The 576716-nt window shown below is 39.7% G+C and overlaps 1 protein-coding gene and 2 long non-coding RNA genes across 20 annotated transcripts; 2 read left to right on the top strand and 1 right to left on the bottom strand.

The window, feature by feature from the left end:
• Positions 1–51901: 51901 nt before the first annotated feature.
• LOC138739151 (uncharacterized) lies at positions 51902–101279 on the top strand. 9 transcript variants are annotated; one of them, XR_011342046.1, is made up of 7 exons: positions 51902–52004; positions 60091–60179; positions 75722–75852; positions 76751–76822; positions 82790–82876; positions 92434–92572; positions 99012–99092. It is a non-coding gene; the product is annotated as an uncharacterized lncRNA (long non-coding RNA). The 9 variants fall into 9 exon arrangements; XR_011342048.1 differs by lacking the exon at positions 92434–92572 and adding an exon at positions 94081–94131 and having other exon boundaries at positions 99012–99042; XR_011342052.1 differs by lacking the exons at positions 92434–92572; positions 99012–99092 and adding an exon at positions 100916–101279.
• Positions 101280–175740: 74461 nt separating this feature from the next.
• mef2cb (myocyte enhancer factor 2cb) lies at positions 175741–446149 on the top strand. Of its 10 annotated transcripts, XM_069890597.1 has the most exons (12): positions 178993–179186; positions 179534–179623; positions 285525–285708; positions 338834–339037; positions 384474–384617; positions 384674–384811; positions 392187–392373; positions 394349–394399; positions 425821–425990; positions 429634–429763; positions 433364–433499; positions 442305–446149. In XM_069890597.1, the coding sequence occupies exons 3-12, from the start codon at positions 285655–285657 to the stop codon at positions 442624–442626; spliced, it is 1536 nt and encodes a 511-aa protein (XP_069746698.1). In that variant the 5' UTR covers positions 178993–179186; positions 179534–179623; positions 285525–285654; the 3' UTR covers positions 442627–446149. The 10 variants fall into 10 exon arrangements, with proteins under 10 accessions (XP_069746650.1, XP_069746658.1, XP_069746698.1 ...); XM_069890549.1 differs by lacking the exons at positions 178993–179186; positions 384674–384811 and adding an exon at positions 175741–175907; XM_069890557.1 differs by lacking the exons at positions 178993–179186; positions 384674–384811 and adding an exon at positions 178588–178689.
• On the bottom strand, positions 325805–336046 carry LOC138739163 (uncharacterized). The gene is made up of 3 exons (XR_011342058.1): positions 335407–336046; positions 333518–333666; positions 325805–326137 (listed from the first exon to the last, which is right to left on the bottom strand). It is a non-coding gene; the product is annotated as an uncharacterized lncRNA (long non-coding RNA).
• Positions 446150–576716: the final 130567 nt, after the last annotated feature.

The following is a 576716-nucleotide window of genomic DNA, read 5'->3' as shown; positions in this document are numbered from 1 at the left end:
CCTATTGCTTTCATTTCCTATTCTGTAGCCCCTTCAGTAAAGTGTAAGTTGATGTATCGATGTAAGATCCTCATGTTCTGATATTATGCCCTCTAAAATGCATGGGGTTGTAGGATAATTGGGTGGCACAGGTTTCAATGGCTGTAATCAGCTTCTACCATCTTGTAATTGTTTTAACCTTACTTATCCTTGAGTGATTTTATTCTTATCTAAATACCCAGCTTGTTATTCACATATCAATGGAATTGTTTATATTTCCTTTTTACATTTTTTGATGCTTCAGTTTTATATTTCCTCGTTAACTTTTGCTTATTCCCCTTTTGTCTTCTGTGGTAATCGTGGATCCTTCACACACCTTTGGAATGGTTATCTTTCCAATTGTGCCATTTTTCTGCAATAATCATGTGCACTTTCAATGGATTTGACAGGGTTGGGAGGACTGTAAACCCATCCAGATTACCAATAGATGGATTCCTATCCAAGGATATATGGCTGTCCATTTTTACCCCCAATTACTTGCTGTAAACTTACATTCTGACCTCCAAACCATTCAAGTCAGGCTGACTTTTTTATTTCTCAAATTGGGTTTTACAAAAGAATCAAAAACTTCCCTTCCTGTTTTACTTGGAATCATTGGATTTATTGGAATTTTTTTTAAATTTTGCCACAGTAGTAACATAATTTGCTAATATTTGAATCATAACTTCCATGATACTTTATCTGCATCTCTTTCTAATACCTGCCTAAGAATGTAACCTTCCCCAGACACTAAAATAGGACAAAAATAATAGCAAAATTGAGTTCCTCTGGATGTTTTTTTTGGTTTAGTATACATATATTTATTTGTGGTGCAAATAGCTTTGAATGCCACATTCATGACGATGTACACAGCTAACAGAAGCAGAGAAGGCAGAACATTGCTAATTAACATGCAGAAGTTATTTGATGCCAATGGTATCATTATGAAGGTCAATACTCCAGCTAATTAAATGTCATTAGATTGAATAAATGAAGACATGTTCAGCAGCAGGAAGGACATCGACCAATGCTATTTAAAGGGCTCATTAAATAGACTCAAATTAGTGGCTGATTGAGTTCTACTGCCTGTTGCTATATTTGCATGAGAATTTGGTGCTCTCTTCAGTTCTTTAAAATCACTAGAGTTTCGATATGCCAGGTGTTGGTGGATATTGGCTTGAGTTCAAAGCTTCTTCTCAAATCAGTTGCTTTGAGTTTTGGACATTTTAGTTGGCATCCCCTTTGGGATATTGCCTGAATAGTTAAATTTTCAGATGGTATACAGAGGACAAGAGAACATAGAGTCAAAAGAATGAAGAAAAGAAGGGATAAAGGAGTCTAAGCAGCAAGTTGTTTCCAACCAGGAGATTCAAGGAGCAAATCAGTTACCTGCCTAAAGGAAATCCTCACTGGAGTGTTTCACCAGCTGAAGCCACAGCTTCAAGCTTAATCAGAGCATGGATTGTATTACACATGGCAGCCATGAACTTTACTGTATTGGACTCATTCTAAGCTGTGCAGGTAACATTTATGTTTGGCTCTGTTGTATAAAGGAAGTTCACATTGCTGGACATATTATTTTCTCCACGGCCAGAGAACAGTAAGCAAAGTAATCAAGCAGCTTGGTCGTGGATACAGGTTTTCCCTTGGCAAAAGACATCAACAGTGGGATGATAGTGAAGTCAGTCCCTCAATGTGCCCACAGGTGGTACATCACACAGATTAAATACAAGTATCTCAGCAGCCATCACCACACCTTATTCAGTGGCTGTCCACTGCTCACTGTACTTGACAGTAATGATAATATTGTACAATATACATATGCAACAAATTCTTACTTTCTGCAGCTAAACCAGCATTTCTTCGTCACTCAAATTCTGAAACCTGCCTGTGCTGCAATCAGTCAGTATACTTGCCACTGTGCACATTTAGAAGTTTGATAGACAATTTGAAGATGTGCATTGAGACAATGGTATGCTTTCTTCACCTTGGCATTGATGTGCTGGATCTAGGAGAGGTCTCCCAGCATCTAACCCTCTCCACCACTGACACATTTATCTGGACAGACATGATTTCTCAACTTCCCCTTCCTAAAATCAACAATAAGCTCCTTGCTCTTGGTGCCATGAGAGCAAAATTGTTGTTCTGGAACCAACCAATCAATTTCTCAATCTTGATCCTATATTCTGACTTGTCATATGAGTCATTCGGCTGACTAAGGTGGTCTCGTCAGCAAATTTAAATTGTTTTGGAACCGAGGTTGGCTAAGTACCCATGAATGTACAGGGATTAGGAACACTATAAAATGTGGCAACTGGGCCATTAGTGTTGTCTATAATGACAAGGCAAGGCAAACTGGTGCACAAATCATGCTTCATGCAGGCATAATCCTGTATAAAACAAAGGAGAATGACCTACTTAAATAACTTTTCCACTGCCTGAATGCACTGAAGAAGTCTCACATTACCTGGCAGTGTGGAGGTCAGGATCTGTAGTGTCCTGCTTTGTGCTGCATCTCCTTCATGAGGCTGCAGTAAACAGCCAAGGAACAGGAGACAGCCAAGACAGTCCAGCTGTGCCATCCCTAATTCTCCATCTTTTAAACCTCAATTTTATTTCAAGGCACACCAGAATTAACTGAAGTAATAGTTAACACCCAGGGTGCCCAAGCTAGAGTTCTCATGCAGTCCCTGCCAGCATCTGCAGCATGACTGATGAGGTGCTGCTGGCAAAGGATATGGATAGGCTAAGAGAATGGGCAAGGGTCTAGGAAACTGAAACAGAAAGTTAAAACAGCTTATTATCTAATTGGTGGGAGATTTCACGGCTCTGAGGCCCCAATGATTTCTGATCCTTGATTTGCAGAAAACAAGTATAGATGCACAGGAGAATGACAGAATATTGTCACAAATTGCAAATGGAATTGAATGCAAGACTTGAATGATTTACAGAGAGCTGAGGTGATTTCCCTCCCCTCACAGAGTCTTTGGAATTCTCTGCTGATAAAAAGAAAGAGTGGAAGCAAACACATTTTAAGGGCAAAGAGAGATAATAGAATATAATTAGCAGGGAGTTTACCATGGGGTAGGTGAGAAAGTGAAGTTGGGATTATAAGGGTGGGTTCCCAGGACTTGAGTTACAGAAATCTATAAATATGAAGAGAAGTAAAAGACCAGTAATCAATCTTCACTTGCAACTTCCAATTCTCCACAACCTTTCATCCCCTCAGTTCCCTCTCTATTTAAACCATAAACAATAAGACTCTGACAAAGGAACAGAAATAGGCCATTCAGCCCATTGAGTCTGCCCTGCCTTTCAATCATGAGCTGATCCATTTTCTGACTCAGCCCCACTGCCCGGCCATCTCCCCATAACCTTTGATGCCCTGGCTAATTAGGAACTTATCAATCTCTGCCTTAAATACACCCAATGACCTGGCAACTGCCTGTGGCAACAAATTCCACAGATTTACCACCATCTGGCTAAATAAATTCTTCCCCATCTCTGCTAAGCAGGCATACTTCAATTCTAAAGTTGTGCCCTCTTGTCCTATTTTCTCCCTCCATGAAAAACAACCTTTCTACATCTATTCTGTCCATGCCTTTCAATGTTCAATATGTTTCAATAATTTCCCCCCCCTTCACTCTTCTAAATTCCAATGAATATCGGCCTCAAGCTGTCAAACTCTCCTCATATGATAACCATTTCATTCCCAGAATCAACTTTGTAAACCTCCTTTGAATGTTCTCCAATGTCAGCACATCCTTTCTTAAATGAGGAGCCCAAAACTGCTCACAATACTCCAAGTGAGGTCTCACCAGTGCCTTCAGAAGCCTCCACATCACATCATTGTTCTGAAATTTCATGATTTATCTCCTGTTCTCTATTTAACACAATTGCAATGTGATTGTTTATGATCCAGGACTCCTGTGAATAAGCTAGATGAACTTGGATCCTTGATAGGCACTTAAAATTCTGGTTGTAATCATTATGGAGACATGGCTGCAAGAGAGACAGGAGGAACAGCTCACTGCTCCAGGGCTTTGTTGATTTTGACCAAAAGAGGTGGAGGCGTAACATTGTTAATCGTGGACAGTGTCATAGCTGCACTCGGAGTGGTCATAATGGTGGACTCGACTACTGAGGCAATGTGGAAGAGATCAGAAGAAAGGAATGTGCAACCACATAGAGTTGTATTATTGGGCTCCCAATCATTACTGAGAGGTGGAGGAGCAGATATGTAAACATATCTGTCGTTGTGGGAGATTTTAATTTCCCCAGTACTTACAGGGATGTGCTCACCATCAGAGGCTTAGATAGAGCAGAATTTGTGACATGGGTCCAGATGGTTTTCTTGAAGCAGCAAGGAGATAGCCAACCAGGAAGGGGCCTATACTAGGCATTGAATAGGCAAATGAGCCTGGAAGGCTTTGTTGCTGTTTTAGTGGGGTAACATTTTAGGAAGAGCTGATCACATTTTCTTAACTTTCAAAATAATTATGGACAAGAAGATTGAGCCATATACAGAAGTATTAAACTGAGGTAGGACTAATTCTGGCATGATTAGATAGGAACTCAATAGAGAGCAGCTGTAATTGAGCAAGCACACAGCTGACATGTGACACTTGTTTAAGGACCAACTGATTAGAGTCCAGGACCATCATGTTCCAATGCAAAGAATGGGTAAGGATGGGAAGGTAGGATAACCTTGGATGACTAGAGACATGAATTTATTCAAGGAGGTATATGTAAGGTTCAGGAAGCTACATCAAACAGGGACCTGGAGGAATATAAAGATTGCAGGAAAGAGTTCAAGCAGGGCATTAGGAAGGCCAAAATGAACCTTGAGGTGTTCTTAGTGAACAGGAACAAAAAAAAATCAGTCATTTTAAACTTGCATTAAAAATTAGAGGATGACCAGTGAGAGGATATGATCATTCAAGGACAAAGGAGGGATTGGGCAAAATGCTAATGTTTAGAAAGGAGAAGGTTCAAGAAAGAGGAGCTGTTGGCTCTTATAAGATGGACAAGACCACTGGGTCAATGGGATATAACCCTAGTTATTGAAAGAGATGAGTGAAGTGATTGCAGGGACCTTGAGAAAAGATTGTTGCATCCTCATAGCAATAGACATGTTGGCCTTCATTGTGGTGAAATGCATTTGCATAGATGTATGGACTGGCCAGTCCAAACCTCCCTGACCTTCTCTAACTCCTCCCTTGGCTCCTCCCCAGAATTCCCAATAAAGGCTGGCATGCCTGGACTTTCCCCCTCTGGCCAAGTCATGTATCAGGAATGGTCAGGTTTTTGGTAATTAAAGCTGGTTAACATGACTCCATCATGTTGATGTGATTATTGTGTGCTCCACATTCATGAATCAAAGTCTTGAGCACAGAAGTTTGGAAATTACGGTGAAGTTGTAAATTATATTGGTGAGGTCAAATTTGGAGTATTCAGTGCAACGTTTGGTCACCTAACTACAGGAAAGAGATCAGTAAGATTGAAAGAGGTCAGAGAATATTTACTAGGATATTTCCACAACTGAAGCAGTTCAGTTACATGGAAACATTAAAAAGATAAACAATTTGTTCCCTGGAGCACTGAAGAATGAGGGGAGATTTGATAGAGGGATTCAAAATTACCAGAGGTTTAGGTTGAGCAAGCAAACTTTTTCCACTGAGGTTGGACTTAAGGACATAGATGAAAGGTGAAATGTTCAAGGGGAACGCCTTCACACAGGAAGTGGTGAAAGTGTGGAACCAGTTGCCATCTAAAGTGTTGAATGCGGGCTTTATTTTAGACATGCAAAAGAATTTGGATAGGTGCATGAATGGGGGGCGGGGGGAGGTTATGGAGGGCTATGGTCCAAATGCAGGTCAATGGGAGTAGGTAGAATATTTTGACATGAACTAGATGGACATGAGGACCTGCTTCTGTACAATAGTGGGCTATGGTTCTACAACATATGATATAGGCTCAAAAATGGGAAAGTGCCTTAACACATTCTCATCCACCTCTTTTATTGTGTGTAAGCCCACACCAATAAATACAGCTGCATTTTGGTTGAGTTCCCGGCAATCCTCAGGCCCCAATTCACATCCACCATGCTGAAGCATGACATTCAACACCACATCACCACCTGACCCCCTCCACCCATGAATGTGCCTGACACCTACCTCCAGACGAACTGCAACTGGCAAAGGAAGAGTTCAAACACATAGAGGAACTGGGCATCATCCACAGGTCCAACAGCCCTTGGACCTCGCCATTACGTATGGACTCGAAAGCCACCAATGGTTGCCGACCGTGTGGAGACAATAGGTGCCTCAAAGACACCACCATTCCAGAGTAGTATCCTGTCCCCCACATTAACAGCCAACCTGCACGGTGCACAAATTTTCTTGAAGGTCGACCTGGTGCATGGCTACCATTAGATCCCCATGCATCCCAATGACGTCAAGAGGACAGCCATAATCATGCTTTTTGGCCTCTTCAAATTCCTGTGCAGGTCTTTCAGACTCAAGAATGTAGCTCAGAAATTCCAGTGCCATATAGACACAATTGGCAGAGATTTGGATTTCCCGTTCATCTACCTGGAAGACATCCTTATCGCCAGCAGGGATCACCAGGAACACGCCTCCCACCTGTGCCAGCTGTACTCCTGTCTCAACGGTTTCGGCCTCATCATCAACCTGGCCAAGTGCCAGTTTGGATTACAGGTCATCGATTTCCTGGGTCAAAGGATCACCAGAGACAGCATAATACCCCAGCCAACCAAAGTGAATGCCATTTCCCAGGCCAATCACGGTGAAAAGCCTAAAAGAAATTGTGGGCTCGGTCAATTTAACAACCACTTCATTCCAGCCGCCGGCAAGATCACATAACCACTCTTCGCCATTATGGCCGCAACAAAGAAAGACCTAGTACAGGATGACAAGGCCTCAGCAGCTTTCCAACAAACTAAAGATGCCCTGGCCAATGCCACGTTACTGGTACACCCAAGGGCAGATGTTCCTACCGCCTTCACCATCAACTCATCTGCCACCACCATCGGGGTGGGGGTGAACTCGAGCAGCTTGTGGATGGTGACTGGAAACCCCTTGCTTTCTTCAGCTGCCACTTGAGGCCACCAGAACTCAAATACAGTGCTTTCAATAGGGAGGCGCTGGCACTTTACCTCGCAGGGCGCCATTTCTGATACTTCCTGGAAGAGAGGTCATTCACTATACTCACCAACCACAAGCCTTTTCAAAGGTTTCGGAGTGCTGGTCAGCCCGGCAGCAGCACCACATGGCCTACATCTCCGAATTTACCACAGACATCCAACACCTCTCTGGTAGAGACAACATCATGATGGATGCTCTCTCCAGGCCCGTGATTCAAACATTAGCACCAGGCCTAGACTACACAGAGCTCATGCAGGCACAGGAGGCAGATGCTGAGACTTACGCTCTCTGCACCACCTATCACTGGTTTGTATCTCCAGGACGTTCATCTGGCGCAGAGCGAGAGGACACTACTCTGCAATGTGTCCATGGGGAGCACCCATCCAGTAATCCCCGCTCTGTGGAGGCATAGGGGCTTTGACTTAATCCATGGCCTTTCCCACCCCTCCATCAAGATAACGATCCACATGGTGGCCTCTCATTTTGTATGGCACAGCTTGGGCAAGCAGGTCAGCGAATGGGCAAGAACATGTGCACACTGCCAGATTGCCAAGATCCACAAGCACACTAAGGCCCCCATCCAGCAGTTCGAGACACCCAGCCGCAGGTTTGAACATATACATGTCGACATCGTGGGGCCCCTTACCAGTCTCCAGAGGCTACCGCTACCTCCTCACAATTGTCAACTAGTTTACAAAATGGCTGGAGGCAGACACCTGTGCCAGAGCTCTGCTGTCTGCATGGATATCCCATTTTGGAATCCCTGCACATTTGACCACGGACCGAGGTGCACTGTTCACTTCCACTCTATGGACAGAATTGAAGCGCCTACTCATCACACAACAGCCTGGTCGAACGTTTTCACAGGCACCTCGTATCGGGCCTCAAGGCCCAGTTCGCTGGACCCAACTGTGTGGCGAGCTTCCCTGGGTCCTCCTTGGGATCTGTACAGCCCCAGAGGAGGACCTTCAGGTTTGATCAGCCAAGATGGTGTATGGCTCCCCCTTTACACTTCCAGGCAAATTCCTGCCCACAACGAGTGACCAGGAGCCCGAAGGGGCCGTGATGCGCAAATGACTCCGCAACAAGTTAGGCAAGCTCGCGCCACACCCACTGTCCCACTACAATCAGAGCCCCTCCTCCATACCCAAAGATGTAAAACCCTCTGAGTTTGTGTTCGTCCACAGGGGTACCCACCTCCCACCCCTACAATGACCTTATGAGGGCCCTTACAAGGTAATCCGCAACAACACCTCGACGTTAACTTTGGACATTGGAGGTAGGGAAGAACTTTTCACCTTTGCCCATTTGAAACCGGCTCACCTGGACTTAAGCCAGCCAATTTTACCCTAGCTCTGGCCAAGCGCAAGGGTAGACCCCTCCCCCCCCCCCCCCCGGCCAAATTAAAAGCTATGCAAAATATAGACACTGGTGTCAGTTTTGGGTGGGGGGGGGAGGTTGTGTGGCGGTGCACATAATTGATGGTCAGGCGAAACAGCTCCATGTGCCATGCGTGCGTCAGCAGAACAGGATGCATCAAATGTGGCTCCACTCTCTCGTCTCCTCTGGCAGAGGCTCCAGGCCGGCATGGACGGCACAGTGGCATCACACGGGCGTGGTTTCTGGCATAAGGTGGGACCTTCCAGTAGCCTCAAGATGCAGCGCGAGGAAGAAAAATAAATTTTCTGAGTGCAGTCGAGCCGACCGACTGCTGGTCTCATTTGTTCGCTTCGCTAGCACTCCGCTACATTGTTTCTCTTCTTAAATTCTCCCTGCAGCTTTAAAAGATATCACCAAGAGGAAATCTCTTCAAACTTCACTGAAATATCTTAGATTTTGTGAAATTTGTACCACATGATGTTTATGTGAAAGTCGGGATAAAAACTGGATGTTTTTAATAGTCTATTTATGCCTACCGAATTTATCTTGAAGCACTTTGTATGAACAACCAGTGCATTGTTTAAATTGGAGCTGCACAAATTTATTTCATGAGGACGAGACGTGAGGATCACTTTGTAAAATGTTATAAAACTGGACTATGAATAGATTATTAATTATCAAGTATAATATGGAGGGCTAAAGCTTTGGTAAAAGCTGTATGAAGTTGATTTAATTGAGAGACAAATTTGTAGCTCAAAATGGAATAGACATATTTAATACCTCTTCTGAATTATATAATTGTGGTCAGAGCACTTTGCAGAAAACGAATGAAAAACCACACGGAACCAACCAAATGACTCTACTGGAACTCTCTGAGAGTTTATCAGCACCACTCCCATGATTTTTTGCCCCTGCCCCCGACCCCCCAACACAGATAAGGAGTGCCCTAATTGCCTCATACCTGTCGACAGCTGGCTGCTGATTCGATGGTTCATCCGACAGTCTCCCGGTCGAGCGAACTGACCATGTAGTAATATCTTGTGGAGGCTGCAGATATCTGCCTGACCTGAAACTGGGCCTCAGCCTTTTCGAACCAGACTAATGGCTGTGAGATCCAAAAGGTTGGCGGATTCAGCGAGACTGCGTTCTGTGCGCTCGTGTCATTCATCGTGGGGTCCAAAATACAACTGTGGCTGGTGTGTGGTGCAGAAAATGAAAGAAAAACCACATGGAAGCTGTGAGTGAGCTGAACCAAGCAACTAACTTTACTGGAACTCTCCACGAGACACCCCACCCCATGATCCTTTTTGACCCCCGCCCCAGGGACCATTATGATGTCGGCCCAGTACAAGCCTGCACCTCCTTGGCCTGTTCTCTTGCGGTTCCCTTGTGGATCAGTGCAGCCGATACATAATGCATTATTTAAAAAATATGGTGAAGACAATATTGTGTCTACACTTATGAATTTCATTTTTCTCTTTAATCCAAGGGTCATGCTAATTTTAAATGGAATGTTTTAAAATACCCTTCTAAATTTAAACAACTGTGCTTTTAAATTCATGAATAAAGCACAATGAAGTGGAAATCAATGGCCAAAGAAATCATGCGGTGAATCATACTGGCAGAGCTCAGAATCGGAAGAATCGGCAGTCTCTGTCGGAACCTTTAAATAGTCATCATTCAAGCAAATTCAGCACCGCGAGAGTTTGAAAGAGGCAGCAATCAGGCCATTTAAATTTAGCAAACAGCAGACGCTCAGTACATTTAAACATCACGGGAGATCTAAAGGGACATCGCATGGACCATTTAAACACCGTGGGAGCTACCAGCAGTGAACTAATGGGTCATGTAAAGAAGACCCGACTAAGTGGACACAGAAAGGGCTACGAGTTAAGATGAGATGCCGGGCCCTGGGGCTTCTGCTCCCTACCATCCTCCTGGCCAACGTACAATCCTTGCAGAACAAACTTGATGAACTCCAAGCCAGACTTCAACATCAGAGAGATCTCAGGAAGTGCTGCGTGATGTGCCTTACAGAAACATGGCTAAACACAGAGATTCCAGATACGGCGCTGCAGCCCAAGGGCTACACCCTCCATCATGCCAATTGAACATCGGCATCAGGAAAAACCAGGGGAGGAGGTGTTGGTGTCATCATCAATTCATCATGGGGCACAGACATTATGGCCATGTCCCAGTCCTGCTCCCCGACCTAGAACATCTGGCGATCAAATGCTACCCATTCCACCTGCCTAGGGAGTTCACCGCCATCATCCCGGTCGCAGTGTACATTCCGCTCCAAGCTAATGTCAGGCTGGCACTGGAAGGACTGAACACAGTGATAAACAGCCATAGGACAGCACATCCTGATGCCTTCCTGATCATTGTGGGGGGCTTCAATCAGGCCAACTTGAAGAAGTCTCTGATAAACTAACACCAACATGTCACAAGCGAGACCAGGGGAACCAACACAATTGACCACTGCTTCAACACCATGAAGAACACATTCTGAGCCTTACCATGACCACACTTTGGCAAGTCTGATCACCTGGCTGTACTTCTACTCCTGGCATACAACACCAGGGAGGTGGAGGAGCATCTGCAGGATTGCTTTGAATCGGTGGACTGGAACATATTCAAGAACTCGTCCATGGATAATGAATATGTAACAGGTGTTACCAACTTCATCAAGACCTGAGTGGATGAGTGTGTTCCCACATGCCCCAACCAGAAGCCCTGGATGAATCAAAGGATTTGCAACATGCTGAGGGTGAGAGCATGGGCATTTAAGGCCAGGGATCTAGATCTCTACAAAAAGACCAGGTGAGACCTGAAGAAGGCCATCTCTGAAGCAAAGTGACAATTCCGGAGAAAGCTAGAGACAGTGACAGATACACGCCAGCCTACAAAGCGATAGTGAACACCATACATAGCTCTGATGCTTCATTACCGGATGACATGAAACTTTCTATGCCCGCTTTGAGAAGAACAAAACAGTGCCATCTAGAATCCCTGCAAAGACTGACGCCCTTGTGATATCTGTCTTTGATGGTGACATCAGAACATCATTCAAGAGGTTGAACCCTTGCAAGGACTCAGGCCCTGACGGCATACCTGGCATGGTATTGAAAATCTGCACCAACTAACCAGCCAGATTGTCCATGAAAATTTTAAACCTCACATTGTGGCAGTCAGAGGTACCCACCCACTCAAGAAGAGTAGAATGAGCTGCCTCAACGACTACCGCCCAGTAGCACTAACTTCTACTGAGATGAAATGCTTTGAGAGGCTAGTAATGGCCAGAATTAATATGTAGTTAAGCAAAGATCTGGATCCACTACAATTCACCTATCGTCACAATCGCGCCATGGCAGATGCAATATCGCTGGTTCTCCACTCAGCTGTGAACCACCTTGAAAACAGCAACTCATACATATGGCTGCTCTTCATAGACTACAGCTTGGCCTTCAATACCATTATCCCTCATTGCTGGTCAAGAAGTTACAAACTCTCGGCCTCAGTATCCACCTCTGCAACTGGATCCTTGACTTCCTCATTGGAAGACTACAGTCAGAACAAATTGGAAGCAACATCTCCTCCTCACTGATCAACACTTGTGCACCCCAAGGATGCGTGCTTAGGCCACAGCTCTACTCACTCTTCACCCATAACTGTGTGGCCAGGCACAATTCCAATACTATCTACAACTTTTCCAATGACACAACAGTTGGAGGCAGAATCACAAACGGCAATGAGGAAGCATACAGGAGGGAGATGGATCAGCTCGTTGAGTGGTGTCGCGCCGACAACTTTGCACTCAATGTTAGCGAAACCAAGGAGATGATTGTGGACTTCAGGAGGGCATTAGGGAACACAGCCCAGTGCTCATCAAGAACTCAGTAGTGGAGAGGGTCAAGAACTTGAAATTCCTGGGTGTCAACATTTCCGAGGATCTGTCCTGGATCCTTCATGTTGAGGTAATCACAAAGAAGGCTCACCAGTGGCTATACTTGGTGAGGTGTTTGAGAAGATTCAGTATGTCTCCAAAGACTCTCATAAACTTCTACAGGGGTACCGTGGAGACCATTCTGGCTGGTTGCATCACCGTCTGTTATGGAGGCACCAAATCTCATGATAAGAAAAAACTCCAAAGGGTTGTTAACTCGGCCTGTGACATCACAGGCACTAGGCTTCACTCCATCGAGGACATCTACACGAAGCAGTGTCTTAAGAAAGCAGCCCATATCCTCAAAGACCCCCACCACCCAGGCCATGCCCTCTTCACTCTGCTACCATCAGGAAAAAGGTACAGAAGCCTATAGATGAGCCCTCAATGGCACAAGGACAGCTTCTTCCCAACTGGCATCAGATTCCTGCATAATCAATGAACTAAAGACCCTGCCTTACTCTTCGTGCACTATTATTTTTTTTTAAATATATTATTATTGTAAGATGGTTCTCGTATATATGTTTGCACTGTGATTTTACCACAAAACACCAAATTTTGTGACTTGTTCATGACAATAAATTCTGATTCTCACAAGATCACAAGATAAAGGCCCATTGAGTCTGCTCCAATAATTCACCCTGAGCTAAACAGTTTTCACATCTAGTTCCAAATTCTGGCCTTTTTCCCATATCCCTTGATACTCTGACTAATTAGATAACAACCAATCTCCTCCTTAAACTCCCTCAATGATCGGGTCTCCACAGCTGTATATGGCAAAAAATTCCACAAACCAGTAACCCACTAGCTAAAGAAATTTCTCCTCATCTCTGTTTTAAATGGGTACTTTTAAACTCTAAGACTGTGCCCTCTTGTCCTGGATTCACCCCCCATGTGAAACATATTATTCACATCTACTCTGTTCAATCCTTTCTGCATTCTTCTATTCTCCAATGAATTCAGTCCAAGAGCTGCTAAACGTTCCTCATATGTTAGCCCTGTATTCCAGGGATCATCCTAGTAAATCTTCTCTGTTCTCTCTCCAGCATCATTACATCCCTTCGAAAATAAGGGCCGCAAAATTGCACACAGTTCTCCAAATGAGGTGTCACCAGTGCCCCATAGAGGCTCATCAACACTTCATTAAGCTGAAACTCTATTCCTCTTGAAATGAATCCTGCACGAGGACCCCAAATCCTTTGCACTTCCCAATTTTGAATTTTCTCCCCATCCAAATAATAATCTTCCTGTTTATTTCCTCTTCCAAAATGTACAACAGTACATTTCTCAACATTGTATCTCATCTGCCATTTCTTTGCCCACCCTCCTAAACTGTCCAAGTCTATCTGCACCACTTCCTACTCCACCATCTATCTTGGTGTCACCTGAAAACTTGGCCACAAAACCAATCAATCCATAATCTAAATTATTGATATACATTGTAAAAAGAAGCGGCCCCCAATGCCAACCCCTGCAGAACACCACTAGCAACCGAAGCCCACCAGAACAGAATCCCTTTATTCCCACCTCTTTGCTTTCAGCCCATCAGCCTATACTCTCCCCAATCTAATATCTTCCTGTAATTCCATGGGCTCTCATCTTATTAACTGCCTCTTATGTGGCACCTTACCAAAGACCTTTTGAAAATCCAAATACACAACATCCAGAGCCTCTCCCTTGTCCATTCTACTTGAGATTACCTCAAAAAATTATATTAGGTTGGTCAGGCAGGATCTTCCCTTCATGAAACCATGCTGGCTTGGAACTATCATGTCATGCACCTCGAGGTATTTCATAACCTCATCCTTGAGGATTGACTCCAATATCTTTCCAACTACCGATGTCAGACCAATAGGCCTATAATTTCCTTTTATCTCCCTCTCTCCTTTCTTAAATAGCAGAACTACTTTTGCAACCAGCTAATCCTCCAGAATCATGCCCGGGTCTATTGATTTCTGAAAAATCAGTTCGAATGCCTCCACAATCTCCAAAGTCTCCTCCTTCAGAACCTGTGGGTGCACCTCACCAGGTCTGTGAGACGTATCTACCCTATGTCCATTCAGCTTACTAAGCACCATCGCTCAAGTAATCTTGACTGTACTTAATTCTATTCCTCGAGACCTCTGATTATCAGGTATATTGCTACTGGCTTCCTCAGTGAAGACTGATGCAAAATACTCATTTAGTTCCTCTGCCATCTCTTTGTTACCCATTACAATTTCTCCAGCATCAGGATTCTGATTCAAGTCGTCACCTTTATTTGTCATTCATACCATGCTTGCACAGTAAAGAAGAGATAACCTTTCTCCAGGATCACAGAGCATATTTTCATAAATGCTAGTTAGATTCTTATTTATTAATTGATATTAGTGCTAGTCTTCTTACAGCGACTGCAATGAGTCAATAAAAGTTTTCTTGCAAACACTAGAAATTATTAAAATAATTATCCAATTCCTGTTGTTCACAACAATACCTTCAAAAATTTGGTTGCTGTGCACTTAAATACAACATAGTTAAGATTTCTATAATGTTCTGAATGTGTGTGGAAATGCAATGTGTATGTGAAATGGGGAAATTTTACTTGTTTAGACAAACATATCTTATGAACTGCACGAATATGTCAGTTTTCAACCTTGAGAATAATCTAGGGACAAGGGGAAGTGATTGAACTGAAGAGCATGCTGAGGGTTATCAAGATCTTGTCTGGAATAGGGCATTGGTCAGCAAGAGAGTCTGGAATTGTTTCCCTTGGATTAGAGGTCAGGAATGGTTTGGAAGGGGAAAAGATCTGAATGAGATGTAACAAATTATAAAGGTCAGAGATAATGTAGATAGAAGTGTCTATTAGCAGAGAACATAAGTTTAAGGAATAGGGCAGAGGAACTTTGAAGAGGAATAAGGAAGAATATTTGAAGTCAAAGCTTGAACAGAATATGGAACACTTTTCCTGAGGAGGTGATGAAGACATGTCATTTAATAAATATTTAAATGAATGCTTGGCATGTCGGAGCACACAGGGCTAAAGGTTGTGTTAGTAAATAAAATTAGTGTAGAAAGGCACCTGCTAGCCAGGAAAAGACTTGTTTCTGTGATGAGTTACTCTATGACTCTATTAATCCATGACACTATGATCCACTGACACCACTGATTTTTCACTGTTTAATAATTTCCACTTTTTTTCAGAACGATGATTATTTTATATCTCAAGTATTTTAATTTTAAATTTCAATCTAGACATACAGCATGGTAACAGATCATTCTGGCTCATGAACCCATGCCACCCAATTACACCTATTTAACCTACAACCCCGGTTTTGAGGGGTGGGAGGAAACTAGAGCCCCTGGGGAAAAGCCATGCAGACATAGGGAAAATGTACAAACTCTTTACTGATAGTGCGCGATTCGAAGTCCACTCCTGATTACTGGTGCTATAACAGTGTTGTGCTAACTGCTGCACTACCCCTGCTGCGCATAAGAATGATATCACTTGGAGATTCAACACCCCTCTCTGTAACTTGATCCTGGAATTGCGAACAGAAAGATCACAGCCTGTCCTGGTCGGTAACAGAATATCAAGCACTGTCACACTGAGCACTGAACACACCTCAGGGCTATGTGCTCAGCCTTTTCCTGTCCATCCTACTGACCTATGACTGCATTGCCAGATCCAGTTCCCACAGTGTTATCAAGTTTGCAGATGGCACTACTGTACTCAGCCTCATCACCAACAACGAGAAGAGGTGAAAAATCTCATGAAATGGTGCAAGAGTAACAGCCTGAATCTCAACGTGGACAGGACAAAAAAGATGATCATGGACTTTAGGAGGACCAGGAATGACTAGCCTTCACTACACATCAACAACTCTGTAGTAAAGAGAGCAGACAGCATCAAGTTCCTTGGAGATGACTTAACTAGTGACCTATTGTGGACACTCAACACCTCCTCACTTGTCAGGAAGGCACAATAGCGACTGCACTTCCTGAGAAGACTGAAGCGGGCAGGGCTACCGGCCATTATTATGTCAATCTTCTGTAGAAGCTCTATCGAGTATCCTGGCCACTTGCATCACAATGTGGTACAGTTGCTGCAGAGAAATAGATCGAAGTTCAATCCACAGGACCATAAGAGTGGCAGAGAGGATCATCAGAGATTCCCTACCCCCATCACCACCCCCACCCCCACCCAACGTGATCTACTGGGATCATTGTCTGAAGAGGGTATGCAAAACCATTGAGCACCCCTTCCACCCAGCACATAGCATCTTTCAGCTGCTCACGTCGGGGAAGAGATACAGGAGTATCAGAGCTAGCTCCATCAGACTGAGGAACAGTTTCTTCCCACGGGCAGTGAGAATGCTGAATCAAAGGAAATGCTCACACTAACGCGCCAAGACTGTCATTTGTACAAAGCAACATTTATATATTTGATTTTTATAGATATAATACTTGTCCTGCATATGTGTTATTTGCCTGTATGTGTTTTATGTCTGCATGTTCTTGCACCGAGGATCGGAGAACACTGTTTCGTCAGGCTTTACTTGTTCAATCAGATGACAATAAACTTGAGATTTAGAAATCAATGGAAGTAAAAGAATTTTGAGGACAAAAATATACTTGTGAAGACCAGAGAACAAAATTAATATGAAAGAATTTCCATATTGGTTGGTGGAAAAGAATTTTGAATATATTTATGACCAGCACCATGTAAATATTATTGGACCAGAGGCCCAGATCACAATGTTTTCACATCCTAGTGTATCAGACAATTGCAATTTTCAAACAAAATTGCACTTTACCTGGTTGCCTGACCGTAGTATTCAGTTCACTCCATGTTCGTTTAATGCTCAGTGTGCTGGAGAACTACAGCTGCTAATGTTTAAGAATATCATCAACACAGATCCTTGTTGATGAATTTCATAAATTTAAGATTAATCAATTTTCACAGATGCTATCCTTCCAATAAATTAATAATGAGAAATTGTCGCTGAGAAAATGGGTCCATTAGCACCCATTTTTCATGCCCAAAATTTAACTTGGTTAAGTCTGGCTACCATTAATTTACTAAAATCACACTTTTGATAAACCACCCAAGACATGTCTGATGGTATTCATGTTCATGTATTTTTCCAATATCATGTATGCATCTCCTGATGTCTCTTGTTGTGCACAGACATCTCCTCTGTTCCCAAGATAATGCGGAGATTTTGGATGGAATCTAAAGTCTCCACTGAATGGCCAAACAAATAAAAGGATTGTAATGCACAGCATCCAGCAATGGGATTTTCATTTCAAATGTCTTCATTTTGACATTGATGGTTTGCACATAACATCACTTTTCAATGGTCTGGCTATTTGCAATCTCACCTCTGGTTATTTTATTACAGTTTGTAGGCATTTTATAAGATCCACAAGCCAGAAATGTAAGTGGTCAGCACATTTTTAGAGGTGGCCATCCACACATCTTAAGGAAATATGATCACTGATAAGAGGAAGGGAGCCTGTTCTGGCAGTTAAAACATATTCTCCCTGTGTTAAAGTTTCTTTAAGATCTGATGTCTTTGTTAGCGAGCAGCATAGCAAGAACAAGCCAGTTGGGATCTTATTGCTCAGCAGTCAATCAAATCTTCTGCTATCACATGATTTTGAATGTAAACCAACATTGCACTCTATTTTGCATATTTTTGGCCGGCTTCATGACTCCTCTATGGAAAATCTGATTGGAGATTATAGCTCAATGTACAATGTGATTTTTTTTCAATCTGTATTCACTCAGGAAACGGGCACAGAGTTGTGGGGAGTAAGGCAAACAAGCAGAGAGATCATGAAATCTATAGATTACAGGAGTGGGGGAGTACTTGCTGTCTTAAAGTGAATAAAGGTGGATAAATCCCCAGAGTCTGACAAGATATTCCCACAGACATTGAGGGAAGCTAGTGTAGAAATTGCAGGGGCTCTGATAGAAATATTTAAAATGTCATTAGCCAATAGTGTGAAGCCAGAGGATTGAAGGGTAGCTCATGTTGTTCCATTGTTTAAAAAATGCTCCAAAAGTAACCCTGGAAATTATAGGGTGGTGAGCCTGACATCAGTAGTAGGTAAATTATTGGATTGTGTTCTAAAAGATTGGATATACAATTATTTGGATAGCCAGGGACTGATTAGGGATGGTCAACATGGCTTTGTGCGTGGTATGTCATGTTTAACCAATCTTATTGAGTTTTTTAAGGAGGTTACCAGGGAAGTTAATGAAGGAAGGGCTGTGGATATTGTTTACATGGACTTTAGTAAAGCTTTTGACAAGGACCCACAGGGGAGGTTAGTCAGGAAGGATCAGACACTTGGTATTCATGGTGAAGAAGTGAGCTGGATTTGACAATGAGTGGACGGGAGAAGCCAGAGAGTAGTACTGGAGGCCTGTAACTAGTGGTGTGCCTCACTGATTGGTGCTGGGTCCATTGTTGTTTGTCATCTATATAATTGATCTGGATGATAATATGGTAAAATGGATCAGCAAGTTTGCAGATGACACTAAGATTGGAGGCGTTGTGGACAGTGAAGAATGTTTTCAAAGTTTCCAGAGGGATCTGGACCAGTGGTGTCACAGGTGGTTAGGGTTGTAAAGAGAGCTTTTGGTATATTGGCCTTTATAAATTAACGTATTGGGTACAGGAGTTGGAATGTTATGGTAAAGTTGTATAAGACATTGGTGAGACCAAATCTGGTGTATTGTGTGCAGTTTTGGTCACCCAACTACAGGAAAGATATCAATAAGATAAAAATAATGCAGAGAAGATTTACAAGGATGTTGCTCGGATTCAAGAACTGAGTTATAGGAAAGGTTGGTGTCACGGTTGGCGTACCAGTTAGCACAACACCTTTATAGCACCAACGATTGGGACCACTGTAGGTAAGGAGTTTGTACTTACTCCCGTGTTTGTGTGGGTTTTCCCCAGAGGCTCCAGTTTGCTTCCACCGTTCAAAACATACTGGGGGGTTCAGGTTAATTAGGAGTAAATTGGGCAGCAGGGACTCATGGGTCAAAGTGGCCTTTTTTTGTGCTGTATGTCTAAATTTAAAATAACCTTTAAATCTAAATTTATAAACAGGTTTGAACTTTATTTCCTGGTGCATAGAAGAATGAGGGGACATTTGATGGAGTTATTTAAAATTATGAGGGGGATAGACAGAGTAAATGTTGATAGGCTCTTTGCACTGAGGGTAGGTGACATACAAACCAGAGGATGTTAAGAGAGAAAGGGGGAACTTCTTTACACAGAGAGTGTGGAATGAGCTAACAACTGAAGTGGTGAATTAGGCTCAATTTTAACATTTAAGAGTAATTTGGACAGGTACATGGATGGGAGAGGTATGGAGGGCTATGGGCTGGGTGCAGGGCAGTGGGACTAGGCAAAAAAAAAATGGTTTGACACAGACTGAAGAGGCTTTTAATGTTCTATGCTTCTATGGTTCAAACAACAAATCCAATTTTTAGACATCTTTCGTAATAGTTAATACTCTATTAAATGCAACAGACTATCTGCATATATATGAATTATTGACAATCTTTATTGACAATTAAGATTTAACAATTAATTTGTTTTCCCTCCTTTCTACCTGGTTATGTTCCCATCGATGATACAATATCAGATTTTGAGATTATGACTGCATCGGGACTGATTTATGTGCTGAATTACTTTTGTTGGCTGCAATACTCAATTGTAAATGATAAAGTATAAAAATGATATGTAGTTAGCCTTGATTAAGCATGCTAATTTTCACTATGTGGCTGTGTTGTTGTCCTGTTGAAACCAACACTTGCCCAGGTCTCACAACTGCACTCCCCTATCGTCCTCCCAAGTTACATGTTTATTCTCACTCAACACACCATAAAGAAAATCAATATTGCCAACAATGACCTTTTCATAATGTTCCCAAAATAAGTATAATATCATGCCTCTTGAACTATTCTTTTTTTATAGAGACCGTTCAACTTGGAACATATTAACAAATTTCTTCACTCGTGTTCCATAGTTTAAAATTAAAAAATTTAGACATACTGCATAGTAACATGACTGCATTTCGTCCAATTTACACCCAATTAACCTACACCCCCAGTATGTTTTAAATGGTGGGAGGAAATCGGAGCCGCTGTGGAAAAACCAGTGGGTACAAACTCCTTACAGACAGCACAGGATTCGAATCACTGGCACTGTAAAGGCATTGTGCTAACCACTACACCAACCGGATATACAAAAGATTTTGAGAGAAAAAAGAGTATTCCCTTTTATATTTTGTCCCACCAGTTGTTTTTCCATCCCGTTCAAGTTGGCATTATGTGAACCTCAACAGAGTTGTGGGCCAATGGCCAACAGGGCCATATAGCTGAAAGTGAATGATTTATGCTTGTGCCAAGTTCCAGTAGTGGTCACTAAGTAGTGGAAATTCTAGCTGAGCTTGGGGATTTTGAGACCACACCTAAGTACACTCTGAAGTAAAAAAACAAGCTTGACTCTGAAGATGTAAAAAGTAGGGAAAGATAAAGGTTCCATTATTGTCACATAATATGACATTTAGAATTTAACGTATATGAAATTCTTTAATTTTGTGCACTATAAGGAAGACTTTGTTCTGCGCCCCTCACAGAAATGAAGCCCCAGCAGGAATGAACTCGTGACCCCTGGTTTACAACATCAGTCCTCTTACAACTGAGCTAGGTAGGAAGTATAACAGTAACGGACTAATCTACCAGCCAAGACATAACAAAACATTTTCTTCATCCCAAGGATAAACAACAATGACAAAGCCATATCCTTCATAATCCATTAAAAGCACAAGGACTTCAGAGTTAAGCTTTCACATACAGAAATCATTTTTGTGGAAACTAGCCTTTCAAAGGCATGGAGTGAAATCACACAATAATGTGACTTTCTTGAGCAGATGCCAGGAGAATTTATGATCACAGGATATTTACAATATTTATGCTTACATATATTGGAAGGTGGGGCAAGGAAGATAGCTGGATAAATAATAAATATTTAAATGAACTAAATGCAAATGCATATAGCAGATGGATGACATCAAAACAACAGACTTTGTTTTAGCAAATGCTCTTCTAAAAGAGAGTAAAGATGAGGCAAGACAGTAAAACTCCTGATATCCAAATTCAAGCAGCCGACAGCCTCAAGCAACCAGTAAAAAAAAAAATCGAGGAAAATGGGAGCAAATATTCAGCCCTAGTCGTGCTTTGCAAAAATAAAAGTGTTTTGTAAAGTTGTGGGAAACAGCAATGGCTTTGCCCAGGATGATGAGGTGCTTGCTGCCACTTGCAGATGGGATGAATCTCTTAAAGTGTCTCCTTATAAGTGCTGTCCCAGTCAGGGGCTTTGTCTGTAAATTTGCGGTAGGGGAAGAAACCTGCTGATGCAGTGATGGTTAAATGTTTTCAAAGAAAGTGACTGAAAATAAAATAAAATGCTTTAAGGTTGATATATTCATGCAAGTGAAGTTTGTTCAGCGTAAATACAGAAAGAGTATGTTTGTACTTTGTCTTTTAAACTATTTATTCTTAATGCAGGTGTATTAGGCATTGTAACAATAAGTCTCAAGCAAATGGAAAATACTTTGATCTAGCATCTATGAATCCTCATAGGTGCCAGAAAAGAGGAGTTCTACTGTATAATATTTATGTGTATGTTATATTCTCCAAATTAGCTTGGAATAGTTCGCATTCATCCTGCCTCAAATCTGTACTGCTCTTCTCATGGCCCTTGCTCTATATGACTATTCTCAATTGATTTCACTCTTGGCTTTAAACTTCACTAAGGTTCAAAGTCCAAGCTCTTACTTTAATGCAGCATTGATGGTCTGCTGCATTGTCCTGCAGATGTATTTCTGGTACAACTGAGCTCTTAAACAGCGATTAGCGCAACGTTGTTATGGCGTCAGCAATCGGGTCCGGATTTAGAATCCCGCGCTGTCTGTAAGGAGTTTGTACATTCTTCCCATGTCTGTGTGGGTTTCCCCCAGGTGCTCCGGTTTCTCCCCACCATTCAAAACGTACTGGGGGTGTAGAGTAATTGGGTGTAAATTGGCCTCATGGGCCGAAACGGCCTGTTACCGTACTGCATCTGCTTGTTTCATTCTATTCCTGTTTATTAACAGGGATTCTATAAAAATAAAATGAAATAAACTGCTTTTATGAAGCTTCCTCTTTTAGTCTTCACCAGTATTAACTAATCATTTCAGAGGGAAAAAAATATACAATATATATATTCAATTTTTGATCCATTTTTGCAGCAAATCCTCAGTTGGGATTCTCAATTCACCCGTCAAGATCCTTTTTTTTCCTTAATACAACAGGAAAGGGAGGCCATTCAGCCTTCGTTAATCCATTCATCGAGCAATATGATGAGATGTTCCAATTATAGATCTGACTAGTTCATAAATGATACTGGAGTTTTCGTCTCTTCTATTTATGGAAGATTATTTCATCTGTTGATTATTCTTTGCATTCTAAATTTACTTTAATTAGATTGTACTTTTGTCCTGATTAAATTTAAAGTAATATTCTGAATTTACTACCTCATTTCATTAACTAATTTAAATACGATGACAAAATTACCACTTAGATGTATCATTTATCAAGTAAAACCAAAATGTTTCTGGTCTTTTCTTGCAACTCAAGTGTTGGACCCAGGAAGCAAATGATGGCACTTGATCTCCTGTGCTTTAAGTGTCTATTTCAGGCATGGTAAACATTAATTATATATAATATTTAAGATGCAATCTCAGTGAAGTAATGTAAAACCTGGCCATCACATGTTGCTTATAGAACTTGGGTTTGTTTGGTGGTCTTAATTAATTGGACATATTAGTGTTGAGAACCAAACTATTTCTAAACTGAGACCTGTACACCTCACAAAACCCACATAGAATTTCACTCACAAATATACAAATATCTTGTGTACAATGCAATCGAATTGAAGTGTAAAGCCGATTGATGAATATGAACAGGACCTTACAGTGCGTATAGTTGATAATATGAAATTCAATCATGTGACTCCATTCCCAATATGTGCAAATTCCCAGATCATACAGTGAACCAGGATAATACGATTCATTGTTCAATACCTCAATGATATCTACATTAAGGAGTTGATTCTGTATATACAATAAAGATCTCTACTATTACTTGCCTTTGTTGCTCTAATACAATGGTTTTCAACCTTTTTCTTTCCACTCACATGTCACCTTAAGTAATCCCTATGCCATAGGTGCTCTGTGGATTAAGGGATTGCTTAAGGTGACATGTGAGTGGAAAAAAAAGGTTGAAAACCACTGTTTTAATTGTACCTCATTGGCTCGTTATGTGCGCATTTTCATAACTCCAAAGGAAATGGGCCAAATACCATTTTCCTCAAGCAAAATATTTCAGTAACAATTGGGTCCAGAGCAGTAGTTCTCAACCTTCCCTTCCCACTCACAGTCACTTGCGCTTGACTTAGATTAAAATGAGGGAGAGTGGCGCAGGTCATCAGCCTCACTCTCTTGCCCCAGCCTGTCTGGACCCAGTGACAAGACATAGCCGAGACGGCTGGAGTCAGGTCAGGATGCAGTGGAAGGCCAGCAGTGTTCTGTGTGTGTCTCACTGTGCCCTCTTAGCACTCCACGACGCATTGCTGAGAGATGCCTTTCTGCCCGTTGAACTAGTGATGGTTTCTTCTGGACAATCCGCCAAATCCAGGCTTCAGGTAGACAAGCCCTGAGTGTTGTGGGTCCATGGCAGTACTTACGGCGTGCTCGCAAGCCTCCCTACCCATTGTTGGGCATCCTCATCCGCCTTTTCTGCCGTTGGGAGATGTCTCCTCTTCTGCATGCTCCACCGTTGGGATGATCACCTAGTGGTGTAGTAATGACATCACCCCCTCACTTGTTTTTGCCCGCTAGCTGAAGCAGTTTCCAGAGTGTGGCACGAGAAGCCAACAAGTGAGAGATTTAGGAGATGAGTGAGGTCCAGTGTTGCTTACCATCCCCACCTTAGTGAGGCACAGCTCTCAGCACCAAATGCACCCCCTCTCCTCAGAGCTCCCTACACTCACATCCCACCTTAAGCAATCCTTTACCAATCACAGAGCACTTATAGCATAGGGATTACTTAAGGTGGGATGTGAGTGGAAAGAAAAGTTTGAAAACCACTGTTCTAATAGTTATTTGGAGCAATTCCCCAGATTCTGGGGAAGCTTCTGCAGTCCCTGAAATTGCTGCATCTTTCTGCAGACACCCAGCTCTTCCACCAGGATCTTGCCATCACTATCAGGGAGATGGGGAGCCCACTCCAAGATCTATGCCGTCATCAATGGTGTCAGCGCTCTTCAAGTTGCATGATGATACTCATCGATGCAACAAACCATGTGCTGAAGGAGCTCAGTAGATCAACCAGCAGCAGTGGGAGAGAAAGAATTGCCGCTGTTTGGGGCCGGAACTCTTCGTCAAGATGCAAGTCTTGATGAAAGGTCCTGGTCCGAAAGTTTGACTATCCTTGTTCTCCGACTGGTACAGCTCGACATGCTGACTTCCTCCAGCAACTTGTTCATTGCTCCACATTCCACCATCTGCAGTCTCATGTTTAACAACCATCAATGACTGGATTCAGCAAGTGCGGGTGTGATGTGAACTGGAGCATGTTATTTTCACAAAGAGTACAGGGTTCCTAAAATCACTCCTCCTTACCACTGGTATTGGCACTTGGAACCTTGCACAAGGTGTGTGCCCACACACCACCTGAACAAACTGGCATGGATTTCTCATTAGCACCAGTTTGGAAAATGCTTCATTTATTGATCAATTTCTTAGAGCCAGGTCTATTTCTGTTTTAAATTTACAGTTTTCAATGCAATTTATTGTCTTTTGATATCATTTATTTTCCCATCCCATCTGCAGCACTTTACCCGGTGATAAATAATTCTTTGATAAGTGTTTGGTGGCCCACGAAGTATGTGGTCGAATCGGCGAAAATGGCGGCCGCATGTGGTCGAGGAGATCCACTTGCAAAATGGCGCGGGGATTTCTTCTTCCTCTTCATCGCAGAACAAAACCCGCATACATGAAGAATCTTTTGTATTGGTGGGTGACGTCACTTCTGGCGAGAGCGCCAGGAACCGGAAGTGCAAAAAAGCTGGTTGAGTGAACACTGGTTAAACCAGTTTGAACTACAGCTCCGACCGAGCGCGTCTGTTTGTTCTAGCTCCATGTGTAGCACATTGCCTCAATTGGGAATACCTCGTCAGCTGAGCTGGTCTACTGAGCACCCCTGGCTGTCCCTGGCAAGTTCATACCAGCCCCATGGGGGAAGGAAGAAGAACCTGCAGCAATCCTGCACAGGTGATGCAAGTGGCTCGGTAACTTGGCCCCTGTACCGACTTCGGAGCACTAATGAATCCGGACCCAGTGTACTCAAGGACCTGCAGAACTGTGAGATTATGGGGGGGGGGGGGGGTGGTGGGATGCATCGGACATCATTGCTGCAGCCATACAAAAGGCTGTTCAAGGTGATCAAGAATAATGGGTCCATGACATTAGGGGGAAAGAGGAAGGGTTTATTATAGACTCATGTGGACTTGACTCAACCAGTGGAGTCCAGTCACCTCAGCACAGGGGCAGACCATTCAGAGATTCATTTTGACCTTGGGCACTAGGGACTGTAGCTCCGGATCTGGGGGGGGGGGGGTCATGTAGCAACCCACTAAGTATGTGGTTGAACTGGCAAAAATGGCAGCCGCATGCGTTCAATGAGATCCGCTCTCAAAATGGTACTGGGCTCTCCCCCTCTTCATTGAGGAGCAAAACCCGCATGTACGAAGAATCTTTTGTATTAGCGGGTGACATCACTTCCGGTGGGAGCGTCGGAAACCAAAAGTGCGGAAAAGCTGGTCGAGTGAACGCTGTTTAAACCAGTTTGAACTACAGCTCCAACCGAGCATGTCCGTTTGTTCTAGCTCTGTGTGTAGCACATCGCTACAAAGTGTATCATTTATTTTATTTCTGACAATTGTCTTACGCTTGCCAATTGTTTGCATCACATGCAGCCACTTACTGAATTGTCTAATTTAACCTGTAATATCTGAAGTTCTTCCCTAAATCCCGCCATCTCTTTTAGTTTGATATTACCAAAATAATTGGCAATTTTGTTCTAAATTAAGATCATTTGTATAGACCAGTGGTTCTCAACCTTTTTCTTTCCACTCACATCCCACTTTAAGTAATCCCTATGCCATCTGGGCTCTGTGATTAGTAAGGGATTGCTTAAGGTGGGATGTGGGTGGGAAGGGAAGGTTGAGAATCACTGCTCTAGACTCAGTTGTTTCGGAAATATTTTGCTTGAGAAAAATGGTCATTGGCCCATTTCTTTTGGCATTATGAAACCGTGCACATAATGAGTCAATTAGGGATGATTGAAACAGTGGTTTTCAAACTTTTTCTTTCCACCCACATACCGCCTAAGTAATCCCTTACTAATCACAGAGTACCTATAGCATAGGGAATACTTGAAGTGGTATATGAGTGGAAAGAAAAAGATGGATATAAATGAAAAATAGTATTCATGTCAACACTGAACCTTGAAACAGTTCATGTTCCATTCATGTAGTGATCACTAAGTTTAACTTAAACTCTCTCATTTATTTAATGAAACAAGCGTACCACTATGTCCAAGGTAATATTGGCTTCTTCACACCAAAGGTCATCCTTGGAGTATCAGTTTCTTAAAGGTGTCATGGAAGATTACTCAGGCCAACATTTCCCTTTTTGAATCTCTCATAACACTGCTACCCCTCCACCATCAGACTCCTCAACATCAAACTCAATCAGGGACTCATTTAAGGACTTAATTGTGGACTTTATTGCTTTTTTTAAAAATTCTCTCTATATTGCACAGTATGTTTGTTTACATTTGTTATCTGTTTACGGTTGTTTCTTTGTTTACATGTACATGCTGTGTACAGTTTTTCTATGCATTACCAATAAATGATAATTCTACCTCCCCCATGGAAAAAAGAATCTCCGGATTGTATGTGATGTCATGACAGGATGGTTAGGAGTTGGCTAAGAAGGGATAAGTGTAGACAGAGGCTCAATGAGACTTCAGCATTGAAGGGCACCCATTGTAAATAGAGATGTGGAGGAGTTTCTTTAGCCAGAGAGAGATGAACCTCTGGAATTTGCTACCAGTGGTGGCTATGGAGGCTAGATCACTGAGTGTATTTAAGGCAGAGATTGATAGTTATCGGAATAGTCAGAGTATCAAAGGTTATGGGGAGAAGGCAGAGGAGTTGGGCTGAGTGGGAGAATGGATCTGACAATAAATCTGAAATCTGAAATTCATTTATCAAAGAATCATTCATCATCTTCCTTTTCAATCAACCAGTTTAATGTCCCATTTCCTGTCCATCACACAAAGAGAAATTACTTAAAGCGATTTTCTTAAAATCATCCCATCCCATGCTGAAGCACTGCAGTGTACTGTATTGGAACGAATGGAGTGAATTGAACTGAATTGTTTATAGTCATGTGTGCTGAGATACTCAAGGGGAGTCTGGACCTTTTGTAACATGCAATGAGAAATCCAATTAGTGAGAATGTAATAAGTGAGGATAATCAACATGGATTATGCATGCAGCAAATTTAATTTTGTAAACTTTAGTATAGCAAGCTTCTTCCCACGGGGAATGAGAAAGCTGAAAGGAACTGCTCACACTAACCAGCCAAGACTTATTTACGAAACAATTTTTATTTATCTGTGTATATGAATACTGCATATGCATCGTTTGTCTGTATGTGTGTTTATGTCTGGTTGTGTGTCTGCATGTTTTGCACCGAGGACCAGGGAACGCTGTTTCATCAGGTTGTACTTGCAGAGATGACAATAAACTTGACTTGACAACTTGACTGAATGCAGTGTTTTGAAAAAGTGCCAAATTGTATAGATAAATGGAACAATATAGGGCCCTGGTGAGACTGCACCTGGGATACTGAGTACAGATCTCGATGTTTTGCCTCAGAAAGGATATTATTGAGAAAGAGGGAGAGTAACAGAATGTCAGCAGATTAATGCCTGAGATAAGAGAATTGTCCTCTAAATTGACATTAAGCATGCACAATATAGTTTAGCAGAACAAGAGGTTATGTCAATTAAAAATACAAAAAGAAAATCTTACAAAACTTAACTGAATAGATGCAGGGGCAATGTTTACCCTGGATGTGGCATTTAAACCATATGCCACAATCTCAAAATAAGGAGTCCATTCAAGAAAGGATTGAGAAGAAATTTCTTCACCCAGAGGTGAACCTTTGAGAGTTTTTACCAAGAGGTCTGAGCAGGTGGTGAATATTTTGAGAGCAGAGATTGATAGAGTTTTGGCACCAAGGTAAAAAAAAAATATCAGCCATGACTTATGAATGGTTGGACAGTTGCAAAAAGGCAAATGCTTTTTTTTTATTTTCTAAGTTCCGATTGAATGTGCAAGATATTTGTTGAAAGTAGAGAATCTTGATTTATTTTGCCCTTTTTACAGCCTCAGGATATTTTAAGCGACCTTTGGGCCATTTAGATACTTTTTAAAGAAAATGCAGCAGCCGTCTTCCACACAATTAAATCAAATAAATGTCAATCTAATACATAATGAAAATGTTGCAACGATGGTTAAGGAATGAATGTCACCCAAGTTACTGGACGGATCTCCCTTACTGTTCTTTCAAGGCTGCCTTGAGATATTTTGCACCCTAGTGAATAAAATAGAGTCATGTTATTGCACAGCATCCGAAATACATATACTTGTAATGCTGTACTTCTTGAAATGTAACATGCTTTTTATTGGTCACCAGTAGATTTTGTTCATTAAATCTTCTACAAAGTCTATATTATTTTAGATAAACACAATAATAACATGATTTCTCAATTTCTCTGCCATTTCAAGGGAGCAGCTAATGTCAGACATGAAGACCATCGCACCACAAGATATAGCAGAAGAAGTAGGCTACTTGGCTCATCGAGTCCATGCCACCATTTCATGATAAGCTGATCCATTCTCCCACTCAGCCCAATTCCTCTGCCTTCTCCCCATAACCTTTGATACTCTGACTATTCCGATAACTATCAATCTCTGCCTTAAATACACTCAATGATCTGGCCTCCATGGCCACCACTGGTAGCAAATTCCAGAGGTTCATCACTCTCTGGCTAAAGGAACTCCTCCACATCTCTGTTTAAAATGGGTGCCCTTCAATGCTGAAATTTCATTGAGCCTTTGTCTACACTTATCCCCTCTTAGCCAACTCCTAAACATCCTGTTTGACTCAGTTCTTCCATCTTACCCCCATTTTATTTCTCTCTTGCCCACTCCCCCCCCCCATGCTCTCCCATTCTTTAGTACCTGCCAATATACTGTCTCTGACTCCCCATCTGCCTGTCATCACCTCTCACTGGTTAATTGCCTACAGTCCCCTGTCCACATCCCCTCACCTAGTCTGTCTAATTGTATTGACTATCTCCCCTCTGCACTCTCAGGCTTTATGAAGGGTTGAGAATGGAGATGTTGAATAATCTTTTTCTCGTACTGATGCTGCTACATTCACTGAGTTCTTCCAGCAGATGTCAGAGACCCTGACCTATATAACTGAGATCCCCCATCATGAAGAACTTTAAGTGGCTCAAAGTTTAACTCCAGCTTACCAGCCAACCTTGTCCAATTTCCATGTGGCTACAATAGAACCGTTGCAAAGGCCACCTTACTTACGCTACACTCAGCCTTGAAACATAGACATCAAGGGCACCTACATTCATTGACTATAGCTCCACCTGCAAAACAATAACACCATTAAAACACATCCCCAAACACCATGACCTTGGGCTCAGTACCCCCTCTGCAAATAGATCCATGACTTCCTATCCCACAGACCACAATCAGTGAGGATTAGTTTGTATCTATGTAAAGATCAGAATCAGAATTAATTCATACCTATTAAAGATCTGGACCCACTGCAATTCACCTACCATCATCATCGCTTCACAGCAGATGCAACATCACTGGGTCTCCACTCAGCTCTGGATCACCTAGATAACATTAACATGCACATAAGGCATTCTTTATCAACTACAGCTCAGCTTTCCACACTATTATGCTCTCAGTGCTGGTTAACAAATTCCAAAACCTAAGCCTCTGCAGCCTCCCCCCTTCTCTACAACTGGATCCTTGACCTCTTTATTGGAAGACGACAGTCAGTAGGAATCGGAAATGTCTCCTCTTCCCTGATATTCAACACACGTGTACCTCAAGGATGCATGGTTAATTTACTGCTCTACACTCTCTACACCAATGACAGTGTAGCCAGGCACAATTCCAAAGCCATCTACAAATTTGCCATTGACACCACAGTTGTTGGCAGAATCACAGACGACAATGAGGAAGTGCACAGGAGAGAGATAGATCAGCTCGTTGAGTGGTATCACAACAGCCTTGTGCTCAACATTAGCAAAACTACAGAGCTGGTTGTGACTTCAGGAGAAGGAAATCAGGAGAACACGGACCAGCCCTCATTGAGGGGACAGCAGTGGAGGCAGTTAAGAACTTCAATTTTCTGGGTGTCACAATCTCTAAAGACCTATCCTGGGGACTCCATGTTGATGCAATCATGAAAATATCTCACCAGCTGCTATACTTCATGAGGAGTTTGAGGAGATTTGATACGCCGCCAAAGACTATTACAAATTTCCACAGGTGTACCGCGGAGAGCATTCAGACTGGCTGCATCCCTCTCTAGTATGGAGGTGCCAATGCACAGGAAAAACCAGTGACTTGACCACAATTATGTTATGGGAAAGAAAGCACATCAGCATCTCTATGTCCTCAGAAGCTTGAGGAAATTTGACATTTAACCTGCACATCTTCTACAGAATTGAAATTATCCTATCAGAGTGCATCACTATATGGAAAAGGAATCTCTCTACCCAAGACAGCAAGAAACTGAAGAGAGTTGTGGATGTGATTCACGACATCGTGCATAACCCCTACCCTCCATCAACTCCTTCTATAGCTCTATCCATCTTGGAAAAAGCGCCAGTAAAATAAAGCACCAATCCTGTCTTGTCCTCAATCCCTTCCCACCTCTCCCATCAGGAAGAAGATACATGGGAGTGAGATCATGCACCAACAGGTTTGTTCCCTGCCATTATTAGACTCCTGAATGAAATTCACAATAGTTAAACTATGCTGCCTTTGCTCCTTACCAACTGATCTTTCTCTGAAACTGCACGTCTTCCTTGCTGTACTGTATACACTATATTATATGAGATGTCTAGCTGGGTTGCTTGTGAATGCAATTCTATCATTAATACCTTGCTACATGTGATAATAAGCTTAAACTTGAACTTTGAACTTTTTTGGCTCCCGATTCCAGCATCTGCAGTCTCTCGCTCGTCTTCTGATGACGTTGGTGGCTATTTTCGTCTCTAATTTAAAAAAAAAATGCCCTCAACCTAGGAGAACCAGATGTAGTAAATCAATCCTGCAGATACATGTGAAGTGTGACTTCCCTTGAAAGGCCTGTTTGGGGCCCAGGATTGTGGTGAGAGAGGAGGTGTAGGCATAAGTGTGGCACCTCCAGGGCAAGGTGCTGGAAATATAAAAACAAGTATACTTTTTGGATTATGTTGGGAGGATGACGAACTATTAGAGACAAGCCATGGTGGTCACATCTCGGCCACAGAGACTGGCCCCTTGGCTCAGAAAGGGATAGGGGAGAAGAGGAGAGCTATGGTAATTGGGAACTCTTTGGTTAGGAGAGCAGATAGGTTTTGTGAATGTGATTTAGGCTCCTAGATGGTATTTTACCTCCCAGGTGCCAGGGTCAGGAACATCTCTGATCAAGTTCACAGCATTCTGGAGGGGGAGGTGAGCAGTCAGATGTTTTGGTCCATGTGGGGACCAATGACACAGACGGGAGTAGGGATGAGGTTCTGAAGAGGGAATATAGAGAGTTTGGAAAGAAGTTGAAAAGCAGGACCTTAAAAGATTGCTGCCTGTGCCAAGTGCCAGAGAGGGTAGAAACAGGAAGTTGTGGCAGATGAATGTGTAGCTGAAGAGTTGGTGCAGGATAATTGGGATCTCTTCCGGAGAAGGTTTGACCTGTACAAAAATGATGGGCCCCTCCTTAACTGGAAAGGGACCAATATCCTGGCAGGCAGGTTTGCTAGAGCTATTGGGAAGGGGGGGGGGGTGGGAGCCAGAATGTGAGAGCAGAGATTAGGGTAGAAGGTTGAAAGCATGACACCAGGTGTTCTGAGTTCTGAAGGACAGGCAAGGGTCAAATCATAAAAGTAGCCAGTTAGAAGGTGTGAAATGTGGCTATTTCAATGCTAGGAGTATTAGGAATAAATGGGATTAATTTAGAGTACGTAGCTGGAGGTAGGGCAGGATTGGTTGATCCAAGTACCGGGGTTTAGGCATTTTAAAAGGAATAGGATGGGAGGTAGCAGAAGGGGAGGGGGAGGGAAAAGCATTATTGGTCAAGGATAGTATCACAGCTATAGAAAGGGAGGACTCTGCGGGGGCTGGGGGGTGGTGTTCACAGAGTCAGTGTAGGTGGGTCAGAAATAGGAAGGGAGCTATCACTGCGCTGGGAGTTGTCTATAGGCCCCCAAATAGCAGATAAATAGGCAGATTTTGGAAGGGTGCAGGAAATACATGGTTGTAGTTGTGGGTGATTTCAACTTCCCCAAAATTGAGTGGCACCTCCTGGCAGCAGGAGGGATGGATGGGGCTGAATTTGTCAGGTGTGTTCAAGAGGGATTCCAAACACAGTATGTGGACCAGCCGACGAGGGGAGAGGCCATACTGGATCTAGCTCTGGGGAATGAACCTGGTCAGGTAGTGGATCTCTCAGTGGGGGAGCATTTTGGTGAGAGTGACCACAACTCCCTGAGCTTCAGCATAGCTATGGAAAAGGATTAAAACAGTCAAAATGGGAAAGTGCTTAACTGGGAAAGGGATAATTATGAATGGAGGAAGCAGGAACTAATGTGAATAAATTGGAAATAGATGTTCATGGGTGAAAACACATAAGTAATGTGGAGGAACCTTAGGGACCATGTGCTGACTCCATTGGGACAAGGAAAATATGGTAGGAAAAGGAACAGTGGCCGACGAAACAGGAGAGGCAACTAATCAAAAGGAAGCAGGAAGCATATATTAGATTTAGAAAGCAGGAAACTGGAAGGGCTCCTGAGAAGTATATGGTAGCCAGGAAGGAGCTTAAGAAAGAACAGGAGAACTCAAAGAGGGCCTGAGAACCCTTTGATTAAGGAGAACCCCAAGGTGTTCTATGTGTATGTGGAAAAAAAAGCAGAGTGATGATAAATGAAGGTGGGGCTGCTAAAGGGTAAATAGGGAAACATGTGCCTGGAGGTGGAAGGGTTAGGGAGGTCATAAATGAATACATTGCTTCAGTATACACAAGAGAAAATGACCTTGATCAGGGTGAGGTCGGAATAGAACAGGCTTTTGTGCTGGACAATGTGGAGCTTAAGGAACAGGAAGTATAGAATCTTTTTAAAAATATCAAGATTATAAGACCCTGGGCCAGATGCAATATAACCCAGGTTGCTCTGGGAAGTGGGGGAGATTGGAAAATGGCAAATGTTTAAAAAAGGTAATAGGGAGAATCCTGGGAATTATTGACCGGTGAGTCTTACATCAGTGGTGTGTAAACTAATGGAGAGGATTCTTAAGAATAGGATCTATGAGCATTTGGAGAAGTACAATCTACTCAAGGATAGTCAGCGTGGGTTTGTGAAGGAAAGGCTGTGCCTCACGAGCCTAATTGAGATTTTGAGGAGGTAAGAAAAGAAATTGATGCGGGTAGGGCGGCAGATGTAGTCATATTGATTTTAGTGAGGCATTTGACAAGATCCCCCATGAGAGACTCATCCAGAGAGTCATAAGGCACGGGATCCATGGAACTTACCTTGACTGTGTGGACAAAATTGGCTTGCAAGAAGAAAACAGAGAATAGTAGTAGAAGTAAAGTACTCTTCCTGGAGGTCAGTGACTAGTGGAGTGCTGCTCAGATCTGCTCTGGGACCCCTGATGTTTGTGCTTTTTTTATATATAAATGACCTCGATGAAGAGGCATAAGTTTGCAGATGATACGAAGCTTGGAGAAGTTGTGGATGGAGCTGAAGTTTGTCAAAGGTTACAAGAGGATGTACACATGATGCAGAGATGGGCAGCAACATGTCAGATGGAGTTTAATTTTAATGGTGATGCATTTTGGAAGGACTAACCAGAAGGCAGGGTTAATGGTCAGTAACTTAAGAGAGTGGATGAACAGAGGAACCTTAGGCTTCAAATCCATATATCCTTCAAGATTCATGCTGCATGGGTTGATAGGATAGCTAGGAAAGCCTATGGGATGTTGAGCTTCATTAATTAGGGGACTGAGTTCAGGAGAAGAGAGGTCATGTTGCAACTCTATATATCTCTGGTAAGACCACACTTGGAGTATTGTGTTCAGTTCTGGTCACCTCATTATAGGAAAGATGTGGAAGCTATGGAGAGGGTGCAGAGGAGATTTACCAGGATGCTGTCTGGATTGGAAAACAAGTCTTATAAGGCAAGGTTAGCAGAGCTGGAAGTTTTCTTGTAGAATGATGAGAGGAGACTTAGAGGTCTACAAGATTATGAGAGGCATAGATAGGGTGGACAGCCAGCACCTGTTTCCCAGGGCAAGAATAGAAAACACCAGAGGATATATGTACAAAGAAAAGGGAACAAAGTTTAGGAGAGACATCAGGGGTAATTTTATTTTATGAAGAGCATTGTGGGCATCTGGAATGCTTTGCCAAGGATGGTGGTGGAGGCTGAAACATTAGGAGCATTTAAGAGGCTCTTGGACAGGCACATGGATGGCAGAAAAGTGGAGGGTTACGGGTAGGAAGGGTTTGGTACATTTTTTAGGAATATATGGGTTGGCACAATATTGAGATCCAAAGGGCCTGTACTGTGCTGTAGTGTTCTATGTTCTATGATATCACTAGGAACTGATAATGTGAATAGGACCCTGCAGTTGAAGAAGGATAGTTGCATCCATCATGGTAGTTACAAATCTTATCAAAGGAAACTATGGAAAATTCAAAAGTTCAGGAGATGAGAAGGCTTGAAATAGACCACACAAGAAAAGGCAGGTAAGACTCGAGTGACGAAGATAAGATGTAAGACTTATTCAACATCTACTTATTATTTCACACATCAACAATTATACAAATTTTGAGCAAAAGTAACCGTGTGCAAAACAACATTATTCAGGACAAATTAAGGCCATTCTAATGGTGGAGATGGGTGTTGTGCACCTACTCAACATTAATCAATTTGCTGGCAGTTCCCAGGACAATGTGGTCTATTTCACCCAACACCATCAGAAATCAGAAAGAATGAGGAAATAATCTAGGATTACATTGTAAATTAAAAGTTTGGTGCAACAGACTAATTAAGGGATGCTCCAGATTTTGGGAAACATGTTTGTGTGGGGCTTGCAGATAAATAGAATCAAGCAAAATAATTGAGCTTCAAGATCTCACAATTGACAGGCATTGTTGACTTGTGATGTCCATCTCAAATGATGTTGAAAAATTTAAGAGAGCTTTGGTCAGCACAGGATGTAAAATGTAAAATTGTTTACATTGTTTAATGCCACAATAATGAGTTGACCTTCTTTATCGGACTCGGGTCATGTGGATGTAAATAGAGGTTTCCAGAGGAAATGTAGCCACTACTATCAGGATAACAATAGAGCCAAAATGTGTCTGTTTAGGGCAGCTTGTTGCTTTAACTGCCAGATGATAAATACAGTGTTAACCTGCAAAGCAAGCCAGAGCATGAATTGCCCTTCACTCAAACACTAACATGATGGCCTGAACTCACGTAATAGCTTCCCATTTGTCAAACACCCCTTTACCGACAAACTCATGATGACTGAAACCAGCATGAAGATGGATAAATCTCCAGGGCCTGACCATGTGCATCCTGGAATGTTATGGGAAGCAGTAGAGATTCAAAATTAAAAAGCCCTTTATTGTCATGTACTAATACAGAAAATTTAACATTTGCCTGCTATAAATGTACTTAAAGAGGCACCGCTCAAATTGCCCAGTGATGCCAACATTAAAGAGAAGTGGAAGAAAAAGAGGGTCCCTTTAGACACACCAAGTGTCCATGGATTTGCCTCCAGCATCTGCAGCCCATTCGGGAGCCCCTCTTGCCCTCGGCACCTTGTCAAATCCTAGTCATAATACCTGGTTCCTATGAGCCAGTCTTCAACAGCCTGCAGCTTGGTGTTGGGTCTTCAGCCATCAGTCTCCGGTATCCAGCAGCTTCCAGCCTGGCTGAAGTCCTTCAGCTGCCAGTCGCCAGGAGTCCACAACCTGTGGCAGGAGAGATAAAGCAAGGAACTCCAGGCTAGTGAGACTTACATCAGTGGTGGGACAATTATTCAGAGGGATTCTGAGATACTGTATTTATTTCCATTTGGAAATGAACGGATAGAGTCAGTTTAGCTGTTTACATGAATAATCATGTTTCACAAATAAATTGAGGTTTGATTTACAAAAAAATTATTGAGGTTTTTGAAGAGGTTACCAAGGTGATTGACAAGGTCAGAGCAATGCACATGTCTACATGGACTTTAGCAAGGTGATAATGCACAAGATCCAAGATAAAAAGCAATTGAATACAAAATGGACTTGAGCATAAGAAGACATGGGGGTGGGGGGTGGGGAAGAGTATTGTTGGTTATCAGACAAGAGGCCTGCAATCAGTGAAGTGCCACAGGGATTAGTTTTAGTCATTATATATTAATTGTTTTGTTGAGATTGTATGTGGCACAATTAGTAAACTTGCAGATTGCACCAAAATTGGAGACTGAAAAAGATTACAAAAGGATGCCAGTCATCTGCAAAGGAAGACAAGGAAATGGTAAAGGGAAATTAACTTCACTTTGAGAAGTTAAATCAATGCAGGGCCCTGCAGAATGTTGATGAACAGAGACACTTTTGAGTGATCTAGAGTGTTCAAATTGTTGATTCACAATATCTTACTGTTTTGGAAGCTCCCAGTGATGAGGTCAGGATCAAGACTTGTTTTGCTCATGGTACTGGGTGGTGCAAGTATCATTTGTTATGACCCTGAATATTTTATTATCTTAGGTAATGGCTGTGTCCAAAGACAATAAAAGTTGCAGTTGCACAAACTTGGGTATTGGACTTGCAATATATGGCAGCACAGGGATTAGGCTCATCTTGTGTGTGCAATGATTGGTCTCACATTCCAATTTAATACAAATGTCAGGTATGTGACCCACTGGTAGGTGGCTACAAGTATCTGGTTCATAATTAAGGGATAGTGGAAGAATGAGACTTGCATCTCAGGATGGTGAAAGCTTTAGGATTCCACTTTATGGTGGCACAAGTGTCATGCACATGATAAGACTGTTAGGCTTCCAGAGTAACTTTCATGGTTGGAATGGGATGAAGGGTCAACTTTATGATAAGAACACAAGAAAGTAGGTTATCTGGCCCATTGAGCCTGCTCTGCATTCAATAAGACCATTGTTGATCTGGACATGGATTCTGGTCCATATTCCTGCCTTTTCCTCATAAGCCCTACTTTGCAAAAGATCTATCCAACTGAGTCTGAACTATATTTAACGTGGCAGTCTCTCTAGTTCCTTGGGCCGAGAATTCCACAGATTCACAACTTGCTGAGTAAAACAGTTCCTCCTCTGGTCCAAACTAAATGTAGTCTCCCGGATCTTGAGGCAATGACCCCTGACCCCAAGTTTTGGATGGGAGGGGGTTGTGTGTGTGTGTGTGTGTGTGTGTGTGTGTGTGTGTGTGTGTGTGTGTGTGTGTGTGCCCGACACAATAGCATGTCCAGATGAACATACTACCAATCCAATGTGGTGTTTTTAAATTTTAATTAGCTCATGAATCCATGCCGTCCAATTTTTATACCCAATTAACCTACAATCCCGATATGTTTCGATCAGTTGGAGGAAACCGGAGCGCCCGGGGAAAACTCATGCAGATGCAGGGAGAACATACAAAGTCCTTAGAGACAGTGAGGGATTCGAACCTTGAGCCCCATCACTGGTGCTATAAAGGCATTGCGCTAGCCACTATGCCAACTGTGCCACTGCCCATGCGGTGAACAAGAACTCACAGATAGTGTGGCCAGGCAGCTAGATATTTGGCACGCTTCTCTTCATCAGTACAAGAGAACGGAGATGTCATATTATAACTGTGCAAGAGATTTTGAAGATGATACTTGGAGTTTTGTATGTGCTGGTTTGATTACCCAACTATAGGAATGATAGTTAAGCTGGAAAGATGTAAAAAAAATATTGGCAAATCTTTGAAAGTAGGGGCATTGGTGTATTTTCTTCATGGTTGCCTTGATGTGCTGGCCCCAGGAGAGGTCTTCTGAAAAAAGAATTCGCCAGAGCTTGATGGTTCAAACCTTTTCCACCTCCGTTCCATCAATGTGGACAGGTATGTGGTGCCTTGGCCTTTCCTTCCTAAAATTAGCAATACGTCCTTGGTCTTGCTGATGCTGAGAGCCAGATTGTTGTTCTGGCATCACTATATATCATACACCAAAATCCATGTACTCCAAATCCACCACTCTACCTTCATCCATGTGATTGTCATCTTCTCAAAAAAACTAATTTCAGCTCATGATGCATGAGCCATATAGACTATACCTAGTAAGACTATATTTCTCCAAATACTTACAAATCCTGTCCCGAAGAACCCACTCCAAAACCTCAAAGGAGTTTCCTTATTACCATTCTTGAACAAGGAAACACTATTTGCCATCCACTATTCCTATTGTACTACCTCTGTGACCAGGGAAGACGCAAGGAGCATTGTCAACACACCTGCAATCTCTTCCTTCACTTCCTGATGTATCCCATCCAGCCCACCCTAGTTATTTTCAGAAGCTCTTTCTTAAACTCAACGTTAATCTGTTCCATGCTGGCTTCACATTCATCAAAGTTCCTTTCCCTGGTGAATACTGAAGCAAAGCATTCATTCAGGACGTCCCCTACCTTCTCCCCTTCCAAGCACACATTTCCCCCTTTATTAATAAGTCATCCTACCCTTATCCTATTCTATGTGTACCTGTGCAACAGCTTGGGATTTTCTTTAATCCTCCTTGCCAAGGTCATCTCATTTCCTGTTCTAGCTCTCCTAAGCCCCTTACATTTTTTCCTGGCTACCTCATAATTCTTAAGAGCCCTGCGTAATTTTATTTCTGAAACCTTATGTTGGCTTTCTTCTTCCTCTTGACTAATTGATTCACCTCTCCTATTAACTCTAGTTCCTTTACCCTTCCATTTTTCCCTATCTCAGTGGGAGAAACATATCCAGAACCTCATGCAAGTGGTCCCAAGGCAAACTCCATGTTTCTGCAATGCATTTTCTTGAGAACATCTGTTCCAAATTTGCTCTCTCATGTTCCTGCCTAATACCACTGTCATTAGCCCTCCTCCAATTAAATATTTTCCCATATGTTTTGGTCTTGTCCTTATTCATGGCTATGTTAAATGTCATGGAGTTCTGGACATTGTCTCTGAAATGTTCACCCACTGAGTGGTATGTCACCTGACCAGACTTACTGCCCAGTACAAGATCTTGTGTTGTCTTTCCTCTAGTCAGTCTGTCCATACCATATCCTTCTTATAAATACATTTTTTTAAAAATCCAGCCCATCCAATCCTTTTGCACTAAGGAGGTGCCGCTGAATATTACAGAAGTTGAAGGCTCACATGACAACAACCCTGTTATTTTTGCACTTTTCTAAAATCTGCCTACATACCTGCTCCTGGGGGCCTATTGCGTACCTCTAATAGAGTGATTGCTCCCTTCCTTTTGCCAACTTCCAGCCAAACTAACTTGGTTAATAAAATCTCTCCTTCCTTCCTGCAGCTGTGATAGTTTCCCTGATTAACAATACCACTCCTCCCTCCCCCTTTACCTCCCTTCCCATTCCTTTAAAAAAAATCTAAATTCCGAAATATCAAGCAGCCAAGTCTCTGAATCTGCCACATTATCATTCCATTCTCTAAGTCCTTATTCTTGATACTTCTCACATTCAAGTAAAAATTTCAAACCATCCACCTGAATACACATATACTATGCACTTCCTATCATTCATCACATTCTCACTGCACATTTCCACCAACTGGTTCATCACCTGACCTAGCACATTGGTTCCTGTTCCCCTGTCAATCTTGTTTAATCCCTGCCCAACAGCTCTTACAGACCTGCCCACAACAATATTGGTCCCCCAAAATTTCAGGGAACATTTTGTACAGCTCATATCTCATAGAACACTACAGCACAGTTCAGGCCCTTTGGTCATCAATGTTGTGCTGACCCATATATTTCTTAAAAAAGAACTAAACCCTCCCTACCCTGTAACCCTCTATATTTATTTCATCCATGTGCCTGTCTAAGAGTCTCTTAAATGCCCCTAATGTTTCAGCCTCCACCACCATCCCTGGCAAGGCATTCCAGTCACCTGCACTTTCTGCATAAAAAAATCTTACTCCTGCTGTCTCCCCTAAACTTCCCTCCTTCACTTTGTACATATGTCCTCTGGTGCTTCCTATTCCTGAAAACAATGCTGACTGTCCACCTTATCTATGCCTCTCAGTCTTGTAGACCTCTATTAAGTCTTCTTTCATCTTTCTGCACTCCAAAAAGAAAAGTCCCAGCTCTGCTAACTGTGTCCCATTCAGGCAACATCCTGGTAAATCTCCTCTGCACCCTCTCCATAGCTTCCTACAATGAGGTGACCAGAACTGTACACAATCCTGTAAGTGTGGTCTTAACCAGAGATTTATAGAGTTGCAACGTGATCTCTCTACTCATGAACTCAATCCCCTATTCATGAAGTTCAACATCTTTTTATCTATCCTATCAACCTGTGCAGCGACCTTGAAAGATGCATGGATTTTGACCCCAAGATCCCTCTGTTCATCCACACTCCTAAGTGACCCTGTCCTCAGTCTTCTGGTTTGTCCTTCCAAAATCCATCACCTCACACATTAAGATGAATTAAGCTCCATCTCCCTTTTATATAGCTCACACCTTCCTCAGAAGAGATCCCAATGATCCACAAGCCTGAACCCCTGTTCTCTATCATATCTTCATATTCTTACCTTCTTTGATGCATGGCACAGGCAGCAATCTAGAGATTACTACCCTTGAGACCCTTCTTTTTAGCTTTCTTCCAAACTCCCTTTATTCCCTCTTCAGGTCAAGTTCCCTTTCCCTCCCAATATCAGTGCTACCAATGTGTAACATACCAAATTAAAATTAACTTGGTGGGGGAGGAGGGGCTCCTTCATGCAGAGAGTGATAAATGGGATATGCTATTAGAGGAAGCAGTAGAAGTGGGGAAAAATGCAACATTCAAAAGACATTTCGATAAATACATGGATAGGAGAGGTTTTGACAAATATGGGTCAGAAGATGGCTCTTTCAGGTGGGTACCCTGAGAGCCGCATAGGGGTAGAAGTGAGGGGAAATGTAAGTAAAGATTATGGAATTAGAAAAGATAAAATAAAATACAGATATGAAGCAAATATGAACAAAACATCAAAGAACATAACAAGGAATATTTTTAAAAGAGAGAGTTAGTTAAAAGATGTTTTTTTGGTTGCAGCTGTTCCCTGAACCTCCCACTGGAATTTTTCAGCAGCTTATCCATTGGAAGCCAGTCCAATATCTCCTGTATTAGATTGATGTCATATGTCCTTGGTCGGAGACCTGGATGGGTGCCAAAGACTAATACATAAACAAAGTACCACACAAACATTCAAGGCCAATCCAACAAGCTGTGACAGCTGGGATAAGAACAATACAATGGAAATTCACTGTGGAGGACAATATTAGGTCAAAATTCCTTGTGACTTACACTAACCTATTGAAACCTGTTATAACTTGAATGGTCCATGGGCTTGGATTGTTTTGATAAGAGCATCTGTACAGGAAGTATTTTTTCCCCTTTTTGATTGGGACTTTTTGGTGATTCTATCCTTTCAAATCTTTCACAGTTGTGGGCTAAATCATATTACTAAAATCAGTTTGTTTGAAAGCACTATTTTCAAACTAGTCATTTTAATAGATTTACAAATCGGCATTTGATTATAACTACCTTGAAAAAAAGAAAGGCCGTTTTTAAAAGTCATCACCTCCTTGAATCACTTATTCCTCTGTGGTGATTGTAAAATCGATCCAACCAAAAAAAAATGGACATCACTTACTACTGTTATTTTATCATTCTTTGTAGTTCATACCATCATAATGATAAATTCCATATCATTTTTAAAATCTTGTGCATAGAATGCATTTGTTGTTTCAGAAAATAGGAGGTAAAAATTATTCCATTCAAGATGATTTTATCCTTTACAAATAAAGAGATGGAATGTTCTGTCCTGACAAACAGTGATTCAAATCCATCCCATAAGTAGAGCGAATGATTTATTTTTGATTCTTAGCTATTCTGCCTCGGTAGGCTCCCCATGTTACTGCTCTCTCGTCCACGTAGATTCTAGGCCAAGGCTTTCTCTACATCCAGTATAATCAATGCTGTTCCATGCAAGTTCGACAATGAGATAGACAACAGACTTGCCAAGGCAAATAGCGCCTTTGGAAGACGACGCAAAAGAGTCTGGAAAAACAACCACCTGAAGAAACACACAAAGATCAGCGTGTACAGAGCCGTTGTCATACCCACGCTCCTGTTCGGCTCTGAATCATGGGTCCTCTACCGGCATCACCTACGGCTCCTAGAACGCTTCCACCAGCGTTGTCTCCACTCCATCCTCAACATTCATTCGAGTGACTTCATCACCAACATCGAAGTACTCGAGCTGGCAGAGTCCACAAGCATTGAATCCTGCTGAAGACCCCAACTGCGCTGGGTGGGTCACGTCTCCAGAATGGAGGACCATCGCCTTTCCAAGATCGTGTTCTATGGTGAGCTCTCCACTGGCCAACAAGACAGAGGTGCACCAAAGAAGAGGTATAAGAACTACTTAAAGAAATCTCTTGGTGCCTGCCCCATTGACCACCGCCAGTGGGCTGATATCGCTTCCAACCGTGCATCTTGACGCCTCACAGTTTGGCGAGCAGCAACCTCCTTTGAAGAAGACCGCAGAGCCCACCTCGCTGACAAAAGACAAAGGAGGAAAAACCCAACACCCAACCCCAACCCACCAATTTTCCATTGCAACCGTTGCAACAGTGCCTGCCTGTCCCGCATCGGACTTGTCAGTCACCAACGAGCCTGCAGCAGACGTGGACATACCCCTCCATAAATCTTCGTCCGCGAAGCCAAGCAAAAGAAAGAAAGTAGGAAGTGCTGCTAGTGCTATCTTTCTGCCTTCTACAACACAAAAGGTAATTCATTAATTTGGCCAGCAGCCATATGTAGATAAATAAGGGGAACCTTCAAAAGAAGTGATGCATATAGAATGTAAAGTTGTATCGAAAAAAGGTAAAGAAGTTAAAATGAAGACAAGACTGAAATACCAGTCCTGCTATAACCAATAAAATACAAGGAAATCAAGATGAAAATATTGTAAAACAGAATTTAAAAGATTAGGAAGAAAATAAAGAATAATTGATACACAACAAAGGAAAGAATTATAGGTTCAAATGACATTAAAATGACTATCTTACTGGAATGTGTTACATTTACTAAGCAATATGAAGGAATGAAGAGGATGCACAATTATTTTGTGTCATTTAAAAATAAAAAGGAGCTTTAAAGAGAAAATTAAATATTTTGAAGGTAAATCATTCAGAGGAGTACACGAAAATACACCTGCCTGCTTTTTGCTCATACCTTGATGAAGGGTTCAAGCTTAAAACATGTGGTGAAATCCCTTTGCCTGTTACAGCCACTGTGTGACCTGCTGAGTTTCTCCAGCTCTTTCGTCTATTACACCTTCATGACAGCATCTGCAAACTTTCCTATTTAATTGGTGAGAAATAGCTGCTTTGTGACATCTAAGAGTCTGAGTGTTGGTCCATTCACACAGTCGGGGATTTAACTGAGGTGTTGTTTAAAAACGTCCTGCTGCTATATCACAGCAAATTTGCATTCAAGACAGTAGTGCTGGTCAAGAAGCTACAAACACTGGACCTCTGAATCCCCCTCTGCAACTGGATCCTTGACTTTCTTATCGGAAGTCCACTGTCAGTACGAATTGAAAACAATGTCTCCTCCTCACTGATTATCAACACAGGTGCACCCCAAGGATGCGTGCTTAGCTCACTGGTCTACTCATTTTACACCCATCTGCATGGCCAGGCACAATTCCAATGCTATTTACAAATTTGCTGGTGACATCACAGTTGCCGGCAGAATCACAAACAGCAATGAGGAAGCGTCCAGGAGGGAGATAGATCAGCTCGTTGAATCATGTCACACCAACAACTTTGTCCTCAACATGAGCAAAACCAAGGAGATGTGTGGTGATATGGTTGTGTGTAGTGGCTGGCCCGCCCTCCTGGCGACATCCTGTCCTTAACTCCTCCCTGGTCTCCCCCATGTGACCCAGGCCATAAATGTCGAGTCCACTCTTTCTCTCCTCATTTTCCTTAGCCTTGACCCGGTCCAGCAGTCTCTTGTATAATAAAGCCTATCGTTCCCTCAGTCTTTGTCTCCATAATTATTGGGGCAACTGGTAGCACCCAGCAATTTATTATACAAGAATTTGAAGCTCTCCGGTAATGGAGAAGTTGTTGGGCCTCGAACGGCTAGAGGTAGACCCCCCCAAGTTCCAGATGCATCGGTACTCTTCGAACAGTGGGTGAACTGTTTTAATAATTTCCTCAACACCGCTGCTGAGGTGGTCAACTCTGATGAAAAGAAGCTGAAGATCCTACAGGCACGAGTCAGTCAGAGTGCCTTCTTGGCCATCCAAAGCAGCGTGACCTATGACGAGGCAATGGCTGAGCTGCAGGTGCTGTATAAGCCATAAGTGAATGAGGTCTACACCCCTTACCTGCTGACATCCCAAAAACAACAGCCTGGTGAGTCCACTGAAGAGTTCATCTGATCTTTGGTCACACAGGAAAAAGGGTGTCTGGGGAACCCCACACCCACGATATCATTGACCCAGTGCATGGAAGATCTGATCCGAGACGCCTGTGTGTTGGGATTGAGGTTGGATTATATCCGGCAACAACTCCACAAGGAGGACCAACTCCCACTTAAAATGGCGATCAATCTGATAAGGATTTTAGACTTGGCCCGGCGCCACGTGGTGTTGATTGTGGGCAGAAGTGGGCCTCCCACGAACGTTCCACCACGAGGTCATCGTCCTGCGAACCAGCATTGGGAGTCATCGACCCAACTGTGACTGCAATAATGTAGTCTGCATCATTGAGATGCAACTTCTGTGGGCAGGCTAGGGATGCGAGACTCCTCTGCCCCACAAGAGAAGGCACGTGCTAGGGCTGGGGGAAGAAGGGCCATTATCAAAAAGTCTGCAGGTCCCGACCCCTGTCTGGGAGCAGTGCAGCATGTGTGCCAGAGGGACTTCCAGTGTCAACCGCATGCACAGTGAGGGGGGTGCCATCTTATCTGCTACTGCTCCCCACCTCTACACCATGGCTGCCCGCACTGATGATGTCACTTCCGCCCTCCATGTCTCCACTTCCTCATTTTTCTCCAACGAGTCTGCATGGTTAACATGGAGGTTGCCATCTTGGGCAGGCCTCCCCATTGACGACAATGACAGAGATATGGCTGTCCTGGCATTGGTAACACTGAACCAAGCCAGCCCTCTCCCAATCTCAAACCTCCAGATCGAGGTGAATAGGCATAAGACAAACTACCTTTTTGATAGCTGCAGAACCCAAAGTTTCATCTACCTCGACGTGGTCTGCAAACTCTCCCTTCCCATCAGACTGATGACCAGGTCGGTATCGATGGCAACAAAGGACCAACAGACTTGTATCTGGGGGTATTGTGTAGCGTCTCTGATGGTGGGAGGGGGGGGGAATGTTACAATGACTTTGTACTGTTGATTATGCCCCAGCTCTGCGTACCGTTCCTCCTGGGCCTTGACTTTCCGAGTCAGTTCAGGAGTATGACGATGGCGTTCGGACGCCTCCAACCGCCACTGACCGTCCATAGCCCCCAGCTCTTGGACTCCCACTCCAAACCAAGCACCTGCTGCCAGCCTTATGGGTCATCCCTCCGTCACTATTCACGAACCTCACCCTGGACTGCAAACCAATTGCCACCAAAAGTAGGCACTATAGCACTGGGGTTCAGCGACTCCTGGCAGAGGGGATCATAGCCCCTAGCACCAGTCCCTAGAGGGTGCAGGTCCTCGTGGTCAGAGGGGTGAGCAACTACAGTCAAACCATCAACCGCTTCACCCAGCCGGATGCATACCCGCTACCCCGGATAGCCGATTTGGTTAATAAGGTCATGCAATAATGAGTTTTTTTGACCATTGACCTCAATTCGGCTTACCATCAATTCCCCCTCCGTCCTAGCGATAAAATCTACATGGGATTCGAGGCTGACGGAAAACTATTCCATTTCCTGTGGGTGCCTTTTGGTGTTACTAATGGTGTCTCTGCTTTTCAGAGGGTAATGGACCGGATAATGGTGGAGTACAAGCTGGCAGCAACATTCCCATATCTTGACAATGTCAAAATCTGCGGTCACATCCAGCAGAACCATGACGCTAATCTCTCCAAGTTCTTACGTATGGCCAAATCCTTCAACTTGACGTAAAATGAGGACAAGTGCGTGTTCAATACGGATTGCCTGGCCCTTCTTGGATGCATCGTGGTGCATGGTGTCATTGCCCCGGACACCGACCACATGCGACCACTTATGGAGCTCCCAGTCTCAAACACGCTGAAGGCACTAAAGAGGTGCCAGGGGCTGTTTTCCTATTACACACAATGGGTGCCAAACTACGCCGATAACGCCCACTCCCTAACTAAATCCACTACTTTTCCATTATCGGCGGAAGCCCGGGTTGCTTTTCATTTGATCCGAGGAGACATCGCTAAGGCCATGATGTATGCCGTGGATGAATCCGTCCCCTTCCAGGTGGAGAGCGATGCCTCCGACTTCGCACTGGCTGCCGCACTGTACCAGGCAGGCAGGCCAGTAGTGTTTTTTTCCCACACCCTGCACGGTCCAGAACTTCGGTACTCCTCCATCGAGAAGGAGACACAAGCAATCGTTTAGGCGGTGTGCCACTGGTGGCACTACCTGGCCAGTAAGAGGTTTACCCTGGTGACTGACCAGAGGGCAGTGGCCTTCATGTTCAGTGCTAAACAGTGGGGTAAAATCAAAAGCGACAAGATTCTGAGGTGGAGGATTGAGTTGTCCACCTATAATTATGATATCTTGTATCGGCCAGGTAAACTCAATGACCCCCCACCCCGGACGCCCTATCCCAAGGGATGTGTGCCAGTGCGCATCTCGACCGTCTCCAGACCCTGCACAATAATCTGTGCCATCCCAGAGTCATGAGGCTGTGCCACTTCATTAAGACTCGGAACCTCCCGTACTCCATGGAGGATGTCCGGTCCACGACCAGACGATGCCAGATCTGCACTGCGTGTAAGCCACAGTTCTACCAGCCAGAAAAGGTACACCTCATTAAGGCCACACGCCCCTTTGAATGACTCAGTGTCGATTTCAAGGGCCCACTCCCTACCTCAAATAGGAATGCCTACTTCCTGACGGTGGTGGACGAATTCTCCAGGTTCTCTTTTGCTATCCCCTGTCTGGATATGACCTCAGTGACAGTTATTAAGGCACTGTGTATCATTTTCACCCTTTTTGGGTACCCCAACTATATTCATAGTGACCGGGAGCCACGTTCATGAGTGAGGAGCTGTGATAGTACTTCCTGGCCAGAGGCATAGCCATCAGCAGGCCCACCAGCTATAACCCCAGGGGTAATGGCAAGGTAGAAAGGGAGAATGGCACTGTCTGGAAGGTGGTGCTCCTGGCCCTCAGGTTCAAAAATATCCCAGTGTCCCGCTGGCAGGACGTTCTGCCCGAGCTCTCCATGTCATCCGGTTGTTGCTATGTACCGCTACTAACACCACCCCGCATGAACGTCTCTTTGCTTTCCCTAGGAGATCGGAATATGGTTCATCCAACCCTCCCTGGCTGGCAACCCCAGGGCTGGATCTGCTTCAGAAGCACATCAAGGGCCATAAGATGGACCAACTGGTTGAAGCGGTGCACCTCATACATGCCAACCCCCAATATGCATTTGTGAGGTACCCGGATGGCCACAAGGATACTGTGCCGCTACGAGACCTGGCGAGGGCCGGAGACCCCAAAACTGCCTTGCCAGTCACTGTCTACACTGCAGATCCTATCGTGCTGCACCAGAGCATGACCCTGGAGTTTGAGCTGCCTGCCTCGCCGCCGGACATCCAGGAATCTACCCTACACGAGGCAGTGGACGCCCCCCCCCCCCCACATCACCCTGGGAGTCCCCCGCCAGCACCCCAACCCCAATGGTTCCTGCTGTGGACTCTCCCCCAATGGCCCCCTCTCTGGAGGAACGCCTCGTGGACACGCCAGGCCCTTGGCGATCCGGTAGAAGGAGGAGGTCGCCCATGTGACTGAACCTCTAATCGGAGAGAGTGTCCATTTGGTTTCCATCAACCTTTGTTATTACTGTTAACATTACTGTTATTGTTGTTCGCTACCCCCCAGTTCTCTGTGAGCTCCTGGTGGGTTCTATTTTAAAAAGAGTGGGTGAATGTGGTGATATGGTTGTGTGTACTGGCTGGCCCGCCCTCCTGGTGACATCCTGTCCTTAAATCCTCCCATGTGACCCAGGCCATAAACGTCGAGTCCCCTCTCCCTCTCCTCATTTTCCCTAGCCTGAACCTGGGCCAGCAGTCTCTTGTATAATAAAGCCTATCGTTCCCCTCAGTCTTTGTCTTCGTAATTATTGGGGAAGCTGGTAGTGCCCAACAAGATGATTGTGGACTTCAGGAGGAAGTTTTCATCAAGGGTTCCATGTTGGAGAGGGTCAATAATGTTTCAAATTACTGGGTTTCAACATCTCCAAAGATCTGTCCTGAAGACTCCATGTTGATGCAATCACAAAGAAGGCTCACCAGCGGCTGTACTTTGTGAGGTGTTTGAGGAAATCCTATTCGTCACTGAAAATTCTCTAAAACTTCTACAGGTGTACTGTGGAGAGCATTCTGGCTGCTTACAACACTGTCTGGTTTGGAGGCACCAAATCTCAGGACAAGATAAAATTCAAGGGTTGTTAACTCAGCCTGCGACATCACAGGCATTAGACTTCACTCCATTGAGGACATCTACATGATGCGGTCTTAAAAAAGCAACCTCTATCCTCAAAGAACCCCTACCACCCAGGCCATGGCCTCTTCACTCTACTATAATCAGGAGGGAGTTACAGGAGCCTAAAGACGAGCACTCAGCGACACAGGGACAGCTTCTTCCCCACTGTCATCAGATTCCTGAATGATCAATGAACCAAAGACACTGCCTTACTTTTCATACACTATTATTTTTTTTCTATTTTTTTGTATGTTAGTGTTGTAAAATGGTTCATAATATGAATGTTTGCTCTGTGATGCTGCCTCAAAACACCAAATTCTGTGACTTATTCATGACAATAAATTATGATTCTGTAAACTTATCTGGCAGATCCTTAAGCTGATCCCAAGATTCGGTCTTGAGAATGGCTTCCTAATCCCAGCACAGGAGGAGATCTGTATCACAACATTGTGAAAATAAGATCTCATTCAACAGACTAGCTTTGCTGGAGAGAGAAGTCTATTGTACTGTATGTTTATTATTTTCCAATAATGAGATGATAAGGAAACTGACTGTATTAACAGTGCAAAGTGCCTTTTACCCTTTGAAGTACTTAATGCAAAATATCCAGTGGATGGCCTAAAGTATTGGTTTTCAAACTTTTTCTTTCCACTCACATACCACTTTAAGTATTCCCCATGCCATAGGTGCTCTGTGGATAGAGAGGGATTGCTTAAGGAGGTATCCGGGTGGAAAGAAAAAGTTTGAAAACCACTGTTTTAATCGTACCTCATTGACTCGTTATGTGCATGGTTTTATAACTCCAAAGGAAATGGGCCAATGACCATTTTTCTCAAGAAAAATATTTCAGTAATAATTGGGTCTAGAGCAGTGGTTCTCAATCTTCCCTTCCCATTCACAGACCACCTTAGGCAATCCCTTACTAATCACAGAGTACAGATGGCACAGGGATTGCTTCAGGTGGAATGTGAGTGGAAAGAAAAAGGTTGAGAACCACTTGCCTAAAGGTATGCTTTTCAGGGTTTCAGTGAAGAGCAGAGCTCCCTCAATTGTTTGTAAGAGTCAAAGAAAGCATTCCAATCAAGAGAACTGTGCTGAAATCTCTGGATCAAATAGATATTAGGCAAGAAAACTTCACTCTGTTGACAATGCACAGGAAAACCTTTTGTGGGAATATTAATTCAAATGGAACATGTGAGAACAGCAAATACACAACACAAAATATTGTTAAAATTAATAAAAAAATTATGTGAGCTTAACTTTGCATTTAACCCTTCAACATATTGGGTTAATGTTAAGATTATGTATGTGCATCACTTGCTAAATTTACCAATAAAGCATTCTCAGAAAACAAAATTCCATGAAAGGAACGGAATCAAAGGTGAAAAATCAGGTAATCTGAAAATTATATTTGTCTTTAAGGGAATTTAAGGATTGAGAAGTTATAAAAAGAAAGCAAATTCAAGTTAGGGCAAGTTTACATTTATTGACCTATGTTCAAAGGTACGGCAAAGGGGACTATTTGACAAGTTATCCATCAAGTGTATCCATCCAAAAGTAGAGCAAAATAAAACAGTACAGGGTAGCTGTTAGCGCAACATCATCATAGCTCCAGCGATTCGGATCCGGATTCGAATCCTGAGCTGTTGGCAAGGAGTTGGTATGTTCTCCTTATGTCTTCATGGGTTTTCCCCAGGATCTCTGCTTTCCTCCTATAGTTCGAAAAGTACAGGGGGTGTAGGTTAATTGGGTGAAAATGGGCGGCACAGTTTAGTGGACCGAAAGGGCCAGTTACCGTGCTATATGTATAAATATATTTTTTTAAATTAACAATTACAATGAGTAGGTGACAGAGTAGGGTCACAGAGGGTCAGGTCACAGAGGGTCGGGTCACAGAGGGTCGGGTCACAGAGGGTCGGGTCACAGAGAGTCAGGTCACAGAGGGTAGGGTTACAGTGAGGAATCACTTTGAATGAATAAGTCAACATTATTTAACTCTTGTGAAATTCGTTCAGTAATCTGATGTTAGTGGGAAATAGCCTGTCCTTTAATCTTGTGAGTCACTCTTAAATCTTTTTCTCCATAGATGGAGGAACTGGCTAATGTGGCTGCAACGGGATGAATGCTTTTCTGGATCAACTGGAGGTGTAGTTGGAGTAGATGGAGGGAAGGGGACTCTGAACATTTTTGCAGTCTTGGGCAAAGCAGCTTCCTGACGATGCATGGCAGCAACATGACAGAATCCCCTCAATGGAGCATCTGCAGAAATTTATTGAAGAATGCAGCGGTCAGGCCAAATTATCTCAGTCAGCAGAGGAATTTGGGCAGCCTTCTTGGCCTTCATGTTATCGTGGTTTGTCATTAGAGATATTTGTTCCTGGAAATGTAAAGCTGTCTGCTACGTCTACCTCAGTGCCATTGATGCAAGCAGAGAAAGAGCACTCCTTTTTTCTTGCAAATTTATAAATTCATTTGGGGTGGGGTTTGGTTATGCAGCTATTGGAGTCGTGGGAGTCCAGTCTGGAGCTGAGTCAGCCTTGGGGTGGTATTGAGGGTGATGATGAAGGCTCTGCTGGTCACAATCGTCAGTGAATATGGTCTGCTGGGCAGGAGGTTGGGGCTCCAGTTGCAGAGAGGGGCTGCTGAGACTAAAGTCCTGGAGTTTGGGATGGGGCTTGTTTGAGACTATGATGTTGAAGGTGGAGCTGTAGGCAGGGAATGATAGTCTGGTGTTGTTGCCCAGCTGTTCCAGAGCCAAGGAGATGAGTTCTCCCCCTTCCACAAGTTGGTAAATTGAAGTGGGTTAAGATGAGCTAGGTGGTTCATGCGAGTCATGACCTGCATCTCAAAGCACTTTATGATGTTGGATGTCCAAGGCACCCGGCAGTGGTTGTCGAGTCCCATTAATATCTTTTTCTTTGACACTGGGATGGGAGTGGCTTCTTGAAGCATGTAGGAAATTCTGCCTGTCATGGGGAAGGTTAAAAATGTCCATGAATACTCCCACCAGCATGGGTTTTAAGCTCTCCAGGGTCTCTGTTCAGAGCACTCATTTTCCACAGTTTTACTCTCAGGAAGGCCAATCTGATATCAGTTGTGGTGCTCTCATGAAGGTATGCATGACTTTGTTGTGATGGGAGCCTCAGGCCCACTGACCAGCTGTTTGGACCAAGCACAGATTGCATTCATCTCACAGGGAGGGTCAGTGCCAAGTAGGGGCATCTTTGGGAATCGACCCCCCCCAAATGAGGTATTGTGATTCCCCCACATACAGCCCTAGCATCACTGGCATCAATATATCCATGTGATATAAGCGACACTTTTATCTGTTATGTCGGAGAGTGGGGGGAAGTGTGTTGGAGGCGTCATATGGAAGAGGTTCATGGTAGGTAGGTAAGTTGGCACCATCAGCCCTCCCTTCACTGAACAAATTGTCGAATGTCAGATTGTGCCCCCCGTGATTCACCTAATACCTTCCCCGATCAGACTTGTTCTGATGCCGATCCTGAATACACTGTTGATTATTACACTGTCTGACTTTACATTTATGCCCTGCCACAGTCATAGGGTGTCTGTGAAGCATGTGGGACTCAAGTTGGTTGAGAACTGCCTCTTGGCATCTCTAATTACCTTGTAGAATTCAACCTATTTAGCTCCATTTATCATCTAACACTTTAGCTGTTTAAAAATGGGATAGAAACCTTTCAAGAATGACATTCACAATATGCACAAGGAGCATCTGCTTTTCCCAGGGAGTAGCGAATCTATGGAATCCCCCGCCCAGTTGAGGCTGGCTCGTCGAATACACTTAAGGTAGCAAGAGAATTAAGGGCTGTGGGGAAAAAGACAAGTTGGTGGAATTGAGTCCATGGCCAGATCAGCCAAGGTCTTATCGAACGGTAGAGCAGGCTAGATGGGTTATTCCTGTTCCTATCTCTGATGTTCTTGTACAAGATGACTAGCTTCATGGATTTTTAATCTGGGACCGAGAGATATTATATTTAGAATGGTTGGGGGTGGAGTTAAAGATATGGCCAAAGTTATGGAAATAGGAAATAAAACAGATGCGATCTCATTGAATAGGGCCTTGGAGACTAAATAGCCTGCTTCTGTTCTTATGATATTAAGTTACTGGGACTATTGTTCCCAACATCGAAGAGGAGTTTAATTATATTACCCCAGCCCATCCCCCCTTCTGTTTTCCCTTTAATTAAGTTTATATTTTCTAATCATTCTCATTCCTGAATATTCAAGCATGGAAGTTATTTGATATTCCTTCATTACCAAATGTGCTTAACAATTTGTTAACCTCTCAACCATAATTAGGGGGAAAAAAGAAATAATATTTTGCCAATTTTGTATCATCTACAAACCTCAAAATATGTCCAGCTTATTTATGCATAACAAAAAAATGTCATGGTTCAAATAGGAATCTATTATGGATTCCATTGTAAACTGTTCCCTGGCCAGAAAAACAACCATTCATCGCTAGTCTCTGATTCCAAATTTTTAGCTAATTATATACCCGCTGTTACCATCTCATTAGTGTGCCAGGCTTCCATTTGCTAACTTTAAATGTCATATCATTTTCCTTGGAGAATATTCAAGGCTCAAGAACCCTTCACCCTCCAGTTTCCAAACTTCTTCTCACATCGATTTCCCCCCCACTTACCCAAGATAAGCCATACATCAATGGGGGCTAGATGGATCCAAGCTATAGCCATGCCTTCGTGGGATAAGTAGAACATTCTCCATTTAAGCCCTACTCAACACTGTCCTTCACCTCATTTATCATTGAAATGATGACTGTTGGTATCATATTTTCTTCCAGAATTAGAAACTGTCATCAATTTTGCTGCCCTTTTCTGGCCTTGTACAAGATATAGAACCTATATCCAATCATTACCTCCCTTCCTTTCTCACTTCATAGAATCGTAGAGTCCTTCAACTCAACTCATCAATGCAAACCAAGATGCCCATATGAACTGGTCCTCTTTGCCTCTGTTGGTCCCATGTTGCTCTTCACCCTTTTCTGTCCTTGTACCTGTCCAAATGTCTTTTGAATGTTGAAATTGAACCAACCTGTACCACTTCCTCGAGCAGCTTGTTCCATATACACACCACACTTTAAGAAGAGAGGTTGCCCCTCTTATTTATCTTTTAAAAATATTTTTTCCATACCAGGAGATAGGCAAGTAATAAGTACTTACCATGAGCCCATTGACTTCCAGAGCTGTCTCCCGACCTCCTGTTAGGAACTCCTCTTCATTCAATTTTCCTTCATTGTCAGCTCTTTTGATCTGTCCTGGCCTTCTTTCCACCTTAGTTGACAGATGCCACAAACATGTCCATTAGATATCCTCCACTGCTGGTCTTATTCGATCCTCTATCTTCTGGAACAATGCTGGATTCCCCTTTTCCCCTTCAGTCTTTCTATTCTTCTATTTATGACACCTCTCACATAATGCCACCAACAAACATGTTTTCCTGTTTTCTCAGGAACCCTTCTATGGGGATCCTCTATTTCATTCTTTCCCAATATCTAATCCCTTTCCTATACCACCTTCCTCTGTGCAGTGAACTGAGATTCACTGATGCTGTTATACTGATGGCAGGCTTCGCCTCGATCTACCCATGTATAACCATGGTTTCCCACCTAAACCCCGAACCCTTCTGAAGACTACTGTGAGATCCTACCCTCAGTTATAAGCTAATAAAAGTGTTTGTTCTCCCTCCAGTCAAGAGAGCTTTTATTCGCACTACAATTTTGTTAGCTCATTCCCTGAACGATGGGAGCGCTACTCAAGCCAGGGGTGCTGCTGATAGACCCTCTATCCCCCCCAACGTGGCTGAGGAGTTCATGTACTGGCTGGCCTGCTTTCAGGCCTACCTGAACATGACTAGAGAGGTCTTCCACACCAATGAACTCAGAAGGTCATGTTAAAGATGTATCCTTCCAATTATCGTATATTCCATGTGTCTCATTCGCTTTCTAAACATATTCAACAACATCTGTCGTTCGGGGGGGTGGAGGGGATTTCTGTAAATTTCGCTCCTGTGCTGTTAGGTCTGGACTTCCTGTGTCACCTTAAAAGCGTGATCTTGGAGTATTCTGATCCCCTCCCCCTGTAACAGCTCGGAACAGAGGGCCCTTAAAATTAGAACTCATACGCAGCCTCTCCACACTGATTATCGACGCCCCACCCCACCCCTCTTCCTGAATCTGTCCCTAAACTGCAAACCTATTGCTACTAAGGGCAGGAGGAACAGCACAGCAGATCGAGATTTCATACAGTCTGAGTCACAACATCTGCTCAATGAAGGTATCATCGAACCTAGCACCAGCCTGTGGAGAGCACAAGTGGTGGTGGTGTTAAAAGGAGAAAACAAGTCCAGGCTAGTAATTGACTATGGTGTAGCGGGCCGCTGAACATGCCATACCTGAGGCGGTGACCCGTCACTGGGAGCCCCCGGCCTACATAGCCGGCTGAGATGGGCTACGCGCTTTGAAGTCGGCACTTGACTCAGCAGCACGCAGCTGCAGCTCCCCACTCTGATGGGCTGGCCAGCGGCAGCCTATCGGGTGGATATAGGGAAGCAGCCACACCCGGGATGAGAGGGGTTCTCAGGTAACACTAAACAACCAATCCCATGAAGGGGATCGTAATGCCACCAGTCGGGTGGCAGGATGACATCAGAGATGAGCTTCTGAGCCCTTTATAAGCAAAGCTGTCAACACAATGAATCAGTGTTGAATTCACTCCCATAGTGTGTGCCTCTTTGAGTGTAACCTCTCCAGCAGTAGCAGCTGCTGCAGTGGTGACCCTGATTGCTTTAACCAGCATCATGGACCTGAAGAATGAGTGACCAGCCTGCAATCAACGTGGTCTCATTGAAGCTGCCCAGCTTCTGGACATCACAGCCACAGGTGTTGTTCCAGCAAGCCAAGGCCCAGTTCGCCGTAAGGAAGGAACATCACTGCCAACAACACCCGCTTCTACTATATGGTCGGGGCCCTTGAGCACGTCATGGCAGCATGCATTACTGACTTCCTCCAGAAACCTCCGGAACAAGGGAAGTATCAGGCCATCAAGGAGCTACTAACCCAAGCTCTTGGGAATTCATGACGTGAGCATACTGCCCATCTACATATGGACTGTTTGGGGGATAGGGCCCCATCTGCCCTCTTGAGCGACATGTTCATCTAGAATGATGGCCATGCCCCTTATGCTCTATTCGAGCAAATGTTCCTGGAGACGTTACCCAAGAACCAGGCTACTCATAGCCGAAGAGAACTTTGTGGACCCCAGAAGGGTAACCGTCAGAGCTGACCTGCTCTGGGCAGCAATAAGGGATGCCTGTGTTTCGTTAGACCACGTGACCGCTTCTCGTCAACATCGGCCTACCAGGAGGCCGCTCAACAGACCGACCAGCAAGTCTTCCACCAAGACTGCGAATCCCGGTGAACCTTATTACTTCTACCATCAGGGATGGGTGCTAAGGCCTGCCGATGCCATCATTAGTGGCTGGCCCACACAGCAAGCTTCTCCACATCTGGGATACAATGTCAGACTGATGCTTTCTGGTCGACTCAAGGTGGAAAGCAACGCTTCGGACATAGCCCTGGCCACTAACCTCAACCAGGTGGGTGGGCCGGTTGTGTAATTTTTATTGGAATTTACAAGGCCACAAGCTCTCGAACCCCTCTGTGGAAAAGGAGGAACAAGCCATTGTAGAAGTCATAAGGCACTGGAGACACTACCTGGCTGGTAGGAAATTTATACTCCTCATTGATCAGCGCTCAGTCACATTTGTGTTCAGTTTACCTACCTCGGCTGCACCATTTCATCTGATGCAAGGATCGACAAAGAGATAGACAACAGACTCGCCAAGGCAAATAGCACCTTTGGAAGACTACACAAAAGAGTCTGGAAAAACAACCACCTGAAGAATCACACAAAGATCAGCGTGTACAGAGCCATTGTCATACCCACGCTCCTGTTCGACTCCAAATCATGGGTCCTCTACCAGCATCACCTACGGCTCCTAGAACACTTCCATCAGCGCTGTCTCCGCTCCATCCTCAACATTCATTGGAATGACTTCATCACCAACATCGAAGTACTTGAGCTGGTAGAGTCCGCAAGCATCGAATCCATGCTGCTGAAGACCCAACTGCGCTGGGTGGATCACGTCTCCAGAATGGAGGATCATCGCCTTCCCAAGATCGTGTTCTATGGCGAGCTTTCCACTGGCCACCAAGACAGAGGTGCACGACAAGATTACTAGGTGGAGGATCAAGCTCTCCACCTACAATTATGACATTGCCTACTGGCCAGGACCCCTTAATGACCCTCCAGATGCCTTATCTAGAGGAAGCTGTGCCTTTGCACACACCGGCCAACTGTGGTCTCTGCATAATGAGCTCTGCCATCCAGGGGTTACCCACATGGCTCATTTTGTCAAGGCGCGCAATCTGCCCTACACCATGGGATATGTCAGAAAATGACCAGGTCTTGCCAGGTCTGCGCTGAGTGCAAACCGCACTTCTACCGCACCTGATTGAGTCATCCAGACTCTTTGAACAGCTCAGTGTCAATTTTAAGGGACCTCTCTCCTCCACAAATGGGAACAATTTCTTCCTCTGTCATTAATGAGTACTCCCGCTTCCCGTTCGCCCTCCCATGTCCACTTCTTCAGTCATAAAGACCCTAGATTCCATTTTTGCCCTGTTTGGGTATCCTGGCTATATACACAGTGACCGGGGCTCATCTGTTATGAGCAACAAGCTACGTCAAAACCTCCTGGCGAGGAGCATCACATCCAGCAGGACTACTAGTTACAACCCCCGGGGGAATGGGCAGGTTGAATAGGAAAATGCCAGTCTGGAAGGCTGTCAAACTGGCCCTGAAGTCAAAAGGCCTTCCAGACTCACGCTGGCAGGAAGTTCTTCCTATGGCACTATTATGTACAGCAACCAATGCTACTCCTCATGAGCTACTATTCAACTTTGAGAGGTGTTCGACATTAGGAACTACACTCCGATTCTGGCTCACCACTCCTGGTCCAGTCCTTCTCAGGAAGCATGTGAGGAGAAGCAAGACCGACCCCCTGGGTAGAAAGGATGAAACTGCTCCATGCCAATCACACATACACCTATGTGGAGTGCCCAGATTGCAAGGAGGACACGGTCTCCATCAGGGGGCCTGTTACCCACCGGAACAGAGGGTATGTTGCCTCAAGTACCCTACAAGCTGTGGAGCTCATTCTCACCATTCCCAGTCAGGGCCTCAGGGGATCCAGTTCAGGAGGAAAGTGGATCCACCACCACCAGAGACTCCGCCCACCAATCCTCCCCCAAAAGGGGACCAGGAGACCTATGGAGCCCAAGGCCCTCGCATGCTTAGGCGCTCCACCAGGATCTCCAGACCCCCAGACTGCTTGAATTTGTAAATAGCTGTATAATTTTTAATTTTTTTTTTCCTGAATCAATGTTTTCGGTCTTCATCCACAGACCCTAAATTCTGCAGGAAGGGGTGAACCAGTGAACTGAAATTCACAGGTGGTGTGTTATGCTGATGGCTGGTTCTGCCTCCTGGCTCCATCCCCATCTACCCATATATAACCCTGGTATCCTGCCTAAACCCTGAGCACTTCTGAAGACCACTGTAAGACCCTACCCTCAGTTATAAGCTAATAAAAGTCTATATTCTCCTCCCAGTCGTGAGAGCTTATATCCACGCTACACTCTAACTGCAAATTTATACAGTCAGAATGCACTTTGGAGTCTCATGAACTCTGCATAATAAAAAAGAAGCAGGTAAACCTCATCCAGCTGTAAAGAATTATAACATGCTGGAATTCTATTAAGAGCCATATGTGCTTTTTTTGTGAAGCTGACTCACATACAGCTTTTATTTGTAAAGCAAGTGCTGGAAAATAAATACAAACACTGCATAACAGTGATACATCAAAAGATTGAACTGAAGCCATATGGAGGGACACTGGAACCAGAGAGGTTTTGAATGTGTTACTATCTTGTAACACATTGCACTCAGGGGGTTCTTCTTTACAATTTGTAAAGATTTACAAGAGATCATATTGTTCCTATTTCTATTTTAATTGTTTGTTTTCCCAGCAGCAGATCCTTTGACTGCCAGCAATGAGCAACAATAGCATCACGTGACTTCAGTAGAACTATAATGCATGACTTGGACAAGAATGAGATAGGTACATAATTAAATATTACTGGAAAGTATTTGGATATACCCTAATCAATGCTGTTACAGTGCTAGTGACTCATGTTCAAATTCCGCGCTGTGTGTAAGGAGTTTATCCAATCTCCTGTCTGCCTGGGTTTTCCCCATGTGCCCTACTTTCCTCCCACCATTCAAAACATACGAGGGTTGTAGATTAATTGGTGCAAGGGCTTGAGGGCCAGAAGAGCCTGTCATTCTGCTGCATGTCTAAATTTAAAAAGAAATCTGTTAGGTGTCTTATTCAGAATTTTAGATTTGCAGTGGATAGGATCATTGACATTTAAAATTTGCCTAACCATTCTACAACTGGTTTGGAATAATGTTGCATGTTAATGGGATTGCTCAATGACAGTTGGCAGACTCGTCATTACCTATTTTGATAAAGCAAGGCTTTGAACTCTATTTTTTTTGTGTGTAGGTCCCATAAAAAGATGCATTATATCTGTTTACCACTGTAGTTTTCAACCTTTTTCTTTCCACTCACAAGCCACCTTCAGTAATCCCTATGCCAGAGGTGCTCTGTGACTAGTCAGGGATTGCTTAAGGTGTTCTGTGGGGGGGGGGGAAGTAAAACATTTGAAAACCACTGGTTTAGCATATTCAAAACTGAGTTTTAATTGAAATGATTTGAAGCTCATTAAGAAAAACATAGATGAGGGTAAAATTTTTATTATCATGGCCATTGTGTGACGTAACTACATTTCGAAATGAATCGCATTTTGAGATTTTCTGCAAAATTCTCCAGTTGTCAGAATGCAGTTATGCTTCGTTTTAATCCCCATTAATCCATTCCCACGATTCATGTTGTGCCTAACAAACAAACTGCCATGAATAGCCGTGACATGCAAAACAGTCACTGGTTGACAAGACCTGTGTGTGGTCCTGTTGTATCTGTCAACTGCTGGTCTGCCATTATTCAATGTGACAGGTGCTCCTGATTGCAGACTCTCCCAAATGTCTCTGTGTCACGAAACTGCATAGAAGGGGCATGGTGGCTGATCACTCTTGCGATGTCTCTATCATCCAGGATGCACAGCTTCAGCTGGATACGATCACAAGTGGAATATAAATGCAGAGGTTGAAGCTGGAAAAGCACTTACAATCTGAAAATACTTGAATTAACTGAGATAAAAGAGATATTTTGAAGTAGTTGAAATATTCTGCAATTCCTTTCTCTTACTTGGAAAATTATTATTCGTATTCATGTGATCAATGTGATTTTGAAGTTCCTACAGCAATTGGAACCTTCTCTAACTAAATACTACATCCTGCATCATAATCAAGTGGCCACAAACAGCAGGGGCCAAATATAGATTAAAGTTCTACTTGTCTCAATCATATGTATTAACCTCAGAAGCAGACAATTCCAATTTACCAGAGAGTCATAGAATTGTATACCACAGAAACACTGGGATGTGACATGAAAGCAGAGCAATCATTGGAAATCCATGCAGTCACAAGGAGAATGGGCCGCCCTGAACTGGTCAGAATTAAATCACGTTCACTGGAGCTTTGAGATAACTTCCTGCCAATTAATGGAAAGTTTTACATGATCAATTGCCTTCAGACCTTGCATTAATGGAACTAGACAGATGATTGGAGCTAAAAGGGGGCAAGATATCTTATTCCCCAACATTTAATTAAAGATGAATTGTGTCAAACACTCTGTCATCCATTCCTTAACATGCCTGACTTTATATTTGGTGACCAACCTAATTTTGCTCCTTCAATTACACATTTATGTTTTAAATCACTCCATAGTACTTAGTCTTACCTTAACAAACTTCCTAATAGTATGTACGATACACAGAGCATTGGTTGGAATATTATGCCCCATGTCATTACGCCATGAACAGAATAGCAGTGTTACAATTTCTGCACAGACATGGTTAAACAGGGAAATGCTGAAGTGTTCTCATTGATGGAGCCTTACTTTTCTAGCTATGTTTTTCACAAGATAATAGGAGCCTGAGTAGGCCACATGATGCCTCTAGTCTGCCCTGCTGTTCAATATGATCTTGGTGATTTAGGCTGGTTTCACCTCCTCTTCTGTGCCAGTTCCTCACAACCCACAATTTTATTTTTCAAATATTACCCATATCCTGCTTAAATATTTCCAATGATGAGACATTTACCATCCTCAAAGGCAGATAATTTCACAGATTCACTATCATGTGAGAAAATAAACATCACCTTCCCTCTGTCAAACCCTTTTGCAGTCTTATACATTTGAATAAATTCCTTTAAACCTCAAGGAATACAATCCCAAACTGTCTAGCCTCTCTTGATAAGATTCCCTCTCACCCTAGGAATTCGCCTGGTGCATCTCCTTTGATCTCTCTCCAGTAAGATTATAGCTTTTTTCCTTGTGAGGCCTCAGCATAACCCAGTACCTTGTAGTACAGGTATGAGAACTGATCCAGTCACATTGGACCGTCCTCCACACCATCAACTCCACTTCCTGCTGCATCAAAAAAAGTTGCCAAAAAACTGAAGGACCCTTCCCACCCCTCTCACATACTTACCTAAATCCTTATTTAGGGAGAAGGTTTAACAGAGTGAGATCAACAGGTTCAAAATCAGTTTCTTCTTGGCAACTATCAGGCTCCTGAATCCGAATCCAAAACAGATTTTATTATCATGATCATGTCATGAAATTCATTGTTTTGCAGCAGCAATCCCTAGTGCAAACATTGCCATAAATTATATTTAAAATATACTACAGTGCAACAGAGAAAGTGAGGGAGTATCTGTGGTTTATCGTCCATTCAGAAATTGGATGGCAAAGAGGATTAAGCCACCCTTGTGCTGCTAGCTGTTCATCTTCTTTCTCCTGTACCACCTCCCTGATGGTAGCAGTATGAAGAGGGCATGACCTGGGTGGTTAGGGCCCTTGAGGATAGAGGCCACTTTCTTAAGACACTGTCCCTTGATGATGGTCTTGATCGAGTGAAGACTAATGCCCACGATGGTACTCGCCAATTTCACAACTCTCTTCAGTTTCTTCATGCCCTGTGCATTGGCACCCCCATACCAGATAGTGGTGCAACCAGTCAGAATGCTCTCCACTGTACACTTGCAGAAACTTGCAAGAGCCTTTGGTGACATACCTGATCTCCTTGAACTCCTCGTGAAGTCTCGCTGCTGGTTAGGCTTCTTTGAGATTGCATCGACATGGAGGCCCCAGGACAGATCTTCTAAAGATGTTGACATTCAGGAATTTGAAGTTCTTAACCTTTTCCACTGCTGTCTCCTTGATGAGGATTGCTTTGTGTTCTCCTGGTTTCCCCTTCCTGAAGTCCACAAACAGTTCCTTAGTTTTGCTAAGTGCAAGGATGTTTTGACACCACTCAGCTTGCTGATCTAGCTCCCTCTTGTACACTTCCTCATTGCTGTCTGTGATGCTGTTGATAACCATGGCGACATTGGCAAATGTGCAGATGGTATTTAAATTGTGCCCAGCCACACAGTCATGGAGTAGAGCGAGTAGAGCAATGGGCTAAGCACTCATCCTTCAGGTTTACCTGTGTTGATTGTCAGTGAGGAGGAGACATGGTTTCTGATTCCATCTGACAGTGAAAAGGAAGACAAGGATCCAGTTGCAAAGGAGGGGTGCAGAGGCCCAAGATTTGGAGCTTGTTGACCAGCATTGAGGGTGTGATGGTGTTGAAATCTGAGCTATGGTCAATGAAGAGTAGCCTGGTGTACGTTTGGCTGTTGTCTAGGTTTATCCAGAGCTGAGTGGAGATCCAGTGAGATTGCATCTGCTACGGAGTGATTATGATGATAGGAAAATTGCAGTGGGTCCAGATCTTTACTTAGTTAATTCTGGCCATGACCAACCTCTCAAAGCATTTCATCACAGTAGATGTTAGTGCTACTGGACAATAGTCATTGAGGCGGCCCACTCTACTCTTCTTGGGTACCGGGATGATTGATGCCTTTTTGAAATAGGTGGGAACCTCTGACTTCAGCAGTGAAAGACTGAAAATGTCTGACAATACTCCTGCCCATTGATTGGCACAGATTTTCAGTACTTTTCCAGGTACGCCTAAAGGGCCTGATGCTTTGCGAGGGTTCACCCTCTGGAAGGATGTTCTAACATTGACCTGAGAAACAGATATCACAAGGTCCTCAGCTTCTGCAGGGATTCTCATAAGTACTGTTGAGTAGTCCTTTTCACAGTGATCAGGTAGTGAAGCATCACAGTTCTTTATGGTGTTTGATCTCATTTTGTTGGATGTAATGGCCTGCAATCCCTGTCAAGTGTCTGATTCTGTCTCTAACTTCCCTCTGAATTGCCTGCTGAGATGGCATTCTATAGGTCGTACCTTGACTTTCTGAGGATATCTGGATCACCAGCTTTAAATGCCATCAATTCTACTCTTGGCAGGTTACTAATCTTTTGATTCATCCTCTGCTTCTGAATGGGGTGCACATGGTATGTACACATGAGCAGACACTAATCCACGCAGAACTTGATGAAGTCAGTGACAGCCATGGCATAGTCATTCAAGTTTGAGGTTGAGTCCTTGAATATGGTCCAGTCCACTGATTCAAAGCAGTCTTACAGACACTCCTCTACCTCCCTCAACCAGATGTTCACCGTCTTCACCAATGGTGCTCATCCTCTAGTTTTACACCAGGAATAGTACAACCAGATGATCAGACTTGCTGACGCGCAGTCATGGGATGGCTCAGTAGGTGTTCCTCATGGGGGTGTAGCAGTGGTCAAGTGTGTTCTCGCAGGTGACAAGCTGGTGGTAGCTCACAAGGGATTTCTTCAGGTTGGCCTGAATGAAGTCACATACAATGATTGGCAAGGCATCAGGGTGTGCTATTCCTGGCTGCTGATAACAGTGTTTAGTCCCTCCAGTGCTAGTCTGATACCTCCCTGGGGCAGAATGTATACTGAGACCAAGCTAATGGTGGTGAACTCCCTTGTCACTCGATTGCCAGAAGTTTCAGCTCGGGGGGAGCAGGACTGGGAGATAACCATTATGTTTGTGCACCCTGATGATGTCACAAATGCTGCCTCCTCTGGGTTTTCCCCTCACATTAGTGTCCATTCTGCATGGTGGCAGGTAAAGCCCTCGGGCTGCAGTTCTGTCTGGAGTGCTCTCATTTCACCATGTCTCGGTGAAGCACATGACAGAGCCATCCTGGTCCCTCTGCTGCTGTAAACTGGCTCTAAATTCATCCAGTTTATTTTCAAGATTGTCCAGTAGGACAGCAGGGAGTGGAAGCCTCAGGGCCCAGCATCTTAGCTTGACCTGTAAACCCCCTCTGCGTCCACATGGTCAGGTCATCTTTAAATAACCCAAACACCAACTGAATCTCCCACAATCTTCCAAGTTTGCAATTTCCGAAAATGGCAAGATCTACAAACGTCCTTAGTAGAGCGTCCTTAGAATGATCCTTACTATAGTGATCTCATGCTGCCCTTAGTAGGTACAAAGTGATCATTCACCATAATACCACGTCATAATCCACTCTTGCTCTTCTACTTTACATTGCTATTTGAATTGATTTGCAAACCAGGTAGCATGAAACTGAACTTTTAAACTCCAGACACATCACATTTGCTTCTTGAACAACTTATTAAACATGTCTGGTAATTTTTTTTATAATTCATGCATGAGAACATCTGGATCCCTTAGTCTTTCACAATTTTGATAATAATCTGCTCTTTGATTTCCCCTTACTGAAACACTGGTCCTCACATTTAGGACATAGAATTTCGCCCCATGTTTCTGCACTGAACATAGCGCCCAAGTTAAATTAAATCTCTGCTGCTTTCTTTTTGTTTAGACATATAACAGGCACTTCCACCCCATGAGCCCATGCCATGAAATTCACTTAAAACTCTGGTATGTTTTGATGTTTGGAAGGAAACCAGAGCACCCATAAGAAATTCATGCAGACTTGGGGAGAGCGTAAAAACTCTTTACAGACAGCGCGGGATCTGAACTCAGGTTGCTGGCAGTGTAACAGCTATCTAACCATGTTGATACACATGTTACATCACCCTCTATTCCTTGTATATTCAAGTGTTTCCCCAGAGTCTATTGTATATGCATCCACCACATCTCCTGGCAGCTCACTCCAGGCACTTACCAGCTGTGTTTAAAACAAAATCCCTTCATATTTCCATTAATCTTTTGCCCCCCCGCCCTCCACCTCACCTTAAATGCATATCCTCTAATTATTAGAATTTAATATGGGAGATTTGTATCCTGCAAAAATGATTCTACCGTCTACCCTATCGATGCCTCTCATAACTTTATAAACTTCTGTCAGGTCACTCAGCCACTGATGCTCCAGAGAAAACAATCATGTTTGTTCAAGCTCTCCTTATAATTTATACCCACTCGAAGAGGCAACAGCCTGGTAAATTTCTCTGTACCCTTATCCAAAGTCTCCACATGCTTCTTGCCATGGGGCAACCAAAATTGCACACAATACTTCACTGTGGCCTAACCAAAGTTTTCTCTGCCGCAGCATGACTTGTATTAAATGTCCCACCCAATCAAGGCAAACATCCAATATACCCTATCTAATTACCCTTTCTTCTTATGTGGGCACATTCGAGATATATGGATATGAACATCCCAAATCCCTTTGCACATCAAAGCTTTAAAGAGCCCGATCATTAGTTATATACATTTCCTTTCCAAAGTGCTATACCTCACACTTATCTGGTTTAAACTCCGACATCTTCTCCACATTAAACTTCAACTTCACATTAAATTCCACTTGCCAGGTTTTCAATCTTTCTATCTATATCCCACTTCAGAACCACGAAGACCTTATCACAATATGAATCCAGCAATGTTGTTTAAATCAGCAGGATTGAGGTGACATTGAAACATTCATCTGATTTTACAATGACGTGCCCAGAAAATATAATGTTTTGTTGTGAGTGATCTGTGTGAGTTTGTAGTGCCTCACTATGCCACAGCAAGTATCTTAAAAAAGTAATTTCGTAGATGGGGATTGTAACGCCCGCAAGTAAATGTTTCAAGATATGTAGGAACTTTAAGTGCTTTGTTCGTAATATTATAGCCTTCACGTTATTTTCTAGTCTTTCCTTTCTCTGGTTTGTAAATTGTTTAAAAGTTTAATTGAAAAACTCAGATCTATTTTTAGAGGGGGGAGGGTTTGATCATCTGAAATATCAAAATGTAATAGCAATAATAAGTTTCATATATTAACTGCCCAATAGTAAAATCTAAAATTGATTTAGATCAAAAAAAAATATCTGTGTTGGCAGTTTTAGGCTCTTCCTTTTACCTTTTTCCTTTTTGAAATTTCTGGATTATCCAATAATGAGACAGACTGAGAATATGGGCACGTTAGGAATTTTTTTTGCTATCTTAATGTTTCTTTATTGTAAAGAATCATCTTTTTCATCTTCTATCTTGGATGCAGGTTTTATGGAAGGGTTGGATTGGGAATAAAAAGTTTTAGGGATCTATAATTTTGCTTCATTTGAACAATTAACAATTAAATTCAATCTTCCTAATAAGAATTTTTTTTAGATATCTACAAATTAGGCATTTTGTTCAGTATTCCTCGAATTCTCAAAATTAATGTTCTTGATTTATTATTTGAATTAAAGTTTTCCCATGGTGGATCAATAGCAATTATTTATAGCAATTTGATGGACCTAAGAATATGTTCAGGGAAGGGTATCAAGAATGAATGGGAACAAGATATGAATACATCAAAATTTCAGATGAAAATTGGGATAACATACTTGATGTGATTAATAATTCTTCATCCTGTGCATGATATTGTTGAAAGTTGTACGTAGAATACATATGTCCAAAGTTAGATTATCTCATTTATAGCCTGATGTTGATCTACTATGTGACAAATGTCACATTTATGAGGCCCCTTTGATTCATATGTTCTGGGAGTGTCCAGGACTACAAGAATATTGGGAACAATTCTTTAAAACTCTATCACAGATTTTTAGGATTAAATTAGAATATTGTCCTTTTATTGGTTTGTTTGGTTATTCCCTAGAAGAGAGGATTTCCTTGAATTTAATTCAAAAAAAGAATAGTAGCTTTTACTTCATTGATGGCCAGACGAGGAATTTTGATTAGATGGAAAGGCCGCAGGGCACCAAATCATAAGCAACATTATATCTTATTTGAGTTTAGAGAAAATTAGATATAATGTTAAAGAGATCAAGGTTGAATTTGACAAGATATGGGGCCCATTCTTGGACTATTATCATAATTTGATTACTTAGGTAGTGGTGCTCTGGGCTTTCCTATCTGATGTGTGAGAGTCAAAACTTGATTCTTTACAATTTATTTGCTGGTGACCAAGAAGAAAAAGGCATAGGAGAAGAGAGAGAAAGGGGAACAGGGAGGAGCACAGGCTAACAGGTTTGAGGACACAGGTGGGAGGTAGAAGAGAAAAAAGCTGAGAAGTCATAAGGGGAGAGGTCAGAGGTAGATCTCTGATAGGAGAAGTAAGGGAACAGAATGCCAGCTCTCCATCTGCAGATTTTCTGCTTTTAACTGAATAAACTACTTTTCTCTTTTCTTCCTGGTTTACTAGATCAGCCAGCTAATAAATCCACAACTCTGGATACCAGAAATCTCATTGATTTAGTGCTTGACACCAAATAATAAATAAATGCACACAACAGAAATCACCATAATCTTTTGTGGGGAGTTTTCCTCAAGGTCGGTGATGAGCATTACTGCTCTGCTGCTAAAGGAAAAAGGAAGAGCCTAAAACTACCAACATAGAAATTTTTTTTGATCTAAATCAATTTTAGATTTCATGATTACCGGTCAATTTTCAATTTTGTTTCATAACTTTGATTCCAAAAAGTTTCAAGTTCTGAGACATTCCACAAGATCAATCCTTCCATTAAGTTGATTCCTTTTCGTCAAATATTTCATTTAATTTTCATGATACAACATGATAGAATTCTCATCCAACCCATGCCTCCCAATTACAGCCAATTATCCTACCAACCCCATTGTTTTGCAGAGCTTTAGGAAACTGGAGCACCTAGAGAAAACTCACGCAGGTCACAGTGACAATGTACAAACTCCTTACTGACAGAGGAAGATCCGAACACGGGTCACTGGCACTTTATTGGCATTGTGCTGACTGCTACCCTAACCATGCCACCCTAAAATAGAATTCCTTTTTCTTTTAATAAAATGCTTTCTGGCATCCTGTTTAAAGTGCTGAGTTCAATAAAAATTTTGCACAAGCTATCGAAATAGAAGTGTTAGATCACAGTTATGTATTCTTAGAAGTTCAAAGATGATACATATTAAAACTCCCTTAAAATTTGATAAGGCTGATAGGAATAAATTATTATCATCAGCTGAAATGGAACTGTTGCTAATATGGTAGTACTCACTTAAACTGCACTAGTTCTGGAGACTCATACAGATGGACACATACAAGTTTGTTGACAACACTGTCATCCTTCTCACGACCAGTCACCAACTCTATTGTCCGCATTTCCCCTTGCCATATTCAAGGATTAAAAACAAGCACAAATTCAGGTGCAAGTGTCCTTGTTCTGCAACAGTATGCAAATTTATTTGAGGTGTAATAGATGGATAACCAATATGTAAGAAAACCCGGATTAATTTCCCACTTTGCCATTTTGCTTACTTTTGGAAAAAAAATGTTTGCACGGCATGTTTGGCCAAGACATCAGCTTCTCTTTTCAAGTATTTTTTTTTAATTTGTGGTCAAATCAAGGATCTTTTATGGGGGGGGGGGGAGCATGGTGTGATGGCATGGGGGAAGACGTGAAAAATGCCTTTCCTGGCAGAATTAATTAAAACCTGAGTTTTAAAAATATTTTTTAAATAGTGGATAATTTTTAAATTCTTCTGAAGGTCTCAAAAAAAATGGCTGAAAGAAAATCCAAAGCTCAAACTGTTTTAAAAAAATAGCTACACTAGAAGTAACTGTAATGGAAGAAGCTGGGCCTATCTTGAAAATTCAGCCTCTGATCTTGATTCCTCTCCAGTCTCACTCAGTGTGACCTCATTGGGTAGGAATTCAGTCTCCAGCGCCACCTTCTCAGGGAGCTGGAGAAGATGGTGCTGGAGCACGGAAAAAGACAGTAGAGATGAATACGGAACAACCGTGCATGCGCAGATCATCGTGCATGCACACAATGGAGCCGACCAATTCAGAGCCTGTGGACCTGACAGCAAGTACCGTCTCAAGTCAGACGAGGGCAAGACAAAGTGCCCTTACACGGTTTTAGCTATTAGTGACATCTACAGAAGAAGAGGAGGTCAGAATGGAAGAAGAAAGTTATGTTCCACAATCACAAAGAGGGAAGTCAGAAGAAGGAGGAGGGCAATATACTCAAGGTAAAGAGGGTGCATATTATGTTACTCTAGAACCTTTTGACCCACAGATTTTTAATAAAATTTCTCAACAAATTGATTCAATTAGTGATAAAATGGATGCAAAGTTTGCAGAAGAACAGATTTTACTGTACATTGGGAGCTATTAAGGAAGAAGTGACAGTAATGAAGACACATGGCAAAGTGTATTAAAACTGTTGATGAATTTAAAATTAAGGTTCAAAAGTTTGAAGAAGATTTTCAAGATTGTCATGTGGAAGTAGAAAAATGTAAAGATAGAGTTAATAAGCTAGAAGATTCTTTTACGACATGGGAAATTCACAAAAAGGATTTATTGCACAAAGGTGACACTTTGGAAAGTCAGAGTCAAAGAAATAATGTCAAAATTGTTGGTCTTCCTGTAGATTTTGAGGGTACTAAATTCAGTACAATTTTTATCAAAATTGAATCCCTGAAATTTTGGGACCTGACAATTTTGCTAATGGATTGGAACTTAATAGAGCACATAAGGTTAGAAACTAACCTTATCCAGGACAACCGCCACACTCTATTTTAATTAAATTCTTACAGTTATCAAGATAGAGAAATGATTTTGAAGATGGCAGTTCAAAAAGCCGGGGAACAACAGAGCCCCTTAATGATTCAGAATAATAAAGTATTTTTTAAATGCAGATTGGAGTAATGCTATCGTTCAAAGAAGAAAAGAATTTCATCCAACAAATTCAGTTTTATGGAAGAAGGGATATAAATTTGCTATTCGATATCCAACAGTTCTTAAAGTCTTTTATGGAGAATACCAAGCACAATCTTTTTGCTAATGAATCTAATGTTTGAAATTTGCTAATTCATTGCCTAACAACAAGCAAAATGGGAGGCAATGTTATTCACCTCAGCAAATGGAAAGCAGTCAAGATTAATCAAAAGAAGAGATTTTAACAGAGGGTCAAAAGTTGACTGAAATTCAAGTTGAAATTGATGATGATCAAGTTAATAGAGACCTTGAAGAAGCTTTCCATACCTCATTGACTGATTGATATCAATTTTGATATTCTTGTCGGGGGGAGGGGCAGATTCTCTTTTTCTCCCGCTTTCTTCTTCCTGGCCTCATGCCACTAGTGATGAAAGCCACTTCTCATAATAAAGGGGGTTAGTGCTGACCTAATCAGAACCTCTGGGTTTTATTTTTTGTTTTTAAAATTTTATTGTTGGGGTTTCTTACTTTCTATCTTTGGTGATGTTGTATGTTTTAAGATTGGCTGTGGAACAGAGACGTTCAGGGGTGGAAATGGGAGTCAAGTATTTTTTTCCAATTATATTATGGTGGTACATAGTTTGAATTATATAACATTTAATGTGAATGGGCTCAATAATAAAATTAAAAGGAAGAGAGTTTTAGCTCATGTTGAAAGTTGAAAGTAGATATTGCTTTTTTGCAGGACTGAGAAAGAACATAAAAAGTTGAAAAGAGAATGGGTTGGTCAGGTTTTTGCTTTGTCTTTTAATTCCAATGCAAGAGGAGTGGCCATTTTAGTTAATAAAAAGTTACAATTTAAATTAGAATCAATGGTTATTGACCCTGTTGGAAGATATGTTTTGGTGAATTGTCACATTTATTCAGAATCTTGGACTTTCTTGAATGTTTACGCATTTAATACAGATGGTGAGAAATTTATCCAAGATGTTTTTTTTTTAAATTTGGTAGAAACAAATGGAAATATAATCATTGGTGGAGATTTTAATTGTTGTTTAGATCTAATTGTAGATAAATCTCAGAAGTCTTTAAATTTTTTTTTAAGTTAATGAAAGATTTGAATCTGGTAGATATTTGGATAAAATTGAATACCAGGGAAAGAGATTATTCATTTTATTCACATCACTGATTCTTATTCTAGAATAGTTTTTTTTTTAATTTTGGCTCATTTGCAGGGAAGAATTGAATATGCACAACACAAACCTTGAATTGTATTAGATCATTCACCATTATTGATGTAATGTTTAAGTTCTGATAAAACTGATTCAATTCGATGGAGATTTAAAACTCCATTATTAAAACATGTAGAATTTTGTAATTTTATGAGGAATCAAATACAAATATATTTTGATGTAAATACTAATTCAGTTGATAATAAATTTGTTTTATGGGATGCATTAACAGCCTATTAAATATTAAATTATTATTTGACCTCTTAAAAAGTTATTCAACTAAAATTTAAAAAAATATATTTTAAAGAGGTAGATAAATTAAAGAAGGAAATAACAATTTTGGAAAAAAATTGCATAAAGATTAATCTGTTAAAATGTTTGGAATTAATAAATAAAAATACATTATAATTCAATACAGACATATAGAATAGATAATTTAATTGATAGAACTATACAGAAATATTATGAATTAGGAGAAAGAGCATATTATTAGCTTGGCAATTAAAAATGGAACAAGCATCAAGAACTATTAATGCTGTAAAAAGGAATTCAAAAATTACTTATAAATCTCAAGATACAAATGATTCTTTTAAGGAGTATTTTACTAAATTATATAAATCTCACTCAATAGATGATGAAGGAAAAATTAATGCATTTTTACAGAAGCTTCAACTTCCATCTTTAAATTGTCAAGCTCGTAATGATTTAGATTCTCCATTTATGTTGAATGAAGTTAATAAAGCTTTAAATTCTATGCAAAATGGTAAATCTCAGGTTAAGATGGTGTTACATGTGAATTTTATAAAAAAGTTTAAAGATTTATTAATGCCCTTATTAATGGATGTAATACAATAAGCAACTTAAACTTGCTCATTACCAGAATCCTTTTCAAATGCTACAATAATAGTAATACCCAAGAAAGACAAAGATTTATTAAAACCAGAATCTTATAGACCTATATCATTATTAAATGTTGATTAAAAGATTGTAGCTAAAGTGTTGACTAATAGAATGAAAGCATATTTACCTGAATTGGTTCATTTAGATCAATCAGGATTTGTTAGAAAGAGATATTTTGCTGGTAATATTGCTCAACTAATTAATTTAATTCATATCTCTCAGAAGAAGTCAAATTTAGCTTTAATGTTATCATTAGATGGCAAAAAATCTTTTCTTTTCCAATCTTTTTATTATTATTATAATTTATAAACACATACAGTTCAAAGAGATATGAAAAATACATAGTAAATAACGAATTAATACAGAGATATTAAACAATAATATTGCAGAATAAAAATATATCATAAAAATTTTTTTTAGATCAGTTTAGAGTATGAACTATCTCTAAAAAAAATGATATAATTAATAAAAATATATAAAAAAAGAGAGAAAAAAAAAACCCAAAAAGGAAGAAAAAACAAATACAAATAAAAAAACTTTAAAAAAAATACCTACCGATATAGCTAAATCACGCCGATCACTCCGATCTCATCTAACAGCCCAATTATCATACATAATCATAAAAAGAAAACAGAGCCAGATCAACTCACCACAAATGAAAATATTGAATAAATGGTCGCCAGGTTAACTCAAACTTAGAAGGGGATTCATAGACAGAGTTTCTAATTTTCTCTAAATTTAAACATAGTATAGTTTGGGTAAACCATTGGAAAACAGTGGGAGGATTAACCTCTTTCCAATTCAATAGTATAGATCTTCTAGCCATTAGTGTAAGAAAAGCAATCATACAATCCGCAGGAAGAGATAAATAAGTCAAATCTATCATAGGTAATCCAAAAATTGCAGTAATGGGATGTGGTTGTAAATCAATATTCAAAACGGTAGATATAATGGAAAAAATTTCCTTCCAATAATTCTGTAAAGAGGGACAGGACCAAAACATATGTGTAAGGGAAGCTATTTCCAATTGACATTTATCACATATAGGATGATATGAAAATAAAAACGATGGAGTTTATCTTTAGACATATGAGCTCTATGAACAACTTTAAACTGTATCAGTGAATGTTTTGCACATAGAGAAGAGGAGTTTACCAGTCGCAGAATTTTTATATATATTCCAAGCTTTCCTATTTTTGTTCCTAAATCTTTTTTTGATAAGGTCAATTCTAAATTGTCTTCATATATCTGGCAAAACAAGAATCCTAGATTGGGAAAAAAATATTTACAGAAATCTAAACTGGAGGGAGGATTGGCATTACCCAACTTTAGAATTTATTATTGGGCAATTAATATTAGTTACTTAAGGTATTGGTTGAATTATTCAGAATTATCTCTAAATCCCCATTGGGTAAATTTAGAAATTAAACTGGTACAAAATTTCTCAATTAGTTCTATTTTGGGAGCTGCTCTCCCTTTTACTCTTACTAAACTATATAAACTAATTGATAATCCAATGGTTAAACATACACTACGTATATGGTTTCAATTCCGGAGATTTTTTGGCCTAAGTCATTTTATCTTGGAAACCCCTATTGTACTAAATTTCTTTTTTCATCCCTCTCTAATTGATCAAGCTTATTTACTCTGGAAAGTTAAAGGTATAACATGCTTTTCGGATTTATTCTTGGATAACTCTTTCATGTCATTTGAACAATTATCCATGAAATATGATTTACCTAGATCGCATTTCTTTCGATATTTGCAGATTAGGAGTGTCTTAGTTTCGACTTTACCCTCTTTTCCCAATCGGGAGACTACGACTGTTTTAGAGGATATACTATATTCAAAATTCCCTCCAAAAGGTGTGATATCTAAATTATATAATATAATTACAAAAATAAATTCTGGGACTTTTGGAAAGTTTAAAAATGATTGGGAAAGAGAACTCAACCTTCATATTTCCAATGAAAATTGGAATAAAATTCTGCAACTGGCAAAAAATCTATAAGGCTTTGGAAAAATTTCAATTTGGGTCAATATTTATTAATTGGATTAAGACTTTATAGAGAAATCCTTTGGCCAGAGTGGTTACTAATGGACAAATTTCTTCTTCTTTTTAATTAGCTAGATCAGCTAGACAAGGCTGTCCTTTATCTCCTGCAATATTGTTTTGGCAATTGAACTGTTAACACAATTAATAAAACAAGCTGTTAATATTAAAGTTGATAAAGAGAAATATAAGATTGGCATGTGCGCTGATAATGTACCGATTTGTTTAACAGATCCTGAAAATTCTTTATTTTCTTTATATCAGAAATTACAAGACTATGGAGAAATATCTGATTATAAAATTAATTGGGATAAATGTGATGTCGTTAGTGGAAGGAGATCATGATCGATGTAAACAAATTGAAAAAACACACAAATGTTGGAGAAACTCAGCAGGTAAAACAATGCCTTTGTGTAGCAAAGGTGAAGATACATCACCAATGTTTCGGGCTTGACCCCTTCCCCAAGGTGTGGGTTTTTCACTTAACCACAGAGTCAACAGAATCCAGTGTTTTACCGATGTAAACAAACTGCTCAATTTAAATGGACACAAAATCTGATTAAATAGGTATTAAAATAGATAGAAATTTGGATACTTTGTATAAGTTAAATTATTTACCATTATTTAATAAAATTAAAGATGATTTAAGTTGGTGGAATGATTTACCTGTAACTTTAATAGATAGAGTGAATTGTATTAAAATGAATTTTTTTTTCCAAGGATTCAATAAATTTTTCAGTCTATTCCCTTGTCCAATATCTCAAAATTTTTTAAAAGATCTTAATTCAATTTTTAGAATTTTATTATGGAAAGGAAAAATAGTTGGGGTCCCCTTGGAGAAATTAACTTGGAAATTTGAATTAGGAGGCTTACAACTTCCACTTTTTCAGAATTATTATAAAGCTGCACAATTGAAATTTAACAGTGGAATGTTTGATTTAAATAAATCCTCAGCCTTGGCAATAGAGAGTTAGCTAAAATTGATGTGAAGTGTATGCAAGAATTTATTTATAACTGGAACTCAAAATTGTTAATTGGTAGAGATCCACCAATATTGAAGCATTTAATTGAAATATGGAATAAAATTGATTATGAGATAGGTGGAAAAGGTAAAATTTCACCGAAAATGCCTTTTTATCAAAATAAGCTTCCTCCTTTTACGGTTAATAATCAGTTTTTGAAGATATGGAATGAACTGGGGATTAAGAAAGTTGAAGATTGTTTTGAAGTGGGGAAATTTGTATCTTTTAATTGAATGAAGTAAAAATTTGAGATTCCTTGTGTTATATACAGTGGAAACTTGGGACTATTTTATGATGGAGCAGAAGCACTGCAGGACTGCAAGAGCCACATCACATTTTAGTGGTGAGCATGCTCAGTGAGACAGTGTATTCATACATGACCGGCAGCCTGAGATGTAAATAAAATTTGTGCTGTAAACTTACAAGCTTCTCTGAGTGTTTATGAAAACCTCCGATGGAACAATTGAGGACATAACACCTAGTAATACATTTTTTTTTTTGTTAATTCAATCAGGTAAAAGCTTTTTTAATGGAAAAGATAGGCCATAGTATAAAATTACCTAGACAATCTGTTTTGGAATTGTTACTTACTCTTTCTTTGGCTTGGCTTCGCGGACGAAGATTTATGGAGGGGGTAAAAAAGTCCACGTCAGCTGCAGGCTCGTTTGTGGCTGACCAGTCCGATGCGGGACAGGCAGACACGATTGCAGCGGTTGCAAGGGAAAATTGGTTGGTTGGGGTTGGGTGTTGGGTTTTTCCTCCTTTGCCTTTTGTCAGTGAGGTGGGCTCTGCGGTCTTCTTCAAAGGAGGCTGCTGCCCGCCAAACTGTGAGGCGCCAAGATGCACGGTTTGAGGCGTTATCAGCCCACTGGCGGTGGTCAATGTGGCAGGCACCAAGAGATTTCTTTAGGCAGTCCTTGTACCTTTTCTTTGGTGCACCTCTGTCATGGTGGCCAGTGGAGAGCTCGCCATATAATACGATCTTGGGAAGGCGATGGTCCTCCATTCTGGAGACGTGACCCATCCAGCGCAGCTGGATCTTCAGCAGCGTGGAAAGGTGAAACAAATGAATTTATTTCAGAAATGTACAAGTTATTACAAAATAAAATGTCTAAACCAAATATTCATAAATCAAGATCAAAGTGGGAAACTGATTTGAATAGGAAGAAGATGAAAATGCTTTGAGAAATTTATGTAAATGATATTATGTCTAAGGTTTTAAATGTGGATATAAATTAGTACAATATAATTTTTTACATTAATTATATTCAACCCCTCAAAAGTTAAAGAGATTTCATTTAATTTCTTCTGATTTATGTTATAGATGTGGTGAAGAGATAGGTACTTTTTTTCTCCATTTGACTTGGATTTGTCCTAAGGCTAATACCTTTTGGATGCAAGTTAAATTATTTTTGAAAAAAGTATTAAAAGTTAAACTTCCATTTGATCCAATGTTGTTTTTATTAGGAGACATTATGATAATTGTTTTAAGATTAAGACTGACTATGTATCAAATTGAATTTTTACATTTAGCTTTGGTTGTATCTAAAAATGTTTGGCTATTACTTGTAAATCTGATTTAGATTTGGAAATGCAAAGATGGCATACTGAAATGAAACCTTATATCTCTCTTGGAAAAGATAACATAATTTGAGGGATAAATATAATTATTTTGTACAAGTGAGGAGACCATACTTAAAAATTCTTGGTTTGAAGATTTGATCGCTCAATCTGTTCTGGTGTGGTGTCTTGGTTTTCACAGCTGAATAGTTGAATATTTGTATATGATGATCTTCCTTCTTTCTTTCTTTAGTAGGTAGATATAGTGGGAGATCGATGGGTACTAGTGCGGAGGGAGAGGAAGGTTGGGGGATTTTACTTATATTTTTTTCTGTATATGAATTTATTATAATCAATGTAATTATGGTTGTTAAACATTTAAAATAAAATATTCAAAAAAGGATCTTCTATGGAATCAGAGATGCATCTTTCCAATTTTGCCTCAAGATTTGTTTTTTTTCCTTTCTGGTCTCTTCCATTAGTAATGGGTCAAGAAGGAGAAAAATAACAACTTTATAAGGTATAAAACTATTCCCATAAAGTGTTAAATCCTGGTCATAATTCATTTTAGTTTATCAATTTGGATTATGATCATTAAAAAATAGACAGTTATGGTTTTCTATATGACAATTAAGCTATTAGAAAGGGGAAACTATAGCTCTAAGCAAATTTTGGATCATAAACCAGCGATTCCTACATGACATAGACAGATGTAAACAGCACAAATAAATACAATGGATAAGATAATTTAGTTCATCTATTCATAACAACTTTGTTCACTCATTCCAGCCACAAATTGAAGATTGCACTTCTGATTCTCAGTTTAGCCTATTCAGAAGGTGATTGGAGATGGAAGTTTATTTTACTATATTATATCCTGTTTGTAATCTGCATCCCTTGTTAATACAATAGGTATGCATAGAAATCATGTCAATATTGTTTGGCAGATTTCAAAATTCTATAAATTTTGGAATGGTTGCCGCAGAATGGAGGGTGGAAATATAAACCCCTGATTAACAGAAGGGGAGAGAGTGAAAATGGGGAACAACGGACAAATTATCTGAACTTCTGATGATGGGAAATGCCAGGGTCTGTTATAAAAGACATAGAATGCAAAACTTAGAAAATTACAACTGGATTATACAAATAATGGAATCAGATAAAGGCAGCACTCATCCAGCTAAAAAATAGGAAACAGGGATAAGGAGAGCAAACTGGAGCCCTTCACAACTGCCATTATTTCTCCATTTCCTCAAATCAATACACTCTTTACCCTATACCCTAGATTCACACATTTTACAGTAACACAAGTCCATTTCAAATACATGTGGTATATATAAGAAAAAGGAAAGCATAAAAGTGAAAGAACCCTCCTATGAACTTCCCACCTTCCCCTCTACATTTTTCCAAATTCTTCAAATATACTTTGCAGTCTCGTCTATCCCTATGTTTCCTGTAACTGTCTGTCAAAACATTTTCAATCAGATTTCCTTTGTAATAATCATGAGAATAAAATATTCCTCCATAGTAATTATGACCAGTCAGAACAGATAGAAACAGGTATAATTCAGTCATGCAATCTTTTGCAGTTTCATATCAATGGGCCTCAGAGCCAGCCCCAAGATCTTGCCATTGCAAATAAAGGGCTTCAATGAAGCTGGAATTCAATTACTGCTTTCAGGCAGAGAGAAAAAATCATTTCAATTGATGGAATTGTAGATAAAGGTCAATCAAATACAAACATTCCATATGCAGTGGCCGACAGCAGATGATGAAAGCCTGGGAGGGGTTTCAACTTTATTTTCACCTCTCTATAACTCTAGTGTGTGGGAATATTTTTGTTCTCTCCTCTGAGAAATAGATACTTCCAGCCCTCTTAGGGTGAGCAAGGCCTAGTCAAATAAACAAAATGGTCACATTTTAATTTCCCAAACAATAATGCAATAAATTCTAAAATGAAATAATTGAATCTTATATTTTTATATATAATCAAGTTCATTCTCTGCTCTCTAATACTAAAGTTCATGACTGCTATGTCAATATTTTACATTTCATCCAGAGAATGTCATTAGAGACTTTTATTTTTGAGGGAAGTTTTCTCCTACTGTGTTTTAAATGTTTCTGTGTTCCCTGTAATGAAATTGGGAAACAGAATCATTAACAGTTAAGAGGAAATAGAAACATAATTAGAGGTGATAATGAAAGTTTCATGGGTGAAAGCAGACTTTAGTGAGTGGCCAGTATAGTGATAAAGAAGACTGTTAATTGCCAAGGGGAAAAGAAAAGTTCAATAAAATCCTTGATTTTTTTTAAAACCCTTTTTGCATGCTGCTTCAAACTTAAGAATATCATGTGCAGATAAGATTGCTCCCAGAACTTGTACTTGCAGCCAGAAAACTCACAACACAGTCTTCTGCCGTAACCCAGCATTCATTAGTTTCATTTTTTGCTCACACCTTGATGAAGGGCTCAGGCTTGAAACGTTGGATATGCACCTTTATCTTTTCTATATAAAGAATGGTGCATGACTTGCTGAGTTTCTCCAGCATTTTCCTGTAAACATTCATTAGTTTCTACAGTTTTACATTTACAGGTTATTCTTCCAGCAATCATAGTTTTCATAGTTGTCAGTACATTTTCATCAAATAATTGCTTATTCTTCTTTGGCTTGGCTTCGCGGACGAAGATTTATGGAGGGGGTAAAAAGTCCACGTCAGCTGCAGGCTCGTTTGTGGCTGACCAGTCTGATGCGGGACAGGCAGACACGATTGCAGCGGTTGCAAGGGAAAATTGGTTGGTTGGGGTTGGGTGTTGGGTTTTTCCTCCTTTGCCTTTTGTCAGTGAGGTGGGCTCTGCGGTAAAAATAATCAACCTTTAGATAATATTTAAACATTTAAATTAATTTACTATTGATTCACTTTTGAATTAACTTTTTGGAAATCAATGTTTTCCTTGTTTAGGGATTCATTCTTAGTTACTATAGTACCTCATTACAGAAACCAAAAATTGGAGCCTGTGTATGCTGCATCTTCTAGGAGTTTGGGGTCAATTAATGTTCCCGTTCCATACTTTGATTGTCATGCATGCACACACGTGGCACGTGACAGGTGGCTGGTCAAGAATGTATATGCATTTGAGCACACAAAGCAACACCCACTGGAAGTTGAAGACAACACCATATCTTCCATTTGGGCAAGATACAGCTTTCCATACTCCATGTTGATTTCCTAGTACTCTGACCTGTCAGAGCTTCTATAGGCTCTTTTTATTTGTTCCCTCTGTTGCTCCCTCATTGACCTACCAATGAAATGGCTTCAGCGACTGCTTATCATCATGGCAATCCTGACCTCATCCTCTCTGATATATTTTCCTTTGTCCTATCCAGTTCTCTTATGCCCTCATCTTAACTTAATAACTCATTTTCTCTCTTTCCTAATTCTGGCACATGGTCTTTGGCCTTAAACATGAAGCAGATGACAAATGCCAATATGTTTAACCCCTCACTTTATCCATGGAGTCATCAAAATATAAGATTAGCTATGCTTCTATATATTTTTTAAATGTAATTGTATTGATATGTTTTTTAATAAATTTTATTTATAAATTCAAAACCACAAAAGATTCACACATTTTACAGTAACACAAGTCCATTTCAAATACATGTGGTATATATAAGAAAAAGGAAAGCATAAAAGTGAAAGAACCCTCCTATGAACTTCCCACCTTCCCCTCTACAAAGCGAAAAAGAAAGGGACAAGAGATCTTCAACAGGAGCACTCCTCACTATAAGTCTTCTTCTAATATACAAAGACCTTTAGGAGAAAGGGAATGTCTGAGATTCAGTCAAATATTCATACCCACAGTTTGTAAATATGGGCTCCATATTTTCCAAAATATATATTTATCTCTTAAATTATGTGATTTTCTCAACTCTGAACTTCCAAGTGCCATCTCTCCATTCCCAAATCTATATCAGTCTTCCAAGTTACAGCAATACATTTTCTATCTATTGCTAAAGCAATTTGAATAAACATCACTTGATAGATATTCAGTTTTAATTTAGGTTTTAACCCCTCCAGTATCACCCAATAAAAATAACATTGCATCTTGTGGGATCTTTGTTCCAATAAATTACCCATTTCCAACCAAAAAGGTTTAACCTTAGGACACTGCCAAATAGAATACAAAAATGTAACAATTTCTTTGTACTTATATGTTCTTAATTAATTAGCAATGGTTTAATATGTTTTTATATGCAGCAATTCCTCAATTTACAAATTAGATTGTTGGTACCAAATAATGGTAGAAAGGGTGTCATGGGAAGTGTGAGGTGAGCATTTTGATCACACTGATATCACATGTGAGCCTTTAGAAGACTTTTTTAAAATATATGGTAACGCTGGTAGGGTGATGAGGTGATAAATAAATCAAATGATTTATCTATAAGGGCTCAAGAAATTTTCTTTTGAACTGAGAATTATGGGATTATAGTGTTGCAAGACTTCAGGTCATAAAAGTACAAGGATGGCATATGACAATCCAAAGTATCTGTGAAGAAAGGTCTTATAGTCTAGATGAATTAGTGGAATTTCGGGGGAAGGAACGATCGTGTAATATTGGTGTCTAGATCCTCGCAAATTATTTGTTAGGCAGTGCTAAGAAGCCCTTATAAATGAGCGCTTCCACACATTTTAATTAAATTATATCCATTGAACTTGGTGACCTATCTCAGTTATTTAAATTTCTACAGACGATAAACCCATGATATCAGCATGAGAAAATATCTTCATATACATGCAGCCAATCAGCTGTTAACATTTCAACTGCCATGTAAAAGGTAAATAATCAAAGATGGGGGTAACTATGTTCACTTTAATCCAAGGTAAGTAACTAGTTTTTATGAATCTCTGCCCCTGTTTGTATGTTTTCAGCCAGAGAAAACATTCTTTCTTCATCTGCCCTGTCAAATCTTACAGGCTGAAATGAGATCACATCTCTTTTATCTAAACTCTTAGGACAGACCTTAAACAGTTCAACAAAACCAAACGCAAACTCTGGATATATGAAAAAATGGTCGAAATATTCAGCAGGCCAGACAGCATCTATGCAAAGAGAAACAAAATGTTTAAGAATAATGGCAAACAGGTTGGATCTCAGGCTATTTCTGGCATCCACAAGAATCAGTCACATATTTGCAGAAAAAAAAACAGAATACTGAAAACACAACACAAATCAGCCAGCATCTCCACTGGTTTCCACTATCTATAACATTCTATTGCATTATATGTTAGTTTGAGTTTCCTGTGAGGATTCCATTGTTGGCATGTGAGATCAATGCAAATTCTTTGAAATCCAACTTTATAGGGACAAAGATTAAGGGAACAAGAAGAGCAATTGGTATTGATTGATTTCAGCTAGGGAGTGCTGAAAGGTAAACCAGCCCACAATTTAGAACAATGCAGCTGGCACATTGCAATTGTCATGGTCAATGCAGCTCACAACTTCGCAAGCTTCCAGACTGTGATGGGGAACTTCTACATTGTCAGCCAGAGTAGCAAGCAATAAGTTCTTCAGATTGCCAGCAAATTCTTTCTTTTTCAATATTTTAATTGATTTTATAATAATAAAACATGTACCATATAATGTATGTGGAATACCTAATAAGTATGGAGAATAACACACCACTTTGGGCAAGGCTATTATAATCAGTACCCATATCACTAAATACTTCTACACACTGAATTAAAGAATAATATGAAATATTTTATTACAATATATAATGTCTATCCCCTCTAGACCAGAGTTGTATGGTGAAAAGATTAATATTCTGCTTCAGAAAAAGTAAGCATGAAAAAGAACATAAAATTTTGTTAAAATTGTTATTATTCCTAGAAATTCAGGAAATTGTTCATAAATTGTCTCCACATATTTTGAAAATTCATATCGGTTACAGACCATCGTATTTTCTCCAGATTAAGGCAAGACATAATCGCACATAACCATTGTGTATGAGTGGGTGAACCGTCATCCTTCCACTTAAGTAGTATTGCACGTCTTGCCATAAGGGAAGTAAAGGATATTATTTGCGTTTAGTTGGTGTTAAAATCATGCCAGTCTCTCTCGCAGTGCCAAAGTGCAACTAAAGGATTATGGTCTAAGTCGAAATCGAGGATTATTGATTAAGTCTGAAAAACCTTCATCCAGTATCTTCTAAGGCTCAAACAAGTCCAAAACATCCCCATTATTACATGTGTCACAACGAAGACTCAAATTTCCAGCAAATTCATCTCTTTTATGAACACCATTGAGCAACAACACTGATGGAATTTTTCTCAAGCTTTATGGAGATGATGTATAAAAATACAGCAGCAGACCACTTGACCCCTCCAACTTCTCTGCCATTTAATAGATTGTGATTGATCTGAAGATAAACCCAACTCTGCATTCCCATTCCATTTCACTCCCCATCTGACCAAATAACTGTCTATCTCCGCCTGAAAAGAAAATTACAGGTTCTGCTTGCACCACACTTTGAGAGGGAAAAAGATTCCGAAGATCTAGAACCCTCTGACCTCAACTCTTATTATAAATAGTGGTCCCTGGTTCTAGATTCATCCACAAGAGGAAAGAGCAAATCCATTCCCACAAAATCAATCTTGTTTTATGCTGATCAACCCTGATAATGTTATAAAATCCAACAGATACAATCTTTCCATGGAGCATTTCAGTGTAGAGTAAAAGATCTAAAATAGAAACACACAAGCATCTATGGAGGGAGAAATATAATTATTGTTTCAAGCTGATGATCTGAAGAGAGAAGAAATTAGAACAAGGTAGTAAATGAGAATATCCCCTGTACCACTTCAATGCTACATAACTTATAGGAAAATCTAAGGAATCAATTCAATATGAAATGAAACTCTTCAGTAATGGAAGTAAAGTTTTGAAGCTGTAATACTTAAATGCAGATTTAAGGACATGTGGTCTGGCCGCATCCTAACATGCATCCACATGGATACACATGACAATATCTTTCTCACATGGTGAAAAATGTTCATCAGCAATAGAGACAAACATGAGAGGTTGCAGATCCTGGAATATGGGAAAAACACACAAAGTGCTGCAGATGCACAGAAAGTCAGGCAGCAACTGAGGAAAGCAAAAGATAGTCGATGTTCTGGGCCAAGACATCAACTAACAATGGACTTTCATGGATGCTGCCAAGATTATGCAGGAATTTGTGTGTTCATCAGATGTGTTCTTTATCAGGAAATTTTTCTGGCTTAGAACAGAAAAATGTAAAATGGGGTCTCTTGATAGGAAGAATTAGAAGAGACGATCTTGATTAAATTGTGGTATTTTAAACAAAGGGCAAAAAAAATGGAAATTAGCAGGCCAAGTGGGTAAAGCTCTTTTTTAAAAAAACATACCTTTGATCCTTTATAAAACAGCAATTAAGCTCTGCCTTGAATATTGCTTCTGATTCTGTGTATCAAACCTGAAGAAACTATGTCAGAATTGAGAATTACATACATTTTGAGGGCAAAGAGTCATTATTGTCATGTCGAGTGGAGAATTTGAAAGAGTTGCTCACAATTCTGATAAACTTTGATTAAATTAGGAGAAATTTAATCTTGTAGTTCTTTCCTGATCAGTAGCAATCTTTGGCTTGGCTTCGCGGACGAAGATTTTTGGAGGGGGTAAATGTCCACGTCAGCTGCAGGCTTGTTTGTGGCTGACAAGTCCGATGCGGGACAGGCAGACACGGTTGCAGCGGAAAATTGGTTGGTTGGGGTTGGGTGTTGGGTTTTTCCTCCTTTGTCTTTTGTCAGTGAGGTGGGCTCTGCGGTCTTCTTCAAAGGAGGTTGTTGCCCGCCAAACTGTGAGGCGCCAAGATGCACGGTTTGAGGTGATATCAGCCCACTGGCAGTGGTCAATGTGGCAGGCACCAAGAAATTTCTTTATTCAATCCTTGTACCTTTTCTTTGGTGCACCTCTGTCACGGTGGCCAGTGGAGAGCTCGCCATATAACACGATCTTGGGAAGGTGATGGTCCTCGATTCTGGAGACGTGACCCACCCAGCGCAGCTGGATCTTCAGCAGCGTGGACTCAATGCTGTCGACCTCTGCCATCTCGAGTACTTCGACGTTAGGGATGAAAGCGCTCCAAAGAATGTTGAGGATGGAGCGGAGACAACGCTGGTGGAAGCGTTCTAGGAGCCGTAGGTGATGCCGGTAGAGGACCCATGATTCGGAGCCGAACAGGAGTGTGGGTATGACAACAGCTCTGTATACGCTTATCTTTGTGAAGTTTTTCAGTTGGTTGTTTTTCCAGACTCTTTTGTGTAGTCTTCCAAAGGCGCTATTTGCCTTGGCAAGTCTGTTGTCTATCTCATTGTCGATCCTTGCATCTGATGAAATGGTGCAGCCGAGATAGGTAAACTGGTTGACCGTTTTGAGTTTTGTGTGCCCGATGGAGATGTGGGGGGGCTGGTAGTCATGGTGGGGAGCTGGCTGATGGAGGACCTCAGTTTTCTTCAGGTTGACTTCCAAGCCAAACATTTTGGCAGTTTCCGCAAAACAGGACGTCAAGCGCTGAAGAGCTGGCTCTGAATGGGCAACTAAAGCGGCATCGTCTGCAAAGAGTAGTTCACGGACAAGTTTCTCTTGTGTCTTGGTGTGAGCTTGCAGGCGCCTCAGATTGAAGAGACTGCCATCCGTGCGGTACTGGATGTAAACAGCGTCTTCATTGTTGAGGTCTTTAATGGCTTGGTTCAGCATCATGCTGAAGAAGTTTGAAAAGAGGGTTGGTGCGAGAACACAGCCTTGCTTCACGCCATTGTTAATGGAGAAGGGTTCAGAGAGCTCATTGCTGTATCTGACCAGACCTTGTTGGTTTTCGTGCAGTTGGATAATCATGTTGAGGAACTTTGGGGAACATCCGATGCGCTCTAGTATTTGCCAAAGCCCTTTCCTGCTCACGGTGTCAAAGGCTTTGGTGAGGTCAACAAAGGTGATGTAGAGTCCTTTGTTTTGTTCTCTGCACTTTTCTTGGAGCTGTCTGAGGGCAAAGACCATGTCAGTAGTTCCTCTGTTTGCGCGAAAGCTGCACTGTGATTCTGGGAGAATATTCTCGGCGACACTAGGTATTATTCTATTTAGGAGAATCCTAGCAAAGATTTTGCCTGCAATGGAGAGCAGCGTGATTCCCCTGTAGTTTGAGCAGTCTGTTTTCTCGCCTTTGTTTTTGTACAGGGTGATGATGGTGGCATCATGAAGGTCCTGAGGCAGTTTTCCTTGGTCCCAACAAAGCTTGAAAAATTCATGCAGTTTGGCATGCAGAGTTTTGCCGCCAGCCTTCCAGACCTCTGGGGGGATTCCATCCATACCTGCTGCTTTGCCACTTTTCAGTTGTTCGATTGCCTTATATGTCTCATCCTGGGTGAGGACCTCATCCAGCTCTAGCCTTAAGGGCTGTTGAGGGAGCTGGAGCAGGGCGGAATCTTGGACTGAGCGGTTGGCACTGAAAAGAGATTGGAAGTGTTCTGACCATCGGTTGAGGATGGAGATCTTGTCGCTGAGGAGGACTTTGCCGTCTGAGCTGTGCAGCGGGCTTTGGACTTGGGGTGAGGGGCCGTACACAGCCTTTAGAGCCTCGTACAAACCCCTGAAGTCGCCAATGTCCGCGCTGAGCTGGGTTCATTTGGCTAGGCTAGTCCACCACTCATTTTGGATCTCCCGGAGTTTGCGCTGAAGATGGGTGCATGCGCGATGGAAGGCTTGTTTCTTCTCTGGACAGGACGGCTTTGTAAGGTGAGCCTGGTGGGCAGCTCGCTTCTTTGCCAGCAGCTCCTGGATTTCCTGGCTGTTTTCGTCGAACCAGTGGATTGCAGTATGGTAGTCTTCAACTGATCCCAGAGGGTTTCAGGGGACGTGTCCGTGAGGCGGATTGCATCGTCGAGCTTTGCTTTGAGGTTTGCCTGGAAGTTTCCTCTCGCTTCGTCTGACTGCAGGTTTCCAACATTGAACCTCTTTCTGGGGGCTTTACTGTTCCTGGGCTTTGGCTTGAAGTGAAGGTTGAGCTTGCAGCGAACTAGCCGGTGGTCAGTGTGGCATTCCGCGCTGGGCATGACCCTGGAGTGGAGCACATCTCGTTTGTCGCTTTCTCGCACCAGGATGTAGTCCAGGAGGTGCCAGTGTTTGGATCGGGGATGCATCCAGGTAGTCTTAAGGCTGTCCCTCTGCTGAAAAAGGGTGTTTGTAATGACAAACCGCTGTTCTGCGCAGAGCTCCAACAGGAGGCGCCCATTGTCGTTGCACTTGCCGACGTCATGCTTGCCCAGGATTCCTGGCCAGGTTTCTGAGTCTTTGCCGACGCGAGCGTTGAAGTCGCCAAGGATGACAACCTTGTTGGCTGTAGGGGTGCGTTGGATGAGGTTGCGCAGGTCAGCGTAGAACTTGTCCTTTTCTGCTGGTTCCGCCTGGAGGGTTGGAGCATAGACACTGATGAGGGTGATGCAACACTTGTTTTGAAGGGGGAGTTGCATGGACATGATTCGGTCCGAGTGGCCTGTCGGAAGGTTTTCGAGTTTGGAGGCAATGAAGTTCTTGACCATGAAGCCTACACCAGATAGGGTTCGTTCATCCGAAGGCTTGCCAGACCAGTAGAGTGTATAGCCCACGCTGCGTTCTTGGAGGCTGCCTACATCTGCCAGGCGGTCTTCACTGAGAGTGGCTATGTTGATGTCAAGTCTGAGGAGTTCATGTGCAATGAGGGCAGACCGACGTTCATGTCGGTGGCTGTCAGCCTTGTCTAGCATGGTTCTGATGTTCCAGCATGCTAGCTTGAGTTTGTGAGCATCTTTTGAGGGGGAGGACGTGGAGGGGGAGGACGTGGAGGGGGAGGACGTGGAGGGGGAGGACGTGGAGGGGGAGGACGTGGACCTGTCCTCAGGCCTGCGCAAAGAAGCTTTTAGGTTGAGTGCAGTGCGCGCAGTACTGGCCCCACCCTTTACACCCATGGTTCGTGTGCCGTGGCCAAGCAAGCTGGGACATGGCAGCGAGGTCCTTGGGTCGTAGGTTTTATATCGGAGTGGCCTTCTCCTATGCAGGTTTCTTACCCGGGCTGGAGGGGTCTGCCTCCCCTCCTAGGTCGGTCCATACTGCCCGGACCGGGGCCGAGGCCACCGCAGCTCTCCCTGTGCCCGGACTGGGGCCGCCGCCTCCAACTCTCTGCCCGGACCGGGGCCTCCGCCTGCCTCACTCGACCGAGGCTGGGGCCGCCATCTCCCCCTTGCTCCTGCCCGGATCGGGGCCGCCGCCGCTCTCCCTGTGCCCGGACTGGGGCCGCCGCCTCCAACACATTGTAAAACACTAGTTGTATGTTATTCTGCTATTTGGATAAGGCCATGAATTTTTCAAAAGGAGGAGGCTAATTCAGTGAGAAGTATTTTTTCAGGCTTTATTAATCTTTACCAAAATTATGTTTTCTTATTGAAAAAAAGCCTTCAGTAAGATATTTCACCTTTTGACTTGTTTTGTAGGCTCTTGTAACACAGAAAATTGATACTCTCAACAGAATTACGGTCAGAATTGATATCCATTGATCTTGAAGACTACATGGAGTCACTGTTCCATGAAATCTATAAGCCATGGTCTTAGAAGAATACACATGCAATTGTACAACACAGTGATAAAGGGCAACTTTACCAATGGTTTTAAAAGGATAATGAAGTACACCATTCATGCTGATGCTCAACTCAGCCACACATGGGAGCCGAAGTGAGTCTCCTTTGCAATCTGCCAGGATACAAGTTTCACACTGAAAATGTTAATGCCAGTCACTATGTCTGGTTGTTTCCTTCTTTACCACAAATGTTAGCTGCTTGCTAGATAACAAAACATTTATAATTTTTTTTGCATTGCAATATACTGTAGCATCTTTCAGACCGAAAACTTCAGCAAAATCTTCATTTTATATGTTACATTACATTTCAGCCGTTTTTAACCACTATCAAATCCCTAATCAGCATATCATGGTGACAATTGGAATGGGCAGTAATTTTTTATTGCATTTGAAAAACTCATGCAACATTCAGTAAGCAAAATGTACACTGTAATAATAAACTATTTCTCCAAACATTTAACACATATCTGAGATGATTTTACTAAGTAATTGCTTCCCCGGGCAGGAGGGTTGGTATAGATCTAAATTCAAAATAGTAAATTAGGAGATATTTAGCCAAGAAATTTTACCCAGATCAGTAGCAATCCACACACTGTAAAACACCAGTTCCATTTGGTTCTGCAGGAAAATAAGACTAACTAAAACAAATCATTGTAGAATGGATCTACTGTCCAAAAGACAAACAGAAATGATTCAACCATGAAGATTATGAAAGAATTTGTTAAACTATTGATTTTAAGGGGGGGGGTGGCTAGTCTTAGATCAGCCAAATTATCATAAATAAAGAGCCTTTATGGGAAGATTGTAGATCAAAAAAGGTGTTGAGAACAGTCGCTTCAGGGTTTCTAGGAAAATCAAGGATCTGGGATTAAACCAAGTGTCTAATTTGTAAATAGCTAATAAAAAAAGAGTTTTGGGTAAATTAAAATTTACCAACAATTGTTCAAAAGATGCAAAATTGTTGCCAATAAAAAGGTCTTTGAAACATTTAATACCCATTCTCAAACTATGTTTAATTATTGGATTATCAGTTAGTTTACATAAAGAAGATAAGGAAGACCCTAGAATTGCCATCAAGGAAATATTCTTAACAAAATTAGGTTCCATTTCTACCCATGTGGGGTGGTCAAAATGAATATCAAATTGTAGCAAAATGAGAGCAGAATTTGAATCTTTCATTGTCTGATGAGGTTTGGGACTCCATTTTTTATTGGATTAACAGTACTTCCTTTTGCGCACAGCATTATTTACTGCAAGTTAAAGTAGTACAGAGAGTACACGTCTAAAGTTAAATTGTGACATTTCTATTCAGATATAAATCCTCTATTGACAAATGTAAAATAGATGAAGCTTCTTTAGTTCATATGTTCTAGGCCTGCGCTAGCTTAGAAGAATTCTGGAAAGCTGTTTTTCAAACTCCATTGATAATTCTTAAGTTAAAATTGGAACCTTGCCATGTAATTGCTCCTTTTGGATTACCTTAAGATGTTGATGTATTACTGACTTCAATTCAAAGCCGAAATTTAACTTTTACATCATTGTTAGCCAGACATGCAATTTTGATTAAATGGAAAGATAATACTCTACTTACACATACTCAATGGCTGAGATATTATGGCTGGTTTAACTCTAGAAAAAATTAGATACACTATGAAGGATTTAAATATTAATTTCCAAAAGACATGGGGACCATTTATGGACTACTATCATAATCTTAAGATTCAAGGTGGTTCTGGAATTTTGCCGCTGTGTTGTCCCTCTCCAAGTTGGTGTCACTTGTTACATTCATGTCAGCTTTTAACCTTGCTTAGAGGAAGGGGTTTTGAAATTTTTCTTTCTGAGTTTTTTGTTGTTTGGGGGAGCCTAACTGCTCTTTTCTGCTGTTAATGGAAGGGTTAATTGACTTAATAATTATGTGTCTTTTAAATTTTAATTGTGTTTATTTTGTGTATTTAGTTTACTTTAGTTTTCTTCAATGTTAAAGATTTAAATAGATTCTATTAATCTTACTTTATTAATGTTGATAGTATTTTCCTATTTTGATTATTCAGTTATTAATACCACAAGTGATATACTGTATGTAGGTTATTATTTGACCATGGGTAAGTAGTTTGTGCGGTTAGCTTATTATATGACCGTGGGAAAATGCAGTCAGCATAACGTATACACTCTTAATCTATATTACATTTGGAAAATTTTATAATAATCAACTATAAGATTTAGTGTTCATGTTACTGAACTTGGAAAGTTAAATGTGGATTTTTATAGTTTAAGGAGCCTTCTTTTTTTTAAATTACTAATTATTTGATATTATTCAGAAGGTTAAAGATTTAAAGGTTTTGATGATGTCAACAGATCTGGGTCTGTTTTTTTCTCATTTTAGCTGAGAAAGAGAGTGGGGCATACTTCTACTGCATATGTGCATATATTGTTTATCTTTACAGCTGACTTTGTATTTTTAACTTTGGATAAAGTTCCTTTTATAGAATTCTTTGTGGAAACTATATTGATTATTTTTTTTAATATAAGGATCTATATTAAGATTTACAGCATAAGTGTGAAGGTTAAAATGTATTTTGAGCAGTTTGCAAACTTGTCTTTCAACTTTCAGAGTTAGGAAGCTTGGGTGGGATGGGTTTTTGTGTTTATGTTTTTTTTGGATTTTCAAGGTTATATTTGTTTCATGGTTTACATATTCTGTGTTACAGTGTAGTTTCAAGGTGATGGCTCTTTGAATGGTGACAGACACAGATGGATCACTTTCATTAATCAAGACTCAAGATTAACCCAATTAGTCTTAGTTCATGGAATAGTAAGGCTATGATTGGTCCAATTAAATGCTATAAGGTATTTGCTCATGTTAGGCATATAAAGACTGATATTGATTTTCTTCAAGAAACCCATATTAGGAATTCAGATAAGGATAGGCTCTTTTCAAAATGGAAAGGACAATGTCTTCATTCTTCTTCTGATGCTAAAATCAGGGTAGTTTATCAGAACATTCAATTTGTACTTAACCACTATTTATCATATCATTTTGGTCACTATCTTTCTTTGGCTTGGCTTCGCGGACGAAGATTTATGGAGGGGGTAAAAGTCCACGTCAGCTGCAGGCTCGTTTGTGGCTGTCAAGTCTGATGCGGGACAGGCAGACACGGTTGCAGTGGCTGCAGGGGAAAATTGGTTGGTTGGGGTTGCGTGTTGGGTTTTTCCTCCTTTGCCTTTTGTCAGTGAGGTGGGCTCTGCGGTCTTCTTCAAAGGAGGTTGCTGCCCGCCAAACTGTGAGGCGCCAAGATGCACGGTTTGAGGCGATATCAGCCCACTGGCGGTGGTCAATGTGGCAGGCACCAAGAGATTTCTTTAGGCAGTCCTTGTACCTTTTCTTTGGTGCACCTCTGTCACGGTGGCCAGTGGAGAGCTCGCCATATAACACGATCTTGGGAAGGTGATGGTCCTCGATTCTGGAGACGTGACCCACCCAGCGCAGCTGGATCTTCAGCAGCGTGGACTCGATGCTGTCGACCTCTGCCATCTCGAGTACTTCGACGTTAGGGATGAAAGCGCTCCAAAGAATGTTGAGGATGGAGCGGAGACAACGCTGGTGGAAGCGTTCTAGGAGCCGTAGGTGATGCCGATAGAGGACCCATGATTCGGAGCCGAACAGGAGTGTGGGTATGACAACGGCTCTGTATACGCTTATCTTTGTGAGGTTTTCCAGTTGGTTGTTTTTCCAGACTCTTTTGTGCAGTCTTCCAAAGGCGCTATTTGCCTTGGCGAGTCTGTTGTCTATCTCATTGTCGATCCTTGCATCTGATGAAATGGTGCAGCCGAGATAGGTAAACTGGTTGACCGTTTTGAGTTTTGTGTGCCCGATGGAGATGTGGGGGGGCTGGTAGTCATGGTGGGGAGCTGGCTGATGGAGGTCCTCAGTTTTCTTCAGGCTGACTTCCAGGTATATTCTTGCAGTAAATTACATAATAAAATAATTGTTTTTGCTAGTGTAATTTTAAAAGTTTTTTTTTCTGCCCTACCTGATTTAAGTCAGTACTTACTGGTATTGGTGGTGGTGGGGGGAATTTAGTAGTTGGTTAAAGACTGTTCTTGATCATTTTTCTTCTAAACCTATAGCTGTAATTCACTCTTTTTAAACAAATTTTGGTATTCCACATGTTTGCTTTTTTTTTTAATATATCCTAACAGCAGAGATTTTTTTCTTTCCAAATGTGTATCATAACTATACTCGAATAGATTATTTTTAATAGATAATCAATTGATTTCACTGACCAAATCATGTGAATATTAAAGAATAGTGACATCTGATCATGCTCCTGTTATTTTCTCTTTGAACTTCCCAGACATTCCTTTTACAAAGAGGCATTGTCATTTCAATTCTATCTTACTCTCAGGTAAAGATTGTTTGAACTTTATGGAAGAGCAAATTCAAGTTGTTGTCACTACATATTCATTTCCAATTTCTATCCTGGTTGTTTGGGGATACTATCAAAGCATATCTGAGAGAGAAAAGTATTTCTTATACAGCTAATATAAAATAGACAACTAATAAGGAAAGATTAGAATCCATCAATCATATTGAACAAGTTGACTTACAGTACGTACAAGTTAAAATTCCTGATTATATTAGAGAGTTGAATTTAAAATTAAATTTGATCTTCTTTCTATAAATCCCATTGAACAGCAACTTTTGAGAAGCAAGAGTCAGTTCTATATTCATGGTGAAAAATATGGTAAGCCTTTGGCTAGCCAACTGAAATGAATAACTGCTAAGAGACAAATTAATAAAATTTGGATGGAAGATGGTACACAAACTATTAACTATTCTAAAATAAATGATAGAGTTAGAGAATTCTATACCAGATTGTATACTTCTGAATCTAATGATAGTTACATTAATATCAGATTTTCCAGAATGCTTTAATTTCCCAAAGCTTTCTCAGGATAAACATATGAGTCTGGAGGCACCTATTTCTCAAGCTGAAATACTTGTTGAAATTTCCTCCTTACAATCTGGTAAATCTCCAGGACCTAATGGGTACACTGTGGAATTTTAAAAATCCTGTCCCAATTAAGTTCAGTGCTTAATGACTCATTTAAACAAGAGAATTATCCATCATCTTTTAATGAAGTTTGTATTTCCATTATTGTGCAAAAAGGAAGGATGCATTTGAATGTGTTTCTCTGCTTAATGTAGATATGAATATTTTGTCTAAAATATTAGCCTAAAGATTGGAAAACATTTTAACATTAATAATTTCTGAATATCAAATGGGTTTTATTAAAAAATGTCATTCATATTTTAATATATTCCATTTATGGAATGTTTTATATTTACCTCTCACTCCTGCCCCTGAATATATTCTCTCTCTGGATGCAAAGAAGGCTTTTGTTTGGGTGGAATAGGGTTATCGAATTTCCACTTTGGGAAAAAAAAATTGGATAATGTTTTATTAAATGGATTAAATTATTATATTTATGTTCTACTGTCTCAATTCTCACAAATATACACCAATCAAAACATTTTAATCTTCAATGATTGTCATTTACTTTTTGACATTTTGACATTTTAAAACATTTTAATCTTCAATGATTGTCATTTACTTGCTCTTCATGAAAGTAGGGATCCATAGGAACAGCATGGAACACAAAGTTTCCTTATATACAGATGACATGTGGCTTTTGTATCTAATACAGATGTTTCTTTAACAAGCACATTAGCCTTGTTTTCACATAATAGGCAGTTTTCTAGGTATTAGTTGAATTTGCATAAAAGTGAACTTTTACCTTTAAATGGTTCTATGTTAAAATATTCTAGTTTTCCTTTTAAGATTGTAAAGGATCAATTTACCTATCTTGATATTACAATTGTTAGGAGTTATAAACATTTTTATAAGGAAAATACGTGGCTAAAGAGATGGTGCATGGGGCAAGGGATAAGATTTCTGGATCATTGGGATCTCTTCTGGGGAAGGTCGGACCTGTAGAAGAGGGACAGACTCCACTTGAACTGGAGGGGGACCAATGTGCTGGCAAGCAGATTTTCTAGAGCTGTGGGGGAAGGTTTAAACTAGTTTGGCAGGGGGGTGGAGAACAGAGTGTGAGAGCAGTGTCAAGGGAGCATGGCCATCTAGATAGGAATAAAAAAGATAACAAAGGCAGGATGGAGATTAGGGTAGAAGGTAAAAAAGAGAATATATGTGAGGGTCATTCTCTGAGATGCATATATTTTAATGCAAGAAGCATAGTGAACAAGGTAGATGAGCTGAGAGCATGGATAGATACTTGGGGTCACGATATTGTGGCAATTAGTGAGACCTGGCTACAGGAAGGGCAGGACTGGCAACTTAATATTCCAGGATACATTTGTTTTAGATGTGATAGATCAGGGGATAAAAAAGGAGGAGTTGCTCTGCTTCTTAAGGAGGACATTACTGCTATGAGGTGGCAGGATGGTATGGAGGGATCGACCAGTGAGGCTATTTGGGTGGAATTGAGGGGTGGAGGAGGCAAGAAGGTGCTAATAGGGGTGTATTACAGACCACCAAATGGGCCAAGAAAATTAGAGGAACAAATTTGAGGGAGATAACGTATATGTGTGAAAATCATAAGGTAGTGATCATGGGAGATTTTAAATTCCCACACATTGATTGGGATACCCATATGGTTAGAGGGCTGGATGGGCTGGAGTTTGTTAAATGTGTTCAGGATTGTTTTCTAAATCAGTTAGTAGAAGAACCGACTTTGGACGGTGTAATACTGGATCTCCTGTTAGGGAACGAGCTAGGTCAAGTAGCGGACATTAATGTTGGAGAACCAATTGGATCTAGTGATCATAATTCTGTTAGTTTTAGGGTAGTTTTAGGGAAGAGCAAGGAGAGGCCTAAAGTTGAGGTTCTGGATTGGAAAAGAGCAAATTTCGAAGGAATAAGAAGGGATTTGGGGAGTATTGAGTGGGACAGGATATTTTCAGGTAAGGATGTAATGAAAAATGGAGGATATTCAAAAAAGAAATTTTGAGGGGACAGAGTAGTTATGTCCCAGTGTGGATCAAAGGAAAGGCTGGAAGTCATAGGGAGGCTTGGTTTTCGAGGAATATTGGAAATTTGGTTAGGAGAAAAAGGGAGGTGTACAAGAGGTATAAAGAGCAGGGAGCTGAGAAGTTGAAGGAGGACTACAAGGAGTGTAGAAGGAATCTTAAGAAAGAAATTAGAAAGGCCAAAAAAAGGCATGAAGAGGCTTTGGCTGACAGAGTAAAAATAAATCCAAAGGGTTTCTATAAGTACATTAAAAGTAAAAGATTAGTGAGAGATAAAATTGGACCCCTTATAGATAGCGAGGGTAGGCTGAGTGAGAAGTCTGAGGAAATGGGGGAAATTTTGAATGATTTCTTTGCCTCAGTATTCACTAGGGAAAAAAATGTTGAACCATTTGAAGTAAAGAAAAATAGTGGGGAGGTCATGAAGCATATAAGGATAACCGAGGAGGTAGTGATGGCTGTGTTAAAAAAGATAAAGGTGGATAAATCTCCTGGACCAGACAAAATATTCCCTAGGACACTCAGGGAGGCTAGTGGACAGTTAATGGGGCCATTAACAGAGATATTTAGGATGTCACTGGCCATGGGGGTGGTGCCAAAGGATTGGAGGGTGGTGCATGTGGTTCCTCTGTTTAAGAAAGGGTCCAAATGCAAACCTGGGAATTATAGGCCTGTAAGTCTGACGTCTGTGGTGGGCAAATTGATGGAAAGTGTTCTGAGGGATGCTATTTACAAATTTTTGGAGGTACAGGGATTGTTAGGGAGTAATCAGCATGGTTTTGTCAGGGGTAGATCATGCTTGACAAACCTGATTGAGTTCTTCGAGGGGGTTACAAAAAAGGTTGATGAAGGGAAAGCTGTGGATGTTGTCTATTTGGACTTTAGTAAAGCTTTTGACAAAGTTCCCCACAGGAGGTTAGGAAAAAAGGTGGAGGCATTAGGTATAAATAAAGAGGTAGTGAAATGGATTCAGCAGTGGTTGGATGGGAGGTGTCAGAGAGTAGTGGTAGAAAATTGTTTGTCCAATTGGAGGCTGGTGACTAGTGGAATTCCTCAGGGTTCGGTCCTGTGTCCACTATTATTTGTTATATATATTAACGATCTGGATGTAGGGGTGGAGAATTGGATAAGCAAGTTTGCGGATGACACAAAGATTGGTGGTGTTGTGGACAGTGAGGTAGATTACCGTAGATTAAAAGGTGATTTAGGAAGGCTGGAGGTGTGGGCTGAGAAATGGTTGATGGAATTTAATACAGATAAATGTGAGGTACTACATTTTGGAAAGGCAAATTTAAATAGGTCATATACATTGAATGGTAGACAATTGAGGAGTGCAGAGCAACAAAGGGATTTAGGAGTTATGGTAAATAGTACCCTCAAGGCTGATACTCAGGTAGATAGTGTGGTGAAGAAGGCATTTGGAATGTTGGCCTTCATAAATCGAAGTATTGAATTCAAGAGTAGGGAGGTTATGATGAAATTGTACAAGGCATTGGTGAGGCCAAATTTGGAGTACTGTGTACAGCTTTGGTCACCAAATTATAGGAAAGATATCAACAAAATAGAGAGAGTACAGAGAAGGTTCACAAGAATGTTGACAGGATTTCAGGGTCTGAGTTACAGGGAAAGGTTGTGCAGACTGGGGCTTTTTTCTCTGGAGCGTAGAAGATTGAGAGGGGACTTGATAGAGGTGTTTAAGATTTTAAAAGGGACAGACAGAGTAAATGTGGATAAGCTTTTTCAATTAAGAAAGGGGGAGATTCAAACTAGAGGACATGGTTTAAGATTGAAGGGGGAAAATTATAAGGGGAACATGAGGGGAATTTTCTTTACGCAGAGGGTGGTGGGGATGTGGAATGAGCTTCCGGCAGACGTGGTCGAGGCGGGATAATTGGTTACATTTAAGGAAAGACTGGATCGTTACATGGATAGGAGGGGACTAGAGGGGTATGGACCAGGTGCTGGTCAGTGGGACTAGGAGGGTGGGGATTTGCTACGGCATGGACTAGTAGGGCCAAACTGGCCTGTTCTGTGCTGTAAGTGGTTATATGGTTATATGAAAATGTTTCTACTTTATTTAATCAGTTCAAATTATTTCTATAGAGATGGTCACCTTTATCTATTTCCATGTTTGGTCATATTAAATTGAATGAAAATGAACATTTTACCTACATTTTGGTATCTTTTCCAATCTATACCAATTTTCATTCCCAAATTCTTTTTTTTTCTCATTAGATTCGATTATATCTTCCTACATATGGCAAGGAAAATTTTGCTTAAATAAAATTCATCTTCAAAAAGCTAAAGGAATGCTGGATTTTGTTATGGGGTGATCAATATACATAATTTGCTTCTTTTATTACACTTCGATTATCTATTTCACTGCCTTCATATGTGGAAATGGAACTGAATTTTACTAGAAGTACTATGTTGGCAATTTTAGGGTATTTTTAAAATCCTATACTTTATATAAATTAACTGATAATTAGATATAGTTTGAGAATAGGGGCACAATTTAGAACAGAGGTTCTCAACCATTTTCTTTCCACTCACAACCCACTTTAAGTAATCCCTATGCCATCAGTGCTCTATGATTAGTAAGGGATTGCTTAAGGTAGGATGTGAGTGGAAAGGGAAGGTTAATCACTGCTCTAGACCTAATTGTTACTGAAATATTTTGCTTGAGAAAAATTTTCATTGGGCCATTTCCGTTAGAGTTATGAAACCGTGCACATAATGAATCAATTAGATATGATTAAAAGAGTGGTTTTCAAACTTTTTAATTTCCACTCACATCCCACCTTAAGCAATCCCTTACTAACCACAGAGCACTTATGGCATAGGAAATACTTAAAGTGGTATGTGAGTGGAAAGAAAAAGGTTCAGAACTACTGTTGTAGATACTGTGACACTATACATTGATGGTGCAGGGAATGAACATTTTGAATGGTAGGGATTTTTTTCTCATCTTTTGAATTGTACATTGCAAATTATAACTGAACTGTTCTATTTTGCATCAATAAAATATTTTAAAAAGAAACTGGGAAGAGATAAAGAAGATTGCTACAGCAGGGGACTGTTAAAGTCCTTATTTAAAACAGAAAATCTTTGTCTTTTCTATGGGGTAGGTGTTGAAAAATGGTAAATCTGTAAGTTTATTCATTGTTTTTGAATTATTTGCACATTACTCATTTCTGTCATTTTAATTTATGTTTCTATACCATTTTAAGAAGGAGAAACAATATTAAGATTGTGGGTCTTAAAAAAGGTGTAGAAAAGCAAGATTCAACTGGTTTCCTCCTGGAATGGGTTTCTGAAATGTTGGGAGCTGAACATTTTGATTGTCCCACAGAGATTGAAAGACCACATAGACCTCTTAGAACCAAACTGCTTCTATCTCAAAATGCATGATCTATATTAATTAAATTTCTTCAATATCAAGATAAAAAGAAGATTCTATCTTTGGTAGCAGCAAAGGCGAGATTGTCTTGCATATTGAGGTCCCAAAGTTTTATTTTACTCTGATGTAAGTGCATACTTATTATGAAGAACAGAATTCAATTCAATGAAGAAGATTCTATGGGAGAAAGGATACAGGTTTGTTCTGCGCTATCCAGCGACTTTGAAAATCTTCATTCTGGGTGAAGAAAACAAGTTCTTTACAAGCTTTGTGGAAGCTGAAGAATTTGTACAAAATCTCCTAATTGTTCAGAGAGAGTGAAGAACATGAAGATCTGTCAATGTTTTAATTTATTTAAAGTACTAAATCCTTCGGCAGATTTGTTAAGGAGGACTAATTCAAGACACTGTATATTAATTACTTTTATCTTTATTAATGTTATCTTTGTGAACGATATGGCTTTTTCTTTTAATTAAGTTTGAAACTAAGATTTAAAGAATTTAAAGTAAAAGTAACGGGTGTTGGGGTGGGTTGGAGGCTCTAAATTTTATTGGATCATGTGGGTAGTTGTGACTTTGGTCACAGCCTGTAAAATAGAGGGAGGTGGTGTTGGACTACATTATTACAACACCTATGGGGGGGGGGGGGAGGGTTCTTTTCATCTATATATAGTTAGAAGTTTTGTTATAAGTACATTTTGAAAATATCTTTTCTTGCTTTCTTCTTTCTTTTTATCTAGATTGCTGGAGAAGAGGCTAGATTTGGAATAATAGAGTTACGAGAGGAAGACTTACAGGCAGAGGCAGAAAATATAGTGAATTAACAAGATGAATAACACAGCTAATTTCATAAATTATAATGTTAATAGCTTAAACGGGCCTGTGAAAATGAAAAGAGTAGATCTAACTTTTCTGCAAGAAACTCATCTAACTGAAAAAGAACATTTCAAGTTAAAGGGAGATTGGGTTGGATATGTAGCAGCTTCTTCTTTAAATATCAAAGCAAGAGGTGTGGCAATTTTGGTTTAAAAAAATATTTCAATTAAAATACAAAATGTAGTTAAAGATCTTGCTGGAAGATATGTGATGGTACTGTTACGAGTCCAGAGGACCCCAAAATCCAGCAGCAATATATATGCGCCACGATAAAGGGTTACTTAAACAAAAGTTGGTTTTAATTATCTTTGAACATAAAAATTGAATCAAGCTTTAACTTATCTCTATTAACTAACTTAACCTACTTATCCCCCTTCTAATTCTAAGCGCACGTGAGTGTAATGTGTGTGTGTAAGTTCATCAAAGTTCTTTGGTTCACAGTCTAATGTCATTAGTTGCAGGCAATTCTTGTATTGTGCACAGAAGTTAACATTAACAAAGTTCACCAGGCTTTGGTGCTGAACAGGTAAATGGTTACCACTCAGAAAGGTTTTTGTTGGTTTTCAGAGAGAGAGTTTTACTTGTTCCAGGACATCCACAACGGATTCCTTTTTAATCAGCTACTCTGATGTCTTGCTGATGAAACTTCAGGGTTCTCCAGATGATAACCTCTTTCTTTCAGGTCACCACAGAGTTCCTTCCTGTTTCTCCTATTCCAAGGGAAATACCGGACAGCCAGTCCTCTCCTTTGACCAGGCCGTTTTCCAAAGCTTGCCAGCTTGTCCCTCTGGAACCGATGTCTGTGTCTCTCCTCTCTCTAGATGCTTTCAGGTGGAATAGCTGGGAAAATTAGGCTCTGGAGCCAGCTGTGGGCGTGTGCGAAGTGACATTCTGGTGGCAGCGCTGAAGGCGCTGTTCTGGCACATGACAGGTCCTCAGTGGGGAGAGACACCTTAGAGTGAATGCCGGCATCTGTCGACTGTGAGTGTAATCCTGCCCACTGTCAGTGCTGGGGTGGCCAGCGCGGGATATCGGGGCAGGGGCAGCCAGCACGAGACGTTGGGGCAGGGGCAGCCATTGGGGGATGTCAGGACTTGGGTGGCCAGCAAGGGATTTCAGAGCAGGGGCGACCTGCACCAGCCATCCCTGCCCCGAAATCCCACGCCAGCTGTCCTAGCCCTGATGTCCCGCTATCAGGGGGCCTGTCAGGCAGTGGGTGGGGGGCTGTCAAGCAGCAGGGAGGGGGGGCTGTCAGGCGCAGAGAGTTGGGTTGCCAGCTGATTGACACCAGCCTGCCACCTAGCAGCTACTTTTAGGCTGCTGCTTTCAGGTGCCTCAGGGACTGCTCGGATTCGGAGATTATACCTCCCCGAGAAGGGTTGGGTGAGTACTCCTCAGGGCCAGGTTTTGCACTTTCAGGTGGCCTCCTGACAGCTGCATTCAGGTAGAATATGCAGCTTTACATCGAGGTATTCTGGCCACCTGAAAGCGGCTTTTCTCTCACTCCCTCCGACTCTGAGAGAAAAGCCTGTTTTTTTCCTGTCTGCCTGCAAAGATCACATGACCTCCCAGACAGTAAATTCACTTTTCCAGACAAAGCTGCCATTGCATGTTGTTACATTTGTTGCCTTTTGAAAATAACACTCCCATAATTGAAGTCTCTGAGTGCACTGTAAAAGCTCCTGCAAAAATTCTGTGTTTTAATGTGTTTGTCCTGCTCTAACAAACCTTTCCCAATTTATCTCCCAAACACCTGAATATACTCTGTCACAGTACATTGTCAAATATTTTCAGAATGATGGACACTTCTTAATCTCTACGCATCAAATGTAGATGAGAGATTTATTCAATACACTTTTTTGAATTTAGCAGATGCGCATGATAATATATTGATAGGAGAAGATTTTAACTTTGGTTTAGACCCAATTTTAGATAGAATTTCAAGAGGAGCAGTAATAACTAGAGCAGCAAAGGCAACTTTGGTATTAATAAGAGAATTGAATTTGATAGATGCCTGGAGAAGTATTCATCCTAAAGAAAGAGATTGCTCTTTTTATTTGAATAGAATTGACCTATTTTTAATATCTGCACAAATACAAGGTAGGATATTAGATGATGAATATAAAACGAGAATGTTATCAGACCATTCGCCTTTGTTAATGACTATCATAATACCAGATAATGAAGAGTCGGTATATAGATAGAGATTGAACTCAACATTACTAAAAGGACATTGTTTTTGTGAATTTATTAGAAGGCAAATTCAGTTATTTTGTGACACAAATTTGAATTTGATGAATGATAAATTTGTAATATGGGATGCCTTAAAACCTTATCTGAGAGGACAAATTATAAGTTTTACTGCTAAAATTAAGAAGGATTATATGATAGAGGTAAATTAGTTGGAACAAAAAATATTGGAAAAGAAGTTATTGGAAAATGTCTTCATAAGTTCTTAAGATAAGTATAGGCAATTAATTAATAAAAAACCCAATGAAATACATTACAAACTTATAGAACCAAAATAATGATCACAAGAACTACACAGAGATACTATGAATGAGGTGAATGAGCACATAAAATATTTGCATGGCAACTGAAATCTGAGCAGGCCTCAAGATCAATTAATGCAGATAAAAACAATTTGAATGTGATTATTTATACATCGTGACAAATAAAACTTTTAAAAACTTTTATTATAAATTATATAGTTCAGAGTCCTTAAAAAAACAATAAAACCAATAGATAATTATCAAGGATAAACTACACTAAACCTGGAAGAACAAATAGTATTGAGTGCACAATTTACACAAAATTAGAAGTAAAGGAAGCAATAAGTTAATTGCAAGGTAATACATTTCTGGGGAATAGTTATGGAGTGATGGAATACGGAAATTCAAATACCTCTGGAGAAAATTACATATAATTTAAGAAATAAATATTCTACTTACTTACAAATTAGGACCCTGTATAGCCAAAATTTAGGATAAATATATAAAAAATTTATTTCTTGCCTCTTAAGACCTGTAATAATCTTCCCTAAAGTCACTATATAAATACTGTAAGATCCCAAAGTGTGAGCTGACCCTTTGTGAAATCCAGAATAAAATTATTTTTCTCATTTTCTTTCTTCTTTTTTCTATATTTTTTGATTATTATGATTTTTTTAGTGGGGGGGTATAAGAGGGAGGGGAGGGAGGGAGGGAAAGTAGGGTAAAATTACCATGTAATCATAGTAATTTTAAATCTAATCAAATTACATGGATGGAAAATTTTAAATAAAATATTCAAAAATAAGAATTAAAGGCAAGGTTAGCAGGCATAGCGAACCTTTGTTTTCGAGGGATATTGGGGATCTGGTTCAGAAGATTTAAAGTTAACCTACCTCCCCATCCACCCAGAGGACTGCCAATATACTGCCTTTGAGGCAGATGGCCGCCTCGACAATCTCCTGAGGGTTCCCTTTGGTGTCACCAATGGGGTCTCAGTCTTCCAGCAGGAGATGGACCAAATGGTAGATCAGTAGGAGCTGGAAGCCATATTCCCATATCTGGTCATAATTTGCAGCCATGACCTGCAGGATCATGGTGCCAATTTCCAAATATTTATCCAGACTACCAAACTCCTTAACCTTGCATACAAAAAGGATAAGTGTGTGCCTTGCACAACCTATCTTACTATCCTTGGCTGCGTCATAGAGAACAAACTCATTGCCCCCAATCTCGACCGTATGTGCTCCGTTTTGGCACTTCTCCCTTCCCCACAGTCTCATGGCTCTGAAAAGGTGCCTACTGTGCCCAGTGGGTCCCCAATTATGAGGACAAGGCCTGCTCCCTCGTCAAATCCACCTCCTTTTCCCTAATGTCAGAGGCCCGTGTGGCCTTCAACCACATCAAGGCAGACAGTGCCAGGTGGAGAGTGATGCGTCCAAATTCACCCTGGTTGCTACCTTTAACCAGGTGGGCAGACCTGTAGCTGTCATTTTCCACACCCTTCAGGGCCCAGAATTTTAATACTCCTCTGTTGAGAAGGAGGCCCAAGGCCATTGTCAAGGCAGTATGGTACTGGAGACACTACCTCCCCGACAACATGCAGTTGTTTTCATGTTCAACAACCAGCAGTGAGGTAAAGCCTAAAATGACAAGATATTGAGATGGAGAATTGAACTTTCTACCTACAATTATGATATCTTGTACCGAACCAGGAAACTCAATGATCCTCCAGATGCCCTATCCCATAGAGAATGTGCCAGCGTACAAATAGACCAGTTACAAGCCCTCCACAGTGGCGTTTGCACCCCAGGGTCACCAGACTCTTCCACTTTATCAAAGCCTGCATGCAACCTACCTTACTCCATTGAAGAGATCAGGACCATGACCAGGAACTGCTAGGTCTGTGCCCAGTGCAAATGCAGAGTGCATCTGATAAAGGGTACCCACCACTTTGAATGCCTGAGCATTGATTTCAAGGGGCCCCCTCCTCTGATCACAATATGTACTTCCTCAACATCATTGATGAATACTCACGTTTCCAATTCGCCATCCTGTGCCTGAATACGACAACTACCACAGTCATCAAGGCCCCGTGCAATTTCTTCACCCTGTTTGGGTACCCCGGCTATATCCATAGCGACTGGGGGGGTCCTCTTTTATGAGCAACGAGCTACATCAGTACATGCACGAGCAGAATCACCAGTTACAACCTCCAAGCAAATGGGCAGGTGGAAAGGGAGAGCAGCACCATCTGGAAGGCCATCCTCCTGGCCCTGAGGTCTAGAGGCCTTCCAGACTCATGTTGGAAAAATGTCCTCCCTGATGCACTCCAAGCTGATCACTCCTATTTACAGGCACCAATGCCACTCCACATGAAAGGATGTGTTCCTTTCCTAGGAAGTCGACTTTAGGAACCTGGCTGATGGTCCTATTCTGGAAGCATGCGAGGAGCCATAAGCCTGACCCACTGGTCAAGTGTTGTGGCATTTCTGATGGGCACGAGGACACGGTCTCAAATTCGGGGCCCGGCACCCTCAGGAGTCCCTAAGACCATTGCCAACCACCCACACCCCCTTCACCTACCACTACCCATGATGCACCAGGGCAATGGCATGTTACCCAGCCCCAGGGCATGACATGTCAGAGCCTTCGCCATGCATCCAGCAAGCCAACACCAACAGCAGCATACAGGTGTTCAGGACTGTCTAGGATTCAACAGCTGTGCTGCAGCCAGTACTATGACAGTCACAGTGACAGACCAGACCACATGAAAGACTCAATTTGTAGGAGCATTTAATTCACTTCACCCCGCTGGACTCTTTCTAAAACGAGGGACGAAAGTGTTAAACCACTGTATATATGTTTGGATGTGCTAGGACACACCTCTTGCTAACTGTGCCTGAGGTTCCACCCACTGACCCCTGAATAAAGACTGTTCCACAGCCCCTCCTCAGTCCAGGACAGTTGACCAGCATGGTCCATTCTGTTGTCAATAAAAGTCTATCAGTTTCTCTATAACTTCTCATCTTTGAAGAAATTGATGGTGCATCAGTAACTGAGCCGGCCCCTCTGGCCGGCTACAGTATAAACCCCACCATGTGGAGCAGCTCTTCCACTTTTCCCCGAGGAACAAACCCTAGCTCCACTCCAGGTGGTGAGTCGTGAGCAACACTAGAGAGGTCATTGCAAGGTGTGTGCCATTAAAGGGTGGGGCATGCTTGAGAAGAACTGTTGTAACTGATCCAATATTGTGATCATTGTAATACATCCATAGTCAACTGGGCTGCCACACCTGCCAGTTACACGGGGTGGGGTTTCCCGCTTTTTCATATTATTTGTGGGAATTGCAGGTTGTAGTGTGTATCAGTTGTTTAGTTGTATCCAATGTGTGTGAACTGTGTGCGATCTGTTTGTGTGTTGTACGACCCCACCCCACCCTGTTGCAACTCCCCTTCACCCCAACATTAAAAAAAAAATGATTAAACTGCATTCAGATTCTCCACTTCTTGGACCCTCCAAACTTGTTCTCACCATCACAAAGACAAATGAAATAACTTAATAAACACAACTTATGATTATGTTCAATACAACACACTGCATCTGTAAAAATTCTTGGTATTTTGTAAAAATGAAAATCATGAACATTTTCAAAAATGAACTGGATGCATTCAGAGCCAGATTATAGCAGCAGAGGGGCTTCAGGGATTGCTGTGCGATATGCTTCACTGAGACAGGGTTGAACGGGTGCATACGGGCACAGCGCTACAGGCCAAGGGCTTCAACTTCCACCGCACGGATCAAACATCAGCATCATGAAAAACCAGAGCAGGCATCATCAATTCATCGGGGCGCACAAACATGAAGATTATCTCCCAGTCCTGCTCCCCTGACCAGGAACATGTAACGATCAAGTGTTACCCATTCTATTTGCCAAATGAGTTCACCGACATCAACCAAGTCACAGTAAACATTTCACCCCAGTCTAATATCAGGCTAGTACTGGAGGGTGAGCTGTGATCAGTAGCCATGAGACAGCCAGCCTGGTGCCTTCCCAATCTTTATAGGGGGTCTTCAACCGACGAACCTAGAGAAGTCTCGAACTGTCACCAACTTTACCTGAGAAACTGGAGGAGACAAATCCTTGACAACTGCTACACCACCATGAAGAGTGGCTACTGAGGCATCCCATGACCGCAGTTCAGAAAGTCTGATCCCCTAGCTATACTGATGCTCTTGGCATACAAGCAGAGACTGATGACGACAACACTAGTGGTGAAAACAGTGAAAGTATGGTTGGTGGAGGCAGAGCAATACCTGCTCGTCTGCTTTGAATCCATGGATGGGACCGTTTTCAAGGACATCCTCAAACCTGAATTAATATGCCACAGCTGTCGCTGACCTCATCACGACCCACATGGATGAGTGCGTGCCTAAGCATACCGTATGCACCTCAACCAGAAGCAGTGGATGAATCAAAAGATTCGCACCCGGCCGAGGATAAAAATCGATGGCATTTAAGGCTGGTAATCCAGAAGTCTACAGTAAGTTCAGGTACGACCTGCGAAAGGCCATCTCAACAGCAAAGAGGCACTTCTGAGCTAATCAGACAGGAATTTTAGGCCATTACATCCTACAAGGTGAGGCCGAACACCATACATGGCTGTAATGCTTCACTCCCCGATGAACTAAACACCTTTTATGCTTGCTTTGAGACGGAGAACTCAATGGTACCAATGAGAAACCCTGCAGAAAGTGATGACCCCGTGATATCTGTTGCTGAGGTCAACATCAGAACATCCATCAAAAGGGTGAACCCTATGCGTACCTGGCTGGGTACTGAAAATGTGTGCCAACTAATTAGTCAGAGTGTTCCTGGACATTTGCAATCTCTCACTGCTGATACACTGCTTCAAAAGAGTATCAATCCTATCGGTGCCCAAGTAGAGCAAGGTGAGCTGCCTCAATGACCATTTCCCAGTAGCACTAACATCTACTGTGATGAAATGCTTCGAGGCTGATCGTGGCCAGAATTAACTCATATCTAAGTTCTGGACCTACTGCAGTTCACCCGCCATCACAATTGGTCCACAGCATCAATCTAACTGGCTCTCCACTTAGCTCTAGACAAGAGGAGTCATGTGATGGAGTAGTGGCCGGTTGGAGAATACCAGCCCTGTCCAGAAAAGAAGGAAAAAAGTGAAGAAAAAGCAAAGCCCCAGACACACAAATCACAACAAATAAAAAAATTAAGGTGTGGAGAAAATGGCACCTAAGAAAGAAAAGCCAAAAACAATGGGAAGAAAAGAAGGAAGGAGGTCGGAAGAGAAAGGTGAAGGTCTTACCTGCATGAAAAAGCAGGGACCCGCCGTGGAAAGAGGAGCCCACTCCCCGAGGTTAGTGGAAACCCCACAGGGTTGCGACCCACCGACCGTAGGACTACAAAAATGGCTCACGGAGCCAAACAGGGGTGCGAGGAATAGTGCATGCACAATGCACACGACAAGGACAACACCGACGGGAGGGGAGGACCAGCTGTGTAGTGAAATTCCACAGCACGAACAGCTGAGAGAGACTCGACAGCAGGGCCCCCAGCTGGAAGATAAAAACAGCAAAGGGAACGGGAGGGGTGAGAAAGACAAAAGGAAACTAGAGACACGTCAGATAGCAAGCCCAGAAGAAGAGGACCAACATCAAGAAACCATGGAAAAAAAACCCAACAAACTGAGACAAGCAGCTCAACAAGAAAGTAAGAAGAGACACAGATACAAGGAAGAGAAATAGAAGACACAAACCCAAGAGCAGACACAGAAGAAGAAGAACACCAAGCTCTGCACAGAGGAATAGGAGCTAAAATGAATGGACAGTACGTAGATAAAAAAATTTCAAGAACAAATGAAAGCATTAAAAGAATGGCTGACACTAGAATTTAGTGAAATGAAAAGAAAAATGAAAAGTACAGAATAAAAAGTGAGCAGAATAGAGCTGGTTATAACAGATGTAAGGAAAAGATTAGAAAATGTGGAAGAACGTGCAATGGCGGTAGAAATGAAAGTGAACGACTTAAAAAGAAAATTGGAAGAACGTGACACAAAAGTTAAAGAAAATCAGGAGTTGTTAGCTCAGAAGATGGATATAATGGAAAACTACAGTAGGTGAAACAATATAAAGATAGTGGGCCTTAAGGAAGATGAAGAAGGCAAAGACATGAAATAATTTATAAAAGAATGGATTCCAAAAGTCCTGGGAATGCCAGAAATGCAGGAAGGAATGGAAATAAAAAGGGCACACAGAATGTTAGCCCCGAAACCACAGTCACAACAAAAACAAAGATCCTTTTTAGTAAAATTCCTGAGATACACGACAAGAGAAAATATATTGGAGAAGGCAACCCAGACATAAGTTTTGAACTCCTAAAGAAGAGGAAGGAGTTTAACGCAGCAAAATCGATCCTATGGAAAGAAGGCTATAAATTTATGTTAAGATATCCGGCAGTGCTTAAAATAGTTATCCCGGGGCAGCAAAACAGACTGTTCTTGGATCTGGAAAAAGCACGAGAATTTGCAGAACACCTGCAAGACAGAAAGAGAGATGAAGAGATGTAACAAGAACAAAGAACGATGACAAACTACATATAAAGAAGTAAAAATAATATCTAAGTAAGAACTAAAGGAGGGAAGAAAACGGAAGTAAGGGAGAAGGGGGATAAAGAGGAGGGGTTAAAAAATAAATAAATAATAAAATGCAAAAAAGAGGGGGAGCTTTGTTGTAATGTGAAGATAAAAGTCTTTTCTGGAGGGGGTTGGGTGGGAGAGAATAACAGTCATTGCAAAATCGTTTGACACTTGCGAATGGAGAGGGGAGTTGTGGTTGCCCAGCAAGGGACAAGGGGGCGACTCAGAGAGGGGGGGGGGACACACTTGGGGTTAAGGGAATTTTAGATGTGGGAATGGTTGAAAAATTTTATGTTTTAGAAGTGTTGTCATACAGTGCGTTCAAAAAAAGAAAACTGAGAAATGGAAATGGGGAAAAGGGGGAAAGTGGTGGTGAGGAAGCAGAAATTAGATGTAAACAAAGTATGAAATGGCCATGTTGAACTATATGACTATAAATATTAATGGAATACATAACCAAATCAAAAGGAAGAGGCTGTTAAATTTACTGAAAAAATAGATATAGCATTCGTGCAGGAAACTCATCTAACTGAAGTGGAACACAAGAAATTAAGGAGAGACTGGGTAGGGCACGTAACGGCAGCATCATATAACTCAAAAGCCAGAGGTGTAGCTATATTAATCAATGAAAACGTACCAATCAAAATAGAGGATGAAATAATAGATCCAGCAGAGAGGTATGTAATATTAAAATGTCAGATATATTCAGAACTCTGGAATTTGGTCAATATATATGCACCTAATGAAGAGGACCAAAAGTTTATGCAAGATATTTTTTTGAAGATTGTAGATATGCAAGGGAATATATTGGTAGGAGGGGACTTTAACCTAAATTTAGATTCAAAGATGGATAAAACTGGACAAAATACCAGCAGAAAGAACAAAGTAGCCAAATTTATGGTTAAATCAATGCAGGAAATGCAACTTTTGGATATATGGAGGAGACAACACCCAAAGGAGAAGGAATACTCATATTATTCAAGTAGACATAAAACATATTCAAGGATTGACCTGTTCCTGTTGTCAGCCCATATCCAAGGGAGAGTTAGGAAAACAGAATATAAAGCTAGATTGTTATCTGATCACTCACCCCTGTTAATAGCAATAGAATTGGAGGACATCCCACCAAGAATGTATAGATGGAGATTAAACTCCATGCTACTTAAAAGACAGGATTTTAGAGAATTTATTTAGTGCCAAATTAAAATGTACTTTGAAATAAATACGGAATCAGTGAAAGACAAATTTATATTATGGGACACAATGAAAGCCTTCATCAGAGGGCAGATAATAAGTTATGTAACTAAGATGAAGAAGGTCTACAGTCGGGAAATAGAACAGCTGGAAAGGGAAATAGTAAGTACAGAAAAAGAACTAGCAACAAGGGAAGATACAACAAAAAGAAGAGAATTGGCGGTCAAAAAAATAAAATACAACATACTACAAATGTATAAGGTAGAGAAGAACATAATGAAAATAAAGCAGAAGTATTACGAGCTAGGAGAAAAACACACAAAATACTGGCTTGGCAGCTTAAAACAGAACAAGCTAAAGGAACGGTATTGGCATCAAGGAAAAAGGACAAACAAATTACATATAACCCAACAGAGATCAATGAAAACTTTAAGGAATTCTACGAGCAATTATACCGAACTGAGAACAAAGGGAAAGAATACAAAATAGATGAGTTTCTAGCTAAAATTGAACTTCCAAAATTGCACGAAGAGGAACAAAACAAATTGATAAAACCATTTGAAATAGAGGAAATACAAGATATATTAAAAAAGCTACCAAACAATAAAATGCCTGGGGAGGACGGACTCCCAATGAAATTCTATAAAATATTTAAATAGTTACTAATTCCTCCTCTACTGTAAGTAATGAACCAGATTGAAGAAACACAAAACATGCCAGATTCATGTAAAACAGCAATAATTACAGTAATACCAAAGACGGGGAAAGATCCACTAACACCAGCATCATATAGACCAATATCTCTACTTAACTCAGATTATAAGATAATAGCAAAACTATTAGCAAACAGATTGGCTGACTATGTACCAAAAATAGTAAAACTAGATCAAACTGGATTTATTAAGAAAAGAACAGCAGACAATATCTATAAGTTTATTAACTTAATCCATGCAGTACAAGGAAATAAGATACCAACAGTGGCGGTTGCTTTAGATGCAGAGAAAGCCTTTGACAGGGTAGAATGGAATTATTTATTCAAAGTACCACAGAGGTTCAACCTACAAGAGAAATATATTAATTGGATTATAGCATTATATAAGGGACCATTGGCAAAGGTGACAGAACATGGATATATATCGAACCAATTAAAATTAAGCAGCTCAACTTGGCAGGGATGTCCACTATCTCCCTCACTGTTCACTTTAGCTATAGAACCCTTTACAGAACTGATAAGAACAGAAAATAAAATAAAAGGGATAAAACTAAAAGAGAAGGAATATAAAATCAGTCTATTTGCAGATGACATCATAGTATACTTAACAGAACTAGAATAATCAATAAAAGAATTACATAAGAAATTGAAGGAATATAGAGAAATATTTGGGTGCAAGATCAACGCAAATAAAAGTGAAGCGATGCCAATGAATAATGTGCATTTCACTAAGTTTAAGAAAGAATCACCATTTAAATGGCAAACACAAGCAATCCGATACCTAAGTATTAGACTAGATAAAAATCTAGGTCATCTCTACAAATTAAATTATCAGCCATTAATGAAGAAATTACAAGATGACTTAGAACATTGGAAAGATTTACCACTAACACTGATAGGAATGGTAAATTGCATTAAAATGAATATCTTTCCAAGGATACAATACCTATTTTAATCATTACCAATTCCCTTAACAGAGAAATTCTTCAAATAAAAATAATAAGGAAATTCTTATAGAAAGGGGGGAAACCAAGGATAGCACTAGATAAATTAACAGAGAGGTACAAACAAGGGGGCTTACAGCTACCAAACTTTAAGAATTATTATAGAGCAGCACAATTAAGATATCTATCAGATTTTTATCAAACTAGGGAAAAACCAGATTGGATCAGGTTAGAGCTAGATAAAATAGGTGAGAAGGTACCAGTACATATACTTTATAAGTGGGTTGGAAAAACTAGTGCAATATAGAAGTTCACCAGTACTGCACCATCTGCGCAACATTTGGAAGAAGATTCATGTAGAAAGGAAAAAAAAAACAAATTACCAACTACCAAAATTATTATTCATGCAAAATCAACTAATTCCTTTCACAATAGATAACCTTTCCTTTAGAGAATGGGAGAAAAAAGGGATTAAAAGAATAGAAAATTGTTTTTTGGGAAATAATTTATTATCTTTTGAACAAATGACGTACAAATATGGAATAACTCACGGTACAATGTTTGCATACCACCAACTGAAAACCTACTTAAAGGACAAATTGGGAAGCAGGCTGAATTTACCAGAAGGAAGCAGCTTTGAATATGTGATTACAGACACAATGATAATTAAAAGATTTATAACAAACATGTACATCAAGCTGCAAGAGAAAGAAAATGATGAAATAAGCTGTAAACCCAAACAAAAGTGGGAATAAGATCTAAACATAAAAATAAAAAAATGAAATATGAGAAAAGCTATGCTCCGGAACTATGAGAAATACTATAAACACGAGGTTACGTATGATACAATATAATTGGTTACACAGGCTATATATCACGTCGCAAAAGTTAAATAAATGGGACTCAACAGTATCAGATAGATGTTTTTCCTGTAAGAAGGAAACAGGAACAACAGTACATGCAATTTGGGCATGTGAGAAAGCGGAAAAGTTTTGGGAAGATCTAAATCAGGTATTAAATAAAATCACAAAAAGCAACATACCAAAAAATCGAGAGATCTTTCTTCTAAGTAACATAAGAAGTAAAGAATTAGGCCTCAAACTGGATGAAGCACAAAAAAGATTTATTATGATAGCCTTAGCTGTAGCAAAAAAATGTATAATGTCAACCTGGAAATCAGAAGAGAGCCTGAGAGTACAGCAATGGTACATTGAAATTAATAAGTGTATTCCATTGGAAAAAATAATATATAATTTAAAAAATAAAGACACATTATTTGAACAAATTTGGGAACCGTACATGGAACACAACAGGGAGGGCTTGCCTTGGACCTCCACCCCATAAAATGATAGAATGAGAAGACAAAATGAACTGACCCAGTGTGTAAAATTAGATGACACAATTTTCTTGTTTATTTTCATTGTGTGATGACATTGTTTAATGGGTTTATTGTATTGCATATGTTGAATGTTTAGTGGGTAAGGAGGGGGGGGGGGTGGGAAGGAGGGAGGGAAGGGAGGGGGAAAAAGGGGAGAAAATGACACTGTGTATATTCAAGAGGGAAATGTTTGTGTGTATTTTGGTTAATATGGTTCATAGTGTAAAAAATTTTTAAAAATTAAAAACTTATCTCTAGACAACAGAAACATGTGCATCAGGGTACTCTTCATCAACCACAGCTCAGCTTTCAATGCTATCAAACTCTCAATACTGATCAACAAGATCGAAACCATGGGCCTCTGCACCCCCATCCCCTTCTGCAACTGGACCTATGACTTCCTCACCAGAAGACCTAATTGGAAACAACATCTCCTCCTCATTGACAATCAACACAAGTGCACCTCAATGATGAATGTTTAGCCCACTGCTCCTACATACTCTACACCCATGACTGTGTGGCTAGGCTCAATTCCAATGCCTACTACTAATTTGCCCATGACCCCATTGTCATTAGCAGAATTACAGATGGCAATGAGGAAATATACAGGAGGGAGATAGATGAGCTAGTTGAGTGGGCTCAAGGTTAGCAAAATCAAGGACTTCAGGATGGGAAATCAGGAAAACACGAACCAGTCCTCATCGAGGGATCAGCAGTGGGAAGCGTTAAGAATTTCAAGTTTCTGGGTGCAAACATCTCTGAAGATCTGTCCTGGGGCCTCTATGTCGATACAATCACAAAGGTGGCTATACATCATGAGGAGTTTGAGGAGATTTAATATGTCATCAAAGACTTGCAAATTTCTGCAGGAGTACTGTAGAGAGCATTTTGACTGGTCAGAGGTGCCAATGCAAAGGACTGGCAAAAAACTAGAGAGTTGTGAACTCAGGCAGCACCATTATGCGCATTAGTTTTCACTTGATTGAGGACACCTTCAAGAGGCAGTGTCTTAAGAAAGTAGTCTCTATCCTCAAGGACCCTCACCACCTAGATCGTGCCCTCTTCACATGGCTAAAAAGGTACAAGAGCCTGAAGACGAACACCCAATCCACAAGGACAGCATTTTCCCCTCCCCAATAAATCAGATTTATTGATTTTTCAATGTAATTTATAGCAATATTTACACTATAATGATGCCACAAAACAATTAATCTTGTGATACATTGATAACAATAAATTCTGATTCTGTTCATAAAGAATTAAAAATATTTCATTTCCCTTCATTAGAGCACATAGATTCGACGTTCCTACATATGGTTCAAATGGAAATTTACTCAGCACCAAACCTGAGGAGTCCAGAATCAGAGGGTAGCTGGGAAAATGCTGTGTGACAAAAATAAAATAAAAAAACAAACCTGTTTTACCATCATAGATATTTTATTGAATCCAGCAAATGTTGATGGTCAAACAATTGCTTGGAAATATCCATGTTGTGAGAGTTTATTGCAGTATATGAGAGTACATTGTACAGAGGTGCCAAATTCTTACTTGCCGCAGCCAAAAGGTGGGCAAAACACAGTGAATGCAATAGTAGATGTTAAATTACCACAATATGCCAAAAGAGAGAATGAGGAGAGGAACTCAAGGTCAATGGTAGAGGAGAAGCTTTCAGGACATGGGAGTGCTGCTACAAGTTAATCCTCTAATTTCTGTGATCAGGATCATAAAAAGGTCATTGACAAATCCTATCTCTCAACAACTGCTCCCGAGTCTTATGGATTGTCCTGCGGAATGAGCGTCACTCACCTTAGAACAAACTCTGTCTGACAAGATTCTTACTAATATTCATGTGGGTCATTTCATCCACAAATATTGAGCATTATTTCAACATGTCATAGCTTGCATACATCATTGCAATGATAGCATGGTGATCATATCATTCAGATACTTTGTCACATAGACGCTTTCAATTCTCTTACAGGGAAACTTTGTGCCCCGCCAGCAATGCGAGTCATCTGCATAAGAGATCCTGAATAAATGGCACAAAATCCATGGTTAGAGGTGAAACAGAGATCATTGAAAACAATGATCTGCTCATTTCACCTTCTCTTAGATGGTTGTGTTTTCAATACACAATTAACTAGATGTAACTCAGGAAGCTTCCCACGATCCTTAATTATCCCTAACCAAAGCTCTTCCATTGGCTTCTCTACATCACAAGAAAACACCCGAATGGGCCTTGGCTGCTGACTCCCAAGAGGAAAATATTTTATGACAATTGCGGCCAATCAGCTCAGATACTGGTATTTCAGATGCAGCAGGGCCAGCTTAGGCATAGGATCTTTCAGTGGCAAGTCATCAGGTATGAGTGGCCTGTTGCCACAGCTAGTGCCATTCACTAGAGCATGAGGTCAAATTTTGGAGGATGATTTAATTGTTGGCATCTAAGAAATGAAGCCTGATGGCCTGCCTGAAAGTCTGTATTAATTTTCATAAAGCAAAATGATCCACGCAATGGGCTTTGCAAGGTGCTGGAGCCTAACCTTTCAATGTGGAGGTTGGTGGCCAGATCCACTCATGAACCCACCCAACATGCACCACCTCAACCAGTATCACTGCAACCCAGGGAGAAGCCACTTAACACATGAGTGATGAAATGGAAGCTCTCATTCTTGACATGTAATCTCAGCTTACAGTCAAGCAAAGCCTGCACTGTAACAATCAATCCTTCTTCAAATTAGGAGGAATTCTTCAGGGAGCTCCCTGTGAGAATGGAGCCACAAGAACCCATGTACATCCTGCAGGATCACAGCATCGATGATCTTATCTGATCGCTCCATCTGAGGGCCTTGCTGGTGCCAAACCAACACCTGCCCACAGTGATGTTGTTCATGTGCTCCTACCTGTATCTCCTGTCTTGTCCTGCTCCCTGAGTCCCCTCCTCCTTCGCCATTTTTGATTAAAGGCCTAGAGTCATGATCACCATGTACAAACTCAAACAAATTTTAAGTTAAATTTGCCAATCTCTCAAAACTTTATCAGATAGCAAACAGCAGCTCCTCTCCATTAAGCAAGTGAATTCAATTCAATGGCCAACAAAGGAGGCAAGGTTGGCGTAGCGGTTCACACAGCACCTGTACAGTGCCAGCAATCGGGGGGAGAGATTGAATCCCGCACTGTCTGTATATTCACCCCATGTCTGTGTGGGTTTTCCCTGGGGACTCCAGTTTCCTCCCACCATTCAAAGCATGCCGAGGAATTAGGTTAATTGGGTTAAAACTGGGTGGCAATGACTTATGGGTCAAAATAGCCTATTACCATACCCATGCCTAAATTTTATAAATAAATCCTTTAAGGTAGTGCAGATGGAAGAAAGTTGTCCGTGTGCTAGCCTTTCCATTTGTGGTTAGCATATGTGTGTATCTGTACGTGTATTTGCAGGGTTCTGCACCAGAGAACGCTGTTTCATCAGGTTGTACTTGTCCAATTGAATGATAAGCAAACGTGAACGCTGCTGATTAGATGATTCTAGCCCAATTTGGCAGTCTAGCATCACATCCTCAGCACATGAGAATGGATACCGGTAGTCTGCTCAGGTGGAAACGAAACTGCAAAACCTAGGATGCAAAGTAGATTAAGCTATGCTGCAGTTGTGCACTTGTGACATGAAAATTAAATTATGAAAATTAAATGTTGCACTCATTGCCTTTTCAGGAATGTTAGCATCTATTGGTTAAATATGTTATCTGTGTGGTACCTCAGCTAATTGTTGCCTTATGAGAAGTAAAATTTATATTGCTGTCATCTCACTATGTTTGGTAAAATGTTTTTCTTCTTGTGCCAACACGGAGTTAGACATAGCAACATGTCACAGGCTATTTAAATGATTAGAAACAGACCAATTTATTTGGAACTGCCCCAATCTAATGAGGTTATTTTTTTGCTATAGGTTTCGAAACCCATTCCTAATGTTGCAAAGGCATCAGAAATTGGTAACCTCCATCCACCACGGCTTCCTTATTTAACACGTCCAGCACTGTTGTTTATAAAGGTTGCTAAACCATCAGAAACACAATAATAAAGTGAAAAAAAAATCTCATAATTACTGCGATGTGAGCCATTCCACTTGGATCATGGTCTAATGCCAAGAAAATGGGTGAACTGAATTGAAGTCCTTTGAATCAACATTCACTAAAAAAAATGCATTCATTTTTTTTCCACTAACAACCATGGAATTTACAAATAATAATTTGTCAAATTTAAAATGAGTTTGCACCAGAGCTTTGCAGAAACCTTCATGGTATATTTTTCACTAACCATTCTGTGGGTGTAGCTTACAATTTTCTGTTTGGCAGTATTTTGTTTAATAATACAAATGAGTTAAACTAAAGGAACTACACTAATAATGTCAAAAGTACTTACACAATCCCTTGGCGTTACATTAATAACGGTGCGACAGGATTTATATGAAGTTACAAAGCAATTGAGGTAAAAATCATACAACGTTTGGCAGCAATAGACAAATACATGCAGCATATAAAACCTAGCCTCTAATGTTTACTTTCAATCTAGTGCCAATGAATGTGCTAACCTGCATTATACCAGAAACATGTTGCAGAATTGATTGAAAACAATGGACTCTGGCTTTTCCTAAAATGTTCATTATTAAATATGCAGGCATGTTTATTATCATAATTAGTTGAGATATTATAAAATGCAATGTAACAGTTGAGAGTGTAAGAATTTACTGTAAATGCATATTCACTTTCACAACAAATGAAAAATCAATTAATTGTTAGTAATAATTAAAATGAGGCAATTTAGCTTACATTGCTGTGGCTAGAGGTTCAATAGATATAGGTAACCCTAGATAATGACAAGTGCTGTTAATTTCAGTGGTTATTGTGTCAATTTATGTTTGACACAATGACCCTAAAATTACATCAGGCTGCCATATTTCAGTTCACACATTTTGGTAATATAGTGCAGATGGGAATTACAAAGCAGCACACTAAGTACATGTATACATTTGCTAAAAGCTCATGATAAAAAAAATAAATCAAGTACAGTTCCTTTTTTACCTGACATAACAGCCTCTTAAAATAATCATCCACGGAGATGCACGAGTTTTCATAAAAAACATGGTGCATGTGACATTCTAAAATAATCTACTCTCAGCAATATTTTTATTCTTTTGATTGATATCTAAATGAATCAAACCATTTACTTTTCTTTGTACAAAGCTTTAGCAATTTTGAAAGCCTTACTCATGTATCCAGGTATGATATAATGAGATGCAAAATGCTTGACCATATATGATAGAATGATAGAAAGCCCCTCTAACTTTACAGATAAAATGTGGATGTCTTCTATTTTCTTTTTGTTGTTTTTTAAAAATAAAAACCATTTATTATAAATAAGGAACAGTGAAAACTGTGCCCTATCTGCATTTCACTCATTAAACTAGAATTGGCAAAGGATACAACAAATATAAAATGTGTCAGAATTGCTCTTCATCGTAAACGGAAGCAACATATTTTTTGAAAAGATTTATTCAAAAAAAATAAATGAGATTATTCCAAAAAAAGAATGTACACCATATATTATTAAAATACCTTGTGTAAAGACAGTAGCAATAGAATTCTGCACGCATTAATGGGATGACTAAGAGCTATGGAAGATAGAGGGTTAAATTTTAATCACATAGGGCACAATTTTCAGCATGTAAACATAAGGTGTGGCACCATTAACTGGCAGAATTGTGCAGTAATGTCAGTTATTTCCTGAAGGAAGGGAACATGTGAGAATTTAGATTATTTTGTCTAGCAGCTGCTGCCTGTACTGCAAAACTAGCACAGCAGCCGATGACAAGGGCATATGGAACTTGACACCTCTCCTGGCATTGATCCAGAAGTACAGAATTTTTTTTCAAGCAAACTGCAATAACCAAAGGTATGTATTTTATATATATTTTTTGTATATTCCCAATAAAATATGGTTATAATGCAAGCAAACTAATTAATTAACAATGATTTCCTGCCAAAACAACATATTTGGTTAAGTACAATACTTCCAAAATATCAGATTTAAAATATGGATGTAAATATGATAAACTATTAAATGTAACTGTAAAATCTAAAGATTAAACCTTTGAACTGACAAATGTGAACTTCGTAGATCAACAATGCACAATAGGGGTGTTATTTAGCACCTAATTTCATGTAAACAAAGGACTTTAATAAATCATAGAAGTTTTCCTTCCTTTTTTTAAAATCAAGGACATGAACAACCTTTCCGGTATAGTTCGTAACCACCATGCAGATGGTCGTAACCTAGATTATTTGTTGATACAAGACTAATGCATAAAAATATGGGGCCTTATAAATGTTATATACAGCTTTCTACTATTAGATTCTGGTAATTGGGTAAAGCTGTAAATAAGTATTGGAATTGAGTAATAACAAAGCATTCGAAGTTACCAAGCACATACCAGCCGTAATTTCAACAGGGAAGTGGATTTTTGTATGCAACTGAAGATATGGACGGTGATCTGAGTCAATGTATATTTTGGTTGAAGTGCAATTAGATCCAGAGATAACAGGTCAAGGTCATCTTGCAAAGATAGTTGTCTCTGTTAATGTGCTGAATGCTATTTACAATGGGCACAGATCCATGATCCAAGCCCTTCATTGGCTTTATGGTCTATTTTCTCGTAACAATACCTCTTTTTATCTTCCTTTGGTAAAATTATAGAGAAATATATTTTCACTCAGATTGCATTGCCCTCATGGTTGTTCTCCATAAGCAAGTCTGGATGTTGAAATGGACATGAAATCGTCATAGCTAAGTGCATGTTTGTGCTCAGCTGATATATCAATGCACATGCATGTGCAGCGTCATTTTGCTGAGTGGCGAGATACAATGATAATTACCACCATATTTTTAACCCGTCTGCAGATGTTGTTTTTAGCAAACATTCCATAACCTTGGATGAGGTAAGCTAACTGAACGTGGAGAAGTTACACGTAATGTTAATTACTTACAGCTCTTCCTCTTATTGAAGCAAAGAATCACCTGTGCATTTAACTAATGAAAGATAGAAATCTGAGTTGAAAGGGGGAAGTTGACTAGTTGAAGATATTATGAATTGTGAATGTAGAAGATATCACGGAAAACAAAAAAAAAGCAGGGTACAAACACAGTTAATTAATTGTGCAATGAAACTAACTTTGAATGACATGAAGATATAAATATACAAGTTTTATTTCTTAAGCTATAATCATAGAGGAAATCACAATTGAAAAATAACTACATACAGTATAATCATTGGACTGTTTTGCCTAAAATGAAAATTTATGAGTGAAGTAATTACTTCTTGCAAAAAGGCATGATGTAAAATTAAAACTAGGTAAGAGTTTCTAAACAAAATAGAGAAAAGCATGAATGCAATTTCGATACATTTTGTTATATTATGGATTTTAACAAAAGATCAAATGTAATTTACTAAATGTTTCAAAAAGATTATGCAATTAAAGCAAAGTTCAGTTTATCAGTTAATGCCATCTTCAAGATACATTTTAACAAAGTTTATTCACATTTTTACCCAATAGAGTAACCTCTGTTGCTTAGCACTACACAAAACAAACTCGTAGAAACCTGGCATTTCAAAGTTGCAATAAAAATGATTGAAACTCTTTTTACATATTATTATGAAAGTTAAGGAAACATTTTATGTTAGTTTTGGTCTATTTTAGAAGTCCCTGAATTATACTATTTAGAAAAGGGAGTTTGAATTTATGTATTCTTATTGCACCACAATTTCCCAAAATGCGACACAACCTGTCAAAAAAAAAATCAGTGTTTTTATGTAAGCAATTGCAACTTCCCAATTTTCTTTTTGGTAAAATGGTTGCACTGTGCCAATTCCATGCTCTTTACCCATTCTTTTCACATAACTTACCTCTCTTCATATGTTTACACCATCATTTGTCTTTGAAATTACATACAATGTAATAAATACAAAAAAATGAAGAAAGCAGCTTCCTCAATTTCAGTCTGAGAAACAATTGTTAATTAAATTGGAAACTCCCATTCCCAATTTTGAATCCATACTGAAAACAATTGTTCCTTTAATCCCATCGTCAATATGGGGTATTTGAGTCAAACAATTAAGAGTTCCTCCATAATATTTGGGACAGACACTTTTTTTTTCTTTATTTCTCCCTGTGCTCCACAATTTTAAATTTTTAATCAAATAATTCATGTAATTAAAGTGAACATTCCAGATTTTATTCAAGATGATTTGTATGTATTTTGGTTTGACCATGTGCAGAAATTATAGCACTTTTTATACATATTCCCCTAATTTCAGGGCACCATAAAGTTTGGGTCATGGCAAAGGTCTGTATATTCAAGTAATCATGTTCTGTATTTTGTTGCATATCCCTTGCATGCAATGACTGCTTGAAGTTTGATTCACAGACATCACCAGGTGCAGAGTACCTTCTCAGAGTAGGCCAGGGCTCTACTGCAGCCATCTTCAGCTCCTGCTTGTTTCAGAAGCTGGTCCCCTTAAGTTTTCCCTTTAGTATATGGAAGGCATGCTCACTTGGATTTGGAGGGATGGTGGTTCTACCGCCACACACAGAGGAGATTCAGGTAGGCATCATCCACTGCTGAGTGAGTTTTTGAGTGACATATTGTGCCCCTCCACCCCGTTGAGAATAGCTGGCCTAAAAGATAGTCCGCAACCCTTTGTGCTGCAAAGTCAAAGATTTCAATCAAGTTATATAATAAATCAATGCTGACTTTCACTTATTAGCCACATTTTTCCAAATGGATATTGTGTGCAAAAATGTCCCTGTTAAAATGTTAAGGAAACAAGCCTGAGTTTGGTTTTGTTCACAAGCTTTCTTTTAAACAGGTGTCAGTATTTACAGGCCATAGTACTCTATTATTACCCCCACAACCAAGGATGATTGGAATACTTAAGCCAAAGTATTTACTTTAATCTTTGCTTCCTTCTAGAAATGGGAATGGATCCTAGCCAGACCCATGGTTAATATCATGGCAGTTTATTTAGAGTTCTCCATTTTCCATTCTTCAGTTTATGTGAAAACGACAGAAAGAGAAAATAGTATAAAATGGATTGAAACTATTCCTTTTGGGTTCCTTTTTACTTGTACCCTAGTTTCTTTAACTTCATGTCTTCTTTTTCCCTTTACCTTGAACTAAACCAAGATATGCCATTGTTCCTAAACTTTTGCTTATATTGATTTCTGTCTCGACATTGGGGTGCATACTTAATTTTCCCCACCCGATGCCCGTACAATATACTGCCCTGATTGCTTGCATTCAGAAATGCAAAGTTACGAATGATGGATAGTAGTTAAGTGTCAAGAGTGAGTAAGTACCTGATGGTACAGTTAGTGAGGAAAAATTCCATTCCAACAAACTGCATCGATAATCAAGGATAGAGTGGCCGAGCACCTGGAAGATTTTCAGATTGGATTTATAAAGAATAGGTGATGCGGGATGAACAAATGTAATGTTTAAAAGGGGTGACAGAAAATTAGAAACTCTTTGAATATAATTTATAAAAGCTACAATTTCTTTTCAGTCCAAGGGTAATAATTTGTTTCCAATTTTAATCACTCTCACATTTTAAGAATGACCCCAGAAATTCGAAAAATAGATAGCGTCTAGCAGACCAACTTTGGGTTTGCACCAGATGTATTCAATTAGATTGTAGTGTGAAACTTATCCTATCCAGCCATTTAATTGGTGTTGCCATGAGTGGATGTTAGGATAGCTATTCTGCCTTAAAGGATTCATCCTTGAATGGTACAAGGCCTTTGACCAATTAAGCACAAGATAAAGAGTATTAGAAAACATTCTTCCTTTGCCTGAATGAGGGCAGTTAAACAAAAAAATAGATCTGCAGATATTGGGGTCCAGTGCAATACACAAAATTGTTGGAGAAACTCAGCATGTCACACAACATTCACAGGAATTAAAGGCACTCAATGCTTTGCACCTCCCACCCCCCCCCCCCCCCCACCCCAGTCCTTTTTCAGGAATGTGGAAAAAACAGTAGACACCTGAATTTAAAAAAAAAGGTGTGGTGTAGGCGAAGGGGGAGGGAGAGAAGGGGGAGGGGAAGAGCACAAGATAACAGGTAAGAGGTAATATGTGGAATCAGGTGGGAGGGTAGAAGAGTGAAAAGCGATGGTGAGGGCAGAGGGCCAAGAAGGATTACTCTTTGATTGGAAAAGGAAGGCTAGGGTTTGGGGAGCTGGAGAAAATGAGGCGGGGAAAGAAAGAGACTGGGTGAAGGGTTCAAAGAAAATTCGAGTTTGATATTGATACCTTCTGGTGGAACACTGCTGAGATGGAATACAAGGTGCTGAGACTCCAATTTGTGGCTGTCCAAACCACCGACTCCCACTGTTAACTTTGATTGCACCTCTTCTCACCCTGTCTCCTATAAGGATTCTATTCCTTTCTCTTATTTCCTCTGTCTCCACTGCTTCTGCTCCCAGGACGAGGCTTTCTGTTCCAAGACTTCGGAAGTATCCTCCTTTTTGAGAAAATGTGGCCTACCTTCTATAGTCATTAACTCAGCCAACTTTAATGACACCTCCTACTGGGTCTCAGCACTCTCCACTGGACGGCATCAATATCCACTTCTCTCATTTCTTTTCTATTAACCCCCTTCCCCAGACTCTCTCTTTCCCTACCTTTGTCTCCTTTCCTACAAGCTCCCTACTCCCTTACCTTCCTCCTATCAGAGCTGACCTTCTTAGCCCCTCTGTCCTCTACACATCACTTCTCAGCTTCTTTCCCTTCTATCCTCCTGCCTACATCCACCTGTTACCTGTAATTCTCCCCCTTCGCCTTTCTCCTGGCTCTCTTCTCCTGTTCCCCCTCCCTCCCATTTTCATTCAGTCATCGACCCGTTTTTAATACATTCCTTATGAAGGACTCAGGCCTGAAATGTTGACTGGCTTTTACTTCCTATGGATGCTGCAGATCCAGGAGGGTTAATGAAGCTCAGCACCTCCATCATCAATCCCCCCCCCCACTACAAACATCAATGTACGAAGTTGCCATCTACAAAATGAAAAGCAACAACTCACCAAGGCTCTTTTGACAGCAGATGGAAACTCCGCAGTTTTACCACCCAGGAATGTAGCAATCACATGAGCACACTAACAGTTACATCCTTCCCTCCAAATCACAAACTGTCACAGTAATATATTTGCCGGATTCCCTTGTCACTGGATCCAAATCCTGCAAATCCCTGAATAACAAGACAGTGGGCATAACCTCACACAATCACCACAGCAGGTCAGGAAGACAGACCCAGCACCTTCTCACATACCATGAAGAACTAAAATAAATTAAAATAAATCTTTCCACTACAACTCTCATGTTGCCATTTGACCTTTCCAGTTTCGATGATGTCAAAGATTTTTCTCCTTTCCTACCCACTTTCTCCGTGTCTTAAAACCTTCTCAATTTCAACTAAAAGTTATCGAATTAGATGACCACTGTGGTGAAATGCGGATTGCTTTGGCAATTCCAGAGATCTGGAAATAGCAGCACAGAGAACATTACCCAGATTGAGCATACCGTTACAAGTGCACGAGCCAAGCTGACTACCTTCCAAGCTGCTCTCAACTTCAACCAAACCCAAACAAATCAGATGTTCGCCTCCTCCACTTGCACAATTGAGAAGCAATAAACACCACCCAAAATAGCATACATTTCACTCACTGTACAAACTCAGGTTACCTCAGAAAACACCAGCCCTCCCAGATGAGGCACATTGACAAGATGAGATATAAAATTTGTGCCCAAAGCAGCATTTGGAATCTTAAAAATTTAAAGTGAAAGTCCAATTCAGTCATGATTTTTTAAAAAATTAAACTCTTAATAGTTGCTAACTATAAAGCTGGTCAATAACCCCGATCAAATGAAAGGGTCTCAGCAACACACCTGAGACACTGAGCAAGTAGTAGGCCCTTTCAAATTGTCTTGTAAAATGGGGTTAACCAGGCAATTTACTAGGTTGAAGACCCAGGTACAGGGCAATTTGAAAGGGCTGGACCGGGCAAAGCCGGTCAAAATCTATCCGGTCTCAAACCTACCTCGGAGATGGTCAGGGAACACAGCAAAACTTACCCAAATGTCCTTCTTTGCCTATTTGAAAGGGAAATGGCTCACCCAGTTACTCTGGAACTTTAAACAGAAAGGGAACAGAAAGAACATAAGGAACAGGGGATTCCCTCTGGCTGCGTGATGAATCACTCACCACTTCATTGCAGGGATGGGATCCCCCTTAAATTATCAGGTTGGTGATTTAACAGGTAGGTTAGGCTGATTTTTGAAAGCTGCAGGAGGCACACACTACCCAGTAATCTCACCTAGGTCCCAGGAGGGCAACCCGGGTGCTGCAATTTGGAAGGACCCAGTGTTTCACCCTGTGTTACTGCAGTATATCTAACTAAACTAGTACTAAGTAGTGTATATGATATGAGAGATTCTAAATACAATACACAGATGCAACAAAATTCTTACTTGCTACAACAGGTACACGAGATACACTAACAATTTTCTTTTTAAAATATTCTATTGAATTTAATAAATAACTTATACAAACAAAAAAGTGTACGATTCACTAAAATGATATGGACAGTTACACAAACTAAATAAGACATTCCGTATAACACTAACATACATGAATTGTAAATCATATCCATAATTCATATTCTAAATAACAGATAACTTTTTAGAAAATAACCTCTAATAATACAAAAAAAGGAAAATAGTAAAGGAGAAAAACTCAAACTCCGTGCCTAACCGTGTTGCCAGATGTTATATAGGATTAGCATTAAAAGAAAAATTTAGGTAGAAAAAAAAGAACATGGAAAAAAATACAAGTCAGACAATTTAATTACATTGAAGTAAAATTATAAAGTAAGATGGTGAGTCATAAATGACCCACATAATGTCTCGAATCTTGTAACTGAATTATTAATTGAATAATAAATCCTTTCCATATTCAAACAGGACTTGACTCATGCAACCAACAGATCATGAGCATCCTTCTATTTCAGTAAAATCACTCGCCTCACCATTTTAATAAAGTATGGAAAACTTCTCTCCAGTATATTTCTAGACTAGGTCAAGTCCAGAACATATGAATTAATGACACTTTTCTGCTCTTTCATCTGTCATAACAGGGAGTCATATCAGAATAAAAGTGAGGCAATTTAGCCTGAGACAAGTGTGCTCTATGTACCATTTTGAATTATAATAGACAATGTTGAGCACATAACGAAGAGCTATTAACCAACTTAAAAATTGTGTCCCAATCCATATCCAATATAGAAATTTAAATTCTGTTTCCATGCATTTTTGATTTTAATTAACAAAGTCTGATTTAAACATAACAATTTCCGATAAATAATAGATATTAAACCTTTATGAGAAGGCATTAAGCTAAAAAAAACTCATCTACAAAATTTGATTCAAACTCGCTTGGAAAATTAGATACTTGTGATTGAAGAAAATGGCAGACTTGCAAATATCTGGAAAACTGAAATTTGAGGAGGTTAAATTGAGCAGAAAGCTGCTCATATGATCCAAAATATACATCAATGATCAGATCCTTAAAGATTCAAATACCCTCTCTATACCATATCTGAAATATAACATCATGCAAAGAGGACTAAAAAAAAGTGATTGGATACGATAGGGAATGAGAGAGAAAAATTATTAAATGCAAAATGTTTTCTAAATTGTGCCAAACTTCTCATAGAACATTTAATAATTAGTTGAGAATGGAAGTGAAGAGCCAAGAAGCGCTGAATTAGAAACATTTTGGGGGGGTATTCAGCTCAACACCAACAATTTAAACTTCCATGTCATAAAAAGAGATAACAAATAAAAAAGGGATAACAAATAAATAAGTAGTCACAATTTGAGTTAATGAAAAGAAGTAGTGTTTTCAATCGTACAGGCAGATCTTTTAGTGGTCCTGAAATAGTTCATGATTGGAGTAGTTTAAGAGTGCTTCTACAGCTGTTGAAACAAAAACACCTTAAAACTCTAGGCCTACAATAAGCTCCCTGGTTTTGCTGATGTGAAGTTGTTCAGACAAAACACATACAGATTCTCAATCTTCATCATAGATTCTGATTCATTATTATCCATTATTCAGTCAATAACACAGATGTCATTAGCAAATTTACAGAATGCATGTGTGCAGAGGGAAAAGAGGAGAGGACTATTGGTAGACAAATCACCTGGTGCTGACCAGATGTATCCAAGGACACTATAGGAAGCTCAAAGGAAATTGAAGATGCAATGGGTGAGATTTTTGAGATGTCATTAAGTATCAATGAGGTGCCAGAAGACTAGAGGGTGGAAAATGTTGGGCCTTCTGTTAGATATACATGAACTTGGGTGGACGAAGGCTGATTAAGGATAGCATGGTTTTGTAAATCTGACTGAGTTTTTTGAAGATGTGACCAAGAAGGCTGTTACAAGCAGAGCTGTTGATGTTGTATATATGGATTTCACCAAAGCATTCAGTGAGGTCTGCACATCATGCTGGTCTGGAAAGTTAGGATCCAAGGTGAGATTGCAGATTGGATAGAAAATTGGCTTCATGGACAAAAGGATAGGGTGATGGTGCAAAATTGTTTCCCAGACTGAAGGCTCATGACCAATGGTGGGTAACAGGGTTTGCTGCTGTTTGTCATCTGTATCAATGATTCTGATGAACATGTACATGAACGTCACCTGCCCAAGATTGTACTGTATGGTGAACTCTCCACTGGCCACCATGACAGAGTGGCTCCAAAAAGAGGTACAAAGACTCTCTGAGTACAAAGACTGCTTGACCACCGCCAGTTCTCCTCCTTCGAGAATGCATGTAGGGCTGGCCTTGAGAACAAAAGACATGGAGGAAGAACCATGACACAGCAGCACCAAACCCAGATCAGAATTTACCTTGCAGCCATTGTGGCCAGGCATGCCTGTCCCACATTGGCCTCATGAGCCAACAGCAAGCCTGCAGCAGATGCAGACAGTCCCCTTCCTAAACTTTCATTCACAAAGCCAAGCCATGATGACGATGACATAATTATCAAATATGCAGATGACACTAAAATGTCTGTTATTGTAGAGAATAAAGATAGTTGCCAAACATTGCAGTAGGATCTCGATCAGTTGGGCAGGAGAGCAGAAGAAATTTAATACAGAAAAATGTGAGGTGTTTCATTTTGGGAGGTCTAACACAGAGAGGAGCTATGCAGTGAAAGGTAGAGATGTGGGAAGTGTTGTAGTGCAGAGGGATCTAGGAGTACAGGTATGTAGCATTATTAAAATGGTGTCACAGGTAGATGGAGTGATCAAAAAGTCTTTCTGCACATTGGTCTTTATCAGTCAGAGTCCTGTGGAAGTTGGGAGGACTTGTTCCATTTATATAAGATGATGATGTGGGCCCATTTAGAGGTTTGTGTTCAGTTTTGGTCACCATGCTATTGGAAAGTCAACCTCGAGAAGGTGCAGAGAATATTTAAGAGGACATGGCCAGGACTAGGGGTCTAAGCTATCTGGAGAGGGTCAGCAGGCTATGGCTTTATACCTTGGGTGCAGGAAGATGATCTCATAGAGGTACTTGAAATCATGAGAGGAATAAATCAGGTGAATACAGAGTCTTTTGCCCAGTGTATGGGAATCAATAACCAGAGAACATAAGCTCAAGGATCTTCTTCTTTGGCTTGGCTTCGCGGACGAAGATTTATGGAGGGGGTAAAAGTCCACGTCAGCTGCAGGCTCGATTGTGGCTGACAAGTCCGATGCGGGACAGGCAGACACGGTTGCAGGGGAAAATTGGTTGGTTGGGGTTGGGTGTTGGGTTTTTCCTCCTTTGTCTTTTGTCAGTGAGGTGGGCTCTGCGGTCTTCTTCAAAGGAGGTTGCTGCCCGCCGAACTGTGAGGCGCCAAGATGCATGGTTTGAGGCGATATCAGCCCACTGGCGGTGGTCAATGTGGCAGGCACCAAGAGATTTCTTTAGGCAGTCCTTGTACCTCTTCTTTGGTGAGGTGGGTGTTTGGAATGGGCTTCCAGAGGAGGTGGTTGAGGCAGGTACCATTGCAATGTTTTTAAAAAATGGATGGGTTTAGAAGGATATGGGCCAAATGTAGGCATGTGGGATTACTGTAGGTGGGACATTTTTGTCATCATGGCAAGTTGGGCTGAAGGGCCTTCTTCCCTGCTGTATGACTCAATAATGCTATGATTAAGCATTTGGCTTTGCGGTTCCCCTTGATGGTCAGCGAGAAAGGGGTGATGTTGCTGATCAACACTGATGTGATCTGTCAATGAGGAAGAGGAGGATCCAGTTGCAGAGGGATGAGCAGAGTCCCAGATCCCTCCGTTTAATCAAAGGTTTTGCTGATATGATGGTATTAAATTCTGAAATGTAATCACTGAACAACAGCTTGACATAGGTGTTCTTGTGGTCCAGATGACCTACATAGGAACATTGGAAGTAGGAACAGGATTAGGCCAAAAATGGCCCATTGAGCCTGCTCCGCCATTCAATACGATCATGGCTGATCTAATTTATGACCTAACTCCACCTACCTGCCTTCTCCCCATATCCCCTATTCCTCTATCATGCAAAAATTTATCTAACCGAATTTTAAATATGTTTAATGAGGCAGCCTCAACCACTTCCCTGGTTAAAGAATTCCAAACATTCACTACTCTCTGGGAAAAACTATTTTTCCTCATCTCTGTCCTAAATCTACTCCCCCGAATCTTGAGACTGTGTCCTCTCATTTTAGTTTCCCCAGCCAGCTCAAAAAACCTTCCTACATCTATCCTATCCATACCCTTCATAATCCTATATGTTTCTAGAAGATCTCCTCTCATTCTTCTGAACTCGAGCGAATACAATCCTAGACGATTTAATCTTTCATCATAAATCAACCCCTTCATCCCAGGGATCAACCTACTAAACCTCCTCTGGACTGTCTCCAAAGCCAGTATATCCTTCCTCAAATATGGAGACCAGAACTGGACACAGTACTCCAGGTGTGGTCTCACCAGTACCTTATACAGTTGCAACATTACCTCCCTATTCCTGAACTCAATTCCTCTAGCGATGAAGGCCAACATTCCATTTGCCTTCTTAATAACCTGCTGCACCTGCAACCCAACTTTTTGCGATTCATGCACAAGCACTCCCAAGTCCCTCTGCACAACAGCATGCTGTAGTTTTTCACCCTTTAAATAATATTCAGCTCTTTTATTTTTCTTGCCAAAGTGGATAGCCTCACACTTACTAACATTGTACTCCATCTGCCAGACCTTTGCCCACTCATCCAGCTTAACTATATCCCTCTGCAGACTCTCCACATCCTCATTACAATTTGCTCTTCCACTCAATTTGGTGTCATCCGCAAACTTGGCTACACCACATTTTGTCCCCTCCTCCAAGTCATCAATGTAAATGATGAACAGTTGTGGGCCTAACACTGACCCCTGCGGCACCCCACTTACCACTCTCTGCCAACCTGAAAAACTCCCATTTATCCTGACTCTCTGCCTCCTGTCAGTCAACCAATTTTCAATCCAGGCCAATATACTTCCCCGGACTACACTTTCCTGTAACTTACCGATAAGTCTCTTGTGCGGCATCTTATCAAACGCTTTCTGGAAATCCAAATATACAACATCAACCTGTTCCCCTCTATCCTCCGAACCCATTATATCCTCAAAGAATCCTAACAAGTTTGTCAAACAAGATCTTCCCTTTCTAAAACCATACTGCATCTGCCTGATTGAACCCTTAAATTCCAAAAGTTTCACTATTTCATCTTTGATAACGGCTTCAAGCATTTTTCCAACTACAGACGTCAAGCTAATTGGCCGATAATTTCCAGTCTTCTGCCTACATCCCTTCCTAAAAAGTGGCATGACATTTGCTGTCTTCCAGTTTGCCAGGACCTGCCCAGAATCCAAGGAATTTTGGTATATGACCACCAATGCATCAACTATAAATTCTGCCATTTCCTTCAGAACCCTTGGATGTATATCATCAGGACCAGGTGATTTGTCTGGCTTTACTCCCATTAGTTTCTCCATCACTACTTCCTTTGTAACAACTATTTTATCAAGGCCCTCCCCAACATTCGCATCCTTAACTCCGCACTTGGGCATGCTGGACGTGTCTTCCACCATGAAGACTGACACAAAATATTTGTTTAATGCCTTGGCCATTTCCTTATTTTTTGCTACCAGTTTTCCTTTCTCATCCTCCAAGGGTCCTATGTTAACTCTGGCCACCCTCTTCTGTTTTATATATTTATAACATTTTTTGCTTTCTGTTTTTATATTTTGTGCCAATTTAATTTCATAATCACTTTTCCCATTTCTTATTACCCGCTTTGTAACCCCTTGTTGTCTCTTAAAGTTTTCCCAATCTTCCAGTTTCCCACTGCTCTTTGCAGCTTTGTACACCTGCGCCTTCAATTTTATACTCTCCTTTATTTCCTTTGTTAACTACGGTTGATTTTTCCCTCCCTTGCTGCCCTTTTTCCTGACCGGAATATATTTTTGTTGAGCATTACAAAATATTTCTTTGAAAATCTTCCACTGTTCCTCAACTGTTTCATCAATTAGCCTGTGAGCCCAGTCCACTCTGCCCAATTTCTCCCTCATCCTATGGTAGTCACCACTGTTTAAGCATAATATATTAATTTTAGATCTAACTATTTCCCCTTCCATTTGAATGAGAAAATTCAATCATACTATGATCGCTATTTCCCAGATGGTCTCTGACTATTACATCATTTAATCTACCTATCTCATTGCACAACACTAGATCCAGGAGATCCTTAACATGCTGCTCAAGAAAGCTATCTCGGATGCATTCTATGAAGTCTTCTTCTAGACTCCCACGACCAACTTGATTTTCCCAATCTATGTGGAAGTTAAAGTTCCCCATGACTACTGCCGTATCATTATTACATGCCTCATTTATCTCTCTATTTATTTCCTGTGCCACTAAACTATTGTTATTTGGTGGGCGATAGATAACACCCACCAATAATTTTTTCCCTTCGTTATTCTTTATCTCTACCCAAATGGACTCAACATTATGCTCTTTAGATCTTGTATCATTCCTCACTACTGCCTGGAGCTCATCTTTGATTAAAAGTGCAACTCCACCTCCCTTACCATCCTGTCTATCTCTTTGTACCACCTGAAACCCTTGAAAGTTTAATTCCCATTTAGGGTCACCTTGTAGCCATGTTTCCGTGATGGCTACCAAATCATTGGCATGGGTACCGATTTGTGCCTCAAGTTCACTAACCTTATTTCTAATACTGCGGGCATTCAGATAAAGTGCCCTTATGCTCTTTGTCCTTTTAATATCTAGTGACTTCTGTTACCTTTTCTTTTGATTTTCCTGCCCACTATTTTGCTTTGTAATTTTCTTAACACTATCATTGACCCGAAAACTCACTGCACCATCTGATTTTTTTACTTTCTCCTCCCAATATTACTTTTCCTATTTTTCTTTTCCTGGCCATTACTTTATCTTCCCTACCCTTTTCCCTATCACCCTGGTTCCCATACCCCTGCCAAATTAGTTTAAACCTTGCCTCACTGCTGTACCAAACATACTTGCCAAAATGTCGACACCTTTTGGATTTAGGTGCAACCCATCCCTCTTGTAAAGATCATGCCTTCCCCAAAAGAGATCCCAATGATCCAAGAAGCCAAATCCTTGCCTTGTACACCAGCAGCTCAGCCACATGTTCATTTTCCTTATCCTTACATTCTTTTCATCACTTGCATTTGGAACAGGTAGTAATCCCGAGATCACCACCCTAGCATTCCTGTCTTTCAGCTTTCATCCCAGCTCACTGTAATCCCTCTTCATTACCTGCTCCCTTTTCTTGTCAATGTCGTTTGTACCCACATGTACCAAGACATCAGGCTGCTCTCCCTCTCCTCTCAGAATATTTTGGACCCGATTTGTGATATCTCGTACCCTTGCACTAGGGAGGCAGCACACCATACGGGTATACTTATCTGGCTCACAGAACCTCCTGTCTGTACCCCTGACAATGGAGTCCCCAATAACTACTGCATTTCTCCTTTTCCTTTCCTTTTGCACCACTCTGTCAGGCTCATTGCCATTGACCTGGTGCCCGTGGCCATCTTCTGTCCGGTCATCTCCCTCAACAGAATCCAACACAACATAACTGTTGCTGAGTGGGATAGTCACTGGTGTGCTCTCTGTTTTTCTCACATTTTTCTTTCCCCCTCTGATGGTTTCCCACTTACCTGACACGGGTTCTGGAGTATTTATCACCTTGAAAGTTGAGTAGATTAACTCCTCACTCTCCCTTACAAGCCGCAGGTCATCAATCTTCAACTCCATATCCCTAATTCGCTCCCTTAGTAACTGCATCTCGGTACACCTGGTGCAGATGTGGTCATTTGGGAGGGTGGAGGTCACCCATTGTTCCCACATCTGACACCCAGTACTGAACACTAACTCTATTGGCATGACTCTGAATACGAAGGCAAATAACTCAGCTTACCTTTTCTTCTTGCCTGCTTTTGCTGAAGCCTGATAAGCCAAAGCCAGGAAGTCTCACTCTTTCACTGCTCCACTCACTCACTGAGCCACTCTTCGCTGGCCGCACCCTCCCCTTTCACTCCTTTTATTGGCCCCTTGACCAATTAACCCGCCACTCTCAGCAAGCTCCTCCGACTCCCAGCCGAACCAAGTAGGCCCAAGCCCCGGTAAGCCCCAGACTTTAATAGCTTACCTTCTCCTCACTTTCAGCAAGCTCCGCCTCCTCTGACTCACTTTCAGCAAGCTCCTCCTCCTCTGACTCACTTTCAGTAAGCTCCTCCTCCTCTGACTCACAGCCCGACTCTCTCCAAGCTCCTCCTCCGACTCCCAGCCGAACCAAGTAGGCCCAAGCCCTGGTAAGCCCCCGACTTTAATAGCTTACCTTCTCCTCACTTTCCGCAAGCTCCTCCTCCTCTGACTCACAGCCCGACTCTCTCCAAGCTCCTCCTCCGACTCCCAGCCGAACCAAGTAACCTAATGCAAATTGACCTGCCGCAACAATAGGCAAATTAAAGTGGATCCAGTTCTTTGTAAATATTAATTAGTTGTCTTTATTAATAGGAATAATTATTATTTGAATGCTATAGAAATATTGCTTGGGTCAGTATTTAACTGATGCAGCAAATGCCTGTGCCATATTTGGCCCCACAATAAGCAGAGGAAAAACAAATGTCATGCACCATCCTGCACCAAACTTCTTATACACAGAATCAGACACGCTTGCGACTGATTAGAGCAGGGGTCCCCAAACCTTTTAGACCGTCGACCCCTTCATAGAATACTTGATCCCTCATTGACCCCAGGCATGGAAACCCGGCGCTGGTTGGTGGGCTGGGGAGTGTGTGGTGATGGTGCTGGACAGGGAGCGCATCCAAAGGTATGAGAACATGTGCATCTTTCTTCTACGCTCAGTTTGTCCTTCCGTTCGCTCTCAACTTATTCAAAGGCTGAAGCCAAATATAACACCAAGGACAGCTCTCGCAAGAAGTTGGCCACCACTGCCACCGGCACTTTTATCCATTGATCTGTCCCTGCTTTCCACCACAATAGTTCAATCGAACCTCCCCCCCACCCCCCCAGCATTATTGACCTCCTGGAATTTATCGACTCCTTGGATAATCTCATCAACCCCCAAAGGTTGATATCAACCACTTTGGAGACCCCTGGATTAAAGGCTGTTAGTAGTGGAAAAGTTTACATACCTTGACAGCACTCTCTGAAGATCAGTCAGCATTGATGGCCAAGTCAAAAACAAGGTTGCAAAAGTCAGATTATTTTTGAAGACTGTGGAAATGAAAAGGAATCAGTCTAAATCACTGGTTTTCATTCTTTTTCTTTCCACTCACAGACCAATTTAAGTAATCCCTATGCCATAGGTGCTCTTTGGGGCAAATCTGGCACCTCATAGCACCGCTCCGGGCACCACATGAGGCAGCTCCAGCACCACCTTGTCGCCATTTTTTGGTGAGCTCCAGCACCTAAAAAATTAGCACTGCACTCCTGCTTAAAGTGGGATGTGGGTGGAAAGAAAAAGTTTAAAAACCACTATTTTAATCATATCTCACTGACTCGTTATGTGCCTGGTTTCATTACTCCAAAGGAGATGGGTCAATGACAATTTTTCTCAAGCAAAATATTTCAGTAGCAATTGGGTCTAAAGCAGTGATTCTCAGCCTTCCCTTCCCACTCACATACCACCTTAAGCAATCCCTTACTAATCACGGAGCACCGATGGCATAGGGAATAATTAAAGTGGGATGCGAGTAAAAAAAAAGGTTGAAAATCATTGGTTTAATATAATGTTTGCTCACTTCAGTGGCTTCAATCACTCACAAAATTCCAACACATGGGTATGTAATTACAAAACTAAACAGTGATTGTTACAGCTTGAAATCACAATCATTTGATCGGAACATGAATTTTATATGCAACTTGCTTCAGGTGGAACTTGTGCAGGTCAATTACAAATGCTTCACCCATCAATTTTCAAAAGTCATTTACTAAAGCCAAGCAAAGTTAAAGCTTCTGTTTATTTGGTATTGACCTAAATGAGAAATTATTGGGAGATGTGCAAAATATGGATAATGGCCATGTATATGAAGGAGCATAATGGGATTAGAAATATCCCTCTATGTTGCAAAACTATCTATTCACTGTACTTCTAAACAATTTAGATGGAGAGATAGAATACCAGGTATTGAAGAGAGGTAACATTGTAAGCAGTATGGGTATGAGATGTTATAAGTAAACAGGCAAAACTGTGACAAATGGTTTTCAAAATTGTTAAATTAGGTCATCTAAATGAAGGTTTTCAACACACAGGGCAAAATGTACTTATCTGTACAAAATGTAGAGTGATAAGTCGTTGAAGTCCAAAGATATTTAAGGGAATTATGTGCATAAATTGTTCAATTAATTAAAGGTCAACCAGAAAGCAGGAGTTCATGGGCCTGATAAGGTTTGTTTCTATCTGTGCCTCATGCTTGTCCACCACATGATCTATTCAGCCACCCTATCCTTTGGCAATCTTGCAGGGAGAAAACCAAAAAAAAAAATCAGACTCCAGGCAATAAAGAAGTAGGATTGGGTTCACAATCAGTGACTTGGTGTCAGGTGGAAGCTCCTGAGACATTCCTGCTAGACCACACTGATAGCATTTTGACAGCCTGTACTGTCAAAGGCTTTTTTTTTCAAATTTCTAAATGTCTATGATTCTAAGAGATATTTGAAAACATAAATAGAGCTAAACAAGAAAACTAGAATTTATTTATAAATTAGTAAATCTATTTAACATAAATTTACCAATAATTTTCATGTTACTTAACTCTCATGGTACTTACTATATTAACCTTCTCTTATCAATGGCCCCAAACAAATGAAATGAGCTCAACAACAAGGCTGATATAAAGCTAATGAGTTGGACATGTAGAGTCTCCAACCACTCGATAGACTATGACTGAGCTCTTCTACTGGACTCCGAGACTGAAGACAAGCATGAACCAAACCATCACAGACTGGTCAGGGAGGACTAAAATAATAACGATTTGAAGTGACCCATAGCTGTACGAAGCTGGTTAGAACACTTGGTCCGAAGCATATATTGAACTTAAAGGACATGCATTGTAAAGTTGGATATCAAGGGTGAAACTCCAAAGAGAGCTTGTCCAAATCAGATTTGGAATCCTGAAATTGAGCAGGTTGAAACTGATGGAACCAAAACATTGAAGATATACAGAGGACCAAATAAGATGATTGAAAAGAAACTTAGTAACTTGTGATAGTTTCAAACATTCCCTGAAAAGTATTTAGCAGTTAGGAAATATGGCAACATATAAAGTTTGATACAAATAGGATGATGATATTGAGCATTTGTCATAAATTCTTATTTGCTGCAGCCAAACTGGTACTCTCTCACAAATGGCCATCGAGGCTAGGACAATAATTCTAACCTGAGTAAGTTTTTAACTAAAGATATCGAGGGAACTAAAGTTAAGGTCGTTTCAGGAGCTGGGATACTGATCAGTCAATACGTCAAAAAGACGCTAAATAGCCTGCTCCCACTTCATCATTGCAATCCAACTCTTAGGACAGATTGGCTTTACAGTAAACCTCGCCACTCTCTGCAATTATGAGGAAGGGTACCATACCAAAAATATTAAATATTTTTATTTCTTTCCATTGACATTGCATGAGTGGGAGGGTTATTTGAAATTTCTGCTTTTTGTTGTTTGAAGTGCAGCATCTGAAATTTTATTTGCTTTCCAACCCTAGTGATAAGTTGCGTAGTCAGACTGAACAAGGAAGTGAAGTTAAACAAGAGAAATATGATCTGGGGTAACAAAATGTATTGAGAAAGAACAGACTATGTTTTGATACACACCTTTATTGGCAGAGATGGATAGGCTGAGGGGCTTATTCTCATTCTTGGATTCTTATATATTTTTTATTTGAAGATTAATCATGCATGATATAATCACTAATTTGATACCAAATTAGGACTTTAATCAAGTCTACCGAAGCAGTTATTTGAAATCAAGTGTTACATAGAACTTGACCATTTTTATAGTAAGATTGGTGACCTCAAAAGTGGTGCTGAAATTGATTTGACCTGAAGGACTTTAATAAATAAAAGAAGCTAATTGAGTGAAAACAACTGAGCAAATGGTCATTGGTGTTGAAAGTTAAAAAAGAGACTGTGATTTTGGAGTCTTTCTTGTTTACACAGCAGTTTGACTCTCAGCAGCAGGTCATATCCAGGGAAACCGGAGCTGTTTGAAATCTCATGCAGAGCCCACAAAAGTAGGAATGCACTTTGTGCTGCCAGGAGTGTCCCACATGTTATGGATCAGCCAGCGTTCGAGAGGCCTTGATGCATTTCGTACATATGTGAGCATGGTGTTTGGCCTAAGACTGGCGCTGTGAAAATGGAACAGAACAAGCAGTCTACATATTTCACTCTGAGTTCATACAACAACTGTGCAGAATCTAACCAAAACATTCGGCATTTTTAAGCACTTAAAAAATATAAATTAAATCTTGGACCTAAGCCCCAGTCTGAATACCACTTTTATTTAGATACACACACACACACACACACACATAGACACACACACACACACACACACACACACACACACATACACACATAGACACACACGCATATACACACACACATATATATATATACACATACACATAAACATACACACACATATATACACACACAAATATATATACACACACAAATATATATACACACACACATAAATATATACACACACACACACATATATATATACACACATATATACAGACACACATATAGACACACACGCATACATACACACATATATATATACACACACATACACAGACATATATACACATATATATACAGACACACATACATACAAACACAAATATATTCATACACAAACAAATATATACACACATCTATATGCAAACACACACACACACACACACACACACACACACACACACACACACACACACACACACACACACACACACACACACACACACACTTGTGGCTGACAAATCCGAACCGGGACAGGCAGACACGGTTGCAGCAGTTGCAAGGGAAAATTGGTTGGTTGGGGTTGGGTGTTGGGTTTTTCCTCCGTCTTTTGTCAGTGAGATGGGCTCTGCAGTCTTCTTTAAAGGAGGTTGCTGCCCGCCAAACCGTGAGGCGCCAAGATGCACGGTTTGAGGCGATATCAGCCCACTGGCGGTGGTCAATGTGGCAGGCACCAAGAGATTTCTTTAGGCAGTCCTTGTACCTCTTCTTTGGTGCACCTCTGTCTCAGTGGCCAGTGGAGAGCTCACCATATAACACGATCTTGGGAAGGCAATGGTCCTCCATTCTGGAGACATGACCTACCAAACACAGTTTGATCTTCAGCAGCGTGGATTCGATGCTGTTGGCCTCTGCCATGTTGAGTACTTCGATGTTGGAGATGAAGTCGCTCCAATGAATGTTGAGGATGGAGCGGAGACAACGCTGATGGAAGCGTTCTAGGAGTCGTAGGTGATGCCGGTAGAGGACCCATGATTCGGAGCTGAACAGGAGTGTGGGTATGACAACGGCTCTGTATACGCCATACTGCAATCCACTGAAGAGGTACTGGGCTTCTCCTCCAGGAAAAACAAGGACTGGTTCGACGAAAACAACCAGGAAATCCAGGAGCTGCTGGCAAAGAAGGAAGCTGCCCACCAGGCACACCTTGCAAAGCCGTCTTGACCAGAGAAGAAACGAGCCTTCTGTTGCGCATGCAGCCATCTTCAGCGCAAACTCCGGGAGATCCAAAATGAGTGGTGGACTAGCCTCGACAAACGAACCCAGCTCAGCGCGCACATTGGCGATTTCAGGGGTTTTTACGAGGCTCTAAAGGCTGTGTTCGGCCCCTCACCCCAAGTCCAAAGCCCGCTGCACAGTTCAGACGGCAAAGTCCTCCTCAGCGACAAGATCTCCATCCTCAACCGATGGTCAGAACACTTCCTATCTCTTTTCAGTGCCAACCGCTCAGTCCAAGAATCCGCCCTGCTCCAGCTCCCTCAACAACCCTGAAGGCTAGAGCTGGATGAGGTCCTCACCCGGGAAGAGACATATAAGGCAATTGAACAACTGAAAAGTGGCAAAGCAGCAAGTATGGATGGAATCCCCCCAGAGGTCTGGAAGGCTGATGGCAAAACTCTGCATGCCAAACTGCATGAGTTTTTCAAGCTCCGCTGGGACCAAGGAAATATATATATATATATATATCCACGCATAAAAATACAAACATATACACATACATACATATACACACACTTATGCGCACATATATATATACTCACACATATATACACACACATACATATATACACGCATATACATACAGATATTTCACACACACACACACACACACACACACACACACACACACACACACACACACACACACACACACACACACACACACACACATATATTCTTCTTTCTTTGGCTTGGCTTCACGGACAAAGATTTATGGAGGGGTATGTCCACGTCTGCTGCAGGCTCGTTGGTGACTGACAAGTCTGATGCGGGACAAGCAGGCACGGTTGCAGCGGTTGCAAGGGAAAATTGGTGGGTTGGGGTTGGGTGTTGGGTTTTTCCTCCTTTGTCTTTTGACACTGAGGTGGGCTCTGCGGTCTTCTTCAAAGGAGGTTGCTGCCCGCCGAAATGTGAGGCACCAAGATACATGGTTGTAGGCGATATCAACCCACTGGCGGTGGTCAATGTGGCAGGCACCAAGAGATTTCTTTAAGCAGTCCTTATACCTGTACTTTGGTGCACCTCTGTCACGGTGGCCAGTGGAGAGCTCACCATATAACACGATCTTCGGAAGGCGATGGTCCTCCATTCTGGAGATGTGACCCACCCAGTGCAGTTGGGTTTTCAGCAGCATGGATTCGATGCTGTCAGCCTTGCCATCTCGAGTACTTCGATGTTGGTGATGAAGTCATTCCAATGTATGTTGAGGATGGAGCGGAGACAGCGCTGATGGAAGTGTTCTAGGAGCCGTAGGTGATGCCGGTAGAGGACCCATGATTCAGAGCCGAACAGGAGCATGGGTATGACAATGGCTCTGTACATGCTGATCATTGTGTGTTTCTTCAGTTGATTGTTTTTCCAGACTCTTTTGTGTAGTTTTCCAAAGGCGCTATTTGCCTTGGCAAGTCTTTTGTCTATCTCGTTGTCGATCCTTGCATCCGATGAAATGGTGCAGCTGAGATAGGTAAACTGGTTGACCATTTTGAGTTTTGTGTGCCCGATGGAGATGTTGGGGGTGGGGCGGGCTGGTAGTCATGGTGGGGAGCTGGCTGATGGAGGACCTCAGTTTTCTTCATGCTGACTTCCAGGCCAAACATTTTGGTAGTTTCCGCAAAACAGGACATCAAGCACTGAAGAGCTGGCTCTGAATGGGCAACTAAAGCGGCATCGTCTGCAAAGAGTAGTTCATGGACAAGTTGCTCTTGTGTCTTGGTGTGAGCTTGCAGGCACCTCAGATTGAAGAGACTGCCATCCATGCGGTACTGGAAGTAAACAGCGTATATATCTACACATATATACACACACATATACACACACAATATGTTATATTGCCCAGCACGGAATGCCACATTGACCACCGGCTGGTTCGCTGCAAGCTCAACCTTCACTTCAAGCAAAAGTCCAGGAACAGTAAAGCCCCCAGAAAGAGGTTTAATGTTGGAAACTTGCAGTCAGACGAAGTGAGAGGAAACTTCCAGGCAAACCTCAAAGCAAAGCTCGAAGATGCAATCCGCATCACGGACTCGTCCCCTGAAACCCTCTGGAATCAGCTGAAGACTGCCATACTGCAATCCACTGAAGAGGTACTGGGCTTCTCCTCCAGGAAAAACAAGGACTGGTTCGACGAAAACAACCAGAAAATCCAGGAGCTGCTGGCAAAGAAGCGAGCTGCCCACCAGGCTCTCCTTGCAAAGCCGTCCTGGCCAGAGAAGAAACGAGCCTTCCGTCGCGCATGCAGCCATCTTCAGCGCAAACTCCGGGAGATCCAAAATGAGTGGTGGACTAGTATCGCCAAACGAACCCAGCTCAGTGCGGACATTGGCGACTTCAGGAGTTTTTACGAGGCTCTAAAGGCTGTGTACGGCCCCTCACCCCAAGTCCAAAGCCCGCTGCGCAGCTCAGATGGCAAAGTCCTCCTCAGCGACAAGATCTCCTTCCTCAACCGATGGTCAGAACACTTCCTATCTCTTTTCAGTGCCAACCGCTCAGTCCAAGAATCCGCCCTGCTCCAGCTCCCTCAACAGCCCTGAAGACTAGAGCTGGATGAGGTCCTCACCCGGGAAGAGACATATAAGGCAATTGAACAACTGAAAAGTGGCAAAGCAGCAGGTATGGATGGAATCCCCCCCAAACGCCTGGAAGGCTGGCGGTAAAACTCTGCTTGCCAAACTGCATGAGTTTTTCAAGCTCTGCTGGGACCAAGGAAAGCTGCCTCTGGACCTTCGTGATGCCATCATCATCACCCTATACAAAAACAAAGGAGAGAAATCAGACTGCTCAAACTACAGTGGAATCATGCTGCTCTCCATTGCAAGCAAAATCTTCGCTAGGATTCTCCTCAATAGAATAATACCTAGTGTTGCCGAAAATGTTCTCCCAGAATCACAGTGCGGCTTTCGCGCAAACAGAGGAACTACTGACATGGTCTTTGCCCTCAGACAGCTGCAAGAAAAGTGCAGAGAACAAAACAAAGGACTCTACATCACCTTTGTTGACCTCACCAAAGCCTTCGACACCATGAGTAGGAAAGGGCTTTGGCAAATACTAGAGTGCCTCGGATGCCCCCCAAAGTTCCTCAACATGGTTATCCAACTGCATGAAAACCAACAAGGTCGGGTCAGATACAGCAATGAGCTCTCTGAACCCTTCTCCATTAACAATGGCATGAAGCAAGGCTGCGTTCTTGCATCATCCCTCTTTTCAATCTTCTTCAGCATGATGCTGAAACAAGCCATGAAAGACCTCAGCAATGAAGACGCTGTTTACATCCGGTACCGCACGGATGGCAGTCTCTTCAATCTGAGGCACCTAAAGCTCACACCAAGACACAAGAGCAACTTGTCTGTGAACTACTCTTTGCAGACGTTGCCGCTTTGAGGCAGCTCTTCAGCGCTTGACGTCCTGTTTTGTGGAAACTGCCAAAATGTTTGGCCTGGAAGTCAGCCTGAAGAAAACTGAGGTCCTCCATCAGCCAGCTCCCCACCATGACTACCAGCCATCCCACATCTCTATTGGGCACACAAAACTCAAAACGGTCAACCAGTTTACCTATCTCGGCTGCACCATTTCATCAGATGCAAGGATCGACAACGAGATAGACAACAGACTCGCCAAGGCAAATAGCGCCTTTGGAAGACTACACAAAAGAGTCTGGAAAAACAACCAACTGAAAAACCTCACAAAGATTAGCGTATACAGAGCCATTGTCATACCCACACTCCTGTTTGGCTCCGAATCATGGGTCATTTACCGGCATCACCTACGGCTCCAGCGTTGTCTCCGCTCCATCCTCAACATTCATTGGAGCGACTTCATCTCCAACATCGAAGTACTCAACATGGCAGAGGCCAACAGTATCGAATCCATGCTGCTGAAGATCAAACTGCACTGGGTAGGTCACGTCTCCAGAATGGAGGACCATCGCCTTCCCAAGATCGTGTTATATGGTGACCTCTCCACTGGCCACCGAGACAGAGGTGCACCAAAGAAGAGGTACAAGGACTGCCGAAAGAAAGCTCTTGGTGCCTGCCACATTGACCACCGCCAGAGGGCTGATATCACCTTAAACTGTACATCTTGGCACCTCACAGTTCGGCGGGCAGCAACCTCATTTGAAGAAGACCGCAGAGCCCACCTCAGTGTCAAAAGACAAAGGAGGAAAAACCCAACACCGAACCCCAACTAATCAATTTTCCCTTGTAACTGCTGCAACCGTGTCTGCCTGTCCTGCATCGGACTTGTCAGCCACAAATGAGCCTGCAGCTGACGTGTACATTACCCCTCCATAAATCTTCGTCCGCGAAGCCAAGCCAAAGAAAAAGAAGATATATTATATATATATATATATATATATATACACACACACAACATATATAAACACACACTCATACATATATATATAGTATATGTATGTATATATATATATATATACACACACACACACACATATATATATATACATATACACACACATATATCCACACACACACACATATATACACACACATATATATATACACATACATATATACTCACACACACACACATATATATATACATACAATAGGTATATATATATATATACACATTCATATATTCACAGACATATGTACATATGTACATATACACCCACACACACACACAGACATATATATGTGTGTATATATATATATATATATATATCAGATTTATTGTCAGAGGACATACATGACATCACATACAACCCTGAGATTCTTGTTCCTGCTGGCGAGATGGAATTACTGCTAATTTGTAGTGCAAAAAAATTGTACACAGCATATACATGTTGTGACAGAATATAGATATGTTTTTGGGAGATAAATTGGGGCAGGTTTTGTTAGCGTAAGTCACAAGCAAACACTTTAAAACAGATCTTATTTTAAATACTGGAGCTCTGCTAATGCTACTCATATTGGCCTCACAACCTTTGCAAGAGATTTGGAGAGTGCGCAAGAGACTTCACTGATGGATTGTTGTTTACAAAAAGGCAACAGATGAAAGAGCTTGTTAGAGCCAGCTTCTGTCTGGAAGAGAACTTGCTGTTCTAAGAAGGTCATGTGGATTTGCAAGCAGAGAGCAAAAGAGAGAGAGACACAGAGATCACTTCTACAGTGTTACAGTCAACAACAGCAATTGGGACTCGAACAGGACAAGATCGTAAACTTGTGGAAAATCGCATTGGGAAGACGGGTTGTGAGTTGGCTCAGCCTGGTGTAAGCCCTTGTGGTTCATGCAAGAGGAGAAGACTGCCTGTCTAATGTTTCATTTAGAATAAGAGAAACAAGAAAGAGCTCTGTGGTGACCTGAAAGAAAGAGGTTATCATCTGGAGAACCCTGATGGGGCAAGTTTCTTTGGCAAGACATTGAAGTGGCTGATTAAAAAGGAACAGCATATATCTCTCTGAACACCGACAAGAACCTTCCTGAGCAGTAACCATTTACCTTTCAAGCACCAAAGACTGGTGAACTTTATAAATGTTAAATTCTGTGCACAGAATAAGAATTGCCTGCAACCAGTGAACTTGGAGGAGTGAGAAGTGAGATTGGACTGTGAACCAACAAATTTTTCTGAACTTACACACACATTACATACATGTGCGCTTAAAATTAGAAGGGGGTTAAGTTAGGTTATTTAAGTCAATAGTGATAAGTTAAAGTGTGATTCCTTTTTCATGTTTAAAGATAATTAAAAGCAACTTTTGTTTAGTAACCATTTGTCTTTGTGAATATCTATTGCTGCTGGATTTTGATGTCCTCTTGGCTCATAACAATGTAAACAAATAAAGAACTGTAAACAGATAATGGATGTAAACAAACTGACTGTACAATACAGAAAGAATAAAAACAATCAATAAAGAGTACAAATAAGAGTCCTTAAATGAGTCTCTGAGTTTATTGCTCAGGAGTCTGATGGTGGAGGGGAGCAGCTGAACCTGGTGGCACGAGTCTTCTAACAGGCATATCTCTTTCCTGATGGCAGCAGTGAGAACAGAGTGGGAGCTGGGTGGTGTGGGTCTTTGATGTATAGTTGATTTTAACACACATTTTTTAATGTATAAATATCATAGTGGATGTGCAATCCCTGCCAACTTTCAACTGACATTCTGGCTTTTACCACATAAAATTGAAAGAGTGTCCTCGACACAATTTAAAACATATAAAACTGATTAATGATTAAATCCATCAGTTGTAATAACTTATGTGAAGGAAGCTTCAGCTTCATATCAGTGCAACCAGTGTAGATTATCATTCAGATATAAAACTATAGATTAGTTTGCTGGTGATGTGACATTAATAGTCTTAGACCCAGCTGTAACTGAAGGTTGGGTGTAAAGCATAAAAAGCAGATAAAGTCATTTTAACATAAATATTTGTAAAGTTAAAAAAGAAAATCTGTGATGCTGGTGTCAAATACAATACACAAATCTACTGGAGAAACTCAGCAGCATCAACATGAAGTAAAAGTTAACCAATGTTTCAGACCTGAGTTGCTGAGTTTCTCTTGCATGTTTGTACATTTAACTTACATACTTGCCTCAAAGTATTATCTTAGCATCTGAGGGAGAAGAAATCTCCAGGACTATAAATGCGATTCAAACCAGGGAAGGAAAGATTTCATATAAACCAGATTAAATCAATGAGATTTTTAAACAATTTTATTCGGAACTTTACAAGTCACAATCATTGGGTGATCCATTCAAAATAGATAATTGCATGTCTAATTTACTGCTTCTGAAGTTGAATCATCAAGATCAAGGAAAATTGAATGCCCCTTTATCTAGAGATGAAATTGAGAAAGATCTAAATTCTGTACAGGCTAATAAATCACCAGGAGATGACAGATTTCCCCCTGAATTTAATAAAGAATTTATGGCTAAATGAATACCCCTTTTTATGAGGCTACTGACTCGGGCTAAGGAGATCCATACTTTCCCAGAATTTTTTTTTTCCAACAGCAATGAACATTGAATTTGAAAAAAAAAAGATAAAGATCCATTAAAACCAGCATCTTATAGACTGATGTCACTTTTAAATGTAGCCTAAAAAATAATAGCAAAAGCATTAGCTAACAGATTGGCTCAATATTTGACAAAATATCAATCAGGAGTTATTAAAAACAGACAATCATACAATATTGGAACAAAAAAAACAAAATGCTGGAGAAGTTCAGCAAGTTAAACAGTGTCCTTTATGTGGTAAAGGTGAAGATGCATAATATTAGCAATTATTTACCATATTTATATTTAGCCAAGACAAAGGTGGACCCAAGCATAGCTTTTGATAGCTTGAATGGGATTTTTTTTTTTAAATAAAACAACGGAGAAATTCAGTTTAGGCCAAATATTTATTAATTGGGTCAGAACACTTTACCATCAGCCAAAAGCCAAATTACTAATGGATAGATTTCAACAGTCTGTTCATTATATAGACTGAGTAGACAAGGTTGTCCACTAACTCCATCTCTTTTTGCTATGGCTGAAGCTGTGAGACAGGATCTAGACATAGAGGTTTAAAGTGGACCAGGAAGAATATAAAATACATTTATTTTCTGATGATATATTAATGTATTTGACTATCCCAGCTGGCTCTCTGGTTAGACTTAAGACCATTCTGGATGATTATGGAAAAGTCTCTGGATATAAAATAAACTGAGACAAGAGTGACACTCTACTTTTAGGCAAAGGAGACTATAACCAATAACAATATGGCAGTCAGTTTAATTGGGCTAAATCTGATATGAAGTATTTGGGGATTAAATTTAATAGTAATTAGAATGATCAATACAAGTTTAATTATCTCCTTTTGCTGAAGAAAACTAAGGAGGACCTACATAGGTGGGTAAACCTGCCCATCACATTATTGGCAGAGTAAATTGTGTAAAAATGAAGATAATGCAGAGACCATTTTTTTTTCAATCCTTACATATCCTACTACATAATAATTTTTAAAAATTCTTAATGGGCATATTTGTTCATTCCTTTCATCTGGTAAAGTTTCTAGAGATAAATAGGGAGGGTTAAAATTACTGGATTTTTAAAAATTATTTAGCTGCACAAATTTGTTTTGCTACTGCTTTTTTTTAAAATGAGGCAATTCCTTCCTGGCTAGAATTGGCTTGCAGATGGTAGGAGAGGAGATGGCAGAAGAATGTATATATAAGTGGAGTTTAAAATTAATTCAGAGGAAAACAAATGACATTTATTGAAATAGGCAATTTATATTTGGGATAAAATTAAACAATTTGTGGGATTAAAAGAGGGATACCTCTATCTCAAACAGTTTAATATTCATGACTTTGAGTCATAGAATCTTGGCCACCTGGTACCAACATGGTTTCAGGTGCATTGAAGATTGTTTTAATCAACAGAGACAATTTATGTCCTTTGAGGGACTTAAAGATAAATATAATTTACCAAACAACATTCTTCTACCATCTCCAATTGCTATCTTTTTTGAGGGAAAAGTGGTCCGACCAATATGCTCAAACACAGAAATTCTAATTTGAAAATGGCATGCAGCTAAATTTATCTCTAATTTATATGCTCTGATCCAAGATCAAAGCCCAAAATCTGGACTACATAAGTTGAGAGAGAGATGGGAATTGGATTTGGGCATTGTAATTGATCCACAATGCTGGTCTGATGTATGTGTCAATAGTATGACTACCTTAATTAATTCTAGATGCAGACTGATTAGTTATAATTTTCTGCAACAATTATATCTGACACCTCAAAAGATACATAAAAATAAACCAGAATTTTCTGACAGATGTTTTAAGTGTGGTATAGACGTTGGTACCTTTTTACTTTCCACCTGGATATGCATGAAATTAAGACCCTTTTGGAAAGAATTGGGGGAAAAGTTGACAAAAATTGTGGGGGTGAACTTCCGGGTCTTGAGGGAATTGTTTCTTCTGGAGAATTTGGCAGTTATAAAAGTTAACTTCTCAAAAAGTAAACCTAAATGTATTAAAATTGTCAATAGCCAGTGAATGTATAGCGGTAACGTGGAAATCTGATTCCCTACTTCACATCAATTGTTGGAACATGGAAGTGCACAGTTTTATTGCCCTTGAGATTACTTATAGTCTTAGGAATAGATAGAGTATGTTTGTCAAAATTTGGAACCTTATTTAGATTACTTAAATGCCCAGATTGTATAATTTATTTTGATATTTGTCAATTAGCATACTCTTTATTAGAAATGTAATCATTTTAAAATGATGTGACTCTGAGATGTCGAACCTCACTCCGGTTGCTTTTTCTTTTCTATTTTCTTGCTTTTCATCTCCCTCTATTCCCAGCCATCAGTCCCCTTTTTTTTTCAAATCTTGGGAGGGGGCACTGGGAGAAGAGGGACTCCTTTCCTTTATAATTTTTGGAACTTATGAATGTTTTGCTATGATTTTATATTCAATGTATTGTTATTATATTAATTGAGTCATATTTTCTGAAAACAAATAAAATATTCAAAAAAATTAAAACTTCATCTTTTTTAATTTCAGCAGAAAGTTGATGAAACAATGAGACATTTTACCAACATAAGTATATTATCAATTGTGCACACAACTCCACTCAGAGTGATGTTCTTTATCTAGGCTAGATGGGGTCAACAGTAAAACTGATGTGTACTGGATCCTCACTAAACAAATTAGTATCAAATGGCATAAAATTTGTACATATAACAGGATAATATTTCATATACAGTTAGAACCATTCAAGTGTTAAATCACTTATTCAGGATGTTGAATGTCTGAGAATGCAGAAGAAAGCAGAAGTAGAAGTATCAGAGGTCTAGGCCTCGATGATTCCATCCCCTTTTGATATACAAATTGTACCAGAGGATTGAGTAATTACCAGTGCTGCTGCTTCCCACAAAAACTTGAACTACAGACCAGTTGGTACAGAGTCAGTGGTAGAATAACTCCAAGACAGCATATTCAAGGGTAACAGTGAACACTCATTTAGACAAGCATGAGTTTTAAAAAAAGGACAGCCAGCTCATTAATTAATGACAGATCAATTCTGACCAAGTTAGAGAAATAAAGATTGACAAAGTATTTGGGAAGGCTTTTAATATTGATTGATATGGTATATATGGACTTTCAAAATGAATTTGATGAAAATTTAACACATTTAAAACAGAAACACAGGATGGTAGTATTTAATTGGTTATGTGGGTAGAGGCAGAGAGCAGTGGGAAATGGGTACTTTTCTAACTTTAAAGAAGTATGCAATAGGATCCACAACTTTGGACCATTGCTTGTTTACTTGCACATGCATGATGTCCTTGAACCCACCCAGATAGAAAATAGTTTTTGTCACCTAACTCTTTTACCAATTCCTTAAATATATGCCTCATTATTTATTTTTTGGCTATTTTTTTTCTCTACACCTCTCATAATTTTATGCAACTTACCTTTTCAAGCTCCCCCCTTCCAAGGAAAACAACCATAGTCTATTCAAAACAATATCTGCTGGATGAACTCAGTGAGTTGAGCAAGTTCCAGTTCAGATTTATTGTAAGAGTACATACTTGAAAATACATACAACCCTGAGATTCTTTTTCCTCTGGGCCAGGCTGAATTTCTATTTATCGATAGTGTAAACTGCACTCAAGAAAAAGATACGTATACAAAAGGAATTTCATATCAGTGGAAGAACAATGGCCAATATTTTGCACCAGAACACTTCATCAAGACATCAATCCTTCATCAAGGGTTCTGGGCAAAACATTGACCATTCTTTCCCTCCTATTGCTCGACTGGCCAAGTTCCTCCAGCAGTTTGTTTCTAGCTCCAGATTCCAACATCTGCAGTTTCCTGTGTGTTCACAGTCAATTCAACATTCCACAACAAATAAAAAAATTCCAGACCTGCTAACATCCTCATAAATCTCCTCTGGTGCTACTCTAATGCAATCACAATTCTGTAATGTGGTGACGAGAAAAATATACGACACTCAAACAAAGGTCTAATCGGTATTTTATATAGTAATGTTCCATTATGCCTCTGTTAATAAAGAAAATGATTTCATGAGCATGTTTTATCACCCAATTAACCTGTCTTACCATTTTTAAGGAATGATGGATGTACAGGACAAGGTCCCTCTGTACTACCATTCCTCTCAGTTACCTTCTGTATATTTTGTATTCCCTGGTTTTGTGACACTTTCCCAAACACATTCTCATTCTTGCCTGGGTTCTATTCAGTCTGTAAACAAAACTATCTCTATCTTTCTGTAGCTTCCTTGAATTTATCAATCAATTTAACAACAAATGTGCCATCTGCATGTTCTTCAAATTTAAATTCAGATGACTAATATATAAGGCAAAATGAGAGCACCAAACTCTGCAGAAATCCATAGGTGGTAATTTTAGAAGCACACATCAACTACTACATTTTGCTTCTGGGCACTGAGCCAATTTAGGATTCAATTTTCTGATTTCCCTTTGAGGTCTTTTACTTCTTTGACAAACATGCCAGATGTAGCTAAATCAAAACCCATGATGCCCCTATCAATACTTCACAGTGCCTCCTAAGACATTTCAACAAAGTTAATCAAATATGACCTTTCTTTCACAACTCAAAACTGATTAAGATGTACCTTTCTAAAGGAAGATTTATACTATCTCTCATATTGATCCCAATGATTTCCCAAACATTGAAATTAAGCGAACAGACTTATCATATTTTATCACCCAATTATCACCAGACTCATTTTATCCCACCCTCAATTTTAAACAACAGATCAATGTTTTCAGACTTGCAATGTTTTGACACAACATGTAGCGGGGGGGAAATCAAAACACTGATCATTTAAGGTGGCACGGTTGGCGTAACGATTAGCACAACACCGTTACACTGTCAGCGATCGGGACCAGGTTTTGAATCCTGAGCTGTCGGTAAGGAATGTGTATACATTCTCTCCATGACTGCGTGGGTTTTCCCTGAGGGCTTTGGTTTCTCCCCACCGTTCAAAATGTACTGGAGATGTAGGTTAATTGGATGTAAATTGGGCAGCATGGAGTTGTGGGCTGAAATGGCCTGTAAATGTACTGAATGTCTAAATTAAAAATTAAATTAAATCAGAGCTTCCATAGTTCCTGATTTTAAAATTCCGTGGTACATTCCATTAGTACCTAAATATCATTTTTCAAAGATAATAACAGAAATAACAGAAATAACAGAAAATATAGTGGGAACATTCTTGATGAATACTTTGTGCTATCTTCACAAAAGAGAGCAGCAATCCTCAAAAGTAATTGAAGAAGAGGATGAAAATTAGGAAGGATAAACATGGTAGGAAATGAAGAACTGAGGTGTCTCGTATCTTTGAAAAATGATATTTAAGTACTAATGGAATGTACCATATAAAATAACAGAAAACAATATACCAAAGAATCCAGAGATCTTTCTCCTAAGTAACATAAAAAACAAAGAATTTGGAATTGATTTGGAGGATGCACAAAAAAGATTTGTTAAGATAGCCCTAGCTGTAGCAAAAAAATGTATTATGTCAACCTGGAAATTGGAAGATAATTTGAAAATACAACAATGGTATATAGAAATGAATAAATGTATTCCATTAGAAAAAATAACATATAGTTTAAGAAATAATATTGAAATATTCGAACAGGTATGGGAGCCTTACATTAAATACAATAGCGAAAACCTACCGGGGACAAACATTACCTAAGTTGATGGAAGGAGAAGGAAAGAAAAGAATGGACTCAGTAGAATTTCTGGTGTATTTTTGTTGAATGACAACATTGTCTGACTGGTTTAATGCAACCTAGATTGTATACCTAAAATGGATGAGAGGGGGGGGTGGGGGGTGGCTTGGGAGGAGGGGGGGGGGGAGAAAAAGTCACTGTATATGTGTGAAAAAGAAAAAGTGTATATCATGGCTAATGTGATTTATGGTGTGAAAAAAAAATTAAAAAAAAAAAGAATGTTCCCACTATATAAAAGAAATCACATCCCTTTGCTCATGCCCTCTCTGTTTACTGATTTCCCTCTTACTCTTTGAGAAGTTCTACCTCGTTTGGTGCCTTAAAGGTGGTTTACCTCATGCTTTCTGCACCTTTTCTTCTGGGACCTATGAATCAGACGTAAGCTCACTGACCTGAAAAGTTAACAGGGTTGTTCTCTCCACAGTTGTCACCTGACCTGCTAATGATATCCAGGATTTTGCGTGTTTTTACTTTGGGTTTCTGTATCAGCATCTTTCTACTTTTTGGGTCTGAATGCATGCTCAGTTTCCCATATGCCTGCTGACTTGGTTAGAATGAGCAAACCTGTTCATTAATGCTGCAATTCATCTTGGGGTGGATTTGGAGGAACAATGTGGAGAAGCTGTTTAACTTAATTTCACATAAGCCAGAATCCACCAGCATGATAGATAAATGTTAGAAAGATCCAAGAATTCAGGGAACTGCCACAGGAGTTGAGGCCTGGGGCAATTCAGTTATGATCATGTAAAATGAATAGAGAGGCTTGAGGGGCAATATGACCATGCTTGCACCTATTGCCTTGTGTTGTTTACTTCAAGTGCACATTTACAAACATCTACGTACATGAAAAAGGTCAAGGTAATCTTTGGCTTGGCTTCGCGGACGAAGATTTATGGAGGGGGTAAAAAGTCCACGTCAGCTGCAGGCTCGTTTGTGGCTGACAAGTCCGATGCGGGACAGGCAGACACGATTGCAGCGGTTGCAAGGGAAAATTGGTTGGTTGGGGTTGGGTGTTGGGTTTAAAATTCTCTCTGTGTTGCTGTCAGTTTGTTTACAGTTCTTTACATGTGCATGATGAGCCATCAATAAGTGTAATTCTGCCTCAGCCACAGCAAAAAGACTTACAGGGTTCTATGTGATGCCATGCACCATATGTACTTGTGCAACCATTGAATTTTTTGGGTCAAAGAAAGGGGGAAAGTCGACTTTTATATGCGTCAAACTTTTTACCTCAGCAAGTATCTGTTTCATTCAAGGTGTCGGGAGCTTGGATGACTGGAACTGGGTGGTAAGTCTGCAGTTAGGGCATTGAGAGCTTGGATGGGTTGTTGGGCAGCTGGGGGAAGGCTCTGTGGTCAGGTTTCAGATGGGTGGGTGGCCGGGGCGAGGATCTTCAGTCGGGAGCTCAGATGGGGGAGGGGGAAGGGGGGAGTTGGGGCACTGGAGTTAGGATCGGCAGGCAGCTGGGGAGAGGATCTGTGGTTGGGAGCTTGGATGGGCAGGTGACCAGGGAAAGGATCCACACTCAGATGAGCAGGCAGCCGGGGCGTCGAGAGGTCAGATGGGTGGGTGGCCATGGCATCGGGAGGTTGGGTGGGGGTGTGGCCAGGGTGTCAGGAGGTCGGATGAGGTGTGGCCAGGGCATCGGGAGGTCGGATGGGGGTGTGGCCAGGGCGTCGGGAGGTCGGATGGGGGTGTGGCCAGGGCATGGGTGGTCAGATGGGGGTGTGGCCAGGGCGTCCGGAGGTCGGATGGGGGGGTGGCCAGGGCATCGGGAGGTTGGATGGGTGAGCAGCCGGGGCGAGGATCTGCAGTCAGGAGCTCAGATGGGTACGCAACCAGGGCATAAGGAGCTTGCATGGGCCAGTGAAAGGGGCAAAGTTTGGCGGTCAGGAGCTCACATGGGCAGGCAGTCGAGAAGTCAGGAGCTCAGATGGTTGAGTGGCCGGGGCATCAAGAGCTCGCATGGCTGGGTTACTGGAGTGTTGGGAGTTCACATGGGCAGGCAGCCAGGGTGAGGATCCACGGTTGGGAGGACAGGCGGGTGGTCAGGGCCAATTTAGTGAGGTCGACTTTTACACGGTACTGATGATTACATGGTATGTACACTGACAATAAATCTGAAATCTGAAAGTCAATGACATACTTCCAAATTCAAGTTTATTATCATCTGACTGCACATATAGTACCAGTTAAAACAGTGTTTCTCCAGACCATGGTACACACACATTTCTCACAAAGTTCATAATAATCACTACATCCATAAAAAAATAATATAAAATAAATTTGTATTAATAATTTATCCAGTTTGATTTATAAGAGACCCATGATTACAGGATGCTGTTCATCAATCTGACAGCTTGCAGGAAGAAGCTATTTCCCGGTCTACCAGTGCTGATATTGATGCACCTGCACCTCTTTTTTTTTTGATTTCAGGATTCAATTTATTATCATAGTAATAAACAGTGTCATATTACATTAAATGTCTTTGCCCTGCTGCAAGGCAGACAGATTTGCTAATGGCAAGAATTGCCTAAGCACCTCTTGACAGTTCTTACAGTCAGAGAGAGAAACAAAAGAGAGTCCCCCCAGAGTCACAGAGTGTCCGTAGATTCGCTTCCACCACTTCTGCAGCCACCGCAGCCACACAGAGTCCAGACCAATCATTAGCGACCCGAGCTCCAGATCCGAACCTCCGACATGGTCAGGAAGCCTTCAGCGCCCACGGCATCTCTTCTCATCCTGGTTCAAATACCTGGTATCCCTCCAGCCAGTTCGAGCCAGTCTCCAGCAGTCTGCAGCCTGGTGCGAGTCTCCCAACTTCCTGATTTCTAAGGACATTATCAATAAACTATGAGGTAACAGAACTAAAATGATTGATTTTGAACATCCACAACTGTTTATTTCTGCAGGTCATGAATCCAACCATTACAGAGCATTCCTTCAATTCCTAGTGCCTTTTGTGAAAAGGCACCTCCTTTTTTTAAAGTTTTTTTTTTTATTTTTCACACTATGAACCATACTGACCAAAATACACACATTTCCCTCTTGAATATAACCACATAACCATTTACGGAGCAGAAACAGGCCATGTTGGCCTTTCGGTTCACTGATTTTGTGTGCCCTCTTCAAGCATTGGCTTATTCATCAAAATTCAATCATCATGTTATAAAGTGCAATATTATACATTTTCTCCCCTTTTTCTCCCCTCCCTTCCCTCCTTCCTTCACCCCCCCCCCCCACTCACTCAACGTTCAACATATGATACATTAAACCCATTAAACAATGTTGTCACACAATGAAAATAAACAAGAAATTTGTGTCTTCTACTTTTACATACTGGGTCCGTTCATTTCGTCTTCTTCTCCTTCTGTCATTTTAGGCAGTGGAGGTCCGCGGTAGGACTTCTCTATTGTGTTCCATGTACGGTTCCCAAATTTGTTCGAATACTGTGATGTTATTTCTTAAATTATATGTTATTTTTCCTCCTTCTTGATGGTAATGAGTCAAAGATACTTTGTGATCAAGCCACAATAATTTTTTGAGTTCCTTTTAATCCATGCCCTCAATGAATGTTATCAGTACAAGAAAGGAAGAGCCCAGTAATCTTCTTGGCTGTTTTAATAATCCTCTGTATTGCCATCCAGTTTGATACTTTGCAGCTACCATACTACACAATGATGCAGTCAGACGGGACACTCACAATTGTCTTCCTGTAAAAATTACCAAGATGAGGAGTGGCAATCTTTCCCTAATCAACCTCTTAAGAAGAGGCACTGCTACACCTTGACTGATGTGGTGCTGTTATGGGTCTAGGACAGGTCACCTGCTGTATGCACATTAAGGAACTTTGTGCTTTTAACTCATTCATCAATGGAGCCATTGACATGCAGTAGAGAGTGGTCGACCTTCATCCTCCTAAAGTCCACAATCATTCTTTTTCTTGTCCATATGGAGTCTCAATTTGCTCTCACAATAATGGATGAGCTTCCCAATCTCCTCTCTATAATCCAACTCATCATTGTGGCCAAAAAGGCTAATAATTGCTGTGACATCTTAAACAATAATCTGTTTGAAATGATTCTGGCAGTGCAGTCGTGAGCTCACGTCCATGAGGTCTACCAGTGCAGCTGTGAGCTCACAGCCATGAGGTCTACCAGTGCAGTCGTGAGCTCACAACCGTGAGGTCTACCAGTCCAGTTGTGAGCTCACAACTGTGAGGTCTACCAATGCAGCCGTGAGCTCACAACCGTGTGGTCTACTAGTGCAGTCGTGAGCTCACAACCGTGAGGTCTACCAGTGCAGTCGTTAGCTCACATCCGTGAGGTCTACCAGTGCAGTCGTGAGCTCACAACCGTGTGGTCTACTAGTGCAGTCGTGAGCTCACAACCATGAGGTCTACCAGTGCAGTCGTGAGCTCACAACCGTGAGGTCCACCAGTGCAGTCGTGAGCTCACAACCATGTGGTCTACTAGTGCAGTCGTGAGCTCACAACCGTGAGGTCTACCAGTGCAGTCATGAACTCACATCCGTGAGGTCTACCAGTACAGTCGTGAGCTCATGACCATGTTCAGCATGATGAGTTTTGAGATTTTGCTGCCAACCTGGACTGACTATTGTCTTTTTGTCAAGACATTGCAGAGAGGTGTTGAGTCCAAATGAGGACAGCTTATTCACCAACCTCTCAGGTAGGACCGTGTTGAATGCCGAGCTGAAGTCAATGAAAAATAGCCAGGTGTATAATGCATCTTTTTCTAGAAAGGTCAAGACTATCTTAACAATAGAGATATAGAAAATATATCATAAACATAACAATTTATTAGTTAGGGTTCAGAGCCATATACAAGTAGGACATTAGGAGGATACAAACCATAAGGAGGAATTACATGGAGAGATTTGGTAAGCCTCTATTATTCACTTTACAGAACTGACCTACTTTAACTGTATGATTTTTAACTGAAAAGGTGCAGAAATACACTATCCTTCTGGTTAGTAAATCAGTATTCATATATCCTAGATTTAAAACTATCGGCTAAAAAACAAGATCAAAGAAAATAAAGAGGGATTCATTTAAGCAGAATATTTTAAACATAGTGCTAGAATGATACTACCCTGCAATTTTAAAAGACAATTAGATATGAAGGGCACTGATTTACAGGATTATGTGAAGAAATTGGATGCAGGTCTCCATTGGTGTTGCTATACACATTTAGCACAGGGACAACAGACAAATAATTTTCTCTGCTTGTGAATTTGACCTAATTCTAGTGTACATAACATTTTCAAATAAATGATTTTAAAAATTGTCCAGTGTGCTTATAAACATAAATAGATTACTTCTGTAGTCAACAAAATAACAAGTACAAATGAACTACTTCATTTGTGAATGGGATAGCAAAACAAATTCAGTAACAATCGTGCAGTTCATAAAAGATGCTCTTGAATATAATCAAAAAGAACAGTCTTGATTCTAAAAGCTTGTCAGCTCATTTCAACATTAAATTATTTTATATTGATATTGTCTTACATGGAAATGAGAAATGAGTCCCCTTACAGGTTTGTACCTTCCTGAATTTGCGGTAAAAAATAAATAAAAAATATGTGAATCAATTATCAGCAATTGTTGCTCTCTAGTTAATTTGGGGATTGTTATAAACAAAAGTATTGTTCTTTCTGTCACAAATTATTTTCGCAGGCATATTTTATGATCTGTGTAATAGTTGCTGTATTTGTTTGATATTCAGTCCAATCCTGTCTTGATCTGATATTTTTTTTGCCATTTTAGTTTGTTTCCTGCAGAACACTGTATCTACTTCTAAGTGTTATGGATAGATTCGTCCCAGCTGCAAAGACAGTTCAGAAAACTGGTGGTTAATTCACAATATGGCATAGGATACTCGAAAAAAAAAACCAGATGACAGCTTTCAGTGAACTGTGAGGAAATAAAGTACACAACATGTGATAGAGTCATGACCGTGTGTTATTGCACATTTCTGGGCTGAACAGATATGGCTTGTCAGGTAATCTGTCATGCAGTTCAGTAGTGAACAGCAGTACAAGTCAGCTCAGACAGATTTGAAAATTACACAAATAGTAGGGTGGAGAGGTAGAATTGAAAATGGCAAAAAATACTAAACGGAAGACAGCTGAAATTGCTGCAGTGCCTTATTAAATGTGCTGGACTTGGAGACATGGCCTCAGTGTGTTAAATGGTTACAGTCAGTGACTTTGCACCAGAAGAAACCAATTAGAATGTCTTGGGGAACTGCATGCAAGATCTTAAATCATATGTACAGCTGCAAACAAGTTTTGACATCAGTCAAGAGGAAAATTTCAAATCAGTTAACAACACATGATTTGACAATGGATTGAGCAGTATATCTTCTCATGTGGTTGATTTAAAGGTAAAATAGAATTCCTGTTTCTTTATGATTTTCCAGTTTTTACTTCTAATGTTGAAAAATCATTGTTTTTTTTAAAATGGTATTCGAAGTGCATAAAAATTAAAATCCATCTCCACTTTTTACTGTGTACATGGTGATCATGCGATTTCTATTGTAATATGCAATATCAGTTGTGAAAATCAATGCACAATGTTCACTTTAAAAGGGAGAGGTGTTCTGTGGCTTTCACATCATTAAAAGTGTAACTGACCCACAGAGAAAAAGCACCATTAGGATTTCATTTCCGGACATCCCCATGGCAAATGCACGTAAAAGCCTCCACACTCACTTCCAGCAAGCGTTAGCTGTGGCAAACCCTTTTCTTTAAGACTAAGTCATACCAAGGAGGTTCTGTGAATGACCTTGAATTTGCGGAGGCAAAAGCAATTGTTGCGAATAGACCAAAAGATATTCCCCCTGATGTTCAACTATTGATCATCTATCTTTGAGGCATATAGGGCCCAAGCTCTCCATTCTCCAGATTGCTATCAGTGACATGATGTAAGAATAACTATAAGGGACAATATGCTTGAAGTTAATATGGTAAAGTAAAAATCATTAAAGCTTAAACTTGTTAAGTAGGGATCAAGAAAACTCTCCCAATGCGGGGTGTGGCCAAGTGAAGGACTTAGACAATCATGTTTTGGTTGAACTCTCCATAAAGAGTACTAAATAGACGGTCAAAACTTGAAAATCAAGATTTTCTTTATCAAGAATGGATAAAACTAGCACGAAGAAGCCAAGGCAGCTGAGAACAAAGTTTGAAGAAACTCCCATTCAACCGGGAATATCAGGAGAAAGTCCAAAAGGGAACAGTGCAAAAATGATGACAGGACCAGCAGAACCAGGTAAAATTGGGTCAAGAACTGAATATGATCCTGGAAAAAAAATGAAGAATTTGAGTAACCGATTCATAAATGTTGAAACAGAGATTATATGACAGAGAAAATTACCAAAATAAGAGATTGTTGAAGACCTAATGGAGAGAATGAGTCGAGCAGATTTTGAACTGATGAAACCGCGTGAAAAACTTGAGGCTTTGGAAAAAAAAGACAAAGAATGGGAGTCGGATAAACAAGGACTGCTTGACAATATTGACAATATGGTAAACTTTAGCTGATGGAATATTGTTTGAATTATTGGACTGAAGGAAGGAATCGAGGGAAGTGACCCGGTGAAAATTTTTTTCAAAAATGATCACACAAATATTGGGAGAAGATAAATTTAGAGAGAAAAATTGCATATCAAGAGATCTCCAAACACTCAGACCCAGAAGAGCCAGCAATCAGAGACCAAGACCAGTTCTGAGAATGGGAGATAATTTGGAAGCAGCATATGCAGAAAAATGGCCTGCCCGAGGTTAATCATGAAAAGGTACTAAATTTTTAAGACTTTAGCCCGACCTTGATTAAATAAATAATTTGAAGATGTGAAAAGATAACTACGTGCTAAAGACTTGAAATAGTAAATGACATTGAGGGGTCGAAGTAGCGAAGGGAACCAGTGATTTTTCAAGACCAAGAATGAGGTGGAAGACTTTCTCCGAAGTTTATAAAAAATTATTAAGCTTGTCGAGGGAGAAGATTGTGAACACATTTATAATGGAACTAAGTAAAAGTTGTATTTTTTAAAAATTTTTGTTAAAATGTCTTGCATTTATTGTTTAAAAGTAAAGGGTATAGAAATGCTCATGAAGAACTCAGTAAAAGGAACAAAAATATCTGAGAAAAGAGGTAGCGGGGTTGAGACTCTGGTCAAAGAGAGTGTATGGTGCCTGGAGAGGAGTAACAAAAATGTGCTAAAGGGTGGGATTCTTCTTCCTCGGGGTTCTACGTATACATCACCATCAGGGCAGGGACATTGTGTGTTTTTCTTAAAGGGGAAGGATCATTTTATTATTTAAAGTCAGAGATTTTATTGTTAAAAATATTGTTTTAAAGAAGAATATGGATAGATCATTAAAATGTATGTTTTAATGTTAATAGTATTAAAAGGAAAGTGAAGAATAAAAGGGTCTTGAAATATTTAAAAAAACATTAAAGGCAGATTATAGTCTTTTCACAAGAAACACATCAAATTGGAACACACAAAAATAAAACAGGATGGGTGGAGCAAATAATATAGTCTTCATTTGGATCAAAAGCAAGAGGTGTAGTGATTTTAATTAATAAAAATATACCAATAATAATAGAAGACATTAACTGACAAAGCTGGAAGATTTGTAATGGCACACTGTAAAATTTATGCAGAATCATGGATCTTTAAAATATTTATACCCCAAATTATGACAAATGATGTATTTATGAAGACAAAACATATTGATTAGAGGACATTTCAATTTTTGATTAGATACAATATTGAACAAACCAGTGAGAAAAATAATAAGGGCGAAAGCTGCAAAAACATTACATTTAGGAAGGATTTAAATCTAATTGATATATGGAGATGGCTCCACCCTTAGAAAGAGACTATTCATTCTACTCAAGTGTACATGATTTGCATACAATGAGTGACCTATTTTTAATGTCTGCCCCATTACAAAGTAGAGTGGTAAAATGAAAGTAAATGAAAAGACTTTTATCAGACCGCTCACCTTAAATATTAAATATCATGATTACGGAAAAGCAAAAATATGTATAGATGGTACCTTAATGCTACATTATTAAAGAGGAAGGGTTTTTGTTAATTTATTAAGAGACAGATAGAAATATTTTGTGAAAACAATCTTTCTTCCACTGACAACAGTTTTCTAATATGGGATACAATTAAAGCTTATTTGAGAGGACAAATTATTTCATACTAAAAATCTTGAGAGATTTAGAAGGTCTAGAGAAAGATATAACAAAATTGGAAAAAAATCAGATCATCAGGAACACAAGAAAAATATAGAATATTAGTGAACAAAAAGTTACAATACAATACCCTATAAACATATCAAATAGAAAAAATGATATTAAAAACTAAAGAGAAATATTATGAACTAGAAGAACAGGCATATAAAATGTTATCTTGGCAGGTTAAAACAGAGGAGTCATCCAGAATGATAAATACAATAGAAACAGAAGCTGATACTATAACATATAATCAAAAAGAAATAAATAATATGCTCAGACAATACTATATGAAACTATATAAATCAGAATTAGTAGGAGATGAAAACGAGATGGAAGAATTTTTTGAACTTCCTAAACTAAAAGAGAAAAACATGATATAGATGCACCTTTTACGAGGGAAGAAGAAGAGTAAGCTTTAGGTACTTTATAAGTTAACAAGTCCCCGGGGGATGACAGGTTCCCCCGAGTTCTGTAGACGATTTAAAGATTAGTTGATGCCCTTTTAATGAAAGTGTTAGACCAGGTAGTGGAGACCCAAACTCTCCCAGAAACTTTTTCAACTGCTATAATTACAGTGCTACTGAAGAAAGGCAGAGATCCATTAAAAACCTCATCATACTGTGGTGGTACACTACTGGTCTACTGCAGGGGCAACACCTGTACCTGCAGGAGTGTACTGCTGGCCTACTGCAGGGGGCAACCTCTGTATCTGCAGGAGTGTAACAGGACAGGACAACACCTGGCCAGCTGTCAATCAGTCGGCCTGAAGGGATCAAGCCCCACCCGGTCAGGTGTCAATCACCCTCCAGGATATAAGCCTGTGCCGGTCTCCCGAACCTCACTCAGAGTTACTGCAGCTACAACCAGCCTGGCTCTGTGGACGTCTTTGTGGATTAAAGCCTGTTGTAGAGTCTTTACCTTGTGTGTGTCTGATTCTGGCTAACAGCACACCACACATACAGACCGATATCACTACTGAATGTGGACTATAAAATTCTAGCAAAGACACTAGCCAATAGGCTGGCTGTGTATTTGCCAAAATTAATACATTTAGATCAGGTGGGATTTTTTAAAGGAAAATATTCTTCCAATAGTCTAAGTAAATTATATAATTTATATGGCAAAATCAAGATTGAATCGATTTCTTGAGCTGCATAAAAAGGCATTTGATTGACTAGAATGGTCTTTCTTATATGAAATATTGGAAAAAATTGATGTAGGTAGAAAATTTATAAATTGGATAAAAACTCTTAATCATAGGCCACAGCTAAAATTATAACAAATAACCAAATTTGATCTATTTTTCCCTTAAGTAGATCGAGTAGACAGGATGTCCCCTCTCACTAGCATTATTAATCCTAGCTATTAAACCTCTGGGAGAGATTATAAGGTATTAAGGTCTTCAAAGTTGGACATAAAATTAGTTTATTTGCTGATGATGTGTTATTATTTGTCTGACCCAGCTGAATTACTGAATTACTGCTAAGATTACAAACAATATTAGACAAATATGGAAGAATATCAGGATATAAATAAATATGGACAAAAGTGAGATAACGCCATTGCAAAACTTTGATTATGAAAGATACCAAAAAAGGTAGTAGATTTAAATGGAAGAAAGATGAAATTAAATACTTAGGAATAATGTCAGATAATAATTTATAGAATTTATATAAGCTTAATTAAACTCTTCTATTAGAAAAAATAGTAAAAGATTTATAGAATGGAAAGATCTGCTGATTACATTAATGGGAAGGGTAAATTCTATAAAAATGAAGGTAATGCCAAGACTACAGTATCTCTTTCAATCATTGCCTAATGTACGAACTAAAATTTATTTAAATTATGACATAATTGTTAAAGACAAGTTCTATGGAATAACAAGGTACCAAGAGTTGCACTGGAAATGTTAATATGGGATAATAAATTGGAATGACTCATTGATGTCTGGAATTTAAGAAGTATTATCTATCAGCACAAATATAATTTCTATCATTTTTCTTTGAAGAAAACAGTCCCCACTCATGGACTGAATCCAATAAAAGAGAAGACAATGAAGGACACTATTTATATGTAGAATGTCATGTCAATAACAAAAAACCCCAAATCCTATATTAATAAAAGATTAGAATATGGCAAGAAGTAAATAAATGTATTGGGTAAAAAAAACAGGTATATCATTGTGTAAAAATGTGCTACTGCCTGTGAAACTGCGTAACAAAATATTGAATTCATGGTAATGACAATAAGATATGTTGATGATTGATAGAGGGAAGGATCACTTATGTCTTTTGAACAATTAAGAAATAAGTATGGAGTAGCTAATGGGACATTCTTTTGGTTTCTCCTGATAAGATTGTTCTTAAGAGGAAGATGTGGACCAAACGTGGCCCAACCTGAAATTAGTGAGGTGGAGTGAATGTTTTGAATGGGAATACACCTAAATTTCTATCTAAAATGTACTTTGCTCTTCAAAATGAAAATGCAAAACCAGGTTTACAGAGATCGAGAGAGAGATGGGAGTCAGATTTAGGAATTGCCGTAATAGAAAGATGTTGGTCTGATTGGTGTTTGGATAGCATGATGTCAATTATAAATGCAAGATACGCATTAGTACAATTTTCTACACCAATTATATCTCACACCACAGAAATTACATAAATCAAAATCAGAAATATTGGAGATGTGTTTTAAATGTGGAATAGAAATATGAATGTTGGTACATGCTACGTAGTCATGTGTGAAGATGAGACCTTACTGACAGGATATTACTGAAATATTAATAAGGATAATAGAGTGGCCTTCATTGAGGACCAGGAGCTTTATCTTTTCAGCAACTTAATTGAAATAAGTAATAAACTAACTAAATTCCAAATTTCATTTGTTAAAATAGCTTTAGCTTTGGCTAAGGAATGCATTGCGATTACTTGGAAATCCGAATCCCCTCTACAGATAGCACAATGGAAGACAGAGATGAACAGTTGTATACCTATGGATAAAATCACATACAATCTAAAGAACAAATATGACATATTTTTAAAAATCTGGCAACCGTATTTGGATCACAGAGGGGCCCAAATATAATAAAAAAAGGTGCTATTATGAAAATATAAAGACCTCCCTAATAAAGGCTTTTTATAAATAAACCCAACTGTAAGCCCTGGTGTATGGTTTCATGCTGTGAAGGAGGTAGAAGGGAAGGGGTTTTGTTTTGTAAGAAAAAGTTATGCATTTTTAAAATGCATATTTATGGAAAAAAAAAATTAAACTCTCCCTATGAAACCGTAGCTGTTAATTTTGTGATGCTTTGAAGTTGAATATTACAAAATATCTGAGACAAAAAAGTCTTCACTCAATAGGTTTTGGGAACTTCTACATGTGACTGAAATATTTACTTGAAAATCATCATATTTACCCAAACATGGTGTTAAAGTTAGCTTCTGCTTGATTTGTGCCATCCTATTTTGAATAAGTAATTTTTCCTCAGTGAGCTTTCTGTGGTTTCAGTGCCCAAACATGACAGAGCTTGGAAATCAACAATCAGCCAAATATCTACAATTTAGTTCCTCCTCAATTTCCTTTACTCTGTCAGCCCTGTTGAAGTGTTCATACCTCTTAATCTGAAATATGTTCTTTGCGAGATCTATCAGAGATAAATGAATCAAAGGTGCTGATAACTGAACCCAGTCCAGTCAACCTACTGCAGAGAGATCACCAAACTAACGTCACAGTCCATGCAACCATAAGTTTCCCAAATCTCTCTCATCCATTTTGCCTTGTTTCCCATGTCCAATCCACCTTTTTCTAAATCCTATAGATATTACAAAGGCGCTATTTGCCTTGGCGAGTCTGTTGTCTATCTCGTTGTCGATCCTTGCATCTGATGAAATGGTGCAGCCGAGATAGGTAAACTGGTTGACCGTTTTGAGTTTTGTGTGCCCGATGGAGATGTGGGGGAGCTGGTAGTCATGGTGGGGAGCTGGCTGATGGAGGACCTCAGTTTTCTTCAGGCTGACTTCCAGGCCAAACATTTTGGCAGTTTCCGCAAAACAGGACGTCAAGCGCTGAAGAGCTGGCTCTGAATTGGCAACTAAAGCGGCATCGTCTGCAAAGAGTAGTTCACGGACAAGTTTCTCTTGTGTCTTGGTGTGAGCTTGCAGGCGCCTCAGATTGAAGAGACTGCCATCCGTGAGGTACCGGATGTAAACAGCGTCTTTATTGTTGAGGTCTTTCATGGCTTGGTTCAGCATCATGCTGAAGAAGATTGAAAAGAGGGTTGGTGCAAGAACACAGCCTTGCTTCACGCCATTGTTAATGGAGAAGGGTTCAGAGAGCTCATTGCTGTATCTGACCCGACCTTGTTGGTTTTCGTGCAGTTGGATAATCATGTTGAGGAACTTTGGGGGGCATCCGATGCGCTCTAGTATTTGCCAAAGCCCTTTCCTGCTCACGGTGTCGAAGGCTTTGGTGAGGTCAACAAAGGTGATGTAGAGTCTTTTGTTTTGTTCTCTGCACTTTTCTTGGAGCTGTCTGAGGACAAAGACCATGTCAGTAGTTCCTCTGTTTGCACGAAAGCCGCACTGTGATTCTGGGAAAATATTCTCGGCGACACTAGGTATTATTCTATTTAGGGGAATCCTAGCGAAGATTTTGCCTGCAATGGAGAGCAGCGTGATTCCCCTGTAGTTTGAGACTACACAAAAGAGTCCGCAAAAGCAACCAACTGAAAAACCTCACAAAGATAAGCGTATACAGAGCCGTTGTCATACCCACACTCCTGTTCGGCTCCGAATCATGGGTCCTCTACCGGCATCACCTACGGCTCCTAGAACGCTTCCACCAGCGTTGTCTCCGCTCCATCCTCAACATTCATTGGAGTGCTTTCATCCCTAAAGTCGAAGTACTCGAGATGGCAGAGGTCGACAGCATCGAGTCCACGCTGCTGAAGATCCAGCTGCACTGGGTAGGTCACGTCTCCAGAATGGAGGACCATCGCCTTCCCAAGATCGTGTTATATGGCGAGCTCTCCACTGGCCACCGTGACAGAGGTGCACCAAAGAAAAGGTACAAGGACTGCCTAAAGAAATCTCTTGGTGCCTGCCACATTGACCACCGCCAGTGGGCTGATATCACCTCAAACCGTGCATCTTGGCGCCTCACATTTTGGCGGGCAGCAACCTCCTTTGAAGAAGACCGCAGAGCCCACCTCACTGACAAAAGGCAAAGGAGGAAAAACCCAATGCCCAACCCCAACCAACCAATTTTCCCCTGCAACCGCTGCAACCGTTTCTGCCTGTCCCGCATCGGACTTGTCAGCCACAAACGAGCCTGCAGCTGACGTGGACATTTACCCCCTCCATAAATCTTCGTTCGCGAAGCCAAGCCAAAGAAAGAAGATATTACAAAAGTACTCTGATCAAAAAAACTTTCCAAAGCATGTTTCAGGAAATATCTAACTTCTGCTTGCTCTTTAAACGTTTGGCACCCTGTGTATCTTTTTCTCACCTCTGATGCTGAATCTTTGTTTCCTTGACTCCTTGACTGAACATTTGGTGAAACACTCCTCTGCAATGTTCATTAACATTGGACCCAGCGCTGTTCAAGTGAAACTCTTTGAATTTCTATAGGTCTCTCCTTCCTCTGCTCGTATCTAAAATCCCAGAAATCTAAACTCTCACTTCCAATATTTTTCCAACCATGCATAAATTCACTTTATTCTCCTGTTCTTATGTTTATATTCATTGGGATATAGCGTTGCAGTAACAATCAAGTTCTTAATCTTTATCAAAATTATATTGGACGAGGCTTATTAGTTTTTTAAAACGCTGTATAAAATATCAAAATACTTGGTGGAGGCTAAACATTTTAATTCAATAAAGTTTGGAGTTAGTCATAGCAAATTAACCATAGTATTCAACCATTAAGTTATGAACAGACATAAAATGTATTATTCAGGCTTAAAACTCTAAATACAATTATGTTCTCAGTCATCAAAATTTGTAGCACAGGAGGAGTTATTTCTCCTTTTATGTTTGCAAAGGTAATTCAAAATTCAATACGATTGTGTCAGTACATAAATTATGGTTAAAATACATGCATGTAAAATACATGTTTTTTCTTTTTTTTCAGAATACATAAATATGGACTTATGTGTGGTTATTTTGGATCATATCAACAAATAAGATGAAAATATATCTTTCTCTATATAAAGGGATTTTCAATTTTGTTCCATTTATTTATTATTATATTGGACACATTATAAGAAATGGATTATCCACTAATATATAATGGAATTAGATGTTTTAAGTTATGTGATATGTATATGATAAGACCTGTTGTTTGCTATTACTAGATGATTATGTATATAGATTTATAGTAAATTCAATAAAAATATTTTGAAATGAAATTATGGCTAAAATGCTTCTTTGTAATTGAGAAATTTATGAACAAGAGATTAATTTATCTATGTGAATGTAAAATTGCTTAAATAATCTAGAAATCCATAATAAAGAAATTAAGTCACATCAAGTTCTCAAATCTTTTTGGACTGTAAATTTTTTAAATTTCCCTGAAATGTGTGATTTAAAAAAAACAGAACCCCTTTTCTGAGTTTCACACAAATTCACTTGGCTGCTGCAGAAGGTAAAATCTTACATAAAGGAGTGCACTCAGGCAGTATAGGTATTTAAAAATATTATTTGTATTTTTTGGGGAAAAAAAAATTCTGGACTTCATCAGCTTCCAGCTTTTAAAACAAGTACAAAAAGCTAGTGAAATTCAAAATGAATGGGATGTAATTTGTACAACAAAATGGACAATCTTTGTTCAAAGTCTGTTAAATAGCATAACCCCACAGACACTCCAGTTTTTAAAGGCAATTGAAAATGTTCCTTGAATATTTGTCATGTAGCCAATATTTTGTTTATTGTCTATCCATGTTGTTCTTAAATGGTACTGATATGTCTTCTCCTTGAAATACTGCAAATACCATATGAGAATGGTACTTGTTTAATGGTGATAAGAAGGAAATAATAACAAAAACTGATCTTGTACTGTAAATCAGGAAGGTGAGTAGCTAGGAGCAGAAGTTGGTAATATTCATGGCATTGCTGTCTTGTCATTCAAGACATAGGGTAAGGAAGTGCTGTCATTGTAACCTTGGCTAGTTACTGCAGTGCATCCTGTAGATAGCACATTGTTCAGTATGCTGCTCTGTTGATGGAAGGGTTGATACTGAGTAGGCAATAGGAATGTCAGTCAAGCCAACTATCTTGCCTTTAATGGTGTTCTTTTTAATCTATAATTGTCAGAGTTCAGACCATTTTAAATTCATATATTCAGTTGTAAAAAAATAAAAGTTGATTTCTTTCTGCAGAATTACCACTACAGACTATGCAGAATATATGATGGAAGAAGCTATTTAATAATGAATTCAATTCAACAAATTGAGCACTGATCTCACAGCAGTAGCATTTAAAATATACCACAAAATGGAAATCTTTAAAAGGCTTTTAGTTATTGGAAAAGTTTGCTCAACCATTCATCAACACAAAATGCAGTTTGCTTCCTCTTGAAACTTCTAAATATTAATAAAGATCAGGCCTATCTGGTTGTTTTGTACTCAATAAACACAAGCCCTCTTGCTCATGATATAATAGTAATCAAAGGCTTGCTTTACTGGTTCTTGAAAAATTGTCTCAATTTCTTGAAAAATTGTCTCAATTTCGCCTCTAAAATCATTGAATAAAAGCTGTCACTTCAGTATGCAGCTTCAGATTTCTGAAAAAGGACTGATGGAGCATTATAATGAGATACTTTGTTGCCATAGAAACTTGGTGAAACATATTTGGTCTATGTTTTGCTGACAGTGTGGTCCTCTGGCAATAGATTCTTAGTGACTGGCTCTTATATACAAGAATGGGAAGATTGTAGACTTTTGAACGATACAAAAAGTTTTTGATTCCACCAACAATGAAACCCAATCAATGAAGTCAACTAGATAACTCACTCCTTCATGGTGTAGTGCTAATACCTTTAATAAACACTATTTAGACATTTATGTCTCCAGTTATTTATAATTAATGCAACCTGGTATTTAGTTGGTCTTGATTACACCATGCAAAGATTTGAATGCAAGCAGCAAGTTATAAATAAATGTACTGACTTTTATTATTAAGAGCCAGTCCCCATTGCTGTCACAATCCTCTTGATAAACTAGGCAAATCACTTCCATTTCTGATTAGTAAACTTTCACAAATTTAAACCCATAAATGTTTGTAACCTACTGCATTCTCAACCTGGCCCGTCCAACCTTCATTCTGATGGAATTTTGGAACATACCAACGCAAGAACCTCATCATAACTACAAGATGCTCAATAACACTCCTCATCCCTTTAGTGTTCTTTATTTCATCATGTTCCTCCACTCTACTGACCGACTTCCTTTGCGGCTATCACTTAGACATTGTCTCCTGCCTATTCCTTAAAAGCTTTCCTCTTTGGTCTAGTCCTGAGTCATCAGCCCAGCATTCTTTTCTGTATCCTATTAATTAGACAGCAACCTCTAGAAATGTGTTAATTTACATTATTTTAACTCAGTCTGCCAGAAAAAATGAAAATTATTTTTGCTAAGATAAGGATGAATGAGGGACTTGCAATCCACTAGATTCTAGAGCATAAATTTGAAATGGAATGTACACATATAATTTGATATAGCCAGTTATGTACATCTAAAAGACTTTTCCAAGGATTACAATAGAGGTTTTTAATTTTACAAACGTTTGAGAATATGGAAGAGAAATGGTATATAAGCACATTTAGCATGACATAGAATATTTAGTTCAAACCCTCCTCAGAATGGATTAATTTCCACTACATGGATTATTGCCTGAGGGTAAAAGAATAAATACAGGTGAAGCTTTCAAGAAGATAAAGCTTCTTAGGTTTATCTTTCTTAAGTAATAGAGAAAATTTTTGGATATCAATCCTATAAAGCCTAAATTTTTCACCAGCTGATGAATCATTGCATTTTAATAGACATTCAAGCTTATCTTTATAGCTTTCAATTCCATGATCAATCAGATATTTTTCCTGAAGGGATCAACTTCTTTTGGCAGAAGTATTATTTTCTACTCCGTCAAAATGCTTAAATCCTTAAGTTTTACATGTCAATTCCCAATTAATTATTTGTGCCTTTTATGATCAGAACTGAAATTAAATGACATCTGAACTTTTCCACGCTTCTTAAAGAAAGGTTATATCATTTTTTCATGATCTCTTCATTCCAGAGTACTTTATGGTCAGTTACACAATGTAATGCAATGTAGAACATCTCAGTTTAAAAAAAAAACGTATAATTCATCTTCTTAATCATCTCTGACAAAGAAAGAAGATTACAATTTGGTCAGCCTGCTATAGCAACCTGAATATTTTATGATGCAATTCACTGATCACCTTGCTGGATGTTTATTTATGGTAAATGGTAGGATACTGAGGAGTGTGGTAGAATAGATGGATCTGGGAATGTGGTGTCACAGATAGATAAGAGTTGTAAAGCGAGCTTTTTGGCAAATTGACTTTCTAAATCAAAGTATTGAGTACAAGAGTTGGGATGTTATGGCAAAGTTGTACAAGACATTGAAGAGGCCAAATTTGGAGTATGTATGCAGTTTTGGTCACTTAATGACAGGAAAGATATCAATAAGATAGAAAGAGTGCAGAGAAGATTTACTAGGATATTGCCAGGATTTCAGAAACTGAGTAACAGGGAAAAGTTAAATAGCTTAGGACTTTATTCCTTGGAATATAGAAGAATGAGGGGAGATTTGATAGAGGAATTTAAAATTATAGAGGGATAGACAGATTAAATGTAGATAGGCTTTTTTCCTCTGAGGGTAGGTGAGATACAATCCAGAGGACATGGGTTAAGAGTGAAAGGGGAAAAGTTTAGGGGGAACTTCTTCACACAGAGAGTGGTGGGAGTGTAGAATGAGCTGCCAGCTGAGGTGGTGAAAGTGGGCTTAATTTTAACATTTATAGAAGAATTTGGACAGGCACATAGATGGGAGATGTGTGGAGGGTTCTGGACTGGGTGGAGGTCAGTGGGACTAGGCAGAAAAATAGTTCAGCAGAGACTAGAAAGGCCAAAGGGTCTGTTTCTGTGCTGTAATGTTCTATGGCCTTCATTTCTATAGGAAGTGCAGCATGAAATGCTAAGCCCAACCAATCTGTATTCAGCAGCCATGTAAGAATGGAAATTAAATTTATCAAACAGTTTCATGATTTATCCCAGTACTTGATATCTTGTTGCTAAACAGCCTTGCTTTAAATGGTTGTTTCTTTCTTGCTTGGTGTTGTTTGTGAATGATTGACTTCAATATGCCATCACCTTGGTTTCTATCTCAGTGCAAAGGATTCCTCTGGAAATCAAGTTCAAGCTCAGGACACATGGTGCAACATGTCATTTGAGTGGATGACCATCTGACAAAAGGGCCAATCAACAATCTCAGGAGGACTTCCTCACTCAGTCAATTTTGATGCAAAGCTATCTGTAATAAGAAACCAATGAAAGAGGTTATTTCCTCCACTGTATTCATATTTAGCTCAATGTTCCACCCTTCTCACTTTCCAAAGTGGGTATATACTCTCTGCAGGCCATGTACTCACAATTCCAAACTCAAGGAGCTGTGTTATTTTCATGGCCCAGTTATATTCTTCTTCTCGTTTCACTGCATTTGATGTGGGTCTTATGACAAGGAACAGGAACACATGCAAACTACATATCTATTGGAAAACATTACCTTGAAGTCAATCCCGATGCTTATTATTTGGGTGATTATTAAAGAATATTCCATTTCAAAAGTATTACTGCTCAGATGCTTCAATCTTAGTGTGCTTGATGGGTAACTCTCACAACAATGTCCTCGTCGCCCTGCTGATAATGGTAGTTATGACTGTGGAAGGAAGGCCATGAATACTCTGATTCATCTCCCTGCAGGTTATTGCATTTGGACTGCTTCCCTGCAGAGGTCCCAGAAATATTTCACTATAGTTTATTTCAACATAAAAATGTTAATATCAAGAGAGTTAGTGACAAAATAATATTTTACCAAAGTCAATTAGTCACTTTCAATTATATTAATTTCAGACTTTTAACAGGTGTTGACAAACGATTATCTGGCAGTTTTTGTGACTGCGTATAAAACACAAAGCAAGGAGCTTGGCATCGACAAAAACAATCTTGTTTACACATTTAAAGTACAAAGAATACATTGTTAGAGAAGTAGTCTTCAAAATAATTTCACTATTCGTGCTGAAACTTCCGAATGGTAGAGGCAATGATGAGATCATTATGTTTGCACTGGCTGGCCACAAGTACCTCAGGACTGGTAATGGCCACAGTATTTGCCAGGATCATATTAGCAATATTGATGTAAAGTTTGCAGCAGCTTAATTTATAAACCCAAACCAAAGCATGATTATAGCATTTCCACACATTATGTTGTTCAATGTTCATAGCACATCAAATGGAATTGTCTGGTATCAGACCAGTTCTTGTGAACACAACTGGGAAGCAAAAGCCTCTTCTTGACTCATTCATGGTTTACTTATACTGCACACTAGAATGAAGAAGCTTGAACTAATTGGTGCTACAATGCCTTCAAACATGGACAGATTCACAAATCGAAACAAATGATTAATCTGGATCAATGCTCTCTTTGGTGTGCTCCAGTTTGAGTGGTGATAATTCAAAATATCATCCACTCATTAGCTGTGAAGACAATTTACTTTTATATTACACTTTCTAGGTAACCTCATTTGCCTTCAATTATAAAGGATGTGGTAAGGTTAATGATGCAATATTATTGTAGCATTAAAATAAGGTATGCCATACTGTCTTAGAAATACTAAACAGCATATCATTCAAAAATGTAAATACATTGTAAAATCTAACCATGCAAGGCATCTTTTTCACTACATCCATCATCACATGTAAAACATTTATCTTTAGAACTTAAGAGAGAAAATTGGATTTGACTTTCCAATTGGCATCATAAACAATGTACATTGTTGTTACCCAAATGTCACATTTCTGGAACATTTGTTTTGTTGTTGATTTATAGCCTGCCATTTACTTCTTTACAATATACAAAGCTATCACCATACAGTTCAAACATTAAAATATTATTAACTAAACTTACAGGAATGATGCCACTACATTAATTTGTTTATTTCTATTTAGTTTATTTTATATTTATTATTACTTGTTATCCTGATCCTATTATTGACAAATTGCCAATTGCAAAGTAAACATAATTGAATTTTAGGTAAGAGAGGACAAAACTTTCCACTTAAAAATTTGAATATTATGACAGAAAGGCTTTTATGTGCAACTCATCCAACTCAAGAACCAGTGTTACTTTCTGTCAACCTACAAATTGTAATGTATTAGCAACTAAATATAGTTTGCTGTTGTAAGACAGAATAATTTTCAGTTAAAGTAAAACATTACCTTTTGGCATATGTAACTAATTTAATTGGCAAAAAAAAAGATTTGGATAAGACCGGATTTCATTTTTCCATCTGAACCCTGTTCATGCTTGCTTGGGCAGTAATCCTATTTCTCTTGCCAGCGTTGACAAAGGTCTGACTGTTAGTGATACCTTTCAGGGCTAAATTTACTGCAGAGTGACAGAGGCAGGTGGACACAGGGCATCTAGCCATTTGTGCAAAGCATCATGCAACTATAGGTCAACATCGAGAAGGGAAAAGGACGTTGTCTTCAGAGTTGAAACAGATCGAAGCAAGCTCAGCCCGAAGAGGGGGGTTTCTCTTCAAAGCCAGCTGGTCTGGCTTTATCTTTAGGATTTTTTTTACCTGCATCGTTTGATCAGCGGACCCTGCAGCAGGTGCTGCAGAGCACAGAAAGGGAAGAAAGACATAGGTATGTTTTTTTTTGTTGAAATTAACTATAACCAAAGTATCACCCTAAATAATTACAGAATTGAAGCACCTAAGCTTTACCTCAGCAGAAAGATAGTAATTTCTACAGACAGTCTAATATTTGAAATGCTCTAAACTTTATGTTTAAAGAAATGCAACATATGAATAATGATTGTATAATCACAAAGTACAGGCTCTTAAACACTGATGTTGTTGTCTATTGCCTTACATGGTGAACAAAGGAGAGTTTGAAATTAGAGTTAAAAATACACCAAAGTAAATCAAGGGAATACAATATTCAGGATAAAATAGGAAATATATAGGTTTTTCTTGAATTTAATAAAAGTTATATTCAGTTTCTAGTTCGATGTAAAATCTTCAGAGAAAAATCAACTTCGACATTATATGAATGATTAATTTTTTTTAACTTTAGATTCATCAAGTTAAATGTTTTGTAACATTGGTAAAGTTTATAAATATATATGAATCAAATTGCATTGGAAAGATTTTAATAAAGCATTTGGAAAAAACTCAGATGCTTTATAAAGTCAAAAAAGTATTGTACCTGCTGCCACAGATCTTCATCACTTTGTTAACCTATAACCAAAAGACAAATATTTAATAACATAAATGTCCATTGCAAGCATTTAATTATGTATTTTTTGTAAATGTAAAGTTTACCTTAATGTTAAAATAATTAAAAGATGCAAAGTAATGTCAAGATATTGATATCAATCTGTTCTGAGTAAATGTAGCAGCTGGTTATGGTGTGCAGATGGTTTAAGTTGTGCTTCCAAAACTTAATTTATCAAATTACCTTTGTTGTTCATTGCTGCATAAGAATGATTGTAGCAGATTCAATGGAAAAATTAAGATAGCACCGGTGACTGACTTTAATCATTCGGATTTAGTCCAAATTCAAAAAACTGGCTGACATAATCTTGACTTTGACATACATAATTTACAACTGTCCTCTAGGTCATCCTGCTAATGTAGACTGCAGTAGTGTCTGTCTCTGTAGAATTACTGCAAATAAGAAATGGATACTTCATTTGAGTTTTTTTTTTCACAGCCTTGACAGTTGAGTACTTTTACAAATTTATAAGAAAAATGGAATGTAGAATTCAAATGTAATATTCTAATCTTGATTGTTAAACTTCAAAAACTTTCTTAATCAAAAAGGTTAACATTGCTTTAAATGACATGAACTAAATGGGATAAAAGGTCTGATTAAGTTCCTCTTTAAAAAAAAGCAAGATTTACTAATTATAGGAGTCAAACTAAAGGAAGCTAAACTAATTATTTGTGCCCATGAATCTCCATAAATTTAGTTATGCTTGTGAAAGGTGGGCCATTTTTTTTCATGTCTCTTCCTCACCAACCTTTTTTACATTTTCTTCCCAGTCCACTGGTTTGATGTACAACAAGACAAGGTTATGGTTTGTTAGAATGCATGAAAGATTACTTCATAAATGTATTTAACTGATGAACCAGAATAGCAACAGTAAAACCTTGAATTGTTTCCATGGGTAAGTTATTTAATGTCACACGGGTTTTCAGAGATCCCACCCATTTAATTCATTTGAAGTAAATTTAAAAGATTCTTTAATTCCATCCAAATAACTTATGAATGATAAGGAATATTTACCAACTCTAAAAGACACGTGGTTAAAACGTTTCCTAGGGCTATACGTATAATTTAAATGCTGCTTTTACCCAACCCAACCTGTAATTCTATTTTAAGTCCAGACCATCAGAAGCGCAGCTAAAGGTTATTTATCCTCATTAAGAATACTTAGCTCAATAGTCCATAAAAATACGTGATCATTTAAACTTGGGTGCTGGGCAAAAGCATTTCATACAAATCAAAACCAATGTGTAAATTGGTGGCATAAAAGGACTAAAAGAGCAATAAATGTTTTACAGCGCAATATTTAAAGTGAGTGATCAGATAACATGATTGGCTTCGCGTGAGGGATCTAGGATCTTCCAGTAAATTGAAGGGAAATGCATTCACGAATAAATGTTTTTTTTTTTGGGGGGGGGGGGGATGAACATTCCTGCACACTACCACTTTTTTTTGTGGAAAGAAAATGTCTAAGAAACGATACCTTAGCAAAGTCATGCACGCCAACGCCTAATTAAAATAGTGAGCTCATTCAAACAAGTCGAGTTAGTGAGCACGCCAAATTTCCAGATTCCCATTGTTAGCGTTTAATCAAATGAACATTCTTTTTAAATTGCTTTGTCCCGTGATAACTAATAGCAATAATAATCTGTGATTAAACTATTAAATAAATGCTCCATCGGCTCATCTTTTTCGTATGCCAACGATCCAAACGTCATTTGGCAGGCAAGCTCTTTTGATCAGCTGGGAGGCCTGGTGCACAAGTTTTCGTTCTTGCACAGCTATGAAAATGCAGTTTTGTTGCGATTGATCCCCCCCCACCACCACCATGACGTGTGAAGTTGAAATCGCAGCTTCTGCCACCGGCAGCACCTTTCTCTGCAGAACTTCGGGTGATTGACAGGTGCGGGCCGCGCGCCGATCGCTTTGGTCGTGACGTCAACGGAGCAGAGGGAGACTGAATCCGGGCACTGGATTGATGAGGGAGGGAGGGAGGGAGATATTATGCAAACATTTTTTTAAAAAAACCTGTTACCGCGCCGTCTAAAAGTTTATCCAGTGCAAGTGGGTGAGAAAGACTTGTAACAACATTTTATAATCAATCCCATTCATCCACAAGTCAACATCTTGTGCTGTAAGCAACTCTTCAGGGAGCGTAAGTCGGTTTCTTTCTAAACCCTCACCACGCCAACCATCCGGATTAAATCTGTCATTGCTTTAGTATCAGTGATAGCCGCCATTCCACCCCGGGCGGCAAGACCAGGTCCGGCAGCCGCCAGCGGGAAGAAGCGGCGTCGAACTCCTCCTCCGGCCAGCGCCGAGCAACACTGGGGCGGGAGGCGGAACCGGGCGCGCGCAGCCGGCCGCGAGCCGAGCGTGACGTCGGGTCGGAGACGCGAGCGAGCCGAGCGCGGGCCCCGCCTCCCCGTGCCGGAGCTGCTGCTCCGCTAAATATAGAAGCAGATACACAGAGAGAGAGCGCCTGAGTAACCGGGCAGGGCTTTCTCTCTAACTCACTGCGAAATGGCTCGGGCTAGAGCTCTTAATGTGTCATTTTGTTAAAAGTACTGGGGTGGGTTTTTTTTTTGGAAGAAAAAAAAACATTAATGCGTGCAAATCTCAGTCCTCAGTCGATTTGCCTTCCTCTCACTGGTCAGTAAAAAAAAGAACTTATTTGCTGCAAAAAGATTCAGCAGTTCAGCTTTAATGATTAGATTACACCAGTAATTGTTTAATGCTTGAAGCTAAATTACGGGCTGTGGATGTAGCTGTGGTTTAAATTGGGTTGCTTCCTCTACACCCCCCTTTCCCCCTGAAACTTGCGTGGTTCCAACCCGAGGAAGGAATTAAATGTTAATGCTCTTGTTATTGTTTCAGCCGTGCTTTTGTTTAATCTTTAATGTTCACATGGCCCGCCAACGTGTTTGTTGTTGATGGGGGGGTGGGGGGAACGATGACGCCGGTTGATGTGCTTGTAATGTGCTTTCTCCTTGATCCAGGGTGTCGGAGAAGTTGGAGCAGTTCAAGTAACTTTCAGGTCGTTTTTGGAGAGGGAGACGGTGGAGGACGCGGCATCGTCGAGGTTTGCGGTAAGTGGGACCCCCCCCCCCCACCCTCTCCACCTTTTCATTCTCCTGTGCGCTTATTCCCTCTGAGGTCCTGTGTTGACATGTGTGTTCTGCGTGAAAGTGCAGAAATCACCCAATGACTAGGATGGAGATGGTGTGGATCAGATCTCCGGGTGAGAAGGAAAAAAAAACCCAAAGTAAAAGCAAATCACTGGTCATTTTTATTTATTTCCCGTTTTTATACTTCGTGTTTGCCGTTTGGGGTGGGATTGGGTCCCAACTAAATGGCTCTTGAAATAGCATAACAGATGAAATCTAACAGTATCACTTAATCCTTTTGACACTGTTACCAGCGGTTACGCTGTTGCCCTTCACAGAGTAACGTGATTGTACTGGTAGTCATTTGCATCCTATCTGATAGTCTTTAAATTCCCACCGTTTTACGTTTAATCGTTTGCAATGATGTGTCAGTGACCATTCCCTTGGAATGAATACTTTCCGCCCAATCACGGAATGACTTTTATCCTGCACTTCATCTTGCGCAGAGTGTCATGTTACTTGAATTGCGCCGAATCGGTGGCGAAGATTGATTATTTGCGATTTTTTAACTTTAAGAATCTTTATCTGTAGTGGTGTGTACTTCCTGTACTGATGTAATCCAGGAAAGTTGACGCCGTCCGGGGAAAGCTGCTTGTTTCAATTTCCAAGTAGCCGTTCGGAATAGCATTATTGCTGTAAAATGGGCCGTCAGTCTTGGCGCGTTAAGAATGTCTCTGACAGCGAGAGGAATGTTGAGCTGCTTTCCAACTAATACTGCTGCGCATTTTACAGAACCAGTGTCTTGTTTCGTATCAACTCATTATAATGGGTTGTCCGAATTTTATTTTCAAACTTAATTTTCACTCTGAAGATCGTCCCCTCCACACGCCCCTGTTTCTCCTTGTAATCTTTATTCAGATTCTTTAATGCCATTTCCATCCATCTAGTTCGTTGATGCATTCTTTTGTTTGATTCCGAACACACAAGCCCCCTAATTTGGAACGTTATTTTCTACAAATACTATTTTGTACTTAATTCATCATTTTTCAAAGTTCTAAGTGCTTACACATTTTCAGAACACGAACTACATCAGTAAAGGAACCCTTTTATTACCTGAAAGAGTACATCAGTAAAGGAACCCTTTTATTGCCTGAAAGAGTACATCAGTAAAGGAACCCTTTTATTGCCTGAAAGAGTGCATCTACAACTCCCACTGCCTTCGAAAGGCAGCCAATATATTTGAAGGTCTTCATCAGACATTCTCTTTTCCCTCTTCCCATCGTGGAGGAGGGATTCATTGGGAAAGTTTAAAGTCCGTTTCCTCCCCGCCACCATCAGGCTCCTGAATGAACCTCATAACAGTGCTGTCATTATGTCCTTGTTGCTATTACTCTGTCATTGAGCTCTTCACAAGGTTGTATGGACGTCAGAAGTGTCCTGTTAGTCTCCCAGCAGAAGAACTTTTTGTGCTGTATTTTGTGACAAATGAACTTCTCCATAAATTCATGACCGAATTGGAGAGCAATAAAATAATTTTACCTGGATAAAACTCGAGTTGTATTGAATTTGGCAACATTTGTCCAGTATTTAGTAAGAAATTGAAAAACATAGGAATACCCCTTTAATAAGATTAATATCCTCATGAATTGTCGAAGGGGTGAGTTATTCCCGGAGTTGTTCTGTCCCCAGTAAATGTTAAATGTATCAGACTTGGGGCTATGATACGTTACATTGTAATCCACGTTGCTGGACTGCTGTCAGGGAAGGCCATGTTCAATGTTACGTGTACAAAACAAAATATGACAGATCTTGCTCTAAAGATTTGGAGGCGTTAAATACATGCGAATTAAAGCTGCAGCGTGTTGTATCAAATTGAGAAGTGCAAACAGGTTGCTTATCCTGTGGGGGGCAATGAGTGTTGGCTAATCACGAGGCGTTTTCTGCACTGTCTTGTGGTTTAGGAAAATGCTGAACATTTCATCCCGCCCCTTTCCAAGAGTGAAACTGATAATCCATAAAACTGGTTTAGGATTGTAGGAGAAAACTGGTCGTGTTACCCCTTTCTCACTGCCGTTTAACAAAATTATCTGGAGGTTTATTATTTGAATCTCCACCAATGGAATCCATTCATCGATCAAGTAGATGGAAATCTTTTTGAGGCGAGCAGATAGTCCTTCGAAAGCAGGCATTTATTCACCTTCCGTTTGGAGAAGACTTATTTTCAGAGGAGATTAGAAAGTGAGTGAAATCCAGCAGAGAGGATAAATTTAAATTTCTGCAATACTTTGCGGTTGCTACTTGTGATAGTTGGAAGCGTCGCCGCCCCACTTTCTTGACAGGTATTGCAAACTACTGCTCCAGCTGTCAACATTCCGTTTATTTTCCGTGTTTAGGCGCCGTTGAGGTTGCGATGTTTGTAAGATGAAACCTGCTACTTTGTGTTGTCTGATATATAGTGTTGTTGATTACATTCTGATGCTTTGACCTTGCTGCGTGTGCTCCGTGTTCCCATTTGACTTGAAGGAGTAATGGGCTCTTCGGAGTACAATAAATGATGCTTCGTTTTTTTAAGAATAACGTATTATTGCCTCTACTGCAATGGTATACGTTTTAATTGTTAATATTTTCAACCTTTAATTCGTAAGAAAATTATGAACTGTGCATTTGCAGACAGTTTAGAAACACATCCTTCATATTACAGTAAAAGATGGAAGGTTAAGAGTTAACTAAATTGTATATTTTAAAATTTGCCCAAAGCCAACATTGTGGATCTAAATATGATCTGACTGGATGGAGTGAACTTTATGCCGATTCAAATTTGAATGGAGATTTCTTGGTGCTGATTTTGTTTTTTTTTTGTTTACTTCTATTTCCTGGTATCTCTGAGTACACAGGTAGGAAGGAACATTGGCATGAAAACTTTGAAAATGACTACCATAGCTCCTTTCTGCTTGCATTGTCGTCAGATATTGAATGGGGAAGGCATTCGTTGAGAATAGTAAACAACTATCATTGACTTGGCAAAGATGACTTCAGAAGTATCATACATTTTTGGCAGAGCTTGTTTTGAGAGGCCACCGTTTTCTATTTTCTTTCAGGTGTTTTGGAAAACAATTAGTAGTTTGAACTAAATAGCTGATGGTAGACTCCCTCTTCCCCCCCCCCCCCCCCCCCTACACACACACACACTTTTCTGCATCTGCACAAGGAAAACGGGGATGGGTTGACAATGTGGTGGAATTTGCAAGCCTTTTAAGACCAAACAAATAAAAATAGCATGTCTCCAGCATATGTAGTTTGCCTGGTCAAGAAAATGAATAATTAAACCTTACAGAATCAGTACGCAAATAGGAATGGCCTTTAGATATTAGTAACAGGTTTCAATGTAGATCTTTTTTATGCAAAGTTTTTTTTCTGGTGGTGCCAGATTGGGTTAAATTGAAATAGTACTGAGGCAAAAATCTATCATAAAAATTAACAACACTAGGAAAGGAATATATTTGATCATTTGTAAGTGGTAATGTGTAGTATGACGCTAATACCCTTGTACAGTTTTGATTGGTCATTTTAAAGTAATGAAGTAATGAATTGGGATAGGGCAGCTCACATGCTGTGCCATTATAATTTGGTATTATAGGATGCTATTTCAAAGTTGGACATGTAATTATAATTTAGAATTGTTGCAAAACTTCAAAAACAATTTGTATGTAATCAGATTATTAATTCAAAATATCTCTCTAAATTTTTTAATTGACATTTCACATTGGACAATAGAAAAAATGTTGTTCTTCATAATTACACATTTAGTATGAGCTATTTGTATAATAGTGTCAGAATCGTCTGGATAACTTTTTTTAAAAATCAGATAAGATATTTTAATAATCGCTTATTGCTTTTAGTTTTAAATCTTAAATCTGCTTGCCCTAAGGGAAACTTGTAGCATGTGGCTATCTTATTAGAGATATACTCATTAGTACTTTAATCTTAAAATCTCATAGGCATTTGGACATTTAAGTGCAAGCTCTGTGTGGCCTGTCATCTTGAAGAAATCAGACTGGCTTTCACAGACAATTGATGAAAAACCAGCCCTGACAGCAGTCTTGTGTATCATACATGGAAAGGATTTGACTGTTCACGTGTCATCCTGATTGGCTTGAGACCAGAACTGATTGCCTGGGCAAAGCAAGGCACACTCCAGTTTCAATTGATTATCATATGAGGAGACAATATCTCTGCCATTTTTCCTATTTAAACTGTAATATAAACTGCTAAAAATCAGATCTCTGCAGTGCCCCCTTTAGCTTTTTCCATCTCTATCCCTGAATGTAGTAATTATTTATTAAGTGACCACTGCATAATTTTCTCAAGTCCATATTATTTCTCTGAATTATGAAATTGATATGATGCCAGTTCTGGAGATACACATTATGGTCTAATTGTACAAAAGTGTGCAAGTGTGTCTTCATGTAACTTTGCAACCAGTTAAAGTAGATCATTTAGTTTGAAACAAAGTTTGAGCTTTTTGTCAACAAATGCCAAGTATAGTTCAATCAAAGACGGATGTTATACAGGCAGTACAATTTGAAAATAATTTCAAGGAATTCTTGAACAATGTGGAAATATTTATTTTAAAAAAATGTATAAGCAATAAAACTACACATTGCCATAAACAGCTACTTTGTGCTTGGGGACAAACTTCCATATTGAAATAAATCAAAAATAATGCAGCAAGTTTAAGAGAACTGGATATTCCATGAGCGTTCTTAAGTGGAGATAGTACACAGTTTTTAATAGACATTTATTTAAATGATAAGTTTCCATATTATGGGATTTTACACAGCTCCATTTTGTCTAATACATTTTTAAATGTATACAGTATTCATTTCACATGTGATGTTCACTTCATAAGATATGTAAAACTTAGCTTATAATTTACTTTTGAAGGTGGTTTACCTCATTTTTGTTTTCCACTTGAAATATTTGTTTAAACTTGCTTGTTGTTGTAAGATTTTTTTAAAAATTCAGTTTTGTGTAACATCCTCTTCAGCATTAATACAGACAGTTCTTAACTTTTGTGGAAGCTATAATCACCCATAATTTTTTTATGTACAGTAAAACCCGTGGTATCTGGCATCTATTGGGATTGGTAGGTGCCAGATAAATGAATTTTCTGGTTGCTTGAGATTGCATGCTATGTGATTGGTGAACTAAAGCAGACACGTCAATTTTAAACTGCCAGTTGTTTAATGTAATATTTAATATTGAGAGAAAAAAACATAATGAAACCTGTTACATTTCTATTGGGGCTTCTCATGAGTATGATTTGCAATTGCAAATGTAATCGAAAATTATAATTAACATTTTATCTAGTGTTGAGCATCTTTCCTTTATACTATGATATTTCGGTCTACTACAAACTTTGTAGCTATATTTTGCAGATTTTAATTTTGATCTTAAAAATTGGGATTTTAAGAAATATAATGATTTGATTTATGCTTTCAGTTTTGCCATCTTGTAGATAATGTTAACTTTTTATTATACAAGTGCGACGTGTTTGAGACAACAGAAAATTTTGTGGTTTCCATCTTAATGGTTGAGCATCTTAACGCACATTACTCATGTACATTTCATAAGCTTTTCTTCTCATTACCTTGGTCCTTGTTGAGATCATGTAATACTAGGACAATTTTTGGCTGTAATATATTGCAAAGTCTCTTAACCCATGGTTGATATTGAAAATGTATGCATTCAAGTCTGTCTGAAAACCCAATGTACAAAAGTGACAGGCATAATAAATTTATGTTGTAGGGAATCCTGGACATGTTTCATAGATTTAAAATACTAAAATAAATTGTACGACCTGATTTTTTTTTGTCATCTTGGTTCAGTGATGTCACATTCAGTTGTAAACTGAAGTCCCATGCCAGGATTTGGACATTAAAAACTAGGCTGGTACCTCAGGACGTCATTGTGAGGGAGGTAGCATCTGTCAAAAGATTTGTTGAAATTCTGGATGCTTTTCAGAAAGTAAACATCCTCGGGCACTTTTCCATTGTCAAGCAACTGGCAGATATTTCAAGTGTTCTGACATTTCTATCAACAACAATTGGTAAATAATCTTGATGCCAGTTTTGGTCCTCGTGTGCACTGAACTTGGTTGTCATATTTGCCTATAGATTAAAAATGTCAAGAAGTACATTGATTGCAAAAGTGATTTGGGATGAACCACGATGGAAAGGATGCATTTTAATGTAGATATTCTATCTTTTCGGAGGAATTCATAGTATCCTTACTTCTGCTGTGGTCTGGGTTCCAGACAGTTAACTGATTAAAATATCATTGTACTTGCATCCAATTATTTTTTTTAAATTATAAATGTTTAAATTTTTAAAAATTCAGATATGCAGCACGGTAACAGACCTCTTAGGCCCATGTGTCAGCCACCCAATTAACCTACGCTCCTCATTCATTTCAAACAGTAGGAGGAAACCAGAGGGCCAGGGGGAAACCCATGCAGACACTGGGAGAATGACCCAACTTGTCAGGCAGTGTGGGTTTCGAACCCAGGTCTCGATCACCGGTGCCGTAAAAGGTGTGGTGCTAATCTAGTGGTTCTCAACCTTTTTCTTTCCACTTGCACACCACTTTAAGTAACCCCTATGCCATCGGTGTTCTGTGTAAGGGATTACTTAGGTGGTATGTGAGTGGGAAGGGAAGGTTGAGAATCACTACTCTAGACGCAATTGTTACTGAAATATTTTGCTTGAGAAAAATTGTCATTTGACTTATGAAACCGGGCACATAACGAGTCAGTTAGATACGATTAAAACAGTGGTTTTCAAACTTTTTCTTTCCATCGACATAACATCTTAAGTAATCACTTACTAATCAGAGCACCTATGGCATAGGGAATACTTAAAATGGTATGTGAGTGGAAAGATAAAGGTTGAGAACCAGTGTGCTAATTGCTATGCCAACTGTGCTGCCTTTCAGTAAAGTTTTGGAATATCCTCTGAATATGGAAAGCCATGGTATAAGTATGCAAACAATAACTGCATGAAAAAAATCTAACCCCCAAGTCTTGTTCACATTTAAAGAAAATAATAATCACAGTTATTGATGGTCTGCTAGTTTATCCAGAAGGTAATAAATTTGTCATATGCTTAAGCACAATGTACTGACATTTTAACTTGCTGTATCTATAAACTTATGCAAGATACACCAAATATAACACTATACATTAAATTATCATAATATGCCAAGACAAAAGGAGATGATAAATCAAAAAGGACAGATATTCACAGTTGCAGTTAGTGCAAGAAAAAAAGTGCAAACAGATTTGTTGGTGGTCCTGGACTTAATGGTTTATTGAGTTTATGGTTAGGGTTATGAGTTCAAGAGCCTGACAGCTAGCTGTTGAGTAAAAACTGTTCTTGAACCAAGAGGTGTTGGACTTCATGCTTCTGTACCTTCTGCCTGAAGGTAGTAGCAAGAAGAAATTGTGATGTTGACTGCCTTCTTGAATCAGCATCTCGCATAGATGTATGCCTTCAGTGGATAGGAGGTCAGTGCCCATATTGAACTTGGCTTGGTTTGCCACTTCCTGCAACCTGCTGCTTACCTGGGCATTCAGGTTACCAAACCAGACTGTGATATGTTAGCAGTACATCTTTGGAAGTTTGATAGTATTCAATTAATGTGCCAAATCACCTCAGACTTAAGGTAGAGGTGTTGGAGTGTCGTCGTCTTGTCTGCCACAACATGAGAGGTCCTCCTATACAGTTTATGAACTCTAGAACTTGAAGGAACAATGTGCCTTTTCTTCAACTGTCCCATTAATGAAGATGGGTGAGTGGGCCCTCTGCCTCCTGTTCTTAATGTCCATAATAAACCCTTTAGTTTTGCTGAAAATGAGAGCAGCATTGCTCAACCAGAATCTAGATCTCCATCCCATATTAGGACTCATCAAGTAGCTAAGTAGCTTACTCATCAAATCTCCAAGTAGCTAACCTACATGGATTTGGTGGTCAGAGATTTGATCTATGCTCTGTGCTGTGTTAGCTAATTTTAATTTAGGGCAACAGTTGGGACACTGAAATTCATCTTATTTTTGAAAAGGACAGAGTAAAATTGGTCCAGATTCTCTTTAATAAGTATCCAGTTGCACCTGGAGAAAATGTACAGATTTGGATGTTGGGTGAAGAGTTTGAAATTGTTATTAGAGGATATTACCAAGGGGCAGTAGAATATTACTACTTGTGAAGGTTTTATTTTAATATTTTGGCAATAATTCAAAACTTGTAGTGCATATATTTGTAGTAATAGCTGGAGCCATCGGTGCATAGTGCTACGACATCATACTAAGTATTTGAAGAATTGTCATGAGGTTCATAATTTGCCATAATTGTTTTTGCACTGCAGAGTACAAAATATGGTTTAGTAACTATTAATAAAACTTGGGTGCTAATTTTAATGCCACTTTATTTGCAATAAGAACTATTTGTTACTTTATACATGCACTTCTAAACAAAATTGTTTGGACAAATGTCTGCTTCTGAATTTTTAGTTGATTTGAAGTAAATCTTGGAACTTGAAAATACTGATTGTTTGTAATTAAATGCTGGATGTGAAAATTCTGAATTTCCTTGACATTTGTATCAAGAACCACATGATCAGCATTTATTACTTTGCATCCTTAATGTGTCCATATTATTCCAGTTTATGTCAAATTTCAGGGGCATTATACTCAAATGTTTAACCTGTCAATGTACACCCAGAGCACAGGACCCATGGCCTTCAGCCCTGATACTGTGCTGACCTTTATATACTTACCACAAAAACTAAACCCTCATGATGCTCAATTTACTCCTCATATCTCCTCTCAACATTGTTTCCTTCATTTTATACAGATGTCCTCTGGTGTTTGCTATTACTATCCTGGGAAAATGATGCTGGTTGTCGACCTTATCTATGCCTCTCATAATCTTGTGGACATTTTATGAAGTCACCTCATCCTCCTTTGCTCCAAAGAGAAAAGTCCCAGCTCTGCAAACCTTGCCTTAGAAAACATATTTTCCAATCCAGGCAACAACCTGGTAAATCTCCTCTGTACCCTCTCCATAGCTTCCTCATCTTGCATGTAATGAGATGACCTGAACTGAACACAATGTTCTAAGTGTGGTCTCAAGAGATTTGTAGAGCAGCAATAATACCTTTTGACTCCTGAACTCAAGCCCCTGACTAATGAAGGCCAGTGTACCATAGGCCTTCTTAACTATCCTATCATCCTGCGCAGTAAACTTAAGAGATCTCTGTATTTGCACCCCAGGGTCATTCTGTTCTTCCACACTGTGAAGTATCCTACCATTAACCATGTATTCTGCCTTCAGGTTTGATCTTCCAAACTGAATCACCTTGTGCTTATCCAGATTGAACTCCATCTGCCACTTTTCAGCCTAACTCTGCATCCGTTCTATTTCCTGCTGTAACCTACGACAGCCTTTATATCATCTGCGAATGTACTGACCTATCCTTCTTTGTCCAGGTCATTTATAAAAAAAAATCACAAAGAGCAGTGGTCCCAGAACTGATCCCTGTGGAACTCCACTAATCACTGCCCTCCAGGCAGAATATATTTTATCCACTACTGCTTTCTACAAGGAAGCCAATTCTGAACCCACATGGTCAAGGTTCCATGAACCCCATGCCACATGACTTTCTGAATGAATCTCCCATGGAGGACCTTGTCAAATGCTTTACTGGGGAAATTTAATGTAGCAGTTATTATAATGCTGTAACATGGTCAGCGATTGGGACTGGGGTTTGAATCCTATTGCTGTCTATAAGGAGTTTGTACGTTCTTCCCGAGTCTGCATGGGTTTTCTCCGGAGGCTCTGGTTTCCTCCCACCTTTTAACATGTGCTGGGGGTTGTAGGTCAATTGGGCGGCTCAGGTTCTTGTACTGAAAGAGCCAGTTACTGTGCTGCATGTCTTGAACTTAAAAAAAAAAATCAAAATCCACATACTGCCCTACTTTTTGTTGCCTCTTCAAATTTGGCTCGTGATGCACAACTTACCCCTCACAAAGAATGCCATGTTCCAACATATCTTGTACACTAAATTTTGTAGCTCTAATGAAGTGCTATACAGTGTATTGGTATAATTTCAAAGTTGGTTGTCATTTTTGATATCAAATAACATTGCTAAACTATAAGCAGAAAATGCATTCTTAAAGTGGTATAATACAGTCTTGAAGCAAACTGTTTCAAGGAATCGCATCTGTCCCATCTTTAACAAATTAAAATATAATGTTCTAACTATAATCTGAATATTATACAATGTGTTTAAGCTTGCAAATTGAACTAGAATCCACTACTTAATATTGCAGATTGCTAATCAACCCAAGGCCATTGAACACAATTTTATAAGCTTAAAAATTTGGTTCTATTCCAAAGCAAGTGTTGTTTTTGCTTACTTTGGTATTACATTACATTTCTTGTAGCCATTGTGCCATTTAAAAAGTCAGTCAGTATAAGAATACCTGCACTTGACTTTGGTTCCTTATACATGCCAAATTTAGATTACCTCAGCCTTCTAATTTGAGCAGCTTCTTGGACATTAGTTCACATGAATTCATTGCAGTTTTCAGAGCCAAAAATGCCACTGCAGTCATCATCCTTTCCTTGTTTTTTTTAGATTTGTCATGACAATGGAAATTTTGATCTCACTGTTTTCCTTCATGAACTGTCTTCATTTATTGAGAAGAAGGCAGGCATGTGACCCAGTCACAAGTCATTGCTAATGCACCACTTAAATTGGCTGGTAAGGAATATGGAATGGAATTTGGCAGCTCGCCTCAATATCTCCCCATGGAAAAGTCCAGCCTGGGAAAAATTGGAATGTTATGTGTAAATCAAAGCTGGACTTGTATGTTATCATTCTGCCTTGCATTATAATACAATTAAAATACAAAGTATGACATTGTGATCGTGATTGTGGACAAATATCATTTTAGGTTGTAATTTAAGTTGAAATTGATACAGTTTTGGGTAACTGGGAAACAAAACTGGAAGTTGCTAGATTATGACTGAAAGCCAGCAATAAATATCACTAATAAGCAAATTGCCAACCAGATCTTTTCTAGCTCTGGCCTTCACATGAGTTTTTTTTTCACATTCATTTTTAGAACTTGAGTATTGCTGGCAAAGTGTGCATGAAAGCTGGACCCAATGCTTGAGGTAGTGATGAGGTGGCACTGTGAATTGCCATTGCTTCTTTGGCAAAGGCACTTCCGCAATGCTGCTGAGCAGGCAACTCTCTGATTCAGATCCAGTGACTTTATTCTATCCAGAAAGGAGGATTTGGTGAGAAAGAGAATGATCCATGGTTAACTAGGGAGATAAAAAAATGTTACAGCAAAGCTTTTGATCGTACACAGTAGCAAAAGCTGGTGGTAGATCAGAAGACTTGGAATTTTTCAGAAATGAGCAGCAGGACACTAAAAATTTCAAAAGAGAAAATTAATTGTGAAACAAAATATGCAAGTAATATTGAAATAAACCACTTTCATGAATAAACTTGCAGCACGGTAACAGGCCCTTCAGACAATGAGCTTGAGCTGCCCAATTACATCCAAATAGCCAACACACCTCCCACCCCACCCCAAAAAAAACACATTTTGAAACTGAAGCACTTGGAGAAAACATATGCAGACACTGGGAGCAAGTACAAACTCTTTCTTTACAGACAGTGCTTGATTTAAATCCAGGTCATTAGTGCTGTAATAGGGTTACACAACACCTTTTATGAATGCATAATAATAGAAGAGTAGCTAAGGTATATCTGGATCCTGAGGGAGTGAAATTGGGGAATTAACAATATGAGACAAAGTACATTAGTAGTTAAACCTAAACTTTGCATCTGTGGAGGACTCTGCAGTTTCTTCTATTTTAAGAGTTTGTCAAACCTGCACATATGTAAGTGTGAAGTCATTCACTTTGATAAGAGGATTCATAAGGCAAGATTTTCTTTGAAAGGTGATATATGCTATTTGAAATGTATTCATCTAATTTTTTTTAATTAAAAAAAATCCTTATAAAGGAAAAGGCATTGGGAAAAACTAATGAGACAGAAGTTGGACAAGTCACAAGGGCTGATGTCCTGTACCCAAGACATTTAAATTATATACACAGTACAGCCATTGTTGAGGGGTTTCAAACTTTGAATCCTGGATGAGTTCCAGAGAATTGGAAAATGTCAGATATACCCACTTTGTTCAAGAAGGGAGGGAATCAAATTATTGACCACCTCTCACTTGTCAGGGAAGCCCAATAACTACTGCCCTTTTGACAAAATGTTGGAGTTTATCATCAAAGAAGAAAAATTATTTTTTGCAAACTGGGAATGATGTGCAAAATAGTTCATTAACTTTAGTGAGAGTATTCAATGTGCAACTTTCAATTTACTAAGTAGCAAGTGTTGAGAGTCACGATATTGAAGGACCCAGTGTTCTTGTGCATGAACAACAAAGTTTAGCAGGGCTAGTGTGGCAAGAAATTAGAAAGGCATTATCAAGATGACTTTGAGTAGAGGGAGGGGGTAGATTGGATTTAGATTTGGGTTTTTCTGTTTATCAAATTTTATTTGGATTAATTGGTAAATTTGGGTTTCAATATGTTTATCATAATTCAATAACTTGTTTCTCATGTGGATTAAAGAACTGTCTAATATAGTTCCATCCATTTTTTTGTATACGAGATCACTTGTTATGTGTTTTCCTTAAAATTTTGTTAAACTCTTAAAAAAATATTTAAGAGGAAAAAAAAATCATTATGACATTTTCTTGTCTGATGATGGAACTCATCAAAGTGCACCTTCCGGAGACATTGGACCCACTTCAATTCACTACAGATGGAACCGTTCTCTAATGATGCTATCGCCATGTCCTTCCACTGTCATGTCTCACCAAGAAAACAACACCTCACATCCAGGCTGCTGTTCATTACTTCAATTCAGCGTTTAATACAATCATACCCCACAGGTTCATGGAGATGCCTCCTAGCTGGGACTTAAAATTCAAGTGTGTCTGGATTCTGGACTTCTTTATAGAAAGACCATGGTCTGTCTGGGCTGGCAGCAGAATGTCGAGCGCTGTCACTCTGATGGACCTCTGGACTGTGCGTTCAGTCCACTCTTGCTACTGACCTACAATTGCAATGCCTGATCCAGCTCCAACAAAATCATTGTTTGCGGATGACTGTAGTAGTCATCGGCCTCATCAGCAATAATGAGTTGCACTACAGAGAAGAGCTGGAAAGTCTCATGAAATGGTGTGAGAGTAACCACCCGAGTCTCAATGTGGACAAGATGGAGGAGGAGATTATTGTGGACTTTAGAAGGATTAGCAGCAACAATCCTCCAACTACACATTAATAGCGTGGTAGTGCAGAGTACCAAGTTCCTTAGTCCACTTAAGTCACTTATCCTCTACACAAAACCTCTCACTTGTCAGGAAAGCCCAACAACTACTGCCCTTGCTGAGAAGACTGAGTCAGGCAAGGCGATTGGCCACCATTCTGTCAATTTTCTACAAGAGCTCTATTGAGAACATCCTGGCCCGCTGCATCAGTGTGGTACATTTGCTGTAGAGCATCAGATCAGAGGTCAATTCACATGACCATAAGAGTAGGAGAGTGGATCACTGCACTCTCCCTCTCCTCACACTCCCCACCCCATCACTCCCCTCCATTGATGTGATTTACTGGGATTGTTGTCTAAAGAGGCCTCACAAAATCAGTGAAGACCTTTTACCACTCTGCATGAAGCATTTTCCAGCTGCTCCTCTCGGGAAAGAGATGCAGGAGCATCAGAAGCACCAGGCTGAGAAACGGCTTCTTCCCACAGGCAGTGAAATTGCTGAATGACTAATGAATCTCATTCTCGCACTCACTCAACAACGTTTATTTTAATATTTGTGTATTTGCAGTGATGCACCAAAGTCTGGAGAATGCTGTTTCATTGGATTGTACTTGTATAAATCGGATGATAAATGAACTTGAGCTAAATGAACATGATCAAATTGAATGGTAGGGTGGGCTTACAAGATTGGTTGGCATCCTCCTGTTCCTATTTTCTTGTACAAGTCATGATGGTGCCTGTTTCGAAGGGAATATGTGAGTTGTGGTATTCCTATGCACCTTTGCCTTGACCCATTTGTTATTACTGGTCTTGTATTTGGGACATTTTGTTTGAGTAATCATGTGCATTTGGTAAAATGATAGACTTTGAAGTGGCCCACAGCTAACATTATTTTGGAGCAACTAGAAGATGTTGACAACGGAATAAATTAATAATGTTTTAAAGCTGCTTCATTAAAACTGAAGCAAAATACTGAAATTATTGTTCAAATAAATCATTGATTTCAAATTGTAGTAAAGAAAAGTGGAGATATTTTCAGTTGAATACATGGTCTCAAACTAATCCTATTCAAATTGTAATAACACTCAAACAAGCTGATATTGTCTCATGATTTTTAAGGATGTTGTATTTTTAAATATGGAGTTCAATTGAAAATCCACAACAAATAAAAATACATTGTACACAATTGGTAAGATCTGCATTCTTATAAAAGAATAAAATATTATGGATAGCATCATCCTATATTCTTGAGTTTTCAATTGCTTTCTCCATTTAAATCTATGGACATTATATGGTGCTGATAAAGATCATTCTGTATAAATTTGGTGTTGTCTAGTCATGTAAATCTGTAGCATCACCATCTAATTCTTCCTCAATGGCATTTCCAGTCTATTTTTTTTCTTCAACCATTCCTTGTTCCACATTTCACTATAATTGGTATTTAGTTCTGGGACCCCAGCATAGATTTCTGGTGACTCTTGTATTTCTGGACTCTAGAAACTTATGGAAATATTTTCTTTGCATTCACAATATTAAAATCCTTAATGATTTTAATAATCTCTTGGGTCATCCGGCAGCTTGTTTTTGTGTTGCCAAGAAAATAAAACACACATGAAGTTGTAATACGATGCTTTACATGTCAGTATTTCAGGTAGTGCCAGTGATTTGTAACTTGAACCATTTATATTTAATTGAAGAAATTGGGCTGGTTTGTGCGGGGCTCTGTGCTCACAGATTTTTCAGATATGGAGGGCTGTTCCAACTGATCTTTGGACACTGGTAAACTGCACTACAGCTTGCCTCTGATAAAGGGTTTTTAAAAATAAATTATTTGAATGATTTCAGTAATTAAAAAAAAAATATTGTACAAATAAAGTTGGTTTTGCCAAACATCGTGGTCTCTTGACTTTGAAGGTGGAAAATATAAATGAAAGTAATTCTGAAGAATTATCCTAACAAGGTACCTGCAACATACTTTATAGACACTGCAGCTACTTTGTGTTAATGATGTGTCAATCACATGGATTTGCTTGGTCCTGAAAGAGGTTTTAAAAACCCAACAAATAAAATCTTGAACAAAGTATGATAATTAAAACACTTTTGTACAAGGTCAGTAACCCCATTCAAATCAATGTTTAAAAGCTGCCTGACCCATTTGAAAAGTTGAGAGGAGGTAAAGTACATCTGACCACCCTTCCAAGGATTCCATGCTGTGCAATACTGGATCCAGCAATGGTGCAGGAAGTTAGATCTGGTGGCAACAAATTCAAATTGCCTTGGACTCTGTATTTAAGCATGTGTTGATGACTGAGAAGTGCTAGTCTAAATGTGATAGCCATTTTGCAACCCTGGAATTGATGGCTATCAATTGGGTTGATTTGGCTTATTATATATGTGCTTTCAACCTTTTTAAAAGTTGTGTTAATGGAAGTGATCTAACTTTCTCATTGTTCTGATAAGCCTGAACTGATTTTTTTTAAAAACATGTATCTGGACAAATAGCAGGGTGCAATGTCATGTGTCCAATGGTACTGAGCAAATATCAGAATTGCGTTGAATATCTAAATACATTTTGGTAAACAAATTAAAATGCATTCCATTTGATAGGGAGTCACTTCAAAAAGAAGAGGCATTAGATACTTGAATTGTATTAGGGCTGAATTCTAATTTTGTTCCTGGTTATGAAACCTCCTTTGGGGAAAATGTATTGAAGTATGAACATAGCAAGTAAAGCCAGAATTTATCGTTGAGGCGTAAGAGGTTGCAGATGGTCTAACCTGGAGCAAAAAAAATTTGTTACTGGGGGAACTGGATGGGTCAAGCAGCCTCTGTGAAGGGAAGAGGACAGTCACGTTTTGGGTTGAGATCCTTCATCTGGACTGGAATTTATCATCAATTACTAGTTCTTGATAAGAAGGTGATTGTGTCCAGAATGCTGTTAGGTAGAGATTTCTTGATTTGGACCCAGCAGTAGTAAATGAGTACTAAAATAAATTTAAAAAAAAAACTTGTAGATGCTATAAAATCTGAAATTAAAAACAGAAAATGCTGGAAACATTTGGCAGGTTCTGAGCACAGCATGTTCTGAATATAAACAGAATTATGATTTGTGGGTTAGAGGCCATTCATCAGAATTGTTATATTTTAAGATCAGAAGGAAAACTTCAGATTATGCTCTTCCAATGTTAGAAATTATGAATATTTAGGGTGGCCAATAAAGTGGGCTGCTTTTTTAAAAAATTGGTATTGAGCAGTTTTGATCAGACAAGTGCAGGTCCAACAATTGAGGAAGTTAACAAATAGTTACCATTGCATGGTGTACAAACAAATCCTACAAAAACTAGGGAAATTATCTATCCGTTGTATCAGAGTGGAACTTGTGTATGGTAATCTCTTTATTTAAGGGAAAATGTAAATGAATGACTGTCTTTCTTGGCTGGTGTGTGAAGTGGGCTGGTTGTCTTGTGAGAGGCTGTTTTGGACAGGGAAGCTGGCATCTACTGGAGTTTGGAATGATTGATTGAAATGTCTGATCTGGTGGGACCAAAATTATATTGTATACCCATTGTATTTGGATGTGGAGAGGATGTGTCTCCTGCTTGGGAAATTCTGGAATGGGGATTGACATTATTTAAAAAAAGAGGAATGAGAGAAAAAAAACCTCAGAAAACACCTTGCAACTATTTTCCTCAAGTGGATTTTTAAAAATTGATTTTTTTATCAGAAAATTGATGAGCATTCCACAGATAAAGGGGAATGGGGAGTTGATTCTTGCAGTCGGAAGCAAGACAGCTGAATTAGGACAGTGTCCACATGTGGGTTTACTATCTGACTTTCAGGAATTGGCCAGTTTGGTGATGCTATCAAGCAATTTTTGGTGATGTACAGTGTACATGAGGTTCTACACCTAGAATTAGGATATTTTTCTAATGTTCAAAACTGCCAAACCCTGTCAAAGATTGCAGATGTTGGGCTAAGAGCTATCAAAATCGTAATCAAATTAATTTATTTGGGTATTCAGTGCCTTTTTGACTAATGTTAGAATGCTGAATGTCATCTAATGACCTCTATCTAATGATTGAAAAGCATTATGGTCTATTCAAGATCCTTTCTATTTTATTTAGATGTATAGTAACAGGCCATTTTTACGCACGAGTCTGTGCCACCCAATAACCTACACTCCCGGAAAGTTTCAAACAATAGGAGGAAAACCCACACAGGCACAGGAAGAATCTACAAGATCCTTATAGTCAGCACTGGATTCGAACCCCGGTCCAGATCGATGGTGCTGTAAAGACATTGCGCTAACTGCTACACCAACTGTGAATTTCATGCAAGAGTACAAACATGTAATATTACACAAAATTGCCTTCTGTCTGCTGTAAGGGAGTCAGTCTCCATTGGTGTAACACAGTGCCCTTTACTGTAAGAGAAGCAAAAGAGACCCTCTGTAGTCTGCAGATCACCTCCAGTGCAGCCATGGCCTCTGCAGTCACATAGACTTTGGTTCCATCCATTGGCAACCTAAACACCAGATCCAAACTTCCAATACGATTGGGAAGCTTTCATTGCCTGTGGTTCTTTGGGAGCCCTTGGCCTCAGCATCCTCTTGAATTCTTGCTCCAATACCTGGTTATCATGGACTCATTTCCAGAAGCTCATAGCCTGTGTGGGTCCCCTGACCACATCACCTGCACCCTGTGTGGAGCCCTCAGCCACTGAGCCCTTTCCCAGCCTGCTACTGTGGTCACCTTCCCTGTAGGTTGACTCCTCTGCTTCTCAATGGAGTGTGTTCTTCCTGTTTCTTTTGGCCCATGGCAGTCTGCTGCTTCCTGGAGCCTGGAAATCCTTATGGCTGAATAGATAGTTGAGGTCAGTTCATTTTCACTAAAATATTTTAATTGTAACTTGTGATGAACAAATGATCTTCCACAGTTCAGAACCATTTCTAAATGAGGAGATAGTTTCTTACATTTAGGTTGGGCAAGCTTGGATTGTTTTTTTGTGTAAGTTAAAGGGAAATCTGATAGGTTTATGAAATTATTAGAGGTGTAGGTAAAATAGATAGTGGGTTTTTTTCCCCAGGATAAAAATGTCAAATACTAGAGGATATGGGTTTAAGATGAGGGGGAGAGTTTAAAGGATACACGTGATGTAAGTTTACTGGGGAGTGCTAAATGTCTGGAATGGGCTGCTGGGAGAAAGGATGTGAGTAATAAAGTAGATACAACAGTGGTGTTTAGACAGGTACATGAGCATGCAGGGAATGGAGATCACATGCAAGCAGATGGGATTAGTTTGGTATCATGGTAAGCTCAGATATCATAGGCCAAAGTTTCTGTACCTGTGCTGCACTATGTTCTATGTCATTGATGATGTGACATTTTATTCTCCCCCCACCCCCCCCTTGTGGAACACTACCTTTCAGGAAAAAAGAAACCAGAATGAGCTACTTGTGGAGCCTCAACATTCAGTATCATGATGGTTGATCTGCCCAGCATTGGTTTCTTTGCTGGTCCCCCAGAGCTTGCAATTTTCCAAATTGTATCCGCTTCCTCTTTAAATATGACCAGTGTGTGGCTGTCTACAGTGCTCTGCGGTAGAGAAAATACCCAATGTGCTAAAAGGCCTAAGCCTTTGGAATACCCTGATTTCTGGAATACCCTGATTAATGCCAGACTCGCCACCATGTTAATTAATGATTTATTAGCAGCACTTTTAGATATGGTAATGTATATCTCGACTATTAAGTGATGTTTCAATGCTTTTAATCTAATAATCATACTCCAGTGATCATTCTTTATCTACAAATTACATTGTTAACTTGATATATAACCAATCCTTTATGGAGATACATTTCTCTGATGCACTTGGGTAGATGATGTTGCTTATTAGTAAAACAGTCTTGGATTTCCTTGGATAAGTGATTTGTCAAATAGTCCTTGAGGCATTTATAATTTCTTGAAGTTAAGTCCGTTTTAAAATGTCGGGTTGATGTGAATTTTCAAAATTGATTTTTTCCAAAATATTGAGCAATATGTACCTTCAGCAGTAATGACTATATTGTTTGCCATGTGCAATGATGGAGCCCTTTCAAAAGATGAAGCCTTTTTGGAAATTGAAAACAGTTGCAATGCAGCACCTTCAATATAGAGTGACATCAGTTGGCAAGGCTAACATTTTAGCCACCCTGTGTTATTGGTTGCAAATTGTTTATTTTGTACTTGAAGTAAATCTTGCATTTCAAATAGATTTGCAATAATACATTAGTGTGATGTATCTTTCAAATGTAAAACCATTGATCCATATTTTCCTGTGTGCAGCCCACCAGCTACATAACATACATAAGAAGTAAAGAATTAACATAACATAACAATTTACAGAACGGAAACAGGCCATTAGGCCCTTCTAGTCCGCACCGAACCAAACACCCCTCTCTAGTCCCACCTCCCTGCACAATGCCCATTACCCTCCATCTTCTTCTCATCCATACACCTGTCCAACCTTTTCTTAAATAATACAATTAGCCTTGGGTGATATCATTGGGCCGGAAGAAATCACAGACAGCAAAGCCATGACAGCTGTTCTGTCTTGTCTCAATGGTGTGATGCCCTTGGTTTACATTTCAGAATGTAACTTAAAAGCGTTAATAAACCAAGCATTTTAAATATTTTTAAACCTACCTGCTTGCCTATTTCATGTGATACAGGAAGAGAGTCCACTGGGTCCGTGCTAGCTCCCAGCAGAGCAATCCAGTTTCTTTTGGATGTAATTTTGCAACCAATTCCCTCTCAAACCCATCAACTCCTTTGGCACTTAATCTACACGTATTTACAGTAGCTAAATAATCTGCTAGCATGATTTACAATGTTGGAGGAAACCAGAGCACCTGGTGAAAATCTTTCAGTCAAGAAGAAAATCTGCAAATATTCCACAGAACCCTTGATCAGGATTGAATCTGGAGCTTTGAACAATCGTGTGCAATTCTTGAATCATTTTAAATTGGAGAGCTATTAAATAAAATTGTCAGGATGGGTAGAGGATCTAGTCTCTGATGTAACTTGGTGTTGGATCCATGAATAGATTCCCAGTGGGCAATCTCAAGATGTTTATACTCCTGCTTCTCGATTCACAATTTACAAGCAGAAGGCCGAAATGGATTTGCTGTCAAGAATCTGAAAAGCTTGTATGGGGAGCTCTTCATCCAAGCTTGTGTTGAATAGTTGGTTTTGTTTACATGTATCCAGGCAAATGCTGACAGTTCACCATGGCACTGGCAATTTTTAGATTTGGTCCACTCTGTGTTTTGCATTTTTGACAAACTTGAAAATGATACATTCTAAAATTTAGAACAATGCATTCTGGGTTTAAGATCATTGTTGATGGCCTTGCATAACAACTTTTCGGGGACAATGGGAAAGATACATGTGGGTGGTTTGTAGCACAAATTGAATTAAATACGAATGCAAGCAGATAATTCTGGAAATACTCAACAGGTCAGGCTGAATTCGTGGGAAGAGAAACAGCCTTAAGATTTCAAGTCCAGGAGACTTCATTAGAATGTGTTTACAGAAATTTACTTAGTAAGCACATAGAACCTTTTTTAAAATTTAAATTTAGACATACAGCATGGTAACAGGCCATTTCAGCCCACGATTCTGTGCTGGCCAATATGCACCCAAATGACCTATGCCTCGGTACGTTAATTGAATGGTGAGAGGAAACCTACAAATTCCTTAGACAATCCTGATCGCTGGCACTGTAATGGTGTTGTGCCTCCCGTGCTGCTCCATGTATAGAACATAAGTAACTCGTATATAAATAATGTATTCAGGCCGTGTTTAAAGCTGAGCATAAATTGAACTGTCAGGCAGCAAATCAAAAACAACCAGTTGTGAAATCAGTTCATTAATACCAATAAAACTAGTTTTTGCATATTGGCTCTTCACCTTGCAGTTAAATATACTAATTGGAATTTTTTGGAATGCAAGACCCAATTTTCTACAGATGAGAAACAAAACACCAGCTCCTGTGTATTATTTTCCATAAAAACTATGGAAATGCTGCATAGGTTTTTCACATTTGATGCATCTCTTCAAGGATGCATTTAAAATGCTTTCAAAATCTAATTTGCTTTTGTTGGAAAAATAATATGCAAATCCTTTAAATTGTATCGACTGTTGTGCCATTTGCTATAGTTTTTCTTCATTGGTTTCCATTTCACTTCAATGCATACCACAACTGAAATATGCATGATTGTATAATAAATCTGTAAGTGCCATTTAAAATGTGTTCCTTGTGTGGTGGTACCTACTCTGTTTTGGTTCTGGGGCATCAGCTGGACATACTTTAACTTTGATGTTGTTGCACAGAACTCTTCCATGGTGTAAGAAAAATCAGATTGTAATCAATGTTCTGAAATTAGTAAACATCATAATGCGTTACATGGCTGCAGATAAATTGAGTGCAAATTGCCATTTGATTAAAATGGTGAATAAATGGCTCCATTCAGTTCAGTTTGTAATTCATACACCTTCCTGTGGATAAAAGAAACTTTCCCATGGCTTTAATAATCATTCTTACAATCCCGTTACAACACTTATCATTATCATTTCATCAGCAAAATTATTCCACTGAACACATCAAAACTTGTCTTGCATTTGGGCCTAGTCAAAGAATATCTGTATCTTGTTAAAATTAGTATTTGTGTATCAAAGTAACCTCGGGAGCATTAAAGCTTTTTCACCAATTCAAAATAATTATTTCTTTAGATGATTTTCTTAACATAGTTTGTGATGCCATTGCAATAATAACCTATATTGAATTAAGAAATGGTGTTGGCTATGCTAACATGATCTTGATTTGAATTTTGACAGCTTTATAGATTTCTTCAATGCTGCCTGTAAGCCATCAAGGTGTTGGAACCAAATGGCTTCAGAAATTTGTGCAACATTTTCAATCAATTAAAAGCTATATTATAGAGGTGGGATTTTAAATATACCAAGGATTTTTCTAAAGTTGAATTTAGTCAATTATTTTCATTTTTTGAAATGCTAGCAAGATATCCCAGTATTCCGTAGGCACATTTTTAATATGGATGTGTTCTTATAAAGAACAATTAATACCATCAAATAATAAACAAAGATTGATACAATTGTATTACATAATTTATACTCAGAATTTTGTGGTATAGTCAAGAAATTGGTTCCAGCATTTGATGGTTTTGTATAATTGCAATACTGTATATAAGTGGATATATAAAATAAATATAACTAAATTACTTGCAAGAAAGTATTTCCATTCTCATGTGGCAATTTCCCATCAGATGTATGAAGTCTGCGCTGTCACCAACAGTACTGATTTTGTGAATAGAATGTGTCAGAACCGGCTGTTGTTCGCTCTTTGTTTTTAAAAATTATGACTGGACTTGAATGTGAAGTGGTCTACTTGTGTTAACTTCACATTGTAGAGTTATTGTTAACACTTAAAGATCAGTGTTCCTCCTCTTCATAACTTGATGAGTAATACATATTTCTTTTTCTTGAAAGATGTATGTTCAAACCTGTCCAACTCTTTCATTTTCTTCAATGCTAAACAATCCAACTACTTGTGTGTGTGACTTTCATTCAGAATCTCATTTCTTATAAATCCCATCTTTGATCCATCCAATCTGTTCAACTGTCATAACGTTGATCTTTTTCTGAAAAAAGACAGGGGGAAATGTATTTGCTCAACTAAATTCTAGAACATGGTTGGAAAGTTCCTCATTCAATCTCTTCCATGTGGTTTCTGACACACTTGGTGCAATATGATTAATGAGAAAGAGTTTGTTGAGTTTGTTAATGAGAAAGGTTAGCAGATGCTGCCCCCGTAGCTCCCTTACTTTCTTCACAGATTGAACACCTTTGGTGGGGGGAGTCCTGTGCATGAGAAAGTAAGGGCCTGTGTTTGCTTCATTTGTAGGATCAAAAGGAAACCGTCATATCTGAATGAGGGCCAGAAATGACTTTCAGTTGATGAATCATTTTGAGATAAATCTGTTAATTTGCTTCTTAATGTAGTTATATGTTCTGTATCTGTATCTTTTTCTTGTCCATTTCCTTCTGCTTTTGAATGTGTGCGCCCTCTTGTATTATTTTTCCTGTTCTATTTTTTGAGGGGGGGGGGCAGGGTGGTCAGCAAGCAGATTCCATTCAAAAGTATACAGGCACATGCACCTCTTATCTCCTATCGAGATTTCAGTTTTCATTGGTCACATTCATACTTTGTCAATTTCCATGCTATACCTTAATGATTTAATCTGCAGTTATGTCCATCTTTGTTAAAAGGCGCAAATTTTTAACACTTTACCACTTCCTTTGTCTTCAACATTTATCTCTCTGCTATTGGGCTTCCTGCGTTAAAAGGTTGGTGACAAATGAGTCAGTTCCTTTCTGCTGGTAACAAGAAGTTCCTAGAAGCTGATGTTTGGGCATCTCAGAAATGAACTGGAATCTAACATTTACAACATTTATCCATCTATAACATTTATTTTTAACATGGGTGCAACATTGCTGGCCTTGCCAAAGATCTGTCCATCCCATTAATCAATAATCAGAAGAATGAAGAACAGATCAATTGTAAAGTTAGTCCATTGTCATGCTCATTTGAATCTTTCATTTAGCAGCAAGAAATACGTTGCCCCTCATCCACTCAATGAGCTGCTTCAAAAGAATTATTAATTCCTTCCAGAAATATTGGTGATAATGGAATTGCTTTCTATTTGTAAAGCACTTCATGCAGAATGAAATGTATAGCGACGTGCTGGTGGAATGAGATCTGTGTCCTGGTTTTTAATCAAATCCTATTGCTATGGCAGAGCATTCCCAATGATGCTCAGAGTAAGATGGTGAAAAAGTAGAGGCCCAACAGGACACTGAAAGAGGGAAGTGAGAAAGATTTCACTAAATCCTATTCACGAAAGGTGAATAGCATTGTTCTTGATCATGTAACATGCTGCTGCCGCTGAACAGGCTAGAACTGTATTTTCAGTGATTATGAAGGTCATGGTGGCCATCAATTTCTATGCCTTTCTCTTTCCTTACTGATTCGGGAAATAGCTAAAAGATAGTTTTGAGAAAACCCCTGTATTATGAAGATGCTCTTTACAGGCAAATTATCTCGTGATTCGCCATCCATAGATAACCCTTCTCAGCTATCCATGTCTCAGTATCTGATTGGATAGCAGTGAGTATCAGACAGGTTAGCAGATGCTGCCCCCGTAGCTTCCTTACTTTCTTCACAGATTGAACACCTTTGGTGGGGGGAGTCCTGTGCATGAGAAAGTAAGGGCCTGTGTTTGCCTCATTTGTAGGATGAAAGGAAACCGTCATATCTGAATGAGGGCCAGAAATGACTTTCAGTTGATGAATCATTTTGAGATAAATCTGTTAATTTGCTTCTTAATGTAGTTATATGTTCTGTATCTGTAATAGTGTCAGTGAGTGCTGTATAACACTTGTGTGATTTTTTTTTTCCCTTCCAGGACTGAATGCATGCAGAAAATGCGATCTGTGCATGTGAGAGTTTTAAGTTAGATGCACGAGAATATGAAATTAGTTGAGTCTGAATAGAGATTCTTGGTGGGTGAATGAGGTCTAGAATAATTAACAGCAGTGAGTCTGTTGGTGGTAGATGCTTTTGAAAGACTCCTTCATATTCGTTGACTATGTATGAGATAGCAATTGAACTTTTTGCTGCAATCTTTTAGCTTTGAGTTCCTGCATCACTTCTCTTCAGCCATGGTGCCCTACCAATCTCCAAATAACTACGGATGTTCTTCCACCATTTTTTTCTGCTTCACAGGATGCGAGGTGGCTTTAGTCACAAGCGAGCTTGCTTTAATGCTGCTCTTTCAAGGAAATAGGCACTAAAATGAACTGTATATAGTTACGGAAGTCATTTCTGTCAATTTTGTTGATAAGTTTTCAGCTCAAATTTTGTACATGGCTTTCATCAGACCACGTGAGCAATAGTTAGACTGCAGCATATATTCCTCAGTGCTATCCAGTTTGGCTCTTTTTGACACTTCTTTCTCTACTTTTGCAACCTTTCAAAAACTCCACTCTTTAACCACGTTTTCGGATGCTTTGTTTTGTTATAGAAGTAGCTTTTAATCAATTTGATCATTTTTCTTCCCCACCCCACCCCCACCTGATCTAAAACACCTGAGAAACATTTTCCTCATGAGAGAAAGCATAAAGATATGAAATGCAAAAATAAATGGGACAAGACAAACAATGGCTAAGAAAAATTATCTTTGTGCATTGGTTAATAAGAATAACTGAATGAAGTTGCAAATAAGAAGCTATTTCCTCAAGGTCGAGAGCTTTCCAATTGAATGTTTTTCACTTGAAAGTTTGGTAGAAATTAAACGTGCAACAGATGCAATCAAATTGACTGCAGTGCAATTTTGTGTCTGACAACTTAATGGATGGTTAACTTGTTTTTTTTTAAATTCAACTGATCAAATCTCCTTGGCTAATTCTATTGTGAACTTGCACTGAGCACAGTAAAGAAAATTGTTTGAAACTCATGAGTCCTTTACTAATGTGCCTAGAAGAAATCTTGAGAAGCCATTCTTGTTTATAAATGGCTTTTATTTCAAAGGGTGCAAATTAAATCTGTAATCATTATTTTAGTTTCTATTTTAAGTCAAGTTTATTGTCATCTGTTTGTACAAGTACAACCTGAAGAAAGTGTTTTCTGGTCCTTAATGCAAAATATAGACACACAAGCCATAACACACGATCAACAATACATGTGCAGGACAAGTTTTCTTTTATAAAAATAAATATTACTTCATGAATATGAGTCTTGGGTGGTCAGTGTGAGCAGCTTCTTTGGTCGTTCAGCATCTCACTGTGTTGGAAGAAGCTGTTCCTCAGCCTGGTGGAGCTGCCTCTGATGCTCCTGTATCTCTTTCTCAACAGGAGCAGCTGAAAGATGCTATGTACAGGGTGGAAGGGGTCCTCAATGAGTTTCCGTGCCCTCTTCAGACAATGATTCTGGGAGATCATGTTCATTGGTGGGGGGGTGGGGGGGAAGGAGGATGGTGGGAGAGAGGGGGAGACAATTCAGTGATCTACTCTTGTGTTTCTGTGGATTGACCTCCGATCCATATCTCTGCAGCAACTGCACCACACTGTAATGCAGGCGGCCAGGATGCTCCAAGTCAGCAGATAATAAATGCTTGCTGATAAATAAAAGTTTGATTCAGAATATTGTATCATTGCAATAGTGTTTGGAAATATGAAAAAATGTTCAGAAGGCACTTGTGATGCTTGTTTCTTAATCCAAATTGCTCTATTATCAATGCAAATGTGAAGGATTGCATCATGGAGGGAAACATAGTGCAATGGTTAACTTGAATTCTGAACAAAACATGGAACACTGTAAACATTAGGCTTTTAAATATGGTTTAATATTAAAAGCCTGATTATCAGTCACATTTGGTCAGGTGTATGGCATATCTTGCAATAGTGAGACATGTGAGTTATTAACTTTGATATTAAAGAAATCTTATCGCTAGCTATAGAATTTAGTGGTTTTACTTCGATGTTTGGCAGCAGTTTTGCAACAGCTGGACTTGAAAAAGTTTTGTCCTTGAAGTGGTTGTCTAAAGAACAAAAGAACATAAAACAGTTTTTGGGAAAATGAAGAATATGTGCTATATTGCAGCATATGCAGTAATTTTATGAAATATCATTTGTGTTCTAAATTGTAATTAGATTTACTAAATTAAATTACAGAAATAAGTTATATTACAATAAGCACTGAAGACTTGTTAAAACAGTATATTTTCAACATTTGAAAGTTTAAAACTTAAAACATTTTTATTCCTCTGTCAAATGTTGCACAATGTGCCACTGTGAATTTGCATTAAATGCATTCAAAGTTGGCATGAGTTATACGCCAGGTAGAATCAATTGAAGATGCCATAATGCCGTATTTGAATGTTCCAATTTAATTTTGAATATATTTACACTGCAGCTATCTGATACCAACTATATATGCATGCATGTCATTTCAAACTACTTAGCATTTAAATGCCTGAAGAACATGGTGTTTTTGTTCATTTTGAAAAGGTGAGGTGTTTTGATGCAAGTCTATAAAATTCTTTATGGACATCGAGCATGAGTTATAGCCCTAATTTTGTCAAATAAAGCTGAGAGACTTTCTCAGATTATGGCCAGGCTTCAGAGCTACAGTGTTTCATTTTGCATAACTAGAAAGTGCAAAATACAAAATTGCCAGTATAATGATGTCCTTAATGTAAGCCTTGAAAAGAGAACACTGATTAATAATCAATGCACATTGTGGCTAAAGTAAATAGATTATATTCATAGGACAATCATGTTCTTGAACAAGATTATAGTTAGGCCACGATTAGATTAATGTATCTTTTCTCTGAGATGGTGTGGAATATTGAGGCTTTGGAAAGAGTACAGAGCAGGGCCACGGAATAAGGTAATACAGAAATATATGAAGTTGAGGGAGGTGGGAATTGGGTGATGAGGATGATACAAGATCTAAAGAGCATTACTTTCAATGGGATTTTTAAAATCTATCAAATGTCTTTTATGCATCTAGTGATACTGCTACACAGATCACCTCTTTTGTGTTAATAACAAAATTAAGTATAATAAATTTATCAGCTGACTGTCTTCAAAAACCCATTTAATCCATATTTAGCAATTTGAGTAAATATTTTGTCTATTTGCAAGAACTTTAGCAATATCTTATAAACTGAATTTTACTGAAGATATGCATCTAAGATGATGGCTTTAATGAATCTCTATTTTGGGGGGTATCACGATAATTATTGCTGAAACTGATTCAGGGAAAGTATGGGTTTGCAACATCAATTTAGAAAATCTATAAACAAAGGTACCACTAAATCTTTAAACTCTTTATAAAATTCAGATGGAATTCCATCTTCTCCGGGAGATTTATTACTTTGTTTAAAAAAAAAATAGTGCTTCCTCCAATTGCATTAGCAGTGGTCATTAAATGTATTAAAGTTGCTTGGAAATCTGATTCATACCCGAGTTTGGAATGATGGAGTGTGGAAATAGACAGTTGTGTCCCCCTTGAAAATTGCATATAATTTAAGGAAAAAAATTATATTTTTACAATTTTAATCCCCATATCGACAAAAAAATAGGATTAAAATCTTAATTTTTATTTAGATTTCTAAATGTTCTTGGCCTCTAAGACCTGCGTGAAACCCCATTAATAATGAACTAGATATGAATTTTAGACGAGATTGGTTTTAACACTTTCAGCAGTTAATTCTCTATTTTTTTTTCTTTCTTCCTTTCTTTTCTGTTCTAACACTTAACTATGCACTTTTCCTGGGCCTGTAGGGGGAGGGGGTGTTGAGGTATTATCATGGATTCAATAATACCCCATAAACCCTCCCCCTACAGGCCCAGGAAAATAAATATTATGTCTGTATTTTGAAATATATTTGAATGCACATATGGTTACAATTTTAAAATAAAATATTTTTTTAAAAGCTAAAGAGCAGAATTCTAAGTCCTTCTGAATAGAAATTAGGAATATTAAAGGGGAAAAAATTACTGCTGGGATTTGTCTAGCCACAAAATAACATTACAGTGGCAGGGGCAATAAACCAAGAAATATTTGATGCATTTAAGAATGAACAGCAGTTGTCATGGGGAACTTTAACTTGCATGTTGAGTTAATCAAATTGGTTGAGGCAGTCTGAAGGAGGGCTTCCTCAAATACATTTGTGATAACTTTGAAAATCATGTTACCAAACCTAGAAGGGAACATGCCATCTTGGATCTGGTTTTGTGCAATGAGATGGGTAAAATTAATTGGGATCCTCTTCAAAAGTTAGAACTTTAATCGTACTAAATGGAGGATTTAATAGTTTATTAAACACAAATGTTGGAAATACTCAGCAGGTCTCGCAACTTTCATGGGAGGGAAAGATGTGTAACAGACATTTCGGGCCTAAGTACCTCAAGGTCTGAGTAAAAAATCAGGCACGTGCCTCAATTGAAAGGTTGGGAAGAAGGAAAGAAAGGGCAGGGGGAGGAGCACAGGGCAAAAGACAAAAATCTCAAAATCCCACTGTGGAATTGGATCATGGATTTCCACCCTTCCAGACCACAAGCAGTGAGGATTGGTAAAAACAATCTCCTCCACAATTTCCATTGGTACCAGAGCCCCAAAGGGTTGCATTCTTAACTCCCTGCTCTACTCACTTTACAATGATGACCATGTAGCTCAGTACAATGACACCATCTACAAATTTTTTGGCAATACCATGGTTGTGGGTTGTATGAAGAAAGGGGTTAAGTCAGCATACAGAGCTAATGGCATTGTGAAGAAAGCAGGACAATGCCTCAACTTCCACAGGAGTTTGTGGAGAATTGGTATGACACCAGAAACCCTAGCAAATTTCTACAGATGTGTGCTGATTGACTGCTGAATAGTCTGGGATGGGGACACCACTACCCCTGAGTGTAAAGCCCTCCAAAAGCTTGTAGACACAGCCCAGGACATCACAGGCTAAACCTTCCCCACTATCGTGAACATCTGCAGAGAATGCTGCTGTCAGAGAGCAGCAGTGATCATCAAAGATTCACACTACCCAGCACATGCACTGTTCTCACTGCTGCCAAGTCACAAGACTTGTACCACCAGGTTCAGGACCAGCTGCTACCCCTTCACCATCAGACTCCTCCACAACAAACTCGGGCTCATTTAAGGACTCGTGCACATTATTGATTTTTAAAAAAATTCTCTATATTACACAGTCAGTTTGTTTATATTCATTGTATACATATAAACAACTGTAAATAGACACTGTGTACAGCACACGTGTCACTCAGGCCCATGGGCCAAATTTGGCCTTTGATATAATTATATTTGGCCCTCAAGATCATATGAAATACGTATTAGAGCTGGCCTGCTGGACGCTGCGCCAGTATAGCGCATGCACAGCTAATACTACAAATCCCAGAATGCTTTGCAAATGCGTTGGTGCCTGCCTGTCAGCCCGCTAATCGCCCCCACCTCCTCTGTTTACTTTCATTAACATCTGTGACCTGTCGCCTAACTCACATGTAATAAACCCCTTACGAAAAATGGCCAAACGAAAGACAGAAAACAGGACCTTTCAAGACAGGTGGGAGGCAAAATCTGACCCCAGAGTTTGATGAACTTGCATCTAAGAAGAGATGCCAAGTATCTGCTTTAGACCCAGGTGCATCAGAGTAAATCACAGTGTAGCAAGCTAAGCTTGGATTAATATTTTCTTTGGTTAACTTTGGACTGTTCATTGTTGAAAGATTGGATTTTCATTGAAGCAAGTTGTTATTTCTTTGACTTGTTGGCTTGTGGAAAAAATACATTTAAAAGGAGCTTAAAGGCTAAAGAGAAATATTATTTATTGAATATTATTTCTCATTTGTTAATGCTTCTTCTGGAAAGAGTTTAACCAAAACTATTATTAAACATTTATTTTAATAAGAAAAAGTTTAACATTACATATGTTGAAAGAAGAGAAAACATGCAGATGTTGTTGAAAATTTTCAATAAATATTTAGTTTGGCCCACGACTTAGTCCAAGTTTTTAATTTTGGCCCTCTGTGAATTTGAGTTTGACACCCCTGGTGTACAGTTTTTGTTGCATTACCAATAATTCTGCATTGCCTGTAGAAAAAGAATATCTGGGTTGTATTTGATATCATCTATGTACTCGTCCAATTATTACCTTTTCAGATTTATTGTCAATGGATAGGAGGTCAGGAGAGAAAAGTCGAGGATTAATTAGGGGAGGGTGACTCTGAATGAAGAGCTGGAGGAAAGGATAGATGGGGAGGCAGAGCAGTGGCTCATCTTAACTCAATATTCTGTTAATGCCATCTGGTTGGAAGGTGCTCAGACGGAATATGAGGTCTTGTTTCTCCAATTTTTGGTTGGTCTCAGACTGGCAGTCCATGAGGCCATGGGGAGACCTGTCGGCATGGGAATCGGGCTAGAATTGAAATTGGTTGGCACTGGGAGACCGGGTGGAGTTTCCTAGTGAAGCAAACTCCCTGTCTGCATCCAGCCTTTCTGACATAGAGGAGAGCACAACAGAAACACTGGATGCAGTAGATGAACCCTGCAGATTCACAGTTGAAGTGTGGCTTCACGTGGAATGACTGTTTGGGGCTCGGAATGATGGGGAGGGAAGAGATGTGGGGACAAATGTAGCACTTCCTGCAGTCACAGGGGATAGGTCCCAAGGGGGTGATTGGTGAGGAGAGAGGAATGGATGAAGGAATCATGTAGGGAACAGCTCCTGTTTAAGCAGAGGGGGGACAATGTATCAGGTCACAGACTCACCATAGTACAGATGCTAGTTATTGTCATGTAATAAAACAGATGCCATATTACATGAAGTTGGCTTGAGTCTGCCATGAAGCAGATAGATATTCACCATTAATATTTACCTGTTTCCCCCTTGCAAAGAGAGAAAGGGAAGCAAAAGGTACTCCCGAGTCGCTGGATTCACCTCCAGCACTCCTGCAGCCACACAAGGCTCCAGTTGTATTCAAACCATTGTCAACCCAAGCCCAGACCCAAACATCTGTGATGAGGAAAGCTTCATCACCCAGAGTCCTTCCAGAGCCCTTCGTGCCTCAGCACCCTCTTGAATCCTGGTTCTGGTGCCTGGTTCTCATGAATCAATAGGTGTTTTTAAACTGCCCTGTAAAATGGGATTGCGCCCCATTCACGGGGCAGTTTGAAAGGGTCTGACATGGTTGGGCATGTTGGAAATCAACTGGGTCCCTGCCCTACCTTGGAGGTAGTCAGGGAACCTAATAAAACTTGCCTCGGTAGCATTCTCCCATGCCTTGAAAGCAAAAATGGCTGACCGAGTTTATCCTGTGACATCAGCACTTGCACGCTGGTGACACAGGGAATCCCCAGCAAAAGGGGAGGGGCCCCACGATTTGCAGGCCGGGGGATGCCACGCTTGGCAGGCTGTGGGGGAGGTGGATCAGCTGCAGTGTGGAGGGGGATGGCAGGCAGGAGTGATTGACAGCTGAAGTGGAATATGGTGGAGACTTACCGATTGTTTCTGTGACATGTCATCACGGGGGAGGGATCTCCCCTAAGTCGCTTGGTTTGTGATTTACTGAGCCAATCCCTTACAGCTTGAAAGGTGCTGGGAGCACCATTGACCCATTTAACACACCTGGGTTCCAGGAGGGCTACCCAGGTAAAAGCACCTAATCTCCAGCATCCTGGTGCAAGTCCTTTGACCCATAAACAGATCACCTGTGTGTGTCCTTCAGCTGCATATCTCTTCCATGTCTGTCAGTGTCCTTGGGGTCCTTGCCCTTTTCTATGGGTGGGGGTGTTCGCCTTGTTAGTGGTGCCCTGCACCAGTCCGCTGCCCTGCACCAGTCCGCTGCTCTCCTGGTGTCTGCATTCTCCTCGAGGCCTCCTCCAAACACAAAATGTAACCATCTTGTGCCCAGACCTGTGTTGTAAATATCATTTAAACATTTAAAATTTATTTTTCTAAACAGGCAACTAGTTCAGAATCAAAATTGCAGAGGGACTTGGGAGTCCTAATGTACGATTCTCTGAAGGTTAATATGAACATCTGTCTAAATTAAATTCAATGCTACCATGCATTTCAAAGAGATAAAAGCAAAAAGGTAATACTGAGCCTTTATAATGCATTGGTCACATCATATTTGCTGTATTGTGAGCATTTTGGGCTCTTTATTCATGGAAGGATCTGCTAACATTAGAGAATATCCAGAGCAGATTCACTGGAAGGACACTTAGAATGAAAGTGTTACCGTATATGGAGGATTTGATGGGATTGTGCTGGAGTTTAGTAGGATGGAATTGGGCGGAGGGAGGAACCTCTTGGAAACATTGAGTACTGAAGGGATTGGATAGAGTGGACAGGTAGTGGTTATTTCCTATGCTGGGGGAATCTCGGCTGAGAAGACACTACATGGAAATACAAAAATATCCCTTTTAAAAATGAGGAATCAGGGGCAACCTCTGTGGGGTGAAAGCTTAAGTTCATTCCTTTGTCTTGTAGTCTTAAATATCTGATGGAGCAAATGGTATCTTCATGTGTACACAAATAATTTAACAATAAACAAGTTGGGACATGGTGGTTCAATTACATTGGTAAGGACCACTTCAGTATTATCAAGTCTGAAGTCTTCTCACTTTAATGAAAAATGATAACATGTGCAGTGAAGTTTAACAAAGTGGATTCTGGGAATAACAGATTTGTGGAATGAGGAGAAATTGAGCATACTGGGCTTATAATTCTCAGTTTGGAAGAATGAGAAGAGACTTCCATTGAAGTGTATAGAATTGTGCAGTTCGATGGGGAAAGTCCAGAGGCATTTTCTCATCTGGTGCCTAGAATCAGGGCTCTTTCTCGAATGATGGTTCAGCCTTTCAGAACATGGGTAAGCTGAAATTTCTCCATGCATGGAATACTAAACCTTTGGAATTCTTACCCAATATTGTGGTCCCAGTTGTTTGAATAGGTTCAAGACCAGATTCACTTTTGGATTTTAATATTTAACAGAAATTGTAGAAAAGTGGGACTCGGGTGAAAGATATGCCATAAAATTGCTGGAAGTTGTAGGAGGCTTGATGATATGATATGCTATCACTTGTTCTTCAGTTCTTTATTATTTTCACAAATAAGCCGATTTTAAGAATATTCTGTAGTTAATTCATGCTATCCAATGTGATTTAAAATAAGATGGGATCATGTTGTCATGAGTTATCAAAAACATTTTATTCAATAGCTAATGTTCAAATATGACTTATCTGTGTATTCTGTAGATTAGCAACCCAAAAAGGAAAAATATCAAAACCATTTTCATCATTGAGCATCATTGGACTATTGCCAGGAGCTGACAATAGCTCATTAATCACAAGGTTGGGAAGGAGGAGAGGAAATTCATTGATTAAACTAGAGATACTCAGATTGGAGAAGGAAGAAAGCATTCAGGGTGTGTATGGTGTGTCTTTGGACTGAATATTTTTGATTTTATCAACAAACAATATCAAATTATCATCACAGCTAAGTAATTAAATATGAATCATTAATACATGTTCCAAATATGACCCCTATTCCCCTCCCCCAAACAAAACCCCTAATGAACAAAAAAAACATGAAAAAGGACAAAAATAAAGGAAGGAAACAGGAGAAAGAAAGAGGAGCTATCTAGATCTGAAATCCAATTCAACAAAAAGGCCCAATTATTTTTATCTAAATTTAAATAAAAGGAAGAAAAATAGAAAAAATAAACAGAATAAGTATCATATTTATTAATAATTTAGTCCTACATGTTGTATTTATTTCCTGAAGTTGAAAATAATTTGAACACAGCTATGCTTTTCAACATTCCAATGGGCTATTTCCAAGAGAGATTCAGATTTCCAGGTAACTGCAATACATAACCTGGCCTCTGCCAAAACACTCTCTCTTTTTTTCCCTCCCTCTCCTCTCCCCGCTCCTCTCCCCGCTCCTCTCCCCGCTCCTCTCCCCGCTCCCCTCCCCGCTCCCCTCCCGCTCCCCTCCCGCTCCCCTCCCGCTCCCCTCCCGCTCCCCTCCCGCTCCCCTCCCGCTCCCCTCCCGCTCCCCTCCCGCTCCCCTCCCGCTCCCCTCCCGCTCCCCTCCCGCTCCCCTCCCGCTCCCCTCCCGCTCCCTCCCGCTCCCCTCCCGCTCCCCTCCCGCTCCCCTCCCGCTCCCCTCCCGCTCCCCTCCCGCTCCCCTCCCCCTCCCCTCCCCCTCCCCTCCCCCTCCCCTCCCCCTCCCCTCCCCCTCCCCTCCCCCTCCCCTCCCCTCCCCCTCCCCTCCCCCTCCCCTCCCCTCCCCCTCCCCTCCCCCTCCCCTCCCCTCCCCTCCCCCTCCCCTCCCCCTCCCCTCCCCCTCCCCTCCCCCTCCCCTCCCCCTCCCCTCCCCCTCCCCTCCCCCTCCCCTCCCCCTCCCCTCCCCCTCCCCTCCCCCTCCCCTCCCCTCCCCTCCCCTCCCCTCCCCTCCCCCTCCCCTCCCCCTCCCTTCCCCCTCCCCTCCCCCTCCCCTCCCCCTCCCCTCCCCCTCCCCTCCCCCTCCCTCCCCCTCCCCTCCCCCTCCCCTCCCCCTCCCCCTCCCCCCCCTCCCCCTCCCCTCCCCTCCCCTCCCCCTCCCCTCCCCCTCCCCTCCCCCTCCCCTCCCCCTCCCTCCCCTCCCCTCCCCCTCCCCTCCCCCTCCCCTCCCCCTCCCCTCCCCCTCCCCTCCCCCTCCCCTCCCCCTCCCCTCCCCCTCCCCCTCCCCTCCCCCTCCCCTCCCCCTCCCCTCCCCCTCCCCCTCCCCTCCCCCTCCCCTCCCCCTCCCCTCCCCCTCCCCTCCCCCTCCCCTCCCCCTCCCCTCCCCCTCCCCTCCCCCTCCCCTCCCTCCCCTCCCCTCCCCCTCCCCTCCCCCTCCCCTCCCCTCCCCCTCCCCCTCCCCCTTGGTACAAAAAATTTACTCCAAAACTATGGATAATTTAATTCTACATAAAGCAATCAGATATGTAGACAATATTTATGTGCAAGGTCAACTGATGTCATTTGAACAATTAAAAAATAAATACAATATTTATAATAATACAATCTTTTTTACTTTCAGTTAAGAGCTTTTCTGAGAGAAGAATTAGATCCAACTGTGACATTACCAGAGTCCACTTAAATGGAGATTCTAATTCGAAAGGGGACCACAGAGGTTCATATCAGTTATGTATTCTTTAATCCAAGTGGGTACTCCTAAACAGGACTTATGTAGATCAAAACAAAGATGGGAATCATACTCGAATATTAGAATTGATGGTAAGACATGGTTGAATATATAACTGTGTGATCAACACAATTAATGTAAGATATAGGCTGGTGCAATATTTTTTTGCATCACCTATATCTTATGCCGCAAAATAATAAACAAATCTTAATTTTTCTGTTATGCTTTAGATGCTGGGAAGAAACGGGTACTTTTTACATTCCACCTGGGCTGAACATTATTTTTGTGAGATGGGAAGGAACTGCTATCAACTGGACATTTTGAGTGCATTCTTCCTTGTTACAAAATTATGGTTCGGCTACTTTAACATTCTAATCCCAATTAATAGACCATTCAGTTAACTTTCTGCAAATTGTTCACTAAAAAATTGCATTAGACTTAAACAGTTTTAATAGACCCAATTTTTAAAAATAAGACTTCTGTGTAAGGGCTCTCAAACGAGATATGGATAAAGCATATGGTTTTGAAGAAATGCTGTCCTATTTTTCAGAAAATATGAGCAACTGGGAAACCTCAGAAATGTATGTGAAGAGAGATTAATGTATGTTCCATAAATTACATTTTTGCATCCTCTAACAATTAAATGTTTCCATACTACAGATAAACAATGAAAGAAATTACAACTGTCTAAATTAAAAAATAATTCAGTAATATTTGTTTAATTTTCATGAGCAAAATAAATGAGATTGGATTAGTGCAGTTTTTAGAAATTTTACAACTGCTAAATTTTCTGATTATTACCACATTGGGACATCTGTGTCATCATCTCTGCTGGGAAAATATTTTTAATTGAAAAATGAACTAGCATTTACTTTGGCTTCTTCATAGTGTTCATAAATTCCCATACATTGTAATAGCCAAATGAAATGCTTAAAAATACGACCACTTAGGAAATGCTATATGATGCACTAAACAAAACTTGGCTCTTAATATATTAATTTTGCATGCAATTATGCCATATTTGAAAGTAATTGTGGGAATGTCTGAACCAGTATATCAGACAATGTTAATTTGGATACTTCAGTGATCATTCACGTCTATTCTCGTTGGCGTGATTCATTTGAACACAGTTTAATTATCTAGCAAAAATGCTTAAAGATTGTTCTTTCTTTCTGGAGTGAGAATAAACAAAAGTGGGAGAGAACCTCCAGTTTCGGTACTCCAACCTAACCAAGATTACAAAATTACAAGTCTTGATGAATGCTGAGCATTAAGAATATTTTTGCTGACCTGAAGAAAATGGTTTGAAGATAGCTGGGGGAAGAGTGGGGAATTTATTTCAAGAGCAATAGAAGAAAAGAGCAGGGATGTGATGCTGAGGCTTTATAGCACTGATGAGATCTCACTTGGAGTACTGTGAGCAGTTTTGGGCTCCTCATTTAAAGGTTGTGCGGACATAAAAGGTTCATATAGATCATTCTGGGAATGAAACTGTCAAGATAAATATTTGACAGCTTTTGGCCTGTACTCTCTGGAATTTAGGAGAATGAGGAGGAACTCGTTGAAACATTTCTAATTTTGAAAGTCATGGACAGAGTATATGTAGAAAGGTTGTTCCCTGTGTTGGGGGAGTTCAGTACATGAGGAGACAACTCCTGGATGGAAGGATGTCCACTTAAACAGATGTGTAGGAACTTCTTCGTCCAGAAGGTGGTGAATTTGTTGCCACAGTCTGTGGTGGAGGCTAACTCATTGCATGCATTAAAGGGAGAGATTGATAGGTTCTTGATTAGCCAGGCATCAAAGATTATGGGAGAAAAGACCAGGCAGTGGGGCTGAGTGTAAATGGATTGGCTCATGATTGAATGGCAAGGCAGACTTGATGGCTGAATGTTCTATTTCTGATCCTGTGTCTTATAGTCAAGTACTACTCTTATACATTTATCCTCTTTCTTTCAGGTGCTATTGTGGGAAACAGTGTAAGATGTTTTAGAATAACTGCATTTGCTGCTTTTTGACATTCATCAAAATAAACTTGACATCAGCTGCCATTTAACCATCCATTTTTTTTTTCCATTAAAAGACCAGCTAAGTGTTCATTGGAGTAGAGACATTTGGTTTGGAGTGGATCATTGTTATCATAGGAAAAAAACTAATTGTAAATTTCTTTAGGCTAAATTGCAGTGACTAATTGTATTATGAACAGAATAAAATCAATTTTAATGATTTTTTTAAAATCAGTAGTTTGTTCATAATCAAAAAGCTTTGGTTTTTGTTGCTCACAAACTAATCAGATTTCTTTTAAACTATAAAGCTCTAAACTATAATAACTATGCTAGGATTTTAACCATTTATCTTTTTGGAGCAATTTCTGAGCATGTTAATTGGCACCTTCTGTGGCAAATTATGAACACTTGGAGATGGTGTTAGTCATGTAAAAAGACTTTCCAGCGTCGGCTGGTTCCCCCAAAAGCTACCAACAGCTGCACATCAATATAGTGCCGAGTAATGACAGAATTTGGTCTGATTTGATTTATGTACAGATTTTCTGCAGGATATTTCTAGCCTTAGTGTCATGGTCATATATTTCTTATTTTTGTCATTTTGCAAATTTTGGTTCAGATTGTTACAAGTCCGGGTTTCAAATAAAAGTTCAGTATTTACCCTACCATGCTGACACTTTAATTGAGGTATTGTCAGACTTGTTGAAGAAAGAGCTATCATTTATTGTCGTCATTCATAGGAATATGTGAAATATTATGAATATTTTAACATGCTGAATTTTTTTGTAGTATCCATGTCACTTCTCTCTTGCATGGTTAGTTATCAGCGTGTTGACATCACAGATGGATTTGAAAACGGAGGAATTGCTGCGGTTCTACTGGAGAAGCGTTATTAAAGTTGCACAAAGTTTAAGCATATTACGCATTGGCATACTTCGTGGTGTACACTATATCTGCTTCCAGACTTGGTTTTGTATCAAGTTGATAATAAAACAAATGAAAAGCAAAGTTTAAAAAAAATACATTCAGATGTGTAAACTGAGAAAGACTATTAAACCTGGACTTTGGACTTGTAACAATCTGAACCAAAATTTGCAAAATGACAAAAATAAGAAATATATGACCATGACACTAAGGCTAGAAATATCCTGCAGAAAATCTGTACATAAATCAAGACTATTAATTCTGAAAGCAATGCTTCCATATTTGAACATTTGCTAGGTTACTGGACATGGTGACAGTCCAGAGGGCAGAAACAATTTCTTATCTACCCAAGTTATGGGTGTATCTTTTGATTTGGCTTTATGCTAACCTTGGATGATGTGCCTTATGTGGTCCCATTCATTTGAAAGTTGTTTAGCTTCAATAAGAAAGTTTTTTTTTAAATTTTCTATTTTTCATTTTTTCTTTTAGTTGCAGGTAATTTAACTTTCATTTGAATTAAATTAAGTATTTTAACTGTTGTGAAATATCTGTCTCTTCTGGAAGGGAAAGCCAGAGGTATACAATCCAGTGAAAATTTAGGGATCAGAGCTTGAGAGGGTGAGCAAATTTAAGTCTTGGGTGTCTTAAGTTCTTGGCAAACTTAAGTTCTCTGAGGATCTTTCCAACACACCATATAGCATTGTGAAGAAAGAATGTTGGTGCCTCTGCTACGTCAGGAGTTTGCAGAGGTTTGGTATGCAGAGGTTTGGTATGTCACCAGAAACCTTAGCAAGTTTCTACAGAAGTATGGTTGGATATGTGCTGACTGGCTGGATCATGGTCTGGCATGGGAACACCAAACCCCTGAGCCTGAACTCCTTCAGAAGGAAGTAACTGGACAGTTGGGTTCTTTCACATTTAGTAATTTAAACAGACCACCCATGGCCCCAAGCCATTCTGAATGTCCACCTACCTTTATCAAGAGCCTGGCCAAATGAAGACTTAATTTGAAGCTTAAGAGCAGCAGCTTGTATGTAACATCCAGCCTTCAAGGAGTATGAATCTGAGAGTCTTGCCTCTGTTCTGTCTGACTCATGTATAGATGATCATCTTTTTGAGGATCTAGAACAGTGGTTCTCAACCTTTTCCACTCGTACCACTTTAAGTATTCCCTATGCCGTAGGTGCTCTGTGGTAAGGGATTGCTTAAGGTGGTATGTGGGTGAAAAGAAAAAGTTTGAAAACCACTGTTTAAATCGTACCTAATTGATTTGTTATGTGCATGGTTTCATAACTCCAAAGGAAATGGGCCAATAATATTTTCTCAAGCAAATTATTTCAGTTTAGAGCCATATTCTCCACCTTCCCTCCACTCACATCCCACCTTAAGTGTTCCCTTACTAATCACAGAGCATTGATGGCATAGGGATTGCTTAAAGTGAGATGTGAGTGGAAAGAAAAAGGTTGAGAACCACTAAGCTAGAAGTTTCAGTATTGAGCTATAGGTTACACATGTTAGATCTATTAATGGGACACATTTCAATCTCATTTTATCAGCTGGGACCTGGCCAAGAGAGTTCTTGGCTACTTAAAAGAAGAAAGGCATTAAAGAGTGGGCCTGGTGAGGGAAGTAAGAAGTATACTGTTTCCATCTGCATGTAAATTGGACAAGATTGTAGAATGAAGGCTGTGGGATATGAAAAGACAAATTAGTATCTTGCAATGTGCTCGTTGCTAAATGGCAGGCAGAGTGCAGAAGGCTTGGAGTAGGAGTTGGCATGTGATGGACTAGCTAGGAGTTGATTTTTCAATCCTTTCTGGTCCAAAGTCAGGTCATACACAAATACTTCACAATTGCCAAAAATTCTCAAAATCACTAGAATGCTTTGCACTGATAATTTAGCATTAAAATAGGACCAACCCACTTTGGCACAGCTGCAGGTACTTATTTGTGCATAATCCCAGAAGGGTATCAATTCTTAAAGCTGGTATCATAAGCAGGCAGCAACAATACACAATTGCTGCTAGAGAAGATGATTTTAAGCTATGAGAGAGAGCGTGCGAGAGAGACTTTGATAATGTGATGCTGGGTCTTGCTGAGGTCAGGACGAGAGTTGTATCAGAAAGTGTATTCTCGATACTCCCTGTACTTCACCTTAATCATCCTTGTAAATTGAAAACAGTTGAGACCCCAGCATTGATCCTTGGTACACTCCATTAATTACTGATCACCAATCCAAAAATTATCTGCTTATCTTGATTGGGTTACTAACAGCAAACACAATCTCATTTCCATGCTGATAAGTTACCCCCAAATTGTTCACTCTTTCCTTGTGCAGTAACCTTTTATGTGGCCACTTAATTTTTTTTTACATCTTGTAAGGTGTCCACACAGTCATTAACATTACCACTTACCAACACAAAATTGTAATGTGCAATACTGAAGTTTATAGTACAATTATAGATATGGTAGGAAAAATTTAGATTTATTATCAGTACATACATGATATCACATACAACCCTGAGATGATTCTTCCTCCAGGCGAGGAAGAATTACCACTTATTGGTAGTGCAAAAAAAAATCTGTACACAGTATACATGATAATGAATGTAAGTAAATTGTGCAATACAGGTACACAATCCTTTATCCGGACATCTAAAGGTCCAAAATCCTGTAAGTGGGGAAAGAGGTAGCCGAGGTACCGGTGCTTGCGGGAGGCGGCCAGGTGACTGGAAGCGGGTGGGGGTGGATATGGCAGTACAATCCGGATGGGCTTTCAAAAATCCGAAATTCGGAACACACTGTCCCCCAAGGGTGCCGGATAAAGGATTGTCTACCTGTACAGAGAGAATTAAAAAATGATCAATAAAATGCACAAGTAAGCATCCTTAAATGAATCCCTGATTGAGTTTGTTGTTATAGAGTCTGATGGTGGAGGGATAGCAGCTATTTCTGGACCTAGTGGTGCAAGTCTTGTGGTACCTATACCTCTTTCCTGATGGTAGCAGCAAGAACTGAGTGTGTGCTGGGTGGTGTGGATTTTTGATTGCTACAGTGTTCCTGATAGTGAGGAGGGTATTGCCTGTGATGTCCTGGGCTATGTCCACTACCTTTTTGAAGGGCTTTATGCTCAGGAGTATTGTTCCCATGCCAGACCATAATGCAGCCCATCAGTGCACTTTCCTCCACATTTCTGTAGAAATTTCCCAGGATTTCTGGTGTCGTATCAAATCTCCACAAACTCCTGAGGAAGTAGAGGCACTGGTGTGCTTTCTTCACAATGCCATTGGTGTGTTGGGTCCAGGAAAGATACTCCGAGATGGTGACTCCCAAGAAGTTGAATTTTCTCATTGTCTCCAACTCTGATCACTGGATCGTTTACCTCTGATTTTCCCTTCCTGACGTCAACAATCAGTTCCTTAGTTTTGGTGACATCGAGTGCAAAGTTGTTGTTGGTGCACCATTCAGTCAAGTTTTCAATCTCCTTCCAGCATGCTGACTCATCATTTTATACAATTCCCTACCATGGATTCATCGATAGATTTGTGGATGCTGTTGTTCTCGTGCCGAGCCACACGGTCATGAGTGTAAAGGGAGTGGAGAAGGAGGCTAAGGATGCAGCCCAGTGCTTTTCTGTACCACTCTGCTACTGATGGATTATGGAAATGATGTTCTTGCCAATCATTGTGGGGAAGAATAAGCACCTGATCAAAATACACAATTACAGGGAAAATATACAAATCCTGCAGAGGTGGAAATTAAGATTTAGCCTGCATCTCGAGAGTTTGTTACAGAAATGTTAGCTATGCTGGAAAGCCAAGTTCTTAACATGTTTCCCATTAATAATTTGTTACATCCATAAAGGTTTCTCAAAATATTCCCTTCCAGAAAATACTTTTAAGTCTCTTTGATTGTTGAATAATGTTTAAATATCCAGTGTTACTTCCTTAATGCAATATTTTAAAATTTACCCAACAGCATATATTTAGCTAACTGCAAGTTTTCTGAGCCATTGAATTGGCTTGTACCAGCATCTCATCAGTGTAATAGCAGATGTATTGAATTTCAAAAATACATGTTTATATAATATATTTGGAGGCAAACTGTTTTATTGTGAACAATTTGCTGGTTCAATTAAGTCCCTGAGACCGAATGCCCTTGTGGGATAACTACTAAATTTTCCATGGAGCTTGAGAAATACTCTTGTGACTCGAAATGAAATGTGTTCTGTTGAGAATATTTAATCCATTTCTAATATATTATATAAAAAAACAAACAGAAAATTATAAGAAACACCTGCATTTATCATATAATCTTCAAAGGATTAATCTTGAAGCTAGTTTGTCACTGCAAATATAAGTAATGCAATAGACTTCCCTTCGCATGGTGTTTACAAGCCTCACAGATGTTTGTTCTTCATGACATTACACCCTACGAATTTGCATTAATGAAATTTCCAGCATATTTGATGGCTGAAAGCTGTAATCAAGATGGGAATAAGAACTTTGTGCTTGTCTTGGCTTCATTGGGCACAGGTTCAGCAGATGTTTTTCTGCATTTCCTTTTTTCCCTTATGTTTACCTAAATCTTTTGTGAATTCATTGTGCAAACCAAAGAAAATTTGTTTCCAATTTAGCAAATATGGGTCAAAGAATTCTTCACTCTCAAAAGAAAAAAACTAATTCCATGTCAGTTCCTTTCCAATCCCACATAATCTTATTCTATGCAATTTAGAATTTGGAAGAAATCTTGTTGGCCGGAGATTGATTGATGGGGAGGTTGGGGGGGGGGGGGGGCAGAGATTTACTGAGTTATTTACTTTTTTTGAATATTTTATTTTTAAAATCATGATGCATATATTCAAAAACCTATACAATTAATAGCTAGGAAAAAAACTACACATGGTATATTTATATAAACTAACCCCCTACAACCCCTCCCACCCATCTGACCAACAAACTCAACCCTATCCCCAAAAGAAAAAGGAAAGGAGGAGATTAACCATAAAAAAAATTAATCAGTTAATTACCATGGATTAGAGAAACACCGCCGTGTGGCTGGTGTGGCAAAACTCACACCCATATAATCCAAATAAGGGCTTTGTTGTTCAATTTAAAAAAAAAGATAATTATCATGTAAATTGCTATTTTCTCCAATGGAATGCATCAATTCCATTTTCCATCTCTGAAAACTCAAATTAGTTTCATTTTTCCAAGTAATTGCTAAACATTTTCTAGCTACAGTTAATGCTAGTCTCAAGAATGCAATTTGAAATCTATTTAATAGTGTATTTGAAGATATATCATATTTCTTTTTCATTCTTTGAAAAGAAATAAAATGCTTCATAACAATATTGTACAAATTTAACACCCTTTTGATCCCATAACTTCAAAAGTTGATTATTAAACATAAAGGGAAAAAGCTTATTATACAAAGGAGTTTTGCCTGAAATCTTCTCGAGTACCTAAAACTTCATTTATTGTACCATAATTCAATTAAATGTTTCAAAATAGATAAAGTATAATTACTCAATAACTTAGAATTCTATCTATAAATAAACTGATTCATCCACTTCTCACCAATTTGAGATAATTCAATATTGGCTCCATATCAATGACTTTTCCAAATCATTCTAGTTATAAATTTGAACAATGCTGCATCATAATGATTTTGAAAATTCCCAATTTGTAAACCACCTAATTCATATTTCCAGGTTAATTTTAGTAAAGATACCCTTGCCATTTTATCCTTCCATTTGAAAAAAAATTCTCACCATGGAATTCAATTCCTTAAAAAAAAAAAAAATTTTTTTGAGGGGAAACTTACAAGGAATAGATTGAAATAGATATTGAATCCTTTGAAAAATAGTCATTTTAATACAATGAACTCTTCCTATTAATGTAATCGGTAAATCTTTTTGATTCAAATCATTTTTTATTTTAGAAAGTAGCAATAAATAATTTAATTCATATAAATGACTAATTATTATCCACCTTAACACCTAAAAACTTAATTTGATCTGCCCATCTAATTTTAACAATAAGTTTACAAAGGGAATAATCTATTGCCGCTAATGGCATAATCTCACTTTTTTCCCATTAATTTTATAACCTGATATTTCGCCATACTGTTCCAGTCTATCATGTAACCACTTCAAAGAATTCTGAGGTTCTCTTAAGTGTATCAAAACATCATCTGCAAGCAAATTAATTTTAAATTCATCAGATTTCAATTTGATACCTTTAATATTACCATCTTCTCTAATCATCTGAGCCAAAGGTTCAATAACTAATGGAAAAAGAGCTGGCAACGGAGGGCATCCTTGACTAGTTGATCTATTCAACATAAAAGGTAAAGATAACTGTCTAGTAATAGGATTTTGTATAAAGCCTTAATGCAACCAATAAATATTGGACCAAATTAAATTTCTCCAAAACTTTAAATAAAAGAGACTCCACTCAATTCTATCAAAGGCCTTCTCTGCATCCAATGAAATAACCATTGGTAGGTTGGATTCCTCCTGAGAATTATTAATCGAAGAAATTAATTTCACAATATTATCTGCCGAATAACAATTTTTAATAAATCCAGTCTGATCCAAATGAATTAAATCTGGTAAATATTTTGCCAATCTATTATAAAACCTTTGTTACAACCTTATAGTCATTATTCAGCAACAAATTGGGCTATAATACCCAGCTTTCAACAGATCCTGATTTTTTTTTTAAAAGAATGATTAATAATTGCCTGAGAAAAGGAATCTGGAAAAAAATGAACCTCAGTCGATACTTTCATTAATAATGGAATTAATAAGTCTTGAATTTTTTTTATAAAATTCAGAAATAAAGTTATCACCTGGAGACTTCCAATTTGGCATAGATAAAAGTGCATCTATTACCTCTAGAAGTAAAAGTAGCATCCGAATCTTTAATATCCATACTACTCAAAGAAGGTAAATTAAGGAGCTAAATATTCATCAAAGTCCATGATGCAGAAAAAAATTAATTAACAACTAAAAGTCTACCAACTGACTCAGTAACCAGTTCTAATTTAAGATAACTTTTTGTGAATCAAAATGGCTACACCTCTTCCTTTAGAATTAAACAAAGAAGTTATAACTTGACCAACCCAGTCTATTTTCAATTTCTGATGTTCTTTCTCAGTTAAATGTTTCTTACAAAAAAAGCAACATCAACTTCAACTTTTTAATATATGCCAATATATTTTTCTCTTTATTATTGAACCCATTAACATTAAAAGTAGCAAAATTTAAGTTAGCCATCATTTCAATTTATTTCAAACCACCTTACCACACATGGCAAATACACAAAAAAAAAATCTCAAGGAAAAAGAAAAACTCCATTCATAACCCTCCCAATAGAAAAAATTACTGTATTACCTCCCTCAGTTTTATGGGCCAATGACTTCGGAAGGAGCGGTAAGCCAAACCACCCCTTCCAAACAGAACAAAAAGTCAGAATCAGCAAATCATTTCAAGTATGATAAGCTTCTTCCAAGTGTCTATTAACTTGATCATCATCGATGTCAATTTCAGTCAATTGTTGAGATCCTCTCTCTTGTATACCATTCTTTGTCCATTTCTAAGCTGCTGTAGATTGTTGAAAAGGGTTTCCTTGACTTCTGTTTGTTATCTGGTAAAGAATTAGCGAATGTAAGAGCTTCAACATTTTTTTAAAAATGAGATTGAGTGTCATCATTAAAAAAAACTTTAAGAATGGCAGCAAGAAAGGCAAATTTATATCCTTTCTTCCACAAAACAGCTTTGGTAGAATTAAACTCCTTATGATGTCTAATGACAACATGACTCAAATCAGCATGAAATAATACTATTATTCTTAACTACTAGGGGTCTTGATTACTTCTCGCATTCTGAATTGCAACTCTTAAAAATCAATTTTCTATCTTGATAACACAAACATCTGATCAGAATAGAGCGTGGTGCTTGATCTGGAAGAGGTTTTCGCCTTATCACTCTGAGCTCTATCCAATTGCAAGCCATTTGGGAAATGCTCTTTCCCAAAAACTTCAGGAATCCACTTCTGAAAAAATTGATCCGGATCAGGACCCTCAAAATCTTCTGGAAGACTGACCATCTTACCATTATTCCTCTGACTTTGATTCTCCAAAGCATCAATCTTCTTCAATAAATCATTCCTCTGAATTTCTTATCTAGTAAATGAATCCTCCATTTTCCCCATCTTTTCATTACATTGTTCCACATCATGGAAATCTTCTTCAATTTCTTAAACTTGTACTTTGTCCACCAGGTTCACACACTTTGCCACGTCTAACTTAATTAACGACATCTCTACTTTCATACCAGCAAATTGTTTATTCATAGAAGAAAACCCTTGACTCGTGATTTGCCAGATTTTCAATTTGCTTTGACAACCTATCTAATTGATCAGATTTAGATTTCATTGAGACATGCTTAGATACAGGCCTACCCTTATCAATTACTGTCTCTTCTTCTGTACCTGGATAAATGTCTTCTTCCTCCAGCCCCCCACCAATGTCACTTCCTCCATTGAAACTGATGGCTGCCCGGGTTTGGACTCCTCCTGATGGTCCAGCCTTGCTGGATCATGGGAGTTCGGATCCCCCAATGCATGGGCTGAAATCAATGTAGCACGCATTCGTGATTGATCTTCATAGTCCTGAGGATTACATCTTTAAGCTCTGGTGCCATTTTCCGTGATGCTGCATGGAGTCATTATTCCCTTGTAAGGTATATTAACTATATACATCAATATTTTAATTTTTTTTAAGCTTTTATGGTTGGGTTTTTAATAGTTCTGTCAGAAGAGCTGTCTTCCCACGTCTCCCACCTATGCCATCACGTCATGGCCATCCGGGGAGTTGTTTACTAAACACAATGCAAGATACTTAAAGAAGTCCTAATTGCAAGATGACATCTCTCAACTTCTAACAATGAGCTGGGTAAAGTCAGTTCCCTTAACCAATTACAAAAGAATTGTTTCAGTGTTTTCTTGCATGGCTTCTTGGGACTTGTAGGCTCTAAAGAATTTAAATGATATTAGTAAAGTCATGGTTTCCAAAGAAATATCTGGAGTGTTAAATAAAAACATGGTGCTATGTTAAAACAGTAATGATCACAAGGTCAAATGTGTTTCTTTGTGAAACCTTCTCTTAAGTTTAAAGGTGGTGTTTCAACTTCTAACATGGGGATTGAACTTGTAAGTTTCTCTGATAACATGTGGGTACAGCTTGTTGTTGGGACTCCATTTTTGCATTTAAGTGAGATATCTAAACAATTTTCTATTTGAACTATTCAAAAAAAGTCTCTCACAGCATTAAAACTGATATTTTGCCTTGTTAATCTGATAGTTTTTATCATTTTTAGCAATATTTGCCGAGATTATAGTTTTGAATACATTTCACAAATTTCTTATTGTAAAATTCATTTATGTTGGATCAACATCAAAAATAAAGAAATAACCAACCATTAATGAAATACCATTTTAATCTCTGTAACATCTTGAATCTTTTGAGTTTCCACCTGCCTTTTCATGTAACACATCCTCTATTTGTCTCCTAAAATATGGCTGTGTATTAATTTAAAATTGTTAGTTTATTTGCATATTGCTGGGATTTATTGACTCTGAATCAATGATTCATTTGGAGAAATAAACTTCCGTGTTTTGGTTCAGGTAATTGATAGTCTTCCTTAAAGCAATATAATGGGTTTTGAGTTTTTTTAACTATAATATCCGAAACTTTGGATATATTAAATTTCAAATAAAAGGAGGATTTCTTGCTTCGCTTCATTTGCATGTTTCGATTATCTTCTTCAGCCATCGTATTAAGCAGTAAATGCATATATCCTGCAGGATGTAAAGCAATAGCAATTAGATTTACCCTAAATTCATCATTGTATATGGATCAATACACCACTGGGATCAAATTCCAATAAAAATCAGACTTGCAAGTAATATAGCAGGGTTCATTAAAACAACAATTTCTGAAGTTTTATTTTGCTTTGAAGTACTCTGAGGGTAGTATTAAAAAAGTTACAAATATTTTATTAATCTTTATTAAGAAACTTTAGCGCAAAATTGGTACAGTATACTTGACACCATTCATCCATGGGAAATGGGGGTACCAGTTGCATAAATATTCTGTTTGAATACTTGTGCGGGATTTATAGGAATTTAACAATAAATGTCTAAAGTGATTAATTTAAAGTCATTTCCTTAACCTTTCAAAACAACAATGTGCTGCAATGTTAGATTTTAAAATTAAGTACTATTAAAAAAACAATGCTATGAATATATATCAAACTAATAGTTCCAAATGTAGTTGGGGTGAGTTATGTTCAAGAATTTAAAAATTGGTTAGCCGACGTCAGGGAATTGAGATAAATGGGTGTTTCTCTGGTTGACATGAAACACTAAAGTCTCCAGGTGCTGTGATTATAGTATAAGAACTCAGCAGATCTTGTAGCGTCCATAAAAGGTAAAGATGTATAACCAATGTTTTGGTCGCAAAAAATTGATTGTCTATCTTTAACTCAAATAGATGGTGTGACAGCTGTGAAGATCCTCCAGCATTCCAGTTTTCTCTTGTGATGTCTGGAATGGGGATGGGGTTGGTCCCGGACCCACAATTGTTCATGATACACATTAATGATTTGGAAGAGGGATCTGAGTATAGTATATCTAAGTTTGCTGATGCTGTTACATTGAATGGGAAAGCAAATTGTGTGGAGAAATGCATGTTGAGTGGGTGGGGGTCTGGCAGATGAATGTGAGGTCATTACTGAAAAGAAAAATAGATTGGATTATTAAATAGTGAAAATGACAGCATGCTCTTTGGCAAAGGGAATTATTCTGGATGTATGAGCATGGGGCAAACCGTTTATTGCAACAACGGCATACATCAAAGTACAGTCTCTATAATTTTAGTAAAAACTTGTAGAATGTGATTGCAAAAGAGGAAAATGTAGTTAAAAATGTTAATTTTTTTCCATCTTAACAATTAACTGGGACGAGTGTTTTAAAACTCGAATACTATTGTTATTTAACAATATTGACGAACAGCTTGCCAAAGAATGCAGTCTTCGCAAGTGTTATTCCACGCATTCTCAAAAGATTATTATTTAACCTTGCGGGAAATGTTAAAGTAATAAGTTTGTTTTAAAGATTGGACCTTGTATGCGATTTGATTTACCATTTGCTCACTTTGATTTTTTTTTCTCTGAAAAATCCTTTGTTAATTTCTTTATAACTGTTTGGTTTAACTTGATGACACTCCTCTTAACTAATATCTTAATTGATGCTCTTGCTTTTCTCATCTCAAATTTAGGGAGTGATATTTATGTTATCAACATTTAAAATATACTTGTGAAGTAGCATATTTTAAAGCCTAGATGAATATAATATCAATAGAAAAACATTTGAATATTGATATTGCAATTTGTAGAGTTTGTGCTCACAAACATTATTTCAGGAAGGGTTTAAGTTGCTGATCTCTGAAACAGTGAGTCAGATTTTCTTTTTAGGCACTGAACTAAACAAATGTCCCCAGTCTCCCACTAAAGTGCAGCTTTCTGTTCCAGATTTACTGCTTGTTCTATGACGCATGCACTGTGTCGTAGACACCTAAAGGGCATTACAAACTTTAGATTTCCCGCCTTACAAGGAATGGTCGCCATAAGTATGCTTAGATTATTCCATCTGGCTTAATTATTTAAATATATTTAATTGTTCTGTGGGTGTAAGTATTTTATTTGGTGATTTCAATAAAATTAAAAAAAAATTTTGAGAGATTGAATGTTTATAAATAATGTTTGTGAATGTAAAAGATTAGCAGGAAACGGGATATGAGAAAGTCTACACCCAGAGTTAAGCTGTAGAAAATGGTGCTACCCAAAAGACTTGTGAGATTGAATAAGACTGCTGATTTGGTACATTCTCCTCGATGCTCAAGGACAAATGAATCTTTATAATTAGCTTTACCATCCATTCTTAAATTTTCATGTGAAGTTATCCAGAAACCTATTCAAGGTTGAATTTTACTGATGTTGGGCCTTGTCAAAATTCTGCATAAACTAGCAGTAACTTTCATTTCTCTAACACTCCATGATGCAAATACAACATCGATGCTATGTGTGCAGTGCCAAATAATGGATAAGATGAAATTTCCTTTGGATCAATATTTAGCAAAGACATTGCAATTCCATTTGATGCATATCTTTCAATTTAATTTGTACTGCCTTTTCACGTTGGTCTCCAGTGTAGAATGTTCTGTTTGACTTTCAGTTAGGCTTATAATAACTATGTAAATTTGGCCAGTTGGTAAAGAAGATTATCTTTCTTGCCTCTGGAATATTGACCCTAGTGCTACCTTGTCATTGAAATCTTAATTTATATTTCCATCACCTTAATATTTGGAGTTTCAAATGCAGGCACAAGCCTACCACTTTGATTTCAGTTTATAAAGAACCTATTACTGTCCAATATAGTACCTCAAGGACCATGATCCTTGCCAGCTTCCACTCGCCCATTCCTCTATTCTCTTCCAAATCTTTTTGAGGTTGACTCCAATCTTTGTAAGTTTACACATCTTATTGCTCTTGTGGTGTAAATGCTAGTTTTGCTGCTCCTCTATCAGAGCCAAGAGGTTTAGTAAATGAAAAGGATCTTCAACTCTTTTCTCAATATTTATTGATTTGACTGGTTTGTGCTTACTTCAGAAAGCATTGTAAAACAAAGTAAGTGATTTTTAAATCCTTTAATCAGTATGCAGTAATCTCTAGTTTATCTGGGTATTCATACATCAGATATTTTCATGCAACCAGCAAAAAAGATTTATTGAGAACAAACTCAAAAAGTGGATTTTATTACGGTGTTATGAAAAATAAATGTGAAAAGACCCTTGTGTGATTTATTGCTTAAGAAAAATTGTCATTGGCCCATTTCCTTTGGAGTTATGAAACTGTGCACATAACGAGTCAATTGGGTACGATTAAAAATATTGGTTTATGCAGTTACACATTGCTTAAAAGCAACATTCTCTGAGGATATGATACTTCAAGTAATGAGTATTCATTTGATTTTTATTTTATTTACATTAATGCTGTTAAACATTAAATGTAGAATTCAAGTATAAACCATTTTCTTTATTATTATTTATATTTTCAAATCAACATGAAATACATCAATTACATAAAAGAAACATAATCTTAACACTCGATGTTGATTTTTTTTTTAGTTAAACAATCCCTAACCCCCCCCCGCAATATCCACCAAGGGAGGAAAAAGGAGAAAAGTAGTCAATAGAATCAAAGAGAAAAAAAAGAAAAAGCTTTAATTGGATTCATCAATCTCCTGCCAAGGGACAAATATCCTGGATTACCAGGTGGTTCCTGGATGTAGGAAGCCGAGGGTGGGGATATTGTTATGAATCTGCACCTACGTTTTGAAGATGAAAACTCCAAATTTTTAGAAAAACATTGTATTTTGTTTTCCCAAGGTTACAAGTAATTTTCTCCAGAGGAGCACATGCATATATTTCCACTTTCTAATGAGTCATATCTAGATTTCCAGGTCACCGCTATACATTTTCTGGCCACTGCCTATATGATCTTTACAAATTCTAATTGGTGTTTTGACTGCCTCATTTTAGGTCTTGCATCTGCTATATTTTCCCAAAATAAACAAATCCTGTATCTGCATAAATCTAATCTTCGTGATTTGTTTTTGAACGGTTATTCTCAACCCTTTTCTTTCCACTCACATACCACTTTAAGTAATCCCTATGCCATCGGTGCTCTGTGATTAGTATGGGTTGCTTAAGGTAGTACGTGCGTGGGAATGTTGAGAACCATTGCTATAGACCCAATTGTTACTGAAATATTTTGCTTGAGAAAAATTGTCGTTGGCCCATTTCCTTTGGAGTTAGGAAACTCTGCACATAACGGGTCAATTGGGTACGATTAAAATGTTGATTTTCAAACTTTTTCTTTCCACCCACGTACCACTTTAAGCAATCCCTTACTAATCACAGAGCACCTAAGGCATAGGGAATACTTAAAGTGGTATGAGTGGAAAGAAAAAGGTTGAGAACCACGGTTCTAGAAGATTTACCAAATCTTCCCAGAAAGGCCTCACTTTGGAACATGATCATGTTGAATGCAAAGGTTCCTGTTTCTTCACATCTAAAATATTGATCTGATATTTCTGATTTTCTGATTTTTAAATTGTGTAATTTTTCAACGCAAGATATAGTTGGAGCAAAATATTGTATTGTGCCAATCTATACCTTGCGTTAATAGTATTGGTCATGCTGTCCCGACACAAATCAGACCAGCTTATTTCATCAATCAATATACCCAAATCTGTCTCCCACCTTTGCCTAGATTTGTTTCAGGGTACCCATTTGAAGTAGGAAATATGCTTTTGAAATGAATTTATTTGCAGTCCCCTTTCATACCAGAGTCTCTACTTCACTGCACTGCGGTAAGGTCATCAGTGGGCCCAAGTTGTCCCTTAAATAAGATCTTAATTAAAAATAATAGAAGATGGTATTAATTCCACCACATTTGGTTTTTAATTGATCAAATGGCATTAATTGCCCCTGCTCATCACAATCCTCAACATACTGGACCCTTTTTGGGACCAAGTGTCCAGGATTTTATTATCCATTGTTGAAGTGTAAACCATTATTGTTTAAAAGGGTAAAGTGATAACCTTTGGCAAATTATTCAAAGGTTTATGCTTGGAATTCCTTGTGTGATGATGACATTTATATTTGGAATAATTTTCCTGTAACACAGCCCATTTCCCCCATGGATGCTGGATGTTTGGAAAATGTATTGAATTTATCTTTTTGCAGTCGTCTCTTTGAATAGCAATTGTTTGACAGACTGGCACAGTTCTATTTGGACTGTAAATTGTATGAAGTCTGTGTGATAGTACAGATTCTATCACCAATGTGTATATGTACAGATGGTAGTATAGGATGACTGTGATTGGCTGAGAGTGTAGCCACACCTACTCGCAGGTCTTAAAGGATTGCTCCTAGCCAGACCAGGTCATTCTGGACTGGTCGACCGACATATGATATGCTTCAGTCTTTTAGTTAATAAAATTGTAGAGCACGTCGAAAGAACCAAAGACTTGTTAATCCAAACCAAGAGGCAGCTGACCAGGTTCCCGCAGCTGCAACCGACACTGCCAACCAGGGACGTTCCGCCGCGACTGACGCTATCGACCTGGTACCCACCGACGTTGCCGACTGAGGATCCAACGCTACCGGCCCAGTAACCACTGCCGACGTCCGCCCAACTGACTGCCGACAGCAAGCAGCTACCCCCAACATTTACTGTTGGCTGGCCGACACCCTCAGCAGGCTGCAGGCAGCAACACCAACTCCTCGACGCTGTCTCTTTAGGCCTAACTGTTTGCGTGATGTCATCACGCAGGACTGGACTTTCCCCATCCCCTCACAAAAGCAATGGAACTGATTAAAGTGCATGGGCACTCTACCAATTGCTTATTTGACTCTGGGTCAACTGACAGTTTTATCTGCCCAGACCTGGCCCACCATTGCGGACTGGCTATTCTCCCCACTGCCCAGAGGATTTCATTGGCGACCAGATCGCACTCGACTAGGGTAAAGGGGTATTGCATGACGACCCTGAATGTCCAAGGCATCAAGTTCACAGACCAAACTATTAGTCCTTCCCCAATTGTGCACCCCTGCACTGCTGGGACTGGATTTTCAGTGCCAGTTTCAAACCGCTTCCCTGTACTTTTGGGGGCCTCACTCTCCACTCTGTCTGTAACCACTCCACCCTGGAAGCCTCCTGCCAGTGGCAGACTGAGCCACCTGCCCCAGGGCCTCACCTGTCACCTCTCCACCCACCTCGCCCCTGACTGGAAGCCTGTGGCACCAAAAGCTGGCAATATAGTTATGAACACAGGAAATTTATTACAAGCGAAGTGTGCAGACTGCTGGATGAGGGCTTTATCGAACCTAGCTCGAGTCCCTGGAGGGCCCAGGTGGTGGTTGTTAAAATCTGGGAGAAGCCGCGGATGGTGGTTGCCTACAACCAGACAATCAACCGCTTCTCTCTTTTGGATGCGTAACCCTTCCACGGATCACAGATGTGGTGAATCAGATTGCCCAATACCGCGTATTTTTCACCATTGACTTGCGTTCGGCCTATCATCAGCTCCCGATCCGCCGAGAAGTCCAACCTTTCACGGCCTTTGAAGCAATGGGCAGCTGTATCAATTCCTCAGGTACCCTTTAGGGTCAAAAATGGCGTTGCGGTCTTCCAGCGGGAAATGGACTGGATGGTGGACCAGAATGGGCTAACTGCTACTTTCCTGTATCTGGACAATGTCACCATCTGCGGCCGTGACATGGAGGATTATGATGCCAACCTTGAGAAATTTTTTCAGACTACAATTCGGCTGAACTTGACCTACAATTTTGACAAGTGGGTCTTCCGGACCACTTGGCTCGTAATTCTAGGTTGTGTGGTGGAGAACGGGGTGGTCATGCCGGACCCTGACCGAATACGTCCCATCATGGACATGCCCCCCACCCCCCCATACCCAGAAGGCACTCAGACGCTGCCTAGGCTTTTTCTCCTACTATGCCCAATGGGTTCCACACTATGCCAACAAGGCACGGCCACTCATCAGGACCACCTCCTTCCCCGTGTCAACCGAAGCCAGAGCGGCCTTCAACTGCATCAAATTGGACATCGCTGCCGCAACGCTGCATGCCATCAATAAGTCCATCCCGTTCCAAGTCGAGAGCGATGCGTCTGACTTTACACTGGCAGCCACTTTAAACCAGGCTGGCCAGCCAGTAGCCGCCTTCTCCAGAATCCTCCAGGGTCCTGAGAGCCGACACTCTGTTGAGAAGGAAGCCCAGGCCATAGTTGAAGCAGTACATCGTGGGAGACACTACCTCACTGGCAGGTGCTTTACATTGCTGACCGACCAACACGCGGTCTCCTTCATGTTGAACAATACCCAGTGAGGTAAGATCAAAGAATGACCCTTTGGTTGACCGAGTGATTCTGCTCCATGCGAACCCGCATTATGCCTATGTTCAGTACCCGGACGGGCGGAAGGACACAGTCTCGGTAAGGGATCTAGCCCAAGCCGGGTTAGGCGCAGCAGTGCCTTTAACCCAACCTCCCCCAATTCCTTCTCCCCCAGGTCATGTGCTTGAACAGGGACCAGCACCACCTTACCAGCTCAGGACAGACTGTCAACACCGCTGTTGGGGAATTGCGCAACGCAGTGGCCGCACCCTATGAGCCTGCCAATGACACTACTCCAATGACCCCAATCCCGGCCCCACGGTCATGCCGGATGGTCAGGCCCCCTGACTGTTAGAGCCCCTAACCTCCACTGGGCTTTTTGTTTTAAATACAGCCCTTCATCCACCCTGGGGTCAGTTCTCAAAGAAGGGGGTGAATATGATAGTACAGATTCTATCACCAACATGTATATGTACAGATTGTAGTGTAGGATGACTGTGATTGGCTGAGAGTGTAGCCACACCTACTGGCAGGTCTTAAAGGATTGCTCCTAGCCAGACCAGGTGGTAGAACAGATTCTATCACCAATGTGTATATGTACAGATTGTAGAGTAGGATGACTGTGATTGGCTGAGAGTGTAGCCACACCTACTGGCAGGTCTTAAAGGGTTGCTCCTAGCCAGACCAGGTCATTCTGGATTGGTTGACCTACATGTGATATGCTCCAGTCTTTTAGTTAATAAAAGCCTTAGTTTGGATCAACAAGTCTTTGGTTCTTTCGACACGCACTACAGTCAGTACTTAATATGTAACATTCTATATTTTTAACCATAAGACAAGTAATTTTTTATAATCTTTTAATGATGTGGTAGAAGGGCCTTCTAGTCCATGAAACTCCTGCTGGCCAATTGCACCCAATGAGCCTGTTTTGTATATTTTGGACCATGGGAGGAAGCACACGCAGATCATGGGGGAAGGTATAAACTCCTGACAGAGAGCGCTGGATTCAAACCTGGGTCGCTGATGCTGTATTCTTATTGTGATAACTGTGCCACCCATTTTTTCTCGATATTATCCAATACTGTATGTTAAAACACCATGCTTCTATCCATCCATTCCTCCATTTTCTGCCATATCTTGCTGTACCTTAGTTGAGGAGTCGTCCCCAACCTCTTGTTTCTTTCCATGTCCTGTTGCTCTATTCAAAGTTCATTCATTGCTACCTTCACTCTTGTGTCAGAATCTATTCTCATGAACAAGTCATGAAATTTGGTGTTTTGTGGCAGCATAGAGCAAACATTGATATTATCATCATCTTACAGCATTACTATAAAAAAAAATTAAAATAAAGCGTGAAAAGTAAGGCAGTGTCTTTGGTTAATTGATTATTTAGGAATCTGATGGCGGAGGGGAACAAGCTGTCCTTGTGCCATTGAGTGTTCATCTTTAGGCTGTTGTACCCTTTTCCCTGATGGCAGCAGAGTGAAGAGGGCATAGACTTGGTGGTGGGGGTCTTTGAGGATAGAGGCTGTATTTTAAGTCACCGCCTCATGCAGATGTCTTTGATGGAGTGAAGTTTGGTGCCTGTGATGTCACTGGTCAAGTTAACAACCCTCTGAAGTTTATTCTTGTCCTGAGAATTGGCGTCTCTGGACCAAGCAGTGATGCAACCAGCTAGAATGCTCTCCATGGTCCACCTGTAGAAGTTTGAGAGTTTTCAGTGATGTACCAAATCTCTTCAGACACCTCACAAAGTATAGCTGCTGGCAAGCCGCCTTTGTGATTGCATCAACATGGAGGCTCCAGGATACATCCTTGGAGATGTTATCACCCAGGAATTTGAAGTTGTTGACCGTCTCCACTACTGACTTCCCCTGAAGTCCACAATAATCTCTTTGGTTTTGCTAACATTGAGCACCATTTTGCTGACATTACACCATTCAATGAGCTGATCTATCTCCCTTCTGTACATTTCTTCATTGTCTTTGTGACTCTTCTGACAACTGTGATGTCATGAGTAAACTTGTAGATAGCATTGGATTTGTGCCTGGCCACATAGTCATAGGTGTTTTTTGAGTAGAGCAGTGGACTAAGATGGCAACTTTAGCTTCTACATTTTCTCTAACATGCCTCATGCCTTTAATTTTGTATGAGCACTGAGAACTATGACTTTTCAGCAAGTTCTGGATCCTTGGCTAAGTTTACAGCACAATCTCTCACAATGACATTTTATTCTCATTGTAATAGCATCAAAAAGTTGTATCCCTTAAGGCAGTGGTTCTCAACCACCCCCACCCCACTTGTAATCCTTTACTAACCACAGAGCGCCTTTGCCAAAGGGATTACTTAAGGTGGTATACGAGTGAGGAACATGGGTTGAGAACCACTGCCTTAAGGAATAGAATGGAGATCACAGTGGGGTTTGTCTGCCACATGTTAGCACTATACTGGCCATTGAGATGTGAGGATATAGCATGAAGTTTGCATCCAGGTACTGACAATCTGAGAGCCAAATCTCAAGCTAACTCTGGATTCACATTAAGGACTTCTTAACAAGCAGCTGTAGGAATACTTGCACTATCTACCCAAAATTACATTAGTTCAACAGCATGTCTGTCAGACATACAACTTAAACTTGCGCGCAATAGTGGCATTACCTGCCAAGTTGGCTGCAATACAATATCTTTGTGTTTGACTCTGTTCAGATTAGGAACCTCTGTATATGTTATGCTCACAGCTTTGATTGCAGAGCCTCCTATACTAATTCGATCTTGCACTTTTAGAAGGAATATTTGACCTTGGCATGACTCTTTTAGTCCCATTGACATTGTTAGACCTATAAAATGGCATTTCCAGTGCATCATTTGTGAAGGGAATTGTAAATGAGTCCATGTCGATTTGTGTATTGAAATATGCAGTGTGATCATTAGCAGGAAGTTAAGAGTAGACCAGCAGAGTGTCGTTTGAAGGTGAATATTCTGGTTCAGACTTCTCTAATTTCTCATGACAGTAGGGAACAACCCTCCAAAAAATAAACTTGAAGCAAAAGATCAAGTACAAGGTTAACATGCAACCAATTTTTAAAAGCAACTTTTCCCATAGAGATACAATATCAAAACAGCCCTTTCGCTCCAGAGAATCCATTTTTATTCTAATCTCACCCTTGCTTGTTTTATTCTCCACCTATTTCCATCAATCCATCTCCAGCCCTTCCCCATCCCAGATTCTTTCTTTTCTTTTTCTTTGGCTTGGCTTCGCGGACGAAGATTTATGGAGGGGGTAAAAGTCCACGTCAGCTGCAGGCTCGATTGTGGCTGACGAGTCCGATGCGGGACAGGCAGGCGCGGTTGCAGGGGAAAATTGGTGGGTTGGGGTTGGGTGTTGGGTTTTTCCTCCTTTGTCTTTTGTCAGTGAGGTGGGCTCTGCGGTCTTCTTCAAAGGAGGTTGCTGCCCGCCAAACTGTGAGGCGCCAAGATGCACGGTTTGAGGCGATACCCACTCCCCTGCCTTCTCCCAATAACCCTTGATGCCTCTCAATCTTTGCCTTAAGCCTCCACAGCCACCCAGGCTAGCAAATTCCAGAGGTTCACCACTCTCTGGCTAAAGAAATTCCTCCAGATCTCCTTTTTAAATGGACACCATTCAATCCTGAAGTTGTACCTCTTGTCCTAGACACCCCCACCATGGAACTAACTTGCTACATCTACTCTGCCGGGCCTTTCAACGTTCAAAATTTATCTGAGGTTCTCTTCTGAACTCCAAAGTGTGCAGTCTAAAAGCTGTCAAATATTCCTTGTGCGCTAATCCCTACATTCAAGGAATAATTCTTGTAGGCATTTAACTGACCATCCTGCAATTTTTGGGGTACGAGAGATCATGGAGAAAAATCGTATGCTCTTAAAGAGAATGTCCAAACTGTAAGCAACCAGCACTGAAAGTCACTGAATCTATGAGGTGGCCAATTGGCCAGCTGGATCACGGTCACATTCCCTTTTCCCCACATTGAATGTCCTGAAGATACTCGTAGGTGATGAATTCACAGTGATGGTGACATCTATTTGCATCATACAATTTGCTTGGAAATGTCATTGTATATTTATGATGCAGAGAAGATGCATGAGACCAAAAATTAACTTTGTCATGGATTTCAAAACCTACAGTTTCATAAGCCATTTACTGTAATGACATGCAACATGGAATGTGGATACCATTGTGAAGATGAGCCATACTATTAGAACAAATTGAATTAAGTCATTGTAAATTATTGCAGTTTTGCTTAGAAATTGATAAAATCATGAATTGGTGGTATTAATGTGTTTTGGAGCATCAGCATTGCATTTGATAAACCAATGTCTGCCAGAAGCATTTTGAGTCTGTCTGGCTTGGACTGGAGTGACCTGATTTGAGTGAAGTAGCTTGGACTGGAGTGACCTGATTTGAGTGAAGTAGCTTGGACTGGAGTGACCTGATTTGAGTGAAGTAGCTTGGACTGGAGTGACCTGATTTGAGTGAAGTAGCTTGGACTGGAGTGACCTGATTTGTTTTGTCGCATCTTCACTATGGTAAGTTTGGTATTTATTTAACTATTAAAGTTTGCCTTTGGTGGAGGGGGTGGGGGCATATTTTAGAAGAGTCACAGCTGAAACTGTGTTTTTATTCTTCAAGCTACAGAGGACAATATGACTTTACAGGCAGGTGTTGAGTTCAGAGTAAAGAGAGCCAGATGCGAATGGGAATTGTTGCATTCTCATGGGGCTGTTTTTAATTCATCTGTGCCCCTGGGTTAGTACAACCTTACTGTGCTTTAAATCCTGGGGCGACTTGTCTGACTTGCAATTCTATCTTATTTGAAAGCATGGGAAATTTCTTTAATTTATCATTCAACACGTGTGGAAAAAATTAGAGCAGCAATTTACAGTAAGGTAAAGGTTAGAATCATACTTCCTTCACATCTTTTCCTTCTACTCACTGTTTTCCTTGGACATTAGAGGTAACATTTTTCATAAATTTTCCCAAAAATGCCCTTTTCTATTTTCACTCCTTAAAATTTTCATTGTTTCTTAATGCTTTAGATTTGCTATTGGTTAACACTTGGGCAAACATCATTGGTTGTGCACTGTAGATCTAAAAATATTTATTATAGCAACTGTAAATAACAATTTTCTTAATCCAAAAGTTTAGATGTCTATTAAAAGTTGGACTATTTTTATGCATTTTAAATTTTAGAAATATTTATTACCTTGGTTCTTTTAAGCTGTGCATGCATGTTCCATAAGATCTTAATTGAGGCATTATAGTAACGTTCTCCAGAGAGCAGTAATATCTATTTTGCAATTGTAACTGAGGTAACAGTAGCCCCTTTCACACTTGCCAGTGATCCCAGGAATCAAACGCCAATTGTCCTTTAAAGTGGCAAGGGGCTTTTGCTCGATAGTCACTAGCCACTTTTTCACTTGCATCCCAGTAAATTGACTGTTCAGTGTCCTGGGATAGGAATGGGGATTTGGCCTTTCACACTAGACCACTCCTAACTGGGATGCTGAATGCTTTCACACTTGCAAGGGTCTATCCCTGGCATTTGGTCTGTTCTACCTTTAATAGGAAGTACCTGCAATGCAGTTGCCTGTTTCACACTTGCCCGATCTCAACGCTAGTGTCTGCAGATGCCAGGGATTGTATTAGGGGTCGAGGCCAGCAATCCCTGGCATGAGATGACTTCATCTGATGCCGGCGTTGAGCAGATTTTGCTTTCACACTTGCCACTTTAAAAGCTGATTGGCATTTGATTCCTGTGATCACCGGGAAGTGTGAAAGGGGCTAAATATTTTTCCTGATGGTTTTTTTTAAAAAAAGTTCAAAAATACTTAAGGAACTCAGCAGGTCACACAGCATCCAGAGGAGGTGAAGATATATAACCAATGTTTTAGGCCTGAGCTCTCAGACCCAAAACATTTATATCTCTTTACTTCTTATGGATACTATGTGGCCAGTTGAGTTCCTCCAACATTTTTGTTTTTACTACAATCACAACAAATGGTATGCAATGTTCAACTAAATTTCGAGAAGCACCAAACAGTATGGCCTTCTTTCTAGACTTTTCAGATGTTTAGTTTTGTCCTTGCTCAGTTCACTAGAATGGAATGTGCCATTTGATCGAAGAAGATGAAAATACAGTACCCACTGAAGTCACTATGAAGAACATTGCTAAAAGATGTAGCAAAATAAAATGGGGAAGTCCTTGAAAACCAGAGACAAAAACAATTATTTTAATTGTCCCCAGAGGGATGCTCAATGTGGAGTGGGATTAGAACAGCAGCTACTCAGAAAACGTCTAAGCCTATGTTTTGAAGTAATCAAATACATATTTGTATCCATAGTGAAATAAAATTCATGAGCACAGGAAATCAGACATGCTGACCTCTGTAGGGACCAAAGCTGTAATTTTAAAACTTAGTCGTATTATGTAGCTGAATTATAAGGGTTGGTTATAAATAAGCACCAGTTTAGCAATTTCATTTGTGATCACTGGGCTGATTATATTCCCCAGCATTTTAAGCTCTGATACCATGTATAATGCATCTATTTTATTATTTTGTAATAAAATGGTATACAGAAAATAGTTCAGTTTGGATTCAAGCCTTGCTGCAGACTGGAGTATATAACCACAGATTGAAGTTTCAGTGAAGTACTCAGGAAATGCTACTTTGTCAGACTGCCAACAATTTCAGTTTGTCATTTAATTTGGATGGAGATTAGGATTTTAAGATATTATTCAGAGACCAGGGATTTCTCCTGGAGTTCTGGCCTATCAGAAAACATAGCCAATACAGATGAGCAATTTGATGATCTAATTTCTGCAGACTGCAGCAGCTACCTGTACAAGTTCATCTGCACTTCTCAACCAGCAAACTGCATTCGGACACTGAGAGCACATTATTGGGTTATGCCATTTCAAGGTGTTTTCCTTTTTAAAGTTGTTGACTGCTTTTGGCAGAAATTTAAGAATGCATACATTTGTTCAATGAATAATGTGAAAAAATTTGTGTGTTTTACTTATCAAGTTGAGTGACATTGTGTATTGAAGTACACTGTGCTACAGAGACTTGAGAAGTAGATAGTTGGCCCATAAAGTAGGTGGTGATACTTCGGTGGATGTTGTGCCCTGTAAACCTTGTGGCTTCATTGGGGCCAGTTGGGAACATTTAATAATTGCTGCCAGAAGATTAAATTTAATTCGCATTTTCACAGACTGCTGCAGGGTAGAGTTAAATGAATTGTCATCTGAGGTTTAAAAATGAACAAGGGTTTAATTAGGCTGATTAGGGTGCTGAAAAAGAGGGATGAGGTAATCAGATACTTTCCATGCAAAGGTTACAGTATACTGCAAGATAATACCCTTCTTGTAAATACCTTTTTGGGGAATCTTGAACAAATTCAGCTGCAACTTTGCATGATAAATTTTAAAAAGAAGCCCCCATGTACTGTGTGTGAGGCAAATTCTATACTTGCAAGCAACTTTTAAATATTTATGATCATCAAAAATCTAACAGTATAAAACACACATGTCAAACTCTGGCCCGTGGGCCAAATTATATTTAAGAATATAGATCATGTTAAAAATGCATTAGAGGTGGCCCGCTGGCCGCCGCGCCAGTATAGCGCATGCACAGTAACCGCTGTGTCCCAGGGTGAGAGAGAGAGAGAAAAATCCTGGCCCTTGAAAAGTAGTGGTGGGTGGTTTTATAAACACGCTGTCGTGTCCCCCCGCCCACCCCCCCACTGCAGCGCAGCCTGGCCGGTGTCAGGGGAAGCCAAGGCCGCTTCCCAGCGCCCGGAACCCCAGTGGCACAGCGTTTCATGGAGCTGCAGATGGAGTCGGGACGCCGGAGGGAAGATTGGGGCTCCCCGCTGGGCGATTGGGGCGCCAGCCGCCCTGCGCCCCCCCACCGGACCAGCGGCGGGTGCCCGGAGTACACGTGGAGAGCAAGGCTGGTCGGGCTGGTAGGGTGGAACCCCCCCGCCAATCTCGGTAGTGGAGTGGGCTAGATCGGGATTAGCCGCGCTCACCTGCTCCTCCACCGCTGACCGGGATCCCAGCGCGGTCCTGAGCGCGGAGACTGCCCTGGAAAGGTCCTGGGACACTGGCACGGAAAGAAGAGCAGGGTCCGTAGAACATTACAGATCAGAAACAGGCCCTTCGGCCCTTTGACTCTACCTCGTGAAAACGCAACACTGGAGAAACTCAGTGGGTTAAACAGTATCCTTTATCCAGCAGAGAGGTACCTAACAATGTTTGGCCCTTGATCCCCCTCATCAATGTATGAGCGAAAGTCTGTGGTTCTCGTAAAAACACCAGAAGGGAGAAACTCAGCAGGTCAAAGGGGGATCTGGGAGAAACTCAGTAGGTCAAAGGGGGGTCCGAGAGAAACTCAGCAGGTCAAGGGGGAGGGGTCCGGGAGAAACTCAGCAGGTCAAGGGGGAGGGGTCCGGGAGAAACTCAGCAGGTCAAGGGAGGTCCGGGAGAAACTCAGCAGGTCAAGGGGGGTCTGGGAGCACCTCAACAGGTCAAGGGGGGTCCGGGAGAAACTCAGCAGGTCAAGGGGGGTCCGGCAGAAACTCAGCAGGTCAAGGGGGGTCCGGCAGAAACTCAGCAGGTCAAGGGGGGTCCGGCAGAAACTCAGCAGGTCAAGGGGGGTCCGGCAGAAACTCAGCAGGTCAAGGGGGGTCCGGCAGAAACTCAGCAGGTCAAGGGGGGTCCGGCAGAAACTCAGCAGGTCAAGGGGGGTCCGGCAGAAACTCAGCAGGTCAAGGGGGGTCCGGCAGAAACTCAGCAGGTCAAGGGGGGTCCGGCAGAAACTCAGCAGGTCAAGGGGGGTCCGGCAGAAACTCAGCAGGTCAAGGGGGGTCCGGCAGAAACTCAGCAGGTCAAGGGGGGTCCGGCAGAAACTCAGCAGGTCAAGGGGGGTCCGGCAGAAACTCAGCAGGTCAAGGGGGGTCCGGCAGAAACTCAGCAGGTCAAGGGGGGTCCGGCAGAAACTCAGCAGGTCAAGGGGGGTCCAGGAGAAACTCAGCAGGTCAAGGGGGATCCGGCAGAAATTCAGGGGGGGCCTGACCTCGCCAGGACCGTTGCCCACTCCCCCTCCCTGCCGCAGGCCGACCCGCGACTCACGGTGACGGGGCCGCTGATCCGCCAAGATGCCGCCCTGCAGCGAGAGCCGATGCCCCCGCACTGTCGTTGTCCAACCCGATCGCCCGCAAACCCCGCCCTCCCGTACACATGCCTGAGTAAGTATTATGAACTTTAATCTCAGGATAAAACGATCTTCCAATAGTTTCATGTCACAGTGATAAATATATTCCTGGTTAAAAATGGTCCTGCACCTGGATACAAGCTCATTAGGTATAAAACATGAAAAGTGTGTAAATCAAAGGATATCTATACCAATGGAAAAAGGGCATGGCAAATAACCCTGCTAGAGTTCATGCCCACAGTCAGTCACCCATTTGATTGTTTCAGGAATCATGTTATTCTCCCACATTCTCAATAGCCCTCAGATTTTACTATTCGACAGCACACTAGCAACATTTGACAAATCCTCTATAGAGAAATATTTTTTATTGAATATTTTATTTCTCATTTGTTAATGCTTCTGGAAAGAGTTTATCCAAAACTATTATTAAACATTTATTTTAATAAGAAAAAGATTAACATTACATATGTTGAAAGAAGAGAAAACATGCAGATGTTGTTGAAAATTTTCAATAAATATTTAGTTCGGCCCTCGACTTAGTCCAAGTTTTTAATTTTGGCCCTCTGTAAATTTGAGTTTGACACCCCTGGTATAAAATTTCTGAATAAAATGATCAGTGTCAGTATCTAATGAGCAAAAGTATACGGTAGTCCCCCTCCCACATTTTCAGTTACCCTCAGTCAACCGCTGTCTAAGACTGATCCCACTGCCCCACTCTCTCCACCACACCCGGGTGTCAGTCCCCCCCACTGATCCCTACTTACAAATAAAGTTTATATGTACACTACAGTATATCCCATATTGTTTTGCTAAGTATGGTGTTCACACAATGTTCACATTGCATCACGCCCAATATAAGTGGTGTTTACCCTGTATAGTTTGGTACTATCCATGGTTTCAGGCATCTGCTGGGGGTCTTGGAACAATCCCCCACAGACAAGGTTGGAAACTATATATTCTTTCTTATCAGTTCATCCAGTACATTTCTCTCAGAAATTGTCTACCTTGTATTTGATGAATATTTCAAGTTTTTTTTTGTTCAACTACTACCACTGTGTATCCTTTTCCTGTTGATATAACACATCAATCCCAGAAAATAAATATGATATAACATAGTTGTTGAATAGTCCAGATAAAATGAACTATTTTGTAACCACGTAAGAATACACCCTTCTCACTGTAGTGCACCACTGTGGGTATATGTATATGTGGGTGTGTGAACAGTTTCCTGAGATGGTGGAAGGCATCAGTAAGTCTCACATATGCCCCACAGTGGTGCACTATAATTATTAGTGAGCAGGGTATACTCTTATGTAGTTACAAAATAGTTCACATTATTCTGACTATAGAATGTCCCTCCTTCTCAAGATGAAGAAAAATTGTGTTCTTTATCACTTTCTTTCCAGTGCAACTTAAGTAACTTGTGCAATAGCTTATTTACACAACTAATTTTAAATAGTTCTTATCGCTATTGCTCTGGTGGCGGTATGTTCCTTCACCATCTTGTGGATTTGGCTGCGACTGTCGGGCTCTGTGTTGCTGGTACATGTGTAGGTGATGTAGCTTGTTGTGCTTCACCTGACAACAGCTGTTGATATTTCAGTTTTAGTGGTTGTGGTCTCTTCATTTGATATTGGTGTTGCAGGTTTTGCTGGTATTAAAGCTTTCTGCTTCATCACACCTTGTGTCAGCCGGATGTGAATTCTGTTTCTCCTCAGCTGATTGCCAGAGTCTGTCTCGACAATGTATGATCTTGGTGTCTCAGCTTCTCTGATGACCTTTGCTGAGGTCCATGTTTTCAACATAGGCTCCTGAATATGCAGATGCTGCCCTGTGAAGAGTTCTGGCAATGTTTGTTATAATGCTGGTGTCCTCCTTGCCTGTCAACCAGCCTTCTGGTTTCCTCCTGGTCTTCTGCAGGGTGTATTTTGCTTGGCAGAGTTGTTTTATATCTACTGCCATTTAGAAGTTCTGCCGGGGACTTCATGTCAGCCCTTAAAGGTGTCGCTCGTAATGATTGAAGAGCGTGGTAAGGGTCTTTTTTGGTTTTGCGACATTTAACTAGTGTGCATTTCACAATTTGCACTTGTCTTTCAATGAATCCATGACCTTTGGGGTAGTATGGGAATGATGTAGTGATAACAAATCCATACTCTGCAGCCAGCTTTCTGAATTCTTGTGATGTGAATTGTGTTCCATTGTCACATATTACTTGCTGGGATATTCCTTGTTCAGCAAAGAGTGCTCTCATTTCTGAAGCAACAATTGATGCTCTCAGGTCTTTCACCCTTTTGATGAATGGAAAGCTAGAGTAATAGAAGGCTACTATTAAATACCACTCTTGATTCTCTGTGAACATCTGCTCCTACTGTGTGCCAAGGGCTGGCAGGTACTTCTGTAGAAATCATTTCCTCTTTTTGTTGTGTGTTTCTGTACTTTTGGTACATCTTCAACTGGATCTCATAATTGACAGAGATCAATTGCAGCTCCCGGCAGCTATCCAGACCTAGAATTGCTGGTCCATCTGCATCTACCACATGGAATGTATAGAGGATGTTCTTTCCCTTATGACAGCTATTGATCTTGGCTCTCCCTAGCTGCTTGATCATGGGTCCACTATAGGCCGTTAATGTGACATTTTCCATTTCCAATGTGCCATCTTTTGGATACTCTTATGTTCTCTGAGAACATCTGGTGGAAGGACGTTGCTTTGTGATCCAGTATCCAACCATCTTTAGGTTAAATATTGCAGGCTTGTTCTGAATTGTCCTCTGTATTTAGATCCTTGTGTGCATCTCACTTCCTTCTTTCATCTCACCTGACATCTCATAAAGGAGAATGGATTTTTTATGTGGTGGATCTTGTCTTTCTTCACTGGTATCACCGTTTTCTTCATATCAGACTCTCACATCTTCGCCCAGTGGTTTGCTTTACCACACGATCTACATTCAGACCCATATACAGGGCAGTTTTTTCAGTCATCTAAGGGGTGTTGTCAGCTGCTCTTCCTGCAGGTCTTGGGAGTTTGCACATTTCTGATTGTGTTCTTTATTAGCATCAACCCTTCCTTCTCTTTGCAGTGGGTGGGTCTGCATAGAAATAGATCTCATTTGTATCCTCGTGGCTTAGAAGGCTCTGGCTGTGTCCATAGCTGCTGTCAGGTGGAATAGCTGGGATAATGTGGCACCGTAGCCGGCTGCAGGTGTGTGCGAAGTGACATTCAAGTGGCAGCGTTGAAGGCACTGTTCTGACACCTGAAAGGGCTGACTGCAGGAGAGGTGCCTTGGAGTGAACACCGGCTCCTGTTGACTGTGGCCATAGTCCCGTCCACTGTCAGGGCAGGGACAGCCGGTGTGGGACTTCGGGGCAGGGGTGTCCCATGCCGGCCACCCCAGCCCTGATGTCCCACGCTGGGGGGCTGTTGGGCAGCAGGGAGGGAAGGGCTGTCAGGCGCGGGGAGTTGGATCGCCGGCTGGTTGACATCAGCCTGCTCCCTAGAAGCAGCTTTTAGACTGCTGCTTTCAGGTGCCTCGGGGGACTGCTCAGAAGCAGAGAATATACCTCCCTGAGGAGGGTTGGGTGAGTACTCTTTGGGGCCATGTTTTGCGCTTTCAAGTGACCTCCTGACGGCTGCATTCAGGTAGAATATACGGCTTTACGCCAGGGTATTCTGGCCACCTGAAAATGGCTTATAGCTTCAACCAGTTTCAGTCTATCCTTCCCTATTATAAACTTTTGCACTTTGGGATGTGCACTCCTCCGTATTAGTTGATCAACTAATCTTTCCTCTATATTCTTAAATCTGCATTTTGCAGCAACAATTTTTAGTCTAGTGAGGAAGTTATAAACCATTTCATTAGCCTCTTGCATTAAGCTTGAAATTCATTGTGTTTAATTCTCTAATTAGACCTGGGTTCGTCTTCATTGTTGGGGTCTTTCATGGCTTGGTTCAGCATCATGCTGAAGAAGATTGAAAAGAGGGTTGGTGCGAGAACACAGCCTTGCTTCACGCCATTGTTAATGGAGAAGGGTTCAGAGAGCTCATTGCTGTATCTGACCCGACCTTGTTGGTTTTCGTGCAGTTGGATAATCATGTTGAGGAACTTTGGGGGACATCCGATGCGCTCTAGTATTTGCCAAAGCCCTTTCCTGCTCACGGTGTCGAAGGCTTTGGTGAGGTCAACAAAGGTGATGTAGAGTCCTTTGTTTTGTTCTCTGCACTTTTCTTGGAGCTGTCTGAGGGCAAAGACCATGTCAGGTACCGCACGGATGGCAGTCTCTTCAATCTGAGGCGCCTGCAAGCTCACACCAAGACACAAGAGAAACTTGTCCGTGAACTACTCTTTGCAGATGATGCCGCTTTAGTTGCCCATTCAGAGCCAGCTCTTCAGCGCTTGACGTCCTGCTTTGCGGAAACTGCCAAAATGTTTGGCCTGGAAGTCAGCCTGAAGAAAACTGAGGTCCTCCATCAGCCAGCTCCCCACCATGACTACCAGCCCCCCCACATCTCCATCGGGCACACAAAACTCAAAACGGTCAACCAGTTTACCTATCTCGGCTGCACCATTTCATCAGATGCAAGGATCGACAATGAGATAGACAACAGACTCGCCAAGGCAAATAGCGACTTTGGAAGACTACACAAAAGAGTCTGGAAAAACAACCAACTGAAAAACCTCACAAAGATAAGCGTATACAGAGCCGTTGTCATACCCACACTCCTGTTCGGCTCCGAATCATGGGTCCTCTACCGGCACCACCTACGGCTCCTAGAACGCTTCCACCAGCGTTGTCTCCGCTCCATCCTCAACATCCATTGGAGCGCTCACACCCCTAACGTCGAGGTACTCGAGATGGCAGAGGTCGACAGCATCGAGTCCACGCTGCTGAAGATCCAGCTGCGCTGGATGGGTCACGTCTCCAGAATGGAGGACCATCGCCTTCCCAAGATCGTATTATATGGCGAGCTCTCCACTGGCCACCGTGACAGAGGTGCACCAAAGAAAAGGTACAAGGACTGCCTAAAGAAATCTCTTGGTGCCTGCCACATTGACCACCGCCAATGGGCTGATAACGCCTCAAACCGTGCATCTTGGCGCCTCACAGTTTGGCGGGCAGCAGCCTCCTTTGAAGAAGACCGCAGAGCCCACCTCACTGACAAAAGGCAAAGGAGGAAAAACCCAACACCCAACCCCAACCAACCAATTTTCCCTTGGAACCGCTGCAATCGTGTCTGCCTGTCCCGCATCGGACTGGTCAGCCACAAACGTGCCTGCAGCTGTCGTGGACTTTTTACCCCCTCCATAAATCTTCGTCCGCGAAGCCAAGCCAAAGACAAAGAAAAGACCTGGGTTCAATGTGAGAAGCAAACTTTACAAACATCTGCTCTGGATCATATTTGTATTACATGTTGAGAAAGCATTTGCAAAGCATTCTTACTGATTTCTTCTGGGCTGGCTTAATTTATTACTGGTCACACAGATGAGATGATGTATATTGATCCCCATGTCTTCATTTGAGTAAAGTAGTGACAAGGTTTCAGCAAGCACCATCTCTTTTCCTGCTCTCTATTTTAAGTGAAGTCATAGCATTGTAGTCATAGAAGTTATCTCTGCAGTCTAGCTGGTGCCTTGATCAGGTTCTTTGGATGTGTTTCAGTGGCGATGATCATTTTCCACTATAAACTTTCTTCCATACAGAAACTTGTGAAACTTATCACATCCATATATGACCGCCAACAGCTCTCTCTCAATATTGACATATCTGGTTGGTGCTTTTGAGGCTGAAGTGCCAGTTGATGAAGTAGACAAAGATGATGTGGTCAAACAATAATCATGGCTTTTATTAGCAGAAACTCATGGTACAATAATGAAAGACAATAGGTGCATACACAGTTATACCCAAGGAGAGTGTCCTTAACAGTAGAGATAATGCACAGCCAATGTTGGTATAGGAAGGCTCGCCAGAGGGGAGACTGGCAGCTTGGCAGACATTCACCACATTGGAGGACCATCGCTATTGGTTTTTCTTCTTGTACAAAAGCTGCACCAAGGCCTCTGTTAGACGCATCTACTTGCAGAATAATAGCTTTTTCTTCTATCATAGTATCTCAACTCCACTTCTCTGCATATTATTTCTTTGAACTGGTCAAAACTTCTCTAATGTGAAGGTGACCACTGAAATTCCACATCTTCCTTCAGCAACTCTGTTTGCTGTGTACTCTTGACATATGTGCAATGAAGGAACTTGTGTATTGGACCAACCCAAGGAAACTTCTGACTTCCTTTTTGTCCTTTGGGTGCTCCATCTTGGCAATGGCTTTACCCTTCTCTGGGCTTGGCTTTACCCCATCAGGAGTGGACACCATTCCGAAAAATTGGCATTCCAGCATTAAGTTTAATTCCAGCTCCTTTTATTCTCTCCATGGTCTCATGTAGATGAAGATCATGAGCTTTTCCATCTCTGTCAAAAACTTGGATGTCATCTGCAAAGTCAACAGCACCTTTGCACCCTCTGTAGGTCTCACTGATCTTCTGTTGGAACATGTCAAAAGGTTGTCACAGGAACTTATTACAACCAAATGGAGTATTGAACATTGTTAGTAGTTTTGTTTCCTCATCTTGTTTCACATTCCAGTATCCATTCTTAGCATCTGGCTTGCTGAAGATTTTGGATCCAGTTTGTTCCGCTGTGATGTCTTATAGTGTCGGTGTTAGGTAGTGACCCCTTTCTATTGCTTGATTTAAGTCTTTAGGATTCAGACATATTCTCAAGTGGCCACTTGGTTTTTCTTTGACTACTCTGGAATTACCCAACTCAGTCACTTTGGCTATAAATTGCATCCTTTCTATGTCCTTTAGTTCTTGCTCCAGATACTAAGTAAACCAGAGGCATAACAATAGTTTTTTAAAACTGTGTAAATGTGGGACCACAGTGATCTAAGGGACTGAATCGAACAACACAGGGGAAAAGTTAAAATTGGTAACAACAGCTAAACCTAAAATGGATGCAGAGAATTGATATCCCAAATGCCTATGGAATAATTAATTCCTCTACATCACCATATTAACCATAAGGAAAAAAAGTGTTGAACAATAGGAACTGTATAGGGCATAATAATTAAGTATTTCAAATATAGTCAATATCTACAAAAAGTTAAATAATCAGTGGTGATGGCATCTGTTAAACAGGTGAAGTATAAGGTGTGGGAATGCAAGAGCTCAATATCTGGTAGCAAATAATGAAACATGTTCTGGTTAATTGCATATCCTTAGTGTGATGAACATTGGTGAAAAAGGCTATAAAGATCACCACCAGGTTAAAGAACAGCTTCTTCCCATGGGTGGTGAGAATGCTGAACAACAAATCATCCGAGACCCTCAAGATACAAAACAATATTTATTTGTGTGCATAAAATACTTGTCCTGCATATGTATTGTTTGTATGTGTGTTATGTCGGTTGTGTGTCTGCATGTTTTGCACTGAGGACTGGAGAACACTGTTTTATTGGGTTGTACTTGTATATTCAGGTGATCAGTGGCAGATTAACTACCACTTGGATTCTAGACTGAGCTTTAGTAAGGACCCCCTCTTGACCTTGTCCCCTGGTCCCCATCCTTTGATGAATAGAATAAAGTGAAATGAGTCTTTGAACATGATGTCCTCTCATATTCTAAATTTATCTGCTGGGTATGTGCTGGGAATCACCAGTTGGTGTTTGGTTGGAGGAGCAGAAAAACTTCTTTATAATCAAGCAAAACTTTACCTTATAGATGCCATCTGCTAGCCTGAATAATTTGAAAAGTCTGTTAGTTATAAAAGGATAAATAAATTCAGTTGTTCAAAAAAAAGTCTCAATACAAAATAACACAGGAGAAAGTCTTCTTTTCAAAAAAAAAAGTAAACATCCCGTGAACGACACTGCTTGAGCTGAGCTCTGCTGCAGGAGGCAGACCTCACTAGTGTGCGTGCGTACAAACGCCAGCATTGATTGACAGGTAGCATTGAGACTGGTGGATCCCGAATTTATAGATTGGACCGAAACCCCACTGCTGATTGACAGATGAACGTGGAACATTCTTGAGCCTTGAGTGGCACGTGGAGCAGGATTAATGTGAGCCCATATTGCTGAGTGGTTACGTTGGTGTATCAGTGGTTGTGATGGGCCCCCTAGGCTTCAGCCTACTCAGCCTAATGGTTAATCCACTACTGCAGATGACAATAAACTTGACTTGAAAGATGAAGGGATTATGTTGAAGGTGAGTAACTTTGAAATGGAATTTAATGTTGCCAGAAGAGAAGATAAAATATTGTAATAAAGTTTAGGAAGCCTAATGAATTGGGAAGATTGGTCAGTGTCTCCAAGTCTACTCTCCGTAAACTTAAAATCATCTGGAACTCTGCTATTTTTCTCACTTGCTAACTGAACACTGATTACCCTAGTATGCCCCATCATATGACTCCTAGGTATATGACTTCCACCTTGTCAGGACAAAACTCTATTTTAAAATTCACATGCATAGTCCTGGATCTTTGTACCTTTTACATTTCCTGAGTTCCTACAACCTGCTAATTTCCAAGGCCCAGAGCTCTTGGTTTCTCTCCCCACTCTTTCCTCATTTTATCATAAAATATTTGTCATTATCGAAACACAAAAATTGCTGGAATCTTGAGCCAACAGTGAGAAGCTGAAGGGACTCAGCAGGCAGGGCCCTTCCTTGAGAGTAAAGTACAAAAGGATGATATTAAGTACAGATACTCCCTGATTCTGACCATAATTGGGACAAAAGGATCATTAGTATCTCAAAATGGAGATAGTCGGAATTTTGCCAGCAGGCAAAGTCTTAAAGCAAACTTTTTAATCAAACCTTTTGCTCGTTCTGGTCCATGATTACCTTTATAGTCTGTGTCCTGGGCTCCATCGTCTGGGTGCAGCCATCTTGATTTCCATGCGCAAGTCTTTGGTTGGCACTTGCCTGGTAATTTTGCATATGGGGTTCGATTGGTGCATGTGTGTGAGTTCAGCGACCAGACAATAATGAATTTGTACCCTTAACCCTCACGGGTGTGCCGGCCGGACACTCACGGGTGTGCCGGCCGGACACTCACGGGTGTGCCGGCCGGACACTCACGGGTGTGCCGGCCGGACACTCACGGGTGTGCCGGCCGGACACTCACGGGTGTGCCGGCCGGACACTCACGGGTGTGCCGGCCGGACACTCACGGGTGTGCCGGCCGGACACTCACGGGTGTGCCGGCCGGACACTCACGGGTGTGCCGGCCGGACACTCACGGGTGTGCCGGCCGGACACTCATCTGTGAACCCACCGTGCCAATGCGCACAGGAATCAAGATGGCCGCACCCAGCCAATGGACCTCTGGATGATGACTAACAAGATAAATAAGTGCATTTTGACTCTTGCATGCTACAGTTTGTCAAATACAACATAAACTGTATAAATTTTATGTATTTTTTTCTGTTTAAAAAGCTTTCAATTAAAAGAAAGTGGTGTAAACATGTAAAGCACAGAGGAAAGGAACTGGGACAAGATAAGATTATAGATAACAAGAGTCTCCCATTGTAATGATTGAGATTGAAGACAGTCCTCAATGAGGCTTTGAGTGGCAGGGTGGCTGTAGAAGGGATGTAAAAGGGATGGAAGTATCGTAGGCACTATTCGTGACAGGCAGGTTATTGAAGATAACCTTTTCAGCTGAATAGGTCTCAACACTGTTGACTGGAATAAAAGGCCTGGAATTTGAATGAAATTAATTGTTTTGTGACCAAGTTTTGAAGACTTGATCTTTTTTTTCCCTGGAGGAAGTTGTGGCGCAGTCAGAACTTGATATTTAACCAGTCATCTAATGAGTATCAACAGTAAGTTTGAGCTTAATTTAGTTGGTGAATGTGTTTTGACTGACTATGTGCTTAATATTTCTGACATGCTGAAGAAGAGCTTTGTTGCAGCCCAGTGTAGAAAAGCAAGCCATTGGTAAAAATACTATAGCCTCGGTGCTTTTCCAGAGCGTTGGCCACAGTGGAAGTCCCTTTTTGGTACAACACTGCAAACAGTTGTTGAGGTAAAATGATGCTGATATTTTGAAAGTGGCGAAGAGGGGATCTGAGGTGAAGTGACGGTACCATAGTCATGATCCTGCATGTATTCATTTTCTTGGAGACCTTTTTGTTGCATTTACAGCTAAGCTAAGCTATTGATGAGATTATAAAGCAAGATTTGTGAAAGAAATGGATGTTAAGTTGCAAGGTTAGCAACACACTTAAAAATTTAAGAATAGACAAAGAAATTATAGTTTTTAAAAACTGGGTGTTTTAGAAAATTGAACTATTTGACTAGGAAGGGAAGTTGTACAATGAGTAACAAGATAAAAGTGGGGTCTGATCTTTATCTGCGGGGTAACTGAGCTCAAGAATGTTCGTGATAAAGTACAAGAAAACAAAGGCTCTTTTGTGCAAATTATTTGAACATGTAATGTGACTAACATCATGAGCAAAATTTTCAAAAACAAAGCTGAGGATCTCGAACAGAAAAAGTGTTCATTGAACAACATTTTAAAACCATGAAGTAGCATTATTAAATGGTGCAAAAGAAAATAATTTTATCTTTGAGAGTGTAGAGGAATTGGGGGGATAGTGGGTAGTTAAAAGAAGGAAGAGGAGGAGAAGGAGGCAAGGATGGACAACCTTTTTTAATTTAGACATACAACACAGTAATAGGCCGTTTCAGCCACGAGTCCATACTTCCCAAGTAATCTACACCCCGGGTACATACTCTTGGGCCAAAATGGCCTGTTACTGTGCTGCATGTCTAAATTAAAAGGTTGGCCATTCCTGGAATTAAAAAAAAAAAGATTGAAGTGAGGAAAATAAAGCAGAGTAGGAATTCTCGTACTTAGCAGCCTGCAAGCTTTCACCAGATTGTTTTTCATTCAAAGGTGCCTTGTCCAAACTAGTCAAGTTTGTCTTCTGATTGTAGAAGTAGAACCCAACAAAAGTGCTCTCCATCCTTGGTGCAAAGCACGCAGACTCACAACCAGACATAACACACAGACAAAGAATACTTATGCAGGAAAGTATTTTGTCTATAGAAGTAAATAAATAAAATTTTGCACAAAAGAGAGTCTCAGATGGCTCATACATTGCCTCTCCCCAATAATTCCGCAATTTCACGCTGCTCCAGTGCTTCCTCCAGCTTAATATTCCTGGTTTCATGAAAACAAACACTGGTGCCAAGTTTGTAGGGTTGTTTTCTCCAGTTTTAAACTTGGCAGATTGCCTTAATTATCTCTCGTCCATCAATTCACTATAATTGTTGAGGCAGCAAATACAGGAGTAGCTTGACCTCAGCTGAGGAACTTTTCTAGTGGCATCTAACCTTGAGTAGGCTGGGTGCAGCTGGGAGTGGTATTCAGTCCATGGATTACCATGAATTGAAGACATTTGGAGAGGGGGGGGGGGAATTTCAGGAGAGATTGTTGGGAGATAAAGTAATTCATCTGGAAACGATCGTCACCCACTTTTTAGAAATAGATCGGGGAGGTTGCTCAGAAATTTGTCTAAATCTGTTTTCTTGATTGGCAATGCCCATAGATCCTCAATGTTTTGGAGGTGATACTTGAGTTTGCAAGAGCAAACTAAGTTAACGAGATAGATAATAATGGCAAAAATAAACCATCTTATCATGTTGTATATTTACTAACTAACTAAGGAATTGGTGCAACTTGACTGAATTTGTGAGGCGAGTCAGAATTTGAGCTCACCAAAGTGCCTCTTTTTAAGTGTCTATTTTAGGGTAGAGTTTGTGCTTGTGCAGATATTATTTGGCATTGATTTTTTGGAGGTTCTGTCTGTATTTAATAGCTTCATCCAAACAGTGTCATCAGATTTTATAACTTAAAAAGCTTTTATTATTTTCAAAAACCAACCATTTCCAATCAGAACAACAACATAAAAATATTAATATAAATCAAGCATTTTTTAATTTCATTTTGACATTTGAGAGGATGTTTATTGGCAGTCAGTAGTGCAGTGTTACTTATCAATAATCTACATTTGTGGGTAACAACTGAGTCCATAATCAAAATGCCACTTTACTGATTTGGTCTGTGGCAAAATATAATTAAGCATAACTAGCCAGTAAACCCTCTCCTACCCCCTTGTTAAACACATCTTCAAGGTGAAAGCATCAATTTGCATGAGTTTTACAATAGCTAAAACAAACCTGGTGGAGGTTGAACTTGCAAGCATATTAATGTAGTAATGGCAGAAAACTAATACAAAGTGTCTCTAAGCTTTTACTGCCAATTACTTCCAGTTCTAAATGCAGCATCATTTGAACATTTCAAAACTACATTGCATGTTGTTAGTCAGCATGTGATGTATCTCCTATTTTCTTGTCATTAAGTTATTTTGAAGTAGTACAGAGTCGGATGTCACTTTGAAAACAAAAGTGTAATAATTATATTTTGCAAATGTGCATCAAAAGCCGTAAAGACTTCAGCTGTGTAATTATGCTGGAGAAACTTGGCCAGTAATGTAGCATGCATAGGCTTGGGCCCGTCACTAGATAGGACAGCAAGATTAGTGTAGAGGTTAGCATAATGTTATTACAGCAAGAGCAACCTGGAATCTGGTATTGTCTGAAAGGAGTTTGTACATTCTCCCCATTTCCAAGTAAATTTCCTCTGAGTTCTTTGGTTTCCTCCCACATTCCAAAGGTATGCAGGGTTAGTTAGTTGGTCACATAGGTAGGGTTTGCATGCACTCGGGTGCAGTGCTGCCGGAGCTCACATGAGTGCCACTCCGGCATCTCGTGGGTCGCTCCAGGCACCTCATGGGATGGATCTGGCACCTCAAAAAAAATTAGCACTGCACCTCTGCATGCAGTTCAAAGGCTGCTAACAATTTTGAACTATTTAGTTACTCATTGAGTATCTAGAGTATAGACACGACACCAATAAGCTTCCAGAACATTGTTTTTTTTAAATATAAATTTGTTTCAGCTTGAAGAGTTACTTCAATATCTGAAGTTTATTAACAATGGGTTGTTGTTCCTCTGGAGCGTTATTTTTTGCTTCAAACTCAAAAATGAGGCAGCATTTTTAGTGTTACCATAGGTCAAAATAGTTTTTACTTGCACTGTTTATGATAATATAGAGTTGCATATTGTGTTTTGAGGAAAAGATTTGTTTAGAATTTTTTTGGACTCTAGTGCATGTTTTAGTTACTCAAATGCATCGTACTTGAGATATTATGTGACAGTAGCATACTAATGTTGCTAATGAATAGCTGATCATTACACTAGAAAATATATTTTTAAATACAGTATTTGCATTATATTTGCAAAAAGATTACTATTTTACCTTGAGCTTCAACTGAAAATATAATTGTTAATTTTATCACATGATGCAAGTGATAAATTTGCACTGAACATTTACAATAGTAAAAAAAATGTTTTGTGACTTGATGGTGTACAATTGTTGCATTTGAATTTTAAAAACGAACTGAAGCTTTTTTGTAGCTGGTTAGTGTTCTCTTAAAATGTTTACATGGTAAGCTAAAGGGTGGCTACAGAACAACTTGCAAGAACAAAATTTGTGCGGGAAGAAAGACTATGATGTCGAGACTTTTCTATAGCAGAATATTTAATAGTAGCTGCTAATATTTAGGCTGGCCCCATTCAACTCAAGTAAGCTCACATTTTGCAAAGCTGCAATCTAATAAGTCAATTAAGGAGGGAATCTACTTGCTGACCAAAATTACCATTAATATTAATAGAGTATATCAGCTGAAAAACAGTTTTTATTTGTCGTTTATAGTTCTTAATTTTTATTCATTCTAAATGTTTTGATTAAATTTTTTTTTGCACAATTATTTGTGGTCATATTATTTAAGTTTTTGAAAATTTTTCTGTTTGTGGAGAATGAATCTGTCAAAAAGGAGTTAATCAGTTGTCCAGCATCTTTTGGGTATAGCTTGTCTGTTTTAATTGCAAGGATGACTGTGTGGCTCTGGTATTCGGGAATTAACCAGGAGTTGTCCTCGGCAAAGATTGTGTCTAAGGATCCAAGTCAACTAAACACTGTAGTTGAGGGCAAAAGGCTTGGACAACTTACCTGCAGCAGAAGCACTGGGCCAACATAAAAGTGGACGGAGATTAGATCAATAAAAGGAATCAACACAAAATCAATTCACAAATTTTCCATTTAATAGGTCTTGTACTGCTAATTATTAGAACAATCCATGATGTTTTTAGTTTGTATATCATAGAGCAATTAAAATATATTCAGTTATAAGAAGTCCACTTCAAATAACTCGTTTTGGATATTAACAAATAATTTAAAATCTACTTCTGATTTGAAACTGTTGTTTCCTTCAACTGTCATGATCAAAAACTACAAACCAGAATTTGCATTTTAACTTCAGCATTTGGTTTGGAACTTGACCACAGCAAATATTTTCTCAACGTGAAATAACTCTTGCGTCCACTTCTTGATCTCTCTATAATTTTAGTTTGGCTATATCTCATAGCATCAAGCATCCTAATAAATCACAGAGACAAGTTTGTTCATGTGGTTTTAGACAAATACTCCAGCAATTATGTAAACCTATTTGCAAGCATATAATTTTAGTAGGTAAGCCAGTAACCTTTTTAACTGTTATTCTGTCATTTTTTTTGAAGGGGTTAATATCGTTCAGGATATATTAGAAAACCTGTCACTTCATAAATTATATCCCATAACTTTTAAATATAGACACTTGTAACAGTTATACTATATTGGAATATAAACATGTCCAGTAATACATTTGCCATTTAATACAGTAATATTTGTATTTTTGTAATTGTTACACTATATTGGAAGATAAATGTGAATGTGCCACATAATATAGTACTTAAGCAGTTCATTATTTTAATGCTGATTGAAATGCAAATAAAATTATATAAATAACATTAATAAACTACTACATTTCATGTTATAATAAAGTAGGATTATTTTTATTCAGGGTGAATTTATTTGGTGTTCATGAAAGTATGTGATTCATCTATTCAAAGAAATAAAATATCTCATGACATGACTCTGTATCAAAAGTTCTTTTCAGCATATCATGATTTAACCAGGTGCAGTAACTTCAAAATCACTTGTGTAAAGAAATGTGGTAGCGAGTTAGCCTGCAAAGTTGCAGCAGATAAATAAAAAATATGTAACCATATGAATATTACCACAAGGGTTGGTAATATTCTAGATTTACCAAAAGAACAGACATCAGTTAGTGGTTCAGTGGAAAGATGGCACATGGTGATGGATTGCTTCTTTGGTAAGATATTGATCAATATAGAGTATGTACTTAAATCTTAAAATTTTTGTTTAACCTTGCATTCGTATCACCAGTGAGTTGATATCTAATGTCAACAAAATGTTGAAAAATCAAAGCTTACCCCTCTGTATTTCATCATCACAAATGTTACTGACATAAGTTTAACAAAAACAATATACCAATCCTGTGATCCTCTTTCCCCCCCCCCCCCCATTTCTATAATTCACTGAAAAGCTGACATGTTGATAATAGGATTGATATTTTAATTTTTTTTTTAATTTAAAATTTTAATTTCTTTAAAATTTAGACATGCAGCATTGTAACAGGCCCTTCTGGCCCATGAGCCCATGCAGCCCAATTAACCTATAACTCTTGTGTTTTGAAGGATGGGTGGAAACTGGAGCATCTGGAGGAAACCTATGCAGACAGGGAGAGCATACAAACTCCTAATGGACAGTGCCGGATTTGAACCCCGGTTGCTGGTGTTGTAATAATGTTGTGTTAACTGCTACATTAACCTTGCCACCCTGTAAGACTTTAATATCTCCACTTTGACACCCAATAGCACACCTTGGTAGTTATTGTCAACCCAGTTGATATCAGCAACAGATATCCAAAGAGGAAAATCCATGACCAAACTCCTGAATGAGCCTCACATTTGTAAAATAATATCGCCTTTGTTCAATTCTGAGTTATTTTTTTAAACCACATTCTATTCTGTTTTTATCAGTGTTCTATGATGAACTGTACTGCTTGCAAAACCCATTATCTCAGTATACATGACAATAAATTTGACCTTGAGTAGTGGAGCGTAAGTAACACATTACTTCTATTTGCTTGTCTGATCTTGGTTTGTGGCAGATGGAAAAAAAAATTCCCTATCAAGTTGTGATCAAACAAAAATATCAATAAGAATACCGACAGTAATCCCACTACTGGTTTCCATCAGTAGGAAACGTTTATACATTAGAAAACAACTTCAAAGCAACTTACATTATCTGCTTTTTCAATCATCCTTGATTTGTGTGTCAAAAGATGGAACTGATTCTTGCATATGCATAGTTATTGTTGGAAACAATTTTAAACTTTGATTTTTACTTCTTTATGGAAGCTAAATTAATATTTTGTATATACCCAAAGTTAAAATTAATGTGGTTGAAATTCAATATTTAAATATGGCAGTGCAACATATTTAAATATATTGTACTTGTGTTCAAAAAAATTAACAATTTTAAAGAGACTTTTTATTCTGGAAGAAAATGTGATTTACAAGGCTGCTAATTTCTAAATACTAGAAGTTGCTGGAAGACTTCAGAGACATAGACCATGAAATTGAGTTGAGGCTACTTCCTAATTTCCTGGGTGAATTGCCACTGCACATTTTTAGCATGATGCTTGCTAATTGACAAATTAATTGCAGTGCTCGGTGCCTTGCTTGCCCCTGTTGCAATAGAGATGTTGATGCTTGTGCAATTTACTAAATTTGGATGTGACGGTTCTTGATATGACACCTTTTCAGTATCAGGGCCATTCTATTCAAAACCAATAGTCAAATTGAATTTCTATGCCTCTGGTTCTTCTTTTGAGATGAGCTGAATCAATTAATTTCTTTCAGTAAAGAATGGCAAGCCTGACCACTTTTCAGGATAGCAGAATTTCCAGTGGTGCCACAGAAAATTGTCTGACCACATTCACGTGACACCAACGGTTCCACACCTAAACGTGGAGATGGTTTGTAATCATTTGGGATAGCACTTGTTCAATCTTAGAGGTGCTCTTCACAAAAGGTTTATCATGGGTACTCACCAGTCAGAATGCAATGAACATCATGTAATGCTTGCATCTTTATAACGTGTTGCTTCTTCTCAACCACCAAGTTCAAAGTTCAGATGTATTGTCAGAGTACATATATGATTATCACATACAACCCTGAGATTTTCTGTGGGCCAGGTGGAATTTTGTATTGGTAATACAAAATTGTACTCAAGAAAAGATATGGTATTTGTTTATATTTCTTTTTTGTATACATAAGACTGAAGCAAATGGGCTATTCAGCCCATTGATTCTGACCCACCATTCTATTTCCACACTCAGCCTGTCTTTCTCCCTTTAACCTTTGATAGCCTGGCTAATCAAGAATCTATCAATCTCTGCCTTAAACCTATGCAACAAATTCCACAGATTTATCATCCCTGGGTAAAGAAATTCCTCCATATGTTCTAAGCAGACACCCTTCATTCCTTAAGTTATGGCCTCTTGTCTAGACTCACCAACCATTAGAAACAAACTTTTTACATCTACTCTATCCATTCTTTTCAACATTTGAAATGTTTCAATGAGATTCCCCCTCATTCTACTGAATTTCAACAGGCCAAGAGCTGTCAAATGCTCCTCATATGATAACCCTTTCATTTCTGGAGTCATCCTTGTGAACCTCCTCTGAATATTTGCCAAAATCAGCACATCCTTTCTTAAGAGTCCAAAACTGCTCACAATAGTCTCACCTGTGCTTTATAAAGTCTCAACGTCACATCCATGTTCTTTTATTCTATTCCTCTTGCATTTGGCTTCACCACTGAATCAACATGAAAGTTTACCTTCAGGCTGTTCTGCATGATGACTCCCAGGTCCTTTTACATCTACATTTTAAACATTTTTGTCCCATTTAGAAAATAGCTTGCCCATTTATTTATTCTACCAAACACTTTCCGACATGGTGTTTATTTGGCAATTTTCTCCACATTCTTCTAATCCGAAAACTTCTGCTGCCTTGCTACTACTTGCTCCTCCACCTACCTTCGTATCATCTGTAAACTTGGCCACAAGGCTGTTCATTCCATCATACAAAAGTTAATATACAACAGAAAAAGAAGCAGCCCCAACACTAACCCTTGTGGAACACTACTAGCAACTGGAAGCCAAGCAGAATATGATCCCTGTATGCTGAATCTCTGCTTCCTGCCAATGCTCCACACATACAAGCATGTTTCTTGTTACACCAAGGGTTCTTATTAAGTAGCCTCATTGTGGTACCTTGTCAAAAATCCAAACATCTACTGTATCTCCTTTATCTAGCCTGCTTGTCACTTCAAAGAATTCCACTAGGTTTGCCAAGTAAGATTTTCCCTTGAGGAAACCATGCTGGCTTTGCCCTATATTGTCATGTGCCTCCATGTACTCTGCAAACTCTTCCTTGTCACTAGACTCCAACATCTTCCCAAGAACTTATGTTGGGCTAACCTGTTTATAATTTCTGTTGGCTCCCTCCCTTAAATAGTGGAGTGACATTGTGCAATTTTCCAGTCCTCCAGTATCATACCAGAATCTGTTGATTCCTGAATGACTATGACCAATGCCTCCATTGGTCCACTACTATGACCAATGCCTCCACTACTGCTGCTGCTTTCTGAACCTGATGGGGCAATTGATCTTGTCTGGGAGACATATCTATGATTAGACTATTCAGCTTTCTGAGCACCTTCTCCCTTGAAATAGTAACTGCATTTGCCTCCCTTCCCTGATACCCTTCAACATCCGGCACATTGATTGATGCAAAATACTCATTAAGTTACTCTGTAGGTGCTAATTGAAATGATGTCATAAAATGAATAGACCATTGTCTTGGACTGGAGACACTTTGGCTGTTTGCAAGGATCTACAAAATGCTCACAGAAAGGTCACTCCTGCGTTCTTGTTTACCTAAAACAACAGGTGGGAGAAAAAGACTAACTCCTATTGTTTGCTGGAGAAGTTGGAGGTTTTGTGGCAAGTGAGAGAGTCACTGGGGCTTTCTAGCTTTTGGAAGAGGGAGAGAGACTGAACAGTCACATCTGAAGCAAGCAGGAAAAGCTTGTTGGAACTGAAACAGAAAGCTCCAGTGTGGCAGATGGCTGGAAGTGCTATCTATCTGATGTTCCTCTTGGAATAAGGGAAACAGAAAGGAATTTTGTGGTAGTCTGAAAGAAAGACGCTATCATCTGGAGAACCCTGATGGGGCAAGTTTCATCAGCAAGACATTGAGGTGATTAATGGTTGTACCTTAGTTCTAGAAATCCTGGAGAACACATCTCTCTCTGCAAACCCTACGGGAACCTTTCTGAGTGGTAAACATTGACCTTTCAAGCACCAAAGCCTGATGAACTTTATACATGTTAAATTCTGTGCACAGTATAAGAATTGCATGCAACCAGACAACTTGGAAAAATGAGAAGTGAGATTGAACTGTGAACCAAAGAACTTTCCTTACATTTACACACATCACATACATGTGCACTTAGAATTAGAAGAGGCTTAAGTTGGGTTTAGTTAAGTTAATAAAGGTAAGTTAAAGTTTGATTCTGTTTTCATGTTTAAAGATGAGTAAAAACAACTTTTGTTTATGTAACTACTTGTGGTGGTGAATATCTATTGCTGCTGGGTTTTGGGATCCTTGGGGATACACACATATATATGAAACATTTTTTGTATCCTCTTTGATAGCCTACATTCATACTTCATTTCCCTCTGAGTGTTTTGGTTACCTTCTGTAAGATTTTAAAACCTTCCAATCTAACTTCCCACTAATTTTTGCTTACTTGTATCTCTTTTGATTTTACATTGCTTTGCTTTGACTTGTCATCCACAGTTGTGACATTTTTCCATTCGAATATTTTGCACAGTCTGTTGCCCTGACTATCATGTCCCCTATGGCTATTGCTCTACCTGACCTCACTCTTCCTTTCTGGGGTTCAGAGACAACCATGGTGCTATTGATCTGTCTGCTGACTGGCCCAGATAGGTTATCCCCTCATCAGTATCAAAAGAAAGAAATGTAAACAAATTGTGTGATACAGGACAAAAAAAATCAGAAATAAATAATGTGCAAAGTAAGAAACCCAGAATGAGTCTGAGTTTGTCATTCAAGAGTCTGATGGTGGAAGGGTAGCAACTGTTCCTGAGCAGGGTGGTACAAGTCCAGTGGCATTTACTGCATACTTCTTTTCTGGATGGAGAATTTTGCCTGTGATGTCCTGGGCTGTGTCCATTACCTTTTGCAGGGCTTTCCATTCAGAGGTATTAGTATCCCCAAGCACACTTTCCACCACATATCTGCAGAAGTTTGTGAAGGCTTTGCAAACTTCTGCAAACTCCTGAGAAAGCAGAGGTGCTGACGTGGTTTCTGCATGATAACATTTGTGTGTTGGGTCTAGGAAATGTCCCCCGAGATGGTGACTCCCATGAATTAAATTTGCTTACACTTTTCATCTCTGATCTCCTAATGATGACTGGATCATACACCTCTGGTTTTCCCTTTCTAAAATCCCCAATCAGCTCCTTGATTTTGGTGTCACTGAATGTGAGGTTGTTATTAGTACATCAATCTCCCTTCTGTATGCAGACTCATCACCCATTTCCATACAATCCATTACTGAGGTGTTGTCAGCTGAATTTGACCGAAGGATGGCAAGGAATACCTCGCTCTTTGCTCTCATTCGAAATCCACTCACCAAGAACATACAAGGACGTAACCGAGGCCAGAATTAGAAGTCATAGGGTTCATGAAGAAAGGGGAAATGTTTAAGTGGAACACTTGGGGAACTTCAGTCAAAAGGCATTGAGTGCATGGAATGAGCTTGAATGCAGGATCAATTTCGATGTTTGTAATGAGCCGAAAGGATTCAAAAACCTACAGCAACAGCAATTCATCAAGACAATGTCACTTAAACAAAACTCTTGCTTTTTTCTTGATACATAGTAATAAGTTAAGTATTGATATTATTATTAACTCCCTTCTAATTCTAAGTGCACGTGTATGTAATTTTGTCTGTTCCTTTTCACTGTCCAGCCATTCACTTTTCATTTCTCCAAGTTCCCTGGTATCAGGCAATCTCCTACACTGTGCACAGAATTAAACATTTGTGATATTCACCAGGATCTGGTGCTTTAACTTAAATTGTTACCACTCAGGAAGATTTGGTTTCAGAGAGATATTCGTTGTTCAAACTGAACTCCTCCCATCAGCAACTGAAGTGCCTTACTGAAGAAACTTAACCTCCCCTCTTGGGCTTTTCCCAAAAGATCACCTCTTCTTCTAGGTTACCACAAAAAGTGACTTTCCCCCATTTCAGGAGAAACACAATAACCAACCACAACCTCTGCAATTGACTCCAGAGATTAAGAATATACTGAACTCGGAACTCAAACCCCATCTTGAAATGGGGTTGTGCAGCAGGTCTGCCAACTTGCAGCCTTCACCAGAAACTGCTGCACAATACGCTTTCTCTCCCCCAAAAATGGATGTTTTCTCTCAGTTTGCAAAACCACATGGCCCCTCCTAGGACAACAAACTTCAACAAGAAATTTAAAACTGTGGCACCAGTCTAGCAGCAAAAGATTTCTCTGTTCTTTAGCCTGGACACTGTTCAAACATGCTGGTTCATTAACACCTACTTGTGAAACTCTCACAAGCACTTCCCATTGTCTCTGTCAAGCCAACTGCAGACATGAAGTCTACTCTTGCGTGGGAAATGAGAGGTTTATTTGTGAAATGTGACCTAATAACTAAACTTCACAATCTTATCTTATAAGATATATTTTATCATAATTTTATTAACTTATTCTGTAACGTGTTTAAGACGCATTTGGATTTGTGCATGGATGGTAGTGGTATGTATGGGTGAGATTTTAGGGGTGCTGGTTGATGGGATTAGCTAGAACAGTACCTCAGCATAGACTAGATGGGCTGAGGGCCTGTTTCTGTAGTTCTAAGCAATAATCCTGGTGAGTGGCAGGAGGTTTCTTGGAGAACTGACCGAAATACGAAATAAGTGATACGTTTAATCATGTTTCTGCTTCCCCCCCCCCCCCCACCCCCATTTCTGTGCTGTCAGACACTGATGAAAAACATTACTCAAGCAAAATCTTAATGGAAATCAAATTTCTCTGGTGAAGATATCCTAGGCAGGAAAAGATTAAGAAATGTGCTAATAAATTGAAGTTGCATTAACCCTTACCAAAGGACAAAGTTGTGACTATTTTCAATAAAAAATTGTAAGACATCCCTGCCATCAATATTTTGGGGTGACCATTGAGAATCCATTAACTGTATTATCACTAAGCATTGAGGAGAAAAAAAAACTTTACATGAATCTTCAGGTGCAATGTTACCAAGGCTCTGTGATTGCAATAAAACTTTTTTTTTAAAAGACCGTTCTCATGAAAAAGGCCAAGAAGCCATTTCCTTTTCTCATCTCCACTTGTATATTGTCTTTCAATGACCATCAGCTTTGCACAATCTCTTGCCATTTTAAAGAAAAATACATTTTGTTTTGTGCATCAAAGTGGATAATTGCCTACTTTTCCACATTGTTTTGCATTTACATGTGCTTGTCCATTTTCTCTTTGTTATTTAAATTTCATTCTTTGACTTGCTGAGTTTCTCTAGCATTGCGTTTTTACTTCAATCATGGGGTCTCCAGACTTTCACGTTTTACTCCATGTCACCTTGAAGCCTTTTTCCATTCTCCTCCATACTTGCAGTCCAGCCTATTTTGTATCTCACTGAGAATAAAAAAAACAATCTTGGCCTTTTGCACAGAGACCATTCTCTGCTAACTTTGGTCCAGGTTCTATCAAGAGTGAATGGTGAGTAACTACTGGCTCAATTAAGTCCTTGAAAGAGTCGCTGTAGATCATTCTTATTGTACATGTTGGAAAAAAGAAAACCTGAGCATGTATATTACAAAACATATTTAAAAAAGTTCTTAGAGTACAATGGTTTACTCACAATGAGTCATTAAGGAACCTTAGGCATAAACTTGAGGATGTGAAAATTTAAAGGAACTCAAAAAAAAATTCTTATGAAATGAAATTTTTATTGAAATCCTTGAGCTTGATGTTCCTTTGTAAATTTTTTGATGTCAGACTCCAAATTGGATAGTGAGGGTTGAAGATTACCTCTTGTATCTAGTCTGTTCCTGGATTTTATGAAGGGAACTACCTGCTAAATCCAATTTAAACAGTATGTTAAGGGAAAAGTAATTTAAAAATGTTTTGGCCTTTTTCCATAGTTTTGGAATTCTACTTGGAAGATCACTCTTAACCCAAAAATCCTTTCAAATTGATTGAATTGCATTGTGCAATTGTATTGCTCTGAAGATTAATCAACCTCTCTTGAATTTCTGTGTGAACATCGGTGGGTTGTTCCTCAAATGGATCTAATATTTAATACAATATATTGGGGTTTAACGGGTCATTAAATCTTTCCTGAAAATCTGTGTATATTTGCTTTGGGTGTTACATATAGACAACAGTGTCATTGTCCTTCTGCATTAGTGTTCAGATTTTGCAATTGTAAAGATTTCTAATGTCTGATATTTCTCCAATAGACTTTGAGCTTGGTAAGAAAAGAAACAATGGCTTCCATACTTTCAAAGAGGTTATTGTGTTTACATTATCAGGTCTTAGTTCAATAAATTGAGTTTGTCAAACATATCTGCCAGATAAAATATGTCCACCTTTGCATCAACAAGTTTTTCTCCTTTGCTCCATTTTGAGAAAGAAAGGGATTAATCGTGTTCCAGAGTTCAACAAAATGACAGACTATTTCTTTTGGACATCCACCTTGCGTAGGTATGTAGCAGCAGCATCTGGAAATGTTCGTCATTTTCTTGCAGCTGCTGGAATAGCTGGCCTTGAAAAGGAAGTGATTTTGCAACGTTTACACCCTTTATGACAATTGAAACTGAAGCCAATGTCAAACTTTCAGGTGCACCAATCATTTGCAGTGGGAGATGGATAGTTAAGTCGAATTGACAGACAAGTGGCAAATTAAATTTAATAGATACTAGTTGAGCTGAAGGGATGAGGACAGGCAATATAGAGGAGACACTACTACATTTCTAAAGATTTTGTGGGGAATGTGCAGCCACATACATTGGCCTCGAAGGATTCAAAGCCTTTGAAAGAATAGTTAGCAGACTATATGGAATCTTGGGCTTTACAACAGAACATTTGAGTAAAAATGAAGGGAAACTATATCAACCTTTTATAAAGTTCTGGTTATACCACATGCTGAGTATTGCACAGCTTTAATCACCACAGTTTAGGAAAATTGAGGCAAAGACACAAGACATACCAGAATGATTTTTCAGATGAGAGATTTTAGCTACAAATTTGTAGAATCTGGAATTGATCTTTTGGAGAGGTTTGATAGAGGTATTAAAATTACAACAAAGGAAAACTATCCCCTTTAGCTAATAGGCAAAGATTTAACGTTTGGGGGTAAAAGATACAGAAGAGAGACTTGGAAAGAACTTTTTTTTAAAAAAAGAGTGCACGACTAGAATTCACTGCCAATGATGCTGGTAAAATAATTTATTCCAAAAGAAAATCTTCTAAGCCATAGATGGAGTCAGGCATTTATGCAACTGTGGGTTACAAACAGAGGTTCATGAGCAACTCCAGGCCTTGCCTGGAAGGAATCAAACTGAAGTCCATTATTGCAGGTATTTTGAGATTCACTAACAATGAAATTCCCACCATTGTCAAAGACTTCAACTGCAGCAAGTGGAAGATATCTCATGCTGTTTCTCACTGAATTCAGTTGTACAATATCTTCCTCGGCAACTATGGCCAGATGAGGGAGGTTTTTCCCATTCTCCATTTTTAAGCATTACTAGGCACAATTTCTATTCTTTCGCCCATATGTGCTGTTGTTCGAGGAATATCTACTGATCCACCCACATCTGGAAACTATTAATTTATACAAAAACCTTGAGGTAAAGCCAAATAATTTTCTGCTGGGGTCACAGCTCTCTAAACGTTTCAGCCTTTTAAAAAAAAAATCTTTAACAAGTGTGAAACACCTTTACAATTGTAGTTATGAACATTTAGCAATGAACCTGAATAGACCCTTCCTGTTGATGGCAGTATGATCTATAGAAAGCTTTAGTTGGGGCACTCTAACAAAATAGCAATATTAAGAAATTAAGTGCTTGCTGACTGAAATTTAGAACTACTTGGCCTATGTACATATGCCATAGTTTGCACCACAAAATTGTGTATGTTTTGCACGCCATTTTGGAATTGACCCTGTATCAGTGGCAACCAAAAAATGTGTGCTGCAGAAAAAGCATGTTATGCTGTAAAAGTCAACCAAACAGAATATCTTGCAAAATTGCAAAATTTGTTGAATATTATCACTACCTGAATCCATCAAGGAAGAAATGGCCACGTAAAAATAACACTACTTCTAGAGATGAATAGCTGACTGTCTCAAGTTCAGAAAGTAAAGAAATGTGATTTCCCACATCAAAATTAAGTAAGCTTGAATATTTAATATATAATAATATAAACCTTCATACAGTAAGTCAAGTAACATTTTTGAATACAATTGCAGCAGTAGCTCAAATAAACACAAGCTTGTGTAGTAGCACACCTGGATAATTTTCAGTGGCTGAAAAATGCAAATTTTTATTTTGGATATTTTACTTGATTTGTTTTGGCAGTAACTTTCCAATTCCTAAAGCATGCAAAAGATTCAAGTGAATTTTGAAAGGCTTTTTTTTTAAAAAGCACAAACTTTTATTGATAATTGATTCACTGCAGCATTAACAGATAAATTATAATTCATAATTAATTTTATTCAACTAGTCAGCATATTCCTCGGCTGTGACTTTGCATGAAATATTGTTAGGGAAAGCAAACAAGTTTCACTCTATGCTGGCAACAAATCACAATTCCTCTTTTAGTCTATGTTTAATGCATGCTTGCAAGTTCAAACGTTGATGCCAATTTGCAGTTCAAATTATCCTAATCAGTGTGAAGCCATTTTAATGTAAGCAGTTTACCAGCAATTTCCTTCAATTGCTTATACCTGGGTAATATTTTTTAACATAACCATGTATTGGAACATTTTTTTTCCTTCACCATGAAGGACAGCATCATTTACAGCTAATTACTGTTATCTATCCAACCTTTAAACTAATAGCTTAATATTTATGTGCCAATAACACAATATTAGACTTGCACAATCCCATAATCATATCTTATCAACCTTCAGACTTGTTTTCATTCCAAAATGAGTAACAGAGGGTACAGCACAAAGAAATATTACTAACTATTTATAGAAGTTCATACTTTATATCAACTATATCTAGTGTAAATATACTATCCATAATTACCATAACTCAGCCTTGTATAAACAGAACATACAAAAAAAGGTTCAATCTAGTTTTAAATATGCACCTGTGACTATTTTCATTAACAATGTAGGTCAATTTTTTTCAAATTTTAATTTAATTGACAAGAAATTCAGCCTTGAACCTCTGCAAGTTTTAGTTGAGTCTGAAGCTAAAAAGGTTTGTGTAAAATAGAAGGGTAACAAATTTTGTCGTCAAAAAAAAATCCCGGTCAAGGATTGGCTGCATGAAAGTGGGTGTGAATTGGAGTCTGGACCAATGGATGACATGGAACAAATCTGGAAAGCCTGATTTCTTCACTTGGGAGATTCTGAAAATATACACAACCGAGATCATGAGTGGAAATTGGGTGCCTGGACTGATCAACGATTGGAAGATGTTGAGTTGGGTTCAGGTGGTTGGAGGCTGAAATTTGAAAAAAAAAATGTCAGGAGGACATTGGAACGATGAGAAGCTTCAAGAATCATTGGAGTGGCAAAACAGGAGGCTGGTATTCAGGGCCTGGACATCAGAAGATCAGGGAGATTAGAGCATCTTTTGGGACAATTGTTGGGACCAGTTGGGATTGAGAACTAGATTTTGCAGGGTAAACCATGAGATGAGGTGACAAGTAATGAACTATCCAAACGGGGGTCCCAGTCTAGCACCGAGGACAAGAGAACTAATCCTTTCAGGAATGCTATAAAATGGTTGATTCAACAACAGCTTGATCTAATGACCCATAAAAGTTGCTTCAGTCCACACAGATTAATGCAAATTCATAGAAGGGAAAGTGCCCAGTTGAACCTGGGAAATCGTGCAGAAAGTCATTAGTATACTTTATTCTGAGGAAAAGAAAATTTGATTTTCAATTTAATTATGCTAAAACCAAGATAAGTAACAGGAATAAATTCTGGACAACTATTTCAACCACCATTTTGTTTTAATCTTCACCAAAGGAACTGCTCTCTGAAATATCATTTTCATATTGTAAAAAATTAATACACTTAATGTTAAGAATTTTAAATTAGTAATTGTATTTTGTAGAAGGCAGAAGGTGAAAGCTGCAAAGAATGCATGCCAACATTATAAAGGACCCCCATCATCTTGATCACAACTTCTTCTCTCTGCTACCTACAGGCAGAGGGTACACAAGCCTGAAGTCGAGCACTTCTAGGTTCAAGAACTGTTTTCATCCAACAGCTCTCAGGCTCTTGAATCTCCTGTATTTTCCTAATTATTATCAAAAATTAGTCTGGGATTTACCAAAAGGTCATAATCATTGAAATATTAACTGATTTTTTTTTTTAAATGGCAACTGTGATTATCTATCCTTATATTTACAATATTTTTTGTCTTTACATATTGTAATCATTTAACGTATACTATTGTACTTACATTTTTCATAGCTAGAACATAGAAATCTAAAGCATAATACTGGCCTTCAGTCCAGTGTTATGCTGACTGAATAACCTATTCTAACTACCTAAAATTCCCCTACTGCAGAATCCTCCATTTTCCCACAGTTCCATGTACTTATCTAATTATCTCTTCAGATTGTACCTGCCTCCACCACCATTACTGGTAGCACATTCCATGCACCCACAGACTCTATGTGAAAACCTTGCCTTTTATCACTCTCTTCCCCCACCCCGGCTCATACTTGTACCTTAAAACTGTGAATCTTCATGTTAGCCATTTCAATCCTGGGAAAAGCCTCAGGTCTTCCATGTGATCAATGCTTCATGTCATCTTATGCACCTCTATCAGGTTACTCCATGGAGAAAAGACCAAGCTAACTCAACCTAACCTCCAATCTAATGTTCTCCAATCTAAATAGCATCCTTGAACCCTCTGCACCCTCTCTATAGCATTCACATCTTTTCTGCAGTGAGGTGGCCAGAACACAATATTCAAAGTGGGATCTAACTGAGCCATTATACGGCTGTAACAATACAGCTCGAGCTCAATCCGTGTGTGCAACAACTCAAAATCTTTCGGTTCTTCCACACTGCTCAGAGACCTTCCATTAATGTTGTATTCTGCCTTCAAATTTGACCTACTGAAATAAACCACCACACTTTTCTGGGTTAAACTCCAACTATCACTTCTCAGCTCAGATCTGCATCATATCAATGTCCCTTTGTAATCTTTGGCAACCTTTCAGACTATCTATAACTCCACCAACCTGCACATCATCTGCAAACTTACTAACCCACTCTTCCACTTCCTTATTTAGGTCACTTATACCAAATAAAATCATGAAGAGGAGGGAGCCCTGGAACACATCCATGTGGAACACCACTGGTCACTAACCTCTCTGCAGAATTCAAACCATCTACAGCCACTCTCTGGCCAAGCAAATTCTGTATCTACAGAGTTCCTGTTTGGCTGTAGCAAGTATTTTGGTGCATTTGTAGTTTTTTGTACTTGCATAGATGACAAACTCTCATAACAAGGTTGATAATCTATTCTGACAATCATCTGAAACATTCAAATCAACACTCAATGGCTTTTGCCTCAAGAGTAATGGTTGTTCAGCAAACCATCACTGAACAATCTCTCCCTCTGGTAAATTCCATACTGCACTGGTTTCACCTGCTTGCATGCAAGGTCACAAGATGTCCTTGTATGCTGATTATGTCAGATATGAAGAGACATTCCACAAAATGAGTCTTTTCCAAACTTGTAATATTGGGTTTCCTGATTCATGCTAATGAAACATAAATTCAGGTAAACCCCTTTAATGGCAGAGTATGCTCTTTGTAGGATTTTCTATACACAAGCTCTGAGAAGATAAACATCTGGTATCAGCAGTGGCCTTCAGGAAATCAACCTCAATGAACCCAGCCTTTTCTCATAGCTCACTGAACAGAGATCCTATCTTGGCTTTGAAGAGCACATTAGAGCTATCAAGGAGAGGAACACCTGTTTAAGACACTAAACTTTGCTTCCACGCAGTCATTTCATCTGATCGAATTGTCATCAAGAAATCACTGCTTATAAAAGTACAAAAATACAAGATCATACTCTAATTTTGAGAGATTCCAATTTTAAACTCACCAGTCAGACTCGATAAATGTCTTCCAGATAACATACAACTTTACCACATCTGGGGCTTTGCATATCTCACACCATATCTAGAACTTGCTTTGTGTTGTGTCCCTGACTGAAGGACCACATGAAATTCATAGGAAATATCAAAATATTAGATTCATTGAAATTGTCCGGGAGAGATGAATAAAAAATAGTGGTATTATTGGCCTTCATAAAATTAAATTTTGCTTATGAGGCAGGAGGTGCTCAGTGTATTATAGAATTATAGAAAATAGTTGGAGCAAGCCATTCATCCCTTCAAGCCTATACAGTGGTTTCATCGTTCAGTCAGTGTAATCACTTACCACTGTGTCAGTATCAGCTAGTTGAAGGATAGTAGTAGTGGTATTCTCTAGATCAGCCCTTTTCAAAGGGGGGTGGGTGCCATATGCCCCCCCCCCCCACCAACCCTACTCCAATGGCGAGCACATTTAAAGGACCCATGGACTAATGGAAGAGTTGTTGTTTGCCAGAAGAATTAAAACAGATACTAAGGGACTGATTATATTTTCAAAGATGTTGGGAATAACATAAACAAGAACAGTATTCCATTCAAGAACATAGTTGCCTTTGAGGTTCAATGGTTGGAGGATACAGAGTTCATCACACACTTGAAAAAATGTTCTTCCTTCAGTCTTTACTGTTCATTATGTCATTTATTGGGAGCCAATAATCATTTATAGAGGATATATTCCATGATGACCAACAAGCAGCTGAATGTGAAAACCTGAGGAGAAAGAGAGGAAAAACTGATATGGCAACTTAAACAGCAACTTTTAGTCCAGGATTTCCATGAATCCAATTTTAACAACAGTAAATACACGTTTGGCACCTTTACAATGACAGCAATCAGGATAGGGGTTCAAATCCCACATTGTCTGTAAGAAGTTTGTACGTTCTCCCTTTGTCTGTGTGGGTTTTCCCTGGGGGGCTCTGATTTCCTCCCATCATTCGAAATGTACTGTAAGTTAATTGAGTATAAATTGGATGGCATGGACTCATGGACTGAAATGACCTGTCACTATTACTGAATATCTAAATTTTAAAAAAATTAAACTGTTTCAATTTCTCTTTCATCAATGATCCCACCCTTTTATCTTCTGATTGCCTCTTCCCTTCTGATTTATCTCTTTGATCACTGCATTTTCTCCTTGCTCACAATGCAAAGAAAAAATTGACACAAAATCAGTGCTAGAGGCCAAATTTCATAAATCAAAATGTGGCGCATTGCCTAGAAACGTTAATTGATTAATCAGTCTTGAGGGTCTCCTTAGTGTTCATCTTCTATATATCCTTTTATGTCCTCTTGCTTCTAAATCTGCTAACCCCTGTTTTTGGCATGGGTTATTTAAAGAACTGCAGACTTGGTGGTGAAGATTGCAAATTGTCTTTTGATCTTTTAACTGTATCACTTCAGTAGAGTACAAATATTTGGGGTGATTCTAAAGCTACTGTCATTATGATGAGGATGGGAGTGCAAATAAATGCCTTGATGTGAGAAAGAATAACGGTTGTACTCTATTAAGCCACTGCTGCGGTGTGGCACCTATGCAATCAAAATTTCAACATTGTTATTAACAGCAATGATGGCAGACAAACTGAGTTTGATAAGAGCAGGTTCGATCAGGCGGTAGCCCGCTGCTGCACACACTCCAGATGTTTCTGTCCATTTTACTCCTTGTATTCTCAGGGCAAGTTTATTAAGTCAAGTTGCACATTCTTGAATGAATTTTGAATGTAAATAAAAAATGTTGGGGATGTTGAACGTCATTGTAATACATATGCTATCAATTGATAATATGATCAGAAACTGTCAGAGCCTTGAAAATTTTCTGTGTCTGAAATTTGATTAAAATGATGCAAAAATTGTCGCTTTTAATGGCTACATTTTAATAAATGGAACTTTTGATAAATCACCATTTCTCTTTTTGTAGCTGAGTGCATAATCAGTATTATATTAATCAGAAATATTATTTTAATATCAGACCGATAGTGTTGCCTTGTTAATTGGAATGGCTGGAAAGCTGCTCTTTTTATTCTGTTGTCTTTTTGAATTTAAATTGTAATGTGGGGGGGGGGGAAAGGAAAGGATTTATTTGGATTATTATTTACTTATTTGTCTTAGCACTGGACAGGAGTTGGAGTGATTTAAAAAAAATTGCGTTCTATGGAGCTTTACTCATTTATTGTTCACATAGACAATCAGAAGACCAGTTTGGGGTGCTACAGTGAAAGAAAATCAGACAGTTTGTGCAATGAGAAGGAAGTGGAGAGTTTTGGTTCCCATTTTGCACTTCTGGAACAGTTTAAGGAAGGAAGCACCTTTACACCTTTTATTGTTGGTGGTTACTGACATCACATCCTTCCTCGACCACTTTCTGCGTATTTCCTGTCATTCTGTCAGTGCTTTGCTTGCTGTGGGGGCTGATGGCAATGGAGAGAGTGGGTGAGGGGTTGGGGCTGTGAGCAAGAGACAAAAACCTCTCCAGATGTCCATAGGACCTACTTCCTAACTTGAAATCAAATCATTCTTTCTCGAGTAATGCTGTGTCTGTCAAATCAAAGATCCTAAACCCATGAGAGCTTAAGTTCCCTTTTTTCAGCTACAATACTAGATTTTCTTGCTTTCAGCTGTTAAACTAAGTCTCTGCTGAGAATTTTTATTTCTACTTGCGGAAAAGAAAGTTAACCCTTTCTTCTCCAGTGAAAAGGCAAAAACAATTTAGTCCAAAATGTCATATTTCTGTTTCTTTGAACAAGGACACTTAAATACATGTGTAATGTGAAATTTTGCTTGGTTTGTATACTGTAACCTTCAAGGGAATTGTGTATGTAACTGATTCTTGAATCACATGGGTCATTGGGTATGTGAACTTTGGTCAAGAAATCAATATTTTCACTATTGTACTTTTATTTTTCTATAGTTGGCTTGCACACTTCGTTCCTGAAACAGCAAGTGCATTGCGCCACATGGTACCTAAGTAGATGATCTCACTGGGTCAATTTATGTGATTTACGTAGTTTTGAAAATGATTGTAAGATCTAGAATTTGATACAGCACCAGGATTCAAATCCTGTGCTGTTGTAAGGAGTTTGTACATTTTCCCCTATGTCTGCATGGGTTTTCCCTGGAGGCTTCAGTTTCCTCCCACCCTTCAAAACATAACAAAATGTTGGTTAATTGGGTGTAAATTGGGCGACATAGGTTCATGGGCCAAAATGGCCTGTTATCAGGTTGTATGTCTATTTTTTTTAAATTGTCTCTAAATACGATATTGAGCATGCAGTATTGCAGGGTTTGCAGCCTTGCCTTGTGCATGCTTCTGTCATAATAGAACAAACTTAATGTATAACTAAATATATTGACTATCCTACTCTGCAAGAAATGTTTTATAAGGGAAAGATACCATTAACTGTGTCACGCCAACACAGTGGTGCTACAGCTTCAATACAGAATTGTTTCAGTAAAACGAGAAGGCATTTTCATGGCTTTGTACAGTTTTGATTTCATAACATAATAACATAACATAACAATTACAGCACGGAAACAGGCCATTAGGCCCTTCTAGTCTGCACCGAACCAAACACCCCTTTCTAGTCCCACCTCCCTGCACAATGCCCATAACCCTCCATCTTCTTCTCATCCATATACCTGTCCAACCTTTTCTTAAATAATACAATTGACTCCGCCGCCACTATTTCTCCCGGAAGATCATTCCACACGGCTACCACTCTCTGAGTAAAGAAGTTCCCCCTCATGTTACCTCTAAACCTCTGCCCCTTAATTCTTAACTCATGTCCTCTTGTTTTAATCTTTCCTCCTCTTAACAGAAATAGTCTATCCCTTTCATAATCTTAAATACTTCTATCAAATCCCCTCTCAACCTTCTGCGCTCCAAAGAATAAAGACTTAATCTGTCCAATCTCTCCCTATACTCTAGATGCTTAAACCCAGGTAACATTCTGGTAAACAAAGCACCTTTGTTTACACCTTTAACAAGTTTCGAAAATTGTTATTGTATATATGAATTTTAGAATAAGACAAAGCTGATTTGATGGGATCTCAGAAAGCCATCATATCTACTGAAAAAATTAATACATTAATAGGATCACTTTTTTAACTTTGCAGAATATAAGCTGATATTACTTTTGTGATTGCACCAAATACATATCTAATTGTGGCAAGATTGTTTTATTCCATCTCTTGCAATACTGACTGTTATTTTCAAATTCAATTGCATTTTTTTTTGTTTTTTGTGCAGTTGGATTTGATTTTTATATCTGGAGCTAAATGTACTAGAAAATACTTCTGCATGGGTTCCCCACACCATTCATTAGCGTGAATATCTAATGCCAAAGTGGACCTCATTACTTGCATTAATTGTACACCATGAAAAGTGGAAGTAGATAAGAGATCAATACAGAAAGTAACTTGCTTCCTCCTATAAATTTCATTCTGCCCTTTATGTTAAAGTTAGGAGGTATGGGGGGTGGGGGGAAGAGAAATAATTACACTTTTACAATGTCCAAAACAGTTTCATGCCATTTTCAAATAAATTATTAGAGAGCAAAAGTATAAAATTATATTGACATTTGGAGTTTATTTACATTAACTTTCCATGAGATAACCAAGCATAATCCAGTTCAAATGTATTTTGCAAGTGTGCACACTGTTATGAGCCCAGAGGACCATAAACCCAGTAGTAATAGATATTCACCAAGACAAATGGTTACTTAAACAAAAGTTGCTTTTAATTACCTTTAAACGTGAAAACAGAAACACACTTTAACTTATCACTATTAAATAACCTAGCTTAACCCCCTTCTAATTCTAAGTGAACATGTATGAAATGTGTGTATAAGTTCAGGGAAGTTCTTTGATTCACAGTCAAATCTCACTTGTCATTCCTCCAAGTTCATTGGTTGCAGGCAATTCTTTTATGAAGTTCACCAGGCTTTGGTTCTTGAACAGTAAATGGTTACGACTCAGGAGGGCTCTTGTCAGATTTGAGAGAGAGAGAGATTTGTTGTTCGCTGGACACCCACAACTGATTCCTTGTAACCAGCCACTTCAGTGTCTTGCCAAAGAAACTTGCCCCATCATTGCTCTCCAGATGATAGCCTCTTTATTTCATGTCACCAGAGTTCCTTTTTGTTTCTCTTATTTCAAGTGAAACATTAGGCAGCCAGTCCTCTCCTTGCATGAACCATGAGGGCTTTGACCAGACTGAACTAAGCATTCACAACCCGTCTTCCAAATGGGGATTTTCCACAAGCTTTCCAGCTTGTCCTGTTCCAGTCCCAGCTGCTCCTGCTGACTGTAGCACTGCAGAACTGAATTCTCTCTCTCTCTCTCTCTCCTCTCTCCCCTCTCTCTCTCTCTCTCTCCTCTCTCTCTCTCTCTCTCTGTGAAAAAGCCTGTTTTTCTCTCACTGCTTGCAAAACCACATGACCTTCTTAGAACAGCAAGTTTCACTCCAGAGAGCCTGTGACTCTGAGTTCTTTCATCTGTTGCCTTTTTGTAAACAACAGTCCATTAGTGAAGTCTCTTGGGCACTCTTCAAATCTTTTGCAAAGACTGTTGGCCCCGATATGGGGCAGAGTTCCAGATTTTTAAATAAGATCAATTTAAAGTGTTTGTATGTGACCTACACTAAAAAAAAACCTGTCCCAATTTATCTCCCAAAAACTTGTCTATAATCTGTCACAACACAAGGTTACTATCTGTGCTGTTACTTTACTGTGTTTATGACGAGGTATTATTGAAGGATTGGTCCATATTAAATATTTTATGGAATTTTGCTCAAAATAACCAGAGTTACAATGAAAGTAAGAGAAATACAGAAATTTAAGTGCTAAAGAATGCCTAAATGTTTTATGTTATCAACGCTCTAAAGCAGGGGTGTCAAACTCAAATTCACGGAGGGCCAAAATTAAAAACTTGGACTAAGTTGAGGGCCAAACTAAATATTTATTGAAAATTTTCAACAACATCTGCATGTTTTCTCTTCTTTCAACATATGTAATTTTAAACTTTTTCTTATTAAAATAAATGTTTAATAATAGTTTTGGATAAACTCTTTCCAGAAGCATTAACAAATGAGAAATAGAATATTCAATAAATAATATTTCTCTATAGAGGATTTGTCAAATGTTGCTAGTGTGCTGTCGAATAGTAAAATCTGAGGGCTATTGAGAATGTGGGAGAATAACATGATTCCTGAAACAATCAAATGGGTGACTGATTGTGGGCATGAACTCTAGCAGGGTTATTTGCCATGCCCTTTTTCCATTGGTACAGATATCCTTTGATTTACATACTTTTCAATTTTTATACCTAATGAGCTTGTATCCAGGTGCAGGACCATTTTTAACCAGGAATATATTTATCACTGTGACATGAAACTATTGGAAGATCGTTTTATCCTGAGATTAAAGTTCATAATACTTACTCAGGCCTGTGTGCGGGAGGGCGGGGTTTGCAGGCGATCGGGTTGGACAACGACAGTGCGGGGGCATCGGCTCTCGCTGCAGGGCGGCATCTCGGCGGATCAGCGGCCCCGTCACCGTGAGTCGCGGGTCGGCCTGCGTCAGGGAGGGGGAGTGGGCAACGGTCCTGGCGAGGTCAGGCCCGAGGCCTCCGGTTCCGGATGCTGGGAAGCGGCCTTGGCTTCCCCTGACACCGGCCAGGTCCCAAAACCAGAGTCTACGGTGAGACCCTGCAACGTAAACAGAGGAGGTGGGGGCAATTAGCGGGCTGACACCAATGAATTCTGGGATTTGTTGTATTACTGTGCATGCGCTATACTGGCGCGGCGGCCAGCGGGTCACCTCTAATACATTTTTGAAATGATCTTGCGGGCCAGAGTTTGACATGTGTGCTCTAAAGGTTTGGTTAATACAAAACTAACTTGATAGCGTAAAGGTTCATTTAAAAACTGGAGAAAGTAATAATTCTTTGGTTGGATGATGTTTTGATCAGTTCAGTTCATCAAGGCACAAGAGAGACAGTTTCTTCATGCAAAGTGTGATTAAATATTTAGAATGCGCAGAAAAGGGCAAAATCCTAAAATTATTTAACAAACACTTGGATGCTTCAGAGAAACACAGACTACAGATTCTGGAATCTTGAGCAAACAGTGAAATACTGCAAGAACTCAGCAGGTCAAACAACATCCAGGAAGAAAAGGTCAATGTTCTGCTACCAGACCCTTTATCAACACTTTAAAAAAAAATAAAAATAAAAAGTGAAATGACATGAAAAAGGGGAAAAGAAGCTGTGGGGATAGTGACCCAGAGGTGATTTGTGTCACTTGGGAGAATTGGGAGTCAATTCCACCTAAAGCTAAGTTTGGTTAAATGGGAATTCTTTATCTGTAAATATTTTGCATTGTGATAAAAGTTCAGATTGTTTAGAATTTGATCTAGCTATTCAGGTGTAATCTTTTATCACAGAAGCAGATCTATGATCCTCCATAGCAGCCAATCAGATATTAAGGGACTCAGACTACTAAATGTGTTTGAACATATCCTAAGCTAATATACAGCATGAATTATTACAGAGAAATTTTGGAAGAATAACTTAATATATGTGTGAATATTGATTAACTTAAACTACACAGACTAAAGATATTGGTGCTGATGCACTTCATTCTTGTAGCATGAAGAATTTCTCATTTGGTGACACCATACTTCTAATTTTTTCCAAAAAACTGAGATGATTACAAATAAAATAAACCTAAATTTGAAATCTTAATAATCTATAATCAATGTAATATTTTCAAAGCTATTGCAGTATTTTTCTAAAGCTAATAAATCTGTTGAAATCTTCCATGGATGCACCAGTGATGCCATGAAGATTTGTGAGCCGATACTTTCATGACTGCATTAAATGTTATCATAGGACAAAACTGATTTAGTGTAGAAACAGGAACATCTTACACAGGAATCTCTACTGTTCTTTGTGTGCCAGATTAAACTTGATACATAATCAGCAAGCCTATTTATTTAAAAGAGAGGTCTAACTCTGAGGGACGATAAGTGAATGGAAATTTGCCTTTTTAATGTAATTTAGTATAATTCATTATATTTAATTATTTTTGCATATATTAGTATTTTAAATATTAAATGTTGTTAAAAATATAATTGCATTTTCAAGTTTTGGTATGTGAGTGCTGCTGACAAGGCCAGTATTTAGGGCCAGTCTTTAACTGCTTTAGAACGTGTTACAGTAGTTTATAAGCAAATTGAACTGCTACAGTTCCTTTACTTCCACAGCATTTTGAACAGGTACTTCAAGGATTTAGACCAGTGGCAATGAAGGATTGGCAACATATATTTAAAGCATGTTTTATTTTAAATAGTTCTTTGAATATTTCTGAATCTCTGATCCTTTGAGCCAGGACATAACTATCTCTCAAATCAATTCAATAGGCAAAGATAGTTGTTTACAACTGGAAACTGGACACATTCTCCCAGTGTTTGGATGGGTTTCCCTCTGGATGCTCCAGTCTCCTCCCACTCTTCAAAAACATACAGGGTTTGTAGGTTAATTGTTGTATTAGGGCAGCATGGACTCATGGGCTGGAAGGGTCTGTTAGCATGCTGTATGTCTAAAATAAAAGAAAGGCTTGCAGTGCACTCAAAGTTTGTGTAAGAGTTAAAATGCAAGTTACAAGCAGATTTTCCAAACAGTCTATGAAGATATTTGCATTCTTTGAGTGTCTTCATAGAAACATATTCTTAGCCAAGTTCCCTCCCTCTCTCTCTCTCTATTTGCATGTTTCAGATAATGGTCAGTTTTTGATTTTCCTTTGGTCTATGAAGATGGAAAGACTGGAGATGGTCTGAAAACTTTTATTGATCGTTTTAATCATTGTTTAATTGTTTTAATACTATATAACAAAGTTTTAATGTAGTAATTGATATAAGGTTAATAAACCATGGAAAACTCATCTCAACTTTAGTATGGACTATTTGAACGAGTCATAAACAATGACATTCAAGCCTCTCTCGGCAATTATAAAGGAAGATGGTTGCAATAGCTGGTTTCCTGAAAGAAGTTTGCAACATGGATTATTGTAGCCAAGATTGGGTGAAGCAGGCAAGTCTACAGAAGATTCACCTTCTTGGAATTGTACTTCCAGAGTGGTCCCACTTCCACATATTGGGTTGTAGCCTTTTCTACATTGCTGGCTAGAAGAGTGATCTTATTTAAGTGTAAAGATTTTAATCCATCTACTTTAACTCAATTGATCTTTCAAATTGTCATGTTTAAGTTTAGAGAATGTTAGGAGTCGTATATTTGATACTTCTGTTAAATTTGAAGGGGCTTGATGAACTTTTATAAATTATTTCCACATGACTTAGAATAATTATATTCCCTCCCAGACTATATTTTCTTTTCTCTTTGTTGGTGAAGACCAGATGATCAAATTTTAATAATAAATTCTCAGGATAGGCTGCTTAGTATTTTTTTTTTTAAAGATTAGGTGGAATTTTATATAATATAATGTTTTTTTTAACATTTCAGTTTGAGGAGATGAGAATATATTTGTTAATTGTAATGCAATGTTATATCATGTCTTATAGTGATATTTTTCCTTTTTGATTATGTACTTCTAATCTCTTCATGTATTATTTACCTATACTATGATTAATAAAAAGATTGAAAAAGAAAAAGAAGATTCAGCTTCTCCTATCAGCGTTTTCCACAAGAAAATGTTAAAAATGTGTGATTAGAAAAGGACATTACAGGAAGTTTGATCCTTCCTCATTGTGAATTATTATGCAATATTGAGACACTATAGATTGTTTTGTAATTAAGAACATTTTGTGTGTTTTCTTAATTTATTCATCTTCCACGATCTGCAATTTAAAACTTGTTTTTGAATTTTTCCAGTTGAAGAAAGGATGTCAACCTGAAATATTAACCCTGTTTCCCTCTCCACAGATGCTGCCTGACTTGCTGAGAATTTCCTGCATTGAACTAACCCCTTTTTAAATCCTGTTTTATTTTACTCTTGACAAATGGTTCAAGCCTGAAATGTTGGTTATCCTTTACTTCCTGTAGATGCTAAGTTTCTCCAGCACTTTTGTATATTGCACTACAATCACACCAAACTTTCCCGTTAAACTCTTTTTATTGTTGTTTTTCATGTCCCAGTTCCTGAGGTCCTCCATGCACCTTTAAATCCTTTCTTATCAATTAATGAAGGCATATGTTAATGAGGTGACTGTGTACAGAATGTCTGTGTGCTATAAAACGTGTTCAGTAATGTTCAAATTTAAAACTCAATTTAAATAGATCTCAAAATCCATTGGATGCAATGATATAATTGTGCTAAATTCACACTTGCCACCATTCTTGAATGCTTATCCCTTCAAAATTTGCTGTGTTAGTGAGAGGATGTCTAATTAATAAAGAACAAGAGTCACCAAACATTGCAAAGACCTATCCTGTATCTTATTGACTTTAAGCAACTGGATTAACTTCTGCCTGTATTCAAATCATTCCCAATCCCTACCACCATTTCCCTGCTCCATTCCGAAAAATACTTTTTAAAAAAATGTTAATTCCAGATGGATCTGCTTATTGAAAATATGTGATTCCCACCCTTGTGTCGGTTCACCATTTTTCTCTTTCACAACTGACTCATGATGCTCCTTTGCTACTGAGCCTCCACCCATTTGTCAGTCTGGCTTTTGAGGTTCTATCCCTTGGAGGTATTTTGAAATCTTCTGGAAACCTAAACTCTGAGGAATCTTGTCCTCCATGGATATTGAAAGTGATTGAAGACTCTCTGTTTAACACAATATCCCTCTTACTTTTTGCTGTTAGGGACTGATGCAAGAATCTGTGAACTGCATGAAGTGAAGAGTACGGAGGAGGACTGGTACTGAGAAAGCGGAAGTGAGTTAAAGTCAAGAGGTACAGGATTTAAAGAGAGGAGAGAAGCAAAGCAATAAGGATGGGGAGAAAAAAGATTCAGATCACGCGGATCATGGATGAACGAAATAGACAGGTGAGGACCAGCTACAAATGCAGTTCCTTTTACAATAATTATTGCACTGAATCATTTATGTTCCTATTTCATTGCAGAGGAAGACCAATTTTATATTTTGTGTAGAAGAACCATTACATTTATATTCATAATTAATGACTCGTGCTAACCGCTTCCAATTTGTTATAATAAGTTGATTGAAACTAGAAATTAAATTAATCTCCCAAGTGGATTGACTTTATTTGCTGTTACTTACAAGTGTGCCACTGAATGCTTGCTTTCAAGGAGAATGGATTCCTCTCAGTTTCTGAAATGTCTCCCATATACACATCTGAACTTTTTTTTTGAACAGTTGTGCTATTCTGTATAGAAACAGGCCCTTTGGCTTAACCTGTCCATGACAAGCAAATTATCTACCTGTGTTCATCCCATTTGCCTGCATTTGGGCCATATAGCTCAAAACGTTTCCAATGAGTGCCCCTATCTAAATTTTTTCTTTTTAAACATTGTTATTGTCCCCACCGCCTCTGGCACTACCTTTGTGTGGAAAAAGTTGCTACTAGGTCCTTTTTAATTCATTTTCCCTCACCTTCAGTCCTCTAGTTTTTCTTTACCCTTTTTACACTCTTTCTTGAATAAATATGACGAAGGTGGATTGAGGGGTCATATCAGACCGTCTTTTATCTGCCAAGCAGGGCGTGTTGCTGCGTCCAAACAGGAAAGGAATGTGATGCTGTGCTACTTGTCCCACCTCTTTTGGTCTAGGAAGCCAGCTTCCTGTGTAAAAAGGACTCACCCGGCATTTCTTCTGTTCTGTGTGAACAAGCAAGCTGGCTTCCAGAGACAGGTCACATATATGGCAATAATATGGGTTTTTAGTGTAAAAAGAATATGTCTTCATGGGGGGGGGGGGGAAGGGGGGAGAAAGGGTGTGAACATTCACCTGTTACCAAGGAAAATGTCCTTGTGTCTCCAGTTTCTTAATATAACTTGAGACCTCTAATTATGGTTACATCCTCATGAATCTTTTCTGCCTCCTTTGCAGTTTAATAATCTCCTTCATTGTAGCTCAGCAACCAGAACATGCAGTCCTCCCAAGTGTGTTTGGTCTCACCAGTATCTTGTATAGATATTCATCTTAATTCCTGTATTCGATGCCCTGACTGATGCAAGCATGCTGGATACTTTGTTCATGACCCTGGATACCTATGTTGCCACTTCCAAGGAACTATGAACCTCTAACCCCAGGTCACAGTGTGCTACAACATGATCCAGGGCCCTACTATTTACTGTGCAATCCAGTCCTGGTTTAATTTCACAAAATGCGGCATCTTGCACTTGTCAGAGATAAATTCTATCTGCCCGTCTGAGGCTCATTTCAGATTATCTAAATTCTGTTATAATCTGAGATAACCCTCTTCTCTATCCAGTCTAATAGCAATTTTGGTGTCATCTGCAATTGTATCAACCAAGTTAACCATGTCTTCTCATGACAAGGAATTGTTATTTTTATATTACTGAAACAAAATCTCTTCAAAATAAAAATATAAGAAGTGATTTATGCTAAAAATTTGAACAACTTTGCTCTGTTTAGTTCAGTCAATTTTTAAACAACCTTCCTTGAAAATTATTAAATTACACCTTCCATCCAGTGATTGCTTTTAAGGTTTTGTTATAGATCAGAAAGATGGGACAATGAAGCTATTCTCCAAATAGACTTGTAACTTTTTTTCATTTATTCATTGATAGGCTTAATCTGTTTGATACTATAATGCTCATGTCTGTATGCTTTATATAATATGGCATTGAAAGAGATCCATTGTGCACTAATTTCATTTCTATGTGCTCAATGATTCACTCCATTTGATTAATAAAACAACATTTTGTGTAGGATTTGAACAAGTCTGAGGGGAAAAAAATTGTTTCACATACAAGCGAACCTAGGATTTATGATTGATATGTTCAATGTTTTTCCCTAAAGACTGGTTATTGCTTGAAGCCAAGTTGGAAAGCAATAATACTGCTATTATCCAGCTATGTTTTTGATTTCTTCAAATAATTTACAGTTGAAAACTAAAATTAAGGTCTTTAATATTAGTTTATAAATCATTTACTTTACTCATAAACCAAATTGATTCAGGGAATGGGTAGTTTAACCTGGATTTAAGTCCAATCCAATCTGTTGGGATGCAAGTCTTTTCTGTTTACTGGTTATAAGGATCATCTGTAAAATGAGCTTGTTTAACCTTGGAACAACCTATTGAACCAGAATAAATATTTTATTTGTGATCTGTTCATATAGTCTCCTAGCCCATAACACAAAATTACTATTAAACAGTATTAATTGGAAAACTGTGTGGAAAAAGTCTTGTATGTACCAGTAATTAATGCAGAAAGTCATTTTCTAAAGTAAGATGGAATATTATAGAGGCACAGCAAGAAATATTTGTGTAATATATTTCAGTTTTTACCTGCCAGATTAGAAATATTTTATGTGGTATTTTCATCCACTTTCATTAAAATTCAAATCTTTTTATAAGAGTAGTTGAAAATTCTTAAAAATATGTAGTCATCTCGGATTGAAGAAGCAATTTACTCCATCATAAGGAGTAGAATGGATAGATTTAAGTCACTGCCCTCTCACTACTTGGAATTTATTGGGAATTTGAATTGTTGTATTTGTGCCTCCAAAAAGACTGATCCTTGGACCTTGTGGGTCTAAAGGAGATGTAGGCTAAATCTTTGTCTTCACAACCTTCTGTTGCCAGCCATTTCCCTCCTATTCATTACAAGGCTTAGCCACTTGTCTGAAACAACATTATGGGAATGATGTGACAGCCTATTGTCGTGCTCCTAACAGTTCACTATGAAGAAATTATTGGACAAGATACCCCTCAGTACTCTTGACACAAAATCCTTTTAATTTCATTCATTTACTTCAGTGTAATTGTAATTTTGTTGGTTTTTGCCTTTTGCCACTGATCTAGACCTTCATGGAGTTGACACTTCAATGCAATACTGAGATGTTACATGTAGTCAATTGTGCTGTTTTTGAATAAGACATTTTCGACTGGTTCTTGTGGTTCAGATGGATGTTATTCGAAAAAGAACAATTGCATCCTTGACTTCCTTTCGGGGAAACCTCAAGCGGTCCGAATTGGTAACAGCACTTCCAAGACCTTCACATTGAGCAAGGCCCCCCCTCCCCCCCCCCCCACCAGGGCTGCGTGCTTAGTCCACTGATGTTCTCTCTACTAACTCACCACTGTAGCTAAACACAGCTCGAACCACATCATCGTTCGCTGACAACACAACTGTGGTAGGCCTTATTAGTAAGAATGAGGAGTCTGTATAGCGAGATGAGATGCAGTCGCTAACTGACTGGTGCAGAGCCAACACCTGTATCTGAACATTAGTAAAACAAAATAAATGGTTGTTGACTTCAGGAGGGCCCAGGGAGTTCATGCTCCGCTGACCATTAACAGCTCAATCATTGAGATCGTCAAGAGTATAAAGTTCCTTGGAGTACACTTGGCAGAGAATCTCACCTGGTCCCTTAACACCAGCTCCATAGCTAAGAAAGGCCAGCAGCGAAGGCTGAGGAAACTTCATCTCCCATCCTCACTACATTCTACAGTGGATGTATTGAGAGTATCCTAATTGGAACTTCAGTTACTTCTCCAGAGGAACTTTGGGAAAAGATTTTTGGATTGGTTAATTCTTCTTCATTATGTGCCTGACACTCATTGATTCAGTTTAAAGTGGTACATCGGGTTTGTATGTTGAAAGATAAATTGCCCTATATCTTGCCTAATGTTAGTCCCATGTGTGACAGATGTAAATCACAAGTGGCCACACTAACACATTTGTTCTGGTCTTGCTCTGTATTGGAGAAGTATTGGACAAATATTTTCAAGACTTTGTCAATTATACTGGGTATTAGATTATAATCTAATCCATTGCCTGCAATTTTTGGAACTATAGTCCCAGCAATGGATCAAGTTCCCACTTCTGCACATCGAGTTGTAGCCTTTACTACACTGTTGGCCAGAAGAGCCATTTTATTTAAATAGAAAGATCCTAATTCACCTACTTTGATGCAATGGCTCTCTGAAGTTATGTCATATTTAAGTTTAGAAAAAAGTAGAAGTTGCACTTTTGATACCTCTGTTAAGTTTGAAGAGACTTTGCGTCCTTTTATTTTCTATTTTCATATGAGTTCATTTGTATTTTGACTACCTTCCAGACTGTTCTGGATTTCTGTTGTTTTTTTTTAATGTCAAGGACCAGATAAATAGTTTGTTCTGATTTGTTGTAGTAAACTCTCAGTTTAGGCTGCCCAGCCCCTTTTTTTTTAAAAGAAAAACATCTTGGTAGGTTATATTGGGATTTAACAATAATTTTTTTCTCTTTTGAATATTCCAAATTGAGGAGAAAGGGACCATGTTGTTTAATATTTTATGTTACACATTGTATTATGTATTGCAATATATTGAATCTGTTTTTACTCTTTGATTCTGTAGTCTATTCTCTTTATGAATTGGCTACTATAATATATTTAATAAAAAGATTGAAAAATATATTTTTAAAAAAGGCATCCTGTGCAACTGCATCACTGCCTGGTTTGGGAGCTGAACCACCTTGGACCGCAAGACCCTGCAGAGGATAGTGAAGCCAGCAGAAAAGATAATTAGGGACTCTGTTCCTATCATGAAGGACATCTACAACACTCGATGCAAGTGAAAGGCAATAAACATTGTGAAGGACTCCACACACCCCTCATGTAAACTGTTCTCCCTTCTACCATCTGGTAGGAGGTACAGTAGCACTTGGGTCCTTGGGTCCTTTTTGCTCTAGGCTTCTGAACTCAGCGCATGGTGGAATTGTTGTTCTTTTTCATATGGCCCTACTTTTCGTAGTATTGGTATTAAAACAAGTGGCTTTTAAAGATGCATAAAGTCCCAATGCTATCAATGTAGCTTCTGCTGATCTTTTCTTTAGCACATGGTACCTAAATTTTCATTTTAGAAATAGTTGGGCAAGTCTGGGAAAAGAAGCTAAGGCAAGACACAAATGAGATGAGATGCTGAAACATTAAGCTACCATTAAAAAGATGCTCTAAACAGGAATTTCACAAAGGTTTAGCATTTGGACTTCCCATCCATGTAATGCCCATTTCCTATCCACCTGCAGAGAAGACAACAAAAGAAATTGGAGTCCAGGTTATTTTGGAGAGAGATTAGAAGAACGTTGCTTGATTTGTTAAAGGAGCTCTTTGGTTACAGCAAAAAAATCCAATCAATGAAATTGGCAGACATACAGATCAAACTTCTGTAATGTGGTACAGATGATGTAGACTGAGGTCACGTGCATAGAAGTATGTTTTAGGATCACATCATTAAGTTTAGAGATGAGGAAGCAAGAGTAAAATACATCTGCATTGTTGAACAACAGACCTACATTGTTTGAATGAAGTGGCTGAGTGAGAGCTGGAAAAGGGATGATGAATGAGAAAAGCTAAATTATTAAATTAGATTTCAATAATCAACATTGAATGGAGTAAGGTGTGGATGAATTGGGTAAATGGATGGAGAATCCTAAGATGTATTAAATTGTAATTGATGGCAGCTATATACATTTTATTTCATTATTTGTAAAGACAACAATGGAATGTAGTGTTTACACAACACTGCTACAGTGCCAGGTTCAAACTGGCGCTCTCTGTGAGGAGTTTGTACATTCTCCCGTATCTTGTGGGTTTCCTCCATGTGCTCTGGTTTCTTCCTACCATTCAAAACATACAGGGGTTGTAGGTCAATTGGGTGCAATTGGGCAACATGGGCTCATTGACTGGAAGGGCTTGTCATCATGCTCTATGCCCAAAAAAGTTAAAAGAACAATATTAAGGAAGAGAACAGAGTTGATTCACCTTGGGTGATAAACAAAAGTATCAGACTGAAACACAAAAGTCTGTAGATGCTGTGATCATAGTAAAAACACAGCGAAATGCTGGAGGAACGCAGCCGATCTTTTCAGCATCCATAGGAGACAAAGATATATTTCTGACGTTTTGGGCCTGAGTCCATCTTCGAGGAGAAAAAAAAACAGAATAAGCCAGAAGCAGGAAATCTCAGAATTCAGACAATGCTGGCTGGGAGAGGAATCCAGACCAACCAAAGGTGTTAATTGGATATGACAAGGGATGAGATAAGAATTTACCATGTTTCACTGAAATGAGATGGAATGAAAAGACAGAGTTAAGGAAAGGTGAGAGATGAAGAAGGAAGCGAGGCAGGGGGGTGGGGGGGGGGGGGTTAATGAAAGCCAGAGAGGTGAGCAGGTAAGAGGTATTATTCTAAGGGCTTTTACTGGGCCTAAAGTAAAGTAAGGTAAAGTCGGAAGAGGAAGGGAGTAAAGTGTAAAGAGGAGGGAGGGTAAGGAATCTTTTTAAAGGCATTTACCGAGGGACCTGTTGATTAAATCGGGAGGGGAGGGAATTGGAGGTGACTGTTAGAGGAGGAGAGGCTGCTGGGAAGGTAAGGGCCAATAAAAAGGCAGTGACCAGGACCTGATCGAACACTCAAGGGAGCAAAGGAAGGAAGAGGTGAGCAGGAAAGAGGTATTATTCTAAGGGCTTTTACTGGGCCAGGTTTATTTAATTAATTGGTTAATAGGTCAATTGATCAAGGGCCAATAAAAGGAGGGTAGGTATTAGAAAGCCGCAGGTGAGTGGGTGGCCTGGTGAAGGAGTGAGACTTCCAGGCTTTGGCTCATCAGGCTTTGGTGGGCTTTCTTATTTATCCTTCATAGGTCAGTTTTCCATTAAAGATCTGAGACATGCCTATGGGGTTAATATCTGCTCAAGTTGCCAGATGTGGGAACCATGGGAGAGTTCCTCCCTCCCAAATGACCATGACTGTGCCAAGTGCAACGAGGTGAAGTTCCTTAGAAACCGGGTTAGTGATCTGGAGCTCCAGCTTGAGGACCTCATCAGGGAAAGTGAGGAGGCAAGTGAGAGGAACTTTCCCCTCCCCAGAGTGCATGCATGTAAGGAGTGTACCGGGACACAATGGTTAAAGGATAAAATTAAGGAACTGGAGCTGCAACTTGATGATCTGAGGCTTATTAGGGAAAGTGAGGAAGTTATTGACATGACTTTCAAGCAGGTGGTTACCCCCAGACTTGGAGGGGGCCGGGGGGGTCAGGTAAGTAGGAGGAAGGGTGGGAGAAAGGTTGTTCAGTCAGTGGAGAGCACGCCAGTGGCTACTCCTCTTAGCAACAAATATATTGTTTTGGATGATGTTGGGAAAGCTGGCCAGTCTGAGATTAGATCAATGGAGCTAGTGGTGCAGAACAGAAGAAAGAGGGACAAGGTGGTCACTGGGGACTCCATCATCAGGGGAACAGACATAAGATTCTGCACACCCGACAAGTATTCCCGTATGGTATGTTGCCTTCCAGGAGCCAGTGTGGAATATCTCAGACAGGGTTCATGGTATTCTGAGAGGAATATGTGAGCAGTCGGACATCCTGGTACATGTGGGTACCAATGACATAGACAAATTGAGGGAGGAGATCCTGAAGAGGGAGTACCGTGAGCTAGGACTGAGATTAAAAAGCAGGACCTCCAAGGTCATAATCTCAGGGTTGCTACCTGTGCTGCATGCAGGAAGGGGCAAAAATGAAAAAAAATCAAAGTTAAATGTATGGCTAGAGGATTGGTGCAGGGTGCGAGGTTTCGGGTTCATGGATCATTGGGATCTCTTCTGGGGGAGACATGACCTCTATAGGAAGGATGGGTTGAACCTAAACCCAAAGGGGGCAAATATACTTGCAACAAGGTTTAATAATGCTGTTGGATAGGTTTTAAACTGAATTGGCAGGGGGAGGGGAACCAGACTGATAGGGAAATGGATAGGAAGGAGAACATGGGGGTAGTTCCAATAGTTGGTGAAATCTCAAAGCCGGAGGGAGCAAAGAGGGGTAGGAGAGTTTCAGAGAGGGTGTCAGGTAGCAAATTGGAGAGACCAGGGTGGTACATTTTCAAGGTACTGACAAAAGGCAAAGGAGGAAAAACCCAACACCCAACCCCAACCAACCAATTTTCCCTTGCAACCGCTGCAATCGTGTCTGCCTGTCCCGCATCGGACTGGTCAGCCACAAACGAGCCTGCAGCTGACGTGGACTTTTTACCCCCTCCATAAATCTTCGTCCGCGAAGCCAAGCCAAAGAAAAATATATGAATGTATGGAGTATAAGGAATAAAATGGTTGAGCATTGGAGGTTATGATGTTATCGGAGTAACAGAGACATGGCTGCAGGAGGGACAGGATTGGGAAATTAATGTTCCAGGGTACATCTCCTATTGAAAAGACAGAAAGTTAGGTAGAGGATGTGGAGTTGCTCTGTTGGTGAAGAATGAAATTCAGGCGATGGAAAAGAAAGACATTGAATCAGGTGGAGTAGAGTCTGTTTGGTTGGAGTTGAGAAATTGCAAAGGCAAAAGAACCATAAAGGGGTTATATACAGATCTCCGAACAGTGGCTCTGATGTGGGAATCAGTATAAATAAAGAAATAAAAATGGCATGTCAGAGTGGTAGTGATACAGTAGTTATGGGTGACTTCAACTTACAAGTGGACTGGAAAAATCTACCCATGTACCACCTTAAGAATGAGTTTATTGAATGCCTCCGAGATGCATTCTTGGAGCAGCTTGTGACGAACCTACCAGGGGAAGTCGATTCTGGACTTCATACTGTGCCACCATGTGGAGTTAATAAGGGACTTTGAGGTAGGGGTGCCATTAGGTAATAGTGACCATAATATGATTACTTTTAATCTGCAAATGGAAAAGGAGAAGAGGAGGAGGTCAGAAATATTAGTGCTACAGCTAAATAAGGGTGATGATACAGCTGAGGGAGGAGCTAGCCAAAATAAAATGGAAGGACATTCTCGCTGGGAGGACAACTGGGCAAAAATGGCAGGTATTTCTAGACATTTTTCACAGGATTGAGAATAGATTCATCCCAAAGAGGAGGAAAGGCTCTACAAAAAGCAAATGGCAGCCATGGCTGACAAAGGAGATCAAGTGCAGTATCAGGTCTAAAAGAAATAAGTATAAGATGGCAAAGCAGAGTGAGAGGTTAGAGGATTGGGAGGCCTTTAACAACCAACAGAGGGAAACTAAGAAAGTCATTCAGGAGGGGAAAATGAAGTATGAGGGCAATTTGGCAAGTAATATAAAATGGGATAGCAAAAGCTTCTTCAGATATGTTAAAAGGAAGAAATTGGTTAGGGCCAAAATTGGGCCCTTGAAAATGGAGGAAGGTGAAATTATCAATGGGGATGTGGAGATGGCTGAGGAATTTAACAATTATCTGTTTTCACTGATGATATAGGTTATGACCAGAATAGGGGTAGGGGTCAAGCAGTACCTAGGGACTTGGTGAAATTACTAAAGGAAACAGAGAATTTGATGGATATTCAGATCCAGAAGCAGGTGGTTGTGAGCAAATTGTTACAACTGAGGCCTGATAAGTCCCCTGGGCCTGATGGGCTGCATCCCAGGGAGCTTAGAGAGGTTGCTCTGAAAATTGTGGAAGCACTAGTTGACATTTTCCAAAGTTCTTTAGATTCTGGGGAAGTGCCTGCAGACTGGAGAGTGGCCGATGTTGTACAACTTTTTAAGGAGGGAGGGAGAGAGAATACGGGAAATTATAGACCAGTCAGCCTGACGTCGGTGGTGGGGAAGATATTGGAATCCATCATTAAAGGAGAAAAAGCAGAACACTTAGGAAGGAATAATAGTATCAGTGCTAGTCAGCATGGGTGGTTTCTTAAAAGAAAATCTTGCTCGACTAGTCTCCTAGAATTTTTTGAAGACGTAACAAGGAGGATGGACTCGGGAGAGCCGGTGGATGTGGTGTACTTGGACTTTCAGAAAGCCTTCGATAAAGACCCACACAGGAAGCTATTTTGCAAAATCAAGGAGCATGGTATCGGGGGTAGGGTGCTGTCATGGATAGATAATTGGTTGAGAAATGGGAAACAAAGGGTTGGGATAAACAGGTCATTTTCTGGATGGCAGGATGTGATGAGTGGGGTCCTGCAGGGGTCGGTGTTGGGCCCTCAGTTATTTATCATTTATATGAATGATTTGGATGAGGGGATGAATAACTACATATGCAAATTCACAGATTACACTAAACTGCGTGGTAGTGTAAAGAGTGAAGAGGATGTCAGGAAATTGGAAGGGGAATTAGACAGGTTAGGGGGGTGGGTGGAAAGATGGCAGATGAAGTTTAATGTGAGTAAATGGGAGGATGTCCATTTTGGAGGCAGAAACAAGAGAGCAGAATATTATTTAAATAGTGTTAAGCTAGGGAGTGGGGTAATGCAAAGGGATCTGGGCGTACTGGTTCACCAGTCATTGAAAACTAGCATGCAGGTTCAGCAAGGCCTCTCAACTCTTCCTCCGTTACATTGATGACTACTTTGGTGCTGCCTCGTCTCAATGATGAGTTCAGTGACTTCATCCACTTTGCTGCCAATTTCCAAATACCTCAAATTCACTTGTCCATGGTCTCGTGCACTGCCAGATGAAGAAGGTGAACGGCTTTCATAAAGAGGGGATTGGAGTAAAGGAGTAGAGAAGCCCTCCTGCAGTTGTACAGGGCCCTGGTGAGCCCTCACCTGGAGTATTGCATCCAGTTCTGGTCCCCATATTTAAGAAAGGGCATACTTGCTATAGAGGGAGTGCAATGCAGGTTTACAAGGTTAGTTCCAAGGTTGGCAGGATTGTCATATGTGGATAGGTTAGAAAGACTTGGACTATATGCGATTAAGTTTAGAAGGATGAGGGGAGGCATTGAGGTATTTAGAATTATCAAAGGGCTTGACAGGGTGAAATCAGAGCACATGTTCCCATTGATGGGTGAGACTAGGACTAGAAGGCATAGTTAAAAAATACAGGGAAGGCCATTTAAGACAGAAATGAGAATTTTTTTTACCCAGAGAGTTGTGGGTCTATGGAATACATTGCCACAGAGGGGAGTGGGGGCGGATTCATTGGATAGATTTAAGAGAGAGTTGGATAAGGCTCTTGTGGGCAGGGGAGTTGAGGTTTATGAGGATAAGGATGGGATTGGTCATTGAAAGGGAAAGATCAGCCATGATCCGATAAATGGCAGTGCTGGTTCGAAGGGCCAATTGGCCTACTCCAGCACCTATTGTCTATAAGTCAATATTAATGCTATTTGGTTGGAAGTTGCCCAGTCGGAAGGTGAGGTGTTTTTCCTCCAGTTTACAGGTGGTGACAGTCTGGCAGTGCACGAGACCATGGACAAGTGAATTTGAGGTATTTGGAAATTGGCAGCAAAGTGGATGAAGTCACTGAACTCATCATTGAGACGAGGCAGCACCAAAGTAGTCATCAATGTTGCGGAGGAAGAGTTGAGAAGCCTTGCCTGTAAAGGCTTGCTCCACTTAACCAACAAAAAGGCAGGCATAGCTGGGGTCCATGAGGGTACCCATGGCTACCTCTTTGACCTGGAGAAAGTAGGATGAATCAAAAGAGCAATTAATGAGGGTGAGGACAAGTTCTGCCAGCCAGATGAGAGTGTGTTGGAGAACAAAAATATCAGATGATTTAAGGGACAACCAAGTGGCAGAAACTGATTGGGATTTGTGATAAGCACAGGGTTGTAATTATGGGAGATTTTAATTTTCCACATATAGATTGGGAAACACATTCTGTGAAAGGAATGGATGGGTTAGAGTTTGTGAAATGTGTGCAAGATAGTTTTTTACAACAATATGTAGAGGTGCCGACCAGAGAAGGAGCAATGTTAGATCTACTGTTGGCAAATGGGATGGGTCAAGTGACGGAGGTTAGTGTTGGCGAGCACTTCGGGTCCAGTGATCATAATACCATCAGCTTCAATGTCATTATGGAAAGAGAGAAATCAGGGCCAAGGATTGAGGTTTTTGATTGGGGAAAAGCTAGATTTGAGGAGATGCGAAAGGACTTGCAGGGTGTGCATTGGGAAAATTTGTTTTATGGGCAGGATGTAGTAGAGAGATGGAAGTCTTTTAAAGATCAGATTTTGAGAGTGCAAAAGCTTTATGTTCCTGTTAGGTTAAAAGGAGGGGCAAAAGGTTTGAGAGAGCCGTGGTTTTCAAGGAATATTGGAAACTTGGTTCGAAGAAAAAGGGAGGCGTACATTAGATATAAGAAGCATGGAGTTAAGGAGATGTTTGAAAGATACATTGAATGTAAGAGGAATCTTAAGAGAGGAATTAGGAAAGCTAAAAGAAGGTACGAGAAAACTATGGCAAGCAGGGTGAAAACTAATCCAAAAGAGTTCTACAAATATGTTAATGGTAAGAGGAAAGCTAGAGACAAAATTGGTCCCTTAGAAAATCAGAGCGGAAAACTGTGTGTGGAGCCTAGAGAAATGGGGGAGATATTGAACAGTTTCTTTTCTTCGGTATTCACTAAGGAGAAGGATATTGGGAGATGTGAGATAAAAAAAGCAAATTGGGTAAATATGGGGAATATAGAGATTACAAAAGGTGTAGTTTTAAGGCTTTTGAAGAATATAAAGGTGGATAAGTCTCCGGGACCAGACGGGATCTTCCCCAGGACATTGAGAGAAGTGAAGGAGGAAATAGCAGAGGCTCTGGCGGTAATTTTCCAAATGTCATTAGATATGGGGATAGTGCCGGAGGATTGGCGCATTGCGCATGTGGTTCCGTTATTTAAAAAGGGTTCAAGGAGGAAGCCTGGCAACTATCGGCCTGTAAGTTTGACGTCTGTGGTAGGTAAATTAATGGAGAAAATTCTTAGAGATAGTACTTATAAACATCTGGATAGACAGGGTCTGATCAGGAGCACTCAACATGGATTTGTGGGAGGAAGGTCATGTTTGACCAATCTGATTGAATTTTTTGAAGAGGTGACTAGGAATGTGGATGAGGGTAGCGCAGTGGATGTTATCTATATGGACTTCAGTACGGCCTTCGATAAGGTACCACATGGAAGGTTAGTTAGGAAGGTGCAGTCTTTAGGTATAAATTTTAAGATAGTCAAATGGATTGAACATTGGCTAAAAGGGAGAGGCCAGAGAGTGGTAGTGGATAATTGTCTATCAGGTTGGAGGCCGGTGACCAGTGGTGTGCTTCAAGGATCTGTATTGGGCCCATTGTTGTTCGTTATATACATTAATGATCTAGATGATGGGGTGGTGAATTGGATTAGTAAATATGCAGACGATACTAAGATAGGTGGAATAGTGGATAATGAAGAAGGTTTTCAAGGATTGCAGAGGGATTTGGGCTGCTTAGAAAAGTGGGCTGAAAAATGGCAGATGGAATTTAATGCTGATAAGTGTGAGGTGCTTCATTTTGGTAAGAAGAATCAGAATAGGACATACGTGGTAAATGGGAGAGCATTGAGGAATACAGAAGAGCAGAAAGATTTAGGAGTAACGGTACATCGTTCCCTGAAGGTAGAAACTCACGTGAATAGGGTGGTGAAGAAGGCTTTTAGTATGCTGGCCTTTATCAATCATTGCATGGAATATAGGTGATGTTGAGATTGTATAAGACGTTGGTGCGGCCTAATTTGAAGTTCTGTGTGCAGTTCTGGTCGCCTAATTATAGGAAGGATATAAACAGAGTGGAGAGAGTGCAGAGAAGGTTTACCAGAATGTTACCTGGGTTTAAGCATCTAGAGTATAGGGAGAGATTGGACAGATTAGGTCTTTATTCTTTGGAGCATAGAAGGTTGAGAGGGGATTTGATAGAAGTATTTAAGATTATGAAAGGGATAGACAGAGTGGATGTGGATAGACTATTTCTGTTAAGAGGAGGAAAGATTAAAACAAGAGGACATGAGTTAAGAATTAAGGGGCAGAGGTTTAGAGGTAACATGAGGGGGAACTTCTTTACTCAGAGAGTGGTAGCCGTGTGGAATGATCTTCCGGGAGAAATAATGGCGGCGGAGTCAATTGTATTATTTAAGAAAAGGTTGGACAGGTATATGGATGAGAAGAAGATGGAGGGTTATGGGCATTGTGCAGGGAGGTGGGACTAGAAAGGGGTGTTTGGTTCGGTGGGGACTAGAAGGGCCTAATGGCCTGTTTCCGTGCTGTAATTGTTATGTTATATGTTATGTTATGGGGAAGGAGGGATGTAGTCTGCAGAGCCTTGGAAAACATACTTGAAATAAAATAACACATACTCTGGTATACAATTCTAAAAGGAGTAATATATCTTTTGGAATGATTGCAAGGCCCCCTTTGAAGATCATCTGATTATAAACAGGATAAACAAAGCTCAAGGCCTAAATTCCCTGGATGTTTCCAAAGGGCTACTACCATGAATGCTGCAGAAGTCTGACAATTTTTTTTTAAAGTTTCAAGATCGATGTGATGGATTTAGATCTCAGCTTGGGACACCTGATTGGTGTTGTAAATCCTTAGTCCAATGCAAGGACTGTAGACCTTAATGTATCAGACATAATGTTAATAAATGAAGCCTCTAGAGATCAGAGAGGCCTAGCATTTAATGGATTGCTAATCATGGTTCGAAAAGAGAACTTCCAGCCGCAAGGACAAATGAACTGTGATGCCTCCTAGAGGCATGAGAACTTGCTGGCCTATATAAAAAAAATAAAATAAATATCTTCATAAACCCTGCAAGCCAGTGGTTCTCAACCTTTTTTTCACTCATATACCACTTTAAGTAATCCCTATGCCATCAGTGCTCTGTGATTAGTAAGGCATTGCTTAAGGTGGGATGTGAGTGGGAAGAGAAGGTTGAGGATCACTGTTCCTGACTAAATTGTTACTGAAATATTTTGCATGACAAAAATTGTCATTGGCCCATTTCCTTTGGAGTTATGAAACCATGCACATAACGAGTCATTGAAGTACAATTAAAAGTGGTTTTCAAACTTTTTCTTTTTACCCATGTGCCACCTTAAGCAATCCCTTACTAATCACAGAGCACCTATGGCATAGGGAATATTTAGTGGTATGTAAGTGGAAAGAAAAAGATTGAGAACCACTACTGTAAGCTCTGGAGATGGTCAGCACATGATTCGTATAATTATTGTTGTTTACACCCACACATTTTAAATTTATTTTTAACTTTAGATATACAGCAAGGTAACAGGCCCTTTCAGCCTACAAGCCCGTGCCACCTAATTACACTCAATTGACCTAAACTCCCTCCAGTACGTTTTGAATGGTAGGAAGAAACCGAAGCCCTGGGAGAAAACCCATGCAGACACAAGGAGACTGTACCAACACTGCAGGATTTGAACCCCAGTCCTGATCACTGGTGCTGTCATGGTCTTGTAACTATGCCAACAGTGCCGCCCCAAGGACGCATTGTTTTCTAGCAATGGAATTGAAAATTTCTTTCATGAGTACACTGTGATGATGCATCTTTCCAGACAGAATCATGCCAAAGTTTGGATAGGATCAAATATTGTTTACCATTTATTAATACAATGCTGAATATGGTCCAAGTTATCTTATCTAGATGTACCCAGTAAGAACCTTAGTTCCCAGTAAACCTTTATCTATATAACTTTCAGTGATTGAGTTATAGTTGCTATTAATTAAATAATGATTTGTAGTTGATTGAGAAATACTGAACTGCACTGGAAATGGTCTTGCATTAGGATCAAATACAGATTGTTTCTTAATAAATCAGCACAAGAACTGTAGAGGCCAATCATCTGAAACCCAAGACATTGTCCAGGAATTCTTCAGGGACCAGGGCACACATCCTAGGTACAAGCATCTCTAAATGCTTCATCAATCACTTTCTCTTTATAATAGGTTCAAAAGTGGGAGACTTCACTGGTGATTTGCATCCTTTAACTCTATTCCAAATTATCCATATAATGAAGAAGTTTTTTTTTCCCAGTATGAACTAAGACTTGGTCGGTGTGTACTTGTAAGTTATAAGTAATATTTGTGCCTGTTAAAACTTCACCATCATTCAACCTGTGAATTGTATTGTACTGAGAAATATTTTCACGTCTCATTGTTTTTCCAACACTGTACGTCAGAGATTTATCAAGCTTGTCTTTACAAATTTTTATATTACTGACAACTTTAGTCTTGTGTCACATTATCTCTTTTTTTTCCTTTCCCTCTGATCTCTGACTCAGCATTATCTGCTTATCATTTGGTGAAAAGCACAAATATGTCAGTCCGATATTAATGACCATTAATAGGGAATTATTAAAATACAATCAGGGAAAGATGAGTGGGTTTAGTTTCATAAAACTAAACCGATAAGGATATAAAGTAAATTAAATGGTTGGTTTTATAATGAGTGAAATATAGTGTTAAAGCTGAGATAGTAAATGCTATTTTTTCTTGGCCCTTTATGCCTGATGAAATCCTTAGGGTCATAGACATTGCTTTCTATGACTGTGAACAAATATTTGAAAAGTTGTAGGTATTTTCAAATGTAGAAAATTGAGGGGGATGCTTTGATAGAGATTTTACTTTTAAAATGTTTTGATCAGAATAAATGGGGATAGAATATTTATAGTAATAGTAGAAAGATTGAGATTTAGTTTGAGTGTCAACAAAGGTTGTTTCCAAATTCAAGGATATATTATGTAGACAAAGGCAAATCAAATGAGTTTTGGAATAGGCAAGGCCCAGATTCAAGGATACTTTCTTTTCAGCTGCTATCAAATCCAAAAGGCACCTCTCATTGATAAAAGATAATGCTCTTGCCCTGTATTGTACCTTTGTATATACTGTTACGAGCCCAGAGGACCCCAAACCCAGCAGCAATAGAAATTCACCGACAAATGGTTACTTAAAAAGTTGATTTTAATGATCTTTAAACATGAAAACAGGATCAAACTTTTAACTTATTGCTCTTAAGTTACCTAACCTAACAACCCCATTCTAATTCTAAGCGCACATATATATATAATGTGTGTGTAAGTTCAGAAAAGTTCTTGGATTCACAGTCTAATCTCATCATCGTTCCTCCAAGTTCACCGGTATCTGGCAATTCTTATACTGTGCACAGAATTTAACATTTATGAATTTCACCAAGTTTTGCTGCTTGAAAGGTAAATGGATACCGCTCAGGAAGATTTTTGCTGGTTTGAAGAGAGAGATCTGTTGCTTGTTGGACACCCACAACTGATTCCTTCCAATCAGCCACTTCTGTGTCTTGCTGAAGAAACTTGCCCCATCGGGTTTTTCCAGATAATAACCTCTTTCTTTCAGATCACCATAGAGTTCCTTTTTGTTTCCCTTATTTCAAGTGAAACATCACACAGCCAGCCATCATCTCTTGTATGGACCACAAGGGCTTTGACCAGGCTGAATGAAGAACTCACAACCCTTCTTCAAAATGGGGATTTTCCACAAGCTTGTCATGTTCCAGTCTGTCTCTGACTCTCTCTCTCTCTCTCTCTCTCAAGAAAGCCACATGACCCTCTTAGAACAGCAAACTGAACTCCGACTGCAGCATTGGACCCAATCTTATGAGTTCATTCATATGTTGCTTTGCAAAACAATAATTCATTACTCCACAGCATGTCCAATTATCATCTACTTGTAAAGTCCTTATAGACATTCTTCAAAGTTTTTGCGAAGGCTCTCAGAGTCTGGACTGGCTTGAGCAGAGCTTTGGCATTTTAAATGAGATGTGTATTGAATTGTTTGTATGTGACCTACACTAAAAATACCTGCCACAATTTATCTCCTTTAAAATATATCTGTCACAATACCCTGTACATTTTTGGCATAGTGTGTCTGATTCTACATTCTGTTATAATCTTTGATATGCTTACTTACTGTTCACTACACCAGCAATTTTGATGTCATCTGCAAATACATAATTCATGATAACTACATTGCTATCCAAGTCGTTATTACACCAATCAACAGTGGACCTAGCACTGGCCCCTATGATACACCGCTGGTAACAGGCTTCCAATCAGAAAATCAACCTCTACTACTGCCCTCTGACTCCTTCCAGAGTTTTGAATCCAATTGGCCAGCTCACCTTGGATCCTACATGATCTAACGTTCCAGACTAATCTGTCATGTGGGATCTTGGTAAAGTCCATATATGCAGCATCCACCACACTGTCCTCATCAACCTTCTTCCCCAACCCTTCAAAAAATGTTTTATCAAGTTCACGAGACACTCTTTCCCATGCGCAAAGCAGTGCTGATTTCCTCATTATCTCCCATCCTCCCATAACCCAAGATACATAAACCCAATCATCCAGTTAGACCCATTGTTTCTATTTGCTCTTTCCCCACTGAACTAATTTCATCTTACCTGGACTCTTTTTTTCCTCTCCTGGTCCAAACCCTCCCCACCTACATCTGCAATACTTCACATAAACTCCATCTTTAAAAATGTCTTCAGATTTCCTGAACTGGACTGCCACATCTTCAAGATGGATTGACAATCATTGTATAACCTCTATCCCCCATTCAGAAATTCTTAAAGCACTTCACCTCTTTCTGGACCAGAGACCTGACCCTCTACCACCACCATCCTCCACTTGGCAGAACTTGTCTTCAGGCTAAACAATTTCTCCTTTAACTCCTCTCACTTCCTCCAAATCAAAGGAGTAGCCATGAGTACCTGTATAGGTCCCAGGTAAGCCTAGTTGTTTGTGGGCTTTGTGGAGCCATCCATGCTGGAAGCCTACACAGGCAAGGCCATGTCTCGTGTGCAATTCCACCAAGACCACCCATAAATTGGATGAACAACATCTGATTTTCCATCAGGGCACTCTCCAGCCAGGTAGCATTAACATTGACTTTTCTGATTTCTGTTAACCTGCTCTCCTCTTTGCCTCTCCCTTCCCCCTGTTTTCTTTCCCTCAGTTCTCCATACCCTTCCCTCTCTATTCATCCAGCCATTACTCTTCCCCTTGCTTGCTGCTGTGCCTTTTCTCCCTTCTACACATATTACCTCCTGTATTTGTGTCCACACCTCCCCCCCTCACTCTTTTGTTTGGACACCTGCGACATTTTTCCATACCTTGGATAAAGGGCTCAAGCCCGAAAAGTCAGTTATGTATTTTTATCTTTGCTATATAAAAGACACTATTTGATCTGATGAGTTTCTTCATCATTTTGTGCTTTACTTCTGATTATCTCTAATCAGTCCCTGCCTATCAAAATGCTAGTAAATCCTGCTGTAATCCTAAATAGCTTTCCTCAGTGCCCACTATTGTTGGTGTTATCCATGAAGTTAAAAACCATGTTATGTTAAATTGTTATCCAAATCATTAATATAGAATACAAACTACAGATGACCCAGCACTGATCCCTTTGGTACACTGCAGTCCACAAGCCTCTGATCCAAAAAAAACTGTCCAATGACCACTCTCCGATTGCTTCCACCAAACCAACTTTGAATCCAATTAGCTAAGTCACCTTTAGAATAGACTGCACAGATAATGTAAAATGTCATAGACAAATTTGTGTTTCTGATTTTGTGATTGTGTTTCTGGCTTGGATATGTTCAGAATTGACATTTTTAAAATATGCTGCATTAGGCCCATTCTGAAAGAAGGGTGATTACTTCCATGGTGGCAACTTCTGATGCAGCTCATTACCTAAATATGTCTTGTCCTGTCAAATAACAAAAGTGCTACTGCTGGTATTTAAATGAGTGAAATTATTTTTAGACATATGGCCCTTCCAGCCAATGTGCCCATCCCTCCAAAATACACCAATTAATCTACAATCCTTGTACGTTTTAGAAGAGTGGGGGGGAAACTGGAGCACCCACGTAGATACGTGGGTGAACGTACAAACTCCTTACAGACAGCGCAGGATTCAAACCCGGGTTGCTGGCCTTGTGCTAACCGCTGTGCTAACCGAGCTTAGTCTTTTCCCCTTCCTTCATCTTTAATGCATAGAGCTTCAGCACAACCTAGAGTGGAGGTCAGTGATTTCTCCAACTTCACTGTATTTGCAGCAGCGGAAAGATTTTTCTGTGCAAGGGGCTAAATTCATGTGAAGCAACAAAAAAAATCCTATGATGCTAGCAAACTTTACATTCATGATGTTCATTTATGAAACTCTAGAATTTAGAGAAACAGAAAGATAATTGTGGTCCAACTGTCCAGTCCCAAGGTTCAGCAAAAAAAAAATCCGACTGTACTCTGTTTCACACATTCCCAACTTTCATGATGAATTGTTTTCTCCATTCAAAGTCTTGTTAGAATGGTTAATTCACAATTATAATTCAGTTTATTCATTACAAGTGTTGAAAATGTTTAAACTTTCTCCTTGATAATCTTATGATTGAAATACTGTATATACATGTAATATGGAAAATTTCTGATCATATTGTTTGGAGAAATTAGATGGTCATATTAATGCCTGCATTAAAATAGTTGGCAGGCACTTACACTTGAATGTTATTTATTACAAGAAACAGCAATTTCTGAGCTTCGATGCTGATTGATTTTTAGGCAGGAATTCACCAACTCCATCCACAGGTACACAGTGCCTCGATATGATTTGATAGTTGCTTGCTGATAGAAGAAAAACCTTGCACAACAGTATGAAAAATTACTTATTTTACAAGGATGCTTTTCAATATTATTTCATGCATACAGTGTGATATAACCATTCCATTCTTACACTAGCATATTTCTATTTACAATATCAAACAGCACAGAAATATGCTCACAAGCCTAGTTGTCTGTGCTGAACCACCTTTAATCTTGCTTTATTTCCACTTGCCTGCATCCGGCCCATACTTCTCCAATCCACTCAAATCAATATAGTTAACAAAGTTATTATTATCCTTATCCATGACCCTCATAGTTTTATAAACCTCTAAGATCCCCTCTTGACCTCCTATGCTCTTATTTTTTTTTTCCCCAGGTTCTCAAGATAACTGAACTTCCCTCATCCTGGCAACAACTTCACAAATCTCTTCTCTAACTGTACCTTTCCAACATGATAATATCATTCCTAAAGCTAGATGGCCAAAACTGCACATAGTGTGGCCACACTAGCATCTTGTACAACTTCAACATGATAACCTAACACTTGCCTTCATCAGTCGGGGCATTGAATACTAGACCCAAACTCTCTTCACTACCCTACCTGAGCTGCCATCTTCAAAGCATGATATACTTATAACTTAATGAAGAATTTTGAGCATGTACATACTTATGGGATCGATTTCACTACGCACTGTGTTTTGCTATATTGGACATGTACGGTATACAAATTAATAACCACATTTAATTTATGATTCCACAAAATTCAGTAATTCATCCTCATTTTCTGTAATATATGGAATTTTATAGTTGGCAATTAAACCAATCTGGTTGTATGTTTGACACCACTTACTTTTGTAGATTAATTTGTTATATCTCTAAAATAATTACTTCTTATGATCACAGTCTGTGTTTTGTTTCTTTTATCAAGTTGTGCTTGTACATCTCAGAGTACTTTGAGATCTGAAGAATATTTCATGTGAAAACCTATTTACTTGTGAAGAAAGGTCCTGCCCAAAAAAAATGTAAACATAACAAACAACAAGGATTTTTTTGTTTTAAAATCTTGCAACCATTGTGTCTAAGCTTGTGTTATTCCTCAGATTTATATTTTGTATTCTGAGCTGATTACCTTCAGGTATCTGACATCGGTCAGCTGTTTACAACCAAACTGCTATAATCTTTTTCACTTAAAGTTAAATTATAACATTAGTACATGTGAAACCAAAATGTGTTTGTGATTGATCTAAATTTAAATTGAGATCAGTCCTGTTTACTGTATGACGTGGCAGCCAAGTCTGCTGACTGCTAAAGGTTACATGCAAAGCCCTGCTGAAAGTTAGTCATAGAGGCATTAGGAAACGTTGCGAGGAGAATCAGGATAAAAGTTGAACAAATATTATATGGTTTTAAGAATAGTGCTCAAAGCTTGGGGTGATCTTCAGTTCACTGAAAAGTGGTACACGGGAAAATGACTGGGTGTTAGATTAACAAAATCTGGAGGTAACAAAACTATGAATGTTGGTTAGAGCTCTTTGTGTAATGAGACAGGTGCAGTTTTTATGGTGAAATAATCCTCTTGGAAATTTGATACATAGATAGAAAAAAGTTATTGATTTGGTTATGGCACATTCATCACATTTGCTGTGTGTAATATTAGGGGAGAGTTTTAATTCTGGAGAAGTAGGATTGATAGCACTTCACATAATCCAGCCAGATGTATTGATAGAATGCAACATGATGCATGTGATTGAGCTTGTTAAATCAAAACAATGTGATGCAATGTATTTTTTTTAGAAAAGTGATAATAAAACTTTGGGGGCCAAGGCATCAAATATTGAGGTAAAGCCATGATGGTGAACAAGAATCACCATAATATTTTCCAAGATGAGACAAATGAACTTTACAGGGATTATATTTTGAAGAAATAGTTTTCAGAGAATAAAATAAAATAATGATGAAAGACAATGTTTGTTTGAGAATGATAATAAAGAGTTCATGATATGGTGAAGTCTGGGGAGCTTCGACAAGATGAAGTAACAAATAGAAATGTTGAAAATAAGTATACGTTTTTCTTGATGGAAATGAAGAAATGGGACACATTTTTCCAGTATAAATTAACACTATTCAGCAAAGTATTATAGTTGTAATGTCTCTTCACTTCTAAAGATGCATTTATTTTTTGTATGTGTCCCAGAAAAGGGAGGAATACTTGAGACCTCTTTTGGAACATTTCTATATAAGACTCCCAGAGAAGTCCAGTATTGGACATTGGAGAAAAGGACTTGGTTAATTATTTTTCCCAAAATTTGTTTCTACACTATTTCTATGTATTCATAAGTCCTTGTATGAACCAGCAAACCTTAGTGGATATGGGTTCGTGGGAGTTGGTGTAAGAGTGGGTGCAGTCAGGCTTGATGAAATCTAACAGCTGACACCGAGGGTCAGCCTAATTATGGTAATACTCTGAAGCTGGATAATATGAAGAGCACTCTGGCAAAATTTTATCATGATTTCTTCTGCTTAATTGTAGCTTCCTGCAAGTCAATCACAGAAAATTGTTGATTCAGTTCTTATGGTTCCAAAAGTTACTTGGAAATGTAGCATCGAATACATGAAATTCCCACCAAAAAAATCTCAGCAGCTTTCAGGCAAATTTTGGAATAATAGCAGAAATTTAAAAGAAACATGTTACAGGTACTTAGTTTTGCTGAACATATCCTCCTGCCTCCCCACTCATATGTGCTTTAATTGACTTAAGAAGACAAAAAGAATCAGCATTCTATCAGACGGTGGTTTTGACTGTACACTAGCTTAAGGTTGTATTGGAAATAGAAACAAATCAAAATCATGGGGAGATGAAAAAAAGTAAATTCTCTGTAATTCCTACACCCAAGCTCTGCTCTTGGGAAAATAGCTTGCCTGAATCTAACTGATGGCAGGAGAAGCTGCAGATGCTGGAATCTTGAGCTTTGTCTGCCCACACTGATCACAACTTGATTTGAAGATGACCTACAATCCGAATCTTCAGAATTGCTCTTTCTCAGATACTCTCAACATGTTCTGCTCAACTTTTCACAGCTTTAAATTTTTGAAATTCCATGCTGAAGATGGTGCAAAAAAGTGGTTAGACTGCTAATAATCTACTTTACTGGTGTAGCTGTTCCTCCTATCTCTTCCTCAACACGTGCTGTCTGCTCCTTCTCCAGCATGACTGGAGGGAAAACCAAATTGATGGTTCAGATCGATGATATTTTAACAGTCTGTATGTTTTTGGTCCTTTATAACAATTTGAAAGGACATTGGAAAATTAAAAATTAAAATGCACTTCAGTTGATGTCTCACACTCTGCCCACACTGAAATAGGGATGCTCGAGGTTTTGCTGGGACTTCACTAACTATAGTCACGTCACTCTGAGAATATTGCAAAGCATGTGTTGCCACCATAAGGAGATGTACTACCTTCCAATTTTGTGTGCAGCCTCAGGAATAACAATCAATGTCTGGGGAATTCAACAAGTACAAATGACCAATTGATTCTGCATCAGTCCACCATGCTATCAATATTCAAGCCAGTGTGTCAACCTAAAGATGATTTCTGGGCATCAAAATTTCTTTGCGCTCTGTTCTTGGATGAGCCCACATCCTGCTTATGTAAGGTATTATATTTTAAAATGCATGCTGCCTCCTCAAAGCAACCTGATAGAGTAGACTATTACCATATTCAATCCCCAAGCCCTGCTGCAGAAAATTTGCATTATGCAGAGAATAAGTCTCAAAGTTAATTTTGGATTCCAGTTTGCAACATAACTTTGCAATGAGGAAGGTACTGATCTTGTGATGGGTTTGAAGACGCAGAAAGATGAGGAAGAAGACAAAGATGAGAATAGAAAAGAAAAAAGGCATGTAGAATGCTCCTTTCTGGACACAAAGTCACGGTTGAATTTCTAGCACTGTATGTGACCCAGTAGAAATTGCCATGAAATTTGCAGTAAATTTGCAACATACAACTGTTGGATTAACAAACATTATTTCAGTATCTCCTCCACCTCCCTCTAAATTACAAGAAATAGTTAATAATTTGAAATATCAACAAACATCCTTTATTTCTGAAACAGGTCATGGATGCCACCCATCATCCTTACTTGTTTCTTTTTACCAGTAGCCTCCTTGTGAAGCTTTCTGTATCCAAAGACTTCTGTGATAATACAGGCAGTTAGTTCCATGAAACAATTCTGAACAGGATTGTGGTGTTCAAGGTTAAATTCCCAATGGATTGATAACATAAATGACATGTTGGAGTTGGGTAGTATATTGAACAGTTTGATTCGTGCAGTTATAGAACCATGCAGTACAGAACAGGTTATTGGGCCCATCAGCAAGTTGCTGTTCTGGACTAGTCCCATTCAGCTGCTTTTGGTCCATATTCTTCCTATCAATATATCGAAGCTTCTTTGAATGTCATAATTCTACTCTCATTCACAGCTTTCTCTGGAAATTTGTTCCAGACCCAGATTACTCTGAGTTAAAAGGTTGGCTCTCAGGTCTTAAATCTCGCCCATCTCACTTTAAACCTACTCCCTCTCATTGTAGAATCATATATTATGTGGGGGGGGGGGGGGTGGAATAACTGTGAGCATTCACTTTATCCATGCCCCTCATGATTTTATGTACCTCTATAAGATCACTCATTTGCCTTCCTGGCTCAGGGAATATAAACTTTGCCTTTCTGACTTCTTCCTATAACTCAAGCATCCCCCGCCCCCCACCGACCCAGCAACATCGTGGTGAATCTCCTCTGCATCATTTCCAATTTATCGATATCCTTATATCTATTTATTGAAAGCTGTATTACAAAGTCACAGCTTTTGTACTCAATACCCTGCCCAATAAAAGCAATCGTGCTGAATGCTGCTATCACCACCCATAACTACCTGAGTTGGCACATTGTACTTTTACTCCTAGGATTCTCTTTTCTACAAAATGTTCCTGGGCCCTGCCATTTACTATGCAAGTCCTACCCTGGTTTGACTTGCCAAAGATCAGAATTACATTCCACTTGCCCACTTTCCGAGGTGATTTGGATCCAGTGCGAACTGATATCCTTATTCATTCCCCACTAAACTAACAATTTTGTTGTCACCTACAAATTTAATAATTATATTAACTACATCACTATCCAAGTTATTATAACAAACAATAGTGACCCAGTATTGAATCCTAAAATACTGGGCCCTACCCTCCAATCAGAACAATGCCCCTCCATTCTACCCTTTGACTCTTGCTCCTGAGTCCATTTTCAATCTAATTGGACAGTTCACCTTGGATTCCATGTGATCTAACCTGCTTTGCAGGACCTGAAAAAGGCCTTTCTAAAGTCCACATAAACATTGCTGCCTTCAGACTCACTGGCCTGGTGTTCCCTGGCATGTCCTTGCTGCCTTGTTAAAATGGGAATGCATTTGCCAGTCTTCTGAAACTGCACCTGAGGCTAACGACAATGCAAATATTTTCTGCAGGGGTCTTTGAAATTTGTTCCCCATTTTCCCCCAAGCATATGCTTAATCAGACACCTTGTGGATTCCAAGGCCACCAACACAGCCTCACTGGTACTTTGTACTTGGTCCAGCATCTCACAACTCATTTCATTCAATTTCTTAGCTTCCATGACTGATGAGAAATATTCATTAGAAATCTCAACCATATCCTGTGGCTCCAGACAGATATTTTTAATGGGCCAGTTTAATATACTTGTATAATCTCTTTGTTTTCTATCCTGCCTGTCCAATGCATCTTGTGTCAACCTTCTGATTTCCCTTTTAAGTGTACTCCTCTGCCTCTTCCACTTACTGAGAGAGTTGTTTAATCCAGATGTCAAATCTGATGGATGCCTTTTTTTTTCCTGACGACACCATTACTCATCAGGGTTCCTGAAACTTGCTAGCCTTGCTTTTCACCCTAACAGGAAGGTGCTGTCTCTGATGCATGGTATATAAATATGTAGCCACTGCTGTTGATCAGGTCCTTATGGTTGCAGACCTTTACATCTATAACTTTTGTGCCATTTAGCATGTAATCTTGGCACATTCCAAGTCAATAAAATAAATCTCTTCTGCTCTACTCTCATTGGCTAATGGCGTCAGTGCTTTGTGAGAAAATCGAGTTGCCCTGAAATCACCTACTGGAAGCTGGGGGAAAAAAAACTTCTACATACCTTGCATCACCTGCTTGCAGCCACAGTGTATTACTTCTTGAACAGGCTGCAGATTGCCTTAAAGTATTACTAGTTTAAACTGGATCTGGCCACTCAAAAGATTGGGTCCCATGTGCCGTACCAAAGCAATTAGTGAGGCATGAGCTGAAATCCTGATAATGAGCGCACCTTATATGTTTTGTTTCAGTAACACGTGATCAAATGACTGAAAGTTCATTGTGTACCACCACTTAATACTCCTTTTCCATCACTTCCCAAATGGTCCGTAACATCCATGTTGGAATGATTTTCCTATCCTCAGTTAATGGACATTGGACCATGAGTTCTGATTCAGTTCAAATACATTCTTGAAAATTTTATTACTTATCTGCCTTCAACTGCACTGCCAATTCAAACAATCTTTTTTCCATATTTCCAGAATTTCCTGTTAGCACAAGAGATGCAAATCACCATGGATAATTGTAGATCAATTCATGTCAACTTCCTAATTGAAGCTATTGGATCCTGAAAACTTCAATAGGTAAATGCCAGAACAAACAAAGTCAAGAAGATAAAAACTTTGATCATGACAAAACCACACATATCCCCAATGGAAGAATAGGTACCTACTTCCAGTCCAAGATTCCCAACATTGTGGCCTTTTTCAGATTGAACCAATTATATTGGGCAGTTCAGATCATTGGTATTCCCACGTTAGGGTAAGTGATTGCTTGGTAAACAGAGGAAAATAAAAGAAAAGGAATGTGTTCAAAGCCGCCTTGATAAAATGCAACTCTCACTGATTCCTCAGACTGCAGAAAGTGGAGAAGCTTGTATGATATGGAGAACCTCTAGTACACACATGTCAAACTCTGGCCCATATTTGGCCCGCAAGATCATTTCAAAAATGTATTAGAGGTGGCCCGCCCTGCAGCGAGAGCCGATGCTGTTTTTTGGTAATGTCACCCCCACCATCCTCCCCCTTCATTGCACATCCTTCCCCATTGTAACACGAGAAATTGTAACGAGAAATCTGTCGATGTCATCAGCCGGCAAGCCAGTTGGAAGGCTCCCCGCACAACCAGTCACTTCTCCCACCTGTCAAGCGGTGCGGCGGATTGGTGAGCGCCTGTGATTTCATGTCGGCGCGACAGGCATGGCAGGCTGCGCACGGCCCCCGGGCTGCGCGAACCCCGCACGACTGGCACCGGATGGCCCTTCCACAGCACCAGCGCACTTCTCCCGGTCGCCACGGCCTTCAGTGCTTGCACCTGCGCGGACCCCAGGGACGGCTGGTTCGGCCCTGCACATGAAGAGAGAGATGGTGGCTGTCCGCAAAGGCTGATCAGCAGCGCGCTGGGCCTGAGTGGGTGTGTAAGCAGGGGTGGGCAGAAGGTGTAGGTGAGGAGTAATGGGCAGGGGAAGTTATGGTGGTGCGAGGGGCAGTTAGAGGGAGGGATGAGTAGAAGGAGGGGTGGATAGTGAAGAGGTAAAAGGGGAGCGGCAGGGCGAGTAGGGGAGGGGTGATTAGAGGGTGAGAGACGGGTAGAAGGAGGAAGAGGTTGAGAGGAGAGGCAGTAAAGGGGCGTGGCAGTAAAGGGGCGTGTATAGGATGGGGTGGGTAGAGGCAGAGCGAGTGGAGTGAGGGGTGAGTAGAGGTTGGGTAAAGGACTGGTCAGGTAGAGGGATGGTGGGTCGAGGGTGAATAGAGGCCTAGAGCCTGAGGAGTGAGCAGGAAATGCTGAATCCTGATGCAGGCCAAAATGGACACAGCCTGTGAATGCTGACTACATCTCCACAGGGACCAAATACATTTCCCTCAGGTCAAGCAAAGGGTGAACTTGAGCTACCTACTCCTGACGTGTAACATTATCTTCCTAAAGTTATATCCTAAAGTTTAACATTACATATGTTGAAAGAAGAGAAAACATGCAGATGTTATTGAAAATGTTCAATAAATATTTAGTTCGGCCCTCGACTTAGTTCCAAGTTTTTAATTTTGGCCCTCCGTGAATTTGAGTTTGACACCCCTGCTCTAGTACATACAGAAGCCCTCTGTAAATGGTGGAAGGAACTTAAACCTCACAAAGCTCATCACCTGCCCCATTTGTAGAAGATTCTGTGGATCAGGAAGAGTGATCATATGCAAATAGAGACTGCAAGACTTATGTTTCTACATCAGTATCATCGCCATTTTAGAATCCACAAGACCTGAATGGAAGCACACCATTTTCATTCTGAAGAAATTGCCTCAGAAGAATACTCCTGCTTCGCTATCTGACAACCTGTTAATGATATTGAATGTTTCTGGCATTCAGAAGCATTCAGCAATTATTAAACAAAGTAACAGCCTGACCACAAAAACAAATTAAATTTTCTAAGTAAACTCAAATTTCCACATTTGACCTCCATTGCTGAGCCAAATAAAGACTTCAAAAAACAAGATAGAGACAGGATCCAGAAGCTTGCAGAGAAGTGGCAAATGGAATTAATCTGGAAAAGTGCACAATCCTTTGGAATAACAAATTTCAAGGCAGAGTTCAAGGTTAATGGCAGAGTTCCTATCAGTATGGAGGACCAGAGGGAACATGGTGTCCAAGCCCATAGATCCCACAAAGTTGCCGTACCAGTAGAGAGGGTAGTTAAGAAGGAGTATGGCATGCTGGCCTTCATTAGTTGGTGGATTAAGTTCAAGAGCTGCAAGAAATGTTTCAGCTCTATTAAACTTTGGTTTGGCCCAAGTATTGTTTTTAGTTGTAGTCCCCTCATTATTGGAAGGATTTGGAAGCTTTGGGGAAAGCTGAGAAGATTTAGCAGGATGCTGTCTGGATTAGAGAATGTGTCTTATGAGTAAAGGTTGGGCACAATGAAGTTTTTCTCTTTGGAGTGATGGAGGATGGAAGGTGACTTAACTAGAGATTTATAAAATTTTGAGAAGCATAGAGTGGATAGCCAGCACCTTTTTCCCAGGGTGCCCATGGCCAAAGCCAGAGAACATCCTTTTGAGGTGAGTTGAGAAATGTTCAGGGTGACGTCATTCATGTTTTTTTGTGCAGAGTGGCTGTAATGTACTGATGAGGGTGGTAGAGGCTGATTATAATAGTTACATTTAAAAGACTGATAGAACATGAATGCAGTACAAAATGGAAGATTATGGCTGTGAAGGAGGGAAGGGTTAAATTGCTTGTGGAATTTGTTTACATTGTTCAGAACTGCATTGTGGGCCAAAGGGCCTGTACTGTTTTATGTTCTGCCACAGTTTAAGGGAAAATATATGCAACATGCATGATATTTCCAGAAAGTGGGAGAGTATTAGCACCAGAGGGCAGAGCTTCAGAATAAATGGATGTCCCTTTAGAACTGAGAGATGGAGAAATTTCTTCATCCAAAGGGTAGCAGATCTGTGAAATTTGTCAGCATAGAGGGGATGTGGAGACCACATCATTGAGTAGTTTTGATCCAGAGGTTGATGGGTTTTTTTTAAAGTCAAACATGTCAAAGGTAGAAGGCATGAAAATGGGGTTGAAAGGAAGAATGCATCAGCCACGATTTGAATGGCAGAACAGACTCGATGGCCTAATTTGCTTCCATCCCTTGTTATCTAGTAAACTGCAAAAAGAGTTCAGACTGTCAAGAAAAATTTGTGGAAGCAAAGGTTTGATCAACATTTTGGGTTGAGACCGACATCCGGACTTGAGAGTGCAGTGGCAAAATAGCCAGTATGTCGATGTGAGAAGGAGAGATTGAAACTAGTCGGTCAGAGTATTTCTGGAAAAGACTAGCAAAGATTAACAAGCTGGTTAGAGGCTATTAAATTTGTCTCTTCATAAAATTTGCTCAAAATTATAGGGCTGAAGTCTTCTAAGGAAACAAAAAAAAAAATACTGCTAGTTACTCCTATCTGTGTCTAAGCTATTTGCTGAGTTTTTGAAGACAATACAAGAATGAAATATTTTGGTTATCATTTAATACTTGTATGCAACATCGCAATCATTTTTTTTAATGTAATTTACAGAATTGGACTAAATGCTCTACTGATCAATAAAGACAAATTCATACCAGAATTAACTCTATGGGTCTGACAAAGAGGAACATTTGATGTATCAGAGTAGATAGTTGCACCCAATCTGTGTCACAGATGAGAGTTGTATTAAATTTGTCAGTTCTCATGGCCACATAAATTAAGAACAGACTTCATTTTAATATTTAGGTCTGGATTCTTAATTTTTCTGCCCAATTCTGAGCTCTTGAGCTGTAATTCGCTTTTCATATCTTGATCTGCACAGCCACTAGAAGTTAAATGAACTGGTAGAGTCATTTCAAACAAGTATAGAAACTGTGGAGTTAGAAGTACAGCTATACTAATAAAGATCTTCCAAGACTGAGAGTTGCAGTAGCCACCTCTGGTCCTCTTGAACCCATTCTCCCTGACCTTCTCCAGTACCCCAACAGCCTGCTTGATTTACTGTGGCTCTCTAATTTCTGTATTCCAATGCAACTGCCATTATAAAATGTTACAATGGTGGATGATTCATGGCACTATTTTATCCCTGAGCATCTTTTGAGGTAGAATTGAAATGCAACATTATTTGAAATTGAAAACTATTGATTAATATATTTGATTTGCAGTGAAAACATTTTGCATTCTAAGTAAAATGCTGTTTAGTTGTGAAATATCTGAAAGTAAACTTCAGCATTAGAATCTTGTTTAATAAGCAATGTTTTTCAGATACAATTGGATAGTAAGGAAATATTTAATATGCTATGTAAAACAATTAATTTTTCAGAAAATGGTTATTCAAATTACAATTGGCAGCAATGAGTGCATATTTTAAATTGGCTAGCTCCTTCGTCAGATGAACATTTTGAGCTTTTGTTCCTAATGATACATTCATGGCTTACGTTATCTTTTCATGCAAATCTAAAATAACCATTTTGTTCAGCCTTAAAGATAAAAACATGGTTCAATTTTTTTTTAAAATACAAGGTGACACTGAAACAAAAATGAATGTTTTTGTATTGCATTATGATTATTTATCATTATTGAAAGACTGGTCAAGTTTTTGCAAGTGAAATAAGTAATAAGCTAATGGAGGTTGAGGGGGAAGTACCCAATTGTAAATGACCAGTTACAGGAAGATCTAGAGGGGTTCTGTTGATTCGCTGATATCTTGTGTTACTGGTTTCAGAACTAAGTTTGGTTCCATCTGTATCTATTTATATCTGAACACAATTTCTGCTCAAAAGGAATCAACAGCTGTCTCGATGATAGCTGTTTTAATCAGGAGTCTCATGTTCTTCGTATACTTTGATATCAGTTTAAAATTAGTTTCGCAATTATGGCAATTAGGTCCGTTTAATATGTATCTCTTTGTCTTTTTTCCAACTCTCAAATTCAATCCTAGAGTCTGAATTTGTATTTAACAATGTAGTACAGGGGTGGCCAAACTTGCTTAATAAAAGAGCCGCATACTATAAACTTCAGATGTTTGAGAGCCCTTAGTAATCACGCGATCGCAAGCCACACCCACTAACACTATCGTTAGCCCCTTTCAGATGGCCATGATACCTGAATGTAAAGCCGCCTAAAATACCCGAATGCAGCTGTCGGGAGGCCACCTGAAAGTGGAGAACCCATTCCCGAGGTGTACTTACTCAACCCACCTCAGGGAGGTATATTCTCCGCTTCTGAGCACTCCCCCTAGGCACCTGAAAGCAGCAGTCTCAAAGCGGCGAGCAATTTTCAAGTGCCCAGCAGGGGGTGGGCTGATGACAATCAGCTGGTGACCCAACACCCCGTGCCTGACAGCCCCCCTCCCCGCTGCCTGACAGCCCGCCAGTGCGGGACATCATGGCTGCGGCGTCCAGAGCGGGACTACGGGGCTGGGTAGCTCGAGCGGGAGGTTGCCCACCCTAGTACAATTCTTGTCTTGCAAATCATCCATTTGCAAAATGCTGATACACTGTTTATAGTGAAGAAGCACTGTTTCAAAGGGAGCAATTTTGCAAAAGTTTTTTTTCTAATCAAATCTACACACCAAACGTTCCCCCTAGGCACCTGAAAGCAGCAAGGTAAAGCGGCAAGCAGCTTTCAGGTATCTAGGAGCAGGCAGGCTGTTGACAGTTAGTTGGCGACCCTCTGACAACCACCCTCCCCACTGCCAACACCTATCCTCCCTGCTGCCAATACCTACCATCCCCGTTGGCCACAGCTACCCTCCTCGTGAACTGCACATTACATGTCAAAGAGCCACGGTTTCGCCTCCGCTATAGTATATTGGGGTTATGACAACAATGATTTATTTATTCACTCAACATTTACCATTTTGTCTTTTCACTCTTCTCTACCTTTGCAATCTAATCCAGCCTCACAAACCTCTGAGATATCTGTGCTCTTATCATCTATAGGATTCTGTGCATAGACTGAATTTAATAATCTAACCAATAGTTGTGTTTTTTTTTCGGCATTCTAGTGCTTAAGGACAGATCCTGCTTTAAACTTCCTTCTCTTAGAGCACCCTGTTCCTTTCAGATTCTCTATAAATCCTACCTCTTCTGCATTAATATATCCTCGTACTACTTGAAGATAAAATTTGGTTCCCAAGATATCTGTGAAGCACTTGGGATGATCTGAATAGAAGTTTCTGTGTGTTCATTTTTCAGAATCCAGCTGTACCTGGTAACACCATCCCCAAATGTCCTTGAAAAGGTGATAGCCATCTTGTTGATTATCTTCAATACTACAGGTTAAGGAATACCTGCAAGGCTATCAAAAAGGGAAACTAATGAATAGGACAAAATGTCAATGTTGTGTTGCTGTCCATTTTCAGATATGTAACAGATAATGAGTTTAGGAAATGGCATGTTTGTTTCATGAGTTGTCTCCACAATGCCCACACATTGCTATGATATGTATTTAGTAGTGGTTACTAAGATCCTTGATTCCTACAAATTCCAAAGCATGCATGGACTACAAGATTCATTGATTACGGTTCCAACATCGATGATGGATATTTGCCCTAGATTTTTCTTTTATTTATTAAATTGCTCTATCTGACTTGATCACTGTAATTCATTAAACACAAGAGGCAATCTCGTTTTTGATCCCTTTACATCTGTCACATCTTTAAAGATGCATTTGATTTTTTTTCTCCGTATCTAACTTGTTGCTATTCAAGACCAAAACCTGTCTTCTTTAAAATATTTGGCATCAACATCCCGCGTTTTCATTACTTCAAATAGAATCATCACTCTCCTCTGTATTGTTGAAAATTGGTCAGGTTTTATTTCATTATACCTGCTTTCCTTCTTTCTTTCTACGAACTGGATGGTTTCACAAGCAGAGATATTAAATTTCAATTTAGATTTTAGATACAGTCCTTTCACCATGTCGCCCAATTACACCCAATTGACCTACAACCCCAGTTACGTTTTTGAACATTAGGAGGACACCAGAGCACCGAGACGAAATCCACAGACAGCGTGGGATTTGAGCCCCAGTCCTATTCACTGGTGCCTTAACAGCGTTACGCTAACCGTGCTGCCCCATAAATAAATGCAATGAATAATTGTAAGTAAATTGTTGTTAAAATCTATGTCCCTGGGTGATCTCAAATTTCCAACCTTTCAGGCAACAGCCAAACATGCTAACCAAATGTGTCACAGAGACCCTGTTGCTCCAGGTGTCCAAGTTCAGGGCTCTGAAGTGTCATCTGCTCTGTTTATACTTGACAGTCAGGGTAAAGGATTTTGAAACTGTAATCAGTGCAAAATAATAAATAGTTCAACATTCAAGAAGTTATAGCAGGTCATAAGGCATAAAAGGTTAAAATATAGTTGTACTGGAGTGAATGAGAATAAGTTGAGCAGAATTTAATCTTAAACTATGGAGCGGTACACTGAACAATTGACATAAACTTTGTGGTGCCTGATCATATTTCAGCATTTTTCAGCCAATGCAAATAATAAAAAAAAAGAAATAGCCATACAGCATGAGATAGTACAAGCTCCAGAGATTTTGGTGTCTTGATAATATGTGGAAAATAAGAGAGATGCCTTGTATCCACAGGGAGCTACAAAGCCTTTTAAACATTTAAAAAATAGTGCAAACTGATATCACCATTTACGCAAGTATATATTACAGTGTACAGAAGTTTAGCAACCACTCCTGAGGGTTAGTGGTCAATGCATGCTTCTTCAAATGCATCTGATCTGCATGAGAAGCCACAACTCTTGAAGGGTTCACAATGTCTCCTTCATTCCCTTACCAGCCATCTCCATCAATCACAATCTCACATTTAGTATTTTGCTTCGCACTCACATATTTAATATTGTTACAAGCCTCATACCTACAGTACTGTATATTCAATAGCTTGAACTGTCAGTTTTTCAAACTATGCTAATGCAATCCTCCACACAATGCACGCGACTCCCAGACACATCTCTCTGTCTTGCATGACACGGTGGTGAACATCCAGAAGTAGCAGGAGCCAGCAAGTGACCTGTTCATGGGTAGCACTAATATCATTATATATGTGGTAGTCGCTGCATTGGATAGTCTCTGCTAATACAGTACTACATAATTTGTTATCAACTAATCCTCTTCGTATTTCACCTCCTAATCCTATAATCCTTACCAATTTGTAAGTGTTAGTGCAGTCGGTGAGAATATTGAAATGTTGTCCTTCTCCATTGAACACATGCCCCATTATCTTCTGATATTTTCTCTTTCCTGATATGTTAAAGCTATTCCCTGGTTTGAGAAACAGAATTTATTGTCATGAACATGTCACAAAATTCGTTGTTTTGTGGCAGCGTCATAGTGCAAATGTTTCTTTCCACCACATTTCAAAATAGTGCAAGAAAAAGACAACATGAAGAATTTTTCATTCAGAAATCTGATGGCAGAGGGGAAGAAATTGTCCTTGTTCTGCTGAGTGCTCGACTTCAGGGTCCTGTACCTTTTCCCTAATGGTAGCAGAGTAAAGAGAGCATGGCCTAGGTGGTGGGGGTCCTTGAAGATAGAGGCTGCTTTTTTAAGATATTGCCTCATGTAGATGTCCTCGATGGAGTGGTCTGGTGCCCATGATGTCGTAGGCCGAGTTAACAACCCTTTGGAAATTTTCTGTCCCGAGCGTTGGAACCTCCATGCAAGCAAGGAGATAAAAAGGTTGCAATGAGACATGCCATCATTCATTTTATCACTCACAGCTCAGCTACTAATATTTCACCTCATTTATATAATAGCATAAAGGCAGTATCTACATGTGGCGAACACCAGAAAGGTGGTACTTGGAACTTGGGCAGCAGGATGGATTCCACAAATGCTAATTTGGCATTGGGATGGATAATAATAGTTGCAGAAAAGGTCTTGGAGGCAGGCTAAATAAGAAAGAAGGCAAGAGGACTCAATACTATGCTTCACTGCCCACAAACATGGTGAATTCCAGTGCTAAATTGAGAAACAGTTTTGTACAAATGTTGGAGATCGTCCTTTGCACGATGGAAGCATTGCCTTGCATGCCTTGGCTATTAAACTTCACTAATGTCCCAAGTTTCATACTGAACTTCAGACTAATGTCCCAAGTTTCTATTAAGGAACAGGTAACAACCGAGACCCCAGTGCAACAGTGAAAATTCAGACAACTGTGAGACATGACCAACATGCTGCTATGTGAGCTCAATATGGTAGAACAGAATAGTAGATCCCAGTCTTTTTATATATATATATATATTTAAGACCCCTTGTTCATGTTGTTCAGACACATTAGTGTAGCAATGTGATGTGGAATTTAAGTGGTTGGCCACTGGGAGGGCCATGCAGATGCATCTCAGGCCCAGAACATTGACTGCCTTTTGCTTCCCATGGTTGCTGCAATGTCTGTTTTGTTTCTCCAGCATATTTGTGCATTACACTTACTCTGGCCTCTGCAGACTTCTTGTTTAGCTCCATATTTTTGTATTGAGTTTTAATAAGGCCATAACTAAGATCAATCAAGCACTAGCATTTATTTCTATAGGGGTGCAATTAAAATGTAGAGAAGCTGTTGATATGAATCATGGTTCAAATCATCTTTCTGAATCATTCCTGTCCAACTTTACTCTCCTTTTAAGGATTTTTCCCCTTGTTCTATGCTCAACTGATAGAGGAAATAGTTTCTGAACACCATTGTAACAAAACCTTTGTTTGATATGAAGTATGCAGAAGATGTTTTACATATGAGCAAAAATTAAAAAAAAAAGCACATTTTTAAAATTAAAACAGAATCAAAACTTTGAATCTGACCACATTGGTTGAAAGATGGGGCAAAAGCTAGGCAAGCAAACTTAAAGTAAGAATTAAGACTTCTCTATTCCTTTTATCCCTGCACAACTTCATTTTCAAGTTGCAGATTATGAGGATGCCTACCTGAAACAAGCAAATACCTTTCTAAATATGTGGATTGACCCCTGATGCAGACATCAGGGGTTTCATCAATCATTTTAACTTGAGGCCCAAATTGGGTGAATATTGGCATTCTCCCTGCCAAACAAAATATGCCTGATGGGAACAGCCAGTGCCAGAAGAGGCCCAGTGAATACAATTTTAAAAATATATTTAGTTTTCTCATAGGCCAAAAATAGCAGTGTTCCTCCATGGTCCATACAGAGCTGTTGGTCTTCCTCTGCCTCAAACTTCTATTCCTCATTCTTCTCCAGGCGCATTAGCTTGTGCTCTTTAGCACCTCAGCAGAATCTCTCTCTAATTTCCTTTGATTTAATGGCGATGTGGATGTTCACTGGCAACTTGCATGTGAATAGGCAAGGATATGAACAGAATATAAGTAAATCAGATTGGTGTAGGTGATGTGGACATGGTGGGATGAAAGGCCCATTACTGTGCTAAATCTTTGTGGTTCAATGACTCCTTGGCTCCACTTTTGGAAACCCTACAATGCACTGAATGTGCTTTTCAGAGATGAAAGTAAAAACCACATTTGGGGAAAATGGGAGGGTTCTGATCTTTTTCCAGGTTTCCAGATCCAGACATTGTACCAGTGACCAGCAAAGTGCTATACGTGGCTATAGTCAACAAAGTAAGCCAGAACAGTGAGAGTGAAGGTGACTCTGGTACTGACCTGGAGTTTGTGGTAATTTTTTTTTTACTTTGTGGAATGAGCTTTATTTCCACAGCAAGCATTAAATGGAGGGTGCTTCACTGGGTCAAGGTTATTGCTGGTTGTGCTACCAAGATTTAGCTATAAGGTCACTCAAACACACCGGAAAATAGACCACAGATGAATTTCTAACCCCTTGTTCTTTAAAATATTTCATAAAATATTCAAGCCTAGAAACTGGATCAATAAGCTCTTGCCTTGCATTGGCAAATTGGACATAAATGCAATTTAATCTGGGTTAGATCTCACTGGGATCATTTCCAGGTGAAATCAAGCCCATCAGGAAACCGGACCAAGCACTTGCATGTCTGATGTTTTTTGGCATAGAACACTTACCTATTGAATCAGTAGTCACGCACTGCACAATTTCTCCCCCACCAACAGAAATTGAAGCTTTCACAATGCAACTTTCACAGTACAATTCAGAGTGCATTGTGCCATTTTGTTGCATTTATGACTGTTTACAGGGGCTACTCTGCTGACAACAGGTTTGAGTGAGCAGTTTTAGAGCTAATGCTGGCTGCTCAACTATCTTCTCAAGTGTGCTCCAACTAACAGAGAATGCTTTGTCTCAAAGTTGACTGTTTTCATACACATTTGAAAAATGCCTTGGTTATGACACCATTGGCAAATTTTAGAAGCATTGATATAACAATGATTGGTCACCTCAAACTTGAGCATTGATGTTTTACAATTTTTCATAATGTAAAGCTTCATAAATGTCAAGAAATGAGGGTCGAAAACCATTATTTATTTACAACCTCCTCTCTTTCCCCCGCCCCTCCCCCCACCACATAACTTTCCTAAGAACAAGTTTTTAGTTTGTATCCTATATATTTTGCTAGTGATGTGTGAATTCCATAGTGGCAAATTTTGTTACTTAAACTGCTGTAATGTGGGGGGAATTAGCTGTAAAGATGCATTGATTGCAGAATCCATATCTAGAGTCTTCAAAGATGCCACACCTTACCCGAACACTATTGAACAATATCTTTGCAGGCTCAGATTTCGCAGATATTTTAAGAGCTGTTGGAAGATATGGAGTGTTCATCCATGTAGTTCAAGGTTACCTTGACTCTGATCTATTTTTGCAGTCGAGTCTTCCCCAAATTTTTGCAGCAGATCTTTGCAATGTTTCATGATGTGTTGCTCTTTGTAACACCCGTGAGGTCATGCAGAAATGCGTGAAAATAATTTGAGGATTAACCAGTAAAGTTTTCCATATGTACAGGCAGCCATTGATTTCACTTTTGGTGTAAAGCCATCCCCCTCTGTAAACCAAACCTTTACTTCAGTGTTATGATTTCCACTCGCAATGTTTAGGTAAACTGGTCTCATAGCCATGGGATCTCCCTCCTGCCATTTATTTCACTGATGAGAATTATTACTTTTTTTGCTTAATCTGTAGCATTTTGCCTGTCCTCCAGGATAGCTATAATGTGTGTTGCTGCTGTGCTTTGTCCATGGGGAGTGTGCCTAAAAAGCTGGTGTCCTTCTCCAGTTACTGCAGATTAAATTGCATTTAATTGAACCTGGTCTTATCAGTAACTGTACCTTTTACCATGTTATTCTGGGTACAAACCCTATTTTTCTTTCCAAAGTAGATTTTGTCCAGTTTCATGATTTCCTTTGTGTGGAAGTTTGAGTTTTTCCAGCAAAACACAATATTCAACAGCATAAATGTGTGGCTTCTACCAGAAAATAGTGTAAACCATTTGCTCCTAATGCTGCCGCTCCTTGTGGGAAGCCCTAAGGGAGTGCAAGAGATGAAGCAGAACTGAAGCCATTGTATGGGGAAGAAGTTATACTTTTCCTGTTATCACAGGAAATGCAGACAAATGTGCTTCCTGAGCATTTGCTGAGGAGGGACTGAGGTCTTCTTTGACCTTTAGCCAAGGTACAACTTGTCTTTTGTTGCCTCAGTAAACATGCCTTTCCTCAATGATTCACAATGTACACCTATCAATGCTATATTTTAAAGAAAGAAACAAGTAAATTCTATGTTTAGTTCGTGCTAGGTGGTCTGGAATACTTCTTGGGTAAACATAGTAAATGACACTTTGTGGTGTATTCTGGTGACTACCAGTTTCACTGTAATTCTGCCACAAGTGAAAACCTGTAATAACTTCATTTGAGTAAGAAAGCAGGACACATACTCAAAGAAATCTGCTGACATTACCACTTGAGAATTAACTAATCATGATCTTTTTTTTAATGTTGTGCATGGGAAGTCATGGTACTTCACATACTGAAGTTGAGCTTGGTGTGCATTCTTTGAAAAACCACCATGTTTTAAGAACCAGCTTACAACTGTCTTCTATTGTTATCCTCTTATCTTCCTGTGTTTTGATGCCCATTTCTCTGGTGCCTAATGTTGCTTACTCTTCCAAAAAGCCGTGTTCAGACAATTTGTTGAAACAGCTAATGAAATGCAGAATGTACAATGGCTTGAGCTTGGATGCTCACGAACTGTGACTGTTGTTGAAGTTTGCTGCATGTTTTCACAATGGTATGTATTTTCAGTTGGAAAGATGATTTTTCAGGGAACACTCAGTTTCCAGACGCTGCGAAAAAGGAAATGAATTATAAGACGACCGATGAATTCACTTCTCTGCATTCTTGGGTATACAGACAGAAAAAAAAAGAGCTGGTTTTGTGTTTCTCTTTTGTGCTGTGTTCATCTTTGTGCCACACAGTTATTCCTCAACTAAAAGGGTAGGCAGGCAGTCTGCTTCCAATCTATTATCAATGTCAGTGTGGAACAAACATTGTCAGAAAGACTGAGAGAATAGTCTGCATTGATTTGGTTTCTGTATTTTTTTCTTTCAACCTTTATATCTCAGTGGGTAAACTCTTCGAAATTTCTCTCCCAGTGCTCTGGGTGACATCAAAACTTTAATGTGATCAATCAAAAAGGCCAGTTGTCTGAAGAGCTATTTTTATATGTGATTTTATGGCAACAAATTTGTTGTGGAATTGTGGCGCATTGATAAGTGTTATCCGAGTTCCTGTTTAAATTTACTTTTTAACAGAAATGCAAGTTAAATGAATTTGTTGATATATGTGTAATTTTAGTGTTGAAGATTCAATAATTAATGATTTGGAACTATTTCATTAGAATTTACTGAAAACACATTACACTTGGTTTGGCTTAAACTTCTGGTTTTAAGAAATCCTGAAACTCTTGCATCATTTTTTTTCTTTTCAATATTGCAGGCTAAATATAATGTAAGTAAAAATTTGAATTGTGATAGATTCCATGCAAATGTTCAAATTTGATTAGATAGGAAGTTCATAAAGTTAATATAATGATACCTTAATTTCACTTTTTCAATTTAATTCTTCAAATGCTTTTCTCTAATGCAGACCCTATTGTTAACCCTCACAACTTACTCTCCCTGCTCATCACGGGAGAGAAAGCTTTGAGAGACCGTTTTGGAATTCCAAATTATGTTGCTCCATTCATCACCAATTTGGATGTATCTTCTTTGGCTCTCTAGTCCCAATAAAGCTTCCCGGATCTGCAAATTATTTCATATCCGAAATGTTTTCTAACTCCCTCAAATTTGTTTCTTGGAATAGTCAAATAGCTCAAAATAGGGGGATGGAATGTAGTATTGAGTCAGCAAATGAACCAAAAAGATTGAGTGCAATGCTCTGACGAGTTTAATGAGTATTTGTGGAGTCATCCTTGCTTTCTAAAAAAAATTTAGTCTTTACAGTAGAAATAAGACATTTCAGTAGAACATTTGTCGATGATAAGACTCTTTCAAACAGCACATTAAAAAAATTCAGATTCACCAGTGACCCCTGTCTTGAATTGCTGTAGCTTAAATTAGACTACATTTTTTTTTGTTGAAGGCAATTAATGCTGGCAACATGCCTTACTGGTCGTTTCCAAATTTGCATTCTTGGAGTGAATACTGATGCCTGGGAAGTGTGTTAAAGCTGAATCTTGCATTGCTGTGACAGTGTCTACTGAGCTCAACTGCAACATTTTCAGTTGTTCCTCTGCTAAAAATGTATCAAGTCATAGAATGTGGCAAGAAATTAATGAATGTGCAGGTAAAAAAATTATGGATATCAATAAAAGCCCCACTGTGTAAAAAATATTGCCTATGTACATGGACAATAGAATTTTAAATTTGTGGTATGACAAAGGTATAAGATACATTAAGGACTATTACACAGAAGGAACTCTTATGTCCTTTGAACAATTCAAACACAAATGCGGAGTGGCCAGTGGGACCACCTTCTGTTTTCTCCAGCTCCAGTATCGTTCTTAAGAGAAAGATGAGGACCATCGTTGACCCCACCTGAAATTAGTGAAACGGAACGAACAGTTTGGATGGGGAATACACCCAAATTTATGACAGAAAATATACTCTGCTCTCTGGAGCAAAAGTGCAAAACCAGGGTTGCAGAGGTCAAGTGAAAGATGAGAGTCAGTCTTGGATGTGGTGATTTCAGAAAGAAGCTGATCAGATTGGTGTAAGGACAGCATGACATCAATTATAGATGCAAAAATGTGGACTGATACGGTATAATATTTTTACACCAATTTTATCTCACCCCACAAAAGTTACACAGATCAAAAGCTAAAGTTTCAGAGATGTATTTCAGGTGCAGGACTGAGGCAGGAACTTTTCTACATGCCACGTGGTTGTGCACGAAAGTGAGGCCATTTTGGCAAGAGATCGCAGAAAAATTAACCAGAATGACAGGAGTGGCCTTCATGGGTGACCCAGAGCCATATCTATTAGGTGATTTCATGGAAATAAACAACAACTCATCTAAATACCAAATCTAATTTATAAAAATAGCACTAGCATAGAGGAAAAATGTATCGCGATCACTTGGAGGTCTGACTCCCCTCTACTTATAGCACGATGGACTGAAGAAATGAACAACTATATATCCATAGTTAAAAAAAATCACATATAACCTAAAAAAATATAAATATGACACTTTTGTAAAAGTCTGGAAGCCCTAACTGGACCACATAGGGGCCCAGATTCAGTAACAAAAAGGAACAAAAAGGGGATAAAAGTAACTATTATATATACAAAAAACATAGTTTCCCAATCTGTACTCTATATACTTAAAATATATGTAAGCTCTGATGGTGAATGGATTTGTATGTATGGGGGGAGGGGGTGGGGGGGAAGGGAGAGAGGGACTGTTTTTGTTTGTCGTGTTTGTGAGAAGAAGTTTAATATATATTTAAAATGTTACTATGTATAATTTTTGAAAAAAAATCAAAAATAAGATATTCAAAAAAGAGTCATGCCATTCAGTTTAAAATCTAATTGCATCTTATGTCTACCTTTGAAATAGCGAAAAGTTTTCTGTTGTTTACCCCTCACAATTTTGAATACTTCAGTCATGTCCACTCATAAGCTCTGCTCTGCAGGGAGTAGACCTATCTTCTCCAGTCCCTCTCATAACTGAACTGTTACATCCTGGTGAATTTCCACTGCACCCTCTCCAATGCTATCATAACCTTCCTGTGCTTTGATGACCAGATCTGCATGGCTGAGGTCAGACCCTGATTTTGTATAGTTGGAGCATATTGCCAAGCTAATTTTCTAAGACAGCTTCATTATAGTACATCAATAGCATTAAAAAATAAATGAAAATGATCTTTTGATTTAGTCTTAAGAGGAGATCAAAGAGGGAAATGTAATTACATTTTCATTGTTAAGCATTTAAAATAAATTATTTTAAGACATAACTAATAGCAGTCTCATGCAACACCTTATGGGTTGTTTTAAAGTAGCAACAATCTAAAAGTAGACATTCAAAGATTATTTACACAAAACATCTAATCTCAATGTTTAATATTTTTTTTTTCAAATGTGTGAAGCCTGGATTCAGTGAGAGGAAATGTGACCATGTAAGAATTAGCTTATATTGGCAAAAGTAACAAGTCCGTCTGGGTCATATGTGGCCATTTAATAAGGAAATGTGTAATCAGTATTTGGTTGCATGGATGTCATGTTTAACTCTAGTCCATGTGGGCTCTCAAGTGCAACCCAATCAGCCCTGTAGCAATGCAAATTGATTTCCCTCTGGAATCTAATTTCATCTTGAAATCAGTAATGATCTTTACTTCCACCACCTCTATATACATGTAATTCTCACTAATCCTATGTCCCTTATTCAATCCCTTTAAACTCTGTCACATTGCTTTTGCATCATCAATTAATGAGAACAGGAGTTCTTTATCTGTCTTACCAAAAACTGTTATGTTATCCATCTTTCCCGTCAGCAGCCTCTTTTACACTAACATGAACAATGTCATTTTCTCCAACTTAGTGTCATACCTAAAATTCCTTGCCTCAGAGACATTCTGGTAAATAGTCTCTGACTGAATTGAGCTAGATTTTCCATTCTATTTAACATGAATGTTCATTTCAACCATATAAAAATCATAATATCTGATGTCATTTACCCCACAATGGACCTCCATTCCTTAGCTGATGTTTCTTCAACATGGAGTTGCCAGATTTCAATGTTTGGCAAGTAACATTTGCACCTCACATATCCCAGCTCCCCTGCCCATGACAGCTCAGTTCTTTATCAGCAGCTTAGTGATTGACCACCGCCAGTGGGCTGATAACGCCTCAAACCGTGCATCTTGGCGCCTCACAGTTTGGCGGGCAGCAGCCTCCTTTGAAGAAGACCGCAGAGCCTACCTCACTGACAAAAGGCAAAGGAGGAAAAACCCAACACCCAACCCCAACCAACCAATTTTCCCCTGCAACCGCTGCAATCGTGTCTGCCTGTCCCGCATCGGACTTGTCAGCCACAAACGAGTCTGCAGCTGACGTGGACTTTTTACCCCCTCCATAAATCTTCGTCCGCGAAGCCAAGCCAAAGAGAAGAGTGATAACCATTGACTGGAAATTTAATTGGATTTGCCACATAGTCACTGGGGCTACTAAGGCAGTCCAGAGGATGCGAATTCCACAGTGAATGAGACCACATCCCAGAAAACAAAAGCAATTCCACACTCTGGAAGTCAAAAATATAACTTTATCAAAAATATAGAAGATAATTTATGACAAAATAGGAGGACATTCACCCAATAACATCAATGCAGGTCAAGAAATAACCAATTCTCCAACCACTTTACAGCTGGCATCCATTGTCCTGCTGCCCCTGACTCTTAAGGAATATGTCCAGGCAATCTTCCAGTAGAGCGAGGGCTTCTGTCTATACCAGCCTTTCAAGAAGTAAATTCAAGATATTGAGCACCCTCTGGATGAAAAAAATATTTGGTGACCTCCCTTCTAATCTTCTATCATTGACTTTAAATCAGAGAAGGGACATCCAGTCTAAAGTGGTAGAATCAGTATGGGTTGAATTAAGAAATGCCAAGAGTAAAAAGATTATATTAGCAGTTATATACAGGCCCCCAAACACCAGCTGGCAAGTGGAGGTACAGACAGAAATACAAAGGGCATGTTGCAAATATAATATCAAAATAATTGTGGGAGATTTTAACATGGCAGGGGATTGGGAAAGACAGGAATTTACTAGATCACAGGAGAGTGAGTTTGTAGAAAACCTAAGAGATGGATTTTTTTTGAACAGCTTCTTGAGAAGCCCAGTTCTCAGTTGAGTCATGTGCAATGAACCTGAGGTCATTAGGGAGTTAAAGGTCTTAGAACCTCGAGGAAGCAGTGACCATAACATGGTTGAATTCAATTTCAAATTTGAAAAGGAAAAAATCTTGTTGGATGCATCAATTTTTCAGTGGAATAAAGGAAATTGTGGTGGAATGAGAAAAGACTGGCCCAAGTTGACTGGAAAAGCAAACTAGTCAGAGGAATAGAGCAGGATTGGAAGATATTTTTGCAAATAATAAAAGGCATGCAGGATAGATATATTCGAAGGAAAAGAAAATTAGTCGAAGGAAAGATGGTACCAATGTGACTAACAAAAGAAGTGAAGGCCAAGATAAAAAGAAAGGGGAGAGCATACAAGGAAGATAAAACTAGTGGGAAATCAGAGGACTGGGATTCCTTTAGAAACCTACATAAATAAATAAATAGCCTCATAAGGAAAGGAAAGATGAGTTATGAAAGGAAATTGGCAAACAGTATAAAAAAATATAGAGTTTTTAAAAAATATATAGAGAATAAAAGGACTGACAAAAACGATGCTGGGAAAATTATAATGGGTTACAAAAATATGGTAGAAGAATTAAATCGATATTTTATGACTGTATTCACTGTGAAAGACATTAGTAATATCCTTGACAGACAGAGGATTCATGGAGAAGAGTTGGATACAGTTAAGTTTCCTAGAGAAATTGTGCTAGGTAAATTGAATGGATTAAAGATAGATAAATTTCTTGGACTGGACGAGGAACATCCACGGGTTTTGAAAGAGGTGGCTTTGGAGATTGTAGATCCATTGGTGACAATCCTCCAGAAATCGATAGTCTCAGGCATGATTCCAGGGGATTGGAAGGTTGCAAATGTGGTTCCTCTGTACAAGAAAGATGGGAAACAGAAAAAAGGAAATTATTGACCTATAAGTCTGACGTCGGTGGTGGGGAAGATATTAGAGTCAATCCTTAAGGATGAAGTTATGAAATACTTGAACATGCATGATAGGATTGGTCCTAGTCAGCATGGTGTTTTAAAGGGTAGATCATGCCTGAAGAAATCTCAGGTAGGTTAAACAAAGGGGAGACAATGAATGTTATATATTTGGATTTTCAAAAGGCTTTTGTTAAGGCGCTGCATATTAGGCTTCTAAATAAGATGATGGCCCATAGAATTACAGGGATGCTATTAGTCTGGATAGAATATTGGCTGATAGGCAGAAAGCAAAGGTTAAAATTAAGGGATCCCGTTCAGGATGGCTGTCTGTAACAAGTGGTGTTCCACAGGGGTCAGTCTTGGGGCCGCTGCTGTTTACAATTTATATTAACGATTTGGATTGTGGAATGAATGGTTTTGTGGCAAAATTTGCGGATTACTCTAAGATAGGTGGCGGAGCAGGAAGTGTTGAAGAAACTGATCACAGAGGAATTGCAGAGGGATATAGACAGTTTGGGAGGCTGGGAAAAAACATGGGAGATGAAGTACAATGTTGAGAAATGTTTGGTTCTACATTTTTGGTAGTGGAAATAAACAGGCAGAAAACTATCTGGATGGGGAGAAAATTCAATCCTCGGAGGTGCCAGGAGACCTGGGCATCCTTGTGCAAAGTAATCTAAAAGTTAATGCCCAGGTGGGATTGGGAGTGAAAAAGGCGAATGCTATGCTAGCATTCATTTCAAGAGGAATAGTGTATAAGAGTAGAGAGGTGTTAATGAGGCCTCATTTGGAGTACTGTGTACAGTTTTGGGCCCCCTATCTTTGAAAGGATGTAATGTTGCTGGCGAAGGTGCAGAGGAGATTTACTAGGATGACTCCTGGAATGCAGGAGCTGGAGAATGGGGGAGCTCTTGGGTTGTATTCGTTGGAGTGTAGGAGAATGAGGGGGGACCTCATAGAGACATTTTGAATATTGAAAGGTTTTGACAGAGTGAATGCAGATAAGATGTTCTCCATGATGGGTGAATCAAGGACAAGGGGTCATGGTCTTAAAATTAGAAGTAATCCAATTAAAACAGAGAGGAGGAAGAATTTCTTTAGTCAGAGGATCATGGATCTATGGAACTCACTGCCGCACGAAGCAGTGGAGGCCAGAAAACTTGGAGTATTTGAACAGGAAAGGGATAAGAATCTTATTAGTAAGGGTATCAAAGGATATTGGGGAAAAGGCTGGAAATTGGAACTAGGTGTGAGCATGGTTCAGCTTAGTGTAGAGTCACAGAACACACTCAATGTGCCTAGTGACCCGCTTCTGTTCCTTTATCTTGAGATGTTGTGATTTGACACCACTGCTCTTTACTCTTTTTATGCTGTTGTAATTTTACTCACCTCAGTTAAGTCTCTTGTCTATGCCCCTTTCTGAAGCTAATCCAATGATTTCTCCAAGTTAAACTTGAAAATGGTTGTCAAATATTCTCCACTGGTTGATCTAGTTCAATTCCAGCGAACACAGTTTAAGAAGGCAGTCCATTTACCATCTGAAGATGGACATTTACAATTGGTTTTATGAACTACATCAAAATTATCTGCATGAATAATTAGAAAAAAATGAAAGGATTCTTCACTTCACATCATTACTAACTGTACATTTTTTTCTAGAAAACTTCCAAGAAATTTAATTTAAAAATCGAAACCTATTTTCCAAACTGTACGTTACAAAAACTTGTGTTTCTTATTCATTCTTGGGGATTGTTGCTAGGCCCATAACTTTTCACAATATGCATAAATGATTGGAAGAGGAGACCAATTGTAAAATACCTAAGTTTGCTGATGGTCTAACATTGACTGGAAGAGCAAAATGTATAGAGTATACATTGAGTCTGCGGGGAGATATAGATTGGTTAAGTGAGAAGGGCAGGAGTCTCGTAGATGGAGTACATTAATAAATGTGCGTTCATTCACTTTTGAAGGAAAAAAATAAATCAGAATATTGTTTAAATGATGAAAAATACAGCATGTTGTTGTACAGAGAGACCTAGGAATGTTTGTAAATGAACCATCTAGTTTGCCAGCACAGGGGATCTGCCCTTCATTGCAAAAGGGATTGAATTTAAGATCAGTGAGGTCCTTCTGCAACTATGCAAGGTACTGATGAGGTTACACCTGGAGTACTGTGTAATATTCTGGTCCCCGACTTGAAAAAAGAATGGGAGGAAACCAGAGCCCCTGGGGAAAACCCACACAGACATGGGGAGAATGTACAAATTCCTTACAGACAGTGTGGGATTCAAACCCCGGTCCCGACTGCTGGCGCTGTTACAGCGTTACGTTAACCGTTACACTTACCGTGCCACTCAAGATGGATGAGGAGAAACTGCTTCTCCTAGAGAGTAGTACATCTGTGAAATTCTCTTCTTGGTGAAATATATTTAACTCACAGATTATTAAATAAAAAGGGGAATTCGGCGTTGTGGGAAATCGATAGGTAAGTGGAGCTGAGTCCACAGTCAGATCACCTATGACCTTATTGAATGGCAGAGAAGACTTGATGGGCGAGGTGGTCTATTCCTATTCATGTTTTTAAGTTTTAATGTATTCCCCACATCATGTGTTTCCAACCACTTGAGTAGCAAATTAATTTTTTTTAAAAACTGCGAATGCTGGAAGCCAGAAATAAAACAGAAAATACAGAACAACTCAGCAGGTTAAGCAACAGGCCATTTCAGCCCTCGAATCCGTGCTACCCAATTTACACCCAATTAATCTACACCCCAGTACGTTTCAAACAGTGGGAGGAAACCCTCGAGACACAGGGAAAACAAACAAACTCCCGTAGACAGCACAGGATTCAAACCCAAGTCCCGATTGCTGGCACTGTAAAGGTGTTGCGCTAACCACTTAGCCAACCGTTGCCGCCCTGTGAGAGGAGAAATTTTTGGACCTCATCTGATGGCTCTTTGACTTGAAATACTTTGACTCAATTTCTCTTTCTAGAAATGCTGCCAGATCAGCAGTTTCTGCTTTTATTCTTGGGTTGTATTATTAGTGTGCAGCGACCATCGGTGCTTATAAGTTTATATTTTTATTTCACATTAAAAGAGTAATGTACATGGTATGAATCTTTATTGTGCATAATCAGCAAATATTTCCCTAGAACTTGTACAAGATTGCCATCTTCTCCTGATATAGTGTAAAATATAAATGACATGAAGGATAAAACAGGCACATATAGGTAACCAATAACCTATTGAGGGTAAAGTCGAACCATACTCACTGACCCACTGCATGGGGAATTTATCCGGCAATACAAAATCAGGCAGTCTGAAATTCCACAGTAACTCCATTTTGGCATGAATGTTGAGATGCACTCGTTCAGCCCTTCCAGAAGCTAGCCTGCCAAAGTCTGTGGGATCATGATCCCTTTATTTACTTGAAAATGTGTACACTTTAAACACTAAAGAAACTGTTGAACAAAGTTTGGCATGTTCCTTCAGCGTCCACATGAGTTTCCTCTGGGTGATCTGGTTTCCGTCCACATCCCAAAACCAAAGTAGTCACCTATCTGGCTCCTGGAAATATCCTTTGGAGTAGGTTAACAGTGAAAGGAATCAATGTGAAGTTGATATGAATGATTTTTTTTTTAAATAGCAGGAGGCCGAAAAAAAAAGGAAGAGGAAGAATGGGACAATTTGGGCTAAATCACCTCACTTTGTAGAGATTTAGAGAGACTACTCTTGTGAGATAAGAAGATTAGGTAAAGATGCATCTTGGACCCATCTACTTCTGGAGGCTGAAAATTATTTTGCCAGGTTAAGAGAACACTATGCCACACAGTTCCCCCCAAAGAGAGAGGTACAATCCTGTAGGCAAAAAGCAGAATTTTGAGGGGTAGCAAGTCACAATGCAGACCTGTAAACCATAGTGATGTTTACTTGTATCATTCACCAGACTGATATGCCAGGCCTACCTAACTCATCGTATCTGACATCTCACCAGGAAACTTTATTGGCCTCTGACAATTAACTATCATGTCACAATGTTAATATAGGCCACACTTCATTTTTTGAGGAGCCACTTCACAGTAAAAGTCAAAGATAAAAGTTGGAATTACTTTCAGCACAGGAACATAAATTTTAACTGTCTAGAGAGGTAGACGTTTTTGGATCAGGTCCACCAAACAACAACATTTCCCACCCTTCTACATATCTCTGAGATGTGGACTACATATAGCAGACACTTCAAGGCACTGGAAGAATATCATCATGTTGCCTGCTTAAAACCCTGCAAATTGCTGAGTTGCAGGTTAGCAAACTAACGTCAATGTCTTCTTGCAGGCCAATGAACCTAACTCTGAGGCACCAACATAATCATTTGGTTCCCTTGGCACATTCTTATGCCTAACAACAGACTGGCAAGATTGATATTCAGTTGTGAGTTCTGTTGCAGGAGGAGATTTCCAGGTGGATAGAGGAAAAGTTGAGTGATATTCTTCAAGTCTCCTTGAAAAAGAATCAGGATACCCATTGACTCCTTGGCTACTTGAAGTAGAAAGAACATTGAATTTGAAAATATACAAACTATGCAAAGAATAGAGTAAATGCACCACCTCACAATTTTACCCATTTACGCCCCTGATCAGGCACTTCCTGACCCAACAGAAGAGTCTGTTGGTCCCACGTTATCCTCATTATCCACCTCAGAAGCCACAAAACTGAAGACTGTCATCTGGTTCACAAGAGATGGTTAAGAAAAGAGATCAGGCAAAAATCATCATCTAAATATTTTACAGACCACAGATCTTGGGACATAGAAATGGAATTGCACAATCTATAACAGGAACTGATTAACTCTGCCAGAAAGTGTAAGCCTAAGACTGCTTGATAATGGTCCTCTTCAAATTCATGCATTTAGTGCCACGTAGGAATCCTGAAGGTAAATGTGAATCAGTAAATGAGGGCAACAATGATCCTCATTGCAGTTTACCTCGAATATTCTCTGGAGTTATCCCACACAACACTTGAACAAGAGCTTAAGAATAAAATAAGAGTTGAGAAGCGGAGTTGTGATTCTGCTCTGCCCTCTGAAAGGCTTAGCAAGATGTGCAATTTAAGGGGAATCGGGGACAGCGACCAGTCTTTGCCAAGGTGTCCATTTCCTATGAATGAATAAATAAAAGTAAGAGAGGATGTTGGAATGTCCTGCAAGCTAGGTTTATTCAATTGTAAGATTAGAAAATATTTGTATAAAAGTTTCTCCACAAATATAAAATTACAGTCTACAAAAGACTAACTTCTGTGTTAACTTAATGGGCCAAATAGCCTTTACTTCTCTCACTTGCTTTTGTATGTTTTTTTAAAAATATTGGAGTCTGTTTTTGAGTGGGTGAAATCGCACCAGTTTTTCATCCTTTATAATTAATCTCCCTTCCTTCCTTAGGTAGTCTAGAATATGATCACTTATTTCAGTTCATTACTTACCTAGTCTTACAGTATTAATAAAGTGATCTGAGAGTTTATTTTAACTCATTATCACACCACATGCCTTAAATTCAAAGGCAGTTATCACAGGCTTTTCAGTGTGCACCCATCTTCTCATCACCTCACATCATTGTGCACCAATTAAAGTGTCAATTGACAGCTTTATTATGCTGATAAGCTTGCTCTAACAGAAAAAAAGCAGGGTGAAGTTATTTTTTGTCATTTAGTGGGAGACTGAACTGTAAGCATGTTTTTTTGCTGAATTTTAATTTTATAAGAAAATCAGCATTTAAAGTTCTGATGCATTTTTCCTGTAATTTGAATTGACAAAAGAATTCTATGTGGGCAACAAAGCAAATTATTTAAATGAGAAAGTGAAAATCATTTTAATGGAAATTATATCTATGTTCCTTATGAACTGATCCATTTTTAAGGACAAAAGTTGAGGCATAATATTAAACGTGCGATTGTGCAAAGGTCAGTTTGCTCAGACTATCTGTGTGACCACTGTCCATCATGCATTATATTCAGGCTGTGTTATAAACCATTTGACTGCTACATAAGAAGGTCTTGTTTTCCATTTTATTATTCCCTCGTATACTTTATGCAAAGTTTTAAGAGGCCAATGTTTATTACCCATTTCAAAAAGAACTGTCTTTTAGGCAAAGATGAACATTGTGACAAACTCTTTAAAAGAGAATGTTCATATTACCCTGTTAAAAATAAATGAAAATAACTATAATGTAGGAGATTATAGATCTTATTCAAAGTTGCAAATTGCTCAATAAATGTCTATTCCTATAACCTGCACCTTTAATACTATTATTTCCTCAGGATCAATAAGAGGTAAACATTAAATAGAGCAGCTCATTGCCTTAAAAATGAACAAAATATAAAAGTGACCAAACACATTTAAATGGATGTTGATTCAACAAGTAACCAGCTCTTTCTCACTTAGTTTACTACTAACAAAAATTTTAGAACTAATTATTTTGAATCTTTTTATGCTTGGTGTAAATACAAAATTACAAAACTTCAAAAGAGCATTGCTTTCAATCATGTGCTCACTATTGGATTAACTATTTATAGAATGGGATTGTGGTAGTGTATAGTAGCTTTCTGAAAATGGCCTATTTAATGTGGCAAGTAAAGCATCTTTTTTTAAATGGTGACAAGTTCAGCATATATATATATGCTCAAGTTTAATATGCTTTCATGTTTTCTGCAGGTGACGTTTACAAAGAGAAAGTTTGGGTTAATGAAGAAGGCTTATGAGCTAAGTGTTCTATGCGACTGTGAGATTGCTCTGATCATCTTCAACAGCACAAATAAACTGTTCCAGTATGCCAGCACAGACATGGACAAAGTACTGCTGAAATATACAGAATACAATGAGCCGCACGAGAGTCGAACAAATTCGGATATTGTTGAGGTAGGATTTGATCTTACAAATACATAAATCGTTGATATTCAAGATTCTACAACAGTGCCATCTGTGGCTGTGTTGTCTAATTCTTGGCCTTGGGTCAGAGTTGTAGGTTCAAATCTCCCTTCTGGATTTCAGTGCAAAAATATAGGCTAATTCTTCAATGTAGTATGAATGAAATACTGTACACTTGGAGGGGCCATTTGTTGGATGAATATAAAAGTCACCTCTGTATTCTTGGAGAGATACAACAATACCAAAGTTCAAAAAAGAGATGAGGAGTTGTCTTTAATGATCAACAATGTTTCAGATTCAGATTTATTGATAGATTAAATACATGACATTACATGCAACCCTGAGATTCTTTTTTACTGTGGGCAAAGCAGAATTACCACTTATTGGGAGTGCAAAATAAAACTCAATGAACCCATGTAAGCAAATAAAGAAATGTAAATGAACTTCAATACAGAAATATTTTAAAAAATTATTAAAGTGCAGAAGTGAGAGTCCTTAAATAAGTCCCTGAATGAGTTTATTGTTGAGGAGCCTGATGGTGGAAGGGTAGTAGCTCTTCCTGAACATGGTGGTGTAAGTCTTGTGGAACCTATACCTCTTTCCTGATGCAAGCAGGGTTGCTCGGAGCCTGTGTTTCCTACCTCTGTAATGGGTCCCTGCAGCCCCTTACACACTGGTCTCTAAATTGACCAGTCACACCCTTGTGAGAAGTCAACAGTATCCCCACAGGAAGATGCTAAAACTGATCTATATTACTTTATGGACACATGCTGATTATCACAGCGACCTAACCGGAGGTCCTCTCTCTCCACACTCAAACCTCCTGCCAACATGTCACACATACATGCATGCACTGACATCATCTTCCACCCGGACAGCCATCTATCGATTATAAATTGAACAGCAGCAGCTACACAGTACATCTGTGTGGGTCGGCAATCCACCTCCAAGGTAGTTTGCTAACCTATACAGTTTTTTTTAAAATTTTACCCATCAATTGGCCTGTACATGGGTAGATAACCTGCCAAATTGGCAGGTTAAACTCATGTTACAATCTAATTGATAAACCCTAACTGAGAATAGAGCCATCTGCTGGATGGTGTGCATACTTGATGATTGCTGCTGCTCTCTGCCAGTAATGTTCCATGTAGATGTTCTCGATGGTGAGTACTTTTATGTGATGTCCTGGGCTGTGTCCACTACCATTTGCAGGGCTTGGTGAAAGATTGTCTGAAGATGGTTGTACACATGTTGGCTGCTATGTTCTTCATTATAAGAACACCTTCATCAGCTCTAAAATACTTTTAGATTAACTGAGGCTGTGAAAGGCATAATGCAAAATGTATCTTTTTAAGATATTCAAGATGATAAAATATAACAACATTTAATTCCCCAAAGATAACATATTAATTAGAACTGTTGACATTTACTCTATTTGCCCACAGGACAGATAAGACAAAGATTGGAGGGGTTGTGGCCAATGTAGAGGGCAATCAAAAAATACAGTAGACTTATTACAGACATAGGCAGAGAAACGCCAGATTGAGTTTATTCCAAACAAATGTTAGGTGTTGCACTTTGGGAAGTCGAATGTAAGGGGAAAGTATACAGTTAATGGTATGAAAAAAATGTTGATGTGAAGAGGGATTTGGCGGTCCGGGTCTATAGCTTCTTGGAGAGGATTTTAAAAAAAGGCAGACTTCATTGGCTGAGGAATTTAGTGCAAGAGTAAGGAAGTTGTGGTGCAATTCTATAAAATTTTGGTTAGGCCACACTTGGAATATTGTGTGCATTTCTGGACACCCCATTACAGGAAGGATGTGGAGACTTTGGAAAGGGTACAGATGAGGATACTGCCTAGGTTAGAGAGTAGGAAGAGGGAGGACAACATTGGACTTTTACGCTGGAGTGTCAGAAGTTTAGGAGAGGCCTAGTAGAAATTTGTAAAATGATAAGAGGCATAGATAGACTAGACAATGAGAATCTTTCTCCTCAGGTAAAAATGTCAAACATTAGATGACGTGTTTAAAGTGTGGGGGGTAGTTGTAATGTTTGAAGGAGATGTGTGGGGAAAGCTTTTCACACTGGGAGTAGTAAGTGCCTGTAACAGGCTGTCAGGGATCATGATGGAAGCAGATACAATGATGGCATTTAAGAGACTTCTAGATAGACACATGAATATGCAAGAAATTAAGCAATATGTGTCATGTGCAGCAGGAGAGCTTTAGTTTAATTTGGACATCATCGTGTTCAGCGCAGACAGTGCACTGAAGGGCCTATGTTCTGAGATATTCAGTCCTTCATTGTTATTTAAAACAGTTTTAGTAAACTTGGTGGATAACCATGTTGAGGAACTTTGGGGGGCATCCGAGGCGCTCTAGTATTTGCCCTTTCCTAACCAACAAGGTCGGGTCAGATACAGCAACGAGCTCTCTGAACCCTTCTCCATTAACAATGGCGTGAAGCAAGGCTGTGTTCTCGCACCAACCCTCTTTTCAATCTTCTTCAGCATGATGCTGAACCAAGCCATGAAAGACCCCAACAATGAAGACGCTGTTTACATCCGGTACCGCACGGATGGCAGTCTCTTCAATCTGAGGCACCTGCAAGCTCACACCAAGACACAAGAGCAACTTGTCCGTGAATTACTCTTTGCAGACGATGCCGCTTTAGTTGCCCATTCAGAGCCAGCTCTTCAGCGCTTGACGTCCTGTTTTGCGGAAACTGCCAAAATGTTTGGCCTGGAAGTCAGCCTGAAGAAAACTGAGGTCCTCCATCAGCCAGCTCCCCACCATGACTACCCGCCCCCCCCACATCTCCATCGGGCACACAAAACTCAAAACGGTCAACCAGTTTACCTATCTCAGCTGCACCATTTCATCGGATGCAAGGATCAACAACGAGATAGACAACAGACTCGCCAAGGCAAATAGCGCCTTTGGAAGACTACACAGAAGAGTCTGGAAAAACAACCAACTGAAAAACCTCACAAAGATTAGCGTATACAGAGCCGTTGTCATACCCACACTCCTGTTCGGCTCCGAATCATGGGTTCTCTACCGGCATCACCTACGGCTCCTGGAACGCTTCCACCAGCGTTGTCTCCGCTCCATCCTCAACATTCATTGGAGCGACTTCATCACCAACATCGAAGTACTCGAGATGGCAGAGGCTGACAGCGTCAAATCCACGCTGCTGAAGATCCAACTGCGCTGGGTAGGTCACGTCTCCAGAATGTAGGATCATCGCTTTCCCAAGATTGTGTTATATGGCGAGCTCTCCACTGGCCACCGAGACAGAGGTGCACCAAAGAAGTGGTACAAGGAATGCCTAAAGAAATCTCTTGGTGCCTGCCACATTGACCACCGCCAGTGGGCTGATATCACCTCAAACCGTGCATCTTGGCGCCTCACAGTTCGGCGAGCAGCAACCTCCTTTGAAGAAGACCGCAGAGCCCACCTCACTAACAAAAGACAAAGGAGGAAAAACCCAACACCCAACTCCAACCAACCAATTTTCCCTTGCAACCACTGCAACCGTGTCCGCCTGTCCCGCATCGGACTTGTCAGCCACAAACGAGCCTGCAGCTGACGTGGACATTACCCCTCCATAAATCTTCGTCTGCGAAGCCAAGCCAAAGAGAAGAGTAAACTTGGTAAATGTAACAACTTTTCAGTTAACATATCCAGTTGCATAATTTATCAGAGTGGCATGCTACCGTGTTGTTTTTGTCATTTCTTATTATTACCTTCAGATCAGTTGGGATTCATTACATTGTGATGTTTTGACATCACTGTACATTGATAATGCAGTAACATTTAATTTTCAAATGTAATAAGTACTTGTAACATTTGCCCCACCAAGGACTAGAAATTGAAGTATGACTCAAATATTCATTAGACATGTTCCAATTTGCTCATTTGGACTGGAGTCAACAAAAACTTCATTCCTTGCAATTTGCAGTTTAGTTCTTAAGTCGCAAGTTCTTCGGCATTTACTGACTGCTTTTATGCACTTTTTGTGTCTTGGCAAAATGGAAGTGACTGCTTCTCGGAAGTTGGAACGTTCATTTTTTTTTGTTGCGGAATATCAGTAATTTTCAGTACTTTCAAATTTTGCTCAAGTTATTGAGAGCTTCTGAAAGCAGAGATTAGACAAAATGTTGCAGATTTTAGGGAACATGTAATGCTTTACTCTTTCAACTTAGATTTCTCACAAGGAAACTATTTTGCTGATTTAAAAAAATACTTCTTAAAACATTCATTTATAGTAAACATTGAAGTTGTGAACCAGTAGCTGAAAATGTACACAATGAAATTCAGTTTCAGATTACATCCTTCAAAATTGAACTGATAAGCTTCCCAAGCAAAGATGTTAGCTTATTTCTATGATTTTCGACCTACAAACTCTGGGTCGTATACAGCCCCATCAGCTCCAAATCATGTGACAGTCTATAAAAATAATTGCATAAGTGGAAATTAGAGCGTGTGGAGAGCCCATATAACTAATTGAGAGCTCCAGTTGTGAAATACAAAAGCAAATTGTAAGAGAATCACTGCCTTCTTCCTTCAGTCAGATGTTGAATATCTCATTGAAACACCAAAATTTGGAGTTTATTTTAATTTCCACTGTTCACATTGCTTGGTGCTTGTGTTACAACATGCATTCTGATACCAGAGTTGAAATAAATGTGACTAGAGTGCTTGATAAAATTATATTCATGACAAAGGAAGCTTTCCTAACTAAAAGGAAAATTCAACTTTTCTTATGCTTGATTTTTTTTAACTGTTAGGTAAAAGTATTTATTTGTTTACCTGATCGGAGTTCAGTTTTCTTATAAAACAGGCTACTTTGTAGCCAAAGTCAGCATGGTTTCATGCCTGGAGGAAATAACTGCAGTGTGCGTAGGTGTTGAAAGCGGATCTTTACATTAGCTGATTCTCTGTGTAATTAGCATGTCTTTGCTTGATAATTATTGGTGGCTGCAATGGTGCATAACCCCAAACAGCTCTTCAAATGTATTTAGACAGGTTGAAAAAGTTTGTACTGTAGGTACCTACCAGTCACTAAAATACCATGTAACATTAGATATGGAACTCTTTCCATGGTAAAGTATGAAAATGTGAAATATATATTGGATTTTTAAAGTTTTCGTGTAAAATTTGTCAGCTGCAATATGCCCTTCTTGTGAATGGAGGATGCTGCGTGCACAGAAGTGGTATGATCATCATCCAATTATGTGGCTGTTGCAATATTCCAGTGCAGGTTTAACAAATAACCCTTCCTTGAAATTCACCTTATTTTTTTTTTAATTTAGACATAACACTGTAACAGGGCAATTCGGCCAAACGAGTCCATGCCACCCCATTTAATCTACACCACTGATACATATTTGAAGGGTGGGAGGAAACCGGAGCCCCCGGGGAAAACCCATGCATGCACAGGAAGAACATACAAACTCCTTGCAGTCAACACAGGATTCGAACCCGGTTCTGGTCCCAATCCTGGCGCTGTAAAGGCGTGCTAACAGCTACACCAACCGTGCTTATCATTTGAATGAGATTTGAAGCGATAACTTTATAATTGCTGTCAGCTTTCTTTTTGTGAAATACCTCAGGAATTCCCTTTAATAATAAAAAAATATTCTTTAAGATAGGACTACAGGCAATAGAAAAAGTTATGTTAAGGATTTGGAAAGGAAAGAGGATAATTTAGAAGGAAATTCCAGTGACTGGGGGAAAGCCATCTTGGTTGGCTTTCCATTTTCTTACAGAGATAAACAGATAATACAAATACCTATTTTCACTGAGATATGCCAGGACATTGTATACAGGTCCAGTGTCTATTGAGCACTAGTGGCTGCTTTAATAATTAATTCCTTCCTGAAAATGTAAATTACACTCAAGATGCAATGTTTCGTGTGCACTCGCAGGGATTGGATTGGGAGAAGTCTGACAATTGGAGCACAACAAAATGGATGTTGATGATTTCACAGAGATTGGCAAGAATGGAAAAGCACCAAATTGATTGTTGATAGGGTAGATTAGTGGTCTTCATGGGTGAGGAAAGATGGGATCACCCACATTTTAAGAGGTGAGAGGTGGGACAGGAGGGCAAAACGATGGGGATGAGCCATCATTTTGAATAGGTTGGAGAGATTGGGACCTTAATCTGAATGGTGATATTGGGGCAGAGGTTGTGTTAGAATTAAAAGCAACCAGTTGGAATAGATGAATCAGTAGGGAAGAATTTCCAAGGACTGGGCCCTGGGATTTTGGTAAATTTGGATTTGGTGGCAAGAGATAGTGGGACAAAAGGCTAGGACTTTGACATTTGCAAGATTGGATTGTGTTGTCAGAGTAGTGCTGGGGATTAGTGCTGTATGGAAAGGGATTGAAAGGCTGCACCATTTGCGTGGCAGTTAGCACAATGCTATTACTACACCAGTGACCTGGGTTTGAATCCAGTGCTGACTGTAAGGTCTTGGTATATACTCCCCGTGTCTGGGTGGGTTTCATCTGCTGGGTGCTCTAGTTTCCTTTGACCCTCCAAAAATGTACAGGTTTTTTGGGTGTATTGCTGTATTTGGATGACGGGCCCGTGGGCCATAAGGGCCTGTTACTGTGCTGTATCTTTAAAATAAAATTAAGCATTAAAAAAAAAATAATTAAATTGTTGGTTTACCTGCAGGCTTTCAGGCTTTCTATTTCAATCTTAGAAACTCTTGAGGTAATATGGTTTAAAAAAAATCACCCACATATTTCGAAAGGAACTTTTAAATTTGATGTTTGAAAAGTTGGGATCCCGCAATCACATCACATGAAAACTACTAGGGGACAGCATAGTTGTAACACAAGTTGGGAGCATGTTCTAAAGGATGGAGTAAGAGTTCAGCATGAAGAGTACAAACAATGCAAACAGACAAATTGGGAGTTAGGAGCTTTACACTTGGATCCTTTAGCCTGTTCTTCAAGTTGGCTGGAGTTGATGAGATTTCTGTGTTGAATGTGAAATGAAGCATCCAAGCATTTTAATTGAGCCTAAAATAGTTGCAATGGAATTAAAGACAATTTATGGTGGAGACTGACAATAATGCTTTGGTCATGCCCAATTATGACAAAGTATACAAATAGTTATAATTTTTTAATTTAAATTCATTGAAGTAACAATTTGAAATGTTCACTGTTCTGCTATAGACTAAGAATTTAATCTTGACACAATAGATGGGCAAACTGTTAAAACTGATGTTCACACCAATTAGAATATATGCCTTGAATCAAAGTTTTATTTTATGTTCAAAATTGCCTATATAACTAAATGTTTCCAACTTGTTATTGGTGCTGCTTTATTTGTTAGAATAAGCAATAAGAACACTGAAGGTCAATTCCACTCTCACTGTTATTTCTTTTGACTTGTTGAACAAAAGTCCAACTTGGAAACGCATATTTTTAATTGGACATAATAACTTCAGAAATCTACTTTTGCGGTATTACTATTCCAAAAATAAACTGTACCAAAAATTCCCCTCTTTATTTAATATGCCAATTTGTCACCAAAGAGCTCCTACAGAAAATGTATTTTATAATATTTTATCTATACCATTGCCTAAAGGAAGCCTTACAATAGTTTGTTGTATAAGTCCAGCAATGAATGGACAAAATTACAACAACTCATGATGATAAATGTTCTTACAAATTCACATTTTTAAATTAATCCTATAGTTGCAATGTGGAGATATGTTACAGTGGTAGATATTTACCACACCAACTTGCACAAGCTAGTCTTTCAGGCATGGACCAGTCAAAGTACTTGTAGAATGTGCTGTCCATTCCTTCTTTTACAATGAATGTCTGCGCACTGACCTTACTTCTCAGCCTGCTGCACTTGTGCTCAGATAGTTAAAATATTACTTTGACCTTCATGTAAGTTGATGTCATTAACAGTGCATATTAGATTGTACCTCGGTCGAATACTTAGCTAATCTGCATCATTAAAATAATTTATCATCTGGATGATTAGAAACAGTTTTAAAAAATATATATAAGGTCAATAGATAGGACCCTGACAGGCCACATTCAAAATGTCCATCCTGACAGTTGGCCATGACACGTGCTCCAATTTAAAGTATGGACATTTTAAAAAATATATTATCTACTTGAACTTTTCGAAAAAGCTTAATGTGCTATTACAAGCAAAGATACCAATGTCATTGTATGTACAAATGTTATATCTTGCATTTGCTCTATTGCCATGAAACACCATCTGAAAATCTGTGTTTTCCAATACCTCAATGTGTTGTGTATAATTACGTGCACAAATGCCTGCAAAGTCTCCTTAGAATCTTTGAATATTGGACAGAATGGCAGGTTCTTTTTGATTACAAAAAAAAAAGCATTAACATCAATGAAGTTCTTGTTCAGGATTGGTGGTTTATGCTGTTATTTAGGATCAGAATGTACAGTACTTCCTGTTATTTATGACTGGATGTAAAAAAAAGCCACTATTTATGAGGAACATGATCTTTTTGCAAATCTTAAAATTACCCCACCCGGCCCCCATCTGTTGAGCTATTAAGTACTGGAATATTGTACTACATACTCACCATTGGATTTTTGCAGAGTTTTTGCTTTTATATTTGTTTATTTGGCAATATGATCCATAGAGTTATTTTATAGGAGAAAGTTAGTGGAGGTAATTGTACTGAAAAGAAGTTTTGTTTTAGAAAAGATAAGAAAATGTGTGAATGAGTTTCTCTTCGGTGCTAATAGATCAAACAATACATTACTGTAATGACACTGGTTGTTCCACACATAACATGCCACATGAACAGTATTGCAGAACTCAGCGGGTGGGGTGGGGGGGGTGGTGGGGGAAAAAAATTAAAATCCAATCATCCTGATTGATTGAGCCAACATCATCCCTGCCAAAATTTGTCTTGCATCATGCTCCAATTTGGATCATCTGGTAAGAATTTCTGAAATAGATGAAAACCATCTCTGTTAATGATTTTCAAAGATCAAAATACTAATGATTTGCTGTTGGAGCAATATATTTCTTAATGCATTATAAAAATAGGACACTTCCCCCCCCACCACACGCCCCCCTCCCCAGAAAGTTAGTTTTCTTGTAAAAGATACAGAATTACAGATTTGCTTAAATATGGCCTTGTCTTTCAAAAAAAATTCAAATGCTTGTTAATACTTCCAATCCTATTGGGATTGTTCACATTTTAAAATGTATTCAAATGGAATGCTGTGCAACAAAAAGGAATGTTAAACTGTTACAAACAGTTTAAAAAAAACAATACACCTTGTCACATATTCAGTGAATCTTCATGAACCTCAGAAGCAATTTAAGATTATATAATCAGGTTTATAGTAATCCTAGTCATAAATGTGGCAAATTAGATTTGGGAAGTTTCATACATATCTTGCAAGAAGGTTAAAAGTAAGGCAAGCCACAAGTTGGTTTGACCACAGTTGAACAATTGTGTAGAATTTTTAGTTAACCAATTATTAAATTAATATTGAACCCAAGTGAAAGGTGAACTCTGGAAATATTTGGATGAAAGCAGGAATTCTTTGCAACATGAGATGTGCAAATGAAAACCTGATTCACCAGAGCAGTGTAATACATGAAAGTGCTAGAGAAACTTAGCAGGTCACGGATCATCCATATGAGGCAAAGATATATGTTTTGGCCCTGAGCCCTTTGTCATGTATTCATTGGAGCAGAACAAGTTAAGGGAGATTGAATGAAACTCTTCAATGTTTTGAAGTGCTTTGAGTGAATAATAGTGAGAAAGATTGTTAGTAATTCATTGTCTTACATATATATATATAAGAACAATGTACAAGAAATTCTTGCTTGCTGCAGTAACAGCAGTATAAATTAAATTACAATAATGTGCCATGAGACTAAAAAAGGATGGATAAATTAATATACCTAGTTGCAATTAGTGTGGAAATAATGTGATGTTTCAATAGTGTAGACAGATCCTTTGGTGATCCTGGAGTAATTTATGTTTATGGCGTACAGGGAGGTCCAGATAGCTGTTGGGGAAAACTGTCATTAAGTCTAGTGGAGCAGGACTGGGATTCTGTGTCTGCTGCCTGAAGAAAGCACCAAAAAAGGATTGCGACCAAAGTGATGGAGGTCTTTTGTGATACTGGCTACCTTCTTCAGGGAACCCTTTATATGGATGTTGTCAGTGGATGAGAGGCCAGTGCCTATGTTGGACTTGGTAGAGTTACCACTTCATGCAGCCTTCTGAATTCCTGTGCACTCGAGCTTCCAAACCAGGTCATGAACAACCCATCAGTATGCTTTCCACAAGACGCCTGAAGGAGTTCAATGGAGTATTCAATGAGATGCCACATCTCCGATATTTTAGAAAGTGGAGATGTCGATGTGCCTTCTTCATAGTTGCCATTATATGCTGGCTCCAGGAGAGTTCCACTGACTGTGGGCACCCAGGAGCTTAAAGCTACCTACTGGCTCCATTGCCATCTCGCAAGTGAGGTGTGAGGTCTGTCTCCTTCCTAAAGTCCATAATAAGCTCCTTGGTCTTACTATTGAGAGCAAAATTATTGTTATGGCTCCACACAATTCTCTGTCTCCATCCTATATTCTGATTCTTTGTCACCCATTACTAGGCCAACAACAGTGGTGTCATCGTAAAAGGGGCAGAAATCCCTTAATGCTGACATTTATTTGATAAATATTGCAGCAAATGGATATTAAGCCTAGCTAATCACACCATAAGTGTTAAATGAAACGTGTACAGAAGAAATATATTAGAGCATGAGAATAAAATAAAGATTTGAAATTGAATTGCAAAGCCATGTGGAGACAATACTGTTACTGGCGTAATAAATGAAATAGCCTCCATTAGCGTGGATTGGCGTAGCTCTATAATTTGTAACAAGGTAACTTGAATATAGGATGCTTTTCTGATGAGTTTTCCTGAATGGAAACAATTATCATATTTTAGAAGTGTAAATTTTAAAACTCTGGCAAAGAGCAGGAGTCATATTTTAAAAATTCATGGGAAAATTCACAGCAAATCAAATAGATTATTTGTGTTAAAATTTAAGTAATATCTTCACGTTGATCAGTGTAAAAATGGAAAATGAAAATGCAAACTACATAAATTGTCAAATCCAATCTATAATCAGTTGTTGCTTTAACAGACAAATGGACTGCATTCATTTTTATACTATTTGCAGACTCGAGCATTTGGGCCCAACTTGCATATGTTGAAAACAGAATAATTTAAACTAAAACATTGAACTTTTTGTGTAGTCATTGAAATGGCATTTTTCAATCGAGTGCAGGAGGCCATCTAGTGCAGGGTAGAAAAATGTTGGTCATTGAGAATGAAATGAGGTCACTTTAATATCAGTTCATAATTTTATAAAATTCACAATATTTGTAATCTCTTCATTCCCTTGTGAACCATAAACCACAGCAAAAGCAGAAAATGCTCGAATTTCTCAGCAATTTCACGCAGAAAAGAAAGGGAGAATTAACTACACTATTTTGGTTGGTGAATTGTTCTCATAACTAAGAGAATGTAGAAATCAAAAATGTTTTAAGTTCCAGAGAAAAGGAGGATTAGCAAAGGCAAAGAGAACATCCCTGGGAGGATTGAGGATCGCAGAACGTGAACGGTGGTGCTGCACATTTGTTCACCTTATTAGAAACAGAACCATTGGGGTAAACAGTTTATAATGGATGATCAAGTTATAAGTGATGGTTCTGCTTTGGACAGAGAATTGCAAGGGATTCTTACATCTGTTTGTAATACAGATTGTTTTCCAAATCTTGGTTCAGTGTTCGTTTCTCCTGTTCAAGGAGTTGTACAATAAGTGGAAATGAATTAAGCCGGATTATGTACTGAATCAGTGTTTGTGCAACTAAGGAAGTTGATCTCCAGTCATTACTTAGCTACGTCGTGGTTATCGCATGAAGAGCTTTGGGGGATTTGTTTTGAGCAGCAGGCTTTCATCTTTTGTTTTATTTTTCATAGGATTTAGAGTTTAGATGTAAGATTTTGCACTGTTGAGTTTCAGAATTCAAAGTAGCTATACAATATTTCATATTTTTCTGTCTTTAGACAGCTTTTATACAAGGTAGATATCTCAAAAATGTAAATTAAAACATTGGGAATTATAAAATCTAAATTTGCAATTTAAAAAAATTAATAAAAACAAACGTATAACAACATTCTAAAAACCTTATAATTATAGCTTGCATCCTGGTGTTTGGTGCATTTCCGAAGTAGAGTCAGCTCTTTGTTTTCTAGTTGCAATTTCACACAGTAAAAGCTTGTCGTTTTCAGTATTTTTGGCCAGCCTGCCAGAGGGCAAGTTTATTTTTAAGTCACTGAACTCTGAATGGTCTTTATTTTTGTAAGATTGGAAACAGATGAAGTGCCTGAAGTTAAAAGATCGTAGGCTTGTTTCAAATTATGAGAATGGGAGTTCTCCCCTTTTGTATTTTTATTCTTTAGTGAAGAAATGCCTCATAACCGGTAGTATCCTAAAAATAGGATCTGGTGCAGCTAAAAATAGTGAGCTCTGTGCCTTGCCAAGGAGAATGGAAAGGAATGGGCGTGGACTAGCAGTTTCTCTGATCCAACTCTATTCATTCAACGATTCCTCTGAGAACATAGGCAATGATAAAATGTCCTTGAAATAACCACAGTCTCCAACACCACTCTTCAGACTTTTTGGTGCCAACAAGTCTTTTAGCCCAAGGATACTTTTTTTTCTCTCATTTAACAGAACTGCAATGAAATTTCAGACTTTAGCATCAGACAGGGCATTAGAAAAAACAAATACTGTATAGTTACTGCACAAGAATTATGTTCAGCTTGACAAAATCAAATAAAAAAGATGTACTCTGCATTTAAATTACTATTTTTCATTATTTGTTTTTTTGTTAATTTGGATATACAGCATGGTAACATGCCATTTCGACTCACAAGTCCATGCTGCCCAATTTACACCCAATTAACCTATACCCCCCCCCCCCATAAAGTCACACAGACATGGGAGAATGTACCAACTCCTTACAAACTGGAGGATTTGAACCCCAGTCCCGATCGCTAGCGCTGTAAATGCATTGGGCTAACTGCTATTTTAACCATGCTGCCCTTCATAAACCATGCCGCCCAGTTATGCCACAGAGTATATTCACAGGCAAAACCTTGCAATTCCTGCAAAACAAATGCAATGTAATATGATTCAACCATACTAAGAATGAATTGCTTCCAAGTACATCATTTAAACTTTAGTTCAGAAAGGGAAAATGCTTTGTAAATTTGTGATTCATGCTCACTCTACCAGTATGAGCAGTATTAATACCAGTATTGGTATTTAAGTAATTAAACGTGTCGTTAATTTGTTTTTTTCCAGTTCCATCTTGCTTCAGTCATTAAAGGTCAATGGTTCATTTTATTGTCTCATAATAATACATTAAAAATGAAATGTATATTATATACTTTAGCTTTTGTCTGCTATAAAGCAAGCAAACAGTCACCATGAGCATAGCATGGCGCCCCTACCAAAAAGAGGAAGAGAAGCAAACGAGAGTGACTTCATAGACCCTGAATATCCATGGATTCATTTCCAGCGCTCCCGCAACCACAAAGACTCCAGTTTAAACAATCAGCAACCCAAGCGTCAGATCCAAACCTCAGAGATGCCAAACACCCTTCAGTAGCCCATCTTGTCTTCAGCATCCTCTCAAATTTTGGTTCCGATATCTGGTTCTCGTGACCCTATTTACAGCACCCCACACCTGTGTGAGTCCTTCAGCACTGAGCCCCTTGTTGATGAACTGCCATGGTCACCTTCCCTTCAGCGTTGTCTCCCATGCTGCATCATTTTAATGGGGATGTTCTCCCTGTTTCTTGTTCTCTCTCCGATCAGCTAATTACTAATATAACTGGCTTTTGATTTTATTTATTTATTAAATTTTGAAAGGCAAGGTATTATGCAGAATCCCTTTCATCTAACAAGTTTACAGTTCTTGAAGATGTGCATAGATGGAAGCTTTACCACACCTATAATAATTTTTGTGCTCAGCTTCTCCCTGTGTAAGAATAATTCTTCAGGAAATGAAACCACATCACGGTCATTTTTTCACAATGATTTATTAATATTTTTTAAAAAGATAACGAACTAATGGATATCTTGCTTTTTTTTATTCCTATCAGGGAATCTGTTTATCAGAAGTGAATTAACTATATGCTTAATATATAGAACATATGATTTTTTTTCTTTCATTTATGTTCTATCGAGGTTACTGATATTTAGTGTGATGCCAGCTTAAGATGGATCTTGGACTGTCAAAATGGAGTACAGAGCAAATTGATGGGGATGGGTTAATTAAATGTAATAATCTGACTTTGTGCTAATTGTAATAGAAATTGATACTTGGTTGCATTTGCCAAATGTACAATATGGTAGCTACTGTGTTTCTATTTTTCTAAAAAGTTTGAATTTTAGAGGGAGAATGCAAAGTCAATCTGTTCCCATTCATGTTTTAGTGAACAAATTTTAACCACTGTATTTTCAACTTCCAATGAAAATTGTTTTGATCAAATTTACAATTTTTCCTTGTTGTTTAATATTTTTTAAAGAAATACAGGACAGGAAAGGAATGACACACAGACCCAAACAGAATGATGATTTCTGATGGTGATGTTGGCAGCTGTTATGAATAACCTCTGTACATGTCATCTACTCCCTGCTGAAGATGGATGAGCATCAGATCTGCCTAATATCAAAAAGCAAATTATTGCAAATGTTGAAAATGCTAAAATATTAACAAAATGCTAGAAATGCTCAACAGTGCAGTCAGCAACTATGGAGAAGAAACTGCTAATGTTTTAGGTCAATTACTGCAGAGAAATCAGCATTTATTGTCATGGACAAGTCATGAAATTCATTGATTTTTGACAGCATCACAGTGCAAACATTCATATAAACCAATAAAAAAAAATAGTGCACGAAAAGTCTAAGTAACACAGGGTCTTTAGTTCACTGATCATTCAGGAATCTGATGGCAGTGGGGAAGAAGCTGACCTTGTGCTGTTGAGTGAAGAGGACATGGCCTGAGTGGTGGGGGTCCTTGAGAATAGAGGCTCTTTTCTTAAGACATTGCCTCTTGTAGGTGTACTCAATGGAGTAAAGGCTGGTGCAAGTTAATAACTCTCTGGAGATTTTTTTTCTTGTCCTGAGTGTTGGCATCTCCATACCAGACAGTGATGCAATCAGCCAGGATGCTCACCACAGTACACCTGTAGAAATTTTCAAGATGTTTGATTTAAAATTATCATCCTTTTTTTCTGTCCCGAGAACCTGCCTGAACTGCTGAGTATTTTGAATATGTTCTGATTTATTTGAGTAAAGGAAAAAGTAGAGCACAATGCTTCGGTTAAGTGCAGTGATTTATACAAATATACTGTATATTTCAGCATTTAAGTCAACCTCCATTTTCAGCCTCATTTTAAGGGTTTAATGGTACATCCAGTGTACAAGTCGACTCCAATTTTCTGGATGCCTGAGTTGGCCCATTGACCAATGTATAACCCCCCAAAGATTGTGAAACCTGAGATGGGCCGTTGACTGGATTGAATGTGTAGATTGCTCTGCTGGGCATTGGCTGGAGGTGATTGCTATCATGGAGGGTTCATTGACACAACTCAACTCGCGACAAAAGTTTGAAGTGAGTTTTAAATTGAAAGTGATAAAAATGTCCAAGAATACCAACAACTGTGCTGTGCAAGAAAATTTGATATATATGAGAAGTTGTTAAGAGATTGAAGGAAGAAGGATGAGACTTTAAGAAAAATACCAAAAAGACAATGTTTGTTGAGTAAAGGAATCACTTGTTGGCCAGAAACTCATGTTGCAGAATGGATACAAGAATGGAGGCAAGATTGCTACATAGTGGGTCAAGTCACACCCAACCTCAGTAAAGATTTTGAGGCTACAATCGGCCGGTGCAACTGTTTCATGAACAAGAAAAATCTGGTATTATGAAAAAAAACGAAATTTGATCATAAAATTATATGTTTTCACCAGTTTATTATCCGGAACCAGCAGAAATATCAGTTTATAGCAAATATCGGAAACATGGACAAAACCCCCATTAATTTCAACATGATCGGCAATAGAACAATGGAATGGAAAGGGGTTAAAACTGTGCAAACCAGAAGTACAGGCCACGAAAAGAACAGGTTTACCCTGGTGTTATTATGCATGGCCAACGGGACGAAGTTAAGACCCATGGTAATCTTCAAACGCAAAATTAAAATGAAAATAAAATTTCCTGTGGGTAATTTGTACATTTTCATGAAAAAGGATGGATGGGTTAAAATGGTGTAAAACTGTGAATAGACAATGTGTGGAGCAGGCAGTTTATGCAAAGAACAGAGTTTGCTTGTACACCAGAACGGCGTAGGTTGGATTTTGACCTGAATGTAAGGTCTCAAAGGTATATCTGGCATGTAAGTTAACCCCCATTTTTGAGAGATATTTTGGGGTTTCATGACTTGACTTCTACACCGATAGTATTTGGAAAAGGCAAGTTGAATTTGTGAAGCAGCACTGCTTAAGTAATCAATTAAATACAGAGAGTGTTTGAAGAAAATGCTGATATTTATGAATTTGTATGAGGTGGATTATTGCCAACAAATCACTAAAAATCTTTAAATATTTTTTGTTAAATATGGTATGGATTAAGAAACGCATGCGCAGCTGGCATTTTTATATAAATGTGTGTGTGTGCACATTAATGTGTGAATAATCACACTTTTTTTTGCAGATTGTGGTGTTGATTGAATAAAAGATATTGTAGTTTTGAGGGACAAATGTTTCACTGTGAGTGCCTTTAGTAGCAGATCTTTCCTGTGGGACATTTGTGATAGGATTTAAGTGACCAAGCCAATAATTGATGTGGAGCATCATGGAGAGAACAGTGATCCTTATGTCTGTATGCCTCTCTCAAATAGTCTTTTTTCCCCAAGCCATCTGAAGTATTTGTTCCTCTTGCTTTTGCCCCCTGCTGCTCTTTGTAATGAAATAGACCTCAAGCAATTTCTTTATTCTGCACACTAGATTTTTATTGTACCAGCATGGTGGATTTGTGACTATTGAAGAATGAATTCCAATATTGTTTTTCTTGTCATGAGACCTGCATGTGATATATTTCATGTCAACAAAAAAGCAATTGGTTTCTATAAGGCACATTTTGTTATCTTAGTATAAATTTGTTGTTACAGTACAATGTTTGTGCTTTGTAGCTGATGATCCTTAAAGCAAGGGGGTGTTGATTATTCTTTTCTCTTTTGGATCTCTAATTTCAATCCTGGAGGACATGCATTTAAGGTGAGGGTGGGGGAGAGTTTAAAGGAGATGGTTTCTTTTAGAGTGTGCTAAGTGCCTGGAATGGGTGGCAAGAGTAGCTGTAAAAGCAAATACACTGAAGAGTCTTCTTCAGAGAGACTGATAAATGTGCATTGAATTAAAGGGATATGTATCATATGCAAGAATCAGATATTTAGATTAGCTTGGCATCATGTTTGCCACAGATATGTGAGTTGAAGGGCCTGTTCCTGTGCTGTATTGGCCTATGTTCTATCTGTTTTCTAACCTTTTTTGCCCATGATCATCACTTGCCCTTTGCTTCTTGCAAATGGTGCCTTTCTTTAGATACCTCTTTAAACAGGCAGTGTTATTAACATATCTGTAGAGTGAAACATCCAGGAAGGTTGAGGGATGGTGTTGGAGGAAACATACACTGGACTTTCACTGATGATTACTGTCCCTTGGTGTCTTTCAGAGAATGAATGTTTAATAGCAGGATGTGGACAACCATGAGTTGAGGAACTTGAGTTACATGGAAAGGTTAAACAAGTTAGGGCTTTATTCCCAGGAGCCTTGAAGAATGAAGGGAGAAGAGCTCACCTCACTGACAAAAGACAAAGGAGGAAAAACCAAACCAACCAATTTTCCCTTGCAACCGCTGCAACCGTGTCTGCCTGTCCCGAATCGGACTTGTCAGCCACAAACGAGCCTGCAGCTGGCGTGGACATTACCCCTCCATTAATCTTCGTCCACGAAGCCAAGCCAAAGAAAGAATAAAATTATGAGGGGTTTAGATAGAGTAAACTTTTTTCCACTGAGGTTAGGTGAGACAAGATCTAGAGGATGTGGGTGAAAGGTTAGATCATGAGGAGAAACCTGTTTGTGCTGGGAGTGTGGAACAAACTGTCAGTGGAAGTAGTGATTGTGGGCTCAATTTTGACATTTAAGAGAAATTATGGAGAACTGTGGTCTGGGTGCAGGTCAGTGGGGCTAGGCAAGATAATAGTTCAGCAAGGACTAGATAGGCCGAAGGGCCTGTTTCTGCTTCGCCGTTTTCTCCACAGTTACTCTCAGCAGCTGTTGTTGTAGAGTTAATATAAAATATGGCTATTTGCAGAAATTATTACAAAGGTTCATAAATCAACTATTTGAGTTGGTCAGGAAATGTAAGGAATCAAAAGCTGGAAACTTCTCTGTGCCTTTACAATATAAGGAGAAAACCACTCATTCATTACAGGTACCTTAGCCCCCCCATCACCACCCCTCCTCCACCAAACCCTTTCTTGTCTGAGCATGTTGTAAACCATTGGCTCCAAGATAAATATCTACTCTGTAATAGTACCTGTTAGGTGATTTTCACTGAAGTCAATACCAGACATTGGATTTTCACTTCAATCCTTAGCCTATTCTAAAAAAGATAATGGATGCTGGATATCTGAAATTTTTAAAAAATCAGAAAATCCTGGAAGCATTCAATGGGTTAGGTCCTATACCCTTCCTAACCTAATTCATTTTAAGAGGGGTAGGTCTCGTATTTTTTTAACTAGCTTGTGTGATTCTAATAAATAATAGATGGATCCCATGATGTACTTGAGACAATTCTCAAAGCATGATGTGCAGACTGAGTTTCTCCTGCCCCAAGAATAATGTTTGTGGAAAGTTTGCTTCACAAAGGCAGCCATCTTTGACGATTGCTCTATTGTTCAACATTGTGAATTAAAAATAGTGTAGTTTCTGCAAAAATCAGGTCATCTATTTTTACCCTCAATAATGGGTTCCTCCCTAAAATGTTCATTTCTTTCCATGGATGAACCCTGAACCATTAAAGCCTCCAGTTCAAGATTCATCATCTGCATTTTCTTGTGTTTCTGCCGATCGTCCGTTTTGTCTGATTGTAGCACAAGTAGCAAAGTTTAAAATCCACCCCATTATGAAATTATTAGAATATATTTTAAATTAACTTTAAAGATTAGTGTTGTAATGTAATGCATAACAAATATTTTACCATAATAAATGCGAATATTCTCTCTGGGATTAAAAACAAAAGTCGGCATTCACTGTAGTTGAAGTTAAAACACAATGCTGGAGAAATGTTGGTTATGTATCTTTATCTTTTCTATATAAAGGACACTGTTTGACCTGCTGAGTTTCTCCAGCATCGTGTTTTTACATATATTGTGTCTGCCCATCAAGGTTTATGGCATTTGCCTATATTTGGTCCCAATCCTAAACCCATCCTATTTGTACATTGGTTAAAATGTCTTTCTAATGTTACAATCTTGCCGACTTCTGTGACTTCATCAGGCATTTCATTCCAGATACAGATTACTCAATGAGTAGAAAAACTCTTAACCCTCTCCACTCTGAGGTTTTGCTTTTAAGCTTTGTCTTCTACTTCTAGAATAATATTCCCTGGGATAAAGATGGTGAACATTCATTTTATTGATGATTTGTTTGAGGAAATAAAGACACAGCCTATTCAACTTCTCGCTGTAACTCAAGGCCTCCAGTCCTAGCAACATCCTGGTGAATCTCCTTTGCACCCTTCTAACTTATTGACATCCTTTCTATAGTTGGGCAATTGGAACTCCAAACGGCACTCCAAGTATAGGTTCATTGCCTTGTACAGCTAAATCAAGAGATCCCAACTTTTGTACTCAATAGCCTACTCAGAAAATGTAAATGTACCAATCAACCTCTTCACAACCCCATCCACCTGAGTTACCATTTAAAGGGTACACCTGTAACCCTTCATCTCTCTGTGACACTACAGTGCCCTGCTATTTACTATGCAAGTCATACCCTGGTTTGACTTACCAAATTGCAACACCTCTCACTAGTCTTCGGCCAACTTTCCAAACTGATCTCGATCTTGTTGTAAACTTAGATCTGTTCTTATGTCCACTACATCACTAACTTTGTTTTCATCTACAAGTTTACTAATCATGTTAACTACATTGCCATCAAAATGTTAATATAGATCAGCCATTCTCAATGAGTACCATACGGCCCTTCTGGGGGCCTCAACACATTTAAGGGGGCCATGGACTGAAATAATTTTTAAAAATTAATTTTTTTATGAAACTGGTGGGAAAGAACTGCGGAAGTAATTAACTAAATTTGACTTTCACAGGAATAGGAGCCCATAAGGTTTCAGCATGTTCTAAGGGCGCCATGGCCAAAAAAAGGTTGAGAATGGCTGATATAATAACAAACAAAAGTTAATTGTTAATATAGATAACAAACAACAGTTGACCCAGCACTGACCCCTGCAGCACACAACTGGTCACAGGTCAATAATCAGAAGAGCAGCCTTCCACTCCAAACCTATAACTCCTAAAAGTCTTGAATCCAATTGGCTAATTCACCCTGAATCCTATGTGATCTTACCTTCCAGACTAACCTGCTATGTGGGATCTGGTGAAAGGTCTTGCTCAAGTCTATATATTCATTATCCAATGGCCTGATCTTGTCCTTTCTCATGATCACCTCTTCAGAAATCTTTAGTAGATTCATGAGATATGATCTCCCAAGGACAAAGTTATGCTGACCATCTCTAATCATTCCCTGCCCATCCAAATGGTATTTGATCCTGTCCCTCAAAATCCATCCCAACAGCTTTCCCATTGCTAGCATCAGGCTCACTGGCTTCCCTCACTTATCCTTCCTGCTCTTCTTAAACAACAGACAACATTAACTACCCTCCTGTCTTCCAAAACTTCACCTGAGGCCAAACTGATGTAAGGGACACTGTAAGGACCACAGCAATTTCCTTAGCTTCCTACAAGGGTCAAGGATGTACTTTACTTTAGGTCTTATGATTGTCCACCTTAATGAATTTCATGGCTACCATCACCTCCCTGAGGAGCTGTATAAAACTGATAATTGTAAACTGTAGTTATTGCTGATACTGTTAACATTGACACTGATAATGTTGATAACTGAGTTTAAGTTTGGAAAATCATAAATAAAATATTCAAAAAAATTTGAGGAGAAATATTTATTTAAAATCTCCTGTGATTCCAAGTAAAGATGGCCATTGTTATCTTCAATGGAACCAGTTCTCTCCCTAGCCATCCTTTTACTTTTAATATACATGTAGTATTTAATGGGAATTTCCTTTATCTTGCCTACCAGTTCTAACTCATGTCCCCTTTTTTACTCCTGATTTCCCTCTTGCATGCACAGCTACACTTCTTGTACTCATTGGGGGATTCAGTTGACTGCACTGCCAATCCAAAGTACACCTCTTCCTTTCTTCGGATCCACTTCATTTCATGAAGAGCATATTTGGTCTTTTGAACATCATATCTGCATTAAACAGCATAAAATACTGTTGTATATATGTATTTTTTTTTAATATTCTGTATCCATTGCCAGTATGCTAACACTAAGCATTCAACAAATATCACAGAACAGTTACTGGATTGAACATAAATTCAAGTTATTCTGCAGCTTTGACTACCTTCTTCCTTTCCTCCCTTTTGGTTCTAATATTTGTTTCATTAGTCTCTGATACAATCGTGTTTTTTTAAAAAATAAAACTAAAGTAATACCAGTGTAATACAACTCCAGCTTCAGAAAAATATTTTTTTTTGCTGTTGGCACCAATAACACCTGTACAATAGAGTTGTTTGTGTTCAGCAGAGATGAGTGATGTAATATTACCATTAAAAGGTTAGCAGGTTGCACACCATCGAGCTGGATGTTCTCTAACAGAATGGTAGCTTCAAGGATTTGCCATGAAAGGGCAGCCTGGCTTCAAGTGAGGTCAAATGAGCTTGATGCGTGTTTAGGGCCAAGCATGAAACCAATATGCACAACTACAAATCTTGAGATGAAAGTTACAGATAATGTGGTTCTGTAGGACAACATGTCTGCACTTAGCATGGCAAAGGGCATTAGGTTATTAAGTGGAGCCATAGGGGAGAAAAATGTAATACAGTATCCATCACTTAAGGGGATTGGCAGATGCTGGATAAGTGAAATTTCCAGTTGCTTGAGATTGAATGTTGCATGATTGGTAAACTGACCAGTAAAGGGGTGGGGGGGGGGGGCTCATTTTAAACTTTCATTTTTTTAAATTATTTATTTTATGCAGTTTTTTTGCCTGTTCCTTGAATTCCGTATAATGGAGTTTTTCCTGTACTATTCTCTGAGGCTCAGAGAAGAAGAATAAGAAATAGCAAAATTCCCTGTATTCATGGCAACACATCAAAAAATGTGCAAACTCGGTTTTAAATCAAGACCTGATTTGTCCCTTCTGCATTTGTTTTTTTTTATTAAATCTCCAGATTCTATCATCTGCACTCTCTGTGTCTTCATTAAAAAAGTTTGTTTTCCTGAATTATTTTAAACTTTTTCTTTCTCATGTTTCTGTGCTGTAATGTTCTATGTATCTGAAAAGACAAATGAAGTTGGACATGATTTTATCCAGTTTTTAATCAGATGCTGTTAAATAAGCAATTCTGGAGAATGTTAGAGAAAAATACTGATATAACAAAATCTTGCAGACTATTAGATGAATTGATCTTGTTGTTGAAAGCACCAGGAAAATTGTATTAATTTGTGTGCACATTTCCAAAATATGCACGCATGCAAATAATTGTACAGAGTTCTGTGTTGTGTATTGGCCTATGTGTTGTGTGGTTTTATGTTAAAAAGTGATAGTTTGCCTTAGAGAGCCAAGGTGAAGGTGGACTGCTGAGAGAGTGGGAGACGGACTGACCATATGCAGAAAATGAAAAAGATTTCTGGACTTGGATGATAAACGACCACTGGGGTGTTGTGGAGTGGAAGGAGGCCCAGAACATGAGTCATGGTCTGGAGGACAGTTTAAAATGTTGGGATTTCAAAAAGGATGAACATTCCGAAGGCAGCCAGAAGGATCCGGGGCCCAAGCCATTGTTCCTCTCTCTGCAAGCAACACAAGACAACTTCAAATTTTGTGCTCTCTCTCTCTCTCTCTCTCTCTCTCTCTCTCTCTCTCTCTCTCTCAAAGATCTTTTGGCTTCAGTTTACCAAACAAACTGAATTTTGTTTATGATCTTTGCTTTATGTTGAGATTGAAGTTTTGTGAGTCTTGTGTTTTTTGTGTTTGTTTTCTGTCTCAGTTTTTCTTTGGGCTGGTTGGAAATATAATTTAGACTTTAATTACATATGTTATATTTAGGCTGGGGAATTTATTAGTTTTACACTGTTATAGGAATTTGCATAGTAACCAGTGGGCATGGTTATAAAAGTGGAGATCTTGAATTAAAGTTTGAGGGTAATTTTTTGTTAATAAAATAATTGTTCATCTTTACCCCCGTGATATGCCTTCTTTGTGGTTGCTGGTTTGATCTTGTAACAGACGTCCATTGGTGTTCTTTTTTGTAACCACTCATTTTGTAGGGGGAAAAAATTCAACATGCTGATTAGCTCATGGAGCTAATATGAGTATATTAGCTATATATGAGTATAACATGGTTTTGCCATGTTCTAATTTGAGATCTTTTTAAGTCCTGATTAAAATAAAAATTAAGGATTGCCAAGAAAAAAAACATGATTTGCTTATTTGCTTAATTTTCATTGTCGGATACAAGTTTCCTGATCTGTAATATAAACTTGCTTCCTCCAACTATACGAGTGCAATCAGTTTGGTTGCTTAATGATAGCATGTAGTCATTGTGAATGAATTGGGATCAGTAAGTGCATTTTTGCCTTCTTATTGGACTGTTTTTGGTGTCTGATTATTATGTTCCTATTTGATGAGATATCCTGAATTGCCAAAGACGGAGCTCTATCTTCTCTCGTAACTTCTATTGGTCGGAAATTGTGTTGGACTGATGCCTTGTCCACACATATAGAGACTCATGGAAATACCAAAAGTAGGAAAAAAGGACTACTACACATGCTGCATATCTATTAACACAGATTAACTCAAATCAGAGAGTGATAATATTCTACAGCAAGAAAATAGTCCCTTTGACACAACCTATCTATGCCAGCCAAGCTAGTCCCTCTAAACCTTACTCATACATGCCATTCTGAATGTCAAAATTGTCCTGCTTCTACCACTTCCTCTGGCAGCTTGTGCTATATACCCACCACCTATTGCATGAAGAACATGCCCCTCGGGTCTCTTAAATCTTTCCCTCTCACCATAAATCTTTGCTGGAGGAACTCAGCAGGTCTTGCAGCGTCACTAGGTGGTGAAGATGGATAGTGTTTTGGGCCTGGCCCATCTTCAAGGTATGATCAAAAAGCAGACAGGCTTTTGGCAAATAGAAGAAAATTGGAGTGCCTTAGGAAATCCACTTAGTCACAGAATGTGCAGAACAACACCTACTGCACTTGAGGTCAGGTTTGAACCTAGGTCTTGAAGCTGTGAGCTGTGGCTCCACAGCTGTGCCATCATGAACCCAACTTACAAACTTGCATGTGCGAGGGTGGGGTGTGAATTTCATTTCTTTATAATTTTACCCATCCACATGGTTGGCCTCATTCTCACAAACTAGAGGGTGCTTTTCTTTCCCATGTAGCATGAAGCAACTATCCCAAACAATATGTAAATATATTTCAGTTATTGCTAATTAATGATAAACACTTGTGTGTGAGATAACTTTTGGACAAAAGATTTAAAACAATTTTCATAAAAAGCAGTTTGTATAATTCTCTGTGAGCACATTTTAATTCATTTTGTAAAATCAAATTTTGTTTTTTTTTGTAGTGTGTATCTGTGCACAATGTTGTCAAATAACAAGATACAGCTCCTCACTGCAATTTCCCATCATGGTCAGGATTTGCCTCAGCTTTGCCATTTGACTGAATTTCCAAGTAAACACCAATGACTTTGTGGGAGGGTAGAAAGGAAAATCATGACTCAAGAGGAGGGGGATGCAGGGTGAGGTGTTGAACAGCAATTCCTTATCTTGGATTGGGCACTTGTTTGTCATTTTAAAAAATTTATTTCCTAAATATCAGTTTACAATTTGTGTGGAAGTCTGTTCTGTTTGCACCCTGTATATGTCACTTTTGTTAACATTGTTGGAAACATAATCATTTGATGCACATATTGGTATCAAGATGGATTATGCCTCATTTGTAAAAAAATATTCCTGAGCAATCCTTTATTTGACATGTGTTTCTACTTTTATACAAATTTACTGTATCATGACTTATTTATTAAGGATATGTAAAGAGACGAGCAGATTCCAAAGCTGACATGCAGAGGCGCAGAGCTAAACCAAACTTGGGTTCAAAACAAACCTCACAGGTACCCAGCGACCGCTGCATTGCCAGCACAGGTGAAAAAGCAAAACTGGCAGATTAACAAACATCAGTGCATCCCTCCCCAATGCACTCAATACATCAACCTTGGGAACACCAGTACCCATGTTCACCACCGTGTATGACAGATTGCCATTTCTGAGAATGAACCTGCAGAAAGCAATTGTTCCAGGTGGAGTTCCAGGAGGTGTCCTGTGAGCTGGTGGAAGTATTCAGACAGCTTCGACCTCTCCCTGCTAAATGTTGAAATGCCCACCTGCTTTCAGTCACCCACTTTCATTCCAATACTGAAGAAAACATAATAGTGGGTTTAAAATTACTGCTGCCTGTTGGCTAGACATTCATCATCACAAAGTGTTCGAGATGCTGGTTGTGGCGCACGTTAACTCCAGCCTCACAGCCAGTCTTGACCCACGTCAGTTTGCCTCTTACCACCACAGGTCTACAGCAGATGAAATATCTCTGGCCCTACACTCAGCCCTGAAACACTCTGCCTTCAACACCATAGTCCCAAGCAAACAAACTCATCCCCAAACTCCAAGACTATGGCATCAGCAACACTGGCCACACTCTTTCCCACCCCCCCCACCCCCCCCAGCAAGAGGACATGGATTAAGGGTGAACAGTGAGATCAATAGGAGAAACATCTTCCCATAGAGAATGGAATGAGTGGCCAAATGATGTGGTGAATGCAGGCTCAATTTTGAAATTTAAGAAAAATTTGGACAGGACTTCAGGAACTAAGTTACAGGGAAAGGTTAAGCAAGTTAGGACTCTGTTCCCTCAAGCGTAGGAGAATGAGGGGAGATTGAGGTATTTAAAATTATGAGGGGAATATGGAGAGTAAATGTAGACAGGCGTTTTCCACTGAGGATAGGTGAGATACAAACCAGAGGATATGAGTGAAAGGGGAAAAGTTTATGGGGAAAATGAGGTGGAAACTTCTTCAAACGGAGAGTGGTTGGAGGGTGGAACAAGCTGCTAGCCGAGGTGGTGAATGTGGGCTTAATTTTAACATTTAAGAAGAATTTGGACATGTATATGGATAGGAAGGGTATGGGGGGCTATGGACTGGGTGAAGGTTAGTGAGATTAGGCATTTTTCTGCAAGCATTTAAAACTTTCTTTGCTGTCCACAAGACCTGCAATGTTAGTGTCATCTTCAATATGCTGATCCAATTTACTACATTATTATCCAGATAATTGATATAGATGACAATCATCAATGGTCCCAGCCATGAGGCACAACACTAGCCAGATGCCTCCAATCTGAAAAGAAATCATACACTACTACTCTCTGGCTTCTCCCATCTAGCCATTGTCAAATCCAGTTCTTTACTGCATCATGAATACTTAGCGTTTGAACCTTCCTGACTAACTTCACATTTGGGATCTTGTCGAAGGCCTTTCTAAAGTCCATGTAAACAACATCCATAGCCTTTACTTCTTCAACTTGCCCCATAATCACCTCGAAAAACTCTAGAAGATTGGTTAAACACAACCTACCAATTACAAAGCCATGTTGACTATCCCTAATCATTTTCTAGCTATCCAAATAATTATAAATCCTATCTTTTAGAACACCTTCAAATAATTTGCCTACTACTGACATCAGGCTCACTGGTTTATAATTTCCAGTGTGACTTTGGGAGCCTTTTTTAAACAATGGAACAACTTAACCTATCCTCCAATCCTCCAGAACCACACCTGTAGCTAAGGACATTTTAAATATTTCTGCCAGAGCCCCTGCAATTTCTTCACTAGTTTCACTCAAGGACTGAGTGAACATCTTGTCAGGCCCTGGGGATTTATCTACCTTTATTTGCTTTAAGACAGCAGACACTTCTTCATCTTTAATCTGTATAGGTTCCATGACCTCACTGCTTGTTTGCCTTACTACCCTTGACTCTCTGCCCATTTCCTGAGTGAATATTGAAGAAGAAAAAATTAAGATCTCCCCTATCTCTTTTGACTACTCTGATCTTCAAGGGGACTAATTTTGTTCCTTACTGTCCTTTTGCTCTTAACATACTTGTAGAACCCTGTAGGATTTTCTTTCACGTTGTCTGCCCAAGCAACCTCGTGTCTTTCTTTGCCCTCCTGATTTCTTTCTTGAGGGTTTTCTTGCATTTTTTATACTCATCAAGAACTTCATTTCCTCCATGTTGCCTATATCTGTTATACACACACTTCTCTCTTCTTCTGAACCAGATCCTTAATATCCCTCAAAAGCTATTCTGGTCCAATCATGTTGATATGATGGCCATGAAATCGTACAAGTGGTTATACTTGCATGAGACAAGCCTGCAACTCTCAACAACCCCTACAGAGGCCCATTGAAAGTATAATGTCAGGATGAATCACTGCATGGCATGGCAACTGCTCCACTCAAAACCATAAGAAACTGCAAAGAGTTGTAATGCAGCTCAAGCTATCACACAAACAACCTTCCCCTCCAGTGACTTTGTCCCACACTTAATACTGCCTTGCAAAGAAAACCCTGGCCACACTGTGTTCTGACTCCACCTGTTGGGAAGAAGATTCACAAAGGTGAGATCAAGCACCATCAGATTTAAGGGCAGTTTATTTCCCACTGTTACCAGATCCTAAATAACCTTGACACAAGTAAAATAATGCTGCATTTGCTCTGTTCTAACTAATCTCTCACTGTACTCTGAACTGTGTTTTTACTGCTGTATGATAAGAATTGTCTCGCTAAATTGGTCTCAAAACAAACTTTCACACTGCATTGCAGTGCACCTGACAATAAACTTTATTTGTAGCAGTTACAGCAGTCATTCATAAATTTTTTGGGTGTTCTGGGATGTGTTAATTCTGTGTCCGCTGAATTAAACTGCATTAGTAGGGATAGAAATTAAATGTTGACAATTGAAACAATCTTACCACATTTAGTGTGATCAATTGTCCTGAATCTGGCCACCATCTGACTTTCACTCTCTGCTCTTCAAGCTCAGCTACTTGTCCGTGGGCTAATCTTCCTGTTCCTCTGCACCTAGAAGTCGGGTCATGCAACCCATATGGAAAATAGATCTCAGGTGTCAAGGTCCTGAGGACCCATAACAGGTAGCACTTGGGAGACTTTGACAGATAGCAGTGCTTCAGGCAGTGATTTAGATTCTGCCAAAGCTTATGCCTTTTTTTAAAAACAGTTATTAAACATTGTTGACAATCAGGAACATTTCAAAATCTATCAAAATAGTAAATAATTCTAAATGTGAAAATTGAGACATTTTCTTAAAACATATAGTGCAAGTTAATGTGATAAAATCAGCTTGTTTTTAAATGAATTGGGTGAATCACAGTCCGAAGTTACGTTTTTTTAGACATAGAAGTAATTTGTTTTACTTCTTACATTCTATAGCTAGGGAAGCATGCTAGATGCTTCATTTCTGACATTCAGGTGACCTGAAAGTAGAGTGAAAGGCAATGAAGCTAATTATATTAAAGCATTGAATTGCTGTTTATTACGACTTTATGTTTGCATCACAATTGAGAATATTATTTCCAGTTTCAAGCAAAGCAGTGTTTCCTTCAAGTAAAATGCTTGCCTGTGCAATAGAGTTTGTATTCCAACAGGATTTATTTTAATGATTTAATTATTAATGATTTGCTTTTACATGTTATAAAGTGAATGTGGAAATAATATCAATTTGATGGCAGAATATCAGTGTAAATATTTGTATTTTTCAGATAATTTGATTTCCTTTCCCTGGCCAAAGTTGTTTATTTTATTTGAAAGAATTTGCAAGATCTGGCAAAGAACAGTATCAAATAACAATTAGTAATATTTTTCAAGTGATTGTATGTAGCTCTGGTGACCTGCTTTTGTGCTTCATAAAAATATTAATAATTCCTTGATATTATTTGAAGAGCAAATATTTCCAAGTGTTCTGTCTGGTATTTCCCTTTAAACACCAAAAATGGAACAGCTATTCTCAATGCTGCCGTGGAATCCTTATGTGCACTATATGGCTACTCTACTGTCTTTTTAAGTAACAACACTCCAAAGTAGTTCATTGTATCTGAAGTGCTTTGAGTTATTTCTAAATAACATATGGTTTCAAAAATACATGTCTTACTTTAAGATAGCCGTGTCTTCACGCAGGATTATATGCAAAACCAATTGATGATGTTGGCCCTTTGAGTGTGTGCTATTTCTGTTCAGAAGTTAAATAATTGAAACGTGTCACTATTATAAATAGAAAATGCTATATTAATTGATGAACTCCACTCATTCTAATTTTTTTTAAATAAAGCACCATAAAGTGGAGATTTTGTACTTTGAGGACAGTGTAATCATAGTGTTTAAGCCTTGATCAAGAGGGAAGATAAAAAGCACAAAAAATTAACATGTTACCAGAACAGAGGCAAGATATCATGAAATATCATGTAGCTAGGAGAACAATTTTTTTTGACCATGTTTAAATGCCTGGCTTGTATCTTTTCAACATTCTTTATGTTAATTTTTTACCTTAATTTTTCTTTTACTAATAATCATATATAATATCTTGTAATGTGGTTAGTTTAGAGGTTTGAGATGTTCTGCTTTACTATTTTCTTTCCTTTTTTTGCATTATTAGAGGTTTTTTTCTCGAAAAGGTATATACTAATTAGATAAATGGATATGATTTACAATTTATGTTAGTGTTATGTGGAAAGTCTTATTTAGTTTGTGCAGCTGTCCATATCATCTTATTGAATTGTACCTTTATTATTTGTATGTTTTTTATTAAAATTAATAAAAATACTTAAAAAGAAATAAATAAAGACAATGTTTAAATGACGAAGCAAGAGACCAGGTTTTTTGGAGATTAACAGTGAATGTTATTGGAGACATCATGGACAGAGAGCCATCTATGGCTATGTAGCTGTATGGTCAGTTCTGATTGGCTGTTGTCAAGTCATCTTCACCAGACAACAGGTGCAAATTTGCTGACAGGTTTAGATATCTTGGATAAGTAAAATTGCTGATGGTTAATGATGTAGCCACGTGTTAGGTTATAAAATGCTGATCTCTGACAGAACACAAAGCCAACTTGCATGCTTTCAGATCATTTGATGTTGGAACTGGCCTTCCCCCATGGCCCTGTATGAATTCTTGGGTGACGAAGTTCAAGCTCTGACTAAAACCTGTAAAAATGGTATCTATGTGTACTTTAGGACTGTCTGAAAAATGTAATCCTATCAGTTAAGAGATGGTATAACAATTTCAAGTTGTATGTCTGGAAGGCATTTACTGGAAATTTACTGGCTTCAGTCAGATTGTCTCAGTCTTATCGACTGCTAAAATTTTTGTTCATTGGGATATGTACAAGGATAGCTTTTCACAACTATGTGGTCTAAAATTGTAGTTCATTGATAAAAGTCATCAATCTACCTTCAAGCAAAAGTGAAAAGTTAATGCTTTGTTACTTGGAAATTTGAGAGAAGTTATCGAATGTGGAACAGTGACTGCATTTGTTTTGTAAACAAGTAGTTCATTCTTTTTTGACCTAACAGAGATTTTGATCATAAAAATTATAGATTAGAATAGAGATGTACATTTTTTGTTATGTATTTAGCAGGTTGCAGCCATCAGATCTGTGGCAACACAACTATTTCAAAGACTCAGCAAGGAAGGGTGGCGTCGAACAGTGGTAGTATAAGGAGACTTGACAGTTAAGGGGACAGATAGGATATTGTATGGCCACAAATAAAGATGCTAAGACAGTGGGTTGCCTCCTGGGTGCCAGGATCAATGAACAGTTGCAGAACATTCACAAGGGGGAGGAGCAGCCAGAGCTAGTTGAACCTATTCTTACCAACAGCACCTGTAGAATGAAAAGTGGGAGTTAGGAAAGAGGCTAAAAAGCAGGATCTCAGGAGGAGTAATCTCTGGATTACTCCTGGGGCCACATGAGAGCAAGGGTAGGGAGAGAAGTAAGGCCCAGTGAATGGTTGATGAGCTGGGGCCGTGAAAAGGAATTCAGGGCCTTGGATCATTAGGGTCTATTCTGGGACGTGGTGGCCTGTCAGAGGGACAGGTTGGCTCTGAACTGGACATGACTAATATCCTGGCAGAGAGATTTGCCAACACTACTCAGGAGGATTTAAAATAGATTGACAGGGGTATGGGGGCCAGAGCAAAGATGAGGCAGATGAGAAGATGGGGAAAATACTGCAGTCAAATAGAGCAAGAGTTGGTAGGCAAGATGGGCAGGTGCATGGCTCGGAGAGCGTAAAGAACAGTGATTTAAACTGATTTCAATACTAAAGCCTTAACGAGTAAAATAGTCTATCACAGGATATGGATTAGCTGGGGGTCTGGGATATTATAGCCATACCAGAGGAAGGCTGGGCTGGCAGTTTAATGTTCCAGCATACAGCTACCACAGGTGTGATAAAGGTGCAGGTGAGAGAGGAAGAGGAGTTGCCTTTTTGATAAAGGAGCATATAGCATCAGTGCTTAAAAAGGATATCCAATCAGACTTCATGGGTACAACTTTGAAACAAGAAGGGAATGATAACTTTGGTGTTAAATTTTCAGCTCCCATGTAGTCAGTGGGAAATTGAGACTAGATGTGTTAAGGGGATATTATTTAGCTATAAGAATAATATAGTCATATCAGAGGGAGATATTAACACCCCTAATATTGACTGGGTCATCCATAGAGCAAAAGGCTTGGACAGGATGGAATTTGTTCAGTGTGCCCAAGAAAATTTCCCGGATCATTATATTGTGGGCCCTACTAGAGAGTGGGCAACACCTGCTCTTGGGAAATGAGATAGTGAAGTGAAGTTTAGGAAGACAGCTAGGGCTGGTTGTACTATCAAGGTCCTGAATTGGGACCAGTTTTGGAGAGATTAAGTGGGAAATTAAAAATTGATTAGGAAAGTGTTTGCAGGCAAGGGGTTGGGAGGCAAGTGGGGGCCTTTATAATTGAGATAACAAGAATTTAAAAATGGCATGTAGTTGTTGGAATGAAGAGCAAGCTGGCATGCTTAGGGAACTTTGGTAGATGAAGGATATTGAAATGCAGAAAGAAGGAGCCATGCATCAAAGTGGCAGTTTAAATCAACCAAATCTCTCAGTGACCTTCAGGGATATAGGAGTAGCAATAGGAACTTGAGATGGATAGGCAGGTTCAAGAAAAATTGCAATAGATTCTGCAGGTGCATTAGAAGTAAAAGGTAGCTCGAAAGAAATTTGGCCTCATTAAAGATAAGCATGGTGGTCTTTGGCTGGAACTTCTGGAGATGTGTTGGATTTTAAATGAATATTTCTCCAGTCTTTACTGTGGAGAAGTTAAGAGAATTGAAGCAAATGTGTCGCAATGTCTTGGACTGTGTCTGGATTACCAAGCAGCAGGTGTCCTTGGAATGAATCACGATACATAAATCCCCAGGGCCTGACCAAGTGCATCCTTGGATCTTGTGGAAAGCTAAGGAAGAAACTGTTCAGTCCCTTGCCGAGATATTTGTATTATCTTTGGCTACAATTCAAGTTCTGGAAGACTGAAGAATGGCTAATGTTATACTGGTTTTTTTTAAGAAGAGCAGCAAAGACAAGCCAGGGAATTAGAGACCAGTGAGCCTGACATCAGAAGTCAGAAAGGTGTTGGCGGGCATTTTGAGGGACAGGATCTACCAGTATTTGCCTTGACGGGGGCTAATTCCAGATATTCACCATTGCTTTGTGTGTGGGAGATCATGTCTCATGAATTTGGCCTAGTCTTTTAAAGAGGTGAGCAAGAAGATAGATGAGAGTTTGGTGATTAATGTTGCCTTTATAGACTTTAGCAAGGCTTTTTTTACAAGTTCCTGCATGGTAGGCCAGTCAGGAAGTTGAGATTGCATGGAATCCAAGATGAATTGGCCAATTAGATTCAAAACTAGCTTGGAGGAAGGAGACAGAAGTTTGGAATGGAGGGTTGCTTTTCCGATTGAAGACTTGTAACCAGTGGCATGCCATAGGGGTCAGTGCTGGATTCACTATTGTTTGTTTTGTATCTTAGCAATTTGGATAGCAATGTGGTTAACATGGTTATTAAATTGGTCTTATAGTGGACAGTGAGGAAGGCTATCTAAGTTTACAACAGGATATAGATCATTTGGGAAGTTGGGCCAAGAAATGACAAATAAGAATTTAACTCTGAGGAGTGAAAATGCTGGGAAGTCAAACTAGGATAGGACTTGCTAAATAAATGCAAAGGCCTGGAGAGTGTTGGAGAAAAGAGAAACTAAGAAGTACATGTGCTTAGCTGGCTCAAAGTGGTGGACATGATGATGAAGAAAATGTTTGACTAGTTTGCCTTTATTTGGCAAGTTATTATTAACAAATGGTGGGACATCATGACACAACTCGAAAAGTCATTGCTGAGATCATGACTGGAGTACTGTGTGCATTTCTGTTCATGCAGCTTTCAGTTGAATGTTGTTAAGTTGGAAAGGGTGCAGAAGAGCTTCAAAAGGATCCTGCCAGGATCTGAAAACTTGAATTAAAGGTGTGTAAGAGGTGAGAAATTTAAGAAATACTTGAGAGGGAACATTTGCAATTGGAGAGTAGTCTACATTTGGAACCAGCAGCCAGAAGAAATTATAAAAGAGAGTACAATTTCAAGATTCAAAAGACCTTTTCCATCCATATTTCTGAATAAGGAAGGGTTAAAAAGGATATGGACCAAATACAGGTAAATTGGATGAGCTCAGAGGGTAAACTTGGTCTGCATGGATAAGTTAAGATGAAGGGTCTGTTCCCTGCTGTGATTATGATTTATTGAGAATGTATTGTTTGGATAAATTTACTTTAAATTCTCTAACTTCTCTATCATCAATTACTCAGAATTTTCCATTAACATTTTTATTTTTTGAGGAAATTACTGATATGACTTTTGCACCTGTCGACAAAGAATATTACGAGACAGCTGGCAATGTCAGTGGAGGGGACATTGGTTGTCAGCTGCAGAATCCTGGCAAGCAAGATAAAGGGAAGCTGACAAGTTAAGTTTGCAGCCCTCAGCAACAACTCAGAATTATTGTTCTGTGATTGCATTATGCCAATGTTAGGTGGTCATTTTCTATTTATTACCTATGCACATGTAGTGAGTTTGTCGTGATAGAAATAATAGTGATAAATCTCTGAGATTTATGATCAGAATACAAGTATATTCTTTGTATCACTGACCCAGCTGAAATTTGCAGTCAATGGGGCAGTACATTAAGTTTCTTTTTATCCACTTCTAACCCACCTGCCTTTCCATGTCTTTACTGAACTTGGACGCATCCGCGCAAAAGAGAGATACATCCGTGTGGGATAAAGCTACATCTTCTTCACTCAGCATAATTCATTGTCATCCTAAGCAAGGAGAATGATATAATAAACTTTTTTTTAAAATAGCCTTTTTGATGAATAAAACTGCATTCTTTTAAGTGCCAACCACATGGAAAAATTGGTTTATCTCTGCAGATTGTTATTTTTAAAAAAATAATTTGCTGGTAGAATTGCTTCTAATGTGAAATTGTACCAGAAATATCTATTTGTATTTAATAACTGGACAAATTTATTTTGTGTCAAGTAGACACCAAGTGGCCTTTGCAATTTTTCTCTCCCCATTTCCTCCCTTACTCAACATTTATTGGAGCTTTTTCGTGCAGCTTGCAATCGTCATGGAACACCTTCATCATAAATCTGAGTGCATGAATCAACTTTGTACTTTTATCTTTAATTGAGGAGATGTTCTGCTAATATCAGAGGAGGGAAATGGAAATCTAACATGGAGTAAATCTAATGGGCATCTTCAGAATTCTGAATACCTTATAGATACCTTACGAAGTCCACGCAGTTTGGTACACTCACAAGTTAAGCTTTTCCTTGCCATTAACAGCTGACATATTCATCGGTTTGGTGCTTCATGTGATGTTACATCTGGTAAACCTCCATAAGCAACCTTTCTGGCTGATGTATGGAAGAATCTTTGGCAATGACAGCAGCTGCCGCATATTTTGAATCATTTATCTCTGTGCAATGAAGGTTATGGTTTGCTGTAAATGAGGATGCATTTCAGCAATATTAGGGTGTTCAGATTTACTTATATCAACAAAAAGAAAATAATAGAATAATAAAAAATTGCACTTTAATCCTCCATTGCTTTTCTTCTTGAATGACATTATTCATAGGTTTAAATATCCCAGCACTATATCAGTAACTCCTATGCGGCAATGGATCTGTATGAGCTTTGTCTTAGTATTTTAGTCCTGATCCTTACCTGACTCCTCCATAAAATAATGAATATATGGGCAAGACACCTCCATTGTAATTCCATGGCAGGGATGAAAGTGTCAGATTAAACTTGCCCCTGTGCTTTGTAGCTCTGTTGCCCTTTTTCCATTAGATGGACTTCTTTATCAGGACTAAATGCAAGGGGATTCCTCCCTTGCAATTGATCTCCATTCTTTTCTTTCTCTAGCCAAATTTGTAATAATTAAAGACTGAAGTAAAACATGAAAATCTGGAGATGCTGTGATTGTAGTAAAAGAACAAAAATCCTGGAGGAACTCAATAGGTCTAACAGTGTCCATCAGAGGTAAAAATATATGATCGACATTGCAGGCTTGAGCCCTTCTTCAAGGTAAAAATCAGGCAGGTGCCTGAATTAAAAGGCTGGGGAGAAGCAGGGGATAAGCACAGACCCAACAGACAAAAGGTGGTATTAGAAGAGGAAAGGTGAGAATTGATTGGGGGAGGAGGTAGTTCTATGACTGCAGAGCTGGAGCAAAGGAGACAGAGAAAAATGAAAAGACAGAGACGGAGCTGGAGGAGAGAAGAAATAAGAATAAATGGGGGTGGGGGGAATGCCTAACAGAAACCAGAGAAAGTGATGTTAATGCCATCTGGTTGGAGGGTGCCTAGATGGAATATGAGGTGTTATTCCTCCAATTTGCAGGTGGCATCAGTCGAGTGGTACATGAGACCACGGATTGACATGTCAGCATGGGGACAGGGTGGGGAGAAAGGCCATGCCTGCTTTTTTTGTTGGCTACGTGAAGCAATCCATGCTACAAGGCTATACAGGAAAGGCTTCTCAACTCTTCATTAATGACTACTTTGGTGCAGGCTCATGTACCAATGATGAGCTCATCAACTTTATCTACTTTGCTGCCAACTTCCACCTGATCTCAAATTCACTTAATTCATCTCTAGCAACACTCTCCCTTTTAATGATCTTTCTGTCTCCATCTAGGGAGGCAAATTCTTGACAGACGTTTTCTACAAACCCACCAACTCCCACAGCTACCTCGACGACACCTCTTCCTGCCTTATGTCCCCTGGAAGGATTCCATTCCATTCTCATAATTCCTCCAACTCTGTCACATCTGCTCCTAGAAGTAAGTTTTCCATGTCAGATAATCTGAGATAGAACATAGAACAATACAGCACAGTGCAGGCCCTTAGCCCCTCAGGGTTGTGCCGACCCATATATCCTTTCCTAAAAAAAGTATTAAACCCTCCCTATCGCAAATCTACTATTTTTCTTTCATCCATGTGTCTGTTTAAGAGTCTCTTAAATGTCTCTAATGTTTAAACTTCCACCATCCCCAGCAAGGCATTCCAGGCACCCATGGCAATTCACTACTTGTGTGATGATGCAAGGACTGGCTCCTCACCCGACTCCGCCCCCACATATCCCGATATAAACCCTATATCCCCGCCAAAACCCCAGTTCAGTCCAAATATCGTGTGCTATTCTTACAGATTAAAAATGTATTGTACTCTCTCTGGTCTTGAGTGCTCTCAGTCGCGCTACAATTTTATTCATTAAGATAAAAGATGGAAGCCATGTTGAAGCCCCAGATGCTCCCAATCGACCTTCTGTCCCCAGATGCCCCAGAAGAATTTGCATATTGGCTGGATTGCTTCCAAATGTATCTGTCAGCCACACAAACGGTCTACTCAACAGATGAGCTAAAGAGGTCGGCGCTCCTCTCCTGCATCAGGCCTAAAGAATTCCCAATCATCAGGGACTGTACAACTTATGCAGCAGCTGTCAAAAAGCTAAATGAGGCCTCAGAATGTTGACCAAGCACAGCAGAAGCAACAGCCTGTTGAGTGAATTGAAGATTTTCTCCTCATCCTACAAGCGCTCACGAGGAACTGTGGGTACGAGGACGGCACAGCCCAAGAAAGGGAAGATGAGCAGATCCAGGACGCTCTTGTCACTGGCGTGCAGACCAAGTACATAAGGCAGCGGTTGCTGGAGCAAGGCAGCGCAGCGCTGTCTGACAACGTAATGCTGGCCAATTCACTGGAGAAGGCCCAGCTGGGAGCTGATAACTTGGAAGGATCTGCCTCCTGGAGGAGCTTCACATGCTGCATCAGCCCTGACAGCGATGGCCTCTGGTGCTAAGGGATACTTCTTCTGTGGTCATCAGCAACACCCAAGAACTCTTACGTTCAGCTAAAGACTCCATCTGCTCCGCTTGTGGTAAGGGGGGGCACTGGGTGAAGGTCTGCAGGGCATGGATGAACCGCACCTTGTGGTCCCCACCATCTTACTTGCATGAGGATCTGAAAGGGAGAGCAACTCCAGCGAGGGAAATGACAGTGTCTGCGGAGTCATGGCTGCAATGGTGTTGGACCAGGAGATACCACACCAACTGAACAATTCCATGATGAAGGTGTAGGTTAACAGGCATGAACTGAAGTATTTAATTGACTCTGGCTCAACTGAGAGTTTTATAGACACAGAGACAGTCCAAAAACTTAATCTTAAAGTGTATCCATCTAATTTTTAATCTTTTTTACGTCCCACATGCAGTCTGCAAATATTCAAATATTATGGTTCATTTATCTTTGCAAGAGGAGGAGTTCTGTAGATTCAGAATGTATGTACTTGAGAATTTGTGTGTGCCAGTTCTTGACTTCTTGTGTCACTCTAAAAACATGACCCTGGCGTATTCTGGTCCTTTCACTCCCATTGTGGTTCGGAACGGAAGGTCCCAAAACTCTGATGCCATTTGCTGTCTCTCCACATTGAATATAGATCCACCTCCTCTGTTCCCCAACCTGAGCTCCAATTGCAGACCAATTGCTACAAAAAGCAGGCGCTACAGCGTGGAGGACCAGGCATTCATCAAGGCTGAGACACAGCGACAGCTTGATGAGAACATTATCGAGTACAGTGCCAGCTCCTGGAGAGCTCAGGTGGTTGTGGTAAAGGGGGAAGAAATGTCCAGCTATTAATTGACTATAGCCAAACTATTAATCGTTTTACACTCCAGGATGCATACCCCCTCCCTCGCATTTCGGACATGGTGAACAAAATTGTTCAGTATAAGGTTTATTCATCCATCCAGTTGCTCATCTGTTCTGAGGACTGTCCCTACACTGCTTTTGAGCTAACGAGAGACTCTATCAGTTCCAGAGGGTTCCCTTCGATATCACAAATGGGGTCTCAATCTTCCAGAGACATATAGACCAAGTGGTAGATGAATTTAAGTTGAGAGCCACCTTCCCCTACCTCAACAATGTTACCATTTGTGGCCACTCTCTGGAGGACCATGATGCCAACCTCCAGAATTTTCTCCATGCAACTAAGGCCTAGAATCTCACTTAAAACTCCAGTAAGTGTGAGTTCATGGCTAAACGCCTAGCCATCTTGGGCTACATGGTGGAGAATGACATCATTGGCCCTGACCCCAACAGGATGCATCCCTTGTTAGAACTTCCAATCCCTTGGACCATGAAAGCTTTGAGGAGGTGTCTGGGCTTCTTCTCATATTATGCCCAGTGGGTCCCTCAATATGCAGACAAGGTTCGTCCCCCTTAGAAACCACTTCCTTCCCACTGACAGCTGAAGCTCAAATGGCTTTCAACTACGTCCGAGGCCACATTGTGAAGACCACCATGCATGCGGTGGACAAGAATGTGCCTTTCTAGGTGGAAGGTGATGCCTCAGATTTAGCCCTGGCTACGACTCTTAATCAGGCTGGTAGGCTGGTTGCATTTTTTTTCGAGGACCCTACAAGGTCACAAGCTTCGGAATCCATCAAAATTAAAAATAATAAAATCACTCAGTGGAGGATCGAACTCTCCACCTACAACTATGATACAGTCTACCGACCTCCAGATGCCCTCTCCAGCCACCCCTCAACCAGAGCTGGATCACCCACACCCCGAGGTCCCAGAACCACAGGAGGATCAGGAAGTCCAATGCCTGCCTACACTACGCCTCCAGCCCTTCGTTCCCTTCTCCCCAGCTCTTTTCTTCCCTTCTCCCCAACCTTTTTCTTCCCAGCTCTTTTCTTCTCTTCTCCCCACCCCTTTCCTTCCCTTCTCCCCAGCTCTTTTCTTCCCAGCTCTTCCCTTCCCTTCTCCCCAGCCCTTTTCTTCCTTTCTCCCTGAGTAAGCTTTTCATTAGGTAGCATAGGGAATATAATGTTAAAATGGTGTGAACGCAAGTGATTTGGATAGTGTGTGTCTGTGGGGGGGGGGGGGGGGGGGCGGGGGTGGTGGAAGGGCACGAACAGCTATATGTAAGTGCATAAGAAAGAAAAGAAGGCCATTTAGTCCTTTGTAGGGACTTCACCACTCAATATCATTTCCCACACTAATCCTGTAATCTTTATTTTCTTTAACGTCCAAAAAAAATCTGTTGTTATTTGACTTGAATATGATTAGTAACTGAGGTCCAACAGCTCTCTGGAATGGAGAATCTGAAAGATTGACTATCATTTGAGTAAAGTCATTTCTTCTCAGTTCATTCCTGAATTTTTCACCTTTGACTTTCAGACCATGATGCCTAGTTCCAGACATACCAACACCCCATCAAGCCACATGAGACTTTTGTACATTTCTTCAAGATTCAGAATGTACACCCTATCTGGTTAATCTATCCATCCCTATTCCATGAATTAATCTAGTGAATTTCATCAAACTCCCTTTATGGCAATTATATCCTTCCTTGTACACCATTGGAAAAGGAGGCAAGTTTCGTTAGGTCTTTATTAAATGAAAGTAGCACATCTTTACTTCAGTACTATAATTCATTGGCCCTAAAGTATATATAATTTAAACAGAAGAACTTTCAATCTTTTTCCATTTCTGTTCCTGTCAAGCTCACCATGATGTATCTGGTAAGGACATGAAATTTTATGTGTCATTTCTTCCTGCTTCAGGGATCTTGCTACTGATAAGTGTTATCATAGCACTCTTACAGCCACTGCTACCAGAGTCTTCTGAAGGAAGCCAACCTTGGGAGGTCTCTGTAATGCCATTCTAAATAACCAAATAGCACTTTATGTGCTGGTGGTTAGAGAAAAGTTGAAATCTGATTTCTACGCCTTTCATAGTCTTAGAAGCTAACCTGCAGAGCATAATTATGACAGACATTTGAAATTTCTATGACCATATTTTTTGACAAGCAGTAATTTTATATCTTTCTTTGTGTATCTCTGGGATGTATTCAGTGTATTATGTACGAGTGTGAATAGATGTGCATGCGTGGATGGGAAATGCATGCATGCATCTGTTACGAAATCATTTTAGAACTCTATTTTGTTAAAGTTTAAAGTTTTTGCATCGTTTGCACTTCTGGTTGGTTAAACCACAGAAACAATATATAATGATGGAGCAGCAGTAGATACGAGACATTCACCACATTCTAGTGTGTGCACATTGTTTTTTAGTATTAACCCAATTTCATACAACTGTACCTATACCTGAACTTTTTGGTTGAGCACTGGCTTCATTGGGATATCTTCATATTCTATTATCATCCTTGTGTTTGTAACTAGCAATTTTGGAGTATTTTCATTTGCCACCTGCTTGCGGGATCTCTTGAATCTGCAGTACAATCTATGGATCATAACGGTTAGTTACTTTAATCCTCTGGCGGCTACAACAATTTCTGAAAGAAATAATTGATTTGAAATTTGTTCATATAAGTTTTCTGAAAAATTCAACAAATTTCTATTACCTATAGCATTATATAAAACATTCTCGTATCATTGTTTTAACAGTGTTCTGTGATGAGAAAAATAAAATTTGCTGGAACTGGGGTGCACAGGTGATCAAAACGGGATATTTCAGTTAGAGAAATAATTATTTCATAGAAAGTTTCATTGCAATTAAAGAGCAAATACAATGCACTAAAATATAAATGTTCTTTACCTATAAATTTATTCTTACCATAATCGAAAGATACACAATGCTTTTGATTTAACCAGAAGCGGAATTTCAAACCTTTCGGGTTTTCTTAGTACAATATGGAAAATATGACCTTGAGTTTACAAAGAGAAACATTGTTGTGATGTGAAATTCACCCCAATGTCATTCAACTGTAAGCAATGTGTTTATCTTTCCAACATGATTTTAAACTCATAGTTTGAAAAATTAGTGGTCATTGGTTACTTATGGAACAGTAAACTAATGCTATTTCCCCTGGATTCACATTACTTATTGGGTGATCACACTCAAACTACATTCTTTGCAAGTCTATTATACATCACTCTTCAGCATCATTATTTACTCTCCAGATTGGTTGTGCATATTTCCACATAAAACTGATTTCCAGTGAATATTTGTTGAAAACTAACACACCTTTTGCTGATACACATTTAAACCAAAAATCAATGTCAGGGGACACCACATTTACTACAGTAAGCACATGGGTGAAAATAAAGAAGGGTTCATCAAATTTGAGACCCAAACTTTATAGGAACCCATATTTGGAGCTATACTTTTCTGAGGATGTACATTTACACAAGCTACATTTCACCAATATTGTGTGTAATGAGATCCGATACCACATGTGCAACCTTGCACCTGGCTAGATTCAGGTCAGAGACACCATCTTGGCTTCAGGATCATTCCAACCAGTTACCACTGTGAATCCTCTCTAAGGAAAAGATTGCTGTCGCATCCCTACTGAATCACAAGACTCAATGGCCCATGATGCAGAAAATGAAGAAAAAACATTCAATATAGTGTGAAGAGGCTCAAGTCTATTTGCAGGGAACCTATACAAGTCCAGTATTTGTGGTGGAAGGAGCACACCACTTCATAAATTGCACACTTATTTCACACGTCAAGCAACTCTTGTAATAGTCATAGATTCAGTTGGACCCACATTGGTCAGCCACCTCAAAACCTCTTCAAAATGGAGTGGAAAAATCAACATTGATTCAAGGGGCTACCTATAAAGAAGGTGAATACCACAGCTCGCTGTTTGTTGCTCATTGCTATAATAGGAAAGTAACCTCAGCTCTATGTTCAAGAAGCAAAAGTTTTGTTGTCTTTTCCTCCAGCCTACAGAATAAGGCAAATGGGGCAAGATGATTTAAGAGTCATTATCCACCAGTTATACAAGGTCTCTTCATGAATCTTGGAGCATATTTCCTCCCCTCTATTAAGTGTTCTTTGTGCATTAGCACTCTATAATTGGTGATAGTAGAGCCTTGTGTTGCATGCAAGATCCTTTTAAGGATGGCAACCGAGATCTCAGATACATGGCTAAGTGCTGGCAGCTGAGATATCATTTGAACCAGGGAGATGGTTACACATTTACACATGACATTGCAGCTTCATGCAACCAGCGCACCTCAGCACACCAAAATGGTAGTAAATACATTTCTTGTATTTACCATTGGAATTTGTTTGTAATAGCATTGAAGCCACAGTGTTCAAAGTTCAGATTTATTGTCAGAGTACATACATGACATCACATACCACCCTGAGATTCTTTTACCTCTGAGCCAGGCAGAATTCTACTTTTTTTTTTACAATTCACTATTTTAATACTGACATGAGCAGTAAAGTCCAGAACTCTAGATATTAGTATCTATATTCCATGCTCTTCCACAGAAAGCATTTCAAAAAACCAATTTAACATCAGCTTTTACTTTTATTTGAATTTTTTTTTTCTTGCTCTATGTGTATGGCCCGAACAACTGTGTACATCAAGGACATTCCTCTAATATCTCTACTTCGATAGTTCAGAATTGATGGCAGTGCACTTGGCAGATGCACATAATACAGATGAGAGAGAAAGTTGAAATTTTATTCAGAATGAGGAAATTGGAATTTCAAGGATTAAAATGGAACATGGGTGGTTGAGGCAAGATTAGCTTGGAGATGAGGGGTAAGTAAAATTTTTAAAAGGAACAGTGGGTGATCCACATGCTTGACTTGGGCACTGATCAGGTATGTCTGTACCTTTTTAGTAGCACAGAATGCATTGTTTCTCCACTGAAAATAGTTCTTTTATGCTTGGAGGAAACTTGAATAAATTTGATAATCCATGCAATGTTTAGCAAATGGGTTTATGACTGAATTCGTTTTGCCTCACACAAAATTGTTGCACCACAGTAGAGAATTTCTCAGCACATGGTAAAGATTGTTTTTATTTTTGTGTATTATTTTTCTTTTGTTCAGATCTGTTCAGTTGCCTCATTGCAGGAAGGATGTAATAGCTTTAGAGAGAGGATGTGTCCTGGATTGGAGATGTGTCTTATGAGACATGGTTAACAGAGCTTGGTCTTCTCTCTTTTGGAATGAAGAAGGATGAGGGGTGGCTTAATAGAGGTCTTTAAGATTATGAGAGGCATAGATAGGTTGGATAACCAGCATCTTTTTCCCAGGGTGACAGTACCAAATACCAGAGGATATCTAATAAGGTGAAGGGTGACATCAGGGGTAAGTTTCTTACATAAAGAGTAGTGGGTGCCTGGAATGCATTGCCAGGGGTGGTGGTGGAGGCTGGTACAGTAGGGACATTTAAAAGACTCTTGGATAGGCACATGGATGCAAGAAAAAAGGAGGGTTATGGGTGTGAGGTAGGGAAAGTTTATATTGTTGAGTAGGTTTATATAGGTTGGCGCAACACTGTGAGCCAAAGGGCCTGCACTATGTTCTCTGCGTATACGTGATGCCATTTCTTTTTCTTTTGCCTTTTGGTAAATGACTAGAATCTAGGGATTTTTTAAATAAATTCCTCATTTGTCATCTGTAAATTTTTTGTAGTTCATTTCAGTGTCATGTATGATTTTATTGTTTTTGAATACCATAGATCCCTTTTGGATGACAGCAAGCTGAAAGCTATGATGGAATAAAACAAGTTTATTCTGCAGAGCTCACTAAATCTTTGTAAACAAGTGTTCTCATGGATAATGACACTAACCACAAATTATGATAATTGAATGAGTTTGTTCTAGACCTCCTCTAGGGTTGCTGCAAAAATAGTAAATCACTCTCTAAAAATTAATCAAAATGTAAATTTTATCCATTGCATTTTTATTTTCAAAGAAGGAGAACAGTATCATATGTTTTGCTTTCTCTATAGAATTGTTAATATTTCCAGAAAATATTTTTGGCGCCAATGATATGGGAGAAGAAATTCTCCCTTTTAAAGCTAAGATTTTTATTTCATCCCCCAATAGGTCATAACAGGAACCAGCTGTTATGTAACCTCGGAATAATAAAAGTCTGTTTCAATTATGTGCATTGTTCAGTTGAAAATTATAGTGCTACATTATTCCAATAGAAAAAAAGATTGTAATCATCCAAAGATATGATTGACATATGTGTGAAATTAATATGCACCATTTTGAAGATTAGTAACATTAAAATATCTTGTTTTTCATTTTGTATACTTTCTTATACTTTGATCTTAAATTGACTGTAGAATTTATCAAAATCCCTCAGAGTTTAAAAATCCTTTATTCCGCTGTGTCCCTTATAATTGGTGCAGAAGTTTGAACTTTACAAATTATGTATTTCAGACATTGAGAAAGAAGGGACTAAATGGGTGTGACAGCCCAGACCCAGACGCAGACGATTCAGTGGGTCACAGCCCTGAGTCTGATGAGAAGTGCAGAAAAATAAATGAAGATATTGATCTAATGATCAGCAGGCAAAGATTGTGTGTAAGTACAAGGGCCCTCCTTTATTTTTACTTTTGATATTTCTCTGAATCTGGCAGGCATTGAACAAGAAAGAAAACAAAGGCTGTGACAGCCCTGATCCCGACTCCTCTTATGCGCTCACCCCACGCACTGAAGAAAAATACAAAAAAATTAATGAAGAGTTTGATAATATGATCAGGAATCATAAAATACCTGTAAGTACCGTGAGTTAGATGGCTGCTCTGCTAATAACTGATGAGGTAATTTACCCTTTCAGTGCAGGTTTCTTGCATATAAATTACATCTCAGTCTATTAATATGTAGGGTATAAACAAAATACTTGAAAATTGGATAATAACTAACATACGCCCTTTAAAGCAGTTAGTTATCATCTCATTAAAATAGTTTCATGTGCCCTTTGACCTGCATCTTTGAATATTTGAATATAATTTAAAATATTTGAGCTGTGAGAATCTAAAATTAATAATAAAATGATCAACAAATTCTACAAACACCAAGTCTACCTTTAAAATATTTGAACTTCAATATACCATGATGAATATAACAACCAAGAATAAAAAAGACTTCAAAGAAAACCACAAAGGAAGTGACAGACAAGGAATTATATATTCCGTGTGAAAATCAGATTATACTGATCCATAGATAAGATGTGCTCTCCCAACTAGAACATGCACAGCCAACCTGTTTGAGTAACAATTTCTTACGTTTCATTGGACAGAATATTTAAGTGAAAAGATTCTAAAACGTCATTGATACTTTTTGTTCATCAAAACACGTCTCTCCAAAACACTGTCTCATTATACATACATACTAATAATCATGGAGTTTTCATTGGGATACATTTTTTATAATAGTAAGAAAGCAATTTTTTTTTAATAATTTGAATTTATTTAAGTACATTTTTGCAGTGAAGATTTCACCATCATATTGTGAAATACATATACATACATCTAAGAAATGACTCGTGACTAATTAATGTTCCATCTCTCAAAAATGAACATTTCTCTTCCCAACTGTTTTCTTACATCACTTTAATTTTGATTCTTTGTGAATCTCAAAACTCAGTTCCTTTTCTGCTCACTCCTCATGTCACTTAAAGGACAGTTGATCAATAATTGTAAAGGCCAGAAATGATGGTGAGCACCTGCTGCAATGCTCTGGTAATTTGCCAACTTACAACTTTCTGATTCAGGTTTCATTATTGTAGTTCCTTATCCTCCTCCATTCCATGTCCTTGTAACTCACATAATGGTGGTCATAAAATCCGGTTCTGTGTGGCAGATTTCAGTGCTATATCGTGCTGCAGTGCCATTTATCCAAGTGCAGCGTGGCACCATTTCAAATTTAATTTTATACATACAGCTCACTAACAGGACCTATCAGCCCATGAGCCTGTGCCATCCAATTACACCCAGTTGACCTACAACCCCTGGTACATTTTGAATGGTGGGAGGAAACCGGAGCTCCTGGGCAAAAGCCATGCAGACACGGGGAGAATGTACAAACACCTTACAGACAGTGCAGAATTCGAACACCAATCCCTGGCACTGTAACAGCATTGCGCTGACCGCTACACCAACTGTGCCGCCTATTCACTGGACGAAGACGACTTCTTCAAATTTCTAACCTAGATTTAAACAGATGTCCTTGATTTTTTTAAAAATACCTCAAATGGCATCCATTTTCATTTACAACAAAAATGTTGAAAATAACTGAGGAAATGTATTTTCACACACAGCACATTTCCCATCCTTATTCCCCAACCGCCATTGTGCAGATGAGAATTTTAGAGGTTATAGGTACCAACCAGAGGAGTGCACTTTTTCATTTAATTGCCTTTATTGGCTTACCAAACATTTGTCTGGTTTGTAGCACAAAATAATTGTTTCAAGTCGTGGCTGTGACTTGCACAAAGCCATGGTGCATTTTACGTACTGATATTATTATCCTGTAAACTATATCCTATAAAATACACAAATGACATGCCTATGACTCTATAACTGCACCCTTTAAAAAAAATTCATTAAACTAGTCTGATTGATCAATTATTTTTGTTTAATATTAAAAGTAAAACATTATCTCAAAAATGCAAAGTTTGCATCTAAAAATGAAACCTGATACTGTATTCAAAGGGTTAAAGCTAACTGCTTGCTGTGTAGAGAGTCAGTCTGCATGAAATCCTGTTGATGAAATTCAAACACTTTGTGTGCTGGGGTGATTTAACAGGATTAGAAAAATTGCTTTGCATCCCGTCAAGAACATTCTATTTTTCTGCCTTAACACTAAGCTATTTTATTGACAACTAAACCAAAACCTCAACACATATAGCCATTCATATGCCTAGCCAGAAAACCTGAGAGAAATAACATAATTTATGCATGTGCATATTGTTGCATGAATGAAGGGCTTTACCATGATGGCCACCTTGTAATAGTGTGTGACCTGCTAAAGTGGGTTTCATATTTTCTTTACTTTTAAATCTACGGTTCTGATCATGATAAGCCAAATAGTTTTTTTTTTCTTAACACAATGATATAATTGATCCAGAATTTTATTTTTGATCTTAAATTCAATGTGAGGTTCGAAATATGCACAAAAAAATTATGGCAGTGTGATTTTAAAATGATGGTATAAAGTTGGTTTCACGGCTTCCAGCATTAGTGTAACAGTTCATGTTATGATCAGAGTGGTTAAAAGAGAGCAGAGTATCCCAGTCCCAGTACGAAATGCAATCATTTCAAACTGGAAGGGTGGCACCGTCAAAATGGCAGCCTGCTAAAAGGTGGTGCAGCGTCACCATTTCAAACTGCCTTACCCACAAAAGGGTGGGTACTGAGGCAAGGTGAAATGGCAAACTGCAGCGAAGCCATAATAATAAATGAAAATAAAGAGTTAAATGTCTGAATGGTCTTGGGGAACAGCTTGTAATGCTTAAACAATAAAAATGATAGCAAGTCAAAACTACAGAATGAAGCTGGGATGGCAGATAAAAATGTGTGCGAGGCAATAACTCAAAACTTTTTGCAATATCCTTTTATACCCCTCCTCACCCAATCCACTTAGGTTTTCCCAGTGATTTCAATAGCAGACTGTAGAGAATTGGAGTGTGCCTTTTCTAATGCTATCCTGAGCTGTAAATCAATTCTTCACACACTGTGTACTTTTTATTCTTTCCTTGTGAAATTAAACCTTTTTTTTTTCTGCTCAGTATCCACAAAGAAACTTTAAGTGAATATTTTTATAGTCCTCTAACTCACTGAAACACTGTATCGTGAATGAAAAAAAAACTTCCATATATAAAGCACCTTCCATAAACTCAGGGTTTCTCAATGTGCTTTACAGACAATGAATTCCCTTTGAAGTGCATTCCCTGTGCATTCTAACAAATGTAATGACTAATTTGTCCATAGCAGATGCAGTGATTCAATGATCCAAAAGTAACATACTACAGAGGCAGGGATATCTGAAACCTATACAAAAGAAAAATATATGCTGGGGATGGCAGCCAAGCAGCAGCTTTGGAGATGTAGCCATTGTTAATATTTCAGGTCCATTAATACTGACTCTCTCCAGAGATGTTGCTTGACATGCTTTTACACTTTCTGTTCATGTATATGATTTAAATATATTTAAAGGATAATCATTGGCCAAGGTTCCAAGGATAACTTTTCTGACATCCTCCAAGAGCATATACCTGCATCTGGAAGAGTACACTTTATGAACGTCTTGTGAAAGACACTACCTCCAACAATGTAGCATGCCGTCAGGTAGAAAGAATATCATGCTAGGTGTTTGTGTTTGTGTCTCTGGAGCATAATTTCAGGCTACAGTCTTCTAAATCAAAGCAAGAATGCTACCCATGGAGTCACCCCACTTGACTGAGGTATTTCCTTGACTTTTGTCTGCCTCACCAATGAAAGAGAATTTGCATCATTAGAAAACTGAACATTCCTCAAAGTTTCTTGAATTATTGAGCAGACAAGAGATTGCAGGTGCTGAAATATGGAAAAAAAAAGTTCAGGAGGAACTCGGTGGGTTGGGCAACATAAGTGGAAGATAAAGATGTCATCATTTTTTCTCTCACTGATGCTGCTTGACCCGCTGAGTTCTTCCCACAGATTGATTTTGCTCTTGATCTATTATTCAACCTTCGTTACCAAGTTTCTATGTTCAAGAAATATGATATTCCATGATATCACACGATATTTTTGTTTCCGATCAGATCAATTTCATTTTAATGTGAAGGCTTTATGACCTGCTGTTTTAGATTGACTGTGTCTACTGCAAAGATGCATTTATAATTTAAATCTAATGATGGTTCTTAATAAAATGGGGATTTATATATTTCTGCATGTTTGCATAACTAATTTGATTTTTTCCTGCACCAATGTGGTATTAAAGGATCCATGTGAAATAAAGTTACAATGGCCATTTTTAATAAGAGACAGCGCAATGAATTGCATTAGTATCACCATACCCATCCCCTTCAAAACCTGGAAAATTCGACTAGAAGCACAACTGGGCCAGCCACACAATGACAAAAAGAGAAGGGCAAAAACTGGGTATCCCAGGGTGTGCGTGCGTGAGTGACTTGTCCTGGCATGCCAAAGACACAGTTCATGAATAAAATGATTTGGTTGGATGAGTACAGTTTCCAAAATGGACAGTCCATATTGATGGCATTCATCACCATCCTAAATATTAGTTTTCCCCACCATTAACTGGAACACTCGGTTCTCCATAAGACGCGCAGGCAGATGAAATGTCCATCCTTTGCAGATTCTCCTCAATTCACACAGCATTCTGACTTGAAAAATACATCATTGATCACAAGGCCTAAATCTTGGAACTTCCTAATAAGTAGTGCACTGCAGTTGCCATTCTTCAGGAAAAAAAATGCATTGGCACCAGAGATGGTGCAGAAGAGCTTCACATTGCCGGGTCAGAGCACCTGAATTTTGAAGAGAGACGAGATAGACTGGGCTGATTTAGCATGGAGTGAAGGAGGCTAAAGGACAAGTTGTTTGAAGTGAACAAAATTAAAATGGAAAAAAAAAACATTTTCCCATAAACAAGTCTATAAAGTAAGAGGGCATAACTTTGAGATCATGGTCATAAGGCTTAGAGGAAATGTGAGGAAGATGTCTTTCATTCATTTTGAATCTGGAACACATTTACTGGGAGGCTAATGAAGACGGACACTCTCGCCACAATGTGGAGGTACTTGGAAAAGCACTTGAGTCAAATGCTGGAAAATGGGATCAGTGTACATGGTCATCATGGATATAGTGAGTTAGAGAATTTGATTCTGTGTTCTATGACTGACCATGTAATAATAATGTGGGATTACCTTCATTAGTTTAAGAAGGTGACTCCATCACCGTCAAAAACAATCAGGGTTGGGTAATATCTAGGAATTTGTGAAATAATTGTAGGAATAAATGAAGGAAACGTGGTTTAATTTGTTCTGCTATCATTCAGGGAAATTATTACATCAAAAGAAACTTGGAATTACAATGCAATAAAAATTATAAGCTTGAAGTTTCTAAATTGGTACAAGAATTGTGCTAAATTTGATTACCTCTTCTTTCCAAATACTTCTGATTATATAAAGAGATTTTTATGCCTCTTTGGAATCACTAGATACAAATAATTTATTGTGTTCCATTATTACCTGTATACACAAATGAAGGAAGTACTCTATTCAAGTTGTTTTTAGGCACTTTAGATAACAAGTTTGTACATTACCAATATCAATCAGAATTGTTTCTGCATGTTAATGATATGAAAAAAGTATACTTTGGATTGAATTTAATATAATAGGATTTTTGTATTGACAAAAATTAACTAGAATTGTCTTGCAGAGCTAGAAGTCAAAAATATCATGTAGGGAAACAATCTGAAAGCTGTTTCGTTTGCCTGTAATCAGGAAAAAGGTGTGTGGCCATCATGCTCCCAGCAGCTATTTAGTCTGGAATGCCTCTGTGCCTCTGCTTACCCTGTGGGCAACCATTTTGTGAGAATTATCTGCTATCCCAGGGGACTATACAGGGTTAAGATGAAATGGCAATGGTGGCATCACTGTAAGGTAAATGGCAGCTATAAATTAAAGAACATTCTTCTATCAGATTTGACTTATTCGTGTTCTTATAAACACTAAAGCTGCCATCTTGCCATGACAGAGAAAATAACCAGGGTAGGCTGACCTGCAACACGACCAACAATGGCTTGCATTTACATTATACAGAACTTGAAATTCCTGGCAGCCTGTTCTGACATGTAGTAAACCGTGGCATATGCTTTCTAGTCTGCCTTGTTGTTGACAAGACTTCTATTTTGGGATGAGTTCATTTCCTAAAGAAGGCGCAAATGTGTGCTATTTTTATTCTTCCTGACCATCTGCCCTGATGATGGCAAGGAATGTTAGTATGATACCTTACTGCTGCATCAGTTTTAGGGAGGAGAGGGTGGTTAGCAGGCTATGTTTAACAAAAAAGAGATACAAAGTGTTCATAGTTTTGGGGTTAATTTTAGGAAACCAGCATTGTAGTCTCAATTTCTGATGAAAGATTATCATTGAGTTGTATAGCATGGGACAAGGCCACATGGGTCATTGTGTCTGTGCCAACTGTCATTTGCACTAATCTTTTTTTAATGTTCTCCCCCTTTTCCCATCAACTGGTAGGAGAGTAAAAATGTACCCGCTATAGTGTGTTTGTGAGGTCAATGCAGTAGGTAATATCATTCATTTCCCCTCGAGCCATCTTGCATTGTATCAGCTTGAAAAAGCTCCAAGTGGCCAAATTCCATTGTATTCCACTGTATTTCTCCCCACCTGAGAATTAATTTAGCAACTTAATATGGATATTGATCAAGACTAATTAATGCTGCAGTCCAGATTTGTTACTACCAAACCTTATTGTTACTGTATCTCTTGTATTCCACCCAATAATAACATTCCCCACCACCATCAAAGCCTCTCCCCTCCACCCCTTTCAAAAATACAGGATAGTATCTTGGATGAAGGAAAAATTCAGAGAAGAGAAATATAAAGCAAAATAGAAAGAAAATTTCATTGAACTCCAAAGACAAACAGATAAGCTCCAAAAACTGTTGTAACTAATATCAATTCATTGTAATTTTTATCCATCATCTTTAATTTGAAGGTCTCAAGAACTCATCTCACTCCATTTTGAAACCTATCATTACTTTAAAATTTCATCTCATTACGTTACATTCGGAATGTTTGCAAAGAAAAGTTAATTCTGCATTATTGAACATTTCCTTCAAATTCTTTCCGGTTATCTAAATTGCTCTATTTAGCTTGGCTTCTTTAAAAATTCTGCATAATGTTGAAAGAATCTTAGGTAATTTCATGAAAACCGTTATCCTAACAAAGCAAATTTGTTAAAATAGAGCGTCACTGTAGAGAAAAAGTCATTGACAGTTAAGGGTACAAACCATTCAAACTACATTTTTAATCAGAACTTAATGCAGATTTGGTTATGACACTCATTATTCCTCCCCCCCCCCCCCCCCTATTTTTTCCCATCCTTTTCTGTTGTACAGGCTGTTCCTCCACCTAACTTTGAGATGCCAGTTTCCATCCCAGTGTCCAACCAAAACAGCCTGGTTTACAGCAGCCAAGGTAGCTCGCTTGGAAATCACAACCTAATGCCACTGGGTCATCCTTCTCTGCAGAGGAACAGCATGTCTCCAGGAGTAACGCAACGACCACCAAGCGCTGGAAACGCAGGTAAAATTCACTGACTTTCATGCTAAGTAATTGCCTAATGAAACAAGGTCAGTATTGTGCTTATTCTAAGCATCTGGTATATTACATATGTTTGGCACATTAAAAGGGAGCAGTTTACATTCGTTATTAAGCACAGAAAAGAATTGTATACTCCTGATTATAAAGAGAAGCAGAAACAATTTACTGAGACCAGGGTGTGCTGTATTTAGGGTCCTATGTTGGCAAGCTTTGGAAGATTTAATTTGCTGAAAAACTGCAGTGTAAGGCCATGCCTCGCAACTGAGAACACTGGCAAGGTTACAAAGAACGTAAAGGAGGTAAATTATGAAACCAAAATCAGAAAGAATGGTGGAAGAACTCAACAATAAATGGATATTACAGACTTGCACCTTTCATGAAAACTAAAAAATATTGCAAAAGACAACACTTTTAAAAGAAACAACAGGAGAATGGGGAGGGGGGAGGAAAGCATGGCACATAAGAAAATGCTCATTAAATGAAAAACAGATGCTGACAAGTGATGATATAAACGTAATGCAGTTGAAGACATAATGAGACAAATTGAAGAAACATAAAATGTTAAATTAACGCAAACAGCTACTGAAATGGGGGAAAAGACCTGAAGTACTGACAAGAGGCTATGGTTGCCCAGGAATCTTGTAATGGAGATAATGTTCCAACCATTCCCCCAACAACAGTGTTCCAACAGAAGAAGCAATTCTTTTCTCATACCTAATTGCCACTTCCCTCTTTGCTTGAATAAGTATTGTTATAATTTAGCAGAATCACTATGATTCACTTAGTCACATGACACAATACTATTCATTTTTCATGCAGAGGATATGCTTGTTGTCGATGGAAATCAGAGAGATGTAAAAGAGCCAGCAAAACCAATTAGTGATTTTTGCGCCACCAGAGTTTGATTTGTTTCATGAAATTATTGTACTTCAGCCACAAAAGAAAATCTATTTCATTTTTCAGAATAAAGAGTGGCACTGAGGTAACAGCTCGTACTCAAAAACAGCAATTGTAAAACCTGCTCATGCAACTTATGCAAACCTTTGTTCAGTTTGTCATTTATCAGTGGGACATACTTTGCTGCCCTCTAGTGCTCAATAAAAATATTTTATTCTGTTCTTGAATAATAAATCAATGAGACATTAACATCCTCTGAGGAATTAACATTGCTGTAGTCTTTGACAATGAAATTTGAAACTCTACATTTTTTTTGTTTTTTGATAATGCAGAAGTAATTTTTTCCTGAAAATGCACAAGATTTGTGAATTTCAAATGAGGGGTCATTGCTCTTTCAAAGTTTTTAGAAAAATGTCAGTGATCACATATGACAAAAAGTCATGAGGTTAACAAGAACAGGCAATCCCTGGGATACAAACGAGATCCATTCCTAGGTCTGTCTTCAAGTCAAATTTGTAAGTAAGTTGGAACTTGCTGCACATGCAGCTTTTAAATCATTGAAGAGGTTTCGAGCCTTTCCTTGCACTAAACTACAGGCTAGCAAGCAACTTTGTTAATGGCAACGTGATCCAACTCCAAATGGAGGACGGTGTTCTTCTTCCTTGAGGCGATGAACCGCTGAAGTTGCACATAGTCTGTTCACAAGTACAAGATGTCCGTAAGTTAGACGTTCATAACCCAGGACTGCCTGTACAAGATATTGACCACATTTGCATATCGAGTATATATACATATTTTTTAGGAATATTCATACATATCAAAAAAATAACAATTGACCTCATATCAGACGAAGATTTCATCAGTGTACCATGTTTTGCAAAAGCATTAACCCCTTTTAATTGGAACAGAATGTTGCTTACAATACACAAAGGAAATCGTCCCCATGTTGATTGTGGTTTTATGTTATGTGTTTTTCTAATCATACATTTTAGCTTGGGTCTGCTCTTAAACATGTTTTCCTGTTATTGTTCGTAATCAGACCCTATGCTTTCAATCTTAGGTGGCCTCTTGGGTGGGGACCTCACAACAACTGGTGCAGGCACCAGTGCAGGTACGTCAGCTGTTAACTTGTCGAAACGCTGTGTTCATCTAAAGTTGGGTCATCTTTATTTGTGCATATATTTTTTTCAAAAAATGTGTGATATTTGAACTTTTGTTGTATTTGATCATGATTTATGTAATTTGTTGTCTATTCCTAGTTGTCCTTGAACTGTGGAGAAGTTAAAAATGAACTACAATGCTGGGTCTAGGGTCAATTATAGACATGGTAAATTTCATTCAGATGAAGAGAATGAGACAACAGATGGATTGTTACAATAATCTGGTAGTTTCAACATCACTATTATTAAATGTATTCCATTACTCAAATTTAAATTCCTCAGCTGTTGCGCTCAGACTTGGTTGCTAATCCAGTTTGAGTTCTCCAGTCCATGCTTCAGATTACTGATATATTTGCAGTAATATACATCCAAATATGTATATTCTGGGCATCAGTAGCATACATCAGAACAAAAATGCCCAGAATCATAAAGTATAGTTTGGCTAAAACTTAACTTGATTAAGTTACTGATCTCAATCCATGCCGATAAAACCTATTGAATAATTTATTTTACAATGCTGTCAGTTGCCACTTATTTCCAGTGAAACATGCTTTCTTTAACTGAAAAAATTAATTGGTGAAATAGGAAAATTATCTACATTTTCAATATAGGAGGGAAATAGAAAGCAAGAAATCATAATTTAACAGCCAGATGTTAACTAAATATCTATCACGATAATGAGTTTATTGTCGCATACATTTTTTGTGTGCTTATGCATCAAAATTTTTACTTGTTGCAGTCAAGTGGGTACTGCATGCAAAAAGCTACATTAGTATACATAAATTGAATTAAAAAGAGTATGTAAGATAATATTCACAGTTATCATAGAGCAATAAAAGAGTGATCGCAACAGGGCAGACAGTCCTTTTTTGGTGCCGGAGCAGTCCCTAATTAGTGTAACAAGGGAGGTTCAAGAGCATGATGCCTGTTGGAAAGGAGCTGTTCTTGAACCGAGAGGTTGCGACCATAGTGATGGAGTCCTTTATGTTGTTGGCTGCTTTCTTGGAGGCAGTGCCTAACATAGATGTCAGTAATTTATAGATGAACATTTTGGGTCCAGTGACCATAATGTCATTAATTTCAAGTCAATTATGGAGAAGGATAGGCCTGGTCCTCAAGCTGAGATTCTAAATTGGAGAAAGGCCAATTTTGTGGAAATGAAAAAGGATCTAGGGAGAGTCAATTGGGATCATTTGTTTTCTGGCAAGGATATGTCCTTCAAAGGCAAAATTTTGAGAGTGCAGAGTTTGCATGTTCCAGTCAGGATTAAAGGCAAAGTTAACAGGCATAGGGAACCCAAGAGATATTGGTGATCTGGTTAAGAGGAAGAGAGAGGTGTAGAGCAGGTATAAGTGTCAAGGAGCAAATAAGGTACTAGAAGAGTATAGAAAATATAAGAAAATTCTTAAGAAGGAAATCAGCACGGCATAAAGAAGACATGAGGTTGCTTTGGCAAATAATGTGAAGGTAAACCCAAGGGGCTGCTACAAGTATGTTGAGAATAAGAGGATAGTAAGGGACAAAATTGGTCCCCTAGAAGATCAAAGTTGTTGTTTGTGTGTGGAGCCTCACAAGATAGGGGAGACCTTAAACAGTTTTTTGCATCAGTATTTACTCTGGGAACTGGCAGAGTGTATAAGGAAGGAAGGGAAACCAACAATAGTGGCATGGAGTATATAGAGATTACAGTAAATAAAGGTAGATAAATCTCCTGGACCTGACAAGATGTCTCCTTCAAGGTCCGAGGGAATGAGTGTAGAAATTGCAGGGACTCTGGCAGAAATATTTTAAAATCCTTATCCACAGGTGAGATGCTGGAGGATTGGAAGGGAGCTCATGTTGTCCCATTGTTTAAAAAAGGCTCCAAAAGTAAAGCAGGAAATTACAGGCCAGTAATAGGTAAATTATTGGAGGGTGTTCTGAGAGATTGGATATACAAGTATTTGGACAGCCAAGGGCTGATTAAGGATAGTCATCTTGGCTTTGTGCATAGTAGGTTATGTTTAACCAATCTTATAGAGTTTTTTGAGGAGGTTACCAAGAAGGTTGTCGATGTTGTCTACATGGACTTTAGTAAGGCCTTTGACAAGGTCCCACATGGACCCTTCTCCATTAACAATGGCATGAAGCAAGGCTGTGTTCTCGCACCAACCCTCTTTTTAATCTTCTTCAGCATGATGCTGAACCAAGCCATGAAAGACCTCAACAATGAAGACGCTGTTTACATCCAGTACCGCACGGATGGCAGTCTCTTCAATCTGAGGCGCTTGCAAGCTCACACCACGACACAAGAGAAACTTGTCCGTGAACTACTCTTTGCAGACGATGCCGCTTTAGTTGCCCATTCAGAGCCAGCTCTTCAGCGCTTGACGTCCTGTTTTGCGGAAACTGCCAAAATGTTTGGCCTGGAAGTCAGCCTGAAGAAAACTGAGGTCCTCCATCAGCCAGCTCCCCACCATGACTACCCGCCCCCCCACATCTCCATCGGGCACACAAAACTCAAAAAAGTCAACCAGTTTACCTATCTCGGCTGCACCATTTCATCAGATGCAAGGATCGACAACGAGATAGACAACAGACTTGCCAAGGCAAATAGCGCCTTTGGAAGACTACACAAAAGAGTCTGGGAAAACAACCAACTGAAAAACCTCACAAAGATAAGCGTATACAGAGGCGTTGTCATACCCACACTCCTGTTCGGCTCCAAATCATGGGTCCTCTACCGGCATCACCTATGGCTCCTAGAATGCTTCCACCAGCGTTGTCTCCGCTCCATCCTCAACATTCATTGGAGCGCCTTCATCCCTAACATCGAAGTACTCGAGATGGCAGAGGCCGACAGCATCGAGTCCACGCTGCTGAAGATCCAGCTGCGCTGGGTGGGTCACGTCTCCAGAATGGAGGACCATCGCCTTCCCAAGATCGTGTTATATGGCGAGCTCTCCACTGGCCACCGTGACAGAGGTGCACCAAAGAAGAGGTACAAGGACTGCCTAAAGAAGTATCTTGGTGCCTGCCACATTGACAAGTGGGCTGATATCGCCTCAAACCGTGCACCTTGGCGCCTCACAGTTCGGCGGGTAGCAACCTCCTTTGAAGAAGACCGCAGAGCCCACCTCACTGACAAAAGACAAAGAAGGAAAAACCCAACACCCAACCCCAACCAACCAATTTTCCCCTGCAACCGCTGCAACCGTGTCTGCCTGTCCCACATCGGACTTGTCAGCCACAATCGAGCCTGCAGCTGACGTGGACATTTACCCCCTCCATAAATCTTCGTCCGCAAAGCCAAGCCAAAGAGAGAGACATGGAAGGCAAGTTCAGAAGGTTCAGACACTAGGTATCCATTGGAGAGGTTGTAAAATGGATTTGAAATTGGCTGAATGGGAGAAGACAGAATGGTAGTGGATGATGCTTCTCACACTGAAGGCCTGTGATTAGTGGTGTGCCTCAGGGATCAATGCTGGGACCATTATTGTTTGTTGTCTATATCAATGATCTGGATGATAATATGGTAAATTGGATCAGCAAGTTTGCTGAGACTAATATTGGAGGTGTTGTGGACCATGAGGAAGGCTTTCAAAGCTTGCACATGATTTAGACAATCTGGAGAAATGGGCCAGAAAATGGCAGGTGGTATTTAATGTAGACAAGTGTGAAGTGTTGCATTTGGAAGGACAAACCAAGATAGGACATCCCTAGTAAATAGTAGGGCACTGAGGAGTCTAGAGGAGCAAAAGGATGTTGGAATACAGATACATAATTCCCTGAAAGTGGTGTCACAGATAGAGAGGATTGTAAACAAATCTTTTGGCATCTTGGCCTTCATAAATCAAAGTACTGAGTACAGGAGTTGGGATGTTATGGTGAGGTTGTATAAGACATTGGTGAGGCCAAATTTGAAGTATTGTGTGCAGTTCTGGTCTCCAAATTACAGAAATTATATCAGTAAGATTGAAAGAATGCAGAGAAGATTTACTAAGATGTTGCCAGGTCTTCAGGAGTTGAGATAAAGGGAAAGATTAAACAGATTAGAACTTTATTCCTTGGAGTATAGAAGAATGAGGGGAGATTTGATAAAGGTTTACAAAATTATCAGGGGTATAGACAGAATAAATGCAAGTAGGCTGTTTCCACTTAGATTGGGAGAGATAAATGCGAGAGGTCATGGCTCTAGTGTGAAAGGGGAAAGGTTTGGGGGACATTGGGGGACTTTCTTCATTCAGAGAGTGGTGGAAGTATGGAACAAGCTGTCATCTGATGTGGTAAATGCAGGCTCACTCTTAAGTTTTAAGAAAACATTGGATAGATACATGGGTGGGAGAGATCTGGAAGGTTATCAAATGGGTGCAGGTCAGTGAGACTAGCGAGTGATTTTTCAGCACAGACTACTAGAAGGGCTGAATGGCCTGTCTCCTGTGCTGTATATTCTATAGTTTCATGCTTTCTGGTTTGAAACACCTTCATAATGGGAAAAAGATTGTTCCCATTAATTTTAAACAAGCGGTTCATGATTTTACATACCTATTCAGAATAAGGGATCAATAATTTGAAATAGAAACTAGGACAAAATTTTTATCTCAGAAGATGGTAACACTTTTGAATGATCTTTCACAGAGAGCTTTAATTTTTTTTAGACATACTGCATGGTTACATGGCATTTCGGTCAATGAGTCCATGCCATCCAATTTACACCCCGTTATCCAACATCCCTGGTACATTTTGAATGGTGAGAGGAAACCAGAGCCCACAAGAGAAAATTCACATAGACACGGGGAGAATGTACAAACTCTTTACAGACAGCGCGGGATTTGAACCACAGTCCCAATTGCTGGCGCCATAAGGTGGAGTTATTTTAAAGCCAAGGTTAAATCAGGCACCATGCTAACTGATTAGTCGAGCCAGACTAAAGAAGACAGTTGGTTTATTCCTGCATCTGTATTTCAATGTGTTTTTATATTTGATTAATATACTGATGAATCTGACATCCATTAAAAGAATGGTATGGCAGGAACATTGATCAAACAGCTATCCCTGACCCGTTGGCACATACTGTACCTATTTCAACTTGTCTAGAACTGCAGGCCAAAGTGTGCGACTTAGGTACTTGGCTTTGAGGCTGATGTGACATATAAATAATAAAAAGGAAGAGAAGTTCTTGATGGAATAAAACACTCTTAGTGAATTATAAGATTCATGCGAGTGAAACTATAGTATTTCGATCCTTTTCCAAAAGGAAAAGTTGTGTTCATGTTCTTCAGCTGCATTTGCAGCGAGACTTTAAATGTGGGTGGTGTTTTCTTACCTTTACTAGAGAAATTCATATGCATATCTACCTCTCTGCAACATGGATAATGAAAAGAATGTGTTTTGTAAATAAATATTGGCATAAAATATTTTTGAGTTTAACATAACCATCCATATACAAAATATTAAAAAGCAAGACAAAATATAACATATACATTCCATCCCTTAATATTTATTGTGATTATCTATTAAGGTAATTACACATATAAATCAATTAATTACTATTTCAACAAATCACAATATTTCTTAATAAGATCTTAAAAAGAAGAGATATTATACAGGATAATTATAATTAAACCAACAAATCTACTTATCTAAAAGAAAAAAGAAGAAAAAAATAAAACTAAGCTACCCCACCCTCTAATCAAGGTTACAGGAAAAATAAAGAGATGGATCATGTCACGACCTCTAGAAGACAGATGGAACAGCCCTAGAGCACCCAAATCCTCTAAAATGGGAATTATGACAATATTCAATAAATGTACCCCATACCTTGTCAAACTGAAACTTTTTATCTTTAATATTATACTTAATTTTCTCCAAGCTTAATTATGACATTACATCTTGTAACCACTGCACGAGTCGGTGGGAATTCATCTTTCCATTTCATTAATACTGTCCATCTGGCTATCAATGTGCTAAAAGGTAAAATTTTCTCTTGAGATGCCGATTAAAAATATATCTGGCTGATGTGAAAAACTTTGATCAATGAACCTTCATTTTGTGCAAGGCATTGTTTATTACAATTTAAGGTGATACATAGAATACACGTCTAAACTTAAATTATCCCATTTCTATGCAGTTGTTGATCCATTTTGTGAAAAAAATTTTGAAGCCTCTCTGATTTATGTTTTGGGAATGTCCTAAATTACAAAGTTATTGGCAGGAGACTTTTAATTCTTTGTCATTATTTTTAAGATTAAATTAGATTATTGCCCTGTAACTGCCTTCTTTGGTTTTTCACGTGAACCAGATGTTGCATTTTTTAGATCATTTTACATTTATTGTTTGAAAATAATGACAATGTCAGCCTTAGTCATTTGACAATGCTTTTGTATTGAATAGATTTATAATGCAACAAATTTCAGGTAAACTCTTGTTCGCCAGCAAACTGAAATAACAAATCTGAAATATAATCTTGAGGTATAAACTGCAATAAGGCACAAGTAAAAAGATGTCTAGAATAGTGAAATCTGGAAAACAAAATAGGCTTTTAATGTGTTTTTTTCAAGAAACAATGTTTCTGAATTATAAATATTAACATAAAATAAGGTCTTGCTATGGGGTACTCGCATGAATGTTGTTCATTGGTTTAGAATCACCTTTATTGCCTGAAATATCAAGGACACGTGAAAACAATGGGTGTACATACGTGTTGTAGGGCAGGAATGAGGAGGGGATGGTTTGGGGAGAGTTCATCACAGGACTTAAGGGTCTGCCATGATGTCATGTTCAGAGAATGTAAGTATTTGAACTAGTCTTAAATCCATGGGTTTCCAGTAAGAGAGATGAAAAGTCTTCTTTGTTCTTCATTGGTTTTTCAAAACAGAAGGCCCTCTGTAGTTGTTATTACTTCGCTTTAAAATTCCATAGCAAGTACAGTCACATGAAATGATCTTTTGAGCAACATATTTTGGCTCAGTTTAAGGCATTTTTAAAAATTACTTTCTCCAGTTCACAAAAAAATCCACTTCATTGTTTTATTGTTAATGCCTGCTGTATGCTGGGAGTCTGCATCGATAGAACCATTTCCTTTGGCAAAACACAGCTTGGAAATTACGCGCTTTTCGGTTACTGGTGTCTTTCGTGCTAACTCTGATCCTAATGCATTGATTTTAGAAAAGAAAACCCCTTTCACAGCCCCTGTCAGCTTTCTAAGTAGGAAACTGGATAACATTGTGTTTGTCCTGTTAAAGTAATTAGAAAAAAATACCTGAAGATAGATTTGCTTTTCACGATATTTTTTATAATGGTGCAATACATGATCTTGTTTAAATCTATTGATCTGGTAAATATAAAGCAGACGTGCACATGGCTAAGAGGTATTGTATTTATACATTGTTTCAATTATATGAAAAAAAACATTAAGAGAATGAACTGGATATATTCAGCAGAAAGGCAGTGTCTGTGGGGTGGAAGGATGGAGAGAAAGTGTTTCAGATCACTTACCTTTTTGTAGAACTGGCTAAAAAATGTTTAAACTTGCAGGAAAGGGGGCTAAGAGAACGCTAATGTCTGTGGTAGAGTGGAGACCAAGAGAAAATAAATGATGAAGATTGATTCAACCGGAGAGTATAGGGAAGGCTTGTTAATGGCAGCTAACAAGTTAGCTGTAAGAGATTAACTAATGTTTAAGATGCAATGAAAAGCGAAGAGGACAAAAGGGAAGGTCGCTGAGAGAGACAAAGCAGGCTGTAGGTGCAGGATGGATCCAAAAACAAACTGCTGGAAGAACTTAGCAGGTCAAGTAGCATCTTTGGAGACAGAAGGATGATCGATGTGGCAGTCTCCCTGCGTTTCTTTGAAGGTCTATGATAGGTTGGAAGATGATGGAGATTAAATGACAAAAGGAGTGATAATGTTAAGAGAAAGAAATTGGTAATAAGGGAAGTAAGGCAATTAAAGGTTCAAAAGAATTTGAAAGCTGGGTGTCTGCTGGAAATTTGCAATAAAAATATTGTGTGTTAATCAACTAAATTTTTGAACAAAAGTTGTCCAAATTAGATCCAAACAAATGGTTATTCACATAAAATTTTAACTTTGTTTCACTGTACTCAGATGCTATATTCCAAATAAAAACTGCAATATTTCTGATTTGAAGATGAGATGATGCTTCACAAACTTCATTGTTGACAGACTATGCAGGAGGTTGGAGAGTGAATTAGTCCTCAAATAACTGATACATAAATTCCCCTCACATTTGACACCATTAAGTAATTTAAAATCAGCTGCAACTCAGCCAATATCAGGTTAAGGAAACAAAGCAAAGATTTATTTTTATTGCATTTTTTCTTAAATAATTCCCCTTTTGCATGAAATCTTGGACCATTGTGGCTATTTTTTTTATTAACTGTGATAACACAAGGATGTAGCTAAGTTCTTTTCCATGCAATACATTTTAAATGTAGACATTCTACTGACATGGGTAAGGAATTGGTTGGTAGTTAAAATCATGAAGGAATAGTGGGAATGCATTAGCCAAAATTAATCTTTCATAGAACTAATATTTCCTCCTTGATTCGTAAGTAAGTCGTACAAGAAGTCTTAGACCACTTTAAAGGTGAATCACATAGATCCCCCTGTATTGTAGATAGTTGCTCAAGTCTCCTCACCAGATTTCTATCTCCCAGGCTCCAATCTACCTAGGCCTATTGTATACACCTTCCCACACCCACCAGTCTCCTCTTGCAACCAACCATCCCCATCTCCACTTCACTCCCCATGCTCTCCTCACAATAACTTGTTTTTATTTTGTTCCCATAATCATTAACACTGGACAACGATTTTGCTTCCTGAACATTGTTAGATGTGTTTTATGGATTTTGAGCTGCTGATCAAGAAAATCACTTTAATTTTTTCCTATGAAGAACTGCTTTTTGGACAAAACCTAATTTTGTGATTTCCTGTCATATTTTAAGTCTGCTGGTATTTTGCCCACAAAGCAAGCTGTTTGATCAGTCCAAGTATGCCTTGGCATGTACTCAGTGCAGGTGCTGTGCAAGTGTTGACTTAGGCCTGGGCCTGTTTAGGGTAGATACAGACAGGCTATAAAAGCTGATCGCATATACCGATGCTGTGCATTACATTAATAAAGATTAGATGCATGTTGATGCACATATTCTTCAGGCAATAGCATAGTGAGTGTACAGCATTTATTAACTTCAGGAAGTTTCAATACAGCAGAAATATCTTGTCGATGTGGCAACGGCTGCGATACAGTCCATTGCATTTGTGGCGAGTATACACTTAAGGCTCAAAGACACTGCATGACTGCACTTATTAAGAAAGCCCATGAGCTCTACTTCAGTAGGACACTGACACGAGGGGCATCAGATGCTGAATACAAATGAAAATCAGTGGGAAACATTTTTAGGTCAGTTGAACTAACGCAAAGTGTCAGCAACATTATTCGATTAAACATGCTAAATTCAATAAAAGTTCATTTAATATTTCTCCTAACTTCCAATGTAAGACAGCAAATCTGAATTATCTTTGTGTTCTGCTTGAAGTTGTCTGTCAGAGTCCCAAATCAGGAATCAAACCCTTTATATTTTAAAAAAAATGGTGCCCAGTGTAATCATTCCCATTTCCAAGAGGACAGTTGTACTTACTAGACGTCAATCGCAGCTGGGCATCAAGCCTACCCCTAGAATGGAAAAGGGGGAAGGACACAAAGCCTTGAGAGTAAAAGTTTCCCAAGTTGTGTTGTTTTTATTTTAAAGTAGCATTGCTGCTGTAATGGCAGCACTACCATTGGTGCAGACACAAGCGAACAGACACAGCACGACTCCAAAGGGATCAACCGCCTGGTCCTAATGTTGGCAGCTCCCTACAGACTTTAAACAGACAGATTAAAGGAGCCAAGTGTACTTTATTTTAAATTCCTGCAGTGGCAGCGGCTGTGCTCAGCTGTAACCATGAGGGGTTGCAGACTCCAGGAGACCAGTGGACCAGTGCAGAGCACCATAAATGGGGTGAACATCCCCATTGAGGAGGAGAAGCAGAGGAGATGTCACCATAGGATGGTGATCATGGCGGCAGGTAGTGAAGCTGGAGTGGCTAAGGGACCCACAAAGGCTGCAGGCAGTATGCAATTGGAGGACCCACACAGGCTTCGGGCTGCTGGAGACTGGCTCATGGGCACCAGGTATTGGAGCGGGGATTAGGAAGGTGTTGAGGGCAAGAAGGGCTCCCCAAGGGTTTTGGGCACTGATCTTGTCAAAGGTTTGGATCTGGAGCTCAGGTTGCTAATGGATCGAGCAAGAGTCTGTGCAACTGCAGTGGCTGCGGGAGCACTGAAGGCAACTCTACAGATATTCCATGACTCTGAAGGGACTTTTTTGCTTCTCTTTCTCTTTTACTGTAAGTGGTACTGGGAAATGCCAATGGCAACTCTTTTTCTGCCCTATGGCAGGCAGAAGGCAATTTTGTGTAATATTACATGTTCTGTACTATTACATGACAATAACAGATTCTTGAAATCTTGTGCAAGACCACAAGTGCACATTTAGAGGCATCACTAATTTTGGGTTAGAACATGACTGTTCCGAGGTGACATTCAGAAGCACTTCTTCACACATTTGTGAGGAAAGTGCATTATGTCATATTTCCAAAGCACTTTGTGCATTTTACAATCTCAGGATTGCCCATTGGAATTGAAGGCCTTTTCTTTTCCTTCCCTTTCTCTGTCTTTCTCAGTTTTCTGCGCAACAAAACTGCTCAAATCCCAATTGGGATGTGCTACTCCTATTCCACCAGAGTTAATTGTACTTTTTTATTCAAAAATGCTATCCTGTAGTTAAATGATGAGTTAATCAATTAATTATGTCTTTGGATGTGCAAAAAATGCTACATCAAACATGTCAACATCTACTTATCAGAAAAAGCAAACAAAGCTTTTGTTTAATGTTTCATATGATGTACTTGCATTCATGTTCTTTCAAGGATAATTTAAAACACAATATAATCAGACAATGTTGTCATTCATCAAAAATACACCAGAAATTCTACAGAGTCATTTAATGCAACCTAGATTGTATACCTAAAATGGATGAGAGGGGGGGGTGGGGGTGGCTTGGGAGGAGGGAGGGAGGGGGAGAAAAAGTCACTGTATATGTGTGAAAAAGAAAAAGTGTATATCATGGCTAATGTGATTTATGGTGTGAAAAATAAAAAATTTAAAAAAAAATAAAAAAAAAACACAATATAATCAAAATAATTTTTTTAATTAGCTATGAAGGTATTTTAGGAAATAATGCAAGTTTTCAGATGCTTTGGATAATTGTTGTACAATCTATTTTGGAAATGATTAGTTCTTTAGTGAGTGTGTAATAAATATTTGCCAGGCCACTTGTGAAAAGTCTCCTGCTTTTCTCAAGAAAACAATTTGGGATCATCTGCATTCACTGGTCAAAGAAAGTTTGATCTCTTTTAAATTTCTCACCAAAGGATGGCACTTCCAACAGTGCGGGACGCTCAGTAATTTAGATTAATGTCATATGACTAGTTACATGGCTTCACAAAGAGATTAATTGAATTTTTCAAAGAATAGCAAACTTTTAAAATTAGGGACTCCCCTTGAAATTAAAAGAGAAAATTTGGGAAATAACCAATTGTTTAGGCAGCATTTGTGGAAAGAGAGGCAGAGCTAATGTTTCAGATCAATAGCATTTTATTGTAGCATCTTTGGAGTTTGTTTATCTGAACTTCTTGCAAATATTTAATAAGATTCAATAAAACAGATTTAAAGTTCAGGGAATAAAAGCCAATTTGAAGTATAAGCCTGGGGACAATGAATATACTTGCAAATAAGTCAGCCATTTAAATAATCCATTAGCTAGCTTTTATAACACCAAAACATTGTGATGCAAACTTAAAACAAGAAAATGCTGAAAATGGGCTGGGCCGTGTCTGTGGAGGGAGAAACAGAATTAATGTTCCATCAGAAAAGGAATATTAATGATAAACATGTTTTCATATGTGCATAAAGAAGGATTGGAAGGGAGGAAGAAACTTTCATTGAAGCATTTAAGTGCAAAAGAATGAAAGTGTGAGGTGAAACCAGATGTGGGACAAGTAAGAAAATAAATGCCAATCTAAATTTGGAGCAGCATCATTACCTGAAATGACCAAAGACAAATACTGTGGATGCTGGAAATCAGAATTAAAACTGCTGATTATGTGAAATTTTGAACTCGGCATTGAATACAGTGGGCAGTAATATTGCTCCATCTTATACTGATTACAAGAGCCCAAAAAGATAGAAAGCAAAATGGAACTTGGAGAACTCCATGGACATGAAGAATTAAAGAGTACCAAATATGCAAGTTGACTTATAACATAAAAATTAGTGGATATTGTCAGTAAGGAGATTGTGAGTGTAAAATGATGAGAAGGTATATGACAGATCAAATCAATGGACAAGATCAAGTAAAAGCACAACGCTGCAGAAACTCAGCTAGTCGAGCAGTGTACTTTATGTAGCAAAGATAGAAACATAACTAACATCTCAGGCTTGAGTCCTTCATCAAGCTACCTTGATAAAGGGCTCAAGCCCAAAATGTTGGCTATGTTTTTAAATTTTAAAATTTAGACACACAGCTTAGTAACAGGCCATTTTGGCCCATAAACCCACGCCGCCCAATTAACCTACAACCAGAGGAAATCAGATCCCCCAGAGGAAACCCGCGCAGACATGGGGAGAGCATACAAACTGCTTACAGACAATGCGGGATTTGAACCTATGTCCAAATTGTTGGAGTTGTAACCGTGTTCCACTAACCCACACATGTCAAACTCTGGCCCGCGGGCCAAACTTGGCCCGCGATATAATTATATTTGGCCCGCAAGATCATTTCAAAAATGTATTAGAGGTGGCCCGCCCTGCAGCGAGAGCCGATGCTGTTTTTTGGTAATATCACCCCCACCATCCTCCCCCTTCATTGCACATCCTTCCCCATTGTAACACGAGAAATTGTAACACGAGAAGTCTGTCGATGTCATCAGCCAGCAAGCCAGTTGGAAGGATCCCCGCACAACCAGTCACTTCTCCCACCTGTCGAGCGGTGCGGCGGATGGGCGAGCGCCTGCGATTTCCTGTCGGCGCGACGGGCATGGCAGGCTGCGCACGGCCCCCGGGCTGCGCGAGCCCCGCGCGACTGGCACCGGACGGCCCTTCCACAGCGCCAGCGCACTTCTCCCGGTCGCCACGGCCTTCAGCGCTTGCACCCGCGTGGACCCCAGGGACGGCTGGTTCGGCCCTGCACATGAAGAGAGAGATGGTGGCTGTCCGCAAAGGCTGATCGGCAGCGCGCTGGGCCTGAGTGGGTGGGTAAGCAGGGATGGGCAGAGGGTGTAGGTGAGGAGTAATGGGCAGGGGAAGTTAGAGAGAGGGATGAGTAGAAGGAGGGGTGGATAGGGAAGAGGTAAAGGGGAGGGGCAGGGCGAGTAGGGGAGGGGTGATTAGAGGGTGAGAGACGGGTAGAGGGAGGAACAGGTTGAGGGGAGAGGCAGTAGAGGGGCGTGTATAGGATGGGGTGGGTAGAGGCAGAGCGAGTGGAGTGAGGGGTGAGTAGAGGTTGGGTAAAGGACTGGTCAGGTAGAGGGATGGTGGGTCGAGGGTGAATAGAGGCCTAGAGCCTGAGGAGTGAGCAGGAAATGCTGAATCCTGATGCAGGCCAAAATGGACACAGCCTGTGAATGCTGACTACATCTCCACAGGGACCAAATATGTTACCCTCAGGTCAAGCAAAGGGTGAACTTGAGCTACCTACTCCTGACCTGTAACATTATCCTCCTAAAGTTATATCCTAAAGTTTAACATTACATATGTTGAAAGAAGAGAAAACACGCAGATGTTGTTGAAAATTTTCAATAAATATTTAGTTCGGCCCTCGACTTTGTCCAAGTTTTTAATTTTGGCCCTCTGTGAATTTGAGTTTGACACCCCTGCACTAACCATTATGTTTATCTTTGCTACTGTTTGACCATCTGAGTTTCTCCAGCTTTGTGTTTTTACTTCAACCACAATTGTCGGCAGACTTTCATGTTTTACCCCTCGGACAAGAGTGATTTTAGTTCCAAAATTAGCATTTCCTAGCCAAGGGTATTTAAGGACATGGAGCCAAGGGGTTAAAATATTGCTCTTTCTGTATGCTAGCACACAATATCTGTTTTCTCTTGTATGTTTCTGGCTCAGAAAAATTTGTTTATTTTTTAAATTTCTAAGCAATATCTGGCGCAAGCCAATCTTTTATTTCTAATTTCTTTGGGCAGCATGGTGGGCGTAGCGATTAGCACAATGCCTTTACAGCCTTTACAGCACCAGTGATTGGGACCGGGGTTCGAATCTTCCGCTGTCTTCTCCCTGTGTCTGCTTGGGTTTTCCCCGGGGGCTCCGGTTTCCTCCTACCATCTGAAAATTACTGGGGGATGTAGGTTAATTGGGTGTAAATTGGGCAGCATGGACTCGTGGACCGAAATGGCCTGTTACTGTGCTGGTTGTCTAAATTTAAATTTAAGCCTCATCGCTCTAATAATATGGATTACATTTTTCTTGGATCTTGAAGTTGCAAGCCCTAATTACAGTTATTCACATCAAATAGCAATGGACCAGCAATTATGGCAACCTCAGGATAGAGCATTCAGGTCTCTAACAGTTTATGAACACCAAGTCATTTTGGTTAGTTTAATACATTGTTTTGTATCCAAGTCATATTTGGGGATTAAAATAACAGAAAACATGTTCCATATATGCTGCCATGTATGGAAGTATATTGTGTGTGTGGCAGGGGTGTATCTGTTTTAATAGGAGCTTTGCTTCTGATGTAACTGTCTCACTTTTAAAATTTAGCTGAATAATTGCAGGATGGTTACCTGGCAGAGGAACCCAGAATAGCAGTTCATTCAAATTGATGGCACATTTTGTGACAGCAATGCAGAACTTTAACTTGTTTCATTCACAGTCAAGGATTAGGTTTGTCTCTGGTTTAATTTTACTTACCCAGCTCTTTGTATTCTAATTGTAAAATAAGGCAAATAATTGGTTGTGCAATTAGGTCCATCAAAATTAAAAATACTCCAGATACTGGAAATTTGAAATTAAAATAGAATATGCTGGAAGATAAAGCAGAGAATGTTTTTAAAAACAGCAAAAAGATAAATTAACTCTCTTTAATTGTTTTTCTAGTTCTGACAAAGCATCTACAACATGAAACATTAACTCAATTTCTCTTTCCTGACCCATTGAGTTGCCAGCATTTTTTTTCTGTTTTTATTTATGCATTTAAATACAAAGTATTTTCCAAGTCTTTGTGCGAAGTGGTCATAGTGAAATGAATTCGGCTGCAGAATCTAAACATAAAGTTTAAAACTAATCTAATTTGAAGGTATCCATACGTCAACACATTTATTTGGTACAAGATTGTTGATTGATGATGCAGAGAAATGACAAGAAATGATCGCAAGCTACTTCCTGATAAAATTAATATAATGGGATTATATTTGTTCATTTAAATGAAGGTAATGATGGAGTGTTCAGTTGTCTTCAGCTTGGAATTGATGCAGGGGGAGGGAGTTAAATTTGCCCAAGTCCGTGTTTCTTGTCCTTATTAAACATGTATATGGCATGTACTGGGTCCAACTGTATTATATTTAGATATTCACAGATGGTTCCTTGGATTCAGGGTGATTTCCTTCCACTGAGGTGGTTGATGAGGCCAATGAGGGAAGTTCTCTTTGCCATCTGGCGTTCTTCTTCACTTTTGGCATTCATTGGCCAGAAATTCTCAGGAGTCAGTGGAGATAATGCATTTCTTTAAGGCTTTAAACCCATCCTTGTGAAGCACAAAAGTCTGCATACCCCTCAATTGTAATAAAAACACCAAACAGCTGGAGGAACTCAGCAGGTCTTTCAGCACCCATAGGAGGTAAAGATTTTTAACTATGTTTCAGGCCTGAGTCCTCCTTCAAGGTATGAGTAAATGACTTGAATTAAAAGGCTGGAGAGAAGGAAGGAAGGGGCAAGGGAGAAGCACAGACCGACAGACATTGGGTTACAATTGGACTTTTGGCTCTGTGAAAAAAAGACAGAGAAAAGGAAGGGGTGAGAGAGTGAGAGAGCAAGCAAGGGGAAAAAGAGACATAATAAAAGATTGGGTCGGGTGGGGGGGTGAGGGGATAACAGAAACCAGAGAAGTCGTATCAATACTATCTGGTTGGAGGGTGCCCAGATGGAATCTAAAATCTTGTTCCTCCAATTGGCAGGTTTTGTGTCAGGCGTCCAAATGACATGATCTGACCAGAGTAGCTGACTGAGTCCAACTTGACTTGATTGAGGATATTGACATTGGTTGAAACATATTTCCAGTGAATTTGAATGATTTTGTAAAGCCAGAAGTGATGTGATTTTGCCTGAACTTAAAGTATTCGTTGTTAGTTCAGGTCTCAAAAACATCTTCAGAGACAGGGATCAATGTAGTCCAATCTGAAATTTTGTTCTTAAAATATCTATTTCCTCAATTAAAAAGGGTGTGCTGGTGCCTTGAAAAGTGTGGTGATTTTCATTGTTGATTTCTGCTTCCTCCATGACATTGGCTCCCATGACATGGCACCAAATTCCAGGGTCTAGTATGAGCCTTGATTGTTGGAGGGCATTGTGGTGCAGCAACACCAGTTTGGCAGATTTCCATGTGAGAAATAGAAACTGAAATCTAACTTGAAGTTAAGATATCTCACAGATCACTTCGTTGAGGACAGAAAATCAAACAAATGTGCTGACCTCTGCAACAGGTTTCCCAATGGCAAAGCTCTATTGTTAATGTTATTTATAAACTTTACCTAATTATTTCAATATTCATCATACCCAGAGACATGCTGTAAATATCCAACAGTAATGTCTCAGGTCGATATCTCATTTTGCAATGGGGAAAAAAAGAGTTAAAGGGAACTAAGTTACAAAATCCAATGGAGGAAGAAGAGGAAAGAAGAAAAAGCATGTGATAGTGCAGTACATAAACGTGGGAATGGGGGAGGAGCACAGGCCAACAGATGATAGATGGATACAGGAGGGAGGTGGAAAAAATAGAAAAGAGTTAAGAGCAGATGTGGGGGAAAGGGCAGTGGGCTGAAAGATAGCTGTCAGATAGGAGAAGAAAAGGAAGGGGGGGTAATGGAAATCGGAGGTCAACATTGATGCCCTCTGTGATTCTGGCATCTTTCTTAACCTCTTCCACCCCTCCCATCACCTCTCAGCGCCTTTCTCTTCTTTCCCCTCCCACCTGATTTCACCTATCACCTGTGAGCCTATGCTTCTCCCCCTTCTTATTTGGGTGTGAAGGACTCAGGCCTGAACATTAGCAGCCTTTTGCTTTCTATGGATGGTGCATGATCTTCTGTGTTTCTCCAGCACTTTTATGCTTTTCACTAGAGCCCAGGTCTGTAGATTTCTTGTTTACAAGCGCGTGATAGAATAGATTACTGCAGGCATTAGCGCAGTCATGCTTATATACGCACATATACTTGTCAGCATCAGTGTTGAATTTTGGAACTCCTGCAAAGTCCCAAGGTTAGTGGTACTCATTTTCCTCTCTCGTTACTTTGATCTCAATGGAATTTGGTGGCAGTGCTGAAAGGAGTACAGTAAAAATGCTGGAGGAACTCAGCAAGTCTCACAGCATCCATAAGAGGTGAAGATACTGTATATAACCAATATTTCAGCCCTGAGCCCTTTATCAAGTATGATAAAAGTGTATTTTATATTATTTACAGTTTGTTGATTTCAATCTTTCAATTAAAAGTTTGCAGTATATTCTTGTGTAAAAGTCAAATTTTGTAGACAATTTTTAATGTTAAATTTATGGGGTCAACTACTATTGAGAGGTGGAAATTTACACATCAGTAGTGGAAGTCCAAATTAGGTTGAAAAGAATAAAAGCACAATGAATTAAAGTGGCAGTACAAAGTCTGTGCATCAAAATGCACGTCCTATCATGGGGGAGGTCAGGATCACCGTAAGTAACTGGGTCACCGGAGGCGTAGGGAGCTCCGATCAGCAGGCGGCCAGGGCTAAGGCAAGAGTCCACATTCGATGCCTCAGGAGCTCCAATGGGCGGGCAAAAATAGGGCGTCGACTTTTAGTATGTGGTATTTTTGTAAAGTCTATTCCTCATTTCATTTCAGTGTTTCATTCAGAAATACTGAAAAACTAGCAGAAGCCTGCAGAAGCATTCTAAAAACACTAATAACTTCAGCAGTAGGTAAAACTTCATTCCCAGCTACAGAGGATAAGAGGTCCACTCAGCCCAAGAAGTCAATGCTCATGTTTCTTCTTCCATTCTGGCATATAAGCTGGTTTGGACTGGTTGGGCTATATTCAGTGTAATTCTTTCTACCCACTTTCAGCCTGTTTTTTTTATATATATTCTCTTATTCACATGGAACCATTTATTTTTGAATTGAAAACACCCGAACTATCTCCCTAGACAGCACAGTGAGCATGGTAGTTAGTGCAACGTTGTTACAGCGCCAGTGGCCCAGGGTTCAAATCCAGCACTGTATGTAAGGAGTTTGTACGTTCTCTCTGAGTCTGCATGGGTTTCCTTCAGGTGCTCCAGTTTCCTCCAACCCTTCAAAAGTTGTAGGTCAAATGGGTGTAATTGGGGCAGCATATGGGCTCTTAGGCCAGAAGGTTCTGTTACCATGCTGCATGTCTAAAAAAAATTTTAAGACTCTGGTAAACAAAAAGACTGTGTTTGCAGGAGAAACTGGAGCCACACACACAATGCTTGAGAACTCAGTAGGTCATGCAGGATGTATGGCTATTCCTGATGAAGAGTTTTGGCACAAAACTTTGTCTTATTGCTTTCCATGATGCCTGGCCTGCTAAATTACTCCAGCATTGTGTCTGTGGCACCTATTGTAGTTTATATGAGCCGCCTCCTAACAATTACATAGAAATTCCAGTGCTGCAGGAATTGTGCAGCTTCAGGGAGTGGGGGGGGAGGGGGTGGTGGTGGTGCCAGAGGACCTGACAGCAACATCAGGGAAGGGTGGAATGCAGAATCAACAGCAACATTTGGTAGGGCAGTGGGAAACAACAGCAGAATTGGGACAGAGGTAACTCAGTAGCCTGATGTCATGTTTCAAGGTTGATGAAGTGGTGGGGGATGAAGACCAACGTCGAAATGTAGCGGGGGACGGGGTGGGGGAGCATTTCCACATACCTGTGTCTCTCCCTATTGTGTGCTGCAGGCTTCGGACTGTGTTATGTCAAGAATGTCTGATGATTGGCACTTCAAGGACAGCATGTTTCCCCCTGCAATTCTCCTAAAGCATTTAGAAAGGAGCCTGACTTGGAAGTACATTGGAGTCATGAATTTTACAGAATGACAGTAAATTCCTGTCAAATTTACAGTTGCGGATTCAAAAATGGGAATAGTTGAATGCACTATTTGCTCTATTAGATCACTTTTAAAGTGCATAGTGATCAATAAACACTACTATGCCATCCAATATCAGGGTGCTTTTTTTTCTTATTACCTTACTGGGGGCTTTGCCAATTATCTTCACCACAAAATCTCTGCCAAAAATCCTCTCTGAAGCTAAAAATTCACTTTCTTGTGTCTGGAGTCTAAGATTTTAATTGCTGTTGGAGATGTCCATATATTTAACTAATTTTAATTGCAGTTGGAAGTTTGTAGTTTTTTTTTACATTTGTCCTCTTCTTTACAGCTCTGATTTTGGTACTGGATTTGAGTTTGGATTAAACATTCTGTTTCTTTGATATGCTCTACAAGGATTTTGTTAATGATATACAGAATTTCTTGGCCTTTTTACATTGTTCCCAGGTATCCTGCAAATTATACCTTTTTTAAATGCATAAATTCCATGAGAAGATTTGTTCACATAGCATTTAGCAAAAATCTATTTTTACAGCGCCAACAACAGGTTCAAATCCACTGCCATCTGTAAGGAGATTTTTCTCCCATGTCCACATGAGTTTCCTCTGCTTCTTCCAGTTTCCTCCCACGTTCCAAATACAAACAAGGTTTGAAGGTGATTGGTCACAGGTGTGTATTTGGGCAATGTGGGCTCATGGACCGGAAGGCCCTATTATTTTTTTTTTAATCCTGCATTGCACATAAATGCAAATGTAAGAAACAGTTTTTGTCCTTGAGATTACCCTGTCCCAAAATGCTTTAATTCCTGGATACTAAATTCAATCTCATTCAAAATTCCTTTGCAATATCATATTTCCTATCTGTCAGATATATTTTTCCTTTACCATCATTTTTATGCCATTTAAGTTAATTTCTTTTTCTTCTCCTATTATCCATGATGATTTGAATGACAGAACAGACTCGATAGCCCAAATGGCTTAATTCTGCTTCTATGGTCTTCATTCCAAATTAAAGTCTGGAGAGATGCGTAATAGATGACTGATCTATTAACATCAGCATTTGAATGTCAAAATTATCCCCAAGGTTTCTCATTTACATCAGTAATGTATTAAAATTGGTGATTGATCTCAGAATTTCAGATGCTTCGGCGAGCAAAGGGCAGATTAGTAATAAAATTGGAGCATGTTTTCATGTTACCCTCCCCATATCTCTGCATTATAAAGATTCTAACATCTTGAATTTATTTAGGTCTGTCAATTAAATTTTAATCTTATTCCTAATTTGTAATGTAATGTCTATGGTGTGCTGAATGAAGGTCTGGAATTCTGAAAACGCTTCCTATTTTGTTCAAATATTATAGAGCCTTGTGGTTTTGTTTTGGTGATGTAGGATTTTGCAGTTTACCTGAGTGAATTCTGCAGTTTCACATCACCTGCAGAGTAAATTTTGCAGCCCCATACCACCAACTGAGTAATTTCTGACTAATCCCAGATATCCCACAGGGTGAATTCTGCAAGCTCTTACACCACTCACAGGGAATATTCTGCACCATTACCCTCCATCTTCTTGAGTCCCCACACTGCAATGCAATTCTCAGACAACATCCAGTGGGGAAAAAAATGGGTGAATTTTTGGTTATGCCACAAGGTTTTTCAACATTTATCTTCACAATTTTCACACAGTTATGAAGCAAAACAACTTTCCATTAACACTGCAGATATTGTGTAAGTGCATCATGAGAACAGAATTAAACTACCTTCTTATGTGTGCTCTCCCAGTGTAGACAGATAGGACAAGACATTCAGCAGGATGACTTTTCCATTTGTTGCAAATAGTTATTATTTGTACTGCAGTTGATGGGTTGTTGCAGTGTGTACCAGGGATAGGTGCTTTCTGAAATTGACCTTGGTGCTGCTGTTTGCACTAAAAGCATTATGAAAAAAATCAGTCCTTTTTTTCACAATTAAAACCAGTATCATGTCACCCCTTAAAATTCTGTTTTAATCCCACTTTTTCAAGACTTTCCACATAAATAATTTTCTGCACCTTTAATAAGGCCTCACACAAGAACGGAAACAATATTCCAAATAAAATTTAACCAATAATTTGTAAATGCGCGAGAATGTATAAAGACAATGATCCTGCATTTTTACAAAGTCATTCTCATCAACTTCTGCCACCTTTTAAGACATCTTGAAAATCCTCTGTTCATTTTAATCTCTTGAAAGTTCATTATCAAGAGATTATCATTTTTCTATCTTTAATAATTCTGAACTCTTCATTACTATGTGTGTTTTGTGTTTGTAAGGACACAGAACTATCAAACCTTCAGATCTTTGCCACTGTCATTCAGGAGATCTGGGATACACCCAGATTTAGTATTGCAGGAGTTTCCTTTGATCTCTTTCCTCCCACCCCATTGTTGTTTCTAGACTCTACTTGTCTCCATCCTACAGTAGGACTGAGAAGATTAGAAGCTCATTGTGTGAGCTTGTTCCACTCTAAACCTAAATTTTATCATTCTGGCATTCACTGTTTATCCATTTTATATTAAGTCATGCTACATTTGATTCTTTGTGACTGAAAACAACTTATTTGTGATTTGTTTTACAGATTATTATACATTTCCAAAATTGATTTTAAAGCAAACTCTTCACTGTTTTAGTAATACTGTTCTACATCACATATTCCTTGACTCTTACAAATATAATGCACTCTTACTTGAGGAAGGTTCTCTTTGCCTGTGTGGTAATATTATTAAAATTTTATATTATGTGATATGATTATCAATTATTCATAAATCACACAAATGAATACCATATTTTCTAATGATATATAAATTTTAAGTACAAATATGTTTAATCAAACATTTGAAGGCAGCCTCATATGATTTATTAATTATAAATCTTTACTCGAAGGGCCTATTTGTATTATATTGGTCCTGCGAAGAAATATGACTTAATTAGGACCAGCAGAATTTCATTTTTTGAAATGAATAGTTTGCAGAATTTCAATTTTAATTTTCCTTTAAAGGCAACCAATAATGACAACAAAGATATTAGCAAGAATAAACTTATAACACTTTAATGTGGATGTTATACTTCTACTTTTACCAAATTGATGGCTTCAGCTAATGTAGTTTTACCGAGTTCTTCATTTCCTATATGCAAACCACATATTTGAATGGACCTCACCCTGTATTTCTTGATTAATATTTTAGGCATAATTTCAAAACTACTAATTTATATTTAAATGAAAGTCAAGCTTATCATTAAATGCATTTGTAAACATAAATACTGCTCTTTGGTTTTAGATAAAAATCAGTACTCTATATCTTGCTGAAACTGTATTCAAATTAGTAGCTAACTGCTATATTGGATGACTAACATCTGTGAACGCTGTAATACTAAGAATCCAAGAATGCGGAAGCAATTGAAACTCAGTTGTCTTCAATATTACTTCATGTCTTCCTCAATGTAAAAAAAATTGGCTTCAACCTCTGACTTTTGAAGCAAAAAACTTTTGCAAGAGTCCCACGTTAATTTTTCTGCAGGCTGCAACCAAACTTTTGCAAGAGTCCCACGTTAATTTTTCTGCAGGCTGCAACCAAACTTTTGCAAGAGTCCCACGTTAATTTTTCTGCAGGCTGCAACCAAAGTTTTGATGTCAATGTTGCACTTGTGATATTCTTTTGTTCCACTTTAGTTTTTCCTCTTCCTGATAGATTTAATTGCTTACTGGAACAGGGTTCCAAGTGGTGCCGCCTTCTCATGCTATTGCAGCCAATTAATTATCATCTGTTGTATATGGGGCTTTACAGTCTGTCTTCAGCAAGCAATTCAATCATACTCTCTTTTTTTCCCCCTAAAATAGACTTTATTCACGATAAATTATTTACAAAAACTGTTCAAAGTCTTTTCATGTCCTTAGTATCATATCCATACATTTCCATCAATGTACATTGTTACATACATTTGCTAATTACACCATTGCCACCACTGTGGCACTTTGTTGATGCTTACCCTTCCTTTATTTGATAGGCTTCCCTTTGGTCTCAGCCCCTCAATACCTGGTGATGGAAGGACTCTAAACTGTGGTCCTTCCCCCACAGCAACCATACAGTTTGGCATAAAAGGATCTGCAGATCCTCTGGATGCCCGTCTGTGAGGATGTGGCTGAGCCATCCTCTTCCTTAAGGCTGTGGATCACAGAGCTTCCTCTGTGAACCGTTTGGAAGAAGAAACGTGAGCCTGTCTCATCCTGCTCCACTGTGAGGACTCTGGATCAGAAGATGATCTTAGAGGATTCTGAGCTGAATACCAAGGCTTTCAGCTCTTCATCTCTCAGTGTTTCTCTCTCATATCCACCTCTCTCGACTACAGAAGGAGTTGCTGCAGGTCAGTCTGGAGTTGGCTCAGTTCCCTCTACCTCTGTCTTGCTCTATGAACACCTAAGAAGATAAAGAACTGCTTGATGTTTTCCTTGGTCACTTCCCACCAGGTCATTAGGGAATCAAAGGGTTTCAAGATTTTCCAACCAGTGTACTCCTGCTTTAGTTCCTCTACATTCTCTGGGGTCAGCAAGTTCATGTTCAGCTTCCACGTTCGCATGCCCACCTCTAATCCTCCTGTAGGTGACAAGAGGCGGTAGTCAGAAAAGAACTTCTTGTCAAAGATGTTAGTCTCATGCTGCCACCCAGTGTCTGTATTCAGTCTGGCTTCAATCATTTTCATATGTGTTCAGGTACACACTTTGAGTGTATGTCATCATAACAGGGGAGAAACCTGAGATGAATTTAATTTCCCTTCAACATAGGACATTAAAGTCCAGCAAAAAGCTATACCTTTGTTAACTAAGTCCACCTATATAACCTGATTCCTTTCTATGTTAACTTAGCTCCATTTTCCAATGGATTGTCCTCGCGTGGTTTTAGTTCTGAAATGTAAGCAGACAAGATTAGAAATACTCAGCATGTCAGGCAGTACAGCAGGGAGAGAGAGAAAAAAAACCCAGAATAAATATTAATTACAATTTCCCCCTATTTTCATTTATCTCCCTGTATTTACACCTCTTCCAGACAGGGCAACTGCTTCTCACGGTTTTACCTCCCTCTCTGAGCAGGCACCACCACAATATGTGTCATCCAGATTTTCTTATTTGCATCATCACAAGTAGTCCCTCTTTCTCTCCACTGCTCGACACGTTTAAATGTGTGTGTTTTCTCATCAAGTTGGCCTGAAATATTAACTTGCCTATCCAATACTGAAAGGCCTAGTCAGAAAGGATGTGGAGAGAATATTTCCTCTGTTGGGGGGAGATGATTGTGGACTTCAGGAGGAAGTCAGGGGAACGCAACCCAAACCTCATCGAGAGCTCAGTAGTGGAGAGGGTCAAGAACTTCAAATTCCTGGTGTTAACATCTCCAAGGATCTTATCCTGGAGCCTCCATGTTGATGCAATCACAAAGAAGGCTCGCCAGCGGCTATTCTTGGTAAGCTGTCTGAAGAGATTTGCTATGTCAATGGAGACTCTCGTAAACTACCACAAGTGTAACTTGAACAGCATTCTGGCTGGTTGCATCACTACCTGGTATGGAGATGTCAAATCTCAGGACAAGAATAAACTCCAGAGGGTTGTTAACTCGGCCTGCGACATCACAGGCATCAGACTTCACTCCATCGAGGATATCTCCATGAGGTAGTGTCTTAAAAAAGCAACCTCTATCCTCAAGGATCCCCACATCCCTCTTCACTCTGTTGCCATCGGGAAAAAGGTACAGGAGCCTAAAGATGAGCACTCAGCGGCGCAAGGACAGCTTCTTCCCCGCTGCCATCAAATTCCTGAATGAACAATGATCAAAGACACTTACTTTTCATGCACTATTATTTTTACTTTCTATAGTAATGTCGTAAGATGGTTAAAATATGAACATTTGCCCTGTGATGCTGTCATAGAACACTTGTTCATGACAATAAATTCTGATTCTGAATACAAAAAAATCTCCCTTTAGAACTGAGATGAGAAGAAATTTCTTTACCCAGAGGCTGGTGAATCTATTGAACTCATTGCTGCGAATGGCAGTGGAGGCCGTCATTGGGTATTTTTGAAGCAGAGATTCTTGGTTAGGAAAGGAATCGTGTGTTAGAGAGAGAAGCCAGGAGAATGGGATTGAAAAGGATAGTATATCAGTCATGATGGAATGGCAGGGTGGACTCGATGGGCCGAATGACATAATTCCACACTGATGTTTTATGGATTTTGTTTCCCTGTCGAGAGGCTGCCTGACATTATTTTCAGTTTTTATTTCAGATCCATGACATCTGCAGTGTTTATTACTGAGCGTGAATTTTATACTACAATCACAGTGTCTGCAAACTTCCATGTTGTACTCAGTACATTTCAAAGTGTACATCTTGCACCCTTTCTTTTTGGCAGCCTTCAAAACTGTTGCTGAATGAAGCCCCTAGGCTTCATTCTGTTTTTTTTAAGATAAAGTAAGCTAAGTGAACTGTTTGGCATAAAATCTTGTAGTATGCCTGTTTACACACAACTGCTGCAGAAACTCAGCAGGTCTCGCAGCATCCATAGGAGGCAAACATATATTGGTACCATATAGCCAACATTTTGGACCTGAGCCCTTCATCAAGGTATTAACTCCAATCACTGCATGTATAGACTTTCTTGTTTCACGGTATTACTGATTAAATTGTTAAATCAAAAATAATAATAATAATAAACTTCCTTTGAAAAATATCTATGAATTTTCATAACACAGTATTACGAACCGCGCATAACGAGCAATAGGCAATGAACCAGACTGTGTTTAGTTTTCAAAACTAACTTTTAAACTATCGTTAACACTAAATCTATCCCCAGCTGCACTGTGTGTGTGTGTGTGTGTGTGTGTGTGTGTGTGTGTGTGTGTGTGAGAGAGAGAGAGAGATACCCAAACCATTACAGTCAAGGCCAAAATCCAGAAAGTTACTTCAAAACTCCATTTTTCAACATTCAGTGTTGAAGTGTAGGCCTTTGAACTTTGATGCCCAGAATTAATGTTGAACTGATGGGAAGACTGGAGCTGTGGCCTGCTACAGACTCACAGATTCTTCATGCATTGCCTTTGAAGAAATGTCCATCTACATGACCTGTGGTCATAACATTCCTGGACCTTTTGTAGGCAAGACTTGAACTGGGTGGCCTCCACAAAGCTTCCAAGACCCTGGCACCGGTCTCTCCAAGTAATTTCACTGCTAGTCACTTGAAGTTGTCTCTCCAAGTGACCTTCACTGTTCGTCACAATCAAAATAAAGCACTTTGCTTCCCTCCTGCCACAAATCAATCCACCATGTTTTGCTCTGAATTCCACAAAAAAAGCTGACCACAAGGTCTGCTTCAAAAAACTGTGTCCTCTCGTGCAGTCAGAATGGTTCTCTCTTGCAAAATCACAATGTCTTTGCAAATGTATCGAATCTTGGAACAGACTGTGACAAACCTTCCTCAGTTCTTCCAATGTATCATATTATTGCTAGGTTGTGACTTATGATTAATGTTAACTGTGACCATCCAGCCCCTCCTGTCCATACTAACCCTTAACGTGATAATCCCATTTTATTAAAATGGGAGCTCGTGATAACAACAAATGCAACTCATCCGCTTTGAGTTATATTTACATAAAAATGAGCTGCTCATCTTGTAATATATGACCTAAAAGTGTGTATGTTTGAATTTATAATTTTTGCTCTCTATTGTGGGTATTAAGTTCTCGTGCTGTGCTCATGAATTATTCATAATAATTTTCATGAGCGATCACAATCTAAGGAGGAGAATGCCTTAAAAGTTTTGGAAAGCTTTCGTCCTTCGGCCTAACTTGGGGTTGTGATTCATGGATTATAACAAGAAGTGGGACCAACTCTCAAATCAAGTAAAAGGATGCAGTTTGCAGTTGGCTACGTGCAAAAAAAATTATAATCAGCCACATACAAGCATTTTTTTCCCATTTATTTTCTTTTAATTTTATGGAGGAATTGTGTTTTTTTTCATAATAATGTTGTGTAAAGTCTCCAATTAAGTTGCAGAACGCAGAGATGTTCATTTCATAGATTTTTAAAATTTTAAGTGTCCCAGAAAGTCTAGAGTGAAAACTTGAATGCAATGTTTCTTTAAAGGTCCAGTTAATCTATTTTAGAACAGTGTAATTAGGATATCCTTTTGACAGCAAAATGGTTACCTCGAGGAGGTTATCTTGGATGCAATGTATTTCACACCTCTACTCTAAGGGTTGACTTTAACTAATTTAATAATCCAACTATCATCTTAATTGAAATTGTTTTTGGGAGAGAGGTTAAGGCCTATGTGTCTGTTGACCTTCATTGTATAATGATGACAGTTAGCAAATGACTTGCTAACTGATGTACTCTGCAACTAATTTTTGCTTCACATTTATACTCTGTGATTTTTAAACTATTCTTACACAATTGTCACCACACATACCAAGCAACTTCTGTGTAGCATTTATGTGGAAGGCTCCCCTACAATTTACAGAAGCTGTGACTGGGTGTGTGAGAAAATGCCAAGCACTGAACATTCCATGCCCTCCCAATGCTTGGCAGAAATACAGTGCATTTCCCTACCATATCAGTTTACTTCTCATGACAATTTTAAGTTAACTCCACTCCATATCCAGAGGAACTGACTTGTTCACTCATAAAGTACTTTTGTTTTTTTTTTCTTCACCATTAAATCCCCGATCCACCTTCTTTGCTTCTGTGGAGTTTATCTGTCCATTTGTATTGGCCCTTTCAAATTGCCTTGTAAAATGGGGTTAACCAGGCAGTTTACTAGGTTGAAGACCAGATACAGGGCTATTTGAAAGGAGAAATGGCTCACCCATTTATTCTGGATCTTTAAACAGAAAAGGAACCGGAAGAACACCGGGAACGGGGATTCCCTGTGGCTACATGATGTGTCACTCACCAGGTCACTGCAGGGGCAGGATCCCCCTTAAATTGCTGGGTTAGGTAGGTTAGGCTGCTGTTTGAAAGGTGCAGGAGGCACACACTACCCAGTAATCTCACCTGGGTCCCATGAGGGCAACCCGGGAGCTGCAATTTGAAAGCACCTACTGATTGCCACTCTTCAAAAAACTCAAATTGTTATTCCCCTTATTACAACTTTGGCTCCATCTTCACTTTCAGGAAATGATGCTTTCAGACTTGGAAGGTTTTTGTGTTCATTTCATCACATGCACCTTAGTCTTTGTCATTTATTTTGCCATCCAGGAACTTCATCCATTGCCTGCACCAGCATTTGTGATGAATCTATGTGTTTATGAAGATAATCAAACTGCCTTGAGAGTTCTTTACAAACTGACCAAGTTTGAGAATATATTTTGAAAACTTCTGTTTGATTACATTAATTCCTCAGGTTTGAGTTTAAGAAGTATCCAATAAACAGATAATTGTTGCAGTACATAATTTGAGATGGCTATTCTTTCTGAGTTAATTGTTGTTTTCTTTGGTTTGCAACAAATACATTAGCTTTTTAAAGTTCTGGATGTATTTCTCAGATTTATCTTCATTTTTAGACATTACAGAGTATTGTATTCTTGATAAAGGGTCCGGAACCAAAACACTGAGTGACCAATTTTACCCATCGAATGCTACCTGGCCTGGTGAGTTCCTCCAGCAGGTCAGGTAGCCTTTGTCCGCTCAGTGTAATCCTGTTGCTTTCACACCATTTAGATGTGAAAACAATAACTGCATTACTCTGAGCAACTCAAGCCAGATAATTGAGCATAGATCATCGTTCTGGTTATGAAGTGTAAGAGATTGAGGAACTAATAGGTGTAAAGGTGTAATGGTGTTGCATTACCTCGACAGAAATAGCCATTAATTTGTCAGATTTCCCATTCCAACTTTGTGCATTAATCCTGCTCTTGAAAAGTAGGCAGTAATTCATCCATATTGCCTGCTCTGAATGTCATCAGTTTTCCTTGTTTAATTATAAATATTCACATAAAAAATTGAGGAACTTGGTTAACTCACTTTTTATAAAGGTGCATTAATAGAAAAGCTCATTAATTTCTTCTGTTCAGTGAGCAAAACTGATAACAGCTCTGATTCTCAATCTCTCACTGCTGCAGTTGGAGGTTCCCACCTGCTTCAAAAGGGCATCAATCATCCCAGGCCCCAAGAAGAGTAGGGTGGCCAATGACTATCACCCAGTAGCTCTCACATTTACTGTAATGAAATGCTTGGAGGGGTTGGTCATACCCAGAATTAACTCGTACCTAAGCAAAGGTCTAGATCTACTGCAATTTGCCTATCAACATTACAGAAACAGCTTCTTCTCTGCCATCAGAACCTCTGGACCCTTCCTCACTTTTTCTCTTTTTATTTTGCACTAGTTATTTATTTTTGTTAATGTTGTATTTGCAAAATCCTAATTTATAGTAATTTAGCATCTTGTTCTGAGATAGACTAGACAAACCCACCAACTCCCACAGCTTCCTCGACCACACCTCTTCCCATCCTGTCCCCTGTAAGGATTCCATTCCACTCTCTCAATTCCTCGGTCTCTGTCGCATCTGCACTCAAGATGAGGACCCTTGCCTGAACATCAGAGATGCCCTCCTTTTTCAAACAACATGGCATTCCCTCTACCACCATCAACTTGGCATTCACCCACACATTTTCCATTACTCGCACATCTACCTAGCTCCCTCCGTCCTCAAGCACAACAAGGATTCCTCTTGTCCTCTCCTACCACCCCATTAGCCTCCACATCCAAAACATCCTCCCCCTCCATTTCCACCACCTACTATGTGATGCCACCATTAAACATATTTTCCCCCCTCTGCCTTCCCTCCACGACTCCGTTATCCACTCCTCCCTCCCCATCAATCATCCCCTTGGGACCTACCCTTGTGACTGCAGGAGATGCTCCACTTGCACCCACACCTCCTCCCTCACCACCATTATTTCAAAGTGATGCAACATTTCACTTGTGAATCCAGTGCTCCCATTGTGGCCTCCTCTACATCAGAGAGACTGGACACAGACTGGGAGATTGCTTTGTTGAGCAGCTCGGCTATGCCTGCCACAATAGCGTGGATCTCCCAGTGGCCACCCATTTCAATTCCCCATCCCATTCCCTTGCTGACTTGTCTATCCATGGTCTCATGCACTGCTAGACTGAGGCCATCCTAAAATTGGATGAACAACACCTCATCATCTGACCAGGTACCCTCTAATGGATGGCATTAATAACAAAAATAAATGACCAGAGCAAAAAAAGAGAAAAAGTGAGGTAGGGTCCAGAGGTTCTGATGGCAGAGAAGAAACTTTCATTAAACCCCCTCCCCCCACTTCTTCCCTGTCACCTTCCTCCAGCTCTCGCTGCCTCCCTTTTCCCTGTCTCCTTTCTCACAAACATGATAACTTGCCTCTTACCATATCCAATTAATCCCTTTTGTTGATCTGGATTCCTCCCCAGGCCAGCATTGTATGAATTCTTTCTGAGATTTCCGGCTTCTGGCTCATTCTACTTATTCCTTGAAGAAAGGCTCAGGCCCGAAACATTGGCGACATATCTTTGTCTCCTATAGACGGTGAAAAGACTGGCCGAGTTCCTCCAGCATTTCTGTGTTTTTATTGCACCTTGTACTGCACAATACTGCTGCCACAAAACAACAAATTTCATGGCACATGTTCATGACAATGAACCTGATTCTGATAATTATGAATTGTGTTCAGATCCTGACAATGCAGAGTGAACAATACATTATCCATTGAAATTATTTTCTAAAGCATTCAAAAGTTCATACTTGTGGAAATTAAGAGATAGCAAAAGGTTATGTTTGTGATTTTCAAGATTAATGTATATATTTCTCATTGTTTCTGTTGACTAATGATTATATGTTCACTTAGTCTAAGTCTTTTATACACCAGGAAATGGGTATGGAAACCCCCGCAATTCACCAGGTCTGCTGGTCTCACCTGGCAGCATGAACAAGAACATGCAAACCAAGTCGCCCCCTCCTATGAATTTGGGAATGAACAACCGAAAACCTGACCTCAGGGTGCTCATCCCACCAGGTTCAAAGAATATGCCATCTGTGGTAAGTGGGAAAATTTTCCTGGCATCTACTTTGCAATAAAAAAAATGCAATACGATTTTGGTTACATTTTAAATTCTTGAAATATCTAATTGAATTGGGAGAAGTTTGGTGTTTGTTCTGAATCTCATTGCTTATTAGAGGCAGAAACACACATCACATGCAAAAAGGTTATCAGTCCATTGCCTTAATCATGCACCAAGAACTAGGAAATTGAACTAGCTTTTTTTTTGTCACCACACAGAAACAGAAGCTTGAAACTATAACTAAGTCCTGTCTTCTTAGATTTGTTTCTCCAGTCTCCTCTGCATATTTTGAGATGATAGAAAACAAAAGCAAATATGAGGTTTTATAAGGTATTGGTCAGACTGCACTTGGAGTATTGTGAGCAGTTTGAGTGGATTATCTAAGGGAGGTGGTGTTGAGGGTCCAGAAAAGGTTTACTAGAATATTCCTGGAATGAAAGGGTTATTGTATGAAGAGTGCTTGATGACTCTATGGCTATACTTACTGGAATTTAGAAGGATGAGTGGAATCACATTTATCCCTATTGAATACTGCTTGGACTGGATGGAGTGGGCATGGAGAGGATGCTTCCTGTGGTGGAAGGGTCTGGAACCAGAGGCAACAGCCTCAGATTACAAAAACATCCATTTAGACCAAAGAGGAAGAGGCTGGGGAATATGGAATTTGTTGCTACAGAGGCCAAGTCATTGAGTATATTAAAGATATTGGAGGGTAGGATCTTGCTGAGGAACAGGATCAAGGGTTACAGGGAGCAGGCAGCAGAATGGGGTTGAAAAGGATAGCAAATTTACCATGATGGAATGGGCTAAATAGCCTAATTCCACTCCTATGTCTTGTAGTCTGCAGAATTTGCAAGAAAGGGAAGCCTGCTTTGTAATGTTCAAAAGAAATTAAAACTGGTTCTGAATGAACACTGTGGATTCAATTAAAATTTTATCTAAACAAAGTTCATGGAATAAAGCATTGAAACAATTTTGTGACATCAAGAAAAGGCTGTGGATGTTGTCTATATGGACTTTAGTAAGGTCTTTGACAAGATCCCCTGATAGGTTATTCAGGATGGTACAGTCGCTCATTATTAATGGTGAGATCGTAAACTGGATTCAGCATCAGCTTTTTGAGAGAAGCCAGAGAGTGGTAGAGGATGATTGCCTTTCATTCTGGAGGCCTGTGACTAGTGGTGTGCCTCAAGGATCGGTGCTGGGTCTATTGTTATTTTTTGTCCATATCAATGATTTAGATCAGTGGTACTCATCCTTTTTCTTTCCACTCACATACCACTTTAAGTCATCCCTATGCCATCGATGCTCTGCGATTAGTAAGGGATTGTTTAAGGTGGTATGTGAGTGGGAAGGGAAGGTTGAGAATCATTCTGTAGGCCCAATTGTTACTGAAATATTTTGCTTGAGAAAATTTTTCATTGACCCATTTAATTTGGAGTTATGAAACCATGCACATAACGAGTCATTTAGGTACAATTAAAACAGTGATTCTCAGTTTTTTTACGAGGGAATGTCATAGACAGTGAGAAGGCCTCTATTTGCCATCAATAGCAGTCCTGCAATACCAAAAGATTTTGTATTCCTAAGCTAACAATTTTTCATTGCTTTTTTTCAATGCTATCAGTCTGAGGATGTTGATTTATTACTGGTAAGTGAGAATTCTGCTGATTGAATCAAATGATTTTGATGTGAAGTAAAACTCTTCAAATGTCAAAAATCTGGAATAGAAACTGAAAATATGAGAAATACTCAGATTAGGCTATGTTTATGGAGAAAGGAACAGGGTTAATATTCAAGTTAAACGATTTCCATGAACGTTACTGAGAGAGATGGCAAACAAGAAAGTTCATAATTTTGATTGTTGATTGTACTTCTCTCTCTCTCTAAAGATGGTGCTGATCTCCTGAGTATTTTCAGCATTTTCTTTTTATCTCAAACTATTTGCACACTCTGATGTATCTGATCCAATGAGTTCTGAGTCGAAATAGACAGAGTAAGACCTGGAAAATAAGAGAACCCTGCAAGGTGTAATGGTTGTCGCTAATTCTTAGGGTTCTTTAACCATCCCTCCTGCCCTCTTTCCCCACGTGCCCTCTTTCCCCGCATGCCCTCTTTCCCCACATGCCCTCTTTCCCCGCATGCCCGCTTTTCCTGCATGCCCTCTTTCCCCGCATGCCCTCTTTCCCCGCATGCCCTCTTTCCCCGCATGCCTGACTCTCCCCCTGCCCTGACTCTCCCCCTGCCCTGACTCTCCCCCTGCCCTGACTCTCCCCCTGCCCTGACTCTCCCCCTGCCCTGACTCTCCCCCTGCCCTGACTCTCCCCCTGCCCTGACTCTCCCCCTGCCCTGACTCTCCCCCTGCCCTGACTCTCCCCCTGCCCTGACTCTCCCCCTGCCCTGACTCTCCCCCTGCCCTGACTCTCCCCCTGCCCTGACTCTCCCCCTGCCCTGACTCTCCCCCTGCCCTGACTCTCCCCTTGCCCTCTCTCCCCACCCTTCTCTCTCTCTCTCTCCCCTCTCTTTTTCTCTCCTTCTCCTCACTCTCTCTCTTCCCCCACACCCCCGCTCTTTTCTCTTTCCAGCAGTCATTACTTCTGGATGACAGTCTCGTTGCCATGGGAAGTGTGGCTTTTTTGGGCTGATGTTATTCTCTTCCTGCTACCCAGCAAAATGTTTCCAGCTGCGTTAAACTGGGTCAGCTCCCACTTTGGCACATGAGTTTTAATGTAAATCAGCATAGTACTGCTTCTAAATGTTATCTTTTTATGCTGGTGATCGATTTGTATATCACATAGTGAGCGTGTAAATGAATCTCTCAGGCTCTGAGCTTAAGTCTAGACTTGAACCCCATTGTTTCAGGCTACCTATTGATTAGTAGGGAAGTTTCGACCACAAGTATCTAGTTACGCGATGAACTTAGTAACCTCTGGCCATTTTCACTAATGAGTGGTTCTTAAAGACTTTTAGTAGGTTTTCATGAAAATTAAAAGTCTGTTTTATGTTAGTTTAAGATGTGGACAAGTATAACCTATCAGAATAGATATCAGATATTATTCTACCAAAAGCTATCAATTTGATCATCTTTTCTTTAAAATGCTTTGATCTTTGAGATGTCAAGTGGGAAGTCATGTACATATTGTGTGGGTTTTGTGCTAAAGATCTGTGGATCTGAAGTAGCACACCACCACCTACTGGTTATACAAATATTTGCACTTACAACTTGCGCTCACAATTATCATCAAAATTATAGTACCCATTGAGAACAATAACTGAAATCCACAATTCTTTTCATAGAAACATAATAGTGGGACATCATACTTATTCTAGCTATTTTCCATAGGGTCTTTCACCTGTCACAATAACAAATCTTTATTGGATGCTGACCTGGTTACTATAGAAATACTGATGTAATTGGTTACCTAGGGAACATCTTGTCTCCTGAAGTGTGGTAAATGATAGGTTTTGAAGACTTTTACCAAGACTAATAATGTTAAATTCTTCATTTTATTTTTGAAAAGTGTAATTTAGTGTTTCAGCTCTTTCTTTTGATCTCATTACAAGGGTGTGTAGCTAGTCTTGATATTATATTCAAATATCAAAATTTTGTTTCATTCCAGAATCAGCGAATAAATAACTCTCAAGCTGCGCAGTCATTGGCTACACCAGTGGTTTCCGTAGCAACACCTACTTTACCTGGCCATGGGATGGGAGGATACCCTTCAGCCATTTCCACCACATATGGTACTGGTAGGTAATTCCCATCGCTTTATAATTGTTAGTAAATACCCTTCGATATTCTTTCTGAAATATCTACATAAGCTGCAACATAATTCCCATCGGCATCCATCTGTTTTTGTTGCTTACCATGAACTTCCTCTAGTAATGCAATGGAAATTATGTTGCTTCATAGGCATACCTATTTTTTAGTGCCTAATTTTCGTGCTTCACTACACCTGAAAAAAAGATGGCATATTTTGACATCAATGTAAACTTGGTAGTTTTTTTTCAGCATCAATTCATCCTATCCCATTAGAAATTCAAGTTTATATGTGTTCATTTTTCTTTGATTATGTTCCTGAGAAATGCCTTGAGATAATTTACAACATATAGGATTATATTTAAATTCAGTTTGTTGTTGCATGCAATTAATCGCACCAATCTTATACCAAAAGACAACTAAATTTGGGCATTGTGTTTTATTATATTTTTCTTTTGCTTTATTTATTCAACACATCTGGGAAGTTTACTGTAAAATATCGAAAGAACTTCATCTGGCGAGAAGTGTTGCAAATCTACTCTCTCCTCGCCTTTGAGTGGCATAAGAAAGAAAATCTTCCACTGTATCTCAGTACCTATGACAATAATAAACAAATCTAAATCAATTCTGCAGCAGTGTTCAGTCTAGCAACTGCAAATTGCAAAAGTTTATTTTGCATGTATTTTCTATAGTATAATAATATAATAAGAGCACAATTCAAATCAATTTTGTGGCCTAATAGTTCCAAGATCGTTCACTTTTAAGCATTTTCACATGCCTTGAAGAAATGAATTTCAGTTTGGAGACACAATACAATGGAATCATTTTTTGACTGTTTGTTTTGCCAGAACTTGTTGGCGTGGGCCCATATAATCAATCATTCATCACCCCCTGCCCATTCTTAACAAGTCCAGATACAGAAGACTGATCCTGCTAGCCCAAAGATTAGAGCACTGTGACTTCAGAAATGACCTGTCCTCTTGTTTCTTGGCAATATTTTGAAAATGAAATAAATTTTTAAATATTAATTAAAAGTTACCTAAATTAATGGCATTAATCTGTAACAAAATAAATTAATAAGATCGAAATATCTTCCTCTTTGCCTTCTTACTCACAACACTACAACTCTATTAAAGTAGTCAACGGGATCACAAATCCTACGCTAGATCTCACCTGACACAGGTTCCAAGTATCAGCTCTTGTAGCATAGATGCTGGGTATCCTCAACAAGATTGGGCTCCACCATTGGACTCCAATGAATCCAGAGGCAGAGCAAAGTAAGAGATGCATGTTTGCTCATCTATCACAATTATTGGTCATTGGGAAGACCAATGCAGATTGAGGGATAGCTTTGCCAAGCACCTTCGCTCCATCCAACACAATAGCCAGGATCTCCCAGTGGCTAGCCATTTTATTGCACTTCCTATTCCCGCACTGACATGTCTTCTTTACTGTGAATTTGAGGCTATACGCAAATTAGATAAACAAGACCTTGTATTCTGTCTTGGCAGTCTCAAACCAGATGGCGTTAACATCAATTCTATAATTTTCGATAACCTCTCCCCAAACCTTGTTTTCCACTCTTCTCATTTTCTTTTTTACTGATTTCCCCCAGCCCTTTTTCTCCATCAAACTTCTGCAGGTGCACTGTGAAAGTATACTAACCTAGTTTGAAGTATGAAGATCTAGTTTGGCAACTTAAATGAAGATAATATTTAGATAATGCAAAATAATAATGTAGATGTCCTTCAGGAAATATAGAATGAAGTTTAGATGTATCAAAAGGAAGTGGATCTTAGACAAGATAAAACTCAGTAGATAAGTCCTTGGTACTCAAAATTAGCCTACAGAAAGTTTCAGGCTTCAGACAAAATAGATCAGAAAATAAGAACCGGTATCGTCTACCTGGCCTCTTAAGCCTTTCCTGCCATTTCATATAGTATTTTCCTCGATTTTTCAAAAATTTTATCAATTTCCTTTTCAAATGCTTCTTGTGATTTTAGCCTCTGCAACTCTTCATTGTCAAGAATTCGGACCCTTCTTGATATGAAGAGAGCCAGTCTAATGTTCATAAAGAAAGAGAAATTGAAATAGACACTATATAGTCTGCTTGCTATTCCTTCACTTAATTGAAATTGTTACTCAAGTCATCTTTATACCAAATAAGCAGTTGACCTGGCTCATTTAAATTGCATAATTTCAATTTTTTTTTGCTGAAGTAAACAGCTGAATTAGTGGGTAGGCTTTAAACTAACAATGTTAGCACCTATTCTAAATAATCTCATAATCTATCATATGTGATTAAACTTGTAAACATTCAGAAATGCATGGAATAAATAAAAACAGACCATGTCAAACTAAGTAAAAGGAAAGTAATGGAAATATTGAATTTTAGATTTCAGAAAGTACTCTGGTGATTGTAATTGATTGTTATTGCTTTAGATAGGAAAGGCTTGAAGAGATGTGCCTGAGGATTAGCTAGGATCGTTTGTGTTCTCCGACCAAAGAATTCAAATTTGGCCAAATAAAGTTAACACAAGCAGAATTAAAAATTAAACAGCGAAGTTGACAGGATGGAACATCTAAATTAGTGTGGGAAAACTTTGAGGTAATAAATTTTGGGAAGAAAATCAAAGAACTGCTCAAATGGAAGTTTGCTTAAGCACCTCATTTTACATCTATTTATAAGAACCATCTTCAGACTGGAGCTGTTTTGGCTAGAGTAGAAAATAATCTTTTTATTAAATGATAAATGTGATGGGATAATTAGAAAAAGACAGTTCAAGTATAAATGTGTATGACATGAAATCATTTATTTTTAAAAAATCATTAACTCAATACAGAGAAAAGTTTCAAAAAAACTTTATTTGCACAGACAGTCCGAGTGTGGAATATTTTGCCGCAGGCAGTGCAGACCACAGGCCTCAGCGTCTAATAAAAAAAAGAATAAATAAGTGTCAAAAGCAGAGGAAGATACTGTGGTCATTGAAAAAGATTGAAAGTAGCTTTAAATTGCTTCACAGTTGGCACAGATGATGAAGCAAATGGCCATTTTCTTTTCTGTGAACATGTCTGGTTATAAGATTCTTTGATTTCTGTCAGCACTTGTGTTGTCCCAATAAGTCATATCTTATTATTATTTCCAAACTGAATATTTTGTTTCAGATGATCAAACACAATTTGAATTAAATTTTAATTTTAAATTTAGACTACAGCACGGTAACAGGTCATTTTGGCCCATGAGTCTTTGCCACCCTATTTAAACCCAATTAACCTACACCCCATGTTCATTTTGAATGGTGGGAGGAAACTGCAGCCCCTGGGGGAAAACCCACGCAGACATGGGGAGAACGGACATACTCCTTACGGACAGCACGGGATTATAACCCCAGTCCCGATCGCTGGTGCCGTAAAGACGTTGTGCTAATCTCTACATCGACCGTGCCGCCCACGGTATTGAAGACGTGTAGAAAATTCAAAGTTAATTGTTTGATCAATGATCTGAATGATATATTCTGAACTTCAGCACATTTATTGATTTTAATGTTGCTTCTTCCTCTTATTTGGATCCTGCCAACGTCACAATGAAGAATATTCCCTTAGTAGTGCTGACTTGTCATCTCTCACTGGGTTTAATACTGCCAATGCACTCCATCTGGGCTCGATGACTGGTTGGCAGCAGCATCAACTGCAGAACATGCAGCATTCAGCTCTAAGTCAGCTGGGGTAAGTACATTCCATCTAGGGACTGAACTAATCTTCTGGTATGATGTATGCATTTGATCACTTCATCCTCACAATGTATTTGATACATGGATAGAGTTGTGTTGCTGTCCTATATGATTCAGGAACAAATGTCCTAAACGTGTTTTATTTCAACTTGTTAATGCTTCTATAATCACAGTAGAACATTGCAAAAGTGTTTCTCCGCAAGATTACGATGTTTAAGTTTTTTTAATACTTTTTTTTTAGATCTTAGCTATCGTTACACAGGACAGTACCGGCCCTTCAGCCCTGGATGTTGCGTCAACCTATACATTCCTACCAAAATGAAAACTAAACCCTCCCTACTTCATAACCCTATACTTTTCTTCCATCTCTTAAGTGCCCCTAATGTTTCAGCCTCCACCACCACCACCCTGGCAGAGCATTCTAGGTACCCAAAAAAACTCTTGGGTGTAAACAAAAAATTACCCCTAAACTTTCCTCCTTTCTCTAATTGCCAATTGAGTCAGCAACAAGCAGAATGAGGACCATTCATTATCCCCACCAGAGTGATATTTGCATTTAATTCCAAACAAATTATCATAAATTCTACCCATTTCATTAGGAAAAGTGAGTTATCTTCAGCTTTTTAGAATAGAATGTCACGATTCGGTCCAAAAGCACTATATTCTAACCATTAAGCTAGAGCATTTATATTAGATTTTTGCAAGCTTTATTTAATGCTTTTTGAGAAGAGTCATGTGTGTGGATTATTGTAGGGTCTCAGATAGTGTTTGGGATATTCAGTTATTTTTTTCATGCCAGATATTGCATGAATAATTATATGCTTTTGACATTAATTCACAATTAAACAAGAATTTATGAAAAGATTAAGAGAAGCTGAGAATAATTTGGTGGTTTGTGAGTGTAACCTGATCTTTACTCCAATGTGCTCCCACAATCCATTAACTGTTTTCATGTAAATATATATCTTCAGAGCAAACTTGAACTTTGCAAATCCTCCATTTGAGTTACCTTTCATCACTAGAGGCTCGTGGAAAATGTAAATAGAAACCTTGTTGCCCATATCAAAAGCTAATTGGTACTGACACCCAAATTACTCTGTGCATCAACCTGAATATAATCTCTTAAACATTATGTGAGGAAACTGGAGAAACACTAGTAACTATTAATTTATTTGTGAGTGGCATTATTCATTTTAACATTTTAAATTCCTGGCCAATACTTGCTGCAACCTATCTCACTGTCACAATCATGCGGCAATGGCTGTTTCTGATGAGAAAATCACCTCCATCGTGGCCTTGATTTCTGAATGCAAGGAAAATTGCATATAAGAGGAGGGAAGTTACGCTTCATGTTTTATAGGATCTTGATGATGTCAAACATCAGTGGCACTGTGTACAGTATTGTCTCCTTATTTAAGGAAGAATTTTTAATGATTTGACTGCCATTCAGAGAAAATTTACCAGATCAAAACCTGGAAGGGTGAGAAAAGGTTGGATGGGTAGAATTTATATTCACTGCAGTACAGAGGAAAGAGAAATGATTAACATATACAAAGACCCTCAGAGGAGAGAGTGCTGCTGCTGTGAAAGAATCAGATATTGGAGTTGACTTTTTCAAAATAATGGCTCATTTGTACATGGTAAAATCACAGGTTTGAGGAACTCTTCCTCACAAGGTCTTTCAATATCTCTCACTATAGGTGGGTGGTTATTGTAAGTAGACAGGAATGTGAAATCATGCCACTGAACTATTGCATTGGGCAAGTTGAGAAACTTCAAACTCATAAGTCTCAAATATACAGTGGTCCAAACGAGGTGTTCTATCATGATTAATGTCAGGCCTGCTAATAGCTAAAACTGAGTTGAATCCAAGGGTAGTCGAGGCCTAAGATTCAGGTGTGATTCAAGTCTGATATATATATATTAGAGTTCAGAATTTAATCATTTGTAATTTTTAAAACTAAATAGGAGTTAAGTAACTTTTAATATTGTGTAGAAGAATGCATAATAGTGACTGGCCACCTAGTGGCAGTATAGTACTATGATGTGATCTTAAAGAGGCTGAAATGCAATTGCAAAGGAAATTAACAAAATAGTTGATGGATCATTATTTAGCTATTGAAACAGAAAAAATAACTTCCAGTGATTGTGACATGTATATTGCTGTATGGTTTCAAGTATTTAAATATGTATGAAAGAATATTTTCTGCTGTGTTGTGACATCATCTGCAGATATGCAGCTGTAATATTTCATGATTGGCAATAAAGCAAGTCAGAATGGGAAAACAAAGAATAGGATAAAAGTAAAACCCTTCAAATATCAATAAAATTATAATTTAAAAAATAAACAATAATAAAATCGGATCAGTTTGGAAATGCTCAGTAAATTGATTTTTTCATCAATAAAACAAATTATTTTGTGATAAAAAGATAGCTGTATGAAGCAATGTTATGAGCCCAGGGAACCGCAAAACCCAGCAGCAATAAATATTCACCAAGACAAATCGTTACTTAAACAAAAGTTGCTTTTAATTATCTTTAAACATGAAAAGAGGATCAAACTTTATCTTATTACTTAACCTAACAGAACCTCCTTCTACTTCTAAGCGCACGTGTATGTATTATGTATATAAGTTCAGAAAAGTTCTTTAATTCGCAGTCCAATCTCACTTCTCATTCATCCAAGTTCACTGGTTGCAGGCAATTCTTATACTATGCATAAAATTTTCCATTTATGAAGTTCACCAGGCTTTGGTGCTTGAAAGGTAAATGGTTACCATTCAGGAAGATTCTTGTCGGTTTTCAGAGAGAGATTTGTTCTTTGCTGGACATAAATTGATCACTTCTAATAAGCCACATCAGTATCTTGCCGAAGAAACTTGCCTTGTCATGATTTTCCAGATGATAACCTCTTTCTTTCAGGTCACCACAGAGTTCCTTTTCGTTTTTCTTATTTCAAGTGAAACATTATGCAGCGAGTCCTCTCCTCTTGTATGGACCACAAGGGCTTTGACCAGGCTGAACTAAGCACTCACAACCCATCTTCCAAATGGGGTTTTTCCACAAGCTTGCCAGCTTGTCCTGTTCCAGTCCCAGCTACTGCAGCTGAACTGTAAAAGCTGCAGAACTGATTTTTTTTCTCTCTCTCTCTCTCTTTCTCTCTCTCTTTCTCTCTCTCTCTCTCTCTCTCAGAGAAAAGCCTGTTTTACTTTCTCTGCTTGCAAAACCACATGAACAGCGACCTCTACTCAGATGGACTGCAGCTCTGAACCTACTTCTCCGAGTTTTTTTCAAAACAACAATCCATAGTGAATTCCCTTGGACATTCCCCAAAGCTTTTGCAAAGGCCTTTGGAGCCAGACTGCCTGGCTTGAGCAGAGCTCCTATAGTTTAAATGAGATCTGTTTTGAAGTGTTTGAATGTGACCTACACCAAAAAATCTGCCCCAATTTATCTCCCAAAATCCTATCTATATACAATATAAAACACAACATATTCTGTCACAGCAGAAACATGCAGAATTGATTAATATGGAAATTCCTTTAAACTATTACAACTTCATCATCTCAAACTATCAAAACCCTCTCTGAGGTTTACCCTCCTTCCTCACCCAGTTGACCCAGGAGCATGCAATATGCATTGCAGCTCACTATTGTCATTCAAATTGAAGAAAATGTGTCAGAGCTTCCCCTTTGAAGTATGGGAAATGCACCCTGCATCCTGAGTGTACCATTCCAAGGAGTTTTTCCAAGATACCGAGGCTAAGGTCTTTCAAGTCAAAAGTTTAAGTGGTGAGTGACTCACACCTGATATCACTTGGAGCTTCAATCTGAAAGACGTGTTTGAATTCATGGTGAAATCCCTGAGGCCAGTCATTTTCATCAAAGTCTAAGACTCATGTTCAAACTTGTTGTGTAACTGTTTAGCAAATCTGCATGAATGAACTGTTAACTCTAGAATTTAAACTTGAGAAAGTCATCGAGTACTTACCTGTTAGATCATTAAGACACCCATCACTCAATAATTGTAATTTTCATCCTATGACTGAAAATTACCAAATTGTTGACCAGAATTGCTTTTGGGAATCTCTTTCAGGACATTTCAGTAAATGAATAAAACAACATCAGCAGTTCTTTGTCTTTAGGCAATAAATATGTAACTTGCCTGCAGCACCTGCATTGTGGTATGATGGTAAAACCATATAACCACTCCTTTAATTGTCACATTCTCGTGCAATCATGGACAAGGTTATGAACACAAGAATATCATTTTTGTCTAATATTCTTTATTTTGACATCATGACCAAAATAATTCTTCCATGTATGTCCATTAAGGTACATTGTGATAGTTTAAGAGTTCTATGTGACATTACAAGTCATGAATATAACCACTGATGTGGCTGCAATTTCAGAATCAGAATAAAAAATTACGATCATGAACAAGTCATAAAATTCAGTGTTTTGCGACCGCATCGTAGTGCAAACATTCAGATTACGATCACCTTACAACCTAACTATAAACAAATAAAAATTATAGTACATGAAAAGTGAGGCAGTGTCTTTGTTTCATTGATTATTCAGGAATCTGATGGTAGTGGGGAAGAAGCTCTCCTTGCTCGTCTTTAGGCTCCCGTACCTTTTTCCCTGATAGTAGCAGTGTGAAGAGGGCATGGCCTGGGTGGCGGGGATCTTTGAGGATAGAGGCTGATTTTTTTAAGACACCACCTCTTCTAGATGGAGTGAAGTCTGGTGCCCGTGATGTCACAGGCTGAGTTAACAACCGTCTGGGGTTTATTCTTGTCCTGAGAGTTGGTGCCTCCATACCAGGCAATGATGCAACCAGCCAGAATGCTTTCCACAGTACACCTGTAGAAGTTTATTAGAGTCTTCGGTGACATATCGAATTTCATCAGACACCTCACAAAGTAGAGCCGGTGGCGAGCCTCCTTTGTGATTGTCTCAACCTGGAGCTTCAGGACAGATCCTCGGAGAAGTTGACCCCCAGGAATTTGAAGTTCTTGACCCCCTCCACCACTGAGTCCTCGATGAGGACTGGGTCGTTTTCCGCTGACTTCCTCCTAAAGACCACAATCATCTCCCTGGTTTTGCGGACATTGAGCGCAAGGTTGTGGTCAATACACCATTCAACGAGTTGATCGATCTCCCTCCTGTACACTTACCTCATTGCCATTTATGATTCTGCCGACAATTGTGGTGTCGTCGGCAAATTTGTAGATGGAATTTGAATTGTGCCTGGGCACACAGTCACAGTCATAGGTGGGTACAGAGGACTAGAGTTTGTAGCTTCTTGACCAGCACTGAAGGAATAATGGTATTAAAGGCCAAGCTGTAGACTATGAAGACCAGCCATTTGTATGAATTGCTGTTTCCAAGGTGATCCAGAGCTGAGTGGAGAGTCAATGATATTGCATCTGACATGGAGCGATTGTGATGATAGGCACGTTGCAGTTGGTCTAGATCTTTGCTTAAGCATGTATTAATTCTGGCCATGAACAGTCTCTCAATACATTTCATCACAGTAGATCTTAGTGCTACTGGGCGGTAGTCATTGATGCAGCTCTTCTTGGTTACTGGGATGATGGATGCCCTTTTAAAGTAGGCAGGAACTTCTGACTGCCGTAATGATAGGTTGAAAATGTCTGTGAACACTCCCACTAGTTGGTTTGTGCAGATTTTCAGTACCCTGGCAGGTACACCGTCAGAGCCTGATGCCTTGCAAGGGTTCACCCTCTTGAATAATGTTCTGATGTCACTCTCAGAGACAGATATCACAGGGGCCTCAGCCCTTTCAGGGATCCTAATAGGCACTTTGGTTCTTGTTCTCAAAGCAGGCATAGAAGGTGTTCAGCTCATTGGGTAGCGAAGCATCACAGACATCTAAACGGTTTGCCCCTGCTTTGTAGGATTAATAGCCTGCACTCCCTGCCATAGCTGGCACGTATCTGTCTCCATCTCTCGCTTCCTCTGGAATTGCCACTTTGCTTCAGAGGTGGCCTTCCATAGGTCGTACCTGGACTTTTTGTAAAGATCCAGATCCCCAACCTTAATTTTATAATCAAAGGCAGATTTTTCAATCAGCAGAAATTTGATATCTCTATTACAGAATATAAGTAACTAATAATGGTATCTCATTGGACCTTACAAATTTTCACTGTAATTCTCTTCAGTGTTGCACTTTTAAATGTTTACAGTAGAACTGGGTCATTGTCTCTAAATCTAGTTGCACCTCATGCCCGACATCAGATACTCAGTTCAGTTCCATCAAAATTGACATTGAGGTTCCCGTTCTTAATGATACTGTCAAGTAGTTTCCCCAACTCTTCAGAGCATAAGTGACAAAGAAAACATAAAAACAAAAACTGCTAGAAGTACTCAGCAGGTAGAACAGCATCCACGAGGAGAGAAATAGAGTTACCGTTTTGGGACAAGCACTTGTCATCACAACTGGGAAAAGTTAGATATACAAATGGTGCAGATGCTAGAAATTGAAATAAAACAAAAATTTGTAACAGATTACATAGGGAAAGGTTGTTCTGGTTCTCATGAATAGCCATTGACCAGAAGTGCTAAATGTGACTCTTCACACATACTGCCTGACCTGCAAATTATCTTGAGCATTTGGTTTTTTTTAATGGTATAAATAGTTTGGAGTTGATACATATTATGCGCACAGTAGAATTAAAGAACCGTAGAACGTCACAGCTCAGAAACAGGTCCTTCAGCCCTCTAGCCCATATCAAACTATTTATTCCACCTAGTCCCATCTACCTGAGAGCTCTCCTTACCCCTCCCATTCATATATCTATCCAATCTTCTCTTAAATGTGCAATCAAGCCCCCATCCACCATTTCTGCTGGCAGCTTGTTTCACACTTTCACCTACCTCTTCGTGCCCCACATGCTCCCATTAAACATTTCACCATTCACCAATAACTCATTTCCTTTAGTTCTTGATTCACTCAAACTTAGTGGAAAAAGAATGCTTGTATTTATCCTACCTATGTCCCTCATAATTTTGGATGCTTCTAACAAATCTCCTCTCATTCTCCGCTCCAGGGAATAAATAATCCTAACCTATTAAACCTTTCCATATTACTCTGCTCTTCAAGTCCCACCAACATCCTTCTGAAATAGTAGTTATCTTTTGGGTGGAGCCATAGTGGATTCTGGTATATATTTTGCTCAGCATCTAGTTTGGGAGGGTAGAGCAGGTACAAATGTAACCGCAGACATGTAGCCTTAAAGCTGCCATTATCTGCTGATGCTGTGCCTTGGACCAAATAATATCCTTTCGATTTTGTACTTATTGGAACCACTGTATTTTATACTAATTGAACCATAGAACACTACAGCACAGAAAACAGGCCATTCTAGTCTGTGCTGACCACTATTTTGCTAGTCCCACTGACCTCCTCCCACTCCATAACCATCCAGACCTTCCCCTATCCATGAATCTATCCAAAATGTTTTTAAAATTGAAGATCAATCCCACATTCACCACATCAGATAGCAGCCCATTCCACACTCCCACCACTCTCTGAGTGAAGAACTTTCCCCTAATGTTACCCCTAAACCTTTCACCGTTCAGCTTAAAACTATGACCCTTCATATTTATCTCTCCCAATCTAAGTGGAAAAACTCTGTCTGTACCTCTCATAATCTTGTAAACCTCTATCAAATCTCCCCTCATTCTTCTTCACTCCAAGGAATAAAGTCCTAACATGTTTAATCTTTCCCTGTAACTCAACTCCTGAAGACCCGGCAACATCTTAGTAAATCTTCTCTGCATTCTTTCAATCTTATTGATATCCTTTCAGTAGTTAAGTGACGAGAACTGCACACAATATTCCAAATTTGGCCTCGCCAATGTCTTCAACCACTTCAAAATAATATCTCAACTCCTTTACTCAGTAATTTGATTTGTAAAGGCTAAGATGCCAAAAGCTTTCTTTACAACCCTGTCCACCTTCAGAGAACAATGTATCTGTATTCCCAGATTTCTTTGCTCCTCCACACTCCTCAATACCCTACTATTTACTGTGCATGTCCTACGTTGGTTTGCTCTTCCAAAATGCATCACCTCACACTTGTCTGCATTAAACTCCATCTGCCATTTACTGGCCCATTCTCCTAGCTGCAAGCTTTGAAATCTTCCTCACTGTCCACAACACCTCATATCTTTGTGTCATCAACAAATTTGCTGATCCAATTTATCACATTGTCATCCAGATCAAACAACAATGGTCCCTGAGACACACCATTTGAAAAGATTTTCCTTCTAACCCCTGGTCTTTCAAATCCTACAAAGTAAAGTTATTAAAATTTTCAGTAACAGATTTTTAATTGTCCATGATCTGCTCCAATCAATAAAATTACTGCACATCACAACATGTGCCATTCACAAAAAGACATGAGCAGACTCCAAATGGGCAATGGAAATTTCTTTATACTAACAGACATACAGAAGTTTTGGATCATTTTTAAATTGTTTTACATTAATCTGTGCTTATTATTAGCACTTCCTTTAATGAGGACATTTCTATGCTATTAAATAAATTAGCGTGAAATTATTTTTAAAAATGAAAAATTATTTTTGATTCAAAATTTTAGGAAAAATTAAAACCATGTCAAAATTTCCTTTTAGAAGCACAACTTTTTGAAAATTCAAGCCCTTGCCAGATATGTATGTACGTGTGGGTGTCTGGTCATGTTTGTTTGTATGTATGCAGGTGGGGGCACAAGCCCACCTCCGTCTGTAACTGATTTGCTTTCCTTCTACAGAGTTTGTACTAGCACTCACTTATCTCAGAGTTCAAATCTCTCCCTGCCTACTACTCAAAGCCTCAACATCAAGTCAGAACCTGTTTCTCCTCCTAGAGACCGCACCCATACACCCTTGGGATACCCACAGCACTCAAGGCTCGATGCAGGGCGATCTCCAGTGGATAGTCTGAGCAGTTGTAGCAGTTCCTATGATGGAAGTGACCGAGAGGATCACAGGAATGACTTCCACTCTCCCATCGGACTTACAAGACCTTCGCCAGACGAAACGGAAAGTCCATCTGTCAAGCGGATGAGGCTGTCTGAAGGATGGGCAACATGATAAGATTCTTCAGTGATCTTTTTTTCTTGCAGTGTGTGTGTGCGCTACATTACAGGGCAGGGGAGGGAGGGGGGAGTTCTACATTATATGTGCAGTGTGTGAAAAATAAGTCAGGTACTCTGTTTTGTAAAAGTACTTTTAACTTGCCTCAGTGATATAAAGTAATGTAAATTGCTGAGATAACAGCTTTAGCACTTGAGCTGTACAAAGAAAACCCTTGTACAATGTAGATTTAACTGCTAACTCTTTTTCATTGCTGTGCTCCCTTGCAAAATGGATGTTACAATAGATAGTGTCATGTTGCAGGTTCAACGTATTTACATGTAAATAGCAGATTAAAAGGAATCGTATGCCAGTACTGGCAAATCTTTGCTGAAAGAAAAAGAGCAGCTGATGCAACAAAATTTAAAAAAAAATATATGTATAGGCAGTTGACAGACCCAGAAATATGGTGACCATTCTCAACACAACAAATTGGTCCATTGACATTTCTGCACGTAACAACAAAGGCATATCAGTAGAGTATGGCACTCAATAAAATGGATCAAAGTATTTGAACAGACAGCCATACTTTGGCCAAAAAAAATGGAATATCATTAATAGGTGGTGAAGTCCAAATTCTGGGTCTGTTGAACATTTTAAGTGGATGAAAAAAAAATGTACATTACATTTTGCTTATATTTTCATATGAAAGCAAGAAAAACGTTTGCAAAGCATTTGTGGCTTTTTGTAGTTACCCAAGCCAAAATGTTTTTTTTCTTTCCAGATAGCTTTGCAGGTATTTTAAACAGTCCTGAATTAATGGAATTGGGCTCTTCATATGGAAGTACTACCCTTAGCCATGAAAAAAATTCACGCTTTGCTAACCAAGATAACTGTTTTCTCTTCGTAGAGTTTTGCTTTTGAATTGTGTATTTCTAATTATATAAAAATAAGATTAAGAAAATCTTTTAAAATCTGTGAAATTAACATGCTTGTGTATAGCTTTCTAATATATATTAATTATGGTCATAGCAAACATTGTTTTGGTCATCTTATTAGGGGGGGGTGTATTTGTGCATATGCACGTTTAAGTAACAAAATTCTTCGGTCTCTTCCGCACCCTTTTTGCAGAATCAAAGTTAGCTGTGTTCAGTATAACAAGGTTAACCAGTTGGGATGATGGATTTAGTATGTATTCTAAATTTTGCTACTATTTAGGAATCTAAAGTGTAGATAGGATTGGGGCTGCCTCTCATTTTGGCTACTGGGTTATTTCTGATGAATCCGAATGTTGAGGCTAATTTTGTTGCATGGCATCCAGCTATTAATTTGTCACTAACAGCTTTGTGCAGAAGTACTAGTCTATTCTTGGCCTAGTCTGACTACCTGGCGCAATTATTTTGGTTTATTTGAATTTGTAGCTTTTTTTTAATCAGAGGTTTTTGAATCTGAAGAAGTAACAATGGATATTTGTCACTAATAAATTTTACATTTTTTCATAAAATGTATGTTTTTAAAGACTGTAAAAGAAAATATAACTTCTATTGATCATAGCCCTTGCCCACAACATAACCACAATTGATTCATATACTTTTTAATTTTGTTCTGATCCATTTAAGATTAAATGATGTTTGGAAGCTAACTCAAACTTAAAAGTTCAATTCCACTTTTATGTCACCTATTCATTGTAATGTGTGTGTGTGTTATTAAAAAAATTCTAATGACTCAGTATATATACATGAATGTCAGGCAGCCACATATTCCTCACAGTATTTTAAAGAAGTATAATTTTAAAATTAAATGATTGATTTAAAAATGTAATATCATGCAAACAGCAGATCAATATCTACATTGTTTGTGAATTGAAAAGCACAATGTCATTCGTAATTGGTCGATCCTTTCTGTACCTACACCCCTCTACTCATTGTTATCTAAGTGTTATAATTTTGCTGTTTGTTTAACCACAGAGCTATTTCTGAGTTAGCACATAATGATACAGTACTGTGGTTTTAAGAACTATTGGGGCAGAGCCCCTTATATATTCTCATTACACAACCAGTTAGCTAACTGATTTAGGCAATGTTCTTTACTGCGAGGCAAAAAAAATGTCAGTGGCACTTTCTTGGGGGCACTTAAGTTATTGTTTTGTTTTATAAAACTCCTGAACATCAAAAAGCTTGTTACTATTCTGTGCAGAAGTGAGAGCAAAGTCATTTACTGATACCTTAATGTATGCAATACATTACTGCTGCCAGAAACTTGAGTTGACATATCAGAGCCAGCAGGATGTCATAGAGTAAGAGCTGAGATAGTGAAAATATCAGCAAACCAGATCAGCTTTGACAGAATATTCTGCAAAATCCACTCTTCTACCTCTATAAGACAGAGTTTTATAAATGGGATGCCCCAATGTTGCCAAAATATTTTAAACACAATTTTAAAAAATGTCATGCCATCAGAATAAACAGCATTCAGAAAAGGTATTCTTCAGAAGAAAATCAGCTATATAACTAAATTCAGTGTGTTATACTTTTGAAAGTTTATTTTTTAAAGTCTGACAATATATTTATTTATAGTTTGCCATTATGATAGTCTTTTTTTTTAAGATAAAAACTTCATGCAAGAAATGGACTTAAAACATACACCACCATTTTGTCATTTCCATTACATGTGCTTTGAAGGTCTAGCTCTATTAGAAATCAATTAACAACTTTTTTTAAAAGTGTTCTTGTAACCACTTTGTTGCTCAAAAAAGACTTTTGCTGAAAAAAAATGAAATGAGTGCTTCAACTGTTATTGTTTGCAGCATCCACTGTGTACAATGTGGCATTTATCATCTGAAGCTGGTTTCCTGCCACTACAAAGTTCTGGGTAGACTAATCAAATATTTATTTAGTTTATTTAGTGTGCTTCAAGTGCAGAGTAATGATAAAGGCTTTTGTTAATATTTTAACCAAAGATGTGGAGCAATCCAGTTAGCCACAGTTTTGCAAATATGCTTTTCTAATTGTTTTTGGTTTTCCTTTGTTCAGGTATTATATACTTTCCCTGTTCATACCTCATATTCATCCATACCTCAAAACAATTCAAAGAGGTCAGTTAATTAGCCATTGAAATACGGTACTGGTGCTCTATATGAAGGAATTTTTATAAACTGAAACCCTGGATTACTTTAGAAGGACTAATATAATTGACCTGAAACATACTTGGATTGCTCCAGCTGGTTTGCTGTTATTTTTTTCTGAGGATTTGTTTCCATTATACAATAGTAAATACAAAATGATTGCTTGTAAATGGGGGAAATGTGGACGTTTGCAGCAAAAATAAAGAGACTCACAGCGGCATAAGCTGGGCTTTGTCGCCACTTGATGACAAAAAGATGTTAATAACTAAGTTAAACTACATCTATGTATCTCAAGGGACTTAATTCAGCTGTCTGTAGTGAAAATTTTTATGGGAAAATTCAAGTTTCTCTCGCTGGAAATAAGGTATAATTTGTATTTTGCAGACAAATCAGTAAAGTTACTGGCTTTCATAGTGACTTGATGTTGTGTGATTCCTTTATCTTTCCTGTGCAAATATGATTACATCAGTTAAAATCTTAACAACATTTCCTTTGGTTTTGATTTGGTCAGATGTAATGAATCACTAGATGTGAGCTGTAACTTGATTATTTCACATTTAATTTTATCTACAAATAAATACAAAACATTGTTACAATATTGAAAGTTCCATTTCTCCAAATGGATAAAACTTGCTTTTTACAAGATAATTAATTTCAAAGATTTGCTGTATCATAACAACTCTAAAAATATGAAAATTAAATCACAGATTAGAAAAGTTTTCAGCATTCAACGAAATTCATTTTTAAGTTTCAGCATAGAGAAATCCAGGTAATTCCAGGTACAGCTTCATCCCAGGAGGGTCAGCTGTGTTTGTCAGAGCTCTGTGCCAGAGTGGGGTGCACAGCTTGATCACTTTCCTATGTTTATCTTCCATTTTTTGGATCCATCCACCCTGTGATTTTCACCATTTGATCCTGATCAAACTTCCCCCATCCCACAGGCCTTAATGTTGATCACTGGCACCTGTGATACTGGAAGAAGCTGGTAAGTTAAAACTAACAAAGCACTTTATTAAACAAGAAATTATAGACAGAGAACCACCCTTTTTTCATGACTATTCCCAGTTTGGAAACCAGAATGAACTTCTTCAGCTCTAATATTATGAACTACTTAATTTAAAATTTTACATGTAGATATACAGCACGGTAACAGGCCGTTTCGGCTCATGATCCAAAGCTGCCCGATTACACCCAGTTGACCTATAGCGCCCAGTATGTTTCAAACGATGGGAGGAAACCAGTGCCCCCAGGGAAAACTCCTGCAGACACGGGGAGAACATACAAACTCCTTACAGACAGCGCAGGATTCGAACCACGGTCCTAATTGCTAGCGCTGTAAAGGCATTGTGCTAACTGCTCCGCTGACCATGCCGCCCAATCAAAATAAATATATATAAATATTTGGGATAACTTTTACGATTACAGAATACTGCTCATCAGTCTCAAAGCCTAGGAGAAGAAGTTATTCCCGATAGTGGGAACTGGATGGAATGGGTCTTCTATAATTCTTTGAGTCCTATTTAGACAATACTCCCAGTAAATGTCATCTATAGAGGAAAGAGAGACCCCAGTAATCCTTTCAGCTATTTTAATGATCTTCTGAATGGACTTCAGATTTGATGCTTTGCAGCTACCATACCCCACAATGATACAGCCAGGCAAGGCACTCTCATTGTACTGTAAAAGGTTGTCAAGATGGAGGCCATTAGACTTCCCCTCCTTTGTCTCATTAGGAAGTGTAGGCACTGCTGGACCTTCCTGACTAATGAGGAGGTGGTGTGAGTCCAGGATAGAACATCCCTTATATGCATGACAAGGAACTTTCTTCCCCAGAGATCATCTCATTAGGCACCAGGTACATTGTTCAATTGGACACAAATCCTGACCTTGCAATGCTCATTTTATCTATCCCCTCTGTGGACTTATAACCTCCTCTTCATTTTGGACTATTCATAAAAATATATTTTCATTGTGTATTTCACACACTTTGCATTTCAGGGCATTTCTTATTTCAATTCTTATTGCCATTGCAACACTCTCAATAAATAGCCTCATCTGGATGTACTTTCCCTGTTCTGCCTTTAGCCTTGAACTTGCCTTGTACAGTTTGGCATTCATCATTACTGGCCCAGCATTAGGTGGCTCGACAGCTTTGCATATCAACGGAGAGTAAACTGTGCTTCTGATGAGTTGGACTCTGACACCACAAAGAATCCAGTTTCTGATGAGCAAGTAGCAATCTTAGCTCTATTAAGGTCTCAAGGTCATGCCAGAGGACTTTCCCTGCTCCTGATTACTCAGAAGTGTGAGTAGTGGGTAACTGTTCTAGGCAGGAACCATGCACCTGCAATCATCAGGAGCTGTTATGGCCTGCTACAACCTTCTCTTGTGCCCTTGACGTTCAGCAGCATCTTGTTTTCAGTCTGATTTATAACATTCTCAACAGACAGTGTAAAGTTAATCCAGCAGTCTTTGTGAGTGTACCATTATGTGTTACCTCTCTCGAATCGCATAACTCAGTCCTTCAGTGCATGCATTACCGTAAATGGAAAGGATCCTGCCTGCTATTCATATTTTAATTCCGAAATTATATCAGAATATTACAGTTTTATCAAACAACGCTTTGGCACCATTTATCACCATCCTTTACCGTGATACTGGAAGATGGCTGGTAAATGGGGAATAATAAAGTACTTTATTTAAACATAAGTACCTGAAAGAGAGCATTGATTTTCCATGAGTATTCTCCAAAGTAGGGAAACTGGATCTTGCCGATTCAACGCTAACAACACAGTTAATCTTTTATATATAAAACAATATACCACATATCACACCATCGTTGCACCCTCAGTCCTGATGTAAAACCTGCCACATTTTGAGTAAAGCAAATGTTAAACATTTCAGAGTTTTAGCAAATACTTTTTAGTTAAAAAGGACTAAAATGACTAATTTTTGTTTAAATTTAGACATAAAGCCCAGTAACGGGCCATTTCAGCCCATGGGTCTGTGCTGTCCAATTTACACCCAATCGACCAGTTTCGAACAGTGGGAGAAAACTGGAGCCTCCAGAGGAAACCAATGCAGACATGGGGAGAACGTACAAACCCCTTACAGCATGGATTTAAACCCCAGTCTCGATCGCTGGCACTGTAATGGCATTGCGCTAACCGCTGTTCCAACTTCCCATTAGGCTTCATAATGAGGATTCCTCATTGAGTCATCTACAAAAAAAAGTACAGGATGAAATAACAAATTTTTAACAGGACAGCAAAGAGCAGCTTAAATATAAGGATTATTGAAGCACTTTGTTAAAAGTAGGGAAGAGTGGTTCAACTGCAACAGGTAAATAAAGCAGCACACAAAATTCTGGAGGAATTCAGCAGTTCTACCAGCATCCACGGAGAGCAATAAAGAGTCCAGCCAAAACTATTCATCAGAAATAGCAAGAAGATAAATTATTTTCTCATAACTGGAAAATACTGCAGCAAACTGGCCTTGCTGCAGATTCACTATTGCCAGTTTTGTGCCTCAGTTTGAAGTAAGCCTAATTATTGAAAATAAAGCCCATTAGGTAATTATGCATGGTTATTCACATATTAAACAGCTACTCTTCTTTAACTGTCACTTGAGTACAAAATTGATTTTTTAAGTATTTCACTCATGACATTTGAAAATACTGCATTAGTTTAATATATGTGAGAATTTGAATCTTTTTAAAATTGCCAAGTTTCAATTTATTCATATTTGGAAAGCACATTTCGCTGGTGAGGTCCGTTCCATGGTGGAATGTTGGGTCTGCGATATAAAAGGAGAGCCCATGAAAGAAATTCGACCCAGTACCATCCAAACCAATGCACTGCTTCAAAAGAATTCAAAATGAGCAGTCCGTACCTCTGTGATGTGCTGTGGTAGCAGCAAGCAAGCACAAGAGTTGAATGACTGTACAACAGGCTTTATTCAGGTAAAAGTCTGAACACCAGTTCATGTTTTGGTGGCTCCCGTGTGACTGGCTCAGGTCTATATTCAGGTCGGCTGATTGACAGCCGACCAGGTGGAGTCAGCCCTTAGTTTAGGTGGTCTTCCTGCAAGTACACAGCTCGCCCCCTGCAGTAGGCTGGTGGTCATATCACCACAACCTCTCAATCTTGCAATCTTTTTGCAGTCCTCAGTCTGATAAAAAGTCAAAATTTAAAATCATGCAATCACAATTTTGATATACCCATATTTTCACATATTTAACCATGTTGTGGTAGAATATCCCTTCACTAACAAAAAGCAATGAGACATTTTAAAAAAATTAAAAGTGCTCAATATAAAGTGAGTGATACAAAAGTCTGCAGACACTGTGGTTGAAGTAAAACACACCCAGAAATGCTGGAGGAACTCAGCTGGTCTCATAGCATTCACAGGAGGTAAAGATATGTATCTGACATTTTGGGACTGAGCCCTTCTTTCCTTGGTAATTTATCTATCTCCTATGGATACTGTGAGGTCGGCAGAGTTCCTCCAACATTTCTGGGTGTTTTCTCAATATAAAGTGAAACTTGGCAGAATATAAGCAACAACACATCTCTCCCCAATGAGCTCAAGGTGTTCTATGCTTGATTTGAACAGAAGGCCAGTGACTAGTGGTACACATCACTTCAACCACAGGCATACCTGCATACATGGTCACTGCTGTAGAGTGTTGACTGCCCAGTAACTCTTACACCCACCATCCTGAAGTGCTAGGAGAGACTGACCCACTTCAATTTGCCTATCCCCACAACAGGTTCACAGCAGATGCCATCTTTCTGACTGTACCTTAAACCGTGGAACAGCTGGTATACATGTCATTCATTGACTACAGTTCCACCTTCAACACCATAGTACCAAATAAACTCATCTCAAGATTAATCCCTGAGTGGTGCAGGAACTGCCCTACCCAATACCACAAGAAACTAAGCAGAGTTGTGAACACAGGTCAGGCCATCATTCAAACCGCTTTCCCCTCTATCAACTCCATCTACACTTCTCAATCCCAGAAAAGCAGCCAATATGTTCAAAGATTCATCCCACACTTTGAATCTGTTATCTAATGTGGGACCTTGGTGGAAAAGACCTTGGACCTTGGATCTTTAATACATTGCACCTTATAGAAACTGCCAGAACTGGACCTGGATTGTTTTAAAATATTGAGTGATCTATTCTAGCCCATTCTAGAAAGTAGTTAAAGATCAACCACATTGTTCACTCCACTGTAACAACAAGGATCTCCTACTTCCATTCCCATGCTGACATGTATGTTTATGGCCTCGTGTACTACCAGGTTGAGGCCACACACGTAAATGGTGGGGACAACACCTTATATTCTGTCTTGGCAGTCTCCAACAGACCACATCAATATCGACCTCCAATTTCTGGTAGCTCCCTTTTCTCCCACCCCCTCCCTATTTCCCTATGTCTCTGACCCTATTCCTCCCTCCCTTTTCCTTCTCCTTCCCCTCCTATGCCATCACGTTGTCACTCACACTTCACTTTCTCCATCCCCTTTCCCTTCCTCCGGGCCCACCCTTTCCACTCCTTCCTCCTATCAGAGTGCATCTTCCTCAGTGCACTGCCCCTACCCCCATTACCTCTCAGCATTCTTTCCTTCCCCCCTCCCTCCCGTGCCCTGCCAGCCTGTGCTCCACCCCATCCCCTAGCCCATGTTTCTATTTGGGCATCTCCCTGGTTCCTGCTATCACTGAGTAAGGGTTTTTAGCCCGAAACGTTGTCCGTCTTTTGCTTCCCACCAATGCTGCCTGCCCTGCTGAGATCTTCCAGCACTTTGTGTTGCCCCTGGTTCTGTCTCACTTGGGTTGCATATTTAATGGAATGTTCAAATTAGGAGAAAATCTTTTTATTTGTGTTGGGGGAGAGGGGTGAAGAATTACAGGAAGTGAAAGGCATAATTGCCTCAGACTAAAATAATCCTCACACCTCCCCTTCCCCTCTCTGATCACAGAACTTATTCTTCCTGATGGCTGGCCAGCCCCAAATATGGGAAACACAAAAGCCTGCACACCTTGTAATTGTAGTAGATATTGAAATGGTGGAGGGACTTACCAGGCCTTGTAGCATCCATAGGAGGTAAAGATATATAACTTTTGGGCTTGAGCCCTTCTTCAAGGCCATGAGTAAAGAGCAGGCAGATGTCTGAATAGATATAAAACAAAAAGGCAGGGGGAGGAATACAGACAAAAGGTGTGGATATTAATAGGAGGACAGAAGAGATGAGAATGTATTGGTGGGTTGAGGTGGGGATTTGGCTCCTTGAATGCAGAACTAGGAGAAGGGGAGACAGAACGAGAGGTAAGGAGACATGATATGGGCGGGGTCTAAAAGAATCAGAAAAAGTCAATATTAATGCCATCCGGTTGGAGGGTGCCCAGACAGAAGATGAGGTGTTGTTCCTTCAATTTGCTGGTGCTCTCAGTCTGCCAGTACGAGACCATGGACAGACATGTCAGCAAGGGAATGGGATGGGGAATTGAAAGGGGTGGCCTCTGGGAGATCCACGCTATTGCGGCGGACAGAGCCAATGTGCTCACTGAAACAATCCAGTCTCTCCGATGAAGAGCAGGCCACAACTGGAGCACCAGGTACTGTAAATGACCCCTGCAGATTCACAATTGAAATGTTGCTTCACTTGGAAGGATTGTTTCAGGGTCTGAATGGTGCGGAGGGAGGAGGTGTAGGTGCTGGTGGAGCACCTCCTGCGGTCAAAGGGATAGGTCCCAAAGGGACGATTGGTGAGGAGGGAGGAGTGGATGAGAAAGTCACAGAGGGAGCGGTCCCTGTGGAAGGCAGGAAAAGGAGGAAAATGGAAGATGTGCCTGGTGGTGGGATCACGTAGTAGGTGGAGGCAATGGCGGAGGAGAATGGGTTGGATGAGGAGGCTGATGGGCTGGTAGGTGAGGACATGGGGAACCTGTCCTTGTGGGGGTGGAGGGAGCCAGGGCAAATGTGTGGGTATTGGAGGATATGCAAGTGAGGACTGAGTTGATGGTGGGAGAGGAAAAGGCATGTCGTTTGAAGAAGGACATCTCTGATGATTTGGCATGAAAGTCCTTGTCCTGGTTGCAGTTGCGATGGAGAAAGAGAAATTGAGAGAATAGAATGGAATCCTTACAGGCGACAGGTTGGGAAGGGGTGTAGTCGAGGTAGCTGTGGGAGTTGGTGGGTTTGTAGAAGATGTATGTCGAGAGTTTGTCTCCCGAGATGGAGACAGCAATATCGAGAAGGGGGAGAATGTTACTAGAGATGGACCAAGAGAATTTGAGGTCGGGTTGGAAGTTGGCAGCAAAGTGGATAAAGGTGACAAGCTTATAATGGATGCATAAGGCAACCTTAAAGAGGTCATTGTTGTAGTGGAGGAAGAGATGAGAGGCCTTGCCCGTGAAAGCTTGTAGCATGGATTGCTCCACGTAGCCAATAAAAAGGCAGGCAGAGCTGGGGCCCATGCGGGTACTCATGGATACCCCTTTGACCAGGAGAAAGTAGGATGAGTCAGAGGAGAAGTTAATGAGCATGAGGACAATTTCTGCCAGATACAGGTGGGGGATTGGTTGGGTCTAATGCCAAAAAAGAAATTAAGAGCTTTGAGGCCTTTGGTATGAGGGATAGAGGTGTTTAGGGATTGTCATTGTTGTGCGTGAACCACTACCAGATATATCTTTTCCCCTTCCTGCCTTCCACAGGGACTCCTCCCTCTGTGACTCCCTTTTTCACACCTCCCTTCCCACCAATTGCCCTCTTTGATTGCAGGAGGTGTTTCACTTGGGCCCAGACCACTTCCTTCATTCAGGGCCACCAAATACTTCCAATTGAAGCAACACTTCATTTGTCAATCTGTGGGGGGGGGGGGCATCGACAATTGGGTAAGGGGTAGAACCAGTCAGTATGGGGTTGGGAAACAATAAGGTTGGAGGCCGTGCTCGGGAGATGACCAGAAGTGATGAGCTCAGAGATGGTGTGTGATACAGTGGATTGATGAGCTTTGGTGGGGTCCTGTTGGAGGGATTGGAAAGAGGAGGTGTCTGAGAGTTGTTGTCAGGCTTCGGCCAGATAGAGGTCAGTGCACCAGACCACAACAATGCAACCCTTGTCTGCAGGTTTGATGGTGATGTTTGGATTGGTGCGGAGAGAGTGAAGGGCCAGGTATTCCAAGAGGGTGAGATTGGAATGAGTGAGGGGAGTAGTGAAGTTGAGATGATTGATGACACAGTGGCAGTTGGAAATATAAATGTCCAGAGCAGGCAGAAGGCCAGATCAAGTCAAGTCATGTTTATTTGTTGTTCATACCATAACCATTGTAGTGTACAGTGAAAAGGAAATAGCGTTTCTCCGGACCGTGGAGTTTGTTATTTATATGGATAAATTACATCAGAAACTTTTTTATATTTTGGTCTGGTATTTATGAATATCATATTACACATCCTAGCCCTGTGTACCCCTGGAGTTCAGAAGTCTCATGGCTTGGGGGAGAAAACTGTATCGCAATCTGGTCATGAGGGCCTGAATGTTTTGGTACCTCTTCCCGGATGACAGAGGGGAGAATAGATTGAGGGAGGGATGTGTAGAGTCCTTCACAATGCTTATAGCTTTTTGCAAACAACAGCCATTATAAATGTCTATCATGGCAGGGAGAGAGAGTCCAATGATCCCCTCAGCAGTCCTTACTATCCACTGCAGGGACTTGCGTTCTGAGATGGTACTGGTTGAGGTGTCCAGGAGGAGGAAGAAGGTTTAAAGCAGGAGGGGGCTGAAGAATCCTGGTTGAAGAAGTAGGCACAGAGACTGAGCCGAAGAAAGAAAAGTTTGACATCATGGCATGTGTGGAAATCGTTGACATGTGGGCGAGTGGGGATGATACCGAAGACAGAGCATTCCATCTCTGAAAGGGGATAGATGGTAAAGACCAGACCAAAACATAATCCCACACATCATTCTTAAATGATAAGAACAACCCTTACCAGTCCTTGATCTCCAACAAATCCCGTTCCCCTGTCATGATCTGAGCTTTCCATCCCAGCAACTGAAGTCTGATGCCCCAACTTAATCCTTGAGTTTCCAGTTCCACTTATCCACATCTAATGACATTTTTGGGGTGGCATCGTTGGCGTAGCAGTTAAAGCGATTACTTTGCAGTGCCAGCAATCAGGACCGGAGTCCAAATCCCGCGCTGTCTGTAAGGAATTTGTCCGTTCTCTCCCTGTCTGGCTGGGTTTCCCCCGGGGCTCCGGTTTCCTCCCACTATTCGAAATGTACCAGGGGTGTAGGCTAATTGGGCACTGTGGACTCGTGGGCCAAAATGACCTTTTTCCATGCTCTACGTATAAATTTAAAATGTAATTTAAATTCGACTCACCACTCTCCAGGCCCCTGCAATGCTCATTAACTTAGATTGGAACTTCATCTTTCTCTTGGGGGAGAAAAACCAGTCCAGCACACTTAATCTGGAGTCACTAATTATTATTTTTTACCCATTGGCACTTGACCTACTGAGTTCAATCAGTATATTTTCAGATTCCAGTATCTCCTGCATGCTTTCTCACCCTTTTCCAATGCAAGTGTACATGAAGGAAAATTGTTTTTGCACATGAAGTGAGCAAAGTCTGATCTACAACATTCAGTTATGCCCTCATGTACCGATAATCTATCACTTCATAGGGGAAGTCTTCTCAAAGCCTGCATTGTTCAGAACGCCACTCACATAACCCACTTTTCCAGTTGCCCAATGAAATTAAGGACCAAATGATGATAGTTAAAGTAGAATCGTTAGGATGGAGAGGATTATCTGAGGATAGTCAAGGATCAAGGCCGCCGGTGATATTGGGAACCTTTCCATTTGGAGTTTTGGAACGTCTCTGCCTCAGAGTCAGATCCATGATTACCTGGTGGGTTCAGCTTTTGCATGCAAAAGGCTGCCCTTTCATTAGCCTTGTTCCCACTGGCACCTTGTCCCAGTAATTAACGGCCAATCTACTGGTTAAGGGTCCAGTGTGAAAGCCCTTTAATCGGCACACAGGTGTTATCAGATTCCCATGATGATAAAATGTAGGTAGGTAGTATCATCCCCGGCACCCGATTATCCCAGTGTGAAAGGGGCTCTAGGCATCCTGGGATAGATAGGAGACGTGCTGATGATGTTTTTGCATGAATGTGTCCAACCTATGCTTAAACAGCCTGTAGGAGTCTTCACATGAGGTGCAGGGGGTCTGAATTGATTAGTTTGGTTTAAGTAATAAAATGAAAACAATAGTCACATATTTTGGGCAGGGTGGGGGGGGGGGTAGGGATACAGAGAAGTGCAGCTGCTCCTCTCCCTAAGGCTGGTGAAGGCTGAGACATTCGATCTCATGGGGACCATTAAGGATGGCCCGCTTTATGAATGGATTGCAGAGGGGTGGGTTTCTCCAGGGACAAGTCCCAGGTGACAAATAAGCTGAAGACACTTCAGAGGAAGTTTCTGCAGGTTTAGGATCACAACAGGATGAGTGGAGGGTGGTAGACTGGCCCTTCTATAACCAGGTGTATAATATAACTAGCAGAATCCCTATCCCTGCTGGCAAATGTGGATCCCAGTGAGAGGGCCCCTGTGTATGCACCAGAAACCAGTTTGTGATCACAGCAGGGTGAGGTGGAAGAAAGCAACGCCCCCTGCACCTCATCTGTTGCAGATCCCCCATCCACTCCTGGTCCCTCATCTACCCCATGTGCCTTATCTCCTCTCCCCATCTCATCCACTCTCACTACCACTTTGGCATCCACCCCTACTACCTCATCCACTACTGGCCAGAGGATATCAATGGCAAGCAGGAGGGGGAGTGACCCAAACACCTCATCTGCTGCAGCACCAGATCCAGGTACAAACTGCTTATTTTGTGTTGGGAGTTCCTGTCCATACTGAGCTGTTTCCCTAATCTCCCATGTGCTGCATCGCTCTGCAGGAACCAAAAGGAAGAGAAAGCGACGGAAACCAACAATGACGGGAGGAGGTAACATCTGAAATTCGTGGCCTGATGCAAGGTTTTGAGGAGGTGACTGCAAACGAGACCGCCTGCATCAGGATAGGCTGGCAGAGATGATGCAAATGCTTATGTCTGCACAACAGGAGTGTCAGTCCAATGCCGAACGCCTCTCCAAGCTAATAAAGGATGTAAGGCAGGAAATGAAGGCCCAGATAGGCGTGATGAGGGACCTCATCCATTGTGCAGTTAGCATGCCCTGCACATCCCTCCCAAAACTTCCAGCCTTGGGGTTCCACCCTCCTGTCTTCTCCCTCTGCTTGCTCTCAGCCTGGTCCCTCTTCAATGCAGCCACATTGTTCCTCCTTCCTCCCTGATCCTTCCTTGCAGCCTTCCTCCTACCACATTCCTCCCCCCACCACCTACCTCTGACTTCCCCCCTCCAGCCACCTGATCCTATGCAGTTCCTTCAGCATCTTTGCAAGCATTTTCCTCTCACCACCTCTTTTGTGCGGTTGTTGGAAGCAGAGAACTGAGAGTATGGTTGGGAGTAAGATGTGAATAGTTTTCCGCTGATAACAATTTTATTTGCAAAGTTTGATGGTTTACCAAGTTTAACATAACATAAATAGTTTTATACTTCAAATGTTATCTGTTGAAACGTTACTATGAAGTTCCGCATGACTTTACAATGTTCATTCCAAAAAGTTTAAAATTCTGAGATGCACTGCTCAATCTTTGTGGTGATACAACCACCAGCCTACTACAGGGGGCGATCTTTGTACCTGCACGAAGACCACTTGGGAGGCCTACTCCACCTGGCTGGCGGTCAATCAACCGACCTGGATATAGACCTTGAGCTGGCCCCTCCTGGGCCAGTCACACGTGGAACCATCAAGACTGAAACTGGGTACAAGGCTTTAAGTGGATTAAAGCCTATAATGCAGCCTTTCTGTGTTTTGTGCCTGCTTGCTGCACCACAGTGCACCACAATTTAATCCACTTAAAAATTTAAAGACCATGGAGAGGTTGCTCACCATCGGAAGTCTGGAAATCGACCCCAACACCCAGATGCCCCAGCAGGCTTCTAGATCTGGAAGCATGCAACTGAGGCAATCATCCAGATGCAGGCTGAGGTAATTAACATGAACCAGAAACGCCTCATGGTACTCCACACTAAATTGGGCCCTTGTGCTTTCCAAGCCTTCAGAGACTGCTCAGACTATAAACCTGCGATGGCCATACTGGAAAACATGTACAGCCCCCCAACGAATGTGTTCTACACCCGATACCTACTCAGCATCAGGGTGCAGCAGACACCTCTCTGGGGGCTCTGCGTGAACTAGCTCGCCCATGCCTGACTGAGACTCGGGTGGCTGAAGGTGGAGCAACTCTTCGGGGTTGCCTGCGTGCGAGGGCTATGATCAATGGGTACCCAACAGAGGTTGCTGGAGGAAAATACTGCCTCCCTGAACAGAGTAATGGAGGCTGCATCCACCATGTGGAAGTACTTGAGGTCTGACTCCCCCAACCTCCTGCTTGGCTGATACTGCCGTCGCTGAAGGTGTTGCGGGCTTTGCTGGTATTAAAGCTTTCATCACATTAAAGCTTTCTGCTTCATCACATCTTGTGTCAGCTGGATGCAAATTCTGTCCCTCCTCAGCTGATTGCCAGAGTCGGTCTCGACAAGGTATGATCTTGGTGTCTCAGCTTCTCTGATGACCTGTGCTGGGGCCCATGTTTTCAACATCAGCTCTTGAAAATGCACGTTACCCTCTGAAAGTTCTGGCAATGTTTGTGCATGTTTGTTATAATGCTGGTGTACTTCCTCTTGCATGTCAGCCAGTCTTATTCTGGTTTCCTTCTGGTCTTCTGGATGGTGTGTTTTGTTTGGCAGAGTTGATTTATATCTCCTGCCATTTAGAAGTTTTGCTGGGGACTTCATGTCAGCCCTTAAAGGTGTTGCTCGTAATGATAGAAGAACTAGGTGGGGGTCTTCTTTTGTTTCATGACACTTAACTAATGTGCGTTTCACAATTTACACTTGTCTCTCAATGAACTCATGACTTTTGGGGTAGAATGGTGATGATGTAGTGATAACAAACCCATACTCTGCAGCCAGCTTTCTGAATTCTTGTAACGTGAAGTGTGTTCCATTGTAACATATTACTTGCTCGGGTATTCCTTGTTCATCAAAGAGTGCTCTCATTTCTGAGGTGATAGTTGATGCTCTCAGGTCTTTCACCCTTTTGGCAAATGAAAACTTAGAGTAGTACTATTAACTACCACTCTTGATTCTCAGTGAGCAAGTCTGCTCCCATTGTGTGCCAAGGCCTGGCAGGTACTTCTGTGGAAATCATTTCCTCTTTTTGTTGTGTGTTTCTGTACTTTTGGCATATTTGGCATGTAGCCACCATATTTTCAATGTCTCTGCATATACCAATCCAGTACATGGGTGACTTCGTTCTGAGTTTGCATTTCTCCGTGCCCATGTGACCTTCATGTATTTTTGGAGAATCTCTTCCGGCATTGTTTCAGGTATAATTGTCTTGATCCAGCCAGCAGAACACCATTCTCCAACGATATGTCGTCTCTGATAGACCAATATTGACGTATTGAAGGCTGTATCTGCTTTATCCTCTCTGGCCATCCTTGTATTACTTGTAGAGAAACCATTTGCAAAACATCATCCTTAATGGCTTCTTCTGGTCTGGTTTAATTTATTACTAGTCACACTGATGAGATTATGTATCTTGATCCCCATGTCTTCATTTGGGTAAAGTAGTGACAAGGTTTCTGCAAGCACCATCTCTTTGCCTGCTCTTTATTTTAAGTTGAACTCATAGCATTGTAGTCATAGAAGTTATCTCTGCAGTCTAGCTGGTGCCTTGATCAGGTTCTTTCTCTGGATGTTTTCCAGTGGGCGATGATCATTTTCCACTATAAACTTTCTTCCATACAGAAACTTGTGAAACTTATCAAATTCATATATGACCACCAACAGCTCTCTCTCTCTCAATATTGACATATCTGGTCTCCGCTGTTAGTGCTTTTGAGGCAAAAGCTCTTGTTTTTTCTTCTTGTACGAAGGCCTCTGTTAGATGCGTCTACTTGCAGAGTGAGAGCTTTTGTTCTACCATAGTATCTCAACTCCACTTCACTGCATAATATTTTTTTGAACTGGTCAAAATTTCTCTGATGTGATGGTGACCCCTGAAATTCCACGTCTTCCTTCAGCAACTCTCTGATGTTTGCTGTGTAGTCTGACATATGTGGTATGAAGGAACTCATGTATTGGACCAACCCAAGGAAACTTCTGAGTTCCTTTTTGGTCTTTTGGGTGATCCATGTCGGCAATGTCATTAACCTTCTCTGGGCTTGGCTTTTCCCCATCAGGAGTGGACAACATTCCGAAGAATTGGCATTCTTTCTCTTTTATAATGCATTTGTCAGCATTAAGTTTCATTCCAGCTCATTTTGTTCTCTCCATGGCCTCGGGTAGATGAAGATCATGAGCTTTTCCATCTCTGCCAAGAACCTGGATGTCGACCGTGATGCCAACAGCACTTTTATACCCTCTGTAGGTCTCATTGATCTTTTGTTGGAACATGTCCTGGCTCACCTTTAGGCCGAAAGGTAGTTGCAGGAACTTGTAACGACCAAATGGAGTATTGAACGTTGTTAGTAGTGTTGATTCTTCATCTCGTTTCACATTCCAGTATCCAATCTTAGCATCTAGCTTGCTAAAGTTCCATAGTGATGTCTTCTAGTGTTGGTGTTGGGTAGTGACCCCTTTTTATTGCTTAATTTAAGTCCTTAGGGTCCAGACACATACTCAAGTCCATTTGGTTTTTCTTTAATCACTGTGGAATTTACCCAGTCAGTCGGCTCAGTCACTTTGGCTCTGACTTGTATCCTTTCCATGTCCTTTAGTTCTTGCTCCAGCTTCTTCTGAAGCTTTAATGGGACTTTCCTTGGGGGGTAGACGACGCCATGGATCCAAACTGCAAACCCGATGTGAGATTCAAAGTCTCCAAAGCATCCACTGAATCATCAAAGCATTCCAGGTACATACTCATGAGCTCAGCCTTGTTTGTGACTGGAGGTTGGTTCTCCAATGGAGTGTCTCTGTTGATCCTTTTGCATATCTTCTTCATCTGGATCTCATAATTGACCGATTAACTGCAACTCCTGGCAGCTGTCCAGACCTAGAATCTGCATCTACCACGTAGAATGTACAGAGGATGTTCTTCCCTTATGACAGCCATTGATCTTCGCTCTCCCTAGCTGCTTAATCATGGGTTCACCATAGGCCGATAATGTGACTGATTCCAATGCACTGTCTTTTGGATACCCTTTTATTGGGTTCTCTGGGAATATCTTGCAGTAGAGTCTGAGTGGAAGGACATTGTTTTGTGATCCAGTATCCAGCTTCACCTTTAGATATTTAAATATTTAAATATTGTAGGCTTGTTCTGGATTGTCCTTTGTATTTGGATCCTTGTGTTCAACTCACTTCCTTCTTTCAAATCACTCGACATCTCGTGAAGGTGTATGGATTCCATGTCCAGTATCTGGGTGTTGGAGTCCTCATTGTTGTTTCCTTTTACGTGGTGAATCTTCTTCTTGTCTTTTTTCTTCACTGTTATTACTGTTTTCTTCATACCAGACTTGCACATCTTCGCCCAGTGGTTTGCTTTACCACAAGCTCTACATTCAGATCCGTATGTGGGGCTTTTGTTTCGGTCATCGAAGGGGTGTTGTCTGCCGGACTTCCTCCAGGTCTTGGGGGGCTTTGCACTTTGCTGATTGTGTTCTTTATAGCATCAATCTTTCCTTTTTTTTGTTGTGGGTGGGTCTGTATAGATAGGAAATTCATTGGCATCCTTGTGGCTTCGAAGGCTCTGGCTGTGTCTATATCTTCAGCCAGTTGCAATCTATCCTTCCCTATAAGAGACTTACATTTTGGGATAGCCCTCTGCCATATTAGTTGAGCAACTAATCTTTCCTCTATATCCTTAAATTTGCATTCAATTTTTAGTCTAGTGAGGAAGTTATAAACAGTTTCATCAATCTCTTGCATTAAGCCTTGAAATTCATAGTCTTTAATTCTATAATTAATCTTGGGTTCAAGGTGAGAAGCAAACTTTGCAAATATCTGCTCTGGGTCATTTTTCTCCACCTCTATAAGCTCCCAGCTATTAAACAAGTCAAGGCCTTGCTCCCCCATCCAGAGAAGTATATAACTGACTTTCTCCTCAGCTGCTGCATTTTTAAAATAGCTTTTGAATGGTAAATTGCACTTCTCTTGAAACTTTTTAAATGATTCGACAATGTCTTCAGCCTCCCCATCCATCACAGGGGGAACTGGTGTTGCTCCAGACATTTTTTTCAATATTTTTTTTTCCACTTTCATATTTCAGTGACTCAATCTTTATTCTTGTTCTTTTGTACCGCTGCCACCTTGTAATATCTCTTGAGTTACTTGGGAGGCTTCTTAAATAACTTAGAGATGCGAGATTTCATATAACAGAAAATACTTAATAAGGCCTTGCACCATCTGAGGAGACTGTCCGCACACACCCATATACAGCCATTCAGTGCTGCACTACAGTACTCGAGATGGCAGAGGTGCTGCACTACAGTACTCGAGATGGCAGAGGTCGACAGCATTGAGTCCACGCTGCTGAAGATCCAGCTGCGCTGGGTGGGTCACGTCTCCAGAATGGAGGACCATCGCCTTCCCAAGATCGTGTTATATGGCGAGCTCTCCACTGGCCACCGTGACAGAGGTGCACCAAAGAAAAGGTACAAGGACTGCCTAAATAAATCTCTTGGTGCCTGCCACATTGACCACCACCAGTGGGCTGATATCACCTCAAACCGTGCATCTTGGCGCCTCACAGTTCGGCGGGCAGCAACCTCCTTTGAAGAAGACCGCAGAGCCCACCTCACTGACAAAAGGCAAAGGAAGAAAAACCCAACACCCAACCCCAACCAACCAATTTTCCCCTGCAACCGCTGCAACCGTGTCTGCCTGTCCCGCATCGGACTTGTCAGCCACAAACGAGCCTGCAGCTGACGTGGACATTTACCCCTTCCATAAATCTTCGTCCGCGAAGCCAAGCCAAAGAAGAAGAGAAGACAGTGAGAAGGGTATATTTTTAACTCGAGTATGAACAAAATAGTTCACATTATCCTGACTATACAATAGTGGGGTGTTTCATGTTTGACCAGTTAGGCGATCAGGGCTATAGATAGCTTAAATTCAAATAGGCTTTTTTTTTTCCACTGAGGTTGGGGGACACAGCAACTAAAGTACATGGGTTAAGTATGAAAGGTTGGGGGTGGAGGCCTTCTTTCCTCAGAGGGTGGTGTGGAACGAGTGGATGCAGCTCCCACTTCAATGTAAATGACAAGATTGGAAAGGTAGGTAGATGGGAGGGCTATGGTCTGGATGCAGGGTGATGGGACGAGTTCACACAAACAGTAAGGGCCAAGGGGCCTGTTGCTGTGCTGTTGTGTTCTATGGTTCTAACCATGCTTCATGTGGTGAAGACTTTTCTTCCACCGATTCACGTCAATTCTGAATATACAACACTAATTGTGGAATCATCTTAATAGAAAATCTATGTTTATTTGGCCTCTTACAAATTACCGTATAGACCCGTGAAATCGTTGATACCATGTAACAGTTGACTCTCCCCTCCCACTTTTTTGGCCCAAAAATTGGGTCTTTCTGTGTGACCCATGTAAAAGTTGACCTCCCCTTATTTTTGGCCCTGACCACCCGCCTATCTGAACTCCCAACACCACGACAGCAGACCCTCACCCCGGCCGCCTGCCCGGCCATCCAAGCTCCCAACCACAGATCCCCGCTCCGGTCATTTGCCCATCCGAGCCCCAGCCTCCCACCCATCCAATCTCTTGAACCCCTGTCTGTGGACTTAGCACCCAGTCCCGGCCATCCGAGCTCCCGATACCTAGATCAATGCGGGTACTTACTGAGGTCAAAAACCCCAGTAATAGTTTACTCCTCCCCCTCCCCCCTGTTTGGCCCAAAAAAGTGGTCCAAAAATATGATGATTACACGAGCATTTATTTTACGGTAGGAATTTTAACTTTGCTGATATTTTACTTTGGTGGTGGCTAAACAAGAAAAAAAGCACGTCAGGGTGACTGTGACCCTATAAAACATTTGGCAGACCCCTCTACTTTTCTTTCCACTATATGTCAGAAAAACAAAGGTAGACAATGTGTTGTCAAGACATCCACAGCAAGGTTACAACAATGGGTTGAAGTTGCAGTGGTGAACAATGGGACAGTTAAAACCCCTATGACTAATTCCCCAATAGCCCTCCATAGTAGTGACTGTAAGGGAAACATATTTGTGTTAGAAAGCTGACCAGTGAATGTCTAATCCAGTGGTTTTCAAACTTTTTCTTTCCACTCACATACCACCTTAAGTAATCCCTGTGTCATTGGTGCTCTGTAATTAGTAAGGGATTGATTAAGGTGGTATGTGAGTGGGAAAAAAAGGTTGATAACCACTGTCTAGGCTGAATTGTTACTGGAGTTCTAAAACTGCACATAACAAGTCAATTAGGGATGATTAAAACAGTGGGTTTCAAACTTTTTCTTTCCACTCACATATCCCCTTAAGCAATCCCTTACTAATCAGAGAGCACCTATGGTATAGGGAATGTTTGAAAACCACTGGCTGAATGTCTCCATGCATTTTTCTACTCAATACACTGAGGTGCTTTTTCTGAAGAGCTATGGATGTAACATCATATTGAAATAATAATTGAATTTCTCTTCATTGGCTTATGAGATTTTTTTGTCCTTAACAAACCATCAGCTGCAAAAGTTTATTCAATACAATCTACTTCAAATATTATGAAACATGAAACAAATCTGGAATGACTCTCAAATTTATATTCAAATTTGATTTTCTACCTATTAATATTAGGCCTAAAATGTAGCAAAACAATTTTCTTTAACTTCATATGTATGTTCGTCCACCAATGCAAATTATGTGGATTAGTAGTAAGTCTCTGAATTATCTTTAAAAGGAGCCCTTAATAACAAAATGAACTTCAATGCTATACAGGACCTTCCAGTAAAAGTATTAGGTGATTGTAACTATAATAATAATTATTATCGGGAATGATTGTCCACTTAACAACATTATTGCTATACATAGATTTATTCTGTCTTATCAAGATGAATTCTGACAATCTTTGTATTAATAAATTATTCTAAATTCAGTGTTCTTTCCAAGTTAATGTCTGACAACAAGTACGATAATTTCAGAGAACTGCAAAGAGAATTAATTTCTAATGACTCTGATTTGGCTGCAGGAAATCCAAAATAAGAAGAGAAAAAGCCACAAATATTTAGCAGGTCAGTCAGTTTCTGGAGAGGAAGATTGTGTTATTGACATTGACTTCTTCAGAGCTTATTATTTTTAAACTGGAATTGCTTTACCATCTTTTAATGGTGTTGAAATGAGGGCATTGTGCATCACCAAAAAGCTGCTGCCACAATGGTGAGATCAGAGAGTGCTGGTCTGGTGAATTAAGGTCAATGCCCATATGTAGCTCACATGCTGAGTGAAACTTGAAATTCTGCCGATGCTATGATTGTCTATAAAAACACACTGAGTTGCTGGAGGAACTCAGCCGGTCTTTTCAGAATCCATAGGAGACAAAGATACATTTCTGACATTTCGGGCCTGAGCCCTTCTTCAAGGAATAAGTAGAATGAGCCAGAAGCCGGAAATCTCAGAAAGTCTCAGAATTCGGACGATGCTGGCCTGTGGGAGGAATCAAGTCCAACAACAGGTGTTAATTGGATATGATAAGAGATGAGAATTTATCATGTTCATTTGAAAGGAGATAGGGAAGAGAGAGACAGAGCTGGTGAAAGAAGTGAGTGGGGTTGGGGAGGTGGGGGGTTGGTTTAACGAAAGCTAGTGGAGTTTATATTAATTCCATCCGGCTGGAGGATGCCCAGTCAAAAGATGAGGAGTTGTTCCTCCAATTTGTGAGTGGTCTCAGGAGGGTCAACGGCAAGGGAGGTATCCACAGGTGCTTTGCCCCCCCATATGATCGCAGCCATCACTCGCCGTCAGACCCGCCCCACCTCCTCTGGCATCACTAGCGTGGGTCATGTCACTAGCGTCTATCAATTGATGCACACTATCAATTCTCCACCCATTCCCGGCCACATCACTAGCATCTAGTGACCCAATAAAAGCAGTGTTGACATCACCTATGTCGGAGGGGTGGATGATGTTAACATTCGTCAACAAGTAGGACCCAGCATCCAACAGCAACCACCACCTGCTGAGCGAGTTTATGAGCATTGCACTGTGTCCCTTCTAATACACTAATGCCCACCTCTAACATTCATTCTGGCACTGATCCTAGCTCACAGTCTGGCAGTGCTTGAGACTATGGACAGACATCTCAGCAAAGGAATGGGATGGGGAATTGAAATATCAGCAAGGAATGCTCAAATGTTGCCTGGGAGTAGTAGTAACTGCCTATCTGCTATCTATAAATTTCTGGACTTTGGGAAAGTCTGAAACATAGACAAATCCTCATGCCTGTTCCTATGGACTGAAGGAAATGTAGTCCAAGACTATGGAGTGTAGTTGACCTCTATAGTGAGCAGAATTCTGAATGAAACAACAGAAATTAGCAGTGAACTGGAATGACCCTGAAGCCTAGAAACCTGAGAACGACCTCAACTTTCATGGGCAAGGTCTTGCAGGCACATGGATGAGGGCATGTTTGAGGCTGCAGGAAGTTACGGATCTCAGTGAGGACAATGAATGCAACGTGTCTTGACCCTTTAAATAGCAGTTTCAAAAGGGAAAGGATGCTGGTGCAAACAAAATTTCCATCAAAAGGGCAATGTTTGAATTCTCATCTGGACACATTGAGATGGACACCTGAAATAGGTGCAAGTTTCCTCTATTCCAGTAAAAAACACTGCTGGAGAAATTCACAAGGCCAAACTGTGTACTTTATATAGCAAAGGTATATCCAACATTTTGAGCTTAAGCCCTTCCTCTATTGCAGGTCAACATTCAAATCCACAGTCCCCATTATGGTGCAGGAGAAGTTTTCTCATCTCCTGAGCAGTTCCAGCATTTTCTGTTTTTATCTTTTACCTAGCTTCTCATTTTATTATTTTATCTAACAAGTTAAAGTATTATGGAACATGATTAGAGTAATTTTCATACCAAAAATTTGACAGCTAAGAGGTTACTAATTACCAGTCACATCTAAAGGAAAATTAATAATAATTACCCAGATTAAAGGTTAAATCAGAAAGAAACACTCCACAATACAAATACTCTAGATTACAATACCTGCTTTATTTTGTTACGTACAGTTCTGTCTGTTGGTGCAATCACTTATGAGAATTTAAATCTTTGAAATTTATTCTTGATTATTTTCAGTTTTATTCAAACTAAGTTTGTATTTCCGAAGGGTGCAATCATCTTTTCAAAGTGCCAGGTGTTAACAGTCACAACACCTCCTCTTCGATGACTTCCAGAAGTAGGTGTGACAGCTATGGTCAGAACATACCCTAAATGGACAGAAAATTCCACATATACACTCACTCTCAACATTTCTCATCGAATTGTGTCCTCTTTATATCAGATTTTCTTTTAAAACTATCAGTTCAATAATCCAGTAATCCAGTCTTTTTCAAATTTGTCTACTTCTTGGACTGCAATAAATTACAGAGCTGAAAAACTTATCACTAAAATATGGAATGCATTGATGTTGAGAAACCATACCACAGAGCATCTCACTCAAAGCATATTCAGAAAAATACGGTAAGTGTCGATGGAAATATAGCAACTCCTTGAGTGTGGCTGAAAGATTACAGAGAGGCATGTTGAAGAAGGATTCGAGTACAAGCATGCAAAGATACATTGAGCGTAAGTGGAAGTAGGGATGATGCAGAAGAGAAGTCCAGCCTGGAGATTAAGTGCATAGAGAAGATAAGGCTGGCCAGCACCACATTGGAGTAATTGTGAAGCATCAAGTTTGGAGGATTGATAATTATTCTGGCAGTAGGATGGGCTGATTCAGATTCAGATTCAGATTTATTGAGATACAACCTGAGTTTCCTTTTTCCTGTGGGCACAGCAGAATTACCCCTAATTGGTAGTGCATAAAATAAACTGTACACAGCGTAAACATGTAAACAATCGAAAAAAATCTGTCAACAGATAACGAATGCAAAGAAACTGACTGTGCAATACAGAGAGAACAAAGAAAATCAATCAAAAAAGTGCAAAAGAGTCCTTAAATGAGTTCCTGATTGAGCTTATCGTTGAGGAGTCTGATGGTGGAGGGTAGCAGTTGTTCCTAAACCTGGTGGTGCGAGTCTTGTGACATCGATCCCTCTTTTCTGATGGCAGCAGTAAGAACAGAGTGTGCGCTGGGTAGTGTTAGGTCTGCTTTGTTCATGAATGAGTGAGACAAACACCAGACTGAGTCGAAATCAGGGTTCTTTGTTCTTTATTACCGGATTGTAACACTTGCAACTAACCATGTTAGTCGGAGAATGCATTCTGCCGTTATCAGCAAAATGGTGATTTTTTATACCCTTGGATACGTGCTTAGAACATCATCATATCATTACTTGTCCAATGACTAAAACTGTTGCTATCCTTTCCCTGCTAGCTTCCTGCCTCTCAATCCATCAATGTCTCTCTTATCTTGTAAGTACAAGGATGCATTCACATCTTGTTACAGCCCTGTACAGGGTAACTCCTTACACATTCCCATCTCATGATGTTTTACCTTACAGTAGTGAGGGTCTTTGATGATTGCTCCTGCTCTTCGACGGCAGTGCTCCCAGTAGATGAACTCAATAGTGGGGAGGGTTTTGCCTGTAATGTCATGGGCTGTGTCCACTACCTATTGAAGGTCTTTGCATTCAGGGGTATTGGTGATGCAGCCGGTCAGCACATTTTGCAATTTCCTCTGGAGAAATTTGCCAGGGTTTCTGGTGTCATACCAAACCTCCACAAACTCCTGAGGAAGTAAAGATGCTGACATGCTTTCTTCACGATGCCATTGATGTGTTGGGTCCAGGTAAAATCCTCCGAGATAGTGACTCCAAAGAGCCTAAATTTGCTCACCCTCTCCACCTCTGATCCCCCAATGATCACTGGATCATACACTTCTGGCTCTCCTTTCCTGAAGTCAACAATCAGCTCCTTAGTTTTGGTGACTTTGAGTGCAAGGTTGTTGTTGTGCACCATTCAGCCAAGTTTTCAATCTCCCTCCTGTACGCTGACTCGTCCCCTTCCTTTATACAACCCACAACCGTGGTATCGTCAGCAAATTTGTGGATGGTGTTATTGTCGTATTGAGCTACCCAGTCGTAGGTGTAAAGTGAGTAGAGCAGGGGGCTAAGAACACAGCCCCATGATGGAAATTGTAGAGAAGTTCTTACCAATCTTCACTGATTGTGGTCTGGAGCCCGTGGTCTGGTCTGAAAAGTGGGAAAGTGAAAGAAAGTAGTGCAAATAACAAATATAAATTGAGATCCAGTTCAGGCTGAGAAACTAGATGAGGAAGAAATCAGTAATCATGTTACACTAGAAGCCATCGGCTGTTTTTTTAATCGCCCCAGTGTATAAATAAAGCACATTGCTGCTTGAATATGATGTCAGTCATGGCTGAACTGAAGGGACTCTGCTGTTGCTGCAGCTTGGCTGTCCCAACAGGTCTGGAGCAGGTGGCTGATGGCGATGGAGTGAAAGTGGCTGGATTAGGAGGGCTCAGGCTCGACAGCTTTGGCTTCCGATAGCTTCCAGGAATCAGGATGAGGGATCAGGAGGGGTGATGCAAAGTAAGATGCCCACCAGGACACAGGTCCCAATAGTTCCTGATGACTTTGACCTATGGTCGAGGAGGAGCAATAGACAACAGGCCACCCTGCAGGACATAGGTGCCAATGGCTTTGGGGGAATCAGGATGAGGGATCAAGGAGAAGCAATGGAGAGTAGGCATCGGGGATACAGGGACCTCAGCTGGGCTCAGCATCCACAAGCACCCCCCTCCCCATTCATGGACAATATGTGGGAGTGAGCAACAGCTACAGGGAAGGCAGAGCTGGCTGCAATAGAGGAGGCACCATGATCTTTGACCATTTTCTATCTCCAAAGAGATTTTCTTTTCCTTCTTATCTCAGTCCTTCTTTTTTGAAAGGTGGTGCTGGAGTGTGGTGACTCTTTGCTATCCTTTGATTGGCTTTTCACTGTGTCGCACACCAATAACAACTCTAAATTGGGCCAATAGTCTGATCACACTAAGGCATTGAATATGCAGTGAGAGATTAGGTCAAGTATCTTCAGAAGAAGGCAACGGAAAATCACTTCAGAATTTTTTCCCCTTGTATATTCTTGAACTCAACATCGACTACGGTCTCAGCTCAAAGATGGATCCTTCACCGAAGGAGAACAGGGGAGGGTTCGGAGGGTCAAAGATCAATTTGGATGGAGAGACATGATCGCCCACGCCGAACGGCAAGGCACCTGAATAAATCTTCAGTATATACATGTATATACAAGCAGATGAGATGGGTGAAGTTCAGGGCAGGATGAGGAGTAAATTGGACAACTTAATGTGGAAATACAAGATCAAACTAGCTGGTCGCCCAAGTGAGATAGTTACAGCAACATGATGGAGGATCAGAGAGAAAATGCACAGCAACACCAGGCACGTTATGTCCTAATTTGATCGGGGCTATGGCAGAGAAAGATTGAGGTGCATTTGGATGCTGGCTCAATTTGTCACCTGTCATTTTCTGGTGAGAGGGATCACTGGTAAACTTGCTCTTCACATCACCCCGAGCTTGTAGATGCCTCCAGTCATCATACACTTTGCTGATTGTTCATCTTGCAAAAAGTCAGGAAATGAATCTTTCTGCATTGCACCTGAGTTGTATTTCTCATTCCAGACAAGATACCTGTGGCACCAATTTTTAAAGATTGTTCATAGGAATACAGGGAAACATTTAACCCCTTATCTGATTGCCAATGCAATTTGATCATAAATAATCTGAATCCTTCTCTATTTAGCTATCCTCGTTTACTCATTAATAGTAATTTAACCTGCTTCAAACCCACTTGTAGCTTTGTGAAAGAAATGATACTGGCTGTGAATTATGTGTTTGATTCCACTGTACCTTTTGTTTTTATAGAACCAGAGAACACTACAGCACAGTAACACCCCTTTGGCCCTTCCAGTCTGTGCAGAACCACTTTTCTGCCCAGTCCCACTGACCTGCATCTAGTCCATAGCCCTCCATACCTCTCCCATTCTTGACCCTGTCCAAATTCTTCTTGGCTCATACCTTTTTCTAACTTTGCTCAATGAATCCCGGTGCACCTTTGGAGATTTCATTTAGGAGAAGATGCTATGACCTGACCTGCCCTGAACATACTAATGACGATGATGAAGGAGTTGGGATGGAGTTTGGTATCTATGGTTACAGGCAAAAGTGACCCTGATATTCTGCTGGCAGTGAAGTAGACCCTGAGTTTTTAATCCCGATTGAAATTCTTCCAGTTTTACGAATGCCTGTAAACAGTACAAAAGGAGCGAGCAAGCAGATTTTTTTTAATGCAATAAAATGATTCTGTTCATGAAATGATTCTGCTTTGTCTGAAAACATTTGAACAATTCACTACTGCTTTGTTGCCTTAAATTGTTATTGAGTTGGACTGAGAGCAAGTATGCACCAGAAAACAAAGCTGTTTTATTGGGGCAGAGATGAATGAATGCACAACTGCATTCAGTTTTAAGTGGACAAAACATTGGTGTTTCTGTTTCTCAGTAAGAAGGGTGACTTAACAATTAAGTGCTGCCTTTCACAACTTGTGACTATCTGTAAAGAATTTTGTAGAGAACAAAATATTTTAAAAATGGATATTCATTGGTAAAATTAGAAATTGGGAAAGCTAATGATGTGCAGCAAGTTCCCTGAAACAGGAGTATGATAATGAGTAGATTTTATTGTCATTGTTATTGACTCGTTAGGGGGCGGGAGGGAACTTTCTGCTCTTTTTCACAATGGTACCATGGTAGATGTTACATCCATCCAGACAAAATAACAATTAGGTATTATGTCCAAATCATATCACTTAGAGCATCTTCTCCGTTCAGCACTGGCAGGTTCGTGGAGAATTTTGCAAATGTGTCTGGAGTAAAATCTAAACCCACAACCAGTTGACTCAGAGCCACTGAGAACAGGTTGACTTTACTAATGTATAGAATAATGAATATTGTGAGGTTTCGATGCTATATGCTCCATAAAAAGACAAAGTATAATTGACATCTGCATGCATACAAGGGTTAAATCATATAACCATATAACAATTACAGTATGGAAACAGGCCATGTTGGCCCTTCTAGTCCCCACCGATTTAAGTGAACTCCACTAGTTTCACCTACCTGCTCCCTGCCCTTTACCCTCCAACCTCCTCACATCTATGTACTTGACCCTGCTGCAACCACCTCTTCCGGAAGGTCATTCCACTCAGCCACCACTCTCTGAGTGAAGAAGCTTCCTCTTATGTTACTTCTAAAGTTTTGTCCCCTAACCCTTAACATGACCCCTTGTTCCAATCTCTCCTACCCTCAAGGGAAGAGCCTATTCACATCTACTCTATCTATTCCCCTCATATACCTCTATCAAATCCTCACTCAACCTTCTACACTCCAATGAATAAAGACCCAATCTACTCAGTCTTTCTCCGTATTCTAGATACTGCAATCCAGGCAACATTTTAGTAAATCTTCTCTATTGATATCCTTCCTATAATTTGGAGAGCAGAACTGCACACAATACTCTAAACTTGTCCTCACCAATGCCTTGAATAGTCTCAATATCACCTCCCAACTCCTATACTCTATGCTATGATTTATAAAGGCCAGCATACCAAAAGCCTTCTTCACCACCCTATCTACATGAGAATCCACTTTCAAAGATCTCTCTGTTCTTCTGTATTTCTCAATTCCCTCCCCTTCACTGCATATATCCTATTTTGATTAACATGAGAACTTTTATAAAAGGTCCAGAGAAGTTGATGATCTAAGAAATGTGCCTTTGACAGTATCCTCTGCAGGAAGATGAAGTACCACAAGCACATTGAACTCTGCTTTTGAAATCTGGTCTACCTATTGAAGTTCAGAAGTGAAAATCAAGTCATATGTGCTCCAAGAATTAGCATTTACTGCAGGCTCAAAAGATAAAATTCCATCTGATTTGCTAATCAAAAGAAATATTTAATCATTTTTTAATTCAGTCAAAATCACCCTATCATCACATCAATGTGAAATGCATATTTCATGATTACCCTTTCTATTGCTGGCACTTTTAGGGAGAACCCTATCCAAGGTGAACCCACACAAGGTGGTGGGACCAGACAACATAACTGGTCAGGTACTGAACAACTGCACAGAGCAATTTACAGAGGTCTTCACGGATATCTTCAACACTTCCCTGCAGCAGTCCATCATTCCCACAGGGTCCAAGACACCCACAATCATCCCGATACCCAAAAGGGCAACAATAACAGGCCTCAATTACTATTGTCCTGTGGCACTGACCTCCACCATTATGATCACTGGATCCATTTCAGTTCACCTATAGAAGAATCCATTCCACCAAAAATGTTCTGGTCCTATTCCTTCACTCTGTCCTGACCCACCTGAAGAATAATGCCGCATACACCAGACTGCTATTCATTGACTTCAGCTCAGCCTTTAATATGATCGTTCCCCAGAGGCAATTGGAGAAGCTCTCCTTGCTGGAACTCCACTGTAATTGTATCCTGGACTTACTAACAGAAAGACCACAATCTGCCCGGATTGGTTGCAGAATATCAAGCACCATCATGATGTGCACTGCTTCAGGGCTGTGTGCTCAGCCCGCTCCTGTTCACACTACTGACCCATGAATGCGTCACCAGATCCGGCTCCAACAGTGTCATCAAGTTTGCAGATGCCATGACAGTTGTTGGCCTCAACAGCAACAACGATGGGTCGCACTACAGAGAAGAGTTGGAAAATCTCATGAAATGGTGTAACAACCTGAGTCTCAATGTGGACAAGATGAAGGAGATGATCATGGACTTCAGGAGGACCAGGAATGGCCTACCTCCACTACACATCAACAACTCTGTAATAGAGACAGTGGAGAGCACCAAGTTCCTTGGAGTTCACTTAATTAGTGACATATCGAGGACCTGGCAAGAACAACAACAAAATGCCTTGATACCCTAAAGAAACATGTCTTTCCCTCCAGTCCTACATACATAGACAGGTGATGCTGACCTCCGATGCCTCACAGTACAGCCTAGGGGCAGCATGCCTACAGGATGGAAGACCAGTGGCAAACGGTTCCCGGTCACTTACACCGAAATGAGGTATGGTCAGATTGAAAAAGAGTGGTTTTTACCTGCTCTAAATTCAATTGTTATGTCTATGGCAGTCCGGTCACCATAGAAACCGACCGCTTACTTCTGATGACCATAATAAACAAGCCAATTCACGCAGCGCCAGCGAGACTGCAGTGTATGATGCTCAGGCTCCAGAAATACCACATTACACGTACACAAATGCAGCAAGGAACTGCATTTAGTCGATGCCTTATCACAGGCTTCTAGAAAATGCATTATTCAGCAGGTTGAGAAAGAGGTCTGTTTCCATGTGATGATGGTAACCCATATATCCTTGGCACAGCTGGACAAACTAAGAAAACACAGGCACGAGACATGACCCTACACACCCTGGACACCTTCATTAAGAGTGGCTGGCCAGCCAAGCAGCGCAGCCTGCCACCAGCGGTGCAACCCTTCTTTTCGCACCATGATGAACTGTTTATTGATGAAAGGATAATCATGAAGGGCCTAAGAGCAGTCATCCCTAGCGCACTTCAGAATACGTACATGGAAATCCTGCACAAGAGGGCACCCTGGTGCAGGAGCAATGAAAAGCAGAGCGAGGGACATTGTCTTCTGGCCAGGCATGACAGAGAACATAGATGATGAGGTACAGCCCTGTTCGGTGTGCAACAGTACCAAGCCACACCAGCAAAAAGAGCCACTGCAACTACGCCCAGTACCTGACCTACCTTAGTCGACTGTTGCTACCGACATCTTTGTGTGGCAGAGCCAACAGTACCTAATACTAATAGACTCAGGCTGGTGTGAGATAGATCTGCTCCAGGACACAACCTCTGCAGCCGTCATCACCAAACTACGATGGCACTTTTCAATACATGGGATACCTCATACACTTCTCTTGGACAATTTACCAGCCAGAGGTTCCACGACTTTGCAACAGCATGGGACTTCGCCCACATCACCAGCAGTCCAGAGTACCCTCAATCAAATGGGCTGGCTGAAAGAGCAGTAAGAGATGCCAAGCAGCTAATGGAGCAGTCCCACAGAGAGAAAACTGATGTCTTCCTCAGCCTACTCAACTTAAGAAACGTCCCTCGCAACACCACCTTGGGCTCGCCAGCTCAACGATTAATGAAGAGGCATGCCTGGACTACCCTACTAGTGGCAAGGAGACTTCTGGAGCCTCAACCAAAGGACCTGCAGGATGTCAAGGCCCAGCTGCTAAACAGAAGGCTGGCGCAAAAGAAAGGTTATGACAAAACTAGCCGGCCACTTGTCCCATTGACCGAAGGGCAAGTTGTAAGGTTGCAGACTTCACAAGGTTACAACTCCCCGTGTATAGTGGAAACAAGCTGGCAGGAACTCAGGTCATACCTGCTCATTCAAGGGGGAAAATATACAGGAGGAACAGATGACACATCCTCCTCCATAGCCCCCATCTCAAACCAACCCAGACAAATCAGCATTTTTGAGTTTGGAACGTGAGCCTGGGATCAATGTGAATCTCCCAGTAACCATAGGAGAAAAGATGGATGATGCCCTTGAGACTATGGACAGAGGAGACAATCAGGACAAGGTCCTCCAAGCCTCCACATCAGCAGAGGGCTATTACAAAATGAGTGCTGGGCATGTCTGTTAGTCAAACCCAAAATACCGGTACTGAACTGGGTTGAATGTATATATTGTTGAAGTAGTGAAAGTTGTATATGTTCACTATTATCATGTGAGGGGTAGCTCAAGAAAGGGGATGTAGACCTGATGCAATCACATTGCAGCCACCGTACTCGCGATAGCGCACCGCTCATGTACGAGCACCACGAGGGTGCGTTAGTTGAATCGAGTATTAGCAGGGAGCAGACGCCACATTGTAGGCTCTCTCTCTTTACCCTGTTTAGCATGTTTGGTTGTGTTCAGTAAAGTCTTTGATTTGGTTTACCTCACCCACTGACTTGACTCGTTATTAAGCACACAATAATGGACACAGATGACAGATGCAGTTCCATACATCTGATAGTTCTTTACCAGTCTTTAAGAATTAATTTAGAGATGGCTTCGTAACAAGCCCTTCTGGTCCATGAGTTCATGCTGCTCAAGTACACGCGTGTGACCAATTAACCTTCAAACACCGTACATCTCTGGAATATGGGAGGAATCCGGGACACCTGGAAGAAACCCATATGGAGATGGGGAGAATATACAAACTCACACACAGCACCAGATTCAAACCCGGGTTGCTGGCAACGTAATAGTCTTGCAATAACCGTTGCAACAAATGTGCTACCCCTCTGGCTAATTATCATCTGAGAACCATGAAGCATGTTGACAAAAGGTCCTCCTTGGGCAATTTACCTTTATTCACCTAAATCTGCCCATCAAGAAAATTAATGCAACACCAGCAAATTTGTATTAAGTGTTGATTTGATAAAGCTGTAGGTATCGAATGTGCAAAAGTCCTGAGAACCTAAAGATTAAAAAGCCACAAAAAGTTGTATGAGATAATTATTTATGAAGAAAACCTTTTGAATGTAGATTATATTACATTTATTTTATTTATTACATTGCTGTTTTATTACATACCAATAAATAGTCTCTAATATCTTTCCATTTATCCAAGACTTAGGGCAGCTTGGTTGGCATAGCAGTTTATGTAATACCATTACAGCGCCAGCGATCGGGTCCAGACCAGGGTTCGAATCTCACACCGTCTGTAAGGTGTTTGTACGTTCTCCCCGTGTCTGCAAGGGTTTTCCCCAGAGGCTGTGGTTTCCTCCCCCTGTTCAAAACGTACGGTGGGACAGGTTATAAAGTCAATTGGATATAATTGGGAAGTACATACTCGTGAGCCAAAATGGCCTGTCTAAATTTTAAAAAATCTTTGCTAAGTTGATCATATTAACAAGTTATAAAAAGTAAATCTGATCCACCTCCTTGTATGTGATAATAACACTGTGTGATTTCCCATTGAATATGAAAGATGTGCACCCTTTATAAAGGTATTTCAGCTCGATCAGATCCTACTAATTTCCCCACACCTTGATCCAGATACCAAAGTCAACCAGGCACCTGAATATGCCTCCTATTCCATGGCCCTCAACAAATGGTGGTGGCCACAGCTGAAGTGATTCCTGTAATTACTGGGCGTAATACTATCACAATTTGCCAGGTAGAAAACTTAAAAATAAACTTTTAATTTACTTGATATGAAACATAGTCAAGCTGTGGGTCCTCTGGTTGAGCTGAATGCTCAAACAGTTAGATGACTTAAGTGAGCAAAATTCCCTTTGTGTCTGTCTGGGAGACGAAGAAGGGAGAGAAGGATTTGTCCTTCCCTGAAGTTGATTGAAGCTTTTGCAGAGTGTCTGGTTCTTCAGATGCACTAGCGTTACAGAGATAAATTGAATAAGTGGACATTTGGATATTTGCCATGTGCTAAGGAAAGATTTAAAAAGAATGCTTATCTTTTTGCAGACATAATTTCCCAAAAGTAGAGCTGATGATTACACACTTATCTTTCACACTTCAGGCTTATCACAGATTCCTGTTGATGAAATTACAGACTTCTATATATTTATTTAGTTTGCCTTTATACTGATCAAACAATTTATTCATTATATATCTCTTTCCTAATGATGGAGACAGCAGAAATAAACATAATTGAATTATGGTGACCTTTCCCCATCATGTTTTCATTGTCTTTAGTATTACGAGCTCCCATTTCATTTAATGTGAGTATCACTTTAAGGACTAGTACCGGCTGTGGAGAGACTGGGTGGCAACATCCAGCACAGACTGTACCCAAATTCCATTCTTTGGAGAAGAGAAAGGGACACTGAGATGGAGTGACTCTCTGTGAAATGGGCAATTTGGCTGTCAGGGGAATTATTGAACCACCATGACCAAAGGAAAGGTCACTTTGATTGATCCGTATCTGGATATTGGAAGCATCATGCAAATCATTCATTGTGTTTCTCTACGCAAGGAAAAGGGGAGTTGTGACAACTGTTCATACAGAAGGATCTTTTCTCCAGAAGAAACTCAACAAGGATTTGTAGTTTTCAGCAGTCCGATCACAATCTCTCCCATCTCCTTCGTGATTACTTCTGTGCATCAGTTTAAAAGCTTACATTTCGACAAGGGATTTCTAAGATTGAACTTTATTATGACTTTCCAGAATTGTCCCTAAGCTGTAATAGCTTGGGTAACACTCTCTCTCTCTCTTTCTCTCTCTCTCTCTCTCTCTCTCTCTCTCTCTCTCTCTCACACACACACACACACACACACACACACACACACGTGTACATTCACACACAATTGAGGTTGATTTGACTAATGTGTTATATTATTAGTAGTCATTAGTAAAAATAGAGCTTTAAAAGTAAATTATAACATTGCATTTGTGAATATCTTTTGTTGCTGGTCTGCAACATAACAATAGTTCCTGCACAAATAATACTATGTTCTAATTCAGATTCCCTTTAAAAGAATACAGGTAAAAATCTTCCAGTAATACATCCCCATTCAAGCAGATTAATATCAATGTTATAAATGTTAATTTCCAGTGCCAAACTTGAATGATTTATGTCCAAGATGAGAATTTGTACTTGGGGTACGCTGCATTTACAGGATTAACCTTCTTTAAAAAGTGTAAATAGCTATGGAGATGATGTACAGTTAAGTATGTCAGCACTGAACATGAAACACAACTGTACCACAAAGTAACCTGCACATGAACATCTATGAAGAGACTTGGCAAACAGTGAAATATATACATTTTTTTTTTAGATTCTGTTTTTGGGTAGATGCAGAATCATTCCTGTTGCGAACTGATTTACCGATAGTACTTATTCAATTATATACTCCAGCCCACACCCTCTCCCTCATAATCAAAGTGAGGAATCTTGTTTTGTGAATGGGGAAGTCAGGGCTGTGGGGAGGGATGTGGGTGTGATGTCGCACTGAGGAGGGAAGAAAATGCAGTTCAAACATTTGGTGTGTGGACTTCAATATAAGTTTATGGAAGAGTTTTTATAAAGGCCTACACATGGAATTGGCACTGATTGAGAATTCGTTATTGAAGCCAAATAGACAGAACAGATCTCTCCCAGGATGGTAGGCTGTGTCAACTGGGATGTCACAGGGATCAATGATTGAGAACCATCAAAATCAAAGATTTGACTTTCTACGTTCGTTCATGATTAAAAAAAAATCTTGGTGGAATTATGAACAGGGAGGAGGATGAAATAAGGATGATATAGAAAAGCTAAGTGTGGAAAAATATGGCAAATGGTGTTCTAGGTAAAATCTATATGTGTTCATAAAGCAGAAAAATAGGGCATTTTTAAAATGGTGTGAGATTGGTTAGGGTTGAATTTCAGAACAATCCTTTTACACAGGTTGGTAAAAGTCAACAGACAGATTTAACAAAAGCACTGGAGGAACTCAGCATGTCTCGCAGCATCCATAGTAGGTAACCAACATTTTGGGCCTGAGTCCGTCTTCAAGGTATGAGCAAAAATCAGACTGGCACATGAATTAAAAGGCTGGGGGAGGAGGGAAGAAAGGGCAGGAGGACAGGAGAGGAAAGGTGAGAATTCACTGGGGGAGGCTCCATGAATGTAGAACTGGCAGAAAGGAAAGAGGGAGAGAGGAAGAGAGAGACAGAGCTGGAGGAAGGATAAATAAAGATAGGGAAGTGTAAAGATGGGGGGTGGGAGTGGGGAGGGGGGGTCCATTAAAGAAACCAGAGAAGTCATTGTTAATTCCATCTGGTTGGAGAGTGCCCAAATGGAATATGAGGTACTGTTCCTTCAATTTGTGATTGGTCTCAGTCTGGCAGTGCATGAGATGGGACATTGTAATGAGTGGTCTCTGGGATATCCCCGCTATTGCAGCAAACAGAGCAAGGTGCTGAACAAAGTGATTTCCCAGTCTGTGTCCAGTCTTTCCAACATATAGAAGACCACAACAGGAGCACCAGGTGCAGTAGATGAATGATCCCAGCAAATTCATGTGAAGTGTTGCTTCACTTGGAAAGACTGTTTTGGGGCCCTGAACGGTGATGAGGGAGAAGGTGCGTGTGAAAGTGTATATGCGAAGGGGGTGATTGGTGGAAAGGGAGGAGTGGACGAGGGAGTCACAAAGGAGATGATCCCGGCAGAAGGTGGAGAAGAGAGGAAAAGGGTAGATGTGTCTAGTCATGGCATCATGTAGTAGGTGTGATGTTTCTTTTATTTTAATTATTGTTATTTTATTATAATATTCTTTGTATTAATTATATTTTATTAACAACTCACGTCCTTGTGGGACATCCATTTTGCATTTAACCTAAGGTAGAATATTCCATCTCTGATGCCCTCTAGTGGTCAGGAAGATCAGAAACTCCCAATCAACACATCACTTTTCTTTAAGATGTCTAATCTAACAACATTACATGGTAATACAGTATTTATTTCAATTTAAAGTTAAACACAAACATAAACACAAACATCAACAGTACAAACTTTTGAAGTGTGTGCAGTTTTTTTCTTTTAGAGATTCAGTCTGTCAGGTGCTTTGATAATGCATGTGGATCTTCTTAACACCAGTGCTTGTGTCGGTTCTGCTGGTCCACTACTGTCTAGCACTGGTGGCATTTCCTGTTGCTGTACATGCTAGATCTTCTCCATTTGTCTGTTCCTGCAGTGTCTCGTGCATTTTCAGCAGGCTCTTTCGATTCCTCCTCAGTATTTGACCATTCTCTATTCTGACAGTGTAGGATCTTGGATTTACTTCTCCTAGAAAAGTAGCCTTTTTGTCCCAAGTGTTGGAATCTCTGAGTCTCACTGTGTCATGTTGTGCCAGTGGCCCTAAGCTTCTTGCTGACTTCTCATAGTTTGCTTTTAGTCTCCTTTGCAGGCACTTTTGTTTCCATTTGACATCTCTGTTCTTGTTTGTAGATGCAAAGTAGTGACGTGTAGTGCATAGTCTACATCCCACCAGAAGCTCAGCGGGTGACATGCCATGTTCAAGTGGTGAAGCTTGATAACCCAATAGAACTAGATAAGGATCTGAGTCACTTTCTTGTACATTCTTGATTAGCTGTTTAACTGTGCGAACTCCTTTCTCTGCTTTACAGTTTGACTGTGGATGCAGAGGACTTGAAGTCACAAGTCAAAAATCATACTCTTTTGCAAAGTTCTGGAATTCTCTGCAGCTGTAGCATGGTCCATTGACACTGTAGACGATTTGAGGAATTCCATGTCTTGCAAAGATTGATTTCATGTATCTGATCACACAAGCAGCAGACATGTTGGGAAGCAGCACAATCTCCGGATAGTTCAATAGATAGTCAAATAACTAGCAGGTGATTCTGTCCATCCAGGTGGAACAGATCAGTTCCAACTTTCTCCCATGTTCCGCTGGTTGGCCTGATGTTTCAGACAGGTCTCACAGCATGAGAACATTCTGTCAATATCTGCATTTATTCCTGGCCAATTATCAGCAGTTCTAGCCCTCCTCTTGCATTTTTCCATTCCACATGCCGCTCAAGCACCTTTTTCAGCATCTCTTCCCTCAGTGATTGAGGAATAGTATTTCTGCTCTGTCTGAGTAGAACTCCATTGTCAACACTCACATCAGTTCTACTGTTGTAGTATGGCTGACATTCACCTTTAGGCTATCTTTCACTCATAGTTTGCCATAGTTCTTGATGATCTATGTCCTTTTCTGTTTCAGCTGTGATCTGCTTGGATTTCATGTCAAATCCAGGAAGAGATTCAATGATCAGGTTCACATGAAGATTCACATCTCTCTCTGTGGAACTTTTATTGTGTGCTTCACTCAGTGTCGTTGTCTTGGACAATGCATCAGTTAACACAATAAGTTTCCCTGGTGTGTACACCAATTCAAAGTCATAACTTTGCTTCATCAACAGTCTTTGGATTCACAGTGACATCGCACTGAGATTTTTATTGATTATGGCTATTAATGGCTTGTGGTCTGTCTCTGCCATGAATGTTGGTAGACCATACACATAACTGTGGAATTTCTCAAGTCCGTACATAGACCAGACCAGGACACTCTTTCTCGATTTGTGCATATTGACATTCAGATGTTGGCATCGTCCATGATGTGCATGCTACTGACCTCCAATCTTCTCCCACAGCCTGAGGTAGTACGGCACCTATTCCATCTTTTGAAGTGTCCGTAGATATTTTCATTCTTCTGAATGAGTCAAAGAATATCAAAAGCACTGGTTCTGTAGTTAGAATTGTTTCAGTCATCCCCATTCTTCCTTGTGGTTGGCTATCCACTTAAATTCACATTTGTGATATAACAACTTCCTCAGGTACATTATTTTGGAAGACAGGTTTGGTATGAATTTACCAATGATCATTCCCAGCACTCTCCATATGCCTTTTTTAATCAGTGGGTCTGGACATCTCTAGAATTACTTTCGCCTTGCTCTTGTATGGCTCCACTATCTCCTTGAAAGGCTATTTCCCTCACACCAAACTGACATTTTGCTCTGTTCAGGTTTAATCCATACTTCTGGATGCATTGTAGAACTTTGATGAGCCTCTTGTTGTATTGCTCTTGTGTGGATCCCTGTGTACACATGTACCCAATTTGTGCCTTCTATGATGTGTGTCATTGTCAGGTGAAACACTTCAGGAGCTGAAGAAATTCCAAAAGGCATCCTTTAACAGACGTATCGGCCAAATGCTGTATTGAATATACAGTTTTTGTGTTATCTTTATGCAGTTTTAATTGCCAGAAGTCCTGGGATCCATCCAATTTAGTGAAAAACCTTTCACCGGCCAGCTCACATGTAATTTCATCCCTGGTTGGAATCTGATAATGTTCCCTCTTTATATTGGCATTCATGTCTTTCGGGTCCATGTACATGCGTAGGTCACCGTTCTTTTTGACACACCATTTAATTCACCCATTCTTTGGGGTCCTTCACTTTCTTTATGACCCCTAGTGATGTCATTGGTTAAGTTCCTGCTTGACCTTGTCTTTTAGTGGTTCTGGTACCCACCATGGGGCCTACACTACTGGCTGTGCATCCTCTTTTAACTGTATCAGGTGAATGGTGGAGGATGTCTGGAAATTGATCCAGTATTTCCTCTACACTGTTCTGTGCATTGGTGCTGTAAATGCAGTACACCATCTTGACTAGGCCTAATTTTTCACATGCTTTGTCACCAAGCAGGGATTCTTGTCCATCTGGGACTACTACAAATGTGAGGTGGTGCTCTTTACCTTTAACTTTCACCTTGAGTCTACATGTGCCTTTCATGTCAATGTGCTGTCTATTGTAAGCCTTGAGGTGAGCAGAATGTAAATGGATGTGTGGCTTTATTTTTATTGCCCTGATGTCACGCTCACAGATCAAACAGGCCTTTGTCCCTGTGTTCAGCTTGAAAGGAATATCTGCTCCATTTATATGCAATGTCACTGTCCACTTGTCCTCCTCAACTCTGTTAACGCTTGCCTGTTCAGTATCTGTTGGTTTGAAACCTTCTTGCGCTACCAAGCCCATGAAGAATGCATCACTGAGGGCAGTTTCTTCTATAGTGTGCACACCTTCACTTTTGTTTTGTTTCCCTTTGGAAAAACATTGCTTTGCATAATGATTCTGCCCTTTGCACTTGTTACAGACTTTTCCATAGGCTGAGCATTGTTTTGGTGCATGTTGAGTGTCACATCATTTACAATTGAATGTCTCTCCATTGCTTTGTTGTTTCCTATGTCTTGTTCTCTGTTTATGTGTATGTCCAGACACTCGAGCTATGGCTATGCTTTCGTTTTCACCGGCCCTTGCACTCTCACTGAACTTTATCATGTGCTGCAGAGCTAATTCATTGGTGTGGCATATTTTCACTGCTCCAGCTAAGGTAACCTCCATCTCTCATACCAACCTCTATCTCACTTTCTTGTTAATAATTCTGAGCACAATTTGATCACGATTCATTATCGAATCTTGCAGCAATCCAAAATTGCATGTTCTTGCTTTCAAGTGCATGTTTTAAAAAATGTATCAAAGCTCCCTCCCTGCAGCTGCATGTGTGAGCGGAACTCATACCTCTTGAATGTTTCATTTTTCTTTGGTGAGCATTGTTCATCAAACATCTTGATAACCTTGTCGAACTTGCCCTGGTCATCTGCCTCAGCAAAAACAAACTTGTTGAAAATCTCTAGAACTTGAGGAAATGCCACGATAAGTGGCAGTGCAGTCTTTCATGCATCCAGTTTGCTATTGGGTCCAATGGCTTGTATGTACAGCATGAATCATTGTTTGAACAACATTTCCAGTCCAATTCACAGCATCAGGAGGATTCACACTTTCCATGTCTCCTGCTGATACCCACTCCTGGTACCATGTGATGTTTCTTTTATTTTGTTATAAAGAAACTTGGGTTATTTTGTATTACATATATTTTATTAACAACTCACAACCTTGTGGGATGTCAATTTTGCATTTAACCCAAGTTAGAACATTCTGTGGTCAGGAGGATCACCAATTTCCAATCACCACTGAAGATGGTGGAAATTATGGAGGACAATATGTTGGATGTGGGGAAGTACATGAGGACAAGGGGAATCCTGTCCTGGTGCGCCAGGGGGCAGAGGGGATGGGGGCAGGTTGGGTCTGTTTTTGAGAAAGAAATGAAGGGTTGTATGATATTTGGTTTTGTGGTTGAAGGTGTATAGTGATAGAATGTCTATGGTAAAAGTGAGGTGACCAGTTCAGGGAACTGGAAGTTGTTGAAGTAATGGAGATCATGTGATGTACTACAGATGTAGGTGGGGTGGGACTGGACCAGACAAGGAAAAATAGAGTTGGGTTAAGCAGATACCAATTTGGTGGGGCATGAGCACACAAAAACGATGGGTCTACAGGGCAATTGGTTTGTGGATCTTGGGTAGTACCATCCTTCGGATGCTGCAAGGCTTGCTGAGTTCCTCCAGCAGTGTTGAGTTTTTACTACAATCATAGCATCTTCAGACTTTCATGTTTCACTCCATACAGGTGTAACAAGTGATTAGGAAGACAAATGGTTTGGTGGCCTTTGTTACAAAGGGATTCTAGTGAAAATAAAGATGTCATGTGCAATTTGTTGGACCTTCATAAGACCATGTCTGGAATATGGCACAGCATTTTGATCTCACCTTAAAAGTAAATACTTACAATTCAGTGAATGGAAAGGAGATTCTGAGACTGTTTGCAGGAATAGGGGGTATGCCATATATGGAGAGAGATTGAGTAGATCAGATCATAGTGAAGAAGAATGAGAAGTGACCTCTTGAAAGTTGAAAGATCCTGACAAGGCTTAACCAGCTGGAGGACACTGCGGAGATTAGAACCAGGAACAATAATCTCTGAAAAAGGCATTTAGAACAGAGATGAGGGGAAAGTTCTTCTCTAGGGCATGTGAGTCTTTTGTTTTTATTTTCACCCCAGGGAGCTGTGGATACTCAGCCATTGAGCTCGTTAAAAACATGTTAGTTTTTGGCCATTAAGAAAAGCAAGGCGGATGGTGATTTTAATAAAAAACTAGAAAATGTCCCTGATCCTTCTTGTTGACATAGACAGGATCTCTAACAGCAACAAAGCAGAGTACAACAACCTCTCCCTCAATGTCAGCAAGACCATGGAGCTGGTTAAAGATTTCCGAAAGAGGGGCTGAGCTCATTCCCTAGTCCACATCAACAGTGCTGAGGTGGAGATAGTAGACAGCTGCAAGTTCCTGAGGCAAACATCCCCGGTGACTGGTCCTGGTCCACCCCCTGTCAATGCAATGTCCAAGAAAGGGCACTTGGCACTCCAGCCTCCCTCAGAAGACTGAGAAAATTAGGCGTTTCATTTGCATCCATTAATAACTTACATAGCATTCTGTCAGAGTGCGACACTGCATGGTACAGAAACTGCATTGTCCACAGGATTCTGAAAACTGGAACAAGGATCAAATGAGAGGCCTCACTGCGATTATAGTGTTCATCAAGATTGCTATAACCTACATTCTTCATAGTATTTGAAAGGTCAGATGTAAATATTCTACCGAGCAAGTCCTCACGGCCCCTAAGATACGTCTACTGTTATCAAATGGTATAAGAGTAGACCCGAGTCACTGTTCTAACTGACTAACTGTGAGGTTGTGTTTTGATTTTCTCAACTTCCCCAGGAATATTTGCCACATCCTGCTTCTGTCTGACAGTGAAGATAAAGAATCAACTCATTAATTCTGCACTCTCCATGAAGAACTGAGATCAAAGGGAGCAAAATATTGCTTCCCCATTCTGCAATAGTGCTCCATTCGAGCCTGGTCTCTGATCTAGATTCAGTAAAGTTTCCCCATGAACAAACCTGTGCATCTGTCTATGTCCATGTTATTATTTTAAACTATTCCCTCGTGTTGCTGTGATTCACGACCAGGTCTTACAGGAGTGAAATATTTATGTTTCCATTTCTCTGGCTGTTAAAAGTTAAATTGTACCTTAGTGGTCTCAACAAATAAGATTTTGTTCTTATTTTTCATTAATATATGCAAATTTATTCAGAGTTGTGTAGGCATGGTGGGAGCAGCACTAAATGCACCAATATAATCTAATGACATACTCCATGCACGTTGCACCCAATCCTGGTCATATTCTAATGCCATACTTTTCCCTGTCACTCCTTTTTACACAACAATCATCTTGTTGACTGACAGGTACAATTTAACAGCAGGAAATAAATTGCTTATGTTGGGAATTTCTTTGGAGCTTTGCCTTGCAGCCCTGGATTGAAAAAATAAGAAACACAGTTACAATCAGTGACAGTGGAGCATCCAATAATATGCCCTTTATCCACCCCACTTCCTATTATTTCAGTTCTCAAGACAATGCTAAAATATAATGGAAAATAGTAGAGGCGATCCTTACATTTTTATACTGTTTGCTCTTATAACGTTCATGACGTTATATGGTTCTCCTTCTTGGTGCTCCTTTAGAGGTGGGTGACATACTCTTTTCATCTCAGTAACCTTCAAGGGATGAATGTGATTTGTTATCCTCTCTTTTGTTAGACCCAACCTGCAAATGACAGGAAAACAACTATCTCTTTCAGTTTTGAGTCAGAGATTTTCCCAGCTACTACAAGACCAGTTAATTTGCAATTAAGCATCACCATTGCCACTGGTTGACAAGCTCCCCTTCATACTCAATTCTATTGATTTTCATCTGCAGTGTATTATTCACTTTTTTATTAGTCTAGGAAAAATAAAAAAATGATTGAAATTAAAATTTAACAAGAATGTGGATCAAGAGACATTCTTAATCTAATCGTCATTGGAATCAGAATCATTGTTCTTTTCTCCACCTTTGTAACGCTTCCACATTTTTTTTTGCATTTGAAAAGGGGGCTCCATCAAATTTCCACTGTAGTTAATGATGGCAGCACAATCCCAATCTCCACTCCACTCTGTGGTGAAGTTATCTGTACAACCAAGGTCGTCAAACCCAACAATGTAATCTTTTGTTTTCCCATCTTTTACCAAAACCATTGTTGGGATTATTTTGATTGGTCATTTTTCTGAAAGAAAAGGAGCTTTCTCTGCATTTAGTGAATATGATTTTTATTTCAATTTTCATAATATTTTTTATATTTGTACTCAATTCTTATGAACCTGCTCATTCCCATGCAGCTAATGTTAAACACTCGTAGAACAAACAGAAGATTTTTGCAAAGATTTCATTTCCTTTCGCAATCAAGTGGTTGTCGTACTCATAGTCACAAAACCATAGTGTCAGCCCAACATGCCCATGCTGTCCAGAATGTCCCACCCACACTAGCTCCACATGCTGCCATTATTTGGCACATATCTCTCTAACCTTGAACCTTGAAAATAATTCCTCCCAGGTCATTTTCTGTATCCACTCAGACAGTGATACCTTCCCAACTCTATCATTACATCTTCCGGAATATTTTGATTTGTCAAAAATACCCAAAATTGAGAGAGGTAACAAATATTATGTTGCTGGTTATTCAATGTGCTTACAATTACTGTACCATGCAATTATAATTGGTAGCATTTGGTCTGTAATATTGAATTATGATTCCAAGAAAAAGGAAAACAGAGTGAAACATGAAAGTCTGCAGACGCTGTGATTGTAGTAAAAACACACCAAAATGCTGGAGGAGCTCAGCCAGTCTTTTCAACGCAAGGAAAACGGAATGTTACTGTCCTGATCTTTGAAAAGGAATATTGTTACAACTCAATACTTGTCCTGATGTGAAAGATTTTAAGGCCCTTACTAACAGAGTTAAAACCTGTAATTTGGATGCTGTTCTCCTGTCGGGTCATATCTCCTGCTTTTAACATTATGCAGCTTTTGCTCTAGATAATCTTGGGGTGTTGGTTGAAGGAACACACATGCATGGGCAGAAATGTGTTAAATCTCCTGATTCACCATAAGTACCACATAGTGTGCAGTTGATTTCCAAGCCAATGACTTTACGTGTGAAACTTTAAGAATATTTGAGGACATCATATCAATCAAATACTGTACACCCATCAGATTGCAGTTATACAGTGAAAGTGTTCTGGGCATTGTTGGTGTCTGACAAATTCCTTTGAGAACTACAGAGCAGGGAATATTGAAGATGACAGTAAGTTCATTTCTAATTCTCCTTCTCATTTACCCTTCAATTCGCAAGCGATTTACATGGACACAGCTTGCCGTGAAGCATGGAGCCAACGGGAACCTGCATCCAATTCCATTTCAGAAACCCAACGATCAAACCATGTCTGAAGGCCAATGTTTCAGCATTAACCACCACTGGGTGCTGGAGTGGAAACTCTGAGAGTGTTTTCACTGTGGCTCACAGCACAGCTGTTTCTAATAATCCTGAGGGTGTTATCACATTCTAGCAATCTATAAAGTTTACAAAGATCTGTTTCAAATTCTGTAGATAGCTTATTGAAAAAATATTGTTTCATTATGTTGAATTTAAAAGCGAAGGGCATGAAGTGCAAAAGAACTGCAAGTTTGTTTAATGTTGAATGGCTTAACATAAATAGTCGAAACTGCTACACCAAAAGCTCACAAGGTCATGTGCCAAAATTATCTTGAATCAATTTCAAGTTTACATTTGCACAAGGACTCAGTGCACACATACTTTTGTCACAGGAAAAAAAAATGTGCACCACATAAGATTTTTACACATGCTGAGGCCTCACTTGGAGTATGGGGTACAGTTTTAGGCTCTTTTAAGAAAAGATGTGTGTAGAGCTCGTCGAAAGAACCAAAGACTTGTTGATCCAAACCAAGGCTTTTATTAGCAAAAGACCGGAGCTCTTCACAGGTGGCCGACCAGTCCGGAATGATCCGACCTGGCTAGGGACACAACCCTTTAAGGCCCAGACAATAGGTGTGGCTTAGCTCTCAGCCAATCGCTGTAAGCACAGTCTAGATACAGTAACTATATACACTATGTACATTGGTGATAGATCTGTACTATCACATTCACCCCTTCTTGGAGAATTGACCCTGGGAAAAAAAAACAAAAACGAGGGAGAGAATGAAAAGGAAGGGGTAGGTCAAGGACTGTAGCGGTCAGGGGGTCTGACCATCCGGCGTGACCGCCGTAGTGCCGGGATTGGGGTCGCTGGAGTGGTGTCGCCAGCGGGCTCATCGGGTGCGACTGCTCCGTCGCTCAATTCCCCAGTCGTTTTGTCGGCAGGGTGGCCCGGGTCATTGGGGTGCTGTTGGTCCTTCTGTTGCGGCACGGGGCCTGGAGCATAAGGGGTTGGGGGGTTTGCTGGGTCTACCGCGTCCTGAGCTAGATCCCGCACCGAAACAGTGTCCTCCCGCCCGTCTGGGAACTCCACGTATGCGTAATGTGGGTTCGCGTGGAGTAGAGTCACTCGGTCGACCAAGGGGTCGTTCTTTGAGTGCCGGACGTGGCGTCGCAAAAGGACGGGGCCAGGGACGGTGAGCCATGCCGGTACAGTGGTTCCCGATTCGGATTTCCTCGGGAAAAGGAACATCCTTTCGTGGGGGGTGGCATTTGTTGCAGTACATAGGAGGGAGCGGATGGAGTGTAAGGCACTAGTGAGAACCTCCTGCCAGTGAGAGGTGGGGAGACCTTTAGACCGGAGAGCCAGTGTAACCGCTCTCCATATGGTGGCATTCTCCCTCTCGGCCTGGCCATTACCGCGTGGGTTATAGCTCGTGGTCCTGCTTGAAGCAATACCACACTCCAAAAGGTACTGTTGCAGCTCTGCACTCATGAATGAGGACCCCCTATCACTGTGGATGGAATTAGGGTACCCGAAGATGGTGAAAATACTGTGAAGGGCCTGTATCACTGAGGTGGCAGTGGTGTCTGGGCAGGCCACAGCGAATGGGAAGCGGGAGTATTCGTCAATGGCCGTAAGGATGTAGGTATTACGGTTGGTCGACGGTAGGGGTCCCTTAAAGTCTACGCTAAGACGCTCGAAGGGGCGGGAGGCTTTGATAACGTGGGAGTTATCCGGACGGAAGAAGTGGGGCTTGCATTCGGCGCACACCGAACAGGCTCGGGTCATGGAGCGGATCTCCTCGACTGTGTAGGGTAAGTTGCGCGCCTTGACAAAGTGAGCAAACCTAGTGACCCCTGGATGACAGAGCGCCTCATGGAGTTTCCGTAGTCTGTCCATCTGTATGCTGGCGCACGTCCCCCTGGAGAGCGCGTCAGGCGGGTCGTTGAGCTTACCAGGCCGGTACAGGATGTCATAGTTAAAGGTGGAGAGTTCGATTCTCCATCTGGCGATTTTGTCGTTTTTTATCTTACCACGCTGGGTGTTGCTGAACATGAAGGAGACCGCGCGTTGATCAGTCAACAGTGTAAAGCGCCTCCCAGCGAGGTAATGTCTCCAACGACGTACCGCTTCAACTATGGCCTGGGCCTCCTTCTCGATCGAGGAATGTCTACTCTCCGGACCCTGGAGGGTTCTGGAGAAGAAGGCTACAGGCCGACCGGCCTGGTTCAAGGTGGCTGCCAGGGCGAAGTCGGATGCATCGCTCTCGACTTGAAATGGGACAGGCTCATCGATCGCGTGCAGCGTCGCAGCAGCGATGTCAGATTTGATTCGATCGAAAGCCGCTGTGGCTTCGGTCGAGAGGGGAAAAGAGGTGGTCTTGATAAGAGGACGTGCCTTGTCGGCGTAGTTTGGAACCCATTGGGCGTAATACGAGAAAAGGCCCAGGCAGCGTTTGAGAGCTTTCTGGGTATGTGGGGGGGGGGGGGTAAGTCCATTAAGGGACGCATGCGGTCAGGATCTGGCATGACTATCCCGTTTTCCACCACACAACCTAGAATAGCGAGTCGTGTGGTCCGGAAAACACACTTGTCCAAATTGTAAGTCAGGTTTAGCTGACGGGCAGTTTGAAGAAATTTGTCTAGGTTGGCGTCATGGTCCTGCACGTCGTGGCCGCAGATGGTGATATTGTCCAGATACGGGAAGGTAGCGGTTAGCCCGTTCTGGTCCACCATCCTGTCCATTTCCCGCTGGAAGACCGCGACACCATTCGTGACCCCAAATGGTACCCTGAGAAATTGATATAGCCGCCCATTCGCTTCAAAGGCCGTGAATGGTCGGTCCTCGCAGCGGATCGGGAGCTGGTGGTAGGCCGAACGTAGGTCAATAGTGGAGAAAATGCGGTACTGGGCGATTTGGTTCACCACATCCGTGATGCGTGGCAGGGGGTACGCATCCAGGAGTGTGAAGCGGTTAATGGTCTGGCTATAGTCGACCACCATCCGTAGTTTTTCCCCATTCTTGACAACCACCACCTGGGCTCTCCAGGGGCTTGAACTGGGTTCGATGATGCCCTCATCCAGCAATCTACGCACCTCACTCCTAATGAATTGCCTGTTTTCGTAACTATATTGCCGACTTTTGGTGGCCACAGGCTTCCAGCCAGGGGTGAGGTTTGCGAAGAGTGCTGGCGGGGCAATCCGGAGTGTGGAAAGGCCGCAGGATTGGCCCCGGGGCACGGGGGCGGGTTGCTCGGGTGCTTCGGGAGTGGGGCGATGGCAGACCGAGAGGGGGGCGTGGGGTCCCCCAAAGTGCATGGTGGCCGACCAGTCCGGAATGATCCGACCTGGCTAGGGACACAACCCTTTAAGGCCCAAACAATAGGTGTGGCTTAGCTCTCAGCCAATCGCTGTAAGCACAGTCTAGATACAGTAACTATATACACTATGTACATTGGTGATAGATCTGTACTATCACAATGTGCTAGCATTGGAGAGGATTCATTTGAATAATTCTGGAATGAAAAGAATGAGGGGTGACGTCAAAATCATTTTGGCTCTTGAAGGCCTGAACAGAGTAGATGTAGTAACATTGTTTTCCATGGTAGGAGAATCTAGAAGAGGGAAAGACTTCAGGATTGAAGGTGCCCAGTTAAATCAGAGAAGTGGGGGAATTTCTTTAGCCAGAGAATGGTGAACTTCTGGAATTTGCTACCATGGGCGGCTGTGGAGGCCAAGTTGTTGGGTGCATTTAGGTAGAGGTTGACAGGAATCTGAATAGTCAGTATCAAAGATTATGGGGAGATGCAGGGGAGTGGGGTGGAGTGGGAGAATGGAGCAACTCAGGATGGAATGGCAGAGTGGACTCAATGTGTTGAATCTCCTACTTCAGATCCTATATCTTATGGTCTATCTAAATCTAGTTCTTAGTCAGACCAGGACAGTTGGCAAACAAAAATGTCTCCTGTTGATAATATTTTCAGCTCATTTTAATGTTTTATAATCCATTGTGAGCCAAAATTCCTTGCATTTATTTCATTTAAGAACTCACAAAAGGAAGTTCAAGAATATCTGTTTGCATTTCCAAATTCATGTATAATATTGTTCAAAGGATTGTCATGGGGAAAAAAAAACTAAAATAACACCACCAATATAAATGGGGAAAAATTTCTTAAGGGTAACACAAAGGAAAATATTTTCAGTTTGTGTGGCCCATGTAGCTTTAGTGTTTACATTGTAGAGGGCATCACGGTTGGTGTAACGGTTTGCTCAACGCCTTTACATCTCCAGCGATCGATACGGGGTTGAATCCCACTTGTCTGTAAGGAATTTGTACATTGAACAGTGTCTGCGTGGATTTTTTCACCAGGGACTTCAGTTTCCTCCCACCCTCGCACCATTCAAAATGTATTAAGGGTGTAGGTTAAATGGGTAAATTGGTGGCACAGACTCGTGGGCTGAAATGGCCAGTTACTGTGGTGTATGTCTAATTTTTCTTTAAAATTTTAATTCTGTGGTGAATTATCTGTGGCCCTGGTTTTCTGTAGAACCCTAAAAAATCAATCCAATTGAAACTCAAACTTGTAGTGTGACAGATTATGTTGTGATTGTATTGTATATAGATAAGTTTTTGGGAGATAAATTGGGTCAGGTTTTTTTAGTGTAGCTCACATACAAACACTTTAAAACAGATCTTATTTAAAATATTGGAGCTCTGCTCATGCTAGACAGGCCAACACCAAGAACCTTTCCAAAAGCTTTGGAGAGTGCCCAAGAGACTTCACTAATGGATTGTTGTTTACAAAAAGGCAACAGATGAAAGAACTCAGAGCCACAGCTGTCTGGGAGTGCAGATTGCTGTTCTAAGAGGGTCATGTGGTTTTTGCTAGCAGAGAGCTGAACAGCTTTGCATGTGTGTGATCAGTTCTGCAGTTTTACAGTCAGCAGCAACTCCTGGGACTGGAACAGGACAAGCTGGCAAGCTTATGGAAAACACCTTTTGAAAGATGGATTGTGAGTCCTTAGTTCAGCCTGGTCAAAGCCCTTGTGGCTCATGCAAGAGGAGAGTAGTGGCCGTCTAATCGCTCACTTGAAATAAGAGAAACAAAAATGAACTCTGTGGTGACCTGAAGGAAAGAGGCTATCATCTGGGAAACCCTGATGGGGCAAGTTTCTTCAGCAAGATACTGAAGTGGCTGGTTTCAAGAATCAGTTGTGGATGTCCTGGAACAACAAATATCTTTCTAAAAACCAACAAGAATCTTCCTCAGTGGCAACCATTTACCTTTCAAGCACCAAACCCTGGTAAACTTTATACATGTTAAATTCTGTGGACAGTATAAGAATTGCCTGCAACTAGTGAACCTGCAGGAATGAGAAGAGAAATTGGACTGTGAACCAAAGAATGTTTCTGAACATACACACACATTACATACACGTGTGCTTAGTAGTAGAAAGGGGTTAAATTAGGATAGTTAATTTAATAGTGATAAGTTAAAATTTGATCCTGTTTTCAAGTTTAAAGATTTTAAAAGCAACTTTTGTTTAAGTAATCATTTGTCTTGGTGAATATCTATTGCTGCTAGGTTCATGGATCCTCTGGGCTTATAACAGTATTTAAGACAGACCTAATCCCAGTGGAAATGAGTGAAGGAAAACAAATCTTAACTTGGTTGTGAGATGCAAAGGTGATGTGGATTATGGTTCCACTTTCCTACATGTCATTGCATTTTTACGCTACTGAAATATGCAATATTATTGAAATCTGAATATTGTCAGAAATTTCTATAAACTGATAATGGACAGCTAATACTCAAGATGAAATATGTGCTGAATTGTTCATTAAAGAACAGAATCTTACTTTATCCCAGTATTTGTTTTGGATGCTGGTGAAACACTGGCAAATCAACTCCTGCCTCAGGAAAGACTGAACCCACATCCATTCACCTATCACCACAACAAGTGAACAGCAGATGCCATCTTGCTGGCCCTTCTCTTTGAATTGGACCACCTGACACTTGCATCAGGCTGTTGCTCACTGACTAGAGCTCGCCGTTTAATCCAATCATTCCTCAAAACTGATAATCAAACTCTGGGATCTGGGTTACCGTTCCTCAATTTTCAATCGGACCCTAGACTTCCTCACTGGCAGACCCAATCAATGAGGGTCAGAAACATCACCTCCTCCTCATTGACCACCAACACAGGGGCATCACAAGGCTACATGCCTAGTCCTCTTCTCTCTTCCCTTTACACTTGCAATTATGTGGCCAAATTCACATCCAACAAAACCTCTACCTTTTCTGATGCCACCACCATTGTTGGCTAAATAACAGGGAATAATGAATTGGAATAGAGAATGGAGATTGAGAACCTCTTGTATGGTGCCAGAAATACAACCTTATTCTCAACATCGACAAGACCAAGGAACTGATTGTGGACATTAGGAAACAGAGGCCGAGGGACTACATCAGTGGGTCTTCATCAGTGGGTCTTCATCAGTGGGTTGGTGGTGGAGAGGTTGCTGAGTATCAACAGTTTGGATGACATCTCCTGTTGCCAGCACTTCAAGGGAACCATAAAGAAAAGTACACCATTGCCTCTACTTTCTAAGGAGTTTGAGGGAATTCAGCATGCCTTTGAATACTCTATGAAACTTCTGCAAGGGTACTGTGTAAAGTACATAGTGCTGCCCAACTGTGTAAATTTGGGCGGCATGGTTAGCCTAGCGGTTAGCACACTGCTGTTCCAGCGCCGGTGACCGGGACTGGGGTTTGAATCCTATGCTGTCTGTTAGGAGTTTGTACATTCTCCCTGTGTTTTGTGGGTTTTGCCCAGAGGCTTCGGTTTCCTCCCACTATTTGAATCGTACCAGGGGTTGCAGGTCAAGAGGGTGTAATCGGGCGGCACAGGCTCGTGCGCTGAAATGGCCTGTCACCGTGCTGTAGGCCAAAATTTAAATATGGACTCCTTGCACCATAACCTAGTTTGAAAACTCGAGTGCATTTGAACCTAGAAGGCTGCAGAAAGTGGGCAGCCACAGCCATCCATAACGGGCACTAACCTCCTGTCCATGTAAAAAAAAAACTACAAGAGGCACTACCTCATTAAAGCATCCAACATCATCATCACTTTGGCTGTGCTTTCTCTTCACTGCCACCTTCAGGCAGAGGGTACAAAAGCCTGAAATCTAGCTCCTCTAGGTTGAAGAACAGTGATTTGCTAACAGCTGTCAACATCTTGAACCTTTCTGTATCACCCAAACGATAACACCACTAAAAGACCACCAAAGATTTGTTCATTCCACCAACAGAATACATTTTTTGCACCACCAACCAGCCATTAATATTTGTTAGTTAGCATTTTTTTAAACTTTTACTGTTGCTATCTTTTGTTTATTTTCATGGTATCTTAATTATACTCAATCTGTGTTTTTGTGTGTTTACTGGGAATAGCAGCAAATATGACTTTCATCAAACAGCAATATTCACTAATACAATTCACACCTTGTGGTGATTATGACCACCAGCCTACTGCAGGGGGGCGATCTCTGTACGTGCAGGAAGACCACCTAAGGGGTTAACGCCACCTGACTGGCTGTCAATCAGCCAACCCAAATATAGGCCTGAACTGGTCCCTCCTGATCCAGTCACACAGGGAGCCACCAAGGCTTGAACTGGTGTTCAGTCTTTTACTGGAATAAAGCCAGTTGCACAGTCTTCTCCAAATTTGTGCTTGCTTGCTGCTACCTCAGTGCACCACAATTTATTCCAGTAAAAGTCTGAACACCAGTTCAAGCCTCGGAGGCTCCCCGTGTGATTGGCTCAGGAGGGGCCAGCTCAGGTTCATATTCAGGACTGCTGATTAACAGCCAGCCAGGTGGAGTCAGCCCTTGGGTGGTCTTCCTTCAGGTACTGAGATCGCCCCCTGCAGTAGGCTGATGGTCGTATCACCACACACCTTAACTGGAATCACAAATACCAATTTCAGCAAGTCCAGGCCTGAGAACACAAACCCAGCTCCACTTTCAGGTGAAAAAACAGACCATGAGGAAATGGTCCAGTGGTACGAAATGAACTTGTTTGGCTGAGAACAGCAAAATATTCATCAGAATAGTGCTGGGTAATTTATTCAGTGACAAATTTCAGGCATGTGTGGGCATATTTTGTCGCTCTCGCTCTGATGGAGTTGAAAACCTCTTGCATCTATTACAGTTCCTAAGGTGGCTGATGGGGTCATTGTGAGATTTGTAGAATCCATCATGGATGGAGCAGGTGGAGTTTGGTGGGGCATATGGGTGGTTGTTTTGTTCTTGGTCCAATCAGGTGCCCTGAGAGTGCTCAACGCCTTCCAAGATGCCTGTATAGTACTTTGGCTAGACATGAGCCAGGGATTCCCACTTATTGAGAGCATGTTTTCCAGGCAGTTTTGATATTGTCCACAAAATGTTGCTTCTGTCCTTCTGGAAAATGCTTGGAATGTCAGAATTCTACCCACATGCCTGTCCACAGAAGCTTAAAACAAGCATTTTGATAATCTATTGCATCCATTGAAGCTGGTTGTGCATGATCAGAACTTAGAAATTAATTAATTGTTTATAGACTCTGGCATGGTTCTGGAGGATTAGAAGGTTGCAAATGTAGTTCTGCTGTTATTATTTTTTTTTTAATAAGGAAGGCAGAAAAAAGAAAATTATAGGCCTATTAGTCTGGTAGTTGGAAAGTTATTGGAGTTGATTCTCAAGGATGAGGCTATGAAATACCTCAAGGTGCATGGCATGAGAGGTCCAAGCCAGCATGTTTCATGAAGGGAAGATCGTGCCTGACCAACCTAATGGAATTGTTTTGAGGAAATCTCAAGTAGGATGGACAAGGGAGAGGTTGTGAATGTAGTGTATTTAGATTTTCAACAGGCCTTCGAAAGGCTGCTTTATTAATTTGAGAGCCCATGGAATTACAGCAAGATATTAGATTGAGTGGAGCACTGTCTGATAGGCAGAAAGCAAAGGGTGGGAATAAAGGGATCCTATTCTGGTAGGTTGCCGGTGACTAGTGGTGTTCTGCAGGGGTTGGTGTTGGGTCGCTTCTCTTTAAAATGTATAATCGATGATTTGGATTATGGATTGAATGGTTTTGTGGCCAGGTTCTCAGATGACACCAGATAGGTGGTGGAGTAGGAAGAGTTGAAGAAACCAAAAGGTTGCAGAGAGACTTGGACAGTTTCGGAGGGTTGGCAAAGAAATGGTAGATGAGATACAATGTTGAGAAATGTACAGTTGTACATTTTGGAAGAGAAATAAACAGGCAGATTATTATTTGGATGGGGAGAAAATTCAAAATTGGGAAGTGGAAAGTGTTACAAGCCCAGAGGACCCCAAACCCCAGTAGCAATAGATAATCACCAAGACAAATGGTTACTTAAACAAAAGTTGCTTTTAATTATCTTTAAACATGAAAACAGGATCAAACTTTAACTTATTACTATTAACTTAACTTAACCCCTTTCTAATTCTAAGTGTACGTAATATGTATATAAATTAAGAAAAGTTCTTTGATTCACAGTCCAATCTCACTTCTCATTCATCCAAGTTCACTGGTTGCAGGCAATTCTTATACTGTGCACAGAATTTAACATTTATGAAGTTCACCAGGCTTTGGTGCTTGAAAAGTAAATTTTTATTGCTCAGGAAGTTTCTTGTCGGTTTTCAGAGAGAGATTTGTTGTTCGCTGGACACCCACAACTGATTCCTTGTAACCAGCCACTTCAGTGTCTTGCCAAAGAAACTTGCCCCATCAGGGTTTTCCAGATGTTGATCTCTTTCTTTCAGGTCACCACAGAGTTCCTTGTTGTTTTACTTATTCCAAATTAACCATTAGACAGCCAGTCCTCTCCTCTTGCATGAACCACAAGGGTTTTGACCAGACTGAACTAAGCACTTTCAAATGGGGTTTTCCACAAGCTTTCCAGTTTGTCCTGTTCCAGTCCCAGCTGCTGCTGCTGACTGTAAAACTGCAAAACTGAATCCCCCTCCCTCTGTCCCTCCCTCTCTCTCCATGCAAAACCACGTGACCTCTTAGAACAGCAAGTTCCACTCCAGACAGCCTGCAGCTCCGAGTTCTTTCATCTGTTGCCTTTTTGTAAACAACAATCCATTAATGAAGTCTCTTGGGCACTCTCCAAAGCTTTTGCAAAGGCTCCTGGTGCCTGTCTGTCTAACATGAGCAGAGTTCCAGTATTTTAAATAAGCTCTGTTTTAAAATGTTTGTATGTGAGCTGCACTAAAAAAAAACTTGCCCCAATTCAACTCCCAAAAACATAATCTGTCACAAAAGGGACTGGGGTGGGTCCTCGAGCATGATGACCTAAAGGTTAACCACCAGGTTGGATCAGCAGTAAAGAAAGCAAATGCTGTGTTGATATTCATTTCAAGAACAATAGACTATAAGAGCAACGAGGTGTTGATGATGCTTTATGGGGCACTGGTGAGACCTCATTTGGAGAACTGTGTGCAGTTTTGGGCCCTTTATCTTAGAAGGGATGTAATGATATTGGAAAGAGGACAGAGAAGATTTACCAGGATGATTCCTGGAATACATGGGCTAACATATGAGGAATGTTTAGGAGCTCTTGGACTGAATTCATTGGAGAACAGAAGAGGTGATCTCACATAAACATTTTGAATGCTGAAAGGATTGGACAGAGAAGATGTGAATAAAATGTTTTGTATGTTGGGTGAGTCCAGAACAAAAGGGCACAAACTTTGAATTAGAAGGTACCCATTTAAAACAGAGGTGAGGAGAAATTTCTTTAGCCAGAGGGTCATGGATTTGTGGGATTCATGGCCACATATAGCTGTAGATGCCTGATCATTGGGGGAGTTTAAGGAGGAGATTAATAGGTATCTAATTAGTCAGGATATCAAGGCATATGGGTAAAAGACTGAAATTTAGAACTAGATGTGAGAAAGGATGAAATTCCTAGGGTGGAATTGTGGAGAAGACTCAATGGGGGGGGGGGGGGGGGGAAATGACCTACTTCTGTTCCTTTATTTTATGATCATCATATATACTGATGAATTGTCAAAAACTTTTTGATTTACATACTATCCAGTCATCAACCTATCTTGAGTAGAACAGGTAATGCAAAATACAGCAGAAGTGCAGAGTCTAGTGTTGGCAGAGAAAAGAGTTCATGTAAAATAGTGCAAGGGTAGCATCACTTTCATAATGAGTGGTGCATTCAATAGTCTAAAAAAGAAACTGGCCTTCAATCAAATGGTGTGTGTGTTTTCAAACTTGTAAGTTAATGTCAGGAATTATGTTGGTCCACTTATCAAGTGAGAGGATTTGGGAAGATTTTGTGGAGGCATGACTGGGGACACATTTCAAGTGCTTTGAGGTGCTTGTTATAAATTGTCCATGCCTTTTGATGTTTAAATGAAAGAAGAGGGCATTGCTGCTCAGTGGACTGAGCTTGGTGCTATGCTTCAGGCCCTGGTCTTTACTCTCTTTGTTCCTAAGGTAACTAAAGGCTAGTGCACTGTAGATAATGATGAATTTCACCTTCAGAGCCTGTGCTTGGGTGAGAGAAGGATCTAGAGATGAGTGTGACGGGCCCCACATCGACCAGGGTTGGACCTTACATCTTGGTTGTCAGTGTGTAAGTTGGTGAAAGCCCACCCTCTTTTGAGTTGGTGAAGATTTGCAAGCTATCCTCCGAACTGTTAGATTTCAAAGCATTTCATTTTTAGACCATTTTGGCAACTCTTTCGTGCATGTCATCAGTACGTCCTCACAGATGTCGGATCTGTGACAGACACTTCTCTGAAGCACCACAATTGTACAAAATGAAAGGGTGATCTGCCTAGAACGATGACCAATTATCATGATTAATCCCTTCAAGATTATCCACTAATGCCAGTTCAGAGCAGCTTCTCTATCTTTCAAATGAATTGTTATCTGAAATTCAGCAGTTGATGCCGATGAGTCATAAATTGAATGAGCTCCCAGCTGTCAGAAACAACGCCAACAATAGAATGACATCCAACTGTAGCAATGCTGCATATCAATGTCTAGTCCTTTGGGGAGAGAGGTTGCAAGATTCTGATACCTGTTTCCAATGACAGTAGAACTCTTGGCCAACAAACTATTGAACTTTCTAACTGGAGGTGTTTGGCTCAATTAAATGAGACTATGTTGCAATTTCCATATGCTTCAATTGTCTGAGGACCTGTGTCCTCGTAATCTACCTCAAACTAGGCCAACAATTGTTGAAACTGCAATGGTTCTCTGATGAAAGCTCATGAGTAGAGAAAGTGGCAACATTCAGTAGCAGGAGTCCAATGAGAACCCTAAGAGAGAGAAAAAAAAATCTTCTGGGCCAAAATGTCCCACTAGGAATAGATAAAAAACCTGCAGTTGGACGTTGCAGTCATAAAGTTTCAAAAATGTTGAGATTGTAACTTTCTATTGTAACCCATTTAAAGCAATGTAAATTACAAGGCATCAATTCCATGTCAAAATGACAGCATTTCTGCTATTTTTACTCATTGCCAATCTCCTGAAACAGAGGCAGAAAATGCTGGTACCACTCAGTAGGTCAGCCAGCACCTCCAGAAAGACAGCCGTTAATATTTCAAGCCCAAAACCACTTGTCAGGATAGGGTTTTGGATCTGACAAAAAAAAATGAACTCACTTTCTCTATCCACAGATGACATTTGACCTGCTGAGTGGTTCCAGCATTTGCTGTTTTTAGTTCATATTTTACGATATCTGCAATGTTTTAATTTGCATTATTTTACATTTTCTGATGGAATGATAATTATGATGAGAACACATTGAAAACTCATGTACATTTGGTTAGGGAGTAATTTAAATGTATACTTTATCGATTTACTTTTGAATGTGAACATCTGATAACATAAATGTTATTTAAAATTTCTGTTCCAATGGCATGTCTTTCTTTCCATGATAGCTTTGATGCACATTTTCCAATGGGACTAAAGTCATAAATAAAAGCAGAACTCCCTCTCCCTCAATTTTTGTTTTGAGATCAAATGTGCAACATCTGATGTATTTGCTTTGATTGGAGATTTGGAAAACTAACATAAACAACAGATGCTGTCAATACAACATCTCGCTGTACGCAAGCCTTCCAATTTACCTGTGGAACTTTTGCCCATCCTCAGACATGAGCTGATGTTGATAAAAGTCACAAATGTGTCTATGAAATTTCAAGCAAAGAATTCTGGTATCTTCGAGCGATGGCTAGTTTACCCGAGTATATCCACGAATGAAATGATTTACGAGTTTTAAAGAGAAGAGTGAGAGTTACAGTAGGAACTTCATATGGAGTGGGAAGGGGGGGGCGGTGAAGGGAAGCGATGTGTTCGAGTAGGAAACAAATTGTGAAATATAAAGTGACTGCAAGATCCAATTTAACTAGAGAATTTGACAACTGAGTTTGGATAAAATATAATTGCTTTTTTAATTGGCAGTCAAATTTCTCTGGCAACTCTCATGGCAAATGATGTACAGATGCAGTCAATTCAAAAGCAGTTTAAAGACCAAAAAGATTATGCAAATCAACCAACAAGTTAAGGAGATTTGCAGCTCATGGCTATTCTCTATCAAGACGTTCAATTTGCATATTGCTACAGGTAGATGTTAGCATTTCAACATTGTTGCACAAAGATCCAGTCCCATCTGCTCTGCTTAAGAGGAACGACAGAATAGTTTCACTACAACAGTAAACCAAGAGCAGAATAGCAAGTCACTGAAAGGGCAAGACGACATGAAGAGGGATATAACAGCATGGCAACAGAGTCAGGGAGTTGTATTTCATTATAAAAGAAAAAGTTTAAAGAAATAAAACAATTTACACAAAAAAGTAGTGAAGAGAAATGTTTTTGATATTGAAATGTATTGTGTGTATAAGACCATAGGATATAGGAGCAGAATGATGCATGATTCGACCCATTCAAATCATGGCTGATGTACTTTTTCCCCCCTTTCATCATCATTCTCCTGTCTTTTCCTTGCAACCTCTTACCTCCCTTATTAATCAAGAATGTATCAAACTCCACCATAAATGTACCCAATGACAGCCTCCACAGCTCTCTGTGGAAATGAATTCCACAGGTTCACCATCCTCTGGCTGAATAAGTTCCTCCTTGTCTCTGTTCTAAGAGATGTCCTCGCCTCTCCCATGACTGGAGATGGGTTATCCACACTCACTCCATTCAGGCCTTTCAATATTCCATATCCACGGCATAATCTGCTTGCACTCACAGCAAGCGGTGATAGGTATTAACACTGAAGATGCAAATATGTTCAACTAAATTTGCAAAGGAGTTCAACTAATATGGCATGCTGGGTGTAAAATTGCATGAATTTAGCCTTGCTTTGTTCCTCCCTTGGACTTCTGTTTTGAGGAAGGTGTTAACTTCATCTCCCCCATAAATTGGTGGAGCAATGCTTGATTTTTTTTTTCCCCATCTTGGCACTCTCCAACTGGATGGCATTAACATCGATTTATCAGGTTTCTGCTACCCTACTCCCTATTCTCCCTCTCTACCCCATCCAGCCACTTTCTTTCCTCCAGCCCTCCACCCTCCTCTCTCCATTCAGAGCCATCCCTTCTCCCCTGCTTGTTGGCGTGCTCACCCTCCTCATCCACCTAGATCTCCTGCCTGTAGGATTATGCACCTCCCATCACCATATCGTTCAGGAACCTGCCTCCACGTTGTCATACCTTGATAAAGAGCCCAAGCCCAAAATGTTAGTTATGTATCTTATCGTTTGCTACATAAAGGACACTGGCCCACTGAGTTTCTCTGGCATTGTGTTTTTACTTCAGCCACTGACTGCAGACTCTTGGGTTTTACTCCTTCTTTAACTTAACCTCCTCTCCCATTGTTGTTGATTGTACTTGACAAAGCCATCTTACTTTAAGGTTTGGCTCACAAAAACATTTGGCTTTAACTCTGTAACTTGCAAAACATTCCTAGATTTATACTGCTTCAAAATAGATGGAGAAAAGTCTGCAGCCGCTGTGATTGCAGTTTAAAATAAACTCCTGGAGAAACTCGGCACCGTCCAGATCTATGACCAATGTTTCAGACTGGAGCCCTTCATCATGGAATGAGCAAAAAGCAGGCATATGCCTGAAGGAAAAAAGGTTGGGGGGGGGGGGGAAGAGAGAGAGAGAGATTGAATTGTTGCTCTATTATGCAGGTGGTCTCAATTTAGTAGTGCACTGGTTCCTTCTGTGTCCCCCCCCCCCCTCACAAGATGCAACAAGGACAGGATTCCCCTTGTCCTTACCATCCCGCCAGACACCTCACTCATCACATTATCTTTCATAATTTCCGTCACCTACAACATGATTCCACCACCAGATGGATCTTCCCCTCTTCCTTCCTCTTCACCTGCAGCTGGAACTGTTCCAACTGTGACTCCACTCATCCCTTCTCAAAAATTGCACCTTTGTATCCAGCCCTCTGACTGCAGGAACTGCTACACTGTCACCCATACCTACTCCCTCACCACCATTTGGGGCTCCAAAAAGTCCTTCCAAGTGAATTTCAATTTTAAAGCACAGTAACAGGCCATTTTGGCCCAATTAACATACAACCTTTGAGCAGTGGGAGGATACTGTGGCCCCCTGGGGAAAACCCATGCAGTCATGGGGAGAATGTGCAAACTCGTTACAGGCAGTACGAGATTCGAACCCCAGTCACAATCGCAGTACAGAGTTGCACTAACCATTATGCCAACCATGCCGTGAACCCATGGGGTCATTCAATGCACCTGATGCTCCTGTTGTGGTGTCTCTACATCAGAGAGACAGGACGCATTCTGTGAGATCGCTTTGACGAGCATCTTCGCTCTGTCCGCTCAATAGTGGAGACCTCCCAGTGGCCGCCCATTTTAATTCTCTGCCCCATTCCCACACCAAAATGTCTGTCCATGACCTTGTGCACTACCAAACTGAGGCCACTCGTAAATTGGACAAACAATACCTAGTACTCGATCTGGGCCTTCTTCAACCAGATGGCATTGACTTCTACTTCCCTGATTTTCCCTTTAAGACTCTCCCCTGTCTCATTCTCTTTCCCTGTCCCTTCATCTCATACTCCAGCTCCCCTTCCCTCTCTAATGACAGCTACCCCTCCCCATCACTTATCAGCTTTTCTCTCCTGCCCTTCCACCTTTATCCACCAGTGACCTCTTGTCTGTTGGTCTGTTCTCCTCCCCCTCTTCCCTCCATCCCCCCACCTTTTTATCTAGGGGCTTTTTGCTCATATCTTGGAGGGCTCAAGCCTGAAACCTTGCTTATACAGTAGAATCCCCATTATCCAGCATCTATGGGGATCGCAGGTGCCAAATATGCAAATTTTACAGTTGATTAACACTCACTCTTAGAATGCCTTACTTGTACACCTACATTGGGGGCAGCATGGTTGGCATGGCAGTGCCGCACATTTACAGCGCCAGTGTTCGACATTCAAATCTTGCACTCTCTGTAAGGAGTTTGTATATTTTTCCCGTGTCTGCGTGGGTTTTCCCTGGGGGCTCTGGTTTCCTCCCACCATTCAAAACATACTGGGGGTTTAGGTTAATTGGATGTAAATTGGGCAGTATGGACTCGTGGGCTAAAATGGCCTGTTATTGTGTTGTAATATATGTCTAAAATATAATAAAACAAGAATACCCAGTTTAAAGACAAAAGACAATGCAAAACATAAAGTTTTTTGAAAATAAAATCAGTATTATAGCATATAATTATGTAAAGTTCACTTTAATCAAGTAATTCCCATAACTTAAAAAATTTAAACTCAAACCTCAGTCACTGGTGTTGTAACAGGGTTGCTCTAACCACTATGCTAATGGTGCTCCCCTCATAATTAACCGCCCCTACCCCAAGATTACAGATAAAGCCTTACTAATATACCTAATATGAATAAAGGTAAAGACTTTTTCAAGGCAGGGAAAAGGAGACACTTTGGTAGAGTTCCCCAATGGCAAGGAGCATCAGCCGACTCTTCATTCAGGGCCCCGCCATTTTATTCAGATGCAACTTTATTAAAACCATTCAAACAGCTGTTGTGAGTGGGGTACAACAGGGGTGCTCCGCTGGCTGAATGTTTGCTTCCGTCTTCAACTAAGGGTTATACGTTGCTTTGAGAATATTTACTTATACAATTTTAAACTTTTATTTAAAAATGTTTATTTACATTGTATTTATTTACTTTTTGGGGTTTTTTTGGGTTTCCAGTTTATTGAATTCCAGATAATAGGGATGCTACTGCATATCTTTACTTCCTGCGTGACATGCTCAGTTTCTCCAGCACTTTTATGTATCAAAATATTGCCATGCAAGGTTTGTCCCTGTTTAGAACTGCTTACTGAATCTGTACATGCCACACATTGAGTGCTAATTGCATACTCAAATTACCCTAGATCCATAAAAAATTTCAGCACAGCCTCTTTGGCCCTTCTAGTCCATACTGAACCATTTTTTTATTCCCTAATCTCACTGACCTGCACCTAGTCCATAGCCCTCCATACCTCTCCCATTCATGTACCTGTCCAAATCCTTCTTGAATGTTAAAATTGAGCCCACGTTCACCACTTCCACTGGAAGCTCATTCCACTCTGTGTGAAGAAGTTTCCCTTCATGTTCACCCTAAACTTTTCCCCTTTCACTCTTAACTCATGTACTCTGGTTTGTATCTCACCTACCCTCAGTGGAAAAAGCCTATTGACATTTACTCTGTTTATCCCCCTCATAATTTTAAACACCTCTATCAACTCTCCCTTGATTCTTCTATATCCAGGGAATAAATGTCTAACCTGTTTAAACTTTCCCTATAACTTAGTTCCTGAATTCCAGGCAACATCCTAGTAAATCTTCTCTGCCCTCTTTCTATCTTATTGATAACTTTCCTGCAGTTAGGTGACCAAAACTGCACACATTTCTCCAAATTTCACCCCAGGAATGTCTTGTGCAACTTTATCATAAAATCCCAACTTCGATTTATGAAGGCCAATATGCCAAAAGTTCCCTTTAAAACCCCATTAACCTGTGATTCCACTTTCAGAAATTGTCTATTTGTATTCCCAGATCCCTCTGTTCTACTGCACTCCTTTAGTGCCCTACCATTTACCATGCAAGTCCTTTCTTGGTTTGTACTTCCAAAATGCAACACCTCACATTTATCTGCATTAAATTTCATCTGCCATTTTTCCAACTGGTTGGGATCCTTCCGCAAGCTTGGAAACCCTTTTTTGCTGTCCACAATGCCTCAAATATTAGTGTCATCTGCAAACTTGCTGATCCAATTTACCACATTATCATCCAGATCATTGATATAGATAACAACCAACAATGGTCCCAGCACTGATTCCCTGAGGCACATGACAAGTCATAGGCTCTAATCTGAGAAGACATCATCCACCACTACTCCCTGGTTTCTCCCATCTAGCCATTGTCAAATCCAGTTCACTACCTTGTCAAAGGCCTAACTAAAGTCCATGTAGACAACATCCACAACCTTTCCTACATCAACTTTCTTGGTAACAAAATAGATGAATTTCTAACTAAAATTGAACTACAGAAATTGCAAACAGAGGAGAAAAATAAATTAATAAAACCATTTGAAATAGAAGAAATACAGGAGATATTTTAAAAAACTACCAAACAATAAAACACCGGGAGAGGATGGACTCCCAATAGAATTCTACAAAACATTGAAAGACTTATTAATTTCTCTTCTCCTGGAAGTAATGAACCAGATTGAAAAAACACAAAAAATACCAGATTCATGCAAAACAGCAATAATTACAGTAATTACAGTAAAGACGAGGAAAGATCCACTACCACCAGCATCATATAGACCAATATCTCTACTTAACACAGATTATAAGATAATAGCTAAACCAAAAATAGTAAAACTAGACCAAACTAGATTTATTAAAAAAAGATGAACAATGGACAATATCTGTAAATACATTAACTTAATCCATGCAGTACAAGGAAACAAAACTCCAACAGTAGCAGTTGCTTTAGACGCAGAGAAAGCCTTTGACAGAGTAGAATGGAATTATTTATTCAAAGTACTACAAAAATTCAACCTACCAGAGAAATATATTAATTGGATTAAAGCATTATATAAGGGACCATTGGCGAAAGTGACAGTAAATGGATATATATCAAACCAATTTAAATCAAGCAGATCAACAAGGCAGGGATGTCCACTATCTCCCTCACTGTTCACGTTAGCTATAGAACCACTAGCAGAACTGATAAGAACAAAATAAAATAAGAGGGATAAAAATAAAAGAGAAGGAATATAAAATCAGTCTATTTGCAGATGACATTATAATATACTTAACAGAACCAGAAATATCAATAAAAGAAATTGAAACATAAGAAATTGAAGGAATATGGAGAAGTATCGGAGTACAAGATCAACACAAATAAAAGTGAAGCAATGCCAATGAATAATGCGGATTGCACAAAGTTTAAGAAAGAATCACCATTTAGATGGCAAACACAAGCAATTCGATACCTAGGTATACAACTAAATAATAATCTCGGCCATCGATATAAACTAAATGATCAGCCATTAATGAAAATATTACAAGACAACTTAGAGCACTGGAAGGACTTACCACTAACACTGATATGAAGGATAAACTGTATTAAAATGAACATCTTCCCAAGGATACAATACCTATTTCAATTGTTACCACTTCACCTAACAAAGAAATTCTTCAAGGAGCTCAAGAAAATAATAAGGAAATTCTTATGGAAAGGGGGGAAACCGAGGATAGCAGTAGATAAATTAACAGAATGGTACAAACAAGGAGGCTTACAACTGCCAAACTTTAAGAATTATTATAGAGCAGCACAATTAAGATACCTATCAGATTTTTATCAAACAAGGGAAAAACCAGATTGGACCAGATTAGAGCTAGATAAAATAGGGGAGAAGATACCTGAACATATACTATATAAGTGGGATGAAAAATTGGTGCAACATAGGAATTCACCAATATTGCACCATCTGCTCGACATTTGGAAGAAGATTCACATAGAAAGGAATAAAATAAATTATCAACTACCAAAATTAATACTGACACAAAATCAACTAATCCCTTTCACAATAAATAACCTTTGCTTCAGAGAATGGGAGAGAAAAGGGATCAAAAGAATAGAAAATTGTCTTTTGGGAAATAAATTATTATCTTTTGAACAAATGAAGGACAAATATAAAATAACTCACAATATAATTTTTGCATACCACTAACTGAAAACCTACTTGAAGGACAAATTGGGAAACAGTCTGAGGTTACCAGAAGGAAGTAATTTTGAATATGTGATTACAGACACAATGATAATTTTAAAAATTATAACAAACATGTACATCAAACTGCAAGAAAAGGAAAATGAGGAAACAAGCTGTAAACTTAAACAAAAATGGGAACCAGATCTAAACATAAAGATAAATAATGAAACATGGGAAAAGCTATGCTCTGGAATTATGAGAAATACAATAAACACGAGGTTACGCATGATACAATATATTTGGTTACACAGGCTATACATCACACCCCAAAAGTTAAATAAATGGGACCCAACAGTATCAGACAGATGTTTTTGCTGTAAAAAGGAAACAGGAACAACAATACATGCAATTTGGGCATGTGAGAAAGTGAAAAGATTTTGGGAAGATCTAAACCAGATATTAAATAAAATCACAAAAAGCAATATACCAAAAAACCCAGAGATCTTCCTTCTAAGTAATATAAGAAACAAAGAATTTGGACTCGATTTGGATGGAGCACAAAAAAGATTTATTATGATAGCCCTAGCTGTAGCAAAAAAATGTATTATGTCAACCTGGAAATCAGAAGACAACTTGAGAATACAACAATGGTACATAGAAATAAATAAATGTATTCCATTAGAAAAAATAACATCACAATATTCAAACACACCACTTTATACAAAGCTGTTATAATCAGTACCAGAAGTCACTAATGACTTCTAATATTAAAGAATGATATGAAATATTTTATTACAACATATAATGTTTATCCCTACTATTTAGATTGGAGTCATATGGCATAAAGATTAATTCAGAAAAAGTGCAAAAAATCCATAAAATTATCATTGAAATTGTTACTTTTGGGCCCAATTCTTAGAATTTTTTTAACAATTGGAAGAATCAATAATTACTATGTTCCAGTAATTTGTTGTCTGTTCTTTGGGGGTTGCCAGTGATTCCACATCATTATTGGTTTATTTTCTTCATTACAATATATAAGGTAACCTTGATTAGAGGGAGGGATTAGATTGGTTTAGTCCTTTAGTTATTAGTTTTTGTCTCCTTTTTTTTCTTGTTATCTTTATTTTACTAAAACATTCCAAAAAAATGTAACCGACATGGTTGCATACATTATGTTTATTATTAGATTGAGTTATTATAAGGGACTATTGATATAGTTATAAGCATATTTCTTATTTACTCATTTTTCCCCCCTTCTGTATGTTTACTTATCTGCAATGGAATTATTATGTAATTGTCATTTTCTATGTATGCGTGTATGTTAAACTCAAAAATTTATTTTCTTTTTAAAATATTTTTTATTATTCTAGAAGCTCTGAAAATACTTCAAAAATGGTCCCCATATATTTTGAAAATTTATATTTGTATCAGTTATAGAGCATAGGATCTTCTAAATTAAGGGAAGACATAATTTCACATACCATTGAGCATGAGTGGACAGAGCAGCATCCTTCCACCTAAGTGTTTCAATCACTCATCTGTAACCCAGTACTACCTGTCACATGGCCAGGTGGTTGGTGACTAAACCAGCTCCCCCACCAGGCTTGTCTGGTGCAGAGAGTGGCTATACACCCTGCAGGATGAAAAACAAAACCTGCCAAAGGGCAGACACACCCTCTCGTAGGCTCAATGGCGAGCAAATATGTGCCATGAAGCACAGAAAGGGCATCCCTTGCATCGAAGCTTGGTCTGGTCATTCACTGTAGTAGGACTTCCCTCAGCCATCTTGGACATCACCATGCCAATGGATCCAGGGGGGATGTTGAGGGGGTGGGTTTGGACCTGTGAAACCCATACTCACCTAAATCCATTCATACACCCACTGTTCCTTTCTGAGGAGTGGATATCTTCATATCAAACCCTACAAACTGTCTGGAAGGAACCAACATCATCCAATGGGATGGATAACAAGAAGAAGAAAAAGATTGCACGTCTTGCCATAAGGGAAGTAAAATATATTATTTGACATTCAGTTGGTATTTTACTCCAGTGTGACTCATGTGTGGCAAACCAATCAATTATTATAATACATCTGAGGGGGGGGGAGGACGTGGAGGGGGAGGACATGGAGGGGGAGGACATGGACCTGTCCTCGGGCCGGCGCAAAGGAGCTTTTAGGTGGAGTGCAGTGCGCGCAGTACTGGCCCCACCCTTTACACCCATGGTTCGTGTGCCATGGCCAAGCAAGCTGGGACGTGGCAACGAGGTCCTTGGGTCGTAGGTTTTATATTGGAGTGGCCTTCTCCTATGCAGGTTTCTTACCTGGGCTGGAGGGGCCTGCCTCCCCTCCTAGGTCGGCCCATACTGCCCGGACCGGAGCCACTGCCTCCAACTCTCTGCTCGAACCGGGGCCTCCGCCTGCCTCACTTGACCGAGGCCGGGGCCTCCCCTTGTTCCTGCCCGGATCGGGGCCGCCGCCGCCTACCCTCTGCCCGGACTGGGGCCGGGGCCGCCGCTGCTCTCCCTGTGCCCGGACCGGGGCCGCCGTCTCCAACTTTCTGCCTGGACCGGGGCCTCCGCCCGCCTCACTCGACCGAGGCTGGGGCTGCTGCCTCCCCCTTGCTCCTGCCCGGATCGGGGCCGCTGCCGCCTACCCTCTGCCTGGACCGGGGCTGGGGCCGCCGCTGCTCTATTAATACATCTATACATCTAAAACATGATATTACACAAGTTAACTGCCCAATAATAAAATCTGAAATTAGCTAGAGCCAAACCTTCATTTCTTTTAGATTTTTGAAGGTGGGGTTTATTTAAATGAAGATGTTTTTTTCTTCCATATCTATGCTGATAAATATAGAATCAAGTGAATTTTAAAAAAAATATTTGGGAATGAAGGTTGGTATAACTTGAAAAAGTTATAAAAATTTAGGTAAAATGTTCATTTTAATAGTTAATTTGTCCAACTAGAGACAAACAAAGGGGTGACTATTTCAATAATGACTGCTTCTCCTGTTTTAGTAAAGTAAGATCATTTTCTTTAAATAATTGTTTATAATTTTTTTTTACAATTCTAATACCAAGATAAGTGAATTGATTTCTTACAAACTTAGAAGGAAGATCAGGATAAGTAGGTACTAAGGAAAGAGCTCTTTATTATGAAGATTTAATTTGTATCTTGAAAATGTACTAAATTGAGAAAACAAGGAGAACATGGAAAGAATAGAAGTGCCAGGGTTGGAAATGAGAAGCAGAAGATTATTTGCATAAAAGAGAGACTTTATGAACAGTCTCCTCCCTCAGATTCCTGAAATTCTCTCAGATTCTTGAAATACAATAGCTAAATGCTCTAAAGCCAAGTTGAATAGTATAGGACTAAGAGGACAGCCTTGTCTAGTACCACAATGAAAATTAAAAGATTTAGAACGTTGAAAAATTGGTAAGAATAGATTCTCTCAGAGATGAATACAATAGCTTAGTCCATGTCAAAAAAACAAGTCCAGAATCTTAAAATCTCAAACAAATATTTCCACTCAACCCAATCAAAAGCTTTCTCTGCATCTAAAGAAATAGCAAATTCCAGAACTACAGTGGAAGATGAATATATAATTTTCAATAACTAATGTATATTAAAGTGTGAGTAATGATTTTCAATAAAACCCATCTGGTCATCTGAAATAATAGACAGCATTGTATTCTCTAATCTGTGTGCTAAAATTTTAGCTAGAATTTTAACATCTACTTTTAATAAATAAATTGGCCTATAAAAAGCATAATTAGACAGGTCTTTGTTCTTTTTCACAATTATAGAGATTGAGACTTCATAAAATGTCTTTGGCAATTTTCCCAATTTGAAAGAGGCAGAAAAGACAGAACATAAATGGGGTGATGTATATGAGAAAATGCTGTGGAAAACTCCACAAGGAATCCATCAGGGCCGGGTGCTTTTGTGGATTGTAAGGAAAATAAATTGCCTTCACTATCACCATGTGATATAGGATCATCTAAAGATAGCTTAAGAATATTCAACAGATCTAAAAAGCTATTCATTAAACTGTTATAATTAGGAAATTTAGAAGTATACAATTTAGAATAAAAATTTCCCAATATATTATTTATTTCTGCATGGTCAATAGTGATATTATCATCGCTTTTTAAAATCTCTTTAATTTGCTGTTTATCTGCAAACCCTTTTAACTGATTGACCAAAGGTATTCCAGATTTGTCTCCATGTATATAAAATTGACTCTTATCATTTAAGAGTTGATTTTTGATGTATATGTCAAAAGAAGATCAAATTTTGATACAAGCTCACATGCTTCTTATATTAATCAGGGCTTGGAGTCCAAGCATGTTGTTGATCTAATTGTTTTAATTTATCAGCTAATTCAACTTTTCTTTATTAGCCTTTTTCTTAACATTTGTAGTATAAGATATAATTTAGCTTCTGAGGTAAGCTTCCAGGCATCCCAGACAATATGACTAGAAGACTCATTGGAGATATTAGTTTTTTCTTAAAAAATTATTTGTTCCTCTAAAAATTTCAAAAAACCTTTATTTGAGGTCTCCCAGGAAAAATTAATGATAATAACATGGGAGCATGGTCAGAAATTCGTATGGTCTCGTATTCATAGGACTGAGTTAATGGAACTATTTGACTATCAACAAAAAATAATTAATCTGTGAATAACTATGATGGACATGGGGAAAACAAAAGTGTTTCCTGTCCTTTGCATGCAAAAAATTCCAAACATCTGAAATACCACATTTTAATTTATATATATATATATATATATATATATATATATATAGAAAGTAATGAATAAATAAGGCTGATTTGTTCAGAACTGCTGGGTTGGAGGACAAGGGGATATCTAAGATATGGTCAAGCCAGAAATCAAAGTATCCACCCAGCACAAGTCAAGCAATAAAAAAAATTCAAAAAATCCAGAATATTCAATATTAGGAACAGAGACTTTAGCAAAAACCATAATTGTAGCAGCTGCTAACAGCAGTGCTACTGAAATGAAGTACATCCACACAACACAAGGGTGAACCAGTAACTGGCTTTATTTTAATCTCTCGTGCTGCTTTTAGCGGATGTCCCACTTCCTGTCTGGGGCGCGCTGGTCTATGGGAGTGATGTCAGGAAGTTGCTGAGTCACTGCCTACCCAGCGACATGCAACTAAGAAGTGGTGACATCTCCCAGGTAATGCCTGATGTCAAACTTGGGCTTCTCCTGAGAAGGGAAGGCGGACCCGTACCATCTAGTACCAACCAACTGTGGCAGTGATGCGGTGCATCCAACTGCGCAGTCGCTCGACCAGCCACACCATTTCAGTATATAATTTACCTGATGTGTCTGACACAAATGATTGTTTAATGAACATATCATTATGTTGAACAAAGGGAATGGTTTGGTCCAAAAGAATTAACACCCCTCTGGCTTTAGTCTGAAATGACGAATGGAAGTGCTGTTACTGCTACTGTCTGATAAGCTGCAAGTTATCACCACAGCTAATGTGTGTTTCCTGCAAAAATATAACTGTAGCCTTAAACCGTTTAATGTGTGCAAATATTTTGCTTCTTTTTACAGGATGGTTAAGGCCATTAATATTTCAACTAATTAAGTTAATATTTTTATTCACTCTCATTAATAATGAAAGTTGTTCTGGAAAAAACACAACAAATTCCAAGTGGCCAACATTAGCAAAAAATCAATGCAAGCCATAAAGGACAAAGATCTATGAAAGGCCAATACAATTCCCAAAGAAATTCCAATCCTCCCACCACCCAAAACCAGAAAATTGTCCTAAATAAGGCCATATGCTATAAACTAACTGAACTAACCCCCCACCCCACCCCCAGTCTTCCTACTGGCATAGTTCCAATTCTAATGTAATCTTGTTAGTACTTCCAGACTAAACAAACCAAAAATAAAATCCAAGGAGAATTTATGACTATTTGATTTTTTTTTTAATACTGAAACCTACTTAAATGTCCTTGTTCTAAATAAATTCTTACCACTTATATTATTATCAAAACAACAAAGAAATGAAAATCTGAAACATCCTTACACTTAAGGAATCTCATATTGATTTTAAAGGAAACTTAGAAAGAAGTTATCAGATAGTTTTGGTTCAGTTACTAAGGTCAAGAAAAAGACAAAGGGTCTTCCAAATATTCCTGGGCTTCCTATACAAACATTGCCATTTCTTAGATCTATCAGGAAGTATGACTCAAAGATGTGTAGGATACAGTAATGCAGGCTTACAGCCATATTTATACAATTCTGAAATAACTTCTTGGTAAGCAGCACACTCCTGCAATACCTCAGGGCAGAAGTCTTCCACAATTCTGATGTGTTGTCTGTGATATACAAGCATCCCTCTATAGCAAAATTTGCATAGAAGACGATCTCTTATTTGGTAACAGTGCAGTCTTAGAATAAACAAATGGGGTCCATGCCCAGAAAGGAATTTAGGTATTAAAGATATTAAACTCTGAAGGAGATGGAATGACTACTGACCAAAAAGCTTCACAAAGTAAGTCAGCAAAGAACTTAGTGGGCTGCCCAATATCTGTATCTTCCTTCAAGCCCAGGATTCTTGTTTTTCCTTCTACTTCTTCCTTCTAAGTCTGAGTTTCTGTGTTAATTTCTCAATAGTATTAGTCTACCACAGATATTCTCCACATCATTGAGACTCACATCAGCTGTTTCTACAGTTTTTTTCAACAGCAAGAGATCCATTCCTCATAATCATCCATTCTCTTTCTTAATGCATCGAGTTTAACATAAATTTGATCCAAAAAAGCCTTTAGGATTATTAACTGCCGATTTCCTGTGTTGTACCTGCAAAGAAGGGATATTCTCCCTAGATAACACACCCCACCCCCAGTCTTCCTACTGGCATAGTTCCAATTCTAATGTAATCTTGTTAGTGCTTTCAGACAAAACAAATAGTCTGTGTTTCACAACCAAAAAAATCCAAGGAAAATTTATGACTGTTTGAAATTCTTTCACAAAATTAAAAATACTTAACATTACCTAAATGTCCTTGTTCTAAATAAATTTTTACCACTTATTATCAAAAAAGCAAAGGGAACTCCATAGATAAGGCAGTTTCTTCTTCTCTCTTTCCATCTTTGCCACTTGTAGTCATCTTTAAAACTGTTGTGAATAAAGAAACAAGGAGCATATGCTTTGATACAAACTTATTTCAGTATAAGGACGTTAGTAAAATGGAAGCCTTGTAAAGGAGTCAGGAGCAATTTTAACAAGCTGCTATTCCATCAATCACCAGCAGGAAGTCCCTATAAGATTGGTTAAACATGAGCAATATGCACAAAGCCATGTTGACAATCCCTAATCAGCCCCTGAGTATCCAAATAATTGTATATCCAATCTCTTAGAACATGTTCCAATAATTTACCTACTACTGACATCAAGCTCACTAGCCTATAATTTCCAGGGTTACTTTTGGAGCCTTCTTTAAACAACAGAACAGTGTGAGCTACCCTCCAATCCTTTGGCACCACACCTGTGGCTAAGGACATTTTAAATATTTCTGCCCAAGCCCCTGCAATTTCTACATTAGCCTCCCTCAATATCCAAGGCATATCTGGGGATTTATCCATCTTTGTTTGCTTTAAGATAGCTAGCACTTCCTCCTCTTTAATCAGTGTAAGTCCCATGACCTCTCTGCTTGTTTTCCTCATTTCCACAACTCTGTGCCCCTTTTCCAGAGTGAATACTGATGGGAAAAAAAAATAAGACCCTTCCCATCTATTTTGGCTTCATACATATCTAACCACAATGATCTTCAAGAGGATCAAATGTGTCCATTACTATCCTTTTGCTCTTAACAGACCTGTAGAAACCCTTAGGATTTTTCTTCACATTGTCTGCAAAGCAACCTCATGTCTTTTTTTAGCCTTCCTTATTTCTTTCTTGAGATTTTTATACTCCTCGTGCCTCATTTGCTCCTTGTTGCCTATCCCTGTTATACACCGCTCTCTTCTTCTGAACCAGATCCCCAATATCTCTCGAAAAATAAAAGGTTCCCTATGCCTGTTAACCTTGCCTTTAATCCTAACAGGAACATACAAACTCTGCAATCTCAAAATTTCTCCTTTGAACATCCTCCACTTACCTCATACATCCTTGCTGAAAACAATTTATACCAATCCACACACTCTAGATCATTTCTCATTTCCTCAAAATTAGTCATTCTCCAATTTAGAATCTCAACACAAAGCCCAGACCTATCCTTCTCCATAATTAATGAAGCTTTGTTTGTAAAGTTCTTCAGTAGGATCAGTCACATATTTCTTATCAATGTCTTTAATCTTCTCAACTAATAGATGAATCTTGTTTTTGATGCATTTCTTCAAAGCTACTGAGTAAGAAATAATTTGACCACGAATATAAGCCTTGAATGTATCCCACAATATTCCATAAGAAATTTCCGTAGTGTAATTTGTTGAAAAGAAAAAGTTAATTTGTTCTTTCATAAATTTAACAAAGTCTAAATCTTGCAATAATGTAACATCAAAACGCCAGTGCTTAATAGTAGAAACAGAGTCTTTGAATTTAAGAGAGAGTTGTAATGGAGAGTGATCCGAAATGGCTATAATGTCATACTTACAAGCAGTTACAAGTGGAATAAAACGTGAATCAATAAAAAAGTGATCAATTCTCGAGTATGAATGGTATACATGAGAAAAAAAGGAAAACTCTTTATCTGTCGGGTGAAGAAATCTCCAAATATCAACAGCTCCAGAGTTAGTAAGGAAAGAGTTAATATATGTAGCCGATTTATTCGGTAGGAGCTGTGAAGGTTTCGACCTATCTAGCAGGGGATTCAGACAACAGTTAGAATCCCCACCCATTATTAAATGATATTCATTTAGATTGGGTAAAATAGTAAACAAAGATCTAAAAAACTCAGGGTGATCTACATTCGGGGCATAAACATTAACCATGACAACCTTAATATTGAATAATAACCCAGTAACCAATAAAAATCTGCCGTTAGGGTCTACAGTGATGTCATGTTGAACAAATGTAATAGAGGGATCAATAAAAATAGATACACCTCGATTCTTAGAGCATGAGTTGGCATGAAATTGTGGGCCTTTCCAAGATTTAAAAAAACGCAGATTATCCTCCTTCCTCACATGAGTCTCCTGTAAAAAAATAATCTGTGCTTTCAGTCTCTGGAATACTTTAAAGACCTTCCTCCTTTTAAACATGTTGTTTAGACCATTAGCATTCCAAGAGACAAAATTAATGTTTTGATCCATTACTTAGGTCAACCCTCCAGTATATAAAGGGTTAACCAAAGCAGGGACCCATGCGCCCGGAAGAAGAATTAAGATATAAGGAAGGACCGGAAATGACGACGTGTCAGCCATATCTGTAGTTCTAAAAGAAAAATCAAAAAAAAACAAAAGAAAATGAAACATAAGAACCCCTGAAGGAAAAACAAAACCCACCCCCCACCCACAAAGCCCCCCATCTGACCAGAGAGTGATCAGAGAAAAAAGAAGAGATAGTACTAAACCTACCCCCATGACTTCAGACGGCAGCTCCTAATATTAAGATAAAATCCACCACCTAAACTTATAAAAAGGATAACTCAAGCTAAAATCAAATACTAAATATTGAAAGAAAAATATTTAAAAAGAAATAAAAGAAAAATCGTAATTGTGTAGTACCTACTGATAAAACAAAGTCATAAAGAGTTAAATCATTTTAAAATTAGTTTATGAAGAAAGACAAAGAGAAAATGGCGAATGTAAAAAAAACATGAAAAGTTTTAATAAACAAAAGATAAAAAATCGCCATTTTCAGTAATTCAGAAATAAAATAGTAAAGAATATAATCATATTATTAGTATAGATTAATATAAAATTAAACATACACTTATATATTTTTTAAAAAATTTCTCACAGAGGAGAAAGAAAATATATAAAAATGTGTTAAAGATGAACAGGATAATTAGAGCTATAATGATCTATTACTTTTCGAATGGTCAGAAATCAGAATCTGACTATTAACCTGAAAAAGACCAATATCTACCGCATTTTTTATCGGTCACTCGGGCTGAGAGGTTGCGCTAGACGGGAAATTAGCCGACAGGTAGTTCCGTGCTGCAGACACGGAGTCGAATATTTGACGAGCTTGGTTCTCCGGAGAAATCCTGAGCCTCGCAGGATACAGGAGCGCAGGTTTCAGTTTCTTCTCAAAACATTCGGACATCAGATCTTTAAACAGTCTTCGAGCACGTACTACCTCTGGACTAAAATCTTCATAGGCTCTTAGACTAAAGCCACGAACAGTCACATTTCCAAGTCTTCTGGCTGTACGAATCAATCTATCCTTTGTACTCACGTAATGCATACGGACCATCACCACTCTGGGTTTGGAAGCTTCAGCATTTCGGTTCCAGATACGATGTACTCTATCAAGTAGCGGTGGATCAGCAGGGAATTCGGATGGGTATGCTTCTTTTAAAAGCTCAGCAAAAAACGTCAGGAGATCTCCTTTCTCAATGCCTTCAGGAATTCCAACCAAACGAATATTTTGTCTTCTGGAACGGTTCTCTGAATCAATGCTTTTCAGCTGGAGTGCTTCTAGTTGTTTAATTGCTTTGGAAAGTTTCGGTTCGACCTCAGTCAGTCTAATTTCTTTTTGTTGAACTTCAGTTTGAAGAGCTGCAATTAAGGTATGTTGTTTTTTTGGTTTCAGCTTCTGAGGCAATTAAAGCTGTACGAAGTTCAGCTAGGTCTTTTTTGCGACAAACATCATTGAATTCATCACGAAAGAATTTTAAAAAGTCAGTGAAGGTCATCTCACTTAGTTTAATGTCTGGTTGTTTCTTCTCTCGGCCGTTACCTTCTTCTGCCCGGGTTTTAGCTCGTGTAGCTTTTCCTTCAGTCATTTCTTCAAAATTTTCAGACTCAAGTATAATTAAAGAAATAATAAAGATCTTTCTGACTTCTGTGAAGTTAGTTCAAAGGTGGATACAGGTTAAAAATAGTATATTTTATGGAGCAAAAACCAAAACGTGTTCACTCCATGAGCGCCACCTGGAGACTCCCATAATTAATGAAGCTAATGGCATTATGATCACTGGAACCAAACTGATCCACGACACATACTTCTGTCACCTGTCCTGTTTTGTTCCCTATAAGGAGATCCAGTATTGAACTCTCTCCAGTTGATACCTCTACATATTGATTTAGAAAACCTTCCTGAACATATTTGAAGAACTCCAAGCCATCCAGACATTTTACAGTATGGGAGTCCAACACAATATGTGAAAAGTTTAAAATCTCCCACTATCACAACCTTATGTTTCCTGCACCTGTCTGCTATCCCTCTGCAGATTAGCTCTTCCAATTCTCACTGACTTTTGGGTGGTCTATAATACAACTCCATGAGTGTGGTCATACATTTCCCTTCACTCAGCTTCACCCATATAGCCTCACTAAACGAGCCCACTTGACTGTCCTGCCTGAGCACAGTTGTAATATTTTCCCTGACCAACAATGCCTCTCCTCCCCATTTAATGCATTCCCATTCTATTGGAAACCCAGAACATTGAGCTGCCGGTCCTGCCTCTCCTGCAACCAAGTTTCACTAATGGCCACATTGTCATAATTCTACGTGCCAATTTATGCTTTAAGCTCACCTGTCTTTCCTACTTGCATTGAAATAAATGCACGTGAGAACGTTTCCACCACATTCAACTCATTGACTTCTAATGGTGCATGCAGGTTTAACATCATCTTCTCCCTCCCCCACTCCTCTATCTGCTCTAGCACTCCGCCTGCAAATCTACTTTAAACCCACCGGAGCAGCACCTGCAAACCTTCCCACAAGGATATTAGTCCCCTTCCAGTTCAGAAGCAAACTGACCCATTGGAACAGTTCCATCTTTCCTAGGAGAGAGCCAAATGATTCAGAAACCTGAAGCCCTCCCTCCTACACCATGTCTTTAGTTGTGTGTTAAGTTGCATTATCCTCCTATTTCTAACCTCACCAGCACATGGCATGGGTGGCAATTCTAAAATTACTACCCTGGAGGGTCCTGTCCTTTAACCTACCATCTAACTCCCTGAACTCTACTTACAGGACCTCCTCACTATTCCTACCCACATCATTGGTCCCTATATGGATCACGACATCTGGCTGCTCACCCTCCCTTTTGAGAATGCCATGAACCTGATCTGAGATATCTTTGATCCTGGCACCAGGGAGGCAACATACCATCCGGGATACTCGATCTCTTCCACAGAACCTCTTCTTTGTCACCCTAACTATGGAATCCCCTATCACGACAGCTCACCTCTTCTCCTCATTTCCCTTCTTAGCCACAGGACCATCCTCCATGCCAGAGACCTGATCACATGGCTTGTCCCTGGTAGGACCCCCCCAACAGTATCCAAAATTGTAAACTTGTTATGGAGGTGGACACCCACAGGGGTGCCCTGCGCTTCAAGCTTGTTCCCTTTCCCTCTCCTGTCTGTCATCCATCTACCCTCCTCCTGCCTCCTAGGTGTGATAGTGTCCCTGTGACTCCTGTCTATCACCCCTTCTGCCTCCTGAATGATCCAGAGTTCATCCAACTCTAGCTCCAATTCCTTAACTCAGTTTGTCAGGAGCTGCAGCTGGATGCATTTCCATGCTGGCTTCCGTGACAACTCACATTCTGCAAGAGGAGCATTCCCCTGTCTTGGCTGTCATTCCCACTGTTTTTGACTAGATGAAAAAAAATGATATTTAAAATAACTGCCCTTACCTGTGCCTACCTGCTGAATCCTTTTTGTTCCTTAGATAGGGTGGCCCTTTCTGACTTCTACTTTAGAAGGAGTCCATTGATTGAGCATTGCAGATGAATGGACTTGCTTCTGGGGCCCCATACAGTAAAAGCCCCAACTGAAAGCTACATTGTCAATGGTGTTTACAGTGAGGTCCTGATCACTCTTGGCAATCCATTTTACTTTATAATTCCATTATCTTTCCTGATTTGCAATTTTTAAAATTATATTAGTTTATTTTTTTAAATGACCTCATGTGGCCTTTGTTAGTGTTTTTTTTTCGCAATGAGATATATTAGTCTTATCAGCAATTTATTTATTTCAGGTAACACCAGGATGGTCTATTCCACTGCATTTACATACTCATTGTGCTGCAAAACTAAAATTGATACTTGAACAGAGAAAGAGGTAATATCTAACTCTGTGAATGATATTTACTGATTTGAAGTGTTTTCAACATAAGACTTAATGCCTTCAGGGCTATACATATGTGCATAGAAAATACTAGAGATCTCTACTTCCTCAGAAGCTAAAAGAAATTCCACATCTCTAATTTCCCTTATTGTTTTTTATTGATGTACCATGGAAAATATCCATTCTGATACATTAGACCTTGGTGCAGGAATTAAAACAAGAAGGTCTGCAGATGATGTGATTGTAGTTAAAAAAAAATTAAAATTCTGGAGGAGCTCAGCAAGTCTCACAAGCCCCTTTCACACTTGCATCCCACTAAATTGGCCAGTCGGTGTCTTGGGATAAGAATGGGGGGGTTTGGCTTTTCACACTTGACCATTCTTAACTGGGACAGTGAATGCTTTCACATTTGCAAGGTGCCACTCCCGGGGTTAGGACTGTCGTACCTTCTACCAATGACATCATGACACATCGAGTGATGGTGGACCTGCCCTGAATCCTTGATCAATGAATGAATTATGATCTCATATTTTGAACAAAATTAATCATGCCTAATTATAATATATTAAAGCTTTATGTACAGCACAGCATGAGCCCTTCAGCCCCTGTTGTTGTTGTGCTGCCCTATATAAACCTATATAAGGGACTGTGGGAAAGTGCTAGCAATAAATAGCAATAGTGGACAATTTTTAAATAGCATGGTTCTATTCCGCTGTATTTATATACTCATTGTGCTGCAAAACTAAAATTGATACTTGAACAGAGAAAGAGGTAATATCTAACTCTGTGAATGATATTTACTGATTTGAGGTGTTAGAGGATTTCATCATAAGACTTGATGCCTTCAGGGCTATACATATGTGCATAGAAAATACAAGAGATCTCTACTTCCTCAGAAGCTAAAAGAAATTCCACATCTCTAATTTCCCTTACTGTTTTTTATTGATGTACCATAGAAAATATCCATATGTGCACCTTTAGCTAACAATTTATACAGTGTGGGAAAGTTTGTAGCACTGTAGTGCAGAATTTATACAGCATGGGAAAGTCGTTAGCGCTGTCACGTACAATTTATAAAGACCATGGGAAAAAGCGATGGTGGACCTGCTCTCCCAGAATTCCATGTGGCAGAGAAAGGGCTGTATGCATGGCTGCATGCATGGAGCATTCATAGAGGGGTTTCTCTGCCGCACAGCCTTCTGGGAAGTTAGGTCTGCCATTGCTTTTCCCCCATGGTCTTTATAAATTATGCGCTATTGCTATTCATTTCCCCTCTCTCCCTTGCTCTCTCTCTCTCGCTGTTAGATTCCCACAGCAAAATTAATACCTTTTTAATCTTTTCTTCCTTTATGCTCCTGCACTCATGCAAAAACATGGGTAATTTCAATCCCACAATGCAATTTCCCATTTCACACTTGCCTGACTGCAATGCCAGTGTCAGAAGATGCTGGGGATTGTACTGGGGCTGAGGCCATCAATCCCTCGCCTCAGATGACATCATCTGACGCTGGCATTAAGCTGACTTTGCTTTCATGCTGGGCACTTTAAAGGCCGATTGGCCATCAATTCGTGGGATCACTTGCAAGTGTGAAAGGGGCTACAGTGACCATAGGAGGTAAAGATATATAACACAGGACAACGTTTTATTCAACTTCAAGCTGAACATAAAGATCATTTCAAATTTGCATCACATAGGCAGTTGGAGAAACATTAAATTAACTTTTATTGAAATTATCATGTTTAATCACATCATGATTGTGTTTAGCTGAACTGACATAAAAATGTTTTGCTGCTGATTTTCATTTGTACTCAGCATCTGATGCCTCTCATGTCAGTGTCCAACAATAGTTGGCCGCCATTGATGGATTCAAGTTCCCCTGATATATCACTTTTCCATGGACGCAATGTCCTGGTGAAACCTTTCACCGTGTTTGTCACTGACTGCACCAAGATCAGCAGGGACAAAGTCCAAGTGCGAATGCAGAAAATGAATTTTCAAAGACATGTTGCACCTCATGGTTTTGTATGCTTGAAGCAGACTTATAAATTACAAAAATCGGTTATATCTAAAAGATGCTACAAGATAGGAAAATTTCAAGGTGATTTTTGTGATCGGCAGCCCATATTCAATAAAATACACCCAGAAGTGTTCAGGAAGCTAATTCTTTGATGTCCAGTGCCAACGATTTGGGCCTGAGCCCTTCTTCACAGGAACTGCTCTGCCCAAGGCTGCAAGAAACAGCAGAAAGCTGAGAATGCAGCTTAGCCCATCACACAAACCACTCACTCTCCTCCAACAACTCTGTCTTCATCTCTTGCTGTCTCAGCAAAACAGTCAACATATTAAGGTAAAGGTTCCATTATTGTAACGTATCACTACATTCAGAATGAAACATAATAAAATTCTTTAACTTTTGTCTGCTGTTACGAGCCCAGAGGACCCCAAATCCCAGCAGCAATAGGTATTCATCAAGACAAATGGTTACTTAAACAAAAGTTGCTTTTAATTATCTTTAAACATGAAAACAGGATCAAACTTTAACTTATTGCTATTAATTTAACCTAACTTAACCCCCTTCTAATTCTAAGCCCACGTGTATGTAATGTGTGTGTGAGTTTAGCAAAGTTCTTTGATTCACAGTCCAATCTCACTTCTCATTCCTCCAAGTTTACTGGTTGCAAGCAATTCTTATACTGTGCACAGAATTGAACATTTATGAAGTTCACCAGGCTTTGGTGCTTGAAAGGTAAATGGTTACTGCTCAGGAAGGTTCTTGTTGGTTTTCAGAGAGAAATTTGTTGTTTCAGGACATTCTCAACTGATTTATTTCCATCAGCCACTTCAGTGTCTTGCTGAAGAAACTTGCCCCCTCAGGATTCTCCAGATGATAACTTCTTTCTTTCAGGTCACCACAGAGTTCGTTTTTGTTTTACTTATTTCAAGTGAAACATTAGGCAACCAGTCCTCTCCTCTTGCATGAACTACAAGGGCTTTGACCTGGCTGAACTAAGAACTCACAACCTGTCTTCCAAATGGGGTTTTCCACAAGCTTGCCAGCTTGTCCTGTTGCTGCTGACTGTAAAATTGCAGAACTGATCTCTCTCTCTCTCTCTCTCTCGCGCTCTCGCGCCCTCTCTCGCTCTCTTTCTCTCGTGCTCTCTTTCTCTCTCACACTCTCTTTTTCTCTCGCTCTCTGAGATCAGTTTGTTTTACTCCCTCTGCTTCCAAAAACCACATGACCCTCTTAGAACAGCAAGCAGACTGCGGCTCCCAACCTACTCCTCCGAGTTCTTTCATCTGTTGCTTTTCAAAACAATCCATTAGTGAGATCCCTTGGGTACTCTTCAAAGTTTTTGCAAAGGCACATGGAGCCAACCTGTATGGCTTGAGCAGAGTTCCAGTATTTTAAATGAGATCTGTTTTGAAGTATTTGTTTGTGACCTACACTAAAAAACCTGCCCTAATTTATCTCCCAAATTAATAACTATAATCTGTCACTCTGCCATAAGGCAGACAGAGAGTCACCACTTTGTCCAGCACCCCTCACAGAAACCTACAGCACCTGGTCTTCTGAGACAGTCTCCCCTCCAAGTCCTGTCCAATCCTGTGCCTACTTAGCTTCCAAAATCAGACAATCCCAGGCATATTCAGGTCATTAGATGTATCCCATCTAATTGCCCTCACTTCTCTTCCATTCCCACCATGCACAATTGAATTGAACTGTTTATTGCACCTGTTCTGCTCGAGAGTGAAAAGCTTTGTTTTGTGAACTATCCAGGCAAATCATCCTATACTTAAGTACAGGAGGTACTTAGACTTGGGCATGTCATTTGAGCCTGCACAATGGATTTATTTTAGGTGGAGTGCAGTGTGTGCAGTACTGGCCCCACCCCACACCCCACACCTATGATCTGTGTTACATCAGAGTGTCCTTCTCCTAGATAAATGGCCTGAAAAGGCAAGCAAGCCCAATCAGAGTTTTCCTTTTCTTAGGCTGGCTGCCAACCAAGGCTAATAAACCCAGCCCACCCATCCAGTCATACCGCCATATACTCGGTCACACCATGACACAGTGAAAATGGGGGGACACCAATGAGAAGGTAATGTAGGAGAGGCCGCTTGCTGTGACCTACTGCCTGGCAAGCCAGCCAGTGGCCATGCAGCAATCACTACACTGAGAAAGGAGAGGAAATGTATTATAAATGCGCTTACCCTGGGTGAGCGGGACATCAGGCCCAGACCTCACTTGCACACCCTGCCCCGCCCCCCCGTATACCAGGTACTCCAATAATAAAACACACGCAGGGTGCAATGTTACAGTCAGAGAAAGAGTGCAGGGTATAGTGTTACAAATAGAAAATGCAAGGTATGGAGAGAAATATATAAGAGCATATATTTTATCAATAAGAGATTAATTTAAGAGTCTGATAACAGCTGGATAGAAACTGTCCTTGAATCTGGGTGTAAATCCTTTCTGGCTTACGTATCTTCTATCCCATGGGAAAGGGGGGGAAAAGTTTGTGACCATCTGTGGCACTAGGATTTGAATGATTATTTTCTTTGCTATCGAAAGGAAGAAAATGCTTTTGTAATTTCTATTGTGAATTTTTATAACTAATCTGATCTTTCTACACCCTTATCCTTATTGATGCAGAAATGGATTGTTAAAATATTTAATTAGCAACTTCCATGTAGCCACTAAGTTCCCAAACTAAGGGTGTGAACAATTTATGTTTAATAAATTTATAGCATCCATCGATTGATGAACTATTGCAGTGTTAGGATAGAAAATTTCAAGCATGAAGAAAATAACTTTTCAGAAAAATTGCTGATATATTCAAATTAATGATAAAGTGCTTGGATACATTTGAAATACAAAGTATTTGCCTGTTTTAGTGACTAAATATTGAAATAAATAAGCACATAATCCGAAGCAAAACATGCTATCCTTTAACCGTGGTAACAACTTTCAGGAAATCCTCGATTCTTCTTATGGATCCTGAATAGGTCAAACACTTAGGAGAATGGATACAATTACAAAGTGTTGAAGAAAGCTAAAGATAGGGCTGTGGTTTTGGCATCGGTCCCAAGATTTTCTTTTCTGTTTCGTGTTCAGGACTTGTGCCTTGCCATATAACAAGATTACATTTTACCACCATACAAACTCATGATATGAAGTATGGACTGCAAGACCTGGGACTCAACATCCCACTGTATAATTGGATCCTGGATTTCCTTGCTTCCAGACGGCAATCAGTGAGGATTGGGAAGAACATCGCCTCCACAATCTTCATCAGTAGGGAGCACCACAGGGCTATGTTCTTAGCCCTCTGCTCGTCTTACTATACCCCCATGACTGTGTGGCTCAGGACAACACCATCTACAAATTTGCAGATGTAACCACGATAGATGACTTCAGGAAGGGAAAACCAGAGGTATACCATCCAGTGATTATTGGGGGAAATCAGACATGGAGAGGGTGAGCAAATGTAAGCTCTTGGAAGTCACTATCTTTGATGATACTTCCTGGACCTAAGCATACAAATGGCATCGTGAAGAAAGCACATCAGCATTTCTACTTCCTCACGAGTTTCTGAAGGTTTGGTATGACACCAGAAACCCTGGCAAATTTCTACAGAGGTGTAGTGGATAGTGTGCCGACTGGCTGCATCACAGTCTGGTATGGGGACATCAATACCCCTAAGGGTAAACCTTACAAAAGGTAGTAGACACAGACCAGGACATCACGCTCCTCACCATTGAGAATATCTACAGGGAACACTGCCATCAGAGGGCAGCAGCAATCAAGGATTCATACCACTCAGCCCATGTTCTTGTTACCACTGCTACCATCAGGAAAGAGATATAGGTGCCTCAAGTCTCACACCACCAGGTTCAGGAATAGCTGCTACCTCTCATCCTCAGACTCCTCAACAAGAAAATCAAAAAGGCATCAACTTAAGGACTCTTACTTTTGCACTTTATTGATTTTTTTTTCCTCTCTCTCTATTTATTGCTCACTCAGGTTGTTAACATTTCTTTCTTTGTTTACATGTGTACATTGCATACAGTTTTATTTGCACTACCAACAAATGGTAATTTTGCCTCACCCTGAGGGAAAAGAATCTCAGGGTTGTATGTGATGTCATGTATGTGATGTATGTACTCTGACAATAAGTCTGAAACCTGAAATTGGATAGGATAAGAGTGTACAGTGGTGTACCTGACCACCATCCATGGGTGGCAAGCCATTAATAAGAGGACTGGCCACTTTCATTCCTTGAAAGAGTTTCGTAAATCAATTAGTTTTTAAAACAGATAATGTTTTATAGTTGCTTGTATACTCTCACATTATTATTTCCTGACACTGTGAATGATTGGGCTGATTTGTGATAGATAATTGGCAAATTAACCTAATAGTTAACATTGTTATCCTCTTAAACCAGGAATTTTGCTTTGTATCACCAAGGCATTATAACCGGAGTATATTGGGATGAAGCTAGTATATTTATTATACAGAAACCAACTAAGCACACTACAAAAGGGCAGATCTTATCCATTATTGTGATAAGACTGTATTGAATTGTGAGTGAATAGCTGCTCTGACATGGAAATTAACCTCAAAAGTACATATTGCTTCATTCCTTCCCATTTTAATTGCAGTTGATGCTGTTTCCAAGTAATTAGCTTTTTAATTTATTTTTCTTCATTCTCTCTCTGAACACATCTGTTTTTGACTCTCTTTCATTCTGATTTCTGTTTTTGATTTTGCATTGAATGAATCTGCAGATTCAAACTCTGGTCCTGTCAATAATAATTGTTCTGTAATGGATAAATATTGGGAGGGATTTGGTAAAATTAGTGTAGATTACATAAATACACACATTTCAAAACAGATCATATTTGAAAGACTGAAGAATTTCTGATGCTAAAGTTAGCTGAACATTGCAGGATATTTGGAAACTTTTATGCACATTTTACAAGTAGGTGCTAATTGAAATAATGTCATGAAATGAATAGACCATTGTTTGGAATTGGAGACAGGCTGGATGGGTGGATAACTACAAGGCTTCTGACCTTTCTGCAAAGTGTTCACAGGAGGACCACTCCTGGGTTTTGTTTACCTAAGACAACAGCTTGATCAAGGAGATATCCAGTAGTTAATTAAAGTTTGCAGATGACATGCAATTTGTTGGTGTTCTGTATAGCAAGGAAGATTCTCTAATGCTACAGCAAGATATAGACTAGATGAAAAGTTAGGTGGGATATTGGAGGATGGAATCAAATCCTAGCCAATACATGGTGTTGTATTTTGGGAAGTCATATACACCAATACTAAGTAATGATGAGGAACGGGGTTCCTTTGATCCATAATTTACATCCATAGTTTCCTGGAAGTGAAAATACAGGTGGATAGGGTGGTGAAGAAGGGTGGTGCCAGGCTTGCCTACGTAGGTCAGGGCATAGATCTGAGATCTTAAGTTTCAGTTTTACAGAACACTTTCTGCACTGCACATGGAGTATTGTGTGTCGTTCTGGTCTCAGTGCAGCAGGAAAAAAAATGTACTGGTAATTGCTCTGGAGAAAGTGAAAAGGATTGCCTGGATGGGGGAACTTTCATTATGGAGAGAAATTCAATAGACTGGATTTGTTTTCTGTGTAGAGAAAAGAGGCTGGGGTGTAGAGAAAAGAGGCTGGGGTGTAGAGAAAAGAGGCTGGGGTGTAGAGAAAAGAGGCTGGGGTGTAGAGAAAAGAGGCTGGGGTGTAGAGAAAAGAGGCTGGGGTGTAGAGAAAAGAGGCTGGGGTGTAGAGAAAAGAGGCTGGGGTGTAGAGAAAAGAGGCTGGGGTGTAGAGAAAAGAGGCTGGGGTGTAGAGAAAAGAGGCTGGGGTGATTAAAATACACAAATTTATGCGGAATAGATAGGATAGATCTCATGGTAGATGTACCAAAAATAAGAAGTCACATGTTTAAGGTGAGAGGAAGAAGTTTTAAAGGGAATGTGAGTGGGGCATCATATTTTTATATGCAGGGATGATGCCTGGAACTTGCTGCCAGAAAAGGTGATGGAGTCAGAGGGGGAAAAAAAACCATTACATTTAAGAGACTTTTGAATGTACATTTAAATAGATAAGGCAAGAAGGACATCCAGGCAAATGGGATTAGTGTAGATGGATGAGGTGGGGGGGGGGGGGGAATGGTAGGCATGGATTGGGTAGCCTAAAGGCCATTTCCTGTGTCATACAGTTCTATGATAACACTAATTATTTGCACATCCTTGGAATTTTCCAGTTATTTAAAGTTTTTGTTTAATTATTGGTGAAATGGAGGGAAATGTACCATCCTGATTGAGCACAGATAAAAATTCATATTCAGCAAAGCATTAATGACCAGCTAAAGTTAATTGTTGTTCTTTGGAATGACAATTCATCCCAAAAAGGGCATTGCCAATAGTTTAGCACAATCACAGCATTACATTGGAGTTTAAATACAAAAAAGGTCAAGGTAAAGTTTCTATTATTGTCATGTAACACTACATTTAGAATGTTACAAGCATGAAATTCTTTAACCTTTCACTACTGTAAGGCAGAGTCGCCACTTTGTCCAGTGCCCCTCAGTCATTGACTCCTTGCTCAAAATTTGTTGCGGGAACTCAGACACAAAAGGAAGGCTTCCACTAAACTCTGACTGACATTAATCCAAAAGGTTTGGCTCAGTCTACCCTGACCCTAATTTTAAATCTAATTGTACGATATTGGGTTTATATAGGTTCAAATGTTCTTTGTTTTTGTTGCTCCCATTTTAATATATTTACTTTCTCATTAGTTATTCATAATTGCTGTTATGTACAGGAATAATGTCCATTCATGTATATATTCCCTCAAACTGTGAGAATATGAAGTTGTTTGATGAAACTTTTAATGACGGGAATTGTTTAATTCTCATGCCCAAGAATAACAAATTTAACATAAAGATTTCATGAAATCCACTTACATTATATTCATTTATTATTTGATTTTGAATTCATTTACAGAATTTAACATACATTTTTTTAAATAATTTGCAGTCCATTCCTTTTTTTATGGTTAATTGTTTAACTGTAATAATCCACTGAAGACTAATATTGTCCCTTAACACATTAACACTTACGATTTTTTTAAAAATATTTCAAAGATATTCCAATATTTTGACATGATCCTTATTACTCTTCCCAACTGCAACTGATCAGTTCATTAAAAATAATTTTAATTGACCTTTCAACTCTATGCCTTAAATTTTCATTGTAATGTCAACCTATAGTCAGAATTCTGTACTGGTGTATTTTCTATACCCTCAAAGATAACCATGAAACCAACCGGAGAATCGTTGGTTTAAATGAATGCAGGTTATTAAATTAAAAAATGTCTTTATTGAAGTACACATCTTTGGCTGGATGTCAGAGTTCGCTTAGTTAGTTCCTGAAGTTGTTACATTAGTTCGAGATAACGGAATGCCTAAACCTTCGCGTCCCTTCTTCAACCTGCCGCTAGAGACCGCAAATTGAATTGAACTCCATATCACTGCAACTTTTTCCCCTCAAACAACCCCCCACCCCCCCCCCCCCCCCACCACTCCAAAATGAAACTCCAGTGATTATTCCTTTCAGATTTACCGGTTTGTAATTATAACGAAGAACGTAAGAATTAATTCTGTGATCAAAGGATTTTGTTTGCATTGGAAACTTCTTTCTCGCGTTCACACGGGGGTACAAAAGGTAAATTAAGTATTGTTGGCATAAATGTTTCTTGGTTTAATCCTAGCAGCTCCGCCGTCTTATTTCTGATGCTAAAGTTAGCTGAACTATGAAAATGGATCACCTCAACTCTGCCTCACTGGGCTGATCTCCCCCCGCCCCTCCCCAGAACTGTTGGTGTCCGACTGTGACACTACTCAATCAAAGCAACAGCCCGTGCACAAGATCTCCCCTTCACTTTGGACTGTAGGGCACAATCAGAGTTGTTCATTTCCGTTTAGAATGTGCATTGATCTCTTTTTGCAAGTTCAAAATAGAAACGTTGCGTTCTTGTTAGACCTCTAGATGTATATTATTGCATCGTTTTGACTTCGACTCGTCTTTTACAATTATTTACAAAAGCTTGAGGCGAGTCCAACCGAAACGTGACAGCTTATCCCTGCTGTACTGTTTGTTCCCGGCTGTACATTATTCGGTACACCTGACAAAGTGCCTCCGCTCTGCTCCGAGAATTTAGAATTAATGTGTTTTCAGACAGCTGGGTAAATAAATGTGATTTCTCTTAAATCAAGTGCGATAAATTATTATTAATTACGTAAAGCATTTCCAATAGGAGCAATTATATTTCAAACATGCTTATTAAATTTCAATTTTATCCATCCTACTGATTGCGTCAATAGGTTTGTCAATAATTAGTATCCAGTCGGCTGTGATTTGAGTGCTTACACACTAAGATCTATTAAAAAAATCACGTGAGAGTTAAGCAGAAAGTTGGTATGTAAGCACTCAATTCATATTTACGCAAATATATAACCCAAGTTGCACATGTTCTCCGAAACACTTCCATCATTTATGGTATATGGACATCAACAAGCGATTTCTTTCAGTTGTATTTTGTTATTATTGTGGGAGATCAATGTTTTCCTGCCACATATTCACTGGAATTATTCTCTCAAGTTTATTTATGATGTTGCCTCTGTTGACGGCTCTTTGTAAAAGTGATGAAGACTTTCCTCGATTCGTTCCTCACTTGCCGAAACGACCTCTTCGGCTCTTCAAGGCTCAATGTGGTACAGTACAACCCTACAACTTTTCTCCCGTGGCTCTTATATTCTTTTGTAATGACATCTTCCATTAAAAAAAACTCAGATTATTTAACGCTATTGGGTCTAAGTGTTCCCCCTTATAATCCGAGTGTAAATGTCCACAGACTTCATTTGTACCTTTCTAAAGTACAAGAGAGTGGTATCTATCAAAAAAGATTTTCTCAGAATAGAAACATTTTGCAATAATTGTAACCACTCAGAACACATTGAAAACAGTTTCAGAAAATTTAGAAACGGTAACACTTTTTAAAACACGGATTGTTTTTTTAAAAAAACTCAGCGCGGATGTACAGTAGTTGGACAACCCGGACTGCAGTTACATTGCCAGCGTTTATTATTTTTAAAGTATAAATAGTTTTCGAGAGAACTGCCCACGCACTTCCAGATTATTTGATTTTTGTGCAAGCAATTCTTACACATTTTTTTAAAATTCGCATCCCCCAGATTCAAAACCAGAGAAAAGATCAGTATATAAGTTCACTATCTCTGGGCAAGGTCATAAACTTTGAAGGTAGTATTTTCAACATTGAGACGCATCGAGACTGTGTCACATTCAATCTGTTTAATCGACAACGGCACTTTATTTAAGCCTATAACGCGTATCTTGTTAAGTTCTCAATGCAGACAATTATTCCTTTCCTTTGAAACATTTGAGTGTTGAGAGTGAGCCCTGACTTGGTTTAAAATTAATTAAGTGTTTTTAAACAATTTATTAAATAACTCACCAATAAAAATGTATTTGGTCGTGAAAAGTAAAATATAAACGGCAAGTAAACAGAGTCAACCACGAGCAATTAAGCGTGATTACAATTGCAATAATTTGGAAGTGAACTTGTAACATTTGCCAAAAAAAAACCAAGTCACGGGCGTTTTTATTTTAAACATCATTTGAAAATTCCGTTCCCAGCTTAAAAGCAAAAATCAACGCATGTTTATTCATGTTAACAAACCGATGCTGACTCAACGAATAATTTAAATTTGTAACTCAAAGGTAGCTGCTTTGGAAAATAATCCTTCAGTGTCGGCGCCCTTTTCCACGGGAAAAAAAATAAATGATTAAAATACTGCATGAGAAGGTTTCAAAATTAGCGTCTCGAAATGCAAGGTTAACCTGGAAGGTTGAACAGTGACTATGACCAACACAACTGCGTACCGTTATTTTTTTTGGGGGGGGGGGGGTGGGGGAGAGAATAAGTAATTCTCCATGCTGCCTAATTATCTCAAAACAAATCAAATGCTAAGACCTGTTGAAGAAAATGCATTTGATTTCTCATTAAACGTGAAGTGGGGTCAACCGAAACAATCATTTGTTTCATTTGGGTAACATATGCTTTGTTACCCAACTTTGGGAAATTTTCGGTTGTTTCAACTTAAAAGGTTTGTCAATAACTTATCAATAATAGGCAATAAATAAACTTTGAAATACAAAGTAAAAGTGAGTGATAACGAGTTCTTGCTAGTAGGAATGGTCTCAGAAAGCAGAAATATTTTTGCTAATTTCCTCCAATCTAGACGTTATGAATCTCCTTGTTAAATAAAACACAGAACGTTCGACCGTACAGGTTTTCAATAAACCATATAACCCGTTTACAGCACGGAAACAGGCCATGTCGGCCCTTCAAGTCCGTACCGGTTCACTTGAACAACTCCACTAGCTCCTCTGCAAACTCCTGAGGAAGTACAGGCTTTCTTCATGATGCCATTGGTGTGTTGGTTCCAGGACATATTAAACAAAATTCTGAATTCAATGCCAAAGACAAGCTGAAATAAGCACGTTTATATAAATAGACGGCATGATTATGTGTAACATTTGAAGTTTCGACCGTTTAAAATGAGAGCAAAGTTATTTTGATTTTCGACACAGTTCTTAACGCATTTTAGCAAATATAATGTTACGATTTTGGCGAAAGTCATCATGTTGGCTTATAGGAACATTAAACAGCATTTACTTCGAAATTAGTTAAACTATGCGTTGCAAGAACATGCCTATCTGTTTCTATGTGTGAGGGGGCAGTAAAATGTTTAATGATGGCTTTACTTGCTCTATTTCTTCACCGTCCTCTTTCTATTAACATCAAGAGCATACTTTTTTTAAAAAAATGACTCAAATAGCTCTCACCATCTTATTTTAACAAGGGTCTGTTGGATGACAACTTGCCGCAGTATGTTTATTGTCACCCATACTTACCTGCGATGCCTTCAAATAAAATCATTCATTTGGAAGCTGTTGACTAATAACTGGCCGAGTTTGGCACTAGACTTGTCCTTCAAGAACAGGTTGGCTCGTCATTGCGTATTTCTTTAAACCACACGTGGAATTTTACACCTGCCATCCCGGGAGGCACCTGGTCGTGTCATGGAAGCAATGCGTCGCATTTTTAAAGCGATCTTCCAAGTCAAAAGAGATTCAGATCATCAAGTTGACGACGTTTTTGTTCTACATTTTAACATTTAAAAAAAAAATCATTGGGGGGACCGGTTGCACAAACTTTAGATCATAGCTCCGTCTGAACTCGTGGTCCAGATATGCAACACACCTTGAATGGAGTTTCTTAAAAGTTTCCCGTTGCGTAACTATTTGAGACCTCGCCGCCAAATTAAAGGGCAAAATAGTACAAACGCGTATAATCTCTCAGCACTAAAATGAAATTTGCGTTCATCTTTTCACGCATAAATGACAGGTCGAGGGATGTGGGAAGGTAGGTAGGTAAGTCGAATCTGATACGACTTCGCCATAGCAAAGAGATGATTCTAAACAGTCTTTTGTATTTCGGACCCGTTGGTTAACTACATTGAACAATCAGAAGTGGACCACGTCACGTTATAGTGAATTGCCGGTGAAAGTCTCTTGGCTAACGTTCAAAATATTTGTCGTTGACTGCAGATCGCGGATATATGGTCCTATACAGGGGCATCAGGCAGAGTTTCAGACACTTTCAGTGTTCTGTGACTGAGGGTAGAGCCCAAGGGCCGCTTTGTATTAAACAGTAAGTAAACGAGCGGGAGCTCGCCGCTGTTTTCCCTCTAATCCAACATGAATATTTACTATGCAGTAACATGGGCGAGCTGATTAAATCATTACAGTATCTCGTCCAAACTACTGAGTTTTAAAGCCTGATTTTATATGTTATTCAACATTTAAAGCAGTGAATACATATTTAGCAAATAGAGCAGAACCCCTCCGACATGGAACAGCTTTTGTAAGGATAAAACATGCAAAAGAAGTAAGTTAATTTTGCTGTAACTCCTAGAGTTTTACATGGGTAACTATCAACTGCATTCAAGTTCTTGTTTTAAAGTCTGGCGTTGTATTTTGCATTTCTATGCGTGTAACTTACAAAGGTGTTTTCTGCTAAACTGGGTGAATTGCTGATTGAAGTTTGAGACTTTCTATGCTAAGGAAAAGAATTGGGATTTTGTTTTGCGAACTAAAATGGTTACTTGGTGTACAATTTATTTATCGCGGGCGTTTAAAAAGTTTAACAAGGCCTTCCACGTTGCCTGGATTTTGCATTTTAATATACAACAGGAATAAAATATTTGTTACATCCACTGAAGCAAGGGCATGTTCATAAATTAGTTTTCGATAATATATATAATGTTGGGCTGATCTTTATTACGTATAGTTTACTTCCAAATAAATGTAAGAAACGTGCAATGAAATACTCTTTACACTGTTTAACTCATTTGCGAGATGTTTTAAGGAGGAAATCGAGCGGTGCATTTATATGATATACAATGGTGGTAGAACTGCGGAGAATAATCCTTAAACTTGACAAAACAGATTTCTTCGCCCTCTTTGAAGATATAATTTCTTTACCCCCATAAAATAATACATTTGTACTTTAATGTAATAGAAAAATCAGTAGAAGCTCAGTAACACGTTTATTTCGGAAATAGGGCTTATATAAGTTAAATAAATTTGTTACTTTTTTAATATAATAAATGTACAAATCCAATCGAATGTCTGAATTATTTCACTGTCTTTGTGCATCTAATTTCAGCCATGTCAAATGAGTTTTCCTTTATGTTTTGTTTCTAATCATAATGTATGATCGTTATGTCGGATTGTTATGTGATTTTTTTTTAAAAAAAGGCATCCTAACTGTTTTATGTTGACCAATAATTGGCTCGGTAGATATATTTGCTGCAGGTTCATGAGTCATGTGTTTCTGAGTCCTTCCCCTAATGGTGCTTTCCATTGACTGGTAAAAAGTCAAATTAGTCCAATACCAACGCATGTTGTTACAGTCTTGCGAAAACATAATTTTGACTCTGTTTTGGAAATGAACTGTTCATAAAATACAGTGAATTCATAACGACGATCGGGGATATATAATTAAACATAAATACTCTAGAAGAAAATATGAACTGTATTTCAGTAACAACGTCGGTTAAAAAACGTGCGCATTAGCTTTCTAAATGAACTATGCATTTTTCACATTTCATCTTAAAGATAATCTTAAAGATGGATTCACATTGCGTGTGAATGTTTTGAGGTATGAAGCAGCAATATGCATTAATTATGCTAGGATTTTGTTCAGCAATGGCCTTCCATTATTAAGTGAAAGTTCAATTGAAAAGTTGTTGATTGTTCACTGTTGTTTTCTTTTGTGCTATTTTATTTTGCGATTTCACGAACTGTTTGCAAAACACCTTTGAGCTACAATTGGCATTTTGGATGGAGGAGAAAAAAAAACTAGTTGCGAAACTAGAATGTAAATACTGCCAGAAGATGTCGCCCTTCGTCTACTTGCCGTACCCAACAAACCCCATCAAGGTGATACCAGTATTTCATGTTTCAATCCAAGGTTTGTCCTGGTTATTTGCTCACTCACTATTATTAGTTTCCACTGCAGTGCTTATTCTCTTTACTGAATATAAAAATATATTTTCTAAAACGTCCTCCATATTTAGCTCATTGCAATTTATTGATACACAGCTGAAAGATTTGTTTACGAACACGTTTCCATCCACACACATGTACACACTCATTTTTACACCATGTTATCGATATTTCTTCAGATGCTTTTCCAATAACAGTTCACCTATTAAATTGTACAAATCGACGTAAAAATGCATTAATATTATTTGAAACATTTTGATGAAGCTTACGGTAGCATATCCAAAAATACAGGCGATTCGAACATGTTTTCGCGTATTTCTATTTTATTTTAGATTTTTTATTAGTTTATTAAACTCACTGCATGAAGTCATTGCCGTAATAAAACAAAGAAATGTATTAATATCAATGGTTAATAATTAAGATTATATTTCAGTTTGATTTATAGCAATGCAGTCAAGTTTTAGAGCATCTAAGATAACCAAGTCAAACCTGTAAGATTTCAGGTAGTGAATCCCGTGTGATATACAACTATTGTATCTTGAATACTTTATTATACTATATCGGCAATGTGCTATTGAATTAAGTGGCAGGCACGTTTCCAATATACTGCGCAAATACCTCCTCCAAATGAAACCAAAGGATACGCCCTTTAAAATTTGCTGATTGATAAATCTGTAGTTTATCCATACCTACCCCTTGTTAATACCGTACATCATAAACGCTGTTTACGATACTATTAATTGTTGTATCTTCATGCTGCAAGCGAAACTAAACAGAATATTTACACTTTGACATTAGTTTAAATTCCAAGGTACCTCCATTTACTAAAATAACATCATAGTTAAATATAAACTGTTTTCCACTGTGGCGGCCATATCCTCAAACGGTGCCTAACTACATCAAATCAACCTCCAAGTTACCTTACTAAACTGGGTAGCAATATTTGCTAATATTTTATTAATGACATTCTGTGCACCCAAAATAACGGCTCCCCCAAAGCAACATTCAATGAACTAGCGGCCAGTGCGACCTTAAGTACAACAAACAACAAAAACTAAACGAAACAGAGTAAAAGGTGGACACAAAAATGAAAAGTTTATTTGTCTACGTGCACGAGAACAAATCAAAATGTTCATTCATACCACTCCAGCGCCTTGATTGTGTATTTAACCGACATTAGTCAACCTGAAATTCCTATTGTTTAAATGAGCTGCAGAAGATTTACAGTTTTGTGCGTATTTGCAAAGAAAACAAACTCTGTTCTTTCTCATACGGAGCGAACAATAAATGCTCAAGAAACAAATAGTTGTTTCTGCAGCTGAGAGGAGCGAAAGTGCGTTGCACTTTGGAGAATGAGTCCACATCGGGATGCACCTCATTCATCTATTTCCATTCATATCTACCGAATAACTGTTAGGAGTTCAGTAAATTCTTGTAATTTACGTTGCCACACTATCTAACTATTTTAATCCATTGCTTTATATTACACCGATATATTTAAAAAAAATACCGAAACATTATTTTAACAGTTTTCAAACTTTTGAGTAAAATTATACATTTTCTGAAATACATAGTCACAACAGAAAGTTTGAAATCAGATACTAAATGTGTATTAATGGGTCCAAAATCATGCAAATTATACAATAAATTTCTGAGTTGGAATGAAATATTAATACCCGAGGACATTTCTTATCTGAAGAAATCCAATGCGGATAAAGGAGCAGGTTTCATGATGTTTCTTTGTTATAAAATAATATAGAGCGCATGGTGCACATATCAGTGGTTTGTTCAATTTTATTTAATCGCGTCACCTACGAATATTCGTCAAAAATCAGATAAAACACGGCAAATCAACTCCCAAGCAAATTAACATAATGCAAGCGCACGCGTAAATGTATACTTATATTAATAGAATTAACATATCGTCGTTAGACATATACTAAAATCCATTTGGAAATTGTTGGTACATGCTAAAAATGCGACTCATGACACTCCCAACAAATTCCCAGTGCAGGGGTGCTGGATCCACACGATCCCAATGACTCCAATGCAAAATTTTAAATCAGGTTTTGCAAATTAACATTAAAACGTCAAATGCGCACATCTCATCAATATGACACAATAAGTAGGAGTCCATTCACTTTGGAGGTTTTCAACTAGTTTTATAGTCACAGATTCTGCTCATAAAATTCCATTTCAAAAGGACATTGAATCAATAAGAATGGTGCGTCAACTTCTATAAATATATCGGTGAGTAATGAGTTAATATTTACGACGAACCACAATTGTATAAATAAGATTTTTTGTAGGGGAGAAATAAGGATCTCTATTGTATACCTTGCGGATTTTTATAAGTCCGCGGAAAAGCCACTTCATTAAATGTGCAAGTGCAAAGCTGACTCGCGATGTAGCAATTTTTAATCAGTGTCCTCCGTGTAGAACCAGAAGGGTAAGAGCCGGGCATATTGCTGATTAGAGGATGGAGCTCATGAATATTCAAGACGCGATTAGTTTTTTAAACATTTAAATAAATGGAAATTTGCAAGAAATGGAAAGCTCGGTCTGGCAAAGAACGGGAATCGCCAAGGTCGGCATTTGACTTAAGCCGTGGTACTTTGAAGTGAACCCTTAATATTAAGATAACAAAACTGGATTGTTTGTGTTTATTTAGATGTTTAGTTGTTTTTTTTTAAAAAAGCTACTTTCCATGCAAGTCCATCCGTCCCCTTACGTGAAGAGATCGGAAAGGCTTTGGATGTAGCTTTGAAATCATACATATTCATACAGGATGGCAAAGCGATAATTACGACCTAACGCCACAGCGGGGGAAAAAAAAGTGCTATTTAATTTAAAAAGTAGTTTTTATAAGGTGATATATATATATATATATATATATATAAGATACCAGTTTAGGTGTTTAAAAGGGAACAAGGCTGCATTGGAGTATTTATGTCGAAAGAGACGGCATCGATCTCAAGCGTCAGTAAAATAAAAAGGCGAGCAAACACTTACAGAGATATACATATTAAAAATAACGTTACAGCCAACAGCAGAGGTGATGGCGAACCATCAGCGTTATTACGCATGGATATTTCTCCAGGGTCCTTATTTTAAAAAAAATCCTCACGCTCTATTTTCATAGTCTTCTCATGGAAAGCACAAAAATTAAAGACTAGGACCTCAATTAGGAAGACGCATTCAATGGCTGTCAGACAATAAGCTCGCGATTTGCATATTTTTTTTCCTTGTTGCTAATAATTTCATTTTAAATGTTAGCCTGCGTGCACTGAACGTGACGTCAGCAAACGTGACCTCGCCGATACACCGAGCGTGCACTGGGAGGGGAGGGGGGGAGAAACCCCCCCCCCACCAGATGCTTGGAAAACCCTTCAGTGAAACGCCTTCAAGTTATTTCTCTGGCCTACGGTCCCTCTTTATTTTAAACGTGTGCATTAGATAGAACTGGGGGAGGGGAGTGCTGACCAACGTGCCTGTTCCTTTTTTTGCAGGGGTGGGGGGGGGGGAATGTCCGCTTGGCGAAAGTGTGTCCATCTCCAGAAGGGAGAAAAAAAAACCAGGTCAAAACACACGAGCGAGCGAACGGCTGGCGGTGTCGGGGGAATCCGGGGCTGCCTTTCATTCGCCCGCGACTGGGCGGCGAAGCAGCGCTCCCCGGCTCCACAACCTGGCTTCCTTTTACTCCACATTTTGGTGTGTTTCTTCTTTTCTTCCGAGGAGGAGGAGGGGGGGGGGGGGGGGGGGGACTGGAGGGAGGAAAAAAAATAAAGTATCAAGTCAGGAGTTGGCAAGAATTTTGTTTCAAGGAAGATGCACGACGCTTTCTGCCGATCGGGGAGGGAGAGATGGGGAACAGTAAACCAATAAATACATGTCAAGCTGTAACACCAACAACAAAAAAACTAACAAAGCGGTTGAAGAGTGCCAACTCGGAGCGTCACACCATCGGGATGGACAACGTCTGCAGTCATGAGTGTGGAGAGAGGGAGAGCACTTTTTGAACAGGGGAAGGGGGGGGGGAGAAAAAAAGTTCAGCAATTAAAAGCCTGATAATGGACTGAACACGTGAACTTCCCAACGGGCCCCGTTCAGTCCCACATACTCGTACATGCACACGCGAAATATGTTTTCCTGGAAAAAAAAGAAAAAAAAACCGAGGGACTTTCTTGTCGGCGTTTGGCTCTGTTCAAATATATTCTTATTTGTTGTTCCTGTCAGTGGTGAGGGGCTGAGGGTTGTTGGTAGTGGCGAAATACATTATTCTGCCAAACGAGAAGAGAAAGCACTGCCTATTCTGGGAATGGTCCTTCCATACATACAAAAAAAATCAGATCATGCAAGAAATGAACAATAGGGCTTTAGTTCATCAGCAACAAAAGAAAAGGGGAAGTTATTTGATTTTCAGACCACGTACCCACCAGAGGGGCAGGACAATCTTTACCCCGGCCTCCCCCCCCCAAAAAAAAAACTTGCAGGCAGTGCCGTCACTTTTTTTTTACTTCTTGGGTTTGGGAGAGCAAAATGCTATGTGGGGAAAGTTATTTCCTCTTAAAGGGTGGAAGTTGTCCCCTTTATTTCAGCGCCCTTTCACTCAGAATAATGTTGTGGAAATAAGCAGCTACTTTGAATGAAATTGACGAGGAATGGCATTGGTTGCTTCTGGACCCTTGAAGAAGTCAAAATTTGCCAAGAGGAGATCTCAGCGACGGGGTTTTGTGCAGCAAGATTTCAGAAATGATCCTACCTTGAAGTTTGCATTCTAACAGCATGTAAGTATACACATCCCTTTACATCTGCTGGCACAGTTTGACATTTCGAGCCAAAGGCAATTCTGGCGTTGAGTTAAACTCTGTTCTAAAGAGGTAAATCAATAGCTTTGTTTCTTTTAATGATTTAGCCAAGTGCATGCGAATTATTTTGGGTCATAAGTTATAAATTTGCTGTGATAATGTTTGGGTTTTTGTCGTTTGGGAGTAAAAAGAATTTTGGCTGGCAATTTGAAAATCCCCAGTGTGAAATGGTTGTGTTTTCCTCGTAACATTTGGAATAATTAAATATCCAGATACAACATATTTAATGTTAACCTTTGAGAACTGATGTGCAACCTAGAAATGAAAGGCCGTCGGTTGAAATTGTTATGGTAATTATTTGTATGGTGTTGAACTTGATGTTGACTCGACTGCAGGAGGAAATACAGGTTTCAGTTTAACCACTTAGAAAAGCGTCGAAACATAAAAATAACGCCATTGCATTTTGTACATATACATTATTCCAGCATTTGGCTGTTCATAACTTAATCAGATATGGATTTTGGTCAGATATGCGCCCTCGATACACCAGGCTCCACAACCTTGTTTCTATTTCGATCTATTATGTCTCATGCTATTTTATCTGCGAATCTCCCTCCAGTTTAATAGGTTGGGATAGTAGTTGGCCGATGGCACGCGTATTTTAATGATGACTTGAAATATTTCATACTCATCTATTTCTGAGACCTTGATAATTTATGAAGTCGCTGGAGTTGTTGCTAGTCAAGGTTACTGAGAGGCAAGTAGAGAGATATGGCTCAGCTTGCAGTTTTCCGATACTATGCAGCAGTGGCATTTTATTGTTTTTTTTTTGCACAGTAGAAACCCAGAGTATCGTGTCCTGCGTGGTTCGCAGTGGAGTAACCCAACATGTTTGTGTAAAGACTGTTTTAATCGCAGTGATTTCAGATGCTATTCGATATTAATCTAAAGTTGCTATCAGTGTTTTATTTACATGATTGCCATTACTGTTGAGATGTTTATTCATTATTAAATTTGCCACGTTCTGCTTCAGAGAGAGAGAGAGAGAGAGAGACGCTATCTACGTTGGCCGTGTTGATTTGAATCTCATGGCCACGGTCAGTGGCACTCAGAGAGGCTCCACGGCTGGCTCATCAACCGCAGCAAAAATGAGGGAGTGATTTGCAGCGACCAACCTTTCATTGGAAATCCAGAACTTGGCCATGCATTCATATATTCAAAATTGCGGTGAAATATATGTCTTGCCTACAAATATTTATGCTGGTGGGAGTCATCACCTCTTTCACTTATACTCGATGTTTACAGTGTATCTGCCCTGCGAAAAAAAAAGAATAATGTTTACATCTAGGAGCAGATGTGGAAATCTGATACCTGTTCTTTGAAGTGTTCAATAAGCGTAGAAGCTGCAAGGCATGTCGCGAACACACCACATAAAATAAAACGTTCGTTTGTATTCGTATCTTATCCTAGAGTTGTGTTCTCTTCATCTTAAGCAATCTTCTTTAATATCGCCTGGATGAAGATGCATATGTGACTAGTTTATCTTTGAACCCATTTTATCGGTGACAATTGCAGGCCCTGGTGGAGCAATGCTGTTTTAAAACGGTCTCTGATTGCAAATTCGCGCCGTTATACACAAATGAATATTCATGATTTTAATGCACATCAGGGTTAAATGGCCAAGGAAGGATTAAAAATTGTGGAAGTATTTATTTTTCAAAGATCTCCCATGTCACGAATCATCAAACGATTACATTAGCACTTTATTGTGGTTTTAAAGACGTGTCAAAATTATTGACGCTTTAATTTGGGAAGCAGAAACTAATCTCTTTAATCCGTGATATTTTGCAGGTAAAGAGATGAACCGGACGCATGTTCTGAGACATAATACCGAAGAAAACGGTAAAACGCATATTCTGTATTTCCTCTATACTGTACAAATGAATGTGATTTGTGAATCAGTTTAACCAGAAAACATAGTTTATAATGTTGCGTTCTATTGTGGTGCAATATAGCCATATAAAACTATTCCTTTCAAAGTGAAGATGCAGTTCTGGTAAAGGGCATCCCAATATCAAATTGGATTATACCACCGATGATTTAAAATAAATGAAAAACCCCAAAGTTCAATGCAGTGCAGATCAAGTTAAGTGGTTGATAAATGCAAATGCTGTATTGAAATGGCCTTGATCATAAAAAAAAGTGTTTGTTTGATTAACAGGATTTCGGTGGTCTGTTGTTTACCAACAAGTTTAAGACTTAGCTTCAAAGAAATAAGTGTTTCCCAGAACTCAATGCTGTTAGCGTTAATTAACAACAATTTACCTGGAGCAAAATTAGAGAGGCAAAATAGCCAATGTAGGTCCATATATTTATAGCAAGATATCTATCTCATAAACTTCACGTGCACGCGTAACATTCACAGGCAATTATGAAATCTAATATTAGCGTGGAGGGGGTTGCAATATTTTTAGATCAAGAGTATACTTTAGATCCATGCCGTGCAATCTCGCCAGAGCTATCCAGGGTAGAGTGACAATCATCTCCCAATCTGTGCAATTTCCCAGTTTTGAAATAGAAAACCTGACCCAACCAACGGTGTAATTATAGATAGATGCTTTCAGTGTGTTTAAAGGTATCTATTGTACAAAGGTGGATAATTTGTGATTAGGCAATTGATAACAATATCATGAATTCAGTTGTGATTTACTTGCACCTGTTTGATCATATATGATATTATGGCGGAAGACCTTTGTAGTTAAGTAGTCGATGTTCATCATCTGGTTTCGAGTCCGAATGTCATGGAGGGGATTTTGAGCATTGCCTGAATGGGAGTGCGTTTGCCAACTTTAATAAGGTAAACTAACCAACACTTCGATCTTTACAGATTGTTCCCTGCCCTTTAAACCCTTAATTTAATTAGGAAACAGTATGAAAACTGGGGAAAGTAAGGGTTTAATAAAGTGATCTTAATCCTTCTTCCTTGTGCTAAATGCGTATATTGAGTGAGATGGCTGGAAAAAGAAGATTGGCAGATTTGAAATTGGTAACTTCACTAATGAAACACGAGTGTATAATCGGCACGTCATCCAGTGCCTTTAATTATTCTTCAGATTAAAGCACCGCTGCATGTGAACGGCAACCTGTGTGACAGGTGGTCATTATTTCAACAATCATTTTTGGCAGCTCGTAAATTTTAGTGACGTCCTCTCTAAAGGACTTTCCCTCGAAAGTGGCACAGTTAACCGGTTAGGTATGCATCTTCTGAAATTGCTCTTTCCTGTATATATAGTGTGCATAGCTCGGGAGAACTAAATGGCCTAGTTAGTTGCAATGCTCCTGTGCTAAGTGGACGTATTTAAGAACTGAAAGGATCCGTGTTAGTCATTCAAACCAAATCATTTGACAGATTACCTATTGCAATACACGTTTTGCTGCAGTCTTGGGTGCACAAAGAATAACATTTCCACACAATATAATGTACTGATCACCCTTACTGACTGTAAATTCCAGTCATTCTATCACAGCCTTTCTTTTTACACTGCATTGTAAGTTTTCAGCGCTGCTTTAAGTCTTCTATTTTTGGAACAGTGATTTGTTCCTTTACATTTACCCCCATATTACACGTGTTCATCTTGTTTTTGCAGAAGGTTTATTAATACATGTTGAGAAGTGTCGCTATGGGCATTTTAAACACCTTTCTGTTCAGCTACCATCGCAATTTGTAGCTGTTCTCTTTATGTTGCAAATTGCAAAGATTGAAAATAACACAGGAAAGTCAGCAAAAGCCTGTTTGCACTTCAATTTTTTTTCTGTCTTACAATATATTGCAATAATTAGACACCTTGTTTGAGAGCAGGGTCAAGCAAAGGTAAGAACATGTCAAATAGAGCACGACAATTTTCCTCATCCCATTTTAAACCCTATGGAAAATGTCTTGGTATTTAGCTATACATTATTTACCACGTCCTTTAATTGTTATCAAGACACTTGTTTCACTTCATGAGTGACCCCCTATGATGTACAATGCTCTTGCTGGATAATCTGATTACTGAGCAACGGTTTAATTCAAAATGGACCTATCTGCAGCGCGGTAACGGTTAACGTCACAGCATCTGTCATCTAAAGCATTTCGTTACTTTCAGTTTAAACACCTAATTCCCTTCATTCTTAAGATACGGTTACATTTTATGCAAGACTGGAATTGAAATGCTCGACCAATATGGATATAGGCGGCACTATTTCTAGGTGTTTCATTTAAGCAGTGTTTTGTTTTTTAAAAATCCCCATGTTGTATGATATTCATAGAGGACATCTTGGAAAGTGAGCTCATAAAATTAGGATTTTGAATAGTTTTGCCGCTGGAAAATTAAGGCCAATGAATCAGGTTGTTCTGCGTTGGCGGTGCTTCTAGTTTTCACCAAAATAATAATAGGTTTTACGTGACAACGAAAGGAGCAGCGAGTCAATCATTGCTGCAGTTTTCTGTGTAGAACTGAGGCATAACGTCCACCATTGAAAAAACGTGGATGTTACGGATAAGTGAATGAATAATCAATAATGGAATGAAATGACCATAAATGTTAATGTGTCGACAGTCAAATAATAGCAGCGTAGTTTATTTCGAATAAACTATTTATTTATGTGTTTATTTGAAACACACCCATTGTTTTTGAACATTTAATTGCATTTTGACATCAGAATATGTCACTAGATCCAGCAGTGCAGAAATAATCAGGTGCGATTCCACCCGAGGTGCGGTTTGACAGCCTTTCAGCAAACTCACTTGATGAACTTTTACAATTCATCTGCAAATCTAGAGGGTGTCATGGTGCATACGAGGGAAAGGGGAGTTGCATCCAAGCCGCTATTTCATGTCTCCGGGTGTTTCACGCTTCACACCCCTTTTTGGCTTAACAAAAATAACCAGGGCAACACATAAATAGGATGGGAATTCTTCACCGTTACTCTATGAACCCAATTTCTCCTGTTAGTTGAATTGATATAAATATGGATTTCTACGTAGAGAGAGAGAGACACGGAGCCAAAAGTTGATCCATAACTGTGGGGGCAGAATTACGAATCTGAAAACATACCAACTCTCGGTTGTCCCCAGGAACGCGTCATTTCAAGTGGATGGTTGTAGCATTCCAATATGTCTCTGAGCAGAGAAATAAAATGACACAGCAGACTCATGGTGAAAATGTTATATCATACTTTACTGCACGTCTGGTGGAACAGGAAAACAGCCACACATTCGAAGGGCAGCTTGATACGTGGCATTGTGTTAACTTTCACCTTCGAACTCATTCTCAAGCAAAATTTTAATCGTAAATCCCCGGTGCCAACCAGGGTTTGACCATGATGGGAAGCGATACAAAAAAAAAACCCCAGAGCACAATGTTTGCGTGTTTATACGTGTACTCGCTGCGTCGAGAGCGAATTCTCCGAATAGCAAGGCCCCGTTTTTAGCAATGATTAAAAAAAAGGTCTCGTAGCATCAACGCAAAGGAACAGAAATTCAAGGAAAATGCACGTTACCCCGATCAGTCCACGGAGAGAGAGAGAGAGAGAGAGAGTCCTCCTGAGCTAGGATTTGCCCAAAACAATATTTGCAGGCTGGGAAGCAAAAGGGCCGCAGCTATTTTAGGTCTGGCGTCCAAATAAAGGTGGAGGGGTTGGGGAGGGGGAGGGGGTGGAATTGGAGTCCCTTTGTTTCCGGCGGGAGCTGACGGCTGATCAGCCATGCATATCAATAAACGTGTACTTGAAATTTCTCATGACATCATCATTACCTTGGTCTCCCGCGGTCCGGGACCTTTGACCTCGTCGGGTTGGTCCAGATTTCGGCACCGCATTCCCAATGATGGCCCTGATCCGTCTTCAGACCCCTGATAGCGGCAGCAATGGTGCGACGGCATCTGCCTTTCCAGCTCTCCAAGCGTTGATGGGAACCGATTTCATATTACTGTAGCAGGTTGTTTATATATATAGACATATATCCTATATGTATATTACCTATATAAACAACCTGCTACCGATGCCATTAAAAAAAAGATACGATGGACAACAACCGGGGCGGCCGCATTCTGCTTTCTTAATCGTTCTCTCCGTTTCCACTGCGATATAAGCAAAATGAAAATATTTACGCTATGTAAGCTGCATTGAAGAGAGTGCAGTTGGTTCAACGTCTTGTAACAGCCTTTGTGAGAATGAAGCGATTTACAATGCAAATAGAGGCCTGTGGAGGGATGGATGCACCTCACTCTAAACTCTGTCCAGATCACACCGAGACTAATGCGCCGGTGGGCAGCGCTTTCCTCGTGATATTCCTACCCGGAGCCTGCAATGCTGAAATGTTGAATGTTAAGTTCCACTGAAGTTGGGCAAAAACTTCGAGGGACGGTGCACTCTCTGAGTGTCAGTGCACGGATGCGTATCTCTGGGCCAAGAAGTAATCCGAGGACATGGCGAAATCTATTTCAGAACGCGGGTCAAGAATGTAAAAGTGAGTGGAAGGCAGCAGGAAACGCAAGGATTGAGGAAGTTGGTTGTTATCTTTGGTTATCTAGCTGTATGAGTGTATTGGTCCGTCATAAAGCTAGATAACCGAAAGTAAAAACTGCTTCCAGGATCTTCGATGGGCTTCAGAGACGCAGAGAAAAAGCGATATATAATGGAGGTATGCACCCAAAAAAAATTACGGCTGAAGCTAACCTCCTGTAAAGTTGGACAAAGGGGATGTCTGCAGAATTCGTTCTGAAAATGTGCTTAATAAAGGTATCACTGGTCATTTTGATGCAAGCAAAGTCTCGGTGATTGCAACTTCACTCGAACGCAAGAGTTAAGTCATGTCTTGTACGCGGGCTCGGAACGTTTTGCCCTGAGTTTATTCTGCTTAGTTATTCATAGAAATGGAAATTGAAAATGCATCGCAACGGTGTAGCCGAAACCTTAAACTGTTCTGGAGATCATAGATATTGATATGCGATTGAACAATGTCTTTTGATCAATTTGGGTGGTTTTACTCCGTGCATGTCGGCGAGGGAGGGGTTAATTCAATTAGAGATGCCAACGTGGAGGGGGGGGGGGTTAAAAAAAAAGTTTCAAATTCATAGATTTCGGGGCGAGTCAGAAATAGCAAGAAACATTTTGCATGGAGAATGTCACAGAACTTTAAAAAAAACGTTGGCGTTGGTAGTCACATGCCTTCCCAAGGAAGAAAGGAAAATACGTGTTAATGTACACGCCAAAAGAAAATGTTCGCGTAAATAAACCACTGAGTAGGATTTTTTAAAAAAACACGGACTTCAATAGCAAGATGCAGAACTGATCAATTTTTTTAATTCAAGAAGCAAAGCCAGATGCTTTCTTGAGGGAGGCATTGAAGCAGGAAGACATGATGGAGACAATATCTTCTCCCTCCATGTCAAACTGTAAAAAGAAAACTCTGGGTCTGGCTGCATAGGAAATGAAACTGGGCATGACATGAGGGAGTCGAAAGCACGTCGATCAGATCGCGGGCCACGTGGGCACTCCCCCCCCCCCCTTTGTTTTAAGGATGGTTGCATAAATCTAGGAAACTGCGTTGGCATCCCAAACTAAAACAATTAGAGCGTGTGCAGACGTGAAAGGGTCGGTTGGGAGGAGAAGAGAGGTTGAAGCTTGCGCCAAATTGCTTCCGTTAAACGGAGTTCAGTAGATGTGAACGGCTGGCCGCTCCGTTTCCCACGCTCGGGAGTGGGGGGGGGGGGGGGGGGCAAGTAGCAATGTCGTGGCCGGGCCGGGCGCAGACGACGAGAGGCAGCTGGGATGGGGGTGGGGAGCGAGAAACTGTCAAGTGCAGCTTTCTATCTCTAAAACAAATGTGATGGCATTTCCCACCCACATCCCTCAGCACACCAGACTATGCCCTCCCTCCTGGGATCGCCACATGTTCTAGTCCCTAGAACTTAAAGAGTCTAATCTTCCCTTGTGGACAATAGTTTCCCTTAATAACAACCAATTATATCCCAACAGGCAAACCGGGTTTGGAGAACTTGGAAACTATGAACCTTGCTACTGTCTTTTATTTACTCAAATTCCAATAGATAGTGTTTGGGGGCAAGCTGTCTGGCACACGCCTGCTTAACTTTTATTACTGTAACAGCCATCCAAGACACTTGTTTGTTTACTTAAATGCATTGTTTGAGACAAACAACGTTTACATTGTAAAAGTGTAAATGAGAGTTGTTTACTGTGATTCAATGGTGTTGTAATCACTGACTGTTCTTTACTTAAAGCCATTGTTTGCTTAAAAAAATACATTTGCATGACAAAATGCACGCTTATTTCTTCTGAGAGTAAGTCGAAAGCAGTCGTGTTCAAACGTGGGTCCAAGATGGCACTGTATTTTAAAAGGAAGTGCTACCGAAATGTTAATGTTGTTAGGATGTAACAGTTTTTTTTAATGCATACACCCGTTTAAAGAATGATCGCTGTCGGCGTTCAAGTTGGTTTACTTTTGCATAACGCATTACATACGTTTTTGTATACGCAATGGACTCGCCGGTTTGTAACGAAAGAGTTTGGAATGAGGAACGATTGACATACGCAAGTGAATAGGGAAGGGGGGTGATCTCTGCATAAGGCCGTTTAATTTGTTACAAAGTAGTGCCTGGTGGATATCATTTCTTTAAGATTTTCACAGCAATATATAAAAATCAGATCAGCAGGAATCATTTTGAACAAATACAGTGTTGGTATCACATTTGAATTTTAAAATACAATCTACAAATGCGCATATCACTACCCAGTGAGAACAAGTTGGAGGGAGTTTGAAGATTGCGTGATTGTGCATGTTAACTAGTGGGAACTAGGGATTCTTTATTGTGGCAAGGGAGCAGCAGATTGCTGTGCAAGGCCAATGTTAAAAAGGCAGCTGAATTTAACACCATCTGGAAGAAAAGATCCCTTCACGACTTTCTCACACCGTCAGACAAAACTAGTGTCTCTTGTTCTGAGCTCTTGTCTAAGCACCCATACAATACTGAGTCATTATACTTTTGCTGAGAGAAAATTTGAGAACACAATATGGGTAACCATTGAATGACCACATCTCATTGTGTCCGCTTAAGTCGATTGAAATCTACGTCTAGTGCTATGAATGGCGGTATTGTTTCCCTACTGGGTCAGTACTAAATGTCAACGCATGCAAGGAAAAAATTGCAGTCTGAAAATATCTGCACAAAATTTAATTTTGATAGTTGCCCAAATTATCTCCAGAAGAATAGACTTTTTGTTTTAGAAAATATGGATGAGGCTCTATATTGAAACAAGAATGCAAAGTTTGTTGTTATTGCTCATTTGCAAGCGACATGGTTTTGCCTTGAAATGTTGTAATGGGGTGGCTTTATCTTATGTCCACTAAGGTTACCTAACCAATTTGTTTGTTGAATAGAATTTAAACTCGTTGAAATAATGTATCTGTGGTGTTTAATCATATGAGCCTTTTGACAAAGATGTACCCCCCTTCTGTTTCCCACTTATTTCCCCATAACATTTGCAGGAAGTTAAAGGAGCTACGTGAGATTCTATAAAATCATGTTTAATTTAAAAAAAACTGATTAAGTTTGTCACCCTGGATTTGACTTGGGTTTATGCCATGGGGGAGGATGCTGAAAACGGCTTAATTATTGTCCATTAAATAAATAATCAACCATTCTGAAGCAAGGTGTCAATATCATATAGCTGAAGTTGTTTTTCTTTTTGGAGCACTTTCAACTTTCCGTGATACTTACATTCGGAGTTTGATAGATGCAATTTTAAAAAAACCGAACGCATCTCTAATATTTTTTTTAAATGTAGGGAATATTGTGCTTCGTGGTCAGGATGACATGTGCATTTTTGATGAATTGGCAAAAATAATGGTTTAAAGAAAACATGTTCATTAAACCCCTTCACGATGTTCTTGGAGACCATCGTCATTGCAATGGATTTGCAGCCGCTAATTTGCGCACAGCCCACGCCAAGGTGACCTGATGACCTGTTTCGGTTGGGTTTTTTTTTAAATTAAGATTCAGAAATATTGGCCAGAAAGTTGTTCTCTGAAATCGTAATTCAGGGAAGTTAAAGTTCACGACCAAGCGGACAAGGTCTCCATGTCAGCGCTGGGCATTTTCTCTGGAATGAGTTCAGAGGCTATAATTTTGACTGAGAAGCTTTGATTTAGTGCTGCCCATTGATGCTTTGGCGAGGTTGGGTCGGGTCCGCCGTATCATTGCTTTGCCATATATTCCCGACGGGAGAGAAAAGTCTGAGAAATGGAATGGAAGAGGTGGTGGGAAGTAGGTGCTCATGGGGGGGGGGGGGGGGCTTCTCCTTTAATGGCAACATTGATCTTCCAGTGGTGCTCCAGTTTCTTAACTTTCCACACCTCTGCCTTCTGTTTACTTGTTTCATGGATACTTCCAAGTAAAATAGAGCGGATGTAGAAGTGTTGCAAATTCTCTGGAGAGATAAACGGGGCAGCTCTCAATCAAAACAGAAACATGCTGTCAATACTTAGCAGGCCGGGCAGCCTCTGCCGGGAGAGGACGAGTCGCAGTCTTTTTAAATCAGTGCTCTCTTCCTCTCCACGTTGCTTTCCGAAAGTGCATCATTGCCAAAGCTATTCCGCACAACGGCTTAGATTTCTGTGTAAAAGCAACCAAGCGGTGGAAAGGAGCTATGTGTTTGCCGGCATTGCATGCTGCAGTTTAGGCTTGAATTCGGACTGGACTTCATTTTCCCATCAAGAGAGCGAACTCCCGGTCTCACTCTCTCCTCTTGAAAGTGAACTTGTTTGAGAATGTCCCGGTGCCTGGACGGAGGCTGCGCGAGCGGGAAGTGACAGGCTGCCGCTGTTCTCTGTTTAATTGCTGCCGCCCCCCCCGCCTGATGTGAACACAGCGGCTTTGCTCCGGGTAATTAGCGCCACCGCGCTCGGCTTTGCGCCACCGCGCTCGTGTCACGGGGGCGGAGGGGGGGGGGGGGGGGGGGGGGGGTGGAGAGAGACAATGAACCGTCGCCACTCATTGGCTGTTTCCCTAGCGACGGCTCAGGGCGCGCGAGTGCCCTGAAGCAGCGCGAGCTTTGCTCAGTGCAAGTTTCTCCCTGCGAGTCGCAATTGCAGGAAAAGTGGTGGCTGATCGTTCCTTCTACGCATCTACTGCTTCAATTCTCTCATTAATGTTATTTTAATTAGTATTGATGGCACGTGCATCTATTCAAATTATAGTTTTCATTATTGGAATTGAATGAACCTCAATGCCATCCCACTGAAGGATGAGCATCTGGAGTTGCTTTTCTAAACTGCTAACTTTAAAAAAAAATCAAATCAGAATCACAATGAAATACATTGCAGTATTTACTCGAAAAGCTTGAAGATTTGTAGATTTAAAAAGTAATGTAAAAATAGCAAGTTCATCCCTAAACGTATCACATTCATTTTGAGGCATCTCTAGTTAAGGTTCAGAAGGTATCCCAGTAAAGGTGATGATTAGTCTTTCCATACTCTGGTTTGAATATTTCATGTGAATGTTTGAGAGTCTTATAAATTCCAATGCGAATTACATGGATGGCATGTTGCAGTAGAGCAGTGATGCTTTTATTAATTGCTGTGACACTGAATAATTGCACAATTCTTTTCAAATATTTTGTGCAGCCCCTATGATTTATGGCTAGGCAATTGGATTTGCAAACACACTGCAAGTGGTCGTATTCCTGATGTCCAACAAAATTAAACTGGTATTACTTATGCAAAAAAACTCTAAGTTTCGGGAAGACTATTATGTGAGGCCTATTATATTTCATCCTTTGGGGGGGGGGGGGTGTATATACATAAAATTTTAACCATCCAAAATAGCATTCAAATGATTTATTAAATAGCAAGTGGATGACACAAAATATTGTTATCCATTTCAATGCATCAAGACTATTTGTGTTTCCACCATTTAAAGTTTGCTATCATGCTGATTGATTTTGTTTCTAAACTAAGTGAAAAGATTTAATTTGGAGGTATGGAGTTAAATCACCTTAGCATTGCATTTAATTATTTTAGAGTTATATGCAATTTAAAATCAATGCAATAACTTGGGTTTAAAATGTATTTGGTTACTCTCTCAAATTATAAAATTATTTTAAAATACAAGCAAATGTTTTTTCAGTAAATCAGTTCAGATATTTAATGGCAAGCTATTCAATTTTATGGATGATGATTTTGGCATTGCCACTTCAATGGTACCTGCTGATGCTCTTATTTTCTTTGCATGAAGATGCCTCATATTTGCAAGTTTTAATACAGGACACAATTGATCTGGAAGCTAACTAATGCTTATCAACCAGGATTTTTATAAAATAAGAAATAACATTTGTTGGACTGAAAACATCAGCATTGTATGTCAATACCTGTATGAATATTTTTCCCAAACAATGTAAATTGCCGCCTTTTAGTAATTGGATATCCTATAGCAAGTGATAAACCTTGGACACGTAAAAGGCTTTCCATTGTCTAAAATGCATATATCCTGAACATTATGGGATATTTCCATTCAAGTAGCTAAATGCAGCTTCAACCACAATCAAGACATCCTCCATCACCCAGGATAAAACAGCCTACTTGATTTGCACCTCATTCACCATCCTAAAATTTCAGACTCTCAACCCTCTGAGGTCATTTCTGTTGTATATTAGTTGTATATTACTCAGAATCAAACTTCCTAAATTTTCACTCTCCGAGAGGGGCAATGGAACTTCACTACCTGCTGTCCCCTTTAAATCTCATACCCTTTCAATTCCTTTATCTTTCTTGCCATGGGGTCTAAATCCTTGAGCTCCTTACCAGTACCAATTTGCGAGTACCTTCACCAGGAAGTCTGATTCACCAACAAATGCATGGGGAGTTTAGGATGGGCTATACCTGCTGGCTTTGCCAAAATCCCCCATTATGTAAAATGAATTTTAAAAATGCTTTTTTCTTCTTATTTTAATCTTGAGTGTATGGAACATCTAAATCTTTTTGCCTGAAAAATGATACAACCATCTACTGTTAAGTTCATTTGATGTTAATAAACATTTTATATTTTTACAAAATCAAGTTTAAATGATGATATTAAATGATGTTGAACTCATGCAGAAATTGTAAAAGTAAAAAATCTACACTGAGCCGAATGTTAAAAATGTGGAGAGCAAATATACATTTTAATTGCAACAAAGATTGATGCAAATATGTTAATACAATGAATAGAAACACATCAGACCAAATGACACATTTGGAGAAAATAGATTGTTCGGTTATGAGGTTCCACACTACTTTCAATTCTAAAATAAGTGCACACACCCTAATTAAGAAATGTGCTATTCATTCATTATGAAGGATACATGTTTGATGTTAAGTTTGTTTCAACATTTGTTCAGATAAGTCTTGGTAAATATTCAGGTTCTGTGGTTTTTGGTCAAATTTTAATGAAAGATTAATGAACATTTTTTTAAAAAATGGCTGGTGAATCTAAATTTTTGATTTATTTCAATGATGAATGTTAAATAATTTGTGATATTTACTTTTGCTAATGTTTTAATGAAATAATTCTTTAGTAGATTTAACACAGTATTTTTCAAACAATGTATGATAAGCAAAAGTATTGGCAAACAGAAATGTCTCTTTCTTGTTATTCAATTCCCCTTACATGGGGTTAATGGCCAAAGTCACAACAAAAACTGAACTGGGCATAGCCCGATGGAATGCAGAAATGCATGGTTGTATTCCCCTGGAGAAAATTACTTACAATTTAAGGAAAAAATACAATATGCATGGCAGTCATATTTGCAAATACAGGGTTGAATACGTAAGGCACTAACACGATTTTTGAATTCTCCCCTTTTCTCCCATATTTGAGATCTGGGCAGAAAATAAAGAGTTGGACATTCTAAGCTCTGGACAGTTCAGTTTTCTTTCTTTTTTTCTTCTTTCTTTTCTTTTCCCCTTTTTCTTCATTCTAATTCTTTATTCCTTTTCTTTCTGTTCTTCTCTTCTAATTTCTACTTTCCTTTTGAGGGTTTTTTGGGAGGAGGAGTAGTCTTTTTAAAAATTTGGACAATCTGTACTAATGATTCCTTTCCATTTATTTTATTCATTTGTGATAGTTAATTCTTGATACTTGTTCGATTTAAACTAAAATAAAATACTAAAAAAAAAATAAAAACATGTACTTAAATGTTTGGCATTAATAAATGTAGCCACTTTCTTCTCAACTAACTGTTGAGATGTTAAGCAAGATGTATAAACCAATTTTAACACAATCAAGGGTACAGATAATTTTGAGTGGTATTCATACACTTGGTGCATTTTATCAGATGCCTAGTTTGTATTAAAGTTTTAGCTTGCATATATTAGATTTCAGAAAACAAATAAAATGTGTTTAATACATTTTGTTTGTCAGAAAAAGGGAGAGAATAAAGTTACTTGGTGTGATATATGTGCACTTCAAACTCCTGTACTATCCTACCTGTCCACAAAAGATTCACACATTTAATAAAGATGCTTCGAATAAAATAATATGTTGTGTAGAAGATGTATAAAATCAAGCTTAACTTGAAAATTGTCAGAATTTTGTGCCAAAAATGACCACTAAAAACATATCAATAGATTATTCTAAAGAAGATTCATTTTTAGGCCCATGAGCCACAAAATCAAACTTCTTTAACCTATTAGTAAATGTTTAAAAATTAATTTGTTAAAGTCAGTTAATGTGCATTTTTTTTCTCAAAATGTCTTTGTTACATTTTACAATATAAAAAATATAAGATGCAAATCACTGAAAGAAATAGTTCAACATGAAAATAGTCCAGAAGAGCACAGCTAAAGATTGTCTCATCACTGCTATGTGCAAATTGGCTGCAACGCTTGTAATTTGTCCTTGACCATTGGCAGTTTGTTACATCCTGCATGGGATGACAGAGGCATTATAGAATTGCACATCAATTTTCCTTTAGAGATTTGAAATGATCACTTATTCTGAAAATTTGGTTGATTTGTTTAGCAGATTTTATTTGCTCAGTTCACTGGAAAATATCTTGTGTCCATAAATAAGTTTCAAGCTAAGTAAATGTAGTGGAAAGCATGCAAAAAAATTACAATGGGAATATATAGAAAGAATGCAATTAACACACTGGAAAAAGTCATAGCCACAATAATAAGAAGAATAATGATAAATAAAAGAATCCATATCCACCTTTTGTATTCAAAAGCACTTTATCTCCAAAAAGCACTCAAGCATTACAAGCCCTGTTGAAGTTAAGGGAATTTAGCACAAATACAAATGAAACTCTTCATCCATTTTTATTGCTGATTGGGAGATGACTTCTGACTAAGGCACCAGTGGAACTCCACTTTCTCAAATGGTATCACATGACTTTTTTTAAAATTCACTTCTATTGCAAATTCTGTCTTAACTTTCATCCAAAAGATGACACTTCTGACAGAACTGAACTTCACCATGACTATAATGAAATGTTGGCCTGAATAATGTGTTGAAGTCTGAAATCATCATTTTTTTATGTATCATTTTGCAATTGAATTTATGTTTTCCAATATAAGATTCAATGTAGGTTCTTTAGGCTTGTTAAACATTTATGTGTTCCTGAATCTAGTTCATTGATTGAAATGTTGTTTTATCTGTTTTGTGTATGAGAATCTATATTCCAGGCTAAAGCCATACTCGGTATCTTATGCCTTTTAAAATGCATAGGTTAAAATGTAATGTACTAGTAAATAAAAATATATGCTCATATAAGGTGATATTGTTGACAGTTGAAAGTACCCTTTATTCATTTTACCTAACATGTCAACCAATTGGACATTAGCTTAGATGTGGGTTTGAAAGAGCACCTTGACAGATATTGCCTAATGTCTAAATTAGAGTAATTGTTTTTGAAAATTACTCAAGTTCTTTAGTCTAAAATATTTCTATAATATATTACAAATAAATTATTTATCGAGGCTAAATCAAAATATCTGTAGGGTATACAATATGCTAACATCTCATTTATTTTCAAATATTTCTGTAGAAATCACAGCAAACATGTATCTGGGTCTATACTGTAAAAAACTATAATGTCCTGAAATTAATACTTGTGCTATTTAGTTAATTGGCTATAAACCATTTTTTTTCATTTTCTTATTTTTATTATTAGATATAGTGGAAAGATAAACATGATAATATTCAATAACTCAATTAGAATTAATGCTATGATTTTAAAATCATAGAGGTATGACAAAATTACTGTACTTTGACATATTTGCATGAAACACAATCACCATATCAAGAGCTTTAGTTGAATTTGAGAAAAACGACTAGAGTCAAATAATTGTTAAACACAATCGAAGAAGACTTGTTAAAAATAATTGAAACCACATATAAAATGGCTCGAACAGAAAATGGAAAAAAAATCTGAAGTGTTTCATCATCAACTAAAATATTTTTCCAAGCATTTCTGAAGAAGCTAATTGTCTGATAAAATGAGATCCAAAAACACTGGCCTGAAGAATTATGCAAATATTATATTTTCAGAATGCACACACATTCAATGAAAAAAACCAAAACCATTTACTTCCTGTAAGCCAAACATTCCTGAAGAAAGAAATTATGTAAAAAAGAAACACGGGTGTAAAATCTGTAGTCGCAATATTATTCATATGAGGATCATGCTAATTTGATTTATCATCTTATGTAAATGACAGAGCTTATGGTTAAAATGTGCATGCTTATGAATCAGAGGAAATTCATAACACCTTTCTGTGGTGAAATTAAAGGTTAATTAGAAAGTTATGTGCATATTTCAGTATGCTAATAATATTAGGAAAGAGTGTATTAATCTTTTGTCGAGTACAGGTCTTCTTGTGTTTCCACCATTTTATGACAATAGCTATGGTGAACAAAACGTTCAACTTAAAATGTCCGCTTTTTCTCATTCCTGAATTGCGTGAGCCAATAAACAATAAGCATGCATAGCGTTGAATATCAATTATTTAATTAGCACCTTCGCCAGGCATGCATTGCTAGTGATACATTTACAATGGATTACAATCAATGCTGATTCTCTTCCACATATTATTTAATTTTCTCACTTAAAAAAAACAGTTTTTTAAATAGCGTAAATACACATGTTCATTTTATTTCTCTTGCGTGTTAATGTTTTGAATAATTTTAAGTATATAAAAAGCAATTGAGTTTAAATATTTTTTTAAAGTAATAATGAAACATCTCATTTTATTCAGTCTAAACTCATCTTACAGAAAATGTTTTCATTTTATATTATCCAAGAAAAAATATGAAATTATTTAACATTACTGTACATAAACATCAGTAATTACCACAGCATAAATTGATTCATATATATTATAATCGCCTGAACTCGTTTGATGTACCAAAATATGCTATTTATTTTGGCTGCTATTCTAAGTTCTTTTCACATTTTTTGTATATGTTATCTCAGACTATTATATTTACTTTCTAAAGATGATTGAATAATTACCAGGAATACATGCATACATAACAGTTTTATATCTGTAAAAATCCAAATATATGTCTATATCTGTAAATGTTAAACTTAATTCTAAGATAACTGTTGCCTTCCAACAATGAATTTTTATATCCGTACTGTAAAAATGTGTAAGCTTCAGTACATTTCTGAAAGCCAAATATGTACACATTTTAGATTTATGAATATGTACTCATTTTGGAAGAGCCTATTTAAATATGTAGCACATCACACAGTTTAGGGAAATAATAATTTTAATGTCTCTCAGAGATGGAAAGAAATGCTTTTGAGAAAAATGAATATGCATCTGTTAATACTGTAATCAAGGTGTGCAGTTATTAACCTGAGAAAGGGGTACTGACTTCAGTTACTTTGGCAAGAAAATACAGTACTATATATTCAGTTTTAATTCTTCCCACATAGCAAAATCTGAACAGATACCCAAGAATAAACAAGCAAGTTATTTATATGCCCAGTATTCTGTCAGGAGTCAGACTAGTACTTTCAAAACTTTTTCAAGATAGCCTAAATTTGTACTGAACTGAAAGATGCCATTCATTTAACAAAATGCACATACATTATTTGTATTTGATTTTGTGGCAATTTTTAAAGTTAAACATGGAATCATTCTTATTTTTGGATCATTTTAACAGGTTGGTTCAACAATTGTTCATGTTCTCTAATCACTTTGTTGAACATTGTTACCATAATTATTAAGCTGTCAACCTGATCCAGAAAATAAATTAAAAAATTTTGTACTTGCTTAGTTCTTGTGCATTCCTCTTTTGAATGTCCAAAATCACTTTGTAATCAATTTTTGAAAATGGATTCATTGTGTAAGATAGGAAACATGTTGGGTAATGTGTGCATTGAAATAGTTTGGGAGTACATTATTGAATGTATATACTTGTTCATACTTGTTATGACAAGTTGGTAAAATTGGTAAGGATTTGTTCATAACCCATCCTTATTTTCTCTTTAAAAGCTTGAAATACTGCATCTTGTATAATGTGTTGGTGTTCTCACTTTCACTTGAAGTAGAAAGTTCCAGATTTGTGATTCTGCGCTGATGAAAAATGATGGATGGGTGTGACTGGGGATTGATACTGAGTTCAGTAGTAGATTCAGTAATCAAGCAAATCACTATCTGGTATGATGTTGGGCTCATTAAATGATAGAGTTTTACTCATGTCCATGATATCAGCGCTATAGATAAATGTACCTATACTATATTGACTTAAACTGAGTCATGACTGGCCATTTAATATTGCAGAGCCTCTGTTTCTCTCTTGATTTGTTGTGACAGATGGAATTCAACATTTGATCAGTGGTAGCCCACTGGACATTGATGATATTATTGAATGGCAAGGAGAGATGTTAAGTCTCTCTTCCATCAAGAGAGTAATACCTTCTATCTGCAGATAGTATAACGTAAATATAAATGTTAATTCAGGAATATTGGAAGTTAGCATGAACTGCTTAATTATCAGATGGTATTCGATACTCAGTGCTGGAGTTCCAAATGAAATATTAAAACACATTGAAAAGGATTGTTTGTCGGTGAAGCATTTGTAACACTTTCGAAGGCTCTTGATAAACTCCTGTATACATTTTCTATAATGGCTCTTTCCGAGAATTAAAACCAAGAAATAAGCATTTAATATTTGAAATTCATTACTAATCTGCATATTAGGGATCTGAATGAGATAAAGGAAGATGGTTTGTTTCTGAGAATAACAAAAACAATGAAAGACTTCAAGGTGAAAAAAGGAACAAAAAGCTGCAGCAAAAAGGCATTTATTTAAATCTTTCACAATTTCTAATTGTTTCTTGGCACTTCACAACAATTGTAGTATTTTGGAAGTGCAGCCATGCGTGAACTTTAGGAAAACAAAAGCAATTTTGCTTCCAATAAGCTCTGTGGGTTGGGTGGGGTGGGGGGGGGGGTGGTGGGGGAGAGACAAATTAGTAATAAGAAGCTAATCTGTTCAAAAATATTAATTTGAAGGCTTAAATATTGGACAGCACAAATATCCCCCGTTTATAGAAATAGTGTTACTAGATCTTAGACTTGAGGGAAAAGACAGGACCTTTATTCAAAAGCCAATCATAGGACACTCCTTTAGCACTTGTATATAGCTTTGGCCTAGATTTTATATTTTGAACGTGATACAAATCTGCAAAGCATTGCTCACAGGAAAGAGTGTTCCCGATTGAGCTCTAGATGATACTAAAGAACTGTGAAGTTACAGAGAAAAGTAGAGAAAGTGTAAAAATAAAGGGTGGCGCTGCCAGAGTTAATGTAATAGCAGAACTGCCGCTGGTATGTACCTGCGGAGAGTGGGGAGTGGAGACACATCACCCCGTCCCTGGGATCCTAATGCCCAGTCCTGCTGCTCATGGTTCAGTACAAGCTTTAAATGGGCTGTTAAAACAACTGGTGGTGTTTTACTTTAAAATCCTGTGACAGTGGGGTCTGGGCCTAAGATGGTGGTGACCGTGTTCGGCAGCAGTTATGAGAAGTTGCATACTTTGGGGGAGCAGTGGACTGCTGCAGGGCACTAGAAATGGGGAGAGCACCCCCATTGAGAAGGAGAAGCAGAGAAAACGACCCTAAAGATGGTGAGGTAGCAGACCAGCAGGGAGCTCTATGTCTAAAGGACACACACAGTTGGCAAACTGTTGGTGACTTGCTGGCAAAGAACTCACACAGGCTGCTGGTGACTTGAGGTCAAAGGACTCACAGCAGGCTGCTGGAGACTCTCTCATGAGATCCAGAAACTGGAACTGGGATTTGAGAGGGTGCCTGAGGGCAAGGAGGGCTCCTGAAGAGCCCTGGGCGCTGAAGGTTTCCCCATCATTTTGGAAGTTTGGATCTGGGTTTGGGCTGCGGATGCTTTGAAGTGAACTGGAATCTTGAGCGGATGCAGAAGCTATGGGAGCACTGGAGATGAATCCATGGACACTCTGTGATTGAAGGAGGTGCCGGGCAATGCTAATGACGAATTATTGTCTGCCTGCTGGCAGACAAAGGCAATCGTGTAATATATTTCTGTTTTATTACATGACGATAAGTATCATCTATCTAGAATGCTTTGCAAACAGGTGACATTAGGCTAGTTTCTCAATTCAGTTGCAGCTTCATCTCTGAAGTAGAGAAATTTAACATACCAAATTTATGTGTTAGATGCTTGTAGAAGCTGAAAAGCGCAAACTAGATGTTGAACATTTTTATTTTAAATTCAAAAATTTACCGCCTAGTGCACCAATGAAAGTGTATGTGTTTTAACTCTTGATCCTGATATGTGGGTAAATCAGCAAGGCTTTATTGCCCATTTTTTAACTGGTCTGAAAAATTGATTTTGATCTTTGTGAACAGTTGCAGTTCTTCTAGGGATGTAGAACCCATAATCAATAGCAATATGGAGTGCTCCATGATTGTGACCCAGTGACACTGAAGGAATGGAACATGAGTTTGACCTAGTAGAACGTAGTCACAGGCCCATTTGGGTGCTGCTGTGGCCAGGGTTTGAGTGGGAAGCAGAGGCCAGCACTGTGCAGAAGGGCAGGGAGGGACTGGGACCAGTAGTTGGGAGGCTGACTGGAAAGCTGTAATTGGGAAGTAGGGGGAGGATCAAAAATGGCATCCATGGTTGGGTGGAAGGAATGGAACCAGCATTTGCCATGCTGGAGAGTGTTAATTGCAGACTCAAACTGGGGTGGGGGTGGGGGGGGGATGGAAAGAAGAGAATGCAAAATCAGTATTGACTGTCAGTGGAATTTATGAAGTCTGAGATCAGCAGAGTAAAAGTGATTGAAAGGTGGAAGATTGGGATCTGGAATATCATCAGTTATCAGATTGGGGCTGGGAAGAAGATCGATGAGTGAGGGTGGGTCTTAATGTAATTGTTGGACGAGGTAGTGCACTAAGGATGTGGGAAGAGTGAAAGATGAAGGTAAATTGTTAAATTATCTGGGAAACATCCTATTTCACTACCAAAGTAGTAAAACCTAGATGTCCTGGAGGTGCCCTGAAAATGGATATTATTATGCGTCACTCTAGGAAAACATAATTTTTAATTGGATATCTCAGTGAATAGCTGTATCACACAATTAAATTTCTAGGACTATTTTCCCTCGAGGAGCTACCTTCTTCAGAAAGTTTGGATTGACACTGTTTTCTTACAGACAATGAGTTCCAGGTCATCCATTTAATAGAATCATTTCGATACTACCCAAGAGCTAGTGTTTGGTTTGCTATGAATGATGTCTGGTCATACTCTGGCTGAAGGTGGTTTCAAAATATTGTTGGTAGTGCCTGATAAATAAGAAAAAAAAACTAAGTAATATGTCATTTTGATGAGATTTACATGTTCTCCACTAGTTCCTTCTTTGGTAAAGGTAGATTTTCTATTATTGTTAAGTAATATTACATTTAGAAATTCTTTAACTTTTAAGGCAGAGTGTCACCACTTTGCTCATTGAAACCTACAGTACCTGGTGTTCCTAGCCAGTCTCCCCTCCAAGTACTGCTTAGCTTCCAAGATTGGGCAATCTCATGCTTATTCAGGCTATTAGGCTTCTGAAATGTCTCCTAAGATCAATAACAGGCATTGTCATCGAGGTAACTATATTAAACCCTATACACCCAGTAGAAATTTGAAGGTAATCACTTCAAATCAATCAGGTGATTGGTCTGTTACTGTCTTCTTTCAGTCCTGCTGCCTTCAGTTTTAACCTGCCCTGAACAGGCAGCTGGGATGCAGAATGCTGGGTGTATGGTGTGGGCGCCTTCTTCAGATACGTTGCTGGGTCTTTCATGCTTTGCCTATTATTTTAATTGGAACTTCTCTTTCCCAGAACCTTTTTTTTTCAATTTCTTCACCCAAGTTTCCATCCTTTCATTGTACTGAAACCAACTCATCAAAATCACAAAACCAATGCCTTCTGCCTGTTAAAAAAGAAACATCAAGATTCCCAACCTGTCACCAGCCTATGACACACAAACAAAGAGAAAGAGAAACAGTTGACCACAGTATGTTTCTACTCTGCTAATTTTAGCTTGGTAGGATCATACTGGCCGACTTCTATTCTTACCCATGAAAAACACAAGTTTCTGGAAGTACTCCACACATTAGGCAGTACTTGTGCAAAGCCAAATAGAGGTAAGATTGAAGATCCTTTTTTAGAACTGAGAAAGAGGGAAAACAAGTTAGTTTTAATCTGGAGAAGGGGTAGGGAAGGGATGGGTAGGACCAAAGGAATATACCTGACAGGATGATGCTAAGGTAGCCATGGGGATAAGTTGTTGATGAAGTTATCTGACTGAGATGGAAGGTTAGAGAGAGGGAACACCAACAAAGGAAATGTACAAAATGTGAGATGCAAAGAATAGGAAATGCACAGCAGGTCAGGCAGTGTTGATAGGAAGAAAAGAACTGTGCAATATTATATATGAGTGGTGTAGAGCAAAACTGCTCAGTTCAGTTGCAAAAGAAAAATAGAAATAGTTATTATTATTTGATAATGGAGTCTGAAAGAATGCATCTTCCCTCTGGGAAGATGAACTGCTGTTTTTCAAGATTATATTCCGCCTTGTTTTAACAATTCAGGAAACTGCAGATCTGTCAGAATGGAAGTGAGATTGACAATTAAAATGACAGACAATTGACAGCTTAGCATTGCTCTCATGCACTAAATGCAGGTGCTCTGCAATGTTGTTATCCAACCTGCTTTTACCTTCTTCTTTGTAGAGGAGACCACAATGTGAGCTCTAAATGTGGTACACAAGCTTGGAAGAAGGTCATGCAAATGTAGTGCTTCATCGGAAAGGACTGCTTAGCTTCCTGGATGGAGCAAAGGGAAAATGTAAAAAGGCAGGCATTGTAACCCTTGAAGTTGCATGTGGAAAAGGCTGGAAGAAAGGGCATGGTAAGTGGAGGTGGAAGCCAAGACCAAAGAGTTATGAAACAAATGGTTTCTTTGGAATTCTGAAATGAGAGAAAGGTGAACATGCATCTGTAAGTGAATCTCATTCAAGGTGGCAGAAACTGGAAAGGTTTCCATTCTTAAAAATCATTTCCTGTAATGATGTCTTCTCATTCATATATCCTTTTTACTCTTGTCCCCATAAGATCCATCCTTGGCCCCTCTCTGACTTCTCATCTGTGCTAATTCCGTCTCACTACTGTCACACCAGAACCCTCTGCTGTCTCTAAATTATCAGGTGATTTTCTGAGATGCAACAAACCATAAGCAGAAAATTCCTTTGCCCTGAGAATGGGATAATCAAAGCCATTGTGTTCTGTGTCACAAATTATGAATTCTAACCATCAACTTCACCCAACTATGCATCTAAACTAGGCCAGTAGTCCTATTAACCACATTTTGGCTTTGACCAGTAAGTTCATTTATTTTGTCAGTGTTCCCTGACTTCATTTGCTGTTTTATCTTATCAGCTGTTGTCGCCTTTGTTACCTCTGAAGTTTATTATTCCAACAAACATTTGGCTGGCTTCCATCATCCTACCCTCTGTAAAACTAAGGTCATGCAAAATTCTGGTTCCTTTGTTCTAACTCATGCTAAAACCTATTCATCCACCACTTCTGAGTTTGCTAATCTTCATTGCCTCTCAGTTAAGCAACAACTACAATTCTTAAAATATTGTTCCTCTGTATATGTCCTCTTGATTATTCCTGATTTTCATTTTCTGCTACGCACAGACATTGATTTACTGCTAAATTCTTTTGTCTTATAATTCCCTCCCTCAATTAATTTTCACCTTTTACTTTCCTCTTCTAGATGTTCACAGAAATCTACCTGATTTACCATGTATTAAATTTTAGACATAGCACCGTAACAGGCCCTTCTGGCCCCTGAGCCATGCAACCCAAATACCCCAATTAGCCTACAACCCCTGTATGTTTTTGAAAGGCAGGAGGAAACTGGGTAGCCTGGAGGAAACCCACACAGACACAAGCGAGAATGTACAAGTTCCTCACAGAAAGCGCTAGATTTGAACCCAGGTCACTAGCGCTGTAATAGTGTAGTGCTAATTGCTACACGAACCGAACCACCCCTAAATGGTAATTTAATGTATACATACTATTGTATTAGATTATCTTGTGTACAATTTTGGCTGTAGCAAGCAAGAAATTTGTTGCATCTGTATATGACAATAAGTTCTCATTGCTAATTATTGAAAATCTGACCTAATATCATCTTGAGTGCCTTGGAGTCCAAATCTTGGGATGCTTTGCTGTGCAAAAATTGCCATATAAGTATAAATAGCTTTTATTTACATGTGGTCTGGATTGGAAACAGAATCAAATAAAAATGTAATGCATAACATACATAATTCGGTGTTGATGTTGTACTCTTCCAGCGACCCAGGTCATTCCTGATCTTGGGTGTTGATCATGCATATTTGTATGTTCTCTCCATGACTGCATTTCCTTGCAGGCTCAAATGTCTTAACATGACCCAAAGATATGCCGATGGATTAAGTAGCAATTGAAAATTAGTGTATTTAATGAAAAATGATTCAAAGGGAAATTGGCAAGCATGTTAAGAGAAAATATGAAGCAATTGTATAAAGAAATGAGAGTGATAAGGAACATGGGATTGTTCCTTTACATGTTAGTCTGATGGACCAAGTCACTTCCCTCTAGGTTGACAATAGTTTAAGGTGCAGCTAACTTGCATCCCGTCAATTTTGTACCTACTAGAGGAAATAAGAAGAGGAGACCTTTGGCAAGACTGTAAATGTTTTTGTGACATTCTATTTAGTTGAAGAGGAGGAGCAATTTTTCCACTTGCCCCTAAGCTCTTCTGGTCTTCACTCCTTCTCTTGGGATTAGAGATAAAGCCACACTCATGGGAAATGCACTGTTCCCTCCCTCCTTCCTCACCGCCCTACCTCATGATTCTGGATCATCATACAGAATTCTTACATTTCCATTAGAAATCGACTTTCTTAATTAGCTACTCCAGCAGTGAGGAACCTGTCAGGATCAAAAGTCGCAGACTATAGAGTTAGTTTTCCCTGTTCTGCTGTTCGCACATCCCCATCCATTGAAGACAAAAGGGGAGGAGTGGGGAAGATGTCCCGTCTTCTGCAGGGACTGCTCCTGCTGCCTCTGTGACTCCCTCGTCCACTCATCCCTTTTCACCAACCATCCCAGATGACTGCAGAAAATGCTACTCTTGCACCCACACCTCCTCCCTTCACTACTAATTGGGGCTCTAATCAGTCCTTCCAAGTGAAGCAACATTGTGGCTATCCCTTGTGGGTGAGGATGATGGCCTTCATTCCATTGATCCACAGAGTGAAGACCTGTGTGTATTGGTTTAACATGTGTTACGCCTCACCAGCAGCAATTGAAAGATGTATAAATGGATGGGTTAAGTTTAACTCAAAATTTATTAACAATTGTCAATAATAGAATTAACTCAATAAACTTAATGCCTGAACATAAGCCTTTATGGCAACTATATACTAACAACAGATATTCAAAATGTGTATGTGGAAAAAACTCAGACCTTTAGCATCCAAGCCCAAAATAAAACTCCCAAAATAAAACTCCTAAAACAAAACCTCAAGTCAGTTACGTCAAGTCAGTCACGTCAAAAGAACAGTTCACAGAATCTGGTCTCCAGGCGTGGGTTTCTTAGTTTAGTTTCACACAGGTCTTTTAGTTGGACGTGGAGAGAGATGACTGTTATCACTGCAGACTACGACCTTGGCAGGGGAACATGAGAGACTTTCCTGAGTTTCTAATGTGGTAATGACCACCTTTAATTTCTTCACAAAGGGAATTTTCACACAGTGACCTCCTGGTCATTAACTCGAGGTCCACACTTCCGAAGCCCTTTTTAGGGTTGCCGTGAACTTCTGTCACATGAGTCTTCTCCTCTAAAACCGTGTCTTGGTTTGTCAATGACTTCTGCCACACGAAGTTCTCCTCTTGAAAGGGGACTGAAAAAGCACAGCACGAGGACGCACACTCTCTGGGAGTCAGAGTGTGCAAACTGTTGTCAGGACAACGGTGCTGGCACCTGCAGACAAAGCAGCTAAGTCTCCTTGCTTCTAACTGAAGCTGCTGGGTGAGCATATTGACAGACAGTTCACCATGGGAGTGCCTGCATCTGTGCACGAAGCAAATCAGCCTCCTGCATGCTGAAACTGCTGGGTGAGCTCCCACATACAGACCGCCCGCCTGACTAACCGCCCGCCTGACTAACTGCCATCTGACTAACCGCCTGCCTAACTAATCGGCCGCCTGACTAACCGGCCGCCTGACTAACCGGCTGCCTGACTATCCGCCCGCATGACTAACCGCCCGCCTGACTAACCGCCCGCCTGACTAACTGCCATCTGACTAACTGTTCAAATTCAGTGCACTGGGCTCTTCAACTGATCCAGTCCATGCCTTCAGCTCTCCTGATTGGCAGAGAGGGGTTGACAACAGTGGGTGCACTCTCCGTGAGCCCACCGGCTTCAGCGCGGGATCTCGCACTCCTAACAGCTGTCAATTCTCCCAGCGTGAGGCTCTCGCGCTCCAAGCAACTGTTTGCTTTCCCAGCATGCTGCTTCAGCGCTTCCCACAATGCACATGCTCCTCTCTCTCCCACATTTCAGTCCTGTCTTTGGTCTGAAAATAAAGATGCCCAAGGTCCATAACGTGTACTTGATGTTGCACTCCAAGAAGCACCCGATACTTCACAAATCAATCAACTAATTCCAATGGCATGAAAACCATGACGATTGGAACTGATGGATTTGTTGCAGCCTTCATCCGCCTTCACAGCCATTGAGTTCAGAGTAACTTCATCCACCTGTTCTACTGTTGAGGACTTGGTTGGATTGTTCTTTGTCAGAGACCTCACCCTCGACTTTACCACCATGGGTGGCCCTACCAGGAGCATAGCTCCAGACAGCATCACTCTCGGAATCACAGGACCACACAAGCTTCTCCACCGTAACAAGGTGACAATCCATGGAGAAGCAACACCTCACTTAAGAATCTGCAGAAGTCACCTTCTGCATCCAATTCTCCTATTTTGGCCACCTCTACACTGGAGAGACTAGACACAGACTGGGAAGTCACTTTGTTGAACACCTTCTGCTGTAATAGCGACAATGTCCCAGTGGCAACCCATTTCAATTCCCTGCCCCATTCCCATGCTGACATGTCTATCCATGGTTTCAAACATTGCCCAATGTGAGCGCCCGCAAATTGGAGGAACAATATCTTGCATTCCATCTGAGCAGCCTTCAAATGGATGGCATTAACATTGATTTTTTTTGGTTTCTGTTACCCCACCCTAAAACTAGTCTCTCTCTCTTCCTTTCTTCCAGCTCTGGATTAACACAACTACCTCCCTTCCCTGATCATTTCTCAGCTTTTCTCTCCTGCCCTCCTCTCTATGTCCATTTCTGATCTGTTAGCTTGTGATTCTCCACCTGTCCCTTCTTTCCTTTACCTCTTACCTTTTGATTCGGGCACCTTCCTGCTTTGTTGCTCATACCTTCATGAAGGGCTCAGTCCCGAAATGTTGGTTAGATATCTTTGTCTGCAGGATGTGCTGAGTTTCCCCTATTGTATCTAATACAATTATGTTAAGTGACTGCAGAATTTCTTGTTTCAAAAAGGTATTAAAAAAAGTTAACTTAAATACTTGCACAGAGAGGTTATAATTTTGGGGTGAGATTGAATATATTGGAGCTCTTTTCCAGATAAGAGGAAAAAATTATGACCCACATTGAAAATCTGTCAGTGTCTTTTTGGAAAGAACAGAGGTGTGATTATTATTGGGGAACCTCAATAACTCACCACAAGATTTTGTGAGGAAATTTTGAGAGAAATGACAAGATCTGTACAAAAACCATAAATGAGAGAATGTTATTCAGATATAGACTGGGATAGTAGTAACACTGGGGCAAAGTGTGGGAGCGGGGTGGGTGGGGGGGTGACATTTCTGAACTTCCTTTAATGTTTCTGCCTAGACAAGGAATGTGACATTGCTGGAGTCGGGTGTGGGAAATTAAATGGGCCAGTGGAGCAAACAAAAAACAAGGGTACTGAGGAGGTAGCAATCATAACAGCAAAAGGTTTAGAGTAGGCCGTCAAAGATGAAACTAATTATTTGGAGGAGGACCAATTTCGTTGGAAAAAGAACAGACATTGCCTGGGTAAATTGGAATTAAACTTGAGTGGTAAAACTATAATTAAACAATGTGGCTTTTAAGGCCTCTCATGAGGGGTGAGGATAGGGGTACAAGAGACAGTACTCCCTGGATCACCAAAATTACAGAGCAAAAATGAAAATAAGAGGCTATGAAAAATGTCAGTTTGTTAACACAAGTGAGAACCAGGATAGTCACAGAAAGTTCAGAGAGGAAGTGAAAAAAGGAATTTAAAAATGTAAAGAGATCAAATGAGAAAAAATAAATGGCTGCAAAAGTGAAAGAAAGTCCTAAAATACTAAGGCAAGTAGACTGGAAAGAGTATGTCAGAGAAAGATGGTGCTGAGCAGAGACTTCTCATGGCATTTCTCATGAAGGCTTCTCATGGCTCGGCTACAGTACTAATGACATCATTGTTCACTAAAGCAGAAGAAATAGTTAAGGGAACTAATGGTGGAAATTATTGACATCCTGACCATAATCTTCCAAACATGCATCCAGAGAACAGGAAAACTGCCCTTTCTGTAAAAAAGGACATAGAAAACAACCTGGTAATCATAAATCAGTCAATGAAACTTCTCTTTCAAAAACATGCATGAGTAAAATAATTAGGGGCAGAATTAAGTTATTTGGATGTGTGGATTGCTTAGAGAAGCTCAACATAGATTTGTTGAAGGCAAATTCTTGAGTTTTTTTTTAATGAAGGAATAGTGGGAGTTAAAGAGGAAAATGTGACTGAAATATATATTTATTCCAAGAGATATTTGATCAAATGCCACAGAATATGCCTGCTATCAAAACTGAGACCATCAAATAAAAGGAGTGGGGGGAAAAATTCTGTATAACATTAATCAGTGTGATCGGATTGTTGATTAGACTGTATAGAATTGTACAATGGAATTCACTAGGGTTTTGTCGGAGGAACATTACATTTATTTACATGTTAAGGATTAGAACTTGTTTGCATTTTATTTATCTTTCCAAATTCAAAAAATGTAAATTAGTAATGAGGTTATTTTCACATACATATTGTACAATGTAGATACCCACCAAAATGCTTGTTGGTTGTCACTGAACAAGTATTTTGTGGGGGCAAAAAAACAATCACCGTAGTATACATAATTGAATTAAAAAGAGACATTGATGGTGGTATAATAGGGAAGTCAAAGGCTTCAGTAAAGTAACACCGGTTGGTGAAATGGGCAAATAGAAGAAATAATGCTGAGGAATATGGAATTACATTTTGATGGGATGAAAAAATACAATTTGAACTGAAGGTCTTAACTCTAAAAGAGCAGCAATGTAGGGGTATATTCTGGCTGTCCATCCCATAGGATATATGAAGATGGTTCCTTTCAGTCAGTTTGTGGGGTTTGATACGAGGATCCCCACTCCTCAGAAAGGAACAGCATGTGCTTGAGTGGATTTAGGTGAATAGGGGTTGCACGGGTCCAGACCCATCCTCTCATCCCCTCCTAGATCCAATGAGATGGTAAGGTCCAAGATGGCTGAGGACAGTTCTGTTGCAGTAAATGACCAGACCAAGCTTCGATGCAAAGGTTGCCCTTTCCACGCTTCACAGCACGTGTTTCCTCGACGGCCATTGATCCTACAGGAGGGTTTGTCCACCCTTTGACATAGAAGATAGGAGCAGGAGTAGGTCATTCAACCCTTCGAGCCTGCTCCGCCATTCAACGAGATCATGGCTGATCTTAAAGTTCAGTACCCCGTCCCCGCCTTCTCTCCGTAACCTTTAATACCCTTATACTGAAGAAATAGATCTAATTCCCTCTTAAATATATTTAATGAACCTGCCTCTACTGTCCTCTGTGGCAATGAATTCCACAGATTCACCACCCTCTGGGTAAAGAAATTCCTCCTCATCTCGGTCCTAAATGGTTTGCCTATTATCCTCAAACCATGGCCCCGGGTTCTGGATTTTCCCATCATTGGAAACATCCCATCTGCATCCACTCTGTCCAGTCCTGTCAGAATTTTATATGTCTCTATGAGATCCCCTCTCAATCTTCTAAACTCCAGCGAGTACAATCCCAATTTGCGCAATCTTTCCTCATAAGTCATTCCTCCCATTCCAGGTATCAGCCTGGTGAATCGCCTCTGCACTCCCTTCATTGCAAGAACATCCTTCCTTAGATAAGGTGACCAAAACTGCACACAATACTCCAGGTGTGGTTTCACCAATGCCCTGTACAGCTGCAGTATGGTATCCTTGTTCCTATACTCAAACCCTCTTGATATGAAGGCCAACATACCATTTGCCTTTTTAATCGCCTGCTGTACCTGCATGCTCGCCTTCAGAGACTGGTGTACAAGTACCCCTAGGTCTCTCTGCACTTCCCCACCTCTTAATCTATTGCCATTCAAATGGTAATCTGCCCTCCGGTTTGTATTATCAAAGTGGATAACCTCACATTTATCCACATTGTAGTGCATTTGTCATGTATCTGCCCAGTCCCTCAATTGATCCAAATCACACTGGAGCTTCCTGACCCCCTCTTCCGTGCACACAACCCCTCCTAGCTTAGTGTCATCTGGAAATTTGGAGATATTACATCCCATCCCCTCATCCAGATCATTAATGTAAACAGCTCTTGGTTTTCATCCTTCAGGGTATCTAGTCCCTCTCTGCACCAGGCAAGCCGGGTGGGGGAGCCGGTTTAGTCGCCGACCACCCGACCATGAAACAGGTAGTACTGGGTTATATGGTACCAGTAGCACTCGGACAAGTGACCTGACACATAATAGTTAAATAGTAACTTGCTAGTAGTTGCAATTGAACCAAATATCTTAAAACATATTTTTAACTTTCACCTTAATTCCATGATCCAGAAGCCTTGATTCTTTTATCACCAAGAACTTTTTCTTTCAATCAACTCTACTACATCCATAATGACTTTAAATATTTCTATATCTTCTTGATGCCTCCTCTAATCTAAGGAAAGCCACCTAGTATTCTCTAATCTATCCAAATAAATAAAGTTGCTTTGCCTTAAATCTTAGTATGTTTTCTAAAGTCTAGCATACCACAACTTGAGACAATATTTCAATTGTATCTGAACCAATGTATTATAAAGGTTTGTCATGAATAAACAGGACCTTCTAATTTTTAAACCATATTTCAATAAGCGCTGCCATGTTAAATGGATTGTGTAACATTTGCCTGTTCATCCAGATCAATTATAAAAATCACAAAGAGCAGGGGTCTCAGAACAGATCTCTGCGGTACTCCACTAGTCACTGACCTCAGAGTATTTTCCTTCCACTACTACTCTCTGCTTTCTTTCTACAAGCCAGTTTTATCCATACAGCTAATTTTCCACTAATCCCGTGACTCATGACTTTTTGGATGCGTCTCTCATGGGGAGCCTTGCAAAAGTCCATATTGACCACATCTCCCACCCTACCCTCATCAATTTCTTTTGTTATCTCCTCAGAAAACCCAATTAGACTCATGAGGCATGACCTTCCCTTCACAAAGCCATGCTGACTATCCTTGAGTAGACTGGACTTCTCCAAATGCTCATAGATCCTATCCTTAAGAATCCTCTCCATTAATTGTCACACCACTGATGTAAGACTCAGGATTACTACTAAAAACTATTTTTTTACATTGGTTCTGCAGTCCACTCTATAATTGAAAGTTTTGATAATATTGTAGTAATATATTTTCATGTCATAATTTCATTTGGTATAGTTTACTATGCAAAGCATGAATTCATTTGAAGGAAATTGTTTAATTGTTTAATAAATGTAAGTTGTATACAAGTTAAAATGCTAGTTTTAATGTACCATTTGCAGTTTCAAGCAATAACATGTCAGCAAACATTGTAAGAAATGAAAGTTATAATCTAGATGTACAATGAGTAGTTTGTTTCATAGATATTAATCAGTGTTTATTGGTAGCCAAATTATGATAGCAAAAAGACATACACTCTCAAATTGAATATTATATTAGTCATGGAAATTGAGCATATATGTTAAATAAGGTACAGGTAATGCCAAAGGGATGTAACATCTAGACCAGTGGTTCTCAACCTTTTTCTTTCCACTCACATACCACTTTAAGTAATCCCTATGCCATAAGTGCTCTGTGATTAGTAAGGGATTGCTTAAGGTGGGATGTGAGTGGGGAGGGATGGTTCACTTCTCTCGGCCCAATTATTACTGAAATATTTTGCTGGAGCAAAATTGTCATTGGCCCATTTCCTTTGGAGTTATGAAACCATGCACATAACGAGTCAATTAGGTACAATTAAAACATAGGTTTTCAAACATTTTCTTTCCACCCACATATCACCTTAAACAATCCCTTACTAATCACAGAGCACTGATGGCATAGGGAATACTTAAAGTGGTTTGTGAGTGGAAAGAAAAAGGTTGAGAACCATTGATCTAGACCTAGAATTTTTATGAGAGTTCTCTGAATCTCTTATCATAATTGTAGAATGTTCAGCTGTTTATGGTGTTACTTTGGGAATTTAGCTAACAAGCTGTAAAAATGGACAAATCACTTCATTGTTCAACAGTATGCTTTATCATCTGCATTTTAGCTTTAAATTGGCTGCAAAGGCTGCCCACTAAATATTTGTATCCTGACTCTGGTGTGCAAATCATAAATACAGGGAGGAACACAGATTTACAGCACAGTTACAGTATGAAAGATGGCCACTCGGCCTGTGAGATCAGTATTAGCTTTACGTAAGAACAACCCAGCTAGTCCCACTTGCCCTCTACTCAGCATCTTGCGAAACCTTTTCCATTTTTGTGATTCTTTGACAATCATCTTCATTCGACCTTCTCAAGTTCTTGACTCTTCTGCCAAGAAGAACAATTTTTCTCTAACCAATTTATAATATACTTTATTATTTTTAATATGTCTCTTGGATCTCCTTGTAACTTAGTATTCCATCTCTGCCAATCTATCCACATAACATGTCACGTGGATGGATTCATTCCTGGTAAATCTCTTCTGGATTCTTT

This window comes from Narcine bancroftii, chromosome 1 (assembly GCF_036971445.1).
Source record: "Narcine bancroftii isolate sNarBan1 chromosome 1, sNarBan1.hap1, whole genome shotgun sequence".
In the NCBI taxonomy this organism is placed as follows: domain Eukaryota; kingdom Metazoa; phylum Chordata; class Chondrichthyes; order Torpediniformes; family Narcinidae; genus Narcine; species Narcine bancroftii.
The sequence above is the reverse complement of the archived record's forward strand: the minus strand, read 5'-3'. Positions and strand labels throughout refer to the sequence as shown.

What these genes read in the sequence shown, in the direction of transcription:
- mef2cb (XM_069890597.1), top strand. Translation starts at nt 285,655, where the DNA reads ATGGGGAGAAAAAAGATTCAGATCACGCGGATCATGGATGAACGAAAT. An exon ending in TGGTGCAGGCACCAGTGCAG is followed by an intron (nt 394,400 to 425,820) that starts GTACGTCAGCTG and finishes TTTATACACCAG; the next exon opens with GAAATGGGTATGGAAACCCC. An exon ending in CAAAGAATATGCCATCTGTG is followed by an intron (nt 425,991 to 429,633) that starts GTAAGTGGGAAA and finishes GTTTCATTCCAG; the next exon opens with AATCAGCGAATAAATAACTC.